At 39.7% G+C, this 576,716-nt stretch overlaps 3 protein-coding genes across 4 annotated transcripts; 2 read left to right on the top strand and 1 right to left on the bottom strand.

The window, feature by feature from the left end:
• Positions 1 to 25,355: 25,355 nt before the first annotated feature.
• Positions 25,356 to 50,934, top strand: FGF2 (fibroblast growth factor 2). Its single transcript, XM_005143005.3, has 3 exons — positions 25,356 to 25,627; positions 46,681 to 46,784; positions 50,683 to 50,934. The coding sequence occupies exons 1-3, from the start codon at positions 25,447 to 25,449 to the stop codon at positions 50,866 to 50,868; spliced, it is 471 nt and encodes a 156-aa protein (XP_005143062.2). The 5' UTR covers positions 25,356 to 25,446; the 3' UTR covers positions 50,869 to 50,934.
• A 182-nt stretch (positions 50,935 to 51,116) lies between these two features.
• On the bottom strand, positions 51,117 to 64,679 carry NUDT6 (nudix hydrolase 6). Of its 2 annotated transcripts, none has more exons than XM_031043612.2 (5): positions 64,475 to 64,679; positions 63,659 to 63,862; positions 58,281 to 58,336; positions 55,184 to 55,238; positions 51,117 to 51,765 (listed from the first exon to the last, which is right to left on the bottom strand). In XM_031043612.2, exons 1-5 carry the CDS (start codon positions 64,518 to 64,520, stop codon positions 51,377 to 51,379), a joined length of 750 nt encoding a protein of 249 aa, XP_030899472.1. In that variant the 5' UTR covers positions 64,521 to 64,679; the 3' UTR covers positions 51,117 to 51,376. The 2 variants fall into 2 exon arrangements, with proteins under 2 accessions (XP_030899472.1, XP_005143076.1); XM_005143019.3 differs by having other exon boundaries at positions 64,318 to 64,477.
• AFG2A (AFG2 AAA ATPase homolog A) lies at positions 64,478 to 296,121 on the top strand. Its single transcript, XM_005143020.3, is given in 17 exon segments — positions 64,478 to 64,716; positions 65,247 to 65,371; positions 65,956 to 66,113; positions 71,010 to 71,068; positions 72,157 to 72,786; positions 75,040 to 75,169; positions 75,799 to 75,855; positions 76,667 to 76,790; positions 78,090 to 78,345; positions 92,812 to 92,966; positions 99,753 to 99,962; positions 110,562 to 110,615; positions 111,017 to 111,096; positions 124,567 to 124,693; positions 229,374 to 229,538; positions 267,155 to 267,237; positions 293,842 to 296,121. Coding segments are annotated over 17 exon segments (3,573 nt in total). The 5' UTR covers positions 64,478 to 64,574; the 3' UTR covers positions 294,860 to 296,121.
• The last annotated feature ends 280,595 nt before the right edge of the window (positions 296,122 to 576,716 follow it).

Below are 576,716 nucleotides of genomic sequence, written 5' to 3' on the forward strand. Positions count from 1 at the left end.
CTTCTGCAACGTAAAATACAATATACCTGTGTGGCCTTCTCTGCTTCAAAGCTCTTGAACCTCTTTGCAACATGGAATGAAGGTCCTGTGCATGTCTGCCATGGCTCTTAGTGCAGGAAATTATTTCAGCTTCTCCCAGACAGAGACTCCTCCTACAGTATACAAAGGCTGTTTGTGTAGAGTATGATGTGATGCAAGAGCTAAGCTTTTATATTTTATGTGCCTGGGAAATTGGGAAATGGCAGAGATTTTAGGGAAAGGATTGTCCCAAGGAGCATCTTACTCTGTGCTGAAACTCTGTCCTAGTCAGGAGCCTCATTTCTCCCTTCCAGCCCAGTATCATCATTCCCAGCTCCTTCTTTTATTTAGGGCTGATGCCATTTTATTTAACATCTATAAGGATAACCTTTTAGGCCTCTCTGCTTTCATGGTTTCCTGAAATGTAGTAGAGGTCATAGCAACAAGACCCTTGTCCCAAGGTGGGCTAGCCTAAACAGCACAGCCTGCTTGCAAATTCTGGTCCAGTAAGGACTGATAACTTCAAGGACTGACTGAAGAAGATTATTTGGGACACTCTTCTGGGCTGCCCTATCTCCACTTCCATTTATCCTGGGAAAGATTCAAGAATGGGGAGCTGAGTGGCTTGTTTTCTGTTGTTTTGTTTTTGTTTTTTGGGTTTTTTTTGTTTGTTTGGGTTTTTTTGTTTGTTTTTGTTTGTTGATTCAGCATTTTAAAAATCTGCTTGCTTTTCTGTGCTTCTCATTTGGGGGAATAACATGGTTTGCTTTTAACTTTGAATCATCACCTGTCAGCATGTTCCTTTTTCACATGTTGGGGTCTAAGTTTGTGAGGCTAGAAATTACCTTTTGCTCTGTTATTTCAGGAAACTGGTGCAAACTTGCACAAAAATGCTTTTTGAACTATGTAATGTAAACTGACACTAGCAGCTATACATTACATCTTTTATACATCTGTACTCTCCAAGCACTCCTAGCACCAATAACATTTCTCTGGGTGGAGTTAGCAGTAGTATCTAATTGAGTAAGAAACAAGTTTATTCTGGTGTGCATGTATGGAAGCTTCCTAACCTCTTGATTTCCTTTTGAATTTCTTGATTTATTCCAGCCAGTGTTTGTTTTAAAACAGAAGTTCTCAGCATGTGTCTTGCCCAGTGACATTAGGAAATTTCCTTGTCTGAGGCTTTCTGCAAGTGGATCAAAGTAACTGGGGATCTTGCCACAAGCCACCATCAAGAGCTGACCTATGAAAAGCAGGTTGACTACCCATAACCAATGCAGGTAGGATATCTAGAAGAGCTGCACCAACTCTACCGCGTAACAAATAACTGAAATGTCCCATTATTGATTTTTTTTAGTCTGGTGTTTGGTTTTGTTTGGGTTTTTTTGGTGTGTGTATTTAAGCTCCATAACACCCTGCTATATGACAGTGCCATACTCAGATGTGACTGATCTGTGGCTTCAAGGATGTGCTTGCAGTTACTGGAACCTGCAATGTTGCCAGAGCTGCTGTGCACAACAGGCGCTTTTGAGAGAGCCCTTAACAACAGACTTATTACAAGCCTTACAATTTTTGTAAGGCAAGTTGACAGGGTATGTTAAATAGTTCAGATATTGTACAGCTGTCCTGGGTTCAGCAGTAGCAGTCATTTTTCTCCTCCTTAGTAGCTGGTGCAGTGCTACGGTTTTGACTTTCAGCCTGGGAACAGCGCTGATAACACCAATGATTTTAGTTGCTGCTTAGTAATGTTTAGTCTGACCAAGGACTTTCTGAGTCTCATGCTCTGCCAGGGAGGAGGGGAAGCCGGGAGGAAGCAGAGACAGGACACCTGACCCAAACTAGCCAAAGGGGTATTCTGTACCACAGCAGTTCATGCCCACTATATAAACTGGGGGCAGTTACCCAAAAGGGCTAGATCACTGCTTGGGTTGGGCTGGGTATCGGTCTGTGGGTGGTGAGCGGTTGTGTTCTCTTCCCTTGTTATTTCCCTTATCATTATTATTACTGGTGGTAGTGGTTTTGTATTATACCTTAGTTACTGGACTGTTCTTCTCTCTACCTGCGGGAGTTACATTCTTTTGATTCTCCTCCCCATCCCTCTGGGAGCAGGGGGAGGAAGGGGGGGGCAGTGAGAGAGAGGCTGCATGGTTCTGATTTATGTCTGAGCTTAAACCACAACAGCAGCAAATCTGTAGAATGCACCAATCCAGTACTGACTGGCTATAAATGCTTTTTTGGGGGATCAAACCCACATTTTTCACTTTTTGAAGGGACCAGAGCATGACAAGTGTTCAAGATTGTGGTACAGTGATACATTTGCTCTGTCCTTGCGTAACTTCTTTGTATTAATTTTTTACCTTGGGAGTTATATTAAACTTTTTAGCTTTTGGTAATTTCCAAAATGTGATGATGCGTATTGCTGTTTCTACAGCTTTTGTCTCAATGTCACTTGTAAAAGTATTAACTTCCTGATAGCACTTTGAAGCAGAGAGAGTATATTCCAGTTTTATTCTCTTCCCATAGATCAGAAATCCTTTTGAGATCACTTCAACACCAATGCAGTTAGAGCATAGTTTTATGACACAAATGTGGAAAAATAAAAAATTCACAGAGTAAATTCTGCCACTTACCAGTAGTGTTGCTACATTAGTTAACGATTTATTGCAAAGCTGCAGGACTTTTCTTTCAAGATGGCATGTAAACCAAGTATGACTAGATCTGCAGTCTTAAAGGACTTTTTCTTTGTAGAACACATTGTTCCAAGAACAATGTCCACAGGAATGATTTCAACACAGTTGAAGGAGAGAGAACAGCTCAGGTATGTGCACAAGCTAGATACTGGGTTTGATCCTGAATGGTGGAAGGAATTAAAAAACACACTGTTCCATCTATTTTGGCTTCCTAGCTGTTTATTACATTATTAATATCAACTTCTTTAGACTTTTGTAAAGCATTTATCTTCCCATTTTGAAAGAGCAGTTAGCATTTGTGTCTGTCAGGGTATTGCAAATGAATTTCACAAATTCTATACTGTGTATTCTGCAGTGCCTAGTAGAGCTGGAACTGTGGTATGGGCATTCCAGTAAGCCCTGAGAACATAATCTGAGCTGAAACCTTCTGCAAGTACTTCTGCAAGTCCTTACAAATGCTTGCAATACTTGCAGATACAGCAGGGACTGATCAGGCACAGATGGTGAAAGCTCATGGGAAGGATGGGAAACCAAGAAACCAAGGCCTGTATTTGGTTTTCCCTGAGTAGCAAAGATTCAAAACAAAAGTAAGAATCTGTTTAAATGGAAAGGAATTCTTTCCTTGGGGACCAAGTGCTACTCCAAACAATTTTTTTTTTTAAATATTGTAAGAGTATTAAAGTTAGCATGCAGGTTTTGTTCAGAAGTAGTGGGAAGACTGGTCCCTGCCTGTCTTTTATTTTAGCTCAAATAAGTAGATTGGGGTTTATTACTATTCACAACTTTTGTCTCCTGTGTTGTGAGACCAAATATTTAACCAGTGTTGCACATTTGGAGAGATGACTAAAAATAACACAGTTGGTGAACTTATTTATTTCTGAGGTGTAATCTGAGTCACTGCTTTAACTAACTAAAGTTAAAAACAAAATAAAAGCAAACAAGAGGAACCCCTTATTTGTTAGCACTGGAGAGCCAAATTAACTCCATAGGAGTTGTATAAAGGAAACTTTATTTATATATCTACATGTATGTACACATTCTAGAGCAGAACAGACACAGTTTCTTAGCAACATTAACATGTAGTCTAGTCATACAATCCTGAACTAGGGCAGTTAATCTATTCACCTCTTGTTTTGTCAAAGAAAAAGATTATAATACCTCCTTTTTCAGGATAACTATCTTTTATAAGTAAATCTTCATTTTGTCCAGGAGCAGCGTTGTACACAGAAAGAACTACTCCAGGAAACTGAAAGGAATTATGTCTTGTTTGGGATATTAATTCCTGTTTTTCATTTGTTGTTCCCTGTATTTGCAGTCCTGTCTGTGGGCTGCAGCTCAAAGATACACGTATACCATGCACATATTAATTTAGAGGAAGCAGTCATGAATGCTGTATATGTACATGAGTATAATTCCATATCCGTATAATGTCTTTGATTCCATAGTGATGAAAATAAGATTAATACAGCTGCAGAAGTATGACACCAGGCTGTGTGGTTAGGTTGATACACTGGAGGGAAGGAATGCCATACAGAGGAACCTTGACATGCTTGTGAGGTGGGTTGATGCCAACCTCATGAAGTTTAACCATGCCAAGTGCAAGGTCCTGCACATGCATTGGAGCAATGCCAGGCACAGCTACAGGTTGGGCAGAGAAGAGATCCAGAGCAGCCCTGCGGAGAAGGACTTGGGGTGTTGGTCAATGAGAAAATGAACATGAGCCAGCAGTATGTGCTCGCAGCCCAGAAAGCCAACTGTATCCTGGGCTGCATCAAAAGGAGTGTGACCAGCAGGTCAAAGGAGGTGATCCTGCTCCTCTACTCTGCTCTTGTGAGACCCCACTTAGAGTATTGTGTGCAGTTCTGGTGTCCTCAACATAAAAAGGACATGGAACTGTTAGAACAAGTCCAAAGGAGGGCCACGAGGATGATCAGGGGACAGGAGCACCTCCCATATGAAGACAGGTTGAGAAAGTTGGGGCTGTTCAGCCTGGAGAAGAGAAGGCTGCATGGAGACCTCATAGCAGCCTTCCAGTATCTGAAGGGGGCCTATAAGGATGTTGGGGAGGGACTCTTCATTAAGGACTGTAGTAATAGGACAAGGGTTAACAGGTTCAAACTTACACAGGAGAAGTTTAGATTGGATATAAGGAAGAAGTTCTTTACTGTTAGGGTGGTGAAGCACTGGAGTGGCCGAGGAAAGTTGTGAATGCTCCATCCTTGGCAGTGTTCAAGGCCAGGTTGGACCGAGCCTTGGGTGACATGGTTTAGTGTGAGTTGTCCCTGCCCATGGCAGGGGGGTTGGAACTAGATGATCTTAAGGTCCTTTCCAACCCTAACTATTCTATGATTCTATGATTCTATTTATGGCTTTGATATTAATCTTCAGTGTTGAATCTCTGTTTGTTTAATTGTCTTGGTCTAACAAAAGCATAAGAAGTTGCCCTTTGTCATGCTTCCTGTATTGCTGATGTGATGCACTGCTGGAGTGGGCTTTTTTGATAGCAATGGTTTTAGTATTGCAAGCAGAAAATTAACAAACTTTATTGTTGTAGATGTGTTAAAAATCCTTACCTCCTCTGCTGAAAATCCTTCTCTGTTGTGAGGTTTTTTGGTGCTGTTTTTTTTTTTTAAGTGGAAACTTAAATTGCTTTTTTGGAATTATGCTTTCATCTGTGTCTGGGTTTTCCCCTGCTCTCTTTGCTCTTGAGTCCCCAAAATTAGCAAGAGTAATGTTCTAGTTTGCAGTGCAGTAGGAAAGAATAACTTAACTTTCTAAAATGTAATAAACAGTACAAGACCTGGAACAAATACAAAACCTTCAGACAAGGTGAAAGCCCCCAGAAGAATACCTCTATTCAAAATGTCTGTGGATGTCTGCAAATACTGCCAGGAACTTAAGTCTTGTCCTTTCCCTTTCCAAACATGTGTATTAGGTTTTTCTTTAAAAATACATACTGTATCCTTAAACTCTTCCATGCTTCTAGTCAAAGAAGGTAGTATTTCCTTTAGACTAGTTGATTCATACACAAAATAAAATCTGTGAGACATTATTTTGATCTTGGTTATTTCTCTTGTGATATTGGATGGAAAACAGTTTACTGAAATAGTCGATCTTTGAAAAACAGCAAATGTTTCTAGTTATTGAGGGTTTTTAAATGTGGACTGTAAAAATAAAGTACTCTTAATTAAGCTTCTTTTAGAATACATTCATCCCCCATTTTGCTTTTCCTTCTTTGCAAATTCATTGCTTTCAGCAAGAATCATAAATAGATGAAAACCTACATGTGTTACATTAAATATTATCTGAAAGCAAAACAAAACCCCAACAAATTTCCTGAGGAGAAAATACAGTAGATGTTCCCTGGCTTGACACCTCAGGAATTTCTCTGGGTTTAAATCAGTTTCTAACTGATCAGATCCAGCTTTGTTTAAAATGCCACTTATTCTCGAAGACCTGTATGTGCTACCCAGCTAATCTTGTAAGGTCAGCATTGTGTAAAGTGTCTCCTGTGAGTGGGTTGTTGTTGTTCCCTGAGGCCAGTTGTGAGCCCATGGGAATAGCTTGATTCCCCGGAGCAGCCTTGTAGGCCAGGATCTGGCAAACTATTCTGCACTGTGCCTTAAATAATAACCAGATAAACAGTCTGAGCAACTATTGGACTCTGTATCTATCTCTGAACTGAGGGATCCAGAGTAACATGGGGCTGCCATCCAATATTTTTAAGCCCCTGTGTGTTGCTCTGCCGATACCTCATCATAAAGAGAGAACTACAGGAAATCTGCTGAGTTAACTTTAGTTTGTTTCTCTTCTCTCACTGTACTTTATTTCTCTGTTGTGTTTTGTTTTCAAATTGAAGTAATTATAATCTTCCATTCCCTTGTTGTTTGCAACAAAATATCTGCTTTACAGACAGATCAAAAAGGTTTTATTTTTTATAGGAAGCTCAGCTACAGATGTATCTTTCCATAATGCATGTAGGTTAAATTAATGTAGATAAACCATTGTATCACACAATCTGTTCTGTACCTATGTCTCTAAACACACATGGACGACTTAAACTCTTAAATTTCTTCCTTAAATATGAGCTTTGCAATTCTTTTGGGGTCAAATGTGATGGAGTGAGAGATTGTCTGGTGTTTAATGTGTCATCTGTTCCACCTGGGTGACGCCCATCTGTTTGAATGTCACAAGCAGAGGCTAATTTTGTAGCTGTGCTGTTGCCAGCAGCCTAAGAAGGATTCTTTGTTGCATTTATTTATTCCTTTTTATTTGCCTCCAAATCGCTGCTGATTATAGCCTGAGTTTCTCTCTGTGGTCTGTTGAGAACAATAGCAAAAGTCCCACTGAAATTTAACTTAATGGGAAGGAATCATAGTGCTCTAGGATTTATTCTTGGATTGCTTTAGTCTATTACCATCTTTTATTAGCTGATAATTTCATGTTCATTAATGACAAGACAGTCAAACAACATATCTTTTACAATAGAGTTTGTCTTTACCTTAGAAGCTTTTTATATTAAAAATTCAGGGTAGAGAGAATTCTTCCTGGGCCTCCAAAATGTGTGTAGAAACAAAGGATTAATATAAAGATGGTGGCCTCGTCATCTGATCTAGCCTCTTGAATTCTTTTGGATGTGCTGGCTCCAGAAATTCTTCCGACTTATTTTCTTGCAATCCGCTGTATGTTCTGCTTCTGACAAATTCCTATTAGAATGACTGCAATAGATCAGAAAATGAACTTGGTTTTGAATCACATTTGAAATTGGCAGGAAAGTGAAGGACTTAAAGCCAAACCCCACAACATCCTCATTTATGAAATATTTGGGATCAAGAGCCCAGTGTTTGCTTCTGAGAAGAACTAGAGCTACTTGTGATTCGCTGCAATCAATCAGGACTTTCCAGTCCTGTAAAAGAAATTACACTGAAAATGGAGTGCATGTTAAGAGAGGCACTGTATAGCCTTGTCTGGAGGACAGTATCAGCTGTGGGGTGGGACTGCCTCCCTGTTATCTAGGATAGTGTATAAGCCAAGCCGGAAAATATGAGTGATTTTTTGATATTTGGGATACCTGTGGGAACCATGTGACCTTCTTGAGCCACTGCATCATCTAGTCCTACACTGGGATGACTCCAGTGTACCCTACAGGGGTACAGCCTATAGGCTTTTCTTCTCGGAAAAGAACTGCTCTGAGGAAGGATGTATTGTAAATCTCCCCTTCAAGGGAGAAAATCTCCATTCCTGTTTCTCTAGTTTTTCAGCTTTACCTAGCTTTTGTGAACCAAGTAAGCCCATGCCCCACATCTTACCTCCAGGTAGGTCTTTAAAGGTTTATTACTTCACTGTAATAATAAATGTCTGCCCATTGCCCTGCAGGTATGTTTGAGGCAGCAAAGATCTGCTGCACACAGTAACTATCAATGACAATTCTTTATGACAAGTTTTGTAGTTGCTGCAATTACACCACATAATCCCTTACTATTACATTAGACATAATTCTGAAGGCATTACATGTAGCCAGTATTTCAAACTATACATAAAGATTGATAGGATATGTATGTTGCAGACTGCATTAATCTGAAGGAATTCAGTTCCACAAGAAATTCTAGAGGTGAGTAACCACCTGAAGCCTAAAACTGTTTCACTGCTATTATTGCTCTCTTTTCATATTTAAATCTTGCAATTAATATTAAAGAAAAAAAAAGACAAATATGAATCTTATGTGTAACACAAAGAAACTATTAAAAGTTGCATCCATGAGGATTTCTGGCCTGAGCATCATAACACAACCATTCAGCCAGCATGATGTAATTATAAATTAAACATCTCTAAATAAAACAAGCTCCAAGTTGAAAATAAAATAAAAATCCTTCAGACTTCTGCTCGTTTCCTTATTGTGGAGGATCACATCAATCTCAGTTTTAGAAATTATCACCTATCCTCCTTCATACTGCAAGGTCTACGGTGTCTTCATGCTCTGTACAAGTAGGGTTTATTGGAGAGGACACTTCATCAAGTATTGCTCAAATCCATATTTCATTCAAATGAGACTCAATTCAGGAGGATTTAGAGCAAGTCTGATGCTTTCTGGGGTTTTTTTTTTAGAGATCCTAGATGATGGCATGTAATGATATTCTACATTTATGACATATATATATGCCTTCTGGAAAATTGTATGTTCAGTTCATATCAACTAGATTCATTTAAATAAAGGCCATGGACAATGATAATTTGAGACATAATCTTTTTACGCTTAAACTACAACAAAATCTCTAGTACTTTCTAATTTCCTGTAGGTTTTGAAGTAACATATTCTCTCTTACTTTTATCTAAAGGAACATTTTGCATTCAATGTTAAACAGAACCCTTAAGCCAAACTGGATCTGATGACTCTTGGGTCCTGCTTGAGGTAAATACTCTTTTAGGAAAGTCAGCCAAATAATTATATCGACAACTTACATTACCATTTACTGCTGTATTTCCAGAAGGAGGAAAGGTAACAAATAAAAACCTTAATTACTGAAAAGGTTAGAAAAAGAGCTAAAGTCTTGTCAATAAATGAAATGGATATTGACACAATGTTTAAGATTATAGCTGAACTTTTTTTTTTCATGTAAACCAGATTTATTTTTAAACTTTCTATGCATGCTCCCGTCTTTCACAGGGTATGTTTCAACATGTTACCCTCAGTTTCAGAGGTTAGATCCATATGTTAAATAGATCTGTCTTCTCCAGCAAACCCTGAAGTATTCATTAGAATTGAAGATAACTATAATAAAATTCTGCAGAATACAGTTTCTTCATGTAGATCAGATTACTTATGAAACTGAATAAACAGGTTACTTTATCACGGAGTTTTAAAATAACTGCAAGAAAATGGTTTAACAAGTCAGGTATAAAATAGAAAACCAAACATTACACAGTTCTTTGGAACCTTATAATTGAATTAAAAAAAAAAAAAAGAAAAAAATCCTCTCCATCATATAGATAATCCTAAATGTACAACCTGTCACTAAGACATTTTGAGTAGGCAAAAAGTGAATTTTGTGAAGAGGAGCATAAACCTATGGCTTTAAGGGAAGGCTTGTCAGGTGAGTTTTCTATGGATATTTGAAGTCATTAAGAGTGTCCATGGTAAACACAAGTACTGTAACAAATCTTAAAAATCAAACTTTTGTGCTGGCTGATTAGAGGTTTTGTTTTTCCCTTATTTCATTGTTATAGAAATAGAGAACACATGTTTCATTGTGAATTTCTGTACTTGGTTTTGGAACTTTAACCCTAAATTTTTCTTAGACTTTTCAATACCTGTGAAGGGATATGATTTCATTTCAGAATTCTGCCTGATGTGTATTGTTTTATTTTGATCATAACAGCTTTTGTTTCTGATTGTAAGCCAGTTAACTAAAATATTTTCTCTCATGTGATGAGTAGAAAATCTGCTTCTTCCTATTTTTTTTTAAAAAAGCTGTCATATTCCAAACAGCTTACCACTGCTCACTCCCTTATAACAGGAAGTCAGAGCTCTGAAATGAAAGTGATTTAAAAACAACAATAGAAAAAAGCACATAGCATAGTGACAAAGGTCATATTTGGTGATATGACAAATATGTAATTCTGAAGTACTGAACAAGTGAAATTCTTGGTCCTGTTTCTGGGTGGTGTAAGAATACCACCAATGCATTTCTTTACGACAAAGGCTGGCTGGGGGAAATAATTGATACTATTTATATCCAGTCTGGTCATCTCCATACTCTCCTCCCACTATTCAGCTCTTCCTTTGTTTCCTAGGTGTGTTAAATCAGCAAGGCTTAGTATTGCTGTCATCTGGTCTATACTTTCTGGCTCTCTACCATCTGAAAAATTATTCTCTGGACAAATTGGATTCTAGAGTATGTCTTCTTTGCACCTCATGGGATGACATGAACAGCAGCAGCTCAGAGCTGTTGTGTTTAGTCAACTTAAAATGACAGCTGCTCTTAATAACAATTAGAACTTGTTAACACCAATTGCATGGATAACTTATGAAATAAATGCCTGCTTGTTCACTGGTTATTTAATTGAAGTAATGTATAGACTATCAAGCAGCCAGTAGCAGCAGTGACTGGAGAAGGACTATGAATCCAAGTAACTTCTCCACTTTCCATTCTCCAAAGACTGTTTATTGAGGTTTTTCACTCTCCAGTGAATGAGAAATGCTGAGTAAAAGGATATTACATAAATTGGCTGACATTTGCGGTGGACTAGCTAATTCTTGTCACCTTGTGTGTGTGGTTGCTGTGTGTGTATATGCATATGTGCCTGGTATTGTCAATAAGTTCCCGACCCACTCCCCTCTGCTCCCAGCAGGCTGTTGTGAGCCTGAATTTTGAGGTTACATAAGAGACAATCCAGGAAAACACGCTGAGCTGTTTGGAATTTACCCTCAGCACTATCATCTTTCCTCCATTGTGTCATACACTTTTTTTAAAAAAAAACAACTTTTTATTGTTTTTGTTTTGTGGAGTGTTGGGCTGTGTCTCATTTGAAAAAATTATGTCTTGTCTGTCTTGAGGAGGGAAATGGGTGTACCAGAAGACTTCTGCTTGCTTCTGCTTCCCATGGGCTGTGGCTGTAATCACTGGAGTTAAAAACCTCTTCTTTTTTCTGACAGCTGGGACTTGAAGTTTAACAAGGGCAATAATGCACCAAAGGGATAGTAAAACAAAAGAATTGTTAAGGCTATATCTTTACTCTAACCTATAGAGCAGTGCAGCTGCCATCCAAATGGCACCTGCATCCTAGGAAAGGGATTGCAACAGGTACTATGTCTAAGAACACTTATTCTTTTTCTTCTTTCTGACAAATTATTTGCCTTAAATGTTGTGAGATTATACCTTATGGACAGTGAACATGGAGTAATTTCTAGTGAGAGTAAATTGATGTGAAAATCATAAAACATGTTCCAGTGAAAGAAAGCACATCTCATGCATTTCAATATGAACATCACTTGTTTGCTATGTGTAACCCTCCTCTGAGCTGTGCTGTTTCTGGATGATGTTTTATATTCCTACACATTTTTAAGTGTTTTCTTCAGCAAGTTTTGGTTGATCTGTCTTAAAACACTAGAAGCATGTAATAGTCGAATTTTCTTAGACTAGGCAGGAACATAGTGTTATTTTACTACACATGATTTTTCTCTTTTGGCCTAGAACCTTAATTCCCATTCTACTGGAATTTCATAGTAAAGTTCTTAATGATATTTGGTTTTGCTTTTAAAAGCAGGTGGGATCAGACCACTATGCCATGTTTCTGCTTTGTAAGGTATTTAAAAGAATGCTTTTAAAAGTGGGGAAACTCTTAACAGCTTGATCTTTTGCAGGTTGAAGTCAATGACGTTTAACTATAGCTAAATTACTCCCAGTACCACTACTTTTCCAATAGATCAAAATCAGACATGAGGTAAAAAAAAGTAATGAACTGCTTTGTTTATACTCACTTATACAACATCTGAATTCTGCCCAGTTCCATCTAGTCTACCAAGCTAACTGCATAGAATTTGTTATAGTCTTTTCATCTTATTGCTTACAGCATGATTTGCCTTTCTTTCAGGTACCCATCCTAGAAAAAAGACTTGTGTCTGAGAGGTAGTGTAACTGTGTTTTCAATTACCCTGCATGGTAGGACATCATCATCTCTGCTAATGTTTTTTTAAAGACAGTACACAAAGGACATAAAGAGGCTGAAATAAAATGAGACTATTTACTGCTGATCTATTTTGTATGTGAATGGAAGAACAAAGGTAGCCTGCTTTACTGATTTTAAGAACCAAAACTATTCACCTCTGTCACTGCCTAATATGTGATATAGTAACATGCATGCTGCTTTTTTGAATTGGGTGTTGTGACTTGGACATATGGCGGCCAAAAGCATTTGTTTACCCCTTCTTAAAATTTCAGGGGCCTCCTCTTTTTCTTCTCTTCAGAGAAATTACTTTCATCTGCTAAGTACAATTGTAACTGGCTTAAGCTACAGAATATGGTGATTTTTTTTTCTAATACTAATCACTTCATCATTATTTCTGTCACATCTTTAATAGTTGTCCTTACTGCATGTGCTATTCCCAAGCAGTTTCACAGGCATAGGGCTAGCACTTATAGCAATAACTGTTTGGGAATTCAAATGTCTTAAAACCAATGGCTACCATGATCGGTTGAAAGAGTCCAATAGATTTTAAGGGGTTTAGATTGAAGTCTTAATTGACTCCACTTTTAGAGGGCTGAGATGCTTTATGGGTACTGAACTTGGAGATCTTGGGAGATGTTGCCTGGGGATCAACTGTTTAAAAATGGTAGGCAAAATGAGGCACCCTAAAATATTAATTTCTCTAGAAAGTTATGTGCAGTGTATCGAAGGTAAGAGTGTAAGGAAGGATTACAGAGAAGGTTTGATTTAGAGCTTTTCATCAGGATAACAACTCCATGATGCTAACAACTGTCTCATCTGTTTGCCTTTATGGATCATGGAGACTTCTAGAAACCAGACAGCAAGAGTACACAGTATTAAATACTGCAAAACTTGAAAAGGGTTGGCTCTAGTGCTTACAGAAGAAGCATAAGAAAGATTCTTTTATGGCTTTCTTAGCCAAATGTCTTTGGGCTACACTCAGTAGGCTATTTTATTTTATTTTACTTTATTTTATACTGTCTACTGCAGTAGAAAGCTTGGTCTGCTGTTTCTTTCTGGTGACTGTTGGGGTGAGAGCACAGACTGCATTCTCCTGCCTCAGAATTTTGGAGGTTTTTTGTTTGCTAAAGCTCCTTTTGTTTGCTAATCCTCTCTGCTGCTCCATTCTGTTCTCCATTCCACAGCCACGGCTGGGAAAAGTATTTATGTTCATGTGTGTCTCTCTGGTAAAATCAACTACTAGGAAAAAACCCCAGTGTTCCATAAAATAACTACTTAATAATAAATTTGTGTATGAGATCATATTTTTATCTGAAAATAAGTATAGGAGTTCTTTACACTTAAAAAAGTGGCAAGCAGTATATAAGGAAGAAAGGAGACCATTGCTCAGCAAGTAATAACACCTTTTGGGCTACTTGTTATCACTACAAAAAGGAAGGTAGAAAAAGTAATTGTCCTTTAAAGTAATTTCCACAGATATGCTTTATAAAATGAAGTAGTGGGCATGGCATTGGTGTCATAGTATCCTTAATGTAGGTACTGTGACCTAGTTAGTGAAAATACATTGCAGAAATTCTGTTCAGCACAAGCTAAAGTAATTTGATGTAGGGCTGTAAAGGCTCTTGCATACTTTTCTTGGGAACACGCAAGTGCTGTACATAAGAATGTTGCAGTACCTCCATGTAATTGTCATCTGTATGCTAAAAATAAAATCTAGAGATGACTGCCAAAGAAGTCGGTGGAGAGGTGCAATTTTAAGGGTGTGAGTGAAAAGTAACACCATAAATTCCAACCAAATAGGTGATTTAGCCTGGGGATATATCCTGTCATGTCCTGTTCTTCCTTCTACACACTGCTGTGCAGGGAGACTTTTGCAGAGTGTTAACTGTGCAGTTAGCGTTTTCCTTTACATGGTAGACCCCTGCCTTCCCCTTCTTGAGGAACAACATCATGGTAGGTTCAGGAGGACAGGGAATACAATAGGTTTACTCCCGTGGTAAGTAAAACCTAAAAGAAATTATTTCATCACTTTCTCCTTTCTTGTATTCAGATCGTCCCTGAGCAAATTTTCTTAACATCAGTAAAAATGAGAAAGGATGTTGGCTCTGAAATTTTAAAGTGCTACTTAATATCACCGCAGTCTGGCTAGAAAACTTTAGTCTGTGGATCTGACTCCCACCACCCTCCTAGTTCTTGTCTGGACAAACAGCAAGTTTTCCCTCCTTGCATTATGAAGATCTGACCCCCAGCAGCTGACATCCACAACAGCATGCTCTGGCAGGCTGAAGCTCCTCAAGGGATGCATCTAATCTGTGCAGCTGAATGCAGATTGTTGCTGGTTTGTACAAAGCTTACCATATGACAGATTGCATCTTGCTTTCTCCAGGCCCACACAGATGGTGCGAGTGACTAACTGATGCCTTGACTTTGCACAGCCTACACACTGATGTCATAAGAAAAGGCTAATACCTCTGAGGTGAGTCTCCTTATTTGTTTCTATTCCAACAATAACAGTGGGAAATGCAACAACAAGGAAGAAATTAATAAAAGAAAAGCTCAACTTCTAATTAGGAGCAACTGACATAAAATGTGATGTGTAACCTAATGAAAAGAATCATCGATATTAGTTTGGTATTTTTTAAATAAATGAATCATTAGATGACAAAGTCCATAAATTGATTCATAAATTTGCTGTCATTGTGAAAACACTGAGATTATTCTGTCTGAAAAATTGCAATTCAATTATGAATGGAAATAACAGCTAAAAACCACCATTCCTCTTAGCCAAGATGCCTAGTGAATCTTCCAAAATAGACTTCTGAGCACTCAGTTACAAGCATCTTTATGAGTATAATACATGCACAGAAACATATGCACTAAAAATGCCAGCAGGCCACCTTGACTTCATGTAATAAATCAATATCATTAATTGCAATTAATTCGACTTTCTGGTCTTTGGGTGAAATGATTTTAATAATGTTTGCTTACTAAGTTTTTTGTTGGGTTTTACAAGTTACTTGTTGACTTCAATGAAATGACTCAAGGTGTGCAATTAGTCAGAATGAAAACCCTTAATATTTGTGGTAATAAAGTTAGCCACATATATTTTGTTATTTTTTCCTGCAATTAAGCACTCCTAGATGATGGATGAGTTTGCTATTGGTTGCTATTGCTGAGGTAACCTGCAATAGTATCATCTTTAAAGAAGAATAGCTTTGTAATAAGAGCTCTGTGATAAGACTTGTATGAGTTTTCAAAATCGTTTCAGTTTTTCAGCTGTTTTGTCAGAAAGGAATTCATGTGAGCTTGAAATTAATCAGCTGAATTTTTCCCTCATTTCAAGCAATTTCAGAGAAAGTCTTGTGACTGATTTTGTTATAACATTAAACTTATCCAGATGCTTCAAAACAGTGTCAGTTAGAACTTCTATAGTGAAGGGCTGGAGAATTGTTGAAAAGAAGATACCACACAGTGCAAAATGGCCTTTCTTTTCCTTTGTGGTCATCCTTCAACCCTGAGGACAGCAGGGCCCAAAGTGATGTGACATTGTGGGACAGTGACAGGTTCCCTGGGCTGATTTGTGCCAGGAAGTAAGGGCTGTGGGGTGGCCTGAAGAGCAGAGCTCTCAAGCAGAGCTGCCTGGAGATTGTCAGGCATTACCTGTTGTACGTAGGCAGGTGTGCCAGCATGATGGTGGTGGGCAATCTCCTAGGACTGGAGACTCCTGCTTGCCAAGAGAGTGGAATATGCAGTTGGGAACTACTGTGAGGAGGGAAGTGTTAGGGGAAAGGAAAATTAAAGAGTCTGTGGAAAAATTAAGCTACAGGGTTATGACGATTGGTCAGGGAATGAGAACATAGCTTTGAAGTTAAAAAAAGAAGGTGGGAATTAAGAAAAAGTGAGGAAATTAAACCCATCTATTGAACACATGGCAAGAAGCCATAGTGAGATGCAAAGGAAAAGTAGTCCAGAGGATAGAGCTTGGCATGAGGAACTGAGGAAAGATTTAGAAACAGACTAGAAACCTGGGCCTGACAGCACAGGAAGAAAAAGTAACAGGGTGGGGACAAAGGATGAGAAGACGAGACAGGCTGGGGCTGGAGGGTGGGGCAGTCAAAAGAAAGGAGGATGAGTCTGTGCCTACTTCAGTGTCCTCCTGGCTTTCATTCCTGTTTCTAGGGAGGATTACACAGCCTTTCCTTTCCTCTGCTGTCAGAAGACTGTGAAATCTGCTGATAACATGCATACACTGATCCCTACTACTGCCCCTCAACGTCATTGAAGGACAGCCTTTTACTTTTAATGTCACAGAGTAATTGTGGCCTGTGGCAAAGCTAGTGCATCCAGCATTATCTCCATTATCAGTGCTAGCCCCCTTGGGGTATCAGTAGAGAATTCGTGGGTTTTAAATTAGAGGAGATCAACAACATTAACAAACACTGCTTCAGAGCAAACAGTTTGATAAGGGCACATGTAACTTGCTTTTCACCCTTAAGTCTCTGTTGCTTGGAGTTTGCACTTTCAGCATTCTCTTTAAGGTACAGCTACCTTTTCTTCTGTGGTGTTATAATCTTACAGTCTGTGAAGAAGTTTTCCCAAATGCCATCTGAAGTGTGAAATGGCTGAAATTTGTGGCTACAATTGCACAAGGCAGAAGAAGGCTGGTCACGTTAATAGCAGAAAAACTGCCACTTTAGCATTAACTGTTGGTTCTTTTAGCAGGTAATACAGCTTCTACAGAGAAAATTAACATGTAACAGTAAAGTAAGAACATGTCCTTCTACCACTTTTTGGACTGTCTGCTGTCATGTCTGTAAGCAGTGATATCTTTACATAGATATTTGATTAGTAGCGAGAGCCAAAATCTGTTTGCACATTAATTGCTATTACTGGTATAAGGACTATATAGCAACACAGAAACCCTTTTTGGTCTTCAGATTACTTTCAAAGATGAGCATATTCTCATAAAGAATTCTGACACTTGATGCTTGATGGAAGACTACACTTGATAAAATTAATGAGGGTGTAACAAAGTAGTGCATGCAGGCATTCAGTGTCTTGATTTTTCCTGAGGGGAAAAAACAAATGTGAACTAAATAGTGATTATCATGTAATGAGTATGCCTTTTGCATAGAAAAAGACAGATCACTGAGCAATTTAACTTCCCAGATGCTTGTATTAATTATTGTAGGTCAGTTTTGAGGTAATATCCTGGACAGTGTTGGGAAAGCACTTTTTTTGGCAGATAGCATTCTATTTTGGCCCATGGACAGTAGATTATAGTTTTTAAACTACCATGAATAAATGCACTAAGCATCTCTCCAAGAAACAAACAAGATTTCACAAGAGCCATTTGGCTTAAGTTGCACTTACAGTACTTGTAACTTCAGATAATGTAGGAGATGTAGGTTAATGTGCAGTAATAGTAAACTTAAAGACATACAGGAATGGTTTAATGGCTGAGAAAGGAGAGAATTGCAGAAAGTTTTCCACCTATGCCAGTTGTTGCATGGGTGGATGTACTGGGGTGTGGTGGAACAATAACAGCTATACCCACCCCAGCACTAAATGCTGCCTCAAACTCATTTGGGATAGTTTTCCCTCGCAAGAATTTAAAGCTAATACAGCACAAGGGACTGCTTAATTTATTTGTGCTTCTCATAGTGTACCAGGGCCTGTCTCTCCTTTCTCAAATACTAGTGTGCTGATATCCTGTACAGTAAGCTGTTTGCAAGAGGTTTAACATGTTGACTGCACTACTGAAATTCTCTTTGTGTTCTGCATGTGATGCTTGGTCTGTGACCTGCTGCTACATGGTGTTATGCTCTGGGGAGTCCTACAGTGGGGCCTAGGTTTGGGGATCCATGGAAACCATCCTGAAACAAAGAGAAAACAGATGAGAAAGGGGTTGTGACATTCCTTCTGGAATACTATCAGCACAGATTTTTACTGAGAGAGAGCATTTTGGGTTTGTTTCGGTTTTGTTTTTTAATTATTATTTATTTATTTTTATTATTTTCCACTTACCGGCTAATATATTGTGCAGAAATAATGCAGAGCAAGATTTTGGCTGAGCAACCAGTAGAAACTAAATTCATAATATAGTAAAAAACATTAATTTTATTTTTCTTTGTAACATCTCTCTGATCTCATCTTTCCTTGCCCTTAAATGTGAAATTATGAAAGTTGCATGATGTGGTAATTCCTGTTCCTTGGGCATAATCTGTCTTTGTTATATTATATTCCTCCCTGAAGTTAGTCTGGCTTTGTGCTGTAACATACCAGTTATATAATACTTTGAGGAAAGAGTATTTTCCTCACCAGCACCTATACTTTAATTTCCAGTTGCAGTCCTGTGAATAATTTAGCATTCTCCAGAATGAACCCATATGGAAGTTATGGATCTTATGACTCTTACAAGACAAGAGCCTAACTTAAAAGAGGATAAAGAAGATCTGCAACAGATCTTCTAATATTTCTGATCACTTGCTAGGCAGTGTAACACAGCAAGAGAGACAATTTTTAATTGGGAGTGGTTTGTAGTTGATGTGGAAATGCTTAGAGTTAAAATTGTTAGAATTGTTGCAAGTAGACTTGTTGCAATGGGCTCTTGGTGGCCCTGCTTGAACAAGGGGGGTGGACCAGATGATTCCTAGAGCTGCCTTCCAAGCTCAGCTATTCTGTGTTATGTGAAAATCCACTTCTTAAAAGTTTGTATGTGCTCTGTTCAAATGGGTTTCTTAAACAACAGTAACATATACAGACATTGGCTGCATTTTTGTATCTGCCTCACAAGCACTGATTTTCCCCCCCACTATAGGGAAAAAGATCTCCCTATGATCTCCTAGTGTGTGTCCAAGCATTTCCAGTGCAAGAGCAAGAGCTTTACCTGTAGTGGTATCGTGAAACTGAAATGTGTTTTTAGTCATAAGCAGGCAATGTTACTTTGGGACAACTGACAGGACTACTGACTTCACATAAAGATCTTTAAACTGTCTTGAGGCAGAGCCCATGCTGGGGCAGCTTGACCACCACTACCCTGGAGCTAGGAAGGACAGATGGACCACTGTCATTTTCAGCCATTACCCTTCCAAGTGGCATGGCAGCAGGAGAGATAAATACGTAAATCATGATCTTACATTTATAATGCAGTGCTGTGAGAAAGAAACACGGTTTTCTGATTGTGCTCACTAAGGAATCTCTTACCTTAGTAAATCTGGATTTCTTTGAAATCCAGTATTAACTCAACTCTTTGAGTTCATGATGTTTGATTTCAGAATATTTATATATATATATTTTATTAATATCATCAATCTTTATACTGACATTGTTTTCTTAGGCTGGAGTAATTTTGCTAATTTATAAATATTAATCTATATTATGTGGATACAGAGAGAGAGTGTGTCTGTGTGTCTATATATGCATCAGAGAGGAGAGTGGTGATTTTGCTAATTCTGAACTCTAACATCCATAAATATTTGTACTTGGAACACTATTTCTTGTTTCTCGTAAGTTGAGGTCACTACTGTATCTCATACATCTGCAATAGCTGTCTCTGCTTCTAGACAGTTCAATTCTTTTTCCAAGTGCAATCATTTTTGACCATAACAAATTTGATTTCCTTCCAATTTAAGCCTCACTGGATTGTTAGTTCTCTTATCTTCAGTCATCCTTGGCTGTTATGTTTCCACCATCAACCATTTGTAAGGACAACCTAAAACAACACTTGGGTGATCTCTGTTCATATTGATTAAGCATATATTCAGAAAATTTTATGTTAGAAAGACCTGAACAAGTGTCCACTGATGCTTTATAGGAAAAGAGTACTCTTCTGAACTGGAATGGAGACTAGAAGATGTTTATAATACAGAGGAGATATTTTTTCTATTATCTGTACCAGAAAAAGGAAAAAATTAGCTTTTGCTAAATATATATATATATATATATATATATAAAGTGGCATAAAGTAATCAGAAAAGTAAACTAAAAGCTAAACTTCTGTTAGAGATTGTTTTTAAAAAGTGGCCGTGCAAGACTTTCTCAGACACTTAACAATATGCATTGATACTTAAAATGCAGAAACTTTTTCTCATAAACTGCACTTACAAAAGTAGATGAACAAAAATTGAGACTGCTTCCTATAGTAACTATTATTTAGAAGGAAGATTCAGGCTGTTGTAGACTGATTTGTGGCTGTGTGTTTCCATTATACAAAGCAACTGAAGCATGCATTTAAGTTCCTGAGTGAGCTTATGAATATCAACTCAGGATATAAATACCTAATGAAAGAGGGTTGATGGTGAAAGAACTAAGAATTCTGGGGTCATAAATGGCTACTGAATTCTTAAATTCATGCTCATACTTTGAAGGAAATAAATGTTTCTAAAGTTAAGCAGTATTCCAAAACATGTGATCTCATAGCTAATACTTCACTGAAAGGTTAAGATACTTACCATATTTCATCCATCCAGATAGCTGCCTGGACTTCCTGCACAAGAGCCATTCTCTCACATCCAGGTTGTTCTCCTCTTGAAGGGAACACTGAGGTGGATTTATTCAAGGGCAATCCACATCATGTGTATTTTGTGATTTATTTTTCTAAGCTGGGGGAGACATGTAGAACAGAAAATTATAACATCCAAAAAGCTAGAAGAAAAAGAGAGAGAGAGAATGCTCTTTCCCCTTTGCAATCCCAGTACAACTCTGTTTTTCACAAGATTGCCTTTCTCTCACTTTACAAGCCTCTCTTCCTGCAGGGTTATTGGGTGGAGAAGTAGCCTTCCCTAATGCACAGGATTAAGAAAGTAAGACTGAACTAGAACTGCAACCCACTACCAGAGAAGCCTACCTAAATCTTGGCTGAGTATAAGGTTTCTTCCCACTGCTTTCTTGAGATTCAGGAGAGAGTGTGTGGTGTCATGTTGATATATATTGATTTGGAGAGCATGAGGCTTACCCTGAATGAGGCACTGCACCAGACCAAATGACATGAAGGCTATTCCCAGCTCTGACCTGGAGCTCCCCAGTGGGGTGTTACTGGCTGCCTGGCTGCTCCTGCGTTCCTATAAGCAGGGGCCTGACTGCTAGCACAGCACTGAAGTAAAAAATGCTTACAGAAGATTTGGCTATGAGTGCCGAAGTCTATGGAGGACATTTCCTTTGACAAGTGAATGTCTTGAGAATTTGGTGAGAGGCATTCAGTATTGATATATGCTGGTGAAGTGAGAGGAACATTTTTTCCACTGCTAGTTGAGCACTAGACAACACAGAAAATCTTGAAGAGAAACAGCTTATCCATCTCTCTTTGGCTAATCGTTAGTTGGATATGCACCAAAGAGAGGGACTGGGAAGCCAAGAAGCCCAGAGAATCAAGAAGTACTGTGATGGACTGGAGGCCTGGGTTGATGTTACATTTCTAATAGTTGGAAGCATTTCCTGCTGCCATAATGAGACAAACCAACTGCTTATGTGTCTTAATGGTGGGAAGAAGGATGAGCCGCAGAGGTGTGCTTTCCTGTAATTTAAATTACATTTCAAGTAAGGGCTTTTTTGTTTGTTTGTTTGTTTTTACATTAAATCAGGTCTTCAGATTAATTTAGCTTTTCAAACATCATCTTCCTGATAGCTGTGTGACCAAACACAGCATGGAGATGTAGTGCTAGCAAACTGTCAAGGACATATAGCAGAAACATCTCTAAAAACAGCTTTCATGAAAGCAGATTGACTTTTTGGGGGGATTACTGTATGGCAAGATTTGTAATAGTAACTGCTGAAAAGTCAGGGAGTGTTGTAGGCTGGATTCTTGCACTTTGGATTAAAAATTGAAAACTGATGGAGCTGATGGAGTTTGTTACTCGTAATTTGAAATATCTCAAAAATTAGTCTTGCATGTTCAAGGTTTTTCTGTAACCAGACTAATTATACAATTTAGGTTTGGTTGTATTTTGTTTTGTTTTGTTTTCCAAATGTTCTGAGTACAATGCTACTGAGTGTCTTTAGAAAGGTCAGAATTATACATGGAATGAAAGGGATGTTTGGACATACAGATAGTTCATAGTTATCTACCATCAGAATGGAGGGCCTGCCTTATTTATGAAGTACCCTGTGTTCAGTATGACCCCAAACTATGAGAGCATCAGTGGATAAAACAGGTTTTTCTCTCTAAGAGGTGAGCTATTCCCGTGAGGAGCAGGGAGTTGGACCTAATAATCCTTATGTGTCCCTTCCAACCCAAGATATTCTATGACTCATTAAAAATTCTAGCTAGTTACAAAAAAATGCAAGACAAACACAAAAAGGTAGATAATTTAGGTTAATGAAACAGGTTAGAGAAGAGGTCTGTAAGATTTATTTTTGAAGTAGCAAGAAGGTTGGTTTTAAGGTATTTTAACGTGGAATATGCTTTATACAGGCCAGGAGAAGGCTTGGAAGGGGGTTGGAAGCAGGGATAATTAACGGTTTGGGTGGAGGGGAAGTAGCTGTATGGGTGTAATCGTGTGCAAGATCAGAGTTGAGCAGGGGTGGTGGTAGGGATAATGTGGTCAGGGACACAAGAAAGGAAAATGCAACTGCCAAAATTGCTTCAGTCCATGTTAAGAGGAATATTAATGACCATATTAAGAAGCTGGAGTGCAGAGAAAAGTAGAATGGAGAAAACAAAAACTCATCCGTTTTCTATTTGAAGAAGAGAAAGGAAAATGTATTTTTAAAAAAATAAAATTGGCAGATCTTGAAGCAAGTGCAGATAGCTTAGGGAATATGACCTTCTATTCTAGCTCTGTTGTTTTATTTCTAGGCCTCACACATACAAGCTTCAATGTCAAGTTTCTAAAGAGCTCTCAAGTCCCATAATTTTACTTAGCCACTTGCACAAGGCTCATTTGATAAGGAGTTTGAGCTAATTATCTTACCCATCCTGCCACCATTGCACTGGGCCCCACTGGGGGGACCAGGGCTCAGAATACTTGGGAGTATCATGGTGCTGCCCTGTAAAACCTCTTGTCCAAGCTGCAGGCAGCTCAGTGACAGGGCTTCCAGCTGGCCAAGGCTGTGCTCATTGTAACAGGGGTACAGGGGCTCATTCCTGCCCTGCCAGCCATGTTCCTCTTTCCGGAAGTTGGAGCGCTGACCTATGAGATGCTGAAACATGATTTCCCAGGACAGTGCTCAGGGTTTGATATATGAGGGCTGTGAGCAGTCTGCTGTGCTTGCAGGGGAAGACAGAGTCACAGAAATGGTTGAGTGAAACTATGAATGTTTAATTGTTATAAAAAGATTGTTGTTGCTGTTTAAAAAATAAACAACTTCTTACAGGTTTAAGAATGGCATTTTCACCCCCTCCATTCATCTACCTCGTTTTACCTTCATCTTCCTTTCATCTGTCTTCCAAGAAAGAGGCAAGTACTGTGGAAGGTTCTATGGTGGGTAGACACAAAATGCCCTGAATGCAGCTTCTGTTGCAGAAGAAGAGCAAGATGAAACAAGGAGGGTCTTCACTGTTGGCTGTGACTGTCCAAAACTCTCAGTGGTCATGGTGGGGTTTCCAGAAGAAATAGCAGAAAGTGCTGTAAATGGATGAGTGGCAAGAAGCTGGAGAAGGTAAGGAGAGGGGAGACATGCTCCTCAACAATGGAGCTGAAATCCCCATGCATGGGGAAAGAGGGCAGGCCATGCCCATGGTGCTGCGAGGAGACTGATGGGGGTGAACCTGCGCCTGCCCTGGGCTAGGCTGGGGTGTGCTCTGCCTGCTCCCGTCATCATGATTAAGCCTCTGGAGTGAGGGTGTGGGAAGCAGTGTAACCGATTCTGCTAAAAATTACAATTTATGACTTGCAAGGGATCAGAGCTGGGAAGGGAAATTGACAGGTAACAAAATTTAGCAGAAACAGTATTACAAATTGCAAATTCCAGACTGTGTTTGGCTTTGGTGTTTGTTTCTGTCTGCGAGTTGCTGTGTGTCAGCATTGTGAAGTGAAAAGACTATCGTTACCTGTCCCAGTTGAGATTATCCAAGGCCACTTGTACTGCCTTCGAAGTCGAGCTGGTCCCCAAGATCCAGGTGAGATCAGCCCCCTGCTAGGCAGGAGATGGGGCACAAAGTAGGCATTTAAAAACAAATCTTCTCCTGCCGTTTTGTCAGCCTTAGACACAAAATGACTTTGATGGGTCAATATGCTTTATAAACGACGTATGCATTTGGTTTAGAAATACTAGTACTGTTGTTAGAAGGGTGGTGTCAGGATTTCCACGTGTTGCTCTTTATAGATACCAGTCGATCCGTTTGCTGCTGTTGAACGGAAGCAGAACTAGTTTCTCTCCAGTAAATGCAGAGAAATTAAACAGTGGGCACGTGGACTTTAACAGGTCAACACACATTTCGTTATGCTGTGATTTAAACGATTTAATACGATACAAAGGCCACGTAATTTCTGGTTAAACTCACTCTCCGGTTGTGTTATTTATAAGCCCGAGGAGAAGATGTCTGGTCTTGAATCTGGTACTTTTGTCGCAACACGTCTACAGCGCTGCCGGAGTGTTCGGCGGCGGGAGCCTATGCGCTCTCCTGGAATGAAGCTCCGCGATTCCTGCTGGGGTTTCCCTGCCCCGCTCCGCTCCCGGGACAGCTCGGTCCGGCGCCAGGACCCGCTGCCGCCCGGCGCACACAGGGCTCCTCACTCATACCCCGGTTGCAGTCGGCCTCGCTCTTCCCTTCGGGCCGCTCCGCGCCCGCTGACCCGCCACAGGCAGGGAGCGGCCCCCGGCGTGGGGGGGAGGGCGGCCGGGGGCGGGGCGGCTGCGGGGACAGTTCTGTGCCGCCGGGGAGCTTGTCCCTGGCGTGGTCAGCTCTGCCCGCCCGCCTTCTTCACTTTCCCTCCCTCCCGCCTGCCGGCAGCGCCGTTGCGCAGTTCCAGCTGACCGGACGGGACGGGACCCTCGGCCGCGCCGAGCAGGGCTCGGGGCGGGCGGCGGAGAGGCGAGGCTGGACAGCAGCGGCAGGGGGCGAGGCCGCCCGGGGCTGGCGGCGGGAGGCGGCGGGGGTCCTGGGCGGCGGGGCACCGCCGGGGCCCGGCGCATGGCGGCGACGGGGAGCATCACCACCCTGCCGGCGCTGCCCGACGACGGGGGCAGCGGCGCTTTTCCCCCCGGGCACTTCAAGGACCCCAAGCGGCTTTACTGCAAGAACGGCGGCTTCTTCCTGCGCATCAATCCCGACGGCCGGGTGGACGGCGTGCGGGAGAAGAGCGACCCTCACAGTGAGTGTCCCGCCGGGCCGTCTCGCCCTGCTGACGCATCGGCACCGAGCTTTGCTTTAGAAAGCGTGCGTAAACACGCGTCTGCTCATATATAAATAAAAGTGCCTATGCGAGGGCATGCGGTTTGTGCGTATGTACATACAGGCGTGTGTCAACGGTGGTGGTTCCAGATCATGCCGGGCTTCCCATGGTCAAGTACCACCACATCGGCACCGGGTGGATGTCTCTGTGCAAACTCATTCAACCTGCCGCGGTATAGAGCTTATCAAACACGCAGAGGTTTGCTCAGGTGCTTGAAAGTGTCTAAATTGGTTTGCACGGCTCTTAAATGTGTGTAATGGCACTCGACTGCTTTATTCGTCTCTGATAAGGACGTTAATGGCATAAAGGTAGAAGTTTATTCCCAGCGTGGGTAGGTTCTCGTGAATAGGAGTACTCTTAACATACAAGTACTTTTAGGAATAGAGGTGTAAATTTGTTAAAGGAAGCAGGATTTATAACAGAGTACTGTCGAAACACCTTTTGGGCTTTAAACACTGCATCATGTGTTGGGTTTTTTGTTTTGTTTTGTTTTTTTAAACGTAGTTAATAGCAGACAAAATACAGATAAAATAAACCCTAGAGGTTCCAGCAGAAGCAGTTTGTCCCCTAATACCTGATCTTTTGAGTGAGGAAGTGGCTCTGAGCTAGGAACACATCCCATGGGTTGAGTGGTTAGTGTGGTCCAAGGGTCCGTGACCCAAGATGGCCTATGCAGTGCCCGCTCTGCCACAGGCGCTCTCTCAGGAAGCATGGGGTTGGTTGCTCCTACAGACGCAGGTTCTTCCTTCTCCCAAGAGCAAAATTCCTTTTTGCAGGCCTCAGAATATTTTGAGAGTACTCAGCATGGAGTTTTTGTGGATGTAGCAGCAAGTTTTTGAAGTGTTTATTAGCTGTTTCCTTCAAAACTGGTACAAGGAGTTGCTGTATCGCTGTCTTTCAGATAGATAGTCCCAATGGAAGTCCTGGTTTGAGCAAACTTTTTGTTGTACAATGTGTGCACCTCGACCAGGCAGTGGCCTGCCTGCAGGCACTCGACCTAAAGAACAGGTGAAATGTCTTACTGTAATTTTTTTGTTTTGCTCTGAGTAATAGATGCACAGATGGGACTGAAGTCAGAGCATGAGAAGGAAGTGAGAAGACAGATTAAAGGTTCTTAAATATTACTTTCTGCTTTGGACACTCACCATCTACAAAGAAGCTTTTCCCAAGGATTCCACAGAAATACTGTAACAGATTGTTCCCAAGTAACAGTATTGCCAAGTTGGGCTTCATTCTGAGGCTGTTTTATTTTGTGACTCTTTGGTAGAAATATTGTAGCTGCGATAGGCTGAAGATACATGTGGAACAGTATATTTTGTGGAAGTTAGCATCCTTTTTTGGGCCAATGAGTATTCTTAGGAAAAGTTACAGAAAGCTTTCAGACTTGGTCCTATATATTTGCGTTTCTCTCTCACGTACTGGTTTAAAGAGAAGCATAGTTGATGTTGTGCAAGTAGTAACAAAATACATTGCCAGTACAATGCAGTATATTGTTGCATGTGGACTTTACAAATGTTGATGCCTAAAGCAAAGTGTTAATTTACTATACAGGTAAGTTGTTTAGTTTTTACACATACCAGTCAGTTACTGTGCAGGATCACGTCTGTGCTGGAAAGTGTGCAGTAATATATTCAGCGTGATTTCACCTTTTGTATTTGGAAATGTGGGAATTCTTACAGGAAATAACTCTCACTAGTTCAGCAAATTTGTCACCTTGCTCCTAGAAGTAGCTATGAAAATATGCTGGAAATTTTCTCCAAAGGGACTGGGGACATACAAGTCTGATGCTGACTCTGGACATTGCCAGGGATATCAGGTTCTTGCCTCATTCTGCACTCTGCATTTTGCGGTGAAAAATGCTAGTTGTGGTGCATGTTGTTCTGCACTCACCTGACTGGGCCAAGCCACCTTGAGTGGTTCATTGTTGTTGTCTTTCTTCATTACAGAGCTCCTCCACAGTCATTTTCCACCTTCTAACATTTTTTTATTATTATACTGTCAGGAAAACTGGGACTAGTTTTATGTTCTGGAGTCCATCTAATATGTTTTTTTTTTTTCCTGTTAAGCCTTATCAGTGCTAGAATTTTTTAAACTGATTTCTCATAATTCCCAGTAGGGAATTATGGTTTAAAATCTTTCTGGTGTTGGTGGTACTGCCTCACTCTTTCCCTTTCAAGTTTCTCTGGTTTGCTCTACGGCTTTATTTTTGCTGCAATTTCTTTCCAGCTCTCCATATTGCCTCTGTACTTTCTCTTCTCTGCCTTCTCAGTATTATCTGATCACTAGAATTCTTCTCTCTTTCCTTTGGCACTTGTCTTTCTAAAGCCCCTCTCTTTATCCTGCCCTTTTTCATCTTTAGTGGATTGTTGCAACAGGTAAAGAAAACCCAAGCTATAAATAAGTGATTCAGCCTCTGTTCTGTGCTGCAGAGTCTGCTGCTGGGGAGCTCCTTGGATACCCGTCAGGTTAGCCCTGTCTGGTCATCCCCAGAAAATCCCTGTTTAAAAAGAGCAGTTTGTAAGGTTGATAGGGCTGGTGGGCTGGTGGGATTCACTTGTGACAAGTATGCCTAGGAGTGCTACTGTGCCTGAGCTTCTCCCTTATCCCCTGCTGTCATGCTTTCCTTTTCCCATTATCAGACAGCTCTTGGTTTGTTGTTTGTTTTTTCTTGTTGTTTTCTTTTTTTTGGGGGGGGGGGTTGTTTGTTTTTGTGGGTTTTTTGTTTGTTGTTTTTTTTCGTGGAAGAACTCTTACTTCTGAGAAGTAGAGAAATCAGTGCTTGAATCATCAGTAAGGCACGTTGTTACAGTATTACACGATTCACATCCTTTGCATCTTTGTTGTAAATAGGTCATTCAATACAAATCTGACGATGCTGAACCCTGACCTGGTGAGTGCTGCTCTGTGGAAGTCCCTGTGAAATCTTGTGGTATGCCTGGCAGGTCACGTTGGCATGGCAGATGGCAATAAATCTGCAACTATGTGAGAGGACTTTAAAAAAGAAATTAACAAAGGAAATACACACCTCAAATTACTCATGGTGTTCTTAATTAAGTAAAAAGTTTTGTAAGATGGTTGTGGGAAAAGAAATATAATGACTGCAGGGATTTTGGTTTAGATATCTAATTAAAGGACAGTTAGGAGTGATTCTTTTGGTAGCTGCTATTCTTATGAATTAATTATATAAAGCAGCATTTGATTATCACATCCTCATTTTTACTTTTCAGAAAGTTGTTATTTTAGAAGGCAAATGACTACCTGCTTACGTTTTAGACCAAAGTCTAATTCTGTAAACAGACCTCCACCATCCATGTTCTTTCTTACTCTGCTCCCTTCTGTCTCTAGTAGTAGGGGATGTCTTGGTCGAATTGAATGGTCTTTTTTATGTCATGGCATCGAGAGTTTTGACTATTTTACTCTCACCCCATTCACCTTGGTTTATTTGTAATTGTGTTGTTAGTGAAATTGGGAATGGAGGTTGGCATCCTGTGTGCTGGAGGTTTGGAATCATATATGATTCACACAGCTATAAACTAGGACAATACGTTTTACATGGTCAGTATTGCCACATCTGATGTGTGTTGTACAGTGACTTCAGAGAAGTGCCCCTTTGGACACACCCTGGGGACTTCTGTTATTTTTTTTCCCTTGAAGAGGTATGTTTCGGACAAACAAGGAACAGAAGTTGCTTTCTTAGAGTTTGCTGTTTAAAGCAAAACAAAAAAACCCATGTCTGCCTTTTTGTCGTCATGGTTGTTGTTGATCAGCACCTTCTGATTTTTGCCCTGGAAAACGTACAGAGAACAGTCTTCTTGGAAAGATTTTTAGAAACTGTCCAGAGGTGTTTGCCTCAAAGAGGTTACAGTACCAGTCAAGGGGAAAAGCAAGGGAAATGGAAAGGGAACATTTATCCATACATTTTAATGAATGTCTCATAGCACAGCTGGTTCCCTACACAGTTTGCCTCACTGAGGACTGGTTGGCATATATATATCCATAATTTCTGAGGCAGCTTTATTTCACGGTGAGCATAAACCAAGGCATCCAAGGAATCCCAAGCTTTTCTTGTCCGCTCTTTAATGAGGTGACAAGGCTACGTAGTCTGTCACTTGGAAACGATTCAGCAGTGAGAGTTTTTATCAAGCCTGCAGATGTCCAAAATGTCTTCTTCCTGCTTAGTACCTGGCTACTCGTCTACAAGTATCTGAAGAAAATGTAAAATAGGTTAATACTGGTCCAGGAAAATTCCTTCTTAAGAATGTCTCTTTCATAAGTGGTTGTTAATGTTGTGATTTTTACTTTTATCATACACAACATTTAAATGCTTATGCTGTAAAAGTTTTGAAAAGGCAGTACTGAAGTATATACAGACTTTTAGAGCATATACCTTAGTCAAGAAGATAGAAATCTGATTGCTGTTCATGTGAATGGAAGAAAACTTCCTGTGATCCTGAGAAAGACAACTTTGAGCAAATGTCAGGAAGTGTTTTATTGTGAAGGTTCAGTACCTGGTGCCTATTTTTCTTTTTTAAAATAAGTGCTTAAGTTACTTAGGACTTGGAAGATTTATCCTATTTTGGTGTTCCACAGATGTGCCTGAAAACAGACTATTTTTACATTAGTTTTGATCTGTTGCACAGACCTTAACTGGTTTGCCAAATACTAATTCTCTACAACATGGTCAACACAGAAATTCCTCTTGGCTCTCAGATGTAGCTGGTTTAGGGAATGAGGTAGCAGAGAGCCCCTGTGTAAAAAAAAAAAGTTGAGCATGTGCTTTCTTTGCATCTTCTGCTTATTTTGTCATAGAAATACTGTTTTGTGTGTGGTCCAGCAGGGTAAATTGATGAAATGACGGACAGACACCTGTGTTGGCTGGGCACACTGAGTGGTGCTATTCAGGGGAGGATGCTCTCACATCTGTCATTATGTCTGCTAATCCTCTTACCCCAATTTTAGTGAGTGTTACCCACCCCAAAGGTGTGTGACCGAGTAGTGAGTCTGAACATGGAGCAAGGCAAATACAAGATGTCTCTGGTGGGCAGTGAACTGTCCTGTCTCTCCCAGCTGTTTTCTGCCCAGTTTGGAAATGGCTGTTGGGAGAGTGCGGAAGGTTCCCAGGGCACCACCATCCGCAGGTACTCTAGAGGGCAGGATTTAGCCCTTAAAGCCTCTCACAGACTTTAGAAATCAGGAACTCTTGTGGATACTTATATGCTCTTACTTACAGAAAAAAGCCCTTGCACAGCCATAGATGAATGAATAAGGCACAACATACAGTAGTTTCACAGCATACAGTGAAATTGTGGAGAAAGTCACATAAATCTGGATTCTTGCAAAAGCTGTCTTTATGCCCCCCTTATGTGGGCACGTTAAAATGTTTGGTAAAAACTGCAGTGATGCATGTGAGAGATTTAGTGAAGTCAGAACGAAGGTTCTTAGTTGTCATCTTGGTAAAATGGAGCCACATGTTCCTGAATTGTTCATCAAAAGAATGAGATCAGGTGGCTGCTAGTGAGTTTTATTTAACTAAGAAATGGTTGAAATTTATGCAGTTGGTTCTAAGAAAAAGTTTATCCTGTGGTAGAAACCTATTTGAAAGCATTTTACATAAGGTGAACTATGTTAGTAATGTTTTTAAAGATAATGATTTCTTTTGACGTCATAGATGAAGAGATTAAATTGCAGTTAGTTGAAACCCATGGGTTCTCTTTTGTTTATTTGTGTTGGATGTATATTACTAAAGAGTTTTAAAAGTTTATTCAGATTGATCTGTTGTAATAAAAGCAGGTTCGGATTCCAAGAGAGGTGCCAAGTGCACAGACAGTTAAATGGGCAAGAAGAAACATAGCACCTGTTTCAGAAGTAGAATTAACTGTCACAGAATTCAAAAGGTGCTCACAGATAAACCCCAAAAAAATGTGCTGCTCTTGTGTCTAGTTTCCACAGAATGCATACATCTGCTGTATTTGCTAAAAGAAATGGGACCTTCTGGATTTTTTTGTGCAGAATTCTATTTAATTAATCGAAGTCTCAACCTGAATTTTAAATTATAATCTTTCCAGTTATGTTTTATTTCTGTAATCTTTACACAACTCCCCCAAATTACCTACATGGCAAGCAGTTTTAAAAAAGAATTATTCATGTTTTCATATACTGAAAGTTGCTAACAATAATGTGAAACATGTAACAAGAGTTTCTTTGAGAGTTTTTCTGAGCTTAATTTTATTTCCCTGGAAAACATTTTATCATGTTTCCTCATTTGTTAAAGAGGTTGAACTAAATCCATTAATCCATCCACAACTTCTGCGTGAATGAGAGAAGACTGTATTCGTAAGAGATGCCTGAAATTCGTGTTTAGATTATTATGGTTTTTAGCAGTTTTGGGAGTGTTGCCCTGGTTTCACTGGCCATCTGTTGGGTCAAAATACTTGAGAGGTGATTGATTATACCAAATTGGTTAACAACCCAAGAAGCAATGCAGCTCTTTGACTGTCAGTGCCAGCATGTTATGTGCAATTATTTAGTAAAACCAAAATGGACTGTATAACCTTAACACAATCCAGTTTTGAAGCAAAGTTTATCCTGCGAATGCTGAAGTTGCTGTTACTGAAAAAAGTCCACACTTGCGTGAAATCTCTGAATTGAGTCTCTATACCAGGTGCTGTTAGAAATTTTTATGGCATGGCTTTTGAAGTCTGAAAGTTAGTAATGAGATTGCATTTCAATTCTGATAGAGAATTAATAGCCTTTATTTTTATTAGTTTCTGTTTAAGACAGAGCATTTCAAAATAAAGCAACCCATCAACATCTATCATTTTCAGCAGGGAGTTTTGTGACAATATATGGGTAAATTGCGTTCCTGTCTGCTGCTTCTGCTGCCCCCTAACTTCTCAATAAAAATATTTAAAGAGTGACTCCCTGGGGTACTGGTGGCATTTTAGGATTATTATCTTATGTAGCTTTTTGTTTGTTCAGCGTAGGGCCAGATTTTGACTGTAGTCTGATACAGTCGTCTGAGAGTATAAACGAGATGATGTCTACAAAACAGGGTGGAGGTTGTCTTGCAGAAACTGTCATGGTGCACTTCTGGTTGAGTGATGCTTTATGAACCTATCACTCATGGCTGACTTTTAGAGCTTGAAACCACATCGCTTGAGTGATTCAAAGGAGAAAGACACTAAGGGTACTAGGGAAGGGTGAAGTAGGAACTAGAGTCCATAGACATTTGTTTGCAGTGCTCATGTGATGAAGTTATGTTCTTATGCTGTGGAGCTTGTTAGCTTGCCTCTTACCTTCTGGCGAGACTTCAGCAGATCTCGGAAAAACAGCAATCATTAGCATTTCAGCTGGAATGTGAAAGTCACAAAATTCTGATACTCATGGCTATGAAATACTGCCTGATGATGTGTTTTGTAAAATCAAGGATAGATATCTGGATTACAGCTTGAAAATGCTTGCAGTCTTTTTCTTGTCTCTAATCTCAGGCTGACCTGATGTCCATCTGCAAACTTACTGTGCTTTATATGTTTTATTAGACATTATGCTGCCATTCTGTGGTGGTATATTTTTGTCAATAAAGGCAGTTCTTAGCATACATCAGCTACCATCAGCTCAATTGTCATTGCCTGTCTTGTGGTACTACATCCTGAACCACCTCGTCCATTAGAACGCAGGACAAGATACAGAGTCTTCCTTGACGGATGACTTGAAGAGGATGAACAGAGAGAGTCCATGTGGTTGTTACCTATGTTACATTTCAGGTTAGAATAGTAATTTTGGGATCATATGACAATTAGTGTTAATACAGTCCCACAACTCTGGGAAGACCACTAATGAGATTGAGATTTCTGAATGTAGAGGACCACACCTGTAGAGTAGTTTGTGCAATACTTCATGAGGTCCTGTTGATATCTGTGGTAACATAGATGGATACAAAAATAAGAGCACTTTTAGTGTGGAGAAGCAGCTGGTGAGGACCATATACAGGATGTGCGAGGAGATATTGTCATCTCTGCTTAGAAGTCACCTGGGTATCCTGCTGCACAGACTTGTTTGGGCTGAGCAAGTGTCTGGGAAATAGCATATGGATTCAATTCATCAGGTTTCTCCAAGTGTAATAGAGGAAGTGAGAAGAACAGCTAAATGTGCGCCTGGCCATGCCTCTGAGTATGTAAATACGAAGGATTCATTTTGTGGTTTTACAGATTTTTACAGTCACTGTGGATGTTTTGCTGATGGCAATGTAGTTCACTTGGGAAAATAGAGGAAAAGACATACTGTGCTTGTGTCCTTAGAAATGCAGGAATTCCTCAGAGCTGAAGAGGTCTACAGAACTACCCCATGTTGTCAGTTTTAATTTATTTCAGTCCCAACATTCTGCTTGCTTTAACTGCTTGAAGAAGTGATGTCTTCTAGAGTGTTTAGCCTTTCTGTGCTAGAGCTAGTACTTGTGATTGTAAACTGTTACTCTTTGACATTAAAAAGCAGAGCAAGGTGTCTCAAAATAAAACTGAATTTCAGTGATAAAGCTCTAGTAGGATGGCTCCATATTGTCTATGTGATACTATATTAGGAAAAAATGCTGTTAGGAGTGAGAGATGTCTGACCTCCCTGCTGATTTGATGTGGCATCAGGTAAGGCTGTGATTGCTTTCGCTTGTAGCCGTGGCATACTTTAGAAGCACATTCTTGCAGTGAAGTCTGGAGTGGTGTGGAGACTTAAAGCAGCAAACAGATTTAAACCAGCATAGTTAATACTAGTAATGGTTTGGCTGAAACAGCAGAGAGCCAGGTAGGTTCTTCCAAGCTGCAGATTGTAAAGTCTTGTCTTTTGTTGTCAGGAAAGTGCTCATGTCCCTTAGCTTGGTTTCAAGGCATTCAGAATAAGCACTGGGATTTTATTCAGAGAGCTGGAGGTTGGGGAAGTGACTTCAGCCTGATCCATCTCTCTGTGGTCCCGCAGACCCAAGTTCTTGTCTCCCCAATACAGGCTGGGTCCTACAGTGTATTTGTCTGCCTCCTCAGAGTTATCACAGGGAGGTGTAAAACCGAAAAGTGTTATTCAAATATTTGAGGGAAAGTCTAAGAATGAATAGTGCATTTTATTTTTGGATGTTAGGGGAATTTGGTTTCTTACAAAGAACTCTTAATGCTCAGGTGAGGCTGCATTCAGAAGCAAATCAGAGCCTTTTTGTGAAGACATTCACTACTATTCTGGGTCAGCAGTTATTGACAGCTGTTGTCCTTCACTGGAGCTCATGCTGTTCCTCCGTGGATGCATTATTTAAATATCAGCATAGGGTGGTTACTCAGCTTGATGGAAGGGGATAAAATAGATGTGGGATGAAGTAAGTCTCTGGGCTGCATGTTGTCTTTTGCAGTAAACAAGGTGGACAGGCACAGGTGAAATACTCTGTGTGTGTGTGTATGGATTTTGAATTTTTACTATTATTTTTTACTTTTTGCAAAAAATATTGATTAAAGATTCGGTGATTAATTAACTTTCTTTGGTATTGTAGACAGAGGCAATACAAAACCAGCACAATTTCTGTCTCTGAACCTTCTGGCCAGATTAAGAGCAATCAGCTTTAAAGGACAGCATAATTCATAGGAACTCCTCCTTATCAGCTTGTTATTTCTTCCTACTTCTGTCTTCTCTGCCTTCTCCCTGGCACTCTGGGTGCCTGACACAATTCCTCTTTCATCACTGTGCTTTAGACTGTTGAAATTCTTGGCATTTCTAAAATCCAGCTTTCCCCTTCCAACAGTGACACTTAGGCTTACAAAGCCTATGGGTTGGCAGTTTCTTACCACTGTTCTGGCAGCCTTTTCCTTTCATTTCATCAAATCTGTTACTGCCCCGGCATCAGTTACAGCCCTAAAACACTATGTACTACTGAATAGTTGTGTGAGTTGTATGTGAAGAAGGAGCACTAAAAATACCTTCTATAAATTTTTACTGATGATTTTGTGTTCATCTCAGGTTGTCCCTGTTTTCATATATGTTTATTTTGCTGCAAGTGAAAACCAGGTTGTAGTTACAAAGAGATTAGTGAATGCATGGTAAACATGAAGAACTGAAATTCTGCAGGGTCTGTATGCATCTTCTGATATTAGTCAGTGATGTTACTACGTTGGCTAAACAGTTGCATCAGCTTTGTTTTAGAGGTGAACAACTGGAAGCATTTATTCTGCAATTTACTTTAGGGAATACTAAATGGAGTGAAAGCAGTTTAAAGACACATGATGAATTACTTATGCTTGTTAAGAAAAGCCCTTTGGAAAAAGTTCTAAAAGCTATATATTCATTGCTTGGATAAGGAAACCCTCAAGTTTTGTTCTGAATCAATAATTGAGGATAAAGGTATTGGGAACTTGGATATCAGGCTTTATTACCTGTATCCAGTAATGAACAAAGTTCTTCTCTGATAAAATCAATAATTTTTTCTGCTTGTTTTTGCCCTCTTGCCTGTAAATGGTTCAGTCAGCTCATCTGCACTGACAAAGAGACTGCAAACAGTGTGGCAGCTAGGAACTGAGAAGAGTTTTATATGATGGTGCACTTGCAGTTTTTGGCATTTGAAATCCTTGTGTAATGCAAAGCAACCACTATTTACTTACTCAGCAGGACAAAATAACCCAAGTTGTGTTTTGTAAGCAGAATATGGAAACTCTAGTGCTTTTAAATGTTAAAGGACCTGATGAAGTTTGTTCAACAGGTTTATGCAAGCTGTGTGAAATGGAGAAAGGTAATTGTGTTTTACACTTAGACAAATGGGCAAAGAGCACTAAGCCAGACTGTTGCCAGAAATGTTGTATGTCACCTTATTCTGAAATTGATTTTCTGCAGGATGACTTTACTGTCCTTTATATGAAATTTCTAGGGAGCATTTGAGAATGGTGTGTATTTGGTCATCAGTGTTTCCTGGAGAGGATTCCCAGTCTGATTGGTATGTGTTAGGTGGTGTTGGAGATTTGTAGGAATTAAGGTCAAGATATAAATGAGAACAGATGGAGAACCTGAACAGGGAAAAAAATTATTATATTAGGTATTTGTACTACTTAAAATGATGAGAACCTCTTAAAATCTGTGAATGTCCATGTTAATGTGGTAGACGAGGTTAGTGGGTTGATATTTAAACAGTTAGATAAGTTATTATTCAATTTAAAACCTTGGATTTGCTTTTAAGTGTAACCGGAACTGTCTGAAGTGTTCCTGTTTCCAAAGTGTGTATTTTTGTTGTAGATGTTTACATTTTAAAGACCTTAAGTCTGTCTGTGAGTGGTTTTATGCCTCTGGCTGGCAAAAAGGAAAAAGATACACTTACAATGTTGTCACGCAAAAGCAAAGAACTGTGCCTTTGTATGGGAATGTGACTCATTATTTCTCAGTGTGACACTTCATTTGCTTGATTGTTTTTGTTGCTATTCTGTGGTTTTTGCTTGTTTAAAGACCACCTCTCCTGCTGAGGTTTGCTTGCCGGTTTTCATATCTATTTGTCCTTTCTCCCCACATGTTCTGGCTTTTAGGAGTACTTCAACTGTGGTGATGGCACAGTTGCTTTATGATGAGTGTATGAAAGAGAGCAGAGCTGTTTTCTGTTTGCTGTCTCAAAACTGGGGTCGCCTCATATGTCAGTGCAAAGCTTATCAATTAGCAGAAGATGTTCATATGCTTAATGTGTCTTTGAGAAAAGTGTCAGAGACTAGATGTGGAAGAGGGTGAGCCAAAGATATTTCCAATTCCTTGAGATAAGTTACAGTGGGCATTACGAGCTCACAGGCTGGGGTTTGGATCTGGCCCAGCAGGCAGCTTTGGCTCTGAAAATGCCAAAATGGGGTATTAATTTCTCTGTGTGTGTGCACATGCATGTGTATCTTTGATGAGCCAGCCCTTGGGTTTGGGAGGGTTTATTGTGTTAGGTGTGGAGCAAGCACACTCAACTGTGTGTCTTGCTTGGACACCTGGCTGGGAATAGACATTGCCTCCAAGCACAAAGGAATCAGCCAACATCAGCCCTGGAGTATGTGGGAGTGGGAATTTGGTTGTAGGGTGTTGCATTTAGCAAAGCATTGTTGATTCTTATTGTCCCTCCCTTTTTAAATGAACTTCCTTGCATTTCTGATACTTATTCACTCCAGAGGTGGTCCACCTCTGTATCAGTGGGACTGCAAATGGTTGCTATTTTGTTTTTTTCTGTGGGCATGGAGGTGCAGGAGGACGAGTGATAGAGAGCTGGGGCAACAGCTTCACCACAGTGTCATTTGGGGGCCTCATGGAAGGATTTTCCTTACAGGGCCTCTGCAAATATGTTGGAAATGGGCCCTGAGCATTTGGCTGGGGTTTAGCTTTTCCACAGCAGAGACTGCAGTAACACTAGTCATTGATCCAGAGACGTGCAGTCTGGAATTTTTCAGGGGGTACATAAACTCTCCCTTCTTGTAAACTGAGTTAGAGATGTTTTGCTAATGATCCTTTTAGTTTAAATGCAGTGTCCGTATGTTACTGAAAATGTGTTGAAATACCATCAGATTCCTCTGCTCTTTTCAGGGTCTATGAGCTGCTCTGTTAGTTGCAGGATCTGGGTATGTATTTGCTGTTGAGAAGTTCACAGACTCAAAAAAGTCTGTTGGAGCCTTGAGTGATCAGTGTTTTGAGCCCAGAGTCCTGTTGGTAAAATGTTGTATTTAATGTCATATTCTTGCAGAATGTCAATACTGAAGTTAGAGTTATGAAAAGAGCTTCTCTTTCCTGCTGTTTGAAGCAGGTTATTTAAGTGAGAGGCAGAACAACAAAGAGCTGTGTGTGAAGATTATAGGTGGTGTAGTGATGCTGGCTGGTCTTGGGGTATTTGGGGTGGTATTTGGTGTCCTGCAGGGGAGAGTGTAGGTGCTGAAGGGCGATATCCAGGTTGTGTGGCACTACCCATGGAGCAGCATTTTGTTGTGGTGGGAAAACTCTGCAGAGCACAAAAGCAGCCTCTGCATACCTACATGTGTGCAGGGCACTGTTGTTATGCCTTACATGTGTGACAGCAGGAAACATGGGTTAACCCTTGTGAGCTTTGATATAGCATGTGTGTTTGGCAGCAGTGAACAGCAGGATTTTTCATGTGAAGCTATGGAGCCCCTTGAGCAGGAGCCTGGACTAGGTAAGGGCCAAATTCTGACCTGAATTTTGTGTGTTTCTGACCGTGGCTGGTTACTCATGGTTTTAGTGCACTGAAGACTGTTCATATGGATCTTTAATAGGTAGATTATAGTGGAAGTATAGCATAGGCTTTAATCATACCTTTATTTACTGTGTAAGTGTATCCAAAACCATGATCTGAGGGTTGGCTTTTATTTTAGGTTTTCTGTGATGTAGATTTCCCATTTCCTTGTGGAGAAGTAGAAAAATGAGGATTTTATGAATCCATTTGGCTAATATATCTCAAATTCCACCTACTTAAGGTGCAGAAATTGCCTCATTCTACTGCACCCTCGTGCTGCATCCTTATCCTCCCTTGTCTAAGTTCCTGTTTTCTCTTTGTCTCTCTTTTTTTTTTAACTAATAAGTTTCTGTCCCTTTCCTTCCCCACTGTGACCATTGCTTTCCCTCTTCCTTAGTGACAGTGTGGCATACTACTGCTCCAGAACATCTTAGCCAATGCAGCTGCTATATGAGTAAAATAATGGCACATGGCTTCACGCATGCTGATTGCCCCAGGCAAAGGGCTTGGGAAGCTGGGGCTGGCAGCAGCACTCCTCTGCAGCTGCCAGCAGATGTCCGACCGGGAGTGTGCGAGAAAGGTAGTACTCAGCAGCGAATAGCTTCCAAGATGTGTAGTTCTCTTTTCCTAAAGTATTAAGTTGCTAGATTTTGCCAAGATCTTCTAAATAAACCAGTTTTAAAGGAGGTCTTTGGCCAAACCCTTTATGATGCAGAGCAATGAAACCATTTGGGACCATTTAAGTAAGTGTAGTTTTATTTGGTCTGGGTCATTGTCAGCTTTGTTGGATTGGGAGAACTTCAAATGGACTTTAGAGTTTTCACTGTACATGTAATTTTTCAGTTCTAGGGCTCAGGGCGGTAAAAGAACTTTTGGAAAATGTACATGTTTTCAGTGTTCTCCACATTTGCTAACATCTTTTCTGTGTTGTGCTACTTGTCCACAAAAATCTTTTCTCCACGTGTATGCAAAACTGTGTTGAAAATACTTTTTTGAGCTCTTTTGAGAAAAGACAGGGAAGATCCAATTTGTAACAGAAATCTGAAACCTTGCCAACCATAATGCTCTTAAATACCACTTGTCAACTTCCATATGCTCAGAAAAATGTCTCTAAATGGTGAAATATGTGCCCATTTTTAACTCTCTGTCAAATATCCTGGCTAGTTTAGCCTCCAACTTGTAGATCTGTCCTGATCATACACCTTGTGAAAGAGGGATAGTCGTGTATGTGACTATAATTTTATATCCACAGTTCATTAGTGAGATGAGTGCTTAAGGAAATTCATGCCTACAGAGCTCTGCTGGCTGCTGGAGAGGAACACATCAGTGTGGTCAGTGTTTTGTCTGCATTTAACATGTCACAGGATGAGGACCTGATCTAAAAATACCCAACCAACCAAAAAGACAAACTCAGAACTGTTGAACCTGCTTAACGTATACATTAGGGAGTGGCACTGAAGCTGATCTTCTATAAAATGTCTTACAACAGAAAGGAAAACTACTGTTTAGTCATTCTTCCTTTCAGATGCTGATAAGAATCTCTCTGCCAGAGCATCAGTGTTGGAAAGAGTGCACCTGCAGGTTTCCTGGGTTAATAGAAAAGAAGCTAGCAAAAAACCCCAGGTTCATCTTGTATGATCATTTGTGTGTGTATACAGAACAGCTGTCTTTTCTAGGAGAGGCTGAGTGTACAGGGACATAAGGAAGACTGCCAGGCATTTTGATGAGTGTTGTAGTGTGGTTCAACATCGTTTAATGCCACAAATTGTACTGGTTTTGGTGGAAATTTGGGATAGGTTGTAGCTCGCATTGTTCTACGGCTAAAACATCAGTGAATACATATTCTTAACGTAGCCTTCATGTAGTGTGAAGAATAAATGTTCATCCCACCCCATCCTTTTTCATACTACTGGAAGGCATAGTAGGTTCACTCAAGCTCACCTCAAAGTGAGGTGTTATCCTAGTTAGTGATTGTTTCCTTAGGTAAATGTAGCTGTTTGGATAATCTGCCATAAAAAAAAGTAGGTGGTGTTATAAGCAAGAACACATATGACTGTAAAATAAAATCTGGAAATTCTGAGTGTTAGATTACCCCTACAGCTTTAGAAGGCTGTAAATAGATATATGGGTGTGTGTGTTTGTGTATATTTATACACACATGTAAATGGTCTTTAATGATAGCTTTAACAATTTTAGACAACTAGGTGGTGAGTTAGGACTCCTGCATGTCCTGTCAAAAATGAACATGGTGAAAATTTTCACAGAATTTATTTTGGCTCATCTATGGTTCACTGATCTTGCTGTGAAAAAGCATTGACAAGCCATTGATGTTCTCTGTTTTGACTGTTGGGTTGAGATGCAGAAGTTGCCACGCATCCTGGTGGATCAGGGAGCTCTCAGCTTGGCTGCTGTAAAATGCAGAATTCCATGTTCTGGAAATAGTATGCACCACCCTCATCAGCTGAAGACAGGATTTGGACACATCTACCTATAAAAAGCATTTTGCAGTTCAAAAGGATGCCAGACAGCTTGTGATTTTTATCTTTTTTTTTTTCATATGGGAATCCTTTTACAATACTTGGGGAAAACCACATAACAGAATGACTGAGGAAAAAAACCCAACAAAACCAAACAACCCATCTCTGGACCCATAATTAAAAATCTCCGCTTTGTATGTTTGCATGTTTTTCCTGTGTGAAAACTGAAGTTTTACGATCTTCCCTGGGGGGCAGTGGTGCTCCTGTTGTGTGGGTGAGCTCACTGAGAAGGACCGTGGCACAGCTAGTAGGAATTTACTCCCGTGTTTATTATGGCATAGAGGAGTTGGAAAGCATGGTTCCAAGGAGAAGAGTGTGATGGGATCACCTGATGCCATAGGTAAAGTAAGCAAGGAGAGATTTGCTCATGGTATATTGTTAGATACTGTATATCTTTTCCCTATAATGGGAACACTTATAGGTGTTTCTTGCTTTTGAGCCAAGTAACTTTGAAACACCTACCTTCTGGTTAAAAATTTGTTTAATGCCTTCTGTCCTGCAGGCTATAAATACATATTGATTAATTTTAATTTTGGGTTGAGAATTTTGTCTTTATGTGTTTGTTCTTTCCTGTTATGGTGCCACATTTGTTTTTTCATCTTTAACTGTATGGTTTGTACAGTGGCTGCTTCTGGGCTTGGTATCTTTTCTTCTGGGAAAACCTTCACTGCAGTACTATGGACCATGTTGTTGTATCCATGAAGTACATTCTCTTAACAGATTAATTTGTTCAGTAGAAGGTTTGTGGTTGTGCTGAACACAGAAACAAGGAAACAGCTCAAAGGAGAGTTTTATTAAGGATACTTTAATAATTTTATCTTACAGTGTTAGAGGTTTGTGTCAGGGGAAGGTTTTAAATCCATCTCCTGAATTATAGTTCAGTGCCTTAACTTTATTACATTCACGTTTTCTAAGCATTTTTATATCTTTCAAACATACAGCTTTATCCTTCTTTATCAGAGTTTCTACCCTGGCATGAAGATAAACTTTTACGTCTTCTACTTCATTTCTTCTTACTCAGCAGAAAAGGGGAAGGTGATCATACCTTGGCTTATTATGAAGAGACACAAAAGAGAGTCTTAATAGCAGTAGAAAATTTATGGAGTCCTTTTTAGTTGTCAGTGCATAAAGGTCGTGTAAGTTATAATTGGGCTAGGATGTTTTCTTGTTTCATTAATTTGTGAGGACTTAGCCTCAGTCCTCAAGGTGTGTGCTTGGTGTGCTGGGATCTCTGCTGTCGCAAAACCACCAAGCAACAATCACAGCCTTACACTTGGTGTTCATCAGATGTTAAAGGGCATGCTGTGAATGTGAATTTACTGCGGCGCTGGAGTGGGGTCCTCCCAGAGTGCTGCCAGAATAACTCGGAAAATGTGACTTTTTTGCTCTCAGTTAATCACCCGTTTCACAACAATCTGTGCTACTGTTTTGGATTAAAAACTTCTTAATTAGTATAATTTCATGGATCTGGTTTTGAGGTTCAGTTATGCTGAAAATAAGTACTATGAGCAGATCTGAAATGATGGCCTGTGTCTGACTCACCTAAAGGCTGCAAAAGACACGGATACAGTGTCAAGTGTTAGGTTTCCCTTGTGGCTGACTGTACCAAGTTGCAATGAGAAAACCCCTAAAATTGTTGCTTCTGGTGATGACTACGTGGTAAAAATATATTTGATTAGTAAGGCTGTGTTGTACCTTGGCATCTTCATCAGCAAAGCGCTGTGGCAAATTGCATTAATAAGGCCGTAAAGTAACACTGCAACCAGAAAACCTTACACAGCTATTCCAGCTCTGCTTATCGAGTATGAAAAGAAAATCAGTGAATTTGCTTTTGGGGCTTTCAGTGTGGCAGTGATCTTGAAACTGCAGGAAAATGCCCTTTCCCTTTTATTTTTAAAGACTAACACTTTCCACATATTTCTCCAAACTATACAAAAATTTCTATAGGTTTTAAAAGCATTTACTAAAAGTCTGTTTTTACAGAATCTGAACTTCTGATCCAGTATGATGCCATAGGAGTTGGTTGTGCTTTTTTTTTGTTAGGAGAAAGTCATGAAGCTATCATAGGTCCATACTGCAGTAATTTGTATTACTTTCCAGCTATTCAGGCCGCTGTTCCTAGTTAAGCGTGCAGCGAGCACTGTATGCTTGGGCACATCTTGAAAGTCTTTTTCCCCTAGTCGTTGCCTGGAGCACTTCTTCACATTCCTGCTTCCCCAGAGGGTTAGAGGTTGCACTGGAGTTTTTTGAAGCTGTTCACAAGTCTGATTTTGGCTTAATAAATTGGGAGGGCTGTATTTTGTATACATGGTTCTGGGATGAAGTTAAATATTTCACCTAACTTTTTATTACTACAGAGATTTCTGTGTTCCTTGGAATCCTGGAGTTATTAGTGAATTATGAGAGGTTGTTTTCTTTTTTAATTTTTTTTTAATTTTTTATTTGTCTGAAATGGCGACACATAATTCATAAGAAACTATTTTATCTTCTTTAAAGTGCAGCATTTCTATTAGTATGGCTTCAGTTGTGTATACTATTTAGTGGATTTATGAGCAACTCTTACTGATATCTGTATCTAGGTAAAAATTAGATGAAATAATGTTTAAAAGATGGCTTGCAACAATTATCCTAAGGATTTAATGTTCCTCATATTCTTATTGTTGGAGTTTCTTCAGTCCTGTCTTTAGGAGCAACAAAAGTAAACTAAGAAAGCTTTCATTTGTATTGCAAAAATCTATTCTTCCCCACAATAAAAAGTCAAGCAGCAAGCTCCATCTGAATCTCAAGAGATGTTCTCACTCCATGATTTATGGTTGCTTCAGTCCTTTATTGTGGTGGCTTAAAAGGTCAAGTTTTTAAAGACTGCATCATTAAACAGAAAAAACCTATATACTTCACAGAAGCAGGTGGGTAGTTAAGCCTGTGTCTGAGTATTGCCCATCAGCCCTTCCCCACCAAGGTGTGATACCAGTCTTGCTGTTTTTTGTAAGCCCTCCAAAGAAAGAAATGGACAAACACAGACTAATGCCAGTCAACGGCCAAATCCTTGTGAGTGCAGGACAGCTGTTGGTTCCTCTAGCTGGGCTTTCATAGTGGTCAGATCTTTGTAAAGTGTGTTCAAATAGAAAATGTTTTGAACTAATTCCCAAGATAATTTCTGGGATGCAAGCTGAAGGAAGGAGAAGTTCAGTCTGGTTGTTTTTTGGAAACACTGATAGTCTTGCACAAGATTAGTCCTGTCCTTCGTTTGGACACCTGATGGCCACATAACCAGTACCAAGTTGCGACATCTTGCTTGTTCCTTCCTTAGCTCTTGCAGTTCTTTGGCAAAAGTCTTTTATGTCTGTATACTTCCTAAGAATGTGAGAAGCTGTTTCTCAACTGCTCTTCATTTTTGATGTCTGTGTTGCCATGATCTTGCTTCCTGTTACAGATGTAGAGTTGCTCTTAAAAATTCCTGTTTAATAAACTCTGGATATGAATCAGTGTTGCACAGAAAAGGAGTACTCATGTGGGTTGCTTCTCCCTGCTCTGTTTTAATTGAGAGCTTTGCAGATGCAGATTTCACTGGAAATAATGGCCACAAACAATAGAGGAAAACCAAAGGCTTTGGGGAATAAGATTTCTGGTGTTCTGCTGTTAGTGAAATGGTTGTGTTTGATATCAGATTGAATTGTACTTCCTGTGTAAGTGGGCTCAGTGGGATGGAGCTGCAGGGAATGGGTCTATATTTTCTGTGATGGAGGAGGAAGCTTCATGCAGTCCAAAGAGCTCATATGAGCTTCTGTATTGGAAGATTGGAAGATTGAAAGATTTTCCCTTTCTAAAGTTACATTTTATATAATCAAAGATAGGTTTTCAGAGGGAGATATTCTAAATACCATTGGAGTAAAACAAGATCTTCTGTGAGGTTTAGCACAATACATACTTTTCCTTCTCTGCTTCTCCAGAAAAATTGCAGTTCTACCACAGTGTTTAGATTTCTTTTGAGCCACAAATAGTTAAGTCATGTAGAGGGTAAAGGCATCTGGTGGATTTTTCTATGGCATTTGGTGTAGTCTTTATGTTGTAGTATTCCCCATCCCCATCCTGTAGTATTAGTTAATGGATGAAAAACCTGAATTTTGTGGTACAGTGTCACAGATACGCCTGTTAAGGTGAGACAGAAATGCAGGATAGATACAACTTCCTGGCTCTACTGTTGTAACCACTTAAAGGCTTCATTCATTTGTTGTTTTGAATGCAACAATGTGAGCAATCAGGGAATTAAAAAGAAGGTAAAAAGCAAATAGCTCTTCTGGATTTAGGTGAAGGCCACTTTGGGCTTGTATTTGTAGCTTGAAACAAGCCACAGGCAAAGGGAAAAGCATTTGTGTGTTAATCTGAACTATTGCATGTGATTTGTGGCTAGAAAAATTGGTTTAGGCTTTGTGTTAATTCAAAGGCAGTAGTTGAAAGCTATGTGAGATGATATTACAGATTTTCAAAAAACCATGACTGGTCATTTTTTTTGAAAGTAATTGATTCAAATAAACCCACTTCTCATGTTCCTAACACTATTGCTTTTCAATGGTGTTTTCATAACACCATTTTCTTGTGTCTTTGCTGTTCTCATCAACTTCTGCAGTTGTTTCTGTTGTTTCATTCTAACCCCTTGTTGGATGCATGATTGGCACTTTACTGTTGAACATTTTGTGAGTGATGCGGTCTTGAATGGCCTTGGTCACAGTCCAGGCTTGCGCCTCACTGAGGATCTAGCCCTGTAAAGCTGTGTGCACTTTGTGTCTGATGCTGTTCTGTAAATGTTAAGAAATAGAAACATAGAATCATAGAATAGTTAGGGTTTGAAAGGACCTTAAGATCATGTAGTTCCAGCCCCCCTGCCATGGGCATATCTCTGCAAGAAAATTCCCATGAAAAACCTTAATTTCTGTGAGCAGTTGCTGGTGCCACAAGTGGTCCTTGGAGGAATTATATGGGTTTTTCAGTTATTTTGATGTGAAGATTGAAGAATATTGTTGCCAATTTGACAATAGGTACTTATTTTGTCATAAGCATTTTCTGTGATAAAAAATGTGATCAGAAAGTTTACTACCTTTGCTGCAAGCTGAAACTCAGTCTTTCTCTGGGGGCAGGTTGGAAGCCATAGTGCCAAGTGCTGAAACATAACAATGGCTGAGAAATTTTACTTTTGTACTTTTTTTTTTTTTTTTTGTTCACAGTCAGACTACAACTTCAGGCAGAAGAACGAGGAGTGGTGTCAATCAAAGGTATAAGTGCAAATCGTTTTCTGGCTATGAAGGAGGATGGCAGATTGCTGGCCTTGGTAAGCAGCAGCGTTTTGATGTTTATCTCGCTGTGTATCTTATCTGTACTGGTGGGTCCTCTCCTCACTCTGTTGAGTAACATCTCCTTCAGCAGGACTTACTCAGATTCTCTGTGTGTGATTCATTTGCACAACTTTTGTCAATTAGTTGGTCTGTGAACTATGAGATGATGGGAATATCTGCCCTCATCTAGCAACTGCAAATTCATCTGGAATGGCCTCTCTGGGGAAGAATAATCATAGCAATCACATATAGATGGGAATTACAAGAACAAATGAAAAATAAAATGTCCCTCCCCTCCCCCCTGAGGAATCTTTTCCTGTCACTTTCTCATAAAGTGGTTGCAAAGACCCTTTCAAAGTAGAAAGTAAAGCCATTAAAAAAATTGTTTATGTTTCTAATAGTAATCTGCGTGTATTGTTTTCCCATTTTCTTCTTTGTAGATAATCAAGCTTTTTTTGGTCATGTATACTTCCAAACTAGAAAACTAGGAAGAAAAAAATTTAAAAAATTATAAATTATAAGTTATGATAAAATATGTTAAAATGACAAATGCTGCTGATGATTAAATATATATGTAAATGTAGATATACTAGTCTTTAAAGAGACAAGTTTTAGTTTAAACTCTGTGTATTTTATTGGTATCAGCTTAATTTTTAACTGTTTTAATGTCAATATTTTTAGCAGACTCTGAAAGTTAATACAGTTGCCTAGAGCTAGATTATAAATCTGGAAGTCCCAAGAGTTGCAGTTAGGTTAATTTTGCTGATGAGACATAGATGCTGCAAATCTCGTATTCATATGTCTAACCTGCAGTACAGAGAAATTTCTAGAACTAGTAGAGCAGCAGTTTGTAGTAATCCCAATGCTTTGGTATCCTGAGCTCAGCTCTACTCAGCTTCTGTACAAGTCCCCACCAATAACCAGGGTTCACAATAAAGTGCATTCCTAACCCATCTGAATTGCAGCTAATGCAAGACCCACACTGAGGGCTGCAGGATGACTTGCAGTTCCCCATGGTTCTACTGAAGAGAAATCAGTCTGAGGGCAAGCAAAACACTTGAGCAGTTTTACTGGCTCCTGGAGGCCCATTTTGTTTATGCCTGTGAGTACAGTTAAAGAACCTGTTTCAAGTTACAGCATTATTTACTTCAGTATTGTGTGACAGCTCAGTTGAAGAAAATGTGAGGAGTCCTTCACTGTGCTATTCTAGAATAAAGGATAATTGGGAATTTCCTGTGGTGCTGGTGTGGTGGCATTCAGCTTCCTGTTCAAATTGCCCTCCTTACCCTGAGCAACAATGAATGGTCAAAACAGGGTGTTTAGCACAGTTTGTAAAGTTATAAACTCCTGGGGGTGTTTATATTTGGGATTTCCAGCCTACTGTTGTATGGTGGGTTCTGTTTGTAGAACATGTTGCCCTTATACTACTTCCTACAGCTTTTCATTTTTGCTTTTCGTAGGTAAAAACTCTCTAAAGATTCTGTTCCTCAGCCAGCCTGATAATACTTATGCAATTTCATGATCATTTTCTGCAGCACAGGCAATGTTTTTTCCATCAGGATTTCTGTACTGTGACTCCAAACAGTGTGTGGCCAATTGTGCCTCTACTGCTCTCTGCCTATAAACTTATTCATGGAACTGTTGCTAATTGCCAGCATTCCATTTTCAGTTTGAGCAGTGTTGTGTTTCAGTGAGAGCTCTGAAAGAGCATATGCTGGAAATCTTTGTGGTGGTGTCATCAGTGCGCATGAATTCGTATCTGCTGAAAACTTCAGTTATTTCTTTCAAAACATTGTGGAACTTTGATTCCTTATCACTATTCTGCCCTTTTCCCCATTTGTTCTTTTTTTTTTCTTTTTTTAATTACTTTTCAGTGTTGAGGATCAATTTGCTTAGTGTCCTTCATTTATAAATACATCAACATTTTCAAAATTCCTTCTGCAAATTATTATTCAGTCCTGTTTTTCATCTAGTCAGTTGTTGAGACCTCTCCTTATGGTTTGTTCTGATTTGGGTTTTGCAAAATGACTTATTGCACAGGCAGCATATCACTGCTAGCACTGCTGATCCGCTAAAATGCTGAAATGATATGGCTTTTGATTTAGCAGTTTCATTTTTTCTGTTTACTAACAGACCCAGCTGTTTTGGGGGCGAGGTTATCTTCACCAGTTTGGTCACTGGAGGAAATGGTTGGTTAATACAGCTAGTCAAAACCTTCCCCCAGGAAATGCTGTTTTAACTAGAAGTATTTGGGCAGAAATGTATCTATTCCATCAGATTTTTAATGGAAGAATTGAAACATTCCCTTCTGATATGGCTCGTTTTGACCTTCTAGTTTCACTTAATAACAAAATATTGTATTATGGAATGTGTTTGATTGTTTGTCTCAAATTGTTTGTCTCAAAATTCCCCATGAAAGGAAGAATTGACAGGGGTTCTGCTGTTGCAAATATGCCTTGGGGTAGGTGCAGTTAATACCGATGGTCTTTCTCATTCTATAGGATGAGATCTTACTTGGAGCTGTTTGTACATATTCTTAAGTTTTCAGTACAGAGGACCCATGTGGTTTCCTGGTGGTGGATTCTGGAAAGTTCCTGTTTTCAGTTGACTGTGAACAGCTCTAAATAGTAACCATAGTTTAAACAGGTGTGTTTAAGTTCCCTAGGCAGCAACAACAATCCAGGAAAACCTGGGTGTAAAAGTCTTGCAAAAGGTAATTCCTGTCTCAGGTTATCTTGTGAACAGCAACAGGATCATTTGAAAAGGAAGACTCTTTACCTCCAGTATGGTCACCCTGAGGGAGCAGCGGAAAGTACATCATGCTGCAGTTGTTAATGGCAGACTTATGGGGGGCTTTTGAGTGTTTGTATGCAGTGAGTGTCTTCTCTTTGATGGTGATCAGATGTGGCATGTAAGAAAAGATGCACCTAGTCATGCCCTGCGTTGGTCTCCCAGCCTCCAGCCAGTGTCTGCTTTGGGGCCCTCTCAGCCAGGAAGTAATTTTATCTGTTCAGTAAATTTCAGTTAATTTCTTTTCCATCAACTTGTCCAAAAGTGATCAAATCCATGTGATCTGGGGAAGCTGTACTTCCTCTGGTAGCTCCACAGCTCAGCTTCTACCCACTGTGTGAAGAGCCACCCTCTTTTTATTTTCATGTGTGAAGGCATGTTAATTCTGTGTAGGTGGAGTTGTATTTTGAAAACTTACTTCAAGAAGTAGAGTAACTTCACAGATGTACTTCTAAACACTACTAGAGTATGCTTGGTCTCTCTGTGGAAGAAACCTGTGCCAGATCTGATCTTTTCTTAAAGCTTTGAGTTTTGAAAGGCCTTGAACAGACACAGGCTTGCCACTGTTTCCCATGTTGTAAATACAGACTTGAATTAGCTTTAGGGAAGTTAAACCTCAAAATTAGAAGAGAATAGGTAAAAGCTGCAACTTACCACAGGATTTATCTAACTGATGATAAGGTTGGTGTGAGGAAGGCAGGGGAAGGGCTGCCTTCTCTCTTACATCCCACTTGTCATTTTGGTTAAATGATAATCTAGGATGAGATGGCAAAACTACTGAGTTTTGGAAGTCAGTAAATGCCAAGGGGCAGGGTTCTCCATCGAGTTGTCTAAAATTCAGATCAGAACAAAGACTTACATAATGAAACCAAACTAGAATATGCTTGGTCTGTGTCAAAGACAACAAACAAACCATAATTAAAAGCTCCTCTTCTTGCAGGTGTGTTTAACAGTATTTTCACAGTAACTGTATCTCTCTTCAAATATGAAACATCTAATGTGAATTTCTTAAAACCAAACCTACTGCTAATTCATGTTGTTGGTAACAATCTGAAGAATTGTTTGCGATGGAGTATCAATAACCCTTTTCTTTTTCCCTTTTAGAAATGTGTAACAGAAGAATGTTTCTTTTTTGAGCGTCTGGAATCTAATAACTATAATACTTACCGATCAAGGAAATACTCTGATTGGTATGTGGCACTGAAAAGAACTGGGCAGTACAAACCTGGACCAAAAACTGGACCTGGACAGAAAGCTATTCTTTTCCTTCCTATGTCAGCTAAAAGCTGATTTCCATGGCAGATTCTGAGCACACACAACACGTTACACTGAAGATGTTGAGTTTCCTGCTCCTCTCTGAAGTAGCAAAACCATAAGCAATTATCTGCTGATCTTCACTACTTTTGCAAATACCAGATTAAACCACGAATGTTTCCTCCTGTTTTACATTGCTCTTTAAACCATTTGTGCCAGTGTGTGCGGAGGTAGAGTTACTTGGAAGATACATTTTCAGGACCAATAATACTTACGTTTTGTGCTAGATTATCTATGTAGGGCTGTTTTATTTGCCTTATGCTTACTTTACAGAGTAAAGGAAAACAAATCTGGTGCACACTTACAGCAACACTCACCTTTAAAAATAATTTATATTTCTATAACTTGATAGAGAGTAAACAATTACTTTCAAATAATTACCTGAAAAGAAATCCATGGATAATTTTAATATGATCTCTGTAACACTACAATAATAATAGTACTCCTAAATTATTACTGTAATGAAATGTGAAATGTATTGGTATCACATTATGCTTCTATAGGACTCAGGCAGCTCCCTGTGGTACAGTTTGTAGAAGAGGCCTGTAGAGACAGCAGGGAACTCTCTCATGGTGATATCAATCTTGTCAAACCCCTCCTGGTATCCGTAGAGTAAGAGTTTAGCTATATTGCTGGTGATGGGAGTAGCGAGTTTTGTCTGAGCAAGCTCACCAAGGTCCATCCACTCACACCGCAGGCACTCCTGCTGGCAGAAGCTGATGTTGAAGGAGGAGGGTTCCAGGCGACAGATGATGTACATATCCGACTTCCCGAAGGCCCCAGGGTGTTCATGTTGCTGCCGTATGCTTAGGATGGACTTGAACTCTGACTTGATGCCAGTCTCCTCAAACACCTCTCGAACTGCTGTGTCTCCTAGGTGAAAAGAGCAAACCTTACAGTACATACAACTTACAGCTCAACACTCTTAAAACCTCCTCAGTGTGGAAAATCTGTAACTCAAAGTGTTCTCTTTTCTGCTTCGTAAGCTGTTTGGAATGTCAGCCTATTTGTTTCAACACAAGAATAAGCTAATTTTTTGGTCCCCAAACAAAACTAGTTGCTACACACTTTTCTTGTTTGTATCCTAGAAAATGATGAAAGAAACTTTGGTAATTCTGTAGAGGGTGTGGTTTTGAAACCGACATTCTCGTGGTTGCTGGTTCTATTATCTCTTAATCCAGGGCAGCATTGCACCCTCATTTCAGCCTTTTGAATCCTGGTCCCCTCTGCCTCCTTGCCTCTGCCCGGTTTCAGATTCAGACAAGGTACAGCTGAACACCCATACCTAGAGGAGACCACCTGATCAAATCCACTCCATTGTGCTTTGCCACAAGGTGTAACAAAATGGGTAAAACTATAGCTTGAAGAAGGTGAAAGTTGGTGCTAGGTCTGTTTCAAGATGTATCTTAAAGTGTGCAGTGACATTTCAGACATGCCATAATACCAGTACAGCACACAGCCAGTGCTTGCAGGAATCCGTGCTGCATGTGTATGTGTTGTGCACATCAACTGAAGTGATGCAGGTGTCAGTTTTCTTCCTTATCAAAGGAGCCTTAACTTAAGGGGCTTAAAAGGTAAGAAAAACTTAAATTGAGGAACCCAAATAAGAAGTTTTCTATTCCATTTCTTTTCCAAAAGTCTGCAATTTCATTGCGGTCAAGTCAAATCCTACTCGCCAGGAATAAGTAAAATACTGGTAGGTAAAATATTAGCTTTTTACGATTCTATGCAAACTCCTTGTTGTGTCTTGTTTGAGTGGTGAATGCTTGTAGCTGTTCTGTGATGTTCCCTGCTTCTGTTAGCTCATTTCAGTGTGAAATGAGTGCACTGGCTTACTTCAAACACAAAATAAATTTTAAGAGAACTTGTATTAGCCTTCCTATGGAAGCTCATGTAGCAACATGTCAAGAGGTGAACAGAGCAGGCAGGCATTTTAAGGGATAGTTTCAAATATTGGAAATAATGTGGACATACATTGGCTAGCAACATATAAACCAATTTATTCAGTAGAGGCCAGTCAGCTGTATGTGAATGACCCCAAATCTGTATATCCTTCTGCCTCAGCTCAACTTCTACCATGTGGTGGAAGGAGCTGCATACACCAGGTGTATAGAGGTCTCTGTGGGACTGGAAGTCCATTAATATGCAGTGTCTCCTAACGTTTATGTTAGTGACTTTGTTACAGTGTTAATTAGTTAAAAGGCACCTGCATATGGGGAAAGACACTCATTCACCATGGCTGACCCTTGGAGAGGCTGCAACCCTTTGGTTTAAAAGAGTAGGTTGCAAAGAAAACTGCCTGTGGCAAGTGGTTTTATTATTAGGCAAGGGGCTGTATTACACAGGAGCGGTCAAAGATGGTAAACAACTGATGTTGTGAGGAACGCTGAGGCAGGCTGTGGTTGAGATAAATGAAATAATTAGAGATTTCACTTAAGCTCTGAGATTTGATTTTAAATAGTGTGTTTTCTGTTTCCCTTTTATTTAAATGTGTGTGTATATCTATAAAATATAAAAATATACATAATGACAGTTAAGCTAGAAACTAGGGCCTGAGTTTCAGAAATATTCAAATACAAAAATGTATTAACTTTCTTTAATGTGCATTACAAAACTATCCAGGTTAGTTGCATGAGTCAGTACTCATAAAGTAGGCAGCCATGTATTTTGTCACTTCATATAAACTGTATCTTCAAGCATTTTAAATGCCATTTGCAGTTATAATTTGAAACTTGGTCCCTTGAATAACTGTGAGTTTATAAGGTTTGATGTAAGGATAAAAAGGGGAAAATTAAATTCTATTGTATTTTATGCTTCACTAATTTATATCTTCTTCTAGTATTAAGATGTGATGTACTGAATCATAACTTGCGCTATGGGATAGTTTAGTAGTGGCAGGAAGGCAGCTGTAAGAGGCTTGTTTCCTCCCAGGCCTTCCTCAGGGACTGTATCCAGGCTCCAGCCATCACCTCACCTGCTACTTGAGGGGTGGCCACAGCCTTACTCAGCAGCAGGGCTCCTCTGGGGGAGCTCTTGATAGTGCTGGCTGTTTTCTCTTCCCTCAATACAAAAATCCCTCCCTGTCTCCTGGCCTAGAGCCAAACTCTGTCACTAGAAGTGAAAAGGAGCCTGGCCAGACAACAGATTCTTATGAAAACATGAATCCCTTGCACTATGGTACGTGTATTTGCATTGTCAAGCAAGTAATTCTGATTTCTGTTGTCTTGTTTGACAAAAAGATTTAAAACATAACTCCTGACTTATGGAAATTACAGCTCGGCCATACCCTGCTGACTAGAAACTTTCTCCATGTATTGAAATAATGAGCTGGAATACTATTCCACCTGTTCTTGTAGGAAGTCTGATAAACAGTAGGTATTTCTAAGGTATAAAATGGTGGAAACCTAGGCTTGATATCTAGTTTGCTAGAGCTGCTATACTGTTCTGGGCAACATTTTTGAGTTGCGGGAAGAATAAATTCCTATGAATCCTTCTGTGGGGCTAAATGAATGTCCGCAAACATAACTTTAAAAAATAAGAGCTACCTAGTAACTGCAGTGTATGTTAGGAATGAACCAGTCTGTGGATTGTAATTTTAAGGGGTGAGATGAAAGGAGAAAAAGCACAATTTTCTGTCTCTTCATAAACACTCTTGTTCATTCACCTTTAAACCCGCCTGTGCCACACTGGTAAGAAATGACAGGTTTCCTCAAAGCAGCCTTGTTTTTAACACAGAAGTGCACCCTATGTCTCTAGTTGCAAGTAGGTGCCCACAAGATCAAGGTGCTGCACTTAGCTCTGGTCCTGTGCCAAAGAGCTCACAGTCTAAACAAACCAAATGAACAAGGGTGGAAGGAAGCAACTGTGTTTATTTCTGATTTGCACATTAAAAAAAAAAAAGAAGTTGGAAATTTTTGCTCATTCCCTCATTGAGCTCACTGTCCTGGATTCCAGTGGGAACCAAGAACTCGATAGTTCAGTTTTATTTGGGTTACATCCTGATTACCTTAATCCTCTGCACTTTTGGCTTGTATTACAGCATGTCCAACAGCCTATCAAAAATAAGCTGGCTTCAAGCATTCAATTAAGAGAAGAAAGTGTGGAAAAGGGTAGATGTTACAAATGCAAAACTTCTCTGCCCTGCACATAACGTTGCCCTGTTACCATTGAGGTCACAGGACCACTTCCATCTGTTACCAACTCAAAGCAGTGATGTGAGTCACAACGTATTTCAGTCCTGTTCACGTCTTCACAATTCTGTTGACACATGACCTGTTATCCTAGGACTTACCAATGTCTTCGCCTGGATTAGACAGACCTCCTGGAAATTTCCATGCATTTGTAGTCTGTATTGGAGGAAAAAAAATATTACTGAAGCCTGTGTTGTACTCCCTAATATGAAGGAGACAATTAACACATGACTTTTTGAAGCTGCAGTATTGTAATAACAAACATCAGTACAGCTTTACATAGGAACTTCTTTGTTCATGCTAATGTGATGACCAGTGATACCTACAGTCTGTACGAAAAATTGAAACTAAACATCTACTGATTGAAAATACAAACTGTCTAACAGTCATTAGACAACATTGCTGCTAGATAACTAGAGTAGTTAGGTATTAAAAAAAAAGCTGCTATAGATTATATAATCTTGTATTTAATCACTAATGTATTCCACTTCCATGGTTTTGGCTTTTAAAAAATGTATTTTGTAATTGTAATCTTACAGAAAGGTATTATGACTGTAGTACTGTTTTATATTGCACTGGCTTTGACATGCCTTTGGGTGTCTGTAATAACTATGTAGTGTAACTTTGTCATTTGTTTTCATGGAATATAGAAACTGATGCCTTGTGACTTACATGTAGAAGCATTTATTGAATTGCAATAAAGTTCAGTACCTAAAACAGAATGTGAAGTGCAGACTTGGTGCTGTTACTGATAGTGGTCAAGGAGTCCCAGTTCCTATACCTCCTGCAATTGCACTAAGATTTCTAGGATCTACCTTTCCATCCATATACTATTCTTTTTATTTCTTTCCTTATTAGAAGTTTATGTAGGAAGAAGGTAACCTACAACTAGAAATAAACGCAGTAAAAAGCTACACTGGCCCAAAAAAAAGGTGTCTTTTCTTGTACATGCAGCATGGAGAGGGAAGTTGTTGCTTACCAGTGATTTGAAACTCCGACTACATTGGAAAAAGATTGGTTGATTTTAGTTTTTTTTTTCTGTGCACTCTTAGCAGGCTTGGATAGGAATTTAAAGCAAAGGGTTAAAAATAGTGCAGCTGGAAAACACATATAGCTGTCTACTGGGTTTCAGCTTTGTTTTCCGTTCCTGGAAATCTTTGTGTACTGTGGAATTGTCCTTTCATAATTAAATCCAAAGAGCTCTTAGAATTCCATTAGCTGTCCAATTTATTTTTTTTTCCAAAGCTTTCAGAACATCATTTGTATTAGAAGTCACCATTTCACGGGAATTGCTCATTTTGTAGGGAAGAATGGAGAGGAGTGTTGGAACAGTGAGACAGTGAGAAACAACCATCTGAGCCAATTTGCTTGCACTGAGGTATTTTATTTGCTCACAGCACAGGCAATGTATGGGCATTCACAGACTCCAGATTTTATACTCAATTTTATCCAGTCACTAAGTAGAGCTGTAAAGAGGGGAGTTGGAAACAATAATTTTTTTCCTTTCACCTTCCTTCCTCACTGTGCTGTCAGCTTTCTGCCAGAAAGGTAGGCTGAATAGCTGACCTGGAACATACCCATCCCACTTTCCAGAACAGGCTGGAGGGAAAGAGCAGTGTCAGACTGTGTTCTGTGGCCAGAGCCTATGGAGGTAATCCTGGCAAGTACGGAATCAGACCTCGAACCTGAATTGAGCATTCAATGCTTTCCTGCAAAACTGGATAGAAGTACCTGTGCTTAAAATGGTTATGGATGAGCTTTAACAAAATCAGCATGAAGAAGTTAAACTTTAAGCAGTCTGGGCTTAGGAAACTACTAATTCCTTCTGAATGTGCAATTTCTACTTTTTCTCTGAGACCCATTTAAGGCATTTACTAAAAGGCAAGCATGCAGTTTTAACACTTCTGTGTGCGTAAAAGTTAAAACAACATAGCATTTCTGAAGTTCACAACGTGCTGTTCTGCTCCTGGAGACTTCACAACTGGAACCACTTTACGAGCCTATAGCTTGTATGGTGGATTTATGCTTTAATTGGTAACTGCTGAATGTAAGTCTGGAGGTCCTGCTATGGAAAAGTCCTTCAAATTTTACTTTATGTTAAAAAAACATGTCAAATTAATAGTTCAGAGGAAGCAAAGAGAGAGTGTTTCTTTTTCTCTGAACTCGTGTTATAAATTCACCACGCTGTATGTCTAAAAAAAAGTGATGAAAGCACTTTTTTATTAAAGTTCATTAACTGTGTTGTAATTGCCTGTTAACTGAAGTTACATTTTATGCCCTGAGAAGAAATTCCTTGGTAGCTAATTTCAGAAAAGCCTTTGAAATGGAGCCAGTTGAGATTCTGGCATAGTTTTAGCTGTATAAAATTAAAATGATGCATCCAAGTACGTTTCAATCTATGTATGTAAGTTCTGACTGTTTCCATGTTAAATTGCAGTTAATCTCACTGTCCTAGAGATGCTTTTATTTAACTTGCAAATGAAAGCATGATGGCAGCTAAGTGTATGTTACATGGAATGGCATAGGCAACTGCTAACGAGCTATGGAGCTTTCTGCACGTGCCATATTAAACCCAGGTTAGCCTGATAGAGGCTGGAGACATTACCAGCCATGGATGCTGGGTCACCCCAGGCCACATCACACAACCCACCCTCACCACACTAATATGCTCTGGTTTGACATTCTCAGCAGCAAGGTCAAGCACTTCCAGTTGTGAGAAACTGATCATGTTTACACCTGCAGTACTGAGGTAGTCTCCAAGTCATGGCCAACCATGTTATTGCTTATTTAAAGCCACAGATATGTCTGGAATTTTCAAAACCAAACAGAATCTGAATTCTTTTCCCAAAATGTGCTTTGAGCCATGGGGGGTTTCCAGAGGGCTGCATGGGTCCAAACATGGTACCAGGGACTTATGGGTCAGTTACAGGAGAAAACAAAAAGCAGAGAGGATGCTTTGTGCTGTTGATTCAGTCACCAGCTATAATTAACAACAAAGCCACTGGTTTTCAAAGTCTGATTTTTTTTTTCCTTCAAATGCAATACAACAATCTGTTCATAGATGTGTTCCAAGACATTCGTCAAAGTAATTTCTAACTATAACAATTCTGCACTGGAATAAAAATATTTTTGTTTTATACTACAGAGTTGGCTTCTCTAAATGAACTTCTCTATTTTATAATCCTATAACAAACTTACCTTATTTCTGTCTTGTACAACCAACACCTTTCCAGTGCTTTCATGTAGGACAGCACCTAATAGAGAGATAATATTGGAAAAGATGCGGTGCTAAGGTTAACTTATGTTCAATCTTAACCGCTCTAATTTAACATGTTTTGATAAAGCATGACAACCCCCTTGCTTGTACAGTTAGCGAGATTTGTATAGATCAATAGCAGAAAGTGGTTTGTCAGTGGGAAACTGATACACAGTAAAATATGAAAAAGGTTAAGTATCCTGTAGAAAAAAATCAAAACAGCACCAAGATAAAGACTTCCCACATTTAAGTTCCAGGTTAGACAGGAAATTAAAAAAATAGTTTGCTTGTGTTCGTATTATCAGAATTAAAGAAGGCAACATCGAGACAGCATCAAAATAACCTAGCAAGCTGCTTGCTTCAGCAGAGCTGTGCCTGCAAGCTTGCTCAAATAACAGAAATTGTTCCAGTGACTCCAGCTGAGTGGCCATGATGGGCATGAATTGTTCTCCAGTGAAATTCATGACAAAACTCTTGCCTGCTGTAGTGAAGATTTGAGGGTTTTATGGTTAATAACACACAAGTTGTAGTACTTGGTGGGCTGATAGTACTGGTAACGTTCCAACTGGTTAACTATCTATGTACTCATACTGTACTGCCCAGCTAACAACTCATGATAGTAACTGTGTAGTAATTCAAGTCAACTTGTTCATCAAAAAGCATTGCTTCCAAGTGTGAAAGTGACACTTCCACTTGATTAAAAAAAAAATTAAAAAAAAATCAAGATGTATGACTGAAAAGTTCAGCTTTTCCTTGTGTCCTCATGTTCAGCCCATGACTTTCTCCAGCAGACTACAAGTTTTCATTTTTCAAACCCAGGTGCTTTCATGTTTAGTCATCCTGTCACACTCCTTGGTCATACTTCAACAATTCCTTCCCCTTAAAACATGTATTTCTCTAAAATTTTAAAGTGTGCTGTCTTGAGCAGAATGAGCACTGTGGTACAGTTTCCCAGGCTCTTCTCCACATCAGTCATGCATGGGTTTCAAATTAGTAGTTAACAATAAGAAAAAATGCTTGTAATTTTACAGCAGGAGCAAGAGTATATGGTCACATCTGTGATGATGTATGCATTTAAAATGCTATGGGGAAGTATTTCCACAGAAGGGAATTATCAAGGGATGAATGGCCAGCTCAAAACATCCTGCTTTTTAATAATATATAGCAGGCTTCTGTGGGGGAGGATTATTTAAAAGATGAAATACCAATCTTCCTTCAAGATATGTCAGAGGATGTGCTTTAAGAGGGTAGTCATGCATCTGCCTCACCGTGGCTTATAACTTTATGATTTCATTCCTCCATAAATGTTTAGTAGTGTCCAGGTTTAAGAACTATACTGATTAAAAGCAGGGGCGACTCTGATGCATGCTGCGATTACAAGGATTATGTTCTAGAAAAGCTGTTCTTCAAGTAAATGGTTTGCTGAGACCAATGAGTACTGCTGAAGACAGGAAACTACACTTTGAGTCAAACAGAATAACTTTTTCTTTCCTCTGCTCCACAGAAATAAATGCCTATCAATGTAATTTTTGGCAGTGAAATTTTCTATGAGATGACCAGAATCTCTGCTAGATGATACCTAAATCCAAAGCAAGAAGAAAGGAAAAACACTAGGATCGGCTAAGACAGCCATTCTCATTTTCTCAAGTGTAACTCAGGAGTCCCTCAGCTGAATCAATGTTAGAATCTTAGGTAGAATCAACGAGATCAGACCTCGACCACAGACTCTGGACTGCAGCTCTAAAAGCTCCCCCTCTTGCTACAAATGTGGTATCTGAAGCTTTAAATCATCTAACAGCAGGAGGACTTTCTGGAAAGGTTTATGCTTGTGACCTAATCAAGCAATTGCTATTAGAACACTGCTTTGTTCTGAATGTTCTATTTTGGGAAATAGGTAAGAAAATTATTTAAAAAAAAATTCTTTAGACAACTCCAGAAAACGTCTACTGGAGGGGAAAAATACCTTCATTCTACCTGTTTTGTCACTGATGTCAGCTTGTACGAAAAGATGTTTGGCATTGAAAAGCACTTGTCATCGAAGTAATGAGTACACACATGACTGCTTGCATTGTAAACGGCAGCAGACAGGAATAGGTATTACTTTGTAAAACAACTTGCGAGCTGCTTTTATATCAGTTTTGATTCCTTGGACCATCATAACCTATCTAACTCCAGCTTCCTGTACAGTCTAATATTTATGCAGCTGCATATTTTACAACCTTTCTTAAGTAACAGGACTGTCCAAGGCTATCATGTGAGTGTGAGGGTGGAGACTTTGTTTCAACAACTGGATTTAAGGTAGGCAGCACTGAAAATAACAGCCACATTGTCATATTACATGCAAGGGAGAAGAGTGACTTTTACTTTTCTTCCTCTCCTTTCACTTTCCTTCCTCGTCTTCCTATGTCATTGTTACGCACTATATTAACTAACTTAATTAAATTCAAGTATATTATTATAAACATGTAACTTCCTGGATGGCAGACCAGTTAGGAGGCGGAGAATTTTGGAAATGCTTTTCAAAAACTTCTTAATCATTTCATACACAGGAAGCTTTTCTGTATCTTTACATGTCTGGAAAATCCTGACACCTACAAGTGGACACAGTAAGTTAGAGTTAGCTGGAAGAAGCATCACATATTCCACTACTTTTAAACAATAATGGCCGAGCCCAATGAGTAACGTTTACTGCTTACTTCTTGGTGACTCTGATCTAATCTGGCAAAATATGACCTGACCGTGCTTATTCACACGTTTGTCATCACTTGGCTAGACCATGCTGAGGCACTATCCCTGGCTGCACAGCATTTACCATGTGGGAAACTCCAGACAGGATGAAAACCAGCTGCTGGTCTACTTGGCAACACGGACTTGCTACCTGTTGTCTGCTGCCTGGGCTGGCATCCCATAGGCTGGCAAACTACACTCAACATCTCTGCCTCTTAATTTCAGGATGAGCAAGAGACTAAGTGCTGTATTTAATTGATTTGCCACAGCTTTGAGATGAAGCCTCTCATCAGCAAATTTGCTGCATAGGCTCTCTAAAATACAGGGTTTTGTTCAGCAAATAAAAAAGTCTAGGGTTTGGCACAGACACACACACTAAATACACATATTTAAGTAATTTAATATTTTTTAAAAATTACTTAAATGTTTCGATAAAATATATTAAAAGTAGCACTTGCACTACCAAAGTCTCTCACTCCTGAAGGATAATTTAATAACAGTATGCCAGGTGTTATCCACACTGCTTAATGTATCCCTGGGATGTGTTCCAGAATCACTAAGAGTGAGTGGAACAGAGGAAACCCCAAAATACTGCAGTTGTTACTTTACACACAGAAATCTGTTTGTTTACCTACCTAAATGTCTTCCTTAAGTCTTTAAATCTCTTAAAGAAACTTCCAATAATGAATAAGAACCTACAGGTCTGGAAAGTCATTGCAAAGAATACATACATTATACATTGTGCAAATCTTAAATCTGGGCAATAAATTATGAAATCCATATACCTGCATTTATGCAACTTTGTGTTCCCTCAAAGTTTTTTCTACTTGCAGATGTTTCTACGCACAAATTCTTTCAACATACAACAGCAAATTATGCTCTGAAAGGGCATTTTTCATATTTTCAAATGTTTATTTTAGAGTTTCTCAGACTTATGATTTTTCTTATATTCTTTCCTGATAACTATCAAGGTCAGAACACATCTATTACATGACTTTCTTCTAATTCTCACTTTCAGTTATGCAAACTCCTTCAGAAAAATACCCTTTCAGTTAAGTCATGTCTCCCTGAACATGCAAGTTACAACCATAAGGAGTAACACAGTGCTTTTGCTAGCATGCATTATCTTACTGGCATTTAATGCTGCATATTTTAATGGTGAGGTTTTCATACCTCAGGAAAACAAGCTTTAACATGTCAATTGAAAAAATACAGGCCTGTCTTCAGCTTCTACCCTGACCTCTGCTGGTGTTACAACTGAAAAGTCACAATACCCATAGTAGTAGTGCTGTTTCGTAATTGAAAGCTTTGTTTTTCCAAACTTCACTTTCACATGACCTACTGCTATACAGAATAATCGATCTTTTGTTAAGTCCTTCCTAACTAGATTTTTCTAATTGCTATTAATGGGTCTTAACAGCACTTGGTGAAGAATTAACGTTCCACAGCGTCCCTGCAAGCCAAGGACAAGCGAGTCAAGGTTGTAATGGGAGAGGTTTACTGTCCCTCTGCTGTATCCACCCTTTACCAGTACATGAGGGTTCCAAACCAACCTCCAGTTTACAGGACATTAGTGACTGATAGGACTGGTAGTTAATATTTCTGTGGAGGCCTGCTGGGAAAGAGGACAAAAACATTCAAATTTGGTGAAGCACAGTTGATTGCATTTTTGGCCCATCATCAGTTCCTTTTACTGTGATGTATTAAAAAAAAAAAGGTGTTGGTGGGGAAACCATCTTATCTAGTTCCTTGGGAATCACATCAGCTTTTTGAGCAAATCCTTTTCAGCTGTTGTTGTGGGAGGTCCAGATGGGTAACAGCATGGTATCCAGAGGTTTGTTTGTCAAATATACTTGTTTGGGTTGTAGACTTCTAGGTGCAGCTTAGAGCAGCTTTTAGACCATTGTAATTTAGGACAGTGGTTGTGCCAGCCCCTGAAGAACTGCTGTTGGGTCAATTTTGCCTATTTACAGACCTTGAGCATAGTTTATGCAGATGCACGTATTAAGCATCTACAGAAAGGAGAGGGAGCAGAGGAGTAATTTTTTTCTCAAAAGTTTGTAGTTACTTTTTTGGTTTTAAAAAACTGTTTGAACCTTGAAATCCTACCTCTTATCTGCTAGGTGAAAGCCAAGATATGCTTCTTAAAATGGTATTTAAAAACAATATTCCTGAGTTAAAATTTAAAGCTTCAGAAACACAATTTCTTCTCCCTGAGCTATTTATAATTTTCTCAAACTGGAATTCTCTTGAGACACCTCTCATTTTAGCAGCCTGTTTTTAGCAATATGCCCTGTCATACAGGTACATTTTTGTCAGTGTTCAAGGCCAGCCTGGATGGGGCTTTGAGCAGCCTGGTCTTATGGAAGCTGTCCCTCCCTGTGGCAAGGGAGTTGGAACAAGATAATTTTGAAGGCCCCTTCCAACTCAAATCATTCTATGATTCCTGAATGACACACTTCAGTTTGTAAAGTTACCCAAGCAGTAGGCAGCTGTTTTCCATGTGCTTGTTGTGCAGATGATTTCTTACTGAACCTGTTCCCAGAGACTTGTTCATAAAGCTGTTTGTGGGTGCAACCACTTAGTCACTAACCTGCAACTCCCAGCTGGTGGGTGGCGTACACCGGCAGCCTGCTGGGCCCTTCTCCCAGCCATAGCGTCAAGGTGGATGAGCCCTGCTCAGCGTGGTGGAAAGTAAAGCCTTGTGAAGCGGCTGCTGCTGCAAATCCACTCTGGAAAATGGGGACATGCAGCCAAACGGCAATGCAGCCTTCCTTCCGCCACTGGGCCACCGAACCTGCAAGAGACAGTGAACGGATAATGCTGAAAGCCACCACGGCCTCTGAGACCCCCCTCGCAGTTGCTCCTTCTGGCTGTAAACCTCACTGCACACAACGGATGGGATTAATGCGTCAAAGTCTGTATTTTCACCTCATTTACCGCTGGTCAAACTACCATAGGTGTGAGAAACGTGCCAGCAGTGACAGGTGGAGAGGCTGCCAGCTTGGCCATTTTAAACAGTAAATTTTGGTGTCAACTCATAAAATACGTGGGTTTATGTTAGGACATGCCGTAAGCTACAGGAAACTGTATCTTTCCTCCCTTCTGTCTCTTCCGACCCCCCTCACCACACCACCGCGGCTGTGCGTGCGTAAAGATGGCGGTCACGACTGAGGTGAGCTCACGGCTCATGGGAAAACTCGCTGCCCCCCTCCCCGCCCTGCGTCCCCGGGGCCCCTGCCGGGCACTTGCCGCGCAGCCATCGCCCGAAGGTAGCCCGCTCCAGACGGAGAGGCTGCCGCAACTCCGCCAAGTTCACGCTCACCCCCCCGAACTTATCCCGCCGCGCCTGCAGCCCCGCCAGGGCCGCCCAGCCCCGCACACGCTGCAGCTCACGCCACGGCCTCACCATGGCGCTGCGTGGGGCTGAGCCGGACGAGACGAGGCCACCCCATGGGCGGTGCCGGCCTCTGCTCCCGGAAGCGCTCTGTGGTAGCCGGCGGAGCAGCATGTCTGCCTCTTCCAGAAGGAAGAGCAAGGGGCGGCCGGTCCCGAACAGCGGTGGCAGAGATGGCTCTCCGCGCGCCGTTCCCCCTGGCGCTGCCGAGGGCGGGCTGCTGGTGCTAGGCGTCTCTGACGCGGTGGAGGCAGGTACGCGAGTGCGGGTGGCGGGGCGGGCCAGTGTCTGACCCGGCTGCCGGGCTGAGAGTGGCTCGTTTAAAAATGAGTCCATGCAAAGCTGCGTTCACATGGCTGCCAGGGCGAAACTGGCTCCCGGTGGCAGTGTTCTAGGGGTTGCCCCGTCCTCTTACGGAGATGGGGTTTGAGGGAAAGTGAGGGTCCCTTGGGCAAGGTCTGCTGAGCCCCGTGTAATTGATTTTGTTTGTAGGGTTTTTTTCTGTTTCTTCTTGTTAGTTAAAACGGGATGGGAAATCTGTCAGTCTGCTTTACCATGGGTATTTTCAGACCTGTCGAAAACACTGATCCCTTATAGCGCGGACCCAGGAGGGTCCCTGCACTCCGCTCGTGGCTGGGTGCTGCCATTCATGGGGGCTTAGAAGAGTTTTGTTAGTTATACTGATTGGGGAGTGTGAGAAACACTGAATTACTCTGACAAGTAGGAAAAAAATACGGGTTTGGTTGATTTGTTTTTTTTTTTTTTTTTCTCCTGGAAATATTAGGAGATGATAAAGTTCCAAATATGTTGCGAAGAGCCCTCGCCCAGCTGTCACTGAGCAGCATGAAGTCTGCAAACATATGCATAGGTCGTCCGGTCTTGATTACGTCTGCTGATGGAGGACAGGAGGTGAGACTCTTAATTATCCCTACAAGTGCTTTTTCTGGGGCTTTTGGCATGTTTCTCTTGTATTCAGGAGAGACCAAAATGGAGCATGCATTGAGAAAGGTAGTGAATGGGCTTATCCATGTTTTCTACTCTTTAGTTACATCCTTATTCTCAGTACTGATTTTTTTTTCCCGAAAATATATGTTGTGTGAATATATGTATTATATTTTGCATGATATATGTACACACACATGTTTTATTTGCAAAGAAAGAGTACAGCACTTTTCTTTGTTAATTTGAGGCATTTCTTACAGTGTATGCTTTTGGGTCATTTGCAGAATGTGTAGGGTCTTGGAGGAATTTTTTGTCTCCTCTGTAGGCAAAGTGTAATCCCTTCTTTCTTGAAAAATGTCTTGGATCATATCTTAAGAACTCAGTGCTACTCAGTATCTTACTTTGTGGCACCGAGTTTTAACCAAATCCTTCTCCTACCTCAGCAGATTTTTTTTATAACAAAACATTGCTCCTCCTAAGTGGAGGACTGGAAATGGTGGGAAGAAAAATCCATCTTAACTGACAGTTGTTTGCTTGAATCCTCTACCTAGGTCTGTACTGCTTGGCCCACCACAGGCTTTCCAGGCGGGAAAGTCGGGCTGAGTGAAGCCACACAGAAGAACTTGAAAGTAAATCTGGGTGATGCTGTCACTGTGCAGCCTGTAATTGGTGCAGTCATCCAGGCAGAGGAAATCAATGTAAAGCTGAGGTATGGAACTCGTTATAACCCAGTGAGGTGTCTGCTTTACACTGCCGACTCCTGCCTCTTCGAAGATGCTGTTTTTCTCTCTTGCTTTGATGGTATTAGTACCCACACAAAATCAAACAATTGCAGATGTTTGCAGGGTTAAGATTAAAGACTAGTAACTGTTGGTTTACTGCTGCTAACTGCAGCCCCCTATGTGCGCAGTGGAGTGGCTCAACTGTTGTACAGAATCTCAAATGAGGTGCTGTTGTGAGGGACATAATGACATTAAGCTCATTAGTCTTAAAAGATTCTTTGTTTTACGTTAGATTAATGAATAGTAACGATAGCCCAGCATTTCCTGAAGCAGAGGTCAAGCTACCTGCATTGCATTTGCATTAGGCAAGGATGTGTAACTGCATGGTCAAGGCAGATTCATTGAACTTGTAAGTCACTTGTAAAGGATGAGGATAATCTCTCTGTTTATAGTTGACGTCAGGTTAGAAGGAACCTGTGTTGCTGCTGTTGTCATTAGAAAGTAAGCTGCAAACTGCTGTCTGAGAAGCTCTTGTTGGGAAGTCCTGTTGTGGTTAAAAGAAATACTATCTGACAGCTTGGGGAGAGTGATTTTTTTTTTTAACTACTTCCCTTCAAAACTTGCCCTTTGTATATTTGTGGCTTTGTGCTGGAAATATTTAGGATTGGAATATTTTTAGGATAGGAAACTCTGAGGTGTTTGTTTTTTGGAAATTCGGTCCAAGCAGAGAAGCAAAAGTTACAAATCACAGTTGACTTGAAATCGTGAATGCATTGAGAAATTAACATTTTACCAACCTGCAATATACAGACTTCCTGTATTTGTCATTCTCAAAACATTCCACAGTCAGCATTTGGGTTGATGCAGAACCTGATTATAGTTAATTCCTATATAAAGTTATTTTAGAGTTACTTGGAAAGTGTGCCAGTACTTCAATTTCTATAAATTAATTTCACTTCCCCATCAAGCCTCTGTTTTCAAACATGATGTTGTTGTTGTCCCTTTTAACAGGAAGATGCTGTTTTCCAGTGTACTGACTCTCAGAAATGGCTAGTGAGGCAGTCTTTCTTTGTGTCAGGAATATAAACAATTTAACTTTAATTACATTTTTAGTGGTTAATTTGGCTGCACATTGTGTGCTGACTTCCTGCCATCAGCTTGCGTTGCCCTCTGTGCCTCTCTCCTTACCAGAAAATGCAAAAAAGATATTTTTTTGATACAGTTAATTTAATCCTATAGAAAGTTTTACTATTACATACTGTTTGGTTATAGAAGTGTTTGAAAACAGTAATTTTGTTAAAAGGTGAACCCCACATTAAATTAAATAATTAAGCATAATCTACTTATATTTCCCTATGTTAATATTCATTTTTCCCTCAAAGCTGAGACTTTTACTGAAATATAAGCTAAGGATGATGTCAGAGGAATTGTGTATGTAACTTCAGAGATATTTGATTACTGTAATTTTCTTTGGAAACTGTTCCACAGTCAGAGGTTTCCCTCTTGGCCAGTCAAGAGTCAGGCTCTGAGGGTTGTTATGCATATGTACCACCAGATTAAAAGTCATATAAATGGCTGTTTTCCTAGAATTACTCTAGGAAAAAAAGAAAACTGTGACTGGTCTTTTTTAATCCTGTTCATTATTACAAACCTTAGTGCCATTCTACCGTGTAAAAATATAACTTATTAAAAGAAATGGAAATCCCATTATTTGAGTACTGCCTAGATTTCTAGACACTTTACAGTTGCAGCTCCTTCTCTGCAAATTAGTACCTCTAGGGAGTTGCTTGCAAACATAATTTAGCTTTTTTTTTTTTTTCAAATCAATCCCCAACCTCAGACTCCAAAAATGTAACAAGAAGTGTTAACTTGTCATGAATGGCAATGATATTTTGTGTGAGCTCCTTAAAATTAGCGTAATACACCTCTTTCCCTCAAGTTACTTAGTTATCAGTAGAATTGAGAAATAGGGGTTTATTTCTAGGTTTAGAGCGCCCTCTGTTGATCATATTTTTATTTGCAGTAGCTGGAACTGCTTTAAATGCCTTGACATTGCTGCTGTTTAGCTCTTCCTGTAATGCTTTTCAGTAAATGCTTACAAAGGTTGTAGACAGTTCTCTGCAAAAATGGATGTAGTCAAAACATCTTGTTGTGAAATCGGAAGGGCTAATGTGTGAGGTTTGTACAGATTAGCTGAGGGGGTTAAATCCTACAGAATTAAGAAACTGCTGAAACAAACCCAGTTTAATGGGTTTTAGTGAAAGGTAAAGCTGCAAATGAAACAGAAAAAAGTTTTTATGGATAAGCCACCACTGAAGAAAAAAAACAACCCAGAATTGCCATAGTCTTATACATTGCAGTGTATCTGAGGAGTGGGGAAAGATAATGATGTCTGTGCTCTTAGTGACATAAAGTATTTTAATAGACACTGGAGAAAGGCATTCTCACAAGACACTTTTTACCTTTCACTTGGTTTAGGTTAAGACCATATTTTTTCAGTTGTGTGTTAAATCCCAGTTGAGAAAATGCTGTAGGCCTGGCCAGGGCTGGTGAGGCTTAAGGCTTATCTATCAGGTCACTTAAACTTGGTTAAATATGTAGTGGAGGGGACTTCTACTTCTTTGGTAGTGGATAAGCAGCACTTAAGGCATGCATGGTTTAGCAAGTGCTGAAGGTACTAGTTTCATGAATAGAAGATGTGTATGGGTGTTTGCAGGGCTGGAAGAGACATTTTACCTGTAATATTTTAAATTCAGTAAATGTAGCAATGGCTGTTTTGTGTGGTGAGATGAGAAGTGTGCATTTCATATTTTTAATCTTTAAAAATGATAAGTGTAAGTTATGATATTGTTTATTACAGTATTATGTATAGAAAAACTAACACAGAATTCAACATGCATGCTTCTTTTGTTGCTATGTGTCTAATATTCAGATAGTATAAAAGAGAGACTAGGTATCGACAATGTGGGCCCTCTCCAGAAGCTATCAGGAGAACTGGCTGCCCTGGATTTGGAGAAGACTGACTTTCTCAATGATTTCTTTGCCTTGGTCTTCACTGGCAAATGCTCTGACCACACCACCCAAGTCTTGGAAGGCAGATGCAGGGACTGTGAGAATGACCTACAGGCCCACTGTAGGAGAGGATCTGGTTAAGACCATCTTAAGAACCTGAACATACACAAGTCCATGGGATCTGGTGAAATCCATCCATGGATCCTGAAGGAGCTGGCAAATGAAGTTCCTAAGCCACTGTCCATCATATTTGAAAAATCATGGCAGTCAGGTGAAGTTCCCTACGACTGGAAAAAGGGAAATATAGCCCCGCTTTTCAAGAAGGGAAAAATGGCTGATCCAGGGAACTACAGACCAGTCAGTCTCACCTCTGTGCCTGGCAAAATCTTGGAGCAGATTCTCTTGGAAGGCATGCTAGGGCACATGAAAAACAACAAGGTGCTTGGTGACAGCCAGCATGGCTTTACTAAGGGGAAATCCTGTCTGACCAATTTGGTGGCCTTCTATGATGGGGCTACAGAAATTATGGGCAGGGGTAGAGCAGTTGATGTCGTCTACCTGGAAGTGTGCAGAGTGTTTGACACTGTCCCGCATGACATCCTTGTCTCTAAATTGGAAAGACATCAGTTTGATGGGTGGGCCACTTGGTGGATAAAGAACTGGCTGGATGGCCACACGCAAAGAGTTGTGGTCAATGGCTCAAATTCCAGCTGGAGACCAGTAGTGACTGGTGTCCCTCAGGGATTGGTGTTGGGATCAGTCTTGTTTAACATTTTTGTCAGTGACATGGACAGTGGGATTGAGTGTGCCCTCAGCGAGTTTGCTGGTGACACCAGGCTGTGTGGTTTGGTTGATACGCTGGAGGGAAGGGAAGCCATCCAGAGGGACCTGAGGTGGGCTGATGCCAACCTTATGAAGCTTAACCATGCCATGTGCAAGGTCCTACACCTGGGTCAGAGCAATCCCAGGCAAAGCTACAGGTTGGGCAGAGAAGAGATCTAGAGCAGCCCTGCGGAGGACTTTGGGGTGTTGGGCAATGAGGAAATGAACATGAGCCAGCTTCAGTGTGCGCTTACAGCCCAGAAAGCCAACCGTATCCTGGGCTGCATCAAAAGGAGCATGACCAGCAGGTTAAAGGAGGTGATTAATCGTGCTCCTCTACTCTGCTTTTGTGAGACCTCACTTGGAGTACTGTGTTCAGTTCTGGTGTCCTCAACATAAAAAGGATATGGAACTGTTAGAACAAGTCCAGAGGAGGGCCACGAGGGTGATCAGGGGACTGGAACAGCTCCCATATGAAGACAGGCTGAGAAAGTTGGGGCTGTTCAGCCTGGAGAAGAGAAGGCTGCGTGGAGACCTCATAGCAGCCTTCCAGTATCTGAAGGGGGTCTATAAGGATGCTGGAGAGGGGCTCTTCATTAGGGACTATAGTGATAGGACAAGGGATTACAGGTTCAAACTTAAACAGGGGAAGTTTAGATTGGATATAAGGAAGAAGTTCTTTACTGTAAGGGTGATGAGGCACTGGAATGGGTTGCCCAGGGAAGCTGTGAAATGCTCCATCCTTGGCAGTGTTCAAGGCCAGGTTGGACAGAGCCTTGGGTGACATGGTTTAGTGTGAGGTGTCCCTGCTCATGGCAGGAGGATTGGAGCTAGATGATCTTAAGGTCCTTTCCAACCCTATCTATTCTATGAGTCTATAACATGAAGACTGGCAAGTGCTCATCCATCGTTTCTGTTTGTGGGGTTAAATGATATCCTGTAAAATGGGTGGTATTTATTAGCTTGGTGCCTTAATGGTGTGGACCCTGTTTTGGTTTTGAAGTAGTTACTGCTTGGAAAAATACTTTTTTTTTTCCTTCCTGCTACAGGGACAAAGATGCCACCGTTAATGCTGAGGAAATGTCTGTCTGTCTACTGAGAAACCTAGGTACAAGTTTTGTTGCTTCTCTTTTGACTGTTCAATTTTCATAGTAGATTCACAAGTTCTGGATAGAAAAGCAGTTTCCTCTAATGTTCTCAGTTGAGCTTATAGCAAAATAGAGTGTGTTATCCTGCTCATGCTTCTTTCAGAGATTTATTTTCTTTGGGCTAAATAATTTTGCCATACTGTAAATATGTAATTATATTAATTGTGATCTATTTCTTCTGATCATTATACATACTCCTGGTTCAGATTACGGCTTTCTAGCAATCATTGCTGGCCTTCTGGCTGTTATTGTGATGTTCTTCGGAACTGCAGTGTGAAGAAAATAGTGCAGTACTGTGCCTTAAAAACAAAAACCACCTTATGTTGGTGATAAATGAGGAAAATTGCTCTTTATTGGGTGGTACATAAGTGTAAGTAAGGCAAAAAAGCCAGTTAACCTGTGGAAGATATAGCACTACTCAAAGCACTCACTGCAAATTGTTCTACTCAAAGGGAGTATTCTGATTTAGGAATTAATAAGGGTATTGCTATGCTAAGAAGCAGAAAACAATCTGCATTTCAAATTCATGAGTTTGGGAATGATAAATCATGTTTACATTTCTGCCTTTCTTTTTTTGTGCCTGTAGGGTGTGTTCAGATCACATTGCTTAATCTTTCTCTGTCAATGCAAAGGCTAAAAACCTTGGCTTTTTGGAGGCCAGGACTCTCAGAAGGTTGTCTAACCATGAACTGTTGTGAACCTGTAAGACACACAACAGATAAAAAATTTTTACTTCTTACTAATTCCATAATCTCCCTTTGTATGGTGTGTGAAATAAAAAAGGATCAAACTAATGATGATTCGTCTGAGAGATTAGGTATGATACTGGTGAATGTTTATCCAGTAGTCTGTGCATAAAAGGATCATTGAAATTAACTGAAATTACATGGAAATTACCTGTCTTTTGTTATGCTTATTTAGAGCACTCCTTACCTAGTCTTCCTCACAAAGAGTTGTTCTGATACAAGAATGTCTGAATGTTATTGCTGCCAAAGTAGATTGAAATGTTGCCTTTTTTTTTTCTTTTCTTTTTTTAATCTTCCTATAGATGGGAAAATTGTTTTACCAGGAAACCTCTTGGCTTTCACCTTCTATGGCAGAGTTTGTAACATTGTGGTGATGAAAGTGAAAGGAACTGACGGTGCAGAACTGACTGGCAGCACTGTTTCCCGTGGTGTGCATGAGTCAGATCTTAAAAGATCAAATTTGGACACAAATATGTTAGATTTGTCTTTCCAACTCGGCAAGATGGACATTGACAATAGTCCAGAGGTTGCATCTATGAGCACACCAAGCAAACTGATGGATCCAAGTTCACCACTTACACCCAGTTCTGCTTTGACAGCCAGTGATCAAGGCACTGGTCAGGGAGAGAAAACCTGCAGCAAGGGAGATGGCGCAGACCTTAGTAGTAATTTGGAGTCGCCTGGGAAAGGAGGCATTGATGAACTCCTACTGACTGGCAAAACTGGAGCAATAAGCAATGCAGACACTTTTTATTTCATTTCTTCAAGAACTAGAATCAATTTTATTGAAACAAGGTCCAATGCAACAGATGATGGTGATTGTGAATCCCAAGTCACCTATGATATGATAGGAGGTCTAAGCAGCCAACTCAGAACTATTAGAGAAACAGTTGAACTGCCCTTGAAGCAAGCTGAACTGTTCAAGAGTTACGGTATGATGCCTAAGAGTTGGCTTTCTTCATTTTATACTAGTTTTTCTTCTTTAATGTGACTTCTACTTTGTTTAATTTTTTGTAAAACCAAGCTATTCCAGGAGCATGCACTGAATTTTATTTAATGCTGGTCTGTTATACATGTGTGTTTGAACAATGTCAAGCTGTTTTATAATGCTTGCTGTGTAGATACTATGAAGATGTTATGATTAGCTTGTGAAAAATAATTTAGTAGGGAAGAAATACGTGTCTGTACAAAAAAAATCAGGCATGCATCAGCAAGTTTTACAGCAAATAGGAAAGACTTCTGTACCTGTGCATTTAAAAGGTGCAGATGTTTGTGTCTTCATAAGATTTTAGTTTGTTCTGGTAGAGTCAACTAATTGCATCTTTTCAAGTTGATAAAACCTCAGTTGGATTAAGTTATCTGCTGTTTTTATCCCTGTGTGTTGTAGGGTTCCTGCAAAATTTTAGGGAAATTTTTAAGGCTGTTTACTCACTGCTTGGCGTGTTTAGTAGGGAATGACAAGGTAGAAAAACTAACATAATTACTGTTGCCATATATAAACTCATACTTAACATACATAGGAACTTTGGGTATTTTTGTGGCAAAGATAAAAGTCTGTACTGTGTATTTATCACAAATGGGTATGTATAAAGTAGGTGTGTCTGCTCATTGTGCTTGTTTAGGTGTGGATCACTGTGAGACAGGGCTTTTACCTGTAAATATTTCTTTAATAGGATGTCTTTGAGGCTTTTTATTTCTCTCCCTTTTCTCTTTCCACACATAGGCTTAGGGAAGACATGACTTCAGTTGTCACTGGGAAAATTCCCAAAAGACACTCTTTTAGTGTACATTGCTTGGGTGTGATGGGCCGGTGTCAATGGAATGGTGTGAGGCATCTTCATCTGCATGTGGTCCAGCTCAACTCACTGACCTCCAACCTCAGCATCACCACCTGATTTTTGTGTTAGCATAAAGTTCTTCATACTTAGTCCCAAAACTGCTTGATCAGCTTCTGTATTAATTACATGAGAGATGATGATGTTTCCTCATCAGTTGCAAACCTTTCATAACCATTAAAATGTTGAGAGCCCTTGTCTCCTCATGGGGAGCAAGGCTGTCAGCTGAGCTGAGACCTTGGTTCAGCAGCTCCCTTTCTTGCCACTGCCAGAAACACCGCATGAGGGAGCTTTAATAGACTATTGTAAAGTAACCTCTCCTTAATGACACTTACTTCTATCCTGTGACAGCAGACAGTTTATTTCTTTTGAGTATGTTAGTTCCTAATATTTGGACTTTCTGTCTATGCCAGCTCTATTATTCTCCATCACAACTGGAATGTGACCTGCCCTTCACACGTTGTTCTCTGTCTGGTATTGCAGTACCAACTGATGTTTCTTCTTTGGTTGTGTTTCAGCAATGCCTTTAGTGACAGGGTCAGTCCTTTGTCAGACTTTTCTTCTTTTTGCTTTCTAATTTTTTATCTTCTCTTTTTGGGTTTGTGCCCATTTGGTTTGACTTTTGCTGGTCTGAAACTTTTTGGGGTCCTCTGTCTGGGATCATAATAGTACTTCACACAGTTACCTGTAGTTTCTGTCCAGTTTTAACTGTACACAGTTGTACCTTGTTCTTCTGATGCCCCTTATGTTCTGTGCCTGAACGTTTCTGTCTGTTTTAGCTTGTAACATTTGCTGTTAAAGAGGCAAATTAATTCTTTTGATGTATGTTCTTAATCTTTTTAATAAGTATTTTTGAATTGAACTTCACAGCGTTTCTGAGGGATTTTTCTGAATCGAACCTCCCAGTATTTCTGAGGGAGAAGTGGTTTTCTGACATTGGAAATTTGTAATAATGACACTAAGAATCATTAATAACTTATTAAAGCATGTTCATGGATGTTAGGTACTCAGTCCAATAGGTTTTTTGGAAAAAAAAAAACCCCAAACCAAACACCGTAATGCATATGGAGAATTAAAATGTTGAACTACTGAAAAATATGATTGAAATAGTTGCTTTTTAAACAGAAGCATCTGGACTTTAAAAATATAGATCTCTGCTCTGTATAAGAGTGCTCTTTCTACTGAAAGCCTACAATTCTATCAAAGTGATACGTCTGTTAAAGAAGTTAATGCTGAGGTCAAGTTATAACTGGTAATAACCAGGACAGTGAAAACATGCAAGTGCAGGTTGTTCAGACTGGCATTTATCACAAATAACTTCCTTCTCTGTGTGCGTTTGCTTGTTGAAAGGAATCCGTCCTCCTAGAGGAGTCCTCCTGTATGGCCCTCCAGGTACTGGGAAGACTATGATTGCCAAAGCAATTGCAAATGAGGTTGGCGCTCACGTTACGGTTATTAATGGTCCTGAAATAATCAGCAAGTAAGTTAAGTCCACCCAATTTATTTTTATTGATTCAAAAAATATATTGGCTCAAAGTCTCTTCTGGTGTCTGTCTGTCTGTGGATAGATGTAGAACTGGCTATGGGCTATCTGCCCAAGAAAGTAAAAAAACTAATGGGAAAGGGTTGTCTCCAGTAGGGCTTATGTTTCTTCTTGTAATAAAAGATGTTTAGTGGATTTAGCCAACAAATTTGTGTAAGGCAAGAACTAAATTAAGGAGGGGATTAAAACTGCATCTGCAATTGCATGTTAGTTCTGCAACAAGAAGCATGGCTTGTTAAAGAATAATTGAAATGAAGGTGACACTACACCAAGTAATGTCTCTTGGGAATTGTTTGTTTGCTTTAAAAATATAGATAAAATTAACACAGAAAAGAGAAGCTTTGATCTTTAATCTTCAGTCTAGTTACAAGATGGTAATATGTTTGCCTGTGCCCCATTTTACCTCAATTTCTTGTTCTTGTGGAAATAAAGATTGTCATAGATTTGCATGTACTTGGGGACTTTGAAAGGGTGTGCTATGGCTTTTTTGGAACACACAGGAGTTTTCCAAGTTGCCTGGAAAAGACCAAAAAATGATTTTTATTGAAGTATTTTAATTATTTTAGGTTTTATGGGGAGTCTGAATCAAGATTACGTCAGGTATTTGCTGAAGCTTCCCTGTGGTATGTACTTTTGGATAATTTTTGCTTTTGCCACTTATTTGCGGTATTGATTCCAGCATTAATGTTCTTAAAAGAAAAACATTTTTAGGAATCTTCAAATTGTAATTTTTTCCTGCTGTGGTTTTTAAGAGGAAGTAAATTTGTTTATATAGAGCTTAGCTAGAAAGAAAACGATGAAATTATGGTATGCCTATTAAATGCTTTTGGACACTACCCTTTTTAAGGGACTGTTGTAGATGGTGCCAAATCGCTCTACCTGTATAATTAGTGTGTTGTGTGCTTATTTCAACAGATAGAAGCAGGTGCCAGAGTTTCACCTGGATCTAATTTTTTCTCTCTAGTTTTATCTTTGGAGAGCAATATAGCAAGCTGCTGAGGCATGGAAGCCAGTTCTAAATGAGCTAGTGTTGGTTCTAGCTATAGCATGCCTCTGGATTAAGCTGGCATTCTGTCCAAATTTATTAGACCTGGTTAAGGCAGACTTCAGATTTCTAGATGATTGGTGTTCACAGTACGTCAGCAAAAGACTCACATACTATATTTGTAGAAGAGGCAAATAAACTGCTGCCTTTTTACTCATGTTGAGTCTTTGGGAGGGAGAAGTAAAAACGTAGATTGGTAGGTCATCTTGAAAGTATTAGTTGTTTGATACATTAGTCATTTTAGTTCAAGGTTGAAACTTTCCACCTTCCACCTGAAGGAGTGGGTTGCTTGTCAGTTTTTGTAGGAACTGGATGTTTTTCATAAATAGCTCAGTATTTCTCTGCCTTAACATTAATTTGCCCTCCCCCCCATTTTTTTTCCTCTCCAGTCAGCCCTCCATTATATTTATAGATGAGTTGGATGCACTCTGTCCCAAGAGAGAAGGGGCTCAGAGTGAAGTTGAAAAGAGAGTTGTTGCTTCACTGCTGACGTTAATGGATGGTATTGGCTCAGTAAGTAGCCTGTATTGCAACAATTAGTGTCTGTGGGGACTAGCTGCCCAAAATAATTTTGCTTCTATAAAGCAGCCAATTCTAGATGAGTTACTTGGGAGAAAACAGGCTTAAGTGAGACTTCATATAGTAATCCAATGCTTTGTTAGGTGCTAAGTGCTTCGAAGACATAGGAAGAGACTAACCTGATAACATGAGATTAAAAGCTTTCTTCCATTCACTGTCTTCCCTTTGCCTTCTTCCACTCTTGCAGTTTCACAGATAAATAGCCCATCATTGAACAAATCCAGATTTTCTGGATTTCTTTTTGCTCTGAAATCAGTAATGAAAATATTTCTGGTGGTACGTAAGCTGCATTATTAAAGGCAACAACAGGTATTTCAAGATTGCCATCATAATATCTGGGACATAAAAATAGCCTTCTGAAGAAGCAGTAAATTTGAGTTGGGTACATAATGAGTTAAGCCCACAAAGTTGGCAATCTCTCATTGGTAATTTTATGATTATCAGCAGCAAATATGAAACAAATCTCTCCACAGTATGAAAATTAGTTTTGTGCTGTTTTATGTGATCTGCAAGTTTCTCATTATTTTTCTGCATGATAGTTTGAATTGTCCAGTCTGGAGTTGTTCAAAGGCAGAACATGTTTTCTGATGGCAAAGGGAGATACTCTTCACTTTTAGTGAATAAGTGCGTCATTCACTAAGAGAATGGTACTGCAAGAGACTTCCTAGCTGATTTTGCCTCGCTCTAACAGTGCAAAAGCAGAGCCTGAGGAAATTGTTTAGGATTTTTGACCTTGGTTTTCCTACTGTAGCTACAGGAAGCTTTATAACCTCCTGTCTCTGCTGGTTTGGGTGCCTTAAATTATTTGTTTCCCAACCTTGTTTATTCAAAGTCTGCTGACACCCTTCTGTTCTTGTGGCAGTGCTGCCTTTTAGCTTAAACACTGCTTTTTCTTTCCTTGGTGCTTACTTTCCTGATATGTAAAGCAAGATAGAAAAGTAAGCACTTGGGTATTAAAGTGGGAGACACTAGAATGAGGGTGTCTTGGAGGAAAGGTTCTCTTGTATTATTGGTATGTGCAGCCTACAATATTGCTAAATTGCAATTAGGGATAGGTTGGATGGGATCATCTGTGGGCTGTATATTCTGAAAAGTTTGCTTTCTTCCTCTATAGGATCTCAGGATTTTGGTGTGTGTCATAATTGGGAAAACTAAGCAAGAAGTATGTTTATAAGTTGTGTGTCATTTAATTATATTTTAAAATTAATATTTTGCATTGTTTGGTGCCTTCAGGAGGGCAGTGAAGGACAGCTCTTGGTACTTGGGGCCACTAACCGTCCTCATGCACTGGATGCAGCACTGCGCAGACCTGGACGTTTTGATAAAGAGATTGAAATTGGAGTCCCTAATGCCCAAGACCGTCTGGACATACTCCAAAAGCTTCTCAAGAAAGTCCCCCATTCACTCACAGCAGCAGAGTTGGCGCAACTAGCTGATAGCGCACATGGTTATGTGGGTGCAGACTTAGCAGCCTTGTGCAAGGAAGCAGGTAAGACTTTGTGCATCTTATTTAGGATCTTACTTTATTGTTAATATCTTTATTTTGTTTAAAAAAATCCACAGTCTGTACTAATAGCTTTTAAACCAATGAAATTTAATTTTTGTGTCAGAGAAAATATAGCCAAGCATGGAGCACAAGGAAAAGCAGTCTGCTACTGGGCAAATCAGAAAAAGCCTTTGAGTATTAATAGATTTGAAAAGTGAATGTCAAGATAAGTAACACTAGGGAGTCCTCTGTGCCAGTTCTACCATATTAGAGAGCTAGCTGTCTCTCAGTAAACCAATGGTTTAGAGAGGTACCTGGTACATCCCAAAGAGTTTTTCTACTCTAGATCCTGCCCCTTGTGTACAAAAAAGCTAAGTCACTCAGGCTGGACAGGTTGTCCTGCAGATCCTTGTTCCCAGGAGACTGTGGGCCTGAGTGGTGTTTACTGTGGCTCCCTTCTTTTGTGCCTGTATTTCATTTGCCTGCAGGTGTGGAGCTTGTACATGAGTGAGGGGATCTTCTGCACCTGGGTCAAGTTGTGCCATGGAACTGAGAGAACTAGAGAGCATGGCCAGAGCTGGGGGCTGGAAGTGCCTCTGTCCTCCAGCACAGGCATAGCCTGGAGAATTATCCACACATTATACAGCCAGGGTTCAGTATGTTCCAGGGAATGCTTAAACTCAAGTTCACTTCTGTTTTCCTTGGATGAAATATTAAAAACATCAATTCTTACGTTTTGCTAGAATGCATCTACACAGTTTAAGTGTTGGACCATAAGCAGCCTTTTAAAGCAGTCTAATCAAAATATGACTCCAGCTTGGCTTATGTGTGTTTTCTCCCTTGTAGTCTGTGAGTATATTTGCTGTATGTGCTGGTTACTTTTATTTCCTTTGGCAATGGGACAGCTTCCTCTGGCAGTGGCAGAGTGCACAGTTAATTCTTGCATCAGAATTAACTATGAAGATGACAGAAGTTTTATTAAGGGTGATAGCACCTGGAACAGCAAGGTTTTTACTTGCCAGTTTCCTGAATTTTTAAGGGATAGGTCTCAAATATGAATTTATGGACTTTTGTATGGATCCAGAAGAAAAAAATATGTACGGACACAGACTATTCATTTTATAGTGTGCTTCAGTTGGTCTCAGTTGTGTTTTAAGCTCTAACTTAGCAAACATTCATTTTAAAACAAATTTATACAAACAACAACAGCAAAAAGGTGAACTCCCTTTTTACTTTCCTTTCTCTGTTTTTGGAAGTCTTTCAGTCTGCCTGTCTCACAGTCGTCACGTAGTAAATACTTAACTAATCTAAAACTTTCAGTGAGAAGTGTTGTGGTTTCAATTCCAAACATAATCCAGCCTGGGCTTTCCTTGTGCACATAGATTCTGGACACTTCACAATCCAGCTGCAAATTGGTGATATTTATACACTTAATGAGGGCCTTTTAGAAAGAAATTTTGAACAGTGTGCACATTGAACATTACCTCCTATCTAGAGTCAAAACTTCTGGCATCTACTTGTGACTGGTTGCAGGACGATCCGAGAGCTTTGTAGCCAGAGCTAATACTGGGAATGGGAGGAGGATGTCTCCTTTCTATTGGTCTTTGTTCTTGAATGCTGTTAAAATTTCCTTGTCGTTTGTTAACTTGGAGTGACCTCTGCTGGGGATCATATAGTCCACCGCAGTTAACTCTGTACTCCACATGTATTTTTCAAAGAGTTGCAGAAGCATGATTTTGTCAAAGTATGACACAAACTGAATTTAAGTTGCTCACTGCTAAAGAACACTCTCAGTTGGATTCTGTTTTTTTCTGATTAAGCTCTTGAGTACCAATTTTTATATGAAGTTTTCAACACCCTGTGAAATATTAGTGCTTTCACTGAAGCTAAATTTAGAAAAGACTAGCTTTTATGAAGTAATAATATTACCTCATAATGATAAGTAATAATATTTCTCATCAGCAGAGCAAGGTTATTTCATATAGAAAATTTTCCAGTGTTTTGTCTAGTCTTGTTTGTTGTTCCAAGCAATGGGCTTCTGTTGCTTCACTTAAGAAACTGCACTGTGGGCCAAGATAGCTTGTTGTCCAGGAATGCTCTTTGATACTCAGCTGAAGTTTTCCTTGTTTAGTTTTATTCCATTATTTCTATTTACATCCATGTATAACCCGTTCACTCTCCCTCCTTAGTGTTTACACCCTTCAAATATCTCTAGGTTCTTCTCATGTCCCTTACCTTACCTCCTCATTCATTACTGAGCCAAGCTATAAATATTTAGCTCTTTTAATCTTTTCTTATAAATAAGTCCTTCCTGCCTTCTGAGAAATCATGCTCTTTTTCTCTGAACTCCCTCCAGTTTGTCAATAATCTTTTGCTAATGTAGGACTCAGAACTGAATCTCATATTTCGTGTATATTGCAACATAAACCATGATACAAACATATAGTTGATTGCTGGTGCATACTTTGAAATAACCAAAATGCTTAATCTTTAGGCAATACCTGTGTTAAGAGTTCTGTTACAAATTTTAAGGTTGCTCGTGCCACTTCTGCAGATGATGGGTGTGTAAGTACAGGTGAAACATGAAAATTAATTCAGAAGCAGGAATTCTGAACTCGGAAACACAAGTTCGGTTTTGAGTACAAGATTATTGTTGCTTGCTAATTGTATTGCAGCAGTGGTCTTTGTGAGTCTCGAGTCCTGATTACCCCATTTATATCTGTAGGTACTTGAGCTGTGGCTGGAAAGCCTAAATGTTTACAAGCTATGTTTAAATGTTAAAATATGTTTATATTCTAAGTGATCTAAGTTTAGATCATTTCCAAAGGACTCATCCTTCCTTATCTGATATTTCAGCTCTGGCCTTTAGGGCACGTACTGTGTATATACTACTTATGTAAGCCAAGGGTTTGTAATGGTAATTAATGTAACACATGTAGTAATTGTAGGGCTATGATAGGCAAACATTTTACTTTTATTTCACTTTTGCATCTATAGTTAGGTTTTCTAAGCTACTTCATTATAAAAGCTTTGATGTTTGTCTTCTGTATAACTCTGAAGAACATGTGAAAAGTAAATAGCTATTGTAGAGTTAAACTTATTCCAACTGTTTTCTTGGCAGAAGTTATTTGTTCTCCAGTGCAGGAACTGCTTGGTGGTACTTCTGGGGTCAGACAGGCAAGTTTCCTGTGCTGTTCAGCAACTCTGTACATTTTCATGGAAGTCATTAAGAAGTTTTAGGAGCTTTTAATGTTCTGCTTTCACTGAGTGTTTCTAGGCCCCTGTGTATATGATGTGTACAGACTTGAGGTGTTACGTCTGCTGGAATGAGCAAGGAAAGGAGAGGTGGACAGGAAACTGGAGAGTATGCAGTGTGCTCTGAGCTTTTCCAAACAGGGTATTATGACCAAACATTTGTGAGATATTTACATATAGACAGATATAATAATCAGTTAAGAGTGGTTTTTATTTGATTTGCTGAATTTTTAAAATATGAGTGAATTTATTTTCCAATGCTGCCTTTTTCTCTACTAAAGATACAATTCTGTTTTCTCACAAAATTAAGTTGCAAAACTTTGACTTCATAGGAAGAACACTAGGTATCATGAAGCTTACAGTATTGTTGCAAGAGCTGACATCAGGGTGACAGGCATCAGCTCTGTAAATGTATCTATCTCAGCCCAGATTGCTGTGCAGAGTGCTTGTACTCCCTCTCACATGTTGAGGTAGTATTATTTGTCTGTTTTACAAATAACTATGGTCCTTCAGCAGAATTAAATGTAAACCTGGTATTTCTAACATGGCAAGTATCACTAGCTTAGATGCAGTGCTTTCAGAATCAGTGTACCTCGTCTCTGTCCAGTGTTACATTATCTGTAGTGACTGTGTTGGAGAAATTGGGATTTCTGTGACCTTCTACTGCCTAGTAATGTACTTGCCATTTCCACAATTAACTGCCTACTTTCATGTAGGTTACCAGCATAATATGGAAAACCTGCAAGTACCTTTATGGGTGCCAGACATTTGGACATCACCTTGCAACAGGCTTCTTGTGGTAGACTCTTGAGGACTTGGGTGTCTTCTGAGGGATTCACATCCACAGAATTCTTGACAAGGGCTTAGCTATGTGTGCAGCTAAGAGTCATATTCTTAAAACTAGGAGAGATCTACTGTGTCCTAAATCACTTAGTGGACTACTTTTTAGTGTGAAGAGCTGTCTTCTGAATTGCTTTATCTCAAGTAGAGGTGGTGTCTAGAAGAAAGACTCTGCCATATCCTTGTTCATATTGTCAGTGTTTGTATGTCCCTGAGATCTTGTTGCTTCTGCTTTAATTAATTTGCCACACAGTCTTTTTATTAATTCCCTAAGAAACATAATAGTTTTGATTTAATGACAAAGATAAGCACTGCACTTTTTTTTTTCTTTTTTTAAAACATATGAGATGTCACTTAGGTAGCAGGGACATGAATGGTATAAACTGTACTGAATGTTAGGAGATGCTTAGCAACAAGGGTTTCCAAATATAGCAATTTGTTATAAACTTAGCCTTCTATGGCTGCCTGTAGCATTTCAAGAGGGTGAATATAAATATAGCTTGATTTCTTCAAGAAGTGGGTTCAGTCATACTGTTTACAGAGAAAGGAAGTATTTGCTTTATAATTCTTAGAATTTATCTTGAACATCCTTGTTTATTACACATAATTTCAGTGTGCTGCTATAAAACACTTGGACTGTGATAAGATAGCATCATGAAGAGAGGAAGAGCAAATGTCTTTGTTTAAATAGTGGTCTCTCTAAACATCTGTTTGGTTCCAGTGAGGATGCTGCATTGCAACCACTGAAATTTTGAGACTCCTGTGAAAGAAGCACTAATCACTTTGTTTGCATTGAATTTTTTTTTTAAGCTGTCTGGTTGTAATACAGTAAATAGAGTTAAAGGTATCACCTTGTTTAGCCTTTAGGATTATAATTCTTCACTGGCTTAAAATGGCTGTTACAAAAAATCTTGCAGAAATAAGAAACTGAGCTACATCTTCAGTCAGTATAAATCAGGATTATTTTGCTGAATCTGTGGAGCTGCTTGCCTAAACATATGAAATGGTCTGTTGTCTTCTGTTCATAATTTGAGAGTCCTCTTTTTTTTGAGATCTTATTGTCTATGATATTCATTTGGTCCTTTTATTACCCCTGCGTTTGATGAATAACATAGCTAGGATGGAGAGTCCTTATGCTGTTTAATTGATAGCCCTGTATATTGATTATGTGTAGCTACTAGATGTGTGAAAGTGTAAGTTATTTAAGGGGATACTCTTACCTGGCTTTTCCTGCAGCTGAGAAACTTCCTGCTCTATCTTTTATGATTCCCAAAGTAGTTTGTGCAATCCATTTACATTAAAAAGAAAAAATAAAAGAATTGGGCAATTGAAGGGCTGGCTCCTAGGTGTTTTGTTTTCCCCTGAAATCGATGGGTAAGTAAATTCCCCTGAAATTCAGGAATGTCTCTTTGTTAGATTTATGTGTTTGAGGTTTTTTCCCCCAGCTTCTGCAGTTTTGGTAGCCTGGCCACCTGCAAAGAAGTGTGAGGCCTTTAGGCTAATGTGATTAATAGTGAATCTCTGTGCACACTGAGCACCAGACTCTGACTGGTGTTTGGGTTAGACAAACACTGTGTTCAGTATATGATTGCTCAGCCTTGTATGTCAAATCCGAGCTCTCCGTTTCAGCTCAGTCTCAGTCTTGATGAAACAACCTAGTGTTAGGGCATCAATAATATCTACCCTTTCTTTAAGCCATAAATACTCACTGTGAACCTTTCCCAACATGATTTGAACCTGAGTTCTGTTGGGGGTGTGCGACAGATGTAAATATTTTTCTTGGTCTTTAATCCTAAATGTAGGAATGTTGGCTGAGACACTGTTGAAAGTGTAGATATTGATAAAGGCGGTTGACAGCCAAGACAATGGAATTGGTGTTTGGCTTGTTTTCAAATTAACTGATTGCAGTTACAGATTTTAAGGGAAAGCAGTGCTTAACATGCTATAGGTTTTTTATTCCTGTATGGAAAGTGACCGAAAATACCATATCTATGTTGTGATTTATTTGGGTGTTGTTTTTTTTGTGGATTGTGGTTGTGGTTTTTGTGGGTTTTTTTGTTTTTTTTTTTTTTGGGGGGGGGGTTTGTTGTTGAGTTTTCTGTTTTGTAGCATGGAAAAAGACAAACTATGCTGCTGCAGACAATCTTCTTTTGCATTTTTTAACTGAATAGTGGTTCCCATTGGACATTCAGAATGAGGTGAGAAAGATCACTTGCCTATTTATGAAAAGGTGATGTAGAAAATGTATTTTTTTTGGACATGAATATGAATAACAAATACACTCAGATGGTCAATACCAAAAGATGTTTTGTTATGAAATGGAGAGATTTTTGCAGAAATAGCAGAACACTAGATTTTGAAAAACAGTGAAACATTCTGACACAATACAGAAGTAAAGCTACTGATTGAGTTTTTGACTGGAACAGTAGAGTTTTCTGACATTGTGTTGATCAGCATTTATGAATTTTAAGTTACTGCTATGTTCTGTAGGTTTAAAGTTGGGTCCTTAATGGAAGCTGTTTTTAACCCAGAGCAACTGACCTAGTTTGCCATCTTAACAGGTTGTGAACAAATGCGTACTTGCTTGCATGCACACATAGCAAAGCAATGTGGCTTTTTTGGACTCGGACTGGAACATATGTTTTTCTTGTTTCTTAGAGCATTCATTCAGAGTGATTGCTTTTATGCAGTAGAGGCTACATGTGGATGCTGCTGAGCAGCTTGAAGGAACATGCTTGTGGTTGGGTGGAGTGTGTTGACCTTATTCTTGTCTGGGGGATTGCTTGGCCCTCTCTGTTAGGATGCCCTTCACCCAGCATCCTGTGGGGCAAAAACAAACTCAAATTTGTTTTAGAATTACTCTCTTAGACATATAAAGTAGTTCAACTAACTTTCCTAAGATTCCACAAAAAATGTGTTTTTTTAGCTGCATAGGGTTAGATCATCACCCTTTTACTTTAGTTTGATATCATTCTGATATGATTGCAAAATTTCTGAATTTTTTTTTTTTTTTAACCCCCTGTGTCTTTTGTGTATGCTTAGTGCAGAGGTGTTTTCTTAGTGCAACTGTCTTTGTATCCAGAGGGGAAAAAGTCTTGCTCTGTTTGCCTTTGAAGAGACGCTGGTGCATGTTAAGTTTCTTTTTGTAGTTATTTTTCCTTATATAAAATCTTGGGCCCATTAGGTTGTGTGTTGCTTTGTTTTGGTTTTGTTTTTTTTTGGTGGGTTTTTTTTTGTTTTTTCTGTTGGTTGTGTTTTTTGGTTTTTTTTTTGCAATGATACTGTTTTTTTGTTTTAGTGTGGAGAACGGTGCACTTAGCTGCAGTCAGGGCATGTGAACTTTTTTTGTTTTCATCATAACTAAATTTAACTGTTTTTATCTGAAACTGGCTTGCAGTTAGTTGGATGATGGGGTTGCTGACTTCATATACACAGTTGAAGGTTGGCTATTTAATAATCTGTTTGAAACACATCCCATTCTGTCTGCTACATTTATATAAGCAAGAAATAATATGTTCAGAAGAGTTGATCAATAACTGTTATTAATATTTTAAAATAACTTTCATGACAGAGAGACATCATGTTCTTGCTCCTGCAACTTGAGTGATGATACAGAAGAAATTACACTATTCATGTGTGCATATAGAAACCTCTGTGCTTGAATAAGTGTGAGGGTCCACCCCAGAACAAGTTGTCTGGACTGAAGAGTGAGGGGGTGCAAGACACCAGAGTAGCCTATGTTGGTGCAGCCCTATCAGTGAAGACTGGTTGGCTATGAAATGGCAGTCAGAACATCATTCCTCAGTTTGCAGATCCTGAAAATTTAGCATTATGTCACTTTGCTTAAGAATGGAATAAATTCAGGGCAGATACTGCCTTGGGCTGGATCACTGGCCAAGTTGTGGTGGGAATAGACAGTTCTATGTGGTTCCTGTTTATTTTCTAGACCTGGGAGTCAACAGGGTGTTGCTAACCCAGCTCTAAGTTGCATTGATGTGAGTGGTGTGCTAGTCACTATGCTGCTTATCAGGGTTTGTGTCTCATGGGGGTTTTGGATCTTTGGATGTAAAGCTGGATGAGAGCTGTGTGCCAGGCAATGTTATTCTTCTAGCAATGGAAGAAATCCTCAGCTGTCTGTCTAGCACCCGTGAATGAATGAAAATGATTTAACCAAGACGAAACTGATTTTTGAAGACACTTTACAGTCTACTTAATCTTTCAAATTGTCCTATGGGTTTGGTGTTGGTTTGTTTTTTTTTTTTCCCCTACAGTGATCTGAGCTGCTTGCTCCCCTGCGTTAACTTTGACAGTTTTACAGATTTAAGAACTGGGAACAACTTCCTGACCTTTAATCTCTGAGAAGGGTTTGGCAAAACTGTGGACTTTATTCTTGCTGTGCAAAGAGTCATTCATGTTAACTGGTGTTTTGCTGACTGAAAGGTATTCCGCAGTCTTACACGCTTCCTTCTTCCTCTCCCATCATGTCTTTTCTAATTTTCTACTTCATGCCAGCTGAAATAGGATAACCACATTCGCTGTTACTGCTGCCCTGCACACAAGCACTATTTCTCTATTTGTTCTGTGTTCTGGAGTTTGGTGATTGTTTTTGTTTTGTTGTTTGTTTTTTTTTTTCCCATGATGCTCATTTATGCCATTTTGTCTTGTTTTATGCAGAATTTCATTTGATGCAGTTGTGTTTCTAAATTCAGGTATCTTTTGAATTTTGGCTAATGCTTCTCTCTGTGGTTCTCTTGAGATTCTGTTTGATCAGTTGTCTTGCTCTTACATTCTTTGAGTGACCATAATATGAGAACATCTAGAGCTCAAGTACAGTGCTATCTCTGTGAAGCCATTGGTATGCATTTTTGTTTCCTTTCAGCTTTTGTGCTGAATCTGGTTTCAAATGTAACTTGGATCAGCAAAGGTAATAAGACTCCATTTCAAATATATTTGAAACACAATTCTTCCCTTTTTCTACTAAAAACTAGGAGTTTTGTTCCCCTCTTAGTATATAGGGAGGGACAGAACATGATATGATTTATCTCCCTCTGTCTGGCTCTGCTTGTGGTAGAAAGATCGGAACTAGAAAAGAAACTTCAGAAAATAACTGTTTAGAGTAGATGTTCATCTTCAAGTTACAAAGTGGCAAACTTTCTCAGTATCTGAGTAAAACCAAATACTGTTTTCAGAGCTCTGCCTTTTTTTCTGAATAAGGTAGCATCAGCTATACTTCAGGCAAGTTATTGGCACTATAGGAGAAGAGTTCAGTTTTAGAATTCTGACTCCCTCTCAGGCTCCAGGTAAAATATCTTCCTGGAATATCTAATGGGAAACTTAGGATTTGAAAGCAATCTTAGTTCTTTTGCCTAATCAATAAAAGATCTTCTGGTGAAATGTGGCTTGATTTGTATGTCTGTGTTAGTTCTGCAGCAGCAAAATCAGTTAGCAGTAGGCATTTGTATGTAGAATGAATAGCCTCTATTGGGGACAGAGCTTCACTGTTTTCAGGCTAAGTTCTTCTGACTTCAACTTTTGCTGTATTCTGACTTGACAGTGTTCTTAATTACAATTAGATTGTCACTTAGCCACTAACCATTGCTTCTTGTCTTTCTGTCCTTGCTGTTCTGATAGCCTGGCAGTCGTTATTTTTCTTCTAACATACGTATGACAAACCTTAGCTTAGCTACATTTATGTATGAGAGCAGGCTACAAACAGGCAGTCTGATATTTCCCTCCATTGTCATTGTCTTAGGATAAATGATGTGTGTGTACCTGATGTGTGAATAAACTGTTTCCTGTATGAAATAAGTTTTGAAAATACAGTTCCTCCTTCCTTCCTTCCTTTCCCTCCGCTGTCATACCTCTCAATAACTTTTGGTCTGCTCCATAGACATGTTCCAGCAAATGCCAGACCTTTTCGTGAAGGACTATAAACTGTGAACGTACTCCCTACGGTAGATTAGTGCTCAGGTTGGCTGAGTGAATTTGCATGTTATGGTTACAAGGGATTTAAGGGCATTATCTTTTCTGTGTGAACAGGAAATGAAAGTTCTTCAGGGATTTTCCCATATATGTACAGTGGGGAAAAAAAAAACCAAACCCACAAAACAAAATCAATCAAACTAAACAAAAACTCCAAGCCAAACAGTGGAACAACTTTTGTGTGCATTGCCTGTGAAGTCAAGTACACTGTTCTTATGGTTTATGAAGTTCAAAATTGATTTTAAGATAAACAAAATGCTTTTCCTATGCATAAAACTTAAATTTTTAAGTACAGAATGTAAAGATCTGGAAGTAGAGGAAGATGCCCTATCCGGTGCCATTAGGAAGCTGAAATCTTTCCGTATGCTGTTGAGTATTCCACTTGCAGCCATGCAGGGGATAATCATGTTGTTTCTTAAAGCTGTCACAGGTAGAAATGGTATGCGTCTTCTTAGTGTGGCTGTAACAATTTCGGAGGGAAATGACAGATTAGCAGGGAAAGAAAAAACATTTCCTTTTGTAAATGTTCTTACAAGAAAATTACAAAAAAATTACAGATTCTGGTATTAGAATTCTGGTAGGGTAAGTCCAGACAAGATGGATTTGTAGAAGAAACAGCTGATGGGCAGTAAAAGGTGCATGACTAACAATCTTGTTCAGTTCATTTTCTCAAGTGTGGTGTATATTCTGTTTCAGAAACCTGATGTGTATATGTTTCTTGTTTTGAGTGGATGCTTTCTGTTATGTACAGTAATGTACAATTATACACAGACTGACAAATCTAACAGTGTTGTAGAGTCTATTTTTAGGGTCAGACATTGTGATTACAATCTAATGTGCCATACTTAGCTAAACTATGAACAATAAAATCTTTCAGGGAAGCAATGCTACTTATCTGGTACCATAACCTGATAGAAAGAAGGATCATCTGTACAAGGACAGGGTGTTCTGCTGGCTTTTCCCCCTGTATTTACTTAGTTTCCTCTGTTCTAGATAGACAGGATGAATTACTGAGGTAGAGCATACAGTTGCCCGACTGGAACAAATTCTTTATTTTCCATTGTTTGTAATCATGCGTGACTTATTATGTTGTTTTTTTTTTTTTTTTTTTTTTAAACTGGAATTTTCCATCTATGACCTACTGAGAATCAGTGTTGTTCACTATTGCAAAGGCTGCTTTATGAGTTAAGTTTCTGCTCTGCACAGGGTAGTCATAGAATTGTAGAATGATTTGGGTTGGAAAGGACCTTAAGATCATTCCAGCCCCACTGCGAAGCAGGAATGCCTCACACTAGACCATGTTGCCTAAGGCTCTTGTCCTAGGGACCAGTCTTGTATTCCTTTACTAGAAATAGGTACCCCATGCCTGTGTGAACTATCCTGCTGACCATACAGCAGGCTAACTACATTTGCATCATTCCTCCCTTCACGCAGAACTTGTGCTGGAATTGATTTATGGCTTGGTTTTGCGAGCAAAGATTTTTGGGAAGGGCTTTAACCACGTTTACTACAAGCACAGTGACCAAGGGCGAGTGGAATATGCAAATCTGGTTTGAAAAAAAGAATAAACCAGTGAAAACCTACCTGCCTGTTTCTGGGCCTGGTCAGTCACTGCCAAAAGGCTATTGATAGTCATGAATCCTTAAGAATGAAGCAGCATTGGAAAATGAGCAAGCAAAGCTGTAACAAATGCTGTGCTCAGAGGCATTTCACAGCACTGATATACACTCAAACCAGAACATGCTCATGAAAAGTACCCAACAGCTAAGCTGAGATGCTCAGTGTTTTTTGAGGTGCTATGTCTGAATCTTCAGTTTATCTGCTTTATAACTCCAGTATTGATAAACTTGGCTTTGCTGTAGTGTTTCACCTCCTTTGCCTCTGTGTTGCTTCTAGCAGAATGTTTTGCAGCCTACCCTGCTTTTTCTTACATTAAATAAGGATCTTTCAGCATCTTGTTTTTCTGCCCCTGGCAAGCTGCTGCCTGTATTCTCAGATTACTGAGACTTCCCACCTCCCTCTTTCCTCCCTACTCCCTCCTCCTTCTCCCCGCCCCCGGGTTAGAGGTCAATCTGAAATGCAGGAAAGAATGATTATGATAACAGGAGGGAACAGGAAGAATCATGCTTTCTTTTTCAGTCTGTTTTTTATTATTGTTTTAATGTAAAACATTGTTTCAGTTAAATGCTGACCTGTGCAGTGGCGTGTGCGTGCACATGCTAAAATCAATTCAGGCTTTGTTTGGAAAGCTGTGACCTCTTTATTCCTGTTCTGGATCAAGGCTGTTGCACCTTAAACCCACTGCTGAGGACTGAAATTTCACTTGTATTCCTGGTAGCATTGGCAGTAATGGTCCTTAAAAGCGGAATTCTCCTTGGACATTTTTATGTCCTGTTGTCTCTCAGTTTTCAAAATAAACTTGCTTTTTTTTAAGAATTCCTTGTGTCATGAAAAAAAAATGATAACCATGACACCATTAAAAGGAATCAAATGAGACTGGTGTGTGGTGGAGCAATGGAGCAGATATGTATAGCACTGGGCAGAGTTCTTTACCAGTTACTTGCTTTCTCTATGACTTAATTTCATAATATGCTATTTATTCTTTTATTTTTTTTTAAAGTGGAATGAATTGACTTCATTGAAAAGGATCTGTAGGAGTCAGCCCCAGTACCTGCTGCCAGCCCCAAAGTGTTAACTGCAGTGGCACTAGAAGAAGATACCCAGTTTGCTATTTGCTTGGATGAAAATTTAAAATGTGGGTGGGGACAAATCTGTGTTGTGTAAGTTTTTGTTTGCCTAAAAAGAACTCTTTCTAAGAAAGGAAGGGTGGGGGGAGGAATAACATGAAAATTGTCAGGATGGTTAAAACAAGTCAGTTATATTTTATACATGTCCTCTGGTGACCAGATTTTCATTTCATTCTTTGGCCTCTTGAAATGCTTTTATTTATATATTTTATTAGTTCTGGATATTCTGTGCAAGGGGAAACCTGAATTACAAACTTCCCCCTTCCCCTCTCCATTATGTATTAAGAGCCTGGGTATTGAATGCAGGTGCTTGGACTCTGCCATAATTGGCAATTTCTGGAGAAACACCAGCTGTACTGCTTCACAGGGGAGATACTATATCTCTTCACACATTGTATATATTGTAGAAAACTGAATTCCTGTCACTGTCAGAAACTTTGCATGTCTGCATCTACCAGGGCCTCTGTAGAAAAAAATCTGCTGGAAGTTAAAACTAGTTCTGTTTTCAGAAATAGCTTATCCGTGTTATTGTCCTGTCATGTAGCACTAATTGATGTTTTGATTAGTAAAATATAGCAAAGGTTTATCTTTGTGTGATTGTGCAAGGTGTACTGATTTAATACTGCCTCTTTTTTTCTTTTTTTTTTGTAACACATGACAACAGATATTACATGGATGTGTTTACCTGTATATAAGATTATACTCATCATGCAGTAGTACCCTAAATGACATATTTGACAGGGCTGGGAATAGAAGCAATGGAACTCCAAATTATATTAGACCTTAAAAGGCATAATTATATAGCAGGAAAACCATGATGCTTCTGGGCATCTTACACAGTGGGGGCAGTAGCTGCTCTCTCTGAGGAATACCTGGGTACTGCAGATGATACTTTGGTCCTGCCCAAAGAGTGCTGGTATATTGATGGATGGGACTTGTGCAGGTTTTGGAGGATAGAATTAAAGGGGGAAGTTACGAATTAATATCAAGCTTTATAGGTATTGTATGCAAGGGATTTGGCCAAACAAAGGAAAAGGTAGAAGCTCTGCTTGTGTTTGAATCATATGATCGCTGAAGGGAATGAAGAGCTGCCGAGTGTTGCAGGGAATGTTTCTTGCATATCAAGAAAAATATGGGTGTCTGGCATCTTACTGAATAGCAAAATAGGGTTCCAATGAAAGTAAAAGAAACCTGATCAGTTTGTTTTTAAGAGCAGCTAGGAAAATACAGTCCTACTAATAGAGGAATGGACAAGGTTGAAAATGTCTTATGTGAGCTGATTTAATGTTTGCCTTGAATATTCATTATCCTTCTTCCTCTGTGCTTTAGAAATGTTTGGATCAATGTGTGGACCTTTGAGGTTTTGTCCTGTTAGCTTCATCTCTGGGAACACAGGGGCATGGCTGTTTAATTCTGTCTTTTGGAGCAGATTTAGTTTATATTCTGTCTGTGGTCATTAAATCCCCCTTTTCTTGTGCTCTCATTAGAAGTCTCACCTGTTCTTTGACCTACTTAAGGCCCAGCACTGATACATTCTTTTGAACAGAATTTCCTTTCCAGTGCTGTTGTGTTTGTATGTTGTACACTCTGTTTGTGAGAACCAAGAGGAAGTCTACATATTTCCATGTTTTTCTGTTTTTAATAGGTTTGTACGCATTGCGGAGAGCACTGGGGAAAAGACCTAATGTATTAGACAACGAGGTGGCTGGGTCAGTGATGATTGCTTTCAATGACTTCCTACAGGGGATGAATGATGTCAGGCCCAGCGCCATGAGGGAGGTGGCAGTTGATGTGCCAAAAGTAAGTCGTTTTCTTGCAATATGCTAGCAACATTGTGAAAACCATGCTAGGCTTTGCAGTGAGGCATTTAAATGCCTTACCAAAAGAGTAATTCTGTGAAGAGGAATCCTCAAGTTACCAATAAATGTTGTGTGTCATCTTTTTGTTTGCTTATTTGTTTAATTATAATTTTGAAGACCTGATTACAGAAGTTGAAGTTCCTAACGCTTTAGAAAGAGTTGGTAATGCAGGAATGTATCTCCTGATTGGTATTTTTATATACTGAGTGGGTTAATGGGGTAAAAATCTTCAGATGTCTGCTGAAAGCAGATCCTGAACAGTGGTGACAGCTGAAGTCTTTTGTATAGCAGACATAAGCAGAAACCAACTGCTAGCATTTGTAACCAATGTGTATTGAAACAAAGATATGGAGAGATTGATTGCTATGATTTATTTTTCTTTTTTTTTTTTTTTGGTAACACTGATTAAATCTAAATGCAGTTCATACTGCCTACACCTGAGCCTCTTCAGTGGCATTATGTGGTTGTAATTGAGGGCAGAATTACGTACTGTAGGTAGGCTATCACTGTTAAGTGGTTATCAGACAGGGGCTGGCATTATATGAATGGTTCCTTTGGTTCATCTTCACCCTGCTCGCTGCCTTCTCAGTTAGGTATTATGGTAGCTCAGCAGCAAACACAACTTAAATTGGGCTGGGGAATTGATCTGGTTTAAGATGATTGATCTGGCTTAAGAATATTCAGCAAAAGAAAATGTTGTATTTAATCTTACTAAATCTTGACTCTGCAAGTGGTTGTGCTGGTGTTTCTCAGCAGCTCCCCAAGCCTTAAAAGAAAACTGAGTTGAGTCATCTGGGAATTAGATTGCACAACTGTAGACACTTATTCCAGAACTATAGGAACGGGAAATAAAATCTGCGAACAGGATGCTGCATGCAGCCAGTTCAGATGTCACACTTGGGTTGTTAAGAGCTGTCACTGTGTAATAAAGTGCTGGGTGGAAATGCTTGGGCTGGCCCCAGATGGCTTTTCCTGGTAATTGTATAGTGGCATCAGTATCTGCAAGGGCTAAGTAGTTCTGTTGAGAACAGTTACTAATTCTCTCATTGGTTATTGTGCTGCTGGCTCTTGGGCTCACGTCATTATAACTGTGCTGTGTCTTTGATACATACCAACCTGTTTGGAGCCAGATGGAGTGCTGCTAAACAGCACAATAAAGACAGATAGAAGCAAGGACTTGAGGTACTGCAGGGAATTGTTTCTGAATCCAGGTCAACCTACTACTCAGGCTTCTGTTGTCCACTAAACCATCCTGCTGGTGGCTTCCTTGATTGTCTGGTTTTTAATTTGTTAAACACCAGATGAGTCACTAGAATACTACTGAAATTCATTCTGTTATTGAAGGAAAGATAACAGCATAGTGCAGACTGCTTTCGTGCTGACAGGACCTGCATTTTTACAGAATAATGCATATTCTTTGAAGATTAGAGGGTAAAGTTCAGGTGCAACTTTTTGGTGCATTTGATGAGTTTAAAGTGGAACCAGAAGTACCAGATGCAATGGATTTTGTATCCTCCCACGTCACCTACCAAAGGAAGTGCTGGAATTTAGTTTAACTATGATTTTAGGCTGCAGAGCTGCTAGTTTACCAAAATTAAGGTAATATAGTTAATAAATAAATAAAAGAAAATAAGGTACCTCTGCATGCTAAGAAGCAGACTGAATTTCTGGAAGTGCTGATACACTGCTGAAGAATGTCACAATAATGTAAATCTAGCATTGTAACACCACCAGCACCCTCAAGGCTAATTACTCTGTTACTATTTGTATTTAAGGCAGGGATGTGCCCTACATCAGTTCAAGTCCATGGGTTAGTTGAAAGAACTTGGTTCTGCTGCAGCTGGGTGGTCAGGGTGGCAGAACAGGGGAAGCAAGCAACAGGAATCCAAGTCCCTGGTAGGGCTTTTTGCTGGGAATTTGGGATGCGATACAGGAACACTTGCAGACACCTGAAACTCATTCGTGTACTTTAGCATAGTGTAATTGTTTTAAAAGTTGACCACTCTGTGTTTTATAGACATGCACAAGCAAAAAATAAATAATAAAAAATCTATTTATAATTTTTATTAAACTTATACTAGTGTAATTTGCTCTTATTAACAAATCAGTATGTCTTCTTCTCACCTGATTGTTAGTGTCTTGAGTGCCAGTCACTTTGTATTTAATGTACTGGTATTTAACCAGTGCATTAAACCGAAGAATTTAGTTGATTGATTTGTTATTTTCAGTACAGATTGTAGCAGACAATGTAATGCAGCTTCTAATTCCTTGGATAGCTTTGAGAGGAATATGCAACGTTTTATACTGCATGCTTCTTGTAGTGATTATTAGGTGCGTCTCGAATTTTACAGACTTATTTTAGCTACTCTAAAGTTGTGTATCAAAGTGCTCTGGTTGAAGCTGTGTGTTTGATTGAACTAACATTTGCAATTAATTGGATGCTGGAGTACTTGGTTTCAATATAAACTAGGTATCTAAGAAGTCAAATGAGTGCAACTGCAGAGCCATTAATTAGTTGCATTATTTTGTGCTGATGATACTGTGTCCTAGGCTGCTTTGCTATTTAATATTGTGCTTGAATGTCTGCTTCTGCAAAACCTGTGCGAAACATTACTTGCTTGCCATAGAACTGACACTAGTAGTCTCAATTTCTATAGGAAATTCTTCCTCTTTACTAATTTACCCCTCTTTGCAGTGCTTCCATTGAGATGTGGAAGTGCTTTTCAGTGTGACTGGAAGCTTTTCAGTGCTTCCAGTCCGCAGACTTGGGCTTTTTACCCATAAAACACTTAGTTGGCCGTGGACCATGGTGTACTGTGATACTTCTATGCGCTGCAGTAGAAACTGCCTTACCTTACACCTTTTGTTGCGTTCTTATCAAAATGTAAAGAAATACAGCCTGGTGTGCAGGAAATGAAAGCTGGACTGCTATTTGGTTCCTATTTTCTGTTTCTTTTTCTTCAGGAAACCTAAAACTTGTGGTTTGATTTCGTTTTGTTTTCCCTGGCTAGTGTGTATCTTTGTGCAGTCATCCTGTATTGGTTGATGTCCAGGTATTTCGTCTGTCAGGATAGGCTTGTCTTTCCCTGCTCTCCTTGCCCCAGAAGCTATCCAACTACTCAGCTGATTGTGTAAGATTATTTGTTAGAAAATCAAGAGTGACATTCCTTCATGTTTTGAAGTCTTTCCTTAACACTTTTTGTCTTCTAAAAAGTCATTGTTAAAATCAACTTCAAACACTAAATAAATGAGCATCTATGAGATTTATTTATTTTTCCCCAAAAGACAGAAGTCTGGGCTACACTAATTCATAATATCAACTTTATTGCTCTTTATTACAGTTATATTATTTGCTTGGCAGCCCCTTGGTGAGAGTAGAATTTCTGGGTTATGCAGTTAGTTAAGAGTAAAACCATTGATGTGTGTGCTGATTTAAACTGAGACTTTTGTGATTTTTGACTTTGCTTTTCGGAAGGTGATTTGTTTTGTTTTATTTTTTTTCACATTTCATTACTTTAGCTGTTTGTCAACTGAATGAGAAAAATTCAAAGTAACTTCTAAATAAAGCCACAAGTAAACAGACTTTGAAGAACCTCTTCCCTTATGATACCTTTGCCATTTATTGCTGTTGGTTTTCTTTGAAGCTGGTATAATCTCTGTTACTGAATGAAAATAATTAGTTGTTTTATCAGACACTACAAATTTTCATCAACACAGAGCTTGTTCACTGAAATCTTCAGCATTTGGAGTAGGGTGTACAGAAACTTAATTTCCTAATCAATCTTTGCTTATTAGGTCCTAGAATTGAGCAGTAGTAACTTGGCTGCTTGGAAGGCTAGAGGGCTATATTGTCTCTTGCAGTCTTTTGTCTTTTTTAAAACCTGGGAAAACCTCTTGTTATGCCTGTACTTGAGGTAGTAGCTAAGGAACAAGGAGATACATTTTACATCACGTGTTTGGGTGGCCTCAAGCAAATTGCCTCTTGGTGTTTGAGGTATTTGATAGTCTGTGTAGAATGCTTTGCAGTCTGCTTCTGAAAAGTGCTTCATGACAAGCTAGTTATTAGGGGATTTGTCACTGACAGAAATTGGGCTCTTTCTTCCTTTTACCTAATGCATATTCAAAATTTCTAGTGGGATAAACAGCCATAATGGAGTGAATTAGTGGCAACAGAGTGAAAATGTTGTGTGCAGGAGAAGTAGTTGGAGGCAGAAGTGCCAGCACATGCTTTTTTTTTTGGGTGTGTGTTCCTTCTTTCTGCCTTTTTTTTTGTCCTTCCATTAATGTCTGCATTGCTGTGTGCAACCAAGACAAATGCAAACTACTCACTGCCTGGTTCCATGTAGCATCTTGCTTTCTGTTTGTACAGAACCTTTCTTGACCTTTACTATGCATTACAACCTTTTTAGATGGCTACTTTTTTCTGCAGCAGGGATTTAGGAGAGAGGGGATGCACATTATAAATCAGGAAGTTAATACTTCAGTTCTTCAGAGAATTTCACTGTAGTTGCCTTTCCTCCCTCTCCTGCGGGTCTTTCTGAAATTTTTGTAGAGTGTGATGGTTTTTCTTGCTTGTTCTACTGAGGTGATGCTGTAATTCAACACTCAGATATGTGTCTTTGCAGCCAGAAGGTTCTGGATGAGATGTTCTTTGCATGTCTGATTTATTTCTTTGTTGCTGCTGCTTAACAACCTCAGAGGAGTTACTGCTCTGCATCGTATTCTGAGCTCTGTTGACCTGGGGAGAGGTAAAGATTACAGCAGTATTTAAATCTTAGTGTCTTACACACCGTAGCAGAGGTCTTTGTATATGTAAGCTCAGCCACAAGGCTTGTCTTTAAAACCACTTTTGCAGTGACAGAATATCAGACTTCATTGCTTATGTTGCAAGATCTTTCTTTTGCACTGGTGTGCATTTGAAAGAAGTGTAGCTGGCTAGCTGAATATGTTCACTAGAATTTATGTTAATGGCAGTCAGGAAGTTGTTTGAGGATTTGTGTGCAAAAGCAGTCCACCTGGTTCTTCCAAGCTTTCATAAATCTAAAAGAATTCTTACTTTTGAATGTTTTATTATTGATGGTTTCCCCCTTCCTCCTCCATCTCTATCCTTTTGAAAAGAGGGGAGAGGGGAGTTTTGTTTGGGTCTTCAGGACTTGACCAGAATCTTGCCTTTGCTGGTCCCTCTGCTCTCAGATTCTTCTTAGTAGACAGTGGTGATCAGCTGTACATATTTCATGCTTCCCCTGGTTTGTAAAGTAATTATTTAAGAGCCAGAAGCTGTTGGGCACTAAGAAAAAGAGTTTAGTTTGTATTTTTTTCTACAGCTCCTGTAACATATTCTTGGTCTGAGATGATGTTCTGCAGACAGCAGAAAGGCAGTTCTTCACCTTCTGGTTAGCTTTTAAACTTTGAGTATATCTGAGGGGTTGACCCATGCATGTTGATTTCTGCTGGGTGCTCTCTGCTGTCTTTGTAATTTTATTCTCTGTCAGAACTGACAATGGGGAAGTTTTATTTGGTTTGCTTCAACTTACACAAAAGTGCTTGCACCACATCCAAATGCCCTTTTACTTCCACTTCAATAGCAGACTGAATTGCCTCTTTAAGGGAGTATCTGCTATTAGTTTCCACGCTATACTAGTATCAGGAAAGTAGCAATAGGGACAAGCAAGGAGTGACCCCAGTTTTCAAGTCAGGAGGAATGTGATAAATTGCCTTCTAGTAATACTCTGCTTGCCTTTCAAGTGCAGTGACTTTTCAGAGCTGAAGGGTGATTTATGTCTAGCAAATTTTTTGGAAGAGTGTTTTAAGGCAGAAGATCATTTGATTTAGGTGTGTCTTGGCATGTTTAATATTTGAAATGGACAGGATGATGGTGACAGGATGAAGAGCCAGCTGGGGGATGTGGGGGAAAGTCTCGATCAGGCTTGTTGACAGTGATGTGGGGAGGGTTGTATCAGGTTTTAGATCTCTCTGCTCTCTTGGGTAGGACACTAGTTCTGTCCTGATGTATGTCTGCCAAGCCTGTCTTGAATCTTCAGCAGATCAAATTTAACTGCATTTCGGTTTGAGTGTTGCTTTTGTGTGTGTGTGGTTGGTTTTGTTTTCTTTTCTCTAGATACTTGTCTGCTTGGAGGATTGTTTGTTCTCGAGCTTCTAGTCAAATCTCTAGTGCCCAAGTCCCATATGGTGGCAAGTGCTAGCAAGTGGAGAAACTACCCCAAAACTCATAATGCTTAGTCCTGTTCAGCTTAGTGGAATAGCTGGGATCAGGGCCTTACTCTGCAGCTATAAATAAAGCTAGCTTGAGCTCATAAAAGCCCTTGCCTTCAGGGAAGTCATCAAAATAATTTGCAAATTCTTCATCAGCATCACACTAAAAATCCCAAGAGAATGGAGTCGAGACTTTGCTAGTCATCACACCGTGTTCCTGCCTATGTGATTATACTGTCATTTTATTGTTGTTTTTCTGTTTTGTTATTGACCTTTGAAGTAGATACAAAATATTTGCTTACATCCTCCAGCATAAAACAATTCTAATACCCTCTTGCTTTGTGTAACCTTATTAATAATTGCTTCTTAAAAAAGGAAAAATGACTTTTGAAGAAGTGACTGGTTAAAAACAACAAAACAATGTCATGAAATAATCAGTATGCATTCTACAGAGCACTTTTTAAAACTAGTTTTGCTCCGTTGTCTGAATTCAGCAAAATGGTTTGTTTTGCAGGTATCTTGGTCAGACATAGGAGGACTGGAAGATGTCAAGCTGAAATTGAAGCAGGCAGTTGAATGGCCTCTCAGACATCCCGACTCCTTCATCCGAATGGGGATTCAGCCTCCGAAAGGTGTGCTGCTTTATGGACCTCCTGGATGTTCAAAAACAATGATAGCAAAAGCTTTGGCTCATGAAAGTGGTCTCAACTTCTTGGCGGTGAAGGTAGGCCATTTAGTCTTACGTTTTCTTAACTCATGCATAACAGCTGATAGTTTACTAATTTCCAGTGCTAGAGTCCAGAGGCTCTTAGTGTTTGTGACTGTTATATATGCTAGAGGAAACACCTTGTCAATATCAAGTAAGGTTTGTGTTTTCTTATGAAAAGGACTAGTGGTTTCTTGTATGCTTTTCAAACAGCTAGTATTGATTTTTAGCAGAGTTGGATAGGTCGGTGAGCTGTCTACTGACATATTAACCATTGTCATTATTTAAAATCTTAAACGGAAACAACGAAATTCTTAAAGCAGTACAGATGAAATTCAGCTCTGGATAATGGGTAGGTTTCTTACTGTAATAACTACGGTCATCTCATCTCTTACATTCCTTTTCATTCCTCAGGAAAGTAGCTTTTTTATCATACTGTTCCTGTTTCATTACAAATTTTTTTTTGTCCTATTTGCCTTTTTTTTCAGGACAAATAGTTCTACTTCATCAGTTTTCAGAAAGTTTTCAAAATCAGTTATGTCTGCGTACTCTTCAGGAACCTGCTTAGTAAGGTTCCATGGGATATAGCCCTAGAGGGCAGGGGGGCCAAAGACTGTTGGTTGATATTCAAAGATCACCTACTTGGAAACTCAGGAGTGTTGCATCCCAGCTAGAAGGAAGTGCAGGAGGAGGGCCAGGAGACCTCCTTGGATGGATAAGGAGCTGCTGAAGGAAATTTAAAGGAAAAAAGAGGCTTATAAAGGGTGGAAGCAAGGACAGGTGGCCTGGGAAGAATACAGGGGTGTTGTTTGGGAAGCTAGGAATCAGGTTAGGAAAGCTAAGGCCTAGTTAGAATTAAACTTTGCTAGGGATGTTAAGGATAACGGGAAGGGTTTGTATACGTATGTAGTGAATAAAAAACAGACTAGGGACAATGTAGGCCCCTCCGAAAGCTATCAGGAGAACTGGCTACCCTGGATTTGGAAAAGACTGACTTTCTCAATGATTTCTTTGTCTTGGTCTTCACTGGCAAATGCTCTGACCACACCGCCCAAGTCTTGGAAGGCAGATGCAGGGACTGTGAGAATGACCTACAGGCCCACTGTAGGAGAGGATCTGGTTAAGACTATCTTAAGAATCTGAACGTACACAAGTCCATGGGATCTGGTGAAATCCATCCATGGATCCTGAAGGAGCTGGCAAATGAAGTTCCTAAGCCACTGTCCATCATATTTGAAAAATCATGGCAGTCAGGTGAAGTTCCCTACGACTGGAAAAAGGGAAATATAACCCACATTTTCAAGAAGGGAAAAATGGCTGATCCAGGGAACTACAGACCAGTTAGTCTCACCAACCAGGGGGGTTGGAACTGGATGATCTTAAGGTCCTTTCCAGCCCTAACTGTTCTATGATTCTATGATTCTAAATGGGATATTCGCTTAGCATTAAGGAACACTTTATAGAAAAATTTTGGATTTCATTGCTTGTGAATCAGTATAAGTCATTACTGTGGGTTGTATGGAAAATGCATGAATGGAAGTTATTTAATAATAATACTGAGCTTCAATGTGTAGGAAGGAAAAATAGAGAGCAGAGTGATTCCACATGGGATGGCTTTGCAGATGTGTTAAAACATTAATGAAATGCAAGAAAAAAACATTTAAGTACTTTAAAAGTATCTCCTCAGCAGTAAGATCACAAACTCTTGTCTGTTGGCCATCTCTTTACTCACAAAGCCTTCTGTGCACAAAGCCTTTCTATGCAACTTCCTCCTCTGCCTGGCCTTTCAGACATCCTGTAACTAGCTCTGGATCCTGTCCTCTCTGGGAGCAGAGGCAGTTGCCCTGCCCCTAAAGCCAGCAGCCCCTCATTGCCTATGCTTCCTGGGATTGCAGACATGCCTCTGGGTCACATTCACCTCAACAAGAGCAGCCTTGGAAACCTCAGTCCTTAGGAAACATTACTTTTACTCTGCCTCTTCTGCAAGGACAAAGTAGTTCTTTGTACGCTAGAGTTACTGGTAAACAAGGTAACCTTTTCCTCCTGCACTGCTTAAAAGAAAACTCTTTTTCTTGCCCAAGGCCCTGATGCCTGAGAGCATGGAGGGGGGGAAAAGGTGGCAGTCTGAAAAAACAACCCCAAACAGTTAAAAATGAGCATTGTTACTATCCTGTATTCATCAGTCATAGCTACATCAGGTGTTCTTACTGATGCAGTTAGTTGTCCAAAAGTGAAAAGTGGCTCATGCTGAAAAGAAATATCCAGAGGCACACTGAAATTAAATTATTTATAGAGTAATGCAATGTTTCTTCACAGTGGAGGTCTACTGGTGTAAATCCAAGTCATTGACAAGCAGGAGCAGCGGACAGTTTGGGGAAACTGCCTTTTATTCCCTGTGCATTTAAATCCCTTGGCCTGGAACTGGTCAAATATTCCATGTACAGATGTTTCAAGAAGTACATCCCTGGAGCATGTCCAGCCCTGGATATGTTGACTTCAGGAAGGGAGCATAGCCCACTTTCCCCAGCTTCACATTTGCTTCCTGGACAGAAAAGTCAACATCCATCATGTACTAAATGTGTTAAACATCATTGTCTGCAGTACTTCTTCAGGCACAACAGGCATAAATTAATTTCCACTGCATGTATTCCTTCAATGAATCCAAAGTAGAGAATAAGTGGGGGGTTGTTTTTTTGGGGTTTGTGGTTTTTTTTTTTGTTTATTTGTTTTTTGTCCCCTGAGGAAGGGGATTTTTTTTTCTTGCTTATAGTCCTATTAATTTTATTGTTCTCTATGTTATGTCTCAAGTGTCTCTCCCTGGAACTGGTATCAGTATTTTTGAATGGAAGTGTGTTTCTCAACAATTTAATTTTCAGACTTGCATTTTCCTCCCAGTCTGTCCTGCCCCAAATAAATAATTTTGATGGAAAGTGTCTGCTGTACAGCTTGTGAAATATGTGTAATCATTCAGGATAGTCCAGGTGACTCAGGTTCTTGGGTCCTTCTTGAGAACAGGCTGCAGACAGGAGTCATAGCTCTAGTTATAGGAGCCTGTTTCTGGATGCTATCTCCCTCTGTGTCTGAAACATGAGAGGAAATTGAGTACATTGTATTCAGTGCTTACTTGATCCAGTGATTTTTGGAAGATGGACCGATTATGTCTGCACACTACATTTAAGATATGTGGGCACAGTAAATCCAGCTCTCTCTGAGTGGTGTATGTACTCGTACTTCCCTATGTTGGCTGCCCTGCTTGGGTGCAGAAGGTATTGCTCCTGCCCCAGTCTGGCTCCAGGAAGGCTTTGTACTGTTTTCCAGATGTGCCTATGCAATGTCTGCAGTTTGAGCAGCTGACTCTGCTCAATGAGGTTCTTCAGCTGGGTTATATGTAATCTGTTAAAAAGTGAACATTTCGATGTGTCTTGGGCATGATGGGCTGTCATCGTGCTGTATAAGGCACAGTAAAAACAATGCAGCCTCCAGCCCACATCTGACTTGCCTCTAATAAGGTTTGGAAGATGGGCAAGGTCTAGATATAACTTCTGTGCAGAGGAGCTGAAGAAAATAACATGATAACAGATGTTTGATGTTGCATCCTGTTCTCTCCTGAAATCTGTTGTGATGTTTGAATGGTTAGTGTTACAATGAATGTGACTCTTTTGTAAACATGTTCTTTGCTATTTGGCCAAAACTTTTTATAGTTGTATTTTCACTAAGATTGGTGACCTTTGGCTTTTCCAGAGAAAAGCATTTGGCTGGTTTGTTTGTTTTACAAAGCAATCTTGCATGTAATTCCTAAGGAGGATTGTTTATTTTTACTACTTCACTTGACTTTTTTTGTCTTTAATACAATATATCTACTAAATTTACTGGGGAGGAGGTTTTCAACTACTTTCCAGGGGATGGCTCTTCCTGCTCCTTCCCAGCACCCCTTTATCTGTATCACTTGCTGCACTGAGGTTTTTCAGGGTTTTAGTGGTCATCTTGCTTATTTTCCCCTGTTCTGAACCTCTGTTACAAAAAGACAACTGAATTGTTCTCAACTTTTTGAAGACTTTTCAGTGTTTTGTGATCATGGATACAAGAGAGTACAAGACTGTATAAAGGAATTTTTAATTCTTTGGGATTGAACATCAGTCTTATCAATAGTCTTTGATCTGATTAAATTCTTATTTCAGTTAGCCTTCTATGCACTTTTGTAGTTCTTCACACTTCTTTTGTGCTTGCCCCACCTTTTGTAATTTTCTTCTGAAATATATTTTATGCCTTTGTTTTACCAATAGAAAAGGAAAATTGTGCACAGATACTGGAATTAGCAACATTAATATGATAGAGGATACAGTTTCCAGCTTTTGTCAGGCTGATGACACCTCTCTGGTAGATACAACTTTCTCTGTGACACTTTTGCTTTAGATGTCATCCAGATTTCTGAATTTGAACATAAGGACAATTAACCCTTTTGTCACTGTGTTATTTCTGTGGGCCTTTTTTCTTCTCTTTGACTGACTGTGATAGCTATCTCTCCATACTGTTTTGACAGTTCCTGAGCTTAGGATCAGCTTTGACTGGCTGCTTTTTTGATGTATACATATTGATTAGACCGCCAAGCTTTTGTAGTGATATTATAAGAATATTTCTGGGGAAACTTCCATATCTTTCTGTATGGCATAGATCATTATATCTGCATTTGTCTTGCATCTCAGTTTATTTAAATTTGATATCACTGTCCTCTTAGTTTTTTGTGGGTTTTTTTCCTCCCATTATTTAGTTGATCTATAGGAAGTCCCGTGTCACTGTGTGGTACTGAGAATCAAATGAATATTTTTTTCTTCTTTTATTTTCTGTTGCTTTCCAAGGTTGCTAGATACTGAAGGGGATGTATGTTGTTGATGGTATCCTGCATTGCATTACTTTATACTTATGCAGACTGCTAAAACCAGGGAGAGACTTTCTGCTAATTTCAGGAGGCTTTTGCTCAGGATTATGTCAACAAGGAATTTTGAGTTCTGTTTTCTGTCCAACAAGCTAGATTACCTGAGTTTACAAAATAAATAACAAGAAAAAATATGTAACTTCTATATGCTTGTAGTGGGTTTGGAAACATCACTTTTACTTCTTAGTGCTTTTTAATACTTGTCTGTTTAACATCACAACTAAGGCAAAAATTCACTTAGTGATAGTGACAAAAAACAGCCTAAAATTTCAGAAAATCTAGACCTCTGAAAGTTAAACCCCCTGGAATTCAGCTGAGAGACAAACTAATTGTTGCAAACATGATGAAACAATACTTAAAAAAGAAGTAAGAAAAATCAAAACCTAACCCAAAACCAAAGAACTACTCACCCAGGCCCATGAGTGACAGTAAGTAGTGTTTATGGATGTTAACAATGAGCAAACCAATGGTTTGTTTTGTTTTGGAGTTCCAACTCTGGTGTGATTAAAAAATAGTATTGGGTTTTTTTGTTGGTTTTTTTTTGGGGGGGGGGGAGGGGGTTGGTGGTTGTGTGGTGTTTTTTTGTGGGTGTTTTTTTGTTTGTTTGTTTGGAGGTTTTTTGTTGTTGTTTTTTTTTTCCCTAAAGGTAGAAAATATTCCTGACATTTTATTTGCTGTTAATGAAGAGCTTGGGCTAAAGGAATATTTTATTTTTTCAATTAGCAGTAATTGCAAAAAATAGACACTGTTCTCAAATCTCTGACTTCGCCTTGGCTTGATTTAACTTCCTGTATTCCTGTAACATCCTGCTGATGCTTTTGTACCACTCCCTGTGCTTAATATATGCCTAAGCTTAGTTTGTCATATGGGTCAATTACGTCAAAATATTTTCCTATTGAAGTTTCCTCTGCTTTTTCCTTCAGTTCTTGGCTATGGCAGCTCAAACAGATTAATGAGACTTGGAAAAGCCAACCGTTTTGCTTTGTGAAGAACTGTCATTGAGTTTTGGGAAGATACTTTAGTCTTTTGGTGGAGATTTCAGGGAGCAGAAGCATGAAATAGGAAAACTTGGTGCCTGTAGCTAGTTAAGGAAAACATATAAGATGAAAAATGAAGAAGCATTGTGGTTTTATGAGAAATTCTGGTAAATGTTTGATAAAATTTCTCATTCGTAGTAGCTTGTTAGTTAATTGCAGATAGTAAAACTAACTGTTTGAAAATCTGTTTAACATTTTTAACAAAGGATAACAATTTGGGATGCTTTAATGAACTCTCTTAATCTGGAGAAGAGGAGGCTCAGAGACCTTAGAGCAGCTTTCCAGTACTTAGATGGGGCTACAAGAAATCTGGAGGGTGACTTTTTACAAGGGCATGTAGTGACAGGACAAGGGCGAATGGCTTTAAGCTGACATAGGGGAGATTTAGATTAGCTATTAGGGAGAAGCTCTTCCCTGTGAGGGTGGTGAGGCGCTGGCACAGGTTGCCCAGAGAAGCTGGTGCTGCCCCATCCCTAGCAGTGCTCAAGGCCAGGTTGGATGGGGCTTGGAGCCACCTAGTGTAGTGGAATGTGTCCCTGCCTGTGGCAGGAGGGTGGAACTGGATGAGCTTTAAGGTCCCTTCCAACCCAAACCATTCTGTGATTCCATGCTTATGGCTGATACTTTAATATCTGTTTGATCACTTCTACTTTGCATGTGACAAAGAAGGAATTGTGTGTTTTCTGTTGTAGAGTAATAATCTGTAGGATGTGCTATAAATTCCCTAATTAATTGGGTTTTTAAAAATATGAACCATTTCTATAGCTAAAATGGTTCAGTGTGTCTGTGTTAGAACCCAGAACCTTGCATGGTTCGAATGGCATTGTTTTTGAAGAGAGCATACAGGGCTGTATGCTGAAGAAATCTGGAGCTGTGTCCATCTGGCTCGATAAACTTCAGTGAGTAGCTTACCTGATTGTCAAAATAGTCAAGAAATTGTATATAGAGGGAGGTCACCAACTAAATTTCCATTATATTGAAAGTCGCTACCCCTGCATTTTCATGTGGAAAAAAATTTGCAAGTGGTTTTAAGCACTGCTTAAAAAAACTACTGATATTCCAACTTCAGGGATAATCAGATGTTCCTCTTGTAGCTGAAAAACACTCTGAGAACTTCTGTCATAACCATGTGTACACAAGCTTATCTTATGTGGCAGCCTGTATACAAGGATCTTATTTTTTGTGCAATTAATCTTTAGAGAGCTTATTCTGATCATATTTTAAATATAAGGAATCTTCTTTTATTCTTGCTTTTTTATTAAAAAATAAAAATAAAACAGGCATTAATCCAGACCATAAACAAGTGGAAGTTTTCATCATATAAGGGGAACATTTCTTGTAAATGAGGATGGGATAATGTTTAAACATCATACCTGGAAACTATTTCTACTTTTCAAGTTGGGTAAATAAAACTCAACAGTGTAGAGTGGGCCCTAATTGGCAGTTTTTATACTATTAGTTTCACATGGCTAAGCTACAGCTACTTCTGCCAGTTTTCTGCTTCTGGTCTTTATTTGATTTTGGAGTCATTGTGCAAATGACCAGAAAGAACAGGTTTTAATTCTTCACATCCCTTTGTATGAAAGATGGCTTGTTGCAGATGCTATGTATCATTAGACTGGACCATTTGTTACAAGCAACTCTTGGTCAGTATATCCACAACTACAAACAGCTTTTAAAGGAAACATTATGCTCACCTCTGTGCCAAAAAATGTTTTGACAAATGGCAACTTACTGACTAGTTTAGCATTGAAAAATAATAACCCCCCACCCGAGTGTTTTTTGAGTGGCCTTCAACTTCAAGAAGGTAAAAGCAAGAAGGTAAGCTTGGTGAAAATCAGAAGCAGTGTCAGCTGTCAACATGTGACTCTGCAATGGCCTATACACTGCTGCCCGGACAGTTCTGTCTTTTGGAAGAATGGCCATCAGTCTTTGCTAAAGGACAGTCTATTTGCAGACAGGGTAAGGCAGAGGTTCAGCTCAGGAGGGACCAGAGCTAACCCAATTCAATTGCTACATCCAGCTTCTTTGAACATTTCAAGGTTTTGTGTTGTGGATTTAAGTGTTTGCATGAGATTAAATGTATACAGATTCCTTCTGTTCTGTGCGTGCTTTCTCTTAATTTGAAGTTTCCCTTTATTGCTATATGTAACAAGATTTCCAAGCTGCTTGTAATAAAATACATGGCCCTCAATGGCAGTTGAGGTGTCACTCATGAGTGGTGAACAAGGAGACTATTCAATCAGTTTTTGCAAAAATTCCCCATGAAGAAGCACAGGTCATTACTTAATGGAGTCAAAACTTCATGTCAAAGCTTACAGCAAAACCATATATTCAAAATAATTCTCTTTGGAAACATTTTAAACAGTAGTTATTGCTTTGATGTTGCCTTGATCATATTTTAATGCTTAATTAAAAATAAAAGTCCAAGCATCTGAAATTATATTGTACCTTAAAGCCCAAAGAGAGTAGTTCTGGTTTTAAGCAATTTTTTGCTCAGGCAAAAGAAAAGAAAATGTCAGGCTATTTGATGTTGTGTCATACTGGAGGAGTACACTATTGGCACTGATGTACATATATATATATATATATATATATATGTATATTTGATATTGTTTTCCATGAGAATACTGATGTGAATAAAAATTACTTAGGAGAATAAGAACATGAAGGAAAAGGTCCACAGAAAAAGTAAAATCTGCTATTGTGGGTAGGATCTACAGAGGTTTGTTAGTGTATGAGCTCAGTTTAATAGCTAGCTTGACAGGAAGACTGTGTCTTCGTTTCTGAAGTTTTTGTTAGGCCCATGCTATCAGATTCTTATTCTGCACTGAACCTGATGAATGGTGAGGGCTGGGAGCAGCTAGGTGCTGTCTCTTAAGCTGCAAGCCTGTTCTGCACTAACTGTTTCACTTTCCTCATGTTTAGTGTCCGCAGTGGGTAGTAGAAAAGGGCTTTGCGTTTCTCTCTCTTTGTTTTTTTTTTCTTCTCTCTTTCTTTCCTGCATTCATTAGTTATTCATATGAATAATTCTGTTTCATGCAAGTATCCAACAGACACGAGTTCTGAAGTTGTTGAGAGCCTGCAGGTGACACTTCAGCTACTGCAGCAGTTGCTGTAAGGATGGATGTTGATGAAAGGAAGCAATACTAATTGTTTCATTTACATTTTCTATGGGCGAGGCATGCAGTGCTACTTTTCCAACACTTAAACAATTGCTTTTATCTGTGTGGTACTATAGGTCTGGCTGCTGCAGTATCTCACCTGGTCCTTTGGATAATGGACAAAATAGTGGCCTAGCCTGGATGCTTTGCTGATACCAGATGACTTGTGCTTTTCCATTTAGAGTATATACCAGATGACTTGTGCTTTTCCATTTAGAGTATATGTTTTTTTCCTGTACATATGCACAGGTACTTTCCAGTGCTGCCAGTATCAAGATAAGTCAGTCCATTAACTATTATTGCAGGAGTGAAAATCTGCGTGGAGAGGGGAGACTGCAAAACCCAGTGTGCTATATTTTCAGAGTAGTGAATCTGTATTCTTCTGATCTGGGTACAAAGGCTAGATGTCCCCATTACAGAGGGGTTGTAACAGAAGCTCTGTCACTGCCAGTGTATAAATGTACATTTGCCATAGTCTTGATTCTAACATCCCTGCTGTTTAAAGCTGCCTTACTGCTCTGACCCTTGTTACTTGAAGGTACTTGCAGCTGTGAAGCATGGGAAGAGTGTTCGGTTTTCTGACTGTGAGCTAGGGTGTAGTTTCTGCTGGTGAAATTATGAGGACACCTGTTCCCTGGAAAACAGATTGAAGCCACTGGCTCTTTTTGTTCAGGGCACAGGTAATTATCGGTGGTTGTTGGCTGCAGGGCAATGTTGATGCAAACCAGGCTGAAGTCAATGAGTCATTACCAGTCCCATGAGAATCTTAGTCCCATGAGGAAACATTATTTAAGCAGCCTATACTACAAGATACAGCAGGACAGAAAATACTCTGAGAATTCTTTATTGTTTTTCTTTTTATAATTGTAAATACTTGCTCAAGGCCTGAACATTAACCCCATGGTCTGCAGACACTGAGCAGCTTTCTTATTGGGGATGGACAGAGATCCTCATGGATGGGTGTTGGGTGTGCTGCTATGGTGGCAGCCTCTTTCTGGGCCTGCAAACTGTCAAGTTCAAAGAAATGCTGTTAAACACTGGTTTAAGTCACTGTTTTGGTGCTTAGCTGGGCAGGATACATGTCGAGAGTGCAAGCAAGCACTTTTCGGTGGTTCATCTTTCTGCCTGATTTACAGCCCCTTTGTTACTGTTGTTGAGCCAACAACTTTTAAGAACCCCAAGTCTGTGTGTGTGTGTTTGGTTTTTTGGTAATTCAGTTTCTTATGGAAGGACTAGGAAAGTATTATGATAAGACTAACTTACATGCATAGTTACAGGCATGCACAGTGCCATAACAAATGGAGGAGCACTTGGTACAGGTAGAAGGTAAGTCTAAAAATACACAAATAGGACTTGAAAGTGACAAATTATGAAAATTCATTGTAACAGCACATCAGTAATTTAGCACTGTCAGATGTCTCAGTCATTTTATTGATAAATGTAATGTGGAATTTTATATTTTCCAATTTTTTTAACTTTGCAGGGACCTGAGCTGATGAATAAGTATGTTGGTGAATCTGAACGAGCAGTGAGAGAGGTGAGAAGGGGCAAAGCATGCATAATACTGTATGTTAAACATTTCTGACATTCAAATTCTTCTCTGCTTATAAAGTTACCTTTAAACTTTAAAAAACCCCAACTTCTTATGGTTTAAATTTGAAAAATAAAAGAATCAGAAGGGATGTTTTGTGTTGTTTAACTTTTTCCTGTGTTGGCCTAGTGATGAATGTCGAATTTAACAGCTTTGACTGTATGTCTGCATTGGGCAGTATCATGAATAACTTCTAAAACATCAATTGTTTTGTTTTTTATAAAAGACAACAAAGCTTATGTCTGTTTTGTGATGCTCTGTAGCTTTTGACATGTGCGTGGGGTGATAGTATTCTGTAAAATGTTTTCCATTCCCTAGAACTCAGTGTTTTGTTATTCTTTTTCTAGATATTTAGGAAAGCCAGAGCGGTGTCTCCTTCAGTTCTTTTCTTTGATGAAATAGATGCCTTGGCATTTGAAAGGGGCAAGTAAGTTATCCTGTTACAAAAATCACAAGATGTTTTCTTGTAAATGATTCTTACATTGTGCAGTCCCATTATTTTACTAGAATTATTTCATTAAATATATTAATTTCACATGCAGAAGGACAGAATTTGTCAATTCTACTCAAGCGTATTTAACTTGGCATAAACAGGTAAGCTGGTAGAGTTCTTCCTTTCTCATCTCATTAGGAATGATTCTACTCATTCTCATGCCCTTTGGCTCTTTTCTGTGGTTTTAGCTTGCATTTATTTCTAGCAAAAAAACTTCTTTTTTATTTTTCTCAGGCTTGATGCACTGGCCTAATATAGTGTCTCCATTAAGCAAACAGTATGATCATATGCTATATGCAAGGAATTTTCGTGGAGGCTACTCATAGCCACCTACATTAAAACATTTTGCCAGACTGGGAAGAACTTCATGAAGAGATTTGGGAACACTTATGTGTTTTCATGTGTGACATTAAAAGGGGGTTATTGTGCAAGCAGCTAATAATGTGGGTTTTTTGTTTTTATTTTAATATCCTTCTTTGTAATGATACTGAGAGATGTTCAGCTCTTGTCTGGAGGAAGATTATACCTGGTTTTACATGTAGATTTGACAGGCTTGGTTAGTGGCCTTTCTTGGGGGATACATTCTTATAATATTTAGAATATTGTTATAAATACCACTATTTGTGAGCAAGTGCATGTTTATGTTTTGGTTTGCATTAAAATATCAAATCTGTGCACGCAGAAATTATTTGTCGACTTTGAAGGCACATCACAACTTCATTATTTTTCTGGAAAAGAAGCTCTCTTGGCATCCATACAGATTCCTTTGTGTTGCAAAATGGACATTTGTATCAGCAGGAAAGGATAAAAGGTGTTGTTCTGGCATTTCAGCAACACAAATGAATTGTGCTATAGGAGGTGGCATCACATGTAGCACAGAACTGCCCTGTGAAACTGCTAAGAAATAAACACATTTTCTGTTGAAAATGCAGGATCTCATAGAATACATCTTCATCAGCATCCTTCTCATATGCCATGTATGCAAGTGTGAAATTTGTAACTTCCTGCAATGCCACCCACCCTGCAGTATGCTCTGAAACACCTGCTTGCTTATCACAACAGAGAAGTTGCAAAAATATGTGCTGGAATCAAGCCAATGGAGGGGGTGGGGGGAGGAAGATCTCCCCCTGCTGTAATTTTGAATGTGTTTAGCTTTCAGAAACACTGCTTCAAGATAAAAACCTTTGGAAGAAAAAGCCATAATATAGTTTAATCAGTCTTTTTCACACAGTGCCCTAGAGGTGTTGAGTTTGTTTGCTTTACTCTTTTAAGGCGTAAACAACAGAATTTTACCTTACCTGGAACCATCTGTGGGGGGTTGTAGGCCTGGCACAGCTTGCTGAAGAATGTGGTATGACCTGCTGCAATCATGTGCTGGAGACATCTGGTTTGGAGCTTGAAAAAGAACAGGGTGGGACACAAATATTTCATTGTCAAATCTGAACCAGATGGGAGGTAAAATATGTAGCAGAGTCCTCATAAAATTCATCTGAAATTAAATGGTATAGGAAACCAGACAAGGCACTTATTAAAAATGGCCTTTTTTTTACAGGCTGACTTTGCACAGTAGGAATTTGCAAATGCATTAGAGATGCTAACAATTTGTGGCCTCTGGAGATCCATTTCCTGTAGTACTACTAACCATACTGGAGTTTTCAAGGAAACACCTGTTTATATTGTCTCCCTGTTCCCTCTGTTGGTTGAATTAGTTTTTTCTACCTTGGCAGTGATCACTGTTTCACACTTGACTGTATCACTATGTGATACAGCTTTGTGAAAGTTTTTCCTCCAGGTTTAAATCCTTGTCAGGATTCTGTGAGCTTTGTGCATAAAGCTCTGGATCCCAGATCTCCTGGAGAGGTAGTGTCTCCTGATCCTAACAGGACATGTCCAGAGGTATAGAGAAGCCTAAACTAAGAAGTTGTGAGAGTAATTTTATGTGTAGTTTAGATCTGAAATACAGATGTGAAATAACAGTCAGTAATTGCTTAATGCTTTTCTTCTTCAAAGCACTTTCCTAAGTATTCATTAACCTTTTATTGCTTGTTTAGATTTGACCAAAGCTTGTGGGTTTAAAACACAGATGTTTTGCTTCTGACCTTCTGTAGAGATCACTAACAGTCCTTTCTCAGCAGCAGCCACATGCAAGCTGATAGACTTTGTAATTAATATTATAGCGGAGTCTCTGTCGATGCACAAGCCATTACTTTATGGCAAACACTGGTTGCATTCAAATATAGAATCACAGAATCATAGAATAGTTAGGGTTGAAAAGGACCTTAAGATCATCTAGTTCAAACCCCCCTGCCATGAGCAGGGACATCTCTCACTAAATCATGTCACTCAAAACTCCGTCCAACCTGACCTTGAACACTGCCAGGGATGGAGCATTTCACAGCTTCCTTGGGCAACCCCTTCCAGTGCCTTGCCACCCTCACAGTAAAGAACTTCTTCCTTATATCTAACCTGAACTTCCCCTGTTTAAGTCTGAGTCCCTTACACCTTGTCCTGTCACTGTATAGAATCATAGAATCTTACCCCTTGTCCTGTCACTGTATGCCCCAGTGTTTTATTTATTAGACATTCCCAAGCCATGACTCCGTAATTGTAATACATCTAACGCTCTTCCTAACGTAACTGTCTCATGTAGCGGTTTTATTTTACAAAATGTATGTATATTCATTTATTAATTTTAAGAAATAATACTTTGAAGTCAGCAAAAATTACATTAATTGACATTGTTCAGTGTTAAAATCTAATATTTTAAAAAAGATTATTTCTTATCCTGGCGTCTTAGAAGTTCCATATGTTTTTTTTCTATATGAAATAAGCTCCTGGGTTTTTCTTCTTGTCTGTCCACACCTCTCTCCCCATTTGGCGTGTAGGCAACAAACTAATACATCTTAATCAGGAATTAAAAATGTGGGCTGTATACATACCAGCCTTAAAGCGAAATATAAAAATCTAATCCTGCATCTCTGAAGAAAAATAGTTCAGTGTCCCAATGTGGCAGTGAAGATGAAGATAATTTTAGTTGTATCCAGTTCTGCATTTGTCCTGTTACAATACACTTCTTGTGCTCTTGGAAGAATTTTTTTTTTGCTTTCCTCTCTTCATCTGGTCTATGTTGAGGATGTTTAGAGGGAATTGAAAATAAAAAATTAGGGTCTGAATGGACTGGCTATAAAGATAAAGGGAGGCATTCACTATAACTGCTTGGAACAAATAGATAAACCTGCAGAAGAAAAGGTGGTAGAAAGAGACGTCACAATGAGTTTTGAGTAGGAAAAAAATTATTGAGATAGGAGAAACTAGTGCAGATTGGAAAGGCTTTTCATAGAGACTTCTCCCTTGCTGTCAGTAAGTTGTATGGGAGAAGCTTCAGCAATGTACCACTTTACATCTTTAAGGCGGAACAAGCATTTTGTGGATTAACATGCAGTGAGGAGCAGTTGTGCACCAGGAGAGGTGAACGACATGATGCACAGAGCATTTTCCTCCACTCTGTGGTTTGTATTTGCATTTGCTTCCATGAGTAGGTTATGGCTGTTTTTTCTTTCTCTTTACTTTCAAAAGATGTTGTTATGACTTTGCGTGAGAGGCTGCGCTCAAGTGAGACCCATAGAATTTTTCCAGATATAGCAGCGCAGGAGGAGGAAAGTTTGCCTCGCAGTAGTTCCTTGTCCAGACAAAGCTGGAGATGCTTTACAAATTGCACAGCTGCAAAGAGTTATGGGTATTTGTTATCCCTTGGTACCCTGGCCATGTAAAACCTAATTCGTCTGGCCATTAGAGGTTGCCAAGAGGGAAATGGCTTGGTAATTAGACTTGAAAGTGATGAATGAACATGGGTCTGTGTAAATGCAGTGCAGACAGTCTGTTTGCTGAACTCAGAAAAATCTCTGTGCTTTGGAAATGGGACATTGTTTATATAAGTAGGATTTTTAGAATTTTTGGGCAAGACACATATTTGTTCCTTTTCTTGTTTTTCACAAGCAAAGCATTTTCCCCTTTAACTGCAGATCTTTGTAATGTAAGATGGAAAATGTTGTAGAGTAATGTGAAAGACTGATAAATTCCACTTTCAAGGCGGGGGGAGGGGAGGGAAGGGACAAAATAAGTCCCTTGCATTTGAGTTGCAGAGACCAAAGCAAGTTGATAGATGAATAATGCTAGCCTTTTCAGAGTGAGGGTAGAAACCAAAGGGACTTTGGTTCCAATAACCCCAAACTACAATATGATGATGTTATCCTGTATACTGGGGAGGATAGATACATTCCTAAGCTACAGTTTAAAATGCTCAGAACCTCTGAAAGATGTACTGTTTTCACTTTAGGTATTTAAATATTTGCAGTCTTAACTTTTAAGGACTTCAGGCTTCTGAATGAAGCTGTGAAGAACAGCAGCCTCTCTACTGTGCCACCTCTGCTTTCAACAAGGACTGTGATAAATCTTCCAGTTTTAAGCCAAGCTATCTGTCTTTCTAGAATAATTCAGCACATATTTTGTGTGCTTTAGCACATACTACACTGTACACCTGAATATACCATTGCATTTTCAACTCTGTGCAAATTCCATGGTGTAATCTGCTGCCTCTGTCATGAAGGAGGTCACTGTATTGAATTTCATCAATGAAATCTAGGAGCTGGAACCTGCAGGTATGGAGTGAAGTGACATTAGGTAGGGTAGAAAACCACCTTGCACAGGGTAAATTACCAGTGGTAGAGCTGGAGAGAGTTATTGTCACCCTATTACTCATGCTAAGGCTAAAGAATACACAGAAGAAATGGAGTTTCCCTGTGCCATGTTTGCATTGTGAGGGACCCAATTCTAGCAGCTGGCTCAGTAAGGCAAGAAGCTTTCTGTTTCTGGCTTCTGTTGGCACTGGTTGTCCTTGAACTGGAGAACATCAGCTAAGATTCCCTGCAATATGTGAGTTGTGTTTGGATATGATAGAGAATTGAAGCATTCAAAACTCTTATGACTGTTGTCTGAATTCTTCAAAGTTCTGGAATTTGCTGTCCAAATACAAATGATGTCTGGGAAAAAAGCTGCATATCCAGTGCCAGCTTTCTATTTTAGGCCTAGCAAAGAGTGGTAAAAAAGTAAGATATTGAAACAATCCAATCATACAGTGAAGCTTGTAATTTGCTTTGGAATAGCAATTTTAATAAATAGCATTACCTGTAGGTTGTGTGTGTATATAATAAATATCTGCAATCCTTTAATTTTCAAACTTGTTCATGCTTTTTATCTACCAAGAATCCTTTATCACAGTGTGTTTTAAATCTGTGCTTCGTCTTTCTTGTTTAAGAAAAAAAAACTGTGTAACTTTGCAGGTGTGTATTATAATTTGGACATTTGAAGTCAGTGGAGACTTTCATTGACATCAGTGGAAGCAGGACTGCATATGTAAACCCTTTTCTTAAAGTCATTCAAGTGCATGGATAAATGTAAAGGGTTTAGAGGAATTAAGTCTGTTAACGCAGGTAGGCGTGTTCTTCAGTGCTTGGGAGTGCTGTGACAAAACTGACCTGCAGCAAGATGCTTCAGCCAAAGACATGAATTTGAGCTTCTGTCTGGATTCTTGCCCGAGGTCTAGTTGAAACAGATTCCAGGATTGGAATGGTCAGAAGTAAGCATACATGGTGATCACTTCAGTTCCCAGGGTGGCAGTGGCTATAGAAAGAGGTCACCTTGCCCACACTAAATGGGCCCAAGCAGGCTACAGCTGCCTACGGGGTTAGGACTACAAGTGGAGGTAATATTTTATTTCCATTTATGTATTTATTTATTTTCATTCAGATTAAATACAAGGGGAACATAACTGTAACTAAAACTTACAAATGAAACTTATTCCAGATGAAAGTGAACTACTTAAGTATTATTACAATGAAATGAAATCTCCAATACAGTTACTAGTTACTACTACATCTTTAATAATTCTAGCTGAAACTGTACTTGCTTCCCAGGTAGACATGATTGATGGCAGTTTTCAACTTGATTAACTTCCAGGAATGCACAGAAGAGAAACACTGAGGAAAACAATAAAAAAAAAAAAGGGAAATTTACTGTGCAGCAGGTGTGTGTGTGCGTGTGCCTGTGTGTGTGTGTGTGTGTTCGGAGGTTTTTTGTTTGGTTTTCTGGTTTGTTTTTTTTTTGTTTGTTTGTTTAAAGGCAATGCCAGTGTTTACAGAATAGGAGAAGAGAACCCTTGCCATTAGCATCCTTCCTGTTTCAGCTAGGCATGCCAGCGCCAGTTGAAGGCCAGGTCTAATGTCTGCCTTTTATGGACATGTGTCTGGAATGAGTTGCAGGCAGATGGAAATGGGTGATGGATTGCCACCTAGACACTTGAGGATTTGAAGATGTGCTTGGGGAAAGCCCTCTTGAAGAAAGCTTGTTGATTCCAAACCCGTCTCAAACTTGCTCCTTTCCTCCTTTTATGTCTTTTCATTGCATTTAATTTATTTATTTATTTGTTTATTTATTTATTGCCTACTTCACTGCCTTCTGGAAGCTGCAATAATAAGAAATTTGGGCAAATGGAACAGGCTGGTTGCATTAGGATGTCCCTGCAGTAATATATGTGCCATGTGTTTTGATGTCACCTGCTGACAGCTGAGCACTGTTTCCATTTTTCACAAAGCTCATCTTCTCTTTTTATGAAGCTTGTTTAGAAGTTGGAGACCACTGAAGGAGTACTGGGACTCCTCTTATTTTTCTGTGCTTTTCTGATGTCTTAAAAACCAAACGACATAAACTGTACTTAATTGTTGAATTGATGATGGGCAAAACATTATTTTGGCCTGATATTAAAGCTGAAGTTCTACACAATCTCTGAATTTCCCAGACTTACCCAGGTTTCCTCTGGAGGTTTCCCTTCTGTACTACTTGCTCTTGGGGAAACAGGAAAGATGTGACACAATATAGTGTGTAATAGCTGATACAGGTGCATTCAAAATATCACAGCATCTAATTATAGGGTACTGATGCAGGGAAGGGTTTAAGATTATCTTTTTTTGGAGTTCTGATAATGCAGGCAGGAAAATTGCCTGCAATGGGGAACATTTCTTGTCTTAACACTGAAGAGTTAAATATAAAAACTGATCACATATATAAGGTTTGCATGCAGTATATCTCTTCTAGATTTTTTTAATACCATCCACGCCTGTAGTATCTGTATGGTCTGAATTAATAATAGGCATTGAAATTGTACCATACATGTGCCAGAAATGAGTTTGGCCTAGCGTTTTAATAATGCTTGCTTAGGCCCAGGTATGCTTGTTATGTCTTTTTGTTTTACGAAATGCCTCCTTTGTTGTGAACCTGTTCACGTAGAGTCAATTAGTAATTGTAGATGACAGTTTTGCAGCTCAGAACAGGAATCGTTCTTGAAAACAGAAATAAGTATGTGATGTAAAAGGTATTGTGATTTTAAGGGGGAGAGGGAAGACTCATATAGGGGAAAAAGTAGTGATATTGTGCTGCCTATGTAAACATGCATGTCTTTAAACCTAGTATATTTAGTGAAGTTTGGCTTTTGAAGCTCTGGTAGCATTCAAGGGAGAAAAGTTCAAAGGTAACATGAGGGCCCACTCTGCTATCTTTAGATACAAGAATATTCTGATTGAATTTATGTTTCAGCAGGGTACATCTGTGTGGGAGAGACTGCTTTTTCTAAACGACAGGGCAGCGTCCATACTCACTTGGAGTATTGTGTGCAGTTGTGTCCTCAACATAAAAAGGACATGGAACTGTTAGAGCAAGTCCAGAGGAGGGCCACAAGGATGATCAGGGGACTGGAGCACCTCTCATATGAAGACAGGCTGAGAAAGTTGGGGCTGTTCAGCCTGGAGAAGAGAAGGCTGCATGGAGACCTCATAGCAGCCCTTCCAGTATCTGAAGGGGGCCTACGGGGATGCTGGGGAGGGACTATTCATTAGGGACTGTAGTGATAGGACAAGGGGTAATGGGTTGAAACTTAAACAGCAGAGGTTTAGACTGGATATAAGGAAGAAATTCTTTACTGTTAGGGTGGTGAGGTACTGGAATGGGTTGCCCAGGGAGGCAGTGAATGCTCCATCCCTGGCAGTGTTCAAGGCCAGGTTGGATGAAGCCTTGGGTGACATGATTTAGTGAGAGATGTCCCTGCCCATGGCAGGGGGGTTGGAACTAGATGATCTTAAGGTCCTTTCCAACCCTAACTATTCTATGATTCTATGATTCTGCTGGGCAAAATGCCCCACTGGTAGAGTTTTTGAGTGAAATTCAGTATCTGGGAAGATGCTGCAGTTACTATTTTTCTGGTATTGCTATTGGAGTAGATTATTGTGGTTTTATTTTCTAATGCTGTGGAAAGACTTGAATTGCCAAAGCTATATTTAACCAGTGTTTGTGAGGAAAGGAAGTAAAACAGTGTGACAATTAATTGCGATCACAGCAGTTGGACTGAAAAGACAGTCTTGGGGGTTGCTCCTTGCTGAGAGATTACTCCTGCAGAGCCTTGACAAAGCTATCAGACTTAATAAAAATCCTTCAGGCTCTGCAAGCGAGACGACTCTCACATGGAAGTGTGCTGTCGGAGGGCTTGGGTATTTCAGAAACCTTTTACCTCAGTTTGTGGGGAAGTGGAGAGTCCTGCCAGAAAGTTCTATTTCAACATAAAATGATTTTTTATACCAACCATTTTGTCATGTCAGTGAGTATTATATTTGCTTTGATATGAAATTCTTTCCAGGGATTCAGGTGAGAGAAGGATTTGAGATGATAGCACATCCAGAAGTGTTTTTAAAACCCTTAAATTTTGATTATGATTGTGATTCTGTTGTCAGGAGGAAAAAAAAAAAAAGCTATGTAAATCTTGCCTGAAAGGACATCTTGGAAAAGAAGCTGGCCTGTACTCCCTTCTCACAAAACCTGTATTACAGATTTCAGCTGTGTGGCAAGTAATCCCTCTGCAGTAATTTATCCAGTATATTTCTCCTGAGGTCTGCATCTTTGACCTCACGGATCTGCCTGAGGTAGGGACATCTGTGCAGAAATGGGGCTTTTCAGGAGAGGAGCCCTCCCAGACTTTGGTCTGGTTTTGTAGCTTCACAGTTGCTGTGAATTTTAGAGTTCTCAAAATGTTACTGTGTGACTGTTTCATCCGTTTCTACATCTACAGTTTAACAACATAACTAAATTAAGGTCCTGATTCTGAAGCTAAGGTGCTCAGACAGGCCTCAGTGCTTGTCTTAGTAGTGGGATGGATAGTCAGTGGTTCTCCTTAATTGGTTATTGAGGCTGAAATATATTTTCCACTGAAAATGACATCTGGTGTTGTGACAAAACATTAATTCCATTGGCTTTGGAAGTGTTCTAGATTGTCAGATGATGCAAGTGTACATTTACTTTAGCTCGCAGTGGTGATGCTTACCAAATTTCATCAGGAGGTGAAACCATAATGCCTACATTTTCAGACTGTTTTTAGGTTTCAAATGTTAAAAAAATCTTATAGATAAGGGGGATGGAAAAAGAAGGTAAGCAATTAAAAGTGCACGAAAGAAGTCAGTTGTCAAACAAACAAACAAACAGCCTGTAGCAAGAAGCGTAACAGATTTAAATCCAATGATTTCATATGTCTGGTTATGTCCAGAAACAACATCTCCTTGGCTTGAAGAGCTATATAAGCTAGGGAACTGCATGTATTCCATGATGCAGTGATAGAATCAGGCTGCGGTTGCTTTTTATATGCCCAGGAAGATGTATTGAGAGGGGCTTAGGGTGTCTAAGGGGAAATGTCAGTGCCCACTGAGATATGAATCCATCTGGTTAGAACAGTCTTTGATAAGGCCAAAGGAGATAAGAAAGTGTTCTGTGGAGTGCTCTCACCTGCTATATTGAATTTGGAGCTGTGGCTCATGATCACTCAGTTTCATCAGACAAGGCCAGAGTTAATTCAGATTAACTGTGAGTCTTTCGTACACTGTTAAAATGTCTTATTCTGTCAAAATGTATTTTGAAAGTACCTTTAGCTAAAATAAAATACTAAGAACAGGTTTTGTTTTTCATATTCACCTTCAACAGTTGTTTTAATCCATGGATAGTCTTACCTAAGAGGCTTTTGCCATTCAGGAAGCATCTCTGATGGTCAAGTGAAGTGCCTGAGCAGGGTTGCATATGTACTTGGTCTGAGACTGGTGGGACACTTGCAGGATTAGCTGAAATATCACATACAGGAGGGCTCTAACTGATGTGATAAACTAGTAAGCAAAGATTTTTTTTGCCTTTAAAACTCCTTCATCGAGGGTTAGCAAAAAGGTTAACACATGGCCTACACACAGATGTATTTCATTAGGGCAACATAAGAGATTACTTGAAATTCTCATGCCTTTACAGAGCAGCCAGATTCCTTTTTGCTCACACATTTTTTATTTTGAAGTTCAAGGTATTTCTGGCTAAGGGCGAAGCTTTTGCATATGTGCACCCATGCACACGTCACCCTGTGTGGATTATGTGAGGGGCTTAATTCTGACTGCCTGGATTTGCAGGTGGTGTGTTGACAGGAAATTAGATTGTACCAAGACATGCCTTTTGAGGACTATTTCCATGCAGTTGTGATGATGATGACATCAATGTGCAGAGGTCATGTGGTGGTGCTGGTGGGGAAAACACAACCCCTTAGCTGGAAGTTGTTTTTGGCAGGGCCTCCGTAGGACTGGAGAGTTAATCATAATTTGTTTCTCTGGCTGCTGTTTGCGTCAAAAGTCTGGGCAGCTTTAATGAATGTTGCCTGTGTTAATTTGAAATCCTTGCTGGGAAAACATGGGAAAATGGAAAAATGCATACTTGCATGTCACCCTTCAGATTAACAGTTTAGGCAGCACTAGAGGTCTCGGAGTGCATAGTGCAGCTCTGAGCAGCTGCCAAAGGGATCTCTCGCTGTAAACCTGTGCCTGCCTGTGACTTTTATAGGGTATCCTGTTCAGCCAAAAGCTAATTTGCTGTAGACTCTGTTCTAAAAATGGTGCATCATATGGCAGCTTAGTGAACAATGTAAATAAAAGGGCTAAAATTGGAAATTCCTGGTGTTGTAGGTCCCAGACACCTCTTTATTTGGTACTGTTTGTGTTACTGATATTTTTGCATGACTGGTTTTAAAACTTTTCCCCTCCACTTTTAGCAGTTAGTAATAAATACCCAAACAATGTCCTGGTATCTCCCTTCATTGTTTGAGCTGTATGATGCCATTTGTGTTCGCTTAACTGCAGTTTTCTGATTATTTGCTTTCTAATTGCATGGAAGTCTTTGCAATGTACATTGACCTATAACAGTATGGGTTTTCTTTACTATATACATTAATTTTACCTTTTATTTTCATTCTGAAGCTTGTAAGAGAAATGTTTATATGAGGGAAAGATGTAATATCTGTTCTAGCCACCTCTCTTAAAAACCAAATAGTTTTTCCTTTTCCCCTGAAGTCCTCTAGTGTCAATTTCAGATAAGCTTGTTTTTTCCTTTGCTTAGCTTTTTCTTGTGTGCAGTCTGTTGGGTATAAAGTTGAGTAAACGTGAAATTTAAGCAAAATGGGAGGCCTGAATCCCTACTGAGGGAAGCTTAAGTTACGTTGATTTTAATTTCCTTTAAGCTGTGTCCTTCAAAAAGCATTTTGCTATCCTTGTCTAACACCTGAAGTGTTTTATCATGTTCAACCCTCTATAAGTCAATAGGACCATGACCCATAGGTGTGTTAGAAATATTGTAATGTCACCTGGGAATTTCTGACATGGCTGTGGCAAACCAAAAAAGCTGACAATTACCTAACCCAAGTTCCTTCTCTAATATATCTTAGCAACCTAAATATTCTGTTAGCTAACATTTCAAAGATACTTTCCAGACCAGGTCTGATGCGCTAACTGGTTTGCACTGGAAAATTATAGAACCAGGTGTTGAACAGAAAAATGAGAGAATTCCTTTGGAGGATGTCTGTACAGCAAGGACAGAGTTGTTACTGTTGCTTTGGCTCTGAAACATTTAGGAAGTGCTTTGGTTGCAGGCATGCTGATGATGGATGGCAGTGCTGCAGCAATATACATGTGTAATAACAATGCAACTATCTATTAGTATTATCTGCTGGAAATAACTGGAGTGCTTATCTTTAAAAATCTAATATTCCTCCTTGCAAACCAGTGCTTAGGTTGCTGGGTACTACAAGAAACACATATCGTTTGTGTAGCGCATCTTCCAACATATGAAGTGTATACAGTTACCTGTGTGTGATTCTAGTATCTCCTAGGTCTAGTGTCTTTCAAAACCAGAAAATGATATGGTGGGTGATCACCTATGTTTTTTTAATAACATTTCAGAAATAAAACCTCATTATGATGAATTAGAACAATGTTATAAGGAAAACAACTGCTCATGAGTTGTATTATTTATGACAATGTATGTGCTTGTTCTCTTTGTTTGATTTATGCAATGTCTTCCTTTTCTGTGTTCCTTGTTTTATGTGTGGATATGTGCAGACACACATATATGTACGTGTGCACATATTTATATACACTGAAGAATTGTATAGGAGCAAGGTGGTACATCATTTGCTTATTCTTTTTAAAATATTGGAAGCTTTAATGAAAACAGTAGGGTTTATTTCTAGAGTGCTTTTTGTTACATGTAGTTAAGCAATTTGAGCGAATCTTCCATGAACTTTAAGCTTACCAGAGTGGATTCCAAATTTAAAAAAAAACAACAAACCCAAACAAACCAAAACACTAGAATAGTTATGCTTCATCTGTTCAGGGTTTTCACATCTTGGTGATTTCAAAACTGGAATTTTCTGTTTCTCAGTCTTGGTTTTTTCTTTTGTTTTCCTGGTATCTGTAGAATCAGCTGAGTTAAAGGACTGACAATGCTATTATGAGGCACTTGAATTATTCCCATTTGATGGGGAGAACATAAAAATGTATAGCAGCTCTGCAAAATACATAATTACCTAATTTCTATACTGCATAGGGTGATGTAAGCACTCCCTTGGATGATGCTAAAAACAGAAGTTTGTCTGACTAAGAAGGAAATTCAGTTATCTTAGAAATACTTATTCCAGACATCCACACTGTCTTAAACCCTTTATAACCTACATAGGAGGGTAGGAAGTAAGAAAACCTCAGTTGCTTTGCTGAATACCAAGAACTCCTTTGAAGGACTAATTCTGCAGTTTGCTTTTAGTCACTTCACATGACTGATACGGTTTCAGGGAGTGAAGGTGAAAATAAAAACCAGAAGGAATGCAGATAAAGAGATGGATCCCTGTAAATTGAAAAGAGCAGGACGTTCTTTCCTTTCTTCAGTTTTCTAGGAAGGGAAAGCTAATGCTGGGGTTTCTGTTTGTTTTGTTGTTTTTTGTTTTTTTTTTTTAATCAGCTCTTCAGGTGCTGGAAATGTAGCAGACCGTGTCTTGGCTCAGTTGTTAACGGAAATGGATGGGATAGAACAGCTGAAGGATGTGACAATTTTGGCAGCTACAAACAGACCGGACATGATAGACAAGGTACGAATAGACACACTGTCATATATCCTGTTCTCTGGAGAAGACCAGATTTTGCTGTAATTCCCTTTCTGTTTCTCTCCAAACTGTTGTCTAGTCAATCTAATGATTAAAAGTAGAAGTTTTCAAATGAAGGAAAGGCAAAAGCAAAGATTGTCCCTCACTTTTTTTTCCTCTCTACAGAATATTTAACAGAAACAAAATGTTTTGTGATAGCCTTAAGTATCTTTTTCCTAGAAGAAATTTTCCTTAAATCAAGCTCATTGAACTTGTGCAACAGCGTTTCTGTCAAACTGCTTCTGTGGTTTTTGCTTCTGTTGTGTTTATTTATGCACGAGTTTGGTTTCATTAGTTACTTCCTTTCAAAAGATTAAATATCTCAATAGTGCCATTAGCCTGCTGCTAGCAATATGGTTTCCAACTGTAAATGGTGCAAATTCTCCTTAGGTCCTGCAACATCTCTTCTGGAGTGACAAGAACATTTCAAGTTAATAAAAATGTGAGGGTTGTAACACTTACTGTGGAAAACCTCCAAAACCAACCCAACAGTCCTCTAGAAAATCCACTTTAAAACTCTCTCCCACTGCTGTGTCTTCTCACAGCAAAGTGCAGTAGATGGACCAGTCTGAAGTGATTTCTATTGTGATACATTTTGTAGTGTTGGTGAGGTTCTTTATCCCATAATTCTTTACCTTCACAACATTCATGAATTTGATGACAAGTTAATACAATTGATTTTTCCTGATCTTTTCTAGGGTTTCTTATAGGTTTCTTAAATCTTTTTAATGTTAACAGAATCTCCCATTTTAAGCTGTGTCTGGAATAGATTTTCTGTTTGTCTTGGGGCATTCGGGCGTAAAACATGTAAGACATACACACTTTAGGGTTCATACACACATGAAATCTTGGGGGAAAAAAAAACCTTTATTTTTGTGATCAGAACACAGACTTTTCCCTATTGAACCGGAGGAAGACCCACAGCTGATGGTGTCCTGACAAAGTGTGCCTACCAAGGCAAAGTAGAGTTATCAGAAAGTTTTCAGTAGATTATAAAAATATTAAAAATATTCAGTGAAAAATATGCTGTGCAAAAATGAAGTTTTCAAGATTCCACTTTTTTCAAGCAGATTGAATTTTTCTTTGCTACTATTCTTTGGGTTTAAACTGAGCTGAATTTGAAAAAATTCTGTTTGTTGAACAGAAGGGAAATTTCCTTCTCAGTTCAACATTGTACTGTGTTATCTGTGTCACCACCTGGGAATTCAGCTGTCATTCTTCCCATTGCTAGATTTCTCTTGGGCCTGCAGTGAATGCTATTTTTTTTTTATATTTTAGCTTTCATTTGAAATATTGGTATATTGGAACAGTATATATTTGAAATATTGGCAATACTGGGGCAGTACTACCGTGTGTTAAGGGTACCGCACTGCGATACCTAGATTCTTGATATATGCCAGCTGTACCTACATCACTGGAGCAAAGCCAGACCACTTAGTCTGATGTTGAAAGTTTTCATTTTATTATGGTGGGTAAAAGTTTGGCATCTTTTGTGCATCTGAATTTTGTGGGGTGGTAAACTTTTAAGAACTAACAGCGCAGTTGTGTTTAGATGACAACATCTCTTATGTGTTCTTCTCCCTAATAAAGTCGGTAGTCTTGACTCTAAAGAAGAAGTTGCCTGAGACAGTGCCACCCATAATAGCAAGATGTGTGATTATATGAATTTTATTAGCAATAAACCATAAATGGATATTTTTTATTTTTATTTAGTACTATTTTTACCAAGGTATAATAAGTTATGGTAGCTTTGTAGAAAGCATTTGTTTACAGAGTAGCAGAACCAAATTCCACCAGTCTGTGGGAAGGGGGGTTTTAAACTGAGATTTAAAGGACTGGAGAGTCACATGAGTTGGTATTTCTTGCATCATGCTTCATCCAAACCAGATAGGCTATACCAGGCCACCACCATGTCCTGAGTCTATGTAATATTTGCAGTGCATGAGTTGCACATTTTATTTTATTTTTTTTTTAATCCTGGAAGAAAGAAGTCTGGCACCAGAAAGTTTGTACTGCGAATTTCACTTCATGGGAAATATTTCAGTATGGGCTTTTAGTTTACTTTGTGATCAGTGATCCCTTTGAAAAGGTAACATTTTGTTAAATCAATTTGATATTTTATATATTTCACTATATTACAGTAAGTGCATGCCCTGTTTTCGTAGGTATATAATGACTATACAGTAATTTTAATGCATGAACTTTACATATGGTATACAGACACAAGGCAGTCTGTGTTCTTTCCTTCCAAGGACTGGGAAGATGTCTGGTATATTTCTTGTGACTACCTTTGCACTTTTGAAACCAATAAATGCTTGAGGAGTGCATGCTTTTTGAGTTTTACAATATGCACTTACGAAATTGATAATAATCCATTCAGGATTTTCATTTATGTAACTGCTTCTTAATTGACAAATATGTGATGGTTTTTCTTTTGTAATTTGAAAGCAGCATTTGGGAATATCAAATGAAAGGGTATTCCCCTGAGCCTAGTGCAGACTTCATCATCTCTGTAAACACTACACTATGTTGTTTTGGGTAGTGAATAGCTTTTGAGTCAGACTTCATAAAAAGTTATGTTTAATGGTAAACATGTTTTGACTTGCTGCGAATGTCTATTAATAAGGTAATTTCTCTAAGACATCATCATAGGGTTGGAATAATATTTCAATACAAAGTTGTGTCCCACATTTGTAGCACTTAGCTACTTTGCATCTCATTCATGTGATGCTGGAAATACTTGAGGATGGTTTCTGTTTTTCATAAGAAAACAAAACCAGCATGAACAGTTTTCAGCCATGTATGGTACAGAAAGTGATTCCTCTTGGAAGGGAAATATTTGAGAACAAGATGTTCTGAACATTCTTTGAAAGTGATACAGAAACAAAACAGTCTGAGTCAGTAATAATAGTAAAATCTTCCCTTTTATTCTTCATTCCATAAGTAGAATTGATGAGTGATAATTGGTAAATACTTTTTGTTTCTGGTGACTTACCCACTCAGGAGTGATTTTTTCATACCTAAAATATTTTGCAGTAATTTTATGGAACTTCTTATGTTTCCAAACTTTCTGTATGTTCCCATGTGTCAGTTGGCCTAGTAGGAGAGATCACTCATCCCCACAAACCTTGCATGAAGTATTTTGAACACTGTCTATAATTTACTTAGCTTGAAATTAAATGTTCTATTCAGACACATAAGTAGACAAATTTTCAGGTGTAGGCTGAAAAATTTCCATGAAAGAAAACCTGGACCAACTGATCAGCATCTCTGTGTCTTTTTATTCTTTTCCAGTGGAATCTGTTTTCCCAGCCTTTTAGTACTGGGCTTATTTCTTAGGTGAGAAGGGTGAATTGCTATCATTACCTGCCCATGCAGATATCTTCTTTCCTCTGAAGCAATTTCAATCTCCATTAGCAAGAGTACAGTGAAAGTAGAGAGACTATCCCACCTGGGGACCTTAGTGAATGTTTTTGCACAGGAAGCAAGATGCATGTTGCTGGGGTGTCAGATAGTTTTATCTCCTGCTGGGCCAGATTTGAATGTCAGACACATTAGCTGTGATGTAAAACACAAGGTGCTGAGTGAAGTGATGGCCTGTGGTGTAGGATGACATCCTGGTGCTCCTGACAGCTTCACTTCTCCTTATTGTGGGGTGCAGAAAAGATGTATCCTCAAATATGCTATTTGCATAAGAATGACAGGATGTGATGGGACAAATGAAGATTGATGAGATGCTGTGCTGTCAAGTGCTGCCTATTGTCTCTAGATTGATGATGGTCTGGATTTTGTCTGTGCTCATGGGCTTCAGTGTAGTTTAAACCAGAAACTATCCTGGTATGCTGAATACTGAAGAGCTGTATCTTAGCAAATTCTCTGTTAGTACAAGAGGGCTTGTCTCCCAGTTTTAAATTATCTTGTGTATTTGTATATGAAACATATATTTTGTGTGTTGTATCAGTGCAGATTTTTGCATATTTATTTTGCTTTTTAAAACCTTCTTGCTCCCTTACTTTCTTCCTCTTTTCCTTCTCTTCCTTCACTTGCAAGTTTTGCTCTTCCTTAATTAAGCGCCATTGGTTTTGGTGTATTAACCACTGGGTTTGAATTCAGCTTATTTAGTTTAAAAACCACATGTATACTACTGGGTTGTCCTGCTTACATAAACAAAATAAAACTGCAACCTGTATTCTTCATAGTAGTTGCCAAGTGTGAAATAAAACTTCCACACCCTCTGGTTCATTTGGATTTGGAGGAGTCTTTTGGGCAGAGAAATAAGAGAGGTTCATCAAGATGATCTGACCCCCAAAATGTTAATTACTGTGTAGTTATGGGACAACCTTAAATTAAAGTGGCTTGTTTTGATGAAAATAAAAAAATCCATGATATAGCCATTTGGCAGAATCAGTAAAGAAATTTTAATTTCTTGCCTGCAGGAAAAGTAAATAATACTTCCTTTTTGAAAACATCAAAGTTCTATCTTTCTGAAGGCTTATGGAAGAAATTCAAATATTTAGGTTTGCAGTTTTACAAGTTAAAAGGAATAGGAAGGAATCTTGCAGATTTATTCATTACTGTCTGGAAGTGTGTATGTGCTGTTATAAAGCAGATGATGCTACAAGCATATTTAGCAATCAGATGCAGCGGCACAAAATTAACTCCCTACCATGTGATACATTTTCCTATTTACATAGCTGTTTATTTGTGATTTTCGTTTTGGTCACATACATTTTGCTAAAGGTTCTTTCTGTGTTACAGCTTTGACTTTGTAGGATTTCAGTTTATACCAAATACAGTGTAGGACCGTAGAGGTACAAATCACATATCCCATCAGTCATGTGCTAAGTTTCCACTCCTCACTGATTTGATTAAAGATCATAAAACACAATAGGTTGGAAGGGGCTCCTGGGAATCTTCTGGTCCAGCCTCCTGCTTGAGCTGAGCAGGGCCAGCTTCAGTGCTTGGTAAGGTTGCTCAGGGCTGGTGCAGCAGGGTTTTGAGATTCTCCAAGGATAGAAATCTCACAGCCTCTTAGCATCTGCTGTGCTGTTTGATTACCTTCACCAGGAAATTTTTTTCCTTGCAGTTAGCACCCTATCTCTGTGTCTTCTCAAACCATCCCACTGCTCCCTGCTGCTTTAGGTACATTAAAACAGATGTCAGTCATGGATTTGTGAAGGAGAGCGTTGGGGTTTTTGTCATGGTATGATTTTTTCCCCTCTTGTCCCCCTAGTACTCAGGTGGGAAACCCCCTAACTGACCTGCACCTGAAAGAAGGCTTATGCTAAGTGCTTTAGGACTCTGGAGGAGGAAATGTAAATATCTTGCTTTTCAATCTGCTCTGCATTGGATTTGGCTCAAGGGTGAGCAGTTGAGTGTCCCTTGGCCTTGCAGTGATACATTATGAGCAAAGTCCTGGGCAGGGAAGGGCAGTAATTTCTCAGCATTTAAATGGGGTAATTTCTCAGCATTGCTTTTGTGCAGTTTTCATCCAGATTTGGAAGACAAGACACAAGATTGGGTGCTTTAGAAGGAGGTTATGCTGGAACTGCTTCATAAAGTTATTTTATTTTATGACAGTTGAATAAATTAGTACTAAGTAAACACTAGTTAGAGTGAAATCCTTTTACATTCTTAATTTCACATGGCTAGGTTACTGGAGATGGAGTCTGTCCTTTGGACTGGTAAAGATAACTAACAAGTTGCTAAACTGCTTTCCCTGTCTGATACTGTATTACTAAGATCAGTTTTCATTTGTAGATGGGCTTTGTAGGTGTCATGAGAATAGAACAGGTGGGAAAGTATTTCAGAGTAGGAATCAATGTACATAAACACAGTTGCCATTCTGTTTATGCTGCTGAATTATTAGTTTTTTACTTTAAACGCTGAAATGACTCTCTGCTAGTCAAAGGGCACTCCTAATATTCTTGTAAAGCCCTGGGATTAAAACTGGAAAGTGAGATTTTGTGAGTCTCCTTCTCAGTCTGCCAGCACCTACAGTAGTTACATTATTTTGCCCAGGTGCAAGTGTGGGTCTTTGAAATAACAGGAGATATGGATTTCTTTTGAAGACAAGATTGCTCTCAAGCATATAATAAATTTTCAGAAAATAAAGCTTTAGGGAAAAATGGTATCAAACTTCATGCCATTAAAAAGAGGATCTGATACTCTAACATAGTTTCACAATTTTGGCATCATCATATTTTCCATCAATTGGTTTTCTCTGGTATGTGTTTGGGTTTCTACCCTTAATCTTGTTGAATTTGCAACTCTGACCAGGACAAAGAGGTGCTCTGGAACATAGATGTTTCTCAAAGGACTAATTTTGCCTTTATTAATATCAAATGTTCACACTTTCGGGTGATAAAGAGCTTATTAGGGACCAAGCTAGGAAAGCTAAGGCCCAATTGGAGCTAAACTTGGCAAGGGATGTTAAAGATAATAGGAAGGGATTTTATAGGTATGAAGCGGCTAAAAAACAGACTAAGGACAATGTAGGCCCCCTCCGGAAACTTTCGGGAGTTTAGCTACAGAGGACTTGGAGAAGGCTGAGGTTCTGAATGGCTTCTTTGCCTCGATCTTCACTGGCAAAGGCTCTGACCGCAGCACCCAAGTCTTGGAAGGCGGATGCAGGGACTGTGAAAACCTAGACCTTGGGCCCACTGTAGGTTGCCCAGGGAGGTAGTGAATGCTCCATCCCTGGCAGTGTTCAAGACCAGGTTGGATGAAGCCTTGGGTGATATGGTTTAGTGTGAGGTGTCCCTGCCCATGGCAGGGGGGTTGGAACTAGATGATCTTGAGGTCCTTTCCAATCCTAACTATTCTATGATTCTATGATTATCAAGTTTATTAAAACAAACAAACAAACAAAAAAACCAGCAAAAGTGTGACAGCTTTTGAATCATTTAATTCACTCATTTTTTTCACCTGCCAAGCTGAAATGACTGCATAGACACAGATGATGAGCATAGCTGATTGCTGGCCAGGACTTCCATGCTGATGATTTGATGCTGGATTGTACAGTGAACCCATAGTCCCTAAAGAGCCTGACCACTCTCTTTGAATGCAGAGGTAGTTTCTGTGTTCAGGTACTTATGTATGAAGTTTCTCTTTAAATCGAGAACAAGGTATTAAGATTCACCTGAATTCCTCTCTCTCCCTTCCCCTGCCTCCTTCCTCACTGATGAAAACTTTGTTTTCTCAGGAGTACAGCAAATAAAATATTTCCAGGTGTGCAAAAGTCATTCTTGTTTCCAACAATTTAATTGTCAGAGTGTGGAGAGCTGAGTAGTAAATCAGCCTTAAGGCTGCTATGGTTTTGAAAAACAAAATCTTAGTGGTGACAGCTGAAGAACACAGTGACTTTTTCCCTCAAGATTTATTACTTGCCTGAAAAGAAGGGTTAGAGGGAAAACTTGCTGGGCTGCATATTTTCTTCTTTGACAGATAGGCTATAGGGCCAGGATAAGCTAGCTTCATTTTTTTCTGTGAAAATGTACATCTGAACAATGTACGTAAAAATATAATAGCTTTACTTCAAATAGAAAAGTAAATACGCCTGCTCTTATTCTGTATACGGGAAAGCGTTCATTACATTGACTCAGTCATATATTTTAGCATCACTAATACTTCCATAAACTTTTCTGCAACACCTACCAGAAAACTTACTTGAAGGTATCAAAGCTTATTTATTTTATTTGGAAAAGTACAGATATGGGATGGTAAAAGCAGAGGGCCAGAGTTTGTTCTTACTTATACTTCCTAAACTCACCAAGTCCAGATGAGGAATGCAGGGTGTCAGAAAGCCTCCAGGTTATTAGCAAAGTGGGAAATTCAAAAGGCATTCATGTTTGCTATGTAAATATCACCCCTCAGTTCAATGAGTCTGTAACTGTAATACCAGGTGGGGGTCTTTGTTTTACTTTTTGAACAGTAACATGGAAATGATACTGTATTTGTGAGCTAACCAGGGAACATAGAATAGAACCATAGAATCATTAAAGCTGGAAAAGACCTTTGAGATCATCGATTCCAACCACTAAACCAGCGCTGCCAAGTTCACCACTAAACCATGTCGCTAAGCACCACATCTACACACCTTTTAAATACCTCCGGGAATGGTCATATGGGATTAAAATGAGCTAAGCTTCTAAAAATGGGGTGCATTTGAGCAGTACATGAGGACTGGCTATTAATTCCTAAGTGTTAGGTTGGGCCAACTCTGTTTTTCATGTGGGCTTATTGACAAAGCAAGTAACTTCATCTAGAGAGTAACACTGATTTTATGGCCGAGTTTCATGTGCCCATACAGATTTTTAACTGCTAAAACTTTTGTACATGCTTATAAAGGTACAGGTTTTCACATCCTACTTGAGAACAGTTTGCATGATGATAACCCATTCCTTCTAAATCCTTCCGGTTCACTCTTCCCACTTTGTGTCAGTGTTTGGATTGTGCAGGGGAGGGGTACAGCTGAGTAACCCTCCAGAGACATGTGGCTTGGCTCTGTTCCCATGGGAGCGTCCTCAGGAGCTGTCAGGGCCTTGGTAGCTTGTAATTGGGGTTACTGGGTTTCACAGCAGGTAAGCAAAGTGCAGCAAGGCATATTTCACAGTCAAGCGTCTTGGATGGCATGCATCTTATTATATTTAATAAGCCTCATTAGGCTACTGATAAAAGCTAAGGAACAGACGTTCCAAAAAGTTTTAAATATTTATGAAAGTGACGCTGAAAAGGGTGTTAGTGTAGTACTGTGAGCTACGGAAGCTAGAGGAACAGGTGCAATTATAGTACTTGGGCTGTAGCCATGGACACACTCAGGGCTTGCTTTGCAGTTGGTCTTCTGCACAGCTTTCCTCTTTGTGGATGCAAAATGCACAGTATGTATGGAGTTTGTGTATATTATATTGAAAGAGCATTATAGAGAATGTTGTTATTTGAGCACACAGGAGTTAAGAACTGTCATTGGTAAGATTGTGTGTATAATCTACATTCATTCTTCTTTGTGCTTATGCATCTTAATGCAGTCTTTATGTACATTAATTAAAGTGGCGTTCATTGTGCATGATTAATTAAATTGCATTAATTTAGAAAATTATTTTTACGAGTCATTATGATTGCCTCTGGTTACTTTAATACCTAATTTCTTTTGGTGGGCTTTGATTTACACTGTTTAAAATCAGATGAACAATTTCTGGGGAGAGCATTCAGATTCCATCGTTCGGTGTCATACTGAGATCCTTGTGGTTATCAGCAGTACTGGACTCTCTGTGTCTGCCATAGAAAACATGCTTGCTTGAAATAGGTGATGAATTAACAACAATATGAAATTCTTTTGCTGTTCTTTGTGGGGTCTAATATAAAAGAATGGTAATGGATAGATAAATTACTTTTTCAGTGGTAATGTTTCTTCCAACATTCCATAAGCATAACTCCTTCCTTATATTCTTTCTTTGGTATTCTCCATATTCAGTTTGCCTGCTCTCTCTTTATGCAGTATTCTCTTGGTCTGTATTTCCTGTGTCTTCTGACTTCATGATCTTCAGCAAACTGTTAATCTAATCTCAATATGATTCTTGCTTCTAGTCATTTTGTTCAGTTGACATCTTTATTTCCCTCTGCTTGTACTTCTCATTGAATGTATCCCTGTCCAGCTAGAATCCCACAGTCCTCTTTTTCCTCCCAGGTTTCCATGGGTAGATTTCTTTCTTAATGAGTATCATTTTTGCTCAGTGTCCACCTTGGGTTTCAGTCTGTTCACTTCTCGTATCAAACTTTTATTTCTCGTGGAGTCAGTTCTGGCGTTCTTTGTCTGCTCCTCCTGCTTGACTTGATTCACGTGACTCCACAAAGGGAGAAGTCATTTTCCTGTTCTCATTTTGGGAGCTTGGATCCAGCATGGCCTGGAGAATCCTGAAGCCTTGGTAAGGATCTGTCTCTGAGTGATCAAAAGTTGGAAAATGTATCTGCAGAATGTCAAGAAACCTCATTCTAAGTTGAGATGTTTCAAGTCCTTCTAATGTGGTCAGGTCTCAGGACCTCCCTTCAAAGGGTAGTGTGAAATAATTTTATTTTTATTAATTTTTAAAAATTGTAAATAAAGTAACATTTTTCCTGGTCTCCTTTTCATGCAAGAGCTGGAATGTTTTGACTGGAATTTTATAAAAAAGTCAGTTGAAGGCAGCCAGCCAGCTTGGAAAGGACAAGTTCAAAGCTCAGAATAGCGTGAGCTACTAAATGCATGATCTTAGAATGTAGAGTGTTGGCTGACTTTTATAGTAGGTCTTGATACTTCTCTCTCCCCTAATAAGGTGGAAGCTGTTTGAGTAGAAATGGAAGTAATGGTGAAATAAAAAGCCCAGCACTGTATATCACTCATTTAGTATCAACCATAATGGAGTGCAGCCTGGGAGGTTGAGGTGGCCAGCGTACAATGACATTGTTTGATGGAATGCTTTAAGGTGGTGACGGTTTCAGGTTTAGGTTTAGAAAACCTCTGAACCTCTGAGCTTTACGATGAGCAAGTTGGAGTATGATCAAGCTCCATACATTAGTAAAGAACTCTGAAGAGATGTTGAATTTAGGGATTAGCTGATACACACTTGTTTCTCAGTAAGGATATTAATAATCTTTTGCTTAAGGTTCTTTCTGGATATTTGATGCTATCATTAGTCCATTCAGTTTATTAGGACTATTTTTTTTTGTTTGTGAAACCTCTGTGGGGAGAAGGAAAAATAGGACATCATAGGCAGAATTTCCACTGGTTGATTTTTCTTTTGTGTTGAAGGAGATCAAGCTTTACCTCTTCAGTGATGAAAGCTGGATGTCTTGCACATGTGATGCACTTGCTGCTTAAGGATAAGTGAAAATACCATTTATGTGCAGTACATACAACAATGAAAGATAATAGCTTTGTTTAGGAAAAACAAGTTTCTTCTTAAGATTTTAATTATTTAAAAAAGTTCTTAACATTCAAGCTAAATGAAGGTAGTACTATTATAATAAGAGAAAAAGGAACCATCTGGGATCACTGATTCATAATATGTCATTTTCATAAGGTAGGTGGAAGGAGTGCAAAGCTAGGGCTATATGAACATCTCTTGTGAGCAGTGGAAATTGGTGGATGGTCACTGGAGTACCTCAGTGTTGCATGTGTCAATGTAATTTAATAACAAAAGCTTGTTTGAAGCTTTGTATGGTTTGATGTGTATACAGTTGTAAGAGTTGGCTTAGGATCTCAACAGTTTGCTAGATTTTTGGAATAACCTAGAAAAACATGTAGATTATAAGGTTTTTGAAACTGATTGAGAGAGAAGGGTCTGAAAGTCAAATGAGTATTTTGATTGAGTGGTGCCACATCTGCCAATCACCAGATCTGGTGACTGCTCCTTTTTGGGCTTATGTTCTTACTGTGTTGAAGAATTTAATTAATCAAGGTGTAATTGTTTTAAATGTGTGTCCCTCTGTGGCAAATTAAGCTTTGTGCTGCAGAGAAGCATATACCACATGTATGGAAAAGATTTTGAAAAATACTTCTCTTAATTATGCTTTGTATATACTTTATAACAAAATTCTGATTGCTGCCTACAGCATCCTTGCAGGTGCTCTAAAAGGTGGCTTTGGGAACTGTACTTTGGTATTGCTGATCATGTCATACCGACAATTCTTGCTTTGTATTACCTCTTTTAAATCTAGAAATCAGCTGTTTTGTATTTACTAGACACTAATTCAGATAGGATAATTTATTCTATTTTGCCATTCATAACCTCTCCCAAAGTTAAAAATTCAGCATAAAAGGATCTTATGAAAATTGACTTTAGAAAATAGAAAAATCTATTATGAAATTAATCATATGCATTCAAGTTGTCAGGATGATAGAAAAGGATGTCAGAACCTGTATTTAAATGCCACTAGAATTTTTTTTCAGGTGAAGACACAGAGAGAACTATTCATTAGGGACTGTAGTGGTAGGACAAGGGGTAATGGGTTGAAACTTAAACAGCAGAGGTTTAGACTGGATATAAGGAAGAAATGGTGAGGTGGTGAGGTACTGGAATGGGTTGCCCAGGAAGGTAGTGAATGCTCCATGCCTGGCAGTGTTCAAGGCCAGGTTGGATGAAGCCTTGGGTGATATGGTTTAGTGTGAGGTGTCCCTGCCCATGGCATGGGGGTTAGAACTGGATGATCTTAAGGTCCTTTCCAATCCTAACTATTCTATGATTCTATGAAATAGAGGTAAATAAACTTTTTGAAAAACTGGCCTATTTATGCAGAGGGCTGCAGTCATTGCTGGCTTATGCATTGTGTCCTGTGTATAGGTGACATACTTCAGTGTCACCTGCAGTAGTACCTCCTAAAACAATGCTAAGGAAGGCAAATTAAGTAGCCTTCACAGATAGAAGATGAAGAAGTGAAACATCATTCTGGCTTTCTCATTGGTATTTCATGGAAAAGCCAAAACCCAAAACAAGTTTGTGGGCATTTTAGAACCTGTTTCTGAACAAAGTTCATGATAATTTTTCACATTCTCTCAGGAAACAAACAAGAATGATGCTTTTAATGCCAAATCATGCCTTTGTGCCCCCAGTCCACACATCTCTGTGCTCTGTTTCTGGCAAAGCAGCTGGTTCTCAAAATAACTGATATACAAACCTGAATCTTTCTCTGGTTTGCACCCCTCTACCTTTCTATGAGTTATATAATCTTTTCTTAAAAAAAAAAAAAGCCCCACTTTCTGAATAACTGGAGTCAGTGAACAGGGTGCAGAATGAAAGGAGAGCCACTGCGCCTAAAGCAGAAACTGTCTTGTGCCTTTGATCATCCTTGTCCTTCTCTGAACCTTTTCCAGATCTATTATATCCTTTCTGAGAGAAAGGGATGAGGACTGCTTACACTATCCAAACTGTGGCTGCAACATGGGTTTGTATAGTGTATGATGATTCTTTCTGGTTTGATCTTTACTCTTTTATTAGTGGTTCTGAATTTTTAACACTTGGTTTGCTTATATTTGATCACTGTGAAGAGCTGAGATAAACTGTTCATCACAGTCTATTAAAACTAGAAGTGGTAATGATTTGTCTTGCAGCGCATCCATTTATATATGAAGGAAAGATTGAATTTCCTGAAGTCCCATATTCATTGCTTTGCATGTACTTATATTGAATATTATCCAATTGCTAAGTCTCCTGAGAGTCTTGGACAGTTCTTTACCCTCAGTCTTCGTTCTTGTTGCTTTGAATAACTGTCATCAGAAATTATGGCTCCTGTATAACATAATTCCTTTGGTATTAAACCTCATAAAGGAGATGCAAATTTTATGCAGGAGAAGTAGATGAGATGAAGGGGTCTGTTATGTGTCACAATAGAGAGGTAGCACAGGAAAAGTCCTTACCCTGCCAGTACATGCTGTTATCTATAGACAGATCCTGACAAGCACAGTTGGACTCTCACTGAAAACAGAGGAATGAGAGATAAAGCATCACACAGTATAATGAGATTAAGACAATTTGAATTCCTTTGTGCACAGGTTCTGTAGAAGACTGGCACTGGTTTTGCTGTGTCTTGTCAGAAATGAGCATGATAGGTGAGCTACAGGTCCTGGTGTTGATATATTTGGAATTAAGTACTGTGACTGGGGGGGGGGGGGGAGGGGGAACACCAAACCAAAACACAATAAAAATCACAAATTGGTTTCCAGCAGGCTAAGAAATACATTGTTTTGAAGAAAGCATGCCTTTCTGCTAGAGCTCTTGCACACTAGCCAGCATTTATTCAAAATAAGCAAAACAAAATTATAAAAACCAAAGTTTTAAAAGAGAAAAATAATTCTAAAAGAAAGCTGGCTGTGCACCACAGTGTACCTTGTTGTGTGGAGAACATGAGCATGCCCATCTTTTCATAATGAGAAAATAGTAAAGCAGGCAATCATTGAGAGAAACTAGCTGGTATGCAAAAAGGAGGAGGACTGTCTTCACAATAGGCAGCAATGCACGCAGAAAAATGCTGAATGCCAACCAGTCTGGGGAATACACATGCCTGACAGTGTTATACAGAAAATTGAGGTTATCAGAGAGTTGGGTCTTGCAATGGAGAGACTGTACTTGAGATTGCAGATATCTTAGCTGTGTTTTAGAAGTTGATTTTCTTAGCAGTGAGTATTTCTTGCAGAAGTTACTGAGCGAGAAGAGGCAGTGTTAGCCAGTTTGCAAGGCAAGTCTTATTCCATTACTTAACAAGGATGCATGTGAGATATGTAAGCAAGAACACACACCAGGGTGTGTGTGTTCATCAGTCAACATATGAGGTGTGTGTAATTGGCAACCACACATCTTGGAACATGTTACTGCACCTATAAAATGTCCATTTACATCAGTTTTATTAAGGTATGTAAGTGCTAGCTTACAAAATTCTCTCTTTTTAAATGAAATTGGAACACCAGTCTTCTATGCATTTAATGATGAAATGTGTTAAAGTCTTTAAATGCCTGTTTTAGTGCTTAAGTACCATTTTGGTCTGATATCTGAACTTTTCTGTTGTCTTCATGCACTAATGATGCCATTTGAGTGTGTGTGAGGAAATGTATAGCTGGCTTCATCCTAAATTTCTCCACTGATTCCTATTCCTTGTGCTCCTGAGAACTTCCCTGCCTGTATTTAGAAAGAGTGTGTTTTCCAGGGGAACTAGAGTGGGAACTTTATTCTTCACTTAGAAACATTGGCTGCAGAGGATATTGTTTTGGTTCTGTGCAACTGAAATCAAGATAAACAGTTGATTTCTTAAAAGAAAGGTATGTCTTAGCTAGATCAGCAGTACTGACATGTGCTAAATAATGCACTTACATTGTTTGGAAAATAACCCATGGGTTTTTATTGTCTTGCTCATGTGTGTATTTTGCTATCAGAATGTAGACTTGCCACACGAACAGGAAGTGTTTTATGCTATTGCTTCAACTGCCTCCTCTCCAGAAAAAGTGTTGTCAAGGAATGGAAGAGTGCAAAGAATTGGTGTGAAGTGAGAATAGGTTATGCTCTTAGCTGCAGTTATTGGTAGCATAGTGCCTTTAGAAGATTGACACCTTTTTCTTGAAGACATGTATATCCTTTGTGCATCAAGAACAAAAATGTTTGTAATAGTGATGGGAACAAAGTAAACCATCTGTAGTTGCTGTAGGCACTGTGAGGTGCTGTTCTGTCACTGCTTCTCAAGAAAATTGTTGATTTGACATTCACAGAGGACAAAATTCTTCCCTCTTCTATGATTGTGAAACCCCACTACATCTGAAGAGATTTCAGAGTTCTGACTGAAGGGGAAGTTCTGTGTTTCCTCTTTCTGGGTTACTTTCAGTTCTAGTGGTCAGAGCAAGAAAAGGAAAAAAGCCACCACTGAAGGTGCTAGATTGTTTGCAGGATTTCTACAAGATCATTCAGAGTTTTATAGAGAATAGGAATTGGTTCTGTCTTGGTTTTTCATGTGAAAATAGTGTATGTTTCACAGAAAATGCCACATCACAAATAAATAAACTGTTTAAGCAGCCACATTTTCATAACAAAGGCATATTTTGACATGATCTGCCAGCATGGCTGACAGAACACAAATAATGTAAGTTCTTGGAAAAGAAAAAAATATGAATTGGAGCCATTAACCCTCTATGACACCAAATATATTTTAAAGTAAATTATTTTAATTAGTATTGTTCTTAGAGAATAGAAGTTGTGGTTTGATTCAGAACCTCCAGGATTTGTGTACCTGGTGTGCCACCTGAAGTTCTGAGCTTTTAGAAAAACCCAAACTCATTTTTCAGATGTCAGCATGGATTTTTTTGTGTCTGGTTGTGTGGGTTTGGATTTGGCTTTTTTTGTTTGTTTGTTGGTTTGTTGGTTTCGGTTTTTTTATGTGTTTTTATGGGATTATTTTTCGGTGGTAAGATTTCCATGGGTTTAGTTTTTATTTTCATAAAAATACTGAGACAAAAGATCTTAGCTTGGAACTCCTTCGTTCCACACTCAAACATTTATAACTGTTTTCTTTTCCCATAAGCTACTATATTCTGTGAACTGTTTTCTCTCTCCTTTGATTCCAACACTTGAATGGTTTATGCATAAGGTTTACTTTAAAATTAAGTATGTGTTTGAATGTTTCCAGAACTAGAACTTCAGGTACTAGAAAAAAAGTGACTAAAGTAAGTATCTGATTAGCCAGAAATACACCATGGATACAAACTGGGCTCAAACAGTCATTGTTTTGGCAAGTCTGAACCCTTGGGTTTTAACGTTGTCTTCTTGTATAAATATATTTATATAATATGTTTAAGTAATAGCTTATTTAAGTATAATCGTTTGATTCCTCTCCTGCCTCCCCATTTTTCTTGTATAACGAAGGAATGAAAGAACTACAGCTTTGCTAAATGAAAAATTAAAAAGGAAGGTGGGATACAAGAGCTGTCCCACCTCATTAAAGATTAGGGAGAGAGTGAAAATAAGCAAGGTATTTTCACAGCCAAATGATTGTGGTGCCCTGAGATTATGACTTTTTGTACATGCACAGTTTGCTAAGTCACTTACTGCGGATACTTAGATAAGCTAAAGCTATTCTTATATGCAAGAGGAGAATAAATTTCTTATTGCTTCAGTTTGAGCTGAGATATGCATCTAAATCATGGGTTGTACTGATAAAAGCATTCTTGGTTAGGAAAAAATCCCTACAAATCCTGTCCTCATGCACAGTGTGGTCTCTTGCAGAGTGGCTGGTAGGTATAATTATATTCATGCCTTGATTCCATCATTTCAGCATCAGCAACCAACTCAGCCCTTCGCAAAGTATTTGCTATCTTGAAGGGAAGAAACCAGCAAAATATGAGGGTCTTGAAAGTGAGTTTGGTTTCTTTCATGTGTATATATGTGTGTGTTTCACTGGGATACAATGAAACTAAGACTTTACATAATATCAAATATTTATGTGGCAAATGGGATTGTTGTTATTTTCTGCCTTGCAGAGGAAAATAAAGGTAGTCTATCACTATTTTATATATTCCTTATTTTTTTAGTAGTTGCTCCAGCTATGTTTCTCTTTAAGGAGTAGGTGTTGTACCTAACTCTGTTTCTTAATATCACAATGGTCCTGTGTGTTAAATGCTTTTGTTTCAATAGTCATCTTATTGATGTGCATTAAATTATTACATTTTCTGTGTTTGTTTATCTGAATGTTAGCTGTAGGATGTGAATTATCAGAACATCTGGTGTAATTTGATTTCTTTAAAAATAAATACTCTCTAATTTGTTACCAGGAAGTGGAATAAGAAACTGGACATTTTGAAAGCTTTGTGCACATGTTTTTAAATGGCTCTTCAGGTTGCCAAAACATGGGGTCAGCAGATGGCAGTCAAACCAAAGTTCAGTCTGTTAGCTTGCATGAAGATTTCAAATACTCTGCCTGTAGGAGAAAGTGGAGAGAGAGACTGTATGACTGTGAGTCGTGTCAGAAGAGATGTTCTTACACATTTGTAAATAGATATCTGTTTGTCTGACCCTAGGAAAGAGAAGTTTTGATTTCTGCCTATCTGGGATTTGCATATGGTTTTTGTTTTAGGGCTTTGTACTCGGAAGCTCTTGATTGGTTTTTTGTTGTTTTTTTTTTTTTTTCACTACAGCTGTGGATATTTTGAAAAGAGCAAACTAGTGATGAGATTTCCTCACAGTCTAAAATTTGTCTAGTGGCTGAAGACTATTCAGTATTATATGCATTTTTATTTCCATCCTCTTCTAAAAAGTTGTGACACTCATACCCCAGTACAGATGCATTTGAGTAGTTGATAAAATAGTTTCCTGAAGGTGTGCCTTCTGTATGACACAATTGTTGCAATGCTTAGCTAGTAAAAAATGAGAACTGAAGGGAGTTGCAGAGTGCAAAATACCATTAAGCATTTATTGAGCTATTATTATATTTTCATGTTTTTGTTTTTCACTTTCAAACACATCAAACTTAAACCCCTCTTTTTTTCTCATTTTTCATCTCATTTTCTCATTTATATTGCAAATTCTGTCCTCTGTTGTGTTCTGTCTGCTATTAGGAGGGGAGGGGAAAAAAAAACCCAAACCAACAAAACAGAAAACCTTGTGGGAAAAATGCTCAAAGGTTTTATCATGAGTCAGTATTTTCAGTTCACACTTCACATCTCCCTTTCCGTGAAAGGGATTAACACTGCTTATTAATTGATGAGCACAGTTTATACTAAGCATTATTTAACATATACTGGTGGTATTACTGTACTTCCTGTTTTGTATTCACAATAATAGGTTTCTGAAAAGTTGCCTTTGTATAAATACCTCACTGACATTTTAGGCAAGTATATTCATGTCTTGGACTAAGCACGAAAGAGTAATGTGTTGGAACACTGCTAAAGAAGGAAATCTCTTTGTGTTTCATAAATGATACCCCTAAAGCCTTTTAAGAATATGCTTTTAAACGACAGCTATGCATTTGTTTTGTTTCTTTACTTCTTGTTATTCTGACTTAAATTGGCTCTACTGAGCCACAAAGGGAAAATTGCCGTTTCAGCAAGAAATCTTCTTTGTGACTGCAGTCCTTTGCAAGCAAATCTGAAATACTGTCACATGCAAAAGCAAATCTGCAGCATGTATCAGAATGCATTAAAAGAAAGTGAAAGTTTCAGAATAAATTGGAGCTATTAATGCAAGTACTAATTTCCTTGTATATCTATTAGTCCCATTTAAAGTCACTTGCAAAAAGAAAGGGAGGGAACCTAATGAGTAAGGGTTTTCACCAGACTTCATGGCTGAGGTTTGTTTGTAATGGCTATGGAGCTGCAAAGTTCTTATAATCATAGAATCATAGAATAGTTAGGGTTGGAAAGGACCTTAAGATCATCAAGCTCCAACCCCCCTGCCGTGGGCAGGAACACCTCACACTAAACCATGTCACCCAAGGCTTTGTCCAGCCAGGCCTTGAACACTGCCAGGGATGTAGTGTTCACAGCTTCCCTGGGCAACCCATTCCAGTGCCTCATCACCTCCACAGTAAAGAACTTCTTCCTTATATCCAATCTAAACTTCCCCTGTTTAAGTTTTAACCCGTTACCCCTTGTCCTATCATTACAGTCCCTAATGACGAGTCCCTCATCAGCATCCTTATAAAGCCCCCTTCAGATACTGGAAGGCTGCTACGAGGTCTCCACGCAGCCTTCTCTTCTCTAGGCTAAACAGCCCCAACTTTCTCAGCCTGTCTTCATATGGGATGTGCTCCAGCCCCCTGATCATCCTCGTGGCCTCCTCTGGACTTGTTCTAACAGTACCATGTCCTTTTTATGTTGAGGACACAACTGCACACAGTACTCCAAGTGAGGTCTCACAAGAGCAGAGTAGAGGGTCAGGATCAATCACCTCCTTTGACCTGCTGGTCATGCTCCTTTTGATGCAGCCCAGGATACGGTTGGCTTTCTGGGCTGTGAGTGCACACTGTAGCTGGCTCATGTTCATTTTCTCATTGTCCAACACCCCCAAGTCCTTCTCATCAGGGCTGCTCTGAATTTCCTTTTTGCCCAACCTGTAGCTGTGCCTGGGATTGCTGTGACCCAGGTGTAGGACCTTGCACTTGGCATGGTTAAACTTCATGAGGTTGGCATCAGCCCACCTCACAAGTGAGTCAAGATCCCTCTGTATGGCATTCCTTCTCTCTGGTGAATCAACAGAGCCACACAGCTTGGTGTCATCGGCAAACTTGCTGAGGGCACACTCAATTCCATTGTCCATGTCAGTGACAAAGATATTAAACAAAACCGGTCCCAACACTGAACCCTGAGGGACACCGCTTGTTAGTGGTCTCCAGCTGGACTTTGAGCCATTGACCACAACTCTTTGCATGAGGCCATCCAGCCAGTTCTTTATCCACCAAGTGGTTCATGCATCAAATTGATGTCTCTCCAATTTAGAGACAATGATGGCCAAAGCTGATAATGCACAGTGGAGGTCATGTCAGAACTAATTAGATTATGTTATTAAAAGCTATTTTCTGATGATTATTCACCATCTAATTATTGCTGAATCTCCAGAGTTAATCTCCAGAGAAGGAGAAAAAGTTTAGAGATAATGGTAATAGGGACTTTGTTTATATTAACGTTGAAATTAATAGAAAATAATAGTCTCTGTTAAGGGATTGAAAGTCCTCTGATAATGTTCATACTTACTCTTTGTTTAGAATGCATAAAATATATATCTTTACTGAAGTCTCTAAAAGAATAATTTTGCAAATGACCCTGTGTAAGTCTTACCTACCCCTCAGGTGTTGTTTACATGTACCATTTGCACAATCTGAGCTCAGATGGGCGTTAGTAGTGTATCGCTGCTGTGGTATGGAGGAAAAATGAAGTCAGGGAGCCTACTCTCATTCAGAATAGCTTTGGGGATCAAAGCCAGACTACATGTCTGCTGTTGAATTTGGGCCATCCTACCATTTGCCTTTGCACCTTGCCCAAACTGAAGGTGCAGAGGTGTTTTGCCTCTTGCAGAGTGGTCCAATCTATGTAGATGGTAAAGTCCAAAAGATTTTTTTTTTTCTCAGAGAAACATGTTTTAGTTGAATTCTGCCACTCTGGATTGACAGAGAAATGTAGTACAGCTTTTGTAACATTCTTAAGGATCTTAAAGTGTTGGTGCTCTGTACTTAACCCCTACAATTCTTCATCCTTGAAAAAAAAGCTGAATGGATGAAGGCTGCTGGAAAACCTTTCTTGTAATGCCACTTGATGAGGCTTGAAAAGCATGTGTCCATCCTTCTCTCACTAACTTCTGACCAGTACTTGTGTAATATGAAAAGGTTACACAATTTGTCATTTTAAATTGCCTACAGTTATCCACAGTTATGGCAAATGCTGCTTGCCCTGACAGCAAATGATACCCTCCATACCCTTCCTTTCTTGCTCTCCTTCAGCTTTTTGCTGAGGGAGCATAGGTGGAGTTTTTGCCAGTGTGCAGTGACTGCCCAGTATTCTCCATGCAGTCATGTGGTGGCAGTGAGAATCTTGTCTAAATAGATGTCCCATCTAAACAGATGCTTTAAAATAAGTCCTTGTCGTGGAGCAATGGGAAAAGATATAAGGGACTGAGAAAATGAGTCAAAGAGTAGGAGCAATTGAAACTAAACAGAAATAGTTTTCTTTCAGTGGGAAGATGGTATTGCCATTATGGTTGTGTTTCTTAGTACTGCACTTACATTTATGGAAATATTGAATTGTGCAGGTGAGGTAGTAGGGTGTATCCAAATGTTGGTGGCAGGAGAAAGCAAAGAAAGAGAAATGTGGATATAAAAAACAGAAAATAAGTTATGTGAGGGTTACTAGAACAATATTGCTGTTGTCTGACAGGGCACTGTTTAGACTGGGCCATGTCTCTGGATCTGTTTTCTTCACCTTCTAATTAGTACCAGGGGATAGCACAAGAGGATATGGCCTCAAGTTGCATCAGGAGAGGTTTAGATTGTGTATGAGGAAAAATTTCTTCACCAAAAGGATTGTCAAGCATTGGAGCAGGCTGCCCAGGAAGTGGTGGAGTCATCATTCCTGAAGGTATTTAGAAGATGTGTAGATGTGGTGCTTAGTGACGTGGTTCAGTGGTGAATTCGGCAGTGCTGGATTAGCAGTTGGACTTGATGATCTCAAAGATCTTTTCCAACTTTAATGATTCTATGGTTCTGTGTAGGCACACAATTGCTCTGTAGGATGTGTGAAGTGGTTTCTTGCATTCCAAAGTGCATAGAAAAAGTAAGCAAATAGAGTTTTTTTCTGCTTCATATTTAAGCTGCTAGCTATAGCGCTAGATATTTGCTGGTAAAAATCTCTGATAAAGATACTGTGAAAAATTCTTCCATGTTTATGCTGTCAGTTTCATTTCAGTTTTCATCTGGTCTCTGACATCCCAAAGATTTTGTGTGTTAATCCTGGAATTATCTTCATCTCATTTTATAGTCTGAGGGGAAAAAAAATGTGTGGAATTTCCTTTTAAGATACACTTGTTCCCTGTTTTTTAGATATGCTTCCTAGAGAAATGTCAGTTGGCAAAAGGCTAGCAGTAGCAAAGTTGTCTGTGCAGGCCCTGAACTGAAAAGAAATTAAGTCATTGACTTTCATGCAAGGTAATGCAAATTGCAGAAACTTGAATGAACAGAAATTTAAGTAACTTGTCAATAAATCTCCCTTGTGTGCTAATTTAAATTTGCCTCTCTGAAATCCAGCTTGTGTCTGATCTGCTCACAAGGTTTGTACAGTTCTGGCTGTGGTGGTGTAGCTGAATGTCCCCAAGAGCTGTATTTCTCTAGCTAAGCTGGCAGAAGACTCTGATGGAGCAGCAGTGTACTCTGACAGAAATTTTTTTGCTGATGTACCTGTACTTTTTCCCTGAATTATGTAAGCCAAGACAACAAAACCACCCCAAAACCCAAAATACAGCCCCCTCAAAAAACAAATACCCATCCAGCACTCAGTTCTTGGACTGCTGTGGTGTAAGAATCTATAGGTACCACTAGGAAAATAATGTCCAGCATTAACTAATTGAAATATTCTGGGCTTGCTTTTTGTTTTGGGCAGACATGTTTCTTGAAGTTTTCATGATGATGTTGTAGCTGATTCTGAGAATTGAAAAATAAATTAAAATTGTCAAGATTAAATCAAGTCTCTGAAAAACTCCAGGTTCTTCATCTTTGGAGTACTGGTGGTGATCTGAACAGGAGAATTGCTTTTGCTGGGAAGATTCACTTAGATTTGGCCATGGAAAATATATTTGCTCAGTAAATTTAATCAGCTTATCATGAAGTTCTGGAAACATCTACTCTGTGTTTTGGGTGGTCTGGACAGCATACTGCTTTCTGTGTGCAAACTGCAGTCTTGTCTTCCATGATGTCATTTGCCTGCAAAGCATGAAGTTAGACTTCGGGTTAGTGGAGAGGGAAAGATGAGAATTCAGAAGCGCCCTCCCCCCCTGCCCTGCCCTGGTCCTTCATGGTGAGGAAAAGGGCAGAAATATCTCAGAAAAGCACATCTATTAGTCTTTTGAGTGAATGTTAATCCTCCTCATTTTATGGTCATTGTAGCATGGTATCACAGACAGAAGGCAAGAATGGAGCCTTCACCTTGTTTGCAAATGACGTGATTGAGGTGTTGCTTGTGGTCGTACTAGATACTTGTGCAGAAGCAGAGGTCTAATTGTCTAATTGTAACTGTACCAGAGCTCTTAAATAGCATCCATTTAGTCACCCAGACTTTCAGAAAAGTCTGTGTTTGGTTGTGATGCTAGTAACCACTGGACCACATTTTCTTCTTAGAGGCCAGAAAAAGAAGCCAAGTCTTGAAAGAAATACTTTCTCTGTTGCCTTGTAAATAGTAGTATAATTCACAGGCTATGTATGTGTGGTAGGGCTTTTGGGTGTCTGGTCCATGTACAGAATAACATCCTTCTGCTACCACAAATTGTTCTCTACATCCAGATGGAAAGTGTTGGTCTGTGGATTGGCCATTTACATCAGTGTATGCAAAGAGGTTATTGGGAGCTCTGGTGATAGACAGGACCACATTGTGTTGGGCACTGTACACAAAAAAAACCTGTCCCTGCCCACCATAAGAGGTGAGGACATGAGCTGCTGTTTTTTCAGCAGTGTGCCACGTGATGGACTGTCTTACTTTCCTTGCAGATAGTTCTTTTAAGCTTCAGAAAAATGCATAGAGGGAATCTGATAAAAGACACTTCCAGGCTGTAAAGCAAGGTGCTGGGAGTTTACCAGACCTGCATGGGTAGTGGCCACCTTATTTTGTTCTCCTTTATGTGTATGTTATAAGGTTCTGCTGAGATTTCATGAGTCTGAAGTATTTGTTTGAGTGATTGCTTATGGATGGCTCAATGCCAGTTAAAATATCTGCTCTGAGTATAGCAGCAATCAAAAAAAACAGTGTTATGATACTGAGCAGTATAGGGATGATATAAATATAGTTTGATGTTTTGCTCTCAAATGGAATAATGTGGCCAGTACTGATACAGTGCTGAGTGCTTCAGAGTTCAGCAATCTCAATCGTTTGGGGAGTACAACAACTTTCAGATAAGGGAACATGTCATTTATTGTTACAATTTCAATCTTGGCTGAATGTCAGCAAGAAGAATGAATGGGAAAGAAGATGGAATTAAAATAGCGGTATGTATTCCTTGTAGCTTGAGGGAAATAATCGTCTTGAGTGGGTAAGTGGCTGACTGGTGGCTAACAGTGCTAAGTGTCTAATAAAAGTACTGATTTTTTAAAAGTATCAGAGAATAAAGAAATAGCTCGTAGCAATCACTGTCAAACAGTGTCACTGAGATGAGCATCTTAACCAGATTACACAATGGAATTTCTCAATAAAGCTATCCAGACTTAAAGAAGAAATATTATATAAATATAAAACATGTATATGTTTTAAAATTAATTCAAGTCCTTATAAGTGATGGTATTAGTCACCCTTTGCTTCCTGGAGCTTTGAGGATCCTCACCAAGTGGACACGTCTGATTCACAACCAGCATCAAAGGTAGTCATCTGTTGGGGTAACTCTTCCTTTGCATGACATATACTTCTTTATTTGCTGTGGTAATTGTGGGGTAACTTACCCATCTTAATTTGAGTTGTAAGTTGCTTTGCAAGGAAAATGTGCATTCTAGCCACCATGGCAGGGAAGCTGAAAGGCAAAATATGGTTGTCACGTAGAAAGCATAAAGATAATGCAACTTCTTGTAAGCAAATGAGTCATAGTGGTTCCAAGTCTGTATGTACATGCTCAGCTTGAAAGATGGGAAGTATGCAGGTAATGTTTCTGTCCTGATGACAACATCTCTGTCAAAGATATGTGTGGTAAAATAGACAGGTCGTGTTTTGTATAATAATGGCTATATGTGTGTTGGACATGTGCAGCTTTTTTTTTTTCTAAGACTTAGAGAAAAAATATTTTCTCCTAAGCATCATTTTCAGTGAAGTAGATTGATGTCATTTGCTGAGGCACATGGTAGTTTTGCCATCATAAATTTGACATGGCCGTATTATTCAAACTCCTTGGCTGTAAAGAAGTTTATCTAAATGTGTGTCAGTAGAGCTTTTAAGCCACACTACACAAAACAAACCATGTCATGCCACTTTTATATGTCTGTACTGTATAATTTTTTTTAAAAATTTTATTGAAGGAAAATGTATTATTTTTTATGATATTTTTTGTTAATCATGAGATATACTCCTCCCTGTGCCTGTAAGAAAGGACAATATTTAATTAAGATACAGAATATAATAACTGAATTTAAAATACCTTTCTGTTTATCAGATTGCTGGACTAAGAAGGTCTGATGCTTTGCAACCTTCCCAGCCTAGGGAAAAATCCAGAAAGCCAGACTCCTCAGTGAAATGCTCAGGATCCTCAGTGAAGACTCTCAAGGTTGCCTGTGGTGGTTTGCAAATTTTTGGTCCTTAAGCTCAAATCTCTGGCCAGTATTTAACTACAATTTCTGCCCCCTGCAAGGAGGAGGTGAAGTGTGTATGTGCAGCAGGGAGGCAGGACAGGGGTTTTGCTGTATTTTGTCTCTTAGCTGTAGCTGTCGGGAATGGCAGACGAGATTTTGAGAGCGACTATAAGGCAGTTCTGGGAAGGCAGAGGATGGTGCAAGACAGAGGTGATCCATCCCTTCTTCCTCTTGAAGTTGGCTACTTATGTGGTTCTGGAAGGCTTGCAGGTGGCAGAAGTAACCAAATGTACATAGTAATTAAGTGATAATTCTCCAAATTTTAATAATGCAATTCTTCATATTTTAGTAGGTATCTGTGAATTTTTACTTTAGTTCTGGTGTTCTCTTATTCCCCCTTATCTCAGCTGTTTTATTTCAGCCTGTCAAGGAAGAGGGAGAAAAGAGACTGCAAATGTGTAGGGACAGTCTTGTGCCTGTGGAGCAGATTACCTCTGGGACATACAGCTGAGATGTTTGAAACACTTTTGAGTTTGGCAGCTTTGTGTTTGCTTTTGCTTTTCCTTCCTTTTTAGTCTTCCAGTAATAGGCCCCTTGTTCCAAAGAACAAAACCAGCACTTAGTGGTCATTCAGAAAGATTCATTAAAACCAGGAATGGAGTAATTGTAAACAGACACCCCACTCCTACCATCCCCCCCTTTCATTCTAGCTCAGGGCACAGCAGCCGTGTGTTGTCTGGCTCCAGACAATTTTGGGGATTAAAAAAGGAACAATAGCCTTTGGAGGTTAAAATAACCTTTCCTTATTCATCTGTTACAGTACTTTCTTAGAAAACTGAAAAAATAACTCCCATTTTAATTTTTTTAAACCACACTTTGATAAATGTTCTCTTTGTAAAATCCATAGGATGACTCTAAAAAGTAAAGTAGAAATAGTAACTATGCTAAGCTTTTATCACAAAAGGTAAGAAAGGTGGGAAACAGCAACATGAAGGTTAATTATGGCAATTTTCCTATAGACTGAGGTAACGGGTGTCTAATAAAGCTGTGATTCACCCATCGTTTGTCATTTTTACAACATCTATCCAATAAGTATTGCAGGTTTATTAACCTTTGTGCTTGCCAAGAATTGTTCGGGTGGTGTCAGTTGTGGACAGTAGCTGTCATTTGCTGAATTGGTGGCACTTGTGGAAGTTGTTTCATCACTGAGAGGTTTTTTTAATTACAGAATTATGAAAGGGAGCTGAAGATGTGCTCCAGGTCCCTCTCCTCCCTCCCTTTTGACTCCGCAGCTGCAGAGCCCTTGCAGGGTGCATACTGCCTTCCCTGCCCTCATCAACTTTGCCCAGGACCCAACTAAAGATGTGGCTACTGCAATGCCAGAAGTTTAGATGCAAAAACAGGTGCAGAAGTATTTTAACACTTGCAACTACTCCAAAATTTAGGGTTTTTTGGTAGCAACCAGGGTGCATTGCCAATGGGTAGATACTTATTTAATAACTGGGGCATTTTAGCGAAACAGGTGTATTGGCAGTGCATCTTGTGTAAACTGTTTTGTTACCTGCGCTTGTGTGAGGAGCACTTGTGAGCTGGAGAACCAGATGACTTGAAAGCAGGACAACCAGTCTGTTTGTCTGACCTGACACTGGGGTGGCACAGAGAGAAACTGGACTTGAGCCAAACCAGGTATGAGATACCAGTATGGTAACAACAACAGAAATGTTGCTTTACACGTGGTGTGGAGAAATGGGTCTGAGTTTAGTTTGGGGGTTAATTGAACTGTATGACTGGTACCTGAATTAACTTGTTTTGAATTATCCTGTGTATCTTCTCATGACCCAGTAAAATAAGTGAGGGGTAACTAAATGGAATTGCTGTGAGAGGATTTTACTGAAAGGTTCAGGTGCAAAAGTTGTTAAAGCCCAATTACAGCACTGTTGTTGCCATTGTGATTGGATAGTGTAACTGCTTGAAAATAAATACCATCTAATTATTCACTGTTTTTTAGGCAAGTTATTGGGAGGAAATTAAATGGTTAGTGTGCTGATGAAACTTTTCTTTTGGTTAACGTCTGTTCTGTTTATTTAAAAGCTTGTCAGAGTGCACTTTTTTCTTTCTTTTTTTTCTTTTTTTTTCTTCTTTCTTTTTCTTCTTTCTTTTCTCTTTTTTCTTTTTCTTTTTTTTTTTTTATTCCTTCCTGGTTTTGTTTTTTGTTTTCCACCCCCTTAAAGCAGAAGACACCAAAGCAGGAGGAAGGACAGGTCTTGTAGGGTCTGTTCACTTAACAAAAGCAGAGAGACAGGTTCTGTGTGCATGCTGCCAGATTGATAGGATGTGGGCACTGTTGCTTTCACCTCCAGCCTAACCTTGTGGCAGAAGACCGTATAAGTGGTCCCATAAGTGAGGTGTACATGTTGAGTCAAAGCTCCACACCTGTTCTGTGTCATAACAACTTCATTTGTGCATGGGGGGAGCAATGGAGAGGAAATAAAGTGCCTTACTTCTCACAAGGTCGCCAGAGGCATAATGTCTTTGAGTCAGGAAAACTCTGGGGTTAAGTGCTGGCATTAAAGAAATTAGATGGTACTCTTCTGTCTCCCTCTTTCTGTGCTCAAGATAGAGCTTCATAACTGCTGTTCTGTCACAGGAGTGGCTTTTAGAAGAATGTTTTATTATGCATTCCTATCTGAAGTGCTTTGGGTTTCTGCAAAAAATACTATCAATGAAAGATATATTCAGTGAGTTAGTTATTTAAGTATTAGCTTAGTTGGATAATTAGGTCCTGAGGCCTTTCCTCTTTCTGGAGAACCAGAACAGTTTTCTGTTCTGTCAGCAAAGCTTTGACCTAACTCTTTGGCTTGTCCTTGTGAGTTTCCTTATAGCTATGAATATCTGCAAACACCATTATTACAAACACCTCTGAAATCGTATTATGATGAAGGACAGTTATTACTTTTTACCAAATCTTTTGTTTTCTTTTGACTTTATTAAGTGAGCAAAGATATCCCAAGAAAATGTTTATTTTTTATTTTACTACTTTTTTTTAATAGTTTTAGTTAACTTAGTTTTAGTTAATAAGTTGATGCTTCAGTGAATGGATCTCTTACCTAATGAATTATGGAAGAATATACCAATCTCACACTTGACTTGCAGTGCTATCATCGCTTTTCCCCTACCTTTAATTCCTTTAATGACCTGATTTGCCTGTCCTGGGACAGTGTTTTCCATCAGAGACTGAAACAGCATTGCAACTTGGCAGCATGCTCATACCCACACAAGCACATTTTTCTGTTCTTTGATTTACTAATCTCAGTCCTTCACTGGTTCATTCCTCTAAGTAGGAGGTTATGGTATATCCGCAGAGAGTATTGTCAGAGCTGCATGCTTCAACTTACAGTTAAGGAAGATGGAATTTCTCCCTGAATCTGTTCAAATCACATGAAAAGTGAGTGGGAGAGGTGTGTTATCATCTTGGTAGCGGTATTAGTTTGGGTCAGTGTCAGGTACCATAAAGCTATTATGCTTTGATAATCAGTCATCAATACATGCACAGCCAGGGCTGTGAAGGGCTTATGCTGATGTGACTCAGAGTGGTATTTGAGGGCTTTCTTTTCTAGTAATACTTGTATTCAGATTCTCTTGGTACAAAGATCTTAAAACTCAGATTAGTGTGGTACTATATATTTGTATACCTCTTACTCATCTGTCTCTTTCTTCACCCAAATTTATTTTTTAATTGTGTTACCTTTTTTTTTGTGTTGAAATACACTTGATAGGAGTGATGAAGCTTGGGATTCAGTGATTAGTGCTGTTTTGGATCTGCAGATACCCTTTATACAGGTGAGCCTAGTTGTTTCTGTCGGATTTTATATGAAGCTGCTGATTACTTATGCAGATGTATTCTTACTACTATGCTACTATTTATAGTCCTTGTAATTGTAAACTGTCAAAATATCAGGGGGTTAGGGCCCTGGATCTTTGTTACATCAGAACTGAACATACCACGGGTGGGATGTTACAGGGGTCCTCTTGCTCTAAGCTGTGGCTGTGAGGAAGTAGGGAAGGAGAGGCTGAGAGAGCTGGGTCTCTTTAGCTTGGAGAAGAGGAGACTGAGGGGTGACCTCATCAGTGTTTACAAATATGTAAAGGGTGGGTGTCAGGATGATGGAGCTAGGCTTTTTTCAGTGATATCCAGTGGTAGGACAAGGGGCAATGGGTGTAAACTGGAGCATAGGAGGTTCCACGTTAACATCAGGAATAACTTCTTTACTGTAAGAGTGACGGAGCACTGGAACAGGCTGCCCAGGGGGGTTGTGGAGTCTCCTACGTTGGAGATATTCAAGGCCTGTCTAGACAAGTTCCTCTGTGATGTACTCTAGGTTACCCTGCTCTTGCAGGGGGGTTGGACTAGATGATCTTTCGAGGTCCCTTCCAACCCTTGGGATTCTGTGACACATAGGGAATATGGAATACAGGCATCTTTAGGAAAGAGGACCATTGGACCCAGAAAGCCAAAGAGGAAACTTCAGCAGCCTCACTTCTCTTCCATTTTTAGGTATAAGAAGTTTGAGAAATTGAACTCATGTTTAGAGTCTTTATCAGAATTTCTAAGTGTGAAATTGAGAGAGTAAAACATGTTTAAAAAAAATAGTAATTACACATTATTGCTAAGACTTAGTGATAGTCCAGTAATGTAAAGCACATGATTTTCCTGTCATGGAAAATGGCTGTGCTTTCAAATATGAAAACACGCATGGAATATCTCAGCTTTCTGCATTTGGAAACCACGTTTCCAGTTTTGACTTCCACTGTTGTCATTGTGCACAATGGCTTCTGTAATGTGTAAATATAGAGTCCAGTAAAAGGGTGAAGGTAGGTTGCAGTCTTGCATAGAGGAGATAATACTAGATTTAAAAGAGATAAAAAAAAAAACCACACAAGCATTGTACATTACACCGATGCAGTTACTTTTGAAGTGGTAAGTGCTGTAGTATTACCACAGTTGTTCTTCCTTGCCTTTGTTCTGTTATTGACTAAGAAAAGATTGTTGTTTGATAAACAACGTGCAGCATTGGATGCCAGATGAAAGCATAGCCAAGAGATTAGATTACATTATCAAGGGACAGAGGGAGGAAGATGCCTTGAAAACCGGTCTGTTACAAGTCACCAAGTAATTATCAAGTTTGTAATTACAAAGGGGTAGCCTCTTCTTTCTGTTCTAAATGTTACTTATGATTAAAAGCAGATCACTGGGGGAGAGGGGAACAGGAGGAGGAAAAGAGGGGAGGGCTTTGTTTTTTCTCCATCCAGATTGTTGTTGAAACAAGGAAAAGCTGCAGAAGTGCAAAAAGATCTCTAATAGCGTGTATGTACATGCATATTGGGAGAGCAAAGACAAAGGGATTGTGAGAGCTCTGAACTTTTGATTTCTCAGCAAAGTAGGTGTAAAAATCAATCCGAAAATAATTCTGTGAAGATTACAATTTTTTCCAGTGTAACGAAGTCACAGGTCTAGTTTAGCCTATGTGAAAAGAGAGAACAGTATCAAGTGAAACCAGTTTTCAGAAAATGGTGTGACTTTTTGAAGAACAAAGAGACAGCAATCCTAAAGGCCCACTAGTCTTGTGCTCCCACAAATCCAGTGATCAGTAGTGGTGCTATGTGTTGGAATATCTCCACTTCTGTCAACACAGGTTTCAAAACTGAGGGAAAGATAAAGTTCAAGTTGTCAGGTAATTTATTCCGTATTACACCTAATGCTAGTATCTCCACTGACAGATACTATAATTTTGCCATGTGCCATGTTTATTCTTCTGTGTCACAGTTCATTGTAAACATCAATTACATTTTTGCTAGCTGCTATGACTGTAATCTTAAATATGAATATATATTATAGAGCACAAGCAAAATCTCAGAATATGACCCAGGGAATCCCTAGCATTGTGCCTCCTACTGTTTCAACCATTCTGTTCATCTCTTCCACATTTCTAATCAGGTATTCCTGATACCCTTTTTTAATTTCAGAAGGGCATTCTTTATTTCAGTTGCAGTGCTCATAATAGCAGACCATCTTCTGTTGATCAGAGCATAAAATGGTGGGGCTAATTTCAGCATTCTTCCTGGTCCTACCTTATGCTTTGTCTTCTCTTTTGTGGCAGTCCTAGATGTTAATAAAAATTTTAACTGCTGTATTCTTGGACCTAAAATTCTGAGGCTCGACATGGCCAGTGTGTAGCTTTTACAGTGAGAAGGGCTGAGCTCTGCTTCTTGTGGGTTTAGGTAGTATCTGGAAATAATGGAAGGAAAACTCTTCATTCTGATAATTTTTTGGGTTTGTACTATAAGACTGGGTTGTGCTGTTCCATAGAAGAGTAATTCTGGATTGATTCCCTGGGCTTGTGGTGCAGGGGCGTTTGGGAGGAAAGAAACCTAAGTGAAGTGTGTGCTGAACTGAAAAGCTATCTGATTGATGCAATTCCAGGTTAAAGCTCCTGTGGCCTAAGAAGTGATAAACACTGAGTTGTTGTCAGCTTGCCATCTCTTGCAGAATTGGCCTAAAACTTAGTGTTATGTCTGAATCAGGAAGAACTTCTTTTCTGTAAGAGTGACAGAGCACTGGAACAGGTTGCCCAGGGGGGTTGTGGAGTCTCCTACGTTGGAGATATTCAAGGCCGGCCTGGACAAGTTCCTGTGTGATGTACTCTAGGTTTCCCTGCTCTTGCAGGGGGGTTGGACTAGATGATCTTTCGAGGTCCCTTCCAACCCTTGGGATTCTGTGATTCTGTGAAAAGGTCTATCATTTGCTTACTGGTCACAGGGACAGCAGATGCTGACAGCAGAGTGAAATGTCTTTGCAGGTTTTCAACTTTAAAAGTCCTGGATTAAATAAGTAGAGCCAGTATTTTGTGAGAGATTTCAAGGGAAACCTGCAAAATATCTCAGGCTACTTCCTCAATTAAGTTCAGCTGCAAAAGAAAATAAGCACAGGATTTGGAAGCCAAAGAGAATATTGATAAATAAGCCGCACTAGGTGTTTTTCTATTCCTAACAAACAATATTGTTGAAGAGGACAATGAGGGTGCTGTTTTGATGAGATTCTAACACATGACTGGAATAGCTTTGAGTAAAACATGGAATTTTGCTTTGTTGACAGTAGGGTTTTTTTCTTTGTTGACAGATGGTACTGAAACAGTCTTTACGTTCAGTGCTAATGTGAGGTGGAAACACTGGAAAATGTGAACTTTGTTATGAGTTTTCACATGGCTCATGTATGAAAAGGCTTCTCACAGGCTGAAGAGCAGGGAGCACATTAACTTGTTAGTGGCACGGACTCAGTCTTCAGGTAGCACATGAATTGCTGTGAACTCAGCAGCATTATTCCATGGTCTTAATTTAGGAAGAGTTTGGAAATACTTGAGTCCTACATTAGATCTGATTCTCTTTGAATTAATCAACAAATTACAATACAAGGTATTTTTGACATTCACTAATATACATTGTCCACATAGAATCATAGAATCATAGAATAGTTAGGATTGGAAAGGACCTCAAGATCATCTAGTTCCAACCCCCCTGCCATGAGCAGGGACACCTCACACTAAACCATATCACCCAAGACTTCATCCAGCCTGGTCTTGAACACTGCCAGGGATGGAGCATTCACTACCTCCCTGGGCAACCCATTCCAGTACCTCACCACCCTCACAGTAAAGAATTTCTTCCTTATATCCAATCTAAACCCCTGCTGTTTAAGTTTCAATCCATTACCCCTTGTCCTATCACTACAGTCCCTAATGAATAGTCCCTCCACAGCATCCCCATAGGCCGCCTTCAGATACTGGAAGGCTGCTATGAGGTCTCCACGCAGCCTTCTCTTCTCCAGCCTGAACAGCCCCAACTTTCTCAACCTGTCTTCATATGGGAGGTGCTCTAGGCCCCTGATCATCCTCGTGGCCCTCCTCTGGACTTGCTCTAACAGTTCCATGTCCTTTTTATGTTGAGGACACCAGAACTGAACACAGTACTCCAAGTGAGGTCTCACAAGAGCAGAGTAGAGGGGCAGGATCACCTCCTTTGACCTGCTGGTAACGCCCCTCTTGATGCAGCCCAGGATACGGTTGGCTTTCTGGGCTATGAGTGCACACTGCTGGCTCATGTTCATTTTCTCATTGACTACCACCCCCAAGTCCTTCTCATCAGGGCTGCTCTGAATTTCCTTTTTGCCCAACCTGTAGCTGTGCCTGGGATTGCTCCCACCCAGGTGTAGGACCTTGCACTTGGCATGGTTAAACTTCATGAGGTTGGCATCAGCCCACCTCACAAGTGTGTCAAGGTCCCTCTGAATGGCATTCCTTCCCTCTAGAGTATCAAAAGAACCACACAGCTTGGTGTCATTGGCAAACTTGCTGAGGGCGCACTCAATTCCATTGTCCATGTCAGCAGCAAAGATATTAAACAAAACCGGTCCCAACACCGACCCCTGAGGGACACCACTCATTACTGATCTCCAGCCGGACATTGAACCGTTGACCACAACTCTTTGAGTGCGACCATCCAGCCAGTTCTTTATCCACCGAGTGGTCCACCTATCAAATTGATGTCCCTCCAATTTAGAGACAAGGATGTCATGTGAGACAGTGTCGAACGCTTTGCACAAGTCCAGGTAGATGACGTCAACTGCTCCACCCCTGTCCATCACTTTTGTAGCCCCATCATAGAAGGCCACCAAATTGGTCAGGCAGGATTTTCCCCTAGTGAAGCCATGCTGGCTGTCACCAAGCACCTTGTTGTTTTTCATGTGCCCTAGCATGCCTTCCAGGAGAATCTGCTCCCAGATTTTGCCAGGCACAGAGGTGAGACTGACTGGTCTGTAATTCCCCGGGTCATCCATTTTCCCCTTCTTGAAAATGGGGGTTATATTTCCCTTTTTCCAGTCGTTGGGAACTTCACCTGACTGCCATGATTTTTCAAATATGATTGCCAGTGGCTTTGCAACCTCATTCGCCAGCTCCATAATGTGGACTTGTGTGTGGAGAGCTGCCTGCCCTAATATAGTACTACTTAGTAAGGTCCCAGCCTTACCAAAAAGGTTCTCTCCCTCCTCCTCATCCTAACATTTTTCTTTTTCTTTTTCTTTTTCTTTTTCTTTTTCTTTTTCTTTTTCTTTTTCTTTTTCTTTTTCTTTTTCTTTTTCTTTTTCTTTTTCTTTTTCTTTTTCTTTTTCTTTTTCTTTTTCTTTTTCTTTTTCTTTTTCTTTTTCTTTTTCTTTTTCTTTTTCTTTTTCTTTTTCTTTTTCTTTTTCTTTTTCTTTTTCTTTTTCTTTTTCTTTTTCTTTTTCTTTTTCTTTTTCTTTTTCTTTTTCTTTTTCTTTTTCTTTTTCTTTTTCTTTTTCTTTTTCTTTTTCTTTTTCTTTTTCTTTTTCTTTTTTTAGAATGAGAAAAAGTTAACTCTTTTGTAGGAGTTAAGCATTACTATAGTATTTCAGAGGAAACTATTCAAATCTTAAAAAAAAGCGCAGCCAGAAAAAAGGAGATGGAAGTAGAGAGGTGGAGGTAGAGAAAAGCTCCCCATGGTATAGCATTGTCTCCGGAAATCAAACATGCCCACTAAGTATTTTCCATTGGGAACTATTGAATTAGTCCCCTGCATCCTGGTCAGAGAGATTATGAAAGTAGGATTCTTGCAGTGAATAGACTGTTTTTTGTCAATAGCATTGAAACTGCCTGCCAGTGCTCACATGCTTTTGTGCAGTGATTTGTTGATCATTACTTCCTTCCTATGAAAACAGAATAAAAGGAGTGACAAGCAAAATACACATTTGGGTGAGACTTAACAGTTTGAAGACTGAATTGTTTTGTAAGAGTAATTTGATTTGTTCTCTTAATGCAGTGGGGACCTGGAGAGGAAAAGCTGCTGGGGTGTGCTCTTCAGGAGATGGAAAAGCAGCAGGATGCTCCGTCTCTGCAGGGGACAGTCTCTAGTAAAACATGAAAGAGAAATAAACTTCATTGAACTAGGTTCCTTGAAATACTTCTGCATGATGCAGAAGAAATGGTGCTTGGCAAACACAAGTTAGCTGCGTCTCATGACTATAGCAATGCAATGCTGAATGCAATGGAAGTATGGATTGGCAGTCACAAGCCATAGAGTTACCAGGCCATGTGACTTTCTTACCTCTGAGCTAAGAGCTGCTGCTGAGATGAAGTAACTGGGTTACGTGTGCATGGTTCTCCTATGCCAAAGCAAGCAGCGTAACTTGAGCCATGAAGGTAGTTTAACTGAAATAATTCTACTTGGGATTAATTGCAGTGGGTTAGGACTGAGTAGGTCAATCACCATGTTTCAGAGGAAGGGGAGGAACTTTGCTGAGACTCAGTAACTCAAATAGCTTTTCATTGTTTATCTGTACTTTCCCCAGGTAGTTAAGACCTGAACCTGCTGCCAGCATGTGAGGTTTGAGTCTTGAAGCCTGTGAGAAGTGTTTCTGGGCTCTGCACAGGAATGTGCCATTGTTCTCATTGTCTTCTTTGGGGTGGGGAGGAATTCTTTAGACAAATTTAATTTAAATTCTGAAAAATGTAAAATAGAAAGGCTGAGGAATTAGGCATTTTCTTCAGGTCTTTGCCTTCCACGCTCAGCTTTGCTAACGAGTTTTAAGATTAATTTGAGGAGAATGCTTCCTACGTTGTACACGATACATTTTAGGATTCAGGTATATGGGAAGGTTTGTCTTCATAGTCCCCTGTATTTAGGCTCTCAGGGCTACTAGTTTAATTTATCTATGCTTTTGGCCTACCTTAGTTGCCTTCACCAGTAGTGGAAGTTAAACTGAAATACATACATCTTTAACTGGAACATGTCTGTGTGCACAATGTTAAATTTAGGATTTGGGTCTAGGACCTGAGTGATTATTTAACACTGGAAGTGCAGATTTTAACAGGGATCAGAATTAGGCCCTGAAATGTGAATTTAAATGAAATATGGTATCTTCAGGAAGACAACACTTTGGTTGATCCCTCTTCTTTGATTGTTGTGTTTAAGTGAGGAATCTTGAAGTTGGTTGGTGGCAGGGTGGTATAAAGGTGGTATAAAGGAGCACCCATTAGTGCTGAGCTGAGCACCAGCACATTAACCAAACATCTCTGAGGTGGCACTTAAACCTTTAGATTTCTCTTGGCCATTGGCCACCATAAGTTGGTGACTGTCAACATTAAGCACTCCCTACCCCATCTCTTGAGTTGCCTTGTCCCTGTAGGGATAGGTGTGTTCATGTTTGTTTGGATTTTTATTTTTATTTTTTAACATTTAAAAGAGAAGGCATCATTTCAGTCAGCTCTTCTTTAATAAAGTATCTTATTTTACAAGCAAGTGCAGTGCAGATGTCATTAAAAAAGTTGAAAGTACCTTTTGTTATTTTATAAATATTTTTAGCTGTTCATTTCTCTTCAGATAGCACTTAGTGCCTGGTTTGTGTGTTTTTTTATGTAGGCTTGGCATGGTCAATAAAAAGGCTATATGTGAATAATGAAGTTGTAACAGAAAAAAAATCTCTTGTAAAACGGTTCATTTACCACTGTATATTAGTGAAAGGAGAGGAAGTGGCATGGTTGCCACATGAATGTGTTCAGTGGGTGGCGACAGAGCAAGTGGTACACTTGGTGGTGGTGGTGAGACCATTGTAGATTTACAGCTCTTGGTGCCAGCAGTAGAAAGAGAACCTGGGAAGTGCGACATGTTTTCCATAGCATGTCATGGGTGATTAGCAGCTGACAGTGAGCTGATATGAAATGATAATGCATGAGTGGCTGTGGTAATTGTTGTGTTGTCTGTGTCTCAGGAAGAGGTGTGTCTGCCTCTTGCCTGCAGTAAAATTGATGGCATGGTCTGATAGACAAGTGCTACATAAAGACTGAGAGGAATTTATAGACACCTGAAGGCAATACAAGCTGATGATGAAAGGTGTTCTCAATGTTAGACACTAATTCACAGTGAAGTGGAATCCTCACAAGGGCTTTGTGTCTGCTGTACAGCTTCCCATGATGAAAGCTCACCTAAAGGGCAGTAGGTTGTAATTCAAACATGGTTTGGTGCCATGTTGAAGTTCGTGAGAAAAAAAAAAAGTAGAATTAATTAGACCTTAGCTGCAAGCTTATTGCAGCTCTTTCATAAGAATCTCCTCAACTACTGCACCTCCGGCTCTCATTTATTTTGTTAGTCATTTTAATATCTGCTTTTTTTTTTGGTTTTCCTAAAGTTATATGTTCAATACACTAATATCAGAAAATACTTACGAAGTAGCTTAAAAGATGTATCTGAACTCATTGGCATAGAATTTTACAGTTGCCTCTTTTGCAGCTAACTAAACATTTTGTTCTGGGGGAATAACTCATGTTTTCTCAGTTTTGTCCTCATTCTCCAGAGCCCTGTTTATGTAGTTCATTAGGTTTCTTTGAAATGACCCTCAAAAGATTCAGTAGAGTTTTAAGAGCAATTTCATGTAAAGACTGCTATGAGCTAGTACTTGCTTCTTTATTTGTTGTTCTTTCAGAAAATACCCGTTTCCAGTGTTAATAATTCCAAATGCAGAACAGAAAATTGTGGCAGTTTATGGGAGCAGATTAATTACTGTTATGTCCTGTGTTGTATTGTTATGGTCATCATGGTCTGGGTCTGTAAGAAAGGCATAGCTTGTAAAGAGATACATTAAAGAAATTTAAGAACTTTCAGGCACATGTTCCCTAGATCTGGAGAGTGGTATGTTTGCCAGGAACCTTTTTATTTTTTCCCTTTGTCAGCTGATTCATAAAAGGTAGTGCTTTTCCTGTATTCTGTTGAAGAGAGAGTTACAGATTGCATTTTGGATGACTGTAGCGATCCTAGCTCTAGATAGTGAAGACTGACATCTGTCTTTTCAGAACTGTCATATCAGTTGTTTGTTTACTGGTAAAAGGACATATTCTTTTATTTCTCAAGACAGTAGCTGCTGAATGTCAATGTGTACTATAGTTCTGAGACTGCGTTTTTTTGTATGTATAAATGTAATTACATCATGTAATTGTCGTTGTGCTCACTTTCCCCCCAGATATTAAAAATATATTTGTTTGCCTGCTTATGTTCTGTATCAGTAGTTTTGCTTCCAAAGCAAAAAGAATTGAATGGACAGAATTCTTTGAGAAACAATAGAGGTGCCAAGCATTATGGTGATGATACAAAGTTCATAAATTTGTTAGTTTTTTTTTTTTTAATTTGAAAACTTACTTCTTTCACAGTCTGTCCTTACTTTGTCTTCTTACAAGTTTGAAAAAAAAAAAAATTGGACAAAGCCATGACCTGAAAAAGGAGGCCAAGTTGTACTTTAATGCCTAAAGTTATCTGAGATTCCTCTCAAATATGCGAACTAGTTTTCCATTTCCAAGGTCAAAACCAGCTAGATCCTAGTGTCTCTGGAATAATTTTTTTTTTCTTTTTGAGCCATCTTGCTGTTCTCTTGCTGGCATCTCCTGTTCACTCTTTCAGTTCATTCACTTGAGTTAGTCTTTACCAAACTCCTTGTGTGGGTGCCTCCCTCCTCTCCCCCCAAGTCTTTCTCAATTGTTTTTATCTGAACCACAACCTTGCCCTTTTCTACCACTAATGGTGCTTTTTCTTCTGATTTGTTCCTTTTGTGAATACTGGCCTATTCAATAGCTGTATTTCTCCTTGCTCCCAGCTTGACCTTTCTTTATTCTGTTGACTTCATGCTTTCAAATTTTTGCCTGCTCTTCCTCCCTCTCTTCTCTTGTTTTTTCAATGGCAATGTATTTCTCTATCTTAGTGTGTCCTACCTTCCTGTTCATGTTAGCTTTGTCTCGTTTTGTCACTCCTGACGAAATCAAACTCATTCGTAAGGAAATTTACAATTGTATTGTATTTTCTCTTCAATATTTTGCTTTGTATATGTTTCTTTGATTCTGTCCCTTTTCCACTAATCATTTACTATCTGAGGTTTTACAAGTTAGTTGATGAAAGAGTTACTGAGTCAAATTACTATTCTCAAAAAATTAAAAATAAAAAAGTTGGGAAAAAAAAGTATCTTGATAATAATTTGTGTCAACGGAATCAGTTTTTTCACATCAACAGCCTTTTCTCCTGGAGCTAAAACAAGCAGTTCCACAAAGCTGCAAAAAGTAACAAAACCTCTGATTGGTTTGGTTTGTCTCCTTTTAGACTGAATTCTGCTGAATTTTAGGAAACCTGTAGCTGAACTTATGGTGTCAAACACCACAGAACTCACTGCAGGAAAGAAACATTATGCCCCAACAGCAGGGAAAATAACCTGACTGGAGTTAGTGCCAAACTAGACACCAGGTATTTAACATACTAGACAAGTAGTGACTTTGGGGGAAATTCAGAAGTATCTAGTTAGAGGGAGATCTCTGGTCACCTGCTTGATCTTGGTATTGGTATAGCCCTTGCTGTAGGAGGTCTCAGACACACGGTGAAAAGTGGCAAGGTGCTCTGAACTTTCCCTTGCAGTGATTTTTCTGTGTTATCTTCTTTCCACTCTCCTCTGGTCATGGCATGTGCAGAAACATCATAGCTTTGATCTTCTAATGTACATGGGTAATGTGAATAGGGATAGGTAGGGCTAATATTGGCTCAGTTACCCTTGGATGTGATATGACGACATAGACCTAAGTTCTTTGTGAAACCAGACCAAAATACCGCAGTGGTCTCACAATTTTGCAAAATACAATTCAGGAAGCTGAAGACTGGTGTATGTTGGGTGTTTCCTGCTTGTTTGTTTTCTGTTTAGTTCAGTTTGCTGTGGTTTGTTTTTGGGTTTTAGGGTTTTTTTGCTTGGTTGTTTGGGTATTTTTTTAAGTATTATGTTCCAATTTTTAAGGCTTTGGGTATTTTTTCTAGGTTTTATTTTCGTCTGATTTCTTTTACCCACTCCAAAAATTTTCTTTAGTTGCATCTCTTTCTTTACAGACTGTTGTTCCTTCCCCACCTCTACACCTCTTTCCCAGATTTCCCTTTCCTGGTATTCCTTGTTTTGAACTGACACTTGCTGTGTTATATATAAAATCATTCTGGTTTGGAGGGTTTTTTGTCCTAAAATTCTTTTAGTGAGTTTTGCTTCTTATCCTCCAATTTCTGTTCTTTTGTGACTCCTTCCTTGCTTCTCCCTGTTGCCTGTTAACATAAAGTCATTGTGTTTTAAATTCACATTACCAACGTATTTTGATTGTTCAGATCCTTTTTTGAAATGGATGAGTGGTTTCTTTGGTAAGAAAGTGATGCTACTCTGCTTCTCCTTCCCCCTCCCTGCAATACCCAGTGAATTAAAGTTACAACAAAGGGAGAAATAGAAAAGAACTTCCGATGGCAGAAGTGGGTAGGAGCATTACTTTTGTTGCCATAGAAATGAAGTTGCCTGTGTTTGTCATGTGAGTATCAAAGAGACTTAAGTAATGACATCTATTGAAGTATATTATGGATTTCCTGCAAGTTGGCCACAGAGTTGCAGGGTTATTCTGAGCTATCTGTTTTTTTTTTGTCTGCTCTCTTAACCTTACTGATTGACCTGTTTGCAAAAACAAAAGCATCCAGTCTCTGCCTTCCAGTCGGCCACAGCCCCGAGGGTAAAGTTCGCTGTTTAATTCCACAAGTGCTTATGGACAATCCGGATTATAAAGGTACACAGAAGACTGATGTATTTGTTCTGGAAGTGTTAACAGAACTAGAACATTTGTTAAGAGGGGAAAATACAGCTACCCCAGTGTGGAAAGCAAGCACACTGACTTGGACTTGATGGAGAAAGATGCTGTAAGAAAAACAAAAGAGGAAAATTAGTAAAAGAACATGATTAGTTAAATTGATTCTGTCCTGGTCTAAAGGAAGGTGAAAAATAAAATACCAATTTTAATTTTACCTTATCACTTTGAAATGGCAGCTAAGACCATGCATCAAAACCAAATCACAGAATGGAAATTACTTTGCATGATACCTTGTAAAGCATCCCATTTCTTATTTACTGCACTAGTTCTTATTTAGTGCTACCATGGCTTTTTCAGAATTTCTCATACTTCAGATATTCAGCTATTTAGGGACCTGATAAGAATAAATTATGAATGTGTTTTATGGTAGAGATGATGGCTATTAATTTGTTAGGGCAACTTCTGAGATAATTTTTCTGTCAATTTGGTTTTTTTGGGCCTATTTGCAGATGTACCTGAGGGTATGTCTTTTCACAATGTGAGTTTTCTTTCCTACATGGTAATGTTACTTACATAAATACGTAACTGTATTTCATGTCTTTGTACTTCTGAATTTCATTATTTTTGTCAGCGGAGGAAACCTTAGGAAACAATTCTGGATATGATGAAAACATAATAGTAGAGTCAGCACTAGTTTTTCTAATCTAATCTAATCTACTCAGTAAATAATGTGAATGGAAGGAGTGTTTTCACTTTGTGAATACTTTTATTTTGTTTTTACTTCTATGCTTACAAATTAGAGTATTAAATATAGTTTTTATTATTTAAAGGCCTATTATTTTTCTGCTTGAATGTGTACAGCGTTTGCTGTACGTATTTAAACAACAGCAGATTGGATCTCTGCTGTCTGCTACAGCTGCTTGCAGAAATAAAAAAGGTAAAACTCAGGCTGGGGGGTTGAAGAGAGCATGAGAGTAGCCGGAGCATGTTACTTATTCTTTAGCATGAGCCTGATAAACAAGAGTCTTCCTGTAAACTTTCTACCAAAGCTATGCAAATAAGGTTCTTGGCTGCTTTGAAATTACAGGCAGCTTGAAACTGTGTGAATGCTTCTCATGGAAATAACTGATGTTCAGGAACTTTTAAATTCCAGTGGCAGTTGAGGAAATAACCTGTTATTTTAGGTCACGGAACATTTTTCTCCCTTGCTTAATATGTACCCATTGCATCAAATAAGGCTTCCCCCCTATGAAATGTTACTTTTTACAGTTGCTTAAGAAACACTTTTGTGCCTTGCATTTATTGTAGGTATTGATGGGCAGCAATGGGGACTAAACACGCTTTGAGTCTAATTGCAAGTGACTGGTTTCTAGTTTTTCCTTACATGTCATTGTTTAAATTCTGCTCTTTTGACATGTTTTCTCTTAAAGTGCTCCTTACTTACAATTCAGTACTCCTATTAACTTAAGTCTCAGCTGAGCAAATCCTGTTCTGTGTTGGTAAATGTCTTAGTTCTTGACAGGTGTTGCAGGAAGAATCTGATGGATATGGCATCTACAGCTTTAGAGCTGCAACAGTAAGAAATAATCTATATCTCCTCATCTTATGGTAGAATCAGACCTCTCTTTTAGTGGAATGAAACAGTAGCTGTTTCCCACTAGAGCTAACAGATACATTTTTGGTTGGTTGGTTGGTTGTTTTGAGCAAAAAAAAAATTTAAAAAAAGGCAAGTCTCTCCCATAATCTGAATCTGTAAAATAAGTTGTTAAAAAACTTATCTTAAGTGTTTGGATCAATAAGCATGAGGAGATAAATATCAGTATTTGTCAGATTTGGAAGGCTAATTTCTAGGTCTTTGTTTTATGCACCCAGATGTTTTGGATTTACTGGGCCTACAGTGAAAGTCATGGGTGAATTTGAGCCAGAAACTACATGACTTAATCATAGAAAGCTGTGTTATCTTCTGAGAATGACAATTTTCATGGTAGATGAAATAGTCCCTAAACTGTTCAGCAGTTCCCAAACTAGCAGTCAGGAGAATTTCTGGCATTAGCTTCCCTCTTTGTTTCCAGTTAATAGGAGAGGAATAAATGAGCAGTGGAGATAAAGGCTTTATCCTTGAAGGAAGTTTTTTGATACTGTGGTAGCTATCCCAGTAAAACTCCTCACAAGGACACTTGTATGCCAGGATGAAGATTCTCTTTTTTCTGCTTTTGCTGTGTACAAAATAAAAGCAGAAGAGAGCAAGAAGCATTAATCCTGGAGTGCAAGTGTCCCAGCAGGATTAGTGTAGCCATTAATGTCTTTTGTAGACAAACCTGAGAGGAGAGAGTTAAAGCAGTCTGTATTCTCTTAATTTTCTTTTAAAAGTTCAAAACACTCATTATCATACCTGAAGTAAAGTTCAGAGTTGAGGTATACTTCATTGTGATCATTTTCCCATACCTGCCATCATCCCTGTGGGTACTGCAAAAAGGTTCATGCATATCAGAAAGGTGAGGTGCTGTCTACTGAAATGCTACCCTTTACTATAGAGTACTGTGAGAAGCAGCTTGTACTTCCAAAAGCACATGTATAGGAGAGGGGCAAGACCTAACAAACTTGGTGAAATGCTCTGACATGTGTCACACCCAAAATTTGCAGCAGGCTGTTCACAGGCTTTGGTGGTAGGGAGTGTTTGCTGTGAGGTGCAGTAAGACAAAATATATCAGCCTCACTTCTAGAGTCTGGGGTTATTTAGCATGGACAAGTTTTCCCAGTTTTTAATGTGAGGACATATTCTTAAGGGTAGAAATCACAGTGGCCTGAATAAGAAGGAAGCTGTTGACAGCTTTACTATTCTTTTAAATTGTTGTTATTCTCTGCTAGCAGTGTTACTTTTCCAAAAGTATTTCTGTGGGTAGGAGATTCTGGCAATCATACCCTGAGTGTTTAACAGGTGCTGTGTTTTGTTCTTTTTTTCTTTTTCAAAATTATGCTAATGTAGAACTTGATTTTCACTTTTTTTTTGGAGCATATGCTACCCTGAAATAGTTCCCAAACTCCTTTATAGTTGACGTTCTGATTTATGCACAGCTGTAGTTCCCTGCAAATATTGGATCTTCAATAGTAACAGCTTAAATTTTAAAGTATTTTTCCAAACTGTTGTACAGGCAAAACAATATTCTTGCTTTATAAAGAAATGGCAGAATAAATCATAATTGTCAATCCTGGGAGCATTCTTACAGCTTTTGTGACAAATTCAGTTATACTGAGGGCATGAATTTTTTTCAAGATTTTCATGTTTTAAGAAAGAAGTCTTCTGAAGCCAATTATGTTTGTAATACATACCATACTGTCCTTTATTCTTAATTGTACTCTGCAGGTTGCTGATTGCACATGCCTTTTGAGTATTCCCTTTGTCATGCACAAGCATTAACAAAGCTGCATACATAGTGTTTTCTTCTACCAGTATCATGATGTGTTTATGAATTAAGTAAGAAACCTTGGGTCTACATGGGTTTCCCCATCATTGGAAAGGAAATTTATTCCTTTAATAAGGCTGGTGATTAAAAATTGAAGATAAATGTGGTCCGATGCAAGAACTTCTTAATAAATAAGTTAAATTAATGGTCTTTTCAGTTGAAGGTTTTGAAGGAACAGTTTAATTGCTTATGAGCTGTTTGCTTTCTTTTGACAGTACTGAACTGTTGGGAGTGATTGTTTTCTTAGGTTATAACCCCTAAGGAACACTGTGCCTTTGGTTTTTGATAGCTGGGGAAGAATGAACTAAAAAAGAAAACAGCTCCAGAAGTGTGAATGTGTGATTTAGTAAAGCTCATTTGAAGATCCTGTGGTTTAGAAAAGATCAATCTGTGGGGAGGAGAAACCACCAATTTTTCTAGAGTGCCACAAAAAGATTCTCAGCAGGAGGGGATATATTGCAGCCGTATCCTACTGTGGAGTGAATCTCTTTAGCTAAGTCAGGTATGTAGCCACATGGAAGTTTCCATAAGGAAGACAAGCCCAGCTCCGGATGCATCCTAGAAATTATGAGGTGTTGGCTAATGTACCTTATTTCTGTCTCACTCCTGTGTACCATGCTATTCCTTTGCCACATTGTGCTTTTTCATATTCTGAAGGGAATCTTATCTCACTGCAGGGCACTTTATCTCCCATTGCATGAACGCTTACCCCTTCTGGTTCCTCTGGGGACACACACCTTTTTCCTTTCCTCTTCCTTGCATCTGCCTCCTTAAGAGATGGTCAGTTCAGAGCCAGCTGCTCTTATCAGAACTTCACATGATGTCTGGCAGTAGAGAGGGATAACATTTGAGGTTGTGTGTAGGGAGGAGGAAGGGCCCTCTTGAGACTTTGGTATTGTGTTCTGTTGGCTTGATCACAGGCTCTGAAGGCAAGGATGGCAGGAGGAAGCTCCTCTGTGTGAGCTAGAGGCCACCTTATGGGGCAGGGAGAGGAAGCCATGGGACTTCTGAGGCATCTGGGACCTGTTGTAGTTGCAGAAGAAGTTGCTGGCTGGAGATGAGGCTTCTGAAGGTCTGGACCAGATCAGACTGTGTGTCTGGCACTCAGCTGTACTACTTGAGGAAGTCTTCCAGCCTCAGAGTGAAATAAAATGCATGTCAGAGACTATGGGGTGAGAAGACAAAAATTACAAAGTTAGCTTGATATTCCAGGCCAAGAGTTTTTCCTTCTTTCACTAAACAGAGCAAAAGGCATTTCTGATTACCAGTGATGCTGATGATGTAGTAGTGTATAGAGATCTGAATCCTTTTGTGCTTAGCCTTGCACTGGCTGCCCAGGCTTTGACAAACTTTCCTGGCATTGAGGCTGATGCATGAAAGCATAATGTGTTTTTTTTATGCAACTAACCTATGACTTACCTTAAAAGAAAAAAAAACACTAAAAACCTTAGTATCTAAATGTTTTGACTCTGTTTTTAAATTATTATATGTAATAAAAAATACTCATCATAGCAACGTGAACATAAACATGTATTTTCCAGAGCCCACTGTCTCACAACCAAAACCATCCTGGAGAGGAGAGGGAGATGTTCCCCTTAATACCATTCCCATTCTCCTTCCTTACTGTGATTGTGTAGCCTAATATCCCTGCCAGTGGCTTCTCTTTGTCATCTCATGCTCCTGTCCTCTCCTTTCCCAGGAGTTACCTGTGTGCAGGAGCGTGAGCATTTGCCCTTATTGGAGTATCAGTCCTTTTTTTAGTCTCTTTTCCTCACCGCCTTGCAAAATCGACTTGCTGCTGGTCTGTAAAACACAACCTGATTCTGTTTGTCTCTTGAATAGTTCAGTCTGCTGTCTTCAAAGATCTGAATGATTTAGCTTTCTAAATCATTTGGCTGACATGTCCTCTTCAGAGTTTTTGTTAGTGGTCTGAATTATAAATAATAGTAGTATAGTGTGTTTGCAATCAGAATAGAGCATATTATTTTCTTAGAGACACTCTCACCCTTGCCATTCTGTCTTGTGTACAACAGTGTGTTTTTCTTCACCATTAGGAGTCAAAAGTTTTGGTTCTATTTGGATGAAACCCGTAGAACTTTCCTTTGTCAGATAGTAGAGACTTTATGTTGTTTAGCCACATATGTTGACTCATCCTTTTGAATATGCCATTTGTTACCTGTCCATGTTTATCTGTGAAGTAGTATACTTGAAGAGACTGGAGCTTAGTGGCAGTTTGCCATTTATTCTTAAGTTTTCTTGGAACATTTAGTTTAGGAAGTGGACTAATTAGTGCATAAACATTATTTGGCAGAACAACTCCAATTAGCACTGTTTGGCCTGGCTTCAGTGATAAACAAAGTTAGATGCATATCAGTGTTTGTCCAACCATTTATGAAGTCTATTTTATGGTCCTAGGGCACAGAATACACCAGATACATTATATAGTCATTGCAGTCAAGACCATGAGAAAAGCCTTACTGTGTCAAGCTTAATAGGCTGCATATGATACATTGGCGAGCATGTATACATTGGAAGCCTTCCATTAATCGTAATTATTCTGAAATACTAACTGAATGTTTCCAAAGTATGTCTATCTGCTACCATATTAAAAAAAAATAAAGACAAACTCTTCAATTATTGTAAAATAATGGAGTTTAGGTTTCCAATGTGTATTTTAGTGTCATCGTGTTTTCCTCATTTTGCTAAGACTAAGCTCAATTCTTATCAACACAAGTGTAGGCAAACTTCTTGCTCCAGGAAAATTGTATCCTCATTTTAGCATGACAAAATTAATATTGATAAATAGGTGGGATAAGGTTGGACTGTTCTTATAGTAATACTGCAAATAGCCAAGTGTAGTAACATATGTGTACTTTCAAGGAAGAGGCATGTATTCAGCTACAGCGAGCTTATCTATAAGAAACTGAAGACTAGAAGGTTGCTGAAGTGTAAAATAACCATTCCTCCTCCTTTCCTGCTCCATTCCCCATTCCCACCCCTGCCTCCCCATTTCTCCTATGATTTCCTTAAGCCTGTAAAGATGCAAGGGAGTTGGAGAGAATAGGTACCTTTATGTGTCAGGCCTTTGTGTTGTGGCTTCTAATTTATGTGACAGGCAAACTGCAGCTGTGGTTGAATCCAGTATCTTTAAGTTATATTGGATATTAGATGACTAAAGTAAACATAAAATATTCTATGTGTACAAAAAATAATTAAACTAATGGAATTAATCTTACTTCTGTGTGAAAGAAGGAAGCAGGGAAGCAGCTCTTTTGCTGGATCAACCATATTTGTTTTTCAGGAACCAAACAGAACAGATCCATATTTTGCTGTTTAGTGGTTAAAAAAACCTCTTTATTCCTGACAGCAGTACACACACCACGGAAGCAGCCCAGATGCTTAAGTTCAATCTTAAAAATCAGACTTTTCCAGTGGAAATATTTTCAATCAATTGAAAGGTGTTTGTAAAAAATCAGATTCTGTTCTTATCAATCAGTTAACTGAAAAATAACATGCAAATAAAGTAAAAATATTTCCATCACCTTCCATTTACTCAGCCCTCTGGGGTTAAGTAAGAGAGTAAAATTGTCCACTCACCAGGAGAGAGGAGAAGCAAACCTAATGTTAACTACTTATTGCATTTTACTGTCACCCCTGCTCCACTGTGCCAGATTCCTTGTGTATGAAGTTGGTTTTTCACGACTGACATTCTTGATGCTCCAGCTGCAGAATGATCAAGTATCATATGTTCCTCAAACTAAATTGTGTTGATCTTTATAGCAGTTGGAGAAAATCCTTCTTCCAAAAATAAGCACCAGAATCTACCATTGAAACCAAGTTGTTGCTGAACAGGATGGGATGTGATTGTTGCCCTAAAGGACATAGTTTAATTTACTTACTAGATTTGACTGCTACAAGCTCAGGAGTGTTGCATCCTGACTAGAAGGAAGTGCAGCAGGAGGGCCAGGAGACCTCCTTGGATGGATAAGGAGCTGCTGAGAAAAATTCACAGGAAAAAAGAGGCTTATAAAAGGTGGAAGCAAGGACAGGTGGCCTGAGATGAATACAGGGATGTTGTCAGGGTAGTTAGGGACCAAGTTAGGAAAGCTAAGACCCAATTGGAGCTAAACTTGGCAAGGGATGTTAAAGATAATAGGAAGGGATTTTATAGGTATGTAGCGGCTAAAAAACAGGCTAAGGACAATGTAGGCCCCCTCCGGAAACTTCTGGGAGAACTGGCTACACAGGACTTGGAGAAGGCTGAGGTTCTGAATGGCTTCTTTGCCACGGTCTTCACTGGCAAAGGCTCTGACCGCAGCACCCGAGTCTTGGAAGGCAGACGCAGGGACTGTGAAAACCTAGACCTTGGGCCCACTGTAGGAGAGGATCTGGTTCAAGACCATCTTAAGAACCTGAATGTACACAAGTCCATGGGACCTGATGAAATCCATCCGCGGGTCCTGAAGGAGCTGGTGAATGAAGTTGCAAAGCCACTGGCAATCATATTTGAAAAATCATGGCAGACAGGTGAAGTTCCTGATGACTGGAAAAAGGGAAATATAACCCCCATTTTCAAGAAGGGGAAAATGGATGACCCGGGGAATTACAGACCAGTCAGTCTCACCTCTGTGCCTGGTAAAATCTGGGAGCAGATTCTCCTGGAAGGCATGCTAGGGCACATGAAAAACAACAAGGTGCTTGGTGACAGCCAGCATGGCTTTACTAGGGGAAAATCCTGCCTGACCAATTTGGTGGCCTTCTATGACGGGGCTACAAAAGTGATGGACAGGGGTGGAGCAGTTGACGTCATCTACCTGAACTTGAGCAAAGCGTTCGACACTGTCCCACATGACATCCTTGTCTCTAAATTGGAGTGTCATCAATTTGACAGGTGGACCACTCAGTGGATAAAGAACTGGCTGGATGGTCACACTCAAAGAGTTGAGATCAACGGTTCAATGTCTGGCTGGAGACCAGTAATGAGTGGTGTCCCTCAGGGGTCGGTGTTGGGGCCGGTCTTGTTTAATATCTTTGTCGCTGACATGGACAATGGAACTGAGTGCACCCTCAGCAAGTTTGCCGATGACACCAAGCTGTGTGGCTCTGTTGATACTCTAGAGGGAAGGAATGCCATTCAGAGGGACCTTGACACACTTGTGAGGTGGGCTGATGCCAACCTCATGAAGTTTAACCATGCCAAGTGCAAGGTCCTACACCTGGGTGGGAGCAATCCCAGGCACAGGTACAGGTTGGGCAAAAAAGAAATTCATGGTAGTCCTGTGGAGAAGGACTTGGGCGTGTTGGTCAATGAGAAAATGAACATGAGCCGGCTTCAGTGTGCACTTACAGCCCAGAAAGCCAACCGTATCCTGGGCTGCATCAAGAGGAGTGTGACCAGCAGGTCAAAGGAGGTGATCCTGCCCCTCTACTCTGCTCTTGTGAGACCTCACTTGGAGTACTGTGTTCAGTTCTGGTGTCCTCAACATAAAAAGGACATGGAACTGTTAGAACAAGTCCAGAGGAGGGCCACAAGGATGATCAGGGGACTGGAGCACCTCCCATATGAAGACAGGCTGAGAAAGTTGGGGTTGTTCAGCCTGGAGAAGAGAAGGCTGCATGGAGACCTCATAGCAGCCTTCCAGTATCTGAAGGGGGCCTACAGGGATGCTGGGGAGGGACTATTCATTAGGGACTGTAGTGATAGGACAAGGGGTAATGGGTTGAAACTTAAACAGCAGAGGTTTAGACTGGATATAAGGAAGAAATTCTTTACTGTGAGGGTGGTGAGGTACTGGGATGGGTTGCCCAGGGAGGCAGTGAATGCTCCATCCCTGGCAGTGTTCAAGACCAGGTTGGATGAAGCCTTGGGTGACATGGTTTAGTGTGAGGTGTCCCTGCCCATGGCAGGGGGGTTGGAACTAGATGATCTTGAGGTCCTTTCCAACCCTAATTATTCTCTGATTCTATGATTCTATGACTAAATATGTTCATATTATCTGCATTTGTTTTCCCTTTTATGCACATTTTACTATCATTTTAATATTTTCTGAGTTACTGCTCTATCTTCTTATTCCCCAGTCTTCTCTCATTGTTTCTCTCAATCACTTTCTCCTTCTCTCATTGCTCCCCTCACAAACTACTAATAATATCTGTGTGACAACAGGACAGATTTCAATTTAACAGGGTTTTGTGTTTGATATGTTAGAAACTTGAGGAATTGCCATGTGAGTGGTGCCGAAGTCCAACAGAAATTAATGAAGATACTTTAAGGGAATAGCCATGTACCATTTAAAATTCTTTATTTGGTTTATAGTACTGAAGGAGTCTTTCATGAGTTTAGCAACAGCACATCTAAAATTAAGAAGTCTTTCAGTATATACCGTGTTAAAAGATGTGCAGAAATTGATTCTATTTTAGATGTCCAAGTTTCCTAAAGATTCACATTTCAAATTTAGTTTCCACTTGCTGAGTCCTGATAAATGGTGTCTCATTAATTTCCAATTTGGTCAAAGTTTTAGTTTGTTTGTTAAGTTACAAGGGACTACTCATGGGAAGTACCACAAAGATCAGGTTAAAAATGAGTTGTCATAATAAAATTCCCATAAAAGATGGGAACTGATTGATGTCAATTTAATAAAACTTAATAGAATTGATACTGTAGTAGGAAGTAAATTACTAACTTCTTCACTTTTCTAAAGGTTTACTTGCTTTCTCTCATGCCATGAAAACGTTATTGGCATTTGAAAACCAAATACACCCCTGTTTTAATTCCAGCACATACTAATTTAATGCTGTGTACTCCTCCTGCACATTTTAAAAAGATTGCAGGTGTTCTTTCTTATGGAAAAACACTTGCAATCTTAACTGTTAGGAAGCTGCTGTGTGACTGTTCTGGAATATAGCTTTAGGAAAAAATAAATCTTGAGTAGCAAAAAAGAGAGAGACTGCTAGTGGAAAGAAAGCATGTGAGTGAATGTAGGATGGTACCTAAAGATACAGATGGTGCTCTCCACTAAAATATCTGAAGAGGCTGCAGTCATTAGTGGTGTTTATACACTTAAGAAACAGGTGAAATGGTTAGCAGCTGTGGTAACACAAGTTAAACGCCTATGCAAAATTGTATGGGAAACTAAAAGTGAGCTAGGAATTAGATCCAAGTTGCTTTAAGTCCAGAAACCCATTTTGCTTGAATACTCTTTTATGCTCTTTACCCTCCCTGTTGATTTTTTTTTTTTTTTTTTAGTCAGCTATAGAGCAAGGTTCTAGGGAATTGAGCAGCAACTCATTTCCTCTGCTATCATCAGGAAATACACTGAGCAATTAAGGATAGTTGGATGGGAAAAGGTCTTTCATTTTGCGGTCATACAAAGTTTCCCAGGCATTCCTGGCTTTTCCAGCAGCCTACCAGGTGGTCTGACTTGGAGCTAAGTCCCCCGTGTTCCAGTGTCCATGGAAGCAGTAAATTTGAGGAAACAGGACAGAAAGCTTGAAGGATATATATTTTTTTAATACATTTCACTGTTTAACAGGTCTTTTCAAATCTGTTTCTGTTTCCTATCTGTTTCTTTATTCTATAGATCAAGAGCAGAGTCCCAGAACTTCCGCCAACAGTGTATAGGTAGACACAGAGTAGTTCCTAAGGAATATCTAGTAATCCTTGAATTCTCAATGTGTGTAAGGATTAATAAGTATGCTGGATGTTTTAACGGAAACAAAGGGAAAGTGACCATCCACTTACCCTGTATTGCGGAGATGCTTAATGGCTATTTTTCCTTCAAATGTGGACCTAATAATATAGAATTTTTCCAGCAATGCAGGCTGTGTTTGACAGCAAGCTGCAGCTTGTTGAAACGCAATATGCCCACTAGTGTAAAATAAGAATATTAGTATTTCATGTGGAAACATGACTTTGGCTTGAAACTGATACAAGAGATGTACAGGATGAAACAACTGACAACTCCAGCAAGTCCTAACAAACTTCTACTCTCTTTAAATAATGCACAATAAGTAAATATTATTGTTTATTGAAAACTCTTTCACTGTTAGACTCCATTTTTGCCATTTACTTCTGCAGGATCTGAATTACAGCACCAGTACTATTTGCTAGGAGACAAAAAAGAAAATCTCAGTATTACATTCCTGAAAAAAAATACGATTTCTTTTTTTTTTTTGTTTTTTCAGTGCTGATTTATCCAAGCTGAAAAAACTGAACTATACACATACTCAAAACCAATAAGTAATTTGACCTGAACTTCTGGTTCCTTATCTCCATTGTTAAGAACTTGCTGCCTTCTTTTAGAAGAGATCTCACAGACATAACAAAAGCTATTGAGCATTCTTGATAATTTTTTATTGATCTTTTTTGTCATTTATTGATAGTACTATTGATTTATTTGATCGATTTGATTGGTTTTTGTGTGTGTGTGCCCATGCATATGTGGATTATCTTGCTTTTTGTCTCCTTTCCTTCTTGTTTCCGTCTCTTATTTTAATCTTAGGGCTATGGCAGTGATTTCACTACAGTTTTGAACTCAGTTTAAAGTTCATAGCCAAATACTACTATTCTGAATGTTAATTCTTTTCTGAATAGGAGTAGAGTTTCTGTGTCCTTCAACTCCATGGCTCTTAAATGTGCTGTGATCTGTAAAACTTACTGCAGGAACAAGAAGTGCTAATCTTGGTTTTGCCCCTTCCTGGCTCTGTACTTTAGGCTAGTCAATGTATCATCTACCTGTAAAAGGAGAAACCTGATATGAGTGTCTCAAGAAAATGGTGTGAAGATTAATTAACTGCATACACAAATTGTTGTATAGGTGCTAGGAATGTTTCAGCAAGATTTTCTGATGGTGGAAATTGGTACATTTCATCTGAGTAAAACAAAAGCTCAAACATAAATGGAAGATATGTAGATACATTTTACACTGCAGTCTGACACCATTTGTTTTGAGCTGTTTGCTGCATCATCATAAAAATTTGCATTTTGTTACAAGAAATATGTGATAGTTTGAAATTGATCTGAAAATCTTTTAGCTGTGTAAAATGTGCAGGACAATTTCATTAATATTTCACCATCAAAATTCATACCAGGTTTCAAAGTTTGCCTGCACCTATTTTGGCATCCAACTAGGATTTTCTTTTGAAGTAACAGCCTGTTATTTAAAATTGTGAAAATCTTGTATTTATTTGAAAATATCCATCTCAGCATTGAGATCAGTGTCTAATCTATCAGGAAAATGATTCATCGGCCTTCACAAACAACAGGGATTTGTGAATGTAGTTCCCAAGAGGTCTCCACTGCCTGGGACATCCAGATCTCTGCTACAAAAGCTCTGATGCAGTCCAGTAGAAATCCTGGCCTAGAAAAATGTTTGTATGTTTTAATTTGCCACATCAATTTTCAGTACATACTCTAGTTTACAATAATATTATTTGTCAGTTGGAGCCAAGAACAGGAAAACAGGAATGCTGTGAGTCCTCTCTAGGTATTCTGGAGGTTTGGTAGCATTAGACAGAGAAAACTGTACTTTTACAATAGTGTTAATGTCATTGAAATACCTGATTTTTGTATAATCTTGTATTTTAGAGAGCAAAAGAGAGAGAGGGTTCTACATGCGTGTGCACATACTAAATGTCAGTCTGGTTTATTCTTTCAGCATTAATGTATGTGGAACTGGAACTTCTGTAAAAAGAATTAGTTTGGGTGATATTCTTGCCAATACAACATTTGTGTGATTGATGAATGATATGTTGGTCATGCAAACCCTTGAGGAACAGAGTACAAATAGCAGAAAGATTTTTTAAATTCTTACTCTTTCAGATTTTACAGGTAAATTGTTGAATAGAGTGGAATTTAAAATGTGTTCGACCACAGTGGCAAAGGGTGCTACATTTCCTTCTCATGAGTTCCTGTTTGGGACAGACAAAGCAGATGTTTGGCTTGGAAGCAGGCTTTATTTGGCATGATGGCAGGAAGCACTGAGAGATTTGCTGTTGACATTTAATCCCTGATGTTTCTGTAGATTTAAGACCAATAATTTTTTGCTTAATTTCTCTTTTTTTCTTGTCTTTGCTTTTTTTTTTTTTTTGGTTGTTGCTTGCTTGAATCTATGTCAAATGAACTCAAGTCATAATAATTATTTGGCAAGGGAGCTGGAAATACTGTCTTCTGTTTCTTATGCTTTTGACAGTTTTACTCATAAATCCCAGTCCCCTGATTCATCTGATCAGAGTGAGATTATTTTATGCAGGTGTTTAAAATGTGAAATTGGATGTCTCTCCCAAAACTGTATGTCTGATCTCCATCACTGCAGCAATCCAGCTAAAGGCCCTGTCCTCCAAATCATTCTGGCTTAGGAAAGTTTCTTCCTGCATCTTGTCCATGCTTTGTAGTAGTAATCTGTTAAAAAAAAAAAGGGAGGAAAGGGGAGGGGATGAAGGGAACCCAGCTGCAAAGATAAGCCAGCTACAGAGACAACCAAGCTGGTTTGCACAAAAATACTGAAATGAATTCCTGTTTCAATAAATTCTGGTGGGTTTTTTTTTCCCAGTAAAACCTCCAGGATGGAAATTCTCATGCACAGAGCTACTCTGCAGACATTTTTGCTGCAAAAATCTTAAGTGTAAGAAAAAACTTGAGCTGTTTTTCTATACTTGTATGTTTCTATAATAGACTGTCAAGGTGCTATGGGTCTTGCTAATTTAGATTTTTAAAAAAATGTTGTTTAAAATAATGAGATTTGGCAGAATACTTGGGTAACTTTCTTTCTGTGTAAGCTTTACTTTCCCTTCTGGGTGATAATCTCGATCCAGGGTGCTCTGGATCAGTTTCATGTCTCTCTGCTTTCTCTCATGTGGAGTCTGACACCCCAGACCATGCTGAAGCAAGCATTCCTGTACTCTTCTGGCAGAGATGAAGTGATGTTCTGAACATTTTACATGCAGCAAATTTGAATCCTGCAAAAGTAAAGTTATTGGAGTTGGGGAAAGACAAACTCATGGAAGAATTCAGCTAATGAACTTCATTTTGTGTTGATACCCTGAAATATTTAGTTTTCAGTGGGCTGGATTGAGATGTTTTGAATGCTGCACTGAACTTTGAAAAATCCGATGCTCTGCAGGAGTGAGGCTGGGGGCAAACTGAACTTTTTGCTTCATTGGTTTTGGTGACTGAGAAGAGATGCCAAAGGGAATAAGGAAGGGAAGAGAGAATGAGAGAGCTGTACCCCACCTGCATGATAAATACAAATGCTGTTTGCACCTTGAGCCGAATGCCCAAAGGTCAATATGAACAGCATGCTACTGCGTTAAGTCCAAGACTTCCATTCCTAAGGACACTGCTTATTGGAAGAGAACCCACCTGCTTAGCAGGCAGGATAATGCCTTAGAGCTGCTGCAGCTTGAACTCCGTCTCATGGGGATATGTGAGGGCTGCTTATATTGTAATATGAATGCTTTGGAAGAAGAATATAGCTCTTGCTATTAGACAGTCAACAAAAACTTTAAATGCCTTTTGTTCGTAGGGGTAGTTTTATAAAATCTTAACAACCAGTGGTTTCCCGTTTAATTTGAATATAGTGTAATTTACTAGCTTGCCTTTCAAGATAGTCCTGGATTTACCACCTGAATCACAATTTCCTTAATGTCATGCCAGAAGAGTTTTAAGGGTAGGATATATTCAAATAATGTGGAAAATGTGTCCAAGAGAATGAGTGTGTGATAGCTCTCAGGTTACAGTTTGCAGTAGTCTGTTGGAGAGTGACATTGGCCATTAACACTTCGCAAAATTTAGTCCTGCAAAAATAGTTACTGACTAGAAAAAAAAAGAGTAAAAAAGGTTAATGATTTATTTTTTTCCTCACTGGTTCTATTTTTTCACCCCTTCCTGCTGATTCTTAGAATGTGGGTACTTTATTTTAAAGAAGAGCTTATCTGTATAATTATGCAATTTTTATTATATGGTGAGTATATGGTTATTAGTTAGTAGGAGTAATTCTTCCACACCAGTTGTAGCTGTTCTTTGGTGGCACTGAAGAAGAGAGTAGTTTTTAAAAGCTGTTTGAAGAAATAGTGAACCTGCTGAGCATATAGGGCAGGAGTAATGGGAGTGTGAAAAGCTCCTCCTCCTTAGAGCATAAGGCTTTGAGCAGTACACAGTGAAATGGAAGTAATTAAAACATTATAAAGGCCTGAGAGACGATGCTTCTCCTGCCCTCCCACAGCTGGAATATTTTCTATTCTGTGTTTTAGTCCCAGGTCTTGGTTTTGTTTTAATAATCTTTATATCAGGTTTCAAGATATGTTCTTATGCATAGTTTTTCCTATCTATAGTTTTTCTGACAGCCAGAAGTGGTTTCCAATCCACTGCTTTTAAAACTTTTCTATGGTATCTATGAATTTAATGAACTTGCCTTAGGTCCAATAAATTTATCCATTAATGGCATCAGAATTAGTTTTTGTAGCGTGGTGAATTTTCATTATTCCCATTGTAGTCTCTGGATTATAGTCTATCATCAGGCCTTTCTATGCAGAGAGAGCTGCCAAAAAATCAGAATAGGAAAGAATTTTTGTGACTCAAGGTGTAGTCACATTGTTCAGAGGCACACTGATGAAGCCAGCCAGCTGATGGCATGCCAGTCCTCAGGGATGATACTGCAGTCCAGGGCAAGGGTTGGTAGGGCAGTGGCTCACCTTTTGCATGAGACTTTGCCTTTTCCATTTTCAAAGCTGTGTTTAAGGCTGGCTTTTTTCACAAAGTTAAAGAAATCCCAAACAAACAAAGCAAAACCAACCTTCAGGAATGTGTCTGCTGTCTGCATGAGGAGCTGGAGCATGTTAAGAGCATGCCGACCCCCAGTAGAATTTGACTGGTGGTCCCTGGACTTTTCACTTCCTTGTCCACCAATCTTGCTGTACCTGGAAAGCTCCAGGATTGCTGCTTCCTAAGTTTTCTTTTCTCTCCCAGCTTCTGGAAAAAAAAAAAGGCAGAAAACTCTCCTCCATTGCTCAACCAAAAAAATGGCTGTGCCAGGAAAGAGAACTTCCCTATTCTTGAGAATGAGATTATCCCATCTTTTCTTCCACTGCTGATCAGCTGTGCCAGGCCTGCCCACAGCTCCTGGTTGTTTGCACATAGCTGCTTTGATGGGAGGAGATCTCAGCAGCTATGGCAGCTGTGTTCTCTCAGCAAAGAGTATGTATCTCTTGGCACAGACCTAGCTGTTGCTCCCCAAAGCAATTAGGATTGGCATGGGAGGTTCTGGAAGTGTGCAGCATATGCAGGAGGCTGTGGTGTCTAATGAGCAAGGCACTGCCTGTGGAATAGAAGTATAAAGTGAATGGTTAAATTTGTCATAAAAACTGTTAATATCTACAGATGAAAAACATCACATAGGCTAAGTCAGAATAGTAGCGAAGCTCTGTGGTGGGTTTGGAGGCTGGTCACAGACTGCTCATGTTGGTTTGTGTTAGCTTCAGACCATGGAAGTGATGCTTTACCCCAGTGGCAAGGGAACTTAATTTTGGCAAGTGGGTTTTGAGTCCCAAATGCGGGTGTGCTCCAGCAGCAAATGCAAAAAGGCATCTCTCCCACTTTGTCTATGTCCTTGACTGTATCAGCAGAAGTTGGGGGCTGTGCAGGGGGCACATGTGTGCTCAGATTAAATCAGTGCTGCCCAATTTGGTCATTTAGCTAGCTAAGGATATAAGTGATCTTAAGTGAGGAAGGTGATCACCATCTGTTGAGAGAGGAAAAGCCTTCAGTAATGTCCCACAGCATGCTGTCTGTGTTCCCAAGCATGCTAAAGCAGGGCATGTTGTACCTGGTAGAAATGCTTTAGTGGGGGCTTTGCTGATGGCGTATGCTTGACCATGGGAGACTTAGGCATGGAAAGAATTGAAACACCTTGTGGGAAGGGGTAGAAATTATTTTTTTTTTTTACTATTACTCAGTTACGTTTGATAGGAAGATTTTGCTACAGATTGACTCCAGGACTTGTGTCTGGGAGTGAAAGGATGGCAAGGAGAAATTTAAAGTGGATTTAAATCCTTTTACTCTGATTTTTATTTTAAATTCCTTTTTTTTTTTTCTGTGTAAAACAGATTAGCATGCTCTGATGTTCTTATCTGCAGCGTTAACACTAACAGTGATCATTGCCAATACCTGTAATTATTATTTTGTGATCCATTGGGAGCTTTTCTCTTCCCATTGCTTCAGCACCTGGGAATTCAGGCTCCAATGATATTTTCCAGCAGATGTGACTACCAGGGCTTGTTTATTTTTGGCTGGGGATTGTGCATCTTGATCTCGGTGGGAAGCTTCCTGGCCTCATTGTCTTTTACAGCCAGTTGTAAAGGCAAGTGGCTTATAATGACCTACCCTAACTTCCCCTCCCTGGTTCCAAAAGACACAGGAATGTCATCATCATGTTATAATTTACTCAGGGACTTTCTGATGAGGACCTCACAGGTTTAACTTTTCCAAAAGCTGTGTTTATTCAAGAGGGTAATAGTGTTGGTAGCTTGAGAGTTGAGTCTGGGAAGTTACTGGATTGTGTCTGTAAGTTCATTGATTTTTGTCCATGGAACGGTTTTTATTTTGGGCTAAGTGAATCTCTGTTTTTCATGGAGATGCATAGTTTGATCACCTAATGTGTAACAATTTCAGAGGAAACCTTTTTTTTGTCACATATTAAATTATTTGAAGTTTTAACTTAATTTTAAATCATGGAGAAGGTGGAAAGCATTCTGAAATTGTTTATATTTCTCCATCATAAATGGAAGAAACTACTTCTAAAAAGATCTTTTAAGACTTTCTAAGCCTTGTTTGTGTGTGTGCTCCTTCATATAGGTGCCTGTGTATATTGTGTGTGTTTGTTTAGATTGGTGTGACATGACTGTATAAAAGCCTTTTGTATCAGGTTGTAATGGAACATTTTTCTCTTTTGTTTATAAATACCTTAAAAATATATATAATACATAATATAGATGAAAACTGAGATAGATCTACATTGTTGCTGAAAGTGATCCAGTTTTAATTTTTGTTAAAAAAGTATTTTGCAAGAAAGACCTCTAGTTTCAAGATCAGAGGCCTCTGTGAACGTTACTGGTGTGATGCTATTTTGTCTGTTTCCTGTTTTATGAAAAACAGTTTCAGAAGCAGATTTCCATCTATTATATTCTTTAGAAAACAGATGTGATGGTGCAGCTGATGGTTGGGTTTAATATATAGGGGGTTTGGAATAAAGCCCAAACTTGCAAATCATTTCATCTTGGTCACATAACTTGTTTTGACGTTACAGGGAAAAGAATGTTTGTTTCCTAAATACTCCATGTGGTAGATATCGGAAACTCTAAGCATGCTACCTTTCCCCCAGGAATTTTTTTTCCACTAAGGATATACAGGTTATATTTCTGGCAATTGTTTGGATTTTTGGAATAGGGACATGATATGAGGATTCCCTTTTAGTATTCTTTTGTTTATATGAAAAAAAAGAAAATAGATGGGTCCCTTTCTTTACAAGGTAAGCAATTAACATGGGAGTGATACTACTGTTGATGCTTGCCGTGTGTATTATTGGGTAACATTGTGGGAAGAAATTGCCCATGTAATTCTTCAGGATTATTGTGGAATGCTTAAAGCTTGCTTAGTATTTGCTTTGGAGGCAACGGATACAATAAGAGCATTTTTTCTAATTGTTTTGGTACTTGTTCTGCCATTGCATTGTGTTGTATGCTGATGATCTTAGTTGTGTTTTGGGGAAAAGGCTCAGAAACCTTCAGTTCTCTTGGATATTTGTAAAAGAAAACAAAATGTATTGTTTAAAAAAACCTGTCCCAGGACTACTTTCAGTGAGTTGTTGTGATTCCCCGTGTACATCTGATCTCTCAGAATAGCCTGCAAAGCTTTGACACTTTCCTAAGTGCTGCTTCACAAACATCGCCATATTGGAGCTCCCCAAAACCCCTGCGATGTTTTTTTATTAGAGCAGAAGATTATACAGAAACTTCTCTTGTCCCAGAATAATTCTCAGTTAGGCCATCCTTCCCATGACTAAGAGATGTCATACCTAAACTGCATTCTGTTATCAATGTGGATGTTGCAGAAATTTTGGGTATGTAAAAAAGCCAATATTTTTATACCATTGCATCCTAAGTGTGTAGTAATACTGCCGTATTTATCCTTTCTCACTGGATTCTGAATGTGCTTGCTTCTTTAGCTGTAGAAAGGAAACCAGGTTATCATGCAGGGTAAGTCTGCTTGTTCCCTTTTAGGTGCAGGGAAGCTGATGGGAGACTTGCCCAAAGCCTCATTTGTGTACACACTCTTGTCAATACAGGGACTGGTGGAAGAGGCCTATTAGTTGCCGCTGTGTATTTTTCACACCTAGTGGTGTTAAAGTTGTTTGACTGAAAGTCAGCTAACTTGTGTAAGAAAGATTCCTCTGAGACTGTTGTTCTTTTGTTTTAAATAGCATTGCTGGTGAATTAATATATGTAATTTTCTCCCCTCGGGGATCTGTTGTAGTTAACATGTGTCAAAAGCAATGATAAAAAGTGAGCATAAGAGAAAAATATTGGTGTAAAAGTGATAAAATGGTCTCTGGGGGCCTGGTAGGCTTGTACAGAGACCTCCCTGTTTTGTTCTTAAATCACTTCTGTGCAGTCTTGGTACTGATGCTGAAAAAAACCCTCCCAACATGTACCTGCAAAGTTTTGCTGAATGTGAAAGAAGAAGTGGTAAGGCTGAGGTACCTGAAAGAATGGCTTGACATACCTGTGGCTGAGAGGAACTGCTTTTGAGGAAAGAAAGAAGGTGGGGAGGAGCCCAGGCAGTGATGAGTGTGCGTAGGGGGGTCAGGGAGGTTGGCCCAAGCTAAAAGGACCACATCCATGTTTTTCCAGGTATCTCTTTTTTTTTTTTTGAAGAGCCAGAAAATCTGGTTGTTCAGAAAAGTAAGTGACAACAAGAGAGAGAAACCAGACTTGTACTGGGCTTTCATTAACTGTTTTACTGCACTTCTTGCAAGTGGTGATACCTCCCTTCAGAATGCTTTCTCAATTACAGTGTCTTCCACGTGCTCGTTGCCTCTCGTTTTATTCCCCATTACTTTATTGCTTTCTTTAATCCACTGCTGCTGTTGAGATATTTCTGCTTGAAATAAATCAAATGGTTCCAAAGTGTCTGCGGTTAGTATGACAAAAGGAAAAAAAAAAGCTTCTGAATCCTCAGATTGTGCCAGAAGTGAGTGACTTCATTGATCAAACAGGACTTCCAGAATTGACGCTTGCCTTCTACCTAAATGATTCAGGAGGCCCCCTCCATGCTTGAAACATATATAAATAATGAAAACAATTAAATGTGTACATATTTTACAAGATTTAACTTGACAAGCCTGAATAAACTAGCTTCTGCTGTGCACCTTTGTTCTTGCCCTAGGTCTTTCTGTGTACTTGTGATAGACTTTCAACTCAGTCAAAAAAATTTCTTCATAACCGAAAGACTTGGCATCAGAATTAAACCACAACTGTTTAAAGAATTGCTCATACCTTTCCCATTACTTTGGCAATATGACAACTACAGGTAGAAAAATTAAGCCACAAAATTCTTCAGAGCCCCTTTTGTTGCAGTTCTCTGGCGTACATATTTTCACGAAAGGATGCAAGCAGCTTGCTGAAGAGAAGAAAGTTGAGTGTGTGGTTCACTAAAAATCTGTGTGTTTTTCATGTGAAGTTTGCATCTTTACCTTGCATTGTTTCAAGGTGAGTTTCAGTTATAAATAGCAAACCTGTCTGGAAATCTGCACTGGTGTGTCTTGCGGGCTAGGTGTAGTTGTTAGCGAGAACTCCCATTTTGTTATCTCGCCCAAATTTATTTTTATTTTGAATTTATATGATTCCTGATTAAACAGAATATATTGGTATATGGATGTTTAAGTTCAAAATATTATAGCCAGTGATTTCAGAAAGTCAAATAACTATGCTGAGAATGTTTATTCAAACTTTCTCAGCAAAAGCGAATGAAATTACTTCTATGGTACCTAGCCTTGCACAAGTGTGTGTGTGGGTGTTTCTGTTTTTCTTCATAGGTGAAGTTTAGTTCCATGTTGCTGGCCTTTTGACTTTGGGGTTTTCAGCAGTGTTCTAGGTTCAGCAAGTAGTTCCAATAGCTGATATATTGTATCGCTCATGAAGCTGTTCCAGGTGCTCTGATCATCAATGTAAGTTAATACATCAATGCATTAATTGCAAAGGAAAAGACACTGGTGACTCTCGGTAATATAGAAGTTGTTTACATTTGACTTTACAAGTGCATCAGGTTTCTGATAACAGGTTATTGGTAGATAGTCAAGATGACAATTACCTCCAAAATCTCTCACATTGAATTTATTACTAACCTTGGCTCCCAGCAGTAGTAATGATGAAAAATCCTTTCTGAGTCAATGCAATGGCTAGATTACAATAAATGAAAGAATGGGAAGTATCGTGTTTCTATCCTAATTTGCATCTTTCCTGTTTATGTTAAATAGAATAAAAGAAATTTTGAATGGTACCTTTACCATCTAACCTTTTTTTTGCAACTGAAGGAAGATCCTTTATTAGGTTAGTGTGGTAGGTTAACGATACCCTCATTCATTGTGTAAAAATCAGTGTGTGCTCGGTATGAAGCTCCTGCAGCTGAACCAATTCATGTTGTTGAATGGGCGTGGAACGTTATCAGTCGAGCAAAGCAACAGGTTCATACCAAATTTTCATTATTTCCCTCCCTGCCACCATTTCCTGTTAAACAGAGTGATCATAGTGGCCATGAAGCATAATTCCATGTGTATACAACTTTGTAAGTATCAGAACTATTTACCTTTGTGTATGTGTATATATATACACGCAAAAAGAATCCAGTAATATAAAGGCATAAGGAAGGTGCCTGAGGGTGTTTCTTTTTATTTGTAAGTGATGCTGTAAGCTTCCCTGACAGCGGAGGTTGCTTTTTTGTTTGTAATGGTTTCATAGCTTATGGAAAAATAAAGGGGCTCTATTGCATAAAGGTTCATCTGGTATGAAGGACATTACTGTTTAACTTGTCTTTAAAATAAAAAGTCGTTGTTATGATTGTAAAGAAACCTGAGACATGAAGTTATTCAAGTTGCAAATAGCATTGATCTGGGTTTATAGCTTATCTGTGTGTGATGCTTCTGACTCTCATATTGCTGTAAATTAGGATTACCTGTCAACAGGTAGTTATTCTGTCTGTTCGGGCTATAACTACTATGGAGGGATCAGGGCAGAAGCCAGCTTTGGTCATGACCCAAATTCTGATGGAGATAATGGAAAGTTTTTCACTGATTTTATTGTGGTTGAGGTCAGATTCCTGGATTTTGAAAATATCCAGGAAAGGAAAACAAAACCAGAGGTTTGGAAAAGAATTATTTTCAGTTACTTATTTGATTACTGTGTGAAATTATAGCTTAATAGAGAGCAAGTCTTTTAACCCTGAGTAAAGAGAAATAATTTTGACATTTTTCATAAGGGAAAGCTTTACTGAATAATCATAATATTAAAATTTTGGTATTTTGAAGACTTAAAATGCAGCCTTACGCTGAAGGCAATACTGTGTCTTACAATACATATTCATTTAAACTGAACATGCATTAATACATGAGATTACGATTACATACTTGCCAGTGGTTTGTTGCTGCCCCCTGCACTGCATTTGTGTGTCTACATGGTAATACCTAAGGAGGAATTCAGCTAAAAAGAGTCTAGTGAAAATAAACTTAATTCCCATTTCCTCGTATGTGGTGTGCACCAGAGCTTATGACAGCAGGGGGCTGGCAGGACGTGGTGATGTTGGTTGGGATGTCTGGCCAGGAGAGGAGCAGCAGCAGCAGTTACCTGCGCTGGCACTGTAGCTCATACATTATTCACTGTGCTGCGTGTGGTGCACGACTGCTTCACCAATCAATTTATCAGGTTATTTTAAAGTCTTGGGAGCATTTGAGTAGCCAGACTAGGGATTCATATAGTCCAATTTCCAGCAGTTGTCAAAAAGTAGATGCCTAAGAAAGAACAGAAGAATTACTTAAATTCACAATTTGCTCCTCCTTATAGGTACAGAGCACCAGCATGTTTATTAGGAATATCATCTGCTGTGGTTTTAATCTTCTGTTTATCAGAGCAATTGCCACAGTGTACACAACCAAATAGTATATTTACCAAAGGAACAAACAAACAGTAGTGGAGCTTTTTGGTAAGACTCTTAAAAATGGCACAGGGCTCCACTAGTACGGTTTTAGCATTTGCCCATAAAAATGCAAAGTCGCAACTGCTGTTTATTGTTTTGCAATTGTGCCTACTTTTTCATTATAACCATTGTATTTTGCAGTTTTGTTTTCAAATATTGTTGGTTCAGCTCTATTAATAAAGGTGCCTTCAGGATATTTGCAGGTGGTGTTCTGGGTACTGATCTAGCAGTAAGTAAGAAACTATTTGTTAATTTTTTGTATGCAGCAGTAACAAGTTTTAACATTAAAGCATCACGGTATCTGATTGCCTACAGGAAAGGGATATAATATTCACTTAGCAGCCAATGTGAATGAATGATTAAAATCTTAAAAGCATTCAACAAGATTGAAACACAGAACAGGGCTGTTCTCTGGTGTGAAGTTACACAAGGGATTCACTGGGTCAGAGAAAGAGTATGGGAGATTGAGGGGTTTTTGTTGTTGAAAAAATAGTAGCATTACTTTTGCTGTCAAGTCAAGACAGCTCCAAGGAGAAAACCATAGAAGGGTGGTGGTATGCTAAAACCAGCACAAAACAAAACTAAAGGATCGGTTCCACAGCTGTACTATGTTAAAGAAAAAAAAAAAGTAATTATTACACAAAGATGATTCTATCCTGCTCATTAGTTAAAAACTCTCATACCAGCCTCATGCACACACTCATACCCTTGTTACCCAGACACTCAGAAGACTTTGGAATCAAATAGAAAGCTGAGTAGCCTGGAAGCTGGTATCTCAAGCGCTCTGACAAGAAGGGTGTGTGGCAGCAGGTCACAACCATTCCCATCCATCCCTTACTCCTTGTGTTCTGGCTGTGAGACTCTATTTCTCTTGCTTAACGAAACTGTACCTGTATAGTCCTAGGAAGATCATATTCTGGCTGCAACCATTAGGGAAATGTAGCAGAATCTGAATTTAATTTATGAACTCAGTTGGAACAGCAATTCCAGGAGTTAGTTAAGCACATGGACAGACTTGTTGCCTGTGACAAGCCCTGCAGAGTGTGACAGCTGTGTTGTCCTTGTTCCCTGTTCAATACAATGAATTTCCTAAGCATTGCTGCCTATACTGGGGAAAACTCCTGAAATGATGAAGTAGTCTGCATTTTCATACTTCTTTCTTCTAGACTAAAAACAGACTTTAGAAGGTACTGCCTATTCAAATGAGCAGGGAGATTTAGGTTTAATAGTTGCATTTTGTAAATAACTGTTGAAGCATAGATGCTCCCAAATGGCTGATGAAAGAACGCAGGCTTTGTAGCAGCAATAGTAAAGGATACAGCTTAGGAAAAGTGTTCTACATTACATGGAAAAAAACAAACTAGCACATGTTCAGTATTTTTATAGGGCTCTTCCTCCTTCCACTTAAAATGAATTTGAAAATGACAACCTGTTTATTAATGACATCTGAACACTTCAGTAGAGGAATGTATATTGAAAGTGTTTTGTGATATTTTGTGCATTTGAGTTTGGCCAAAGAGTTGCATCTCTTCTGAAGATTAGAGGTTCTGTAAAGCCCTTAAGCTTGCTAGAGATTCCTGCTAAGCAGTTTCTTGTGAGCAAGGAGAGTTCTGCAGTGGGCAAATGTGCCAGGCCTGCTTAGCTGCAGTCTGAGCCCCCTGCTTTCTAAAGCCCCGAGGGTAAGGTGCAGAATGGGACACACTGCATTACATGCAAATAGGGACTTTGAGGGGACTTTGGAAAGATGAAATTACCTCAATTTAGTCCTTTAGCTTGAAGAAACTTAGTGTCTGCAGAGTAAATTATATTGGAAATCCAGCCTCAGGACTAGGGAAACGTTTCTCTGCATTTGAGAACTGCAGTTACTTTCCTGGGATTATTGCTCTCCACCTTCATGCTAATGCTCAATGGTAGAGAAATCAGGCCTGTGCAGTTTGAAGTAGGAAGGTTCCCAGGAACACTGAAAAGCCTTTGAATACCACGGTCTTCATTTGAAAGTGCTATTAAAATAAATTACATGGCAGTTGTTTGGTTTGGTTTGTTTGTTTTTTTTTTCCTGAGGACTCTAATCTGTAACATTTTTGCTCCATTTCAGTCTTTCTGCCCTCTGGAACCTGCATCTTGAGTAGAGAGATTGGATTTGGGTGGATTAGGATCTTCTGTTCATTCATTAGTTTTCGTAAATTACTTGATCAAACCTGCTAATTGCCCATATAGGAGCTTGCCAGTCTTACCAGTGGAGGAGAGCATGTGTGCTCTGGGGCCCTGGTGGATCCATCAACCAGGGCATGTGAACAACCACAAGCTTTTCAGTCCATTTCTTCTCCCCAGGTAACTAACATCAATCTTCAACTTTAAGAAAAAAGCTTACCCAGATAAGAATCTTAATCTTGTCAATTAAAATGAAAATAAAAATGCAAACCCTCCCCCACCCTCCCCCCCCCAAAAAAAAAGGAAAAGGAAAGGCTGGGCTAACAGGTTTCTCTAACCCAAGAGTCTGTGAGGTATTAGAATTATGTTTTTCTTTGCTTTGTCTGTCTCCCTGCCCCTCACTCATCATGAGGAGAGCATCATTGAGCTTGCTTTCCCCATCAGTGTTCGTGGCGGCAGCCAGTCTGACCTGAAAAGGAGCTGAGGCTCCAGAGGTCTTTTCAGACCCGGAAATGTCAGTAATTCACTCCCCCAGCTCGCTCTGTTTATTCAGGGCACCGAGTGCCTGCTGCACCAGATGACACTGACAGGAGGTAGCCAGAGGCTTAGTGCCTGTGACTGGGTGTGGTTTGGTTTTGGTACACACTCAGTGCTATGTGTGCATCTGTCAGGAGGAAAATGTGAAGACTTTTCTTCAAAGCGCAGCACAAATCAGAGGGAGGGCAGTGTCCCCAGCAGAAGCTGAGGTACTCATCTGGGCTGTGGCCACAGCCTGGAGCTGGAGGACAGTGGCTGGGGCAGCATCTCTCAGGCTCCCCTTGGGAGATGCACTGCCAAGTATTAGCGCTGCACAAACCATGTTGAGAGGTGACTGTGCACAGTGAACTGGCTGGTGGTCCCAGCTTGTAGGAAGGCCTGAGCTCTCCTTGTCCCTCCATCCTTTCATCCTGAGTTTGGACTGATTTTTTTGGCAGCTCTGTGATGAAAGTTCAGTGATAGGAGCTCTGGACAGGCTCACTGGGAGCAATGTCTTGCAAGGTGACTTGTTTCACTGGAACGTATTAATTTATATTACCTGTGCAAAATAATTGTATTAGCTTAGTTTCCACTCTAGAGATGACTGTGATTTATTTCTCGATGTTGTGCTTAATGAGTCCTTGGGATGAAATGAGACCTTGTAATGTTTTGTTAGGTCCTACTGCAAGTATACCTGACTGTACAGTTACTAGAAATAACATGGTCCTGTTGCTTCTTGGTAGATGGAAAAGCACAAGAACAGCTTGTAATGTTATACTCAGTTATAAGCTGGCACTTACAAACAGAAGTTTCATGTCTTACTTTCACTAACTTTATTGAGAATATTCTCAGTAACCTGGAATTCATTCTCAGTAACTCTGATTTCAGATAAAGTTAATTAGTTTGATTTACCAATATGAATTGGCAATGAATCTGATCAGAATCAGGAGATCACAAAGGTATTTCTTCATCTGGTTGCTCAGTTTCAGGGAAGAGATTTTGTTGCTTTTCATACACCTTGCTCACAAAATATTCTGCACTTTTGCTCATTATGAAAGTGGTTATTTTTCTACTGCTTGTTTGGTATTTTTTGCTTAAGTTGTTGGGTAATGCCTATCATAGAATCATAGAATAGTTAGGGTTAGAAAGGACCTCAAGATCATCTAGTTCCAACCCCCTTGCCATGAGCAGGGACACCTCACACTAAACCATATCACCCAAGGCTTCATCCAACCTGGTCTTGAGCACTGCCAGGGATGGAACATTCACAACCTCCCTGGGCAACCCATTCCAGTGCCTCACCACCCTAACAGTAAAGAATTTCTTCCTTATATCCAATCTAAACCTCTGCTGTTTACGTTTCAACCCATTACCCCTTGTCCTATCACTGCAGTCCCTAATGAACAGGGATTATAATAAAAGAACATCAGGTGGGGTTCAATTTTAAGGTCTGTTTTTCAACTTGCATGATTTTGCTAGTAGAAACTAATCAAGTTTTCTACCTTTCATTATTCCATCTTTAAAATGGAAGTTCGGGTGTTTTTAGAAATACTTTTGCTGTTTGAAAATGTTGGTACTTACACTTAGAGAACTGAAGTTGCTTGTTTTTAATTAGCATTAAAACACTATGTGGCATATTTGCTTTGTTTTTATATTTTTGCTGTAGGAGAAAGAGGCATAACACAGGTATTAAAGGGCTGCAAAAAATCTCAGAAATGCAGATTCTGGTTAGCTTTTAATAGCTAGCATACAGGAGAGAACTACACATTCATTACTTGTGAAATACTGTAACTAGGCAGAAAGTTTAATTTTTCATTCTTTACCAAGTGTTAATATGTTTGGACTAAATTTGGGTACTTGAGCCCATTTCTCAGAGGCAGAGCGCAAGTATGGTTCCTGACCAAAAGGAGCTGATGATCTTGAGGCAACAAATGACTACAGGCAAAAGGGTGAAAACACCAAAGCAACAAAGACACCATGCACTGGCCTCAGCACGTTAATGGACCAAATTTTATAAGGACTCCAGAGTTTAATGTGTGTGTATTCCATAGCTATGAAGAGTCTGAAGAACTGCAGGTAAGACATTCAAAACGGCAAAAAACACTCCAGCGTCCCAGTGTTGGAGGAAATGTAAAATGATTTAGATTTTACTGTGGTTTTAAGTACACCAAGCATTTAATGAGTCAGTAATAGAGAATGTCATGGGCTGAGGTGAGGCAGGAGTTGGTATTTTGATAGTGAGTGAGCCTATTTTAGAAATGTTTTGCAGAAAGAACCTGTAAAGTTTAGGTTTCATGTAACTGTGAAGAACTTAGGAAATGGTCCAAATAAGAAGTGATTTGGTTATAATTTTGATTGACAGGGCAATTTTCTGATTTACAATGAGTGGGAAGAGTGATGGAGGGAAATCAACTGCTGCATCATGCCATTCCTGAGCTGTTGGGCACTCTCTGCAAGGATTTTTTGAGATATTTCTCAAGAAGTTTGAAGAAGAGAGTGAAAAAACAGAGAAAATTTGAGTATTCAGTATGAAGGTGCTACCTGTATGTATGTTTGTGGCTAAGCATGCTGAAAGACAGCTTGTGAGGGGACAAGAGAAGAAAAAGCAGTGAATTGCAAGACCTTTACAGGAGATCAAAATAGAGGAAAGTGGTGGAAGGGGTGCCTGCAGCCAAGTTTCAGGAAGGCAAACACACATAACTATATTGATAACAGGTGATGTCATTGGAAGATGGGGGGGAATAGTTTGAATATTGGTGAGGAGCATGATATCAGAGAATGTGTGAGAAAGAAACATTGGTTGAAAAATACCAATTAGAGACTGTCTGGAATGAGGACTGGAAGAATGGGATGCTGCACAGAGCTGACTTATCTAGGCATGTGGAAAAAAACTAAAAGGGAAAATTAACCTGTAGTGGAGGTTAATCAGCCAGATCTCAAGATTTCCAGCAAAGACAATCCATAGCACAAGAACAAGAGCAGAGGAAATGGGTGTTGGTCAGGTTGCATGACAGATGTTTGGTTATCAGTTTGTCAGTGAATATACAGAGAGTTTCTTAATTCACTGTTCAAAAAACCTGTTGCTCTGAAAAAGCCTTAGCCGTGTTGTCCTTTTACAGAAAGTTATTCCTGTCCTAACGTGCTGTAAGTTGGCAGGAGAAAATGTGACTGTTCCTGCACTGTCTAGAATTTGGACAGTTTTTGGCTGTAGCCTTTCAAATAAAGGTAACAATAACAAAAAGCGATTGCTTTGTTATTTTTTTCTAACTATAAATTACAGGCTTTGGTTTGTACTGTCAGGAATTTAGAGCTGGAAGCTAGTTTCTGCCACTTTGTCCCATTTATGCTTTGCATCTTATTTTATGAGTAATAGAACAGACACTTGAAGTGAAACAGAACTGAGTATTGGGAGGGAGATTTTTAAGATTCATAGCAAGACTGTACTGAAGCAAAAAGAAACGCAGGTGAATATCCTTCAAGGAGTTGTGCTCAAAAACTTTCCATCAGGAAATTTTTCTCAAGGGATGGTATACTGCCTGAGTTTGCTGAGTTCTGGTTGGTGGGAACAATAATAGTTTTTGCTCCCTCTCACACTTAGACTTTACTAGAATTCTAGAAGTCCATCTACTCATAGGCAGTGAAAGAAATAAAATGGTACTGGGTAGTATATATATCCATGAAAAATACTTGTGTGAGTTTGCAGATATAATGTTTATTGACTCTCAGTAACTATTTTGGATTTACTGGGACTATCAAATACTTGGATATTGGTTTAAGTGTGAGAAAAATGAGGCTTACCAGGGGATAATGTGAAAATCTCTTAAATTTATTAAAATCTTTTGGACCATAATCAGACTTCTCACACAAATTGCTTCTGTCTAGTGGAGAGCTTCCTTTTCTAATGGAAGTGGGATTTTTGAGAATGATGCTTGTGATATATTCCACTGCTTTTTGAATTTCAAACAGGTGTGCTTGGGCTTTCAAGTGTTCTTGTGCTTTTTCTCTGCCCTGTTTATCCTTGCAGAAATCACAGTGTGTAAAAGCCTTTTTTTCATCTTGCTTATTTTCAGCTGGTGTCTTGGCAAAACAGAAGAGATTCTCCATAGCTAGTCTGGGAGAGGGATTGACACTTACTTTTGACATAGGACCTGCAGCCATGAGAAGTGTGACCTGTGTGACAGCTGGAGCTCAAGGTTGCTGTGTTATTTAAGTGTCTTGGGCTTGCAGTGGAGCTTGTGTCCCCATTTCTGCTGGGATTTATTTGGTTTAGTCTAGTGCTGAAGTTCAGATCAGCTGTCTGAATCAGATGGGAGCTGGAACTGGGGTACATAGAGCTAGCCTGAGATACATTGCAGGGAAAGCTGTGTTTCCTGTGATCCAGGTATGTCTTTTGTTGTGCTATCCAGATCAAAGCTGGCCTGCAGTGTTGTGCTGTTACATAAGCTGCTCATCAACAGCTTGTTACTGCTAAACCAGCCACTGCAGCTTGCTCCTCCACTTTGGTGCTATATCGTGGAGCTAGAGTTGCTTCTGATTGCTCTGTGGCAATGAGATAGAAGTTTATAAGACCGTAGGAATTGCTTGAGGCATAGGAGGATTAAGAAGCTGTACACATAAGACTAGAAGCAAGAAAAAAAAGGATGCTAATTTAATGTGAACCTTGACTTCCTAGGATACTTCTGACAAAGCACTTTTAAAACTGAGTTGGCCCTTGTTTCACAGAGATGTTGCAAACATAAACTGTTGATGTTAATATCACAGTGTTTTGAAGATGTTGAGTTAGAAATTATTAGTTTTACTATCTGATACTGTTTTGCACCATCCTGCCAGCATTCTTATGCATCATGTGTGTGATTGTAGCTAAGTGCTGTAGGGCTAACAGAAATGCCACGGAAAAGCAAACTATTTGTTTGATTCTTCCATAGTCCTGACTGCATCTTCTGCGTCTTCTATTTTGATTTCACTTGTGGAGGAGCTTACCTGAGAGAAAATCAGCTGCACGATGGCAGTTTAAGACTAGGCTCCAACCTCAAGTCCTTGTGTGTGCTTGGACTTTAAGGCAGTGACCTGTCTGGGGCTGGGTTTTCAGGGTAGCATGAGAAAGGAGAGTAGGTACTCAGTTTTTATGGATGCAAATATTGGGGGTTTTACCTTTTTGTCTTCCTGCCTCTCCCCCAAAGGAAGAGTTTTCTTTTGATTTTTCTTACCCAGTAACACATTTCTGTGTGTTTTGTGTGAAGTTACAAATAGAAGTGAAATACTGTTTTATAATGTCAGGGGTCTGGCTTTCACACCCCCTTCCTTTCTAAGTTCAGGCCTGCACTCTGTCCGCTGTGTATCTGATTCATTTTAGTTACTCCAGGGATGTGTTTATATAACCTTTTAATACGGAGGACCTGGGTGACCTTGGCATAACACCATGAATCATATATGGGAAATGTAAAATTAGCAAGAAGAAATGAAGTAAGTGTATTTATGGTCAGAAAAGTAATAGCGCAAATCTCTTCTTAAGCAGCAGATACACTTCCTGTGTATGTTTTGAGTTGTCTCTGCTGACTTCCCTAACAAAAATGAACCCACGGGGAACTTAAATCAGCTTGGTCTTTGAGAGACAATTTGCAGGCTGATAATTGGTTCTGTTTCTGTGAACATATTTATATACATGTTGAATGTAGACCATATCCAATTTAGATGCTAGTGAGAGATATAAGACAGGGATATCCCCTGGTGTGATTTCATTTGTATTTATTTATACAGATTCATAGAACTCATTAAGCATTCATTCTGTGCTCTGGACTCCTGACACATAAATCTATATGTGCATCACTACTTTATTATTATTATTTTCTATAAAGACTGCGCAGCACATCTGAAATCAGAGCTGTGCATCATGTAACAGTAAAACAAGTCCATAGCTGCTTAAATCTCTCCAGCCTCCATCCATCTCCTCTTGTGATTTCAGCTGCACTTCAAAAACAGGATGATGTGTGGTGTATACCTGGATTGCAAGCACTCAGGAATGAGTTATTTCCCAAATAAATTTTGAACATTGCTTTTCCCAAAAGGACTCTTCTTTTAGGCTGTTTCCCTCTGCCCTCCAACTGATGAAACTTTATTAGCAACTGTTAGCTGAAGGTCTCCCAGAAAATTGCCTGGGCTGTAGTGGTTTCTTTAGGTAATAAAGATATTTCATGTTATTAATTCATGTATGATACAACCTTATTGAAGGTGAAACTTTAAAAAATACTTTGCTCAAACTTTTTCAGATTGGAGGGCCTGTCTAGAACTCAGAAACAATCAGGTGCTTGAGACTCATACTCCTAAAGTGCCTTCAAAAATTTTGAAATGTGATAAGAAATTTAGATGTACCTTCACTAGCTGATTTATTCCAGTTAAGCAAACTATGGTCATGATTCAAAGGATTCCTGCTGGTTTTTTGGTGGAATGCTTTGGAGAAAACAGTATTTCCTGCTATTTTATATACATTGGTTTCCCTGCCTTTGCCTCCCTTCAGGTGAGAAGTTAGTTTTCTTCTAATAATGCTATGTAGAACATTTCCTGCATGTGACAGTTAAATTTAAATAACTAACAAGTGGTTATTTTAATACGTAAAAAGAGTTTTTAAAAAGCAAAAATTCAGAAAAGGCAGTAGCACCTATCGGGTCCTTAGAAAGCTGTTGGTGGACTAGTTGATTTAATAAACAAAGAGTCACAAAACCAAATTCATGCATTTGTGAGAAAAAAGAGGCAACACCTGTGCGTACACAGTTACTGATAGACAGCTCTGAATTTCAGTATTGGAATGCAGAGACAAAACCAACCTCTTGGGTCTTGCAAACTGCCTGATACATGACTGTTCTCCTGTGGTTGAAGCAAACTAGAGGATAGCACTGTCTGTGCTTAGTGCAGAACCTTCCCTAGCATCCATCAGCGTGTTAGAGCTTTAGTCTGGCTGGAGTTGGCACCTCTTCAGAGAGATTACATGGACAGGACCACATAATTGTTCTAAGTCACAGCTTGCTTGAAGCGAATTTTAGTTACCCTGTACATTGCAGCTTCATTCTACTCTCCTTCTCTTTTGGAATGAAAAACCTTTCAGACTTGACCTTTCCTATAGAAATACAAATTCCTGTATAAAACCTGTGACTTGTGAATTCAAGTGGGCTATGAATAACTCACCCTTTATACAAGGACAAAGTTATCAATATCATGTGCTCAGCTTTCCATCCTCCAGACCCTCCCTACACTTTTTAAGCTTTGCCAAAACTCAATTATTTTTTAAATTTTTCATATGTTTTGCCAAAGTGTTATTTAAAAAATGGGCGGGATGTGTACAAAAACATGTGTATGTGAAAGGAAGGCTTTCATGTAAAATTTTTGGTTTGGGGAGTTTATGTCATGTTGAAGAAATACTTCTTTTTTCCTAATGACTTCTTTCTTCCACTTAGCAGGAATGAAAAACCTGCTTCCATCTCTTGTCTGTCTTCAACATAGTGTGGATTAACTTTACCTGTGCTTGATACAATGCACATAGGCAAGATTAGCAGTGTTTTGTATGAAGATCAATTAGGGACTGTCTTGTCTTCACAAAGGAAGCTGCAGAGCAAGGCAAAATGAGAGTGCTTGTGTATTGCAGAATATTCTTTCTTCTCTGATATTTTCAGCTTTCAGGACTATGGAGTTTCCCTGAGCAAACTGTTTTTACTTGGTTTTCCAAGATTGTATGTTGGGGCATAGAAGGATTTAAAAGCAGTGGCACTTGATTTTGATTTGAGAACATTTTTTTTTTCCCAGCAGCTGATTAATGTGCTGAAGTTATCAATAATTACCTGTTATTTTGATTATGAGGGAAACAGAACCATTACTTAATTTGAAACAAGTGGTTCCATCTCTGGTTCAGATGCATTTGAAAGCCTTTTGCTTTTTGCATAGCCTGTGAAGTCTCACCTTCTCTGAATTTTTTTCATATGTTTTTGTTTTGTGAGCCAGATATTTAAACACGCAGGTGGAGAGAAAGGGTTTACAACTACCAAAACCTGCATGTTGAATTGCACACCCAGATCTTTAGTTTCTGTTATCCAATATGAAGTTGGACAGCAGTATTCTAGGCACTGAGAAATCAATCTGAAACATTTTAACAGGCTTAAGAAATAGTTTGATTAGTGTTCTAGTTTTCTAGGTACACCAGAAGCCGTTGTGCTCCTTGGAAGACCACATTGTAATCACAAAGGTAAAGAGTGTGCAAGAGCATAGCTTGCTTACTACATCTGCTAATCATTTATCACTTGAGGATTCCTGTTTTTTCACACAGCTATGAGTAGTTCTACATTCAGGAACCTGCTCAGCAAGGTTCCATGGGATATAGCCCTAGAGGGCAAGGGGGCCCAAGACTCTTGGTTAACATTCAAGGATCACCTGCTACAAGCTCAGGAGTGTTGCATCCCAACTAGAAGGAAGTGCAGCAGGAGGGCCAGGAGACCTCCTTGGATGGATAAGGAGCTGCTGAGAAAAATTCACAGGAAAAAAGAGGCTTATAAAAGGTGGAAGCAAGGACAGGTGGCCTGAGATGAATACAGGGATGTTGTCAGGTAGTTAGGGACCAAGTTAGGAAAGCTAAGGCCCAATTGGAGCTAAACTTGGCAAGGGATGTTAAAGATAATAGGAAGGGATTTTATAGGTATGTAGCGGCTAAAAAACAGACTAAGGACAATGTAGGCCCCCTCCAGAAGCTTTCAGGAGAACTGGCTACACAGGACTTGGAGAAGGCTGAGGTTCTGAATGGCTTCTTTGCCACGGTCTTCACTGGCAAAGGCTCTGACCGCAGCACCCGAGTCTTGGAAGGCAGATGCAGGGACTGTGAAAACCTAGACCTTGGGCCCACTGTAGGAGAGGATCTGGTTCGAGACCATCTTAAGAACCTGAATGTACACAAGTCCATGGGACGTGATGAAATCCATCCGCGGGTCCTGAAGGAGCTGGCGAATGAAGTTGCAAAGCCACTGGCCATCATATTTGAAAAATCATGGCAGTCAGGTGAAGTTCCTGATGACTGGAAAAAGGAAATATAACCCCCATTTTCAAGAAGGGGAAAATGGATGACCCAGGGAATTACAGACCAGTCAGTCTCACCTCTGTGCCTGGCAAAATCTGGGAGCAGATTCTCCTGGAAGGCATGCTAGGGCACATGAAAAACAACAAGGTGCTTGGTGACAGCCAGCATGGCTTCACTAGGGGAAAATCCTTCCTGACCAATTTGGTGGCCTTCTATGATGGGGCTACAAAAGTGATGGACAGGGGTGGAGCAGTTGACGTCATCTACCTGGACTTGTGCAAAGCGTTCGACACTGTCCCACATGACATCCTTGTCTCTAAATTGGAGTGTCATCAGTTTGATAGGTGGACCACTCAGTGGATAAAGAACTGGCTGGATGGTCGCACTCAAAGAGTAGTGGTCAACGGCTCAATGTCCGGCTGGAGATCAGTAACGAGTGGTGTCCCTCAGGGATCGGTGTTGGACCGGTCTTGTTTAATATCTTTGTTGCTGACATGGACAATGGAATTGAGTGTGCCCTCAGCAAGTTTGCCGATGACACCAAGCTGTGTGGTTCTGATGATATGCTAGAGGGAAGGAATGCCATTCAGAGGGACCTTGACACACTTGTGAGGTAGGCTGGTGCCAACCTCATGAAGTTTAACCATGCCAAGTGCAAGGTCCTACAGCTGGGTGGGAGCAATCCCAGGCACAGCTACAGGTTGGGCAAAAAGGAAATTCAGTGCAGCCCTGCAGAGAAGGACTTGGGGGTGTTGGTCAATGAGAAAATGAACATGAGCCAGCTTCAGTGTGTGCTCACAGCCCAGAAAGCCAACTGTATCCTGGGCTGCATCAAGAGGAGTGTGACCAGCAGGTCACAGGAGGTGATCCTGCCCCTCTACTCTGCTCTTGTGAGACCTCACTTGGAGTATTGTGTTCAGTTCTGGTGTCCTCAACATAAAAATGACATGGAACTGTTGGAACAAGTCCAGAGGAGGGCCACGAGGATGATCAGGGGACTGGAGCACCTCCCATATGAAGACAGGCTGAGAAAGTTGGGGCTGTTCAGCCTGGAGAAGAGAAGGCTGCATGGAGACCTCATAGCAGCCTTCCAGTATCTGAAGAGGGGCTACAGGGATGCTGGTGATGGACTATTCATTAGGGACTGTAGTGATAGGACAAGGGGTAACGGGTTGAAACTTAGCAGCAGAGGTTTAGACTGGATATAAGGAAGAAATTCTTTACTGTTAGGGTGGTGAGGTACTGGAATGGGTTGCCCAGGGAGGTTGTGAATGCTCCATCCCTGGCAGTGTTCAAGGCCAGGTTGGATGAAGCCTTGGGTGATATGGTTTAGTGTGAGGTGTCCTTGCCCATGGCAGGGGGGTTGGAACTAGATGATCTTAAGGTCCTTTCCAATCCTAACTATTCTATGATTCTGGTTGGTAGGTTTTACTGTTTGTCCAGCTCAGGCATTTTTCTCCATCTACTCCTTTTAGACAGCTCAAGTTATCTTTCTTGTATGGCAGTGTTCATATGTAGTGATTTCTACACTTAGCCAAAGTTTGAGTGTTTTAGTTAGAATTTCCCCATGTCTTCCTCAGTCCTTTATTCTCAAATACACGCTCTGGTGATATCTTAGAGCACTATTAGATACGTTGCTGTGGCTTGAAAAAGAGAGGAAAAAATTCTCAAAATGGGAACCTAAGTCTTTCCTTGGGCCTTGACTGACCAAAGTGCTTAAGCAAAGTGTTTAAGTCCTTTATTTTAAAGACTTATTAACTGTCTTTTAAACATGGAAAGACTTTCCTGGATGCCAGTTCAATCTCCTTAGTTGTGAGCAGGAAGTAACTTCCTTGAGCTCTGTCTGGTTTTCTAGGCTGCTGACTTATTTTGGAAACCAGAGTGGCAAGTGTACATCTTGTCTGCTGCTGGCAATCCAAACATTTTGGGGAAAAGAGTGTGAATTTTTATGTCTGATGAATAAAATGAGGACATGCTTGTATGAGTCAGAGATTAAACTCTTAAAATGAAAAACCTGAGTGCAAAGGTAAAAATGTAACAGTTGTTAATCGTATTTACAAAGTAGAACTTGTTCTCTGTCCTGTATAATCTGCATAATATTTAAAATCGAGCCAAATAGTTTGCCGAACTTCTGTGGCTTCCAGGCACCTTAGATGTTCCCTCATACTCAGAGAGGTGATTACTGAAGTTCATTGTAAGTACAAAAACAAGAGAAGTAATTGCCCTGTTTTGCCAGGTGATGTGAGGGGACATCATTGGTAATTGGCCAAAAATACTTCTATCTCACTGATTCCTCATGTCTCTGCTACTACTACCAGAGTGGCTAAAAACATCCCAGTGGGGTGGCAGGTCTGGGAGTGAAGATGTTTATTTGGGCATACACCCTTTTGTTAAAGGCTGCCTGTCACTGTGTTCTGATACAGACTAGGGGTACCCATAACCAAGCAAATGCTGGTAACTTTCTTCAGAAATCTGTCAGTTCCAGGAAATATTTCAGGAAATATCAAACAACAGTATAAACACTGTTGTCAGGTATTCTGTAGGAAATATATTTTCTCTCATTTTTATAAATGTTCTTGATAATTCTTGATACCTGAGGATGTTCAGAAAATAGCTGTATCTCATTAGATTGCCCCAGTTGTTTTCCTAAGTGTTTCCCTCTGACATCCTTTTTTTTAAGTTTTTTTTTTCTAGTCTCAGAGGAGAAGAAAATCTTGCAGAAATTTCTTCCTGCGTTTTTTCTGCCATGGAGATGTATTTACATCTGTTTCTTTGCAAATATCCGTACTTCTTTAATTGTTTATTTTTCTACTTCATTTATGCACAATTTTATAGCCAGAAACCATTTTAAAAGATGTCTCTTTAAGAAATAGTCTTAAAATGTTTGATGTGTGGGAGACTTTGATGTTATGCTACAAAGCTTATGCAACAAATGCTTTGTTGGCATTTCTGCCTGTATGTTGGAACAATTTTGACAACACAGTCATGCTGCTTCTCATTCACGTGATAGCCAGTTGTTCTCATTATCTCAGAGGTGATGGCACAGAAAGGGTCCTGCTCCTGCACCCCTCCAACTCCCTGCCTCCCTTCTGGGGGTGACAGGGCTGGGAGGAGTGGTAGGAGAGGATAGGATGCAATAAGGAGCTGGCCCTCATAGCATTTACTTGTATGTGTGATGGGGATAGTTCTCATTTTACTTCCATCTGAATGAAGCCCAGACTTTCAACTCCTCCTACAAGTCTGTAGGTTTTCTGTGATTACTTGAATTCCTTGAGGAGAATTTTATGTTCTGTGATTGCATATATGTGAATACAGTTCTTCATACTGTATTGCACTGTCTTCATCACCACTGATTCTCCTTTGGAAGTCAATATGTTTTAATCTCGTTCATCCCACGGCATTATCTAGGCATTGCTGCAGAAGGAACCTTGTATTTCTGAGAAACAGTCAAAGCTAATAGGCAACCAAGGCATACCAATTTAGTTAACAGAGGAAGGTCTGGCCTCACTTAGCAGAGAGTGTGTGAGCATACGTGTAACTGGAAACATTTGTTTTCCCTCTGTGAAACTGGGGAAGGCTCATTGCCAAGAGAGGAGCATCAAACAACATTGTAATGTCTTTTGATGTTTCTTTCGTGGTCTTAAATCATGCTCTGATGTTAATTATTTTGGTGGGGTGGGTTTTTGTTTTTTTTCTTTTAATCATGTAATGATTTGAGTATATAAAACAATTTTCTTTGCCTACACCAAAATAGTGCAGACTGGTGAGACGCTACTTGAGGTTAGAGTGGCTCTGTGAAAGCCAGGGTCTTGTTCAAAAAGCCAGCTGGTAACAAACAGAACAAGTATTGCTACAAATTCTTTAGCAGCTTTAGGGTCTGTAGTACCAAATGTTGATAGGAGCTGAAAAGTGCTTTCAGAAGCTCTGCGAGAACCAGAAGCAGCCCAAGGCAAAAGGTTAAGAGGTAGCACAGGATTTGTAAAGCCCTAGGAACTAATATCTGTGCTCCATAATATGGTTTTCTTCTGACCTTTCCAGTATTTCTTTCTTGACTCAAATTTTCTTCCATCCTCAGAGGACCCTTTGTTTTCATGGAGTTTTAGACTTTCTATAACCTATTTCAGAGTATTTGCATTCAGTAAAATTTCCTTAAATAAGCCACCATAGAGAATAGCCTTTAAATGAAGAACAGCCATTGCAGAGAATTGTCCAGTAAAAACTTAAAATGAGAAAAAAACATGAGACTGAATTGTATTAATTTATCTTGTGACTGCACAAAATAAAATTATGTTCATTGCACTTCCGGACTTTCATCGTCTATATTTTAATATGAAGCATAGCTTTAAATATTACACCTATTTAGTATCTGTTGTTAAATTAGCATCTTGCCACTAGTCAGATATTTTAAATAGGGTTTGTTCTTAGTTATTATTCATTATGTATACGTATTTATTATATATATATATATTGTAATTAATTAACCAGGGGGTAAAGTTATTTTGTAGGAGAAGTGTTAATGAGTACACAAATAAAATGATAATTTTATTATTGTAAAAGCACAAAATGCTAAATGGTTCTGTTTTTCTTACATATTTACCTTATTTATTGCAATGATGAAGGTAAAAATAAATGTTCCGATAGTGAAGAGCCAAAAAGTATTCATCTAAGCTAATCAAACTGATTCCCTTTATAGTCTATTGCACTTGTATAGTTAGAAATTTAAGGGCATAAATAACTTGATTTAAGTATCTTTTTTGGCGAAAAATTTAATTATGCCTCAAACTCCCCTATCAGTGGTGTGCAGGGTGATTAGCTTGATGACAGGCAGGTGATACCCATTTTACTGTGGTTTATTATCTGACACTTAAAATATTTATGGTCATGACACAAAAGTCTGACTTATCCTCCCCTTAAATAGGGGGAAAAAAAAAGGAACTAGAGTATTTGGAATATTTTTAAAGAGAAGTTTTCTTTATGCCCTGGTCTCAGATGCTTATGCTATTGTTTCTCTCTCAGTAGAGAGACAAAGCTCCTAAACATTCTGTAGAAACTTTCATTACAGTGACCACATTCCTGAGAAATACTCTGGGGTTAGCAAAATTATCCATTTTATTTGTGAGGCAGTCTATCAAGGGAAACCGTTACCATCATTAATCAGTTTAATATGTCTAGATCTTGTATGTAGATGCTTAGATTGGCAGGCATAATATTGCCCACACAGGGAGATGATGAATTTTGAGTGTTTCCCTTCTTAAAGTTTTCAGAAGCTTTTACCTGTGTAACACTGTTCTGAGTGACTGGAAGAGAAATGCCTTAAGTGTAGCTAATTATTTACTTACCTCATCAAAAGTAAGCAATACATTTCTTAGAGGTGAATATCTGACTCATTACACTTATCTCTGCTACCTTTTCCTCTGCTTACTATAATGTTTTAAACATTTTAAGTAGAGATAGTGGAATGTGAACATGCTTCTGGAGCTGTCAGTTTGCTGGAAAAATATATAAATTAAACCCTGAAAGAAGCCCAACATCCCCAAAACACATTGGACACAAACTGTCAAGGGACTTACATGCCATTTATAGCAGCGTGCAGAAGTGGGTATCTACCCATGATTCTATTAATGTGCATAAACTATGGTTATAAACTATATGAACTATAGCATCTTAAGAGCTAGTGACATCTGTGGAGGCTGTGTTTGTTATGAGTGACTGGTAATAAAGAAGATGCATATTGGGGAGTACTGAGTTCCTCTTTGCATTCTTTAGGTTTTTGACTACTGTTGAGGCAGCAAGGATTGGCCTGGCAGTGGGGCAAGGCTCTTGGGAATAACCTACACGAGGTGCTTTGTTTCAGTGAACACATATGGTGCCAGTTTCCCTGACATTTTGTTTTTCTCATCCATATTGCTCAGAGGATTGAAAGTTGAGAGTGAAGCACCCAAAGGTGTAAAGAGTGGAGAGCAAAGGCATCCATGTGGCTGGGTATCAAGTGTCTAAACAAATTGAGAGAATTGATGTAGAAGTCAATACTGGTAAAATCAAGCAGATGGATCTTGTAACTGGTACATTAAATGTCACATAGAAGCTTGATTTCTCAGCATACTTATGAAGTCAAAATAGAGCTGTGAAGCTCAAAGGCACATTAGATTCTTAATTTTTATCTGGTGATTGGCTCACCTAATAGACTGCTACTGCTTTATTAGCTTCGGTGTTTGATGTTTGTATTGATATTTCACATATAAATCTGTATTATTCCACATGGTGGAGGGCTTTTCTACTGTGTGAAAATTCACATAAATGTTGGAAATGTTCCCCCAAACAATGTTCATAATAGGAACATTTTTCCTCTCATCATATGAAGCAAATTGCATAATTCTGGAAAATGTTGACCTGCTTCTTTCAAGACTGAAAAAGCACAAAAATGAACAATACAGTTGATTCCGTGTAGGTTGTCTTTTGCATTTTTATATATAAAATAGCATTATGGACAATAGTAAATAGACTTTTAATGTGCTAGGGATTTAGCCTCAGGTATTTGGCTAGCTTCCCAAGTCCTGCTCCTCATGCTGTGTCAAACTATAGAAGTATAACCCATCACTGTATGTTACATGTGTAGATGATAGGGTAACATGTTTAGACAGTAGGGAAGGGTGGGCATATTCCCTGAAGGAGTTCTAGTATGTGCTTATTAGAGGGATTTAAAGAATAGGCATTGCTACACTGTTCATCTTTCAGGTTAATTTTTGTTTATGGTTATATAGAGCAGATCTTATGTACCAAACTGCTGTGCTTTCTTTTGTCAGCTTCTGTACATGTGGAATAGTTTGAAACAATTTTTTCTTTCAGTGAAATGTTAGCAAATAGTTTCCATGCTCTAAAAATGATCAAGAATAATTTCTAAGATTGTCTGACCTTGGCCAGCCTGGATAGAAAAGGCTATAAATTTCAAGCCAAAAGCTAACAGCTTTACTTTGTGTTAATAGTTCCCTTTAGCATACAAAAGACCTGACATAATTTCTTTATCTCAGCTGAAGTTGTCAAAGTGTAGTTGAGATATCCAGAGCTATCTGACTGAAAAAAGCAGGTTTCATTTTCCTTTCATGTCAGATAACTTTTTGAAGGTGTTCCTGTGGTTAAAAAAAAAAAGAATAATCAATGTTTCTGATTGGTTTTGTTTAACAGAAATGTGTGTTTCTTTACTAACCAATTGGATTGTTTTACACAAAATAACTAGTTCACTGGAGGAAGTACTTTGATTTGAAAATGATGCTATGTGCTTGCTAGGTACTGCAGCTCAGGTGCTTCACCCCTCTGCTCTTGGAGAGCACTGCGGGTCCCCAGAGCCTACATGCAACTGGCAGATGCTGCCACAGCACAACAGCATGAACAGCCAGCCACCTGCATCCCAAGGCACATAGCTCAGCCAGGACATTCACAGTACATGCTTTTACCAAAGTTTATGATATCAAAGCAGAAATTCTAGGGAAGCACTATGTAACTGTATGTGAGTCTTTTACTTGCTTTTCTGACCCAAAAATTCGTAGCTTGAAGTCTTCCCTGGAAAATGAAGGGGAACAAAGGTGTGGCCAGCTCTAGCTGCTGGCATTAATTTCTGTTCACTGTCAAACTGCAGTGATAATTATGGCAGGTCCTTTCAAGAACAGCTCATGTGCATGAATGTCATTGACATCTTTGGCTCTTTTGACATATATTAATGGAAAATATGCTCTCTCTAGTTTTTGGCTTTTTCTGTCCTCTCCTAGCACTTCTATTTTTCCCACTTTTTTGTTCCCTCCTCCATGGTCTGGCTCCAAATCCAGGTGCTTTCCTTCTGTGGTAGAAACAGTCCTGGTTTGCGTTTTAGCTGCAGTTCCTGGGTAAGGAAGCTCTTTAACCTGGGCTTTAATTCCCTAGGCAGAATAGAGCTGTCTGTAATCCTTGTGTTCATCACAGTAAGTTAGAGATAATTTCCGCATTCTGGAATTCCCTGCTGGCCAAAAGGGCTCAGTGACAAGATAATGAGTAAGATTCAACCACCCAAATTTTAGGATTTTGAGGTTATATAAACTTGTTGATTCATATAATGGAAAAGCCACTGGCCACTGTTTAATTTCTGGGACCAGCCTCTGCTGCTGTAAATATTAATAAAGTACTGAAAGATGACAGTGGAGCTACACCGGTTTACTGGGGCTTTTATGTCTTTCACTTAAGAAGTGGAAGTATACACAGTAACAGTGATTCTCCATTCAGTAGACTTGTCATTGAAAAATATGGGAATGTAATGGACGGATATGATGAATAATCTGAAACTAGTTCTGAAAAAAGATCCCTGTAATCTAATTCGTAAAACTGAGCAAACAGTACATCAGTTGCTCTCAATGCATATAAACATGGTATTGCTCACATGTATGTGTGTTATGAAATGCCATATTAAAATGATGGCTTTTCTGCTGTAAGAGAAGAGGGTTTTGTCTGCAAAAAAAATACATACGTGATTCAGTTTCCCACTGAGATAGCTAAAATCATAGAGATTAACAGCTACTTTTCTACTTTATACTTTTATAAATAAATTTATAAAGTTATAAGTGATATTCTCCCATCAGTTATAAATGGTATTTGAATAGCTTTTTTTCCTGAATTAATTCTCATATTTTTAGAATGTACCGTTAACTCAAACCATTGTTTGTAGAAATTTTAAAAAGTGGAGTGGGTATTTTAAGAGCGTTGGAAAATGGGATTTGGAAATCTGGTCAGGTCTTCAATTCCATGGGTTTCTCTAAATATTTTACAGCTTTTTGTAGCCTCTTGGAACTGATTTTCATTAGTTTTATTGCTTCAGTCCATTCCTGCCAAGTTCGATGGAGGGTTTGGCATATGTGGGGTGGGTTTGGTGCAGGCAGCGAGTCTGTGCGAGAGCTATGTCAGTCCGGTTCCTGCCTGTGCTTCCTAATGGGATGCTCATTAAACTCTCCTAGGAGTACTGCAGAGTAAACTGCATCTATGGTACCCTTCAAATAATATATTGTAATTAATGTAAAATGACTCACAGAGAATAATTTTCTTTGATAATCGTACCATTATTTAACAATAATTCCTGTGGGTTTACTTTTAAGTAACTTCATATGAGGACTGTATGTGCCCACAGGTACTGTTTAAAAGCTAGTTGGGTAATTAAACGTTTTTTGCTCTAATTGTTACCTCTTACAGCTGTTGTGCTGAAATTCACAAGAATTAAAACCAGAAGGAAAAACAGCAGGAAATATGTAATTGAGGGGGAGGAGGAGGGAAGAGAGGAAGTAAGCTGCTAGGATATTCCAGTTGTCTGTCTTAAAAGAAAATACAAGTAGGAAGTTGGAGGATTTGTTTCTGAATAATTTGCAATGTGTCAAGTTTCATTTCATCATTATGAATAATAACATCAGCTGTATTATGATAATTTTAGCATGCATTTAGTATATACTAGTTAATAGAAAATTAAAATACTTTTTATCCCAGGTTTATTAAGTCATAATTCAAAAAAATATTACTTGATAAGTAGTCCTTCCTTTTGATAGTACAGTTTTGAGGTGATTATTGTAAAGATGGTGGGAAAAGTGTTTTTTACTGTTTTTCTCTTAGTAAGGTAGATTTTGCTAATGGATCAGAACCATTTTTTGCTTACAGTATATTACTGTCTGCATGAGTCTCTAGGAGGTTGTGTTTATATTGCCTTATAACAATAATTCAAACAATCTCAAATCTAGTCCTTAGGACATTGATTATTTAGGACATTTCTAGTTTGAGTTGAAGAAAGGTGAATAATTGAGACAAGGACCAGTCTCTTCCATAGATCTCCATAGACAGAAATGCATTGATGTGGTCATCTGTCAAACTAAAGAATTTTGAATTCACTGTCAAAAGCTATTTTTCTGTGTGCATGTTATCTAATTCCAATATGTATTTTACCTGAAACTGGCCCTTACTTTGTGAAGGAAACATCAGATGTGATACTGAAACTCAACTAAACAAACAATTGGAAACACTTTTGAGACTGAGCCATTAGCCATTTTATTCCTGTGCTCAGCACTTTCATACTTGATTTAAAAGGACACACAAGGGCACAGCTGCAATTAAGAGTACCCCTCCAGTTCCTTTACCTAGTCCCCTTCCATCTCCTTTCTTAAAAGTATCTCCAATCTAATGTAGATCCACACAGACAACATGTGACGGGTTAAATGTCCTGTTCCACAGGTGGCCTTTGACTGGGCTGTGCATTGTGTGAAGGTGGCATGTGTCCAGGTACAGACATGAAAGCCTGCTTAGACTCTGGGCGGGGTCAGTGCCTTACATCATGATGATTGAACTGGACACTGAAGAGGCCATCCTATTAATATTACTTACCCTGAAGGAGCAAAATTGCTTTTAGGGGGGTTCCATGCATCTCCTGTGGTACAGAGTATCATAACTATTTTACTACTGTTCCCACTGCTTGGAATTTACTGTTAAGAAATAGAATTAGAAGGCCCAAGTGGCTGCATCACATTTAGAACACTGTAACTCTTGCTGCTTTCCCAAGTGCAGGCTTTTGTATTAGATATCCCATCCCTTCCAGAGGCTTGGGAGGGTTGTACTATTCATCTTTTCTCTCTTGCTCCAGTCACTTTCTTGTCCCATTGGCACAGGCAGGGACCTTGCTTGTCTCCATTGAGCCTAGCTGAGCAGGTTTATGGAAACAGAACTGAGAAGAGCACATCTTGGGCAGGAGGAGGGAAATGGATGCCTCATGGTGAAATCTGAGCAATTTATAAACAGGGAAGCCGCTCCTCAAGAGGACACTTCAGCGCTCTCTGAACTTCTGCAGATAAATGTTTTCTCTCTGGTTAACGTGATTTGCAGGCGGATAGCCAGAACTGGGATTGCTCACCCAGCAAAGCCCTGCAATTGCACACAGCTGTAGATGAATAGGCTTTTGTCCATTTTAGGACTACAGTGATGTAAGGAAATAAAATGTAAAGTACTGTGCAACAGGAGCAGGCTCTGCATTGTGTGCAAGCACTTCGAGGATTTTTCTGGAAGCATTTGCTATGTGCCAAGTGGGATAAAAAAGCAGTGTTAATTCTGAGATTCATTTCCACCCCTGCACCCCCCCCCCCCCAATTTTTAGTCTGTGGATGTTTGTGCTCTCAGAAGGGCTGAAAGCTGTCACATTGGCTAATAAGTGTTCCAGGAATCCTGAAGCTCAATAAGTTATGAAACACTTGTGTTGGTCTAGATGCAGGTGTACCAGAAATAAATATAGAGTGTGCAGAGATTTTGAGTACTTCTGTTGCTGGAGACTGTACTTGCTGCTGAGAGAGCTCTCCAGTGCAGATCTCAACACCCATCTGGCAGATTATTCTAGTGTGGCAGGTTTTTGATTCACTTTCTTTTGAATACTGTCAGGTTGCATTTTAAGAGCTGAAGGTTTCTGAGTTTTTAAACAGTGTTTTCAGCTATACAAGAAATTTCTTTAAAATATCAGCCTCGAAAATAAGATGCTAAATCAAGTGTGTTTGCAAAGGGAGATTTGAATTATGCATCAGCAATTGAATTTTAACTTACCTTGAGCAGATGAGAAGTCATAGTTGTATTTTACAGTCATAATCCCCGACTCTGTCCAGGGAACAATTTATTTCAGCTTATAGTTTCATTATCTTCAATTTTGTATTTAAAAATTAATTCTGATTCATTATCAGCACCGTTTGTGACAGAAATTACAGCACCAAGAAATCTTGTTAGTAATTCTTGTTGAAAAGTGAACTGTTGCCTGTTTTCTGCACAGTAAAAATGGAAGTGCAGATAATAAAAGAGTAACTGCTGGGAAATGTCACTATGTGCTGTGCATATGTATATATATTTACATATATATATATAGGAACCTTCTCTCCAGAAATCTTGTTAGTATGTTATTTAGTTGTAAAGTTTCAAAAAGCAGAGCTTCTGCCATTCAGTGTAGAAAGATGCTCCATAGCCAAGTATGTTTGGCTGCCTGGAAGTCTACAGTAAAATGGTGTTATAACTAGCCCAAGTTCAGCAGTGCCAGGCTTTTGAAATTTTGGAAGGTCCAGTCTTTTGAAAATGAAGACAAAGAAAAGACACCCTTTTCTTCATTTAGAGAAATAACTTTCAGCAGTTTTGTGTCAGCCCAGTCTGTCTTCACATATCAAGTCTATTTCAAGAGCAGGGAGGACTCACAGAATGGTATTTCACTATTTTTCAGTTGTGACCCTGTTTTATTTTGGGAATTTCACTTCTGTCAGGCTCACAACTTCAGGTATCATGACCATGGCCTTAGATTTTGGAAACACTGATAAAATTTCTTTTTCTCCTAACTTTATTCTTCATTTCTTTGGGTTTCCATCACCATGCACCCTCAGAATGCTTAAATGTTTTGTACATGTTCTGAGTACAGTACAGCAGAACCCTGTCCCCTTTAAGTGGAGTTCCTCATGGGTGAGTGGCATCTTGTGGGTACACTGTGATCTGTGTCAGAAATGGTATCTGGTGTACAAGAAATATAAAATGGGGTCACTTAGGTAATTGATAGTGTCCAAGAAAGGGCTTTAATCTTCTGTTTAGCTTCTCTGTTTTCCCTTTCAGTTCATGGAGGGAACTTGTTTTGAGGATGCATTCGCTTTAGTGTAGTGTTTTCCCAGAGTACCTTTGCACAGGCTGAGCCAGTGATGGGACAGTTATTTGCTGAGGTTTAGTATGTCCCCAGCCTGCATTCTGGGGGTGTGTGCAAGCTTCCGGGAAACACCCAGGCCGTTCTCCCAGCTTCTGTGGTCATTTTGATTCTAGTGCTCATCAGGAGAGGAATTAAATATCCTGGCACAGACTTCCCATAGACGAATTTCTGTATGCCTGTGTTATTGGTACCAAAAGATTGTATCTTTGCCTCCCCAGAAATAATCTAAAACTCTGATTTTTCCATCAGAGCAGCTTGAGTAAAATTAAATTCTCTGTTTGATCCTGCATATTCTGGCCTTCAGGCAAAGGATGTCTTGATGGATTCAGAAACTTGAAGAATGAAAGAGTATAATTTTGAAAGCTAAAGAATATGTGGGAGGAAATCTCAGTAGTTCCAAAGCTCTTAGTGTTAGGAATGTTATAGCTACTAATGTGAAATAGGTGGGGTTTTTTTGGTTTTTTTTGTTTGTTTGTTTGTTTTTGTTGTTGTTGTTAATGGTTTCTTTGGTTTTTTTCCCCTTGTTTCCTTTGATAAATCTTAACTCTAGAGCTTGAGTTGTCCATATTCAAAGGGCAACCATTTGTATTTGCTCTTTGTTAGAGGGCACTTTTGAGTACTGGTGTCCCTGTGAAGTAAATTAGAGTAATTTAAGTTGAAAATGTCTCAATACAGTTTCTGCAATTGGCAAATGCTTCAGGAAATCCAGGTCAATAGGAAATAAAGATAGGTGTCTCCTTATAAGCCGCACTGCCCATGGGTAACATCATGCTCTGGGCACTTTATTCTTAAACTATATCCTGAACTGTGCTATTGTCTGTTTCAAATGATACATTGCATGCCTACATGACACCTTGAGAGCATTACTACAGAAAGACAAATGGAGTAATCAAATGGTTATGTTAAATTTACTACAGTTCAAATCTATTTCTAAACAGTGATTAGAGCCCAAGATACATGTAGTAGTTCAAGGTGACTCCGAAGCAAGTCACTTAATAAGCTTTCAGAATCAAATACTGCTAAGTTCTGGGAAGACCTTAGCTATAAACACCAAAGATGTTCCCTGTTCCTTTTTGCAAATGAGAAACAACTCACCAGTGAAGTTTGGTAGGAAAAACACAATGCTGCTTTTCAATGACAATGCAATCAATTAATTTTTTTTTTTGCTTGACAAATACGTTGCAGTTCCCCAGTGCTGAAGAGTATGATTCTGTGACACTGGCAATAGAATGGGACTGCAATGGCTTCTCACTACGTTAGCTGAGAAAATGTACAGCTCGGGTATGGCAATAATATAGATTTTTATGTTTTGAAATTGCTGAAAGTTTCCAAAATTTGCGTTCCATAAGGAGAGTAGGTTTGTCTTATTTGGACACCTGTAAACTGAAGAATGGTGAAACTTTTTGATGAGGTCGGATGGGGCATTGAGCAACCTGGCCTAGTGGAAGGTATTCATGCCCATGGGGAGGGGTTGGAGCTAGATGATCTTTTAGATCCCTTCCAACCCTGACCATTCTGTGATTCTATGATTCCACAACATTTAACAAGAAACCTATTAGAAGAACAAATTTATCTCAGGAACTGAGTGTGTCTTGTTTTGGGCCTTTCTGCCCAAGACCTTCACAGCTGGCACAATAAATGCAGCTTTCCAGATATTCAAGTATTCACAAATCCATAGTCAATTTATAGATATAAAAGTTATTAAAATTGTGTAAGATAACCATTCAAACATATCTTTTTAGGGGGAACCCCCCAATTTCTGTAAATTATACCTCAATTAAATGCAGCATAAAAAGAGAAAAGAGATGCCTTGATGACCTTATCAAAGAAGTGTAAAGAGATGTTAATAAGGTGATAGGAAGACACTTTACCAGCATAAGTTTATGCTTCAGGAGGCCTACTAAGGAAAACCCCCCAAATATTTATAACAAAAAGGAAAAAAAGCAGTGCTAATAGTAAACATCTGAGCAATGCAATAATCTATTTGTGTCAGTAAATAAATGATCTATAAGTAGATGTCATCATAAAGGTCACAGTATGAAGGGAAGGACTTGATAGAGAAACATAGAACAGGAAAGGCCATAAATGAATACAGCCTCAGAAAATGTAAAAATCTGTTGGTCAAAGTAGCTAAATTTTTTATGTATGGAGTCAGTAGAAAAAATGTCTAGAAATAAATAAGATGTCCTGAACTACTGAAGTAGTTAGTGTGATGCTCTGGTTTTTTTAATTTTTTTTTTTTGTTTGTAGAAGAGTATTTTCCTGTGCTGTTTCAGGCAGAATAAAGGGATCAGTTGAAGTTCAGTAGAATAGAAGATGATGTGCGGACCAGATTTAATCCCCACAATAACTCAACAAGAAACCCATTTGAACCACCTCCCGCAATGTTTTATAACGTAGATTATGCCCATAAAGTTAATATTTGACTGGGTCCCTCAGGACTGAGTCTGTAACATCTTGAAATGACAAGGTACGTTAAGAGGAGCGTCTAATCAAAGCTTTAGATCAAGGTGCAAACCTTACTTGATTGAGGGGCACATTGGCGGGATAACTCCTTTACACAGACAGTGATATCAAACAGAGGTGCAATCTTGTACCTCTGCTATTTGGAGCCACTGTTTAAGTGGGAGAGATAAAGTTGACTGAGGTAGAACATACCTTATGTTACTTAACAGAAAACACAGCTGGGTTGTTTTCCAGTTAACCTGCAGTCATGTACAGAAGAAAGAAAAAAAAAAGGAAGGGAAGGGGGAGGGGAGAGGAGAGGAAAGGAAAATAAAAGAGAAAAGGGAAGGGGAAGGAAAGGAAAGAAAAGATGAAAGGTAAATTAAAAACCAAATAGACATAATGAGAACCACAGTAATTTTTGACTCTGATAATGTGTTACAAAAGCAAGCTACACACAAACAAGAGTCATCATCTTGCATGGCAGTAGGATGTGAACAAACAGGATGTCCAGAAAGAAACAGTGTAATACATCGACCAGACAGCAGCTGCAGTTACCAGCGTAAAGAAGATTTAGGTGTTGATAATCCACAATTTAAAACCTATCTTTGAGTCTTCCACTGAAACCTTGTTTCCACCTTAACAGCTGGATGTGAAAGCTGGAAATCTACCAAAGCTACAGACAGACATCTAAATGCCTTGGGGAAATAGTAGGTATTAAATAGAATGAAATTATAACAAATACTGAGAATTGTCAGGGAGTTGAACAAGACTTAATCTCCTAAATTATCCAGAAATGAAGACGGAAATATCTAGCATGTGTGGTAAAAATGAAGCCAGATCTGATGCCAGACTGTCTGCCATGGCAGGAATGCCCTCAGGCATGACTGTAGAACATGTAAAAGGGGATGACCAAAATAATTCCTCTACTGAAAAGTGCTTAGAGATGAGAACATTATGGGTGACTTCAGAAAGTGAAGGACAGACAAGAAGAAAGCCAGATGGACAGCAATCAGCAGAGTCTCACTCTCTTATTGGAAGGAACTCTTGGCAGTGTGAGTTGGGTGGCACAAAAGGTTTTCATCTAGTATTTCATGTCTGTTAGGGGCAGTAAACTCTTGGCAGACCTATAAAATTATTTTAGCTTTTTATCAGCACCTCTTCAGGCCTAATGACTAGAAAGTACATATTTTAAACCCAGACTCCAAACTGTCACTTGCCACTGGCAGCTGCAGTAAGCACTATAATTTATGTAAACTCTGCACCACCCACAAGTTTCTAGATCAACACACAGAGTGGTTTCTGCTGCTACGAGGGAGAAAACCACCAGGTTGTCTTACTGTGTCCGGGTGGAGGAAGTCAGTGATTGTCTGCTTGCAATAAGAGAAGGCATGTCTGCTGGGGCCTTTTCTTCAAGCAGAGTGTCTTGGCTTCTGACCCAACTGGTGCACTGCTGTTCTTAATTAGCCTGTGTCTTAACTATATTAGTATGCTGGCATGTAGCTAGCTGGGATTTTATAGTCAAGCATGTGCAGCTCTTCAGTATTCCCTGCACTTTCTCCATCTCTGGAGGCCTGTCACCTGCACTGTTAGGCTGGTGGAATCCTCGGTGACTGTATCTGGCTGTTTGCAAAATGTCTTCTTCCCTGATATGCTCATCTGGCCCCAGAAAGGCCCCTTAGCTGTGTGGCCATATTTAAAACTGGGGTGTCTGCAGCTACATGTCCTGCATCAAGCAGTGCTTCGTTTATGTGAGCTCCACTTTGCAGATGCTGGTTAGAGGCCTCTTTCCTACTGTATATACTTATCTGTTTCTTCTTTTCTCCTCAGTCTGCAACTAAAAAATTAATTAAGAGTGCATATTTTGAAAAGGGGAGAACCTTCACTGGTGTCTAGGCATCTGGACTGGCAGTGAGTTAAAATCTATAGTGTATCCTCTAGTTCTTCTATTAAAAGCATGGTTGGGATTCGATAGCATGAACTGAGGCATCCTGTGCGATTTTTTTCTGCTCAGCAGGTTCCTGTCTGGCCACCAGCTATCCCCTTGGCAGGGAGAAGCCAGGGAGATACCCAGGATACCATAGCTGGTCTCAAGTGGTATTCGCATCTGCATTGTGCCCAGTATGTTTTAGTTCCAGAAGAGTAGGAGGGCTATGCCTCCCAAAGAGAGGAGCTTAAACCAGGATTTGTTTGGTTCACTCCCTGTCTTTTTGGAATATAAGCCTAAAGACAGACTTTAAAAGGGCAAGATCAGCTTGGCTTCTGAGTACAAATAAGTGATATTTCTTGTACTGTGACTTTATTCTCTCAATGAGTTGACTGACTTTTCCTTTAGCTTACAGTTATTGTGACTAGGATCTACTTCATTCCTTCAAGTGGTCTTCCAGAGCCATGGTAGTAAAATAAGATCTTTCAAATAATAAAAACCAGAAGCCTTTTTTTTTCTTTTCCTGCCACAGTGTTGGCTGTAATGACAGAAAGTCATTGATTTCCTTTTGAAACTGTTTCTTGTTTCCTTGATGCTGCTTACCTCTCTGCTGATCTTTCCTTTCTTTAGAAGTAGCTCATTTTGAATACCTGGTTTGTTCTATGAACATTTCTTTTACACTGTGTTTATCTGTAGTTAGTGAGACAGGTCTGTAAAGTCTGGGCACAAGCCAGGTAAAGTCATCAACATTTTTGTGGTAGGGTAGTCACTGAAATAACCAGGTGTAAGCAATACAGAAACTGATATGACAAAAGATTATAGATAATGGATCATGCAGCCTCACAAACCCATCTTCCTCTGTGCAGCACATTTTTACTGCTGTTTGTCACACACTGAAGTATTGAGTCTCAAGAATTGTTTAGAGCATGTCCTGTTAATGAATCATATGAAAACAGAATGCAGAAGATGAAAAGCTGTTATAAGGCAGGTCCTGATTGAGATGACCTGCTGTGGATTTTTTTCATTTGAGGTTAAGCTGTTTATCTGAAAAGAATCTCATCCTGTGCTAGTAAGTTAATCAGTCAGAGCAATAGTAATATAAAGGCATAGTTATGTATGGAAAATATGGTATTATATGGTAGATCATCGTTACAGCATTCAAAAGCTTCTGAGGAGAATTGTAATATTTTGGCAGGAGTTCAAAATTCTCTTTCCTGCAAGGAGCAGTTTTGGTGTTGCTTTTTTTCTTTAACATGTCATTTTGAGGTTACATGGTAACATCTGTCAGAGCTATGCTAATCTCTGTCATCCAGCTGTTATAATTGTGGTATTTTCCTTCCTTTTCCTTCTTTTTCCTCTCCTTTCTTCTTTCTCTTTCTCCTCCTTCAGAAAAGAAAAAAAAAAGCCAAAAATAACACCTTCTTTTATACTGAAACTTCAGGTGGAATGAAGTGGTTATAAAAGCATCTGTCAACACAGGAATAGTTTGCCAAGCCAAGTATTTGGGTTGGAAGTCATGCCTTCCCAACTGCTTGAAAACAGGAAGTATCTCCTGTTAAGTGATGGATAGCTCTACTTTACTGAGAGGAAGAGAAAGTGTTTTCTTTTCTTCTCTTTTCTTTTTTTTTTTTGTTTTGTTTGTTTCTCTTTCTCTTCTTTTTGCCTCTGGGCAAATAAATGAGTTATGCAGTTGTTCTGTGTATGTAAAGAAATCCTCCTGTAGAAATGTATATATGGATGCACAGGGTTCTCTGTGTGTATGTATGTGTGTGTACGAATATACAGACTAAAAAAAAACCACCCCAAAACCAACAATTCACTTTGTACATGATCGGTCCCTGTGAGAAGCCAGCCCAGGCACATCTTATCCCAGTGATTCCTGTAAAGCTCTCAAAATCTGTCAGAAACAGCCCGCAGGATTGCAACGGCTCCTGTGTGATTAATTGCCAAAAGAGTCTGGTTCCAGGTTCCATTACATGTAATTGTTATCTTTTCTAAAGGGGTTCTTTTATTAAACCCCCACCCCCAAAACCAGGGAAAATAAAAAAAGAACTGACATTCCTGAGGTTTTGCACCTCTTAGACAGGAGCAGGGAAGACTTTCTTATGTAAACGTACACTGAAGAGGGTGTGTTATGTTGTTTATTAGCTGATGATAGGTGTTGGGTTTTTTTTTTTTTGCCCTCAGTTAATTTTAACCTTACTAAAAATCGTTTTGTCAGAAAGGGGGGAGGAAGAGCAGCATAGCATTTAGAGGAAAAGAGGGGGAGCTCCTGAAGATGGAACATCAAAACTGCTCTGCAAGACCAAGCAAGTGGCAAAGGACTAGGTGGCTCCTATTCCTCACTAACATTGTGGAAAACCAGCCAGAAACAGGGATATCCTTTGTTCCCACACCACTGAGGTGAAACTGCTCATGTTGGACATGGGGAGAGAACAAGATCTTGTGTCTGAAATCCCCCTTGCAAAGGAAGCCAATGCCGCAGCCAGTCAGCACAGTTGCAAGGAGAGAACGGCACAGCAGCAGCCTGAACAAGCAGACAAAGAAAGATTGGGCACTATTTTTTACCCAGTCTGTGGCTTGAAAACATGTTGTTGAGTGTCCTGAAAGTATGGGCAAATTGTGGAGACTCTGCTAGAAGTTGCTGCATTTTTTTCTGAGACCATATTCACAAAGCAACAGGAGAGCCTCATTCCCTGTCAGTGCCTCCACGTCTTTGAATCCACCACATGAGAGGTTTGATCTGAAGATGAATTTCTGTGGTGCCAAACTGGAATATCTGTAATTGTATCAGTAAGATTGCTTGGATTTGCACTGCTTTTACTGCATTGAAAATGTGCTGTGTTACTGACAGGTTTAGACTTTTATAGATCGAGGCCTGGGCAAAGCATGGCTCCCAGTGAGCACTGTAGTAATTTGTGCCAACTGACCAATTTAACTGTTGGAAATATCAGGGGAAAAAAGCATGGAGATACTGGTTCTGCAACTACAGAGTATCTGCCTACAAATGTTCCTGCCAAGAGAAGTGATTGAAACTCAGTTTCTTGAGATATTTTAATCCCATCTGAACAAAATCGCATAAAAACATGCTCTGGTATTGTCTGCATGGGCCAAGGAGTGCATTGTTCCTCACAGTTGTGTTTACACGGTGTCATTGCTGCAATGAAACAAGTCTCCTCAAGTTTTCTTTCTCCATGATTCCCCTTGAATTAGCTATATTAATCAAACTCAGTGGCAGGACTGTGATGTAAAGCAGATGGGACACTGATGTTACTCTGGTTAAAAAGATGAGTATGTTTTGGTGCCTACTGGTTTGGAAATACAAGTCAGTTTTTTTGCTGTTTTTTTCTCCTCTTGCATCCACAAGCTGTTTCTACTACCTCTGGAGAGGCAGTAACCCTACCACCCATCCCTCTTCTCTGCCATCCTTTAGCCACATGGAACCATGGCTGCTGTCTGATGCAGTTCATCCCGTGGTCAGGAAGACCATGGGAGGGGAGCTTAGGAGGTAGGAGGGCACAGCAGCCTCTTCCCTGTGCTGGATAGGCAAGGTAAGGCAGCTGAATATTCACTGGCACTACATGCTTGGTGCCATATCCCCAAAGGAAGCAGAGGCACAGTTACTTCCAGGCAGAGCAGCCTGAAATCCCATGGTTTGGCAGTAAGGTGAGGGGGGTGGTGAGGAGGCCAGACTGCAGGGAAGCACTCCTGGGTGCAGTGGCACACAAACTGTCTGTGTGGCAGGCACTGCATGGTGGTGGTAGTTAGGGACTCAGCACAAAGTGGGACCTAATTCTTGCCTGACAGCAGATGTCAGGTAGAGAAAATCAAAGCAGCTCTAAGCACTTTGGCTTCTGGAGGCTGAATGTCTTTTCACATCAACTCTGGAAATTTTTGCTTTCTTGAGGGACTTTGAATGCTGCTTATTTATAACTTATGTAAGTAATGCTCATATCTGTTTAAAATTACCACCATTAGTGAAAATGACTGATTTGCTATGAAACCTGCAGAAGCAGCGTATGTCATTCAAGCAAGTGATGCCAGTGTTTTTTATTGATTCGAGGCAGTTCTTTTCCCAGGTTGCATTTGATAAGGGAAGATGAATTTGTTATTTCTCTGCATCCTGCAACTGTAGGATAAACCGTGTTTTGTTGCAATAATTAAGACACTGATCTGTAGTGGTAGCTGAAGGTGTTAATTCCTGTTGGTTGCCAGCAAAAGGAGCAATTCTGAAAAATATTTTTTTTAATTGAATTGCACATAAAGTTTCTCTCTTTTGATGAGATGAACTGGAATGAGCAAAACTCAGTGACTGAAGGAGAAGGATTAACTAATGGTAGTAGGCCTGGAGGATAAGCAAACAGAGTAGATGAATCCTACAGTAGCAAGGACATTTGGCTGCGCAGCAGTGAAGGGCACATTGCATTATTGGTTTTTAGATGGTTAATTCTCTGCTGCTTCATCTAGGTTTGGACTCAGATGATATAAACTCTCTCCTTGTTGAAGTTGGTTTACTGTTTGTTGGTGTATCAAACCATGTGTTTGTTCTCTGCCTTTAATTAGTACTTGTGGTTAATGCCTGAGTAAAATGTTTCCACTGTGCTCACTGCTACTTGATAGTGCTCATTCATCCTGAACACCTGCTGTCAAACCTGTCATGTCTTTTCTTGTCAGCTTGCACAATGCTCCAGGTCTTGAGCAAGACTGTCATGATGGAAGGGTTGTACAGCCTGATTTTTAGAAATCTATGTGGAAGGTGAAGTCTTTGCTTAGGGACGGATAGTGTAGGAGACTGCAACATTTTGTTGGAGCTTGTTTCCAGTAATATCTAATAAAATGCAGCTTTTGAAGTCATGGATATAGTCTAGGTTAAAGAAGAAAACTGCTGCACCCTGAAAGGAATTGTGGATATGTAACAACAGCAGAGAGTAATGTGCACAAATCCTGGAAGAAGTACAAGGATGGTGACCAGCAAACAAGTCATCAGAGGGGAACTGGTTAAGAGATATTGGCGTGTTCTGACGCTGGTGACAGACATTGGCATGGAAGGAAGAAGGTGGAGAGGAGGAAGAGTATGGAGAAAGGGGCTGTTGGCAAGAAAAGTATCCCTTGACTCAGGAGCCTGTAATTACAAGACTCCAGCCTTGTGACACAGCAAGTAAGGGTGTCACCTAAACCAGAGGAATTTGGGGTTGCCTCCTGAAGCAGCTCATGCCAGAAGGAGAGGAAATAAAAATCTTGTGGAACAATAAAATTTATCTTTACAGTGGGCTGTGGTTTTTAAGTCCTTAATAGTGACACTGTAATATGTCTTTTCTCCTCAGCACCTTTTAATTTTGGTAATAAATCCATGACTGCAGAAAGCCTCCAGTAGCTTGTCTAGCAAACAGGATGGATGAGCTTCCTGTACTTAACATTTTCAAAGATCCTAAAATGCCAAACACTTCCTGGTCTCTCATGCTGGGAGAGTGACCTGCTCTGGCACAGAGTGGGAGCAAAAATATCAGGCACTGAGGTGAGCCTCAAAAGCATAGGAGAAGCACCTTTATGGGAGCTGACTTCACTCCTGCAAGAGATAAATGTGATGGCACAAGAAGGCCCTTTCATCATTGCTAGCAAATTCGCTTCCTCAGCCTGTCTTTTTTAGCTTAATACTTTCCACAGGTGCAACACATCTGTCCTGACATATGGGCAAAACTGCTGAAAGGATCTCACAAAGAGATACTGCTTGCGCAGAGTGCAGGAAAAATATGACTAAAATGCTTTAGATACATTCAAAAGTTTAATCATGAAAGTAAAAAAAAATGGCATTACCCAATTATGTTACTAGATACAGAATACCTCTGATATTTGGGAGTCCGTGTAAGTAGGGACCACAACCAGGGCTCATGAATTGCAATTGTTAATTGAAGTTGGAAGGATTTAGTTACAAAGGAAACAGATTGTTTTATTATTTCCAGTCCTCACATTTTCATCTGTGGTCTAATCCCAGGGGACCCCAAAGGCAGGATTCAACTTTTTGTTCAATTTTTTAGGTTCTGCATTAAAATAAATGTCTTGGCAGGAAAAGTCTTAAATTTAGTCTAAAAATCTGTTCCTACTTGTGGAGGTCAATTGCAGCAGAGACTATGCAGTAGCATTGATTGTCCAGATGAGCTTCATTAGCTGTTGAACCTACTTGCTTTCTCTTACACGCCTCAATATGCCATTTACTGTGTGGCTTATGTTTTGCTAAGGAAAATTTTGTCAGTTTGGCACAATAGTTTTTAATTCTATTGGGTTTTTCTCTAATGTCAGGTTACCCTCCTGCACCCTTTCTGTATGTTGTTCTGTTAAAAGATTGGTTCAGAATGATTTTGGTGAGTTAAGCATGGCTGTAAAAGTATGTCAGTAGGAAATGTATTTTTTCTATCCCACAGAAAGCTCATCAGCTGGGCATGCTTCTGTCAGTGTTAGAGTTCTGCATTGTTTGACAATTTAGTTCTTTGGAAAAGCTAACTAGAGATGGATGCTTTAAAAAAAAAAGAAAAAAGAGGAGGAGGAAAATTAGCAAAACCTTAAGGTTAATTCTTGTCCATTCTTAACAGGAACCTTAGATATTTTTCTGGCTTTACTTATTGAAGGTTTCTTTCATGAAATAATTATCTTTGTAATTGCACACAAAATACACATCTTTGATCTAGCTATCTTTTCCAATGATAAATTTTGAAGTAACACTCTATTTTAATTACCAAAAAGTTTAAGCATTTCTTTTTGAAAGGAGAGCAGTTTCTTCTTAATTAATATGTGGTTTTGCTATCGATGACATTATGTATTACATGATGATTATCTCACTTTCTTAGTGCTCCTCTGAACAGTATTGCATCTGTGTACCACTAGTAACCTCTCAGTACATGTGCACTTAGACCCTTTCTGTAACAGTTGTGATAACAACAAAAAAATTACATAAACTTGCAAAAGAATTTCTTAATGGTATGAAGTGCTCTGGTTTCTACCAAAACCCCAATTAGTTAATTTTGTACCCTTCCTGGCCTACATAAATTATGCAACCCTTGCATCTCAACATCAGTGAATTATGTAGCTTTGCGCACACATCAATTAATTTTGGCCCCATCAACTTCCCACCTTCTGTGTGCTCCCAGCCTCAAATCAATTTTGCATCTCCCAGCCGCAAGCGGTTAATTTTGTACTCCTGGCAGCTCATATCTGCCTGAACCTGCAGTCCTGCTTCAACTCTTCACCCTCCCCCATCTGCCTCTGCTCCTGCACAGCCAAGCCACTGCCTTCTCTTGCTGAATTCGTCCTTCTCCAGCTCACAGCAAGGATCAATCCCAGGCAACTTCACCTCCTGCCTCACCAGTCAGCACTGCATCCCAATAGACCCCGTGGGCAGCAGGGCTGATCTGGAGGTGACATGGGTGTCCTTCTCATGCTCCTCTTGACTTTCAAAGTGCAAATTGCAAGACTGAAGCTCCATCTTCTGGAATGGCCTGTCAAAGTCATGGTGCGCTTGGAGCAACCACCTCCAAACCCCTTGCAGTGGGTAAGCCTGCATCACACAACACCCCACTGAGAAGAGAAATAGCTTCCAGGTGTAAAAGAAAATCAGCGCTGAGGAAAAAGGTGGTGCCAGCATCCATCAAACTTAGTACTGCTGCCAGTAGCAGAAGTAAGTGTGACCTGGGCCTCGGTGTTAAAACTGACAGGTGTTAAAACTGCTACAGGTGTCCCCATTAAATGTCACAGTAGGCTTCTCAAAGCAACCTAGGAAGACCTTATTTTCCTCCAGAAGAAACTTCAGTGTTCATGCAAAACTATCAAGAGAGATATATTATTCTCTAATTGCCAACCTCTATGTGCAGCTCTGGTCTGAGTCCTCAATTATTTTCCAAATAGGAAAAGTATCTCCATGAGAAGTATGTAGAGACCAAAAGCCTGAGAGGGCAACGTGATGTCCTGCAAACCAGAACGGTCTTGACATGCTGCTCGATGATTGCTTTCAGACCAGGAGGCAGCAGGGCAGCTCTGCATCCCACTTACGGTCTTTAAGCAGGGATTTGCATTCTAGTAACACAGGATGGGTCAAGACAGGCCCCTTCCTCACCATCTCCCTCTGTATTTAGTTCCTCAGGAGCATAGAGGGGAGGGGCCAGCAGCTTTTGCCAAAGGGACAAGGGTGGTGACAGCAGAGTGAGGAGCAGTCAGGTTGCACCCAGGGTCACCCCATTTTCCATCCAGCTGGACTGCTGGGAGGGCTGGGGAGGAGCAGCTCTCAGTTCAATCTGCTTTTCTCTCCGGGGACTGGAAGGAATTTAACTCTTCTCCCAAGTGGGGTTACAGATTATTTTCTCTCCTCTCCATTTTGTCTGTGTCTGTTTAAGCAGCAAGCTCTGCAAAGGCTGACTTGTGCTTTTCTTGTATGATTCCCAGCACATCTGGCCATCTTGGGTAAGGTCCCTAGGCCTGATTGTAGCAAAAAGTAATGATAATGTGTTTAAAACTTGGGCCTCCAACTATAACTATATATAAAACACAAAGCATTCGGGACGCCATTTTTAGTAACTGAGCAAAATAAATATATATTCACTCTTTTACATCTGCAGTTATGCTTTGCATGAGTGAGTGCTCCGACATTGTGTTAGAAGCCTGTATCTCAGAACTGAAAGCCCATGCAATGCAGTGTAGCGCTTGCTCCCAGCTGGTTGGCATCAAGTATTTTTCCTGTCTCACTTGTACAACAGCCATGGTCATTCATCAGCATGAAGCTAAGCTGGCTCTAGAAAATGTTCTAATTATCTAGGTGTCCTGATTAAACCTGCCTTGATTTAAAAGAGGCACACCACTGTACTCCTATGAACATTTGTTATTTCTTCAAATAATAGAATTAGCTATCGGCATTTCCTTAAGAGCATGCAGAACACAATTGCAGTATAATTCCTCTCCCTCCAAGCCTAGTCTTGAAACATGCAAATTTCTCTTTCAAGTGTGTTGGCAAAAAATGGCAACATCCTGATACACAGATGATTTAGACACTGAATTACACACTGGTTGTTATCATCAGGGAGTTGAGTTCTTTGGGGAATGTAGAGTGCTGTGGAAAGTAGCACAGTCTGCTGGGGAAATACCAGTGGATGGCTTGTTTCTTGCTGTTTTTGTAGGGATCCAGCACTGGCCACTGCCACGGATAGTGCACCAGGCTGGATACAGGCCTTTCATCTTCCTAGTACAGCCTTGCTGTAGCCTTACAGAGCTCGATGCAACAGACCACAGTGTTGTGCACTTTCTGCTGAGGGTTTTCGTGTTCTGTTTTAAAAATAACAAGACATCTCTTAATATTCAGGATACATTTTTCCACTCTGAAGCACCACAACAGTCTTTTTAAAGAAACTTTAGGAAGGGTGTTAACTTGATCAATGCTGTGCAGGAAGGAAAGCTCTTTCCTACTATTTTTTCAGCATGACTTTCACTGACATGATCAGGCTGGGAAAAGACTTATTGGCTGACAGCCCGGGACAGCCATGCGATATCTCTAGTCATCTGGAACTCAAACTACTCTGCCCAGGGGAGAACCATAACGTAAAAACAATTTAGATTACATGCTGAATCATATAAACATTGTTCAGTTTTTAGAAAATAGTTTAAATACTATTTATGTGCATTGGCTATGCACAGGTTTGGGGTTTTTTCAAATGTCAAGTAAGAAAGGCTGGGATGGGTTTTACTTTTTTTACTGTATACAGTTTTAAAAAAACTTGGCTATTGTTAGAAGTATTAGGGACATGAACTTCCTCTCTTCTCGGAGATTTAAGAGCTTGGCTTCCCCTGTGTATCAGATATAATTGTTTTATATATAGATAATGTTTGTTTTTTGACCCTGTCCAGAAAGCACAGTGATAGGTACTCTGGTCTGGTCGGAGGGGTCTCTGAGAGGCCCTGGGGCCCCCTGCTGCACAGCACGGGACTGGCCAGCACCAGCACCACACTGGGAGAGCTTGGCTTCATCTGGCTAAGCTGCAAACCCCCCGAGGACAGTTTCTGCAGCCATTCTGCTGACCTGCACCAAGGCTGCACTTCTACAGATTTATTTTCACCCCATTCAGCCTAAGCCCTCCATGCTACCCTTTGTGGCCATTGTCCTCTCTTAACATTGTTACTGCTGCCCAGAGTTTGTTCTGTCACCCTCCCCAGTGTATGTATAATCTGAGTAACCCTGGTAAACCAAAGCACAAGGGCCAATATATGTGTATGAAACTGAAAAGTTGAGGCTTTAGCTTTTAACTGTGTTAATCTGTGGGGTTTTCTGTTGTCTTGTGGCACAAGAGGAGAAACCAGGATATTTCCAAAAGTTCAAAGCTGATATTAAAATGTATTAATTATAGTGCTTTTGCAAGACTATGTTTTTTTTTTTCTCTCCCCTTTTGAAGCTGAATATTACTGGCCTCTGTTGTTACTTTATTTTGCATAAAATTCTGCTAGAGTAAAATGCTCCTCAGTAAGCATGTGCAGCTCTAATAGCTTGGGATAAATCAACATGAATTCAGCATGTAAGTTTCACTTCAAAACCCTTTTTTTTCCCCTCTTGTCTTAATTGAATACCTGAGATTGGGATGTGTCCATTGCCACCTGTCATTCTGCCAAGTCCTGACATTCCAGCACACCTTGCAACAAGCCTAAATTATTATTTTAGGAAAATGGCTATGGTTCTTTATGATTCTTTTTTTCCGTAAACTGGTATTTCACAAGCTGAGTAGCCTTACTGTCTTTTCAGCGACTGGTCCATTCTAACAGAAGAGATTAACCACTCTCACACATAGCTTGGTTATTATTGTATAAGCTCTTGCTTTGCTGAAATTGTTGGTAATTTGGTGGCATTGTTGTTTTTAATTGAGTTGTCATTTTTACTTTCTTGATGTGATGTGCCATGTGCTGTAACTTTTCCTCTGGTGCTTTCATTGCAGGCCTTGCTGAGACCAGGACGAATAGATAGAATTATCTATGTGCCATTGCCAGATGCAGCCACTCGCAAGGAGATCTTCAAACTTCATTTTCAGTCCATGCCAGTCAGTGATGAAGTCTGCTTAGCAGAGCTTGTTCAGCGCACACAGAAGTACTCAGGAGCAGAGGTAAAACTTTTAGAATGGTAATTGCCACAGAGTCAGTGCACAAAATTGTGATTTTAAAATGGAAATCAAGTATCGACCAGGTATCATCCCTTAAGGCTTCTCAAAGCGGTGGGAGGAATTATGAAAAGGAATGTTTGTGAGATTTCTATGTTTCTGCGTAGAAAACAATACAGTCTGGGGCTTTTTTCCTTCAAGATCTCCATCAGATTGTTGGCAGGGGGAGGGCCTCTTCCAGGAAGAGCCCTAGTACCATCATGGGTGCCCTCATTAAGGATGTGCTGCCCTGAGATGTGGAGGGAGGTGGGAGCAAGTGCCCCCAGACTGCCCAGACAGTTCACCTGGGTCTCTCCACATCCCTGGGGATCTTCTTTGCATTTAAGATTGTGACTGAGAACCTCAGATGGAGGGAAGATAGGCAGTGTTATGGGATGGTGTAGGGGAATTGCAAGGAAGTCACTGGTCACTTTGAGGCTCATATTTTCCTATTCCATGTAACCAAGACATAATACACAGCAGTACTTCTTGTTATAGCTCATTGCTATTAGTTGGTCAGCTTCTGACAATGGACGTCAGACAGTTATTTCCTGTCCATGGCAGAAGAAGAAGCTTTCCCAGGTACTTATGCCTGGCAGTTAAAATAAGTATTGATAGTTAGTGGTCACCACTCTGCTCTGTGAGTATTATTCATGTCAGTGTCTCATAAAAGGATATTTCGTTCTTTTCTCATTTTGATCAGTTGAAAGGAAATAACATTACTTCAAAAATTCAGAATGTTATTAAGGTTGCAAATTTGAGCTCTTAAAAGGTATGAAATACCAGAATTAAAATTTCCACCTTCCTGTAGCCTGGTGTATGCATAATCATACCATCTTTAATTACATAGTCACCTTCTGCTTTTTCCATAGCAGATTGGAAAATGTGATGTGCTTCCCTCAGCTCCCCATCTTTCTGTGTGCTGTTTACAAGGGCAGGGAAATAAGTTAAACTTTTATCTTGGCTCACGAGAGAGGGCAACTGTGGAGTGTTTGTGTGATTCCTATAATGCTGAAGGCTTTCTCAACTAGTCATTGGATATGCTTCCAGGCAAGACATTTGCTCGTTTAGCTATTGCTATAAATGCTGGTACACTATAAAATTCTGCATTGTGTACTGGCTGGTGGGGGCACTGCTGTTAGTGCTGCAAGTCCAAGGGATGGGCTCTGACCTTGCCAAATGCAGCAGCAGCAGGGCTTGGCAAGCCTCCAGGCTTGTTCTGGGAAGCTGTGTCACAGTGGACACCAAAGTCAAACCCGCAAGAGCTTTCCTCCTCCACAGCACAGGACAAACTGTGCCCTGGGAATGGATGAATGAAGCCTGTGTAGTGACCAAAGCTGTTTTGTGTAGCACATCTTTTTGCCACAGAATGTGGGATCTCAGAATGAACAAAAGGCAGTAAAAAAGGATCACCGGCTTAAATGTCAGTCTGGAAAATTGTCGCAGCTCTACTGCCTCCATGCTTTGGAGTGGTGACTCAAAACAGTACTATGTTTTTACCCAGATGTCAGTGATGCTGCGCTGGCAGAATATATCTGCCTCTGGATGAGTTACAAGCCTCAAAAAGCATAAATATAAACATATTTTCTGTTGTGTATGGAAACTGTCTTCTTACCAGGTAACAACTATAATGCTTGTATTTTAGAAATTCCAAGGATTTCCTTTGAATCTGGATCAGCTGAGGCTCTAGTGGTGAATTCCTGTGCCTAGTTGATAATTAGTCACAAATGTCTTGGTGCTGGCTTTGTACATTACCAAAAATAAGTTAATGGGTCACTGAGTGCAGCTACAGACTAGTTGTGGAGGGGGAAGAAAGCCTGCCTGTTTCCAATACGGCATTTCTCATGAATTTTGTTCTTTCACATCATTCAAAGAGTTATAATAACTGAGATGTAAAGAGTAAATACAGAAGAAGCCTCAGTCAGTGTTCTTTGGAAGAATATTATAGTCTTGACGGTTGGCACGCACAGTGGCCAGTTTCATTAAAGCCTTTTCTTCCTAGTGTCTCCAGCTTCCCAGCTTTAGAAATAGTTTCCGCTGTTGAATAGCAAGTTCCCATTCTACTGTTCTATCCTTTGTTTAGAAAAAGAAATGGAAAATGCTCGGGTTTGTGACTAGAAAATGCTGTATGAATAAGGAGTTACATGTAAAGGTGCATTGAATCATCCTGACATGAGCTGAATAAACAGCAAATAAAGTGGATAGCTCATTATGTGTCTGGCTTCCAGCCTGGCCTTTTTTCAGATCAGATATTTATGTATTTTTGCCTGTCATCACTGATGACCAGTTATCTCTATTCACCTCCTGGATGTACATTTCTTTTAATGAGTATCTTTAAAGATATATCAAGATAGCAAAATAGGGTGATTACTTCCCACTGCTGCACGTGAGAGAATATTGAAGATAATTTACGAGGGTAGATTGCAATTTCCTTCTCTAGTGTGTAAGGGAAGTTTAATATTAAAAAAAAGGTGCATTTACATTTTTAGTGTAAGAAAAAAAGTAATGTCTGTACAATTAGTTTTTATTATGTTAATAGTATAGATCAAACAAAGCCTTAGCTGAAATATTTGGGTTTGAGTTTCATCTTCATTACCAGGCCCTTCTGAAACAGTGTTCTGCATCAGTGCTTGAGGTTGTTCTTCTGCATCAGTAAATCAGGAAAGTAAGAAATTGTCCATAGAAGTTTCTAAATAGCAAAGTTTGGCCTCCAAGCTGATGTTAACACTGAGGATCATTCCCTCCTCCCTCGGAGGCAACTTCTTTGGCTGCATCTCTGCCATGAAGGCGTTTGTCTGTTCCCAGGACCACCTCAACCTCTTTTTTGCTGAGCTGGTGTGACCGAGCCAAACACAGGGTGGGTCTGGTTGCTGCAAGGACAGCGCTGCAGTAACCATATGTCTCCTTGCCCTCACACACAGACCAGTGGTTTCACTGGTGTGGCAGATGAGCCATCAAACTGGGACAATACTCTTATATTTGTCCCCAGCTTTTTTTCCTGGGAAACTTCTACTGAAGGCCATGCCCAGACAGCTGACGCTTGGCATGGTTCAGCAGGAGAGTGGGATGGGCTGTGCTGCCCTGCTGGTCTCACTGGCACTTCCAGGTGCTGCAGCATTAGCAGGGAGCACTGGTAGGCACAAAGAGGTCTCTAGTTCTTGAAAGTAATAAAAATGGTTAAAACAAGTACGATGCTGCATTGAAATTTTTCTAAGGTTTATTCTAGTGTTCCTGCATTTTATTTTGTGGAAAAATTGCAGGAGATTCAACTTTTAGAAGACTGATGATTTTTTTTTTTATTTTTTTAATGCTTTTATATAATTGGGATGTCTTCACTCAAAGATTAACTGGATTATAGGTTTTTTTCTAGAGCATTTGCACTGTAGTACTTCATGGTGAACATTTTTTTCTGTTTGATTTCTCTGTGCTTTCTGTAGAGTGCAGTGAATTAAAGATCCAGCCGCAGAAGTATTTAAAAGTGATGTTTGAAAGTGCAAGCAGTTTGAGTTCTTTGGGTCTCATTTGCTTCATTTGATGATGCTGCTACAGCCAGCTTGCTTTAGGAAAGATGGGCCTTCCATGGACTCCAGTGCTCTACTTTTTTAATTTTGGGTTCAGATTAGGCTTTTCATAATTACTAGCTGCTCTCTGCTGTAATACAAAACACCCATAGTCCTAATTCACTTTCTAGTGCAAGTACAAACAAAATCATGTGGACAGTATCAGATAGAAAATTGCTTGTCCAGCAGTTTTTATATTATGCATTGTCTCACACAGAGAATAAGAAAGTCTGTAGCTGGAACATGTCTTGGTCTAGAGGAAGGATACCTGCCTTTATAAAAGCAGAGCCTGGTGTCTTTATTAGATGGGGGGGGGGTGGTGGGGGAAGAAGATTGTATCATTTGCCTTTACAAATTAAGTGGAAGGGGTGTGTCCATCTTCAAATCCTTGGAGGCTGCTCTGAGAAAAGGGATGATCAAGGGATGAAACAGTGTTTCCCCATTGTAGAAATATTTAGTTCCAGAAAGTAGGTGATAAAAAGGAGAATAAACTCAGTAGAGTGAGGAACCTTCTTTTATTGTCTGAACCACAGTCACGTTTATGCTTTGTTACAGTTTAGAAGGCAGTAGCAGAGAGGGAAGTTTTAGGCAGAAACTTAAATCAAGTGTTGAGTAGTTTTGAGTTTAAAGTTGCTTAAAAATAGTGGAAAAAAATCAGTATTCTGGATATGATGGCCATATTCTCAAGACCAGCATGCTTATAAAAGTAAGCTAATGGGACTGAGTGCTTTTAAATTGGTGGAAAGCAGGTCATGGTGAAAGCAAAGGCTGGCATTGTTTCTATGCTATTATCAGTTTCCATGCTTACAGGACACAATCGTAAAGCAGGAATCTGGGAACCTGTAAATCTTTCACTGGTTCTTAGTAGAACAGTTGATGTAAAAAATATCTTTCTCACTTTGCAATAACTTTCAATGGGAACAAAGAATGAAGGGGGAAAGCTGCAAGCCAGTGAAAGTTTGCTCTGGCTCATATGAGGACATACTTGATGCCAAAAAGTATCTTTGCAGCAGCACACTAGTTTCAGTCGACTAATGCCTTTGACTCCTAAAATATGTATTCTAAAACATGCATGGTCTTGTTTAAAAGATACTGATGTATTTAAACTATAAACTTTAATAAAAACCCACTGCAAATAACCAAAACCTTCCCAAACTCATCTTTCTCTTACAGAGGAAGGTACCAACTACAGAATAAGTAAGGATGTCTTCCACTGTAGGTATACAGGAAAGTAAACAATCTTTTAAGATATTGTGAAAAATTTCTCACTTCTACAGTAAAGGTGAGAGAGGGCTGAGATACAGGTTAAAAAGGACATATGACAAATTAGAATATGTTATCTTCTTTACACCTAGTTTTTCCATGAAGGAAAAGGTCTTCCAAACTTAAGGGAAAGGCTTTCTGCTTAACATTTTTAAAGGGCAATAAATCCAATCCCGTATAGTAGCCTGAAAAGAGACACAGGCTTTTGGGAGTGAAGGCATCAAAAAAGTAGAAAAACAAAGGGTGATGTTTCTGTGTGGAGGAAAAAGCAAACAAACAGTAGACCTTTCAAATCATGTCATGGCTACAGCCCATCATTTTGATTTTTAAGTACAAATGTGTTTGTTCCTTTTATGCTTAGTTATGCTAGATACAGCATGTGTTCAATTCCCATTGAATTCCACAGGTGTTGAAGGCTGTTGCGGTTTAAGCCCAGCCAGTAACTCAGAACCACACAGCTCCTCCCTCACTCCCCACCCCTTTGCTCCCCCACCTGGCTCCCAGAGGCATGGGGAGGAGAATTGAAATAATGTAACTCCAGCGGGTTGAGATAAGAACAGTCCAGTAACTAAGGTATGACACAAACCACTGCTGCTGCCACCAATAATAATAATGATAAGGGAAATAACAAGGGAAGAGAATATAACCGCTCACCACCCGCTGACTGATATCCAGCCTGACCTGAGCAGTGATCTAGCCCTTCTGGATAACTGCCCCCAGTTTATATACTGGGCATGGAATGCTGTGGTATGGAATGGCTAGTTTGGTTCAGGTGTCCTGTCTCTGTCTCTGCTTCCTCCCGGCTTCCCCTCCTCCCTGGCAGAGCATGAGACTCAGAAAGTCCTTGGCCAAAGTAAACATTACTTAGCAACAACTAAAAACATTGGTGTTACTAGCGTTGTTCACAGGCTGAAAGTCAAAAACACAGCACTGCACCAGCTACTAAGAAGGAGAAAAATGACTGCTACTGCTGAACACAGGACAAAGGCACTCCACACATCATTAGGGGACTGGGCCCTCAGATTTTAAACTTCTAAGATACCACAAAAAAAAGTATGTGTCTCATCAGAAATGTGTGATTTAGTCATTAAAGCATCTATGACTGAAACAACTCTGGCCTGACTCTGCTGGATGGCCTTTCCTCCTGAGCAAGTTCTGCTTAGCTCCACATCAGGATACAGTATTACAGTGAAATGCAACTTTCAAGGTGAGGAACACTGTCAGGTTGAAACACAACAAGATAAAGGCCTCAGATGAACCTCTGAAGTTTCTCTTGGAACAATGCATAGGATCTGTTAATTTATATCACTCATTGAAACGTGAACGTTTTTGTGTGGGTGGGTGAGGAAAAGACACTCAGCCTTCATCCAGTATGGGTAATACAGGATCACCTCCTTCCTACACACATTTTCAGTGCTGAGGATGTGTTTGGCACAGGTGGCTGGAAGGTGAGGAAATACCTGGCATTCGGAATGTTTTCCAAATGTCAATGTTTGGGATAAATGAGATGAATCACCGGAAAGGAAATAAGTACTAGACAGGACTTCCCATGGGATTTTGCTTACTGCTGGTCTCACAAGAACCTTGTGCGTGCAGAATGTGCTTGGACAGATCAAGAATGAGGACAGCATGAGTGCCTGGGTAATCACTCATGGGCATGGTGGTGCTGAACCGCAAGAGTTTGTGGCATGACACCGCCTCTGCCTGCTCTCCTTTTAAGCCACTTTAGAAAGCTCTGGTTCCCCTCATGCATTTTTCAAAGATGGGTGGGGTTTATTGCCCCAAGTGGCCTGATTTTCATCACATCTTATCTCAGCTGAAACCTGATGAGGTACTGTTTGTATTCACCCTATGTGTATAAAAGCATGGGTGGCAATTAGCATCTTTATGCAAAATGGAAGGTTTGGTATCCAGGAGAGTATTTGCACTGAAACTTATGCCTGGCTAGCTCATCCGGGAAAGAACATTTTATCCTTCAGTGAAATAATGATTTGCTAACGGTTTAATCAAGCAGAGGAGATTTAAAGCATCTGGCTGAAGGGGCATTAATGTTTCCGAAAAGTTCAGACCCATTAACAGTTCAGGGAGGATATAGTCGAAACTGCTTCCTAAGTAACTCAAAAAACAGTGATCCTCAGAGGGATGTGGGGAAAATGCCAGAGGGAATTTGAACGAGCCCCCAGATGAGCACCAAACAGTCTCAAGGTATGAAATTCAGTCTGCTGCTTAACCTGAGATTTTCTTCCTCCATACAGCCCGAAGAGCTGAACATTTTGATTCCTTAAATGCTGAAACAGATAGGAAGCAGTTGATTTCAGTATGTTTTTTTCTTCCTTTCTGTGTCTTCATTAGCTATTTTAATGGCATACTTTACCCACATTCTGTAAATGAGCACCTCTGTTTGCTTTTGTCCTCCCAGTGCCTTTGAAGAGTTATTGTTGTATGCCTGTTTGGAAAAGAACCTGCAACAAGAGCATCACTTGTGCCAGGGGTATGCAGTCCTCTGCTTACAGGGCTGCTCACTTCCCATGAGCTTTTACGAAACAGCTGTAGCTTCACCACACCAGCCAAGGCCACGGGAGATGCCTTCCTCTACTGGCATTGCTGAATGTGCTGTTTGCTTCCCTCCACTGCCCTTGCCTCCCCTTTTCCACACTACCTTGACTGCAGCGGAGTTACCAGGAGCTCCCCTTTGTTGAGGGTGGCAGGAGGGAGTGTGCTGCCAGCACAGTGGGGGACTGTTGAGATGTCAGTGAAACACAACTGTGTAAAAGAGGGACCTTAGACTGATACTTTCTCAGGCAGCTTCACTTGCTCTCTGCTCTTGCCTGTGACTCTGCTGCTTTATTGTCCTTGTTTTGGCTGTAGCTCCTAGCAATGGAAAAACATGTTGCTCTTTAAAAGCAGATGGGAATTCATTCCTGAAGGAAAAAATGTCTCTTTAGGCTACTGCTATTGTTTTCTGTTAGTTTTATTTTTTGACTGCGAGTTATTTCTAGCAACTTTTAATTTAATTCATTCTTCCTTTTTTTTTTTTTGAATCAGACAGCAGGGATTATCCTTCCATGTCTTGAAGCACACGCATTCAGTAGACCACTGATCACAAATGGGGGTATATAAGTTTGAGTTAAAATTGTATTTTGCAGTGATCAGGAATAAATTGAAAATGTCAGTTTATTTCTGTCTTTTGAAGTATTTACATAATACAGATGCTAGTATCAGTTCAGAGTGGTAGAATTCGCTTTTATGTTAATAAAAGGAAGAGGAAAAAAAGAAAAAAAAGCACTTTCTCTTCACATTGACCTGTTTTTCTTATTTAAACTTGTACTGTTGGCACTTGGTCATAGAAGATGTCATAGGGTATGTGGTTAGAAGGGAACTTGCTGCTTTGATTTTACCTCAACTCTAGTCCTAAAGTATAAGGCAAGGCACACAAATTAGAGAAAGTCATTAAAAAGTCATTGTACTTCACAGTAAATTAAGTCCTCATCCTCGACCATTATATACTAACTTCACGGCCAGATCTTCACTGTATACAAGTTATAAATACTGTACATGTCTTAGTACGTTAGCAAAAGATAACATCCAGACTTTTTTGTATCATTTTCCATGAGACCACTGATTTGTATCCACTTTTTTCATACATGGGGAAAAAGTAAATATTCTTACATACCACTTGCTGTTTCTCAATCCCTTAACAGCATGTATCTAACTGGCTTAACTGCCTATTGTAGTTACTTGTAGTAGTACACAATGTCTGACTATCAAATCTCAGTGTTCAGTTTACCTTTCTTTATGTACATATATATTTTCTTCTTGGATATGCTGAGAGTCTCAAGGGGTTTCCCACGGAGGTAGCACTGAGACATAATCTTAGGCATCAGCTTGGCCAGGAGAGCTTCAGAGAGCTCCCTGCTGCTCCAGTAAAATTTGCTCTCCGTTCTTAACAGAATTCAGTGCTCCAAAAATAAGGGGAGTACTTGGACAATGATATCCAAAATAGTTCTGATTGTTATCTTAATTGGCACCAGGAATATTTAAATGCAGTACCTGAAGGCTAACTCAGATGGGATGTTTATACCAGATGAAACCATAGAGAGGAACACCTTGTGCTGACCTACTTGCTTTTCTGGTACTGTGCCAGTTAAATTGCTGTCAAGGGGGAAGAAATGTTAATGAATGGCAGAGGAACGAACAATGGAGCACAGGTATAAAAGCTTATTAATCTACCTGAGTATTGTTGTTGTGAACGAAGAGCATGTATTTTAATGACAATGCTCTTTACACTTCACTGAACTGCAAAGATTGGAGAGGTGTGTGTATGAATTAAAATATTTGAACGTATATTGGTATCTTTCTGTACATACAGAATAGGATGTTTGCCTTTAGCAGTCATCGGCAAAGTAATGGTTGCTGTTGCAAAAATTTGGAACATAACAATATCTAATAAGATCAGTAAGTGTGACATTAGGCTGAATATCTTCCACAATAAATGCACTGAATTGCAAACTTTAAAGCTATACCAATTAAAGCTACTTTTGTGTAGAATGTGCACAAACTATCTGCTTCCATTGCTTTCTCCTGTAATAGAAATAATATTTCATTTTTGTAAAGTAAATTTTGAGTTCATTTTGTGAAAGATGGTCATTACTGATAAAGTATTTGCAGAGTTTTATGTTCTTGGTGTTTTGGATTTTTTTTTCTTAACATTTTAATTGTGATATGCTTTAGTAGTTGCCATCCCAAAAAATGTATATGAACCACAAGTTTACATACCTGTCATCTCCTTAAGTTAATTGAGTTTAAAAGTTCATTCTGCTGTGTTCCTTTCAAAGAGGTTTTGATTATGCATAATTTTATTTTTTGAAGCGAGATTTTTTGGGACAGAATAGTTGAAATACCTGCCTTTGTTCTGCTTTTTTATCCACAAACTTTAGTAACAACAGTGTTGGAGTTTGGGGGGTTGGGGGGAGATTAAGCTGCTCAGCATCAATTCTGAAACAGTTTGAGAAGTTGTTAGTAATTAAAATAGTCACTGATTCTGAATATGGGAACAAGGAAGCTTTCAAGTACTTGCAGCCAAACCCATGTTGTCAAACAGGGCAGTTTTCATTCTTGCCATGTAACTTTGGCTTTCACAGCCTGCCTGAACAGTGGCTGTTCAGGAGGAGGAGAGCTGTGGTCCCACTGAAGAAGGCACATTAAGAGGAGCTATCTGCAGCTGGCTTTTTGTTTTGTATTTGAATCCTAACAAAGATTTTGTATTGGCACAAAACTTTGGTCTTAGCATTCAAACCATTGCCTGGAATAGAAGCTGTCAAATAGCATATTGTAGCCCCATGGAGAAGCTGATGTGTGCCTGCACTACTGTAGCTCAGATTTTATGTTATCAAAAAATGGAAGTTGTTATTTTCAAGTTATCTTTTATGGTTTCCCTTAAATACATAGGGAAATACATAAAGCTTTGGATTGCCTTTGGCAGAAGGATTAAATGATTATTGGCAGATGGAAAAGAGCACAGTAACAGCTCTGCAGCAAATTATTAGCTATGTTAGAAGCAATTCCATGGATCATTTTGCTTTTTAATTAAACTTTTTTAAGCTATCATGTAGTTCTCAGCTTAAGCTTTTTGTTTCCTGTCTTTGAGTAATGAAAATGTCAAGGATAATCAGGTAGAAAAAGAAGCCTTTCAGGTCTTAGTCTTCTGTAATTTGTCCATGGCATTGAGTGTACAGAAGTGAACCGTCAGATATGGGTTGACCACTTGCAGTGGATGAAAACAGCAAACCCCAAGATGACTGCAATTCCTAATTGGTCTTGACATCCCCATTGTCAGGGAGGAAAACCAAGAGAGTTTTTCCCAGTTTAAAGGAGCTGCTTTGGATGTTGTTTGTTTGACGGTTTATTTTCTTATTTAGGGAAGCGGGGGGCTGTTAATTGTGATTTCAGAGTAGTTGGCATCTTACAGAGATTGGCTTTCTGGTGTCCTAGCAAACAAAATAAATCTGTGATAAAACTAGACTATTACTATTATACGTAACATTGCACAGTGAAACACCCCATTAGAGGGAAGGGAGGGGAAGAAAAGTAATCTGTCTTCTGATTTGTCTTGTATATTTCTGGTCTTATTGTGTTTTCTACTGGGATAAACCAACTTTGCCTCTTTCCAGAAATGCTCCCAGTGACCTCCCATTTGATGGGAAACTGATGGGGGGGGGGGGGGGGGGGGGGAGGGGCAGATGTGGGGAGAAAACTGTAGATGGCTCATCAATTAGACTCTGTGGGTATCTTGGGTAGGATGTTACCAAGTATTTGTGAGTTCGTGTTGGAAAAACTCCACTCAATCTCTTTGGCAGCCACTTGCAGGGTATGGTTTTTGCCATTCAGGCAAGAAAAAAGAGAAGAAACCAGAAGGACAGGTTGTTGAGGATTTTTCTTATGACAGTTACAGGGGCTTGGATGTTCAGTACTGCTATACCACCACAAGCAAGCAACAATAAAAATCCCCAAGTTCAAGAGCCATGTGCCACTTGCATTTCTAGTTACCTCTGCAAGGTGCCATTGTGGCTGTGTACCTGGAGAGAGGTGTTTTGGGGAGTTCCCTTGCCAGGGGGGACATGCAGTGTGGCTGTTAGGGACATGGGCTCATTGCAGACTCCTGTAATTATCCATGTTACTGTTTTGTGGGATCTTGCCATTTCTGTGGTCATTTTTGTGTATTTACATGTTATATAAACGAGGGGGAGAAACAAACCACTCTCCTTTGTTAGCGAAACAAAATTTGGAGGCAAGAAAATATCTTCTGTAATTTAGTATAAGCAAGAGAGAGCAAAGCTTTTCTTGATTCTGACTTTTCTAGTTTAAGGCCTGAGGACTTCCAAGGAAGAGTTTGCAGTCTTGCTTAATATTCGAACAGTAAACGCTCATCGTAATAAGATGTCAGTTCTCTTCAGAAGTGGAATGTAGTCAAAACATTAAAAGCTGAAAACTTACTCTTCCTTTCTAACATTCTTTGGTACTGAAAGTGCAAAATTATTTGTGAATTCAGTAAAGTAAGCTCAAGGAAGAAACCGGGATTTGGGGGAATTTTAAGAAAGATTTTGCACATGATTTTTTTTTTAATAAGTGGATATATATCTCACTAAAGACCTTCCTTTTCTTGTTTATGATGTTCTTCAAGCATATATAGAAAATAAGTTCTATAAACTTATCCATTCAGAAAGTATTCTGTTCTTTCTTGTACCTCTTCTTTTTTTGTATACTGTTTTTGCATCCATGAGCTAAAAAATAATATTTTTAAATTCATTAGTTTATTAAAAAAACCCCAAAACAACAAAAAAACAAACCACACACAACTAAGTGTTAATAAAGATAAAATACAGACATTTATTAAAAACAATATTTATGGAAGAGCAGGGGGAAAAAGGCAAAAAAAAGCATTAAATTCAAATGTCCTGTATCAATGTATGGAAGTTGGAGTAAGAAAGTGAACTTGAGCATTTAGACAGTATCTTACCTTAGGCTAATTGTTTGCCATTGAAAGGGAGTGTTATGTTTTGGACTTACTTCCTTGTAACTCATAAATCTTGGCTGTATAAATGTTCAGTCATTAATTAAGGCTTTCAAATTAATATGTTTCCTGACTGGACTTGGCTGTTTTTGCACAGAGCAATGCTGTTTCCCAACTTCCCAATTTAGGAGCACTCTCAAATGTGTGATATGGAAGTATGATGTTTATTGCGGAGAGTTAATGAACAGCATGTATGGGGGTGGGGAGAGGCATTTCATTGCTAACTTGTGCAGGAAATAGGGGGGTGGTATCAAAATGGGTTTGTGTACTTTAATTACTTCCCTTACTTCAAACAATGCCAAATTTACTATTTTATATTGATAATATATTATATATATAATTTATATACTTATATATAATTTATACAATATATATATAAATATATAATTTATATGTATAGAATATATATAAGAAATATATGTAATAAGTAAAATAAATAAATATAATAAATATAATAAAGTTATAATAAAGAATAACTTTCATTATTCTAGGATAGTTTTCTGTCTGCAATTCAGCCAGTGTACTCATCGTGATATACAAATACAGCCCAAAAGTGATGCAAAAGGTTTCAACTTCTGTTAGAGACTTTTTAAAAATTAATTGGTAATATTATCACTCAAGTAGTATTATCATTGTGTTCATCTTACCTGCTTATACAGTAACATGGTGCTCATTTGGCATTTGTGTCCTACTTGCGTTATACTTTCTTTATATGTGTGTGTGTATATATATATGTGTCCTTTCTTACTTATCAAGCCATATAGGAGATTTTGACATATATGTACTTATTTCTCCAATATTCAGGATTTTCAGAAATTGATATTTGGGTGATGATATGTACAATACACATTGTACTGCAAACATCCATGTTAACTTTATTTTGCACAAGTGTGTTGTTGCAGTGTTGAAATCAAGTCTGGCAGTGCTTCCTCTGAAATGAACATCCCCTAGCTCATCCAATAAATTTGCTGTCAAAGGTTTGCAGAAGCTGCAAATGAATCATCCAGCCAGGTGTGGTATTTTACAAACAGGTAATCCTGGAGATGAGCTACATTTTGTAGCTATTTCACACCAGAATTGTTTCCATTACCTGGATTCCAGCTGACTAAATGTGTATTACAGTAGTCAACTTCCTTTGATTCTGTGTGTCCAATGAGTTTCATAAATAATTTGTATTTCTGTTCTGAGCTGTCTAATTTGTACATGAAACCTAGAGGAGCAGGAGTTAATCATGAACATTAACAAAAAAAGATGTCTCATTAGCTCTTTAAAGACTTACTGTTCAATTTATGAAAGTGTGTTACTGCTAATGCTTTCTTTGTCATGAAAGTGCAGAGAAACCATAGTGCTAATCAATATGCCCTTTACAAGGAACTAAAAAGTAGTCTGTAGCATGTGCTTACAGATCTGAAACAACTGTTCCCTGCCATGAACATGTATTTCATGTATGTATTGCACCAAGGAAGATACTTGTTTCTTAACAGGTAATTAGAAATAGACCAAATTTCAAAGTCTGAAATCTGAATTTAACTCAGCTGAATTTCATCACCTTTATCACTTCAACCAAAGCCAAACTATGAATACCTTCTCATTTCTAGCCTAGTCAAAGTTTAAGTTGTTCCCCTACCGCATTTCAAAAATTTTCATGTGAATAAAAAATTTCCTGTGACAAATGGAATTATTTAATGCACTTGAAATCAAATACATGTTTGAGCTTGCTAGACCCAAGGATTATTTCTTTAATTCCTAAAGATTAAAATGTCTTATAGTTTAATGTATATTATTAGATAGATAGCAGAAATAACAGAAGATGTATCAGGCTTGTCTTTATTTTTTAATTTTCAAAATGTGATGTATTTTACATCTGTATTCTGTTGCTGTCACTTCTGGACCTGTAGTTTCCTGACAGTTCACCTCTGTCAAATCAACTGATGCATAAACTACACAACGCTGTTTTGTGCGATTAGATTTTGATATAGCAAAATGATTTTTCCATGACCAAGAAAAATTCTTTGCATTTTAATGGGATCAATGAGAAGGCATGTTCTCTTTATCAGTTAGTCCCAAGATAAGCCACTGTAAATGTTTCCAGGTCTTTCACTATTGCTTTTTACAGGTTTCTAATAGGAGTCATGGCTCTATGTGTTTGTGAGGAGCAGGGGCTAGTGAATCCCTCTCCTTTTAATTGGTGTTTTGAAATTGAGTACAATTCCATGTGGCCTCAACACTACTACAAGCATGTTTAAGAACAGACTGACTTCTAAAAATTACTAAATTACTCTCCCACTATTATCATATCTTTTTGAAGCAGCAACCTTTTCTTGCCCCCATAAGATTATTGCCATCCAACAAGCTGTTTCAAAAATAGCTCCGTCTGCAGAAATTGGCTACAGAGATGCTGCATCAGAAGTGTGCAGGCAATGAGTGACCCACCAAGTTGGACAGGCGGTAGAAATCTAGGTGTCCTATCATGCTTGGTATATGTACTATTTGAGCATTATAGGAAGGCTTGCTAAATTATAAAACATAGCATTAGGAAACCATGGTAATAAATCTATCTTTTGCCAATCTGTATGTCCTTGGAAACAATCCTGGACTTGCTGGGAAAGAGGGTTTATTGTCTCATTGGTTTCTTCCTTCTTGTGAATTTGATAAATCATTTCACACATCATATTTGGTAGCAAGTAAACTACATTTCAAAGCCTGAATGATGCCTGTGTGATATTTGTAATTTGAAATCTGTTGCTACATAAGACTCAAGACAGGATTTGGTGTTGTATTTGGTAGTATCTATCTGACACCTGAGTTACTAAGTTACAGAACAAATTATAATTTGCTTTATTTCTTGTAACATACTGAGTAGGGCTTTTTTTGCAGTGTGCAAATTCAAAATCAAGAACTATATCCTGGGATGTTATTACAAATCATGTCTTTTGCAGGCCACCCATTTGTTCTGGTACCTCACTCCTGTGGGATGTTCCCAGTAGGGTTGCATCGAGCCACTGTTGAGTGGCTGGTGGTGGTTTTAATGCCATTCTTATGCTGTTCTGCCATTGAAAGAAGGACTTGAAAAACACAACAAGGAAGCTTAGAAAGTTTCTAAGTAGCTGAGCCTATTAAAGTGCTTAGAAAACTGCTGGCTTGACAAGAGTAAATAAAGAGGCTAAGTTAAGGTCAGTGGTGAGAGCCATGGTAAGCAACAGATCCCTGGACCACAGAAGCAGCTCTACTGATCCCACAGTCCTGTGGCTCTAAGCCTTTGCCCAACAACAAGCCAGTGCAGAGACCTGTATCCTCTTGCAATCATTGCTCATGCTTATGTTCTCAAGATGAACAAAACAACGTTACTGGTATTAAAATGACAAACCTAGTCCAATCCTAGCCCAGTCAGGATCCACACAGAACAGGTTGTTCCCTGCGAGTCAGAACAACACTGATAATGTTTGGCAAGAATAGCAAATACACATTAATATTTGCATTATGATAACAGAGCCTGTTTTGAGGTTTATATTTGATACTAGTAATTCATCCTCCATTTTGAGATGATTCTTTCCTACAGTGAATGGTCTTTCTTGAAAGTGTTTCATTTTTCAGGGAGCTTTTAGTCACTTTATTTTTAGCATTTTAAAATCCAGCTGTTTTATTGTACTAATGTTTAGCCTGCCAGTACTTTTTAGCACCAGATTTTTTTTATTTTAAAATAGTGAGGGGTTTTTGTTGTTTGTTTCTTCTTAAATCATATGCAACATTTAAAGAAAGCTTAATTAGCCCCAGCATGTAGGGAGAGAGAGGAAACAGTGTTCCGCATTTGAGATTATAATTAGCTACATTTATACAGAAGTGATTGTATTACCTAAATCTTTCTCCCTCCCCTCCTCCCCACCCCCTTTTTTTCTTTTCTTTTTTTTTTAATTTATTTTTGGATTAGATTGAGGGTAGGAAGGGAGTGCAGGCACAGTCTCTGTAAAAGAAGTGGAGGGAGTAAAAATGCTTCAGTGGATCTGGAAAACAAATACAATGAGCTGTCTCTGTAGAGCTGAAGCACTGGTCTTACTTTTAAAAGTCCTAGACAGAGGCAGAGTTTAAATTTCCGTTTAGGAGGTTTGCAAAGCTTGGAAAAGCCATGAAGGTCAAATCCTATTCTCAAGGTGTGAACACAGGACAAAGCTGATACTGGATAGGAAGGCCAGTCTTGTTACTGTTTTTTATTAAAATATTTTGTTGCTCCTGCTGCAAAGTAACATTGGTTTGAACATTTTCTCCCTCTTAAGTATTGTTCAGTCTTCCTCATTAAAAAAAACATTTCCTCAATAATAATGGGTTCCATATGTAGATGTACTATGTATGTAAAATGATACATATTAATGTAAGTAATCACACATGAAAATGTGAGGTTTTTGCTTTTCACCATGTAATGACTTTTCCTGCTTCAGCCTCCTGCCCCCAAAACAAGCAGAACAACAAGAAAACCCATCAAGAGGAAATGTGGTGTTTTAAATAGTTTTCCAGATACCAAGTTTTCTAAGTTCAAATGGAGCTGGCAGAGAAGGCAGGTGGCCAGCAGACTGACCACCGACCATTAGAGGAACAAGTCAATTTTGCAGTGTGGTTGATACCATGGGTTTGTGCACGCCTGACAACGAGCACACTGGAAAGCCTCAGCTCAGGAAAGCTGTTCATCATGTGCTTCACTTCAAAAATAGGGGCAAGTCCCTCTTCTTTCAGGATCCTTTATGCTGGTGAGGAGGATACTTACTCAGGTGCTTGCAGCTTATAGTTTTATCTTGCAGCTAGTTTAGTGTTCTGCTGAACTGCAACGCTGCGGTTAGATGGAGAGACTTTACAGTACTGCACACACTGTCTCAGAAACATGGGAAAAGCATTACTTAAAAAGAAGCAAAATCCCTTTCCTTTTTAGAGGGTTACATGAGTATTCCGATGTTTGCCTGTAGAAATAACACCTGTCCTCCATTTTGTGAAAAAAAAAAAAGTAAAGAAAAAAGAGCTATAAAAAAAACAAGTTACCTTGGGAAATCTCTGCATTTTTTTTATTTTTTGTGCATGATTTTAGGCAAAGGAAGATTCCCATATGTTCTGGTTAAGTCTTGTAATGTGATGCAGTCATTCAATTTGGCCGATAAGATGTTCTGCAGATATCCAACAGCAGATGAGTTTTGCTTTTGAGGGGTGGACAGAGACAGAGAAGACCTAGAAACATGCTTTACTTTGGACAGTGGTATGTGCAGCAACACTTAAAAGACTGCCAGAACCATTTCCCAAAGCAAAAGGGACACATCGGATTTTTCTTCAACCCAGAGGTTGATGACAAATTAAAAAAATATATTATCCTGAATAAGGAGTAGTAGTACAGGGTATTACCGTCTCATTACTTACACAAGAAAAAAAACCAACCAGTTATTAATTTTACTTTTATAAATTTTACATTTGTCTTTCTTCTGCAAAAAAACAAAAAATAAACACTAAGTTGAATAATTTATATAGTTTGTGTCATTGACGTAATTTTTTATGGTAGAAGTAGAATTCAGAATGCTTCAGCTTGAAAAGACTTTCAGTATTTCAATTTAAATTATTTTATCCATTTTCTTGCTAAATGTAATGAGTGAGGCTGAATTTGATCCTTTGTTTATCTGGCTTTGCAGTAAATTATATATTCTGCTTGGGAAATATTCTGTTCTCCAGCAGAAAACTTTTACAATTCTGCTTTTGGATGAACCTGAAATTGTAGGGAGTTTGGTTTTCTGAAACGGGCAGAGAATAAAAAATAATCTCCTTTTGAGTGTTGTGGGTTTTTTTTCTGGTTTTGTTTTTGTTTATATATATGTTGATAGTTGGCACTTTTACTTAAGCATCAGCATCCCATTTTCAGCTCTTTTCCTGTGGCACTGAATCATTCTTTTGCTAAGAACACCCAACAGACCACATAGTAGTTTGCAGGTTGCACTTTTGCACAGCCCTCTGGGTTTCTGTTCTATTTGTATTGACTCCACACTTGAAAGATAACACTTTATTTCTCAGGTAGAAGTGGTAAACTTGTAGGAAATGGATGTTAGAAAGCCTATAGAAGAATATTTAGTTGATCTGTATCTTAAAATGTATTCTGTTTGAAAATGTATTTAAATGATGATATGATTATACATAGTTGTGGGTGACTAATCTAGTCTATTGCTGCAGGTCATGGGAATAGTCATAAAAAGTATTTATTCTGAACATGAACCCGGATGCATGCTTTCCTGACATGTTTCCCATATGGTCTGAAAGTAAACACTAAATCAGATAGAGAATTGAGGAAAGGGGAGCAGCAGCAAGTGGGGATTCTGCAGCACTAAACCTGCAGCCCTATGTGGTTTGAAGCTGTAACTTGTTTTCTCTCAGCAGCAAAGAAAAGAAAGAATTAGTCTAAGTGGAATGAAGGTGTTCTGCAGACCTAGGAACCCGCTGAGACACAGGCACTGACAGAAAAAACATAATTAAAACTTTTATCAGAAAAGCATTGGTGGAGATGCAGAGAAAGTGGGTCACCTCCAGAAATTATGTGCTGTTTACTCACTTATGCTCAGTGCTGCAGCAGAGGCTAGTACTTCTCAGAAGACTTCAGCCTGCACACTCTTCCTGAAAACAAAGCGGTTTTAGGGAATTGCTTGTTCCACTTCAACAACTCACCATTCCTGTCAGTATTGACCTTACCTGGCTGTACCTCACGAGGCATATCTGGCAGGATATCCCTGTCAGACGTGGTGTCCTCCCTATGTCCTTCCCTTGGTTCTCACAACTTGTGTTGGGAAATCTGAACTGGGGAGACAGGGACATTGCAGATGGTCTCTATAGGGTATGGTTAGGGATCTGAACTGTGAGTACACACAAATGCATCTTCAATTGCAGCTGCAGTGCAAACAAGAACTCCTGAGTTACAAATTTTGTACGCTGGCTGTATGAGTGGGAGATCAGGAGCTGCACTTGGCAGGAGAAACTGTATTTTGGTATTGTCACTTCAACATGCATGAAAAGCTTAGATCTCTACTCATTTCTTTGCTCCGTGGTTATCTTTTTACCTAATTTACCTATAACTTCAACTGGGGAATCAGTTCCAAGGTTCTGCAGTGATGTTCCTCGGTACCTGTGGCCTATGCTGTTTTGCTCTTAGCCACTATAGTAATTTCTCATGCACTGAAAGGACTCATTTCATAGTTCAGGTGTCCTAAGTTGGGAAATTTATTCTTGGATGCAGCTCACACAGGCTTTCATTGCCTTGCAATCTTTCTGGCTTTCCTAACATCCTTGCCTTCTTTCATGGGCTGTAGAAAGTACGTGCTTTCTGTGGGAAATGATTGGGAGATTAGAGAGAAGAAGTTGGTTTCAGTCCAAAGGGTGGTGATATATATTAGCACAGTTTATAAGATAAAGCCAAATCTCTGTTCTCTGTTACCTGGTGAGACTTCAGCCTAGGGCTAAATGCAGCCACAGACGAATGCTCTTGCTTGTGTTTCTAAGGGCACATCAATGTGAGGAAGTTATCCTGGAATGAGATAGGGTGTGAATGTAAATGCAGTAGCTGTTCCAGCATAACATCCTGTGGAGACAAGGTCTTGGTGCAGTGACTAAAAGCAATGGAATGACTTTAGTGGAAGCCGAGGACACTGAATTCCCCCTGCACTCCCCCTGAAGCAGCCAGCCCTGCTCAACACCATCTCCCTGGTGTCTGACAATGTTTGCACTGGCTGCTTTTCCTGTCTATGTCACTTGTGTAAACTGTGATTTACTGCTTATTTTATCAGTTGTCAGAAGGAGGTGGAGGGTGATGTCCACAGTATTACTGAAGGTAACTTGTGAACACAAACCGTACTTTAGCACCCAGTGTGTGAATGATGGGGAATATTTTAGCTTTGCCATCTTTTACTGGTTTTAGTGATTCCTACAGATTATAACTCAGGCTTCGATCATCTCTGCAGGTCTCAGGTATGTCACTCTTGAAGCAGTGCAAAAGGAAGACTGCTGAGGGAAGAAAGTGTATGTTTGCTTTTCTCTTTCAGAAAAAAACTGAAACGTTAATGTACTGTTTGCAGCGTCGAGAAGTGCACACACTTTTCAGTTAAAAATCACCTTTTTTTCATGCTTGTGAGGTTGCTACACCAGTTTTTAGGCCTATGCTGTGATTCAGTTGTTACCTGTTCTTTATGGTCTGCTGAAAATTAGTGTTTATTTTTAAAGTGCCTTTTTCCAGATTAAGTAGAGAATTAATTAGTCAGTGTGAGGAATAGAGTGCACTATTCTACCGCAGCTTTCCATCATGTCAAAAACTCATTACCAGATGTGGAGACCATAAACAAACACACATGATTGCTGCATGTAAATCTGCTGCAGGATAAATTACTGCTGATCTCTTCTGATTAAATAGCTTTGTCTTCCAGCTCATTAATACACTTTCAACCATGTAAAATATTTAGGTGCTAATAACTCACAAAGCAATATACAGGAGAGCATTAATTTCCTGTATTTGTTAAATATATTTCAATCTGAATTTTTTGCCCATGGTCTAGGCTACTTTTCTTTTTTTATCTTGAAAAAGTAGTTGCGTAGTCAAAAATCTTCCTTCGGAGTTGGTGTTTGCTTCTGCAAGGTCTGTAGTGGAATATACAGATAGTCTTCCCAAAGCCACAGGCAGATGATACTACAGAAATAAACCTGGTATTATTAGGCCAAAGTCTTTACTGGCACAATTCCCATGGGGTTATGCCAGTGCAAAAATTGGCCTGAGGATGAACAAACTTAATGAAAACTGGGAACTGATAGTTTAGGACCCAATCCTGCTTGTTACTGAGGAATTAGATTCCACGACAGTGATTCCTATAGCAGTACCTGAGACAGGTCCCTGCTGTGCCCAGAACCCCAATGGCTGCTGTCACTCTCCACCATCCATGGGCAGAACAGGGGTGGTGGGAACCCACACACAGAGACCAGCTCAGGGCAAGGGGGTGTCCCTGAGCTGCTGCAGACAGGCATGTCAGGCTTGTGCACACCAGCCCTGCATCTGCCCACATTGCTTTGTACCTGTTTCAAGTCTGTATTAGCACTTGTTCAGCTTTGGATCAGGCTTCTTTTGCCTCAGTGTGCACCTCATAATGAGCAGAAGAGTCATTAGAGGCAATATCCTGTGCTTAAATAATACATGGTTGCGGCAGATGGTAACAAACTCAGTCACCGTAGGTTGTTTCAGGTCTTGTTTTTTCCAGTAGGCAGATGATAAATTTTTAAATAGGAATGGGTACCTTGTATAAAGAAGACAAATGTGCACAGATACTGCCACACAGGATCTAACAAACTGGAGTCTGTCCCAGGGAGCTAATAACAGTCCATGAGGTGTAGGAGATGAATGAGGACTGACCCCAGGAAGGTGAGGCATCCTAGGTGGCAGCAGAGCTTGCTAGGTGGTGAAAATTTGCATCTGTGATAGAGCCAAGACTTGTAATCCCACACTCAGTCCCTTAGAAAAGGGACAGACAAATGGCTGACTCCTGTGTGGAGAGACTATTGCCTAACCCTGCCAGGGTCCCTAGTGTGTGATCATTCCCACAGGAGAGCCCATCTTTCTTCCCCTCTCACAGGCCCTCTGAGAACACGAACCACACACTGATCGAGCTGCGGATTACAATTTCCTGCCCAGCAGTCTTAGCAAAATTATTCAGCAGGGATGAGTAGCCTTGTAGCAGACCTCCACATTTCTTCCTGTTTTCCTTTTACCAGAGACATCAATATTTAAAAACCAGGCAGAAATACTTGATGCCTTATTGTTCTATTGCCTGTTCACCACTTGTATTGCAGCTCTTGGTGGAAACCCCTGTCTTTCTGTGTCAGGTATTTAACAAGCCTGTATCTGAAATGCAGATGACTTACACCTTGGGAACAGAAGATTCAGGTGACTATGAAAATGAAGGACAGTAGTTTGTAGAATATCTTTATGTTAAATCCATACTACATAGGAGTTTGGGAACTCAGGAACTTTTGCACATAATAACCTAGCTGCGACTAGGTTAACTATTTAATGTTAATGCTATGTTTAAGCTATAAGGCACCAAGGAAATGTGGCACACTGGTATTAATCACACCTCTTTTCTGTCACCAGTGCATATATTTTAGTATTCATAAATTAATAGATTGAATCCTGCATTAGAAACTTTCTCTATTTCTAATAATGGGTATTACTGAGTCCAAAGTTTTGCAGAGCCAGTAAGTAATGTCACCTTAAAGTCAAAAAAAGATCTTGTTTCTTGGTTGAACATGTTCTGCCCATTTATTTATAGCTTCTATTTAGTTTCCAGTTATTAAATGCAGATAGATTTTGGAATGTATTTAAGCATGTGCTTTACTTCAGTCGTATTTGCTGACGTCAGAGGAACCCAAAGCAGATGCCTGTGTGCTTTCAGGGATGCTTCCTTGAAGCAAGGAGAGAGGAAAAGAGGGAAGTCTCCCCTTCCCTTTTGGCTCTCCTCTTTTCATGTGTGAGTAGCATATTGTGTGTCTGGTTTTGTTTAAATTCAAGGATGGCAAAACAACCGCATTCTGTGAAAACTTCCTACATCTTACCATCCTTCATTATGGTTTGTTTTTTTCTTCTTGTTATTGATATTTGGTAACCTGCAGAGACAAAGTGATGTGAAACTTGGAGATCTTCACAGAGGATTTTATTCTAATAGTGTTTGTATAAAGTCCTGTGGTCCCACTAAACCCCACCCTCATTCCTTTCCTTGGTTTGAAGCTAATGCTTCATTTGCTGGGTTCTGTTGGGAGAGAGGTGGCAGGGGGGTGGATAGGAGAATCTCCCAGCTCATGACAGTTGATTGAATTGCCTTGTGTCTTTATACTGAACTGGCATTGTTGAAGCCTGTTCTAATTTTTTATAGTCTCATGAAATATACAGGTACTTGTTGGTAAATTGCAATCTGTGAACTGAGTAAACCTGTTAGTTGTTCTGAATCAAATGTGCTCAATAGTCAGATGAATTTGTATCCTGAGATTTAAATAGTCATAACGTACCTCAAATAACTCTTCAAAATGAAATTGTATATACAAACTCGACTTTTTAAAGGGAAATGGATAGATAGTATTTCTGTTGGAGGATTTGCTGTTCTTTTTTTAGCAGTGAAGCATTTCCTGGCATGTTTACAAGAGCTAGGCAAGATGCTTGTTGGATTCACATGTGTATGTAACTGTTGTGTAGCCATCCCTGCTTTGCCAGCTCCTCAGTTACTGTTGTGACAGACCAAACAATGACTCAGTGATGGTGCTGAAAATAATTGTGCTGGTTACTCAGGAAAGGGTAAAGACACTGAGGGTTATGACATCTGAGTTTAAGGGCCATTTACATTGCATCTAAAATATTCAGTAGAGTATGAAATATTATAATATATAATACAAAAATATAATATCCTGAGGAAGACTTTTTAAATAGGCAAGACTACATAGTTGTGGCATTAACAGCTGGGTGCTGCATCTTTTTCTCTCCATCAAAGTTTTGGTTATGCAGATAGGGTTATGTTGATCCTAATTACAAAGACTATTGCTAATCTGAGATTTCAGACCCACTCTTCTGTGTGCAAAAATGTCATCATAAAATCTTTTTGGAACCATGTAAACTTGATCAGGAGCTTCTCTTACTAGAGAAATCATATTACAAAATACATCTGTTCCCAATAGTTGGAAGAAATGCCTTGTGGCAATTAAAGCAACCACTCACTTAGAAAATAAGACCAGGAAAATACCTAGTATGTTTTTACTGGTTTTCCTCCTTCTATATACTGTGTTAAAGAGAAGGATCAGCAGTCCATCAATAGTACATAAATTAAGAAGTCCCTTGGTGGTGAATTAATAATCTTAGCTAGAGGAGAACTGGCAAGTAGTGTGTGTATTTACTGCGTAGCTGACTCGCTGTAAGGTTGTCAGGCAGTACTTACTTATAAATCTTGCAAACTGGAAAAAAAAAAAAACGACCTTGATAAGATTACCATGACATGACAAATACCAGCTATAAATAGGTTTTTCACTTCCTGCTCATGTCATCTTTCTCCTGCCCTTCCTACTCTGCTCCAGTCTAACAGCCTGCCAGGGCTGAGCAGCTCCCCCAGGTGAAGGTCAGCTGTTGATACATTTTTGATCATCATGTAAAGTTCTCCTGTTAGTATGTGGTCCTCATCTTAACCTCTTTGCATATTCCCCTGATTATCCCAAATCACTTTCACATGGAGCTGAGGTTAAACTTTATTTCTCTTGGCTTGTCCCTTCTGTAGCAGACACTTTGTCTTCACTTTGGAAGGACAAAGCGATGTTCAGCTGCCTGGGCCTATGCCCAGCATTTGACTTGTACATTATTTAATTTCCTTTAGAAAATTGAAAGCAGAAATTCAGGAGTGGAAGTTAGTCCTTTTCATTTGTTTAAGGATCTCTTAGGGTTAATATAATCATCGATAGTAGATGTCGGCATTATTAGGGTGACTTAAGGTAAAGCAAAGAAAATTGAATACCAGGGGAAATTCTTTCATACTGGAGAGGGTGCAGATTGATAGCTGTGCACATCTATGGGTTATGAATTGTGTGCATTAAAAACTGAAAAACGAGAATCGGTAGGTGTTTGAGTGACACGTTGAGGACACCTGCCTTCCCTTACTGCACAGCAGATTGGGGTAAGAAAGGTTTGCACCCTGTGTTACATTGTTTCTTGAACTGTGAGGCTCTCTGGAACTAAATTAAACCAAGTAACTAATTCTGCAGAAATTTTTCAGTTAGTCGGGAGGTTTTCATTTGGGCTGACTCTGCATTCACTGCTGCAATTAGGTCTGCACATGCTGGTAAGTGACTGCCAAGGCAGTTTGAAAATTTCTAATGTACTGAAGTCAGGAAATTAAAAATTAACTCTGGAAAGGACATCATATAATATTTGGCAGTGTGGTTTGAATGCTCTGTCCATGGAGAGGTGGAACGTCTTCCTCTTACAAAAAAAAAACCCTATGGAATTGAAATATGTCTTCAATGGCATTTTGAATGATCCGCAGCTGGGGAAAATTTCGTAAGGGGAGAGACCTGTGGCATACATTTGCTTATGGGTATAATATGACGTCCTTGTGGCCTTTAAGTTAGTGAAAGAGCATTTAATCATGTAGAGCAAGAGTCCCATGTTGTTTCAGGGCTCTATAGTGCTACAACTGCTGCTCCTGGTTTGGTTATATGGGAGGGAAAAAAAGACAGTGCTGGAGTGTTGCTGTGACAAAGGGTGTCACAAAGCCTTCCAGAGACCATGAAAAGTATTGAATTTGATATCAAGTAGGAAGTGTTAAGAACGTCTGCTGATCTTTACACGTAGTGAATAATTATACATCAGAGAGAAAATAGCATTTGTTTTTCTGGTACAGAATGGAAACCTGTGCTTCTGTGGTAGCATCCTGTACATGCTATCTTCATTCTTTTGATCATCACTTACTGTGTTTGGAGAGGGGCTAAAACATTTGCTGTCCCAGTCCTGGTGTCTGTGCATCTGACATAAAATGGGTAAATACAATAAACTGGAAATAGAAAGCTCACACTTTCTCATGCACATAGGCAATTCCTGATCAAATCTTATGAACTCATCTCTTGACAAGGGGCTGGAAATAATACCAGTCCAGATAGCAAGAGGCACACTTCCACAGGAAACCTTATGGTAACTTCAATTTGCAATGCAAACCTCAGGAGCACTTCACTTGCATGGGTCAGTCCTGTTGCTGGTTGCACTAACATTTCTTAATACCTTTTAAGTTGTTGGGTTTTAGCTGTGGTCCTTAGTTCTGTTATAGCCATTTCTCAGCTCGCTCTTGTGGCATCCTCTGCTGTGCTACAGCTATAGCAGTTCCTTTGGGCCTCATTGCCTCCTCCCTCTTGTGTGGTGTTAGATATTATCCTGGCAAATCTTCCTGGTGCCAGAAAAGGTGGAAAACACTTGGCATTATCTCTGTAACTGTGAAAACAGTAATGTGGTATGCCACAGTGCCTACAGAGAGCCTTCCTCAAATGTTAAGCAACCTACCTAATAGGTGTGATCACTCTCACCTCATTCTGTCACTGTTGGGAAAAGGTGGGTGCTTCTCTGCAGGGCTCAGGTGGCCTGAGGTGCCTCTTGAGGGCTTGCAGATTTGGGGCTCCTATGCAGAGGGCCCAGAGCTCCTGTGCTTTGATGTAAGCACAAAAGCATGGGCTTGAAGGGAATGTGGAATCTGGAGCACGGTGGCCAAGGACAGGAAATGTCACAGAGCTCTAGGGGGATCCTCATGGCTGAACACTATTAAGCATAAATTTTATAAATTTCTGGCCTTAAATTGTTTATCATGCTAGTTTGCAACTGTTAGAAGTTCAAATGCTGTCAACATTAAAAAGCAAACTGTATACAACCTGGAGGAAAGTGAAGGAGACTCCTCTGCTTCTTCCTATGTGTATTTGAAAAAATGTTGAGGATAAATTCTGAACATAAAACATCTTTGTGAAGTTAAGAGAAATGCAAGTGACCCATTTTCTGACTCTCCACAGTGCTGGAAATTTGCATTACATTGTCTTGCCTAGACAAGGAAGGAGGCAAAGAAAACCCAAGAGACCAAGGACGTTTTCACAATAACATAGCAAAAATTGAGAAGAAGTTTAGGAGTATGAAAGACAAGAAATGGAGAAATTTGCTAAGTTAAACGTGTTATCTGTGGATAAGCAGATCCAGTTTTCCAAAATACTGAAGTGACTTTCAGACATGACATGAATTCAGTTTTCGCAGCTACAGGAGGGCGCTAAACTGACAAGTTTCAATGTTAACAATGCAAAAGCAGATACCTTGTTAATCTGCTCACTCGTAACTTTTCACTGAAGGCAAGTGACAGCTCTGATGACAAGTTCTTACATTTCAGCATTTTATCTTACTCTGCCTCATTCTGTTCTTTGTCTCATTCCCAGAGTGATGGGGACAACTATACTGGTGACAAGCTGGTCCATTTGTGAGGGAGCTGGTATTTTGGGATGGTGCTGTGAATCCCTCAAAGTACACACTCAATGATTCACTGGACTGGGTAATTTGAGAGCACAAGCAATGGGTCACATTTACTTATGGTCTATATTAAGAAGACACAGTAGGGATACATCTGAAATGTATTGTTTGAAACTTTCATAGAAACTAAAAGTGATTAGTAGATTACTGTTGCAGACAGTAGAACTGTAGTAACAATTTTATGACTGAATAACTCAAAATACTCTTAGTATTTTTTTAAGCATGCAGATGTTAAAACCAGTAGATTGAGGGGTGTCAGGTCAGAACACCAAGACCCTTATGGGAAATGTGGGGAATGCCCACCTGAAAGGACCACTCACAAGGTTGCCTACACCAGCGAATGCCTCTATGTATACGCCAGGCATATAGTTTTCTTAATTAGATGCATCTTGCATTAGCTTTGGAATTTGCAGATGAGTGAAAGATACTGCACAAGTGAACACATTTGTATGTGGTTTCAATATATCTCTAGGCTTTAGTGTGCTTTAAACCCACTTTCTGCTGCAGTCTTGTCCTCTCCCTGCCTTCAGAGCCTTCCTACCTTGCCTACCTTCCTGCCTGCATCCTAGGTGAGCCAGTTCAGGGTACTAAACAGGTAAAAGCTCCTCTCTTCTCTGTTGCTAGATTAGGTTTCTGCTGGTTAGCACTTGAACAGACTCATCAAGAGGCCACACCAAAAAGAGATGGTGATCAGTGCGTCACTGGTTTAGACTGACTGTTGGGAAGCACATGTCTGTCATACTATTTTACTGACTTTCTGTTCCATTAAAATATATCCCTTACGTAAATCCTTAACTTGAAGTCATTGTTGATACACAACTTTTCTTGTTTCATATCTTTATATCCCTCACTGTTTTTTTTCTTGCTATAATTATTCTTTTTCTTTTCTTGCACAAGCAAAACTTCCAATGAAACTTACTTTAAATTCTTTACCAGCTTTTTTACTTCCTCCTTTAGGAGTAGTAATCATACACCGAGGCAACTAGATGTGTCTAACAACATTGCTTGCTAGGTCAGACTGTCCTCCCAGCCATATTCTGCCTCCCTGGAATACAGGGAGTAGCACTCCTCCCTAATTTTCCTGGGAAACATGAGCAGCTGTGTACCATGGGAAGCTCCAAGAGGTAAACCTTGAAACAGTCCAAAATTCCTCTAGCATTCTGCTGAGGAAATAGATACACCACAGGAGACATCTCGCACCTTCCAGAAACTGAGAACCCAATAAATAAGAGCAAGAGAGCTTCCATTAAGGGCATTATTCATCTTGCAGGCTAAGGCCCCCACACAACAGTCTTCTTACTTGTTGCCTCAACTCAGGATGTGTATGCATGTGTAAAGAGTCAGAGACACAGAAAGTATGCATCTCTCATTCTCATTATCCTAGGATTTGCATGTTTTCTGTCCAAACTGATAGAAATTATAAACTTCCACATGATTTGCTAGGGCTTTCTGGCCATTATTTTTAACTGAGTTTGCTTTTTCTGTATTGTATTATATATCATATGTAGGTAACTACAAATACAGTTGCCATTAACCTGCTATGCAAGATTCAAATTGGAGTCTGTATTTGCCATATATCTAAAGACAGGTTGAAAGGGAGAGTCTGAATAAACCCATAAAAAAAGAACTTTTCGCTTTCTTATTTTGCTGTGCAAATTCAAAAGTTTAGGACTCTAGCAATCTTTTAGCGGTGATATAATGTAACAGAAATGCTGCGGGAGTTGAAAGACAGTTCTAGCTTGCCTGTGCTTCATTGATGAAAAAAAAAAGTATTTTTAGGGAAGGGAGGGCACTTCTCCCAATTCCTTTTGCAGAATCGCTTTTATTTGCTTTGTTTTGATAGGAATCTAAGGCCTCAGCTACTCTCCCAGGTTAAACTTGAGAAAAGAATTACTGGTTTGAGAAGGAAAGGCATGAATTATTTTCCAGTGCAAGAAATACTGAATATGCTGAATGTGTCACCCAACCTGGTATATGTCTGCCTCGAAATCTGAAAGCAAGCAAGCGCAACAGCTGCTCAACACCTACACTATGATAGGTTTCATAAGGTAGAAGCTGCCAAATCTGTTTTGTAGTTTTTTCTTTTGTTTTGCTTTTCTAGAGAGAAACTCATGACAGCTACCGCTAATGATGTCCTCCAAGTCTTCTACTTTTATATTTTTAGTTGCATAATTCAATCTGTCTTGCTAGCAGCATTCAGCAAAATAGCATTGGCACTGAGTACAGGTCCTCTGTAGTAACAGCTCACTGTGAGTGAGAACACAGCATTCTGTTAATTACTTTTAATTAAAACAAGTGGCTGCACACACACACACGTACATATAGAAAGACTGTTTTTCCAGTGGCTTGGCTTCCTTTTCCTCATTGAAGGAAGGAGTCAAACTTTCTCATTAGATGTTTATATAAAAATGAAATAATTCTGAGGTTAACCAGAAATGCAGCTTAATCTTGTATAGAAACATGTGTGTGATTTTTTTTTTCAGTTGCACAAATATAGCTGAAACTTGAAGTTGGCAGAGAATGCTGTTTAAAAATATTTAGTCCCAGCATGTAAAAACTCGTTTTGTTACAGAATTCCTTTGTGAAAGGTGCAGCTATGCCATGCCGCTGCCAAAGTGATGGGAGCCATATCGACAGAGTACGTTTTGGAAAATAGCTGCATTTTGGGCTTGTAGTTACAAAAGTTAAATTGGAATGTACATGTTTTATATATTGTTTGGAAGGATACCACATCTAGTAATATTTTTTAAGAGAGTGGAGAGAGGAAAAAAGAAAGCCTGCAGTTGGAGTCAAAGCTTCCCTCTGTTAGAACATGTCGGGATGAGCAGAGGTATGTGTGATGACACTTAGCATGTACCACTTTAGGCTCTGGTTTATTCTTTCTAGCTGTCATCATGTACTGTAGTTATGATACATATGCTTAATTTTGGCTATATACCTCATCTTTCTCTTCTCTGAGTGTGTTTAAGTTTTATGGAATAATAAGAGCTACTGACAAATGTGATACTGTCTGCTGCCCAGGCGCAACTTGTGCTTAGGTTTTGGTACTCTAAGAGCAATTAGAAGCAGCATTTTGTGGTCACCGCTGTCTCATGAATTGTTGCCATGATGCTGTTGTCCCACAAGAGCTACTGGCTAATTGCCTGGCTAAGTCCCTGGCTAACACACCAAGCTGCCTGACACCGGGTGACTGCAACACGTAGACTAGGTTAACCTAAAGCCTGGCTCTCCCAGCTGAGACAGGGAAGAGTGGGCAAAGGAGGATCTGGCCTTTGCTGTGGCCACTGTGGAAGGAGGTGAGTGGAAGCCATCATCCTGGTCAGACCAGGTATATTCAGGTGGCACAACCACTTTATGTCCCTGGGCAGCACTTCAGGTAAGCTGCAGACACCCACATGCATGGTCACATGCACATCAGTCTTCAAAATTACACAAATAGGCAAACTATAGATTAAATAGTAAAGCCTTGGGCAAGTTTTCTCACTTCTGAACTGAGGTCACTTACAAACATCACTGAAGGAGCTGGTTTTGTTCAATTACATTTCTGTAACAATTTTCATTAAAGAAGTCAGGAATAGCAAGGATTGTTTGCTCAGCCTGTTGGATCAGAGACATGAGATACAAATAATCCCCATCCTTTTTAATTAAGAATTGCAAAGTGCTGCTTCATCACTACAGACCTGTTTTTAAAGTAGATCCAGTGTCTACTCATATTGAATGTCTCTTTAATAAACAATGAAGTCTATCTTTTTGTAAAAAATAATATTTAATTATAGGATATTATCACAGAGGATGGCTGCAATATGAATAGGAACTCATCTGTTCCAAGTCGATGTTCATGAATACAGAACTATATAGATGTATGCACTTTAACTTGTGGAAAACTAATAACATTGTAAAACACAGTTGCTTAGAGATCAAAGAAACCTTTGTCTCACCGAGGCATTTGTGTGGCCTGTGAGTGCCTTGCACTCTTTAGGTAGGAAAGTTTTATAGAGCAACAATTATACTGTGTAAATTCACTTCAAAGCTCCCATAGTACGTATATAATACGTGAATCTGAGGAATCAATGAATACTGTATGAAAAGCATTATGCCGATACACTTTATCATTTTCTGGTTAGAATAGATTATTCTCCTTTTCCAAAATGCCCAAATGTATAATCCATCTCATTTAAATCTACAGATTATAGAACCAAGCAGAATGATGAGATACACACACAGGGGCTATTCTTTTTCTGTCAAAGATTAGATCAGAATTTGTTACAGGGTGATCAATTATTTCATAGTATTGAAAACTTTTTCTTCTAAACAGAACAAGATTTGTAGTGGTCTGTAAGAATTTCTCTTCTCAGAGAAGGAAATAAAGGCATGTAATCTTATATTTCCTGTTTTATCTGTTTTATACATGGAACAGTAAAGTTGAACCACAAAAGAAGTACTAAATTTAAGCCTTTTTGAAATACATCAAAAATTCCATGTCTCACTTTTAAAGAGCCTCTCAGCTTAGTCTGATTTAAAGGGAAAATTGTATTTGTGACATCTTAAAACAGTATTTTCATCCTCAATAGTAGGATGTTGTCCAAAGTGTTATCTAGGATATGTCTTCCTCACCCAGCCAGCATTGTGCTATGGTACCTGAGCTTGTTCATACTGCCAGCTGTACACAGCAGGGTGCTAAAACAGGGTAAGTGAGCACAGCATTTCATGAGGCGATCCAGCAGCTCTCTCCTGCTGGAGGCAGAGGTGTCCCACTTGCTGTGCTCTCCACCCCTTTCATACCGACTGGGACTTGGTGAATCCCATCTCAATACCCCAGCAGCAGGCTAAGGCCTTTTTTGTCTGGATTAGTTTTCTGATGGTCTGGTGCATTGACTCAGTTAATGAAAGGGTCGGTTTAGCACCGGAGCCAGCCCAAGAGGTGGGTGGGAGCCTGCAGCCGGCAGTGGGTGGTGCACAAAGGAGAAGGGGGAAAGAGGGGCTATGGTATCCCACACTTCGAGCAGGAGTGACCTGCTGGGGGTGGGAGAACCCTAAAGGTATTTACTACCTCTGCCCTGCATTGCATTGAGCTTCATACAAGTCCCTCGTGGGAAGCTCTGGGCTGCTGGAGTTGCAAGGAACAGAGATAGTTATGTAGGTTTTAGAATACCATCAGCAACCTTTACTTGCCACTCCCTTTAGCCTCTCTGACTACAGTGCATCTTCTGATTTGTTTACTCAGTTTGGAAAGACAACTATGCCCACATCTTTCCTCAATCAGGTGATGGCCCAGGGTCCTGAGAGCTTTTCGACTTCCCTGGTTTTATGTGGATAAGGCCATTGCTCTCTATAGAGCAGCTTCTGACGCAGGGGTAAGATAAGGTGCCTGATGTGAGTAGGCATTTGCTTGAGTAAGAAACAGATGTCCTGACCCAAGAGTTGTTTGTGTCCTTTTAAAATGCCATGTATGAACTTTTTATCTCTCTTTAACAGAGCAGGAAAGTAAGCTCCCCAGCCTGTAGACAGTGTCCCTTTGACACTGCCTAGCAGGCACACACCACATGGCCATGCAGTCCTGCAGGTAGTTTTCCTCCAGGAAGCGCCACAATTTGCGCTATTCACAAACCGCAGGGTACTGTTCTGTTTCCAGGCTCCTAATCCCTCTTACACACAATCCCTTACAACTTGAACTGGGGGGTTGGAGGAGCAAGTTAAAAAGGAAGGAGAAAGGAAAATGAAACACAATGTACAGCCAGCCAGTGGCTGCCAGTTAGGGTGCACACAATCGACACCAGCTGCAGCCCAATTAAACCCGACATTCACAGGTGTTCCCAACAGACTCTGCAGTTACAAAACCACTTTCTTGAAAATACCTAAGGCTTTAACACAGAAGCTCATTTCTTTTTTCCTCCTTTTTTTTTGAGGGGGAAAAAAATCTTGAAAGCTGTTTAAAACACTTTAAATACAAAGATAATGAAAAGGACTTTCAGTCCACTGGAAAGAGTCGGTGCTTAATGCCAGAGTGGGGGAGAATCAGCTAAACTGAATCAGCCAGTGTAGCCAATGGTTTTGAGAGAAAGATGGGTTATGCAGAGGACTGTTTATTCAGGGAACAGTAACTGGGCATTTTATTGTTGCTGGGAGTAAGTTGGTGGGGGCAGGAAGTATGACTAGGTGTAAATCCATTTCTTTTGGGATTCAGTTATTCGCACCTTAGCTGTGAGCTTGTGTGTGGCTTTGCTTATTACTGATCAGTGTGTATATCGGTGCTTAAGATAGCAAATTTTGGCTCTCCTTTCCTCCCAGGATAACTGATACAGTTGCCTTTTTGACTTAAGTGGGATTCTAAATTAGTTGCTTATTTTCTGATCTTAAAGCATTCGTTGAGATGATAAATCAGTCCTTTATAAGAATACGGTTTTAACACATGAATTCAAAATTATTTCCACACTAGAAGAGGTCTGCAGACAGCAGATTAATTTAAGGTCAGTAATTTGCTCTCATTCCATTGAAAATGAGAACTGTGTTTGCTAAACTTTGATTTAGAATTGAAATTAACAATCAAACTAGGGTGTATTCTGGTGCTCCTGGATTCAGTAGTATTCAGCCACACCTGGCTGGCTATTCCTCTCTGTAATAACAACCCACACCTCAGTAGTTATTGCTTAATTACCTGGTGCCTGGCCTGTTGCTGTTTAATCACTCTTGTTTCTGTCAATCACTTAATGTCTTCATTACTGCTTTAACAGTCAATGCTGAAAGCCACTCTGTATTCAGATGCAATCAAGAATATCTATTTTGTCCTTTGATACATCAAGCTGCAACTTTGCCTTTGGAACAGGACTAGGACATTATTAATGTTCCTGACAACACACAGAGATGCAAAAGACTTCACTTTTTTGTTTTTTTTTTTTTATATTGAAAAGGTAAAAATGGTGATCCGTTGGATTTGTATTTGAAAATCATTAAGCATTGTCTTAAAATGGGCAGATATGTAATGTTGGTTCACAGCATTCATTTATAGAGGCAGGCAGAGGCTATTCATCCTGATAAATGCAATGGAGAAAAATTACCTGGGTTTCAAATTCACAAACATGCAACCTAAATTAGATATTGTCACTCAGGAAAAGATACTGGATGCGGTGTGGGTAATCTGAGAAAAATCATCTTGGCACTAATATGATGGCAGATACAGTAATAGAAAGGGAACCCAGCAACACTGCTTTGCTATGGTGCTGCTCCCTCTGCACCTTGTGGCTTCAGCCACTCAACAGCACAAGGATAGAGAAGATCTAGTGAAGGCGACATGGCAGACAGGCTGAAGGATGGCCAAGTTCTGCAGGAGCTGGAACCGAATCACTGAGGACTCTGCAAAGACTTGACTGAGAGGGGATGAGATAAAACTGTAAAATCATTGACAGTATGAAGAAGGTGAATGGGGAACAACAGATGAATCACTGTTCTCATAACACTGGAACTAGGAGGCACTTGCTGAAATTACCAGGTTTAAGACAAACTAAAATGCTTTTTTATAGAATGCATGATTAGACCACACTACTCATTACATGATTATGTTGTGTAGGCCAAAGAGAGAAGTAATTTAAGAAAGTAATTGGACAAATTCACTGAGGATAGGTCTGCTGCAAGTTTTTAAAACTGATGATCTAGATGTAGTCTGGTTTTGGAGTGTCACTAAGCCTGGGAAGGACATGTATCTTGCTGCAAAGCCATGGGTTTTCTTCCTTCCTCTGCTGTCAATTGGCCCTTTTTGCTGTGTTCCCTCTTTACCTCACTTGACCCAGTCTATGTTTGTTTTAAATTTAGGCAGAAATGACATTTAAAAACCCTTCTGTTGCTTGGTGTGGTAAGAAATGCCCTAATGTGACTGTGACAAATCTACAAAAAGCTAGTAGACCTTAGGCCAATAACACAGTAGATATCACCAGATGAATTTGCTCTCATTTCACTGTGGCTATATTACTCCTTGTGTTTGCTTTCCACAAGTGATTTAGCTTTATTAGCTAGTGAGAATGCTGGTGAGGACTTTTTTTTTTAAGTTTGCATACTTGAATGAAGAAAAATAATCACACTTGCCTTGTTGAATCTCTTACCTCAGAAACCTGATACTTTGGGTTAGCCAAGGAATGGAAACAATGCCATGGGACTTCTGTGACCAGACACAAGGGCCCAAATTTTAAACACTGTGCCAGAATGCCTGCTGTTTCTTACTCAATAATATATAAAATATTTAGTCCACAAGAATTCTGAGTTCAACCAGGGAAAGGGAGAATGATAATTCATGCCTTAAAATTGTTTCCTTAAAAGCAGCTGAAATGTTCCTGGGAAGTAAAATAAAAAATAATTATGAGTTTTCTTGTGTTTCCTCGTGTCTAGTAGTTTTCAGTAATAGCAGAACTTACAGTTCAGTCTTTAAGATTAAAATTAAAACAAAAAAACCCTTTGGAGGTTAATTATCATCATTGTTACTGATACTCTTGGCAAAGCATAGAGAAAAAGCATCATCAGAGGTATCAGCTTATGGGCTGATATTCCTGTGTTCCAGTGTTCAAATGGAACAGGAATAAATGAGACTGGCAGTGCCGTTCCTTCTTTCTTGGATCTGGCAACTTGAGTCTTTCCTTCAGCTTCTTCAGTAAAACTTATCAGCTAAAAAAAAGTGAGCATCTTGTGCTGTAGTGATACCCTGCTCCATAATTCTGATGTTGTAGATCAGCGATGGACTCTGTGAGCAGAATAGGACAGTCAAAACCTGCTGTAGTACCTACTGGGTTTTATAATGTTGCCTGTGGAAACCCCCAGCAGGTCTCTTCCTCTTTGTTTATGTAAAACTTGCCCTTATTGCACAAGGGGAAATGGACCCTTCCTTCAAAGACTGACACAAGTTTAGCCTCCAGGATACTTTTCCATCAAGTCTTCTCCTTTTTGAAAGATTTCTAGGTTTGGTGTTAGACATGGATGGGGGAAGGGAGGTTTGGGTTTTCTTCTTTTTCTTTAAGTAGATTTTTGTGTTGAGATAGGGAAATAGTCACACTGTCTACTTGGAGAAAAAAACTGAACAGGAAGACCAATATCCCTCCATTAACTTTCCAGATGATGTATCACTTACCTCTGCAAGAAGTTGGTGCACTAAATCTCAGCTATGCTTCCACATTTAACTTCCACATTTAACTGTCTCTAAAGTCCTGAAAAGCATTAAAATGCGTAAGAGCAGTGTTTAGCTTCACTGCTCATTAGAGCAGCACCAAACTAACAGTAATATTGTTGTAACTTGACAAAGCCATCTAAATCCATGCATGTTTTCTCTTGAAAGCTTCCTAAACATGCTGCTAAATCCTCTGAAAAGCTACTAAACAGCTTTGGCAACCATTAGCACAGCATAAGCAGGGGAGATCCTTTCAGTGAGTGAACAAACAGAGAAAATATGCTGAATAGCTGGACAAATGTGTTTCAGCTGGCTCTTTCATTTACAGATATAAGGGAGCAGTCAATATCAATCACTGTTTTCCCTGTTGCACTGGAAATCACAATATCTCTTTTCATTCCCCAAGCTCTTTTCACCACAGTAATGCGTCTTTAGAATGACACTGGCATCAGTCTGTTTCCGCTGTCTAAAGTCCAGAGAGCTTAAAAACACATTGCAGGTTATGAGACCTTAACCCTCCTCCCGTTCCACTGCTCTCTCCTAGCCTGCCTTTTGGAATTAATTGTTTTTACTTCTTTCCCAGCATAAAGCTGAGAAAGAAAAGTGCCCGCAGAACCTGAGGAATATCTGCTCCTGTGCTTTGGGGGACAGAAAAATGTACCGCTGGTTGTTGGGGCTTTAATTTATCAGGTGTCACATGGAGTTTAACACAAGGTAATATGATTATTAAGTTAATTTGCAACATCCTGTAATATGAAATGTAATGTTACTGTGGTTTCAATTTTGAGCTATATTCTGTTTCTTGGATGTCTTAATCACCCACAACCTCATTTATTAAAAACAGTTGGAGAAAATCTGACTCTGTGAGCATCTGGCATTTAGAGTATGTTTGTGTCTTGTGTTCGCTTTCTTCCTTTCAAGTAATGTATTTTATAATAGTAATTTTCTGTGGGGGTTTTCTTTATTGTTTCTTTGCAGATAACAGCAGTCTGCAGAGAAGCAGCCCTTCTAGCTCTTCAGGAAGACATACACGCCAAATCTATCATGGGACAGCACTTTCGGTACGCACTGACTATTGTGACCCCAAGAATTCCTGATTCGTTAATCCAGTTTTATGCAGATTATCAGCAGCAAAGTGGACTGCACACACTTTGAAAGGCAAATTAATATGTACACCTATTCACAATGTGAATAGTGCATTTTCTTTGTAAAGCTGTCAAAAGCCAAAGAATTTTGTATTGTGAATAGAGTGTCTGAAATTAACTGAGGTGCAGAATTGTCATAATAAATGCCTATGTGGAAATTTGGAGCATAACTGGTATCATGTAAAACGTCATATTTTTACAGTTTCAGTGGTATAATCTGCATTTTGTAGGTGGTAAGATTGTTAGTTTAAGTCAGTTTATTGGAGTGTGTATCTCTAAATCAAAAAGTAATTATCAAATTCTGAATTTTTGGTGGATTCTTGGCCCTGAAGAGAGTAGCAGCAAGTGTCATTACTGCCTTCATTTGTTCTTTCCTCAACTGTAGTCTAATCCCAGGGACTGTCTCAGTGAGGCACAGACCTGAGGAGTGGCCTCACTACAAAAAATGCTGAAAATTATTCTGAACCTTTTGATTTATGATCTCCAGAAAAGCTGCCAAACAGGCTTGCTGAACATAGGGTTTTCCGAAGTAAAGCTAAGGTATATGACTGATCACACTGAAACATTTATTTTTGGTCTTAAACAACTCCTCTTTACAAGTACTGGGAATTAGGCATCTTAAAAATTGTACATCCCTTGGCTAACCCAAAACCACTGCCAGGCCTCAGCGAAAGATTTCTGTTGTTATTTGTTTCCATCATAATAAATAGGAATGTTGATTGGTAATTTAAAGCTGGCCACTTAAATAAATACTCATTAATGAATAAGAAAACCTCCTTGCAAAAACTTGTTAGAAATGACCACAAAATAGTTCAGGGACAGGTAAAATCTTTTGGGCTTATTTCTTTGTTTTATCACCTATTGAAATTACTATGGGTCTTTATAGGTTCTCTACTTTACACTCAGTATGAAATGAAGATAAGTAAACTCATTTTCAGCTTTTTTCCCCCACAGTAGAAAGACTGAGCTTTTCTATTCCAGACATGAGAAACAGAGGGAAAGGTGAATCAAAAGCAATACAAACTTGAACAAAAATGGGAAACTAAAAAAAGAAACCCTCTCAATTTCAGTGGGTAATTCTGTTTTTTCCTGGTGTTTTGCAGGTAAGTAGAAGACTTTCCAGGTAAAAATTTTAGCCAAATGCAGCTTTCACTTACTGAAGTAAACAAATATAATTTTAGGCTCTGTGTACAGTTATTTTTTGGATTTGTTTATCGATGATTCTGAAGCAGCCATTAATTCAGAAGAGAGTAATAATTATTTAAAAATTTCCATAGACTTATGAGAAATTTGTGTATATCTAAGAGAGACTTCTACTATATTTACTTATGTTATCAATATGAAATTTTAAAAGTAATCTCTTGGCCTTGATTATGGTTTTTCTCTCTTAGTTCCTCTCTGTACACAATTTGCAGCTTTCAAACAGAAATATATTATTTTTAAATAGCAACTTTTCTATTACTTTTATTTTAAACTCTTGTTGCTATAATTAGCATTTAATTTTACTATCTCTGAAGAGGATTAGAGCATGAGAAAAAGCATGCTGTTCACTTAGTGATGTATGTGCAGGTTTTTTTTTTCTTTTTAAGTTGTTTGACCCTTAATAGTACAACAGACAGAGGGAATTAAGAAAATTATAAATTGGAAAAGTTGCCTTGGGGATCAAGACTGCATTTGAAACTACTTTATCATCTTTTTCTAACTTTTATATACTCCATCTTGAAGCTCAGGTTGTGAATTATTTATTATAACCATTAAATTTTTGATATTTCCAAAATTAAATACCACACTGTTATCCCCTGGCACGTTCCTCCAATGTGTGTTCCTCAAGGAAGGAAAGAAAAACTAGTTTTAACTGCCAATAACAAATTCTGTTTATAATTTTATATCCTAAAAATAACAGTATTGATGCTCCAGATGCATAGCAAAACTAAATCTCCATTTCTTGGGAAGTGGTCAGTCAGATCCCTTGGGAATGTCCACCAACGCAAAAATCTGAACTGAGAGAGGCAGGTAGGAGCTGGCTGCCCTTTCTGTATGTGGGCTTCTGTTGCCACTAGCGGGAATTTGCACATTGAATTTTAGGACATTAGGAGAGAATGCCGGCCCATGGCTGTTGTTCATGCTTTAGAACAGAACCAGTCCCTGCAAACATTTATCCTCTCATGTGCACAGTACCACATGTATCCACATGGTACCAAATCTCTTGATACATACCTACATGCCTGAAGGGATTTTTAAATGTAGGAAGCCGCCTTTTTTTACGTTGGGTTTGTAGAACTTGATTTTTAAAAGAGCAAGATACTCTTAAAATCTGAAGTCTCTAGAAGGTTTCTGTTGCTCCCAAAGACTGATGCCACTCAAAATCTTACTCCATCCCAAGCCACTGATAAATTGAGATTTAAAGGAAGGTGTGACGATTCCCCTTCTCTCTCCTAATGACAGATCACCATTATCATGAACTACCAACTTGAAACTTACCAAAATATGGAAAGTAACCAAAAAATTTAGTTTTGGCCAAAGCATATCAGCAACATAGTCCTTTCAGAATCCAGCCCGGTGAACACTTTTGCACCCTCACCCTCTCATTGGAACTTACTGATGAAGGTACTATAGGACAGAGCACTTCTGAAGTATCTTCCATTAACCTGTAATTTAAATGAGTGTTTTTTAATTCAGAGCTGAACTTTTCACAGGGTGTTTTACTGAACACATTGTGCCTTGGCACCAAATCAAATTGCTTGCAGTATGAGGCCATATAAGCCTGAACACCTCCATGCTTCAGAGTAAATCAAAGATAGAGGCATTCTTTCTTCTGCTGGGTTAATCGCATTTACTGTTGTTGGATGTTTCCCTGAGATTTAATTTTAATAAAACGATAGAGCCCCCATGAATAGAAGAGAATGCATCTGAGAAGAATCTCTGTCTTCCATCCTCTCATTAATTGCTGAACTGGTTCCTAGACTTATTTCTTTACGTTCTTTAGAAATACAGTCTTTTTCCTGCTTGCCATTATCTTTTGGAGTCAGTTTTTGGCCCCAGTACTACTTGAGTTGCAGAATTGTTAACATTAAATTAGCTTTACAACGTTTCAGGCACATTTTGTTGAAATACAAAGTCTAACTTTTTCCTCCAATAACATCTTTGAAATTGGCATAAAATGTCTTTTGACAAGTTTGCCAAGAATGACCAGGAGAATATTTATGATAAAAATGCAAAAATGCCTTCACTTAACTTGAAAAAAAAGTTCAGTCCTGTGTTCTCCCTAATGTATAAACCAGAGTTTCACTGCAGGTGTGATATACAATTATTAATTCTGAAAAAAGAATGAAGTTTATTGTGGCTAATTTCTCTGCAGTCACTAAATGAGAACAGAACATAGGTTTACTGAGTTCAGATGCAAGGATGAACATCAGGGACAGGATAAAGCTAATTTTCAAAGATGGATATTCAAAATCACTGAATTTAGATTTGTCAGCCCTTTCAAATATTGTGCCCTAAAAGTTTATTTTTCTGGCTTGTGTATGCTGGCTCTTTCTTTTCAGTTTCTTTACTCATTTTAAATGTCAAATTGTGGTTCTTCTCCTTCAGAAACTGGGCACGTGCCAAACATAATGCTCCTATAACTGAACATCACGTGATTCTTGCTTCAGGAAGGCTGCTTATAGATGGTTTTTCCTTGTGAACTCTGTGCTGATGAGGTGTGGAGAGGAGTAGAGAGAAAGCCAAACTCTAAACCCTGGTGTTTTACTGTGTACTGCCCATTAAGCTGAGGTTAACTGATGGACACAAGTTCATGGGCAGGAGAACTCTCGTTATTGCAACAGGCAAGTATCAGTGCTGTGGAGGAGACAGACCCTTAAGGCTTTTGGATGTTTCTGGCTCTCCCAGAGAAACCAGTCAATTGGGTGGGTGAAACTGTACTACCAAAACTAGAAAAGCAAATGTCCAGTGATTGGGGTAGCTCAATATGTAGTGATAAGTAGGAGAAAACTTAGAAGCAGTTAGTTGTACTTGGAAGATGAAGAGTCATGCATCTGCCTAGAAAGCAGACACCCACTGTCAAAACCTTGCCAAAAGCCCGTGAAAGAACTAGTCAAAAGCAGACATGAAGAATTTTCCTTGCTACCTGTGATCACAAAGCTGGGACAAAACTGAATGTGCTTCCTTCACACTCCTGTGGCTTGGGATTACCCATGTGCTAATGCAGTCAGGGTGCAGGAAGTGGCTTGCAGTGGGAGCTGGGGCAAACCGACCTGTGCCTTGACCTGCTTATGACACACATGATGGGGAGGCCCACTGCTTGGCCACCACTGACAAAGCAAGCACATAAGGACAGGTGGGGTGAAGGACAATGAATAATCTTTGCATTTTGGTCACTCCAGCATGAACTCATGGCCACTGAACTCAGGACCCAGGTGGCCTATGTAAAGCTTTTTATAGCTGCTCCAAACTATGTCTTGAGGTCCTGATCAATATGGAGCTAACCTATAAAAGAGTTGCATTTGGAAGATTGGTTTTACATTGTGACCCTATTGTATTTTTATTTAATGTTCTTGTTCTGGTTGTAGTGAATTGCTGTAATTTTTACCTACTATGAACCCCAAAATCTTCTGCTTTTGCTGACACATTTTTTTTCCTGACATGAAAAAAAATACTGTAGGTGATCTAATGTGTGCAATTTAATAAAGAGCTTTTACTAGGGAGTAGAATCACAGTTGTAGTTGCACATGTTTTGAATGGCAGGTTAACATCTGTAAGACAAATATTTCAACTGAAACCTATTCCTAATCTTGGGGCTTGTGTCTGCTCATTTTGCAACTGCTACCTATTCATTTATTAATCTTATCTGTAGGAAACTCAGCCATGCATTTCCTCCAGGGCTTTATATGTTCTGTGTTAAAAATTTTAAATGGTGTCATTCTTCCCTGCAGACTGAAATCCAAGGACTCCAGAGTCCTGATAGGAGAAGGAGATCTGTGTTTTCTCTGTTGACTAGTCTGCCAAGGACCGAACCCTGGTGTTTGTGTGGCAGGCCTCCAGCAAGAGCCCAGGAGTGGCAAGAAAAGGCAATGACAACCAGATGACATTCTTTCCCTTTGAATTAGTGTAGAGCCATTGCTCAAATAGATTTCAGGTCCTTCCCACAAAATTTGAGGCTAGAGTGTTGACTGCATGTGCCTGTGTAAGACCCACGGCAATAAAGCTTGGATTCATCTAAAAGATTAGGGGAGTGGAGTTGCTCTCGCTTTCCTCAGCAGTCATTGAAGAAAAACTTAAAGACAGTCCAGACAGTGATTTATCCCAGCTAAGAGCTGAACTACCTTTCTGGAGGTCCAAAAGAGATAACTGATGTCAAGAGAGGCCCCATGGCAATTATCTAGAGAAAGTGCCTAAGCATAGATGGAAGGAATTGAGAGCAGTAACTCTCAAAATACTGAGAAAAATATTTTATCAACTTTTGCAAATACATCCTTTTTGCATAAATGGTTCTGGAAATGCTGTTGGAAATGCTGGAAATGCTCAATACCTGTGGCTGTGTGGCATGGCAGTGTGCTCTTAACCACGCACACCTCTGATTTTTTTATCTTTTTACTAACACAGAGGAGTTTTCACATCCCTGTTTGGTAAAGTAAATGGCTCCACATCAGCAGAGTGTGGAAAGGGCTTTGATAACCTTCAAGGTGAAATACTTGTCAGCTCTCACTTTAGCCAGGAACGGATTATCTGGGCTGTGGAATAATAAGGTCATGTCTTCCCTCCACACTGCTGGCAAGAGCTTCAAATTTCACACAGGGGTAGCTGCTTACATCAAGCCAGCTTTGCTTAATGCCGTTTAAAGCTACCTTCGTTCTCTGTCAGCAAGTTTTCACCAAACTGAGGATGTGAAATGTGTTCTTATAGCCTTATTTGCATTATGTGAGGTGTTTTCATGGTCCTTGGATTGCTGTCTTAACAGAGTTAGTTGGTTTTGATGTAGAAGTGCAAGATGCAAGTAGCAGATTGACTTACCTGTGCTGCATACAGGCAGGCATTGCTTATGAGGAATGTAGAGCAGGATTTGGTGGGTGAGTGGACGAAGGCCATATAGCTCTTTTCAGGTATCCCACTCATCAACTTGCTGCACTGCCATGAGCCTAAATCTGCAGTTTTTATGCAGAGCTACTTCATTGTGAGTGGCCACTGACATGAAAGATCCCTAAAGCACACAAGCTGTGGATGTTAAGGTCTATGGGTGCTTAAGTAGATTAGCAAACAAACAAATCCTTTAATACTCTGGAATGGTTCCTCACCACCTAAATAGAGATTATTCCACCAAACCAGTAAACTTTACCCCTCTACTTAGTATAAAATCTGCCTCTCAGATAACTAAGTTCTTTAATAAGCAGTACTCCTGGTTAAAAAATTATTTAAAATAAAGGAAATAGAAAAGCATATCGAAAACTTCTGTGTGAATTTCAAAAAAGGCACAAAAATTTTAGAGAGACCCTGTGAAAACTGAGGTTACTACAGTGCTGGCAGTCACATACAAAGGATGCGACACCAGAAAGGTCACTACCACAGAAGATGTTATCCTTACTATTAGTTTTACAGAACTCATGACCATTTTATGTACAAATGTGTGACATAACTCACCACCACTTTCTTCTTAGCATTGTGAAAATCTTGGTTAAACTGTCTAATGTCTTGGTTGAACATGTAGAAACAACGGGTTATCTTGGTCCTATTCCACTTCCAGGCTTTCATCATCTGTAATTTTGGTAAAAACCTGCTTTTGTTAATATGTAATGCATCATAGTAACCAGTTACACTTTTACTACAAAAGGGTGTTTTATTTTCCTGAGGGATGAATAGTAATCAAGTATCAGCTGGTAGTGCCAAGTCCCTTGATAACACAATTGGCTGCATACAGCTTTGTTAGGCCCTTTCCTGCACTTGCTGGGAGAGACTTAAAAGATGATAGGAAAGCTGTTCTTTCCCTACTTGCGTGTTGGGGATTGGAATTCTGGGATCCTTTTGTCTGCTGGGTGAAAAGGTGAGTGCCTGCATCAACTGGTGAAGCCCTTACTGATCAACAGTGGTGAAGGAAAGGTGGGAGAGGAGATAGAAAAATGTTTGGAAATAAACATGTGAATTAGGAAGATTACCCTGAGATTAAACACTGACTGACTTTAATGTGGAAAGGTGGGGGTTGATGGAGTTGGAAGGTGACAGAAAGTGGGAATACTGATTATAATCAGAGTAGGGGCTGATTTGTGTTATTTTGATGCTGATTTCAGTGTGATGGTGATCTGAGGGAGGGCTACAATCACCCTGGCCCTATATAGGAAATGTCTAGATGTTAAGCACCAAGTGGAATCTGGCTTTGATCTCATTAACCCCATCAGCACTGGATTAGCAGATGTGTTTCTGGAGTTTGACTCTTCAGATGCTTAAGGTGTATATAGGGTGGCAGCAGGGCAGCACAAGGTGTTTGATGTGTATGAAACTGAGACCTCTCTGAAGTCTTTAGAGGAACCCCTCTTGATATGTAGCAAGCCCCACATGTGCAGAGAGTTTTTACAGATTTTTTTTTCCTCCTAGAAATATTTGTCATATCATTGGCAGGGTTCAGAACAGTTGAGAAAACTTGAGAAGAAAAAGTTAAGACAGAATCTCTTCTGATTTTTTTCAGAAATTTAGTATCAAATAATGTTATCAAGAGGGAGGAGGGGAGTTCTGGCCTTTTTCTCAATGAGAAGAAAAGAAAGAGTTTGGGAATAAAAGTCTAAGAAAGTGGGGAGGAAAAGAAAAGAGCAGAAAGTGTGTGTGCAAAGTTTCCTCCTTCTAAAGTCTGCTCATTGTTTATTCCTAAATTCTACAAGAAGTACAATGAGATAGAGAAGGAAAACCCACAGCAACAGTAACAAGCTTAGAAGTTTTATTTTTCTAGAAGCATTTGTAGCTATCAAAAGGATCTTGTACTTTCAGCAGACCATTTTGTTCTCCACTACTGGTTTTCTGTGACTTTTGAAAAAGGACATGCAAAGAAGCTGATGACAGTTATGTGGAGGAAGCTGCACAAGACACAGGGAGCAGTGTGGGAGGTGTTGCAGGGCAGAAATGACTGCATAGCATGAAGAGCAGGTTTCCAGAACAGCACCCTAGCCTGGGTAAGCAGCTGTGTGCTGTCTCCAGCAGCAGAGCTGAAGCAGAGCTCTGAGAAGAGCATCATCCTTGGACTGCTGTTTTCTGTGCTGCACAAAGCCTCAGAAGAAACCGAGGCAGTGCCCCAGGCTGTTGCTGTGGCCATTGCTGCTGGTAAGCTCTGCTGGACTGCCCAAACAAGTCTTAGAGAATTTGCTCTTATAACTTCCCCTTGTTTATCCCTGCCAGCAGTGTAGCATCCACTCTGGTATGAACATAGTGACTATTTCAAATTAATTTGAGGTTATGTTGTCCGTGTTCACCCAGGCAGAATTTGCACACTGTGGTGACAAAATCAAGCCTTACGCTGAGCATCAGGTGGAGGAGAAATTGTTAGTAACCTTTAGGCTTTATTTTTGTTTCAAATTCCTCAAGTCCTAACCCTGTAAAAGAAATTACAATAGATCAAATTAAGAAAGAAAACTCTGTTACTGCAGGTGCCTGTTTTGAAGGTATCTAAGATGGAAGTGTATGAATGTCAAGAGTATTCTCAACCAAACCAGTTGGGTTTTGTCTGGTGGTTCCTTCAGAATAAAGTATGGTTGACTGTTTGCTTTGCATGTGTTTTCAAAAGGGCTTATTTGGAAGAGCATCTTGGAGATGGCTTTGCACAAAGATATGTTTTATGTGTTGAAGTCAGTTCTATTAGGATTGGACTTAGTCTGACTTTTTGGGAATAGTCAATATCCTCACTGTGATTTGTGCCCTATAATTTTAAGATGGATGTATCCTATTGCATTGTCTTGGAAGAGACCACAGAAGAAGCTGAAGAAGTTGAGATTGAGCTAGGAAGTGTGAGCAAAATGTGTTCTAGGTGACTTCTCTTTTTAGGCACTTTTCCATGCTCTGGAGCAACTTCACTTATTCTTGTAGTAGTTCCATTTGGTGGTCTCTGTACAGACAGGAACACCAATTGGTCCTCAGGGAACAGGAGGAACACCTCATAGGCCAAACAAAGAACAAAAGAAGGAAGAAAACTTTTCTGAACAGTGAGCATACTGTGTTATCTGAGAGCTGCAGGGACTCCGCTGCAGTGAAGAGCAGTCATTCTTTTTCTTTTCTTGCTACTGTTAAGCAGCAAATGGTCCTTAAAGTGGTGGCAGTAGTACAACATGAGGTCTGAGGCTTTGATCATTGCTCCTTCATAAACACCTCCAAGTGCTTTCTGGTTTGGGCAAGCCTTGTGTTTGTCCTCCCCACATTGCTCTTGAGCTGTCCAGTTTTCAGCTTCCAGGTTATTTCGTACCTTGGATCTCAGGGGTGGCATGATTTAAAATGTATCTATGTGCATGAAATTTATCTAAAATTATATTCCCGCTGATATCTTAAACTTGTGAAAATTGTACCATACTTTCCAATCACACATGGTGTTAAAATTATTCTTTACCGGTTAAAATAAATTAGCAATGTAGGACATGTTTTCTTTCTCTGAAACTGAGGCTGGTTTTAAAAGAAAGTTGTTTTGTTGGTACTTTTTTACCAAGGCTGCTTTCCTCATGTGTTAGAAGCTGTTGCTATTCTGTAGGAAGGTTTTCAAGCTAGGAGTCAAATTTGATGTCCCAGTTGGCTCTTATTGTGACACCTTAGGAAGACATTTCTCCCTCATGAGACTTACTTTTTCCCTCTTTTGTACAGTACTTTATTTCTATATTTGACCTTTTAATCAGGGGATCTCAAAGTTCTGTGCTAGCTCTAAAGTTTGCTGTTGCAGCAAGATCCCCCTTCATGGTGATAGTAGTGTGTGTGGAAGGAAAATAATGGTTGTTACGACTTGCTAAGACCCTGAAGTTGTAACACATTTGTCCTGCTTTATGTAAGGGCTGGAAACAGAATGCGTATAATAACCTCGGGTTTTTAATCTCTGCAAAACATAATTATTTGGAAGGGTGGTTGGAGGGTTAAGCTAGAAAAAATAAACTAGTAGTATAATAACATCCATATTAAAAAAACCCAACCAACACAGATTTAACATGTTATATAATCTCTGTTAAACTTGCTCTGGGAAATCCTCCAAGAACCAGTGTCAGTCTCCATTTTGTGCAAGTCTGTACATAACGTTTATAAGAATTTGTGTGTATCTGGGTGGGGAACAGCGAAATAAAAAGTTAGAACAGAATGTAGCCTGACCAAAGTCTTTCTGCAGTGGAGCATTCACAGCAGAAGTAGAGGGAGGTTTATTCCTTTGCAGGTCATTCCACAAAACTACCCCCCTGCACAGGCAACTTCCAGAGCTGCATCCTAGTCAGTGTGTTTCCCAGTGCAATCACATTTCACTTCTGACATCAAGCAGCAATCTGAAAGGTTTCTAGGCATATTAATCTCATAAGTAAGTGCTGCTTTGAGATGTTATGTTAAAAAATAGTTCAGTTCTCTCAGCTGGATGCTGCCATGCCATGGGAAGCATCTAGCATGTTGTTCATGGCTCCATCAGCTACATTGATTGTACCTTTCATTTTATGTTTGCTCTGTTGCATACAGGTACAGCAAACAATTTAATGACTGCTAAACTTAATGACTTACATACACGAGGGAAAGCTGCTGGAAACAGGAATTATTTAAGCTGCTTTTGTGAAATGCAGAAGAAACTCTTGGCACTTTTCTGCCAAAAAGCAAGTCTGATTATTGATCTGCTCCTCCTGCTGAGCTTTTGTCATCTTTTTTGTCCTTTCCACCTTCCTCTTTCTCTTCTGGCATTTTTCCCATTCCCTGCCAGAGAGGATTGTTGTCCTCTGCACAGCTCAGCAGAGCAGCAAGTGGTGCTGAAAATATTGATTATGTAGAAGTGATCTGGAATATGGCATGTTTCAGCAAGTGAACATGTAATACAGGAACATTCATAAGTTTTTGCTGAGGCATCCTTTCTATTGAAGTTCTCTGAGGAGACTGGGATTTGAGTTTTATTTGCTTGTGTCCAAACCATTCTTTTTATAAAAAGATTAAGTTCTCTTCAGAGAAGGTAAACTGTGAAAAAGTGTGTTGCAAAAAGTCATATTGCATTTGGCTTTGCAAAATGGGGCATGATCCAAATTTCATTTGAAAACAAGTGTGTAATAAATGTTGTAAGAATTTGCTCTTGCTTACAACTGCCAAGAACTTCATGAAGGCCTTGCTTTTGTTTTCTTCAGAAGTTCACTTTTTGGTAATGCTCTTTGTCAGTAAATCAGCTGGGAGCTAGATAAAACAATGCACTGATGGGCTTAGTGCTGAATGTTAATACACTTGACTAAGCTGTGTGTCTTGCCATGTATTATGGCTTGCTTCAGGGCCCAGTAGAGTGGCTTTTAGTTTTCAGTAGTGTCAGCAGGCTTTAAACAGCTCAGTTGGTGTATGTGAATTTTACTTTCCAGCAAGGCTGTGCAACTTAATTTTTATTACCAAGAGTAAAAATGCATTTAAGGTTAGTGAAGTCCGCAGCACTGGGAATTCCACTGTCCTTTTCTTTTTCTTTTTATTATTATTTTTATTTTCTTTTTTTAATTTTCTTTTTTTCTCTCGCAGAACTAGAAAGAGCAGTAGGAAAAGCATGCTGTCTTTGTGGTGCACTACATGTGCAACCTGGGCAAGGAGGAGTAAGAAAACATGCAGTGCTGTCTGGATTCTGCTGTTGAAGGCTTTGCTCTGGAGCCTGTTCTTCAACCTGCCTCCAAAATACAATTTTATTGATATTTTTAAAAACATTTCTTGAAATTTGTCTACCCCTTCCTCTTACCATTGTGATTTCACTTGAAATCAAGTGATCTTTTACAACATATACTGAGAAAATATTTTTTCTTTTTTTTATAATTTTAGTTCAAAGTGTAAGTTTCTAACAGATCCAATAGGCCCCTGATATCTGTCTAAACTACCTCTAATATCAACAGTTCAGCTAGTTTAGCTGTTCTGCAAGGAGCAAAGTTGAAAGTGTTTCACATTTATAACACCTCTCTCATTCACTTTGCATCCTTATAGGTATAAACTACTATGCATATTGATATTCAGGTACCTAACAGTACATGGAAAGATGCATATACTTTAGAAAAAGCATGCCTTGGGAAATTCTGAACATCAGTTGACAGAAACCTGCAGATCTGCTTGAGATGAAATATGCTTTTATTGATATCTCTCTGTTCCCAAGTTTGACTTCCCAGTTCTACTCCAAAGGAAAGGAGTGGCTTTAGATGCTCTTTTTTAGATTTCCGTACTCTGTTTTGCATGTTGCTCCTTTGATAAGCCAGGAGTATCGTATTCAGTGGTCAGTATAACAAGTTGTTAGTTATTCCCCATAAGCGAATTTTTTTTTTGTACTTGAAAATTTCTCCTACGTTTATAAACACCAACTTTTAACCTGATAGGTGCCAAAGATTATTGCCAATGTAGTAAGAGCTGGTAGGACATCCTAGTCAGATATTGTTATCAGCTCACAGGAGCTAGGTAGGAAGTTGTTTTTAACAAGTGAACTCAGTAATTTAACATGCACCTCCACTTCCAATGTTTCCCTGGTTTGTGGCTGGCTGTGGCCTTCTCAAGTGTCTCCTCAGTGACTTGTCTACCTCAACTTTCACTTTTAGTAGTTGCTCACAGATGTGCTATCTTCTACATGCCTTCTGTCTTTGCTCTCCACGTAACAAGTAACCTTGTTGGTTTTCCTGACAGGGTTCTTCAGGGCAGGGGAGGGGGAGGATATTTCCTGGCATGATGGAAAGCCCTTCATGATGAAAAGTAATCTGTTCCTCTCAAGCAGAAAAATCCACACTTTCCAATAATTTGCAGTTAATGTGGGTATGAAATAGCTGAAAATCCAGCACTCTTAGTTATTTCAGTGGTAGATTCAATTTTTAATATTTTAAATAGCAAATATTTACTGTGTTTCAATAAGAAGCTCTTTCATAAGAGGCCTATTTTTGACTTTGTTTCTTTTAAAAGCTTTAACTTTTTGCATTTACCTTCCAGTAATCTTTTATGTTCTGCCATACTGCCATGACTGGTGTATAGAAGGTTATATCAGTAACTTATTCTGATTGACATTAGTAATGGCTATGGAATTGACTTGACATCTAGATAGCATTTAGTGCTAGGGCAGTATGTTTCAGTAACACTGTGAAGGATAAAACACAAGGTTTTCAAGATATGCCTGGGGAGATTAGAAGATAGGAATTTTCCCTTACTGCCTTAGAAACAACTTTTTTCTGTGTCTTCCTATGGACTGCTGGGCACTTCTGCTTTAAAGGAATTGGCATCCTGGAAATTTAAGTCTACAGGAGCTACTGGAGTGTTTGTAGTTGACTCTAAATTTTTTTTTCATGTGGCAAGTTTAAAAAAAAGTATCAAATGGTTTTGAAAAGTAATTTTTGACACCAGTTCAGCTCCAAAAATGTTTTGTATTTAATTCCTATGTTTCACACTGTTTCTATGATGAAATATGAGTATCACTGCTTCTGAGTTGCTGTACTCTTATAGAGTTGTGGTGAGAGATCTTTTCCATGTCTCTTTAACCATAAAAGAGTAAAAGAAAGGTGTGGGGGTGGTTTGTGTGTTTCTTTCCCCTCTACAATACCTTCAACACAGAATATCATAGCAATATACTGAAAATTATTTCTTACCTGCATAAGAATATCATAGGCTTCTGCTTAAAGTTTCTGGAGATAGAACATTTGGAGAAGAAATAAAAAAGTAGTGTTAACTTGCTGTGAGAACAGAACGGTGTTTAAGTTCTAACAGATATATGTTTAATACATGTTTTGATCAGCCCTCTACAGAGCTGAAATCCAGTCTGATTATGACAGCTATTTCACTTATTTTAAGAAGCACGGACATAAACAGTTGACCTCAGTATCTGTTGAGGCTAAATACAACCTTTTTTTGAATACTCTGAGGTCTCTGTCTAGCCTTCCATGTGTAAGAGACTAGAACCCTGTTCTGTTGTTTGAGTTTTTTTCTGTATTTAATAAACAGGACATGAAATTACTACAAACACTGAATTCAGTCATGCAATGATGCACTCACTCCTAAGCTAACATAAAAAAGCACTAGAAACACACAGTAAGAATGCCAGAAAAATGTGCTGCGTTTTGATTTTTTTCAACAGGCCACACTTCACATTTTTATCTTTATTAGATGCTTCCTTTAAGCCAGATTATACCAGTGCAGATGTACGCAAAGAGCTGTAAGCAACAGTACAGTGCCTCATTTGTGAATACTTCCATATTGCAGCTATGGTCCAACAAATATCGTCTTGCAGTACCATTAAGGCAGCGGTCTGGAAAGTTAGCATGCTACTATAGGGGAAAAATCCATTTTCTGCATAATTTCCAAAAGTGCTGAACTTCAGTTTCCTGAATTTAGGAAGCAATGGATACAAGATCCTAATTAGCCTTTGAGATACTTTAAACAGAGTAATGGATATGGCCATAATGTATTGGAATTCTTTGGCTTCTCAAGAATACCATGTTTAATGAATCACAGAAACAAGAATCACACCAGTGGTTTCAGAATAGAGAGCTACTGAAGGAATCTAAAAGAGGACCACCCGCCCCAAAACAAGCTCACACACACACACTCTCACACTATTTTTGGTATCATAACATACACATGTTAAGTCTGTGTCTGTGCATGTTCTTCTGGGTGAGAACCAGCAGGAGAAGTGGCACAAGCTTTCCAAGCAGCACAGCTCCTGCCTCTTCTATAGCCTGTCTCCCACCCTGATGGAAATGAGAGGCTTGATCATCAGTAACATGACAGTCTGTGCATTGAAATGTGTGGTTTATGGTCTTTGTTGTCAAGGGTTTTTTCAGTCTGGCCTTTTTAACCCAAAGGGTCTTGAGGAATAATATGTTGTGGGGTTTTTTATATATGTAAAATACATGCATATATTAGGTATATAATAAAATAATTAGAACAAAGAGAGAACAGACAAACTATCCCTGTAACACAGAAGTCTCCTGGCTTCATTTGTCCCAAAGGAAACCAACATTAGTTTTGATTTCCCTAAGAACAGTATCTGGGCCTTGACACTGATTATTCCTTGACAGGTAGTTGTTATTACAGAGCAAAATCTCAAGATGTGACTAGTATGCTCTTCTAGAGTACAACAAACCACAGCAAGCATGCAAGGGATATCTTGGCACTCAATTCAATACTTGAACTGCCAAATGCAAAATAGAATATTTTGGAGAAGTATTACTCATAAAATGAGAAAAGAAAAAGAAAGCAGATTAATGACAAAACTATATTTTATCATTCCCTTATTGGGATGCAGCAAACTACCAGTGACATCGCTGTACTCTTGTAGAGTTGTGGTGGGGATCTTTTCCATGTCTTTTCCACCATAAAAGAGTAAAAGAAAGGTGTAGGGTTGGCTGGTTTGTTTTTTCCCAAGAGAAGTCAAAATCCATAAATTCTTATGTACTGAAGTGGATGATGCTGCAGCCCGAAATACATATGGCTCTGCCACAGAGACATTCTGTGGCATGTTCATTTTCCTGCAGCCAATTTCTGGTCCAAATCCCTTGACAACAACCTAGCTATTTGAGAATTGGGTCTCTAGACAGATAGGCATCATTTGGTGTTATATACCTGTATTCAGAGTCAGGGGAAGACATTTCTGGGGGGGAAAAAAGAATAAAAAAATCAGCACTTGATGCAAACTTATTTTCATGTATCCATGGAAAAATGCCTGCATTCCAGGAAATTGAAGGTCATCTTTTAAAATCTCATTGGCCTTTTGATTCGTAAAGCAGAACCAAGACATGACATAGCTGCTAAGTTACTGCTTCCCTGCAGAAGCTGTTACAGATGTGGAGAGAAGCTAAACTTAGTTGTTGACACACTGTTCTTGAGAACGACAAAAGAGATTGTGTTCATTAGGCCAACCCCATCATTCTTGCTAAAAGCAGTCTCAGGTTTCCATGTATATTTTCAAATCAAATTAGAAATGCTGCTCCTGAGACCTCCTTCAGCTGACAGTGACAGATTGCACAACCTGATAAATAGTAGGCATTCCTAGAGCTGTACTAATACTAGAGTAGTCAGAAGTGGTTAGATAATAAAAACATACACAGAGCCCTGTATTTAAATTATCAGAGAGCTTTACATCTTCTGGTAATACAGTCTACACCTGGGGAGTGACCACTTCTCTAAAAGAAATGGGAAGGGTTTGTTCCTTGGTGGTTTTTGAAGCTAAATGCTATTATTCAGTCAGGGTGGCTTTCCTCTGGCTAGTTTTTTATCAGCTATAATTAAAACAGGCACCTCCTTTTACTCAGTTCTCAGCTTGTACTGACACAGCTATATCTACACTACTTAATACCACCAAGAGCATCTTTGTAGCTCTACCTGATTGTTACCGAACTCGGCTGGAACACAAGAGTAATGGAAAACCAGGCTTACTGGTCTTAAAAAAAAAGAATAGAACCCACTCTAAACATACATGGTTGCAGAAATTAAATTACCCAGATTTCCTCCTTTTCCACTGAATCAGTGGAGTCTTCACATTAATAGATTGGATTTTTTTTCTTGAAATATTGAAATATTGCTTGCTAAAATTTCAGCAGAATACAGGTGGGGAGACTGAGGTTGATGCCATAATCCAGGAATCTGACACCTTTCAAAATTATTCATGGTTGGAATGAGCTATCTTGAAGGAGAGAAGTGAGGACTGCTCCACTGAGCATATTCTTGTTTTGTGCTTTCATGGGCTTCTATGTTCAAGGGCTCCAACCTGCGGCTTCCTTCTGGGAAGCTGGGTTTGCTCAGCCATGTCATCTCATGCATGGCCACAATTTTTACCTGGCACAATCTTCATACAGAAAGTTGAGCATTTAGTCAGATACCAAGTTGAAAGAGACACCCAAGCAATTACTCTCTTAATTCACTAATATTTCTATAATGTGGCTTTGCAGTGATGAGTCTTTTTGCTGTTTCTGACAGCAGACACACACAGCAGAGTCAGGACTGGGACATTTTGAAACATGCACAATCCAAAATCACAAGAAAGAATGAGAAGCTTTTAACAGCCCTCTTCTTACATTCATAGACCTTTGTTTCCTACTCCTTAGTGATGTTAAAACTATGAGATATATACATATGTATACATGTATTTGTGACAATGTAGTTCAGCACAGGAATACTTCCTGTTGGTGAGAACTGAAATAGAACAGAGCTAACTCTTAATTTTTGTGCAAGGAATAATGTTCTCAATGGATAGTAAAAGGCAATTTCCTTAGTGGTACTACAGGAAACAATGAGTTGCAGATAAAGAAATTTACAATTGATGTAAGTTATCATCTGTATTAAGCAGTAATGACAATTTTCATTTTTCACAAAAGTTTTGCAGAAGTAATATCAGCTAATTTGCTAAAAGATTTAAAAATTAATACAAACTATTGAAGACATCACTATACCTTCGTAAAGTATCTTATATAAGTGCAGCCATTTAGTGCAGCAGCTAAACATGAAGTCTGCAGAGACAGTTCTCCAAGGAAGAAATAAAGTTGATCAAAAAACAAATAACTCTGGTATCTGAAGGAGAAATATGAATGTACCAGTTGCCTATATGGCAAATGAGTAGTGAAAAATTAAGAGACATGTTGTGGCCTGTCCTTAGAGGAGTGAAGTTTTGCCTCTTGTTAGGTGCCTTTACCAATGTGTTGTCTTTCCTGTAGCTTTTCTTCAATGCTATTTGTCTTCAGTTACAGTTTTGACAGCTGAAGTCCCTTTGCTATTCTTCACAGCAAAAGCAAGGTAGCATTAAAACTACCATTTGGGAAGGCCAAAAAAATCACATAGATTCTATGTAAGTTGCAGCTCCCCCATTGTTTCTCACTGATCCCTGTTTACCAAATTGTCCTTTTGTGGATTCAGAAGCAGGTAGCATGTATCACGAACCCTGTTCTCCAGCTGCTCACCATGCTTGGGAGGAATACCCAAGGAAAAAACTGGTTTCTCCAATATGGTGCAAAAGATAGGGGAGGGAAACATGTTCTCAAACTCTCAACTTACTGTACAAACCTTTGCATTTTCTTTCTTTTTCATTTCTGCTGAATTTGGCCAGCCCCCGGCCAACTCCCAGCTCTGCAGCATTTCCTGTGTACTTTGATTCAGTGTTCAAATGTTCACAAAGCAGGTTCACATTGAGGTTTGTCCCTTTGTTCTCAGTGGTTTGTCTGGCTGTTGCCTTTTACTACCTCTTCTGCCTCTAAGAAAAACTGATGTTATCTTCTGAAGAGAAAACTCAAGGTTTCTGTTTGCAACTGAGGATTTCCTGTGTGCCTATCCCCTGCCTGTGCAGTGACGGCAAGGAGTAGCTTTACATGGCTGCGCTTCATCAGAGAGCTTTCACAGCAGTCCTTGCACAGAAGGTGAAGAAATCCCCAGCTACTGGTGCCTTTGATCTCAGATAAAGGTCAACCTGTCTAGCAGAAAGCGTGATCGGAAATGCTACCTCACATCACCCTTCACTTTCTCTTCCTTACCCTGAAGTGATTCCCTGTACTTTTCAGGGTACAGGTTTTTACTTCAACTATTTGGAGCACCTTTATTTCATCTCATGCACCAGCTTAAGCCAGAATCACCAAAATTTTCAATGAGTTTATAAGAAACTGTCCACAATGCTTATTATTACAGCAATGTTTAATAGCTATTGTAGAATTTTGTTGGTTTACTGTTTGGGGATTTTTTAATACATGTAGGCTTACTAGTGTGTTAAAAAGTTAGTTATATTGGTCTTATCTCAGCAAGCACATACTGTTTCCTTACACTGAGAGTTTCTGAGGGGACTGCTGTATGTCTTGAGGCTTCAAACACTAATACCCTCAAAGTTCCACCCAGTGCAAAGCTTTTGGGAGCTGCAGGTACCAGTTTCTCCCAACACCCTCCTCTGCAAGATTACACTGCAAGTCTCGTGGGGGAAATACATCACTTATGCATTCTACAGGTAGCAGTTTTGTTTATAATTTCGTTATAAATGCTAACATCATTTTTTTAAATGGCTTTTGAATCCCTCTGTAACTTCAGAAATGTTGTTACAGCTGTGAAGATTGGCTGTTAACTGACAAATAACTTGCACAAAGACAAGCGTTCTTTGCTGAGTTTCCTCAAAGCCATATTGGCTCAAGATAGTTATCACCACAGAAGATGAGTGATGGGAACAGTAAATAAAGAATGCTTCAAGTACAGGCTGTTTGTCACCTCCTCTGTCTGAAACGGTACTCTGCTGGTAGATGGGATGGTTCTTACTTTTCATAGACTAAGCCACCTTGTGCTGCTTAGAAGGAGCAGTGAAGTTCCAGTGTCTGGGACTGAGTATGCATCCTCCTTCTTGACCGGGATCTACACCTTAGCAGGGCCTAGGAGATGCCACTGAGGGGCAAATGCAATGGTGTTCCCAGGGGAGATGCAACACAGAAGCAGCATTACTTGTTACTGATAGTGGGAGGACCATAGTTTATCCAATTAATCTTTACAGAGGTGTAGTTCACTACCTATAAAGGTCAGTCAAGTGACCTAGAGATGGAATTTGCTTCTGGGTGTGGATTAGGGAGAAAACCAAACAAAACTCAATGACAGACTTGCCTTTTATTCTGTACAATGAGCCTTTTGGCACACTGCAGCTTGCAGGAGGGAGAAGTAGCATATGACTGCAGAAGATGGTGGTTATCTCCAGTACATGATCCTCAACGTGAGAGTGGAAACACAGACTGAATCACGACTATCAGCCATTATTCAGTCTCTTCAACCTCATTCTGGGGGGGTTTTCAGAAGGATTAACTTTGGGCATAGAGGGCTGGTCTCTCCTGACTTGTCAGTGGGGGAGACAGACACCTTTGGATCATGGTTTGGAGAAGGAAAAATAACTTGGGTGCGTTGGATTCCCATCTGTGTGTCAATCCTCAAATTAAGGTTGTGCCAGGATGTAGTCATAAGGTGTGTCAACCTTCTTCCAAGTTGCCAATTTAAGCTCCAGAATTTTAGCTCTCCTTTCTCTAGCAACAGCTCTTGCTGCTGTAATTTCCAAGAAAAATCTAATGAGATGACTTGCATGACATGCAGGCATGTTTGCTTGGGTCTGTGGAGAGCCTTCTGACATAGCTGTAGGGTTTTCCCCTGTTTTTGTAAAGTGCTCATTCAGGTGCCAAGTGATAGTAAACCACTGCCAGTATTCTTGGGGATTTTACCGACCCATTTAAGTGCAGTTCTGTATTTCTAAAACCCAGCTCTTAGGCTTGGCATAAGTTTATTAAGGTAGTATGGGCTTTAGAGATGTGAAAGGAAAAGTGTTAAGCAATGTTTTCACAGTAGTATCCTATGAAAAGGACACACGAGCTTCTGTAAGATGCCAGCCGGTTGCTAAATGCAAGTATTCTTGGTCGTGGAGCCAAGCCTCATTGACCAGGTGGGCTCTGCTCTGTGACCCACCACTGCTCACCTACAGCTCACCCGCTACTGCCTCTGTTGATGTTGCTGCAAGAACTACTGTATATCACCTACCTATGTAAATGCAGTGTCTTATGCTTTGTCTTCATTCAGAACAGAGTTGCTTTGGGAAAGAAAGCTAAATATAGCGGACAATAGATTTGCACAAAGTACTGCTCTGCAGGAGTGATTTCTGTTGGTTTTCTTAGTAATTTTTGTTCTTTGCTAGGGATTTTTGCAAATTTGAACTGTGACAGCTTCTGCAGTTTTCCAGCGGGTTTCACTGGAAACAGGTTTATGCTTTGTGCTTGCAGTGTGTCTGAGAATGCTTTTGAGGAGCAGTCACCTTTTCTGAATCCCTAGCAATATGAATGCTAAATTGGGATATTTTTATGACCATGCCAAAGATTTTTATGCTGCTGTTTGTCATTTGAGCCTCTGTAATTGGAAGACAGCATTTATAGTTGGTCTATACTGGCCATTGGTTAATTACAAACTTAGAAGTATTAGTGATATTCTCTATATAACCTTTCATGCATCAAGATTTTATCTGATAGAGAAATATGTGGTTGAAGTTTAGTGACTATAGTTTAGTAAAGGGACAAATAAATTTATATATATAATTTACATATTTTCTTTCCAAGCCTAGTAAAGTTTGATGAAAAAAAAGAAGTGCACTGCAGCCATGAGTGTGATCTGGGTGGACAGAATCTGTCACAGAATACCAGCATTGTACTGGTACGTTCTTATTTTAGGGATTATTTACTTCTGGGTGAATGTTCCTGCTAAGTAGCTCCATGTATGTATATATATATATTTATTTATTTATTTATTTTGAGACAAAATGTGGGAGAATATGATTTTAGGGAAAGATATTGTAAAAAGCTATTTAGAATATTGCAGAGAAACGGGGGGCTACAGTGATGTCCAGCCAAGCACTAGAAAGCTCAACTATTCCAAGGCATAGCATGTTGCTGTAAAATAATTCTCAGACTTTTGATTTCTTCTTATGGCATTTTTCCATGTTCTTGCAGTTGCCTTTTAATACTCTTTAGGCACTTAAAAAACCAAACACACCACCCCCAACATACATCAGAGATTAAAATTTGTCATAAAAGTAATGGGTCAGAAAGCATCACTGTGGTCTCTTCAGCACTGTGGCAGAAATGCAGTGATGACCTTTGGATGGGACTTGCAGAGTTTAGGATTGGAAGGTGGTAGAGAAGGACAACCACGTGAATTGTGCAATCCTTCCATGCCACTTGTAAATGGGTCAGAAAAGCCGTTTCCTATCACAGGAGTAAACACTTTCAGAAGTCCTCGGATAGCTCTTTGTTAGGCTGAAAGAAGCAGAAACTTTTTATGGCTATAAAGGAATAGCTCTGCCACCTCGCTAGACCATGACTGAAGGACACCGGTGCTAAAACACATACTGGAGCCTGCGGACTCGAGCTCCACGGCCTAGCCTCTGGTCAGCAGGTACGCCTAAATCAGCGCATCCTTCCCCGGCCGCCGTTCCTCAGCCCCGCAGCAAGTGGGGCCGGTCCTCGGTCGTGTCTCCAGCCTTACGGGGCCCGCTTCCACTTCTGCGACCTCCACTGACCCCGCTGGGCCCGGGTCGGCCTCTCCCACCTTTTCCCACCCCGGTGAGGCAGGAGCGGCACCCGCTCCTCCGCGCTCCCCCTGCCGGCTGGGGGCGGCGCCGGGGCCGAAGAGCAGCTGCCGCCGGGACAAGCCGCCGCAGGGCCGGGAGCCGCCAGCCGAGCCACGGCCGCGGCAGGGCACGGGCTCGCTCCCCGCGCACATACACACCGGCGCTCACCGGTGGGGCCACTCATCTGGCGAGAGCGGCTGGTGGCTGTGCGGGAGCGGCTCCCGGGAGAGCGGGAAGTCCATTCCGGGATTTCGGGGGCGCCGCGGAGTGACACATTGACATCACGGGGGCGCGGCCGCGGGGCGGGCGGGGGCTACGCGCTGAAAGGCGGCGGGGCGCGGCCGCACTCACTCCGGGACGGCGCGGAGCGGGCGCGGGGCTGCGCGGTTGCCTGCACTGCCCGGGCTGGACTCTGTGCTGGGGTTGCCGTATGTGCCTCGGGGAGCAGGCGCTCACCTCCGCCGTAGGTAAGCCCGGGCGGTGCTCGCCGCCCTTCCTCCCCGCCGCTCAGGTGCTGGGGGTGAGGGCGGGTGGCGAGGGGCTGAGGGGCGGCCGCGGGGAGAGGCGAGGCGGAGCAGAGCGCTGCCTGGCCGCCGCTGTGTGGAGGTGCGGGGGAGCGGCGGACTGGCCTTGCTGCTCCACTTCTCGGCGTCGCACGACCGGCTTTCGGTGCGGGGTAGCGGGTGACCTAGCTTCCCGGGCGAGCAGCGTTCAGCTGCATTTTGCTGGTAATGATAAAACTTGCAGTTCTGTGATTGCCTGCCGTGCTTAAAGCGGGGTCGCGTTTGAGTGCTGGAGCCTTGCTTGATCCCCGCGAAACGCGAGGAGGCTCCGGAAACATCCGTGCGAGGGTTTCTGTGTTCCGGGCTGCCCGGTCTTCTTGACGCGCTGCCCGTGCTTCCAAGCCTGTCAGTCACTCGGGCAGCCTCCGGCAGCAACAGCAAGCACATGGCAGTTTGCAGCGAGCTTGCAGAGCCATTGCGCTCTGCCTTCGTTTGCAACTCACTGGGGTGTGCATTGAAAGCGCGTGTATTGCAAGCAAGTGCCTCTTCATGGGTGTTTTACCCCCTAAAAGTTAAATAATCTTTTGCACTAGGGGTTGTGGTCGCGCTTTGCCCGAAGGGACTCGCGACGAGGACGGTGCGGTGAAGCCAAGCGCCGGGCCCGGGAGGGCTCGTTCGGGACTGCCGCCGCCGGGGAAGGGATCTTACGGCCCGAGCAGGAGCCCCGCGTCCGCCTGCTTGGAGACCTTCTTCAGCAGTGCCCGACCCCGCTGTCCGGTGGTAGAGCGAGATAAACTGCTTGCACGATCTGTTCCGCGCCGCCTCTAGACTGGGACATTCTACGCCGAGGGACAGCGCTGCGTCCCGCGGGGGGCTTTTGCTCCAAGGAAGAGCGCGTCAAGGGAGTGCGGCCCGCTGAATGCTGACCCCTGAGCCCGGAGCGCTGCGGCCCGCAGCATAGTTGGATTTTTCTCTGCTCGCCGAGTAGGACGTGGAGATCGGCGAGGGCTTTGCAGAAACGAGGAGCGCAGCACGCCCGCCTTCCCCCGCCCGGCGGGGCCGGGAGGGCCAGGAGCCGAGGACGCGGCCCCACCGTTACCCTGCCCCGCGGAGCTACCTCCCTCCGCCCGGTGGCTTTCCCATCACTAGTGACTCTTTGGAAATAAGTAAGTCGGGGGCTAGTCAAGCTTTACTTTAGCACCGGGACATTCAGCCCGGAGCAGGTGCCGCCGGGCGCACAGGCGCGGCGCCTGCTTGGCGGGGCGCGGGCACCGCGGCCCCACGCTGGACCCTCTCCCAGAAAATGGAAAGCGCACAGGGACCGGGCTGCGGAGAGCGGAAACAGCCCGGGGCGGCGGGTCGGGGGGTGTGACAGATCCCGCGGCAGCCGGTGCCCTGAGGGGACGTGTGGGGGGCGGCTGTGTTGTGCGCGTCGGACTGAACGTTGCGGGCGGGCGGCTGAAAATGAGCAGAACGGTGAGAATGACCCCAAACACTCCCTCGGGAGGCTCCTGGCGTGGGGTAGGGGAGCAGCCCTGAGGTACTGTGGCGGGGAATCCCGGCGCTGCAGTGGCCGGTTGGCTAGGCGCTGCCGCTTTAAATGCCGAAAGTCCGCCCTCCTGAGGCAGCGCCGACCTCGGTCCTGCCCTCCCCCCTCTGAAAAAGGGGGAGCAGGGAAAGAAGGGAGGGGGGAAAAAGGCGAAAAAAACCCTTGTTTTCATTCATAACTTTTTTTTTTTCTTTCCTCCCCTTTCTCTTCCTCTTCCTTCCGCTCCGCGTCTCGCCCCGCTCGGGGGCAGAGGGTGCCGCGCCGCCGCCCGCCCAGGGCTGGGGTGGGGGGAAATCGCTGAGGTAATGGACGGGAGCGCTGCCCCGCGGCGGAGGCATCGCGGGCTGTGCGGCTTTGGGCGCGGAAACATGAGGTTCCTCGGCGTCTTCGCCGTGTTACTGTATTTTATTGGCCGGGGAGGGGTTGAAGGGGGGCGTTTTAAAACTTGTTTGCTCCGGGTGGAGGTGGTTTGTTGAATTGTGCAGCTGGTCTTGTCAGTCTGCGGGCCGTGTTGATGTTGCGCTTTTCCCCCAAAGATGGCACTGGATGTCTTTCGGATTTCCTTGGGATATTATTTTTCATCCCCTGGGGAGCCCAGCTCCTGGTCTGTCCAGCTGTAAATCTTTCCCTTTTCACATTCATTCACCCTTGGTCTGTTGTGGATTTGTATTCGGCGCTGGTGAAGAAGGCAGCTCTTTCTGTTGGATGAATCAGAAGCGGGCGCACTTGGTTTTGCTTAATTCCCGTTTATCTGGCGACCCTAAAGCCCACAGAGTCGATATTAAATGTAAAATGAAGTCTTCGACTGCTGAGTGAACACCCAAGACTTTGGGTCGTGGAAGAAGCTGTCGCTTACCATTTATTAGTGGTCAGGGTGATGAAGATGCTGAGTACCTGTTAGAAGAAACCTTTCCTGGTCTCGCTTTGACTCTTTCTCTCGTGAGTGGGGAACAGCTCCGTGCTGGCTGTGCTTTGGATAGAGAAGGCAGATTTTTTCTTGTGATTACCAGATGAGTTTTGAAAGTGCTTGATAGCACTTATATTTCTCCTCTTTCAGGTAAACATGTGTGACATCTCAAAGAAAGTGAAAAGGGTCTTTTTCCCAGACTGTCAATAAAGTGTTTTGGAGTTTTTTTTTATTTGATTTTTTTATTTCTTGGTTCTCTCTATAAAAGTGGCATTCACATAACTTGTCTGAATTTCCATATAGGTACAGAGCTGTCACTGCAGTTTTCTCAATGGTGTTCTGATCTTCATGTCGATAACTAGGCAGACTGAAAAGGAATCGAAATACATAATCTTTATTTAAAAGTCAGTCTAGAAGATGTACTTATCGGAGAAGCTTTTAATCTGTCTTTTAGGAAAATTGATTTTTTTATTTGATTATATGTTGTTGGTTGGTTGGGTTTTTTTTTTTTTGTCACCTGCTATTAACATTCTTCTGAATCCTGAGGTACTTTTTATGTGACACCCAACTCATTTTAGCCTTTTCTGCCCTTTTTCTTTCACATGGTAGCCTGTGGTCAGAAAATACTTGGAAAAGTGCTGTTCACACCCTTGCTTTAATTTTTTTGAGGAGCCTATTAGATTTATATGTTAAGTTACTCCCCTGTGAAAAATGCCTTAGCCACTTGACAGACCTTTGTTTAAGACTTCAATGCAGACACATCACTTTAAAAAGGAGTCTTCCCCAATGCCAACCTGTTGAGTTCTGATGCTGCAGGTTCAGACAGAAGAGTGAGGATTGTGCAGGTTCTTTCTTCACTCTACCATGCAGAACACGACCCAGACTATGTTCCTGCCCTGTTTGTTCCAGCTTGGTTTGGAGGGTGTTCTCAACATTGTTATTGCTAGTTAGACAGACTGTCCTTGTTTCAGCGTTGAATTCAGTAGCAAGTGAGAAGCACTTTGCATGGCTTGCCAAGTAGGTGTACAGGTTAGTACTCGAAATTTTTCATTTTTTTTTTAATGGCACGGGGTCTCCTTGCATTCCACACCTATGATGCCATACTCAGACTCTCCCCATTATTGGATTTTGGCCAGGTCCTCAGCACTGTTGTAATCCCCTGCTGAAAGAGATCAGTACCAGGTGGCTAGGGTAATTTGTGGTTTGCCATATCATTTCTGTTTTCAAAAAGTATCCTGTTCTTTATTCTTTTGCCCTTGATCTTGTGTATTTGTGTATGCATGTACACCTACAATGTTTATTTATACCTTCTGTCTTGCTATTATTATTTTAGGATTTCAGATGCATGCCAGGTTCCCACTGAATGCCAGAAGTAGCAATCACTACAGATGGAGCCCCAAAGTCAACATGGCAGCGGTGGCTCACTAGTGGTGATTCAGCAGTCTTCTTTGGATAGCCGGCAGCGATTGGATTATGACAGAGAGAGCCAGCCAGCAACCATCTTGTCACTGGACCAGATCAAGGCGATCAGGAGCAGCAATGAATACACTGAAGGTCCATCTGTGGTGAAAAAGTCTGGTCCACGGACAGCACCGAGGCAAGAGAAGCATGAAAGGACTCACGAAATTATACCGATTAATGTGAATAATAATTATGAACACAGACCCACCCATGTGGGGCATGTGGCACATCAGAATAACACAAGGGCTCCCATCTTGAGCAGATCAACCAGCACAGGGAGTGCAGCCAGCTCTGGGAGCAACAGCAGTGCCTCCTCAGAGCAAGGGCTGCTGGGACGGTCACCTCCATCCAGGCCAGGGTCAGGCCACAGATCCGATCGGACAATCCGGACGCAGCCCAAGCAGTCATCTCTAGTTGTAGATGATCTGAAGGGTCCTTTGAAAGAGGACTTGACGCAGCACAAGTTTATCTGCGAACAGTGTGGGAAGTGCAAGTGTGGGGAGTGCACGGCCCCGAGGGCCCTCCCTTCTTGCTTGGCCTGCAACAGACAGTGCTTGTGCTCTGCAGAAAGCATGGTGGAGTACAGCACCTGCATGTGTTTGGTCAAAGGGATCTTTTACCACTGTTCTAATGACGATGAAGGGGACTCTTATGCGGATAATCCCTGCTCTTGCTCCCAGTCACACTGCTGTTCTAGGTACCTGTGCATGGGAGTGATGTCCTTGTTTCTGCCTTGCTTGCTCTGCTACCCTCCTGGAAAAGGATGCCTAAAACTCTGTCGGGGGTGTTATGACCGCATCAATCGTCCAGGGTGCCGATGCAAGAACTCCAACACGGTCTATTGTAAACTGGAGAGCTGCCCTTCCCGGGGTCAGGGCAAGCCCTCATGATTTTTGGAGGGAGGTTTACTTCCTTCAACTTCAGTTTTTCAGGTTGTAGCTGATTTTTTGTTGTTGTGTTTTTTTTTTTTCCCCTTCTTCCTTTCGCCCCCTCTCATTTTCAGGGAGGCTGTTCTTTTGCTTCCTTTCTGTCTCCCCAACTTCAACTACACAAGTTCTTCCCTTTGCATCTTTGCTCTCCTCTTCCTGTTGGCTGTGTGTGGAGCATTTTACATAGTCATTGCTGCTCTTTGGTAAGTGTGGACCTGGAATCTGCATCTGCCACTCGCTTTGACAGGGTCTTTTGAGTTTGTAACTAAACCACTCCTGAAAGAGACAGTGAGGGCTCACTGGGCTCTTCAAGTTTCTTGCTCTGTGAATATCTTCCCAAAGATGTTTTTCATTCTCAGCAGTTATTTTTAACTTAACCCCCTGGGTATCAAGGAAGAACAACTTTCATGGGTGAGCTGAATTGTGAAATAAGTTTTGTTTTTTATGTGTGTCCTGTCTGGAGAGGTATGTAAAATAAAGGCTTTTCCAAGTGAAAGGCCTGATTCTTCTGTAAGCATGTTTTTTGGTTTGGTTTTGTTGTTTTTTTTTTGCCTTCCCTCCTCTCTTGTCTCAACTTTCAGAACATTCTTGGTCCTGAGAATTACCCTGTCTTTTTTTTTTTTAATACTTTTTCAATGTAACTTCACTTTTTGCTACACTATGTAGATCTTCACATTGGAGACATTACAGCTGCAGCATACTCATTTGTTTCTTTTGCTGTCAGCTCTTTGAAGGATATTGCTCACTCCACCTTCCTGCTCTTTTTTTTTATAGTCTATCAGTATCAATTGATATTAAATTTGGTGGTGTCTGTGTATCCAAACAGCCTTCAGGTGCCCTTGAGTCACCTAACTGTTCTTGAATCCTTCTTGTTTCTTGTCATCCTTCTGTTTGGTGAATTTAGCTCTGCTCTGTACTTTATAAATTTATTCTGTCCCTGTTTTATTGCCTTAGCCACAAATTGTGGTCCTTTTTTGTATATTTTATGTATAAAACAAAGTTGAATCCCAACTATTTTTAAGACAAAAGTCTGTTAAAACTTTTTTATTGTAAAGAATATTTATTATGTGAATCTCTATTATTTTATGATATTTATTGCAAAAGACTTTGAAAATGTACTCATGTCTGAATATAACAAAATATCAATACTTAACGAAATAAGAATGACACAAAGAAAGTACGTATGTTAACTATAATGCAGAAAATATATTAATTAATGAAAATGGCTCTTCTTCTTTTGTTACAGTGACAGATTGTGAGCTATGTGCCTGTGTTGCTGGGGTTTCTCCTCCCTGTGGGTCTGTCAGGTGGCAAATAACTTCCTATTGATACTTCAAAACCACTAGTCTGTGCTCTAGTTTAGTTTACCTGATTTTAAGGGTTTTTTTCCTATATATCAAGCAAATTTTTTGCTCTGGAATATTTAATACTGTTGAATGTATGCATTGTGTTTAACAGTGCTAAGAAGTCTAGGCCCCATTTATTTACCAAAGCGTTCAGAAATACAGTTGTGGAGGAGGAAACCATAACTTCAAGTTTTTTGTTTCCTAAAGAGCACCAAATTAACCTGTAAACCTATTTTAAATTTTTTTTCTATAGTACTTAGATGGTTAAATTGTACAGCAGTTGAAGTAATGAATCTACCAAGGTCAAACCTAATTAAAAAGGTGAGAGGCAGGATAAAAAGATAATGGTTGTGTTCCTGCAGTTTGCTAGTGTTGAAATTTTGGGGGATGGTGTTTGTATTGAACATGTCTATGGCTTTTTTGGTTCTTTTCCCCTATGTTTTTTCAATGTCAACTGCATCTATCTTCTGTCTTTAAATTAAAAGCTCTTAAGGGTGACCTGAGTGTCACAGCTATTTGTGGCCATTTTACACATACTCAACAAAAAAAGCTTTTCACTGAGAGTGAATGGGAAACCTCATTCTTCTGTTTATGTGGGTCAAGGCTAACACCACAATTCTTCTAAAGTAAAAAGTTTATTAAATGGATGTAATTTCAAACTAAGTGGTTCTAGAGAAACTCAACTCTAAAAACAGTAATAACTTGCCAAATGTGTAGTAACTTGTGTTTTGAGGTCCTGCTGCTTCAAATTGCCTTGCTTAAGTTGTTCTGACTTCTAGCATACTGATGACTTGATTAAGCTCAGCTTTTGCAGTTATTCTGTCAAAGCTGATCAGGTGCCTTATGATGGGCTGCTTGAAAAGCTGTATGCCTTATTAAATGGCTTGGATAACTTCTGTGAGGTACAGTGTGAAATCATCATCTGGCTAGATCTAGGAAACAGTATATGCAGTTGGTGATGCTGCTTTCCTGACCTCTGAGAGACAAAGTTGATGGGCTGGGAGGGTTATGGGGTGGCAGTGTGCGTATACAAAGTTTGATTTCCAAGATTTAATCTTCAGGAAAGCTAAAGCTAAGCTAAGCTGAAGCAAAGCTAGGACAACAATGTTTCTGAGGAGCAGACAACTTGCTTTGCTGTTATCAGTGTTTCTCTAACAGTAGCAGCTGCAAACAGCCCTTGGATGACAATTAAATCCTTGTCAAATGGTCTCCCTTGGTCATATATGACCATTTTCAAGACTGTATACAGACACTCAAAAATACTGAGGCATCTGCTTCTCCATAGCTGGGTACAATCCAGCTCTGTTGGTTAAGTTTGCTTAAAGAGTGTTACGTATTCCTCTTCAAGAACAGTGTTGTATTGCATACCTCTTGTCTCTCTTTTTTGTTTCAGCCAAGTGACTTATGTGGGGTTTGGTTTGCTTCCTAGCAGAAGAAATGAAAGCCTGAAGGAACTCAAACATACTGTCTTTTATTATCTTCTGTGATGAGCTATGTCATAGCACTGTTTCAAATTTCGATTTAAAAAAATCAACAACAACCTACACTCTAGTTAGTCACACTAATGGATGCTCCCTTTACTAACTAAACTTTGGGAATAACTTCAGACTGCTGTTCCTCGGAAGGAAAAATTGACTGAACAATGAGACGACAGCTCCTTGTATTTATTAAATGGTATTCTAGTTGACAGGTGTTACCTGCAGAAGATAGTGTTAAAGCAATACAAATAATAGTGTTCGGGTTCGTTTTTTTTTTTTTCTTGGGTTAGGTGCTCTGTTGTTTGTACTTAATGCACATGTAGAGGTATTTGAGTTGACTTGCAGGTCTTCTGGAACATTGCCTTATGTTATGGAAATGACTTGAGACTTCTCCTGGGCAGACAGATTTTGTGGTGTAGACCACACAGGATTGCATGAGAGCAAGTCATATCCTATTAGCAGAAAAAAAAATTGAGCATGCTGACAGCTGCATGAATTAAGCCTCCACAGCCTGAGGGGACAAAAGTTACTTTAAATATGCCCTAAGTGGTTAGTCCTAATAATCTGTTTTTTCTGCAGGATAGCAACTGGAATGACCAGCTAGAGATCCTGTGTTTCGTTGTAATGGGGTTTGCTAAAGGCCAATGAGATTTCTGGTGATGACGAGACGGAAGTGCAGATTTCAGTTCTTCAGCCTTAAATTATGCTGTCTGGGTTGCTTTCTGTATGTCAGTAGAGCGCCAGGCTATCATTACGATGTAGGTTGTAAAATCATTTCTCAGTTGTTTTCAGATAGCTTTGGGACCCTATCTTGAATAACAGAGAACTGTATAAAATGGTTGTGTAATTAGGTGACAAGTTCAGCTGACCTACTAACCTAATTGTATAGGTCAGTGATGGATTTGCCTGCCATCTGCTTCTATACAGCATAGTCCTGCAACTTGTCACATAAGGTCTGTGATGAAGGGAAAAGGGAAGTCCCTCCAGCAAGCTGGAATTTCAAGTCTTGGTTTGCTTACTGTCTTGAAACTTGTGGCAAGAAATGTGTTTTGGAAACAGATGGTAAATAAGTTTCCACATTCCCTACTGGGGGGTTCACTAAGGACAGCTTCATTACACTAATGCTGGCGTGGATGATGGCGTGTTCTGCGATGGGATCATGCTTAACTACTGAAAAGTACTTGCTCTCATTTATAGTTCCATATCATAAAGACAGGTGGGAGAGGATTAGCTCCCCTGTCTGGGATAAAGCAAATCTGTTAAGAGGGATTAGAAGGGTTAGAAGGGCTAGATGAAGTGTTTTAATTGACTTCTATGAAGTAACAAGATTTTTTTGTCCTGGAGGAGTGTCTGGGACTCGCTCAAACTTCTGAATTTCTTGTTCTGATGAAATTTCCTCCAGATTCTAAGGAATCCTGGTTAATAATTGGCTTTCTTCACTGGGAGCATTTGTGTCAGTCATGCTGGTGCTTCAAAAAGCCTGGAAGAAAACCTTGTTTGCTGTCACACAGCTGGAGTCACCAGCCTTGCATAGTGCCAGTCTTGTTTTCATGAGACTTTGTAAGCAGGAAAGTTGCTTTTAGGGCAGCTCTTGATCATTTGTTCTTCCTTGCTGTAGGTGGTTCTCACCTTTCTCTCACTGATTGAGTAGCCAAGGCATGGCTTGTACCCTTGGTATTTACTGAGCCATGTGGGGCCTGTGATAATAAGCTGTATACTTACAGGAAGGATCTATTAAAAAACTTCCAAGCTACCCAGAAAAAGTTTCCTTCAACATGTCCTGCTTCCATGTTAGAGCATGGACCTGGTCTGCCACTGGTATGTGGGACTGATGACCCACAGATCAGTTTCCTGGTGCTCGCTCAGCATTTAAAAGAGTATGGAGTAGTTCAGGCTCTTTGTGCACCCTTGCACTGTGGATACTCGCTTGCTGCAGGCTTGCAGGCCATGTCCCCACCCCCAACTTGCCAAATGCATGCAGAAGACATAGATTCCTGCAAGCACCGCAATGAGCGTTGACCTTTACAATTGCATTTTCTGTGCCTCTGTGCATGTGTATGCTTTAGAGTGATCTTTGTTTTTATGAGCATAGCTAGTTGTGTATAGGTACTGATTTGCTCTCGTTTCAGCTACATACCTTGCTATGTCTGTACATGTGTATCTTGCCAGATACTGTGCTTCTTGGCTGGAGTGTCAAATCCAAACTCGGTGTCTGTTATAGGCAAAAAGAAGAATATGGACACAGTGTCCACTGTATCAGAAGCCAACAGAGTTGAAATGAAGTGTTATTCCTAGGGTGATATTTACTGCTCAGTTTATATTTGTGATAGGAGTGCTGATGGTTTTTCTATCTTCAAGCTTGCAGCTGCCACACCACTGCTGAAGGTGTCTTGAGATGAGCTACTTCTTCATTTACTTTATTAATAAACAGAAATACAGGACAGATTTCTGCAGACCACACATGATTATTATTCCTGAGGTTTAAGTATATAAAGCTTCTGATTTTAGCCTCAGAAAGATCATAAGTTCAGCTGGATCTTTCAGTATTCCTGATGTATGCAAGTGGCAATACTGTAAAAGGAAGATAAATGGTTTATTTCCAGGGGTATGTTATTGTTGTGCATATTACAAAATTAGCTCTCTTCAGCTTGAAAATGTTATTGTTGTGAATTGTTCTTTTCTTTGAGGAAAAAGAAACATACATTTGTTTTCATCCTTAAAGAAAGGTGTGTCTGATGCCATGCTTATCTTGCATTGTAAGCATGCCCTGTTTGGTAAACCTTTGTGTACATGTACAGTGCTATGAATCTGAAAAACAAATATCCTACAGAACACATTGTCAACAGGCACAAATGTCTGACAGAGGCAGTACTCTAAAGGGCTGAACCTCATTGTGTTTGTGCAGTAAAGAGCACAATAGGACTTGCATCCTGCCTGACCCTGCAGGGTCACTGTCGTGGTATGACTGGGGTTATAGCACAGAATGATTCTTCTGAATGAGGTTGCTGGATTTATACCAGGGATGAAGTTGGCCAGGCCAGAGTGTGTTTACACTGGGGCCTAATGCTAATGCAAGCTGGTTTGAATTGGCTGGATACCTGTGGCAGGCTTTTTTCTTTAGGTGTTTTGGTTTTGTTTTTTTTTTAATTATTAATTGAGTTGGTAAAGCAGCACACTGTCTTATGAACGTCTAGCATTCCTAAGTGTTGGGATGTTCTCATCTTATATGACAAAGTAACTGTGAGAAGTAGCTGGAATACCCTGAACATACACTGAAATTACATAACTGATTAACTACTTAATGGATATTTTAAAGGAAATCACTTGTCTTCTGGGGCATGCTTCAACTTCCAAACCATCTGACAGTTCTCCCAGTGCCATGGGGATTCTTCTTCCACGCTTCAAGTAGGAGGAAAAACTGAAGTTGCCTGGCAAAGGTCCTCTCCAAAGCATCATTTCTTGTGTGGTGTTCAATTCAATGCTTTTTGACCCGTGCGCTTCACGAGTAGGGCACTTCAAAATGACAATGTATAAACTAGTTGCCTGGAAGGAAGGGGGAAGTGCTGGGGCTTTTCTCTATTTTCTGGTTACTGGGAAATTGCGTGGTACCTTCTTTTTAATACCAAGGTCTCCTAGTTGCCCCTGCTCAGAATCCATTTTTGGCACCATTTATGTCTTACCAAAATCAAGTTTCAATTTAACCAACCCTTTCTTTTAGAGAATAATTGTACACTTGTTCATTTTTCTACATAGGATGCAAAGTTCTGCCTGATGAAACATGCTAAGACTACAAGAGCCATCTGTGCTACTACTGAGGCACTTGCTGATTTAATGCATTTCTATGTTCTGTATCTCTTCTGAATCTTGGTTAAGATGGGCCTGGTTAGGGTGGGAAACAGTATATTTGGATCTCATTTTTGTTTTGGTCTGAAGTTCAAATCTACGTATTAATTTTGTCAAAGTTTGGCAATATCTGATGTCTGGTCTAAAGTTTACTGATCTGAAAGAGTATGTGAGGAAATACTGTTATAGTTGAAAATGCATCAATTCTGCTGCATTACATAGTCAAAGGATCTCTCTCTGGGAGAGCTGGTAGATACATAAGAAGCCCTTCTGGAGCTTCCATACAGATTTTTGTATGGGCTTTTGAAACTTGAGCTTTAAAGCCTGTGTGCTTGTTCCTCCCCTTTCTGTCTCTTGCCCTGTACTGGAGCAGGAACACTTGCTATGGTAGTTCCAGAGTCATCCATCACTGCTGCCAGGTGTAGATAACATGCCTTGTAAATGTTCCTCTGATTTCCCATTCCTTCTAACCCACTGGGTTTGGGATGACTTTATCTGTTCAGGTGGCAAAAATTGCAGTAGCTCCTTAAGAAGTACGTCAAAGCATTTTGCACTTGGACTTCAATTCTTTTAAATCATCTATGCTTGATAAAACAGCTCTAAGGAAAATATTTCCCTTTTGCTGATGGGATAGCTGGGACCAATTGAAAAGATTCTTGATACAGTGCACTGTGCAGCATGAGCCATCTGTAATGAACAGTTCACATTAATTAGTTTGGGGGGTTCTTTTTTAATAATATTTGCAGATGGCAGTGATCCTGAGCTCCGGGTGTCAGTGCCTGGGTATGTGGGAAACTAGGTAGGAGCCTCAATAATACATGTTACTTGTGGGGCTCAAAACGGGAGCCACATCCTATGGCCTTCTAATTAAAACTCTTTATTTCCACAGATTTATTCTGTGGGCTTTACTAAATAGATCAGCCTTGGGTTTCTAATGGTGACTACTTGAGGAGGAATGTAGCCTTTGTTACTGAATAGTTGGGAGCAGATTACCGGGCTGCCAATTTCCTGTTGCCTTTCAGAACTGCAATTTGAGCCCTATTTGCTCCTGGCTCTTGCACAATTGAAAACAATGGGTGGCTTCTTTCAGGTTTCACTTCAGAGCTCTTAGAAACTGGGGAAGTGGCAAAAGCCCTACTTTACAGGTAATTAACAATAGATAATGTTTGCTCTGCATTTTTCCCTTTTTCTTTTTTTATAATGCTGATAAAGGTAGAAATGCACACCGAGCTCCTAATGCAGATACTGTACAAGTGCTCCTGTGGATGCAGTCCCAGACATAACCCTAGTGGGATTATGGTACTGGGTCAAACATACCCTCAAGTGAATAAACGAAAAAGCTGCCCAGAAGAGCTGTGGGGTTGCTAGCAATGCTTAAGGCAGCAAGGGCTGGACAAGCTCCCTGTTTCAATCAGCCCAGAATGTGTTTACTGCTGCAAACCTGCTCTTTGTTTTAGGGCCCCTTTTTATTGTATCCTATATCTGCTTTATTAGGTGCTCACTTCTCGTACCTTATTGACGTTTATGTAGGGTAGTTAAATGTTTTCTTGTGTGTATTCAATTCTAGGAAACCACCTGTTCTGTAAAGTTTATCTTAAATACAGAAGCTTGGTTTACCACATAAAGATACAAGTGTCTGTTGTTTATTCTTTACTTGTTAGTGGAGGGCTGTGGACACGAGGAAGAAGAGGAAAAATAAATACCCATGCATAGTTATTAGTGTTTATCTAAAAATGGATTGAGGCAGAGATAAAATGTCAAAATTGGGATACTCGGGCTCCTTGCAGATAGCAGGGAAGAGATAAACATCAGAGCAAGCATCACCTGCCCTCAAAAGTGAATGTCATGTCTGTACATTGTAGGCTGTGAGGCAGTTTTGAAAAAAGCAATGGAAAATTAAAATGGACCTTTAAATATTTTGGTTGCAGAAACTTTTCAGGCATGTAGGGCTAACTGCATATTTCGCCTTGCTGTATGTGTGGAAACTTCTTGAGGACACATGAGATTTGTGCACACACATAATGTAGTTGCTCAGCATGTAAATGGCTACTTGCATTCTGTATCCATCAACATTATGCGTGCAAAAACTGGAGGAGAGATGGAAAAAGTCACCCTGGTAAAACCTGCTCCAGTATATCCTGGCTAATACAAGTAGCACTATTCAGGTTTTTGCTCTGGGTGAAACTGTTAGCAACCTGTACTTGTGCTTGGCATATCTCCCATATTTGCCCTCTCAAGGCAGCTTCTGGTTTTGTTTGTCTCTCAAGGGCCCAGTTTGGTGGGGGGGTTGCTGCCCTGAGAAACTGCTGCCTCCCCTGGTAATGCTGATGCAACTGTAGATAAAACACAGGTTACCTGGTGAAAGGATGAGAGAAGGGTCTTCTAGTGCTTGACACTGGTGGCGGTGCCATACCTGGAAGCAACACATGCTCCTTAGGGCTGCCTCTGTGTTAAACATGCTCCCGGGCTCTGAGGCAGTCATCTACTTAGTTCATTCCTTAGTTCACTGCCTGAAGCCATAGCTTCATAAGTGGTTACTGAGACTACAGACTTGGATCAAGGGCTATGAGCCAGAAAAGGGAAGTGTCTAGCAGCACCTGAGGAAATTTTGTCTGTGTGCTCAGCCCACATTCATTTGAACAAGAAAGCGAAGTACTAAAAACAAATGAAAACGAGAAGCAATTCTAGACTTTATGCATGCGTTTCTGAGTTTCCCAAGAGGCTTGTAGAATTTCATTAGCTCTAGCTGTGAACATGGCTTTTGCTTTTTGTTCTCACCATCTGCAAGACTTGTACACACTCTTGGTTTTTCCAATACAATCAATGATAAGTACGTCCTGTGACATCAAGCTGTATGATATGTAGCCTTTTCCTTCTCTGTCTTTTGCATTCTGTGTGCACGGAGATGGTATGTGGGGATATTTGCATGTGCACTCAACGTAAATCAAAGTCTTTTTTTCTCTCTTACCTCTAAAAAAATCTCCCCAGTTCATTTGGGCAGACAGTTGTGTTTGTCAGCCTTCCATCATATTTGTCAGAGGATGTACATTTGCCAAAACAGATGATAGGCAGAGGAAAGCCTGACAACTTTGTTTTGATTTTACTTAACCTTTACAATATCCTCCCAGGTAAGTAGGTGGTATGCCAAGACAAGAGAATAATTAAAACTTCTGATGATCTCGCCCAATCTCTCTGTCTCAAACAAGGTGCTTTTTGATGGGTTACAAGACATGACATCAGAGTTTTCGGTTTCATGGCCACAGCACACTGAAGGGAGCCTGCAGCTATGGTGGTGAGCATCCCACAGAGGCCAGCATGGTCACTGTGTAGTAAAGGCAAAAGACAGAAGAAATGTGAGCAATGTCAGCAACGGAACAATGGATGAGTTGGTCAAAGTTGTGTGTGGATACACCAGAGTTAGAAGGGCAAGTGATTTCTTTTTTCATTTCCCCTAGCTGGCTTGAGCCTTGGCTGAGGTACAAATGGAGGAGAGCAAACCCTCAGACCCCAGGTCTTCCTTCTGTAGAGACAACTCTCACTCCTCAGTCTGATAATAAGCAGTGGTGCAATCTGTTTTGTAATCTTACATTCATGGAAAATTCTCTGCTGTCCTGATAAACTGTGATCTTATACTTCATGTATGTCGGAAGCCGTGTGAACAAAGGGACTAAGCCTTCAAATCTCAACTTTGTGCAGGGACAACAAGCAAAACATCCTATCTTTCTGCCTCTGTTTCACACAGTACAGGTAATTCTGATCATAATGGGTATTTCATGAGATGTCACTGCTATGTGTTGGTACTGTACAGAGGCAGGGGAGGGCTAACAGCTCTTCAGCCTTGGCTATGAAAGCTGGAGAGGAGGTATTAGACAAAGCCCCATTTTTGCAGCTGACCTCTATAGGGCAGATTAAAACAACCAGGACTTACTGGCAATTATAATCAGGCCAGGGTGGCACTGCTTGAGTTGTGGGACTGTGGCAATTGTCCCACACCAGTGGAGTGACATCTGATTGCTCTTTGTCCTGTCCTTGGGTATGATGACAACAGCTCTTCCTCTAGAATAAACAGTTTTAGGATTCATTTTCTGTCAGAGCCCAGGTTCCCAGGTCTATGATCTTAAAAGGACCAGCAGGCAGGACTGATTCCAATACTGGCAATACCTTCTTGACCCACTGGTTTGGGAGTGTTTGCTCTCTTTGGGGTAGCCACATGGTTTTCCTTCTCATGGCAGCTGGTCCCATCACTGCCCTGCAGGGCTGCTCTTCAAATCCCACTAATACTGCCTGCCTTAGTCTTTCCTTGATGCCCCTGTGGCATTGTCTGTGCTCCTGGTTCCAGCTCTTTCCCAGCTGGATGGATGTGGTTCTAGTCCTGTATCATCATCCCATCCTGTATGGTAGAGGTATTTAGGTTCCCTCGCCCTCCCTGAGTGCCTGCTCTGGTACACCTGGGTAAGGGACAGCTGTTAGCCAGACTCCTGATGTCATTTCTTATCTAAAGAGTCTCAGCTTCAAGTTTCTAGGGGAGAAATGGCCTCTGCTGCTTGTCTCTAGTAGCTTCAATTCAGTCCAGGCATACAGAGGAGATGCTACCTGGTAAAGGGAAACAGGTGAAAGCACTTAGTCATCTGCAGGCATTTCCTTAACAAAAGGGCTTGATATTGTCAGCTGGTGCATAGCCTGGGGGTTATATTCTTATCTAGACCTAGGCAGGAAATCTTATGATTTACAGCTGAATGTAAGGAATTGCATGCCTAATCTGCACAGCAGATTACTGGAATATATTTCCCTCAGCGTACAAACCTGGAGGATCCCAAATCAGCAAGACAGAGCAGTGTATGTGTGGGTTGTTGGATAAGCAATTTAGGGTACTGAGAACATGATAGACTACTGCTTCAGAATCTGCAAAATCAGGGTAAAATGTGAAAACCAAATCTGTAAGCAGGCAATGGCTATTGGGGCAGACCAGTTTCTGCCCCTCCAGAGTATCTGTGTTGCTCCACAAAATTAGCACATTTACCACAGCTGAGGTGACACCCAGAGCAAGAGCCTTAATATAAGGGTACTACGCAGTGGTGTTCTTTTTATTTTAGCTCAGATTTGGTGTTGGTCTTCTTCAGGTTTGCCACAAGAACTGCACCCTTGAACCTGGGCATTATTACAGGAAAGGTGTGCTGTATTCCTAAGTGCCTTCTGGAGTCCCACTGCCTTTTTACTTTTTGCTGGAGCTACACTGGAGTATGTGGCATGTATTTGGTAAGTCTCTGCTAGGGTAGTAGATGCTGTAAAGTGTGCTTTGGAAAGTGTGTGGGGTGATAAAACTGGCCTGCGACCTGTGGTTGAGCTACAGGGTTTTGGTATGTGATTTACAGTTTCTGCTCTCTGCCAAATGCTTGCTTTGAGCCTGACAGAGATACCAACTCAAGGTGCTTACCAGAAGAAGGTCCACTTCATTGGCCTAACTAGAGATGAGCCTTGTCCAGGACAGTGGCTTTGAGTGCCTTTTGTGATACAAATGGTACATGTTTAAAACCTTGCAAGCTCTCTGTGGGGCTCAGAATGGGAAGCATTTGTTTGAGGGTATTAATTGTCTGATAGCATGCCTCGCCTGCACGGAGGTGGCCCCAGGAGCAGGGTAGCTTGGAAATCCCACTTGCAATTAAAACCTGTATTTTCAAGTGCAACTCTGTTTGTTCATGCTGGGAAGGGTTTCCTATCTTTCAGAGTCTTTTAGTGCCTGGGCTACACTTAATAGGATGAGATTTTTTTTTTTTCTTTCCCCCTTGAACCACAAAGCTTCCAAGTTATCCAAGAAAGAGGCTTGTAACTAATGCTAAGTGAAGCAGAAACCAGGGTAGCTGCTTAGTGTAGGGCTAGTGGGGCATGCTCAAAGAATGCTGGTGTAGCTCTGAAATAACGGGGTCTCTTGGCTTTTAGTCATGGTGTGTAGGAGCAGAAACTGCCCCCACTGCAGGGAAGATGTTTGTCTCTGTTGTGACTGGAACATGAATCTTGTACTGCTGGGCTGTGGAAGCATCCCTTTGGGTGGATTTTCCTTTTGGGGCATTACAGGAAAGGCTAAATTTGCTTCTCTTTAAGAGCTCTGTGTTAGCTCCTGTTGGAGGTTGTGACCGAGGGGTTTGGGGCTGTGATCTTCCTGATGATAACCTCTTCATCTAGCTTTGACTTGTTTGTAAATGGACTGCTCTGGGGACACGTCTTCTAAGATATCTTCTCCTTGCACAGAACTTTGTTGTTCCAATAAGTGGTTTCACTTTCTCAGGTGTTGAAAGTGGCTCTTAAAGTAGCAGCAGTCTTAACCTCAGCCAAACCTGCTTTAAATTTAGGGTGCTTTTCTTCACCTTTAGGTTGTTTTCTCACTAGGTTTGCAGACTGAGTGGAGGGCAGTTTCCATGTATGTTATATGGGTTATATACCTTGCTCTGAGAAACAGGAAAGGTCTTTTTGCTCAGTGCTTGAGGAAATGGGGAACATGGTGGAAAAGTCCTTTCCTGTGCTTTTCTAACACCTTCTGGGTGTCTAAAAATCTTTAGAGAAAAATGTCTATGACTGATTAGAAGCCCTTAATTGGGTAAAAACTGAGAATAGATCTGTACTGAGGGGAAAGGGAAATGACTTTACCTCCACACTTTACAGTAGTCCGCTTCAGCTACATGGTTTTCTGTTGTTGGCTGTGTTTCTCCAAATTAAATTCCACATACCCTTATCCATTTGATATCCAGTCTTTTGTTAAGACTATAGCAGAAACACTGGTATCTTTGCATTGTGCCCTAGTTTTGCAGAGCTCTGAAGAATAAATAGTGCAGCTGTTGCAGTGCTTGGTTTGACCATTTGGTCAATTGCTATTGGTAATGGGTTTTTTTCTGTCCTGTAGCTGGCAAGCTATGGCAGAGGACCTGCTGTGTCATGTTTCTCAGTTTTAACTCTTGCTTTGTGGGGTTTTTAGTAGTGTGATGTGGGTATTTTAAGAAAAAACCAAAATGTCTCAAGCACTAAGCTGTGTCAGACTTATCCAGAATTCTGGAGGTTTTCATTCTTTTTTGAATGTGCCCTTCAAAATGAAAATCAATAATTTTCTCATCTGATGTCTTGGTGGATCCCTCTAAAACATATGTCACTGTTTCCCAGCTGCCTTGGTTTCTCATGCAGATGAGCTGTGCCAAACGGTTTTCTAATGTACCCTGTTAGGACAAAGGCTCAGTTGTTGCTTTCTGTTGATAAACTGGACATTTAACTGCTTCGTTTCCCCCCTACTACAGCAGAATTAGTCGATAGTTATTTGCTCAGACCCCAATCCTTAGGCTTGCTGGGACAATTGCTCAAGAGGCTCAGATTTAGAAACCAATGAATATCAAGCTGAGCCTCTGAACTAAGCTTTCTTTGAGATGAGCCAGAGTGACCTGCAGCGAGCTGTAAAGAAGAGTGCAATGACACAACCCCCCCCACCCCCCCTTCCCTTTCCGAAAGGAAAAATATTTCCCAGAGCACTGGAAACCCTCCTGACTTCCTCTCCTGTGAATTCTGGATTAGTGTGATTTGCATGCTTAAAGTTAATTCACTAGTGAACGAAGGAGGTGTCTGGGAGCTTGAATAGATTCAGCTTCTTGCCGAGGAGTGCCAAGGGCCTCTGGTGTGAACCATGTAGGGAGGGAAAGTGAGGACATGTAGGACAACCGCAGGGGTGAAAGGAGGGAGGAGGGGTTGTACCATTTGTACTGAAGTGTTTGCAATTCTGCCCTCCCACAGGCCATGGCAACTGGACTGAATGTAATCTGGCGCTTTTATTTTCTTGCTTTTATTCAAATGAGGCCATATAACAAGTGGAGAGTGAGAGGAAGGGGGGAAATGCATGAAGTATACATAATAAAGATGATACTGCTGAAAAATGCTATTTGCTGTTTCAAAATGTTCCCAAACTCAGTGTGTTGGGAGGGTTGGGAATCTGAGTGTGCTTGGTCCCTAGGAGGTTTCTTCTGAAACCATCTTTAAAAACAAAACAAACAACCAGATGTTTGTTTGTTTTCTTTTATCCACAGGCCTTGCTCCCTGATAAGAGCCATCTATCACAACCAAATTAAAATGTGGGCTCTGTCTTTCAGCTAGCCCTTGGTAAGACATATCTGCCTGTTGGGAAATTTCCCTTTTCCAATGTCTTGGTGCCTGGGAAAGGTGCTTTTAAATTGCAGAAAATAAAAGTTTGAATCATTGCACAGTCACTGGCCCTGCTGAGGGGGCTTTCTCTCTCTTCTGAAGAACAGACCACGCACAAAGCCAGATGGTTCCCGTCTGCTGGCCTCATTCAATGTACTTCCTCCCACAGACGGGAGCCCTTTTGCTCTCCTTCCACCCCCCTCTTTCAAGCATCCACCACTGGGCCTTTCTGTTCTGCGGCTGGAAATAATCTTTTATTGCCCAGTTGTTCGGAAGTGACCTTTTGCCCTTGATTAGATAGCACCAGGCTCTATCACCGGATTGCTTTTGAGATGGCAGTTGCTTTTTTGTGTTCACTGATCTGGTGTTAGGGAGAACAATGCAGGGCTTTGCAGAATTTTAGCCCAGCTAAGGCCTCATGTGAGATGGCTGGGAGTAGGAAGGGACGGTGTTGGATAAAGCAGTCTTGCAGACCATGATTAATTATATGAAAACATTTCCTTTAATAAACTGCAAAACAAATTATGTTTTGGTCCAGGATTTTATATTCATCTTGCGCACTGATGTGAACTGCTGTGTGCTACTTTGCAAGCTGTTAGCTGCTTCTCAATGGTGATGGGCAAAGCTACTCCTTGGTTCTCTTCTACAGGGTTTTCATGTGCCTGATTGCCAGGCAGGTGAGTTAAAACCTGCCCAAAACAAAGGGGCTCAAAACCTCCAGCTGGTGTTAAGCTTTGGATCTTTGTGTTTCACTGACAGGGTGGCCTGAAGAATTAGTTTTTGCGAGATGTTCTCGGGCTCTGGAGGAAATGGCTGATACCCCTCTTTTCCAAAAAGCAGCTTTGAGAGCTGTAAAAGAAGAGGCTTTTCAGTTACCTGTAGATGAATAAGAGGTGGTGTTTAGAGAAAGCTAAGGAACTTCTGTAAAATGTAGTAAGGAGAAAAATTATAGTTTTTAAAGAAATTTTAAACCTCGAAATCTAGAACTGATGGTGCATTATATCTCAGTGGGCGTATCACTTATATACTCTTCTGTTATTTTCCATTAAACATAAAATATACTTCATGTATGGGGGGGGGGGGCAGGCAGGCAGGCAGCGGAAATCTCCTAAATAAATGGATAAACTCTCCTTGAGCTATAATCTAAAATGAAACCAAACAAACCCCAAACCTACCTTTTCCCTCCAGCTTGATCTGGATGACTTAGAAATAGCAGGAAAAAAAGCTGTTACCCTGCAGGTCATTCAATGACCCAAAAGTGATAAGACAGATTTTGGCTGGTTTTCATGTGTGTTGGTGGTTTGGGTTTTTTTTGGTGGGGGGTGGGGTAATGTTGTTTGGTTGGTTTTGTTTTTTTTTAAATTAGGTTTTCAGTATCTGTTGATATTGGTCCTCATCTGTCTGGAAAATAATTAAAAATAAGAAATTGTTCTGGTTTCCAGTCCTGCAGAAGTTAGAGAAAGATCACTATTCTGCACAGTCTTTATTGTTTGTTTTAGTTTTGTTGATTTTTGTTGTTGGTTGAGCTTTTGCTTGTTGAGTTGTTTTTTTGTTTGTTTTTTGTTTGGTTGGTTTTTTTTTTAAATGTATTTTTCACCTGATGGAGTTTTGGGTTCTGTCACTGCCCAGTTTTCTAGAAATTTTCTACAGGAGACATACATTGGTTGCCACAACCCTTCTGTTACTGGTGTGGACTTCACTGCTCCCTTGAATGGTGACCTTCAAAATAAAAATATATGGTCTCACTGATTCATTAGCAGCTTTTTAATTCTGTCAAGGCTTCTCCTTCATCTGGGAAACAACACAAACATCTGTGGTATGAACTGGACATGTTCTGCATCACAACAGCAGTTTGCGCTTTCAGTTCCCCCCCTGTCTGGGTTGCATCTGCCGGAAATCTGGATCCAGTGCAGAATGGTGCCCAGCCAAGGTACTGCTGCTGCAGGGAGCTGGGGCTGGTACCTTCACCTGGGGGACCAGGGAATCCTTCTGGCTCCCATGATGTGAAGGCAGTCAGGTTCCTCTACAGGGAATTAAAAATGTTTAATGGCATTGGTTGTTTTGTTAGATAAAGCATTTGAGATAAAGTTTATAACCCTGCATCATATCACATACATTCTCTCCCTTTCCTTGTGTCGTCCCATCCCCCGTGTCCCCCCCCCCCGCCCCTTAATTTTCTATGAAAGATATTTGCATGCAGAAGTCTGCTGTAAAACAATGTTATTGAGGCTTTTTGGACAGCCCGTACAAGCCAGGAATGACCAGAGTTCAGGTCTCCTGTGCATGTATCGTCATCAGTTACATTGCACGCAGTTTTGTTTTTCTTGTGAGACTTGAGTGGATCTGCCCTGAGGCTCTCACCAGGCTGAGTGCTTGGGAGGGCTGAGGCAGCTGGTGGGTGTAGGAAAAGAAGGGATGCAGTCTAAGTTAAATGGTTGTTGCCCTGGACAGTTGTATGTGTTTTCAAACCCCAGTCACTTAAATTTGGGTTGGTTTTTTTGCAGCTGTAAATAATTGTGTGTTCTTTATTTCTTTTAGATTCCTGCCTTGGCACCCTAGGGAGCTAGTTTCAGTGCTCCTAAGCCTGTAGAGGTAGCTGAAGAGCCTTTCAATCACGTGCCATTTGTTGCTTACTGGGCATCCCAAACAGATCCCCAGATCTGATGGATGCGTTGGACATTGCTGCCTTCCTTCCCCACCCCAGTGTCCTTCAAGGTAATAAAGGCCCTTTTGGAGCTGCACTCATATGCTTAATCACTATCATCACACTTAATATGTTAACAGTAATATGCATGTGATGAAGGAACTGAGGAAAAAGGTGTGTTTCTGTTAAGCTGCCTACTGGTAGTCGCAGGGGCAACTGATTCCTGACAGAATTTTGCTACTCAAAAGCCAATTAGCTTCATGTTGAATCTTCTGAAACAAGCAGGTTAAGGATATCTGTTTCACAGGGGTTGTTAACAGACAAATTAGTGCATGTGAAGCAAGTGGTTACTGGGGTGAACAGCATTGCAGGGACACTTGAGGTAAATAATAATTCAGATTAGTGAATGGGGTTTGAGCAGTGTGTAAGGTTTCAACACAGGACAGTGCATGTGTGTGTATGCAAATTAACACCTTCACACTAAATATACGTAGAATGAGGCAGAGGTGCTATAGGGAAAGAATACACTCCTAATCACATTATCTGAAACCTGCAATGTGTGTGAGCTATGTGTGTGTTGTGTGTGATACAGTCAGATAGGTTAAATAAGTTTGTGAAAACAATGGTAGTGTTGCTGTTCCTGAACTTAGAGGCATTTCTCTGTGTATGTGTGTTTGCTTATGTTTTACAGTGCTTTCCCCTTTAAAGTCTGTTAAAGAATTACTTGCTAGTACCAGTTAGTCTAGATATGAAGGTTTTTAGTCCAATGTACCTCTGTGTAGAACCCTCCATGTGCTTTTAAAAGAACTCATGAAAAGTTGTCTTGTTTTTTTTTGTGTGTGTATTTAATTATAAAACTTTCAAGAATAAACCATTTAAGAACAATGCATTTATTATCTTCTAAAATAAACTCTGAAGTGTTCTCTGTCAAGTCACTTGCATGTGACTTGCAAGTGCAGCAGGTAATTATCTGTTTATTACTGGAACTCCCTTTCTATTTTTAACAAAACATTGGTATACATGAGAACTTATTAGTGAGCCTGAGTTTGGCTGGCAATACCGGCAAGAGTTGATTGTGCATGTCTAGAATAAAAATATACGTACAATGTACATACTGCAAACAGGGGGTCTGGTTCTGGATTTCTACCTATGTTGGTGTTTAAAGGAGGCCTGAACTTTAATTTTCATTGCCTACGTGAGATCTGATGGTGCTAATGGGTTTTTTGGTTGGATTTTTGTCTTTTGTCTGGGGGTTTTTTGTTAGCTCTATACCTGCTAGAATTACAGGTTGTTTTACAGAGTTTTGTCTTCAGAAGCTGTGTTAAAGCTATTCAAGTTACTGGTTGATTTAGTTGAGGGTTTTGAATGAGTGTTTATACACACACACTTATATAAACATACATGTGTATACACAAAATAAAAATAAATATGCCAGTGACTTGTCTATACATATATATATATAAAAATACATAGAAATATCAGGACATTTTTAAATTGACAGATATTCCTGGGCAATGGTAAGATCAGGTTAGTTGTCAATTGTGTATGCTTAGTGTATGTGACTAGAAGCTGCTGGGCATCTATGTGAAAGCTGGTAGGTGATGGAGGGTTTCAGTGTATACTTGGATGCACCACGTATGTATTTGCAGCTCTTGTTCTAGCATCACAGTGATGCAGGGTGTGCTGTGCTCAGCAACAAAATGTAAGGGCTGTGTGCATTGCGGACAACAAGCCAGCAGCTCAAAGAGCAAAGTTGCTTGGGCTCTAGAAAATCTGGCCAGGCTTGGCTTTAATTGCTTAAGAGAAGCAGCAAAAGACTTTCAAGATGTGTCAACTTTTTGAGATGAGTGCATAAAACAGTTGGTATCTTTAATGTCTGGGAGAGAAGTTTCTGTCCTCCCTGTGTCAATCCAAGGGTGGAAGAAGAAAATGTCAGGGAGTTGTTTGAAAGAGGTCTATTAGGAGCAACATAATAAAGGTTGGAACTGTGCAGTGCTTGCTCACAGTCTATATCAACGTTTAGATCTCCACACAAAAGAAAATCTTGGAAGTGGGAAGAAAATGTGCTAGCAAGTAATGGAAGTGACATTGAATGCCGCCTGTAACTAGCAAGTGAAGTGGGCTGCTTGGTAAATGAGGGAAAAGCCCTGACTGAGCAGTACTGAGTCCTGTGAAGTAGCCTTTTGGACAGCATGGTTTGATACAAACTAACATGTTCTTACATTTTTAAGTACAAGCAGACCACAGATGAGCAGCTCCAGACCTCTTTCCCCCAGCTGCTTCTGTTTTCCCAGAAGGATGTGTTAAAACAGGGATGTAACATCATAGGCATCCTTGGTGTATACATGCATAGGCTTTACCACAATCCTGTTGAAATAATCAGAAATATTTGGAATTCATTTAACTCCTAAAGGAGGACTACATTATATGATTTTATGACTACAGCAAGATTTAAATTTTGGTGTGATTATTTTTAACTGTGAAGTGTCTGGGTGGCAGAGGAGCTGATGGTTGCCATGTAGCACTGTGTTAAAAATTCCATAGTATTTACATTTCCCAAAGCAAGCCCTAAAACACCAGGCCTAGAAAATTTTCAAGTGCTGTCAGGGCAATCTGCTGTACAAGCCTATTGGTTTCACTACTGTTAGATGTCGTAGAACTTCTTCATGAGGAAGAGTTTGCTTGTAATTCTAAATGAATTCCATGAATTTCCCTTGCACACCCATTTTGTCCATTAGAATATTATCTTTGGACAGTAAGAAACATTGAAATATTTGTATAGATTTAGTTGCATTGCTTGGACGATTTGTCAGGTGGTAACTTGAGTGTCTCTGAGAAGCAGAGGTTGTATCAGCTGTAGCTCTCAAGGCTACAAGAAACTATTCAATTAGGAGAGGCTGTACAGCTTCATTCATTCTGCATGTGTTGTATCCGTATCTTTTGGTTTTAATCAGATTAATGACTGCTGCTCTGTCTTCTCCCCTGTGCCTAATTTATTGCTATCAGGGAATTTAAATCTTAAAATATTTTAGGTTGGAAGGAACCTCAAAGCAGTAGTTCCATCTAAATTGTTTTTATGTAGTTTCCAATTTGTGCAAGTTGGGGAGGCTTATTTCTTTTTTAATGACACTTGATAAAGAACAGCTATAGGAAAATTCATGCAAGAAAATTGATTTTTAATTCTTTCCACTTGTCAAATCTCTCGTGGATTCAGCAATGGCACCATGATAGTTAGGTTTGAAAGAAATTGATAATGACAGAAGAGTAACTCGTGACTTTTTATCAAGTGGAAAAAACATAACCCAGCATTGAGGCAAGGTGATATTATCTAATTCTCATCATCCTGTGTGGGAACCTGTGTATGTGTAACAGAAGGCTATTTCCACTTACTAATGTCTTTGCCACTGCTAGCCAGTAAGATGCCTGTGGCTGTTTTCAGCTCTCTCTGCATGTTTTCAGATTTTTTTCCACAGATAGTGACAACTCTTTAACCACTGACTACATCTTGTGGGCCACTAGACTGGGCTGCAGCCTCGACACTCCCATGGAAGACACATGTGCCTGCAGCGCTGTAGCCCAGCGATAGGCAAGCCAGATGAAACTTCAGCAAGTGAACCACAGCAGTGTGGGCTTTCATGTGGACATTCTCACAAGCTGCTCCCTGTGGCATCTGTGATAATGTGCTCAGCGGAAGCCATGCTCTAACCCACATCAAGTGGTCACTTCATGCCCTAAATTAAGGGTGTTATCCTTCTTAAGTAACTTCTATCTTCCCAAAAGCTGGTGCTTACTTGCACATATTTTGAGACCTGTAACTCTCTAATGGTGCAGGGGGCTTCCTGCAATGTAGTTTGGTCTCATACTTGGCACATGCTTCCTTGCTGGTTTCCAACACCGTGGCTTTGCTGTGGGTTTTGCCATGTTGAGCTGGCTGTTGGACTGCTTTTACTGTGTATTGCCCGGATCTGGAAAGCCTCAAGCTGCAGTTTTCTCTTGGACTGGGGCTTGATCTTTCCTATCCTCTCTTGGGAGTGGGCTTCTAGTCAAGGTTATGAGCTGCTCCTCTTTGACTTCAGCTAGAGAAGACACCTACATGCTACAATTTGGGCGCAGCCCTGATGCCACAGGAGTGTCAACAGTTACATCAGCAATGTTGTTTTGATCTGTCCTGCCAGCTCTAGCCTGAGGTGACTTTGAATGAAGCGATATGCTATGGTTAACCAGCATAGAGGAAATAGGAATGGAGCTAACTGGGCAGCTTAAGGGAAGTGTGGGTTGAATAAATTAATTTCTACAATTTTCCTTGGTGGTTGGTTTTAAATTTATCCCCCCCCCCCTTCTTAAAATAGTTCAAGGAGGCAGAATAACAGAGCTGGCCTTTGCTTGCTCACAATGTTTTGTCTTGAATAATCTTTTAAAGTCTTTTTGCCATTCTAGATCTGCCTAAATAAATTGCCTTGGAAAATTAATATAGCATTAAGATGCTGAGAAACTGGGTTGCATACAGATGGAACTTTAGATACCTGAAGTTATTTCACGAGTTTGAGGATATGTGTATGTGTGGTAGGAGATGGGAAATGAATTAATTTTCTATATTCCTAACTTGTTCCTTTCTTCTGCAGCACTATTTGCCTGGGAAAACAATGATTCCCTTTCAGTCTTCTCTTCAAAGAACTGGGATTTAGTCAATGTGCTGTTTGCATGCATAACATGAAGCATATGCATAAGTGCTTGCCAGATTGTGGCCTTTTATTGTTGCTAAAGTATCGCTATTTTCCAGTTTCAGATGAATTTGTCATTTTAAAACTTGTAATAAACAAAATAAAGTAATTTCAGACATATAATTACGCTTAAGAAAAAATAAACAAGCTTTAAGGAGTTTAATAAATGCTTCCCTACCCCCCGCTGGGGAAAATGAGGCACTGTCTTTTGAAATAATTTTGAAGTGCAGAAATAAGTGTATAGAAATACAACAGGTGATGATAGTGTGAGGGGTAAAATCTGCTCTTAGCTGCACCGAAAATAAAATTTTGAGTGAGACTTCTGACAGTGTTGGGTTTTCTCTATTTAGTTCATATTTAGCTTTGACTTCTTTTCCTGTCCTTACTGGGAGACTCCTATTGATAACGTAGTGCACTCCTAATGGTTTGCTGGGCAGTTTAGTCTGCTGTGTAAAATAAGTCATGACAACCAAAATATCCATCCCCTCTGCTCTTGTAATAACTTGGTTTTCTTCTTATTTAGGTAGATTAACCAAGGCACTTATGTTCTGTCTAATTTGGTGCCTACAGAAGACATCTGTGACAGGAAATGTGCTTATCAAGATATATCATAGAAATTGATGTTGCAATGTTTGGAAGCAGCTAGGCATCAAGTAGTGCTCTTGTTAAGGCTCCTTAAGGTGAGAAAAGCTTTGTTGTAGCAGAACTAGTTTCCTTGTAATCTTCATCTTGTAAGTATCCTACTTGAATTGCAGTGGGGTCTAATTCCAAAAAGTAATGTTTTCCTTTGCTGTTCAACCAGGATTTTACAGTGTGTAAAAACTCAAGCCTGAGGTAGGCTATAAAAATTAGAGGCTTCCTAGATGGCAAAAAAGGCTTCTCTCTTCAGTTCTCCCTCTGCCTCTGTTGCTTACTACCCCTACTGCAATAATCAAAACCACTCAAAGCCAAGAAATCACTATGCTACTTACTATGAGCAAGGATTAAGCCTCTATGGCCTACTCCTTGTACAGCACTGAGCACATTTTGAAAACTAAACAAATAACAGCCCTATCAAAATGAACCAATTTTAAACGGTGGCAAATAAGAGCAGAATACAATAATACTGTGCTCCTTTGCCTGACTAATGTCCAGCCCTTGGTGTTATTGCCTTTATGAGATTAGCATAAATTAGTCATTACATTTTATCATTTTCCTTTCACATATGTAAAGGATGTTATGTGTGTGAAAAAAAAAAAATCATGAGTATCAGAGGTCTATTTGCATTAGAATTTCCAGTGGAAATGTCAAGTATGACCTTTCCCTTGTCCGGGTGGCTAATCCCATTTGAGATTCCTGCCATGCTCCTAGGGAGGGTCACTGTGCTTGTGAATTGAAGAACTGCACCTGCTCCAGCCTCCACTCCTCCTCTTCATCTATAGATTTGGCAGCCTGTGGATCTGGGCTGATGCTCTGCCTCGCTGTCTTGACTGGCTGTGATTCACTGCAATCCCTACTCACAAGTTAGCAGAGTGAAATATTTTTATGAATTATTTCCTCTTTTTCTTGGCATGTTGTTTTTGGAGGTTTTATAGAACATCAAGACACACCAGACAGGTTAATGGTGACTACTTTTGAAATAGAGGTATAGTGATCAGGAAATTTTAGGGAAGAATAGACTTTTTCTCATCTTGAAAGAAAAAAAAAAGGCAAGAATAAAGACATATGGGAGCTCATAATACCTCCTGGATTACTGGATGAGAGATTCACCTTTATGATGAGTCACTTGGAGTCTCTCATTATGCAAGTCAATATGGGTCCTGTAAGAAGGTGTGAATGTATTGACAGGATATCCAGATGTTCCTTAAAGACAATGCAAAAATAAACCAACCCTGGTTTGTCACTATGTGGGTCTATTGACAACTTCCCATTACAGGAAATACTTTTGGTATTGAAAGGAAATCTGAACTTAAGTTATAATGTCTGTTTCTATCACAGGGACTTTTAAATTCCATTGTATGTTGAAGGGATTTGGACATAAGGTTTTCTGCAACCTATGGGAGAACAACTTTTATAACCTTGCTTATCTCTAATTACATTTTATTATTGTTTAGATGTTAGTTTATTTAAATATTTGCTTTGGGAAATAACCCTCAGAGATTATGTTCTTGGTTCCTGTAGTAACGTGGGTATTATCAGTTTATGGCTCCTTTCTGAATCAGCCCTCAGTCAAATAATTTTCTATCAGACTGGAGCTGTATTGGCAAGAATAAGAACACTGGTGCCTCTGTAATCAGTTCCTGACATTAGAGATAGTATGGCCAGTTCCTGGGCCTCTTTGGCCTTATATAATGTTTGATTAAAGCACAAAGCCATGACAGTTGGAATGCCAAATTTGTGCCTAATTCTGCTGCCAGATTACTGTGTGAGTACTAGGAAGTAACCCATTTATACTCCTTAAACTTTGTGCCCACTTACGAATTGAAAATAATATTCCATAATGTGTGGAGGAGGCTTGGTGTATGAAGGTTCTTGTGGGGAGGGAGCGAGAACTTCTGCAGATAAAATTCAGAAGTAGCTTGTGTAACACTGTTGGGAATTTACCACTCCTGGTGTGTCCTGTCACCATTGTGAACATGCACTGTAAGAACTCCTGTCACAAGAGTGTGAGTTGTTAGTTTCTGTGGCCCTGTGAGGTTGCCAGAATCTTTGCATGTTATTTGTGCTTTGCAGGGACAGGACGTGCTTGAGTGATCTGGGGAGGGAAATGGCAGCATCTTGCCAAGGTGAGGAGGGGCAGTGTGGTGCAACTGGCCTTGCATGCGGATGAGGCTTGGACACTGCAGCAACCCACTCCTGCTTCTGATTTAGACCTCCTGGCTGTGGTGGGGACCTACTACTTGTGGAATGTTATGAACGGCTTGGGCCCACAGGGCCTTAATTGTTTCTGAGGCACACAGCATCCTGGTGCAGTGACTCATTAACTGCTTTCTGTCCATAATTTAAACTGTGTTGTAGTGTGTAAAACCAGCACACGTACATCATTGCATGACAGCAGGATATTAACTTGGTATGACAGAACTGGTCACCATGCCAACTGAATTATTAATTATCTTTTTTTTTTTCAGTCTGAGAGGACCCTCTCCCCTCAACATCTCATTGAAATTGGTCCTCCTGGCTTTTATTGTTCTTAAGGATACAGAATGAGTATATGTCTTACAGCAAGTGTTTTGGTGGGTGATTAGCATTTTGTTAGTGCATAACCTTCAGCTCTTTTCCTGAGGAAGTGAGCTGTACTGACAAACCTGTTTATCTGTTGAATAGAAAAAAATTACAAATAAGAAATATATTTAACTGGAGGTGACTCAGTATGTGACAGGTGGGATGCTGGTTACATATTTTCCTTAAGGAGTGGTAGAAGATGACAGGAACAAATCTATCATGTCCTCCCAAGCTGTGTATGTGGGCAACATTAATCAATATGTTACAAACATGGAGATTATGTGGGGTGGTTTTTAATTCAGTGTTTCCAAATCACTCGGGGCTAAAGCTGAGGAATTTAGGCAGCCACGTGCCCTAATGCACTTTGCTAAAATACTCCCCTTGGGTTTTAGTGAAGTAACTTCTGGCTGATGTCAAAGCAACTGTGATCAAGATTAAGTCCACTGAGAGCAGTGCAGTTTCCTTTGCAACCAAAAAAAAAAAAAAACAACCAAAACTGCTTATGTTTCATCAAGCAGCCTGTTCCATGTATTTATTTGAAAACAGCATATTCTTGAAATGACTAGTTGCTATGTACTAACAGCTTTACAGTGAAGAACATTGCTTACTTCTGGGGAACAGTAGAGACTACTACCAGCAGAGTACTTGGAGGGAAGTCTGAGAAGACTGTGGACAGAAATTCCCTTTCTGTCTCCCTGAAAGTATAGTTGAGACATCATCTGCAATCTGTATTGTCAAGTAGGCAGCCAGCAATCACCTTAATTCTATGTACTGGGCAGCTGTTAGGAAATGCAACTCTAGGAAAAGTTTAGGGCAACTTTAGGAAATGCTTTTTATTGAAAATGGGTATCTTTGTATGTCACCTTGATAGTTTGTCAGGCCTTCCTGTGGCTTTTTGTTGCTATGCCAGAAATGGAAGAGGAAACAATTCTCGAAGGCATGTAAGCAGGGTTACCCTATGTAGCCAGTGATAGCAGCGGCTTTTATCCTATTTCTTCCCCTTAGACTCCCTAATAACTCCCTCTGGACTATCCTGTATCCCACATTGCTCCTATGGGAGGAATCTGACACTGATGGAAGGACAAAGATGATTGTTAGACTGCCTTGAGCCCCTTGGTGAACTTGTCTTTTTGATGCTTGGTCATTTCTATGCGTTCTTAAGAGTGTTCCGCATGTTGGATGAATGGCTCCAGCCGATTAGTCTGGTGGGAAATATTCTTATGTCCTCAAATCTAAGCCTAACTTTAACACAGAGCCTGCTTCTTTGTATAGAAGTGTGTGTGCAATCTCTCCTGTGAAGATTTAGGAGCATCCCCAGGCTGCATGCTCTATGTTTTTGAGGCACTGTGCTGATACAAGCATGCTGAATTTCTCATTCTGCAGAAACCTTACAAGGTAGCAGCTGATCTCTGTAATAAAACCTTTCTGTTTAGTAATGGCTTCCTATAGCTTTCACATGCTGTGATGCAAGCTGGAAACAGTCTTTCTTCAAGAACACTATCTCGAATGCCTTCAGCTTCTGATCTGACTCGACTTTTTAACCTGATATTCCTAAACATTGCATTATGAATAAAAACTTAACAACGTATCAGTTACATGGAATAAGTGTGACACAGTGATTATATGTAAGGAAAATAGAGGACAAGTTCGGATCATAAACGCTATAGTACTAGGACTGGAAAGAGAAAACTCACTATTCTAGAGTTCTGTTACATTTGTGCTATGTATCTGTGTTCCCTCCCACTTTTGCTCCAGTCTTGTCAGTTTGCTGTAGATCAGAAATCCTCCTAAATGGTCAGGTAAAAAACTTCAGGCTAAGGAATCTTCCTGTGGTACAGTAGTGACATAACTCTCCCCATTTTTTTTTAATATAGCTTTTCTGAGGAAATAAGGGGACTAATTGGGGAGTTTCTTTTGTGCTCTGGCTATTAGCAAGGCTTCTTTAGGCTTCTTCCTACATCTGATAATAGATTTACTTTAGTACTAGCTGCTGTCACTGTCATAAATAATCTGCTAGTTCTGATCTGTACCAAAGCAGTGTGAGCTGAATTGATGTGTGGTTCATTACTTTCATGACTCATTTTGATAAACACGAGCTAGTTATCTGTCATGCTGCTTGTGAGGTCACTCTCAATCTAGGGAAAAACCCAACCATTTTGATCTCAGAAAGGTTATATCCTAATCTATTAATTCAATTTTCCAGACAGAGAAACTGTGAAACAGTCCTTGAAGTCGCAGCAGATGGTTGGTGGCAGATACCTGATTAGCACTGCAGATTCTGTCTCCATTTGTTTCTCAAGCTAGCATGCAATAGCTGTCTGTCCTGGCACATCATCGTGTCTGAATTCTGTCCAGGCAAGCAAGCCTTTTGCCTTGTATGGGGGCTACTTAAGTGTTAAGTGTCTTCTGTGTTGGAGTATCTTTTGGGTCAGTACCTTGTTGAAGATCTGCAAGATATTTCTTCATGCATTCAGAATCTAGTTGCAAAGCTGTTCCAAATGCACGATATTTGACAAATACTGCTTAAGTGCTAGATAAAATAAATACTAGATTGCTTGACATGTAGGTTTTTTTTAAGATTCTCTATATTACTGTGATTTCAAACATATGTGGTTATAGCTTATCAGATTTCTAAAAATGTATTTTCTATAAAAATCACACTGGGCCCCTCAGCTGTGTTTTCTTCTATTATTTATAGACAAATTGAAAACAAATGGTCTTCTCTTTAAAAAAAAAAACCAACAAAAAAACACAATGAAATGGAAACAGCTGTCAGAATGTGCTTTTCCTCCCAAAGTCATCCACCCAATACGAAGTAAATGAGAGGTTATTTCCTTTAATCCGAAGTACATTGACATGTAATAGTGGTTTCAGTGGCAGTTCAAGTGGAAGCTGAAGGGAAAAGTATCAAGATTATGGCAATGGGATGTAATGGGTGTTCTACTTAAAAATATGCCCCAACTAAATGCTTTCTACAAAATGAAGAGGGAATTTTACGTATATATGTGTGTGCATTTCCCCCCCCCCTTTCTTTTTTTTGAGTCTTTTTTGTGTGTGTGTTTTTTCCCCCTCTTCTGCAGTTCGGATTTGTTTCTGGGTAGCTGGAACTGTCGCTTTGGACTTTGGGCCAGAACATGCAGCCCAAGTTAAAATGAGGCAAAAATTTTGTTACCTTGTCATGGTTTGAGCATGTTTTGAGGGTGTTTTTGTTCAAGGTTTTTTTTTACAGCCAGGTGGAGGAGGGGAGTCCGGAAGGAAGGAGAGACAGGGCACCTGACCCAGGCTAGCCCATGAGGTATTCCATACCATAGCACATGATGCCCAGAATGCATACTGGGAAGGAGAAAGCTGGAGGGGTAGAGCTCTGGAGGAAAATGGAGGAGGGAGCACATGGTGCTCGGCCAGGCAGGGTGGAGTGAGTTATGGGTCGGTGGCTGGTGGGGTGTTGTATTCTTTTCACTTGTTGTTTGCTGTATCATTATTATTTGTAGTAGTAAATGGCAGTAGGGGTTTTGTGTTATGCCTTAGCAATTAAACCGTTCTTATCTCAATCCATGGGGGCTACATTCTTTGGATTCTCCTTCCTAACTCTCCGGGAGTTGGGGGACTTGGTTTAAACTACGAAATACCCAAACCCTGTTAAAGGTGACTTCTTCCCTTCTCCTCTTTCACCACATCCCCCTGAGCACAGAAGGATGCCTGCAGTTACTGACAGGGGCCTGGCTTCTTTCCCTTCTGTTTCCTCCTGTGACACACCCTGGCTAAGCTGATGAGCCTGCTCCCATGAGTAAAGGCTGCTGCAAGATCAGGCAGAGCATTAGCACTCCTCACAATGTCGTTTCACTGAAGCAGAAGGCTGCTCTGTCTGTTTTTCTCTACTTTCCTCTTCTCTGTGACAAAACTCATTGCAAGAGAGCTCAAAACCCATTCTTGGCAATGCCACGTCTGTATGGTGTTTTACTACTACAGGGGGTGTAAAGGCAATTATTTGGTCATTCGAAAACAAGATATACAAACCTAAGGGATTGATATGTGTGGGCCCAGATTCATGCCTGCACATGTTAGTTGGGGTGAAGTGCCATTTTTCTGTTCCTTCATATCACACTTTTAATGGTGACTGTGATAGTAATAAGCAGCGCCTAATTGTGGAGAAATCCTAAGCATCTTCTCTACCTTTTTCTCTAAAAAGAGGTCATCTGCCTCTAGTGATTATGGTCAGTCGGGAGGTAGTCTTGTGCCCCTCGTGAATGAACGGGTATTTCATACTCATTTTTAAATAGCTACTTAACCTGGAGCCCTTCAGCTGAGAGAAGGCAGAGGGCTGGCGGGTCATTCATGTTTCCCAAGGCAGTGCAAGAGCTTCTGCCATAATAGGGAAGAGATGATTCCACAATCTCCATGTGTGCTCCTGTTCAAAGGCTGCAATGAAAGCAGGAGCCTGGCATAGCTGCTGAGGTGCTGGGTTCAGGTTCATGTGTGACTATGACCCCAGTTCATGCTGAAGTGATGTCTATGCATCTGCCTTCTTTTCTCCAGCATCCCTTCACTTGTCCTTTGGTTTGTGCAGATGAGAAACTTGGTTATGCCAGCCAGAAGGCAGCATCCACACCATGGACAGCATAGGACAGGCTGTGGAGATCTCAATCCATGAGCATGCTGCAGCGCACAGTTCTTCCCCTAGTTAGCATTACCTGTGTGGTTATGTGCACTGAGTACAGCCTCTGCCTGCTTATGCTTTTTAGATGTTAAAAGACTATAGGGTGTAGAAAGCATGAGAACTAGATAAAGGCTTGAGTTCTTCACAGAAAGAGATGAAGAATTCAGTCTATTTAGCTTATCACAAAAAAACGCTGAGGAGCAGCTTGATTACAGTGCTTAAGAGCCTTTGTGGAGAGGAAATGTGTACTAAATGGCTCTGTAATTTAGCAAGATAAGCACAAGACTGAACTTGAAATCAGAGAGTTAGGCATGCATCCTTAACAGTGAGGTTTAATAACCACTGTAATAAACTACCATGTCTTGTCTGTATGACAAGACTACTGTAATTCTTCTGGGTTTAGGTCCTGTTGAAATTGATCCAATCTGAGATTTTATTTATAGCCTAACTCCAAACTCAGATGCTTAATCTTCTATTAGCAAACAAAGCCATCCTTCACTTGCATGCATGTGTAGAAAAGGAAACTGCTTAATTAATGTTTTTATGAAATAAGTGTACAAACTTAAATAAGCATGCATACAAAAACTCTGATACCAGATAAAATATTTTGCCTGACTTGCTGGAGTGTCTTTGCCTCCAGATGGCATTCCGTGAGCCTGCTAGGAACGTTAACTGTACATAAATTAGCTAAAGGTAGTAGAATAGCATTTACAATGGGAGGGACAAGAAATCAAGATGATGAATGAATGCTTTGATAGTGTAGAATGTTGTTAAATTTATGAAAGCTGGAACAGGGGCAACAGGAAAAAAAAATCACCCTTTAACTAAAGGGTGTGTTCCTTGCAAAATGTCTCTATTACTGAGTTACAGAAGCTTCAGGGAGAGCTGACCAAAAGTTTCCTGCTATTTCCATTGCATTTTGTGTGCTTCATAGTCTCCCCCATTTACCATGCTTCTGCTTCTCTGGTATCCAGTTCTTCATCCAGTCTCCCAAATGGCACTGTGCACCCACCATACTTCATTGATCCAGTCCAGTAGCTGTATGCCGGTGGGTGACTGTAGGAAGAGCTCTGACACCCTCTTACATTGTTGTTGATTTAAAAAAATTAGGAGTCCCTTGACTTTCTGACTTGCATTTTTAGCAGCAGAGACTCTACAGCTGTTGGTCATATCTGCAATATTTAGTCACATATGGTAATATATGACTAGGTATTTTAGAGACAGAGGAACTTAAGTAAGGGTGATGAAGGCTCTTCAAGCTAATTAATGCTTTGGAATTAGTATATGTAATCATAGGTGCAAGGTACTGCAAAACTGTTACTTGAAGAACACTGGCTGTACTCCGAAGCGTTGTCCTGAGTTACTGTTAGAGACAAACCTATGGACAAAAGAAACCATTGTTCTGACAATGCATGGCAAACCCTATTTTACTTACAACAAAAGGAATAAAAATTGAAATTCAAGGTTTTAAAATCCTTGAGCATGTGTGGGCCTGGATATATTTTTCTGAGGTTTTACCTACTTATTTTGATGTACTGTGTGAATGCATCTATGTTCTTTTAGTTTCATAAATGCTTATTTCATTTTCTATCACCTACCTAAATGGGAAAGTGAAAAAGAGGTTTGAAATATTTGCATGGATGCAAAATCTCTGTACTTCTCTAAAAGAAAGATGGCATCTTGAACTGAATTACGAAAACCCTCTTTATCCATTTTATCATTTTTTCTGCTTTCTCTGTTCTTAAATATCACTATTATTTTGCAGCCATCTTTGTGCATCACATTTTACAGCTTTTAAAATACTGTGTTAGGAACTAGTGTCCCTTAACTAGAGAAGGTGATTTGTCACCCGTTCTGTTTTGTTTTTGAATCTTGTCAGTAAAAACACACAGTTAATGACAATGACTGAAGAAAGTTATCTATTAGAGTAGTGCTACTGTGTGGTATATGCTCTGCAGCCATTACTTTCAGAAATCACTTAGTTTAGGGCACTTCCTTGTGACTTTTCTCTCAAACACCCTATTAACAATGCACTTTGTCTCAGGCTGTGTTGCAGCTGATGATAAACAGATGGATCTTGGTCACTGAATGAATATGAGAAAGCTGTTTGAGCATGGTATGGTTCATATTCCCATCCAGCTGCCTTGGGCTTCTGTCCTCTTGAAACCCTACTGAACAGTGAAGGCTTCTAATTAGGTTTGAGGGTGAGAGTCTCTTTCTGGCCACATATCACTTTTTTAGGCAGGGCTTCCACAGATTTTGCAGACGGAAAATGCATCAGGCTGTCTTCAGAATGACCTGAAAAAAATGGGTTTTGTGTGAAGCTGACTCTTTGTAGGAGGGTGGAGAAGGGATAAGTGGGAGGAAGGATGGTGAAAATCACCAATGCCTTCCATAAAACAGCACCTGGTATGTTGATCAGATCAAAATGATAGGCATATAAACCAGTATATCAGACTGATGCAGCATGGTGTGGATGTGTGCTGCTTTGGTTGTGTACCATTAAGCAATGATCTCTGCATGTTTGAGTTGATTTTCACTTTTTTAAGGGTTGTTTGCTTTCATGTTAAAACTTGTTTCTGTGGCATTAAGGTCTAATGCTACATAGAGTGCCATGGTGGGTACAAGAATTTATCTGTGTGAAATTTAATGGTCTGATGGGATTTTAAGCCCACTGAGATCAACAGGGAAAAACATTTGTATGTGGCTGATAGCCTGTGTGGCTGGAATGGAGCTGTGGCAGTGTTTAGATGTGCCAAAGCACCCATCTGCCTCTTGGAGAGATGACTTTGTCCCCATTGTAGAAAATAATGATGATAGTAAAGGTACTGGATATTGATATAATAGAAAAAAGTTAGTTGGCTGTGTTTCGGTGACCCTTTGTACATTTAATGTTTGAAGGGCATAACATCAACTCACCTGGAAAGGGCTTCTCATAGCGAGAGGGAGGGCAAGGCCAGAGGATGTTATGATACAGGTTTCTCTTAAATTTTTGTTCTTTTCCCTCCATCTGGAACTTAGTGGCTGCAGGTACTCAGGAGACAGCCTGTAGACCTTATGTTTTTAAATTTACACATGATTCAAGATTTGAGACATGCTTTAAAACTGGATCTTACTATTGCACAGGTGCCTGTGCATGCCACATTGTAGAATCATAGAATGTGTTTGGTTGGAAGGGACTTTAAAGCTCATCCATTTGCAACCCCCTGCCATGTGCAGGAATACTTCCACTGGACCAGGTTGCTCAAAGTCTTGTCCAGCTGGCCTCAAACGCTGCCAGGGATGGGTCATATAGCTGGAATACATCTGGAAAAGATCAGCACAGAGCCAGCTGAGCACAACAATATGCACAGTGGTGCTGAATGAATAAACCAGACATAGGAAAAAGTTATAGTAGAAATCCCTTTTCCTCCTTCATTTCCCCTCTGTGTGCTGGGCTATGTGGCTGCAGGGTGATGGTTACAGGCACTGGCAGCCATGGAGCCCAGTTGGGGCTAGATGAACCTTTTTTAAATATATAGAAATGGGCTTTTATCAGTGGTCTCTTCCCCGGGGACTGGATCAGGAGGCAATTTAGTGCTGCCATGAAAAGCCCTGTGTTCTTCGTTGCAGCTTTGTCTGTCATGTCACGAAGGTAGTGGTATCCATGGAGGTGGCTGAAGGAGAGGGGACTACAGTGATGTGGGGAGTCTCTGGCTGGCCCCATGGGAAGTATGGCACCCAGCGTCTAGCCTGTGTGTTTCCAGCTGGGTGATGTGACTGAGAGCTTGGTTGACATTGTTTTGTGGTGAATTAAGGAGGTTTTATCACCTGCCTTGTGATAGCCTTATAGGGAGAAATGGGGGAAGACTGGGGCTGCTGGAGTGTTACCTATACTCAGTGTTGCCTCACAGTGTTGCCTTTGGGTTGTTTCCCCTCCCAGCTGTGCTGATAACCCTCACCTCGCTGACAGCAAATAAACCATGTGATTCCCCAAATGCTGGGACACATCCTGCAATTCAGCCTGAAATGAGGTCAGTCAGCTGTCAGTAAGTGACCCCTTTTCCCAGCTCTGCTGAGTGCACTTAGCCGTGAGGCAGCCTGGGCTTGAGCTGTGTCCCTCTGCAAGAAAGTGTTGATGTGTGAAAATAGGATTTTTAGTGAAGCTGAGTTTAACAGGGGAATCTTGTATCTTGGTCAACAGTAATTGAAAACCAAAGGGAGGCTGAGGAGGATACTAAGAAGACACTGTAAAATCACAGTAACTAGTTCTGCAATAAACCTGTGTTTTTCCAGTGTTTTTGCTTGCTATAGGGACTGTCACAGTTAAGATAAATCTGGAGTTAGAGGGCAGTTTTTAGAATATCTGAGCCTGATTCTGGGAGAGGGAGGGGGTGAGCAGCTATTTAAAACGAGGATCTCACAAGGTCTGTGGAAATCTGATGGTCTGTTTTAGCTTTACCTTATCTGCACTGTAGATTTGCTAGAGTCTTGTATATATTCATGCATTAAAGACTTTCATCTCAACAAAGCGTGTTGAAGCTGCATATTGGAAGGAGAACCTGTTGTTTCCACATGGTGTTTTTCCCTTTCTCTTCTATATCTTATTGCTCTCTCAAACAAACCCCAGTCTGCCATTTTTTGTTCTTTCACCAATGTTTTCTGAGCTGTTTTTGGAAAGCAATGGGAAAACCTTAAAATATTTTTCTTACCTTGAGAGTGAAATGCTTCTAATATATGGATTGGGACTGAATGTTTTCAAATACAGGGTAAATAGATCATATACTTCTACTGAACCATTAGAAATTGAGTGTAAAGTCTTTCTTGGAGTGTATTTTGTACATGAGTTCAAATTATTTGCACTGTGTTAGCATTTTAAAATTGGGTTACTGAAATTAAAAAATTATGCTTATATTTTTTAAAGGGTGTGAGAAATATCCGTTGTTATTTAATCTGTACTCTTACAGAAAGTATTAATCTCTATATCTAAAATATGTATCTCAATATATATAAATTTTGTATGCATCCCCCAGTTTGTTCTTCTTTCCTATGTGACTTTACTTTTACATTATACTCTTGTGTGTTAAAGTAATCTTAATTGTTCCTTTTTACCCTGGGGATGAAAAAAAATCATCTGTACATCTGTCCCTACTCTCATAATAATAAAACTTTTATGATACACTGAATATTTATCTCCAAGCACTGGCACCAACATCTTCAGATGGGGCTGCACAGAGCGTTTAAATCTGGGGATGCCCTGTGGCAGTTAATCATAGGTAATATGGAGCTTAGGAGGAAAAGGAAATGGTTTTATGACTGCAAGTGGAAAAAAAGGACAAATAAAGAAGGCTAGGAAGAGATACTGTTGTCTGCAGGAGACCTTAAGACCTTTAGAGTAGTTGCAGGAAATGGGCTGTATGCATCATGTGGGAGGACCCACAAACATATCTGGGGCTTTCAGAAACACATTTCGGTCATTGACACTTTGAAAGCTCTATACATTTTGAGTTTAGGGTCTCTAACAAAGGCATGTAAACTCAGAGTGAAGGCTAGCATCCATCCATGGCTGCTCTTATTGTATCCACAGGAATTTCAGATCAGTGAAGGATGTTAGCAATTATGTGCTGAAATAACTAAGTACAATGGGATGAGCTAAGGAAAGCACTTCAGCCTTGAATTTGAATTTCTTCTGGTTTCTGTCAGTTTGTGCCAACACCCATTGCAATGCTTAGTGTGTCTCTGGGGCTGTCCTACATTGTTCAGTACAGGAAATCTGAGAGACACAAGTTCAGCAGCTAGTGTCTAACTTGCGCGTATGGATGTGATCTTTACACTGGTGCAAGCCATTTGCTACATGGGGTGGTTTCACTGCTGGATTTGTGAAGAAATTTTATGGATGTGATGCTGGCTTCTCCCTTTTAGCACAAAATACTTTATAGCAAGTATTGTTCTGGATTTTCAGGTTCAGAAGAAGTAATCATTATATCACTTGACTTAAAATTTCAACCCCATGCCTCCTGTGAAAAAGGTCTCATGTGCTGCCTCATGCTCTGCTTATTCCCCATGGTTCTTTCCGCTTGTAACTCCTAAAGGGCCAAACCCAGAGCTCTCTGCCTGACCTTGTATCCAGGCCACTGGACAGACTAAAACAAGGAGGAGGAATTCCTTTGAAGTTGTGGAACTGCTCCCCAGAAGCTGACTTGAGCCCAGTGGCAGATGCAGCATCCTGGGGTCCTCAATGCTGCCTCCTTGAAAAGGGATCTGATTCCCATGGTTCCTCTGCAGTGCAGCCTTCTCCCATTGCATAGCAATGGGCTGAGCTTAGCTCTAAACCATCTCAGAATGACAGACACTTGCAGAAAACCCCATTGCAAACTTCCTTTCTTAAAAGCCAAAACACACGCTAGGAGAGCCTGGGGTCTATGACTTCCAATTGGGGCAGTTAATCAAAATGTTTGCCATGTATTGTGTGAGCTTCTTCACAGTTTGTGCTTTTGATGATCTTTTAAACATCTGCGGAGCAGCATGGCTTGGATAGGTTTCTGTTACTACTCCAAGCCTTCACTGGCTCTGGAGAATGAGTGAAGATGAGCCAGACAACATAAAGGGCAGACAATCAAAGCTTTTGACTCTCAGATCCCTGCAGATGGGCCTTCTGATGAAATGACTAACAACTGTTGCCAGATCAGCAAGTAGCAACCACAAGGCACCTGTATATATTTAACTTTCATTTTGTCAGATAACTTGTCTTTATGCTCCTGCAGTTTTAGCTATGGAATATAAGTGATGAGGCTTCCTTCTGATCTCCATAACACAAGTGTAAAATGAGCCACTTGAGATTGGTTATTGATAAGAGTTCTACTGTAAAAGCAGCATATTCAAAGGCACCATCAGGCTGAGGTGCAGATGATGAGTCCAGTGTCTAATTTGTTTGAAACATCTTTATTGTCAGCCTCTGGGTTGAAGTCTTCTAAGGCACATTCTAGAAGGAGGAAAGGTTTTTAGCAGCAGCCTTTGGTTTATTGAAAAAAAAAAATGAAAAATTCAGTGACCTCATTTTTCTTTTCTGAATAATGAGACTATCTGCACCCATTGCCCCCAGGCTACTTCAGGCTGCCCTGTGTGAGACTCTAGGTGAGGGGCAGCCAATTTTCCTGACCTTGCAAGCAGCTTGCCAAAGCTGAGAACTTGCCGGATGCCTCAGGCTACAAACCGCGCACCTCGGAGCCCTCATTCAAGGAATGACTTGCAGGTGGCTTTGCCAGCAGCTCTGCAGGAGTTGTGTTGCTCTGGCCATTATGGAGAGGAACAAAGCTGTGTATGTGGCCGTGTCCTAGGATGACCCAGTGGCATTGGCTTAAGTAGTTCCCGCCTTTTGTGGGTGCAGACTCCAACTGCCCAGTTGCCCCTGTGCCAATCTAGCCCTGCTGCCAGATGCATCACTGTAGCCCTGGCACACAAAGCACACTGCTTGCTCATGGGCCATGTGAGGCTCACCTTATTCTTGCCCATTCCCTTGCCTTCCTTGAAGGCAAATGTCCAAAATGTGCAGTGATGAATACTGGCTTCTGTCAGAACAAGTTAGAAAACACTTTGTGGCCCTGACTGCAGCTGGGTTTGGGTGCCACAGTGCCACTGAAGATGGGCCTCTTGACTGTTCCTGGAAAGTAGATTATCTGTGCTGGGAGCCAGGTACCTGAAAAATGACAAATGCCAGATCTGTAATTATTTCTGTATCTATCATTCTCTGGTTTTACAGCTGACGTTTTACCTGTATGCTTTTGGTCATCAGTGGATTTTCACCAAATAACATCCTGCTCATATATGTGATAAGGCTTGTTGACATAAAATGAAATAACAAAGTGAACATGCTCAAGTATTACAAGCAACATTGCTGCACTACTATGAGACTTGGCCCATGTTTTTTTAGCAACTCACATAGCTATGCCTATAGTTTTGTGTAGGGATATGCTTTTGTGTTAAATGAGCAAATGTATACTATTTCGGACAGTGGAAACTACTTAGAGCCTAGAATTCTGCTAAATTTGATCTTTTCTGTGTATGTCTACAAGAAGATCTGATAGTTAAATGTCTTTTATGTGATTTTTTGATGAAAATGGTTTTCTTTGGCCACTTCTATCTAGCTGTCTTCTGATTATATATATATTATTCTGATTGTATATATTCTGATTATATGATATGATAAAGAGGAGACATAGCTGATTCAAAGTATTTAAATCTAGTGAAATTAGACCACATTGATTAAGGGCCTGTGTCGTAAGTGTAGCACTTGAAAGCAAACCAACTACTTCCTTTTGAAGAATGTTTTAAGAGGGACTTGAAATTCAGATTGATTCCAAGTTCTCAGTACCCGGATTATTTAAGTATTTAGCTCTGCCTTATTGCTAATTTTAAGCTATAGGGAATGATCTGTCTTCAAAGTAAGTCCTTTTGCAAGGAATTCTGCTGAAAAAAGTGAAGTAAAAGGGAGCCAGTGAATGCTGTGGCGTATGATGGGACCAAGCAAGAATGGTCCCATCTTTCCCCAGTTTCCCAGCTGATGTGTTGGCTTCACTGTGGTTTCTTTTCCCAGAGTCATCTCCTGCAGGGATTAGCTTGAATCTGATTTTATGCAAAGATAAGAGCACAGAACAGTGTTTTACCTTGTCTAGAATTGTGAAAAGAAAATGCTGGTTTTGCTCACAAATTAGAGCTAAGGTTACCTGCAGATTTCCTGGCCTTTGTGAATTTTAGAAATCGAATTTACTTTCGCATTAACATCACATCTTAAAATCAAATTTCCTTATTTGCTTCTAAGATAAGGTGAAAATCAGGAACAGGAGTCTATTTTGCCAAGATAATGTAGTGAGGCCAGTTTTGATTAGATTTTACTAAAGCAACAAACAAACTGGCTACACTCATTAGTTTTAAATCAATGAATAAATTCAGTCAGGTATATATATATATATTTTCTTTTTCCTCTTATAAAACAAAATGTCTGACATTCGCTTCTGTGCAGAGACTTTGGCAATATTAAAGTTATCACACAACTTTTTCTAGAAATTCTCACTGACAGCAGTTTTTACATAAAGGTGTATCACCTTGGTCAGGAACTCCAGATTTTTATTCCCAGGAAATATTAGGAAAAAACATTGGTGTTGGACTTGGGGGCTGAAAATGAGACTATTGCATAGATACATGTTTTCTTTTTAGTAAGTACAGTTAATATTTACTACTTATGGAAGTAAATATTCTGTATGTTATGAGGTTGGGCTGAATGCGGCATCACTATTCTGTTTGTTAGTGATGCTTGAACCAGTGATAATGATCAAGAGTCATAAGTGAGTATACAAATCCAAGCCTTTGCATGGTTCTGGACATATTTTTTGGGCATATCTGAAAAGAACAGGGGAAAGGCTGGGTTTGGGAGGGTAAGACTGCTGTAGTAGATGGTTTTCAGATGTGGCTTACATGAATTTACTCATGTTCTGCAAAAAGCTGTTTTGTCCAGCTCTCCAGATAAAACGTGATCTGCTTATCACAGAAAAATGCAGAAAAGGAGGTGAGCAAAGTTTTTATTTATTTTTCCTGTGCAGTTCCTGTACCTGTCAAAAGGAATTTGTGAGCTGGAGGATGAAGAGGATGTGTGGTTTCCTTAACTGTGGCTGAGGGAAGGTGGATTTATAAGACAACTTGGACAGTATGTTGTTATAAAGGAACACTTGGGAAATCCTGTTCTGTACATTTGAATGTGGCAATCATCCTAATGCTCTTCCTCGTCACAAACTATAATAACCCCAACTAGGATCAGAGCACATATTGCCCCATTTGTAACAGATGTGTTGAAACCCTTTCTGCAGCAGTTTCTCTAACTTGGTAGCTGAGGGTGGTTTTGATGACTCAGCAGCATTCCTGGTTCACTGGCAGCACTGTGCACAGCTTGTATGTACTATGTCTGAAGCTATGGTAGGGCACTCTGCTTATCGCTTGGTGGGCAGGGAAAGGGCACAAGAGCAGGAGAACGAAGTATATGCAATGTAAGTGTAAGGAAAAGGATTCCCATTTAGCTTCAGTGCTGGGGAAATGCTGCACTGCTGCTTGATGTTTCACACACAGTAATGTGAACTTTGTGGCCCTGCCTAGCTGCTGATTACACAATGCTGTTTCCTTCACTTTGCCATTATCTAATTCTACATCAGACAACCTGTTAGCAAAATAACTTGTCTCACCTGCTTCCACTTTTAGTGTCATGGACAGTTGCTGGTTTTACAAAATGTTTTCTGTTTGTCAAGCTGTTCTGCCTGGCTGGCAATGTATTGCCTGCTCAAATTTTTTAGGTTCATACCTCAAGGAGTTGTTACTAGGTAACAGAGTTCCATTTGCCAATTTCCCACTATTTCCTTCTCACCGTTTTACGGGCCTGATTATTAACATTTAGGTCAGAGAAATTGCTGTCATTATGTGAAGTAACTTCCTTTAGAGGTTACTCATTAACCTTAGGTATTTTACTGTGATTATAATTGCCAAATGCCACAGGCATGGAAAACCTTTGAACTCCTCAAGGTATTAGTGTATGGGAGGAATGGTATCAGCTGTGATTTTTATTCATTCTCCACATCCTCCCCCTATTCCACAGTTATTTTTCCTTTTGATTCTGTTCTCGTTCCATTTCTCTTGGTGTGTTTCATAGCATACAGAGCCTGCTCAGCTGCTGTTCAAGGGAATGCTTCCTTCTAAAAGGGAATCAGTCTCTTCTGTTCCCCTGAATAGATCTGAGCTTAGCCCTAGCAAGCTCAGTAGTGGTACAGTGCTCGTCTGCTAACCAATGCAACTAAAACCAGAATTTGATCTCTTGACTTTGCAAGAAAAGTGAAATTATTGGGAAGCCAACAGTCTCATGTGGCATGGTCCGTGCTGTTACCATGTACAGTTTTCTTTCAGCATTTACAATGGCTTTTCCATATCTGCTTTGGAGAGATTCTCAATCAAGTCTACTGCTATATATTGTGTTCAAGGAATGGAAATTTTCAGACAAAACCACTCTTCCTCTTTTTTTCCCTCTCACTGTATATGCAAACAGAATCAGCTGCATACTAAAGTGTTTACCTCAGGGCAACATGTGTTCTCTGGAAAAATCTTACTGAACATATTTGTCTTTCTCCCCTGACCCACTCCTCAGAAGTCCATCGACATTCTTCGTAACATGATTCCTCTGACAGGATAGAGCAAAGCTGCTGTAGTATAGGCCTGTGTTGCCATGTGACTTCAATGAGGGAATATATATCACATTCAGGAAATTAGGGGACAAGTGAGATATATACATAGTGCTTAAACAGAACTGAAAAAATAGAAAGTGCACAGGCAATAGGCACATTTTACATGGAGTTTGATGTAGTTTTGATGCTAGGAAACAAAATGTTTGCCGGGCACAGAAACACTAGCCCAGTAAATCATCTAAAATACAACAGTAGAATAACCAGTGCTATAAATAAAAAGGAGGGAAAGCTACAGTGTTATTAACACATGAGTCCTTCCATATCTGAGCTGGGCAGGGAGGAGAACAAGATCATGACAAAGCAACTTCTGTCCAGCATTTGATTTATTATTGTTTACCCACTCTGCTCCCTCCTTTTAATCTCAGCATGAGGGGTTTTGTTTGGTTGGTTTGTTTGGTTTTTTTTTAAGGGGGAAAAAGAAATCTCAAAACCAGTCATGTGCTTGGCATGATTCATGTAGTACAGTCTCCACTATGAAAGTGGGGGTACCCTGATATTACTAATAGTGAAAAATGTTTAATAGTACAGTTTCTGATAGTGGCCTAAATCTCCTTTTTTTTTTTTTTAATAGTAATTTGTTTGTTCTTTCATCCCCCTTGAACAAATCTTGCTCTTGATTTCAGTGGATTTTCTCATTTGATGATGTGTCAGCTGTAACTTCTCAACTACTGTGTGTTGCAATGAGATAGCCAGCAGAATTTTCATTGACATCTGATGTTACTCCCGGGATTACATTCAGTGATCCGTGAAGTCCAAGCAGTGCAGAAGGTGGGTAGTACTTTATAGCTTTTTTTAGTAAAACCATGCTTCACTGAATTCCTGTTTACTCCTGTTTACCTTGCTCACCTGCAGCTCCAGATCCAGTTCATGAGAGACAAAATTCAGCACAGTAGAAATAGCTTAGTGTTGAGGTTTTGCTTTTTAGGTTTATTGTCTATAAACCCACATAATTTAGTGCAAACTAGTAGTAGAGGTTAGAAACAAGCAAACCCCACACTAGCATTAACTACTTAAAGCCCTTCTTGAGAATACAAACCAAAACAAAATTTTCTGGTATGTAATGTGCAAATTATTAGCAAAACTTTGGGCATGAGACAGCACCGGGTGAAGTTAAAAGCCTATCAGCTGCCATGATCACATACTGTATTGAGGATTTTGGATTGCGCACAGGTACAAAAGCATGCTACAAATCGTACATAGCTCCTTGTACCTGAAGCAAATGTATGCAGAAGAATCAGGCTAACAATTATGATGAGGCATGTTACTGCCAGCTCTGGCATGTTTCTTGTATTCAAGAAGACTAGTAAATGTGCAAACCATTTATTTATTTATTTATGAAACCCTGAATTTTTTTGGTGTCTCCTGTACAGGTATTGCATAATATTTAGCTTTGTTTTGTTTGAGCCGGTGTGAGGGAAATAACATTGTTGTCATAAACTAAGGATCTGATTTTTTTCTTTTCTTGCACATACATCTGTGGTAGTTCAAATGTTATGTTTTTTCTAAGTGTTGAATTTTCAAGGGCAGAAGAAACTGATATATTTTTAGTCCAAACTTAGACTACATGTTAATAAACAACAAAGTACTTTCTTCCACTGTAGTTTTGGCAAATTTTATGTTAAACAGTGCTTATTAATTTCCTGTGGAAGACAGTACAATGAAGTAAATCTCTCTTATAGCAATCTGCATTGTAACTCCTCGTGGGGAATGGGGAGAAAAAGAAAAAAGGAGATTTAGAGTACAGTGCAAACAGTGCTGTCCTTATGACATACAGTGACAGGCTGAAGTTGTCATAAATACTCTTTATTTTGCTAAGGTCTGAATATGTACCTTCAGAGGTTGTGTTGGAGGCAGGATTTATTGTTCTGGAACCTCTACAGAAACATCTGTGAGGTTCAGTGTATTATTTTCTCATAGAAGTTTATTTCTTTTTGAAAATGGAATGCACACCAATCTTATAAAATTGAGAAAACTTTGGCCACCAGGAGGGTTATATTTAAGCTGGAAAAAAATAATTTCAATATGCTTGGTAAGATATTTAGGCTTTAAAAAACAAAATAAATTAAGTCATTCCTTTTCACTAGTCCTGATGTGGTCAGGTTTTTTTCCTTCAATCAGTAGGGGATAAATGGGACCTATGTATTGCCTAATAGGCTGGTATATGTAGGAGGAGTGAGTAGGTGCAAGCTCAGGATCATCATGGGTAGGTGTGTGTGTAGATATGCTTATGGCAGAAGTTGCTGTCCTTACAAGGAGAAGGCAAAAAGACCAATGTAGACGTGTAAATGGCGAAACTGAGCACCTGGTAAATGCTGGGATCCTTCCTATGGTCCTTTTCCTGCTCCCCTCCTCCTCCTGCTTTTTCCATTCCTTCTCTTCTAAAAGCAGAGCAGGGTTTTATTTATTTGTTTTGCTTTTTTTGTTTGTTTTGTTTTGTTTTCTAGAGGGAAGGGAATAAAATGAAATCTTGGTCTCTTTAGAAAAAAAAAAAGGCAAGAAACTGCTTACACATTATAATTTGTAGAGCCAGGAAACATGGTGAGGTATGTGCAATAACATCTGACTTGCTGCATTGTGGCTACAATGTTTGATTTTCCTCTTTGCTTCCCCCCCTTTCCCCTTCAAATGCAAAGTTGAGCTCTGTTGTTTCTGATGAAACGTGTGGTGAGCTGTGTGCCTTTAGAAAATTGCAAAATCCTTTCTCCCCACACCTCCTTTCCTCATGCTCCCTATTGCCCAACATGGAAGTTGGGGCTCTATGGGGATTTACCATTTCCTCCTAGGATCACCTGTGCTGTGATTTAAATAGAAGTTTGTTTCTTCAGCTGTCTGACTTTTGAGTTTATCTGACTCAGGTTTATAATGAGCTAGTTTATTTGCTTGTGTAAATTGGGTTTTCTTAGACAGAAATATAACAGACTGTGAAGAGGCCAATCTTTTGATCATTTCACCTCCGGAAAGGGGAAACCTACAATGCTTTTCTGCACTCACTGGGCACTCTCTGGGTTGTTAATAACATTACTTAGTTACTGTGCCTGAACACTTTGTTGTAGGATTTTTTTTTTAACACCGTGTCGTAAAAGTCTGCTGTGTAGAAAAATGTAGTTTCTTTTCTCTATGCTAAAATTTTTTATAGGGTTTAGAGGTTGATTAATCTTCTATTTGCAGGAAATACAGAGCCTTTGCTTAGCAACCAGACTGAGAGTTGCTGATTCTTCTTTAAATATATCTTTATGCTATGCTTATAGTCATGCATACAGGGAAACATGAGGCAGAATGCTGAAATAAAAGGAAGAATAAACAGCTTGTGAAAATGGTGCCAGTGTTTCCTCGATGGGCCTCGATTCTCTAATATAGCCTGACAAAGCTGGGGGTGATGTGCCAAAATATCTTTTTAATAAACAACATAGGCAGTAGGAAATAATACTGATCAGGGCTTGTTTTTCTGGCTCAGGGCCTCATTCCAACCTGTTGCAACCAGCTATTGAACGTCTGTGGGGACACCCCCATACAAGAGGCCCCATGGAGGAAAGGAACTTTTACATTTCTGTTTGACTGGGATCCTTGCCAGTGGCTAAGTTCAAAGTGCAGTTTCCAGTAATTTGCTGTTACTACTCTGCATGTTTGATAGGCCAGGACAGAAGCATGCAACCTGAAGTAATATTTCCTGATTTCTGACATTTCTCAAGATAAAAATGGAGGTTGCTGGGGCACTAAAACTTGGAAGGCTTTTCCTGACTCCAGCACCTTCTATGCTTTCCTTCTCTTCTCTTGTGCACCCCTTTCCTTCCCCCACCTCCTCCCATAGATCACATTCCCTGCTGTTGTCAGTTCCGTATTTGGATGCCATTCATATTGATTGTTTCCCTACGCAAACAGTGTGCGGCTGTTCTTATGCAACCAGAAAAATCCTATTGATTTACTGGATGTGAGGGTTATTTAGATGGATATCCTTCTGCCATAGTGATAGCACTCTCATCTCCCCTTAGAATTATGGTTAACCTTTTCATCTGGAGGGGGAGGGGAGGCACATGATTTTTATTTTGTCCTGTTAGCTGTGGTAAGAGGGAGGTAAGCACAGAGAGAAGCCAGTAGAACAGCTACTGTTCTAACATATGCAGTTGTAGGCCATGTGTATGCCATTGTGGTTGTGGAAGAAGCATCCTCTATAATTAGGATTATATAAACATTCCTATTGTAATCCTTTGTTTTCAGCTTTCCAAAACTTGCCTCTTTTGGGCTGATATTTTCCTGGCTTGTTCTTTGCCATGTCAAAACTTATTTATTTATTTTCCCAGCAGGGATACAAATGTTAGAGAGTGTTGAGGAAATGCATCTCTCTTCTGGCCTGTTTGAAAAAAAACTCTTGGTGTTCTTGAAAAACAGATCCAGAGTCAAAATGAGCCTTAGGTAGAAAGTTGACTGGATGTGACTGTCAAAAGAGGGGAAAAGGCTTTTGGGCAGCACTGGTTTTATTACCAAATAATCTACATTTGTGCAAAAGGTAACATGAATGTGCTGTGTAAGGGCAGAGCTGAGGTTGTGAAGACAGCCTTAAATACTTAAAAACCTAATTTGTTTGTTTAGGTTTTTTTTTATATAAAGCATGCAGACTTTGGAGATACACAGGGTCATGGGGGTGTTAGCAGAGCTACCTACAAAAGCAAAGCAGTAAGAAATTTAAAGGTGTTGTGTTCATTTCTAACTGCACCTTTGCAGGAAAATGAACACTTACATGAACACAAGCTGAGTACTGAAACTGTGTGTGGTGATTTTGCACTGAAGCTTCACTTGCTGACTGCTCTGGTGTTTCTCATGTCTGTTTTGAAACCTAAATAAAATTTCTTTGACTAGTATGCAGCTAGTTTTCAAATAAATAAGCAAGCAAATACTTTTTCTTCCAGAACGCACTAACAGGTGTTCACACAGCCCAAGTACTTGTGGGGTTTTAATCATTAAACTCAATAGTTCCTTGAAAACAGAGGAATTTGGAGTTAATTCTCATCTTTAAACTTGTACCAGTCACTTCATATCTACTACACTGTGTCCACTGCGGTGACATACATGGGGCTGCCTAAACAGCAAGCTGAAGGAAACAGTGAGGACATATTTTTGAACTGAATGTTTCAAATACTGTAATTGGAATTGCATTATTCATGGTTACTGCCTTTTTTCCGACGTTTAGTCAAAAAATTCTCTAAGGGTTCAGTGGGAGAAGGCATTGAATAGCAATAATCACAAGATGATCTACAGTGGTGATTAATTTGCCCATGAGCGCAGTGCATCACTGGTACAGGGGTGTTTGTCATGTGTCAGGCAGCTGTGTTCCATTGCCAGATGCTCAACCCTCTTTTTTAACTAGCTGCAGTGCATTGGCCTCTCTCTGTTTTGATTTTTGGCCAGAAGAATATGAATGGAGTGAAAGGGAGAAGCCTGCAACCTGGTCTGTGATTTTTCTTCTTTTTTAATTAATCGTGTGCATGAATGAACCCAGGACAGGGAATAATTCACCAAATGCTGGCTACACAAAGTTGTTGAAACCACAATCTCCTGTGGTAACAAAGCCTCTGGCTGTGTTCCAAGCACTGTGAAGTGATTGAAGAATGTTGGGTTGCATCATGAGACCAAATAGCAGGTAAACAAAAGGCGTATGCCATGTTCAAATGAAATAACTCCTCATAAACCTCGAGGATTGCAGGAATCTTTGTGCAGCTGTGTTGCCGAGTAGCTTCCTGTCCAAGAGAAGTACCAAAGATGTTACACTGAATATCTGTAATGAGTTACTGGACTGAAACTATAACCTAACTATTGTTAGAGCTCACTAGATCACATGAAAAGTTTTCAGTGTAGTCCTTTGTGTCTTCATTGTTGATACATAAAACTAGAATAATTAAGAAGCTTTCTTTGGTCTCCATACTATTTGCTTGAATATGAATTGTAGAGAGGGAGTTGGTTTTGCATTTTGAGATTGTCTGTAGAAAACAAGAAATCGTGAAAGGAGCTTGTCCTGTTGCTCGCTGTAACAATAAACATAGAAAATGATTCAATGAACTGTAAAGTTCAGCACGAGTCTTACTCAAATAGTGAAATTTATGAGAATAGAGCAACTGTCACACTAGATTAGATCAAAGGTTATTGTGACCAAATATCCTGCTTCCATCAGAAGCCAGTGACAGAGGGCCTGAGAAAAAAAGGGGCATATATTTTAAGTGATCTTTCCCCTGCTTTATCTTTTCAGTTTCTGACAGAGAGCTATATAGCAGCTTCTTAGTCTGATTGCATTCAACTGCTGGGCTTGATAGCGTCTGCTGGATGTTTTTGTTATTCATTTCTCTGATCTCCATTTGAACCTACATGCTCCTTTGCCTTGGCCAGCCCCGGTGAACACCGAATCCCACACTACAATTGTTACAGGAAAAGCACTTCCATTTGTTTCTAAATTGCTGCCAGTTTAAAAACAGGCTCCCAACTTCCCATATTAGACACAGTAACTAATTTCCCTTTTTACCACATCTTTCCATTCATTGTTTTCTAGATGCTGATTCTGTCCTCTCTTGGCCAGCTGGCATGTCCTAATTTATTTAGCTCCTTTTTACCCAGAAGTTGTCCTCTACCTGTTTCTTTCCATATTGCCTATTTCTCTAATCTTTTCTGGTTCTACTGTTTACTTTGAGATGCATAGTACAGAAGTGAATGTAGCTCTGTAATCAAAGGACCCTAATGTGTAGCCCACATTGTGTAACCCTTTAAGGTTGCTTGTATGAGCAAATGCTTGTGGACTTGAGCTAAAGGTTGTACTGATTAGCCTGAGAAGACAAGGGCTATCAGGCTTTGTCTGCATGATGTGAGAAGCACATAAAGTAACACAAGTGCTCCTTGTTACATGCTCTAAGTTCATCATCTCTGTTCTGAGGTTACAGCTGTGATGCCAGAGCTTTGAGCAAACCGTACTTCAAGTTCCTGTATCTGAAACAGTGGATGCCAAAAGAAAAAGGTGATAGTAGGCAACATGGGGTAATAAAAGTCTGTGACATGCATGGGGAGGAGGAGGGGAGAAGTTTCCTAACTTGTTCAAGAAAAAACTATTGCCCATCCCCTTCCCCCCCTAAGACTGCAATCTTATAGATTGGGTAGTTTTTCAGGTTTTTTTTCATTATTCTTTTTGGTTATTTGTATACGTGGATTTCTGTGTGTGAGTGCTGATAGGCATTGCCCTTAAAAAGCGATTTTATGTTGGAAGATGGGGATGTATATGTTTGAGACTCCTCTCAGATCTTGGCTTCAGAGAGCGCTGAAAGCCCCATGCACTTCACTAACAGCCATTTTCAAAAGCCTTGTAACACAGTAGAAATTGAAGTGGTTTCTTTTGTGGCAATGATACAAATTTGACCTCGGATTGTGTCCATATCCAGTGAAGAGTGAGGATTACATCCCCTTGCTGTCCTGTGTAGGGCCATTCCCTGCCGGGAGCTGAGCAGGCAAAAGGAAGGGAGTGTCATCCTCTTGGGAGCTGTTACGGCATCCGCTCCCCCCAGGAAAGAGGAGGGAGGAATTCCGACAATTCCTTGCCAAGCTATTCCAAGCATAGAGCACTTACACCCCACCAGCTAATTAGAGCTGTTCCTCAAGGCTTTATTTTAGCATCTGGATTTCAGTAACATTTTTAAGCCTAGTTTTGTACTGAGGATTACTGTGAATTTAGATCCAAACCATTGCTTGAGTTGCATATCCAAAATAAGCATTGTTAACAAAAGCCAAGTGCCTTATGCATTTTATTCAGTGCTAAGAGCAGCTTGACTGCTAATATTTCATGTGCAGAAAGAAATGGAGCTGTAGTGTTTCAAGCTAATTCTGGAATTTTGAAGCACATCCTACATGGCAAACTGTAACGGCCATGGTTATGCTAGTGGCTATCAGCTTGAGGCCAGTGAGACTTGGGTGCAGACAGATATAGGGCTGAGACCTTATAGGAAGACAAATGTGCACTTTTCCATGCTTGTTTAATGTTGTTCTACTAGTTTTTTGGAGCACCTTTGTGTATAATGTCTGCCTATATTCCTTTTAAATATTTTTCAGGTCTGCTACCATTCAAATAGATCATATAGCAAAGTAAGAATTTATCTTGTCTCCTCCTAAAGCATGTGTGCTTAATACTTTTGTTGCCTAAGTCATTCTAACAGTCACAGTGTTAGAAAGGTTTAAACAAAATTCTGCTATAAATCCCAGCAGTTATTGTGGAGAATACATGGGGAAGGGAGGAGCAAGGTAAAAAAGAAAGTAGCTGGCTGAATTGAGCGAAAGAGCAGAGCACTTTTCTCTCACTGTGTCAGTCCAGCCTGAATATCTGCACAAAGGAGTTTTGAGTGTTTCATTTTGCAGGAATCCATGAATGCAACTGGGTAGAACCAAGCAGGACTGAACTAGCCTGGAGCTGAAGTGTTTTGTGTGCTACAGCAGTGTTCCTTTCCAGCTCCAGTTAGAGCATTCTGGCTTCATGCAGCAGATAGCTACAAAACCAGAAGAAAAGCTCAATTTCCCTGCACTGTTTTTGCCCTTTATGCTCTAGATTTTGCAAGGAATGTAATTTTTTTTTTTGTGTGTGCTGAACCAAAGGATTCCTAAGTGAAGGAGCAAATTAATTACTCTGCAGTGTGCACATTAGTGAAAAGTGCAGAGCGATGGGTGTAGCCCATTTAATAGCTATTAAGCTGTATAGTAGATGGGTGTAGCAAAAGCTTCAGCTTGCATGGGTGGCTTTATTAGCAAATACAAGGATACAAAAAGCAATTCAACAATTCTACCAGTGTGTTGGAAGACAAGCCCCAGAAACGTAGTGTTACTAACCTGTAGGGTGAGCAATTAATGAGCAGGTTGAGAACACCCGTTCCAGGGGCAGAATCTGAGTCTTGAAACAGCACTGATTGGACACTCAAACTTTTACAGTAGAATAATTAATAAAAATGGAATATGCACATAAATGAAAGCTATCTTTGTGGTGCCTGGTTATAATCCCTTTGTCATAACCCCCTCTTCTATCTAACACTCTTGTATTTGGAGATGAAACTGTAGATGTGAAAGCATTCTGAACTGTCTCTCATTTGTCACCCCTTCTAGACAGAAAACAGTGTTGATGAATATAAGTCTGTAGAGGAGAAAATAGTTGGAGTCTGTGTATAAAGTGATATATTGTTATTGCTTGAATGGTAGTAAACAATGGCTGTCAGGAGGTGATTCTCACAGCTTTTAATTGTAAATTGGAATTCCAGGTGATTATGTTCAGTGGGGACTTGATTAGATTTGCTGTCTGCCCCCTCAACACCCTGGGATAATGATGAGTTCACTATCTCAAGCTGTCTCTAATAATGAGATGAATCTGTTAGTTGAATGTTTCTGCTAAAATTATTTATGATACAGTAATAGTTTAGAGTTGTGTTTACATGTTAATGAACAGGCTTTGGCCTCAGATCTCAGGGTGGCTTACAGATTCAGGAACGATGGCTTATAGTTTCTTCAGACCATTGAGTAGTACGAATTGTCCTTGGTTTGTGCTTTTGGAGACTGTTTTACTGTTCTTATCAAGCCTTTAGGAAGCAAAAGAGATTTAGTAATTCTCTGGTTTGGTGCCTAGGACACTTAGCTGTCTGGCGTGGGACACCAGCTCCTTGCTACAGTGAACATTTGGAACACAATTTTCTCACTCAATTTTATCTTTCTTCTCTTCTTGTCCTGCTGTTTATTCTTCTCTTCCCCTGTCATTTTTGAGATATGGGAACTGTATGAATACAGCTGTTAGCTATGCTGGGGATGCCTGCTCTACCTACATGCTGCAAAGAAGTCTTTCTGAAATTTTTCTGGGACTAGATCTTATCTTTTGATCACAGCCAATGTGTTTTCTGGAGTAAGGCTTACAAGTGCAGTAAGCAGAAGAAAAGTTAGCCTGAAAATGCCATCAGAAGAAAAAAAAAAGGCTGCAAAAATTGCTGTCTCAATATTTAAAGTCTGAATTTATCTGCTAATGAAAATCTACAGAGCTTCAGGGTGAGCACTAGCTAGGTTAGGGCTTGAAGGCAGTTGGTGTTACCAGAGACAGTGGGAGAGGTGCCCAAATCCATCTTTTGAATTTAGGTTTGTATATTAACTCCTAGAAAGATGTAACATGCTAACCACACAGTTAAGCTCAAAGCATCCCTTTCCTATTTCCCTTGGCAGACAGTTTGTTTAACTGTAGGTCATGCCAGGAAGGAAAAAAACCTGAAACAAATTAAAGCTCTTCTTCATTCTGTAGTCTGACTTTCTCACCTAATAGGTTGTGGTGCATCACCATAGAAAGCTCCAGTTCTGCCATACGCTGTTGCTGTGATACAACACAACCTGAATTAACCATGCTGTGTCAGCTACAGGAAGTCTGAAAATGTGGTTTCCTGAAAAACAAAGGAAAGGGGGGGAAGTACGTAGTTTTTGTTTTGAAGATGGCATTATTGGAAACTCCACGAGCACTTATGTCAAAATAACTGCAGAGTAGCTATTTAGTCTTAGGAATAGTTGCTATTTATTTACAAGGCATTTGTGCTTGAATTAGGAAAAATCTTTAACACGTGTCAGACCTCACAGAGATGAGTAATTCTGTGGAAACTGTGCATGTCAGATGTGACTGATCACTTATTACCCTGCACTCTGTCCTTTGTTTTTGAGTAAGACTCAAATATATGTCTAGCAAAAATTCAGTATAAACCAGGCCTGGTCTGGTATAATACATTGGTCTCGCATTTTGATAGAAGATGCAAGTTTTTCTTTCTGAGGAAGTATTTCCCTGACAAAATCAAATTGTGAAGCAACAGTAGTGTTAGATAGCAAGCACTGGTCTGTATCAGGTTAGGACTTCATCTCTTCTAGGTTGATAGCAGTTGTCTTAAAAATGCATTTCCCCAAATCGTGTGCATAAAAGGATGTATTGGTGAAACCATCCTGTGCTGTGCAGGAGTTTTGATTGTTACCTTTACCTTGATTTCTTAATTCTGTGTGTGGAATATAAAGTTCTTAGTTTCAGCACCTGTGGTATAAGATGGGAGTCAGACCTGTGGTACACAGCTCATGTGAAGCTAGGAACTAGCATGCCTGTCTTCAGGCTCTGTATGTTAACTTTAATTACTTTCCTATGTGATTCACTTGAAAGGTTTCATGGTTCTTCTAGCGCTTTAAAACTGAGTCTTCTATTTCCTGGACAAGTCATAGAATCATAGAATCATAGAATAGTTAGGATTGGAAAGGACCTCAAGATCATCTGGTTCCAACCCCCTTGCCATGGGCAGGGACAACTCACACTAAAGCATATCACCTAAGGCTTCATCCAACCTGGTCTTGAACACTGCCAGGGGTGGAGCATTCACTACCTCCCTGGGCAACCCATTCCAGTACCTCACCACTCTCACAGTAAAGAATTTCTTCCTTATATCCAGTCTAAACCCCTGCTGTTTACGTTTCAACCCGTTACCCCTTGTCCTATCACTACAGTCCCTAATGAATAGTCCCTCCCCAGCATCCCTGTAGGCCCCCTTCAAATACTGGAAGTCTGCTATGAGGTCTCCACACAGCCTTCTCTTCTTCAGGCTGAACAGCTCCAACTTTCTCAGCCTGTCTTCATATGGGAGGTGCTCCAGTCCCCTGATCATACTCGTGGCCCTCCTCTGGACTTGTTCCAACAGTTCCATGTCCTTTTTATGTTGAGGACACCAAAACTGTACACAATACTCCAAGTGAGGTCTCACAAGAGCAGAGTAGAGGGGCAGGATCACCTCCTGTGACCTGCTGGTCATGCTCCTTTTGATGCAGCCCAGGATACAGTTGGCTTTCTGGGCTGTGAGCACACACTGAAGCCAGCTCATGTTCATTTTGTCATTGACCAACACCCCCGAGTCCTTCTCCGTGGGACTATCATGAATTTCCTTTTTGCCCAACCTGTAGCTGTGCCTGGGATTGCTCCGACCCAGGTGTAGGACCTTGCACTTGGCATGGTTAAACTTCATGAGGTTGGCATCAGCCCACCTCACAAGTGTGTCAAGGTCCCTCTGAATGGCATTCCTTCCCTCTAGCGTATCAACAGAACCACACAGCTTGGTGTCATTGGCAAACTTGCTGAGGGCACACTCAATTCCATTGTCCATGTCAGCAACAAAGATATTAAACAAGATCGGTCCCAACACCGACCCCTGAGGGACACCTCTCGTTACTGGTCTCCAGCCAGACATTGAACTGTTGACCACAACTCTTTGAGTGCGACCATCCAGCCAGTTCTTTATCCACCAAGTGGTCCACCTATCAAATTGATGTCTCTCCAATTTAGAGACAAGGATATTGTGTGAGACAGTGTCGAACGCTATGCACAAGTCCAGGTAGATGACATCAACTGCTCCACCCCTGTCCATCACTTTTGTAGCCCTGTCATAGAAGGCCACCAAATTGGTCAGGCAGGATTTTCCCCTAGTAAAGCCATGCTGGCTGTCACCAAGTACCTTGTTGTTTTTCATGTGCCCTAGCATGCCTTCCAAGAGAATCTGCTCCCAGATTTTGCCAGGCACAGAGGTGAGACTGACTGGTCTGTAATTCCCTGGGTCATCCATTTTCCCCTTCTTGAAAATGGGGGTTATATTTCCCTTTTCCCAGTCGTTGGGAACTTCACCTCACTGCCATGATTTTTCAAATATGATGGCCAGTGGCTTTGCAACTTCATTCACCAGCTCCTTCAGGACCCGCGGATGGATTTTATCAGGTCCCATGGACTTGTGTACATTCAGGTTCTTAAGATGGTCTTGAACCAGATCCTCTCCTACAGTGGGCCCAAGGTCTAGGTTTTCACAGTCCCTGTGTCCGCCTTCCAAGACTTGGGTGCTGCGGTCAGAGCCTTTGCCAGTGAAGACCGAGGCAAAGAAGCCATTCAGAACCTCAGCCTTCTCCAAGTCCTGTGTAGCCAGTTCTCCTGAAAGTTTCTGGAGGGGGCCTACATTGTCCTTAGTCTGTTTTTTAGCCGCTACATACCTATAAAATCCCTTCCTATTATCTTTAACATCCCTTGCCAAGTTTAGCTCCAATTGGGCCTTAGCTTTCCTGACTTGGTCCGTAACTACCCTGACAATATCCCTGTATTCATCCCAGGCCACCTGTCCTTGCTTCCTCCTTTTATAAGCCTCTTTTTTCCTGTGAATTTTTCTCAGCAGCTCCTTATCCATCCAAGGAGGTCTCCTGGCCCTCCTGCTGCACTTCCTTCTAGTAGGGATGCAACACTCCTGAGCTTGTAGCAGGTGATCCTTGAATATTAACCAAGAGTCTTGGGCCCCCTTACCCTCTAGGGCTATATCCCATGGAACCTTGCTGAGCAGGTTCCTGAAGAGCCCAAAGTCTGCTCTCTTGAAGTCCAGGGCAGTGAGCTTGCTGCATGCTCTTCTCACTGTCTTGGGGACCTCAAATTCGAGCATCTCGTGATCACTGCATCCAAGACTTCCCTGGAGAGTCATATTTCCAACGAGCCCTTCCCTGTTGGTGAGCATGAGGTCAAGCAGGGCACCTCTCCTCGTCGGCTCCTTTATTGCTTGCAGAAGGAAGTTGTCTTCCACACAATCGAGAAACCTCCTGGATTGCTTGTGCTGGGCCGTATCGTTGCCCCAACAGATGTCAGGGTGGTTGAAGTCCCCCATGAGAACAAGGGCCTGTGAGCGTGAGGCTTTTCCTATTTGTCTGTAGAGTTCTTCATCCACAGATTCCTCTTGATCAGGCAATCTGTAACAGATCCCCACAGTAATGTGTCCCATCACCGATTTCCCCTTAACCCTGACCCACAAACTTTCTGTTAACTGATCACCTGTCTCCAGACAGAGTTCCATGCTCTCCAGCCTATCCTTAACATAAAGGGCAACTCCCCCTCCCCTCCTACCGGGCCTGTCTTTTCTAAAAAGCCTATAACCCTCCATTCCAACACTCCAGTCAAAGGAGCCATCCCACCATGTTTCGGTGATGCCTATTATATCATAGCCACGTAGATGTGCCCACATCTCTAATTCCTCTTATTCTCCATGGTACAGGCATTTGTATAGAGGCATCTGATCCGAGCTCCAAATGAAGCCAGCTCAGTGGCTGGAGCGGCTAGAATATTACTACATTGCTCAGAGTATTTATTATAGGTGTTGGCAACTGACTGGGTGTGTTGGGATGGAATGATGCTCCCCTCCCCCAACACAACTAGTTTAAAGCATCCTTGACAAGTCTGGCAAGCCTCCCAGCAAAGCCACTCTTCCCTTTCTTTATCAGAGCAGTTACAAAAGCCCTCAGTAGGCCTGGCCTACAAATGTGGGCCCCATGTCCAAGACACCCAAACCCTTGACTATGACACCACCCTTTTAACCATTTATTAACCTGTCCAATCCTCCTTGCCTTTGGAAGGTCCTCCCGTGTCTTGGAGAGTTGTCGAAAAGACTGAGCTCCAGAACCCCTGGCCACCTCTCCCAGAGCTCTGTAGTCCTTCTTTATACTCCTCAGGCTACTACTATCTATATCCCTAGCACCCACATGTATCACTAGAAGTGGGTAATAGTCCATGGGACTTACTAGAGCAGGCAGCCTCTCCGCAACATCCCTGATCCATGCCCCAGGTAGGCAACACACCTCCCTTGCGACTGGGTCAGGCCAACAGATGAGCGCTTCTGTCCCTTTCAAGGCAGAGTCCCCTGCTACTACAACCCACCGCTTTTTCCTGGCGGCACCAGTAGAGATCTTCTGTACCAGTGCACCAGCCGACTGTTTCTGATGCAAGTGCATTTCCTCATCAGTCTCCTGCAGGACAGCAAAGCGGTTCTGGGTTGGTACAGCAGATTTAGGAGGAAGCCTCTTGCTTTTAATTGCTCTCTTCCTCCTTTGGTTGTTTTTTTTTTGTTACTAATTCCCAGCTTCCCTGATCAACAGCCTCCTTCTTTCCTCCATGATTTAGAGGGGAATCTTGAGGCCCCTGTGCTGTTTGGTCCTGGAGCAAGCAGTCCTGCTTCCTCTCAGCTTCCCTGACATCTTGCAGCTTACTGACAGCATGCCGTAGCTCAGCCACCTGCTGGAGGAGGACCTCCATCAGGGAGCAGCGAGCGCAGCCCTGCCCATTCTGCACCTTTCCCTCACAAGACCAGTGCAGGCACTCTCTACACTCCAAGCTCTGCACCGCAACCTCCCCACTTACCGGCTCTGTCTGGGTGCCTATGCTGGCTACCACCGAGGCAGCCAGGGCAGAGTTCCCAGACCGGACCCTGGTCGTATGGCGAGTGCTCACCATCCCGCTCGCCTGCCCACGCAAACTGCCTCGACCCGCTCTGTTTGCCCGCTCTGTTCGCCGCGCTCCCTGGGTAGATTTTTAACCACTCACAGTTGGTGCCACTCCTCCTGTCTCCGCCCCCGGTGAGTCACCTCCTCGTGGTAGCTGAGCTCTTTGCAAGTCCTGTCAAGGACTTGAGGCTCCCTCCTCAGTGGCTCTTGTCGCTCTGTGGTGAGGCTTCTGGACGTTGATCTCCCCCGGCTCCGCTCCGGTACCACAGGCGTCCTTTCTCAAGCCACCCCCCTCAGCAAGTACTAACAATGGCCGCTGATGGCCGGTTTGAATCTTCCACCGAGCCTCCTGTCTCCGCCGCCGGTGAGTCACCTCCTCGCGGTAGCTGAGCTCTTTGCAAGTCCTGTTGAGGACTTGAGGCTCCCTCCTCAGTGGCTCTTGTTGCTCTGTGGTGAGGCTTCCGGACGCTGATCTCCCCCAGCTCCGCTCCGGTGCCACAGGTGTCCTTTCTCAAGCCACCCCCCTCAGCAAGTCCCTGAGCAACCTGATCTAACTGGACCTGCTTGGAAGTGGGAGTTGGACTAGACCTCCAGGGGTCCTTTCCAATGTAAACTAATCTATGTAAAGCAAAAGCTGCTTTTGGGGGGGATAGATGAAGGATAGTAGGGCAAGCTGTGGAGATAGGGAAGCCACAAACACTGTATTTGCTGTTTCCATCTTTTTGCAGTTAATTCCATTAACACTGTGCAGGATTTTTTCACCCAGGCCCTGCTAGGAATTAGCTACAGAGGACTAAAGGTAGAATTTCTGGTTAGCAATATGTGTTAAGTCAACCTTGCTTAACATCAGTTCTAATTAAATCAATGTAACTTCCGTATCTGAGTGCATATAGTCCAAGAGCACACGGAAAGTAAATATGGCATGCAAAATGATGGATATCACTTAATGTGAAGTGATGCAACTTCTGTGAGCAAAGAAATATCTGGAGATGCCAGCAAGCAGAAATCAGAGTATAATTTCTTTTAAGGAGACAGAAAGGCTAGGAAGGGTGAAATACCTAAGACACCATGTCCCCACTGAAGATACCAATCACAGCAGACCCTGCTGCCCATGTGTAACTGCAGGGATTTCATTACGGCCAGGGCAGCAGTAACCCTGCATGATTTGAAAGAAAGAAGACAGAGAGTGCATCCCTGTTCATAGTGAGATAATTTTATTTGTTCCTTCTCTGTCAAAGTAATTGCAGCCTACAGAACAGTTGTGAGGCAGCTTTGTGTGCAGTTCTTTCCTGAACTTCTACTAGTGGGAATTGGTCAGCCAATTGTAGAAAGAAAGTACTTCTCCTGAGCCTCAATTAAAGCTTTTTGCTTTGAGCTCCCTTCTGACACTGGTGGGTTATGCTGGGCATGTCATTTTAACAGGTAAAAAAGGCTAACTTGTACCTTGAACATGAACAGGTATCAGTTAAATGCATGACATAATGGCACCACTGCTGTAAAAGCTCAGCTGGGAGTTTTGCATCATAAGCCAAAGTTTCATGGTCTTTCACTGTTATGGTTATGCATGGATCATGCAGAGGGATGATTTCACTGGTTTGTAAAATCAGTGTTGCAGACACCTGAATTAGTGTTTTTTTTTTTTTTTAATATATGCAGGGTAAATTTATTAATTCATCAGTCAAAAATTGCTGACATAATATCAGTGTTTTCTTGCACACTTATGAGTTCTACATACTTGTGGTTACAAGTGTGACTGTGCCTTAAGAACCGATATGGTAATAGCAGTATGGATATGCAAGGATAGCTGTTTAGTTCCTGAAACTAGTGTGTACACTACCAATCTCCTCAATCAAAAGTACATGCGTGGGGTCTGTTTGTTTCATAGCTCACTTGTAGCATCAATATCAAGATCAATTCTTTGCTGTTCCCCAGAATGACCAAATCCTGCATCGTACTTTGTACAAAACCCCCGTATAAGCATAGCACTTGAAAGCTTTACCTGCAGAAAAGCCTCCTGCTCAGACTTCATCAACAGATGCACAAAGCGCAAGAATTACTGTTGACAGCAAACATTTTATTATGGGGCAAAATGTCCTCTTAAGAATGTAAAGTCAGCAGTCTGTGAGTGATGAATTTCTTATGCACATCAACACACAAATGTTTGATGCCTAATCCTTTAATATGACTTTTATGGATTGGTTTCAATAGGAATTCAATGACAAGTCTTCAGTAGCTGAACAGCCTTCTAGCAACAAGCTGGCTTTGTTGGAATTCATGCTCAAAAATTACCTCACTCCAGTTATTTTTTAATTTTGTGATTGCTGTATGCCAGCGATCCTGTAGCTCATCTTCTAGTTTTTACTGCTCATCACTGAAGCAGACTCCCATTGACCTTTTAAAACATATCGATAAATTAAATATTTCTGTTTATTGAAGGACTATATAGAATGGTTTTCATCATTCTAATGGCAATGTCTTTAATGCTTCATTTATGGCATTGTACTTTGATATTTGCAAATTATTGAAAAGTTACAAAAAGCTTTGTGATAAAAGTTAGTTCTGCCTCACCAAATCCTTCCTTGCTGTTGAATTTTTACATCTCATTCAGGTAGTTATTGAATATCCCAGAGCATTTCTTCTAAGAGCAGTGGTTGTAAAGTTTTACTGTTCTGCCCAATAAAGGCAGCAAAGTTGTGCTATCTAATTGAAGCTTGTGTATATGGGATCATGAGTATGTGAATGCTTACATTCACACATGCATACTGCAGTGACTTAGAACTCTTTGGGATCAAAGCACAATTTACTATTGTTTTATGTTCATTTTATTGGTAAATTCATGGATTATTTCCAGCAGACATTTCCTAACAAAAATATTTTCTTATCTAAGTGGTTTTTAATGGTAGGAACTAAGCTATGAAATTAGATGAGCTAGGCTTTCAGAGTAAAGCATGAGGATGATCTTTCCTCAGATGTTGGGTGAATTCGCTCATGTCTGGGAAGGTGCAAAAATAGACAGTATGTATTTAATGAAATGGAATCAAAGACTTTCCAGTTTCATAGACTGAAAAAAATTGCCTAGAAGCCACCTTTCCCTGTAACTAGTTTTGCAATGCATGCTTTCTGTAAGATGCAGCTGTAAATCTTCTTCAGCAACTACTCAGTGGAATCTACTTCATCCAGCATGGTAGTCTGACTCTTCAGTATCTTTTAACAGGAGATCCCTTTAACATGATTGAGTTTTGCATTAGGTCATACCACCAAAAGGCACCTCTAAAATTGCAATTTATTAACTGAAAATAGAAAAATTAGTTCAAATATTTGTGATCAAGCTACTAAGCCAAGCTAGCTTAGTAGTACCTGAATGACAGCTGACTTAGTGTGTGTCATGTGTGCAGTTGTGCTTTTATTTTCCCTTGTGACAGAAACTAACTGATGAGAGATTGTTAACCTCAAAGATTTTGGTTGTGTGATACCCTGCGAGCCTAGTGTCTTAGGGCAGACAGTAATGACAAGTGGATGACTCTATAGGGTTTGTCTTTCAGAGCTACTACTGATTCTGAGCAGAATTTCTATTGTACGTGTGTTCAACAACCTTCTTGCTTTCAGCTGGACTAGGTGACTTCACAGAATCACAGTATCCCAAGGGTTGGAAGGGACCTCGAAAGATCATCTAGTCCAACCCCCCTGCAAGAGCAGGGAAACCTAGAGTACATCACAGAGGAACTTGTCCAGGCGGGCCTTGAATATCTTCAATGTAGGAGACTCCACAACCCCCCTGGGCAATCTGTTCCAGTGCTCTGTCACTCTTAGAGTGAAGAAGTTCTTCCTGATGTCAACGTGGAACCTCCTATGCTCCAGTTTACACCCATTGCCCCTCGTCCTACCACTGGATATCACTGAAAAAAGCCTAGCTCCATCATCCTGACACCCACCCTTTACATATTTGTAAACACTGATGAGATCACCCCTCAGTCTCCTCTTCTCCAAGCTAAAGAGACCCAGCTCCCTCAGCCTCTCCTCATAAGGGAGGTGTTCCACTCCATCATCTTTCTGGCTCTGTGCTGGACTCTTTCAAGCAATTCCCTGTCCTTCTTGAACTGAGGGGCCCAGAACTGAACGTAATATTCCAGATGCGGCCTCACCAAAGCAGAGTAGAGGGGGAGGAGAACCTCTCTTGCCCTACTAACCACACCCTTTCTAATGCACCCTAGGATGCCATTTGCCTTCTTGGCCACAAGGGCACATTGCTGGCTCATTTGCACAGCACATTGTAATTGGTTTGGAGTATATTCTTAGTCCTTCAGCAATCTCTCAGTGTGTCTGTCCTGAATGCCTATAGAGTTCTGGCTTGTTATCCTGAGACTTGCATAGTTCTCTTTCCCTTCCAAAGAAATAATCCTTTAGCTAGAAGTCCAGAGTTTTCTAAGCTGTCACTACCTTTCCATCCTGTATCTCATTTAGCCCTTCTCTAAACTGTCACATAGTTGTAGTGAGGTCAGGAAGAAAAGGCATGTGAAAGCTACTGAAAATATCAAATGCTTCAAAAGCAGCTGTTGTCAGAAATAACGATACCTTCTGGTTTAAGTGATGGCTAAACTTTTCCCAGCTGTTGCTCTTGTCAAAGAATTTTAGTTTGGAAGGAAGTGAAGGCTTTTCAGTGTGCTGCTCCTCTACCTGAGGTACTGCTTTAGTTCATTGTACTCCAGATATTCACTGATCTCTCTGAGCAGAGACACAGCTTTATTTTGTTTAGTATGCAAGTTCTGCCTGATCTATGCTATTTATTGTGATCTGCCTGTTCAAGGACTGTGAACCTCTCAGACTGCACTGGTATGACTTGACCCAGGAGGCCTTCCACAGTTCCTGGGACTACGTCCATGTGGCAGACATGCAGTGAATCTACATTAGGGTGAGACTCAAACTGATTTCCACTTTTCCCTTGTTTTTTCTTAGAGGCAATCCAGGTGAATAGATTGGGTATGAGCCTTAACACAGTCTGACAGGTCCCAGATCTGGGTGGTTTGAGGGCAAAGAGGGAATGTCAAGGCTGGAAAGCATGCCAGGCTATCACCAGCAATGATCTGGGCAAGACCTTAGAAAACCTGTTACATACAAAGTTCTAAAGAAATTTCATCTCTTTAATTTCTTGAGCTTCTTGAGTTTGTTTTATTGCAAACTTTCTGGTCATTTTACATAATGTTGCAAACTTGTGCCGCAGATTCTTCATGTTATCCCTGGAAGATGAGGGCAAATCCCAGAAGAGGAGAGATTTTTTTTTTAAGCAGTTTCAGTAGCTCAAAATGACTTTGCTTTCTTTATTGGGACATATTTACCATTGTGAATTCTGAATATTACCTACCTACTTTTCTGCTAATGCCTGGATCTTTACTGTCATCACTGATACTGCATTTCTGGCACTGTATTGGCTTGAATACCTCTGCCCAAAATAATATGGAAGTATTCAGTCGATTGTTTTTTCCAGAAAATTCTTCTTACACTGAATTACTGTACTGCTGTCTGAAAATCTGAGCTTTACACAAAAATTAAATGTCCTTCTGTGGGTGAGAATATTTATGGGAAAAATGAGCTTTTTTTTTTTAAACTTGGGTTTTTTAAAATGTGTGGACAACCAGGCAGAATAGCAAATTAAGAAGCACAAATAAGTAAGTGAAGTGGCTATGAAGTAGGTGGCTTGAAAAGTCCATTTTGTTTTTAGTTTCCCTTCTATCTATTTGTGACTTTGTAGGCCTGAGCTACAACTATTTTTATTCTATAATCTAGGGTCAGAAAATGATGCCAGCAAAACTTTCAGATTGTCTGCTTTACTAGCAGCTGCAGCAATCAAAGGCAGTCAGTGCCTTTCCTGCAAGGAAAGGGTTATCTATCCTCTCAAATGTGAGAGCACGCCCTGCTCTAGCCTGCAGGCACACAGATAATAATAACATGGAAGGACGGCAGCCTGCACCCTGGAACGGTTTATGAGGAGGAAGTCCGCAATTACATATTTCTGGGCAAACATTAACGAAGACTGAAGCTTAGCTTCGAAGAAAAACAACAGACTGGAATCTCCAGTAATATATCTGTTATGTGGACTGCAAACAGCAGTCAAACATTCATGTAGCATTAGGAGCAAAGAAAGAGAATAGCGCAACAACAATGCAAAAGACTTGATAATATCAGCATATCCTGGTGTGTGCTTGCAGAAAGCATCTCGTCCCTGGCCCACCCTCCAGTGTTGTTGGAACAGCAAGGTGATTTTTCCTTTAAAGTACTCTCTTTGTGAAAACAGACCTAAGCCAAAGTAGTGTAACTATAGTTTGCTGTGCTCACAGCTTAATCCATTTATATCGGTGGTTTCAGAGGTTACCACTGCTGAAGTTTGTCCTTTAAAAAATAAGTTACTTTAGGCATCTCTCAATCACTGTGGTTACCATGTGAGAAACAATTGCTATTCTGCACTGTGGTTTTGTAAAGTAGTAGTCTTATTTAGAGCTTTATGTGCTAAACTCGGATATGCCCATTCTGTTACAGACTCTGTGTACCTAAAAATGGAATTGTTACACTAAAATTAAGTAGACAGCCAAATGATACATCCTCTCCTTTGTTTGTTCTGAAAGACCACAATTACTGCAAAGAAGCTGTCCACTCATTACTGCAAGCTCTGTGGAAAAGGAATGACAGAATATAGACCAGTATAGAGGAGGAGTGCTAGTCTAAAGAGACGCTTGCTGTGGCAAGCATAGTATGTAAATTCCGAAGTTAAGCACTTTGGAAATAGTCCAAAAGATGAAGATACATACATTAGTGCTGCTGGGGGAAAGAAGGGAATTTTAAACCTCTCCATAGAGAATATTTGCTTGGCTTTTTTTTTTTTCTTTCCATTTTTTAAAGGGCAAGACAGCTGTGGCTGAGAAACCTTACACTTGTATTAGGCTACTGGAATCACGTTTAATGGTAAAAGTTATTCTGGTTTTAACTGGGCTAGAATAGACTAGATATTTCAGGAGAGAAGTTTAGTGTCCTAACATTGTTCTCTGCTAGGGCAAACACGTACCTACCTATTGCTGAAACCACTAAGATCCTGTGATCACTAGTCATCTGAAATCACTAAGATCTGATAGGAAAGCTAAGATGAAGTGAAGTTACTGCCTCTGCTGACTTCACAGCTGAGTGTCTTTATAAATTGCACTGATCACTGTACTGTTATGCTGCAACCAGTGCTTCACAGTGAGACTGGAATGGAAAAAGCAGTCTGGAGGACTCTGTTGTGAGATCTCTCAGAGTAAAATATCTGCAAAAAGCAGCTGATCCTGCTTTGCCTACTGCAATGATGGGCAGCTGTGTTGTTTGATTTTGTTTCTTCCCACGTCTCCTGTGCCCAATACTGCACATTTTGTAATGCCAAACCAACTTTTAGAATCACCCCCTTGTTTTTCCCCTGAGTGTTTTGGTAGCTTAATCTCCTAGAAGTATTTTAACAAAACACAATGTAAATAGTGGTGTCTGTCATAGAATGTTTTCTGCCATGTTTAGGCTTGCATTTTGAAATCCCAAAGTATTACTAGATGAGTACCAGCGGATTATTTTAGGTACACCTGAAGAGACCTGTTTCTAGTGTTTTGGAAAAGGCCGGGTTCAGAAGGATAGAAAGAACTGGCCTGTTGTGATGAGTATAGTTGGATTTTATTGAAATAGAGGAGTAAACAATACTGACTCCTAGATAGATATCCCTCTAAATATTTTATTATAACTAAAATAAAATAATGTGTTGAAATGGGGAAGATGTTTAATGGGAGAATGGGAGGGGACATAGTTTCACCTCTTGTTGTAGAGAAGTATAAGTCTAAAAAAAGCTGTTTTGAGGATGGACATACAATGGATAGCTTACAGATAAAAGCTGCATGGGTCATTTGGATTTTCCTTCTGTGGTTTATTGCATCTTTCAAATTATGTTCTTGAAGGCTGAATCTGCACTTCAGTTAATCTTTTAATGATTTATCTATATGAGCTTTTATAGGTTGGTATTGTTATCTCCTGAATGGCAGCAAATTTGGTTCCTGATGAAGCAGACTGTCTTCTATTAGTCTGCCCTTCTCCTTTCAGGAACCTTAGCATCCCATTAGTGAGCCAGTAAAGGATGAAAATCTAAGCAGCATATTCAAGTCAGATTTTTTTTTTAGCCTGTTTAGAAAGTTACTCATTGCATTGTCATTCATAATCATCTTCCCGTGTGACAGGATGGGCTCGTCAGATCCCAGAAAGATAAAGATGGGTTTCTCAGCTCCCAAAGGGCCAAAGTAAGCATCCTTATGACTAACAGTTTCTGAGCACTGTGTTGGGAGTGGTGTAAATTTAGAGTTGTGTGCTGTTGAGTGGCATAGAAAATATGCTTGTGTAAATGTGGTTTGTGGTTGATGATTTTTCTTATTCTCTATTTGTGTTCTGTTCTCCTTGCTCTGTATGTGAGAGCAGGAAGAAGGATACGGATGAAGCAATGCAACCTCTTCATCTTTTCCTACGTGAATCAATTTTGTCCATTTCTAGAAGTTGTCTTTGGTCTTTTCTAACGGACCATCAAGATATGAGAGATGTCTCTGATATTGCAATATGGAAGGTGGGCCTTTAATATTCTCCTGCCCATTAGGACCTCTGCTTGATGGCTCTTCTCCCATCTTTGCTTACATCAAAATGTGAGATTTCTCAGGTGTTTTTCTGTCTAAGACGCCCCTTTAAAAGTAGAACATCCCATGAAGTCTCATAGTCCCTATGATGAGAGCATCCAAAGGGAGAGGGAGCCCTGAACTCAGCATCTGATTTGGAAGAGGGATTTGTCATCTTTATGCTGGTGGTCAGGATTGACAATAGGTGAAATAGGTGATAAAAAGGTGAATTAAGCAGATCTTCCAAAGGGTGCAGTGGTTACAAATGAAACAAACCACTAAGAATTGCCTGAAATATTATCAGTGGTAGTGAACATAGTGTATGATACATGTCTTCAACAGTCTCATTTTGACTCCCTAAAGCATTGCTTCAGAGTGTAAGGCTCTGCACCAATGGGTGTGGAAGAGTGCCTTGTGAAGGCAGCGCAGTGTTGACAAGTGCCTTGTACCATCTGCCTCTTTCCTCCACAAATCCATCAGCATCCATGCAGCAGCTCGTACTTGGTAAGAACACTGAAAGGAGATGTGATTTGGATTTAATCATTAGCAAATGTCCCTCAACTGTTTCTCCGTTGCCCATCTGAGTTTAATTCTAAGAGAAGGAAACTCTGATGTATTCCTGCCTTCAGGTATAATTACTTCAAGACAGATTGACTGTTTAAGCACACACTACACTGCTTAGCTTTAATTAGAGTAAATTGGCAGAATTTATATGACCGGTAGTTTTGGGGAATGTCAGATGCATGAAAGTGTATTTTGCATATCATTTCCTGCTGAGGCTAAGACCAAGGTACTAGCTGAAAGGCTTGTAATTAGGATAAAAACACTTTGTAAATTTAACCCCATCTAGATTAGGAGAGGAATGGAATTGGCTAGGGGGAAATGGTGGTGCTCTGGGAAGAGAAAAGCATATGAAATGGAACATGAAGCAAGAAGTTGCTGGAGATTGTGCTTTAATGCAGAAAACTGCTATTGCAAAATTGAAATCTTTGTGGACAGGCACAGGTGATTTGTAAGTAAATAAGTAAGATTTAGAAACCTAAAATGAATTTTTTTGAAAGAATTTTGTGGTATATCATATAACCCTGGTGCTGATAATTGAGATGAAAAAGAAGAGGAGGTTTGGCTGGATGTCTTGTCACAATAGCTCCTAATGCACTGATTCCAAGTGCCCTGGAATAACATTAGCCTTTGCTGTATCCATTTCTGACTTGACCCTCTGCTGTAACTTGCCTGTTCACTCACAGCAGTACAAGAAAATAGTGCGTAGTACACAAAGAGATCCCAAACCATTGACTGAACAGTAAGTGAAGACCAGGAGTGCCATTGAGCTTCTTCTGTACTGAGGGTCTCCCCTTTGCTGTGCCCTAGACCTTTTGGCTAGAGAAGTACTTTCCCAAACCAGGTAGAGGTGACTGTGTGGTGCTGAGTGCCTGGTGATGCTGGTGGATGTTGTCAGTGTTGTTTGGATGCGGTTTACACTCTGTTTCTGCCTGGCAGGCAATGAATCTCCATTTAAAAATGTGTGGAAGAAACAGTCCTCAGTTTTCCCAAAGAAAGGGAATAGCTGACCAGAGGTTCAAATCTGATTAACTCACTGGCACTGGGTTTGCAAACTGACCTCTGTTTGGTGTTGGGAGCTTTTACTGATGCTGTTGTCTGAGAAGCTTATGGATTAACAAGAGTTGCACACAGCAGCATTTTCTTTCTGGAATGGCACAAAATTTATTAGTTTCTGTATTATGGCTTAGTGTATGAGAGGTGGCAATTTCAAGTTCATTGCTAATTTCAAGTTCACTGTAAAGACCTACGGAAAGTGGCCTTCAAGCCTTTTCTACTGTGGGGTCAGGATGGCATGGGAGTCTGTTTACTTGAGGATGCTGCAAATATTGTGGGCTTAGCATATTTAACTCTTCTACTTTCTAGTTTCTTTGTAATTTGTCCCAGGCATGAGATCTATGAAGAAAGCAAAGTGGCTGTGGTCTTTAACACTTTGGTCCCAACACTTAATTTGCTGACCAGCTCAGAGTTTTTGAGAGATGTGTTATTTCCATGTCAGTTGTACAAGCTTGGACACAACTTTGTTTTAATTTGTTCCACTATTCAAATGTGATATATCTGAATCCATCAGTCCCTTGAACCTGTTTTCTCTAGTGGAGGTGATGGAGTCCATATACAGACAGAGGTGGTTCTCTCATGTTAATGAGTGAGGCTAGTCTGGCTTGCTCCTTGTTTCTTGCAGCTTTCATGGGATTTTTAATTCTGACTTAATCTGAATACAGTTGACAAAATCTACATCTGCTGCTGAGTTAAGAGCTTGCTGTCAGCACTCATTCTTCCAGTGCAGTATCGGTAGTTAAGGTTTGTCACCCATATCTCTGCTTTTAGAAATGGAGTCCTACATCCCTGAAATCTTGCGCAGTAGAAAGAAATGATTTTGATCTTTTTTTCCCAAGACCATCCATTAGCAAGGACTAAGGTGTGAAAGTTTGTGGAAGAACTCAAGGAATTCCTCGCTGTTTGTTTTTCTTCTGTCTTTTAATATGAATGTTGCAATGGCAATTTACTTTGAGGGTTTTTCTGAAGTCATGTGCTCCAGGCTGAAGGGGCAGAAATAAGGGTTCAAGATGAGTAGAGTGTTTAGTACAGTGGACAAATGGTGGACTTCTTGGTGGTTCAACTGCACATTTCTTTCTAAGCCTCACACAGATTTTTTTTTCCTGTTGCTTTTATTTTTAGCAGGATGCTGGGGATGCAAAACAAATACGAAACATTTAGGACTGTGATGTGACCTTATCTGCCTTCTGCGAAGCTAATAGTCCTCCCAAATACTTTTACAAGAGAAGTTACAGACTTGTATTTTTCACGATGTGGCACGTCACAAACTAGAAATGTGGTTAATGGCTCCCTGAATTCTCCCCTTCAGGGAGTCTTTCCTCTGGAGAGCTGTTATCGTTAATCTGATTAAATCTGGATGCTTTCCCTTCTTTTCTTATATTGTTTGTTCTGCTTTTAGGTACAGTTCATTTCTGTGAAGTGAAGGAACAAGTGGTGTTTGCCACAGTTGGCCGCAAGGGCTCACAGGCTTCCATTTGCATAGGCCTTGTTACAAAGGCAGACCACATCCTGGCAAGGACAAAGTGCTGTCTGATACACAGCCTGCACACCCCAGTGCCTCCCTGGAGGGCAGCCAGGATGTGGGCAGGCTTTGTGAGAAGGCACTCTGTTAGTCTGAGTGGAAGTTCAAGGAAGGGATAAACCAACTAAATTAATCTTTCTTTCCATTCTCTGGCAGAGCTTCCACCAGTCAAAATATGCATATGATTCACTACAGGATAAATCTTTTCCTGTGCTTTTTGTTTGCTGTCATCTAGGAGAAAAGTAATGTGTCATTCACTCTCCTGCATTTCACTGGGAGCAGTGAAACACTTAGAGAGGGCTGAAGACCCCAGTATAGATGACTTCTTGCAAAGATTTCTCACTCCATGTCTAAGAGGTATCTTTGCAACCAAGTGATAAATGCAACACATTTATAATCTTCCATCTAAAAAGTTTAAACCCCACACATAACATAAGTACTAGGATTTAAGATTCAAGCGCTTGCTGAAAAGGGTTGGTGAGCTTCTGTGTGATTGTCAGCTGTGTCTGACTCTTACACAATAGAAAAACTGAGTTTGTGAGGAAGAGGGTGAGGATGCTGTTGTAGTAAGCATATTATTATCTGCCAGTAAGATGAATCCACAAAGTGTTTAGTAACTTGTGTGACTTTACATTTGGTGATAGAGTTGGAGATATTATCCCATATTTCCTGATTTTTGATCTGTAGAAAAAAACAAATTAGAGAAACAACCGTTCTTTTCACTGAAACAGCATCATGAGAAAGGAACTCAGCGGGCTGCTGAATACAGGTTAGAGCGACTTTTAAAAGGGGTGGGACTGCTTTTTCTGTTTTTTTTTTTAAGCGTTTTGTTGCATTTCGTAGTTGAGAGAATTATCATGTGGCTGCAGGGTTTTAATAAACCTTTTTGCAGCCAAAATAAAATGTTGAGGTTTGATGGGAAAGTGAATTGAAGTGGAACATTGGTTACATCAGTAAATGTGCCTTATTCTCAATTGGCAGTGGTGAGTGTGAGTCAGTATGTTTGCTTGAGCCTCTAAAAATACCATACGTCTTTATAATTCCAACCGAGTCCTTACCATGGACAGAAGCAGTGCTCTTTATTTCTTAAATATGGCACAGTGTCTGCTGCATATTGAATATTCTTGAAAACAAACTAGCCTACATCCTGATGGACTGCTGTTTTGCTGCTGTGTACCTTATCAAAAAGTGACTTTATAAAGGTGTAGAACTTCAGCTAGCTGTGAGGAAACAGGTCCTCTGCCTTATGTTTGCAGATGCTAGAGACCAAAGTTAGTCCTGGCATAAACAGGTGAGTTTTCCATTCAAACTGATGGGAGTTGTCCCCATCTGTGCCAAGAATGAACCCTAAAAATACACTTGTGAGTGAAATCCTCACAGATTTTTGTTTATCTAGTTTTGGGTAAACATATTGTCCTAAAAAGTACTGTGTGAGCTTAGTTTTACCATATGATTTAGTATCAAAACTATGTGAAATTAGCCATTTTCCTTTGGATCTCACGGTTTTGAGCTGAGAATAAATCTGAGGGTTTTGTTACTTGAATGCCAAAGTTAAGCAAAAACAGAAGGCACAACAATTTTGTTTAAAGCAGCAAAAGTGCTTGGGGAAAATACCTGTATCCTAGAATAATTGCTGGGATCCCCATTGGTTTAAGACATTTAAAAAAGGCAAATTCACTGTATGGCACTCTTTTTCTTCACTGACTTCATTCAAGCCTGCTCCTGGGCAATCTCTGAAAGGAGGTTCATTTTGTGATTTACTTGGAAAAGACCAACTATTCACTGGTGGGATTCAAATCCAGTCACCTTGAAATTTTAGAGACCATCGCTACTATGTATTCTGGTAGAAACCGCCATAAATCATAGCAGACATCATTTACTTGTCTGCTTGACTGATTTGTAGGTACTCCAAAGTTACGAAACATCCTTTAGATTGAGAATTCTTTTTCTGGGCCTTGGAAGGAAAAACTCCACAAAGTCCCTAAACACACACATCTTCTGGTCTAGAGCTGAATTATTTTCTTCCTCATTCTGAAGGTATTAGGGTGGAACACTACAAACTAGCAAGGCAGTTTTACAGTCTCTCCTTGTCTAAAACCCATGAATAACTTCAGATGTCTGTATTCTAGCTGTAGTTTTACAATTGTTTGCTCTTTATTTCCTTTTCTGCTTTTATGACCACAAAAGAATAACTAGAAATATTTGATAAGCCTGTTGAATTACACAGAGGAACTGTTAGAAGCATCATAGAGAGGATTCCTTATCCAGCTGTAGAGTGCCACAGAATATTGCACCAATCTTTGTCAGTATTGCTGTATTTGAGCATATAGAATTCATTCAGACAACTCCTAAAAATAAAGGAACCAAAATAAAGATGAGAGCTGTTTCTGTGAGAACTGTGCAAATAAGCTGATGGAATTTAGAATTCATTTACAATACTTACCATGTCAAAAAAATGTCTTCCTACAGTTGTTGATCTTTTTCGCTCACAGATAGTCCCAAATCAGTCTAGTCATATTTACTTCCAAGGGTGTGTAATGTTCATAACCAGGTGCAAAATATTTTGGTTTGCTTTTGCCCTAACCGCAACCTTATTGTGGGTGTTCTGCTCATCTTAGATGGTGCATATGGGACAACTGGAAGAAAAAGTGCAAATAATTTTTTCTCTTGGTATTACAGCTTGATTATGCCATTTCCACTGCCCCAGAATGCTTCTATAGCACCACTTTCTTTTCTGATGATGTAACACTGGTGCTCTCCATGGCATCTGTTCCTACTGGTGTGCTCTGTGCCAGCTGTTTGTTATTCTGTAATTGCAGTCTGTCCTGTGCAACATTATTTTGCCTCTTTTTTCAGTGTTGTACTTGAAAATTGTCATGTGATATCAGATAAGACTCATGAGAGGGTTAGAGCTGAAAAACTAACCTCTTGCCCCCATCCTGTCTTGTAGCTTGGCCTTTTCAGGATAGTGTTGGCTTTTCTGGCTGTGTTTTTTGTTGTCGGATTTTTTGTGTTGTTCTCTCTCTCTAATTAGAAATCTGGATATAGGAGGTATTAAAGCTTTACTAGAGTTGCATGTGAAGGAGCAAATTATTGCTATTTTGTGTGTGAGGATTGTGCCCAATAAGCCAATACGTGGGTTCCTATGTCAGCTGATAGTGCCCTTGTTAAAGCCTATTACTATAGGCCAGTCTTTCCTCCTGCTCTTGCCATTTGAAAGGCTCTAAAGCCATCACCCTATTTATCTGGTTTTAGAGAGAATGGGAAGAGCTGTTTCACATTCCTGGGAAGCATGATCATAGAATCATAGAATAGTTAGGGTTGGAAAGGACCTTATGGTCATCTAGTTCCAACCCCCCTGCCATGGGCAGGGACACCTCACACTAAACCATATCACCCAAGCCTTCATCCAACCTGGTCTTGAACACTGCCAGGGATGGAGCATTCACTACCTCCCTGGGCAACCCATCCCAGTACCTCACCACCCTAACAGTAAAGAATTTCTTCCATATATCCAATCTAAACCCCTGCTGTTTACGTTTCAACCCGTTACCCCTTGTCCTATCACTACAGTTCCTAATGAACAGTCCCTCCCCAGCATCGCTGTAGGCCCTCTTCAAATACTGGAAAGCTGCTATGAGGTCTCCACGCAGCCTTCTCTTCTCCAGGCTGAACAGCTCCAACTTTCTCAGCCTGTCTTCATATGGGAGGTGCTCTAGGCCCCTGATCATCCTCGTGGCCCTCCTCTGGACTTGTTCTAACAGTACCATGTCTTTTCTATGTTGAGGACACCAAAACTGCACACAATACTCCAAGTGAGGTCTCACAAGAGCAGAGTAGAGGGGCAGGATCACCTCCTTTGACCTGCTGGTCACACTCCTTTTGATGCAGCCCAGGATATGGTTGGCTTTCTGGGCTGCGAGCACACACTGAAGCCGGCTCATGTTCATTTTGTCATTGACCAACACCCCCAAGTCCTTCTCTGCAGGGCTGCACTGAATTTCCTTTTTGCCCAACCTGTAGCTGTGCCTGGGATTGCTCCCACCCAGGTGTAGGACCTTGCACTTGGCATGGTTAAACTTCATGAGGTTGGCATCAGCCCACCTCACAGGTGTGTCAAGGTCCCTCTGGATGGCATTCCTTCCCTCTAGCGTATCAACAGAACCACACAGCTTGGTGTCATCGGCAAACTTGCTGAGGGCACACTCAATTCCATTGTCCATGTCAGCGACAAAGATATTAAACAAGACCGGTCCCAACACTGATCCCTGAGGGACACCACTCGTTACTGGTCTCCAGCCAGACATTGAACTGTTGACCACAACTCTTTGAGTGCGACCATCCAGCCAGTTCTTTATCCACTGAGTGGTCCACCTGTCAAATCGATGTCTCTCCAATTTAGAGACAAGGATATCGTGTGGGACAGTGTCGAATGCTTTGCACAAGTCCAGGTAGATGACATCAACTGCACCACCCCATTGTTTTCGTAGCCCCGTCATAGAAGGCCACCAAATTGGTCAGACAGGATTTCCCCTTAGTGAAGCCATGCTGGCTGTCACCAAGTACCTTGTTGTTTTTCATGTGCCCTAGCATGCCTTCCAGGAGAATTTGCTCCAAGAGTTTGCCAGGCACAAAGGCGAGACTGTCTGGTCTATAATTCCCCAGGTCATCCATTTTCCCCTTCTTGAAAATGGGGGTTATATTTCCCTTTTCCCAGTCGTTGGGAACTTCACCTGACTGCCATGATTTTTCAAATATGATGGCCAGTGGCTTAGCAACTTTATTTGCCAGCTCTTTCAGGACCCGCAGATGGATTTCATGATGAACGAAGGATGTGGTTTGCTAGGTCAGACCAATGTCTTACATGGTCCCTTAGCTGAGTTCAGCCTTTGGCCTTTATCAGTGCTTCGGACAACGGCAGTATTTCTTGCCAGGTATCTCTCCAAATGAGAGGCTACAGTGAGGGGCTGAGTGTTTTTTTTTTTCTTTGGCCAAAAGTGACAGTTGTTTTATACCTTGAAGCATGATTAATCGTATTTTTTTAACACTGGCTTTCTTCATTCAACAACAAATGTGGCTTGCACCCAAGGCTTTATTCCAAATGTTTGCCTTGATGTTCTGGCAGCGTAACAGCGAGCATGCAAAAAGAGGCCTAGAGATGTGACTCAGATATAGAATTAACTTTCCTGCAGAAGCTTGCTGAAGGAAGTAACAGACAACAGCACAGGATCCACAGAACTTGGTGCTACAGCTTATACTCAGGAGCAGTGGGGAACATGGAACTTTTTTTCGCATTTTAGGTAGAGTCAGTTCTCAGTGCTGGACAAATACGATTTTATTTTGTACTTTTTTTTTTTTCCTCAGCAAAATCTCTTTTCTGTTTTGTTTGTTTTAGAAAAAGTGAGAGGAAGTCACACTCAGAATTTTTCACTTCTTCCTTCTGCAGAAAAGAGGGGATCACAAGGTTGAAAATGGAAGACAAAATAGTTGAAAACCAAATCTTCATTATTTGAAAACTGAAGTGAATAGCTTAGCTTTAAAAAAAATAAAATTATTTTGGTTAATGGTTCTTATTACAATGCCCATGTTTCAAATGCAACTATTTTGTCTTAATCTTTGTTACACTAAAGAATATGGTGATAATGCTTAGTCCATAAGTTTGTGTTGTCATAAACTGCACTAGAAGATAACTGTGGCTGTGTAACTGTTCAAGACCGCAGTGTTTGTAAAGCTAGACTTCCCTTGTGGGTGAGCTGCATTATGTATTCTGTGTAGTGCTCTTGAATAGCAGTTTTGAGCAGTGCTATACTCATGGGAGTGAAGGTTTATATGCAAAACACAGCTATTACCTGAGTGTGACCTGTCTTAGCAGCACTATGGGCTCCTGGAGAGAAAGGAACTGTTTCTCCACATAGGAGACATAATTGAAACACGAAAAACGAAGTGTTTGCTACAAATTGTATACTTTCTGAGGGCAAAGAAACCAAACAAGAGGAGGAATGTTATTCTTTCTTTGGATTTTTCCATTATCTTCTCTTCTTATTTTAAGGGAGATTCACAGTAATGTGCCTTAAAAATGGCAGGCTCCTCAACAGTTCCAGTGACAGAAGCTAATGTGAGATACACTTGCAGGATAAGGGTTTCTACATTAAGACAGCATGAATTCCACAGCAGTGGATCCGCATGTGGAAGGCTTGTCCATGGCTCTTGGAGGCATGGAAGGAGATGGTATTCCTGGATTACATGCTGTAGGAATCCTCACAGTGCTTGGGCTGGCTTGGACAGGATGATTCCTTTCTGGAGTCTCTGGAAAGTGTAAATCAGAGAGACAGCACAAATTTCCCTATCAAGAATGAAGTATGCACTCATGCAGAGCCAGGGTAAAATCCTGATCTTCTCTGTCCTTTCTCAGTCAGTAAGCTAGATCTCTGCCTATTTTCTGTGCAAGAGATGGAAGATGCTAGGTGATTTGCCAGGGTTTTTTTCTCAGTGTATGCAAGCTTGTGTTAGGAGTATCTCATTAAGTGTCTGTGACTTGTTTTTTCTCTAATGGTCTAGTTGGTTTTGGACCTTGATTGTGCATTTCTGATTTACAGTTTCTCAATGCAGAGTGAACAAAACAGTGGTCCTCAAGAATCTTTCTGTCTTCTGTGGGCTCCCATTCAGAAATACTTTAAGTTTTTTTTTTTGTTTGTTTGTTTGGGTTTTTTTTAAGGGGCTTTTAATGTCTGCAAGTTCCACCATCTTCCCTGCTTCATTTTGGATGTGTAAAATAGGGATAATAATTCTTCGTGGCAGGACTACCTTTGGGTGATATATGCACTCCAGTTTCACCATCAAAAAGCCTCCAGAGGGAAAGGAACTTTGTTAACAGAAGGTGATCCACTGAACAGATGCAAGCACTGACTGTTTTTTTGTGCTGAGCACACATGGCAGAATTCTCTCCCATGCAAGCGGTTGTTTTGCTTTCCTTCAACTTCATTTAAAGGCTGTTTTCAATACTTAAGTAGGACTTGAGCAGTGCAGGTCTTACTGGCACAGCGGTAAGGAGGATTCTGGGTAAATCTGTCAGAAGTGCCAGGAGACAGCAGCTTTTGCTTTGATGCTTCTGGTGGATTTATTCTTAGTCTTACAAGATCTATCTTGCTGTGATGAAAATCGGTGGAATTTTGGCTTCTAAATCATAGTAGTGTGTCTGAAGTGTTTCTGTGCTGTCTCATTTCTTTCTCTGTCTTCATTTAATGTGCCACTACAACAAGTTCCAAATGGACAGACTAATTAAAGATTATTATTTGATGTTTTCAGTTGCTGGTTTCCCCTGCATGGATTTGGAGCTAAGAAAATAATTTCTGTGTGTTACTCTTCAAAACACCTTGCAGTCTTCTTTATAGCACTTTAAATAGGGATGCACCTGCAAACTTCTTCTAAGATACTTAAGAGGCTGAATTTAGCTATCTGGCTAAAAAAACCTCAATCCTGAGCTGTTTTCCAGCTCCCAGTTGCCATGACCTCTGAACTGGGTAGCATCTAGATGTATAGATTTAGCCCACCTTATTGAACTCCGTTATTGCTTGTTGATTCCATCACATAGCCTGTATTGGGAGCGGGGGGAGGGGTGTGTGTGTGTGTGAAATCATGAGCTGCTAAGCACGCGGTCTTGCAAAAGCTCTTGGTTTGTGTTTTCCTCCCTTTAGTAGCAGTAAAATGCTCCTGACTCACATACCATGTATACCTGTCTATCCACTTTAAAGCAACCAGATACCGTGCTTTTTATGGGTACAAGGGTCAACTGGACAGTTTCATGAAAGAGAAATTAACTGAGGGTGACTAAATAGATAAAAAGTCTGGCACAGGAAGTCTCTGATTCTCAAATGGTTGACTGCTGGGAGACTGCCAGGGAGGTATGTGCGCACACAGTTCTGCTCTTTCTTAGATATCTGCTCTCTGCTACTATTAGGGGACAGGCTCTTGGGACAAATGTTTTGTTCTGAGCCAACATGGTAGGTCTTTTATTTTCATGCATAACTTCCTTCTCCAAAATAGAAAATATTACCTGCTTTGAACAGCTGAGACTGTTTACTGCAGAAGAATCAAGATGCAAACCTGCAACACCTGATCATAGAGTCGTAGAAAAGTTTGTGTTGGAAGAGACCTTAAGGCTCATCCAGTTCTAACCCCCTGCAATGGGCAGGGACACCTTCCACTAGACCAGGTTTCTCCAAGCCCTGTTCAACCTGGCCTTGGACACTGCCAGGGATGGGGCAGCCACAGCTTCTTTGGACAACCTGTGCCAATGCCTCATCACCAGCTTAGTAGAGAACTTCTTCCTAGTATCTAATCCAAATCTATTTTATTTTCAAAGCTTGCTTTCTCTTAAACTTAAAAATACCAAAGGCTTCAGCTGCCTATGGGGCTCATATTCCCTCTGATGTGATCAGAAGAGTTAGATGATAAAATTTAGTGTTGTATATCTGGAAAAATTAGTAATGTGAGAATGCAAAATATTTGTCTTTAATTCCTATTCCTGCTGCCAGGATCAGTACTAGACTACTTGTTGCAATCCAGACCTAACTAGCTGTAGGAAGTTGCTTGTGTCATTTTCCAAGAGTGCCTGGATCATATAGGTTGAACCCATTCTTCTCATTCATTGAGTAGGTTCAACCTAAAGCCAAGGAACACATACAGGTTTCCACAGCTATCAATAAGGTAACACTGCGGCCCCAGTGTCCTGGTTAAATGTTAACAGTCTGCTTTTAGCAGTGTATATCCAGGGTAGTATGCAGTTACTAGTGGCTGTAAGCTCAGCATACTCTAATCAGCAATATTAACATGCCTTGGCATGCTTTCAAATGTCTGTTTTGCTCACCCCCGCCCCCCAGTTTGCTTCAGTACCATTGCATATTCCTTGTATTTGTGTAGTCCCATATACACTGGTGGTAATTTTGTAGGGTTAAATCTCTCACTGTTAATCTGCCTTTATTGTCTTAAAATATTTGGAAGCAGTTATATTGTTTGGTTTTGCCCTTAAAATTCAAACAGCGTTGGATTCTTATATCACATGAACAGGCTGTCTTCTGAGGCTTATATTTTTGAGGTGTTTGTAGCTGGCTTCATTATTCCTGTGCTGCTTGCTGTGACTCAGAAGTGGAAATATCTAGTGAGCTCATCTTGCCTTTTGAAATCCTGACATGTTAAAGTACTACCTACTTAGGTGCTTAATTAACATAGTAACTAAGTAACTGGGCTGCAGGAAGTTCTGTGTGCATTAGCATCCTCTCAGGAGCACTAGCAGGCATTGTTAGTAGCTGCCTGACGAGCGGAGAGTGAAGCATTTCTGATAAATGGAGGGGGTTTTGCTTAAGTTAAGCCTGCAACATAGTCAGCTAATTCAGCTGCTTGGCTGGCAGCTCCCTGATAGTGCTTGCAGGTAGGAGCAGGAGCTGTTAAACAGGTAAACAATTACCCCATCTGCCTCTGTACCTGCCAACTGTGGAACCGAGCAAGCTTGGGGTGAGCATGCAAATCATGCTGCTATGGCACTGTGATAGTGCTGGGCTCTTCCGTGCTTTGGTCTCCAGGCCAGGCTGCCTTGCTGCTGCTGCTGCACAGTTCAGAGGCTCTGTGCCATATGTGGTTGGGGAATGCCCTGTTGGCTTGGGCAGTTGGATTTAATGGGGTTGAACTTTTCTGTGACAGTTTTCCTTACGGTGTTTGCCACCTCACTGTGGAGACTTGTGTCAGAGCTAACCTTAGGACTGGGAGCCACAGAGCATTGCACCAATGACCTGTTCCCAGTGCAAAGAGAATGTGCATGAAACTTCCTTGAAGGTGGTGGAATATTTGTTTCTCACCAGTTTCCATCTAAACTGGACACTACAGAAAGACCTTGTGCATTTATTTGAAAGGGTCAGTGTGTCACAATTAAATCATTGTGAAGAAGATTTATTCAGCTGCAGTGGCTGCACACCCCTCAAATCCCATTTAATCCCTTAAATAATTCTGCAGTGCCTTGGCCTTGTGCTGGCCTTCAGCTTAGGGGAGGGTTTCACCCAGTATGAACAGGTCTGGAGGAATGGGCGTGATCCTGTGAAGTAGGTAACACATACGAGTGACTTAATCCCCTACTGAAATGCAGCCACAGCAAACACCTTTTTGCTTCCAAAATTAAATGAAGAGGAATATCCAAATATCCTCTTGAAGAATAAAGACATACTTTTAAAAAGTTGAACTGTAATGACCAGAAATGGCATTTCAGCCAGGATACCTGGGTTTAACAGCCTAATGTTTCTTTCAGAACTTCCCCAGGTTTTTTGCAATTACAAGTGGCGAGGAACTTGTTTTAAAATGTCGTCTGAAAGTCTGTGCCCCAGATTTGCTGTTAGCCTGATATTAAGCCACATAATTACAGGAAAGTTATTCTGTCTTTGTACTGATGTAGTGAAAAGTAATTTGGTCTGATGTCAGCATGTGTTAAAAGCAGAGTGGTAGAATCTGTGGCACCATAAATAAAAGATCATTGACTGTGTTTGTTTCTGGAACAGGGATGGGTCCTGACTGAGACATCACCTCTCCTGTAGCCTCTTGAAACCACTGGAAAAGAATACAGTAAGGTTATTTTGCAGGAGGAGTCTGTATATACTGTGTTTAAAATATAGCTTGTTGCAAATATATCAGAAAACTAGAAAAAAAAACAGAAAGATTGAGATAGCCAGGGAGGACTTCATTATTAAAAAAAACAACCAAATTAGAAACGAGTTAAATTTCATTGATTTAGCTATGGAGGGTTTGTTTGTTTTTGTTTTTTTTTTTTTTTTTTAATTCTCCATTTGCTTTACTTAATAAATATTGTAACCTTGTAGGGTTAACTGTAGGTTAGAGACTGACTATCTATATAGGACTTGGATTTGCTTTTACTTTGGATTTGTTGGTAATATAATTTTTAGCAATATGTTACATATTAAAACTGGAGTGTTTGAGTGATGTGGGATAGTGTTAGAAATTTGTGTCCTTTTAAAAATTACACAAAATATAGCATCTCCCCCACCCCAACAAACCAGCCAACAGCCTTCCCCACCCAGCCAGAAACAACAAGAAATTCTCAACCCAAATCTATAACAAAACCAAACTGTGCTGTTAAGTGCTCTTTAATATTGCTTGTCTTGACTAAATGCCTTCTTGGGCATGCTACTGATTTGAAAATTTCTTAAAGCAAAGACTGTCAGGAAGTTGAAATTCTTGTTACCTCTAGCATAATGTTACCGTACCTTCAAGGTATTACGTCAGATTAGAGTTCCTGTGTGTGGAATACATGTTGTGTAGTGCACCTTTCCATTCTTCTGTAAAATAGTTATTTGATGTGAGGGGTGATGCTAAATGAAGTAGTGGCTTGCACATGTGAACTGTTGTGCAAAGAAGAATTGTGATGTTTTGTGAGGAAAAGCTTTTCTTTAAAAACACAAGAGAGACTTTGTTACAGCTGAGGGGGAAAGTGATACACCATTTCAGAGGCACATTTGTGGCCCCAGCCAATGCTTTTATTTGTTGTCTGTAAGATATGTCTGTGATAATGATACTGCTGAGGGGTAGAAATGGCTTTGAATGGGCTTTGGATTGCATTTCTCCTCCTGCTGCTATGGACTAATGAGGTACTGTGCATATATCGCCCAGTTTCTCTGTTCCTTGGATTTCTCTTCTGCGGAGTGTCTGGTATTTCTCTCACTTATATGAGGAGCCCAGGATCACTTCAAGACAGTAGAGTTGCTCAGTGGGAGAGTTATGTGCCACTGCATATCCTGTTCAAATGTGTTTCCTCCCTTTTTACTAGCTGACAAGAACGGAGGGAGTTTTTCAGAAAGGGTGAAAATGAGCCATAGACAGTTGCTTTCTAGTTTTTAGAGAAAACAAACACTTTTTTTCTGTGTTTTTTATTTCCTTCCTTGCAGAATCATCCATGCTTGCTCACTGCCACTGATGTTATGCACCATAATAATACCCAAATATGCCAAAGGTTTGATAGGAAAGGGGAAAAAGCAACTTGTTGGTGAGGGAATTGCCTCAGCAGAAGTTGATGCAGCAAGTCAGAGTTAAAAATCATCTGGGGGAAGATGAAGGTGACAAGAATAAGCTTGTGTGGTTATGCCACAAGGAACCTAGCAGCCTGTATGGTTGGACTGAAATAAAATGCATTTTTGTCACTTTTCTGCCTGGTTCCCTGGGAAGCATGGGAGCTGTAAACGGACTGAATAAGGCAAGAGTGACAACCTTGTTAAGTATTCCGGCCCACTGGATTGTGCCTTCAGCATAGTGTTGTATCATTATGAGTGTTTTAGGGAGGGAATTTAGATTTTGGTTACTTGCAAAGGCCACACCCTAAAAACACCTGTCAGCTGAACAATGGAGCACTGAGCTTGGAAATAGAGTCTTTTAAAACAAAATGTGAAAATCCTGTGATCTGTGCAAGTGGAGGGAAGAATGAACGCCTTGTGGAAATACTAGCGGGACAGATGAATCCCTATTGTGGTGCTGCCTCAACTTTAATTTTGTTCCTTTTTTTAATGGGAAAAAAATTTAAAACTGTAATCCTTGCTGCCGTGAGTTCTCTGTTGTGGTTTTGATATTATTATTATTTTTTTTAATAGGCAGAACAAAAAGAAATGAAAAGCATTAACAGCCTTGCAAGGTCACTGGGACCTGAGCAGAATCATTAACCGGTTCTCTCTCTGTCAGGCACTCTGTATTCGCTGTATCACAAGCTTGAAGCCAGACGTTATTTTACGAAGCAAAAAATGGACCTTTTGTTGCTGTTTTCCCCCTAGTGTCATCTCTCATGGTTGTCAGGGAAACCAGTGTGTATCCTTTCAGCATAGGTTATTGGGCCTCAGGAAGGAAGTGCTCCAGTGCTGGCCTGCTATTTTTATAGAACCGTTACATAATACAATCTATTAAAGCTTCCTCTTGGTGTTTTATGGCACAAAGGGGAAATTAAGTTTGACGACTCCTAAATGGTTGAAGGAAGATGTCAGGTGACTTCTGGATTGTTTTGTGCTCGCCACATAGCAACAATATTTCTCTATGCAATTCAAGAAGAACAAATATACATTAGTGCCATTGGCAATATTTGCCTGTATGCATATCACCAGAGGAAATTGAATTCTAAGCAGAGCAAGTACAAACACTGTAAAAGTGCAGAGCTCTGTCAGCTAGTGGAGGAGAAGATGGCAGAGTAGTTGATGTTTTGCAACATAGGGAAAAGAGGCCTAAAGGTAAATATTTTTTTCATTGCTCTGTTCTATTGCACAGAAGCTGGGAGGTGCCTTAATGCACTTGCAATCATCATATACATCTTTAACATGTATATTGTAGTAGCACTTTCTTTGTTGACATTGATTTCTCAGAATTTAGCAGGATGAGAGAATTTGGATTGAAGCTTTGATGTCACAAGCCTTGATCATTGAAAGAAAGGAAACTGCAGAGTTAATGGTGTTGGCTATATGCTATACTCATATGGCTTCTGTATATATTCCTGTTCCAGGTAGGCTGTTGTTTCATATGTATTGCTGATTGTTTGGAGATACATTTCAAAATGAATAATTCTGGTTTTAATACCTGGTCAGGATGAAATCTCTGCTTAGAGATTGCATGTTCACAGTTCATTTGGCTGCTTCTTGTCAAGATCAGATCAACACTGTGTCTTGACTGATCAATAGCTATAAGGGTAAAGGCTTAGCATGCAAACAAGTTGCTGTGAGGAAACAATACTGCACCTGGCTTGCTCCAGGGGAACTGCCCATGTACTTGCACTTGGTCAGCATAAAAGATGATGTAATTCTAGCCAGCTCAATCCTCAGCATCTGTTCTTTGCTGCCATGTAGAAATCAATGATCTTCATAACTTCCTACTTGCCCGTATGGCAACTGTGTTGTACTTCAGTCCAAATTTAACATGGATCTAGAGTTTTTAATATGGATGACATGTAAGTGGAGATAGCTTTGTGTTGAGTTCTCAGTACTGTCCTTGAAAAAAGGAAATAATGGGACTGTGAATGGCAAGACTGCAAGCTTTGGGAAGAGCAGGAAAGCATCCTCCTCAAAACCTGAAGGGCTAGACTGACTTCTGATCTTTACTGCTCATGAAATTGTTATTGAAAGCCGTCAAGAGAAACTCAATTTCTATGCAGGCAGAAATTCTATTAAAGCTGAGAATTACAATTCCAATATTTGAATTCACAGAAGTAGTTTCAATGATATTGTGCACTGCATTGGAGGGAGATTCATCGCTGGTTTCAACTGTTTCTGCTTATTTAAGAGATGACACTGCTCTCCTGAAACAGGAGGGAGGAAGTGAAAAATTTTCAGTTGCTTGTAATCCTTTGCAAGTAACAGAAAACTTTCCATGATCATAAAATCTTTGCCACACCATCCATGGAGGGCATCTGAGATGAACCCAGCAGGTAGAATGGCTACATATGGCTACTTGCAGAGACTCAGGCCTCAATGCTTTGCTCCTGACAAATAATGGGATTTGATTCACACACACACACACAAAAGAACCGCATTTTTGACCAGGATATTATATAGGACCCAAAGGATGCAAGACTTTACATGTCCCAGAGAAGGGGTGGAGGAGGATCCAGAGCCGAGTGCAGTTTTACTAGGCTCCAGACAGCATGTGTGGAGTGAAGTGCTGTAAATCCGTGGCCATGATTTAATGTGAAGAGTAGAGCTGGCTAGGGATTTTCCAAGAGAACATTTTTTTCATTAGAACTTTTCATGGAAACTTGTCACTTTGGATGAAACTTTTGCGTGGAAAAATTTTTGTGATCTGGCACTCAGTTTCTGTACAAAGCCAGAGCAGAGAGCTCAGAATAGCTAATACCCTGGAGGGTAAAGCTTTTCCTGGGAATGCAGGAGATGTCTGCCAAACATGAGGTCTTGATTCTCAGGTTGCTGTTCTTTCAGCATTACGAGCCCTGACTACTGGGCTTTTGGCTGTCCTTTGTGGATGCCTCTTTCCCTACAGAGGGTGTGTGGGGAGAGAGACGTCTTTCACTCTGTCTGCTCTTCTGTGTCCTGATGCAGAAGAATTTGTTGTTGTTTCCTGTCCTGCTAACACTTTTAGGATTACGAGGTTCCCACCCTGACCAAATGATGTATTTCCACATGCTCCCACTATATGCATTCTGTTGTACTGTAGCTTGTTTATAGGCTGTGGGTCAGGAGGGATCCACTCTGCCCAGTCCTCCTCACTCAGAGTGGTGACCTGGCTGGAGAAGTTGGGTGGTTACCCTTCTGCATTGGAGCCACACTGTCAGGAGGCCAGGGCAGAGAGTGTGGAGCTTGCCCAGGTCTCTGATAGAGGGCTGGGATGTCCACTACTGCTCAGCTGCAGCAGCTCAGAAGGAATTAACGCTGCCTCAAAAGGGCTGGCTACTGTGTTCCCTGAAGTAAATAGTTGTCAGAGGGTGTGTTGTGCTGTAGAAATGAAAAATTTTTTACAACTTGGATATTTGGCAGTTAAGAATGAAGGAGGATATAGCAGCCATGTGACTATTCCAGATCCAGCTAGCATTAGAACTGACCCAGGATTGCAGGGAGGTTGGAAAGCCGATCATCTCCCTCCCTTCTCAGCTGTTTTTTTTTTTTATTGACAAGTGGTTTATTTATTAATCAAAAACTTACATGAGTGTAGTTTGAGTGACCTGGAACTATTTACGTACTTTGGTTAAGTCTTTAAGATAAGTTTACTTGTATGAAAAATTAAGGAAAACAATTTGGCAACTTCAAAACGACACATTTTGACATTCCCCTTACCCACATACTAGGCTTCTGTGCATCTGGTTAATGAAGTTGGAAGCAAGTTAAGTGCCTTTTCACATGAGGAAAGAAATGCTGGACCATTTCATAGCCAGCTTCAAGTTGGAGCAGACATGTTCAAAACAGGTCTTCAGACATTCACCTGATTTCAGCCTTGACTTTTTTTTTTTATTTTATTGTCATTTCTGATGTAATTTGTAAGTCATAATTACTCCTCCAGGCTTTGGAAACCCTGAGGTGACTAGCTTGGATCTACTAGCTGATAGTCTGTCTTGGTCCTCAGTAACATTTAATTTAAATGAAGTGGAATAACTTTAGGAGGACATGTTTCTAGCCTAGCAGGTATGACCTTTTTTGGGCAGGTAGGAAAGTAGTTTGAATTTCCTCTGAATTGGACAGAGAGGAGATAATAATGATTCTTCAGAAATTGCTCTTTCCCCACTCTTTCCCCCTTACTTTTCCCCGGAGTCATATCTCTGATTTGTGACAGTGTTAAAATCACAACTGACTTCCACAATTTTTTGTATTTATGAAACAGTAATTTCTGAAGGAAATGGAATTACTGAATATATATATTTTAACACTCCTGTTTTTCTGCTGGCCAGAAAGAAAATGCCCAGTGAAGAGAAAGTGAAGCAGCAGGCAAAGTACAGAAGAAGGTATGTGTAGGAGACTGGAGAAGATACTTCCTGTGTTTGCTTTGAAAGCACTGATGTATAAAAATCCTTGTTTGTTTTTAGAAGGAGCCTCTGGAGGAAAACAACTGTGGGCAAGAATGTGCAAAATGCAGAACTTGAATTATCTGACTTTGTCCTGTCAAATGTTAAGCCAAACAGGAAGCTTTCTTTTTCTCCCTTCTTTTTTTTTCTTTTGGCAACTACTTCCCCAAGCGTCCTATGGGGTGGAAATGGGCAATAAATAGCAGGGTATCTAATGGCATCATTCCAGGCCTCCCAGCTACTGGTGTTGGCAAGGAAATAGCTCTCCTTTTACTTCCTTCTTATTTTTAGAGTGCTGAGTTTTCAGGGGGTGGAGGGAAGGTTGGCTATTATCAGTGAGAGTCAAACCACAGTGGCTGCCTTCCGCAGAGCTCTTACCACCCTGCCAAACTGGAGGAAGTTGGAGTCATATAATTCACACCGCTAGTGGTTTTGCCTTGTAAGTGAGACTTCCTTTAGATTTAAAATACATGCATGCAAAACTAAACTGTCTCATTCCTATACAATCTCTGTTTTAAATATGTTCACATTTTTGTCTTTTTCCTTCTTCCCCTGCTGCCACTTCTTCAAGTCTAAAAATGCTCACTGGAGAGATGAATTGCAAACAGAACCAATGTTGCTCTTGGAAAAGTTGCCCAAAGTACAAGCCCTGGAGGACAACAGTGTGAAAAACTTCTTTATGATTTGATGACTTCCATATAAAAATGTTCTTCTCCAAAATTCTATTTTGAGCTTGATGTATTTGAAGATCATTTTTTGTTTAACTTGTCCATCATACAGACTGTAGAAAATACAACTGGCTTATGCAAAATCAAGGGGTTCTGTTTGTCATGAGGTAGTAAAAAGAAACAAAAATACCAAAGACTGGTTTTAAGTTTCAGAATTAAATTTTTTTCCCTGTGAAACTTTAAATGTTATTCTTACGTTTTGCACAGGAGTGCTTGATTTTCATTGTAAATTCATAAGCCAGCTCAAATAATCTAGAATTAATTCATGCACAATAGGCTTGTATTTCCATTTGGCTGTGGAGCAGAGCTTTAAACTAGAGAAGTTCAGCTTGGTTTTGATTTTGAAATGAACATTTCAAGTACTCCTGTTTCAGCAAACCTGATACAAGAACATTTATTCCTGCTCTTTGTTGCATGTTCTAAACTTAAAGAAATCATGGCTGGAAGCTTTGAACTTCAGCAAATATCCTGCATTGCTCCTTTCCCCGAAGCAGACTTAGCTAAGCCAAATTCTTCTTGAGTAACATTTCACCTGTTCTGAAGAGGCTCTGCTGATAGAGATTACACATCCTCCTTGGGCAGTATTTTCCATCAGAACTTTGTAACTTCATCTCAGAATGAGAGCTCATTGTCAGAGCTTTAGAAATCTGTTCAGTCTGAAATGTGTCCTGCCATGTTGTATGCAGGTCTTTCACATGTGGTCTTGACGGTTTCTGAAGAATGGTTTCATAGTCATGAAAATATCTCCAGATGGTTTACTAAGTCTGTGCTAATTGATCTAGCCCCCTGGGTACATGTCAGCCCAGGTTTTGGCAAGACCTTAGCTGAAGCACAGTACTTTCCATAGACCTAGCAGAATGGTTCCATAATCATAGAATCATAGAATAGTTAGGATTGGAAAGGACCTCAAGACCATCTACTTCCAACTCCCCTGCCATGGGCAGGAACACCTCACACTAAACCATATCACCCAAGCCTTCATCCAACCTGGTCTTGAACACTGCCAGGCATGGAGCATTCACTACCTCTCTGGGCAACCCATTCCAGTAACTCACCACCCTAACAGTAAAGAATTTCTTCCATATATCCAATCTAAACCCCTGCTGTTTACGTTTCAACCCGTTACCCCTTGTCCTATCACTACAGTCCCTATTGAATAGTCCCTCCCCAGCATCGCTGTAGGCCCTCTTCAAATACTGGAAGGCTGCTATGAAGTCTCCACGCAGCCTTCTCTTCTCCAGGCTGAACAGCTCCACCTTTCTCAGCCTGTCTTCATATGGGAGGTGCTCCTGTCCCCTGATCATCCTCGTGGCCCTCCTCTGGACTTGTTCTAACAGTACCATGTCCTTTCTATGTTGAGGACACCAGAACTGCACACAATACTCCAAGTGAGGTCTCACAAGAGCAGAGTAGAGGGGCAGGATCATCTCCTTTGACCTGCTGGTCATGCTCCTTTTGATGCAGCCCAGGATACGGTTGGCTTTCTGGGCTGTGAGTGCACACTGAAGCCGGCTCATGTTCATTTTGTCATTGACTAACACGCCCAAGTCCTTCTCTGCAGGGCTGCACTGAATTTCCTTTTTGCCCAACCTGTAGCTGTGCTTGGGATTGCTCCCACCCAGGTGTAGGACCTTGCACTTGGCATGGTTAAACTTCATGAGGTTGGCATCAGCCCACCTCACAAGTGAGTCAAGGTCCCTCTGAATGGCATTCCTTCCTTCTAGCGTATCAACAGAACCACACAGCTTGGTGTCATCGGCAAACTTGCTGAGGGCACACTCAATTCCATTGTCCATGTCAGCGACAAAGATATTAAACAAGATCTGTCCCAACACCGATCCCTGAGGGACACCACTCGTTACTGGTCTCCAGCCAGACATTAAACCGTTGACCACAACTCTTTGAGTGCGACCATCCAGCCAGTTCTTTATCCACCAAGTGGTCCACCTATCAAATTGATGACACTCCAATTTAGAGACAAGGATGTCATGTGGGACAGTGTTGAACGCTTTGCACAAGTCCAGGTAGATGACATCAACTGCTCCACACCTGTCCATCACTTTTGTAGCACCCGTCATAGGAGGCCATCAAATTGGTCAGGCAGGATTCTCCCCTAGTAAAGCCATGTTGGCTGTCACCAAGTACCTTGTTGTTTTTCATGTGCCCTAGCATGCCTTCCAAGAGAATCTGCTCCCAGATTTTGCCAGGCACAGAGGTGAGACTGACTGGTCTGTAATTCCCTGGGTCATCCATTTTCCCCTTCTTGAAAATGGGGGTTATATTTCCCTTTTCCCAGTCGTTGGGAACTTCACCTCACTGCCATGATTTTTCAAATATGATAGCCAGTGGCTTTGCAACTTCATTCACCAGCTCCTTCAGGACCCGCGGATGGATTTTATCAGGTCCCATGGACTTATGTACATTCAGGTTCTTAAGATGGTCTCGAACCAGATCCTCTCCTACAGTGGGCCCAAGGTCTAGGTTTTCACAGTCCCTGTGTCCGCCTTCCAAGACTCGGGTGCTGCGGTCAGAGCCTTTGCCAGTGAAGACCAAGGCAAAGAAGCCATTCAGAACCTCAGCCTTCTCCAAGTCCTGTGTAGCCAATTCTCCTGAAAGTTTCTGGAGGGGGCCTACATTGTCCTTAGTCTGTTTTTTAGCCGCTTCATACCTATAAAATCCCTTCCTATTATCTTTAACATCCCTTGCCAAGTTTAGCTCCAATTGGGCCTTAGCTTTCCTAACTTGGTCCGTAACTACCCTGACAATATCCCTGTATTCATCCCAGGCCACCTGTCCTTGCTTCCACCTTTTATAAGCCTCTTTTTTCCTGTGAATTTTTCTCAGCAGCTCCTTATCCATCCAAGGAGGTCTCCTGGCCCTCCTGCTGCACTTCCTTCTAGTTGGGATGCAACACTCCTGAGCTTGTAGCAGGTGATCCTTGAATATTAACCAAGAGTCTTGGGCCCCCTTACCCTCTAGGGCTATATCCCATGGAACCTTGCTAAGCAGGTTCCTGAAGAGCCCAAAGTCTGCTCTCTTGAAGTCCAGGGCAGTGAGCTTGCTGCACGCTCTTCTCACTGTCCTGAGGACCTCGAATTCGAGCATCTCGTGATCACTGCATCCAAGACTTCCCTGGAGAGTCATATTTCCAACGAGCCCTTCCCTGTTGGTGAGCACGAGGTCAAGCAGGGCACCTCTCCTTGTCGGCTCCTTTATTGCTTGCAGAAGGAAGTTGTCTTCCACACAATCGAGAAACCTCCTGGATTGCTTGTGCTGGGCCGTACTGTTGCCCCAACAGATGTCAGGGTGGTTGAAGTCCCCCATGAGAACAAGGGCCTGCGAGTGTGAGGCTTTTCCTATAATAATAATACACATAATATAATAATAAATATAATAATCCACAGTGGCTTATTGTTTCATATAGTTTCAGATGCAAAGGCTGAGGAGGACCATGGGGCTAGAAAGGTTATGTCAGATTGGACCCAGCCTAGGAAAGTTATGATATCATATTGATAGTGCAAGTTTTTTTCACTCGTGCTTTGCATAGCTAGGTGGGAATGTAGACTTGAGGCAATGAGGTTTACATCATCTGCACTTTGTTTCCCACAGAGGTTCATCTTGAATCTAAACACAGAGACATTTCTATTTTCATGTGATGATACTTTTGTACAAGCCTACACATTCTTCTCATGTGAGATTATTTATCTTTTTTACCAGAAAAGAACATCCTCAGCTATGAACAAGCAGGTATATTGCTACAAGATGATGATTTGTTTTTTTTAATGACAAAACTGAAAGACTCTTCAAACAGATGGTTAGCATGTTCATCATGAGCCAGATGAATAAATGCCTAGAAAAATCCCTGCTGTCTAATTACCAATTTATGGGAGAATGCAATCTAATTATTCTGTTATTACACTAAAAATATTCCTATTCTTCTTGTTTTGTTGGCTCATTTGGCTTCCCAATGCACCTTTTTGCAAACAGAGTTTGATGCTGTGAGCAACTAAGCACAATAGAACTATTATAAACTTGTTTTACACTTAAAATATTCTGCTCTTTGGAACATGTTAATGACAGGATCTAATAGTCTTCTGTACTTACAATTCATATCCACATATAAGAGTCTTTGGAAAGCGTGAATTGGTTTTCATTACAGAGTTTGCAGTATCCATAGTGAAATATTGCTTCTATCAAAAGCTCATTTATGATTGCAAGTTTCTGATAAAAATTTTTGTCTAATGTATCTTTAAAGGTTTAAGGGCTCTTCCCCCCTTCCTTTTGTTTTGAGAGTCCTGGTTTACTGTGATAAAGCATGATGTTTCTGACTGGTAACATTGACTGCGTTATCTGATTGGTGTGCTTGAATAGGGATTGTGATAGAACAACCCTTTTGGAAACAGCAAATTAATCTCTTATCATTCTAAGCATATGACAAGGAGACTTTAAGTAAACCATGGATAGGGACAACGTATATATTTGCTATCCATGGACACTATGATACAGAACCATTCTGAAATACAATGCAATCTAAGTGATTACCTGGCTAATTTTATTTTTCAATATAGAGTAATAAGATGTGATCCCATATCGGAACATGCAGTTTTCTGTTGAGTACGATATTCTGTTGAAAAATATAAGGATGAAGTACAGAACACGTGGCTTAACTATGGTTTTTGAAAGAAGCAATCTATATATGATAAGCATTTTGATGACCTTCATGGTAAAAGTATTTACTGTTTTGAAAAAAACAAGAAAAAACAGTTATGATTTTTTCCCCTCTTGGGATGACCTGGGCTTATTTAATGAAACAGTATTTTACAAAGCATCTAATTTGGCATGCAAGTGTTACATCTCTTTTAAGTATATTTTTGTTGCCCTCTATAAAAACTGTATAAACTATTCTATGTGTATCCATCAAGGCCAATACTTAGGCTCTGTTATTTTCCATTGGTATCATTTGGTCTTTTAACAGATGTGGTCAGACTTTATGAGAAGCACCGTGGAAGATGATTTATTTTCACATAACATCATAGTCCTTATCTTTCCATGGAAGCAGGATTTGGGTTTTCCCCAAGTGGAAATTTTCTACTAAAAGATGAGTCTTAAAGTACTGTTAAGGAATCAGAAGAGGAAAAATAATAAAAATACTCCCTCCTTTGTTTTTGTTGGATTCAGGAAGAAAACTAATTCTGCAGGAACAAACACAGTACTTACAAAGTAAGGTATTATATTTCATGCTAGAGTCCCCATAGTGGCCTGTAAAAAGCAGATAGAGAAAACTTCTAGAGAAACTTTGGGGTGTGCTCACTAGGAGATTGCTGCTCTTTATGTGGCTGCTGGGGTGTGTGAGTTATAAAGCAGGGGGAGCATAGAGCTCTTGCTCTATGATGTCTCTGATAAAGTGGCTATGAGCTGGTTAGCTGTCACCCCTTATGCTGCTGACCTGGTCTTCCTGCAGTTGAACTCATGTAGAAATGTCTGTGGCTCCAGCCTTACAGTTCTCACTGACTAGATTCCTAAGGAGGTGACTTTGTAGCATGTAGATTGCCACTGCATGATCATGTTCTGCTCTTGTTCATTTGTTTTAAGATGAACTGTCCAAAAGAGGCAGAGGTGAATAAGAAAGCAACCTTAAGAATGAGGAGGTAGAAACTTAGTTTACTAGGCCAAATAATCAGTGGTGTAGCTCCAATAGAGTTGATAGAATTTGAACACTGAGAAACTGTCCCTCTTACAGTGAGTCACAGGCCAACACGTATGTGGCCCAAACGTCCCATCTTCTTATGAAATTGCTGGGCTAACACATTTGGCTACCTCTAATATTCTTGACTGCAACTTGGGGTAGCTTAGACGTTAATGTATGAAAAGAGAATGGGGATCTATGAAAAAGGGATTCAGTGTTAAGGAACAGAGACAGCATCTGGTATGCACAGTTTCTTGCTCTGATTTTTATTATCTTCTGTTATTTCCTTTTTCAGTTTGGTACTTTTGATGACGGTTTGTAGGCCAGGGGTTACTAGAAAGCTGGAGATTAAAGTTCAGTGGAGGAGATAAAATGGCTTATATTTTAAAATCTTAAAACTTGTAGATTTCAATTTAGTACAGTCTTTGACAGTTATGTCTGAAAACCAGCAGATGCTAAAGGACATTTCTGTCCCCTGAAGGAATACAAATACCTTCTGATGGACAGAAAGTCTGATTGGCAATTGCTATGTTTGCGTGCTATATATAAATATTTTTATACACATTATATATATATAATGATATATATATATTTACCTTCTGTAAAACTGGAACTGTTCAAAGGTTTGAAGCTCCTGTATGCAGCACCGTTTGTGGATTCTTTTTTTCTCTTCTTCTAATGAAAGCAAAAAGGTGTGTCCAGATATCTCAGTGACCTGAAAACAGTGCAGACTTATGCTGCTATGATTTATTTGAAGCTTTGTCATCTGCCTTTAGTTCTGCAGTGAGATACTAATCTTCTCAGATTTTGTGGACTGTTAGTACATGTAAAAAGCTGTCCAGAATGGTGATATCAGCATTGTTTAATGACATTTACAATGAATGTTTCAAAACATATTTGCACTAGTTTAGAGTAAGTTTTACAAATTGATTTCAACCTTCACCTATGATAAACATTCAGGGTTTTGATTTTTGTATGCGAGCAGTAAAATGTGAACTGAGTGTGTAATAATTAAGAGAGAAGTTGGAAGTCCTTTGTGTTGAAAGGGACTTTTCCTGTGAGTCTGGTTGGTTAATTTGGTCAAAAATCTGTGGGATGGGAAGAATAAACTTTGTGATGAAATAAAAACCTTAAATGAAAACTTTCCACTTGGGTTGCATTTCTAGCCTGTCTTCAAAAAACACTAAAACTTACTGAAGTGAGAAAAGGTTTCAGTTGCCAGAAACAAACAAAATATCACTCTGCATGTAAACTGGAAACTCCAATTAAGTTGGAAATTGTTCATTTTCCTAAAATGCTTTTGTGTGGGCAGGGAAGTGGGGGTATAATTTCCTGACGAGCTCTAACACAGGCTTGCAGTGCTGCTGCTTTTTATACTTGTAGGCAGCCGGAACTGGTGACTAAGGTTTCACTAATACTGCAGATTCTGTGAACTAGTTGTTTGTGAGCATGTAATTGACCTTTGCTGGCAAAGTGATGTGAAGATAAGGAAAGGGAAAGAATAGATTACAATTCACTTATTTTCTCCAGCTCAGAGGAATACACGCCAATGTTGCCTCCTGTTTTAGAAATAATTTCACTCTGTAGTACTTGTTTCAGTAGCACGTAAGGCAATTGCATGTCTCAGTGCCTGCTTAATTGCACAGGAAGGAACCCCAAGTTATTTAGCAAACACCTCCATTATTGAGAAGGTTCCTTACTTACCTGCAGTGACCTGTTAGTAAACAAAAGTCTTCTGTAGACAAACAGCATCATTAGCCCCTTACCATCCGTGGATTTAAAGGAGGCTTTTTCCTTTCACCTCTGGGAGGTGAAACACAGGACAGATATGAATCAAAACCAGTTTATCACTCCCTGACATATTATTTGTGTTTTCTCAGGAAGTGGGTATATTTTACAAGTATAAAGTGTCAATTTATCAATGACAAATGGGGGGGAAAATATTTGTGAACATTCTTTTTTCAATCAAATTAGGGGGGTGTGTGCATGTAGCTTAGGTTCTGAGTCTAAATTCTTACCTAGATTTGGATCACCCTAAATTTGGTAGTATCAGATGAAAATTCTGTTTTGGAGGGTGAGGAGGGGAAAGAGTCTACTTGAATGCTGGCCCTCCACATAATTCATGACTTTGTCCAGTGACTTCATGTAGCTGAATGACACCAGAATGACACCAGTACAAAGCTGCCAAGCACAGCAGCTGCAACTGTACTTTGAATACAACTATTTCCAGCTAGGTGCCTGGCACTGGGACTGAGAGAAATGCTGGTATTTACAAAAGAGAGGGGAGGAGAGCTTCTGCTGTAGCCATTCATTATCCTAAATGCTCCAAATCCTTCTTGTGGAGTAGCAAAAGATCCAGTCCTGTCTTTCTGTAGACTTCTGAGTGTTACATCCATAGCAGCATCCACAGTGGCTCCAGTGACTGAAGAAAATAAGAGTGTGTTACTGACATGTGGCAGAGTCTGTGTTGTTTTACATCCCTCACTGATAACAGCTATTTTATGCTCAATTTTGCTGGTCTGGATTTTTTTGGCAATAGGTTCTGAAGGCAGTGTGTGTTATGTAGGGTAATTTTTCCTTCCATAGGAAGAAACATTGAAGCATCACTTTGTCTCTCTCCTTTGGGGTGAGAAGGGCAATTCTAAAGTGCTGAATGTCTTTTGCTGATGTTGAAGTCAGCAGCGGCTATGTTTTCCTTGTGCTTGTAAGGCTGTGCCAAAAAAAAGCATTTTCATTTCAACATTGCAGAAGTAGGATCTGAGAATAGGCTGATTTTCGTTATTCAGCCTTCTCTTGTTTCTGAGGACCAGGTTCAGGAGCAAGGTACCGCACAGTCAGCTTTTCGACTTGCTGATGTTTGCACTCGCCTTCCCCTGTGACTCATTCCAAACACATCTCGTTCATTCAGGAGGCTAATTTTCTATTTCCACTTTGGTGCACTTCTCCTCCTCCCCGTCTGCCCTCTCCTTCCAGATCTAAAATGTCCTATCAGCTGCTGTTTATCTGATGGTTCAAATGTCCATGCTTGGTTTCATTTTTCCTGTCACTACAGTTTCTCCTTCTGTTCCAAAGGCTGTTATAGTTGTCATTTTTTTTTCCTACATCACCAGCATTCTTCATCATCTCTGGCTGAGGCAGTCTACATGTTTTTCTTTAGAGGTGTTTTTGTGCTAAATGAGTGCCTCCTAGGAAGCCAAATGTAGCATAACATAATTAAGTAACAATATATGAGGTGCCAGTCCTTTACCAGGCAGTTAATGACTGGCTGGAAGATTTACAGGCATGAGGTAGAGTCAGAGGAAATTTAGCACTCCAGCTTGCATTTAAATGATAGGTAGAGGACATTTGAACTCTCCTGTATACCAAATAGGTACTGGCTTAAACTTAGCAGTGGTCAATGTACTTATTTCTGTATTAAATTTATGGAATGTCAGAATTATCAAGGCTGGAAGATGTTACATGAATCATATCCATGGGCTTTCTTGGTGAGGTGGACATCAGAAGCAGGCTTCATTTTCATTCCATATCTTCCAGTATTTGTGTGGCTACATTTGCAAAGATTTTACTTAGAGTCCTTGCTGTTTTCCCTTTTCTTTAATTGTAATGTCAATGTATACTCACGATATTCTCAGAATAGTCTATGTATTTTTTGTCCCATATGCTTACAGGCTTTGCTTTAGCAGTGTGCTTTGGAGGCCATGCCTTGTGCTTCTTGATCCATGTACTGATGCCCCAGGCAGGGCAAAGAAAAGTACTTCCTAGCCCTGTAGACAGTGTGCACATGCCTTGATGGTCTGCAGGTTCCACCTTTTTCTAGACATAAATCGATCATCTATAGCTCTCTGTTGGCTTGCAGAAGTGAAGTGCAGGAATGTCAAAAATAACTTTCTGCTTTGCTATTTTTAGGTATCTAGATACACTGTAAATGGATATATGTATCCCATTCCGTGTTTGCCACTTCTGCAGCCTGCATGAAAAGAAGTGGTGATTATTTACCTTGGTTTAGATCTTACTTTGCATTTTTGAAATCTTTCCAATGGGTTCTATGCTTTCAAACATATTAAATATGAGTCTTCAAGGCTGGAGAAATTATGCTAGCAGGATGTATGGGAAGTGTGTGCATGTGGCACACAAATGATAGGTTGAACAATATCTGTTCACATCCATCTTTTTAAAAGACAAAGGGGAAAACAATTTCTTTGAAACAATGTCTCCAAGATTATTCCAGACAGGGTACCAGATCCTTCTACGTTTGCCTTATATATGTATATATTTTTGTTTTCTGCCTTACCTCACTTGTTTTTCCACTCAGGATTTTTTTTTTCCTTCTTCCCTCTTTTTGGTAGCAGATTAGTGTGGCCACTAAGAGGTACTGTTGATACAGCTCTAGTTATCACAGTTTGGTTGCTGAAATAGAGATCTTTTTGTGTACTTTTTGTATATTTAATTTTATCTTTTCATTTGTTGTTGCTGGGATTTTATTTATTTGTTTGTTTATTAACAATTGGCTATTTATGTTAGCTTAAATATTCATTTAGTTTTCTTCCATTCAGCTTCATGTGCATGTACAAGCCATGTGAACAAAATGCACCCTCATGCAGACAATCATTAGCAACATAAGAGTACCTGGTGCTCAGCCGGCTGGTTGCCTTTCCTAGGTGCAGCTGATGGAGGTGCCAGATGCTTTGCCTCTTTGTCAGACCATGCTGATAACTTGTTGTGACGGGTTTTATTATGCCTGAGGTTGTTGTACAGGCATTCAGCACCTGTTTGTAAACATATGCCCCATACACAGATCACCCTTTGCTCCAAAAAACTATTCCAGCAACAGTTCTTTCCACTTCAGGAAGGGACACTTTCACTAAGCCATTGCCAAATGGCATCTTTCTTGGTGTGTGGTGTTCCTGTGGGGTGGTTGGTTTGTTCAGGTAAGTGTGATTGAGCTGCGTCAAAGAACAGCATACTGAACATCTCTGAAGGAAGGGTGCAGCCTCCTTCAGGGCTGCTTGTGTTATGGCTTTAGGTAGTAAGGAATGGTGTATCCAGATGGTACCCAATGTTATAAATTGGATTCAGAGCAACATTAACTTTTTTGATTTGTGAGTTGTACTGGGTGTCTTGGTGCACTTGTGAGGCTTCCCCCGTAAACTGGCTGAATACAAATTTGTTATGAAAGGAATATCTGCAGATAGCTACTAGTTGCTCTAAGTTATGCACTAAGCATATCTTGGTGGTGCTTGTACTGGGTGTGTCAGAGATGCATGTAAAGCATGTGCCTGGGTTTAGCTCGTCTTGCTCTTTTCTGTTTGTGCAGTAGTTCACTTTAAATAGTGCTTTTGAATTTCTGGCCTTTTATATTAAGTAGTATTATTTTTGTCTTGCAGTTTTCTCTCTGAGCTCCATATGAAAAAGAAAAAAAAGGTTACAATTCAAATGGACATATTTAGGAACTACTTCTGTTATGAGAAGAAGTTGGAATATTTTCCTAAAGTAACTCTATTTGTGAAAGTTTAGTGAACAGAGTTTTAGGACCAAATCTTTTCAGGTTTTGTAAATGTCACTAACTTACTATTGACGCATTCTCCAGGCTCAGATACATGCTGGTCTTTAGATACCCAGGTCCTACTGAATCTAATGATGAAATGGCTTGCAGATTTCAGCTTTGGATACTTTAGGAATCTACTTCCTGTTCTCTTCTTCCACCTTATGTTTGTGGGTGGTTGTATTTAAATAAAAATTTGAATTTTCAGGTCTTAACTGACAAATCGTTGTGTATCTCTGCTTTCTTCCAAGCTGAATCTGTTTCTCTCACCAGCATATTCTGTATCTTTTACAATTGCTTTTCAACCGCACACATTTGATCCCCCTCATTTAGCATCAAAATACTTACATTCATTTTAAGTTGTCATTGTGAGGTTGCTAGATGACACATTAGGATTTCTCATGATTCAATTGCGTGATCATGAGAGGCAGCTGAACCTCCAGGAGAGTCATACACTCATAGGAAGCGTGTCCAAACGCATGTCAATTCAATTGATAAGTTTGTGCATGTGTATGTCGCTGCCCTCTCCTGCATAAAACAGGTACTGCTCTAAGATGTGCCTCAGGCCATTTTATTGAGAAACTAACAGCTGCATTGTCCTCCTGCAGAAGGAAAAGGGTCTTGTGGCTTTGGCCTGGGAGATGACCTGTCTGCTGTTTCGGTGATGCACAGGGTGCCTGTGGTGAGGTACAACAGGATAATCCTGTGCCTTAAAAAAAATAAAGGGAGAAAAGGGGGGAAGGACTTAACTTGGTTTTGTCTCAAAGAAAGAGTGTAGCTATTGAGTTGATATGGCTTGATTATTAAAAGTACTAGGAATTAAATGATGTTTCCTTATATCTTGTCGTAATGCCATTGAGATAGCATTCTTCTCTTGGGAAACACGATTGGACTTTTGTATAATATTTTCATAACATAAAAAGGACTGATGCCTAAGGCCCTAACTGACCATAAGTTTACAGATAGGAAATCAAGAATTTTAGAGATAGCATTGCCAGATCTGAAATCCAGAAAAGTTCAATGAATCTATGATTCCACAAAATTAAGAATCTTCTGAACTGAGCTGATTTCTAATTGAGGTTGAAAAGGGCACTTGTAAATCTGAGTGCTTTGTTGCTTTCTGGAGGATTTGCTATCCACTACTGTATGTCTATAGGACATTGTAGAAAACAACTGAATCATGGTGTCTGTAAATGTTAGGAGGCATATTGACTAGCAACAGAAAGTTAGGAATTACAGAAGTAGGAGTTCTGTTTGGTTCCAAGACTATGAATATGATACTGTGCAAGCGCCACAGGGCAGGGAGCTCCAACAAGCATGCCAAGCAGGGGACCAGATGCCTTGCAGGTTTGATAAAATGTATAAAGTCATTTGCCTGTTGGTTATGGATTCAAGTGCAGTTCAGGCTTTTATACTAGCTAAAAGTTATTATTATCTGTAGTGGTACTGGACTGGGCTTTGAGGTGCCAGCATATAAAATTGAGCAAAAAGGGACCTTAAGAAAAAAACTAAGGCAGAGGTACTCTAGTATTGACTAGTACCTAGCATTCTTTGATTCCTTTGTCAAAAGCTTAAGTCAAGGCTGAACTGTATAAGCTGAGGCAATCTTAGTATGGAATGTACTTTTTTCCCTTTTGTCAGGTTAGAATTGGTTGAAGAAGTGGATATAACCAGGCTCCTAAAATTTAGACAAGCATTCAGTCCTTTTATTCTGTGCAAAAATGAACTTGTCTGGAGTCAAGAGAATAGTAGATATGCTATCTCTTTCATTTAGAACTTAAATGAAATTTAGAACATAAATGGGGAGGGGGGGTTGAGGCTGGAATAAAGTTGTACTGTTCGCAATTGAATTTTGACTAGGGGCTGTTTCACCAGATGCTGTATTCACAGAACAAGGAAGGAGGTAATACTGACACAGAGTGCAAAGGAAAATGTAACTCTGAGTGGTTTCTGTTCTAGGTGTGGATTCACTGGAATGGGGATAGAGAAGGGTTGTTGATACCATTCTCCTGCTTCTCAACCAGACTTAACAGCTTGTTTCATGGGTGCTGGGGGGTGCTAAGGTGTATTGGAAGTCTGTGACTCTCTTGGAGGCACCTAGGTCAAAATGGAAGGGCAAAATATCACATAGCCTGTGGATGTTCAATATCCATGTTCACATCTGGGCTGTGCCTGCATCTGCAAAATACTAAGACAGCCATGGACATCATCTGTGATCTCTGGATTGAAAATGGAGAAGGTATGGCAAGATCAGGAACTTGGGTTGATGTGGGCATGATTGAAGGCTTAATTCACTAAGTTGTTACCAAATAGCTTGTCCTGTGCAAGACTGACAGAGAAGAGGGAGAAGGGTGATGGTTCAGAACGGAAGGGTGACAAAAATGTGGCAAAATGAACAACTTGCCTTCTGCACTTCTAACTATAAAAAGTCTCTCCCCTGTGATTCCTGCAAACATCCTGCCAAATTTGCATCTATTCTGAGCCAGCTGTTGAGGTTTATAATCACAGTGAGATAAAGCTGCACATCCTGTATCCTAAATACTCTGCTAACTAAGCAATGAATGTCTGTGTTCATTCATTGCATCACACTTACTCCTTTTTTTAAATTATTTTTATTCCTTCTTTTGTGCTTTGGGCTTGTTTTCCACATTCCTGAGCTCAGTATGTCTTAAAACAACAGTTTATCTACTTACTGGAGCTTTACAGATAGAGTTTTGGGGCAGTGATGGAGCACACTTTTTTTTTTTTTTAAAAAAAAAGGACAATGACTTGACACATAGTAAGCTCCAAGCATCGAACTTTTCTAGCTCAAGTTTTTCAGCTTATGTAAGGAAGATGGACTTAAAATGTTCTTAGCTTTGCCCCGCAGGTTAGTCCAGACATTTCAGTGGTGATTTTGAACATATTGTTAATATGGTCAGCTAAAGAAAGCGATGCAATTTAGATAAGTTATGATTTTCAGAAAGATAGGTCATGGTGATTGAGCATGACTACCTTGCAGTTGAGTAAGATGGCATTAAATCTGATAACAGCTGTGTTTGATGTCACAATATTTTGTGAATTTTTACTATGGAGATTATATAAATACACTGTCATCCTTAGTTAAATCTGTCTACTAACTGATTTCAGTTCTTTGCCATGATTACTTTAGAACAGGCATAAAAAATAAGCCATTTAATTTTTTTTCCACTTTGTCTTGCTTTTTTCGTGGCTAAAGCACAGAAAATGCATTTGGAAGGTGGATGATTCTGTGTGAGGGATGGATTAAGGCAATCTAGGTATGAAGAACAAATTATCAAGAGTTGCTTGATGAGGAAGGAAGAGGGAAGTGTTGAGTGGAAGAGGTGAAAATTAACAGCTTTTCGTGTGAGTTAGCACAACTCTTTGTGCTGATCAGAAACCACAGAGCAGTAAAATGCCCTTAAATATTTGGAATAAAAGTTAGATTTCTACTTTTCATGCTGCTGCCCATTTCATATCACTTGTGTATCTATATTGCACTTGTGAATATCAACATGTATTCTGTTTTAGTTAGAGGTAATTTTAGAGGTAATTTTTTTTTCAGTCTTTGCAGTCTTCAGGTTTGGTTTTATAGAAGTTAAATAATTTCTGTATTCAAGAAGGTGCATACAATACAGCTTGTATGACCAATTAGATTTCTTTCTGTCTGGGAGGATAATAACAGTTTCCTTTCAATGATGAGGTTTCATTTTCTGACACGAGTGAGCCACAGCAAAAAATGTCTGACTTCAAATAAGTTTAAGAGAACACAGCATCTAAGGTTCTGAATGTAGAAATACCAAGCAGGGACATGATCTCTCTCATTATGCTCGGGCCATTGGAAAAAGAACATGCCAGAAATATTGCCTGCCTTTGTTCTTGGCATGGCTAATAAATTGCTCTAGTCAACTGGATATTCCTTTGGAAGGTTACAGTAAATCACGTGCCTGGACATAAGCCAATATTTCCTTCCGTGATGCAAATCTTAAAAGGTACAGAACGGCTGTGTTGGGCTATTCTCAGATACAGCTTCCTTGTGAACAAGGTCTGCTCACCAGTAACAGAGCCACAAGAGGGCAATGGGTCTTTCATGTAAGCTGGATAGCCAAAACAAAAAGTAATAAAAAATTCAAACAGTTAAGTCCTTCAGGCAATTGTAAAAAATAATTTAAAGGGAAAAAAAGTTGGATGAAAGCAGAAGAATGTAATCCTGAAGAGCTTCGTTCAGGTCTTCAGACTTGTTCACAGAGTTGTGTGTTTATTATTTGCTTAGTGGTTTTAGAAAAGATGTATGTGCTTACAGTTTACTTCTTACGGAAAACAGGCTTAGTTCTTTTATGTAGTTCTTCCATTCTTGTGCTAGATTTACTGTCAAGCTTACTCTGCAATTGGCACTTGGAATGTATCTGGGTGTACTCAGATCCAGATGAGAGCTATTTATCCAGTCTCTCAATTCCTTTGGTATATACTTCTTCCCTGACACTTTTTTTTCTTTTTTTCATTTGTTGAAATATAGATGCTGAAATCTAGATTCTGAAGTTTGGCTTATGATTATACAGGAAAAATTCTTAAGGTACTGAAGTGATGTACAGGCATTCCATAGTTCAAGACTCCCTATTAAAGAACTATCTTACTATTCTATAGATATTCACTGCATTAGATAGTATTTTTTTAAATGGGTGCTCTTAAAGGTCTCTTGAGGTCAGCAATCTCTTTTGAAGAAGGACTAGTGCATAAGCCTGGCTACACTGAAAATAAGATTGACCCACCTGGGTGTCTCACATTTCCTCTCACATTTTTCCCACACACAGTTTTTTCTCTGTTGAGAAAAACAGCAGTTGAAGGGAAACAAGTGTCTGAAAACAGTCACTGGAGGGAAACAGTTTAGTTTTCCCCTTTTCACCTGGATGACTGGTGTTGCCAGTGAAGGTGTGGTACAAGACCATATCCTTCCCCATGAAGACTGCTGTGAACATGCCAAGCACAGAGCCCTTAGGGCAGGTTTCCCTGACCAAAGAGAGAAGGGGTGGGCACCAGAGCCTAGTGTTCAAGAGGGAACAGCCTGTCTACAAATACGTTGTGTAAATATCATCAAGTATTCCTATTCCACAAAATGCTGCTGGAGTTATGATGGAACAAGGGTTTTTATTCTGAAGTTGCTTTGCATAAGAGTGTATAATTTTGGGGCTTTTTTTTTCTTTTAGAACAGACAGCCAAAAGGAAGGTGGTGTGTGAAGGAAAAGGTGGCTTCAGAGGGTTAGCATTTAGGAGGCAAGGAAGGATTCTTGCACCTTTGTGGTTCTTATCCCATGATTTGTCAAATAAGTAATTATACCTTTTAATATTAAAAAGTAGTTATAAAATGATATCTGAGTGAAGTATGTTGCATTTATATTTTAAAATAAAAATAATTGGTTTAATATTTTTTAAATTATGAAAATGATTATCAGCTTACAGACTAGGTTTGCAATTTGGAGTTCAGAAGCAAATAAAATGTGATACGTTACTAGGCAACAGTAGAAGTTTGGATTTAGACTAAATGACATAAATTTCCCTTGTCTGCAAAGGTTGAAAGTTTTATTTCTTAATGGAGATGGAGGTAGTGTGAACATTTACAGCTTGGGTGGGGTGTATAAGCAGAGTATAGTCCTGATGATCCTGCTCTCTTCTGTTCCTCCTTTATAATAAGTGCTGTTATGGCATGGTGACTTATTTTTGACATCTGCACATACGCGCAACATACAAAAGAAGATAATTTTAACCCTCACAGACTTTTAATAGCTTTAGAAATGGCAATGTGGCAATGCATTTGTGATACTGCTGAAACAGCTATAACCGAGCAGCACTATTGTGGAGGTCCAAACTTCAGTCTCCACCCAGTTCCAAAACTTATGGCAGTTTCTAGACAACGGCTGCATGAAAGAGGACTGTGCTCTGGTTTAGACTTCAAAGCTGTGGATACAGTCTCTTCTGGAAGACAAGCTCGGTAACTAAGCAGTTTCAGTTCATCCCTTCTACTTGTCTTGCTGACTCAGTTTCATACTTCAGTGCTAGTTTTATGTCTGCTAATTATTTTGTCTTTGCTCAGCTACTCAGAACAGAGCTTCTGCAACTTGGTTCTAAAGCCTTCTCTCCACTGATAAAGCCCAGAAGGTCACTGGCAGCATGACAGTGTTTTCTAGTTTTTTGGTTTTGGTGTTTTGGTTTTTTTTTCACATCACATAAATTTACTCAACAAACCCTGTGAACTAAGTACTTGAAGAGGCTGAGAGATTGAGGAGGTGAAAACCAAACAAACTCCAGGACAGTCCCCACTGCTTTGGCTTCTTGGTGGCAGCAGTACTGGTCATGTGGAGTTGTGGGGGTCTATCTCTAGACACAGGCTCATTAGCATGGCAAAGTCACTTGCCTTGTGGATGAATGCAGATCTTGACCTGCTGCTGGTGCAACCTAAGCACACTAGAAAACTGAGGTCCGTGCAAGAGCTGAATGGCTCTTTGGATCAAAATATATTTGACAGTGACATACAACCTGGCTGGGTGAGTCTTAAGCTTGTTGTGTTCACTGATGTATAGAAAAATCATTAAAAGATGTGGAAGCATGTATAGGAGTCTCTCAGTTACTGAGGTAGAAAGAAATATTTCTGTAACTTTCAATAACCTTTTGAGTCTAATATCACTCTATAATAAAAAAAAAGTAGGAAATGAACTTTCTTGAATTTCACGTTCTTTTTTAAATGAGTCAGCACAGTCTAATTTATACCATGATTAAGAGCCTCTAGCAAGGAGATTTAAAGAAGAAACAAATACAGTTTTGTTCATCCCCTTCCTCCATCCTCCTGTTGTGCTATTTCTGCTCCTGTTATGTTTTTGGGCTTGACAGATGTGCATCTGTACACAAAGGGGCAGACACACATATACACATTCTCACATGCACACCCGTCCTGCTCCGCTTGAGTATGATGGGGTGATGTAGAGTCTGCTGCCTGGCCTTGTCAGAACTTGATAGCTCTCTAAATATTGTATTCCTTGTTGCCATAACACTGGGAAAATAGTATGGGATACTGCATTATAAATATAGCTGAAGCCTTGGGGAATAGAAGCATTTCTAAATGACTTGAACCTATGTCAGAGAGTAATTCTTATAAATAAATGGGAACATAATTGCTGAACCCTAGCTGGATTTTTGCCTGCTATGGCACTCAACATTGCTAGACAGTTATTATACTAAGGGATTATCTTTTAACAGAGAACAGTTATCTTTTCTGCTTGTTTTTGCCATTCACATAAACCAAGGGAAATGAAAAGTGTTCTAATCAGTCATGGATCTTTCTCCTGAATTAGCCCTAGCTTTATTTAGAAGGGTTTTATGCAGTTCATTCAGTTTACAACTGGAGGAAGGTTAAAGGTGGGGAGAGAACTTGACAGATCTGTTTTACAAAACCACCTCAGTGAGGACATGAAATGGGGAAACAAACAGATAAACATCATGTTGAACTGAGTTGTAGATGAAATACGAACTTAACTATAGGAACAAAAACAAATTCTTCTTCTATGGAACTGTGACACTTGAATTGAAATACATTACCCCGAAGCAATCGTTTTTTTTATTTTTTCAGACTTCAAATGTAGATCCAAAGAAAATAAATTATATAAAAGGTATCATGAAAAAATTGTACAGTTTGCCTGCTATAGCCTGAAGTCTAAACTGGCAATCATTTTGCATATGACAAAAAAAAAGAAAAATTAAATCTTGATTTGGTGTCTGCCCGTCTACATATATATTTTAACATATATATATTTATTTGACTGCTATTTTCTCTTCATATTGAGAAGTATCAGCCGAGGACAATTTCTCACAGATGGCAAGACAGTGCAGTCTTCTAAAGCTTTCTGGAGATTGAAAAGTGCTATGCATCACAGGAAAATATATGTCTAGCTATAGCATGGACAGCTGAGCTCTAAATACACTCAACTGTGAAAATGTCAACAACAGTTACCTCTCTTATACTGTGACTGTCTTTAATGGTTATGTTTTAGTAGTTTAAATTTGCAAGATATTTGTAAGGGGATTTACTAAAAGAAACAAAACCAACCTGAAGCTTTTTGGTTTTTAACTTCAGTACGTGGTTAGAGAGGAACCAAGTAGTGAGGATCATGCTGCAGTTTTGATTCTTTACAGGATTTTTATTATTATCCTAATAATCTCAATACAGAATTAATGTGGTGGATTTTAGTTTTGTGTATTGTTTTGTTCACAAGAGCACCAAACCTTAATTACAAAATGCAATAAACCAGAAATAACTTCTCATTCAAGCTTATGGTCAGCAGCAAGGTGTCTGATTGCTGATGTATGGAAAACTCACCTTCTAGAGATCTGAAAGCAAACAGTTGCACTGCTCTAAATAAAATGGCATTTATGAAAATTATTGGGAAGTAATTCAACTTAAATTGAAATAATTTGATATCTGACCTCTGCTGCACCTCTGGACTTCATATGCTTTGAAAACACATAGATGGAGACAGTGTCCCTAGGGTAGTTGGCTTGTGGCATGCATGAGTGCGTGTGGGTAGCGACAGTAGAGAAGATGCAGTGGCATTGCTTTTTGCTGCAGGCTTCCTGCTTGAGCAGACAACACAGATTTTGAAGTCTGCACCAAGTTTTGTATTACCAAGTTTCTGCTGCTATAATTCTAGCATGGCTATACACATGGTGTAGTAAGGAGTTGGATGTGGGCAAATAAATGAAAAGGAATGGATTTTGTCCTACCTTTTACCTCATGTTTTATGGCAGTCCTACAAAATCTATAAAAGAAATCAGGCTCCCTCTTTCTATTGAAGGAAGGAGTGCTAACCTTTTACCTCTGCCTCAGCTTGCAAATACGAGAGCTGCAAATAATATTAAATGTACCCACTGAGTAGCAATGTAGTGATTCAAAATAAAATACTACTTTGTCATGTTTACTACCTTTTACAAGACCTGTATTACTAAATGCTTTGCAAGAGTTAAATAACTGCCAGTGGTCTAAATTCCAAAAGAGTAGAAAAAAGGAGATTGCATATACTGGAAAATTTGAAGACACGTAGGACAAGTAACATGGCAAGAGAACTACAAAGGGCAGGAAAGGGAAGACATTATACAGCTGAAAGATAAGTGGAGAATGGTGAAGGCAGAGGGAGATACAGAGATAAGTTTGTCAATTGGGCAGAAAATAGACTGCTACCAAAAGAAACAAGAAAAGGCAAGTATTCCATGGTAAGGGGAAGGAGTGGAGGAAGATAAACATGCATGAATGTTTTTAAGCAATTAAGAAAAAGAACTGGTAAAGAATGAGGCAAACTGAATAGGGAATAATTTTTGTGTATGCTGGAGTTTGTAAGTCTACAGAAATCTGGTTTTTAGTCCATTTTGTGGGAAATGGAAGTGATGCAGACAGCAGAAGAAAGTGACATAATTATCTGTACAACTGTCTTGTCATATAACCTGGGTAAATCCAATTTTGATGACTTCCTAAGCTTCCATTGGAAATTTCAATTGAAAAGTAATACTCTTCACTTACTTTTCAGAGACCATAATATTCAGTGCAGGTGGAATAATTCCTGTTTAAGCTTTTACTATTTTTAGGTCTCGTCTCAATTGTATTGTCTCAGTATGAGTAATCATCAGCCAGGAACAACATTGACTTTGAGGCAATCCACTGGGGACGTAAGATCAGGGCTACTGCTTGTGAAGCACTTCAGGATCAGAATACTGCTGAAAGATAAAATGTAGCAGGTATTGTAGATTCATTATCTGGCATTTTAGGATGATGTCCAGCCCAGCTTCTTGTTAGTCAAATTTTGAAGTCCTTCAGTGACAGAGTTTCCACAGCGTCCTTGGGAAAACTGTTCTAGTGTTTGATTAGTTTTATAGTGATAAACTATAATGGCTTCCCCTCTGAAAATCTGTTTGGAACTTCTCCAGGTTGAGTATACAGGTGTGGTCTCTTATTCTCCTGTCTTGCACTGCTGTGAAGAGCCTGTCTCTGTCTTCTCTGCAATCTCCTTTTACATATGGCCAAGTTGCTGGTAGCTTATCTCAAAACCTTTTCTTTTCCAGGCTAAACAATTTTGCTCAGACTTCCTTTCCAGCCCTCTCACCATCTTGGTGGCCCTCTCTTAAATTTCGTCCTTTTAGCACTGGGATTACCAAAACTAGATGCAATATTCCAGGTACAGTGAGTGCTAAGCAAAGGGGAATAATAAAAATCCTGATGAAGTTTTGTCAAGGATAATGGATTATACTTTTAACAATGCTGATGTAATGGACCAGAAATTTTTATTGAGGCTGTACCTGGCTACCATCCTAGAAACAATTCTTCAGACATCACTGCTTCCCTGGAAACAGGTTAGCTAGAAATATGGAGCCTGTGGAACCATTAGATTGCATGTTCCCCATCTTGTAAAAATGAAAAAGGAACACAGACCTGGTTTCTAGGTTTTTTTTCATCTTCTTTATATGTTGAATATGACAGCGGAAGATGTGAAGAAGTACAGTAGAAAGTCAGTAATGACCGTTAATCTTATTTCCCCTACGAATGCCATAAGAGCAGCTCTGGAGCAGGAGGAAAGGCATGATGTCTTGGCACCACATTTTGGCAGGAACAAGTTTTTCTCCATACCAACTTGGTTTCTGGAAATGCTGAGTCTTTATAGCAGCCTTTGCAGTTGCATATGAGAACCTGATGAACTGAAAAAAAGAAATAGGTCCAAATTGTATGCTGGTCTAAACTCTATGAAGACTAGTGAGGCTGCCTAACTTTACTTCTTGCATTTCTGCCACAAGATCCATGGGACTTCATGATCTTAAATCTGTCTAGGAAAGAGGTTATATTGATGTCACTTCCTGCTCAAAGAGCTTCAGAAGGAGAAACTAGGCTGAGGCTTATAGCAGGGTGACATAAATGCTATGCTGTCACCTGTGCTAGCAGGTATGAGGAGAAGTTCCTGCCAGCAAAGTGTAGGGAGAGGAGGGAACCAAATTAGTCTGTGATGGAGATGACAGAAGATTACTGGCTTGCAAAGCACAGCTGTCCCGGGTGCCAAGTTTGACAGAATTTTATGATCTTTTGTACCTCATGGTTCTTGAAAACATGTGATTATGCTGTTTGGTTTCCTGTTGTGTTCTGTGGCCTTGGTCATTAGAAAGAAGAAGTGACATTTCAGTAGCTGGTGTGCCCCCTGAATGGCTACATTGTGCCATACAGCACTGACCTTTCCAATGTTCTGTCATGTAAATGTCAGTTGTCTCTTCAGAGCTTTAATAGCTCCTGGAAAGTGTGATGTTATGGGGAAGTGCAGACTGCTGAAGAGACAGAGGGTGTGTGATTCATTATCCTGTATTGTAAAATATGAAGGGTATCACTCGGATCCATTGAGGAGGGGCTGAGGGTGAGCAACTCTGTGATTATGGGCTTTCAGAGGCCTTCTGTGCAGAACTGGTTAGATAAAATCAGTAGAAGTATGGCATTTCTGTGAATGGGAGAGGTGTTGCTCACCTCCAGCAGAAAAAGTAAGGCTGCAGTCCTCAGGTGCTGTGAGCTGCTGGCAGGATGAGGATGAAAGATGTTCTGTACTTCCCTGTCTGCTGTCTCTTTGGTTTATTTGAGTTATAACCTCTTTAAGGGAAAAGACTGGCTTGCTTAGTGGGTGCTAAGTTCAACAGGCTGTCTTTGGTCTTTAGCTGTTACTGTAATAAAAAAAGATGGTAATATTTACGCATAGAAAACAGGTTTTCTTAGTTGTATTTGGTTTCTATTTGTTTGTTTATAAAATTGTCTTATGATTTTTGCCTCTAAGTCCCTGTCAGTGATCTTTGAAGAAAGTCTGAAAGCCATGTAGGGGAGGGAGCTTACCTAAACAAAGGCCTCATGCGTATCCAACTCTTGTCTTGTTCCATCTCCTCGTCTGATGCTGTCTGATTGTTACTAAAGTTGTTAGCATTTCCTTTAGCAATCTTTGAGGCCTTCCTGACCTGTAACGCCTATTTATTAGTACAGTGTATAAGTGAATAAATAACTCTGAAATTTTAACATTTCTGTGATAAATAAGTGGCAAAGCAGTAAATCCCATTTAGGATCCCCCATGTCAGGAGAAATAGCTGTTTTTTATCTTGCTTACTCAGCTTCTCCGACCTTAGGCAACTTGCTTCACCTTTGTCTATCAATTTTCCAAACCATAAAGTCAAATTAATAATCTATATAAAACTGTACTTTGTTGGCTTGATATATATATAAAGTCAAGTTATATTTGCATAGTTTTGAATTATGTTGGAAAGTCCTAGAAGCACTTTCCCCGAGGGAATGAAGTGTCAGTATAGCATCAGTCTGTTTTCTCTTTCTGAGTCTGTATTCTAGCTCACAAACAGTAAGAACATTTAAATGTTTTCCTTGAAAAAAGTTACAAAATGCCAAAATTGCGAGTCATTGCTTATTTTCCAGAAATACCTGAATTCCTACATCATTGAGACCATCAGTGTTTACTGAATTCCATATTATGTTTTCTATTTTTTTTGTTCAAAACATGACCTGTGATTCATTTGCTGTGAGTTTTTCAAGCCCTGCTTTGACTACTACCTTGTTAATTTTCTTCTTGCTTTTTCTGTGGTACTTATTACTGCAGGACCCATGCTGGGAAGCTGTTTGAGTTTTGTGGTAGTTTGGAAACTTGAAAAATATTTCTGTTCCAAGTCAGTGTTTTCTATAGAACAAAATTCTGAATTTGTATTTTGGAAGAACCAGTGGAGATCTGTTTCTATGTATGTATATGCACACATCTGTGTATGTAAATATCAAACACTTCTTTAAAAAATGTTTAGCTTTGCTTGTGATTTCAATTTACATTACAAAGTTGAAATATTTTTGCTTTTCAAAGGTAAAGCTACTGTAATAGACTAAATGTTTAAACTTATTGCATTAAATATTAGTAATTTTACTTTGTAACTAACATGTATATTTGGCATTTAGGAAAAGAAAAGCAGAAAGTTTTTACATTATGCTGTGATGTTAAGACCCTACCTTGCCCAGTGAATTTTGGAGCCTACACATGTGTAAGCAGAGGAATGTAGCAGCTAATAGGGGTGGCTGACTCAGCCTCTAGAGCAGGGAATTCTGTCCTTCAGAATTACTTCTGCTCATCTTGCTGTTTCATCTTGAAGCTTGCATGTGTGTCTTGCAAATGTAAGCATGTCTGTATTGGGATATGAATGGCTTCAATTGCTGGTACTTTGCTTACTTTTTCTTCAATCTTCATCTTTCTGTTTTGCTTAATATCAAGGTTTCTAACTATCTTGTACCCTTAAACTTAATCCTGTCCAGTTTTTACTGAAAAACCAATGAGAACATTTGTACTTGAAAGTGTACAGGCTTTTCTTGTGTTTGCTTTTTCTTGTGCTGGCATTATTTCTGTCCACTTGCCACATAACATAAATCCACAAATGTTGTTCTTTCATAAATTTAAAAGATTCTTCCAAAATAGGAATTCCTTCTATCAAAAATTACAGTGTTTTGGAACATGATCCTTAGCAAACAGTCTCTGCCCATGAGAGCGAAATCTGTATTAAAAACAATGCTTACAATATTAAAATGGAGCAGTACTGGAGTTTCAGAAGTACAAAAAGTTCTAATGGATCCTGTGACATGTTTCACTCAGTTTGGAGGAGCACATTCACATAGATATTAGTTCTAGTTGTAGAGAAGGACAAGAAATCTTTTTGAAAGGCAAGCATAATGAAGACCTGCATATTTCATGATACATCATATGCTGCTCAGGTGCAGAGGCAAAAAATCAGTACTCTACAAGTGTGTCTGCCCAAACTGGAACAGAGGTAGCTATTTAGCATTCCGCCAAAGTGTGTTTGATCTTAGAAGTTATAGAATATTTGTTTTATGACTATGAGAGTGCCAAGAAATTCTTTGAAGCAAAGTCTGTAATATCCGAGACTGAGATGGAATAGGATGAAACAGGAAAGTTACTGGAAGATGACATTGTTAAAAAAAACACAAAAACCCAAACACAACAATCTTCACCTCCAACTCTTTTTAAGCCTGCATTTTTTAATTATATTGCCTGTCAGGACTCTAATTCTGTAAATTAATAATGGTGACTGATAGGGTGTCTGAAATATCTTTTCCAATGTATGTATGTTATGACAGATTGTGATTAATCAAAATATAGAGGTCTGAAGTTTGATTGCTTATGAAGTACCATTTGTGATAAAGCCTCAGCTTCCACTTTACTTTGAATTGAACTATGTCTTTCTGAATGTCATTAGTCAGAGTATTAGACCCAGAGGGAGACAGTATAAATTACATATCACTACTGAACGAAGTTCCAAGATTTCCTTTCATTCTTCCAGACTGAGGTAGCATATTGCAGTACTACCCTGATTGGTTTTGCAGACAGAAAAAAAGCAGTGATTGAAAGTTTTAATTTTAAAATTAAATTTGTACTTGCATAGTAAAGAGTTTGCAGTACTGGCCTTTGTGGGCTTGCTGGGGTAGCTGAGATTGGGTGGGTTATTGAGACCATCCTGCACTTAGTTTGTGTGACACCATGCTGGAAATGTTCAGTAAAGGAAGCTGATTGGTGAACAGAAACAGCTTCAAATGTCAGACTTGCCTAAAGGACTCTCCTTCTTCTAATGTTTACATCTGAACCAAAGTCTTTCACTCTTCCCCTCCCAGTAAAATAAGTTCTTGGCAGCTGTGTGAGACCTGGATAACTTTAGCATCTTGATTAACAATTTTACCAAATAATCCTGCGGTAAGGGTGTGGGGCTTTGGGGTTGATTTTTATTTTTTAATTTTTTTAAATTGTCTTAAAATAATCTGCAGTGGGAAGGTTATGTGTATTTGTGTTTTGTAGTGAACCTAGAACACTCATTTTAAAACCCTGAAGTTAACTTTAATAGGTATAGAAATAAGATATTTAGGACCTACAACTAAAGTGCTGATTCTGTAATGTTCTGTTATTTTTAGGTCATTCTGAGGTGCCTTTTGTGCCATTGCAGTTGGTTGTTGCAGAAGTTCTAGATCTCTACTGTGTATGAAAATCTAATGGAACAAATTTGTGATGTCTTCTTGAGGAGCTCAGTAGAGGCAGTACACTTCTTACAAAAACAGCTTTAATGAAATTTCTTTACTTTTATTCCTTTTCTGTACTGTTACATGCAGCTAGTCAGGTTTAATTTGAATACTGGACATGACTGTGGTTCTTCTTAACGATCAGAGATGATGAATGGGGTTATCTCGAAGAAACTCAATGGCCAGAGCTACAAGAGACTCTAGTAGAAACAGCTGTCAAGTTGTGCACGTCAAGTTGTTCACGTAGCTGCATTAAATAACAGTAGCAACTGTAGAGCACTGGTGGTGGAAAGGCTTCTCTCAAAAGCTTTGAGTGATTACTGCACAAACACAGTGGTGAAAATGCAGTGGCCAAAGATACCCTGGAAGAACAGTACAGTTAGTTCACCTTTCACTATTGCAACTCTTTTATTCTATAGATGGCAAATGAAGAGTACATAATGCTTCAGTCTGTATCTCAAATAGTGGTTACTGACAATAGACAGTTCTGCTGCAATACCTGAACAGTGTTTAGTTACCTTTAGGCAAAGGAGGACAACCAAAACACTGTTGTAGCATTCTGAAGAGTAATGACAGCACAAAAAGAAAGTAATGTTCTCCCAAGTGGTTAAATGCTTTCAGTGGAAAAGCCAGAGTTTCATGTTTGTGAGGTTAACTGAATGTCTGATAAAATGCAAAACTCTATTCTGGAACATAAGTTTGCTGAAGTTGCTAATGAGCACTCAAAGTTTTAAACCTAGAGGAAGCAACAGAAATGTGCCAGGACTTGACAGAAAATCCATGATACTAAAAGTAGAGATACAAAAGTACTGATACCTGAGAAAGGAATGTAAAACTCAGTTACACTGTGCAGAACAGCCCATGGAACCATGCCAGCTCTGACAACCTATGCAAGATGATGCCTGATATTAGAAGAAAAAGGTAAGTGAACAGCAAGGGATCATATTACATTGCAAGAATTTGTAGAGCATGTGTGATTGGGAGAAGAGGTTTGACAATTAAGCTATTAGCCTCGAGGAATTCCTCTTGGGAATAGAGGCATAGGAGAATATGAACAGAGCATTGCACAGATAGCAAACTAGGCATTTATTAATTTTAAGTTGAGGATGCTGATGCTTGAGACACAATGAGGAACACAATGGGGTGAAATGAGATCTAAATTTGTTCTCAGGAAGAGACCTGGTTAAATAATAGGAATAGAGGTCTGCTTTTAAACATACAAAAAGTATTCAGTCATCTTCTGGAGGAATTTTTGTCCATTGACTGTACAAGAATTGTAGACTCCTAATGTATAAAGTAGGTCATCACATGATTACTCTGTAAATGTATGAGTAAACATCATTGTCTATTTAATCACATTTTCAGGAGACAAGTACTCATAATATGCTTCAAAATTACCAAATCTTCAAATTCTTTGCATAGTTATACACCAAGACAGATTTGCAAATCCTTCAAATCCTCTTTTGAGCAGCAAAGTCTTGAATAAAATGGATTTTACTTCTTTCGGTGATACTCGAATTTGTGATTCTGTGAAAGATTTTTAAAGGCAGAAATTAAAACTAATGCTATCTTGTTGATCTGAAAACAAGTAGAAAAAATATGTTAGTCAATTTTAGAACTGATTTCTACAAAATGCTTGTTGATGTGAGTAAACAAACAAAAGCTGGGTTCATTTTGTGAACAGACCCCCAAATAACTAAGCTAAGTGAATTACTTCCTACTAGTTACCTTGAGAAAACTGAATGATGTCAATACGTTTTCTATAACTACAAGATTCTGCCAAGTGGCTTAGAAATACATGACTGTTTGGGATGTGTTGGAGGTTTATAAGCATTTGCTGGTTTTAGTAAACAGAGGAATTAAATGATTACAAGTTTTAGGTATATCTATATCTATTAGTCTGAGAAACAAGTATGTGGAGAAATACAACTTTAGGAGACATAAATATGAACAAAGTGGCATATGAAAATATCTTTGGGGACAAGAATAAAATTAGCCTTTATAACTCAGGCACTGAATGAAGCACTACAGTAGCTATCTCAGTAGCATAATGAGCTCAGTATTTCTTATATCTGGGCTGTAATTTCTCTGCCTCCGCAGACACTACAGATCTTTTTAGACCTTCCTAATTCACCATGCAAAAGAGGAATTTCCCATCTAATCTTATCCCTATTTAAAATTTTTACATAAGATCATTAGTAGGGTTGGCTGAAAGGTATTTTTCTCATTAATGTGTTGCTGAAAGAACCTCAAAAGTTGCAGTTTTACTCTACATTAAGATGTTATGCAAATTCCCCATCTCACTCAGGGAATCAGAGTGAAATGCAGATGCTGCTTTATTATTCCCAACTCACTTTTGACTTTTTTTACTGGGCTTTGAGCTCAACAGACCAAAATAAATGCTGTGAATGCCAAATTGATCTGCACAGGAGAAAAATATGAAAATCACTCTTTAAAGCCATAAGGGATTGAGAATTATCCTGTTTTGTAGCACTGTCTTAAGCTTAATGTAAATTATGTTTCTGTATATCTTATCTGTTAGAGAGGGGTCTATCAGAAACCTACTGTTAAAGATTTGCCTGGGGTCTTTACTGATTTTGTTAGGAAAGTTAAAGCAACACTCTTAAGTAGTCAGCAGGCTAGATAAGGATTTAGAAAAGAGGACGAAATACATGTGTGAATATTTTCATAATGCTAGACCAAACTAAGACAATGATAGTGACTTTAGCTGGCTTGCTTTTAGGTTTGATGCTGTCTTGACCCCTAGACTGAAAGCATGGCTTAGGAATATCAACTTCTACAACTTAAAATGAGGTGTACCTGAGTCTTTTCTATGACACAAACACATTAAAAAAAAAAAAAGAAATAAAAATCTGTTTGCTTAGTGGTAGTAGGATAACACAGATTTAGGGGTATTTAAGTTCCAACTAGTGTTATTTCTAGATTAGTTTAGCTAATGTGGTACCCATGATAACATTCAATTAACCTGCTGTTATAGTTAGCTCAGTTGAGTTTCTTGAGCAATCATTTGTAACCTGAACAAGCTCGTCAGTGCCATGCAATAGATTGCAACTCTTGTAAGTATTTTCTCATAAGTAATCATACAGTATTCACATGTTAACTCGGTTATTGATCCTTCTTCCTTCTGTGACTTTATTGGTTTTAGCGAAGAGGTGGCTGTATGTTTACATGAAGTAGCTGGGAAAGGAAGATACCTGGCTTGGAAATTCCTTGAAGAACTTGCTGAGGTGCTTGGCTTTCAATATGCTGCTTTCTCTTGGCCTCGTAGCAGATCCTGAAGTACAGCTGAACTAAAGAACTTTAGCAAATATATTTTTAAAGGCTGTCTTTCACATCAGTGGGATTGTTTTTTTTTAAGGGATGTTAGTGTATTGAAACATGTTGTGCATTGTCTGAAGAAGTTATGTCTGCTTTTTCTAATATTTAGAGATAATATCAAAACAACTCCTCAAACCCCATAAAGTTTCTATTAGGAACTCTTCATCTTTAGATAAATTACAAGATTTGAATCTACAATGAAAGCTAATAAGCCTTGGTAAGTTCAGTATGACATTTGCTCTTGAATGAGTTTATAGTCAAATCACAGGCATTGTAATATCATTATGACAACATAGCACTGTGAAATAATGCTTGAAAGAGTCCATTAAATTAAAAGCTCTTCGGGTACTTGACTGTTTGATCTGTGGAACAAACACTTTGTCACTATTTATTGAGGATTATTTATTAGAAATTTCTAACAAAACTAGTGTCAGAAAAACTATGAGAAATTACATTTTATAGTAGAAACATAAGATTGCTGTTATTGGGAAACTGATTTTTTTTAATTATGTATTACTGAGTATTAAATTAAATAAAGCAAAAAACACTAAGACTTAGGTCTTAGGCAATGAGTCTGTTCATTGCAAACATCCATCTGATGTACAATGGCAATCATAATAGAAATGAAAAATGTTAGCTTGGGTAAAAGAAAAGGATAAAGGATACATTTTTATGCTACTGAAAACACAGCTGAGATCCTCTCCATTTAAAAATATTAGTATTTTCTCAAATATGGAAAGTGCTGGTGCAGAATTGTAATTCTTGAGTCTTACTTGGGTCTGAGTCTGAACTCTCAGCTCCCACAGTTGTGCCAGCATGCCACATAGAGCTGCCATGGAAATATCTCCAGCAACTACAATTGCATCTTTGGCGTTCAGGCTGTCAGGGGTGCACAGGTACTAGTAGGCTGGAATTCTGCTGTTTCTGTAAACTTGAAGATGCAAACTCTAACAGTATGAGTTTTTAAAATATTGCAAGCTAATGGTTATGAATCATACTTCCTTTGAGGCAGAAATCAGTATTTGACTTCAGTGCATCCAAAAATGAAGGCTGTGTTTTAATCATTTTAAACTGTCCTTGGTTTGATCCTTGATTGGGTTAAAATGCTGTATGAGAAAACAGGATAATTTAGTGTTGTCATCCATCTAAGTAATAATGATGCACTTCAATTTTTTGGCATCTAAACTGATAGGTTTGTGAATATCTGAAGAAAAATGACAAAAATGTATGACAGAAACAAAAGACATATTGGTCTATGAATTAAAATAAGAATAGACAAAACTTATTCTTTATTTCTGGCAGGAGATTAAGAGAAGTCATCCTTTATTATTGTTTAGAGTCTTGAACAGATAGTGTGAGTAAAAAATTGATGAATATTTACCTGGTTTTATTCTGTGGTGACCACTTGCATCCTAGTCAAAACTTTTGTCTCTGGCTTCAGCATAGAGGTTCTTCACTTTGTTGTCTTTTGTTTTGAGAATCATCATAGTATCATAGAACACTAGGTTGGAAGGAGCTTTAAGGATCATCTGGTCCAACCTTTCTTGACAAAATCATGTTGTGAACAAGATGGCCTGTCCAACTGAATCTTTAGTGTCCATTGCTGGGAAATCCATCAATTTCATGAAAAGATTATTACAACGACTGATTTTGTCATTAGGAAAAATTTTTGTCTCATGTGGAATTGGAATATTGTTGATGTAACCTGGCACCCAGTTGACTTTCTTTGCCATAGCTGTGTACTGTTCACTCATATTGAGCTTCATGTCTACCAGGACCCCCGGTCCCTTTCCACAGAGCTGCTCCCCAGCCAGGTAGATCTGTTTCTGTGCTGGACTCTTGGATTGTGTTTATCCAGGTGCAAGAGTTTACATCTGTCGTTGTTGAACTTCATGAGGCTCTTGTTAGACCACTCTTCCAGCCTGTCCAGACCTTCCTGCAGGGTGGCTCTCCCTTCTGAAGTGTCTGCTTCCCCACTCAGTTTGCTGTCAATGGCAAATTTCACCGGGGCACAATTGATCCCATCGTCCAGATAAGTTCTGAAGATATTAAACAGCATTTGGCCCAATATGGATCCCTGGGGGATCCCACTTGTGACAGGTCATGAGATAAAAAAGGAGGTATTTATCACCACCCTCTGCATGCAGCCAGTCAGCCAGTTTCCCACTCACCACACAGAGACCTCATCAAGACCATAGCTCATCAGTTTCTCTAGGAGGAGTCTGTGGGAAGCTATCAAAAGCCTTTAAGAAATCCAGGTAGGCAATGGCCACTGCTTGCCTTACATCAATTGAGCAGCTTATGTGGTTGTAGATGGTGATCAGGTTTTTCAAACACAAATTCCCTTTGGTGAATCCATGCTGGCTTTCCCCAGTCAAGTGCTTCATGACTTGTGATAGTCCCCAGGAAGATTCATTCCACAACTTTCGCAGGGACTAAAGTAAGACTGATGGGTGTATAATTTCCTGGATCCTCCTTGAAGTCTTTCTTTCAGATGGTGGTGACATTAGCCTTCTTCCTTCCAGTCCTCTGGGAAGTCCCCTAATCTCTGTGACTTCTCTAAGATTATGGAGAGCAGCCTCACAACAACATCAGCCACCACAGAATGCATTTAGATAACCCTAGAAATGTGGTATCATCATGAGAGGCTGTGCAGCCTGCCACTGTTTTACCAAACCTAACTAGGTAGCTTGCCTTTCTTGGCTTTGTAGCTTTAAAGCAGAGGAATGTGGTATTTCAAGAGTTCATAAAACTGTTAGAAACTCCAGGCTTGGAAAAGCAATAATTTTCTCAGTGCAGCGGAAGGTTGTTAACCTTTCTAAGTCTGCAAGCTGGATGCCAAACTTCCTCCGTATTTTATTCAGAGCTCAAGGAGTATGTCATAGGCAGGGGAAGACACTGTTCTGCTGAGCTCAATGGGCTCAGCTCCATTTCAGGCCAGGGTAAGGTTGAGCATGTAGTTAGGAACTAAGGCAACTCAATGATATTTGTGGCAGCATCCTTGCTGTCTCAGTTCCTGGGGAAGTTGATGCTCTGGTTTATCCAGCAGGCACCACTGAAACTCAGCTCGCGAACATCTCAAGAAATGTTGGCCAGTCACTCTTAGTGCAAAAAGAGCTGCCAGTCTCGTTATGAAATAGCATCTCTCTTGGCTTCTGCTGCAGTTCAGGTTCCGCGAATGAAGCATAGAGGAGAGAGCTGTGGGAAGAAAAGCCTGGAGACCAAAGGAAACTGACTATTTCCTTTGGGCAGGATCATACCAAAGAGTTTATAATGTTTAACTGTCAAATAAATCTTTTGCTAACAGTTTGTTTGGTTGTTACTGGATGTGTTAGCCCAGTAAACACTTGTTTGCAAGACTTAAATATCTTTAGGAAAAAAAATTGTGAAGTTTAATAGTGAAATTTGATGGTTTTGCTGAGCTCTGCTGGAATACTTTCATGCTGATTTGGCAAATAAAATCTCCCACAGCTTAATGCAGGATTTAAAAGAATTTGTTTAGCTGGAAAACACTATAGAAGTACCAACCCTCTCATATTAACTATGAACAGCCTATGAACTAACATAATTTCTATGGTTCCTCAACAATATTTTTTGTTGTTTTTAAAATTTATTTTAAAATTAATAATAATAACTTTAATTACTCCAGAGGTGTCATTCTGCATCTTCTGAAAACTGAAACTTCTGAAAACATGAAGGGCTGGGACTGTGCTGTTTTTCAACATTGACAAATTGCTTGAAAGAGTCCAGCGCAGAGCCACAAAGATGATGAAGGGAGTGGAACACCTCCCTTATGAGGAGAGGCTGAGGGAGCTGGGTCTCTTTAGCTTGGAGGAGACTGAGGGGTGACCTCATCAGTGTTTACAAATATGTAAAGGGTGGGTGTCAGGATGATGGAGCTAGGCTTTTTTTAGTGATATCCAGTGACAGGACAAGAGGCAATGGGTGTAAACTGGAGCATAGGAGGTTCCATGTTAACATCAGGAAGAACTTCTTTACTGTAAGAGTGACAGAGCACTGGAACAGGTTGCCCAGGGGGGTTGTGGAGTCTCCTACGTTGGAGATATTCAAGGCCCACCTGGACAAGTTCCTGTGTGATGTACTCTAGGTTATCCTGCTCTTGCAGGGGGGTTGGACTAGATGATCTTTCGAGGTCCCTTCCAACCCTTGGGATTCTGTGATTCTGTGATTGACTAGTTGTTTGGGGTTTTTTTTCACCCAAAGTACCATTTGATATGAGATTTTTGGTTTTATTTATTGTCAGATCCTAAAAATGTTAGTGTATGGTACCCACACTTTTAAATAATAAAATCCCTAATTTTTTTTGCAGATACTCTAATCTGTTGTTAATAAACTTAAAAGAATACAGTCTTGTCTAATAAACACATCAAGCTAATGTGTACCAAAGCAGTTCAGAAGAGTGTTTGTTGTTTGGTGTTTAGATTTCAGTCAAAATTAATCAACAATGGATGGGGCCTGCTGTATTTATTAGCAACACAAATCCCTGTGATTCAGTGCCAGATCCTTTCGACTCTTTCCGGTGTATGCTGGCAGGAATACAGGACTGATAAGTACTTACATCCTTGTGACTGTGAAAGGAAGAGGGTGGGTGGGGGGAATACAGCCGAGAAAACAGGCCTCACAGTTGGCATGAATTCTTTGAGAGTCATTTTGAATCTCGTTCTATACAGCTAGCTTGTAAGTGGGAAGTCATTGATTCAGGAACAGCAGAGGCTTTTTTTCTTTGTGGAACCTTCAGCTTTGCAGATGGCTGGTTGCATAAGCATGCATGGTTTTGTTCTCGCTTCCCCTCCTGGATACTCTCTTTCCCCAACTTTAATTTTCATTCTCCTTTGCTTTCTATTGAATTTCTTAAAGAGTTGTTGCAGAGATGCTCCTTCTTGGAAGCAAGGGATAGTTAAATCATCCCTTGTTAGAGAAGTTAAAGTGAAGGTGTTTGAATTTTTGATGTTTACTTTTTAAGTTCCAGATATGAACTCACGGCAAATTATGGCTCATTTTCTGGAGAGTAAAGTGAATCACTAGCATCAGAAATATTTATATCAAATTAAATGAAAATCTTTACCAATTCTCTTTGTGTCAACCATATGTGAATCTGGAGATAGAGAAGTTCCACTTGTAGTGATTTTGTGTCTTTCAGAAATTGGTAAAGGTTATTTTCCCTGTAGATACCCACTCTCACTTTGATTCCAGAACACTGAATTCTAAGCCTGGGAAGTAAAATGGTCCAATTCTGGACAGAAGTATGCTGAATTTCTCATAGGAATTACTTAGTGATAAACTGTGCTAGGAAACAAGTTGCAGCATGTTGTTCATGTGGTGCTGGAATTTCAATAATGTTATCTCATTACACTTGATACTGATATACAAACCAGTCAGGTCATGGTATCTGCTACAAAGTCTTGATCTTGACAAGACATTTGCTATTTTATAGCTTTGATCCCAGTTTTCTTTTTCTAATGAGCAAATGACTGATGAAAGCTGAGGATGCTCTCTAAGGAAGAGGGGCTTGCAGCAGAAGAGACTTCTGTAAAAGCTATTTGAACACCGTGAATTTTGTTATTAACTATGGGAGAAACTATGATAGCCGGGGGGGAGAGATTTTTGTGACAGTATTGCTGTGTGTCAGCCTAATCAACACAGATTTTGCTTCTATCCAGTGTTCCCAGCTTCAGAGTTTGCAGCCATTTTAGAATGAGATGCAATTAAAATTAAACAAACTGCCCTTTTATAAGTAGCCTGTATGAAGAGGATTTTGCAGTCATTATACAAGTATAAGACATCTGCTTGAATAAGAACAGCCAGGTGAGGAGGTCTGGTAGCACACAACTTTCTGTTACTACTGCAGTTGTAACTTTTTATGGTTTTAATCTTGCAGGTAAAAAGATATTCATGATTCAAAATTCAAGGATATGTTTATTTTTTAAAGTCAATCCAAATGTTGTTCTCCTTGCAACAAATGTTTGGAGGTTTGTTGTGTTTTGATGGGGGGGGGGAGTCACTAAAGAAGTACATACAAAAGAAGTATCCTTTACACCTAGGGAGGAAAATAAGTACTTTAATTTAGGGGAGAACAAAACTCACTTGTGGAGGTGAAAAGTCTTCTTTTTCTGAAAAGGTATTGATGGACAGGAGGAAGAAGCCATTTCTATTTCACAAGTTATCCTGATGTTTTGTCACTCTTAAACTCAGTATGAAAAAAACCCATTCAAATGGTGTCCACAGAAAATACTGTTCTAACTCCTTTTGGATCTAGTTCCTAATGTTAATGTCACATGAAAGAAAGGTGCGGTGGCTCTCACTTGTAGACAGAAATGGTTTGAAGACAGTGTTTGCAGAAATATTAACAAGCTTCTCTATGGGACTGTGTGTTACTTTCTCTCAGGCTAGCTGAGAGCCAATAAGTGTCCTATATGGGAGGCTGCCCTTTTGTTGTGAGTTTTCTTTCCTGAGGGAAAGCCTATACAGATAAGGGGAGAAATGAAATCTTGTTACTTGAGAGATTCATCTCACAGTGATGCTGCTTAATATTAATCTGTCTTACTGAGTATGATACAGAACACATTTAGTTTCCTTTTACTTCACCAAGACTAACTCAAGTCTCAAGATGAGCCATTTAATGTCAACTAATATGAATAGTATGTATCCCTTCGTATCACTGGAGAAAAAGAAAGTAGTAAAAAGAATATAATAAGTGTAGGGAATTTCAGTGTATGAAACCAGGACAAAGAGTTAGCAAATGAGACAGACTTTCCTCATGAGTTACCAGAACTGCAACAACAGGCCCCTTGCTGGATTAACTACTTGGCTTCTTGTAAATTTTGTGATGGACATTAAGTGCAGCACTGCACTCTTCTCTCTGGTCCAGTAGTAGTCATCAGTGTATAGGAAATGAGCCCCAATGCATGGAGTTATACTGTACAAAACAAGAGCTGGTGGGATGAGCTTGAAACAGTTCACAGATGTTGTCATGGTTTGAGCATGTTTTGAGGGTGTTTTTGTTCAAGGTTTTTTTCCAGCCAGGTGGAGGAGGGGAGTCCGGGAGGAAGGAGAGACAGGACACCTGACCCAGGCTAGCCCATGAGGTATTCCATACCATAGCACGTGATGCCCACGATGCAGACTGGGACAGAGAGAGCTGGAGAGGGGTGAGCTCTAGAGGAAAATGGAGGAGGGAGCACATGGTGCTCGGCCAGGCAGGGTGGAGTGAGTTATGGGTCGGTGGTTGGTGGGGTGTTGTATTCTCTTCACTTGTTGTTTGCTGTATCATTATTATTTGTAGTGGTAATGGCAGTGGTGATTCTGTGTTATGCCTTAGCTATTAAACCGTTCTTATCTCAATCCGTGGGGGCTACATTCTTTGGATTTTCCTTCCTAACTCTCCGGGAGTTGGGGGACTTGGTTTAAACCATGACAGATGTGAATATGAGTTTTGTGTGAAAAGAAGAAAAAAGAAAAAAAGTTTTGAGTTTTAGCATGAGCATAAACTGTTTGGAGACAAGCTCGATAAGGTGATTAATGTCCTAGCTGCAACACCATGCTAAACTGATTTTGTGACAAACTGGTCAGTGTAAGAAAATCTGAAATTTCTACCCCGTATGTTGGATCTTCCTTCTACTTTTCCATCTAGGATCATTCAAAGATCTACCGATAACAGATTTATCAATACAGAGGCATCTTTTCTTGGGTTTCAGGAAATACACCCTTCTTGGCTAAAATCCAGAAGAGCTGCATCTTCAGTGTAATAGGCTTTGTAGGAAGTGTGATCTGTAAACCCCACTTTAGATTTAGACCAGCAACTCCAGGGTTAGATTGCAAAGGGTACTAAGGATTATCCAAACAGTTGACCTGTTACATACATGAGCAGAGGTGAGATGCTGAGGTTGAACACAAACTGGTATAAATGGTAGAATTCTTACCACAGCAGCACAACCTTGCAGATATCTTGCTTTGGTACTGATTCATCCTTTATTCATAAAGTGGAGAATCTCAACTCTTACCCAATACCCTTGTGATTGAAATAAATCCCACTTTTTCTCTTACTATTTTTAGGAAAATATAGAAAATGCACACTTCCTTCAGAAATAATGAGGTTGCCTGTGACGGAGCTCAGTGGGTGGTATTACTCACAAAGGTACTTCAGTACCTTGTATGGTTGCCTTGGATACAATTCGGCATTTTCTGGTTTGAGTATATTTGTTTTCCTGTTCCCCTCCCTCTTTTATTGTCATTCTAATTGGTGTTCTCTTAAGTATGGATTTAAAGTAATATCTAGTAAATTAATAGTTTAGGAGAGGAAGGTTATGAATCAGCATATGAGCTTCATATGAGTTACAATTCTCACACACTTATTTTTAAAAACTAGTTAGCAGTGATTTAGGAGAATCATCTTTATGATGTATGTTGTTCAAGAAATCTACAGGGTGTTCTCAGGCTGAAATCTCTGAGTTCCAAGCTTTTGAGGCTATGAAGTCTATGGCTCTGCGTCTTGTGGTATCATGTCCATGTCTTGATTATAGAATCATAGAATCATAGAATAGTTAGGGTCAGAAAGGACCTTAACATCATCTAGTTCCAGCCCCCCTGCCATGGGCAGGGACAACTCCTACTAAACTATGTCACCCAAGGTGTTGTCCAACCTGGCCCTGAACACTGCCAGGGATGGAGCATTCACTACCTCCCTGGGCAACACATCCCAGTACCTCACCACCCTTACAGTAAAGAACTTCTTCCTTATATCCAATCTAAACTTCCCCTGTTTAAATTTTAACCCATTACCCCTTGTCCTATCACTACAGTCCCTAATGAAGAGTCCATCACCAGCATCTTTATAGCCCCTCTTCAGATACTGGAAGGCTGCTATGAGGTCTCCACGCAGCCTTCTCTTCTCCAGGCTGAACAGCCCCAACTTTCTCAGCCTGTCTTCATATGGGAGGTGCTCCAGTCCCCTGATCACCCTCGTGGCCCTCCTCTGGACTTGTTCTAACAGTTCCATGTCCTTTTTATGTTGAGGACACAACTGCACACAGTATTCCAAATGAGGTCTCACAAGAGCAGAGTTGAGGGGCAGGATCATCTCCTTTGACCTGCTGGTCACACTCCTTTTGATGCAGTCCAGGATACAGTTGGCTTTCTGGGCTTTGAGTGCACACTGAAGCCGGCTCATGTTCATTTTCTCATTGACTAAGTCCTTCTCTGCAGGACTACCATGGATTTCCTTTTTGCCCAACCTGTAGCTGTGCCTGGGATTGCTCCCACCCAGGTGTAGGACCTTGCACTTGGCATGGTTAAACTTCATGAGGTTGGCATCAGACCACCTCACAAGTGTGTCAGGGTCCCTCTGGATGGCATTCCTTCCCTCCAGTGTATCAACCAAACCACACAGCTTGGTGTCATCGGCAAAGTTGCTGAGGGCGCACTCAATCTTACTGTCCATGTCACTGACAAAGGTGCTAAACAAGACCAGTCCCAACACTGAACCCTGAGGGACACCACTCATTACTGGCCTCTAGCTGGACATCGAGCCATTGGCCATAACTCTTTGTGTGAGGCCATCCAGCCAGTTCTTTATTTGTCTTATGTTAATGATGCCTAAGTTGTGGAAATATTACTTGGTGGTTAGATGAACAGAGAAAAAAATATATCTCCCTTGATACAAAATACCTTTCTATGTGCTTCCCTTTGTGTTTTGCTAACCACAAATGAACTAACAATACCTGATTTGACTGTCTAGTTATGTCTTTTTTTGGGGACATCATAAAATATTCCAAGGTAAGGAAAGACAGTGTGACTGCAAGTCAGGATTTATGGAATTATTTCTGATTTCTGCCACTAGCAATATATGACCTTTTGCAGCATCACCTTGAAAGAACCCACCAATTGAACAAATTAATGGAAGAAGAAAACCATTTAAGGTTTTGTTTCTGGCTTGAAGATCCTGACCTGTAGCTCATTTAGGGCTGGGACAGGTTACCAGGAAAGTACTGTTACTTTTCCAGTTCACATATTTACTATTAATGTATGTTACTGATTACTGTCATAGATAGGACTTTATTCAGGATGGACATTTGATTGGAGCTTATATAGTAGTCATCAAGTAGTCTTTGTTACATATTTGCATACTGAAGGAGTTACCATTTAGGTCTGCAAAATTCCCCTCTATTTGCCACCAGACAGCATAAGTGCTTGAGAGCTGCTAGATTTTTTTCTTGTCAGTTGGTACTTGCACAGCCACACAAATCTTGAGAGAAATGAGCTATTAGGTCTCAACTAGTATGATTTGCAACCTAGATGTTTTCCCTTCCCTGAATGTCTGCCAACTGAATCCAGCCAAAATGTGCTCCCCATAGCTTAAATGGAAAATAGACTCAAGTATAGTGACACAGGGAAATACAGGGACTTGAAGAGGTTGTCAGAGCCTGCATCAGCATGTGTTTGATAGTGATGTAATGTTCTGGCTCTTACTTGTGATACATGGCTCTTCAGTGGTGCCAAGGGGAGCTAAGCCTGTTCTCAGCTTTAGTCCTGCTCATTTCTTTGGCTAGCAATTGAGCACTGTAAAATGACAATTGTAAAATCAGGCCAGGGTGCCTAGCTGGTTAGAGACAAAAGCAGGGAGGAGTCATTTTCCAGTAAACTGTTAGTGTCCAACTCCATGGGTCTTCTAAGGAGGAGCTAGAGAAACCAGACCAAGCAGAGCCTGGTGCCGCAGATCCTGGGAGTGTCATGTGTCCTGGTAGGAATGTGTATAAGCTAAATTGGTGCTTGGGATTCAGATATTTACACAGCCTGTGCACTGTAGGGGGATTCATCTTGGACTAGCTCTAGTCTGTACTGAGTGCCTGTTATCTGTGGATTGTGTTAGGAGCATTCCTGGAGTGCACCTAAACCAGTTTGATTTCACCTTTCTTGAACCAATTTAATGTGCTGCAGACTAGTTCTAGTCAGGTCTTATGAAATGAATGTTTGTTTGCAATTGAAGCACATTAGGTGTACGCTTGGACCGTTTCTCTGTCTTTGCTTTCCACCAAAAGAAGCCAGGCTGCATACTCTGAGACAGCCTTGCGATGTAGACCAAAGTGCAGTTAAGTAGGGAAGATGGAGTGATTCACCTTAAAAAGCCATTCCTAATCCTGAAGCATTGTGAAATGCTGTTTCTTAGGTTAGCTGAAAACACTGAAGATGTTCAACTTCTTAGTATAGTAGCAGGGAAATGGTAGCCTGTGGACTCCTTTGCAAAGGGAAAAAACTTGTAGCAGTTGTTGCACTACTGCCACTCTGGAAACATGGATTGTAATAAGAGTGTAAAAGACATAGAACAATAGAGAGAAATCCTATCTGAAGGCAGCTAGAGGAACGATGTCTATGCTTCTGTCTGCTGTCTGAAGCTTAGCTTTGGGACAGGCACAGCATGGGCACTAGGGAAGCAAATGCTTCATGCTGTCTCATCAGCGCTGTGAGGACTGCAGCTAGCAGGAGTCCAGTGTTGAAGGGTAGATGGTCCTTAATCTTTCTAGTAAAACTGCTGATGAGATTTCTATTTGTACCTATTAAAGTGGTGATTTTCAGTTATGTAGAAGTGTCCAAAACTTACTTCAGTCAATCACTTAGCTGAACTTTGTATCAGTTATCAGGAAGCCAAAAGATGACTTTTAATCTCCATTAAGTTAGCTTTTGTCACATGCAAGAAGGTGTGGAAAAAGTAAAAGTGTCATATCCTCAAGTCACATTCATTTTTCTATTCTCAGACTGTGTTGTTTTCCTTCGGTGTTCATTTGGTTAACCGAACACAATTCTTCCTTACTTACCTTCTCTTAAGTACTTCCTGTGAAAAAAAAACCAAACAAGAAGCCCCAGTACGGAAGTTCCCAATGGCACCTATTTGAAAGCATGTCTTGACTAAAAGCTCAGCTTTATCAGTTAATTTTAAGTGTGATTGTACTGCAAATGAACATGAAGAGGAAAATAATTTGGCTGGTAACATCTTCTGGAAGGCTCAGCCCTGTGATGCATTGAGGTAGAGTGGGAGGAGTCCCTGTTGTTAGTTTAGTGATTAATTTACAGGAAGGAAGATCACAGAGTAGCTACGCCAATAGAGAGGGAAAATATCTTCAGAGTGGCCACCCACACCCCACCCAAGTCTTAGCTACATTCTTTCCAAATGCCATTTAGAAAAGCCCCCTTTACTAAACATAGTCAGTATAAAACCCCTCATTAAAGAATGACACAAGATTTTTTTGGTTTTATAATATTGTTTTGATTTTCTTTTCAGCAAGCATAAAAGGTTTTTTTGTGATTTTTTTTTTTTATTGTTTGGTGTTTGTGAAAGGAAGTCTTGGGCCCCAGCTGTGTACCGGTTGTTTGAAATAGCCCTTTTGCATTTATGGCACTATAAGTAACCAAAACGGCAGCTGCAAACCTTAATTTCACCTATTTTTTTCCTGGAGGTATATTACAGGTCATGCCTTCTCTGCTGGAAGGGATGGGAAGGAGCAGGGCAGGAAGGAAATTAAGCTACAGCCCAAGCAGACTGAGGCAGTTAAGCAGCCCAGGTTTTGGATATCCTGCTACCCCATGGAATCTGCAGCTCTAAGTCAGGTATCCAGGCTTCTTATCAGCTTGAGGCTGGGATCTGGGTGCATCCAGCCACAAGTACTTGCTGACCAAAAAGGTAGTAAGAAATGCCCAGGAAAAAGATACAGATTAGGCCAAAGGGAGAGAGCAAGGGAGACTAATACCACTGTATTCATGTAGTATATGGGTATCCATTGAACATTAGCATATTTGAATAAAGCAGAATGATAATAGGAGACATATTTTAGAATCAGGCACCTTCTAGGGATGTAGGTTCAAATCCACGCTCAGTACTGGGCAGAAGATGTAGAATCAAGCTTTTCTCACTCTCATGGGTACCAGACCACTTGCTTGTATGTTACTCACAATTTGGAGAACACGGTTTTTCTAGACTATGGCATGTTAGCTAAGAGGAAGCATGTATGAATTTAGCCTTGTAGCTGCTAGAGTTTGCATGAGAAGCAGATTGATTAGGAAAGAGAAGGGTTCAAAAGCTTCTCAGCTGAAGAATCAGATCTTCCAGTGAAGAAGATTACACAGCTACAAAAACAAAGCTTGATAGGAGAATGTTATTGTGTAGGAGGGAAGAGCAGTACCTATAACAAGGGAATAATGCAAAGTATGTTGTTTAAGTGGTGGACTGAGCTACTGTGGCAAAGTGACTTTTACAATTAGGCTTTGTTGTGTGCACCTTCAGACTTCAGCTGGAAAGAGTCATGAAAGCAAGGTATGAGTCAAGAGTGAAACTAATGCCTATTTCCATAAACAAATGGAGAAGATTTTTTTTTTCTTACCAGTGGGAGGAATGGAATACAAGCATGGACATAAAAATGTATCTTACTCATGGCAAAGAAGTCATACATCAGTTTGATAGATTCTGTCACGTTTCCTTTGTGAGTATTCAGTACAAATAATGTATGACTTGCCCACAGTCTTTTCCATGTCCAAAAAGTGTTCCTGCATGGCACATACTGGAACACTACAAGGACTTTAAAATTAAAGTAAGGTTGCTATAATACTTTTTGGTCATGCAGGTATAACTGTTTCCAGAATAACTGCCTTGCAAAATTAAAGTCAGGGGTTTGCAATTACTGTACAGGCTCTAATACTTAAATATGTATTTTTACTTCTTTTAAACCATGCAAGTTCCTAACCATGCATGGATTTAACCCACTTTAGTGAGGGTACATAAATCATGATTTATGTAGTGACAGTAACTATTGGTTTTGGAGGGCGATGACTTCTAAATAAACCCTTATTTTTTCCAAAGATCAGAACTTGAATCTTTCCATGCCAATAGAAATTATGTTAGCACCCTGGTTCATTTTCCCCCATACAGCGTTTGCCTGTTTGTGTTTCACATGTAAAGGTCCATGCAAATAGAATTTTCCACTCACCATGAGTTACTAGAATTTTTTTTTTAATTTCTAATAGAGGAAAAGTGTATCTATATAATAACAGATCCTATCTGCTTTTCTTAATCCAGGTACAAGTCTTCCCATTGGTGTTCTCCTGGATCATACCTTTCTATAAGTTCCTACCTCTGCTCCAGACAAAAAAAGAAAGTGAATGCCCCTCCCCCCCATTCAAATTATGAAAGATATGGAGTTCTAGAGTATTGTTAGGGTTTGCTGGTCTTGTGTTTTGAACTCAGAGATGTACTGCAACTCAGAGGCTATGATAGCACCTGTGCATACTACTGATAGGTTACCACTGGCTACTTCTGAAGCAAATGTGTGGTTCCTCATTACTTTCATGTAGGTGTATATACCAGCTGAAACCTGCTGGCTTCACTTGAATGTATTGTCTCCTCATTGAAGTTTTTATGTTACTTGTATCAGGGTTACAGTAGCCAGAGATCATAGTCTCTTTTGGGAAGTGGGAGTGGGTTTTTTTCGTGTGGGTGATAAGCCTTATGGGAACTGTGGGCGCAGGCAACAGCTGGAACATGGGATGTGGCAGTCAATTGGATGAGGTTCCTGAGAAGGGAATGTTAATGGAACAAAACTGATAGATTTAACTGAGTAAGGAAACATTTCACTTCCAGATGTTGAAACTCTAATCCCTTTGACTAAAAGTCTTATCTTTCTGTGTTTGGAATGGATGGGGAAGCAACATGCTGTACCTGTCTGGCTGTTTGTGTGCCACTGCCACACATCCAAGATATAGCACTTAGGTGCCATTCCTAGTGCAGGAGGAGCAGTGGTTATGTTAGCTTTCCATTCTGAATGGGTGCTAACCATTTTTTCTTAGGAGCAAGTGGGAGCCTAGTGGATGCTGGAGCTATGTCTTTGGTGTTTTAAATTCAAGTTTGTCAATACTAGGTATCACTGAGGTAAAACTGAAAATATCTGTAATGAATCTACAAATCCTTGGGCCTGGTTCATCATTAAAATGTATACCTGCAAGTTAGTTAATGCCTCTGTAGCAGCAGAACTCTATCCTCTGTCCAGGGAGGAATTCCCCCAGCACAGAAAATCCCTACATGTGGTAAAGGGCTGCTTCTGCCAAATTTAAAGATCCGTGCAAAAAAACATTGGTATGGGAAACATGCCAGGGGTGTTTAGCATAGGTAATGTTCTCTCATATAGCATGAGCTGGGTAGTGGCATAACAGGATTTTGTTCCTGTAATAGCACTAAACCAGAACTGAAGGCAGACCTAGCTGTAGGTGCTTCTGCCACCCCTGGTGTTCTTGCTGTAGGCATGTGTTTCCTTCTTTATGTCTCCCGTGAGGACCTTCTTCTCCTCCACTGCTGTCTGCTCCCTTCCCCAGTCCTGGCCATGGTCTCCTTTCTGAGAGGAAGGGAGGCTGCCTGTTGCTCTGGTGCTGCATACTAGTTCTTTCTACTGTTTTCTTGGGTCTCCAGCTGACTCCCCTTTCCAACTGCAGCTTGTCTTTTGCTCACATGGTGACAGGCAAGTGTTGTCATTGCATCTTTGTATGACAGTGTCCGAGGATCTCATCCGCCTCTGCTCTTCAGCATGGCCTGAGATACTTGACTCCTTTGCAGCAGAGCCATTCCTTTTACTGCTTGTGCAGCTGTTGTTCCTTTGACAAGTAGAGCATGTTACCCCATGGGGGAACGGTTGTGGTTTCCAACCTGCCATTCTTTCAGATTTTGTCTGGCTTTTCGGAGGACATAATGGCTCAAAAAATCCAGGTGGGGATTTTCTCATGTTCCCTCTTCAGTGGCCCCACAGCAGCAAGATCACTGGGACTTAGGTGAGTTAAGAGACTGCATAGGGTTTAGCTATAATTTCAGCCTGCATTTTCTGTTCTGCATAAGGCTTGTGGTGACTTTGTTTTTCTTCTTATTTTGAAGGGATTTTGGCAGTGTATCACTGTATTTGCAATATACATATGCAATATCTGTATTTCTCTGCCAATAATAGCCAGTACTGCCACATATAAGTTTTCTGCTCTTTGTGATTTTGGAAGATCTGAATACACAATACACCATGCACATCAGCAAATGTAATGCAGAGCCTTTCCATGGGACTTCAGTTCATGTAAGTTGTGGGGAAAAGAGTAAAAGTCTTCTAGGGTTGGTACTTTCACCACCACAGTGTTTAAAGGCTCACACTCCATCACAGCTCAGAACTCTGTCTTTCCCTTCTCCAAGAAAACCAAGTACCAAAGGAAGATGACATACAGACTGTTATCTTAGCAGGTAAATTTACCTACCCCCAGTCTGAGTGAATATATTGTTTGCATTGTTTCTTATTAAAATCACACTAACTGATAGGGAAATTATTGAAAAGGAGCAAGGTTCTAGTTGTTTGACTGCATGCATAGAAAACTAGATACTAAAATTGAAAGATATTGAAAAAGCCCAAGTAGAACAGAAATCATCATCTTTCAGAATAGCAGTAGCAGCAGTAAATGAAGAGATTTAATGGATATAAGATTTTTTGAAGCCCCAAACAGAACCCTGAAGCTACCTGTGCTACAAAACATGTTTTCTTGCTACAGGACCTGGGCTTCTGACAATTTTGGGAATTTCCCCCATGTTATCATTTTATAAATCATGTAGCATTTCCTTATATTAAAAGCATTCCAGGGAGAATAACTGGTCAGTATGTTCAAACAGTTATTTCCTGCTACTACTGTTTCACATTTTATTGTGGTATGAATGCAGTAGGGCAGAAAGGCACAAAGCTGGCAGCATTAGCTACCCTAATTCTATGACAATAAAAGGTCTTACAGTGAGACAATGCAGTTTGAAGTCTCAATGACTCACTCTTCAGTGGAAAGTGTCAGTCTCTGAAGTTAGACAGCATGATTTGAAGAAAAGGTTGACTACTCAAAGTTGTCTAGAGTGATTCTATAATGTACCTTTGTAAATAAGGTAGTGACATTGCATGTGTATTAGCAGGTTATTGTCTCTTAATCTGTGCAGCCATCAAAAGATAGGTGCCACATGAAGTCATTTCTTCATTTTACTTCAGAAATAGAAAGCTGCAGCAATCCTCACCTGTCATGAATTAACTTGCTTGATTACCACATAAGAGAGGCGTATGACTGGAGCCCAGCTTTGTGACAGCTTGAGGAATTCAGTGGGCCATAAACCCCCAGAATTGTGATCCTTGTGGGACTGGGCTCCAACCAGTCAAACATCCTATCGATCAGGAGAACCCCTGCATGTTATGGCATTAACTTTTACAATTCAGACTAGTGTGGGACTCTGCTATACTCAATCCATCAGTCAAGTCTGTATGCATGTTTTCTCCACAGGGGATACATCAACCTTTATAATGCTGGTCATTGACAGGCTGAGTTGTGATCAGTCAATCAGCACAATAGCTGTAGGATAACACAAGTTAGACTGCCCCATAAACACTCCCATATCCCCCAAAGCTAAGTAAAATAACCTTAAAATAAAAATAAATCTATCTCTTCTTTATATATTACCCCCAATGACATCCCCCCCCCTTTTCCTTCAATTATTTTGCTCTCCTCTATTTTTTTCTCTCCCAAACTCAATTCTTTTTAATTATGTTTTGTTATTATTATTAAGTTTTGTGTGTATGTTTGTGTGATTAGCTAATTGTTTGGCACAAAGAACTGTCTCTGATCAGGCCCAGGCCTAGAATAACAGAAGTATGGCAGGTCAGGATGGAAGAAGGTGGATTGGCAGAGCAAGTGTGTTTACATCATCCCTGGCTTTAGGTTAGTTTATCAGTAGATTTGGCCATATTTACTGTTTCTTTATAGCTAATGGTGAAGTAGATCATATAAACTAAAAGTGATTTACAGGATAATAATTGTTTGGAAAAGCTAGTAGTGAATGAATCTAAATTAGAGAGTGTGAGGTTTTATGCATGGTGTGCCTCTTGTGTGGGCAAAGGGTGTGGTAGTACTTGAGCATTAATGTAGCTACTAATTTCTATGTATCCCCCACATCTAGTTTTGGTAGAAATTAGTAGATTCTACATTTTTACACACAAACATATATATAAAGTGTGTATGTATACATATATAAAAACCCACATTTTGTGCAGCGATATCTTGTTTCTCTGTCCTTTGTATCAACGATTTTGAAGGGGTTTTTTTTGGCAATACTTTTGTATCTGGGAAAACACTGCAATTATACTGTGAAGTAATCTCACTTTTTAACAATTCTTAAGTATTTTGTAAAATTCTAGGGAAAAAGAAAAGTCTCCTGACTGCCCCAAGCCTTGGTAACAGTGTAATAGTTTGATAGTATAGGCAGGTATAACTTCCCTCTTCTACTGTTGGGGCCACCAGTTTGCCAGTATTCTGGGCAGGTATATATTTTAGATTAGCTTTGAAAAAATTAATAATATAACATTCAGTGTAATTGAACTTGTTCCTCTGCAGTTCAACAAGTGTTAGGAATGAGGGATGGCATGAGGGAGAGGCTCAAGTATGTAATGGGATGTTATGGGATTTGAGCTGTGGAGAGTAGTTGGAGTAGCATAGCTTCTTGGTTCAAATGTACTTTATAGGGCATGGGCCAAAGTATCGTTAGTAGCTGTGTTTTTTTAACTTTTAGAAGCAATGCTTCTTTAGAAGTATGCTTTGGAGCTAATACACTATTAGCTGACTGCAGCTGGAAAAATTAAGTGCCTGCAGATTCAGTGAAACACTCAAAGGGATTAGGAAAGACCAAACCTTGCTGCTTACCCCTCATCCCATAGCAAGGTGAATTAGGTAGCTGTTTGGAAGAAGAGATGCTCCGAGGCACTTGTCCAGGTCAGGTCTAGAGAAAGCTGGGACACATTCATGGCCTGGACTGAAAGTTTTCCTTTCTATTGCTGCCTGCTCTCTTGTGTGTCCAGCAACCTTGGCTAAGGAGCTTCCTTTCTCCTGCTACTGTTTCTCCTTGGAAATGGCAATACTCCTCTCTGCTATGCCCGACAGAGGTCTGCTAGTGAAAGGTAGTAGACAAGAACTGTGTGGATTTCACTGCAAATCTTAGAGAGACAGTTTTTTGGTAGTAAGGTTTACAGAAGTTGCAGCCTTTGTGCAAGACCAATGGCTTTGTTGTTTCTACAGGAGGAAATTCCTTGTCCTACTTGCTTGTAGGAAACACTGGAAATTTTTGTGTCTGGGAAAAGATAAAAGAGTAGGAAGTAGCTACAGCCCAGCCCTACAAATACTTAAATACCTGTGAGGAAACTTACTAATTTATAAGACTGCATCTTACTTGGCAGGGATAGGAAACTCCGCAAACTTTGTGCCAGGGAAGCAAGTAGTGCTAAGGAGAAAAGGCAGGCAGATCTATATGAGGCCTGGGGCATCCTAAGGCAAGGATGCAGTGGATTTCCAGATCTCAGCATGATACCAAAAGAGAATCACTGCTCAGATAGGCCATGAAGAGGCAACTAAACTAGAGGAGGAGTATTAAACCTTACCTTATCCACCAAAAGCTTTCCATACAAAACACAGACACCTGTGTGAGCATGAGAAGTCCAGAAAAAAGAAGTTGTACTGGATTCACTAGGTCTTTTTCTCTTCCTGTGTGTCTGCCAAAAATGCTATTTTGCTTTAATTTTGGTGGGTTTTTTTGTGTTGTTTTTCATGATGCTAAAGCATTGCTTGAACACAGATGTAAAACATCAGTACAGTACTGCAAGGAGTGGACCACACAGGCATGCAATTCCTGTCAAAAACACAAACCAGAGGAAACAATCTGCCTTTAAAATTAAACTTCCTTATTAATTTCTTTAAAAATGTGTGCAGCTTCTAGAAAATGGCACAGGGTGACTTAAAACATGGCATTATCCTTTGGAAATTGGCAGGTGGTGAATGTGCTCTAGAGGGGAAAAAAAAATCCAGGGTGATCTGAAAGAAAGGTTGGGAAAGGGAAGCAGATCTCCTGCAGTGGCTGCCATTTTTCAACTGTCTGCTTTGCTGTGCTCTGCAGATACACAATAATAACCCCAGTGGGCCCGAGGATCAAATGACGTGTTGCTGAAAGATTAGGAGCAATTTTATCCCGCTGGCATGGGCTTAGGAATTTTCATTAAAATGACCTTGGGTGTGGTGAGAAAGGAATTCAGGCTGCATGGATGGAAAGCTAAACATCCTACCTGGAGAACAACAAAAGGGCCTCGACGAGACTCGCCTCCCTGGGCCCCAAGCAGAGCTGTCATGCTTTTTTCCCACTCAGTGCAGTTGTTCCTGGATTAGCATGGAGATACATGGAGGATCGGAATTAAAAGGCATCTTTCCAGGGCATGAAGGGGGAAGGTGGGAGTATGGAGGGGAGGAACAGGCAAAGAGGGCTTGTTTCCTGGAATTGCTTAAAAACAAATACTTAGAAACAAATATGTGTTTGATAGAGAGTGGAATTGCTTTTGCTTAACAAGGGAGCATTATACTTAAGTGCTGATCAGTGGAAAACTATTGCTAGATTGTGCAACCCCATCTTGTTCACCTACACAAGCAACTCTTAACACAGTTTGGTGAGTTTCTTGTGTATGCACTTGTTTGAGCAAAACTTTTCAGTCCTGGTCTAGGAGACCTGGTGAATGTCTTCTCACAGCATGACTGTAGGTATTCAGGTGGGCAGCGTCTTACACCTTCCAGCAGCACTTTTAAATTCACACTGGCTAAACTCAATTGGTTTTAACGAAGCAATTAACTTGTAACTGTAATGCAGTTAGCTATGAAGTATGCCATTAACATTTTCAATTAATAGTGATATTCTAGAAGAAATGGGCTTATCAGAATAAAAGAAAGCATGATGTTGTTAGCAGCAGAGAAAAAGCATGAAAGCAAGTGGAATGTAAATACCTATTCTTAAGTTTATAGGGCATGTGGTTGAATGCTTCCATGCTTGTATACCCAGTCTTGACAAAGCTCATCACCTCCTGGTGAAACATCCCCCTTTACCTTGCATTCAAGGTAAATTAAAAGAAATGGTTGGAGCAGGTTTCATTCTTTTAGCAGGTGCCAATCTGTTGCCTTTGTCCTCCAATTCCACTTTTGTGTCACTGTCTCATTGGAGCATCCTGCAGGCTTTGCATTACAAAGCTGTTAAAACTCTAGGCAGGTGCTTTAATAGACAGGATGGTGACTGAGAGGTTTTGCTCAAGATATTGTTGGAAAAGATGGAAGAAAGGAAGTGGTGAAACTTACTGACCAAGCAATGAGCTGTTTGAGTTAATCTGATCAAAGTAACCATGTAGTGTGCACATAACACTATAGCAGATATTCTTGGTGACAACAGTTGTTTTGGAGCACTTGGATGTAACAAAAGGTGTTAAGAAGCAAGCACTGAAAATGGTGTATTATCTGTAGTATACTTTTCTTGTCTGGCTTGAGAGGTTTGTTTTAAGCTGGAACTGGAAGTGATTTAGGATTTTCAAGTTGTCCTGGGTTCAGCAGTAGCAGTCATTTTTTCTCCTTCTTGGTAGCTGGTGCAGTGCTGTGTTTTGACTTCCAGGCTGGGAAGGGTGCTGATAGCAGTGATGTTTTTAGTACTGCTCAAATGTTTGGTTTGTCCAAGGACTTTCTGAGCCTCATGCTGTGCCAGGGAGGAGGGGAAGCCAGGAGGAAGCAGAAACAAAGACACCTGACCCAGGCTAGCCAAAGAGGTATTTCATACCACAGCACTTCATGCCCCGGAGGTAACTGAGAGCTACCCAGAAGGGCTGGAGCTCTGGGGGGATGGAGGAGGTATCGGCCGGTGCTCGGTCGGGCAGGGTGGGGTGAGTTATGGGTCAGTGGCTGGTGAGATGTTGTATTCTCTTCACTTGTTATTTCCTTTATCATTATTATTATTATTAGTAGTAGTAGTAGTAGCAGTAGTGATTTGTGTTATACCTTAGTTATTAAACTGTTCTTATCTCAGCCTGTGGGAGCTACATTCTTTGGATTCTCCTCCCCAACTCTCTGGGAATTGGGGGAGCAAGGGGGGAGTGAGTGAACGAGCTGTGCAGTTTAAACCACAACACAAGTGCATTCTGGAAGATGTCAAGAAGCTCTTGATGTCCAAAGATATGGCAGTCAACATCTGACAACTAGGTGAACCTCAGCTATGTCATAGGCATGTACCTGTGCCCAGTGGTAGCTCCACCTTTTTGAATCGTCACCGGGTCTCTAGGTGGATCTTCTCACCATCACCATCCTGGTCCTGCTTGGCTCCTGGCTTGTCTAGCCCTGCTCCTGCTGCTCCTACAGAGTTAGTATGAGGAAGGAGCAAGATCCTGGGCAGTTAACTTCAGTGGGGTTCCTGGGACTCTACTTAGGGTCCCAGATTAAGCTTCTCAGGGCAATTAAGGCCTATTGATGCCCCCAGGATGGGTGATCTCTGCCTTCACCAGGAGAGTGGGGCACGGTGTGTGTCAATTAGGTCAGCACTGCTGTTTTGTGAGATTGCACAGCTTCTCTGTTGGGAGAACAGGTATCTCCTCTCTGCTAATGTCTTAAGAGAGAAAAGTCATGAAGTTGGATTGTGATGTCTTGTTAATAGACTTGACAAAACGAGAAGAGAGCTGTGGGCCACAGTTACTTGCAGTTTGCTGTGACAGGAGGAAACTCCATCACTTTAAGCCAGGAGTACAACCTTACTGAACTTGATGGAGAGTTGAAAACTCATTAGTCCTCTTCCTTTTGATGGTCTCTCTCTCTAGATCAGTCTGGGCTTGGCTTGGCCAAGTGCTGTACTCTGGGAGAAGACACAGTCTGGGGATAGACTTCCCTAGACCAGAGGAAGGGCTGATCATTTTGCAGCAGGTGTTGTGTGACCAACCACCCAGTGTTTGTAAATCAGAAGCTGATTGAGTGTGAAGCCCTGTCATGTCCCCAGAGGGTGCCCTGGGTGGCATCATCATGATAGCAACAAAAATTATCTGTTCCAGGCCTCTTCTTCCTGAGCCTGCAGGAATACAATCCATTACTTCAGATCGGAACAGTTTATTTCAGCCTGATTATGTTACAAGATCCTGGAGTGAGTTCATGCACGAGCAGCAGAAACCTGTCACATCTGAGAACCTGTTTATCAGTATGACTGGCCTGTTCCCCTCAGCTCAGTACCTGGAGGCAGAAGGCAGCATGGTTAATGTGGGGAGGCCTAGAAATATTAAACCTATAACCTCCTACAAAAACAAGCTGCTGAAGACTGTTTTTTCTAGACACCTTATTCTGCTCTCTTGAGTCTGTTGTATGTGGCTCTGAAAGGAAGGGTGTAATTGTAAATGTGACCAAGCTCAGTAAGTGACTTTCATGAAAATAGGCTGATTTTCCTTTAGCAGAAGAAACATGTAAACTGCATACCTTTTCCCTAAATCTCTGGAGGTTGCTCTTCAAGTGATCAATAGGGCCCAGATTTGTAGAGCTGATGATAGTAGAACCTGTTTTGCATTTTATTCATCCTGTACGCATGGATAATTTAGCACAATTAAGGAGGGAAAGTTTCTTGTTGTTCTGGATGGTAGAACTCTGTCTCCCTTCCCTTCTATTGAAGAGGGACTTTCCAGCTACCTGGGAAAGATTTTTAGTGAATTTTAAGAGAACCTTCAGTCCACTTGTCGTGGGAATAAGTGGAGCTGGAAATCTGAATCTTTCCTTCTAGAAACAGAGCTAAGGTGTCAGAAAGCAAAGGGAGCAACTGTATTTGTGCTGGGGCTGCCTGCCCTTTTTGCTCTGTGAGGGTGAAAAACAATCAGAAACTCTGAAATATCTATCATTCCCATTGAGTGAAGAAAAGCAAAGTGTGATACTTCATAGTGCCAACCTGTCAGCAATCATTATTGCTTAAAGATTTGGCTTGAGACATGCAAGTTGGTGTACTTATTTTCATATTCAGGAAGGGTGATTTGAAGCAGAGGTTAATCTCTTACATTAGTGAAGTCATATTAGGACCAGCCATAATGTTCAATAGTGTTTGTTTGCTCACTCTCAGTATGCATAGCTAAAAGCGTTGGTATGCACTGCTTCTGCCTGCCTCTTATGGGTTATCTTGGGTGGCCTGTCCAACCCACTGATAAGGCTCAGTTGTGATGCTGCTGTGACAATAAAATTACCAAGGAAGGGGTTGCTAGCTGAGCTCTGAGTCTTAAGCCTCCAGTAATGTGCCGAGCCTAAGTTTTCCCAAGCTGACAAACATGTTCACTGTGGCCAGGGAGTACAGCAGAGGTGGCTAACTGAATTGTTTGATGACCCTTAATTTTCCAGTCACTGGGAGACCCAGCTCCTACAGCACTGTTTTGCTGGTCCCATAGAGCTTGGTTTTCTTTGCCTCTAGTCCAAACCTGGTGATGGTTTTGGTGGTTGTTAGGGTCATTTTGTTTTCTCAGATCTCCATATTTAGATGCATTACTCTCATATCAAACACATTTGTGTTGTATTCTTGCAGATTTCTCTCAGGAGGAATGTAAGAGGATGTCCAGTAAATATTTACTTTATGGGAAGTATATGAATGCCAGTGGGGGGTGGATGTTTAGTGCTAGTGAAGAGGTGTTTGCAAAAGGCACAGCACTGTTTGACAGGATTTTAGTAGTTTTGTCAATATGCTAATGTCCTGAATCTGAAAAAGTTGCCTGCTAAATGTGAATGGGAGGTTCTGGCTGTTGAGATCTATGCATCATTCTTCCCCTCTGGTCCTGCCTGTGGGAAGACAACACTAGGAATCTTCTAATTCAGGATATAGAGACTGAACTGGACAGAGTCCTGAAAAGGTCTTAAACAGAACAGCTGAGATCTGCAAGAGGATATGAGAGAGGTTACACAGATCTTGGCATCTTTTCTGTCCTTTATCTGTTTTTCGCAGATATATGGAGACTTTCATGATGTTCTAATGAATAGAAATAAGAGATATATTTGAAATCCTGACTTTTTTTTTGTTTGTTTGTTTTAAACCCTTTTGTCCATATTTGTGATATTTAACCAGATGGTCAGTGCAGTCTCTGACTGACATTTCTTCCCTTGGACACATGCAATGTGGCTAGCAGGTTTAAAAACAAACAGAAGAGCTTTATTAAAGCAGCTTGACTAAAAAAGTGAAAAAAAAAAAAAGCCCAAGTCTTGAAGTGAACCTTCAGCTGCTGCAGAGGTTTGTTGTCCCTGGAATACCTTTGCAGTGTGTGCTAAACAGTCACTCAAAGTCAGCATGAAAAAATTATTTCCAAAGCTGTTGGACAAACAAGTAGACTCATTCTGAGCAGGGACTAAATTGGTTTGGAACATATGCTTGCACTGAGCAGCCAAAGTACATAATCAGGTTTAGCAAAACAAAGCCCGATACCAAACTTGCCAGGAAAAATTGTTTTGTCATTTTGAAATCTTCTCGGTTTTTAAGCAGACCTTCCCAGTACAGAAAACAATGTGTTTCATGCCCCACTTCGTCTGCCATTGCTGTATTTTTCTTCTGAAGATTTGTAAGAAAGGGGAAGAATATATAATCCCTTTGTTAAAATACTTAAATTAAAAGCTCGCTTGTGTTGAACTGTCCTTTCAGTTGGGATTAAGATTTGTTATCCAAGTCTGTATACCCTGTAAAACAACAAATCCAGACATTAATCACAGGAAATATTCCGGACCTTTTAAAAATAAACCATGACATTCTACGAAGAATACATAATTGAGAATATCCTGGACAGGTTGAAAATTAGCCCAGTTGATTGGTTACATAATGATCAGCTGGGTAAGCCAAGGGGAAAGAAAAGAGCACATGGGGTAAACAATGCAGCAGCTTTGTGCTATTGTCTGCCTTTTCCTGTCCTCGAGTTCAGCTTGGTACAAACACTGTCATTCCAAACCAAATTGTATTAACAGGAGGTGTCTGTACCCCAGGTCAACCTCGCTTTCCTGCTCTCCATTTTTTCCAAACACGGTTTGTATTTTACACCCCTACTCTCTTCCCCATTTCCAGCCAATGTTTCCCAGGCCCGATCTATTGCCCAGAGCAACTTATGCAGCAGTTGGGTTGTGACTGATCCCTTTCTTTAGGCAGAATCTGTCTATGTCCCCCTCCCTGCCAACGGCCTGTTACTCATGTCAAGGTCAAACTGTGAACAGTTGTTCTGTGTCTGCCCAAGTTAATCCAAACTAAACATACCATGTATAAGTAGCTTATCTCCCAAAATAAATAGATGATAATTAGCATAAGCCACCGCACCCACTTCTTTTCCATTCCTCTCTGAAAAATTCCTCCACCTGAGTAAATCGGGGTGCTTTGTCTTACCCATTCTTACTATGTCAAAAAGAAAGCAAGCAAGCTCTGGCTCCAAATGGGATTGGGTTTACTACCTGGCTTTCTGAAACCAAGCTAGTCTCAGTGATGAAGAGTGAGAGATGCATGCAAATGTGCTAGTAAAGGACTGTCATTTGCAGCAGATCTACCCTCACTTCTGGGTAGATCGTTATCAGCTGCAGTGGTGTCACATTGGTAGTCAAAGTGGGCAGCACTTTTGAGGCACAAAGGTCCCATCACCATTTTTTCAAAGACAGGAAGCTTAAGCAGTGCAAGGAGACGGAGATACCTGAAGTTACAGTTTGGATATCATAGAATCATAGAATAGTTAAGGTTGGAAAGGACCTTAAGATCATCTAGTTACAACCCCCCTGCCATGGGCAGGGAGACCTCACACTAAACCATATCACCCAAGGCTCTGTCTAACTTGGGCTTGAACACTGTCAGGGATGGAATATTCACAACTTCCTTGGGCAACCGATTCCAGTGCCTCACCACTCTTACTGTAAAGAACTTCTTCCTTATATCCAGTCTAAACTTCCCCTGTTTAAATTTTAACCCGTTATCCACTGTCCTATCACTACAGTCCCTAATGAATAGTCCATCACCAGCATCCCTGTAGCCCCTCTTCAGATACTGGAAGGCTGCTATGAGGTCTCCACGCAGCCTTCTCTTCTCCAGGCTGAACAGCCCCAACTTTCTCAGCCTGTCTTCATATGGGAGGTGCTCCTGTCCCCTGATCATCCTCGTGGCCCTCCTCTGGACTTGTTCTAACAGTTCCATGTCCATTTTATGTTGAGGACACCAGAACTGCACACAATACTCCAAGTGAGGTCTCACGATAGCAGAGTAGAGGGGCAGGATCATCTCCTTTGACCTGCTGGTCACGCTCCTCTTGATGCAGCCCAGGATACGGTTGGCTTTCTGGGCTTTGAGCACACACTGAAGCCGGCTCATGTTCATTTTGTCATTGACTACCACCCCCAAGTCCTTCTCTGCAGGACTACCATGGATTTCCTTTTTGCCCAACCTGTAGCTGTGCCCGGGATTGCTCTGACCCAGGTGTAGGACCTTGCACTTGGCATGGTTAAACTTCGTGAGGTTGACATCAGCCCAGTTCACAAGCGTGTCAAGGTCCCTCTGGATGGCATTTCTTCCCTCCAGTGTATCAACAGAACCACACAGCTTGGTGTCATTGGCAAACTTGCTGAAGGCGCACTCAATCCCACTGTCCACGTCACTGACAAAGGTGCTAAACAAGACCAGTCCCAACACTGATCCCTGAGGGACACCACTCGTTGCTCATCTCCAACCGGACATTGAACCATTTATATGAGTCAGAGGTGTACTAAAATTCTGTATTTGTTTTTGTGGAACCTGTCCCACACTGACCTGCTGCTTGGTGGGCTGAGCCTTTGTGCTGTGGCACCATGGCACTCTAGTGAAAACAGTATTCCACCCTGGTGTCCTAGAAAATGTAGGTTGCAGTCCTGAGGGGAAAGAGGGGAAAATGGTAAGGGTGGATGCTGGTGCTGTCAGACGGGTAAGTGAAGAGCGGTGACATAGAAGTGGACAGCCAAAGGCAGAGGAAATGATGGGTCTGAACTGCTCTCCCTGCCCAAGGTGTGAAGTGATTTGTGGTCAGTTGTTTACTTCCGTGGAATCTATTGCTCTTGTACAGAAACAACAAAAATTATATGGGCTGTGAAAAATCTCAGCTTTACCCTTGGAGAAGGAAATAGGTTGACACTGGTTGCTGAAGCTCAGCTGTCAGTGGAGTGGGCAAGTGGGATTCTGTTGTGCTGGCAGACAAGAAAAGATTTTCAAGTTGGCTGAAAGTTTTCCTCTTGTTTTCAAATAACCTATAAGAAGAAAGAAAGATAGGAAATAATCCCAGTCTTTCTGTTCAGTGTTTTAGAGATCACATATATGTAACACTGATTATGTAAAAAATGACTGATAACATGGGCAAATTCTGTTTACTACACAGGGTTTCCTCTCATATTCAGGTTTATTTAACTTCTTTGATCTTCTTGGACATATGATCTGTTCTGAAAGATGGAGTGTCTATGAGGAGGGAACTGAGAACCCACATCTTGGCTATGGTTATCATTTAAAGTGTAATTTCTATTTAGATAATTGCCCTTTTAATCTGGATTTGTGCCTCTGCCACTCAATGTCTACAAGCAAAACATGAATATCTTGCTTAAAAAAAAAAGAGGGCAATACTCTAAGCATGGTCTCATACAAGAGTTAGAGATGCAACATATTGGTGATGAGTCAGGAAATTAAAGGATTAGACCTAGAACATACAGGCTTTGCCATGAGTACCCAGTCCATGGGTTTCCAGGGGGAGAAGTGGGGCACAAGGTAACCATAACCTGTTTCAGTCGAGCCTGTTGTTAGGAAAGAGTCCTTGGTGCGTGCCAGAAAATGCACATAACCTTTAGGACATGCACAGAAAATATATAACATGGAAATGTTTCTGTTTCAGTGGTGTTCTTGTACTTAATATCACAAATAACATCTTAATTAAACTGTTTGCAAGAAAAGAAAGGCATTGTTTCAGATGTGCTTCCAGCCAACAGCAACAGCAGCCCAAAATGCAGTTGTAAGAGCAGCATTGATACAATCTGGGAAGCTATATTAGCTGTAGCAACCCAGGAGCACGTCAGAGGTGACATGAAACCTCTTGAGGGGAAGATTTATTTTTGCTTCGAGTAATTTCCCTCAATGTCTGCACATCCATCCTCAGCTTCTGAGGCTCAACCCAGGTGTGCTCAAATTCTCCTGAAACTTGGCAAAAGCTTCTGCAAAGCTGGCAAGAACTCTTGGGCTAGGGGAAAGGAGGGAAGGAAGCAGTGGGGAAGTTTCACCTGGTTTCTAGTTTCAGGACAAAACTTTTGCATGAGTCACAGTTTCAAGCTTCAAGAGCCTTGTGTCGGCATCACAGGGAGGAATCCAAAATACTGGGCTTGAAATCAAGACAGAAGCTGTCAAGCAGAATGGGATTTTAAAGCAGAATTGAAGTGTGGGATAACATGCTTGTCATTGTACAGGATGCACTTACTGGAAGTTTCTTGGAAACATCTTTTTGTTAATCACCCAGATTTGGGCACCTTTTTCCCTCGTGGGAGGGAAGGGGAGGGTGGGAGGAAGGCTTTAGAGGCAATGGAGTGGCAGTTGTTTCCACCACGCTCTGGGGAAAAGGGTGTCATCTGGTACGTCCCGGCTGTGTTTCCCTGGTGCACAGCTGGCTGCAGCTGGCTGACGGGAGCCTGAGAACTGCCCGAGAATCTCCCCCAGGGTGGTTTAGGAGACGCGCGCAGCAGTGCCGTGCTGCTCGCGGGCTGTCTGCCAAACACGAGGCTGGTGGCAGAGGGTTAACCTTGTAAAGGAATTACATTGATCGGTGGGTGTAGCTAAAATGTGCCATTAGTTGAAAAGTCATACATTAATTAAGTTGATGGCCTGTTTAGCTTGTAACCTCAACAGCAGAGTCTCAACCTCTCTGTGGTCAAATAGATTTACCTAATGCAATGAAAGGCTGTACCCTTTTCATTTCCTTCTTTCAAAGCCTTCTCACCACAAACTCTTCTGGTAAGCTCATTTATCAGTGACAGCACATTTTTCATTAGGAGTGGAGTATGTGTTAAAATGAAATTTTGAAGTACTTTTTTAAATGTCATACAAAGCACGCTGCATATCAATTGGTCAGTAATCAATCCATAAATCAGTTATCTTTGAAGAATACTCTTGGGTTTTTTTTTGCTTGTGGGGCTTTTATTTAATTTTTATTTGTTTTCTTTTTCTCCCATTGAATTGTGTTAATTTGAAACAACAGGCCTTACTCCAGGCAAGCTTGTAAAAACAAAAAAGGCAGAGAAATGTTTTTTCTTCTTTTTTTTTTTGTCCCAAGCTGAAATATCAATATTTTTTTAGCTCATTAAAAAACAAAAATAAAATTATAGCTCTTAAGTAATTAGTTTAGTTCTGTGATTCTTCCTGATTTTAAAAATAAGGCTACATATGTATATATAAACATATATATATATGTACACAAATAAAACACTTCTATTCTTGTAATATAGCTATGTGCTAATACCATGAAACTATTTATTTCATATATTCAATTATTTACTTCAGTAAAAAAGTATGAATTTAACTCAGGCACAATATGTTCAAAGTGATCCAGCACATCTCTCTAATTATGAAGGTTATAATGGTGCTTCAAGTTAAGGAGAGAAGTTTTACTTTGTATTTGATTTCACAGTAATGTGTACTAATGTCATTCCTTTTACTCTCATTAAATATTACAGATGAATTATACAACAGAGTAAATTTTACAACAGGGGATAACAAAGAATCATGAGAGTGTGTTTGGTTTTGCTTGGGTATTTGGGTTTTGGGTGTTTGGGTTTTGGTTGTTTGGATTGCAGCAATGCTTCAAGGATCTTTCCAGTGACTGAGACAGCTAAAATTCATGTGCTTAATGTTTTCTATAGCAAGAAGAAAATATCAAACAGAACAGAAAGCTGTAGGAATAGGAGTTTGTAAATGATAGGATAAGAAATCTTAGGAAAGGCCTAAAAGAAGAAAACCTATGGAAAGCATTTATAGGCAATAATTTTCATTTGACACTGTTATCTTCTATAACATGTTTTATTATATATTCTATGTATTTTATACTGTAAGGCATCTCTGTGATATTTGAATTAGAATCAAGTAAATTCAATGAGAAAGTCCTCACTGAATTAATGCAAGCTCTAACACATCTTGAGTTTCAGGGCTGAAATCTCCAAATATTTTATTTTAGTTCTAGATATTTACTTGTTTGGAATTGGTCTAGTAGAATTAACATGAGTATCTGTCTATTGAGGATATTGCTGTTTCAAAAAAGAATTTAATTGACAGAGTAGCTCATATCTCAGGTCTTTGTAGCCCAGTATGCTGTTTCCACAAGTCACCAATAGCAATATCTATGAAGGACTATCACGAGGACAAACATCTAGTGATACATCCCTGGATGGTTTTTGTACCTTTTCATGTTTAGTGAACCTGAATGTATTTCAGATTATTTTGTAAGATGGCCATACTGGCTTAATCTTAATAATTCTCCTTGACAGCTCTTCTAAGGCTGGATAGATCTATGAGTCTAAACACAACCGGAGTTCTTCACAGCTCTCTAAGTCCTTGGGCTTTAACTCCTCTGAAGTTCAGATGAGTCTTTCAGAGATTTGGAGGTTGATTAAGTTTTTGTTTTTGAAGAAGATTAATGCATTAAACTGGCAACAAAACTGGTGTTCAGGGGAAGGATTTAAGCAGCCAGTGTGGAAGGCAAGCAGCCACTGGATGATATACCAGCTGGAAATTCTCACTGCGCAAAGGTGGACTCCCTGCCACGTGAGAATTGTGTAGATCTGTTGCTGTTTCATAGGGGAGGAAAAGATAAAGCAAACTGGTGAGATAAACCTCATTTAAATGCTGATGTCACCTGGCTATTTACACTTCTTGAACAGTCAAACTGGTCCTGAAGCATTTGCATTGCTATAATTCAGTGAAAGCTTCAGCTTTCAGTAAAAGAGGGAAGTCACAGAAACAGTGGTCTAGCCAAACAGATATTTTTTTCTTTGTTATGAAAATATCCACATGGGGTGAAAAGAGACATATTTAAAAAAATATTTTTTGTTTGTTCTGAAGGAAGAGCAAGACTTTCCTGAATAGTCAGTCTTCTGGTTAGGGTACTGTACTGAAGAAAGCACTATTATAGTCAGTACTCTACCGAGGAAGGTACTATACTGAAGTACAGTAAAAGCTCTGGCCTACCCCAGCACACTCACGGCCCGACAAGCTCCCGATGCACCTGCAATGTAAGTCATCTAACAAGATGGCACACTGAAGGTCTATTTAATGGGGGACAGTGACATCATTAACTCGGCAAGTGACACATCTTCTGCCACTCCAGGGGCCCGGGGCTGATTCCTGGTGCCATTCCCTGCCTCACAGACAGGATCAAAATATTTTTTTTTTTTAAGTCATGGCAGTCAGATGAGGTTCCCAACTACTGGAAAAATTGAAATATAACCCCCATTTTCAAGAAGGAGCCTTCCAGTATCTGAAGGGGGCCTACAGGGATGCTAGTGATGGACTCTTCATTAGGGACTGTAGTGATAGGACAATGGGTAACAGGTTAAAATTTAAACAGGGGAAGTTTAGACTGGATGTAAGGAAGTTCTTACAGTAAATGAGGCACTGGAATTGGTTGCCCAAGGAAGTTGTGAATATTCCATCCCTGACAGTGTTCAAGGCCAAGTTAGACAGAGCCCTGGGTGATATGGTTTAGTGTGAGATGTCCCTGCGCATGGCATGATCTTAAGGTCCTTTCCAGCCCTAACTATTCTATGATTCTAAGATCCTAAGATCTGGCTTCAGAGTGATTTTTTTCCTAATGGGGCATTTGGAGGTGACATGATTTCTTTATCTTAGGAGCATGCATTGTGTAATGTGCTGAGGTTTTCCTAGATTGCCTCTCTTTCCCACTGAAGCACCGCATTCTGTATCTGTAACTACATGCTGGGCATTTAACTTATTCCATCGCACTTAAAGATCTTTGTTGAAATAATTTCTAGACAGTTTTGGCAGGTTTCTGTTAGAAAAACCATGTCACTGGAAACCCCCTCATTAGCTCTTTCTGGAACAAACCTGGAATAGCCTAACCATGCTGCTGCATTTGGTTTTGTCCCTTTAGAGCCATTTTGGTTTTCAGGTTTATTTTAATTTGTTAATGGGCTGGTGTTCCTAATGCTTAACACATACAATTAATGCTCTGTTAGAAAATAAAGCATGTCATGGAAGCTGAAACCAGAGACTGGAGACTAGGAATGAAAACAGCTGAGAGCAGCAGGGAAGGGGAAGCAAGTGGCAGGAAAGGCTCTGGTGTTTGGTGGTGCTGTGATGCAGTGGACTCCCCACTTGTAATTGTTTGTTGGTAGCCACATAGAAGAAAAATAATCTCTTGTTTTCTAAGTGGCTACAAGCATCTTTAAAGTCTTCACAAGTGGTTTCAAAGGATGGAAAATAATCTGGAATCTATTTCTAACTGTGTTCTAACCATTCCTGCTCTGTCACTTATTGGAAATATCTGGATCAGAGTATCCTATTGTCACAATTTCTCTTTCTTGTAAAGCAGGACTCACGGTGGGAGAATGACTTTCTACAAGGCAACTGGTTTATATGTATTATCTGAACTTACACATCGTGTACCCCTACACAAGTAGGTGTACAACAAAGGAAAAAGATGCTGAGAGGTTCAAAGGAGAGTTTGTAAGCATTTTGAGCTCCAAACCTATACATTGTTAAGCAGGAAATGAAGGCAGAGCACCCAGGTAAAAAGGGCAGCTGCAGAAATAAAAGCAAGGAAATGTACTTTCTTCCACAGGGAGAAAGGAAACACTGGTTCACATATTATGCTGTGACTTTGGCTGTCTAGCTATAGTGATATACATAAACCAAACTTTTTTTTTTTTTCCTTTTTAAACAATGCATTCAGTAAATGTTCTGAGGGTACAACAGAGGAATGCCCTCTATTTTGCTTCTGTACATTTCTGTGTCTTGTTTAATCAAATGTAATAGGACCTACTTAAAGAGGAACACACATGTGCTATGTTAGGTACCTGCGGCATCTGTGTGTGTGAGGGAAATTCAGATATGCTGCACATAGGAGATTACTCTCAGTAGTTTGTGGACAGAGGCTGTCTCTGTGTTAGCAAGTAGACATCACAGAAGTACTGGACCTGATACCTGTGCTTATAACTGTGTTTTATCTGGATCCAAGGTATCTGAACACCTGTTAGTGGTAAGAGTGCATTAGGTATGTTTCTGGCATGCATTTTACTGTATGAATTATACTGCATATCTTTAATATGTATGATAAATGTAATGTAGATGCAATCAGAGAGCCTAGATTGAAATGGGGTAGATCCCTCCTTTCATCTAAGCTTCATGTTTAAACTAGAATAATAACAAATGTAATGGCAAAAGTCTAGATGCAAATTTCACTGTACTGCAAATATGGTTCTTGTAGCTTTGAAATGATGAACACAGTCCTGCAGCCATTGCAAAGAAGGATTATATCCTATTTATGAAAGTATTTCCTTCAAACCAGATTTGATGGGTTTTAAACTCTGCTGTACTAATGACCGCCCACAGTGCTCCTCTGCTGTCCTCTCATGCCATGTGGAAGCGTTAAGTAATACACACTGAAATGCTGAAGATGCCTGTGGGGTATGTAACTCTCCAAAGCAATATTCTGATTCCTGAGAATCGTCTCAGTGTAACAGTGGAAGCAGCAGCCATGGATAGATTATTTTTATCTTATGTCTTAATGCAAATAAAATGCATTTGTACTCAAGGAATCAGAGTTCTCATAGAGGGGAGGAGATGCTGGAATTGACGTATGAGCAAAGGGGTTACATTCCTGCTCTTTGTGAAAATCCCATCATAATTACTTAGTGATAGCTAGTACCTGAAAAATGAAAGTAAAATAGAATTGTTGACAGCATAAGATAGTTTCTTATGCAAGTTTTATCATCCCAATGCTGAGTGGTAGCAGATGTTCCTGGTCATGCAAGCTGGTTTCCCGCTGGATGGGAAATCGGTGATGTGGAGTCTGGGTATGTTCTTAGTTTATTTAAGACTACATTCACCAGTGGTGTAACAGGGATGGACAATGAGCATGCAAGATGTTCTCCCTCACCCTTTTTTTCCTTTTCTACACTGCTAGAACAGCAATGCCAATGGAATAACTTTGTTTCATGAATTAATTCTAGCTAGAGATTCTAAAGCAGAGAACAAACCACCTTGTTAACTTGTGACAGCTCCCACTAGAAAAGCAGCAACTTAAAACTAAAAATATTACTATTTCTTGAAAGACTCAACAGTGCTTACCAGCTAAATAAAAGATGTAAAGCAACATACAATGGCATCCTTTCACTCTTACCATAATGATATTGAAATTGAGGATAGAAATTACAACATAGAGGATAAAAGATACAGCATGCAACACATGGGGAGTGGTCCACATGATAGATGGATTTTTGAAAGCTACAAGCCTTTGCCTAATTCAGTGTTGCATCATTTAACCTTTCTGAACCACACTGCAGAATTTTTTGTTAGGAGCTGGCTACCCTTGTGCTTGGTGCAGCCCATGGATTGGTTGTCCTTCTGCTAGGAATACTGCATGGAGCACAGCTGGCTAATGTGGTATGTCCCTCTGATGGACCCCAAATGAACACCTGGACTGTCTAGTATGTCAAGGTAGCTAGCAGTATAGACTTCTAACTGACAACACATGTTGACACAAACATAAAATGTTCTCAGTTAAAACTTTTTTTCAATTCTAAAGAAGAATAGTTTAGGAAAAAAGAATCCTTGCTATTAAAGTACAAACAAATAAACAAAAAAACCCTGGCATGTGAAAAATGTCATGGCAGAGTGATCTTTTTGGAAAGCTGGTGATGCAGAACAGCTGTGTTCCTCAGCATCAGACTGAAGATAAATTGGTAGTGTGGTGGCTTCTTATGTGTTGGAATATAGTGTCACACTGCAGATGACAAAAAGCAAGTACTTAATCTTAGCTACTATTTTCCTCATTTGCTACAACTTTTGCTCATTTATTTTCACTTTCTCTGATAGTGCTGGTTATCTCTTAATTTTCTGAACTGCTAAACTATAACCAGAAGCTCTGATAAGAGTGATAGAGCATGTTGGCTCAACTTGTACTCATACTCTTATTGGGAATAGCAACTTTGGAGGTACTGAAAAATAGGTGTATACTTAGGGAGAGAGGAAATATCCATTTCTGCAGAAGGCTCAATTTCAGTAATTAACTCCTGAAAGAGTTGGAGCCCAACACTGCCTAGATTTATATAGTTTATCATAGTATTTATATTCTAATTGAAGAAGAAAAATTATCAGTGTTTTAGCTTTTCTGAAGTCAGGTAATATTTTTTTCTCTTGGTATGTTCTTGCACATTTTTTGTACTCCTCTCGATTTTCTCTTGCCAGTTTCCCATAGAAGTCAAAGTATAAACTTACCTTTGTGGGAGGTAGATTGTACCACAAGTAAAAATTACAGTCAGAGACAGGATATTAGCCTACATGATCCTATATATGACAGTCAGACGATTCCCTTCAGAAGATTTGCTCTATTGTGGACAACTGAAGTTATTGCTGTGTACTGAAGACCTTCCAGTTATTTTGCATACATAATTAACTTCATGTCTATGCAGTAACCTTTTTTTTGAGGGAGAGACAAGAATCTTAGCCTAACAGCATCACTGTTTCGATGGGAGCACCCCCAAAGAAAAGAATAGTGTCCCTTCTTTGGCAGTCATGTCTGAGAAAAGAAAAAAAAAAACCCAAACACCAAAGGTAGGCTTTATCTCACTGAAATTTAGCCCAGACTTCCCTTATATGCACTTACAAACCAATTCATTCACACGGCATGAGATCTGTTTCTTGGTGCCAATTATAAGGGGAACCCAAAATACTAACCAAATACTAACCAAAATACTAACCGAAAGGAGACATAAGTCTCCTTAGAATCTGTGCTTATTGAGCACAAAATAAGCACAAAATTATTTTCTTGACAAGTCTTGTCAGTAGGGAAGCAGTCTTTTATTTACATAAGAAAGTTGCATTGAAGAGAATCTAGTCTTCCTGCCATTTCAGGAACCTGTTATAAAGAGGCATGAACAGAAACCTATGAGTCATCAAGGCTGAAAGAAAAAAGTCTAACAAATCTAATATTGTGTTTCTGTAAGAAACAAAATGTGTGCATTCGTCGTAATTGAACAGGATTGCATAAAAAAATACTTTGCTCCATTGCCAATTCGTCTTCCTTCTGGAAACATCCCATGTAATTTTGAATTTTGTCTCATGGCCTCAAAGAAAAGAGTAACAATATATGTGCAAGGGGGATCACTTTTGGCACTTCTTTTCCAGTATTGCATAATGTAGAGTATCTTATGAAATATTTTCTCTCTCAGGTTGCTTTATGGGGAAGTTGCCTATTGAATGTTTTCTACAGTTGGAAAATACTCTAAGGGGATTTGCTGGTATGTTTTGGTGTGTTTGTAGCTGGTCTGTGCTATGGGGAAGAGGGACATTTGAGTGTCTTCTCTTTCCAAAACTGATCTTGACAGAGACTTCAGCTTTGATTTGAGCAGAGTCAAACCTGGGCCTCTCACATCCTTGGGCATAGGCAAAAACTGTCATTCACTTTTTTTATTTGAAAAACTAAAGCTTATGCTAAAAAATAAAGACAGGGGGAAAAAAAACAAAACAACCCTAACCTTTTGCTAAGTCTATATTTTGTTTAGGCATTCAGAAGGTTTTGGGTTTGTTCCTATGAATACTAACATCAGATGATAAAATCTCCAAAGCTGGTGCCAAAGCAGCTCATAACCATCAGTTATGAGCTCATCTCTGGTGAGGCTCATAACCATCAGTTCACCAGCTCAGGGAAAGACCTGTGTGTTGAATTAGTGGCAGCTTTCTTGTATTATGTGCTTCCTACTCTAGGGTAGTGTATCCAATTATCATCTGTTACCAAAAGCCAGAAAAACAGCAGGGTAGCATGGTGAAAAGGCTGTATCCACAAACTATATTGATCCCTGAACAGATTTGTGTGGAGTCCTCAAACACACACACACATATGTGTGTGCATGCACGAAGAAATTTCTGTGGCTTTGCCACTGCTGCTCTTCGAGGGGTTTGGTCTGCACACCCTCAGAGCTTCTTGGCTTTTCCCAGTAGTTTTTCTGAAACTGCCTGTGCAGGTGTTCCAGAAAACACCTGCAATACATGAGTGGGGATTAGAAACTTGCTTCCCAATAGCTCTCCTGACAGCTGATGGATGGTTCTTTTATTACCAGAAGTTTAAAAACCAAAAGGATCTTGCAGTGGGGTGGCTTGGAGTCAAAGCAAGCTAAACAAAGCTGAAAGTTGAATGTATACATTGCAGCTTGATTATTTTGAAGGGTGAGGTTTCTGCTTCAACCCTTCATAAGGAAAAAGAGCTACCTTATTTAAGCATCCCTTTTATGATTCTCTGGGATCTTCATGTTTTCAGTTTTGTGTGCTTTATGAAAAAATAACACAACAAAATCAATGCATCCATTAACATGTTTACTGCTAGTAAACCGTAGTACTCCTGAGCAATGTTGAAGTTCTCTGAATAAAATACAGTGGTTTAATAAGGGGCACATCATGAAAGGTGTTTCTTTTCTGGCAGGCAATGGCCAGAAGCAGCCCCAATCTGAAGTGTTTCCATTCTGTATATCAGCTGTACTATCCTAAGGCTTTTGTTGAAATAGGTCAGATGTTTTCTCCCAGCCAGTGGGAATAAAGGGAAATTAAATGAAGAAGGGACAGCATAGCCTTTTTAGGCCATGGAAATACTTAAAGGTATCGAAAAAAAAGCAAACAAAAATGGGACTTTCCTAAGACACTGTCCTCCTGTTGTGATTCTATTGCATTTTCTCTACTGGTCTCTGTGGGCAGGTTTGGATGAGATGTTTGATTCAAATGGGTATTTGCAATAATGCCTGTGGTGCAAACTGATTGGTGAGTCCTTCATCCCACAATGAGGAGAAAAAATCACATGGGATAAACATGATGCCTTTAGCCACTCTGGATTTGTAGCTGGTGCTTAGACAAAATTGTAAGGTATTAAAATGGTTGTATATGTATTCTGTTGGCTCCCTTCATATTTCTGGTTTTGGCTGAGCCCAAAAGCAAAACAACTAAGTGCATTGTTGTATTCTTCTCAAGTGCCTTTTAAGCACATTTGACAAGGAAGGCAAGCATCCAAACAGCAACTGAATATCACATCTTTTGACACTTTTGCTTCCAGCTGTGGATGAAATGACCTGGCCTTCAGCAGCTCTGTGGTATAGAATGTCTCAGTTATTTTTGTTTATCTGCTGTGTTTTCTATCAGAACAAAATGGAAGCAAAGAAACTATGAATGTATTATTCTGATAGTGCTGTTGCTATGTGATATGTGTAAAGCCAAGACTTTGGTTCAAAGCTGTGTTGGTTTCAGGGTAATCCCAGTGCTTGCAGTGGTGTGACTGTGTAATTTAACTTACAAACTATTTCCTGCAAGACAGTTCTGTTTAAGAAGTTTATGTAGGTGTGACTGTGATAGTCATTGGGGAGTAGGCAGAGACTTTTGGCTTTCTCAGCTTCTGTAGTGAAAATGCAGTATGTGGCCTCCGTGTTTCTTGATCTGAAATTATTTTAAAATCTCATGGGTACCTGAATACCTAAGTAGGAGGCAGCAGGAGGATACATTTCTTCCTTACTTTTTGCAATTTATCTTCTCTGTAGATGCAGAGAAGTGTGTGCATCACTGGGTACAAAAACATTTTAATGCAATCATAAAATGCAAGCACAAATCAGCAGGAGTAGGATCTAAGCTTTTGGGAATGCCTAGACTTTATATTTTCAAAATAACATCCTGGCCATTGACAATTTATAAAATCAAAACCACTCCTGACTTTTCTCATCTCCATTTAAAAAAAATGTATATAGATTTGGATTCATTATAAGTCATTTTACATAAGGCTACTCACACAAAACTGTGTAACATAATCTGAAATGAATGTTATGAAGTTAGACTTTCATATCACATGACATTTGCTCACATTTTTCTGGACAGTAAAAAGAATCTGACTTTTGAAAAGTTACATTTCCTAATCCGGTAGCTCTGTGGAATCATTCAATTTTGTGTGATGTCTTTCATAAAGAAGCTGGCATCTGACTGATCAAGTGGTTGGATTCTGGTGCAAGGTACTTGGAAAGTTACACTGATCTGATGAGAGCTGTAGAATTCAGTTGCTCCTTCAAAGTCCTTGCTCACTTCTTTCTTCTCTGTTCAAAACAAGAATTTGACCTGAGACTACTGACATTTGGTGGGGAAAAGGGAGGGAAAGAGATACATCACTGAATAAAACACTACTGCATTCTGTTGACACCGATGTGCATCCTTGGTTTGGTTGACAGGTGGTGTCAGCTCTCTGACTCTCAATGTTTTTTGTCTAGAAAGTTTGTTGTGCAGTACACATGTGAAATTTAAGTGTAATACAACACAAATACAAAATACAGCTGAACCCTTTAGATGACACTTGGCACTATTTCAATAGATAGGTGAGTTTAGTTGTAGTATATGTTTGTTGTTGTGAACACCCAGTTGGGGAAGGATAGAAATAATTTTGTTCATTTATCTAAGACAACATTTTAAAATAAGAGCTGTATGCTCTCATTGTGAGTGTGATTACTCTAGCAGCTGGTCCACTGTGGTTACAGCCTGCTATTTCTCACATCTAAACCTGTTACTTCTTTAGCTGGGATCTGGAGGCCTTGTGATAGTGGGGTTGAAAGTCCAGTGTTCGAACTCTATCTGCAGAGTTCATTGTCTGTGCATATAAAGGGTTTATAATTTCTTTAGCTGGGAGCATAACAGGGTATGCATGCCTGGGGCCAGCTGTATTCTCCAGTTCTTTACCATAGAATTTGGGTGGGGATCAGCCCTGTATTTTTTTCCTAAAGCTCTTTTTGCTGATTGAAATGGATTTTAATTTTCCTTTGATCATCATTTTTATTATTGTCTAGTAAAAACTTTTGATCTGTTATCTGTTTTTTTCATGTACAATTACAGAGTTAACTGTAAGCAGCAGTGAGCAGCTTTTCAAAGTGCTGGCTACAGTGATCCTGTTTTGGGATCTGTGATGACATATCCATGACAGGAGCTGAGCCTGTGTGGAGACACCTTTTTACCTTTTTCTTGGTTTGTTTAATCTTTCTGTTGTTGTTGTGGGATTTTGTGCTTGATTTTGGGTTTGTTTGCAGACTCATCAAATCAGAAGCATCTTATTAACTTCAAAATGCTAATGTGAAAATGTTTGCAGTCTCTGGAGCTATGAGATCTAGCTACAGGAGCTACAGGAAATGGTAGGACTGAAATGCATGGTCAAGTTTCTGCTGTTCATTTCCCTCCAGTAATACCTGGAACAATAAAGAGTATGTTCTTAGCAGCCTTGCCCTTCTAACATGAAATCATCTTGGGTATATTAAGGTAGCTGTATTTTGAATCTTTTCAAGCACCGTGTGATGGTTAACTAGGGTTCACATGTTTCTGTGCCTGCGATTTCTCAGTGCATTGGATCTAAACATCCAATGCTACATGAGGGAGAGGAAGAAATGGTTAAACTAAACTTCAGCTGAACTGTCAGTAACAGTACATCCTGCTCTGTTAAGAAAAGGAAAAAAATGCATGTATGCTAATGACTTTCTATTATGCATCAAGAATATAAAAATAATTTGCAGAGGTTGCTCTTTGGAGGATTATTTTTCCTTCATATTCCACAAAACTCTTCAGTTCCAAGAGAACAAGCCTAAAAAGCTTTGTTGGTTTCTAGCTACTACAAACAGACTGTAAAGTAGCATGAAATACACCCTACCCTTATCAAGACTTACATTTTTAAGCTCAGTGTGCTGGTTCCTGAGACAGAGTGCAGGACTACATAATAGAGAGGATAATAGGGAATATCATACTGTATTTATAGAATCACTGTAGCAAGATGAAAAGCTCTAAGCCAGTTTTGTTGGGGTGTGGATTTGTAGTCATCTACTGGACACTTTGGTTTATCAATCAATTTTGCCTTGTTAGAGTTTCTGTGGCTCCTGTGGATTATTGTTCCATAATGCTTGGACAAATGTCAATTTCTGTATATCAAAAAAGTTCTTGTTTATGTCCCCTCAAATGGGGGAAGCCCAAAAGACACAATCTGATTGAAAACAATGCATATTAAGATTGCAGCCAGGCATGCAGGCAAATTTTGTGGACAATGTGATTTTGCTGATACATATTTGTTGGAGATATTATATTTCTTTCTGAGACAGGAATAATTATAAAAGCAGATATCAAGAGCACAACTTACTGGAAACCTAAGCCATGCTGAATAGTAAGTACTTTACCTAAGGGAGTTTGCCTTTTGCAAATTGTAGGCAATTTGCAAGCCTTGCTGCTCTGTTTATTTTGGGCTTGCAGTGAATGTTTTGCTGCTGATGTTGTGGCTTTTTGTATTTTCCAGGCCACATTTTCAACATATTATCTGATTTAAATGATATGAAGTAGCTGACATCCCCAGATATTGTGTTTGTTTACAGGAATGTATGCAGTACAGTGTCATGCAAATTTTGCTCACTTTGTGTATCTGCTGTGGAAAAAATAGTAGATGATGTAAAGGGATTTGTCAAGTCACGTGTACAGCTAGATTGGTGTAGACAAGAATGTTGGTAATATTTCCTGGTTTTGAGAATAAGCCAATTCAGTGAGACAAGTCTTAAAAAAACATTTCTAGGATTGATCTTGATCTTCACTCAAACAAAAATCTGAGTTAAAGTGAATGGACATGAGAATTTGTTTCTTCTGAAATCTCGTGTCAAGAGAAGCTGGATTCTATGTGAGGAGGACCTGATAAGCATGTGCCTCTTGGCTTGATAGCACTCTCTGATCTTACTCTTTCCATGTCATGTTACAGGTAAAATGAGAGATGACCTCAGTGTGCTCAACCTGTAAAGCAAAAGTGCGCATTTAGTACTAGTTTTATAACAAGGATTACTAAGCAAGTCAATAAGTTGGGAAAAACAAAATGAATGATGTATTTTAAAATATTTAGATAATTTATTGACACTAACTAGGCCAAGCTTCCTTGTACTTGGTCTGTCAGGTGAAGTGGAAGGAAAGAGATTTTTATGTTTGATGACTTTGTTTTGATTAAGTGTGCCTAATGGGAAAAAATCATGCTGTGTGATACTGGCTAGACTGTGCAAGTGAGTGTGAATTAAAACATACGATGAAGTATCTCCAGTATATTGGTGAGATTGTCACTGAGTCAGGCTAACAGTATTTGTCTTTGGGGTTGACTCCTCTGTCAGCTTTAAATCCCTCATTTTGTGTTGTCTACTCAGTGTAGGGAAATGAAGGGATCAGAGGATGGAGTTCTTGCTTGGGTTGGAACAAAAAAATAAAGGGAAGTAGGGCTACCTGCACTGGTAGGGTAATCTCAGAGCTGCTCTCAGGCATGCAGACAGGTCTCAGGACCTGATGGAACAAGGTAATCTTTTCAAGTAGATGTTGGGATAAACTGATTACAAGTGGTACCTGTTGTGCTATGAAAAGACCTTAAAGATTTAAATGTTGGTCTTCTAAGTACTTTTTCCACTGACTTGCTGTTTTGCTTACATATCATATGTCAGTATCACTTTTAGATACCAAATGAAAAGCATATGTAAGAGAAAGCAGAAATGCTCTTCCACTCTGTGTAACCAAGGGTAACATCCAATATGAAAAATGGATTTTCTTGAAGTGGAACATGCTACTTTAATTACTACATGCTGTTTGGAATCATGATTTTTATACAATTAGAAGTTTGGAAAGGCTTCCATGAATGCTTTCTATTTATGAATTCAAGAGAGATTTTTATTTTTATTTTCTATCTAAATGCAAACTAGAAGATGAATACCAAAAACAACTTATAAGTCGTCATGGCAAAAGAAACATCCTGAATATTGATACTGCCTGAAATACAGTAAAAATTTCAATAGCTCTCTTTGCCTTTAAAATCTGTGTAGACCATTGCTGGCAAATAACCTTGTTGAGAGGGGAATGACTGCCATGATTAAAGCACATTAAAACTTCTCTACTGTTAAGGTGGAAACTGTGTTTTCATGTGGACCTTACATAATTTTAAATCGATACCTGTGTTCTAATGTGGATTTTTTGTCTTTAATATGGAATGGTGTGCAGGCTGAATTCTGTTCTGTGTTGTTTGAAAAAGTATAGTGTAGTGGGATCTATTATTATTGGACATGTTCTTGAGAGTGAATACTTAGAAATAGTCTTATTATCACATTGCAAAATGGTGTAATCTAAACAATGGGCAAAATTCTGGTCTTATTGACAGCAGTATAAATCTATGTGAATTCCCCAGAGACAAAACTAATTACATAGATTTCCTCTACATTTCCACTTTTGTTTTAAAGTGCTGAATCTGCCCCATTAACATTACTGAAAGAGTCATTGATCACATAAGAAATCTCCTGCTGTTTGATAAGGTTCTACAAAGAAAGTTTATCCTCATGAAGTCCATGTATTTTTAATGTAACTTTTTGCTGAATTGATTAAGCTCTGTTGAAAATTCTTGAATGTGTAAGCAAATCAGTTGTGACCATCAGAGCAATAGGCTCGTACTTTCAGTAAGGAAAAGACCAGCTTGTCCATAGACTTCAGAAAAGAAGGTTTTCAGCAGCTGTAATTTTCAAAACAGGCTGGTTTTGAAGTTTGATAGTATGTTCAGAATGGAGTTCTTCATTTCCTTTAGGCTCTTCATGCACTTTACCAGGGGTCAGGAAGTTTGCGTAAAAGCAGAGGCAATAGGTAAAACCCATCTGAAATCATGGGTAAAACTCTCAATTAAACAGAATCAAGATAAAAAAACATGTTGAATGCAGCAGACAGACTGATACTATCTGCAGAGAATTTGTCTATTAATAAGGTATGGCTAGTTTTCCACACTAAAAAGAGAATCATACTTGATTTAGTGCACCACCATTTCCTTTTACTTAAAAACAATGTAGTATGATAGCCTGCATTAATATCACCAACCATTACATAGTGTTACTGTATGTTTGGGTTAATTTCTGAAACTGTAGTAATATTTTATAAGGGCTGTATATAAAGGGCTTAATCTTCATAATGCAAAAACTTGTCTGCTTATATGTATTCCCATGAAAAATGGGAAAAGTGAATGAAACTTCAAATGACTGGTACTGTTAGCAGTTCTGCACATATCTCTGGTTTCTTTCTTCTGAGGTAATGATTGGAGGATTTCTGTTTCCATGGGCATAACAAATGAACAATTAGTCTTTGATTTTTAGATTGCATCATCTCTGAAGCATTGCTGTTTTGTTGAACCAGATCAGTGTGGTCCATTTGTGTTGATTTGTAGCAGTTGCAAAATGTATCCAATCCCTGATATCCCCTTGGCAGATGTGTTAGACCTATTAGTCACTGAATGGAGTTATTTTACTCAGTGACCTATGATTGTTATATCTTTTGTATTGGTTCAGAGCCACCCATTTTGCTTTCTTTCCAGAGAGCATTCCATCTGGTTGAGTGATAAGGACCTTTCAGCTTGACGATCTGGTCCATTTTCTATTGCAAAGTCAAAAGAAAAATATCTGGAATAAACTAAGAAATACTATGTGTCTGTGGCTCCCTGAATAAGCATTTGCTGGCAACATCAATATGTAAGCAATTTGTACATGAAATCGTGTCCCTTTACAGTACTCATTGAAAAAGCAGAAACTAACAAAATCAGATAAGAGACCAGATGACTTGTCTTTGTTCTCCCTCCGAGCCAGATGTTGTAGGAAGGTAAAAGACAGTGGTAAAAGGTCAATGACTGAGCAAATTCTTCCACCCGTATGTCAAGTATCTCCTTTCCTATTGTACTTAATTTCTATTTACTCTCATGTCACTACTGTTACTCAGTGTTTTGAGCCAAGTGCTGTGCACATAGTCTTTCACAAACCCCTTTCGTAATGTTAAAACAGAGGAGTCTGCTCTTAACTCCTTTATCTGTACTAGGACACCAGTTTGCAAACTGACTTTCAGGTATGACCTGATATTGCCAAAGCAAACCTAAGTCATGTCTGAAGTGTGATCCAAGAGACCACCCTACTGCCTGGTCACAGTGTTTGGGTCAACATTCAGAGCCCAACTTTAGAAACTCTAGTGTATAACTATGAATTCAAAATCTGGAAGTATGGCTGATCTACTGTAAATCAGAATACAGTTTACAATGATGCCCATGTCTGAAGACAAAATGGTATCATGTTATTTTTTGTATGCTTGGATAGAACAACCTGTTTTTCTCCAGCACTATATTTTACAGTACCCTTTATGATGATTCTGAATTAAAACTAAAACATATTAACCTGCATGCTGGGGGGGTTAGAGATTATTCAAGATGGCATGGGGTGGAGAATAGGCATCTTCACCTGAGGAATGTCAGATTAATAAATGATGTGTTCAGTTCCTTTTTCTGAAGGAGTATTGTTTGCTTAGAGAACCATGAGCAGTGGAAAGAGGCAAGGATGACTGGTAATGCTCACTTATGTAAACTCCCATAGTGAAAACCAGTTTCAGATGTATTTGGATAAAAGTGAAAACAAAGGTGAATTAAACAGTGATAATAATCTAGATAGTAACATAGATTAATAATCTAGATAATAATATAGATTAATAACCTACCACTCTAGAAGGCTGAGTTATTTGAGGTAATACTTAACCAGAGATGAGCACCAGAATAATTACATCTTTGCAAGTCCAGAGTTCCATAAATGTGAAATAATTAAATCTGTAGATATTGGTTATAAGCCTCTAAATAGGGGGATTGAAATGTTTTGCAGTATCAAACACAACACTGGTTTTGAGTGGGTGATAATTCCACTTTGCTTCATTTAAAATGCATTTTGTATTGATACATAGAAGTAGATAGGTAGATGTTTGTTAGATATATGGTAGAACAAAGCAACTATAGGTCTCTAATTCAGAGTCTGCATTCTGAAGTAGATAAAACTTTATTTTTCTTGTGCTAGGAGCTTTCTTGCACTGTTAAAGTAATTCAAGAATAGTCAAAAGCTTGTGTTAGTCTGGCCTGCTAACTGCAGATAGAAAAATCTGTGTATAGTGGACATTGCTCTCTAAGGCTATTGTTTTGATCCTTCCTTGCCTTGATCTGAGTAATTTATGCACATGGCAAATGGAGTTCCCCACACACACCACAGACCTTCCATCTGAGAACCAAATCAACAAAATCAGGACTATAAAGTTCTCAGAAAACAATGAGGATGAATATGCTAGCTGGTATTGAAACTTTTTGTTTAGTGATGTGAAAATAGGCATGTAATAGGGCATGATTTTTTGTTTGAAAATAAGGATATGGGAGGGAGCCATGGTCTTTTGCATGATCTGGTCTTTCATTTAGATTCTGGAGAATAGGTAGCTAGAATCCATGTGGGATTCCTTCTCACCTTGGGCATCTGGACACATTAAGCAGTAATCCAGAGCTTAGTTGCTTACTTCTTTGCTCCTGACCAATTTTATAAAAAAATAGGTAAGCTACTCAATTTCCTATTTTCAGATCTTATGGGAATCCATCTTTCTTTTTCCTTCCTTTCAGTTGTGTGCATATGTGTAGGTGAATGCACATGCACATCTGTATTTCTGTGTGCTGGACGTTACCCGTGACACTCAGTCAAAGAATGGATGACAGCCATGACTGTAGGGTTGTGATATGGCTATGTTGTGTGAAATGGGGCTGGGAAGGGAGGGTGGGAGACCAATCGTACACATTGAATGTACAGTCATTCCCTCCTTTCCTTGTCTGAAAGGTTTCCAAATTTCATATATTCACAGGCAGACCCTAGCCAAAGCCTGCAGCTGTCATGCATTTTCAACAGATTCCACAGGGCCTAGATGAGGTTTGAAGACATTCCTTTGCTCTTACACATTAGCTAAAAGGAATTACCGTAACATCTGATATTGTGGAAGTGGGAAATTTGCCATCCTGACCTTGCCCAAAGCATTCCGGAACTGGGGGTCTGAAGATTTATTATCTCAGATGGCCTCCAAAGGCTGTCGAGGGCCCATGTAGCAGTGCTCCAGCACAGCTCAGACAACCAATGTGCTATTAATTTGGAGGGACTATGCTGGGTTTTTTTTTGGTTTGTTTTTTTTTTTTTTTGTACAGCTGAAATAATGGGTAGACACATGTTGCTGCTGCTCTCTGGATCTTTGTCATAGGAAAAGCATGTTCCATTGGAGCAATTCCCAGCTGTCAGTAATGTGCTGAAACACCACAGCCAATCATCAGAGGACAGGCCAAATAAACAGGATGTTCACAATGTGTATGATTGCATGAGTGTGTAACAAACTTTCTGCACATTTCACAGTCTCATAATGAGATTGACATGCATTGCTTAATCTGCATCTGTCTGTTTGGGGAAGAAACACATAAACGCCATGGAGACCATGTACAGGAAAGCTCAGTTTCTTGGCTGTGTGGCTGTTGATATGATAGGACAAAATCTGGTACTGAGCTGGAAATGAGCAGTATTTGAGAGCTATTCATTTAGCTGCTGGGAAGTGCCCTAGAGTCAGCCAAGCACAGTTTCGTGAGTGTTCATGTAATCAAAGTGGTTATTATAGCAACAGATGACAAAAGTGCCTGAGGATGATGCACAGAGCTATTTTTTAAGGGAATATCTGAGGCTCCATTTGTTTTCTCTTTGTTTTGATTTCAGAATTAATTTTCATTGCTTTAAGTATTAAAAAAAAATCCATGCACAGAGCAAACCAACAAAGGAAAGAATGTCTAGAGAAATTTATAGTTAAATAATGGAATATCAAAATCCATTGTGTCTTTATTTTGAAATCAGGACAGTATAATTAGAATAGCAAATATAAAAAGGCAGTCAGTGTCCTCACCCTCCAAAGCATGCATTTTTCCAGCAGTCAATGTCCATATCCCCAAAAGCATGCACTTTTTGAGCAGAGTGAATGTTAATGCATGTTAACTATCTAGCTGCATGATTGTCAAGGTGCAAGACACAATTTGGACACAGCTGGACAATGACAACTTCTTCCTTAATCCCTCTTCTTCCTGCTTCTAGGCCTTTTCATGGTTCATTGCTTATAATGTCCTAAAACATACATGCATTTTCTTCCTGAGAGATTTTTAGTAGTAACATCTGATGCCTATTACTTATGAGTAAAAGCAGATCTTACTAAAAAAAGAACCAAAGCTGAAATATAAACCTGATAATCTGTGTTATAGTGGGGTCCTCAGATTAGTCAGAGGCACTGCTAGATTTTGCGAAACTGTATATGAAAAACCTATCATCTACTCTATCACTGTACTCAGAACTGTTGTTAGCTTTTCAGTCATATGGGAAGATCTGGAAGGTGTGGTTATTGTGAACCCATCCACCACAACTTCACAGAGGCTGCTCCAGGAGAAAGCTAGCGCCTGAATGTCTCTGCAGTGAGCTCCTGCAGAAGACATTTCAAATGCACCAGTGCTGGAAGATGATAGTGATGAATTTGTTTGCTCTAACTGTATAGACACAATATAAGAATATCTAGTAAACCTTTTAAAAACTGGCCACCTTGCATTATCTGAGGCTGAGGAAAGTGCTCAAGAAATTAAAATTGCACTCTACAGGATACAGCATTCTAGACATGGTATTCCCCACCATTATCTTTTAATTTATCTTGGCATTTAGGACATGCAGAAACTTACCCCCATTTCTTTCAGAAAGTGTACATAAAAATGGGTAGGTGATATTGTAAAACACTATAAGGCTCATTTCAGACTATCTATTTAGCATTTCTAGTGTGCAGGAATGATGCTTCCCAATGATGCCTGTGAGTAAGAACTTCTTTACTAACAAGAAAAGTCATAGGGTGTCAAAAAAATCGAGTGGGAAAGGAGTGCATTATTGGAAGTTCTAGTCCAAGCCTCCAGGAGAATGGAGGTGATTCCTGCACAGATTCTTAGAGTATGACTATTCTGAAATGTAAGTGCTGTAGCTTATATTCAGGCAATATGAGTCAACAGACAATATGAAAGAGAACAGAAAAAATTTCCTTGAGGTATCTATCAAGATGCCAAAATCGCAAGTAAGCATAAAGTCAGAAGTATTTCCCAGTTTGTGGGGTTGGAAGGGAGTCTAGGAAGAAGTGGGTTGCCAACTCTGAGTATGTTAGAAATAGATCTGACATAACTTATTTGAAGAAGCCATTTTGTCTCAGTGGCTATCATTTCCCAGCCTAATCCCTACCCTTTGTGTGTTCTACAGGAATGAAATATATTGGAATTCTTTGTTGTTGCTGAGTGGTTCGTAAAATGTGGGGAATGGAGGGAGATGATAATATTTCAGGACAGGTCTTGTCTGATGGGTCATCTAGAGCTTGGAAATGGAAACCGAACAAACTGCATAGCAGTTAGCGTGAATGGCTAGCCACCAGGCCTTAAACATGCCCCAGACTGTTCTTTTTTTAAACTGCCTTGTTGGTTTTACTTCTTAATTTTATAACTTAGTCCCATCTTTCATGTTTAGAGTACTCTCCTGGATCGCAAACCTTCAGAATTCAGAGAACAATTTCTCTTCCCTGTTCCATTACATCTAATTTTATTTGATTTTTCTCAGTGAATTGTTATAGCTCCTGTTGAATGAACGTGACCAGTGCTGTATTATCTCTTCAGACAGGGTAGAGCCAAAGTGTGGGAGCAGATACTGAACATCATCTTTTAACAAGGTGAAAAAAGCACTTAGATGTAACAGATCTGTACCCTGGGAAATCAGCCATATAAGCTAAAACCCATTCCATGTTCAGCACAAACTTGGGCACATTCGTAATCTTGCTCCCTTTTTTTTTTGCTGGCAGCTTCTCCCTGCAATGTTCTTGCTTCAGAATGTTAAACAACTTCATTTACGAGCCTTTAAATGCTTACTGTCTAATTTCCTACCAGCTGAGAGAGAGCCATCACTGGTATTGCACAGCTGTTTAGATATCCTGAAAAGTGTAATATTTAGAAACTGTGGCTCAACATACCTTTAAGCTGTATAATACTAACTAATGTAGCATGCAGGGTTTTGTTTTCCTAATTTGATTAAATTGCAAGATACTAAATGGATGGACATTTGTACAGACATAAATAAATAAGAGTGAGTCTACTGCAGTGCTCTAAGTCTATATGCAGATCATAAAATTACACTATTATAGTGCTGCCACACTGATTTATTTAATTTATCCTGAACCAAGTCATTCTAGATCTCTTGCAAAGCCATAGTAATGAAAATTAAATGTTTCCACTACATTAAACTACTTCAACATTGACATTCCTCCCTAGAATCAAAGAACATGGTTATGATTTCCACAGAAAAAATACTTCTTTCAATAGGCATTTTTCTTGTTTTGTTTATAGCCATTACTGCAAGCTAAATCAAACTCCATTTGTTCTCTTTAGCTTTTGAAGCTGTATTTGGTTTTACTTCCCAAGAGATTGCCCAGCAATGCCAACACATTATGGAATCAATGGGTAACAGGAAGAAGACAATCAGGAAACTGTAAATGTCCAGAACAAATGTATTTTTATGAATTATAATGACTTGAGCAGATGTGATACTATATCTTCATCTAGGTGTATATGTTATCAATGTTTTAAGACATTTCCTGACCAAACTTGCTGATGCTATAGCTGATCAGTAAACCTTTGTTTATTTCATGTCTTCAAAATGAGTAGTAATTCTCATCCATGTAGTAAAGAACATGTTTCTCTTGAAAAATTAACTATTTTTTTAAAAAAGAGCCTTCTTAGACCTTCTGTTTGACTGTGTGACCATGTGTATTTGGTTACCCATGATTAATTTTGGAAGGGAATGCATTCATTTGCTTAGTTCTAAACGTAAATAAAAATTATTACTTTATGAGATATGAAAACTAAGTTATTTAATTCCTGATTCACAGTTTATTAAATGGAACAGAGATAAGTCTGGTTATTTAGTAGAGTTGGGATGAGAGAAGGATTCTTGAGAGAAAAATACAAATTGACTCTCATTGCTGGTCAGGTCCCCCTATGCTTGTTCAGCATCTCCTCCTTACAAGCTGAAGGTCAAAGTTTTATGATCAACTGGTAAAGCTTTGGGAAAAAGTATGATCAGCAAAGATTGAGAAGGAATGGCCTCCATGACATATGTTTTTCTGAGAGGATAACTTGGGAACGTCTAATCAATTCTTTGTCACTTCAGGAGCCTCAGGAAATGGTGGTGTATTGATGTCTACCTGATTTAAGGCTTGTGGTGTACTGTTTGGCCTCCAGAGAGCTCGATAAGGATTCTAAAATGAAATTCAATGACAGGAAGTCACATTAGATGATCTAATGGTAGAAATCATCAATAGATGAACTAATGGCACTTTCCAGGTTTAAGAAGCTATGAGCTTACCAGCAGGGTTATAACTGAACACTGTCATAATCATCATCATTACTAGCAGTTTTTATACACGTGTGGGACATTATGTTCTTTATTTTTATTTTATGAATGATTCTGTAGAGCTTTTTCCTGACTTCATGCATCTTTTCTCAAATGCATCTACTAAGGTCCTGTAAAACAACATAAATGTAATAGGGGGTTAAGCTAACAAAACTGTCTTCTTTCTTTTCTTTTTTTTGTTTCATAATATATACAAGTAACTTAAATTAATTGTAAGCAAATGGGAGAGGTAAGATATTAAGAGGGTATTTGTCATGGTTTAAGCCCAGCCGGTAACTGAGAACCACACAGCTGCTCTCTCACTCCTTCCTTCCTCCCCCCAGCTCCCAGAGGGCTGGGGAGGAGAATCGAAATAATGAAACTCCCATGGGTTGAGATAACAACAGTCCAGTAACTAAGGTATAACACAAAACCACTACTGTTACCATCAATAATAATAATGATAAACAAAATAACAAGGGAAGAGAATGCAACCACTCACCACCCGCCGACCAATACCCAGGCCCACCGAGTAGTGATCTAACCCTTCTGGGTAACTGCCCCCAGTTTATATAGTGGGCGTGATGTGCTGTGGTATGGAATACCTCTTTAGTTAGTTTGGGTCAGGTGTCTTGTTTCTGCTTCCTCCTGGCTTCCCCTCCTCCCTGGCAGAGCATGAGACTCACAACGTCCTTGGTCAGAGTAAACATTACTGAGCACCAACTAAAAACATAGGTGTTATCAGCGCTGTTCCCAGGCTGAAAGTCAAAAACGCAGCACTGCACCAGCTACTGAGAAGGAAAAAAATTACTGCTACTGCTGAACACAGGACAGTGTTATATGTCAATATGGAAAGAACTGTGCATATGGCTTCAGGAGTTTATTCTATCAGAGAAGATGCTTGTGAAACAGATAATAGAAGTGATTTGTGAATGACTGACAGACCAGTAGACATGACTGAGCACTACCAAATGTGGACGGTAACACAAAGCTTGACAAAGAGAGAGAGAGTCAAGGAATGGTAACATAGAACTTGGAAAGTGATGACAAGGAACATTAAGTTGCAACTGATGATTAGAAAGGGCTCTGAAAATGAAGATTGCTATGGTCAAACTGACGAGTCAAAAAGACAAACTTTGGCAGGCTGTCTCCTTATTCCTACTCTCTATTTTGTTTTTAGAAATTACTCCTGGACAGAGAGGAGAATTTACTCTCTCATACATGTGAATCCATAGTTTGTATGTATGTGTGAAGACTTGAGCCAGGCCAGTTTTGGAGAAATTTCAGTTAGTAGTATTTAGTGAAGTCTTCACTTAAGAAAAACTTTAAATAAAATAAATTCACTCTGTTAATTCAAAGACTAGAACAAAGAATCAAAGATTAAAGAAATGAGAAAATGTTCAGATTTGAAATGTCTGCAGTGCTGAGGGCCTTTTGGAAGGTCATATGATGTAGCCTTACAATCTGAAGATGTTCTGTTAGCATTAATTTTTATCTTTTAGTTGTATTTTGTATGCAATTTTTAAATAAAGTTAATGTGCTTAATAAAGTGAATCAAGATCCTCAGGCAAAAGCAGTACTTAAAATACCAGTGATCTTCTGTACTAATTTTATTTAGGGAGTTAACAAACTCTATGAATAGAATGGCCAGACAAACCACTGTAAAATTTCTATTCCATTACTTTGGAAAATCCTCCCCTTCTCTCTCCCTCTCCTAACCACAGCCACACATATATCTGCTATTTTGAGGAATGCCAACATTGTTCTCAGTTGTATTTTCCTTGCAATTTTAGTGGTTATAAATTGAATTCTTCATCCCCTGCTCTGGTTCATATTTTTTAACCTAAATCAAACTCATATGTCAATCTCTAATCGACTAATGCGTGCCATATAAATGTTAAACGAAATTGTGAGCCATATACTGAGAATGATGTAATACTTGATAAAATATCAAGTATTTACCAAGCTAAAGCTGGTGGAAATGGCTATCAGTGGCAGCAGCAGATTTGTGAAAGGCAGGAGCATCAGCTTAGTTTATTTTGACAAGAAAATAACTTCTTCAGTCTAAAAATAATAGTTCTTTACATCTGCAGACATACAAAGTATGCTATTTGTGGACAATATGTTGTTAGTTAATGACAAATAGGTCTAAACCCTCCAGTAGTCTTAAGCTGTTTTAGCTCCACTGAAATTCATATAGCTCTTCTGATTTTCATCAGTTAAACATCTGTCCCCACATCCAACAATAAGCAACACTTGTAGCGTGAGCCAACTGATTTTTTTGAAGTCCACATAGACCTGCAGAGACTCCTTTTGCATGTCCCTGACTGTTTTGACATCCACTACTCTGGAATACCAAATCCGAGCAGAACCCTTCCTAATGAATATGAAATGCATCTGCATTTCATGAATATGAAATGCATCTGCCACTTTTTCTTTACTTATCAGCTCAATGATATTGCTTCCCTCTTTCATGTGTCTATACCAGCTCCTCATCTGGTACTGCATCAGGTATAAGAAGCTTGCCACCCCTTTCAGAGCCTTTCTGTCTAAGCATAGCTTGTCCTCCTTAGCTGTCCTCACACAACAAACTTCCTGTTCCCAGTCCTCCCCATCTGCTCCTCCAGTATTCCCAAATCCATCTTCTTCTCATATTATCTCTTTTTTTTTTTTTTTTTGACGTGCTGTGCCAGCTGAGCAGAGTAGCCTGCCTAAGTTAATTTGTTAGGACTCTGGCCTTTTATGTATATACTCAAGCCATTTTAAGGTTCCTGTCTGATTTATAACTTGCACTTTAAAATAGCCCTTTTTGTTATCCCATTTTGTCCATCTCCTCTGCAATACCTAGGCCTGAAAGGCAGGAATGATGCCTTCTTGAATGTCTAGAAAACAACTTGACTTGTTTTTTATCTGATGATGATAAACAAAAAGTCTTTATGGTGGTAGGAAGAAAAGTCAGGAAATAGATTCATAAATACACTATGAGATGGTACTAGAATTGTCTTAAGATTTTTTTAATTAAAATCTCCTACCTTCTGTTGTTATATACTGTTTGAAGGCTGAATCTTACTTGAAGCTTCTCCCCTTTACTTGTGGGAGATGGTGTTTAGATATTTCTATGGTACTAATCCTTTGAGAATTACATCCTGCAGGTCTTTCTTCGAAGTGGTGTAATCTGGTAGTGGGAACTAGCGCAGCCATTTGACCAACTAAGAAATTCCCTTTACAGAAGAGAAGACAGGAACTGCCATAAAAGGGATCTTGTAGAGGAAAGGAGGACACAGCTTAATCACAGAAGAATGCTTATAACCAACAAACCCATTTACAAGTCCCTCTTCCCGACCCTCCCCCCATTTTTTTTTTCTTTTTAAACTGGTTTTAGTGGGTTTAGTGCCTGCCCAGAGAGTTAAGGAAAAGTTGACTCCAAACATTATATAAAATCAAGTTCTGGCATAGTGATATGGGATAGAGGGCACAAACATTTCTGAGAGGAAGGTAAACTGGGTTACGAGATCCAAAGTCTCTAAGGAATAGCACAGAAGGAGATTTTCCCCAGCCAGTCATGAGAATAGGGCCATCAATGGCAATTTGTTTGCCTCTCAGTGACGCAGAGCTGAGCCAGCCTTCTGAGATTCATACCCAGTGTTTAAGTCTTTTACATGTTTCCCCTGACTCTAACTAGCCTGGAAAACATTTTGTTTAACTCAGCCTTAACACAAAAGGGGCCATGAAATTATCTGCCATTGACATCTGCTAGTTAATTCTCTACTGAATCTTATTATTTATGTTTGATACAAGAATACCTTCTGGAAGTGTTAATTTTGATTTGAAGATATGTAGAGATGGAGAACCTATTACTCATTATGATTTTTCATCCAGGAGTAAATCATTGACTTAAAATATTTTATTTCAGTTCATATATGTCCAGTTTCATTTTCTAGCCATTGGATCTTGACATACATTGGATCTTGCTAAATTTAAGAATTGGTTAGTGCCTGTATCTTCTCTTTATGAATGTATTTACACTCTATAATCCTTCTCAGGTATTCTTAGTTAAAATTAACAAAATGAGGTCTTTAAGTGCATCTTATCTCAATGTAAGAAATAATCTCAAGCCCTGATTTTTATGGTTTTCCCCCCTACCTCTCCTCCTTAGTCATTCCTGGTTTCCAATCTTCTTATTAGAAAGTGAACATCAAAACTGTGAGCAAATATTCCTTCTGCTCTAGACTGAAGGTTAAAACACACTTCTACTGAATACCTCTTTGTTTACATATCTTAGGTTTCTTTATTTACACTTGCCAAAGATCAAGCTCAGTTTAAATTACCTGCATACTCTGACACCTAAATCCCTTTCTGTTGCTGCTTTTAAAGACTGTATAGGTCTGTAGTGACCTCTATATGTGCAAGCCCCATGATACAGGTCAGTTGGGATTTATATTTATAGATAACCCATGAAAATGCTGAATTGCATTGGACCTAAATCCAATTTGTCAGGGCTCCCACTAGGAAACTTCCAGTCAGTGATTATTGCTCATAAGCTAGATCTTAATCCATTGATATGTATCTCACTGATATTGGATAGTGCTAAACAAATCAGAAGTCTTACAGAAGTTCAAGATTAATGCATTTGTGCAGTTGCTTCCATTAATGAAATATATAATCTCCTCAAAAGATTGAACCAGATGGGATATGTTTGACAAGATCTACTTTCCATAAAAACATGCTGACTGGCAGTAATTATGCTCCTATTCTTTAGTTCTTTATCAATTTGGTCCCTTATCGGTTTTCTGTTATTTTGCCTAGAATAGATGTCACTAACCAGCCTGTAATTACGTGGGTCATGTAGCTTGCCCTTTGTGGGTACTGGCAAATCATTAGCATTCTTCCAGTCTTATTGAATTTCCCCATTATTAAAAGATTATTAAAAATTAACTTCATCAGTCCTGATATATAATCAGCCAGCTCTTCTAGGAATCTGGGCCTGTTACCTTGGGTCAGCTGCTTTTGAAGTGTTTATAGCTAACTGATACCACTCATCATCTTCCCTGACCATGAACTTCATTTGGAATTTTGTGGGAGGTTATTTTTCTTGTTTGTTTTTTGTTTTTTTTTCTTTTTGTTTGATTGGTTGTTTTTTTTTTGGGGGGGTAGTTTGTTTATTATTTGGTTTAAGTTTTCTTTGACAGTTTTTTCAGCACTGAGCAGTGCGCAGTCTGCTATTTTTTCATGTAGCATAATTGTTCTCCTCTCTTGTCTTCATTTTTACCCAGCTGGTGTTTTAATCAAGTTATTGTCTGTCTTTGGGTACAGTTTTGTGGACTTTTGACATGCGATAAACTTTATCCTAAACAGTTTGATACATTTATTTTTAGTTTGTAATTTTACTTCCCAATCAGTTTTAGCTTGTTTGTTTGGGTTTTTTTGTTTTGTTTGTGGTGTGTTTTTTTTTTCCTTTAGGAAGTAAGACAGGTTGAAGCGATGGTTTATAAATGTCTGAATAACCAAGTATGTCACTCTAACCTCTGCTGCTTGCCATGAAGTATGCTTTAGCCATGTAGGCTGCACCTGGTGCTAGTTAGCTCATCTTGCCAGAGGCGATTCTGAATGGATTAGTAGCTCCTGCTCTGGAAGTAGGTATGTACAAAAGTATCTTGAGCTGATTTCTTCTGATCAACTGTGTGCTTCTCAGAATGCCTGTATCTGGAAGTAAATAATTTTTCTCATCACATTGTTATATAGTATGAGGTAATGCAGCTGGAACCAAAGACCTGCTACCAATTTATAATGATCATGTCAGGGTTGGTTGTTTATTTTTTTTTCATTTAAAACTTGCTCAGACCATTGAAGCAATAATAGTTCTTGTTGAAAATAAAATAATTTTTAAAAAACAATTTAAGTCAGTGTTAGGCTGGGGCTGGTGGAAGTGGGGATCTTGGCTTAAGGGTATAGTAAGAGGATCAATAGATTTTCAGAAATTGAGCCTTAAAATGGTAATATTGTAACATTTCCCATGACTTTTCAACAGTGCTCTATGAGGTAGCCTGTACTTCATATCCAGATTATTTTAATGGTGTTGTTTTCAGAGATGAAACACTATCATGGCATTAAATGAGTTTTTATAATAATAACTCATTTGCAGTGCTACTGCTCATGCCTATGTGGGTAACAGTAAATCCTAATGTCTTTACCTGCCTGCAGCATTAATAGGAGATACAAATGAATGATTGTCTGTAATAAAAATAAATAGCCCATTTGATAGCTTCCAGAGGATGTACATCTCTTTCAGTTACTTGCTTTGGTTAATTAAATGAAATTGATAAAGGAAAGCCCAGAAAAAAATAATCTTAAGTATATTTTGTACATTCTTTGAACAACAGATCTTTAGACGTTAGCTTTGAATAGATTTACAAGAGTCAAAGGTCATAGCTCCTGAAAACAGAGAAAACTATACATAGAGATTGTGTTTATTTTAAGTCTCTTAAAAAATCAAATTAAACCATTCAGTGCATAAAGCAGAAGCATTTTGTTATGAGTAGAGAACCGAGGACTGTGGATATTTTCATCTCCCTAGTTACCATGTGTAACAAAAACAGATGTAGAAAAACTTGTGGCTTTTTTTCATCATTACTTGCCTTAACGGATTTTTTAAAATATATATATTGAAGTTTGTTTAAATAAATACAGTAATTCTCTGGGAACATCTGCCCATAAAGCCTCTACCAGAAAACCCCACAGTAGATTGGAAGAGGAGGCAGTATGCAGTGGTCTCTTCGGAGGGAGTCTGGTAATAGATCTCTACCACCTTCCCAAATGAGTGGCAGCTTTAATCACATGGTTTTACTGCAGGATAGATGAAGATAGATTTACAGCATAGATGAAAACCCAGCACTGAGACATTTTTCCATAGATTGAATGCCAACAATTTAAGTGTAAATAACCCTTTCTTAAATTATAAGCAGTGTCAAATTAAGGTTATTTTCCCGAATTGTTGAAAACAAAACATCATCATTATTTAAAGCTGAAACACAGAATGATTCAAATCCCTTTCTGACTAGTCTGGGCATAGCACTGTCCTCCTTTGGACAGGGTGCAGAGTGGAGGCTGGGTCATTGTCACTTGCCTGGTGATGTCAGGATTTTTCTGTGCAGAGCTATCCCGGATCATATTTATCCTTTTCATCTATTTAATCTGAATCTTGATCTCTATGCTAACTGCCATTTGTCTGGACTTTTCTAGCTTTACTTCAGTTTAACTAGTTTGTGGTCCTGCATTTACTGCAGAGAAAAAAAAAAATTGGTGCCTCTTACAGACCTGCCATTCATAATGAATTGTATAGCTGTTCATAATGCTTTTAAATCATTCACTTCTTTTGCCTGCTTCAGAACAGTGGCTGCTTATGCCACTAACTGGCCATAGGATTGTTTGTAGACTTCTTTCACAGCTTCCCCAGAAGGCTTTGAAGAGTTTGTTTTATCCAAGTGACTGAGAACCGGATCATTTGGCTTACAGTTTGATGTCAATTACTCTATCTGTCGTTCATCAACTTGTAAGGTAATGGATTCCACCCACCAAACAATTGCTTTTGGGAGCATATGGGTGCATAACGTAAGGAACTAATTATTTATTTGTGGAGCTCTTATCAGAATACGAGTTAGGTGCTTATTTACAGAGTAAAGCTAAATTGCTTTAACTCAATAGTATTGGAGTTACTGCAACTGCTCAGATCTGTTCTGAATACAATTGTGAGTAGAAGTATTCAGGTCTTCTGAATGCACCTGGTGTCATGGACATAAAGGAGGGTGAAACACTTGGAGATTGCAACAGGTAGAGGAGAAAACACAAACAGAATGAGCATGAAAAGAAAGGAAAAGAGGAATGGTCACAGTATTCATAATTTGTGTTCCAGTAATGGCAGCAATACATAGATCTTTCTGGTATTAGATTGGGGATCATAGAAAATGCAGTGGTTCATAGGTAGGCCTGAAAAGCAAGCCTTCTGAAAAGGCTTATGCTCAGCAATTCTGCTGCTTAGCCATTCGGATACATGGTGCACTTTTCTTTCATGAGCAACAGATATAATGGAAGTCCTGTCAAATAGATTGTACATACTACAACTTCAAGGGCAGTGTCCACAGGTTCTTTGCGTGGCATAATTTCAGTCACCAAAGCCAGACGCTGATTTAGAAATGTCATTTCTTCTTTATCCAATGTAAAGAAAGAGGCTCACAGCAGTAGCAAAAAGTGGCCAATGTCTTTCTATGCTCCAGCCTTTCAATTGTTTTTGTAGAGTTTGCCAGGGTGTCTCCTTTTAGCTTCAGTTAGGAGAATTTTAATTGTGTTTGAACAATATACCATACATATAATATGCAGTTGATATTTTGGGTCATAGTTGTTCACTGCGATTAGGCTTTTGAAACAATGCATTCTGAAGCGTCTTGTCCTGAATTTTACTTTCTTTTTACTCTCTGTCATGCTTTCTGAAGTCATCCATGAGACAACTGCCCCAAAAGCTGGCTGTACAATCCTTTCAGACAAAAGGGCTTCCTTAGAGGCACTAGTCAATGGCATTTATGGACAGGCCAACAATTTCGTACTGGTAAATCTCCGAGACCTCGATCAGTCATGATTGTCTGGCAAAGTTCATCTTTAGATCAGTCTAGCCAGTGCTGCCGTCATGTAAGCAGTAGGTCTCACAGCAGCTAGCAATGCTTTTACTTGTGTTTTGTCATGAAGAAATACCTTTTGTAATATATTCACCATTTCCGTGCTCTCACCAATTGCTAGGAATAAGGTCTCATTGCTGGAGTAAAGTGAGGATAGGAGGCAAACTCTGTGCATTGTGGAGAGTGCTAAAACACTGTACAAAGCCAGATTTAACTGCTCTCACTTAGTCTAAGCTGACCCTATAGGTATACCCAGGGCACATTCATAAAGAACAAAAGGTCAAAGAGTCAAAGACTCAGAATAATCAGCCAGCTAAATGAATGGAGAAAAAAATACTGGTTCCTGTTTTCCCCTTCACTTGGGGATTGGATATTTGCCACCAAGCCTCAGACATAATTAAAGCAGGGGCCTTGTTTACAGCAGGTACAACAGAATACTTTCTTTCATAGCTGCTTGACTGCAATAATACTGTTTTTTCTTGCATCAGAATGATTGTTTTGTTAAAATACTTCTCTGGGGTATAGCTCACCCTACACTTTGGGTAGAAACCCACAAATCCAGTATAGGTCATCTTTCTTCCTTCCTTCCAGGTTATGCTTTCTTAACAGGGTAGCAGAGAACCTCTGCAGTCAACAAGGAAGCTCTGGAAAGCTATGGTTCTACAGACATAGCTATTGGCAAAGTAAATGGTAATTATGTAAAGGGCTGAGTTAATCAGATTAGAGTTTTGCTTTTGGAAGACAGTGAAAAGTCTGTGAGCAAGAGAGGGGTGATATCTGTATTGATGTGTCCAAACATGTCCTGTATCATTAGGGCAATAAAGATGTGAATAGTTCTTCCTCTGAGACAGATGTAATCAGTTCCTGTATACAATGTAGCTATTGGATGTCACATTTCCAATTGAATGTGTCTTGCAGGAGACCTCCAAATATGATGAAGTTATTAAATAAGTAAAATACATACACAAATATCAATATCATTCACTCTAAATATTTTTTTCTCTAGTGTAGTTTATCTGTGTGAGATGTTGGAGAGATGTGCCATCCTGAAAAGGTCTTCAGGATTTTCTGCAAAGCTTTCAGAAAAGTGTGCTTTTCCTTTGTAATTGTGGGTCAGGTAGGAAAATTAGTCTGTGAGGATGGTGACAGAAAGATTACATTTGTACTTCTTTGCACATTTTATGCATAGACCTTGGGTCCATTTTCTTAAAAAGCTACCCTACAGTACAGCTATTTTGCGAATATCTTTGCTAAATTTTGAGGAATCCACTATGAACTGGCTCAGCTGAACATACTGGACTTGAGTATATTTTGCTGTTTATAAATCCAGCTGGTTTCCAAATGTTCTGGGGTCTAGTCTAGCCTTCTAATATAATTATGAAAAAAGGTCAGGTTAAATGTCAGGTGTTGACAAAGTACTGATTGTTTCCACTTTTCAGGCTTCATAAATGTCAAGAAAAAAGAACTCTGCTGTCTTGCCTTATTAGAAAAGAATTTAGTGAATGTAATGTGTCTGAAGAGTATTAGTGTGCCAGCACAGCAAACAGTCTCCTTCCACATCAGGTAGCTCATGGAGGAATGGATGGATATGCAAATTTCTCTATTTTGATTTTATGCTGCTTATCCAAAGTAACTCAGAGTAGTTGGGTATGTAACTCAAATTCTTTTTCATTCTCATTTTCCATTTCAAGTTTTAGCCTTTCTGCAGAAGTCAGCCCACAACTTTGTGTTGTTTTTCTTTTGTCTCATCATTATATGTTTTTCCTTTAATTTGCTTGAACAAGTACAAGTACTCCTTGACATCATCTTCAGAATTCCTCGCCCATATGGTTACAATTACTCAACTTTTTCTGTTTCTACTAGTTAATGCCTATAGTAACAAGATACAATTCCCAGTAGGAATATCCTGCAATATTCTTGATCATCTTAATCAATCATCAGGTTGTATCCACTAACTAAATACTCAGCATTTGATCTGGAACTCTTGATTGTTTGGTGGTCATAACAGGTAGTAAGAGGGATTTGAAGTGAAATACAGTACAGTAACAGTTCTGGAGAATTGTGATATGTGGTTGCACAATGTCACATTATATTTAACCAAATTGGAGTATTATTTAATCATTCAAAGCCTGAGGGAGAGATAAGAGAGCATTTCTTTAGAACTGTGGCCCAGAGTTCTAGGTGACCCCCAGGAAGCTACAACAGTATCATTGCAACCAAATATTATCTTCTGAGTGTTCGGAAAACTCCAGTGGTAGAAAAGGCAATAAAACAAAGAATACAAAGAGCTGTGATATATTTAGCCTCTGTCTAGTTGCTGAATGGTGTTATATGAGACTTCGTTTATTGAAGGCATTCCTTTTGGGTTGGGAATGGGAGATCTGTATTCTTATGGAGAGAAAGGTGGGGATATCAAGTGGCTCTAAATGCTTATATAACATTTATACAACATTTTTACAACAGAATAAAGTCCATAAGGCCCTTCTAACTGCTGCCACTACCTCTTGTTGATACTGAAGTATGGTCCTGCAGTCATTCTTGAGTTGCACCACAGCCTCAATCACTGGGCCCTTGCTTGTAGTCAAGCACTATCTGCTTAGCAAACCTGATTGAATCAACTCCTAGCCTTGGCCATGTTTTGGCTTCCTGTCCCCTCTTCCATTTTGAATGGCTAGGTTTTAGTTGTGACAACCTGATAAACCATTTGTCCTTAGATGTCAGTCCAGCTGCCAGTCCTTTCCTTCCTTATCCATACGCCCTTTGTTTCCTATCTGCTCAATCATTACAGTCAGTGGTTGGTCCTCATAGATCCATTTTAGAAATCTAGCTACATAGATGTGCACATATGTTTACTTCTGACCTCAGTAAACAACAGCTGAGAACACTGAATACTTTATTGATAAGTGTATCTGATGTCTATTACAATATTAATACCAAAAGCAAAATGGTATTGGGATAAAACAGAATAGTTGTGCTATTATGAATTAATATATAGTACACTGTTTGGCATTTAATGTATTCTGCTCAAATTTGCCTGTTTAGATTTCAGGCAGAGGAAAAGTAGGGAAAATGTTCTCTTCTGGCAGAAAAAAAAACTGTCTGCATTTTAAATGCATACATTAAAGGTAGCTGCCATGGATTCCTCTTTCTATATCTGGAACTGTGTGCCAATCCTTTGTATGACATCTTTGTCATTGTAATACGGCACAAAAAGGAATGGATAACGTCGATTGCTCTCCATCTGGGAAACTGGTGGCTGACTACAAGACTTTTTCCATGCCACTTGGAAGACTACAAAAAGCATTCATTTTACATGTAGACCAGGGTAATTACCACTACATTTATTAAAGGTTAACATTATTTCCTCTATTGCCTGATTTTATAGAATGCTATGCCCCACTGCTTTTATTAGATCCAAGCAATGGATGAAATAAGTGTTATTATGCTCTAACACTTGAGAAAATTAGTCTTAAGAAAAACAGAGGCAAAGCTGGGGCAGTTACTTTTCCCTGCTTACTGGGTGAGGTGCTGTAAAACTTTGCAAATTTAATAGTTATTTCATAATGCTTCCATGGGAAAAAAAAAAGGAAACAAGAAAACAAAAGTCAGTAAAATGCTTGCAGCATTTCTTAAGTCATTGAAAATTAACATAAAATAGAACAATAGAAAGTTTTTACTGAGTATGAAGTCATTTGAATTAAAGAAACACTAATGAGAGTCTTAAAATTTTAACCGACTGTATTTCATTGACATATTTGAGAGTTAAAAACTTTTTAAACACTTTACTTTGTGGTTGCACACAAGACCTCAAATAACGTTAGTTTAAACAATCAAAGACCCATGTGCTTAGTATAGTTAGCTACTGGCTATAGTGTCATCAGAAATAGGAACTGAAGAAGTTCCCACACAGTACAGATTTAGCAAGGGTGCATATCCTGTCATCGTTACAGAAATCCCCAGAGAGTGGAGTTAGTAGAAATATAGAATTATAGAATCATAGAATAGTTAGGGTTGGAAAGGACCTTAAGATCATCTAGTTCCAACCCCCCTGCCATGGGCAGGGACACCTCACACTAAACCATATCATCCAAGCCTTCATCCAACCTGGCCTTGAACACTGCCAGGGATGAAGCATTCACAACCTCCCTGGGCAACCCATTCCAGTACCTCACCACCCTAACAGTAAATAATTTCTTCCTTATATATGCCTGGATATACTGGGAGATGGTTTGCTGGAGTCACTTCCTAATCTTGTCACAGATCTCATATATTTCTGGCCATGGATACACAGCTCTCTCTTCCTGCTCCTTACCTATGGAGTTTAAATAATGCTGTTTCTTATCATACTGTTCTAAAGTGAATTTGATGAATTATGGGAATTAGGAAATTGAAGACTAAAACACAGGGGTTGTAAAAGTCCTAATGACCATAGACTTTTTTGAGCCCAGTTGTTCTGCGAGTTAAAATACAGTATAAAGTTACGAACACAATGTCAGATATTATTTTTTTCTGAATTTAAACGTATTTTAGATTCTTCAGAATTATTTTTGACTGCAGCAAAAAGTAAATATTTTTTAAATTTATTATTTTATTTCTTGTTTGTCCGTTTGCTATCACACACCTCCACACCCTCAGTCAGGACTGTAAATTTGGACAGCGTCTGATATTTAGCTTCAGGTTAAATTCCCCTTTCTTCCATCTGAGTTAAGTGCATATGTAAGTGCTCTTTGATATAGTCTTTTTCTTATAATTTCTTAATAGGAATTTTTTGTACAGTACCTGAAGAACAATGGGGAGAAATGAAAAATGTCTGGGAGAGGGAGTATTATTTTAAGGCCACAGGTGTTTATCAGGAGGAAGTAGAAACAAAAGAAGCGATGTACTTGAGAATTTTTATTAAACACACACATGCATACCAACCAGCTAACTTCTAATTACTGGTGTTTTTCTAAAAGCTGATATAATCTGCCTTATAGAGCTATCCCAGTAATCATTTTTGGAAATAGAAGTGATAATCTCAATAGTTTTTCCTGTCTCTAATTACTGACTCTATATTTTATTCCATATTAGATCCTTTTTTTGTAGCTAACTGCTGGTGATAAAGGTATGTGTCATTGCTTGAAATGAAAATGCAACTTTAGATCCATGTGAAAAAAAACACAAAAACCCTCTAAAAGTTGATGTTGAAGGATTCTGAAAGACTTTTGTAGTGTAATTTCTGTGGGGAGCAATTATGGTAGAGAGCACGCCCTTGAAACACAAATTCTATAAACATGTATTATTGCCTTTCTTTTTTTCTAAACATCTAAAATATTCAGTGAGCCAACTAATTTACTTTCAGAATATTCAGCTTTTCCTTACTTGTTAACTATCTCTTCAGTAGCTTAATTGAGTATTTTAAGCCAATAAATTACCCTTCAACATTTTTGTCTGGAAGCTCAGTCAGTATACAAAACAGGCTTGTCATTAATGAACACTTTCTGAAACAAAAGAAAGGAAGGCAGTGGATCTGAACAAGGAAAGTTGTTTGGTTCCCTTATTCTAAACACATTAGTACAGTGTATTTCCCCACTTATATAGGCTTTTGTATGGTGAGCATGTGACTGTTTAAATGCCCCAGCAGGGCACCTGGAGACTGCAAAGGGAAAAAAAAGAAAAAAAAAGAAGAGAAGAAAGAAAAATAAAAGAAAATTGTTTGGAACATTTTGCATTAGTTCAAGGGCAATGTTAAGCATTTTACAGCTGGTTTATTGCTATTCTTACGCTATTTAAACTGTCTTTCATGTCAAAAGTCCTTTCCTGCTTACAAATCATCAGGAAGAATTGTGGCCACCACGATGTTCGCCTAAGCTCTGCCGGGGGTTCTGGCCCTTTGATCACAGATATCGTTTGCAACTGAGTTAAAAATAGAGAGCTGCTGAGGTAAGCTGAGGCTGTGACAAGAGACCAGCTTTTCTTTTTCTTCTGGACTTTGTTCACTCCTTCTCTAATATGGGAACACGTAACCTTGGCATAGAAGAAGTAGTGTTACATCTTTAGGAGATGTGTTTAAAGGAGTTGAGGAGGTCATTAAAGAGCTCAGCCCCTTGTGAATGCAGTCCAGCTTTACAAGATCCTTGGGTTCAAAAACAGACTCTTAAACTAGGGTCTTGGTATGTAAAATTAACAAACATAAGCCTGCATTAATCTTTGAGGTAGATTTAACTCAATGCTAAGATTTTAGCACCTCTCAGCTCTCTTTAGTGAGGAGAAAACTCTACTTAAAACTGAAGACCACTTCCTCAGTAATGCTATTAAAATTGTCAAAGAACCCTATGTTCATTCAAGTTGAAATTCTGGTTGACATTGGTGGGCATGAGAAAAAGTCTGAAGTAAGCGGATATATTGTGAGGAAAAATCTTAAGAACAGTGTATATTCTTTGCTGCTATAGGTGGATGAGGAAAATGTTTTCTTGAGCAGTGTTCGTGCAACCTGAAGAAGAAAGGACTTCACCACAAGTGAGGTTAATTCTAACCCCTCCTCCCTTTCAAAAAAAATTAAAAAGAAAAACCCAAATAATTTTATATTTGTGTCATTGCATTTTTAAGTTATACTATTACCTCCTTTTGGAAACATCCAGGGTTAGGGTGAAGAGGTCTTTAATTTAAACTGAAAGTTTTTGTCCTTAAAAGAATCCAAGTAATCTAGGACATAGTACACATAGAGATTCCACAGACCACATATGGACTACCTTTCTTAATAATATTTATGTGTTTGATTACGTTGCTTTGGAATCGAAGTCATGAACCAGAGACATGTTGGGCTAGATGCAAACCCAGAAAAACTAATAATGGAAAAAGAGTTTCTGCAGGCTTTTTGTAACTGACAATAAAAATTCAGGGAGAGGCAAAGCAGCTGTCACAGCACATCAGCAATCTTTGTTTTTAGCTGTCTTCATGGCAAAAGAGGTGTTTCGAAAGGGATTTGTATGTGGATGCAGAAGTAGCTTTACAACCATTTTTCACAAGACATGCAGCTTATATTTCATTTGATAGAGAAGAGGGAGGCAAAAGATGTATAGAAAAGTGCAGTACTGTTACAGCTATGATTTTAAAAGGATGCCAGGGAGAAAGATTTGAAGGGAGGAGCAGATTTTATCAGTTGGATAGATCTATTTTGGCAAAAGAAGCCTCACAAGATCTTAAGACAGGCTTTTGAGCCTGGCAGGTTGTTGGTTTTGTGTTTTGATTTTTCTTTTTTCCCCCAGCATAGCACTAGGTATAATAGCAGATATTACTTTCCCCACAAACTGTTTTTTGTTAATAGAAAGGACTTACGTAGCTTATGAAATAAGATACTGACAGGATAGTGCTGAATTTTGGTTTCACTTATGCACTGGTTGGTAATGTAAGAGAACCTTGCTGTTCCCTGAGTAAAAATAATCACTGCGTGTTCTTGTCCTCCCAAATAAGTGTGGATGACAGTAGTTCAATTTGTGGGTTTTGCTGTACACAGTCACATAGGAGCTGTGATCTCAATTAAGTAATTTCATAAGAACACGATATTTTATGATATCAGGAAATGGTGAAATTGGAGAGAAAAACAAATCAGACTTGAATTTTATGTACAGTTGTTCCATTGCTACAGAGCTGCCTCAGTGTATGCAAGATTAACAGGTAAGAACTTTTACTGGTGAGTTTTTCATTTGGGAGTATTTTAGTCGTGTATAGAATAATGGTAGTAAAAAAAAAAAAATCACTGGTAAATGTGGAGAAAAATTTGGTGGGAGGGTGTTCTGACCACTCCCCCTTCTTTTCTGGCAACAAAGAAGTTTTTTTCTGGATACTTTTACTGGTATGTATCTTAACAGAAAAAACATCAAATGGCTCATTTATCTTTATAACAAAAGACACATTTTTCCACTCCCTGTGTTCCAACTATTTATTTAAGATTTAATGTCTATAAAATAAAAGGAGAACCTTTATATTTTTTAAAAAAACCCAAGAAATACGAGTTTTAATAGTCACAATGAAGGCCAGTTCTTGAGCTCTGCCTTACTTTGTGCTCTAGTACCATGTGGAGTACCATATTACCTTGTGAAAGTCAGGTGGGAAATTAGTCTCAGTCCTAAGAACAGAACTAAGGCAATCACCATCACAAAGATGATGCAGCAACATAAGGTGGAATAAAAAGGTTTTTTTTTTCATGAGCAAGATGTGTGATATAGACCAAGGAAACAGCACAGTGAAGCAGGGCTCCGGGAGACATAAGGGATCACTTAGGTAGTTGGAAAGGAAAAGGGAAAACCTAACCAAGTGCCCATCCCTACATCTTTAAATTTACTGTCCTTGGTGCCTCTCATAATAAATGGAGAAATGCAGGAATTTGTACTATAGGACAGCTGACTCTATAGTGTGGTCAGCACTGAAGTGAGTGTCTAAAGCAGTTCAGGTAAACCACATATTAAAAGTTCTTGTCTCTCTTAACTGACCCTGAAGACAGCTGGTGCAGTTACCTAAGACTATGTGGTATGAATTCCAGTCACCCTCACCAGAGGATGGGATTTTTGCCTTCTGTGGTAGATATAGCATGGGGGATGGGCTTAATATGGTTTCCATGAAGAGTTAGAGCACTTACTTCAATTTTGCCCTGGCTCTGCTACCCTGAAGGACTAGAGGTACTGTCCTTGGCCCGAGGAAGGAGGCAGGCCAGAAGGCTGCTGTCTGCTGGGAAACTCTTGATCCCCGAACTGACCCTTTATATTTATTACTCTTTAATATAAAACTTAATACAGTTAGTGGTCATAACAAGCAACCAAAATTCTATATTGTTGACAATCAGAACACTCATTAGATTCAGTTATCATATGGTTGATGCTAATTATACAGCTCATCTGCTAATTAGGCATGAGTCCTGTAACTTCCTTGTAACTGCAATGGGGCTACTGCAATTTGTATTGATTAATTGATGGCTTGGCTTTGCAAGCGAAGATTTGGGAAGGGCTTTACCCATGCTTACTACATGCATGATGATCAAGGGCATGTGGGATAGACAAATCTGGTTGGAAAAAAGGCTGCTTAGGAATCAGGAAGTCTCCGACCAAGACTGTCATCTCCTGAGACAGTCTCAAGAGACCAAAGTCCTGATCCACCCGCATGCAAGGTTGGATCTGCAGCTTCCAGTGCACCTTGTCACCTACTGTTTTGACCCTCGCCTGTGGCTACAGACAAGTGAGACTTAACTGCATGTCAAACAGTCATGATTGATTGTCCTCGAGACAAATGTAAGCAAAACTGCTATGCTCTTGAGGCAAAATGGGAATGTCTTATACTTGTTTCTATCTCCAGTCTCCTGTTCAAGATGGGAGAAAGTCTCCTTATTACTCAGCAAGATTAGGATACTCTTAGGAAAGAAACTTTCTGTGTGTGTGTCTGTGTCTTTGAAAGAGATTTTCTCACATGGCCTTGAATTTAAGAAATTTGTAGTTCTAAACTAAATTCTGTGGCTATGGAAGGCAGTTTCCACTGTAGTCCTGTAGTGTCTAATTTGTAAGCTTAACCTGCTGTGTGTGTAGGCTTTTGAAATGGAAAAAATAACACAATTAGAGATGTTAGGTAGGCATCCCTGTTTGAAAGGAGATGTAGGCTCTACATTTGAGCTCCAAATATTAATACAACAGTGGGGGGGGGGGGGGGGGGGGAAGAAAGTTTTTCTAGTTGATAAAACCAGCTTTCCTCCTCCTAACCCTTTAAAAAGTGTTGCTTGAAGTTGTTCTTGCTTTTAATTTACTGGTTAGAACCATTACCTCCAGTGAAATAGCTTAGATATAAAGAGATTGAAAACACTGAATCCTAATATATTGTCTTTTGTATCTGCATTTGTTTCCATGTTTGGTGTTTTTACATACTCATTTTCTAGCATATTGCAAAGTTACATGTAGTGACATCTATGGCAGAAATTACATTATCTCTTTGTGTAAGGGATAGCATAAAAACAATATCCAGAATTGTTTTAAATTTCTTTCCGATGATCTGTGTCTCAGGGAGGGAAGATAGTGGAGTGACAGGAAAAACCCTTAGAAAAGAATGGAAAATCCATTTGCACAGATGTCTGGAAAATCAGTTTCCTCACAAGCTGTCATAAGACTTTTGAAGAAATCATTATATTACCTTTTAATCCCCTAGTGCCAGCTGTTGCCTGAGTGACCAGACATTGCCAGCAATGGTCTGAGTGTCTGACAATCTCCCCTCAGTGTCCACATGTTAATTAGATTTGCTCCTGTGGAGAAGCACATTCATGTGCACAGAAACACATGCATTTTTCCTTTTCAAATTTTGACAGAGACTATGAATTGCAGGTATTAACAGGACCTGTCAAACAGCATGGAATAAAACTTACTTCCTTCTTGGCATTAAGTATATCCTGTCCCTATAGTGTCCTCGGTATAGTACTACTGCAAAAATGTTGGCTTTAACATTGCTTATGATAGCCCATTCACCAAGAAACTGAGATATGCAGCCTTCCTTTCTTCTTTTGCAAGGCAGTATAAATGTGCTATTATTCCAGTATTTTTAAAAATAATTATATAATATTTATTTCATACACCTATGTCTGTATAAATGTATTAAAAATCTCTGATGTCATAATCCATGGCATTAGTCTTGCTTATGTCAAACATGATGTGCTGTATAGATAAATGTATATCACACATGACGTTACTATCACTTCTACATACATAGTTTTACTGCTGGGAAAAAGAAATGGTGGAATGTAGAACTGGAAGATTCACAATGCTAGTGTGTGGAGGATTGGTCTACAGGGGGGTCTTCTAGGTGGATAAGAATAAAAAAAAAAAAATATTTCTTATGTTGTGTAAATGTGTAATTATTAAACCAGTACAGGTACTAATGTAGAGGAGATACTATGTAGTTAATATGCTATCCCTTGCAAACTATGCTATATTTGTAGTCTTAATGCTGAATACTCAAATCCATGCAACTCAGTAACGCGGTTTTGTTTTAATTGCTAAGAAAATCTGGAAAAGTTCTTGTTGAGGTTGTGTCTTCATATAAAACATTTCATTGGGCACCCATGGGTAGGAAGTGGTGAGCCAGACTGATTGCTTAAACCTCAGCCACTGAATTCATAATTGTGTGCGCTGGTGACCCTGGGATTAGAATAAGAGAAATAAACCTCCTCAGTTTTCCAGGTCATGTTGGTGTTATGATTTGTTAGACAATTTTCCTGTTACAAAAATGGTATCTCCCCACCTTTTTATTTTTCTTTTTACAGTTCCTGTATAAGAGTGATGCAGATGCTGTCTGAGCTTTGTTTACCCTGCCACAAACAAAGATGATGTGCCCAAAGTCAACTAACCTCTCAAAGCACTTTAATGTGCATTATCTCAGAGACATGAACAGACACATGGTAACTGGCTTTCTTCTGGTAGTAAGAGGAGTTATGTTAAACGTGGGCCTGAGGGAACCCGCTGTTTTGGGTTGTAGTTTATTATTAGGTGAGGAAATTACTGGACACCTCCAGCTGCCATTAATCAGTCGTGGAGTCTGACTGGAGCCAAGAGAGAGGCCTGTGGGTGGATGCCGCTGAATGGCAGGGAAATACAACAAGACAGAGACAAATGTATTCCAGCTTAGCAGCACTAAACTCTGCCCTTTCACAGTCCTTAACATGCATGTTCAAATTGATTTAGTCTGTTTACCCCCTCAGCCTAACCATCTATTTCCACTGAAGACTGACAGTTTTATGTGTTGCTACCATGTTATTATGTGTTGCTGTGCTGCCAGTAGCTATAGTATTTCAGAAGAGCTCACTTCCAGACATAAAGGGAAAAGGGGGTTGGGAGCTTGAGTCCCTTAATTCCTTTTTAAAGGGTGCAAAACATGTTGAGCTTGACACAAATTCTCTTCTGCTCTCACATTCTTTTATTCTGTTCTTTCTTCCCCCCTTCCCCCTCTGATTTACTTATTCGTTTATTCATTGATTTTGGGTCAACACATGCCATGAGAAAGCCTGAAATGAACTTGCACATTTGAGAAACACATCTGTCACATGATGTGTCTGGCTTATTCCTCTTTCCTGCTTTAGTTTACAAACATGACATTCTTTTAGGGCTTTGGTATGTGAGCAAGAGGCTGCTAGAGGTGGGTGCCACTCAAGCAAGGAGGAGCACAGGTAGCAAAACCATGAATTCCAGTTGAATCCTGGACCTACTCAGGTCCATTGTTACTGCTCAGCTAGGAGGTCAACATACTGAGGTTGCAGGGAAAGCTGAACTTTTTTATCATGCACATTCACAAAATGGACATGCAGGGAAACAGAAGGGAGGACCTGGTTTTAGTTTTGCAGTTTTTGTGAAAGACTAATTTCAGAGTTAAGATTCCACTAGCACTTCTAGTGCTGGCTAATTCCTCGTGCCACAGTTTGAGGGCTGAGCATCTAGATAGCACTGTAAATGTATAGAGGGAGAGCCAGGATGTGGCTCTGTCTTCCCAGAGAATGATCTATACTTGGTTAGCTGTTTTATATTGATGCTTTGTTTGACGCAAATGCAGGAAGCTAGTAAACACCAAAGAGAAAGAAGTGGCAGACAGAAAGTGAATTAGTGATTAGGTTTGTCCTCTGGGATTCACTTAGGTCTGTGTTATGAATTCCCAAGTTCAGAGGGTTAGTGTATTCAGATGGTTTTCTATCTTCTCATTTGTAACGTTTCTTGCTCCTTCTCCAAACTGTTTTCTTTCCAGGTGATGCCTCTTTGCTTTTTTCTCTGGCAGAAGATTGCCACTCAATAAGGAGGATTGTTGGAGCTTCCCTGTGCATTGCCTGACTTCGTTTCTGTTAAATCATAACATGTTCAGAAACTGAAAACGAAAGCAAAAAGTACTTATATACACAAAATGCTGGTTTCTGAGCTGAGAATGATTCATATGCATATTAAGGCATGCCAGGCCCTGTATGCCTATGACAGGCAGATCCTCTGTGTTCTGCTTTGCATTGAAACATCTGCAGAAATGCTGCAGTATCTTCGAGAAATTTTTGAATTATAAATAATTTAGTAAAATTATTCAGACAAATTATTAATAAAGTAATGCAATAAGCAGAACATTCATAATCCACAGTGCTACATATACAGAGCATATATCCCTTGTAGTAGTCTTGTCTTTGTAGGAGAGAGGATGTCTTAAGATCTCCTTCAAAACTACCTTTTGCAAGAAAAGGATCTTGACGGATACATGCTTTGCTATCTTAAAAGGTAATTCTACATTGAGAACCTATGCTGGCATCCATGTAAAATTCAAATCTGGTACTATCATAGCATTTCTAAATGAATCTTGCAAAGATGACAAAAAAAGAAACGGTCTCAGAAAATAAAAGCATTGCTTCTGCATTATTCAGCAGCAGCTCCCTGCAAAACTCACATTAAATCTATTTTTTAAAAAAGTCTTGTTACAGAGTTTGCATTGTTTCATAGCATCTTACATTACATAGATGACTTCATTAGAGGCCTCCTTCTTCAATGTGATATTTTCCAGCATTTTGCATTATGAAAGCTAATGCTGTGACCAAGCTACGCTAAACCTTAGGTTTCCAAAGATCAACCGATTTTTTAAAAATTATTTATTTATTTTAAAATTACTGTATAATTGTTAGTACACAATTAAGGCATTAACATCAAACCAAAACCATCTAATCTGTAGCAATCTCCTTTTGGGGGACAAGGGAGAAATGGAGGCAGGTGCTGAAGAGGCAATGAGGAAAATTTCTGTTTTGGTGGGTACAGACATTCTCCACACTACATTTCTGTCCTCTTTTCAAAATGACATTTTTACTCTGTTCACCACTTGCATTTATGCAGGACCTGTGGTTTAAAGTGAGTTTTCCTGAATATTCTTTGCCTGTGGTCGTATTCTATCTGTGGATAATAAAGTCACTGTTTACAAAACCTGGCTGGGTGGCTCTTGAGGAGAATACATGGGAAGAAGTTGATGTGGCCTGTGAAAGCTGCTGTCAAGTTCCTAATGCCATAAACACTGATCAGTAAGATCAGGGAAAGCTCAGAGGTCAAAGGGTTGCTAGTTCCCCTCCCCATAGTGGAACCTCAGCTTTTGCAAAACCAGCTTTTCCCTGTCATTCTTCTTAATGGCTAGATTTCCTTGTGTGCCAGGGCAGCCATTGGCTCCTAGTCCTTCGGTCGGCTGGGCATGCAAAGTGACCAGTTCCAGCCAGAGATTTTTTGGGTGTCTGAAATTGACCATCTTTACTTTCTGTCTCTTTTCCCTTGCTGCCCTTTCCAGCTTCCTCTTACTGGTGATTCTCATCTCTGACTTTCAATCACTGATTTGATGCTGGTCATTACTACTGTATTGCTAAAATGTGCTTTTGAACATACAGCTATGCTGAATTAGTGTGCCTTGAACTCTGTATATTATATATACAGTTCTCTTCAAATGTTTCATAACATTTTCCATTCCCTGTTGTGACTCTCAAGTTCTTGTTTCACTAGAAGTGGAGTTCACATTGCAGTTTTTAATGGTTCTTTTTCCTTGCACATAGTGCTGAGCAGTGCAGTCACCATCTTTAAGTTTTTCTCTCAAAACATGAGTTGTGAAGTGAGAGCATCTGTTCAGTCTGCTTCCACTGAAATATTGCTATGTAAAAGTAACTCTTCAAATGAATAGCAATTAAAAACATAGAAAACATTTTGGTTTTGAGGAGTATATCTATACTAAGATTTACTGTTCATATAATTGCCTGATGTCATTACTTTTTCATCATTAAAAATAAAAAAAAGAGAACCAACTCTTTTGTAAATGGAAAGATACTTTTTTAAAACAATGTTCTTATCTGGAGAATATGTAAAATGGTGATGCTCTATTTAAAGATATAAATTGTTCCTGTAAACATACCCAAGAATTCATTTTAAATTGGTTTCTGTTCAAAAGGAGACAATATTGCTTGATATTCCCGGCTTAGGATTCTACAAGAACTTACCCACATATTGAGATTTAAGAGCTTGAATGGAAAGGGCAGTGCTGTAGGAACAGCTTCATCACATTTAATTTAAAAGCAGCCTTTTCTGAAGTGGAAGAACAAAGTAGACTGTTTCCAACATCTTCCACCATAACACCAAAGGTGAAGAATATCAAAGCAAATAATTATCATCATATTGCTAAATGCTCAGTGCCCAGAAAATTTAATTCAGGGCCTTTCCTTAACTCTTCCTATCTTCAGCTTGTTCCTGTAAACACACAGGTAACTGCATGCTATAACGGAAGAAATAAATATTAATTTTTATAATGTAAAACAGATTTTTGATGACTTACCTGTAAAATTGCCTTACCCAGTGAATTTTAAACAGCTGTCCTATACATCCTTTTCACTCAGCTGTTTTTCCTTCTGAAGGTACTTAAATAATATCTTGAGGGTGTTTCCTCTTAATGAGGTAATTATCCCCATATCCTGGGCTAAATAAACTTGAGGTCAAAGGCCTAGGTGTTTATTAGCAGAGGATGGTGGTTATTAAGAAATTTAACAGGAAGCACCCTCAAGTTATTATTTTACTGACATCTCTAATGATTATGCATTTGAGAAATAATTGGTTGAAAAATAATACTTGTACTTTTAAGAGGGCAGGTGAAGCAGAAGGTAATTTTTAGGCTGGCTCATAGCAAATAAAGCTTCTATCAGCCTGGTACCTTCTGAAATGGGTAGTGATATGAGAGGAAGGATGATTGGTATGCTTTCAGCTGTTGTTGCCTTGGGCACTTCAGGTCAGTGTGCCACTCTCCTTAATGCAAGGAAGCCTATGGAAGTTTTGATTTTCAATTCAAAGCCAGTTAAGTTATGCATCCTTTTAAGAGACTACAGTTATTTGTCAACAGCAGAAGTAGCAAAAGCGCTTGAATTTGCAAAGTTTGCATATTGTTAGCTCTAATAAGTGACAATTGGCATCCTAATCCTCTTTAGTAAGGGAGTTTTGCCCCCAAAGGAGCAATAGAAAAAAACGGTTCTCATCTCTGGATCTTAATTGGTTTTGCAGAGATGGACAGAGGAGCAGAGACAAAGGGAACTTAAAGAGCATGCCAAGTTCCTGTCATAAGTAAACAGTGGTTTGGAGAAAGACTATGGACTCTAAGTCTGGTGTGTCAGTCATGTTGCTTCCTCTGCCTCGTAATACCCTTGTCCTGAAAATATTTGTGCTACATGAAAAGATTCAGAGGCCTTGGCTCCACTTACCAAGCCTCTACTACTGCAGATAGAGTTTAGTTTACAACACTTTTAATTTTGTGTGATGCAAATACTGGCCGAGTGGAAATGTACTGATGTGAATGTGCAAATTGCTCACAGACTCAAAGCTAAGTATGTATGTATGTACGTATTTGCAGGACTGGATCTGGGAGAGAACAGATTATACTATTTAGTTTCACTCACATGAAATCAGCAGCCATCTTAAATCCCATCAGATTCCCTTTATTGCTACAGAACAGAAAGTTAATGGATTTAAATATATAAAAAGAAGGTGATTTGGTGAATTGACAAGGCTCTACTGTTCTTTGTTTAGCTCAGAAATTTTAGCCAAGCGTTTTGAGATTAACTAGCATCTGTGATCCAAATTTTTGCCAAACTTAATACCTTCCAGTGAAAATATGGCAGTGACTGGTTGCTATGCTGGCAGCTTGTTTAAGTTGAATATAGGATGCTAAGTTTCTCATGTTAGAACAAAACCAAAGAATACAATGGTTAGTTATGTTTTGCCTACAATTAACAGAATAAACATCTTAATAGGCATAGAAGACACAAACAGATGTTCCAATTGCACATCTGTGAGAAACTGGTATTTGCTAGTTCCACTGTAGCTTGACCTCTGTACCTTGGGAAGTTTGAGTCCCACAGTATTTAGATGATTTATTGATCTGGGTGCAATGAATATTGCAGAAACAAGCTGTATTTCTAAGAAGTTAAATACATGCTCATTCAGTGTAGTACTAATTCATGTTTCAAAGGAATCCACACTCTGCTTTAATGAGAGTGGAGATATCAATATTGTTCACTGTATCCTTGAATGAGTGGGAGGAAAGATAAAAAATGCAGAGGATATGATATTGGGAAACTAAAGGAATGTGGAAAAAAGGAAATTGGTTCCAGTAGTTCCATCTTTCTCTCTCAGCTTCTAAAAAGATTTTATGAGATGGAGCAAAGAGAAGCAAATTCAAATTTCTTTTTTCTTTTTGTAGCAATCAAAAAAAAACCCCTCATACCCTACACTGAAGATTAATTCTGTATCACAGTTCTCTGTCAAAAAAATAGACAGAAGCTTCATAATATATATGGAGCTTTTACATAAGTAAAGATTTGTGTTGACAGGTTTTCATTACAAATTTCATACATAGCAAATAATTAATATCAAGTGTCTTTAGGACCAGATGCAATATAGAAGACTGCAAAATAATATCCTTACCTCTATACTGGAAATATTACCACAGTAGATTTGTCTGTGGTTTTGTTCTTGTTTTGTTTTGTTTGTTTTGTGTTGGTAGGGGTTTTTTTAGAATGTTTGTTTGCATTTTTTTTTGTAATTATGCCTTTAACACAGGAAATACTCGCTAGTATGTGCAGCTTTGGGCATCTTAGGAATTCCACTGAAGTCAGTACTTAATGTCAGACATGGGAAGATTCCAGTCCCAAACCCAGTGCTGGTTGTAAGGATTATGTTATTTAGCTAGCTACTTATCTGTCCCTGCCAACAACGGTTACACCATGTTGAACTGCAGTACAGCAAATCTCTGTTTTTAAATGCACTAATTTTTATATACATCTGTCTGAAATCAGTGCAGAGCAATAAACAAATGTCATGCAGCTGGATTTGTGCAACCTTCTGGAGATCACTGTGGTTTTTTTGAAGGTTTCATCGGTTTTGTTTGTTCTATTTTGCTTTGTTTTTCTTTTTTTCTGATGTATCAAACAAACCTGAAATTTATTTTGCTAAAGGAAAGTGAGATTATGTGGATAACAAACCCATTCCTGTAGAAGAATGGATGGATCTTTCCTGTTAGGAGCAAAATGTCTGTAATCGATATGGAAGCGCCCAAAGCACATGTTCCTCCTCTGTGTCTCTCCTCTGGCCAGCTGTGTGATGCTCTCCTTGTTTCCATGCGCTCAAGGTTGCAGTTTGGCAGCTCATTAGGAAAACTGTTAATGCCTAGGAAGAAAGTGAACTGAGAGAGTAAAATGTTAAGAGCAGAGTGAAGATACCAAGAAACTGGGGAGGAGAGATAAGAAGTGGAAGCGCTGAGCAAAGTAAATCGTTAGTTGTGGGCCTCCTGTTGAGGGTAACACTGGCCTATTTTGCTGGGATCTGGATGGTGACTACAACCAGGGAAAAGAGCTGTTCTACAACTAGTTCTGTGTGGTGGTTTGGAGATTGCTGAGGAGTGGGAACATAGAAAGAAGTGATCATCTGAAGCAGTCACTTCAGGTAATCACTTTAGCCAGCTCTGGACTCTTCTACTTGGCAGGCTGGGAGACAGATGTTTGTTTCACAGAAGACAGATCTCTTTGACAGAAAGTTATAATCCTTTTTCTAGGCTTTAAATCCAACTGATGGCTAAGGAGATCCCTAGTTAGTATTAGAAGAGATTGCCATTAAAATATTACGGTACCATATCTAAAATACAAAGAATCAATAATCACATCAATAAATAAATTACAAAATCAGTAGGAAAACACACACATGCATTTGTAGCATGTATAATTCTCTGTCCAAAGGATGAATCCATTAATGACAGGACTGTTAAATAGAGAGCATTGGCACAGTACTTTCTATTTATTATTCCTTTTATATAATTTTTGCACCTTTATGCTCTGCCTTGCAATTTTCAGATTATTTCTATGGTGCTTTATGGTTTCTGAAGTATTTTGCGTGCACATGAAATATTTGAATTAGAAGGCAAACTATTCTTTGGTATATATTTGGGGATCTGATGTAAGGCTTTTAAATTTCTACTTATCTTTTATTAAGGTTACTAGGAGGGCAACCTCCAGGTTTTTCAGTTAACTATTTGGTGTACAACAAACATATTTCATGCCTGATGTATGTTGTGTCTATGTTCTATCTGGAGCTATTGTAAGACAGCGTTTACTGAGGAAATCATTGAAGAGTTCATATATATGATTTTAACAGCACAATTTCCCTTTCCCTTGAGGTGATTTATATATATATGTCAAATGTAAAATATATGACTCTCAAAAAGGCAGCCACAAAACACAAGACTGTGGCCATAATAACACATGTCCAATGTCAAAGAAAGATTGTATTTTAGGACTTTTACACCATTGTCATGAAATATGGCTTAATATAAAACTAACTGAAAGTCAAATGTTATTTTGCAAGAGAAAGGGACAATAACTTGCTATTTTAAAGTTCCTTTGGTAATAGGATTATGTTACATGCAAACCTTGTGATAAGGCACTCTTAAGGCTAAAAAAAAAAAAAGTTCCACAGTAAAAAAGAAATCATGCAGATATCCAATTTTAAGGCCAGTTGTCTGTTAGTTGAAAGCCTTCATTTAACTTTGTTAGTATGTGAATGATTCTCAATCTGGAGAAACAAAGTCTGTCCTACAGCATACACATAATGAGAAGACAACTTATAAAATTGTGATCGCTATAGGTTAAAAAGGATCTTGATTTCAGGAAGAACAGGTCCAGAATTACTAAAAATTATTGTACTTTTCAGTGTACAGCAGTTTGTCAGAGCAATAGCTTTTTTATATACAGTTTAGTCCTTAGATATGAGCAATGGGATGATCTTCTTGTCTGTAGCTGTGAAGGAAAATAAACAATTATTCTGAGTTTGTAGGACAAAAATGATGCACATACTGAGTTTCACCTCATGAGGTTGTTGGTATTTTGAGGCGCTTGCTATAAATATAGTACAGGTCTCACTGCTCTCTGCTCTTAAAAATTACTTTTACAGTCTAGCAAGGACTCGGATATTTACTGAAACCTGTACTAATTAAATGATGGAAATCTGATGCAGTGAAAATCAAACCTTTTTATTACTGTGATCAGTGAGCATCTGTGACTGGTCACTACGTGACAATTCTTAAGATGCCCAGAAAATAATGGTGGGGTAGATCTTGCAGTAAAAGATACAAGCCAGCGTATAAGGTCATTAAAAAAAAAAAAAGGTAAAAATCTTCAACTTATGTAGTCTGGAAAAGGCACAGAGATAATGTCAACTTTAATTACTGTTTTCTTCTTAACACAGGGAATAGGCCAAAGGGCATGAATGGAAATTAAAAAAAAAATGGAAAACAGATGGCAGGAAGCATGCTACAGGAACTGGAATACAGGCATCACTGTGCATAATTTACCACAAAAGAAAAGGGGCCTTACAAGTTATTTTGTTCCATTTTCAACATCATCATCTTACGGTTCATTTCACAATAATCTTATTAATAAATCAAGTCTCATTGATAGCAGCCACTGTATTGTTGCCAGAATTTAAAATTCTCCTTTTAGATGACATCTTTGAAATACAGGTCAAGCAAAATTGGATGCTGAAAGATAGACACATAAATTAATAGTGTGAAATTCAAAAGTGCTGCACACCAAAGCCACCATATATTTCAGGAGGTACTGGTTGAATACTCACTGTTTTGGAAAAGGTCGACATTGATTTAAAGGCTTTAGTGTGGGATTAGGAGCTTAATTTTAATAAGAATTTTTAAATAAATCACATAAATATTTATGATGATAGATTGCAAAGTGCTGTTGCTTTGTTTTAGAGGCTTTCATCTAGACAGGACATAATTTAGTCCAAGCAGTTTCTTTTGTTTTACAGCACACTTCTCAAAGTTAAAGGAGCTGATGAGGGAATGGCCCTGATGTGCAGTGGGAAAGTTTTAAAGTCTGAAATCAGAAAGACTAAGTTACGCTAAGCCATAGACTGGTGAAACATAAAAAAACCAAATAGTAGCCCTTGCAATTAATCCTAAATTCTTGGGTTTGAAATTTTTTCTCCTCTCATTCAAATCCTGACACATGAGGGGCAGGGTAACAAGACAGGGTAGACAACAGGGCTGACCTACTCTTAGCATGTTGCTGAGCACATGGTTTCAGCCCCTATCCAATAGAATGAGCCAAATACCACAATTACAGAGGATGCTAACAGAGACAGTGTTAACTGTTAACTTAGTAATATTTCTAGTTGTCTTGTAATGGAGTGATATTCCCAGCTGTCTTGTCTTAGGGCTGAGGTTTTCTGAGGTACAAGTGCAATGTCGTTGAGGAATCAGGAGAACTGAGGTGCTTGGGTCCTCCCCTGCATGGATGATGCATGGATTCAGACCCACAAGGCACTGCATGGTATGTGGGTGCCCTGCTCCTGCCCCAGCTTTTCTGTCAGCTGTTCATGACACATCCGTACTCAGTGACCGCTTGTGCCTACATTATGTCTGGTATTAAACCACTTGGCACTTTGTACAGCTTTTAACTGATGTTGTACTCCATATACTAGATACAAAAACTATTCTCATCATCTTTCATCGTTATTGAATAAGTTAGAAATCACCCTTCTTTATGTTTCCCATAGTTTATCTCAGGAATGCATAGATAATGGCTTTTCATCAAAAGAGAAGGAAATATTCAGCCTCCTGTTTTAATTTTATTCAGAGGAACAGCTGAAGCCAAAAGGAAGATTTGGACCTTTTCCCTTCTTTCTTTGAAAACTCAGCTACAAAAACTGAGGAGAACAGACTTGAATCACCACAGGACAAGTGCACTCAGTGCTGCTCTGGAGTAACTCACAGACATTCTTTTCCCTCTGGTGAAATATTTTGAAATCCCTCATTTTTGCCTGAATGGTAAATGCCAAAACCTCAGTGTTTTTCATGAGGAAGAATTCTTGTCTTCTGGCCAGCTTAGTTAGCTTCACAGCAAGAGCTGGGAAGTTAAGGTTATGGCAAAGGGAGGATTTCCACATCTATGTGGAAGTAGAAAGCAGTTGCTTTCAGTCCTTTGACCTGCTGTGACACTGAAATATCAAGCATTAAAATCATGACGCTGTATAGAAAGTTATTGAATCAACTAATTCCTTAGGGATTTGACCATTGTCTCTATCTATAATTTTTTGCTGAAGATGGTTTAGTTAAGCTTAGATATTCATTAGGCAACTAAAGGTCATGCCAAGAAATTTTCATAGCAGCTATCAAGGGTGCTATGTTAACTTTTCCAAAAAACAAAAAAAAAAAAGGAGGAGAGGAAAAGAAGAAGAAGAAAAAAGGTCAAATGATATTTTCTCTTAATTCCATGTTGGTGTGTATTTCCTTTCTTAATCACAGTACATGCCATGGTCTAACCTGTCACCTGTAATCTGAGTTCAATCTTCAGCTTGACCTATGCTTGTGTGGTAAATTCCACAAATTCTGTTTTATATTAACTCGATGATAGGGCAGTTTTCATCCAGCTAAAATATTTGACTAGACTTTTCCTTGTGTCTTTTCTGTGACAATTGCAGTACTCCCTTGTGCAGCTCCCAGTATGGTTGCCAAGATTACACTCCTAGAACATATCTTTGAATACATTCCCCTTCCCTCGGCATCCCTTCACTGTCTGCTCATCTGAAGGCCCTTCCTTACCCCTCTGCTAGTCACTACCATGATGTCTCCAGCATGCCTGTAGCATCAGTCCCTATTGCTAACCTATTTTATCCAACAGCTCATCTTAGCTATGTGTGGGCATGGCAACCTCTAAAGACACAGAGTGTGACTTCAGTGCTGTTCTTCAAACTCCTCTGCACTAATGTGCTACTAGTCCATCCCCTGGGGATGGGAGCTGATGTGCATGTTGTTGTGGGCTTGTTTGACCTTTTTTTTTGCATGTGTGTTTTTCCGCTTGTCCACAGTTACTGCTTTTCTCCCAGTCTGTGATATAGCCCTTCTCTTTGTGTCTGTGTGCCATATACCATCGTGGTGTGGTGGCTGGTGAGCAGGGCACCCATGGGAGGCTGTGGCTGAACACCAATTCTCCTCTGCCTCCCAGTAGCCTCATTAGTCACATTTGGCTATTAAATTCTTTCCTCTTCTTAACAGATGAGCATTTAAGCATGACCCATAAATTCATCCAGATTCTTATTCACATTCCTTTCTACGTCCCAATGTGACTTCAGAGGCAAAAGTCCTGAAAATACGTTTTTTTTAAATTTCCTTTTTTTTTTTTTTCCTGAGAGGGAGAGAGAAACCGTGTGCCCAGATTTTTGCCTTTGTATAATTTTTTCCTAGAAGTGGTCACTGCATTCAGTTGAGCGGGTCTGCAGAGTGCTTTGTTCCCTGGCCCATCTCTATTCGTCCCATCATGTGCTTCTAGGTGATTCGGTATCAGAAATTAAAACATGCAAGCAGGGAAAATACATATTACATATATTGTAAAATGAGACAGTAGAGGTGTTCTATCCTAAAACTGATGCATTGCAATTAGCACAACCTAATTCGCATATAATTACTGCACAATCATAGAAACTCTATTAATGTTCATATTTTCTCTCAGAACTCTCCCATTCCCCCCAAAAGCTACAAGCAAGAATGCAAAGTTAAGGATGGAAGATGCTATATTGCTACTTCCAGTTCTGTTTCTCTATAGCAAGTGCTTTCCATTTCTGTTAGATTAGAGTATCTGTTTTTAAAATACAGCAGGAATTAAGGGGTTTACAATGGCTTTGTGGTATTGTAGTGTTAAATAGAGATATAGCTGTGAACCACTGTAGTCTGACATAATGATGTTTTTGTGGAAAAATCACTGAATTTATCTTTGTTGTTAAAAATAATAATAAAATAAAAATCAAACATTTTGAAAGGTTACATCAAAATTTAAATTTGCATTGCACCTGGCAGCTTATTGTATGTTAAGCTCCATGGGCACAACATGCCATTTTCTAGTTAACAATAAAGGTCCCTTCCAACACAAACTATTCTATGATTCTGTGATTATGTAGTGCTAATAAAGTGTGCGTTGACCTGCACTGTACTATATAGAGCTCCATCTATCAAAACTGTCTTCTGAGAGAAAGTGGGAAGAATGTCTGTGGTTTATTACACCCCATTAAGATTCCTAACCAATTATAGCAGAAAACTCTAAGGATTTTTAACCTAAAATTCACCTCATTCAACCTAGGTTTTTGGTTTGTTTATTTTGGTGCGGGTTTTTTTTTTTTATTGATTCCGTTTGGTTTGGTTTGTTTTTTTACATTTTAGAGTATTGCTGCTCTTGATACTGGACACAGCTTTGTGATGTATCTATCACTAGAGTTATCTTCTATCTTGGATGGGCACGAAACCCTCAGTTCGATGGATGATATCAGCTATTTTCAAAGCTAATGTCTTAGAAACGAATTATGGACTGCTTGTCTTCAAAAAACATATGGAAATTTCTGGAATCAGAAGGGTTTTAAAGCCACTGGGGAGCAGGTGAGGGAAACACAGCAGTAGGTGCAAAGCTGGAGAGAAAGGCCTGAAAAAATCAGCAGCACTCTGAAAAACCTTTTAGATGTGAAACTAGAAACTTGAGCCATTTGTCATGTTGGCCAAGGGAGATGAAACTCTTGATGGAATGGTTGTTTGCATGTGCTTGGGTCCCAAGACTGACTTCCAGCATCCACATCACTTGGTTATGTTATCTTCTCTATTAGCACTGAAGACTAGGTTTCTTTTTAGCTTCACACAGTTTCCTGTTGTGTAACAGGTCTCACACCCTTAGTCTGTCCTAGATCTCTGATCAACTGAAACTCAGGCTCTGGAATTCACTGAGGTGCACTAGAAACTTTCCAGGGTAGAAGTGAAGCACAGTACTCATGAGTAATACTCATGAGAATTATGCCTCAGGCCTTCAAATCCTAATTACCATATTATACAGTTTAATCAGAGATGATATTTGTTGGAATGAGCAAGTTGCAGACAGCCACTGGGCATTTCCGTGGAATGCAGGAGTAAAGGGAAGTCTGGCTTCATATTTGGCTTTAAAAATTGGGCAGACTGTGGGGTGTAATGTGCCTGGCTCAGGCTTTGGTGACATAGAAGTTCATACAGCCAGCTCTGATCTTGTAGTGTTGTGTTGAGATCGGGCACAGATGCACACACTGCCTTCCCCTTCCTTTCTATGCGGTTCTGTTATGGAGCTTGTCATGGTCTCTGAGGATTACCAGGACAACTGCGGTGGCATGAGGAGATGGCTTTCCTGGTGCAGTGCACTGCTTTTGCATTGCTGGGGAAATCTGGAGAGAGGGAGAGGGCTAAGCCTTTCCCAGTGTAAGTAAAGCAGCACAATCCAGTATTAAATGCAAAATCTGGGATAGTACTTCTGAGCTTTCATCTCACTGCAAGTGTGTTTAAGGTCTCAATGACCATTCTCTGCTTTTAGCAAAGGCTCATTCCTGTTGCTTTCAAGTGTATTTGTGCATAGAATGTTATGTGCAGTCTTAGATGTGAGCTAGAGATCCACCAATGCCTTTTGGAAAGACAAGGAGCATCTGGGTACATAAGCTCATGGAGAAGAGTTCCCAAAACCAGTCTAATACTTTGATGCAATCTTGTGATGAAGACAGGAGGCTTTCTATCCTTTTGGTCTATTAAAGTTATTCAGAGTTGAAGGGCGAGGTGGTGAGATGGGGGAGAAGCAGAGCTAGTGATACGCATTTCCATCTCAAATTACAAAACAAGTATTCTGAAGAATTTTCATGAGCAGGAACAGGACAGGAAAATGTAAAACAGTTTCCCTAAGTCTATCCCATGTTTCCCACGGATGCTGTTAAAAATTGCAGTTAGTATTCTTATGGATTCTAGTGGCTGCAGATAATGATGAGATACTGTGACATCACGAACAACCACAGTTTCTCTTTCAGATCCAGGTGGAAAGAGAATATGTACTTGTACTTCGGCTGCTGCTACTCTTTCTGTTCATAGCCGTGATGAGCACTTCTAATTATGTTGTTGTTGTTTTTAATTTTATCTTTGCTGATTTCATAAAAGCATAACAAATAGTTGAATTGAATGTTCTGATATGTATGAGCCCAGGCAACTCCCTACAGTATGCGGGAAAAGTGCTTTTTGAGAAGATTGTCACTGAGAATATATGTATTTTGTAACAGTAGAAAGCATGAAAGACAAAGTGTAATTGAGGTCTGTGGTGTTCCTGAGATTGTGTTCCTTTTAGAAAGAGTCTTTTGCTGGTTAGAAAAATCGCTTGGTGATTGCATAACAAGTTTTGTAGCTTTCTCTTTGACACCTTATCCAAGTTACTGTGACAACTATGGCCTTAGAGTTGCCCACTTTACAGATGGGCAAATAATGGGATCATCAAAGATGCATGCTGAGGTCAGAGGTTGCCTAATGTTTGTTCAATTGAGTCCCATGGCAGAAGCTGGAAAATCCTCAGCAGGGAAGGTTGTCATCCGGGGCATGTAAGAATACCGGAATAGGTCAATCTGAGTCTGACCTTCCTGCATCTGGCAGAGCTTTAGGGTTTGGTGCCCAGTGACTTTAAAACAGATTTGCAGTTTTTCAAACCTAAACATGTTAAATATATTCCTGTTCAATAGTGTAGCACAAACTCAAGGTCCTAACATGTAAGATAGTTATCACTGGTTTTGGTATTTTTGAATTACAATAAACTAGATTCTATAGTGCTTTACCATTTTGCTTCACATTCAGTTAGTGGGAAAAAAAAAGAAAAAGAAGGTAAAACATTAAAGAGAACAAAGTTGCCCTAGTTTAAGAGAAAACAATTCTGTACCTGAAGGAGATGGCTGGCACAACTGATTGATGAACATGAACGCACAATGCTGTGCTATTCCTGCTGATTTTGCAGTGCAAGCTGGAAAGGAAACAGTCCTGGTTAAAGACAGGGGGATTTCCTGTGGTGTGTGTAGTGACAGTGCGTGCCAGGAGCAGCAGATCTTTGATGAACAGAACAGGCTTAATGACTTAATGACTTAATGAAGCTGCTGTACTGAATCAGTCAAAAAACAGCAAGTAAAGGGTTTAGAAAAATATGCTGACTTCTGGCAAGAACTGGCTATTTACCAGACTTCACTTATTTTATAGGCTATGGTAGATCATTACTTTCAGATTACATACGAGGATAGTTACCAGAACTTCAGTATTTTCTGGGAAAAGTTCACATATATATAGAGAGAAAAATACTTATTTATGTATGATTTTCCTCAAGAATACCTAAAAGCCTAAGGATGTTTTAACTAAGTGTTCTTCCTCTCAAAATTTAGTTTCACTAAGACATAAATTTATTGTGGGCTATACCATTTCAAGAGAAGGTTAATAATAACTGTAGGGAGACAGCCAGTTTATTGACTGGAACAGACTTGGCATGCTTGGAGTATATCACTTTACTGCTACACACTATGCTTAGAAAGTGAAAAATACTATTTTTGTTTTTCATTTATCATGTATGATAAGAACTTCCATTGAAAGAGAAGTGAGTGTACTGGAGACTCTCATAAAAACCTGGAACGGTAGTAGAAATGGACATGTAAAGGCAAAATTAGGCAGTTTAGAGTATAATTATAGAAATGAAAATACTGGCTTATGTACTTAGACTATTATGTTATCCTGCAGTGTAAACAATATACTTACATGACAGTAATATGTAACATTTGATATCCATAGCTAGGTGGGATGGAAACCTATGTGCATTCTTAGAGTTATCTAAATAGTGAAGATTAGATAGAAAACTCTTTGCAAAGGCAGAAGTATTTTAATATATCATAAAGGTCAGACTCAACTAATATCAAACAACTTCTTACCATAAGTCAAGCTACATTTAAAAATGGGTTTGAAATTTTGCACTTAGGGTCACATCCTCCCCTTATGTAAGACAGGATAAATTCCTTATGTCTAGTCAAGCTGGGACAATTTATAGCATCTGGCAGCTCAGCTGTGTGCATTTCAGGTATATAGATTCAGAAGGGGAATATTATTTTTAAAAGATGCAAAACTTTGTTTTCAGAGAAAAGGAAACAATAATTATATATTACAAAAAACTTAAGACATGCCTCAGTTTCAGTTTTAGTGTGAGCCTTAGAAACCTGGCCTATATTCCTGAAGTGGTTCGCAACCACAGGCCAACTTTTGGGGGAACACCCTGCTCCCAGTGGGGAAAGATTTATGATTTTATTCAGGATGTATGAAATGGATGATTTTGTCTGGATTTCAGGCAACAAAAGAGGGGGGCAGTGTCTACATTCATTTACACCCCTTTCAGTCTGCTTGTTTTCAGTGAAGTTTTAATGCCAAAAAGCAAAGGCAGAATGTGGGCTACAGAATGGGAACTGTGTGCCTTATAAGAATGGCCAAAGAAAAATGTAAACAATCGCTGACCCTTCTTTGAGCAGAAGCTGCTGGTGTTGGCAGAGCTCTGAAAAACAAGGCTGCAGCAGAAGATAACAGAAATAGACCAGTTAGGGACCTTTCTTCTGGATCCTGAGTTCTTGTTATCTCTGACATACTGAAATTATCTGGTATAATACAGTGTGAACTCAGTCTTCGGAAACAGATAAAACCAGTTGTGTTTTCAAAATGCAGGTGCGTGCAGACAAGTAACTGTATTCCTTGAATATGCAGGAACTTTTCATCCCCTGAGCTGCATGGGCTGACATTTAATGCATTCTGAGGGAAGCTGAAAGAGAATTTTTAAAACCAGTCAGTTGAAGAAACTGCTTCTCTCTGTTCCTTCTCAGTGATAGCTTAGTGTTATCTAACACATGGTAATGTTCATTTAACAAAAGTGGTGTGTGTGGGGAGAACTGCTGTCTAAAATAAGCAGTTTCTGAGCCAGATTGCTGGCTTTCATCCATTGCCTCCACACCACTGGTGCACGAGGGCAGTCCTTGGTGCCACAGGAGCCTGGCCCCACAACACCCTCTTGCTCTGCCTTTCAGAGAGAGAGCATGCCAGGGACATAGCAGAAGTGAGGTGGATGCGATACTTAAACCATTTGCGAACTTTGGCAAGCTCCAGCTGCCGAAAGAGCCCTTTGGAGGATGTTGCAACTGAGCATAATTTTGAACAGCCTAAAGGGGCTCCATGTGCTGAATGGGGTCCCAGCAGGCCCCCAGATGGGATGGGAAGTCCAGAGACTCTTGCAGATTACTGTTTCTGCACTCGGATCTTGATGCAGGAGATGGTGACCAAGTATCTGAGCCCAGATGTGCCATCAAAAGCTTCAAAAAAGAAACAGGCTTTGCTTGATGGGAGTAAAGACCACAGCCTATCATCTAAATGTATCTGCATTTTGTAAACAAAGCAATAACTTAATAATACACTGGAAATAGCAGGTACTGCCTGGGAGGCTGAAAGTGAGAACTGAACTGTTCCACCTGGGAACTGCAAGAGCCTTGAGGTCATTGACAAAGATGTCTTGACTTGAAACTGTAAACTTTCTTTGGAATATGCTCTGCACTTGCATAATCAAGTATGGAATGATTTATGGACATTTTATGCAGGTAGAAGAATCAGTCTAAAAGGAGACAAATACACTGTTGAAATAGGTTTCTTTTTGATGGAAATGCAAATGCAATGCTTGGCTTGTTTTATTTCACGATGTAGCTTGCAACTTTCTAAATGGCCTTAGACAGACATGGTCCATACCTATTGCAGATGTGCCTTAGCTATCATTATTTTCACATAGTATCCAATACACACACATTGTGGACCTCATCACTGCCCAGTGAAAAGCTTTCACAGCCTCAAAATAATTAAAAGACAGCAGCAATCTCCATGCAGCAGCATGTCAATATGAAACCAGAAAATAACTGCTAGAAACGTTAGCCACAACAAATTAAAAGTCTTGACAGTCTCACCATGCTAAGCTGCTCATGTCTTTCTTCCTTTTCATGTTCCTAAATACAAGGTAAAATATTCAAATGTAATTACACAATAGATACTTGACTGAAGAACCTTTCCCCACACGTAATATATGGCTAGATGCTTTGTTAATATTGCCATTCAGGTACAATTTAAAATCAATGGAGAAAGCTGTTCCAGAATCTGCACAAGAAGGTCACAAACTCCCTTTGAAAGCACTGATACTTCCTTTTGCTCGCTCTTATGTATCTGATTACAAATTACTAAATCCTACTGCTATTTGAGAACTCTTAGATTCTAATCAGTACTTTGATGAATGTACAGCACAATAATGCAGATCAGTGACGTCATCCTTTATGCGTACAGCTGCATGCATGGACAAAAATGTGGAGAAACCATTCAAAAGCACTGGGACCTTTGTGATGTGGGAGCTTCCTTTGTAATCCGTCCTGACTGTAAATTATTGCCTAACATGTCGACATTGTTAAAAGGTCTACTTAAATATTTTTTTAATTGCATCAATACAAAATGTTCTATTAAAATGTGAAGAAATTCCTTTATGTTGATAAAATAGAACAAGAATCTAAATAAAAAAATGTTACAGAAACTATCTTGAAGATATTTTCTTTGGCATTAAGGAATTTGTTAACTTCCTAACACTTTGTGCTACAGTAAAGGAGACTGTTTGTTAAATTGAGATAAACATCATACTCTTTTTCGTCTAATGTAATGAAAGGAAAACAATGTAGCTAGCTGTTAACAGATAAGCAAAAAGTTCTTACAAGGTAGGGTGGTTTTGTAAAATACAATGAAACCAAATAATTGAAGTAGAAGTTATAATTATTAACATCATACCGATGTTACTGGGTTTTTTTTTACTGCAGATGACATGGTCTTGACATGTTCTTTTAGCCTGTTTAACACACTTATATTCAGTATTTTCACTGGGCATGAAAACTCCATAAGACTATTCTTTAAACTACAGCCTGCACTGGAGGGATATGAGGATTGTGCTATGAATTTTTGAATGGGAAGGAATGCAGCTATCTGCTTTTCTGATACCTATTCAACACTAGGTGATGTCCCAAGAGAGATAATGCTTATCCATTCCTATACGGTCTTTGTAATTCTTCACCTGTGTGGTTTTGCCGTTTCATGTCAGTATCTTTTAATGTGGATTATGAAGGAATGACCTTGCTTTATTTTGAAACACAAATCATTATATGAGAAATATTGGGGGATTTCCTGTAAAGAGGCCTTTCCTGGCACCTTGCATGGTGTATGGGCAGTTGTGTGTTATTCCTCTGCGGCTACCCTTGAAAACAGTAACAAGAAAAGGAAAAGTAAGCAAAGCATAGCTTCCTAAACACAACATGGTGCAATGAAAAAGGTTCCCTGCAGAGGTGCTGCAAACTGAAAGCAACTACCTCTTAGTAACCTGCCTTCTTTTCTCTGCCAGGGACTGCTGACACTCCCAGTGCTTTAGGCTGGTGCATCCAAAGTACAGGAAAAAGAGTTTTCCTGTAGAAATTGTTTGAGTATCTTAGCTATACCTCCTCCTTCTTAGGTAATCAATACTGCTTATTGGTCTTAAATGTGATTCAACAATCTGCTGTGCTTATAGTAAACTGGTGGCCGAGGTAGTGTAAAAATACTAAACCGTGTGTAAGTTTGTCACCAGAACTGAAGAGGTATTCCGTGGTACTATCTCTGATCGTAGTTATACATTCAATATAGTTTGTTTTCAAATCAATAACTAGAAACCAGCTTCTGAACTCTTATAAATTTAACTTATACCCCTTTATTTTTCTATCCCATTCTTTCTAAGTGTGTATATATGCATTTATACAACTTCAGCTGTGTATGCTGATTTATCTGGAAAACCCATTATACATACCTAAAGATTTTCCCCACTGTAAATAGGTACTCCTTGCAGTGTGTCACTTCCATTATCATTGGGTGCCGTCTTTACAACGCTTAGGCATGTCATGTCATCACATGATTAACATTTAAAACAGTAGCACACTGCTTTTAGCAGTGGAAGTCAGTATTACTTACATACTTGGTTCCCTTGTTGATTGTAATATGTCACTATCCTCTAACTGGACAAATTTCTTTCAAGTGAGCTTGGAATCAGAGCAGGCAGTAATACTGTATCAATTCTTTTCATTTCCCCTCCTTCTTCTTCCATCATGTCTAATATGCCTGATGCACTTCAAAAGATCCCAGGCATAAGATAAGCTGTCAAAAGTCTCCAGATATTTCTAAAGAGATCAGGGAGTCTGAAACATTGGAAGGGGTCACCTTGAATCTGTTTAAGTATGAAAAATGCAGGCGTGCTATCCCGGATTGTCTGCCTTTTTACTTTTTATGCTATAAAGAGAGGCATTACTGTTTGGAAGGAAAGGGTTTTATGATCAAGAGCAGAAGAAAAGGATTTAGGATTGTTAATATACTGCTTGAGTGCTTAGCCATTTATATTTACAGTAATTGCTTCTGGGGGGAAAAAAAAAGGTCATTTTCCTGCCAACATATAGGAAAAATAAAGGCTGATTGAATTAAGCCTGGGAACCAGTTTGATTAGAAATTGAAACAGATCTCCCAGGACTATAGGAACCTGGTTCATTTGCAGCATTCCTTCCATACTCTAATGGCTCTAAAGCTTGATACCAAATGATAAGAAATGCTAGTTTCTGAAAACAGCTGTGTGGATTTGGTTGTTTGGTACCACATTTTGAGAGCTGAATATAAACCACAAATACATGGAAATGCAGGCAAGTCAGATTGTTCCTTCAGATATGATTTGAAGCAATGGTCATTATTTTAAAAAGTTTCCAAAAAAGCACTGGCATGGTGCCTTTCATTTTTGGAAAGCAAAGCAAGACCACCATTATTGCAGTCAGTGCAACCGTATAAAATGTCTGTAGTGTGTAATGGCATTGATACTATGTGCCTTTTAATAGGCACTTGGAGGTATTACCTATCAACATTTTAGTATTTTCTGTTTACTGAACCATAGGCCAGTGCCATTTTGCTGGGATTGTGCAAGTACTGGTTCAGAATCTGATTAAAAGAAAACTTCTGTTCTATGCTCCTGTTAACACAACTCAGGCCTTCAAATACCTGAAAAATCATGTCCTACTTTCTAACTTTTCCATCACTCGTTAAAACTAGTAAGGGATATTTCACTATTGTACCTTGCAAAGCTTGGAGCCCTTTGCCTCTAGCTTGAAAATAAGTTTCTTGAGGCACTCACTGAACCAGAACTTGTGAGCTGAAAGCAAGAAAATTCTTCGGTTGCTAGATGTAGCAGCATGCTTCACTCCCCTACTTTCCCATTCCTGCTACTTCTACTTATCATAGTTAAATTAGGTGAAACCTCCTTGGGCCATCCGTGATGTAACCCACAGCTCTGATGACTTGTGTGTGGCAAAGCAAGAATGGGGGTACAGGTGTCCCAGTCTACCGCACTGTTACCATTCCTAAACCTTGTGATACCCTCTACTCAGGAACAGTAGCTCTAAATAACTACCTAAGACTACGGTTTTCTTGTGGTTTTGCTTATTCTTGTGAGTCATAGACCCACAGGAGTCCACATATGGACTCACATATGTCGAATCACTGCATTAAATGGTAAAGGAGGTATACAGATTCTGAAACAAAGCATATTTATGGTGCATTTATGAAACACAGGTTAGGAAAGGGGTTTCTCTTCCACCAGACTTGGAAATGAATTCTGTGGGTTTGTATATTTTTTAGATTAAAAAAAAAGTTTCTATATGTTGGTGATTGTAGAGATAGTGTTTTTAAAAAGAAGCTGCGTTAATAAAAAATGCATTTCACAGGTAGCTCTGTTTTCCAGGTAGCTCTTTGTACATGACAAATTAACAATATTATGGTTTTATATAATGTATAATTATCTACTATTTGCAGAATAAAGAGTGAACAGTGAAAGCAGAGGTCATGTCATAACATGCAGTGCATGAAGTGCTAGGGAAGAATACTTTTTAATGTGACCACTTCTTTCAGCATATGGAAATTGTGGGAAAATATTTCTGAAATACAGCCTTGATAGGCATTATACTTCAAACTGAATTTGACAAAGCAGACAGCACAGCAACTAATTAACATTGACTTAATTTAAAAAAATCTTAAAATGCCCAGTTCTTTGGTAACAGCTAGACATAGTGAATCTTCTTGAATGCAGTTGTTATTGGCTTATTTTTATCATTTTAACATATCATAGAATATGTGTCAGAACTGAACAATGTAAATGCAGTCTGCATTTTGGAAAACAGGTTTTCACCAACTTCAATGTGCGATGGAATGATATTTGCTAATTTGGCAAGCCTTGAAAAATGCAGTTATCCAGAGGAAAATGTGTAAAGAATTATATGCATACAGTGTGCAGTAGCACTTTCCATGCAAAAATTTTATGTAAATAGAAACAGAAAACCTCATGTGGTGTAATCTGACATTGTAATGCATAGGAACTATATGTAGTTATGAAAAAACTGTTTATAACCTGACTTCTTTAGAGTGAATTCCTCCTATTAAACCAGAATGATATACTGAATGCAGATCTATCTTCTGCCTTAGTAACACAAAATTAATATCTGAAGCATTTGAATTATAAATGTTTACAAAACATTGAACTTAAAAATATTAAATTTATTCATTATATTTGAGAAGTAGATGCAGTAGCAAGTTGATGTGTTAGCAGGTTCAGATAAAGGTTATATGTCATTTACCAAGCATTTTTGTGACTCAAATCTGTGGACCAGATGAGAGGGATAGGTGGAAGGCTGTGATACGTAGCTGATGTTTCAATACATTCTTTGGCATTTTCTGTGGTTTCTGTTTGACTTGCTAGTGTGTTTAATGAGATCTGCTAGATGGCACCATGCTCACTTGGATGCTCTGTCCAGTGCATTCTCATGTGCACTTGACAATATTATAGTTGTTGGTTAAAACCTTTGGAACACCCCACTTACCTAAAAAAGTCCAGATAATCTTAAAGGGTTTTGTGGACACAATTTCAGTCTCAGGCTTAGGAAAAGGAAAGGATTCATTTCTCACTGGAGATTGAGGAGGGAGGAAGGAAGCTGCAAATGGGAAAGACAAGTAGGCAGTGGACAGGTAGGCAAGAGAAAGTGAAAGAAAGCATCAGGTGTAGAGGTATGAAAGAATGAGATGAATATAAATGGAGGGGGAAAATGTAGTCAGGTGTATCATTTTTCTTTGCTTTAAATGCCCTGCAAGCAGAGGAGTCAACAGGCAGACTTTAGATTGCACCAGGCACTTTAGATTACATTACGGTGCAAGGCAAGCTTTGCTCTCCATAGCTTATGATATCATTTGAACCCTCTGAAAGGATATATGATATAATTTGTGATATGAGTCATACAGGAAAGCAGATAATCAGTCGTGTGCCATAATACAAGTGAGAAAAAGACAAAATAACAGTCAAGGAGCAGTTACCATGGACATTGTGTTCCTTTTATCTTCTGATATGGTTTATCATATTAGCGTTATCATTATTATTTGCTGAAGTTATCGTATCACTTAGTGACAAAAATTCAAGGCTTGGAGCCAGGAGCCTAGACAAAGCAGCCTAATGTTTATGGCAGTCTCTTCCTTTGTTGGTTATTAAATTGTTTCTGTGAATGGAAATAACTATAACAACAAGGAGAAATGTACACCATGCTCTGACCGATTTCCTGTCACACCATGAGTGATGCACATAACTGACTTCTGCAGCTGTAACAGTGCTCTTAGATAGATGGAGACTGAATGCAGACCTTAAGGGTGTAGCTGGAGTGTCCTCCTGAATTGTGGTGATAGGACTGAGAAGAGGGATGCCTAATTTAGTTCTTCAGACTGCACAGTTTCCTGCATACTGAAAAATGAAAATACAAGAGAACAGATCTGACAGGGCTGCGTGGCATTCAGACTTAGATTTTGTTATTGATTTGCCGTGGGGATATCAGTTTTATGGTGAAGTTTAAAACTTCCTAGTTTACCATCTGCATCTGCATTTTGCTGCGTTTTCTCTTCCTGTGTTTTTATTCAATTACACTAAAGGGCACCAGAACAAATCCCTAATGAAAATGAAGTGCCTGATTTTTCCAGAAAATTAATAATACTTTTTTAAAAGGCTATCATCTGCAGTTTCATGCACAGCCTCGAGCTATGCTGTGTATCATATTTTTCTAAAACCCTTTCATTAGTACTTTGGTAGGCAGACTTGAGAACTCCAAGAATTAGCTAATGTTACACCAGTAAAAATGTTGCTTGAAGAAGACAGATACAGGGAACATTTCTACAGGGTCTCATTCTGCATTCGGTCATATTTTTTTCTAATAGAAAATGCTTATGTGGAGTTCCTAGACCCTTCCTGGAAGATCCTGCTGGACCTGGGTCCATGAGGCAGAATGTCCCTTATGTTCATTAGTAGCTTATATTAGAAGGAGAGGGCTTCTGAGCTTTTCAGCTGTAATTCAACATTAGACTTAGTCAGGAAAGTGAAAATTTATTTACTGAAAGTAAAATATTTGTTTTGGTCAGAACACAATTTTTGGCACTAGTACTGACATCTTTTAGGTCAAATGTGATCCTTCTAACAAGCAGGATTCCAATAGCATGGGAAAAAGAAGACTAAGGACCACGTATTGGGTGACATGGTTTATGGGGAGGTGTCCCTTCCCTATGACACGGGGGTTGGAACTAGATGATCTTAAGGTCCTTTCCAACCCTAACTAGTCTATGATTCTATGATTCTATGAAATTCTGGTAGTAGGCTAGTAAGCTTTTAATTACAGACACAGACAAATTTAAGAAAAGTTCAATCTGATCTCATTCCTCATGGTGTAAATCCAGAGTTTTTTGCAGAAATCTATTGCCATCTGACTATACTTTCTATTTCTAGGGTCTCCCAGTGTACACAGTATTTGGTGTTATCAGCCTTATATCTGTCCTTCAGCAGCTCAAATATAATAAATTTGGACTCCCTGTGAATTATTCTCCATTTTTTCCAGGAGACTTTGTAGGCAGTAAGTGCTGGTATTCCATACAGTGGTTACCTGATGGAGAGGTGTGACTACCTGGGGATTCTGGGCCACACCAAGCTCTTGTCACTCTGCAGAACTGACACTCTCATCCAGAAAATTAACACATATGTTAGTCACTTCAGTTTCACCTCTTTCAAGTGTCCCAGCCCTTGGGCCAAACTTTCCAATTTGATTTCCTAAATTGAGACATTGGAAACAGGAGCAAGATACTTAATAAGATAAACTTTCTGTGAAGGCTTTGAGCATGTTGCACTGATAATATCAAGCACCCTAATGCAGTTTATCTAGATTTCGTAGCTGAGTCTCAGAGTTCTGGTTTATACTTTTAGATCTGGCCTGTACTTTTAGATGTCAGAAACTTTTAAAGCAGCTATTAGGCCTGCAACAAATTGCAGTGGAAAGATCAACAGAACATGGAGCAGCCCTGTTTACAAGGTACCAGGGATCACTTGCATAACAAGACTGTCAATGATTTATAAAGTGTACAGACACAGTACCATGGAAAGTCTCACTCAAAACAATTGTTTACTCATTACCACATTGTTTCAGTGATCATCTCATCTTACAGGGTGTGCTGAAGAGCAGGAAGGCCTGCCCATCTCTTTAGCACCTGACAATCCTTGGACAACTTTGTTTCCCTCTCTGTAAATTAATATGTTTTCCTACACAAGTATAGGACTTTCTCCTGAAGTAAAATGCCTGTTTTATTTAAATGTTCTCTGGGAAACAGTTTAGACAGCATCCATATAAAAAAAATTCTACACTGCAGTATTTGTATCTCAAAGAGTTAGGTCAAGGGGTTTGGATCAAAACCTAGCTGAGACTGCATATATCATGGGGCCCAGTGAGAGAAGCATTAAATTTCTTGCTTAAAATTGGCTGTTAAATGCAAATGCATCATCCTTTGTGTTATATAAAATCCAAGCTGAGTGTTCTGAATTTTCTTGAGGTAGCAAACTGTTGAACAGGGTCTCCATTTCAGGTCTTTCTATCAGGTTCTTGATGAATTCATTAAACTACATATTCATTACATGTGATGAAAAGTATATAACCTTTCTGGGAGAGAAGTGGTCTGCTCCATAAATAAATCTAACCTTGTAAATTAAAGATGTGCTAGAATGAAATACCTGTAACTTGAGCAAAGTTAGCGTTTGTGATGGTAGTTTTGGAAAGGAGGCTACTCACAGTGGAATAGATTAACCTTATGAAGTACCCTAGCAGTCTAAAAATCCAGGCTGTGCTGGATCAGGGGAAAAGGTAAATTCCAGAATCAAGGTCCTTTAGGAAAGAAGCCTTGCCAGAGTTCCTTCTTTGCTATATGTTGAGCTCCAGACAGTATGACCTCAGATCAAAACCGCTGCAGTACTACACAAAGACACTTAACAAGTAGGAAAGTTTTGGATTATATTCTGAGAGGTTCTGTGTCCTTTAGGAGATCAAAGGGCAAGTACTCATGGAACGCTCTCTCTGGTTACTCGCTCTATTTGATAGAGTCCATTGCTTTCTGCATTGTTTGGAGCTCCTCATGACTATGAAAACTGGCTCCAGCATTGAAAACACTGTAGTAGTCTAAGGAATAATTAACAAGTCAATGAGTACCATATATCCATGTGAGCCAGAAACAGAAAAGTGAATACTCTTTCTCATTTTTTTCAGGCCAACTACTGTCAGGTGGCAACTAAGTACTTAACTAGATCCATATCCAGCATTGTTAGGTGAGAAACACCAGGCGTACTACTAAGCAAGAAGATCAGGTATAGCCTTTGCTGTATCTTGCTAGTGATATTATTGACATGCCAGTACAACTTTGGCTTTCAGTGGGTTGTATTTCATGTGTATCCTAAAAGCAAAACATCAGTCATACCCTATTCTGAAGAGTTCAGAAAAGCCCCAATCCTCTACTTGTATTATCCAGATTTCAACACCTCAGTGCTGGAGGGCTTTTCTGTTTTGGGGTTCCTCTTTCCACTCCTCACCCCCCACCCCCACCTCAGCCCTTACTTTCAAATATATTGGGAAGCTTTGCTTTGTATACTTTGGTTCTAAATGTAAGTTCATGACATATCAGTCCGAGGCATTTTCTGACCTTTTTCTTGGTTGTAGCTTGTTCAGGGTATCACTGTCAGATTCCCTGCCACAGAGAACTGGCCACAGCTGGTATACTCCTCAGCACGTGTTATAGTGGTTGCATGCCAGTGAAGAATGTTTAATAGCAATGGCACTGTTACAGCATCACGGTGTTTTTTCTTAATGATTGAACACAGTCCGGTCACAAACTGGTTAGGATACCAATGTAACCTGTGCTTGTGGAAAAATAAACATCCCAGCTAAGTAAATTCTCCTCAGTACTGACTGTGACCAAGGGTATGATCCAGATCAAGTCTGGAGAAAGAAATACTGTGCTCATATAATGGTTCATTTGAAAGCTGTACTGTATTAAATCTGGACTTGTTTTACATTTGAATACCAGTTCTTGACACAACCAACATAAATCTATTAACTGCTACCTGATTTTTTTTTTTAAATTGGGAATCTCCCTCCCCGCTTTCTCCCAGTAATTGAATTTTGATCCCATGGAACCAGTTCTGCTCCCAGTGAAGCTCTCAGGAGCCCTGCAAAGCTCCTGTAGACAAAGGAGCTATAGTGGGTTGCTTAGCAGACAGAATGTATGTGGTTTTTTACAGTTTAATGCAGACTCAAAAGAAGAGCCACATTTTTCAATTTTAGTAAGACAAATCATGTGCACCCACAAATCAAGCTGTCAAAAAAACATACATCTGGGAAAAAAAGTAGATTAATGAAGTTAAACAAAGTACAGTATAAGAGAAAGAGAGGGAAATCCACAGAGGTGGAAGAGGAAATTAATGTACTATTTAATAATACCTTTTAAAATCTCTCTTTTGTGTCTGAACTATTAAATAGAGGGCTAGAAAAATGTTGTTTTCCTGCAAGAATGTATTATTTCCTTCAGCATAAATGACAGCATCTTAAAATGAAAGTTTGTCAGCACGTGAATTGTACTTTTATTGTGCTGCAAGCAAAGGCTTTATGCTACTGAAAGAGATTTCCTTAATAAAGTGCAGAGGCTAGAATGGTAAATCTTTTGAAGTTAGTCCTAAACATGTAATATTTAGCTTGAGAAGCAATAGTGAGGAAATGAACATGATAAGAGCTCATTCAGTAACAGCCCTAAATTGATTATTTCCTTCCTTATGTAAACTTACCAGTAAGCCCTTTGGGCTCACTTCCAAATACCAGCTCAGCACAAGAGTCTTATCACAAGGAAACGGAATGTAAAAACCCTGACAATTTTGATAAGGCATGTACTTTGGTTATGATCCTATCTCTCCCCTCCTCCCTTTTAAATAATTCAGCTGCACTAAAATGGGAGATGCCTTCCCTCTAACTTTGGTATAACTTGATGTTTTTATATTCAGAATAAACCCTCGTTATTTATTCTGCTGGTTTTTCAGAATATTACTAGGTAAAGAGATTAGAAGGTATATTGACAACTACAGCAGCTTTGGAATAGAGTGGCATAGTGCTCTGAATAAGTTAGTTCTGAGTTTTTAGATTTTCAGTAGAGCAGAAACTGTAGGAAACTTAAGACAGTCTTTATTTACCACCTATATACCTTTACTCCAAGAATGATGTTGTGGATTCTACACCTTCATTCAGTGGCTGAACCCAGACTGATAAGGATCCTATAGCTCACAACCCAAAAGCCAACAAGCAAACTAAAAACCCTACCATACAAACACCAAACCACTCACAAAAAAAGTACATATGGCAAAAAGAAAACTGACAAGCAAGCTCTACCCACCAGCCACCGCAGCATCAAACTTCACAGTTCTCACAGCCAGAAAAACAGCAAAGCAGCTCAAAACACAAATTTAATTTCACTCATTTGTTCCCGTAAAGTAATAATTTAAAAGTGTATGTAACAAGTTTTGTGGTTCATTGCATACCAGGACAGCAAAGCCTGATAAAAGTGCTCAAATGACAGTAGTGTTTTTGTTTGAGATGTGATGACAAGCTCCTTAAGCAAATGTTATAGGCAGCAAATCCGTGACCCAGTAAAATACACTTCAGACCATCAAAGTAGTTCTACAGCTTAATGAAATCCACTCACCTCTAGAAAGAATGACCTAAAACTCTTTAGAGGGAAAAAAAAAAGTGGTGGAATTCAGAAAGAATGTTTTTTAAGAAAGCAGTGACATACCAAAGTTGAGTGTAACTTTTCCAGTGAAACCTAAATCTGAGCCAAACTTACCTGATTCATTTTTTTTTTCCACAGAAACACAAATCTTGAGGTTTTTTATGCAGATTAGGGAAAAATTGTTGCTGAAGGTGGCCTGACATATGAGTTTGATTGGCTGCTTAGCTAAATCTCCTCTCAAGAATAGTCATCAGAACAACTTCATAAATAAGAGGGGGCTTAATCCTGGCATTGTTAAGGTTCATGGCAAAGATACCATCAATTGTAATAGAGTTAGGTTTCTCCAGAATTTTCATTATGCTTTTTATGAGGAAGCCCCTAGACTTCTTTACAAGACATCCTAAATGCTTACTGTTGAAGAAAAGATCTCTTGCAATAGCACATATATTTGGCGAAACAGTGTGATTCTGACAGCAATAAAACTGGTAGAAGGTCATGAAGCAAATCCAGAACCTACCTCCATGCACATGAGCATCCAGAGGAAAGGAAGGCTTTCTGATGGAATACTTGGAGTCAGAGTAGATGAATCTATGTTACCTTTGCTTTCTTTGTGGGCAATATGAACTTTCTAACTCTGTGCTTTCTATGCCATACTATACCACAACACCTGCCACAAACTGTATGTACCAGCAAGAAAAATCTCCTTAACGTTCTGAAAAAAAAAAAGAAAGAATCAAAAGAGACAAGGAAAACTGTCAATTCTAGGCAGCAAAATAAAAGAGGGTGTAACTGCATTGCCTGTCATTTGTTTTGTGGGGCCTACAGCAGAAAAATCCTCAGGGAAAGGAATTACAGTAGGAGATATTATCTTATTTTAGTGCTTTATTTCCTATCTTAAATTAATAGTGCATAGGTTTTTCATTGATTTAATAATTGACATAATTATTCATGAGTCTATTTTGTGGCACAAGCAAATAAAGAGCACTTTGCTGCTCTATGAAGCCTGGCTTGTTTTATGAAGTTTAAATTAAGGTCTTCAAGATATCAGTATGATGGATAAATTCTATTGCTAAAATTTTCAGTCTAACAACCAAACTGGTGACCAGAGCAGATGGAAGGGCTGGGAGCTGGCACCCATTTCTATAAATGTTGATGTTTGTGTTTAACTCCATAGGGGAAAAAATTTAGTGACTTCAGATGCTTTTCGTGCATCTGGCATACAGCAACTTACAGCAACTGGCTGTAGCATACATGGCTTTTGCTTTCTGACACGGCACTGGCTAAGTGCAGAGCAAATGATCTGTAGTGCAGCACAGCCTCTGTTCATAGTGATAAAAATGAGGGTGGCATTATATTAATCAGGCATTGATTGCTTGAAGGTAGAGAACAGGGTAAATTTAGAGAGAGCTGTCAGACATAGTTCCTAGCAAAGCTCAATCATCCATCTGTGGTTTGCACGGCGGAGCTTCTTCAGGCTGGATTCTGCCACCTTTACTGAATGTAGTAGTGTACTATGAGAAGAGGCACATTGGAAAATATTTGTGGTCTGCTTAGAGGTGGCAGAATTGGGTATTTATTTAGGTCAAACAGAGTCAAGTACTTGGAGGCCTAGGGAGCTGATATAATGCACTGGCTAAATGAGCATGTTGTGAGGGAGCTACATTCTGCACAGGGGTGGAATAACTGCATGCTCTCTGAGTAGGTGCCTGCCGACATTAATGGTGATCTAAAGACAATTGTGCGGCTAGAGACTTTCTAATAAAGAGATCTGCAGAGTCCCAATGAAAAAAACCCCACACAACTCTCCCAAAAACTTGTGAAAGCAGACCAAACCAGAAAATGAAAAACATTTTCATATCTTGTGCTTATTAATCATGAAGTTTTGGAAACATGATGATCATCTACTACCCACGCCAGCCTTCAGGCTTGTGTACTACTTTGAAAGTGTTTGGGCTGAATTGAGGTCTCAGGTGTTTCAAAAGATAAACCAGTACCTTTTATTTTCTTGAAATTAGCAGGAACTGTTTTAAAGAGTTCAACTCATCTGTTTGTGTTAAGTAGAAGGACATAAAGTCAGGCTGGTTTGTTAACTAACAATAAATTAGTTTCTTTTCAAAACAGGTACATATTGTATGAAAACAACATAGAATGCACGTGCAAGGATTTAATCATATAACTATATGTTTATAGCCAAAATTCATTGCAAGATCATTTTCACATACCTGAATTCAGCTTTTGAAAGAGCATATCCATTACTTCTCTTTGTCTTTTTTTTACATGCTACACTTTCTTCACCAATTAGATATTATTCCTGGTAATAGATTATCAATTTTCTCCAATGTTGCCAGTTCTGAATAGTAGCCAGAAAAGATGCCAGTCTTCAGTCAGAATGTTTATTGTATGCTGTAGCTCTAGTACTATTGTGTACTTGTTATACATCTGAAGCTGCATCATACATTGTCACCTGCATTTCCAACAATTTAAGAAGTCAGGTGAGCTACTTATGTTCACTTTGCTATGAGGTGATGTATATGTAGTGTTCTGTCCCAGACTCAAGTGCTGGGGAACAGTGCAAATTTTGTGTAACAGGAGGGGAGCAGAATTTAGCTGCTCTATTGAGAAAATTCCCAGGGAAGGGTTGTGGCCTGTTTTACCTGCATGATTCATGTGACAACATCACGGTGTGGAAGCACATTATTGTCACTTCCTGGGGCCACCTTCTTAGTGTTGTTTGGTGCCCTGTAACTGGAAGGGTTATTGTCCCATCAGTGCAAGTAGTCCTTTGCATGAGAGCCCTTCTGCTTGCTCAGAAACTGTTTGCAGTCAGCCTAGGGATATTCAGCTCCTATCTTTGTTCCTGTGGACACAGAATACAGGTGAGACAATTGAGGTCTGAATCACTGACAGTATAAATGGCAAAAAAAAAACCCAACCCTGGTGCAAACCAGATTCTTGTCCATCTCAGATGGTATCAGGTGATAAACCAAAGTGGCTTCACAACCTATGGTTTTTCAGTGTGGGGATTTTTCACAACCCCATGAGTGGCATTACAAAGAACATTGTACAGCAATCTGTGAAGTTGCTGTATTTTAAATTCTTCACTCTACAGAAGCTGTATCATGGAGTAGAAACTTTTCCTCCTATGGAGAGTTAATCTCATAAATTAGCATTACAACAAATCCTGAAGAAGTTACCCCCCCTCCCCCCCCCCCCCCACCTTCCATTTCTTTTCCTTTTGTGGCAGATCAGTTATTCACCAACGTTCCTAATTTCTGGAACCAATTCTTTGTTTTGCAAAACATTGTTCCATCCCTGCTGTCTAGTAGAGACCTGTTCGAAGCTGTGTGCCACAGGCCAGGAACACACACAGGGCAACAGAAATGCTTTCCTTACTAACAGTCTTTGCAAGCATTGTATCTGCTGCCCGCCCTAAAGAGGAAATGTTTTGTTGAGATCAAGTAGACCTGTATGCGTTTCTCTTGGGAAATTCTCCTTAGTGGTTTCCAAAACTGTTACTAAAAGACTGCATTTGAGGAAGTGGCCTATACATCAAAATAGGCAAGAGATTCCTCTGACATCCTCTATAGTGATCTGTGACCCTTCAGTGATAGTCATTTGCGCTACCATGGGAAACATTTCTAAAGTAACATGCATTATTCTGCTTTTAATGGTTTCAAAATCTTGAGTCAATTCCCTGAGGTATGTTTTGCTTAATTACATCTAGTATTGGAGTTTGAATTCCTTAAGGCACTAGATTTCCTGCTAGTGGAAATTACACCTTTTGTTTCATAACTAATAATCATCATATGTGTAAGTTATACTCTGTACATTTATTTTGTGTGGCGTTATGGGCTCTTGAGACTTGCATATCTGATGTGACTTTGTCCTAATGCAATTACACAGATATTCCCAGTGTTCACATTGCCTGGTGTAAGTTTCTAGAGCAAAACATATGCCTACATGGAAGAGAAGGACTATTAGAAATGCTTGTTAGAAAGTTGGAAACAAGTCTCACCAAACCTCAGATAATTCTTTTGTTGGTTGGAATGGAAACACAAAAAGTGTTTCAAAGGAACTGACCATACATAAGATGTGATTCAGGCTCATGGAGAAGTTGGTTTAGTATAAAATCTTATGCAGAAGACATGTTTCCATTGAAGCCAGTGAAAATGAATGAGGCTAAGATGAAAACAATTCTTATTTAAAAAGTCAGTAACCGCTATGTTTCATCTTTACTCACCTGCCCTGCTGCCACATAGAGGGTTTCTGCATCATGTCTGTTCTATAGAAATTGAATATGCTTTTTAATTGTCTGAGCGTTTTGCTGAGAAATTGGTTTGTTAGAGTTACTGCAAATAAAAGATCATCTCAATAGTCAATTATTTCTTCGTCTAAAAGAAGTCATTAAATTTGATGACAGAAGCTGTCAATGTATGAAAATATACAAATGAATGGAAGGTGAGAACAAATACTGACAAGTATAGTGTACAACCAGTGCTCTTGACAAGACACAGGGTTGAACTGAGCAAATGGCTCATAAAGCTCATTTAGCAGGGCAGTAAAACCCTTCCTTTAAGGTGATATAGCTTTTTAGCAAGCATTTATATGGAGACAGGGGTCTACCCTGGTAGGTGGGGGTGGTTGCTTTTATAAGGCACTGCAGACAGCACTACAATATAACTTTAGTTTATTATGGCACTAAACCTATTAAACTGTTAGAGTCTTTGTTTTCACTTGAAGTGAAGTTTGTCTCTAACCAAAAGGGGATAGCCATTCTTTTCCTATGGTGGGTGTTGTTTTTGATGAACACTCATCTCTCTCTGTTTTGTACAAGCATGAGTTCACATTGTGCTATATGGCTGCAAGGGAAAATAATGTAGAGTTCATTGAAGAGGTTGATCAGTAACTCACAGCTGCAGTAGCTCCACTTAAAAAAAAAGTGGAAACAGTTACTCCATTCTCTGTTTTATTGACTAGCATCATCCAGATGACAAAAATTAGTGATGGACAGCCACAGGGTTGTCCAGCTTTCTGAGGGATGAGACAAGAGCTGTGATGAGTACAGAGAGAGCCCAGGCTAGCAGCCTTCCCACAGGGACGGGGATCTGATTGATGCGCCATGTAGCAGATAGGTACTGTCTCATACGGGCATCAACAATTAGCTTTAAGCTGTCTTAGAAACTTCTTCTGAATCTGTTTTTTCACCTTTTGGTCTATGACAAATTCCAATATACTCATATTAGCAGGTTGTTCTTATCCACAAATCTCACAAAATTGAATACGTTCTCCATCTCATTCCAAGACACAGAAAACAATAATTTCTAAACAGTCTTCTGTATCATATAATCATAGAATCATAGAATAGTTAGGGTTGGAAAGGACCTTAACATCATCTAGTTCCAACCCCCCTGCCATGGGCAGGGACACCTCACACTAAACCATGTCACCCAAGGCTTCATCCAACCCAGCCTTGAACACTGCCAGGGATGGAGCATTCACTGCCTCCCTGGGCAACCCATTTCAGTACCTCACCACCGTAACAGTAAAGAATTTCTTCCTTATATCCAATCTAAACCTCTGCTGTTTAAGTTTCAACCTGTTACCCCTTGTCCTATCACTACAGTCCCTAACGAAGAGTCCCTCACCAGCATCCCTGTAGGCCCCCTTCAGATACTGGAAGGCTGCTATGAGGTCTCCACACAGCCTTCTCTTCTCCAGGCTGAACAGCCCCAACTTTCTCAGCCTGTCTTCATATAGGAGGTGCTCCAGTCCCCTGATCATCCTCGTGTCCCTCCTCTGGACTTGTTCCAACAGTTCCATGTCCTTTTTATGTTGAGGACACCAGAACTGCACACAACACCCCTGTTAGCTAGATCAGAAACCAGTTTATGTCATGCCTATGATTAGCAGTTAAGCAGTCTACCCTGGCATACTTGACTTTAAACCAACCCCTAAACTTAACTCCAGCATGATGGTTCTGTTCAGGTCAGACCTTTATGATTTCAAGCCCTTGTGATCCTTCACTAATCTGGGACTTTGAGTCACTTTCATGTTTTCTTTGTAGCTGTATAATTGTGCATTATACAAAAAGCTAAGAATATTATTCAATCACTGCCTGTGTTTAACAGCTAACAAAACCAAACAGCAAAATAAGAGCAGGAATCCGGCAGGTGTGTTAGGAAAACATGGCAGGCTTGCTCAGACTGTAAGCTCTTCTTCTTAAGTGGATGGAACAGACAATTATTTACTATATTTTGGGAGCACCTGGCACTAAGACTGTTGGCCATCAGGAAACTTAAGTGAAAGAGGTGTTTATAGGAGTGCCATGTTAAGTGGATTTGATTGCAACAGAAATAAAACAGAAAAAACCAGCCCCTGGAAAAATTTCAGGACTGTCAAACTGGTGAGAACTCTAGTGTTTCAGACAGCTGGGGCTGTTTATCAGGAGCCAAACAGCACAAATGACAATATGCTCTTTACTGGTTTCTTTTATTTTTGTTTGTTTCCTTGTAAAGAAGGCATATTTCAGTTAGTGCACTGCCCCTCATCCTTGTGCCCCCCCCCCCCCCCCCCCCCCACTCTATCGGTCTCTAGCTTGGCCATCTGACAGATTCCACATCTTGTTTCACTTGCACTCCTTTGCTCTCCTCTTCATAGGGAAACCTCTCATTTGCTGCTCTACTTTTTCTTATCTGAGACGAATGAGAAAATTCTGGTTTCCTTCTTTTCAGAAGTGGTATTTTGGTAGGTGATCTAAGATGGACAGATCCTTTGGTTCAAATTCCAGGATACAATCATCTTGCAATCTTGCATCTTGCTTGCAAAGCTTGAAAGACTTATGTATTGGCTGTTTTCTACAACTAGAAGTCACCCTTCTAGCCATAGAATGGACCTCCCATTGCTTCTAACCAAATACCAGTTAATTTCAAATGAAGAATGTCAAATCATTTCTGAGTTCAGCATGTTACCCAATTTACCAGCCCCAGCAATTTCAAAGTCCACGATGGAAATCCAGGACTTTTGTTAATGGTGGAGAGTTTGTAAGACAGCCCATTATCCTCTCCTCTGATCTACTAAAATTTCTAGATGTGAAATGTGTCTCTACATTGTCTTAAAGTTCTCTGCTGCAATAGTAAGCCCTCTGATGGGAGAAAGCTTATGCAAGCATTTTCTTGTCAGTGGTCTCTTGTGACAGTTGCAGTTATTCTTTCCAAATCTGACATGGGAAGATGAGTGTGGAAAACTAGGAGAAGTTCATGGTAAATAAACCAGTTCTGCCGCACTGCTTTCTGTCCTACCTTATTCTAGAGGTATTCATTATTGCTGGCGCTGGAAAGAATCGTATTCAGGCAAAAAATGTTAGAAACAAAAGTCAAACCACTAGAACGTCTTGAAAAACAGTGAAATTTTACTATCTTGCCCTCTGTCATTAAAACATTAAGATGATTACAGTTTTCTTGTTAATAGTTAAGGATTTTACATGAAAGTCTAAGAACACATTCAGAAGGTTGGTATCAAACACCTTTTCTCAAAACTTTAGCTGCTTTGAATATCATTACTATCAAAAAAGAGAAATGTCCACATTTGCACCTTTTAATGGCACCGTATGAGGCAAAAAGTAGTTTTGATTCTTAGCAATTTCTAATTTTTAACGGAAAATGTATTTGCATTTTACAGTTCAGTTCTATGTTTTGGGGTAAAACTTTCACTTTTGTCTGGTTCTGACATCCAAGCACAGTATTTCATTCCTTTAATTATGCCATAAGAATTTAATTGTCTAAAATACAATTTTTTATTCCTATTAACTAGCTGTGTCAGTGCACTTATGGTAGATAGAGCATCATTTTGACCAGTGATGTATCGAGACTATCAATTACAGAATCCTCTAGAGTTCACAAATAGGAAATCTGATGGATTCAGTCTCTCACAGGCAACTAATTGGTAATGTGTAGTAACTTATCAGATAACAATTATCCCCAGCAGTTTTGCAGAGTATTTCTGGGAATCATCCTTTGACACTTTATTTAGAGCATCTGTCAGCATATATGTTATTAAACTTATTGGACATCACTCAGCAACCACCATATCCCTTTCTGCAGAAGGTAAAGAAGCCTGCTAAATTATCTGTAGCACTGCTTCTTGAAAGGTACCTCCTTTCTCTTGCCTGATTTTTTTTTGGTCTGATTGTCTTTGATGAAAGTGAAAACACATATAACATTGCTGCTGCCCATCTTTGCTATTGTTCTCGAAATACCCCTTGGTTATGATGGAATTATTCCAGTTATTAAAGAAGTAAAAGAATATACTAGATAGGAAATGTACACAAAGAACACCTCAGGATGGAAAGGATCTTCAGAAAATGAGTGCTATCTCCCTGCTCAGATCAGGTCAAGCTAGATCAGGTGGCTTGGGGCTGGTTCAGTCAAGTTTTGAGCATCTTCAGGGATGAAGATTCCTCAGCCTCTCTGGGCAGTCTGTTCCAGTGATTGATTGCCTTGTGATAAGTTTTCCTTATGTCATTACTCCACCAAAATAAAGTTTTATTGAAGAGGTTGAGAAAATACAACGTATGATGTTTCATTTTGGGTTTTTTTTTTGTATTTCCCACTGTATAATAAATTAAATGAAAATATTTTTGAACAGGAAAACTGAGGATAAAATCCTTCTTCCTTTCTTTGTAGGTAAGGTAGACAAATACTTAATTTGGAACCGAAATATAATCGTATAGTATTTATTTCTGCTAAATTTGTTTCTGTTAATGGTCCATGCTACCCATCGATGAGCAACTGTACTTTGAACTCTCCCCTTGAAAGAGAATGGGATATGTTTACTAGTGTGATCAATATTAAATACTCAGTCTTCAAAGGAGCATTCTCTGTTATGCCCAAAGTTTCCACAGGGCACAAAGACTGTTAACCCTTTCTATTTCTTTAAACACTTTGATAACTGTATCATAAATCTGTATGTAATGTTAGTGGTTTAAAGCCACCTTTTCTTTTTTCTTAACACAGTGTAGCTGATTAAAGGATGGATGGAAAGAGATATGACTGAAAATGTATGGTGCAGAAAGATGTATCATACATACTTTACATGTCTGCTTCATACATAGTTGTCACTGCTATGAAATACTAGCTGCTACTTTGTATGTTGTAAACCAGGTTCTTAATAATGAGTTTGTGAGATTTTGTGTGTTAGAAGCCAAGGCTTCCCAGAGCTTTCCAAACAGTTGGGTTTTGTTTTGTTTTTTTTTTGTTTGTTTGTTTTTGTTTGTTTTTTGGGGTTTTGTTAGGGTCTTTTTGCATTAAATCAGAGTTTTAAAAAAGTGTCTGTACCTAAAGTGGGATGCCACTTGTACACAATGCTTGAATTCTTGGATTGCAACTAAGAAGGCTACTCAGAGTGAATATCTAAAGTGTTGTCTGCTTAAATTTCATAGAATCATAGAATCATAGAATAGTTAGGGTTGGAAAGGACCTTAACATCATCTAGTTCCAACCCCCTTGCCATGGGCAGGGACACCTCACACTAAACCATATCACCCAAGGCTTCATCCAACCTGGCCTTGAATTTAAGCAATAAATCTTTGGAAGATTTTGTCAGGGCCTAACTTCAGCAAAGTCCTTACTCTTATGTTTAACTGTAGATAAGGGAGCTCATTGCTTGTAATGTATGTACAAAGGCAGCTTACACTTTTCTAGAAACATTTGCAAAACCAGCTCCTGAGTCACTTTGAAGCTAAGGCAATTCCAAACCTAGCAGTTTGTTGCAAACAGACTGCATTGTTGCAGCAGACTGTTGCAAAAAATAAGTTAACCAGCTCGTTCATCTTAACCTTGTTCTAGCATTTCCTGTATACTTTTCCCAAACAATAAGTCCATGAAAAATACCAGTTGCATTAAAAGAAAAAACAACCAACCAACAAACAAACAAAAAGCTTACAAAGCAAAGTCACAAGCAAAGTTTCAAAATCAAATCCTCCTTAAGGGGAAATGAGAAACAAAACCAAAAATCCAAGCCTGGATCATAATGTTGCTTTTCTATATCGCACACTCATGACGGTAGCTTTTATTTAACCTCTTAGTTCTCACATCACTCATGTTAATGGCCGAGTTTCTGATACCGGTGACATTTATCAACTGATCATCTGTGACTCCATGTGTCACTGTCCCCAGGCTTGACATAAACTTCTCAGACTCTGTGCTAGGGTCACCTGGACTTTGTCACTATTTAACAATTGAAAAGGAACAGTATTTTCTTAGAGCACAGGCCAGACTCTCTGGTGATATAAATGAGCACAAGAGAAGCAAAGTCAATAGAGCACTGACTTTCCTAAGACTCTAAGGCAGTGGAGCAAATGGTGAAGCTCTGTTTTCCTCCTGCTCATTTGTTCCTTTATTCTCTTCAGTTAAATAACCACACCTAGATACATGCAATATTTGAAAGGTGGTTTATTGCATCGAAATACTAGGATGCACTGACTATATAGTAGATGAAAAATTTGGGGCTGTTAATCTTTTACTATGCCTCTAAGGTAAGTCTAGAAGTAATGACAAGATTATTTGTTTTTTTCTGCTTTTAAAGAGCCTTCTGAATCAAAGAATGATTATCTTGGTGCTTTTTTACAGAGTCTAGAAAGGTAACGTAGGAGCAGCACATGGGAAGGAAGTGTTTTATTTACCCTGCTTTAGGGTAAATATAGGGTTGTATTTTGGCCATGCAAATGTTATAACTAGGTATAACTAGGTACATAAGGTTTGATTTCTTGAGAGGCAGAACATTCAAATTAGGCACATGGCTAATTCTTTCCTATGCCTGCATCTGTGGAAAAAGAGACAAATGAAAAGGCACTATCTCTTGAAAGACAATTCACATCCCAGTTATAGCACAGTTATCTGCATCAAACCTGGGACCTGCAAACTGCTATTGCCATCTTCACATAGGCTATAAACTACTGCACTGTTTGAATACAGTAAAGCTATAGGTAGAAGAGGAGCCAACTGCACCATGAGGGCTAAGGTTTATCAGTGAGCCAGAGCCATTGACAAAACTGTGTTGTCGTTCAATCCTGTTCTTGGCAGCTACTTTGAGAATACGTACAGTCTTTTTCCAGGTCAGCTGGGGCTCGAAGCCCCAGGACTTGAAAAATACATGAATCACAGACTCTTTGGGGTTGGTAGGGACCTCTGGAGATCATCTAGTGCAATGCCCCCAAGGCAGGGACACCTCCAGCAGGTTACACAGTAATGCATGTTTTGAATGTCTTCAGAGAGGGAGACTCCACAACCTCCATGAGTCTGTTCCTGTGCTCTGCCACCCTCAATGTAAAGAAGTTCCTTATGTTGAGGTGATACTTCTTGTGTTTTAGTTTAAGGTCATTGCTCTTTGTCCTGTCACTGAGCAGCACTGAAGAGAGTCTGGCACCATCCTTCTGGCACTCATGTTTGAGCTGGTTATGTGCATTGAGATCCCCTCTAATGCTAAGTGAACTTCTTGAAAAATGCAGTTCTTCTATTCCTGATCTGATAAATACAGGATATTGATGAAGTCCAGAAATTTATACTTTCAAAGGGGAACTTTCAACCAAGTGCCTGATATAGGTTTCTTTAGTACATGAAGTCTTTAAAATGTTGGACTAGGTCAGGAGAATCAGATCACTGAATCAACACAAAAAGTTTCTGGGTGTCAAAACACCATTTGAAACTTTTATTGGGAATTTAGTACTGCTGCTCATTTGCAGCTGCTGGTTAGTCAAAGGATATGCTTAGCCATGTGTCTCTGCTACTCTACTTCAGTCCTGTCTTAAAATAGTGTGTCACAGGATCTATTTCTGAATCAATGACAGAAGGGACCAAACAATCCTTTCAAATTATTCTGTTGACCAAATGAAGACTTAACTCTTCTAAAGACAAGAAAAACTAATGTAACGTTAAATGCTGTAATTAGCTCCATATGTTTTGAGGCATTAGGGTAGAGTAAAATGACCAGAAATGAACTAATAAATAAAGACCATATCCTGGTATTGATCTGCATATGGAACTCACCTCTGAAATCAATAGGGAGCACTGAAAAAAATCAATGGCAGGATATGACTCTTAGATAACCTAGTTTTAAACCATCCTGTCTCTCTACTACAAAAAGACAGGTTACTCCGTTATCTAAGCCCTCAAAACATCCTCAAGAAGTTTGGGAAATAGGAAAAAGCCACACAGAATGGAACTGATATAAAAGGATTTACACAAAAAGTACTTTGTGTTTTCAAAGACCTTGACTAGTCAATGCTTTTTAACATCAGCTCTCTGGATGAAACATTTAAATGGCTTCTTGTAATTGACAATGAAAGCCTCTAAGAATACCTTAGGGAAGAGTGAGTGATGCAGTAAAAGGAACCAGTGTTTATGTGCACTACCTACTAGCATTATCAATAACCTTGCCCTGCATTATAACATGGGGAAAACTCTACAGAAATGAGGCTTTCAGGCAGTTGCTTTGCATGAGAAGTCAGCCATTTGTTGAAGAGAAAATGGAGGTAGGAAGCTCAAGGGATACCTTCTTTTCTGGGATAGAGTTTTGACAGATGAGCACAGTTTAGTGTGGTTATTTTTCCTCAGTTGGATATCAAAAAGTTGTGGTTTTGCAACACATAAGTTTCCCGGTTCTATTTGCTTGTTCTAGATCAGTGCCATGTGGGAACCTCTGAAGCACAAGACTGCAAACAGGAGCCTCACTGAGGCAAGTTGCAGCTCCCTTCAGGCTCTCAAACTTGATTTCTTTCCTTCAGAAACCAAAGTGAAGGGATGGGCATATGGACACCTGGATACATGTCAAATATGGCATCAAGGCTCAACTGAAATTTACACCCAAACCCAAGTGTGCCAGTCCTGCACATTAAAGCTCCCATGACCTGAATCAACAAACAGCTTTAAGATAGCTGTATGGATACTCCTCTCTCTAATTCTTTTTTACTGATGTGAGTATTCCAATTTTTTTTTTTTATTTGCTGGGGGACAAAACCTCAAGCAAATGTTCCTGGGAGTGAGAAAAACTATTTTTGATACCCCAGAGGTTTTTGCGTAGGCTTACACAGATGAACATTATCAAAGTCTATTAATTTGGTACAATGCATGCTTAATGTCAGCTAAAAAGAATTAGCATAATATGGAGAAAATTATAAATATGAATGTGGAAAACAACTGAACCAGACGCATTTACCCAACAAGCTTCTATCTTCAGAATAGCTCTCTTTACTTGCCCTTGCTTGTGCATTTAATGCACTTGAAATGATTCATGTTCCCAGACACGGTATAAGCCTGCACTCAAAGCCTTGTGGACTTCTTGTTTCTAATACTGGAAGATGTAATCTAGTCAAAATCCCCCCTAGATGGCTCCTATGCTTTTATTACATTACCAGTCTTTGCTTAGATCCTTGTCTGACTCTTTTTTCCCTATCTGTAGCTTTGTTCTCATTTAAAATTGTAAGTTTGAAGGTTCCTATTTCTTTTTATCCATGAAGGAGATCTATCCTAGTAATACAAGCTTTTGCATGCTGCCCCATTAGTGTCTCATCTTAATTCATGCCTTGAGGGTCCAAGTCTAGGGAGGATAGAAAAATTCAGTCTCCATACAGATGTTGGACTCTTCTCAGACTGTGCCAAAAAAGTGTGCCAATTAAAATTATGTTTTCATGACATTGCAAGCCTGCCCACTGCAGAGGATGTAGAGAAAATGGAATTATAATTTGGGTTTCAGAAAAAGAATGATATTTCCCTCCAAAATTATCTGACTTGCATTTTGTCATTGTTCATGGTTTAGTCAGAACCTGGAATGCTACCTTCAGATTATGGAAGCTGGCAAAGTTCAGAACCTGGCAAAATAGAAAATATTCACATAACTCTCGGCAAAAAACCAAGTCAAACTATTCTTCTTAATTTCAGGTGAGTAACAGCACTCTCACATTTCATACAAATAACGTCAGCACTCTCCTGCTCTGTGATTGATGGGATGTTTTAAGTACAGTGCTTTAATTCAGCACAGCTGAATGTCTCCTTTTCGGATTCCCTTCCTAGTCTAAAAAATTTTGGGGTTTAGATGTATTGACAACAACTTGCCCTGTTAAAGCTGAAAAATATCTGTAAAAAAATCTCTTGAATTGTCAACTCTGCTTGGTCAATATGTCTGCTAATGAAAACTGGGGATCGGTTAGTAGTTGTTTGCTTGGTTAGTTGGTTTCTTTTGACCCAGTTCTCTTGGTCTTCAAGCTCTTGTTTGAGCTTTTGGATTGAATTGTCATGCAGTAACGTGTCTGCAGCCTAGGTGTTTCCTCATAGTACTTTCAAAATGAGTATTACCTTTCCCAAGGTCTCTGCCGTTTTGTTGGTTGCTTCCCATGGTTAGGATCAAGCAGCTGGCTGCAGATTTAGGAGATGTTAGTAGTATTCCCCACATTCTCTTAACCCATGTGCATGACATTTGGCTGAGGAGGGGTTCTGTGGGAGTCATAGGAAAGCACTGATAGGGAAAACCACACATTTAGCTTATGCAGATGCTCAAGAAACTAGCTTAAATCCAGTACAGATTTGGAGAAGTGCTGCACTGGTGTACCATCCACACCACGTGTGGGCCATAGAGATTTGCAAAGACAACAAAAAGTATCTAGGAAAGAAAAACTAGGTGTTTTGAGAACTGAAGACTTTAAGACATTTCTATTAAGCTTTGACAAGGGAGGACTGCCAACTGTTTAGTAAGTGGAGCAAAAGGCGGGATTCAAGGATCTTGCCACACTAACAGCCATGGAGTTCATTTAAACTAGGCATATATCCACTCAGTGTATCAAATTCCCTAGCATCAGACTCACATGGATTTATTTACAGTCTCTGAGTAGAATCAACATGAGCTTTCAGAGCCCTGGAGTACATAATAACATGAAAATCATGGCTCTAGTTAAACGCATCCCCAGGGAAAGCCTGGTAAATGTCCAGGGTAGTGATTAGGGAAGGTTAACTTGTGATGTGACAAGGAAAGTAGTACAACTTAGATAACACTAATAAATGACACTAGTGCTGAAAAATGATGGAATATTCTGATGTGTTCTGTTAAAAAAAGAAGTAAATAAACCAAGCAGTTTTTAGAGGAATATCCTGAACCTATCTGCCACTATATACAGTTAATTACTCTTCTAACATATCAATTTGCGTGTCTATGTGCGGAAAATGTATTACAGAAGGAATTATTTAATATATAAGAACACCTTATTTATTTAATATAAAGGCATGTTTCATGTAGGACAGAACATTATACAAACTTCCAATTTGTGTAGCTGTCATGAGTGAGCACCTATAATGCTGTTTATATTGCAGGGAAATACCACTAATAGGAAGCATTTACTGAATGACTGAAAACAGATTTGCAAGGGAGAGACAATTTTTTCTTTGCTTTGGTTGGTTTTATGCTCCCTACAGTGTAATCATTAGATTATGGAGTTAGTAAATTGAATTGTGGGGCCTTTTTGAATAAACAAGCAAAACCCTAAAACTCCCAGCATTAAACCCCCCCTCTTTTTCAAGGATTAGCCATTTTATTATTGTCAATTTTCTTGTGTTAGAATTTGCACCATAATCTTCTCTGTTTCAGTTACAAGCATTCTTAATGCTGTGGTTTTGGCAAATATGTAATTTTAGACTTTATTCCTTGTTGTGTTTCAAGATGTCAGTCTTTGCACAGCCTTTGATACTCTCTTCCTCTTCTACAGTGATCTGAAATACAGATTTCATTGGGAGAGTTCATAATGAAAAAAATTAAGCAATACTTTAAATTTGGGATCCAAATAGTTGTCTTGCTCAGTAGTTGAATAATGGCTCATTATTTGTAACTTCCTGTTACTTTGAGGGACTCAGCTGTCCTTCAGCGCCAAGGACTATGGTTCACAAATATCTAATCTATCTGTGAGAAATCCTGGTCTATGCAGTGCTGCCTGGAAAATGGTCTCACAGCTCGAGCAGAGCCCAGCACCAGCACCTAATTTGGCAATTAGTTTGACTGCTGTTTATTTGGATGTCACTGCATTATGCTCTACTACATTCTGTAGACAAATTCAAGTTGTGCCTTTTAGGGGAGTAGACAGAGACATGTCTTAGCACAAGTGGAAAACAGAGATTACTTATTGATGCGTTGAGATCTGTATCTGTAAAAAGCCCTTTTTGAAGACTGAAACAGAGGTTCTATTACACTTTCATTGACTGTAAGGGAAAAATATCTTTCCCCTTCAGGAAGATGAGGCCTCCTGACAACAAATATTTTTGTTCCAAATAATATAATGTGTATTCTATGGCACATAAAGAAAAAGCTACTCAAATCATTCACTAGGGAGATGCTTTCCCCACTTCTCCCATAATGAATAAACAGTATTTGCCTGGATGATGCTATTATAAATCATACATTTATTACACAATAAAGTCAAAATGTTAAAACTTGAGTGTTTATGCCCAGAGTAAGCTAGTGTTCAGGAAGGTCTAATACAGATACAGATCATACCATGGTCTACAAAATGTCTCACTGAAGCGTAAGCAGCTGACCACAGGATATGTCCCAGACTCCCATCCAGATTAGGGACCTCGTTTGATCTTGGCAGACAGTGAGATTTAAAGACCTCAGCATCTCTGAAAATCAAGCTAAGTCTTCAAGACTTGCACAGGCATAACAAGATTTGTATCAGAAGGAAGAAGCTGGCCACAAATGTAGTTGCCAGTTGAGAAGGTCTCTGTTACATTAAAAGCGGTATATATCTGTGGTTGCTTTCTTTCTGGCACAGTTTCTTATTGCTACTTTTACCCTTCTTAGGACACAAGGGTAAGGATTTCAATATGTTTGCCATGTTAATGGTGTTTTCAGTATTACTATATAAAACAGAAATAGGCATCTAGGCCAGCCCACAGTTTTGTTAGGATCCCAGCCTTTCACAGAGGCACTGCCCTAGGAGCAATGCATCCTGCCGCCATGGGAAGCTTCTGTCTGAAGCTGCTATTTGCCCAAGCCCCACATCCACCCAACACACAGAGAGCACAGCCAAGTAGTGCCCATCTGGGCTGTGGGAAACAAGGGCTTACCCCGTGGAAGTTTTTCCAAAACTGCTGTCAGTGTATCCCCTCATGCCTAAAGTGCAGTCATTCGTCTCTTTCTTGACCTATGTTGTCTGGACAGGGAAGACCTTGTTAAAAACAAGTTGGCTTCTTGTCTGCACTCCAGGAGGCTGATAGTCTAAAATGCAAGAATAAAAAGAATAGCACTATAAAAAGATGTGCTTTTCAGCCAACTAAAAGTGAACATATTTGCCACTGAAACCAAACAAAACCTGTGTGGTTTTCATCTTCTGGGTTTTGTGGAGTTTTTTGTTTGTTTTGTTTTGGGGGGTTTGGTTGTTTGGTTTTGTTGTTTGTTTTATTTTAATTAGCTTTGATTACAGGATAAGTGAACAGGCTTCATTTACATAAAGGTGCAAAGTTGAGAACAAAAAAAAAATCAATTCTGTATAAACTTCTCAGGAAAAAGACACCTTTTCACTTTTGCTATATGACGAGACAATAACTAAACCAGTGCAAAACACAGAAAAATGATGTACTAAATAAAATCTGAGGACAGTTACTGTAATGCCCTAGCTTTTCCTTTAATTCATTTAATTAAGACAATGTTTGTAGTGTGTAATATGATAATTTTTTTCCTCAGCTGGCTGCAGTCAGAGCTATGACTCTATGCAGTAAACTGAAGCTAGAATCCTATGTGGTTCAGCCAGTTAAAAACACTAAAATTGCTTTCTTCCCTCCTGCTCTTCCAAGCTTTCTTCTTTGCAGATGGCAGAGGACAATATGCTGGGTCTGCAATAACACTGACTCAAAATTCCTTGCTAATTGTAAGATAACTTCCTAAAGACTGCAAGCAAAAGGAAGTCAGAGAACAAAGTAGTGTCAAGTATGCACATGTCACAACACAATGTGCTGATTCCAAGCCTTTGGAAACATGCTGAAACACATGTCTGGTAAAAAAAAAAAAAAAAAAAAAAGGAAGTGCTTCCAGACAGTTTTTCAGCATGAAAACAACAGCTGAATGTGCCTGTTCCCACCAGGAAAAAATACCCTGAAATAACAAAAGGTGCTGGAAAGCTAGAAATGAAATCATCAGATGGCGAGTACACTCTTTTGTCTGTTCCTAAAATTGATACAGACTGTACATCCACTACACTGTTAATCAAGGGATCAATCTGGAGTAGTGTTTGACTGTGAGATGCCAAGAAGACCAAGAAAAATGGAATGTATAAACATATCTCCCTTTACAAGGAAGGCCTAGTTGAACAAAACAGAAGTAAAGCAAACAGAGGGATGCACTTTCAGATAATGTATCTGGAGGAATGCAAACTGTGCATTCCTCATCACTCCTGTACATACTGAGAATACAAAAGACACACTCTTGAAAAGAATGGCATACTCAGTATTTCTTTATGAAACAGAGTCTGAACACATTCCCTTCATGACCACAGGTAAATCTTTGCATCATTGGTGTACTCTAAAGATGGAAGTGTGTTCAATTAGGTCTATCACTGTTGGTCTGTCACATTATGATCAAAGGGATGAGTAAATTCCCAGGGAAAATGATGGGATCTCAGTGAAAGATGACATGTACAACACAAACAAAACACTCTGCATCAGACTTAAGATGTTACAAAATATTGCTTCCAAAACCAGATGGATAGAATACATAAATACAAATGAATGAAGCATCATTCTATGATGTCTATGAACATTCAGTAAAGAATAATGATGTGACTAGGCATTTTCCTTTCAAATATGACAGAAGGAAATAAAATTATCCTTATTTTCTTCAGGCAGAAACAAATACTGAGATGAAAAGCAAGTCGCCTAACATTGCACATCAGCTCAGGAATAAATTTTCCATCTTCAGATTCTCAAGTGGCTTTATAAAACCATTCCATTTAGTTAACTGCCGAGCCCTAAAGAGTGCTTGGAACAAGAGCACCTGAAAAGCTTGTTTCGCATTCAGTGCTTCTAGTTGTGCTCCCAGAGATACATTCCATAAAATGACCCCAGAGCTTGTTAATGTTTCCTACATTGGGCATTAGATGAGTGAAAGTGAAAACTCAACTTTACTTTAAGCAAAAATTATATAGGTACATTTTAGCAAAACTTTCCAGAGATACGTTAAAATCTAACATGAATGTTTCTGCCAAATATAGAAACATGAATATGAAATAAGTTGAGAAGGTATTTACTTCCCTTGGCTGCAAACTGTAGTATCTCTCTCAAACCTATGTGTTAGATATTTCTTGTCAGTGTATTTCTGGGGATTCAGACGTTGCTGATTTTAATTTGGACTCCAACTCTATGAAGCTGCATTTAAATTGGTGGTCAGCTGTCTTCTCTATATTATAATTATCTTTCTTCATGGGCTAAACTCAGAATATCTGACTCTGAGTGTCACTATAGCGAGTTCATGGAAATGTGGCTTCATTTGAAGCAAAATTATTTTTGTATAAACAAGAACCTGACCAAACTGAGCTATGTTATTATTATTTATTTTCTCTGTTTGCAATACAAGCTAGTAGATTACTTTTCTGAATTGTGGTCTGTAATGGTTCCAGGATTTTATGTCCACATTGTGTCTATATAGACAATAAAATCTGCACCAGTTGCCTGTCACGGGCAGGCACAACACACACATAGAGGGGACTGGTGTCTGCACTGATGTATCACTAGTGCTCATGTGTGCAACTTCACCCTGCCATCACAAGGCAAAGTGCTTTGCACCAGCAGTGAACTTGAGAGGGTGGCAGAAGATGCCAAGCATAGACACTGGACAAATTTAAACCAAGAAGAAACCCTCTGCCATAATAAATCACTATTGTAGATGTCCTCTGAGGCTGAGACTGTGCCTAACATAGCCAAATGAGGAAGTGAGATACTCTTTTACTGCTGTGCATGGCTATGTAAAACTGGGGACCTGGCAGGAGCAGGTGGATAATACGCATGTAAAACTGTTAGGTGATGAAAGGAGAGATGGGGAATGAAGCTTAAAAAGAGGTTTGTGGCTGTGCTTTTGTTGGGCCTGCCAGAGGTTTTGAAATAATGCAAAGCATGAGCCTGTTGTCCCAGGTACAATATAGTAAAAAACTACTTTTCCAGGATGAAGACAGTAGTGTCTTTCATCATAATTCCTCTTCTCAGACCCCTGAATAAAAGAATCGATGGCTAACTTGAGCTTATAAGAAATCAGAATAATTTTTAATGAGAAAAAAGAAAATGAAAGAAAAAAAAAAAAGAAAGAAAGGAAACACAAAGGTTAAACCCAAGAACTACTATACTGCCCAAAAGGCTGAAGAGATTGTAGCAGGTGGTCCCACCACCTGTGCTTGTCTGCTGCCATCCCAAATAATCTCCTTATCAAATGCAGGGAGGAGCAGACACCTGGGAGAGTCCCACAGGAAGAGCACTGGCTGAAAAACAGTGACTAACCAGAGAGATAGGAACCTGCAGTGCAGGGAATATATATCTTGAGGAAAGCAAAACAGGGTGAAAAACAGTAGAGACAGATCTTTATCTCATTTACAGCTTGTGTATTTATAGCAATGCTTCTGGCTTCAGGAGCAGCCCTTCACATTTATGTCATGTTGGTAATGGATTTGAGGTAAGAAATATTGCAATTCAAATCTGTAAGATAGCATGTTCTAATGGCTTGCAGAGTGAAAGGCCAATCAAACAGTGCTTTTATAATACCAAATATTTTCTTTATCCTTCCTCAATTGCTACAGGAAATGCTTTAATTTAATAGAGTAAGCAGATGCATTGCATGAATTCCAAATGGCACACTAAGAGCGTAATGATCCCTACCCTCCGCATTGCAGGGAGGACTGTGGTTTGTTTCTCAGTGGGCTGCACCTAGAATAGCTTTTTATGACTGCCAACTTGACTAAAAGAAAACAAAGGGCTGGCTGAAAAAGAAGTAACAATAAAGACCATTCCTGTCATGTATCTGAACATTCCCTTTCACTCATTCTTTTCTGTGCATAAAATTTCTTAGGTAATTATAGCTATAAGGGAAAAGGTGCCTCAAAGTTGCCTGCTGTTGCCAGCATCTATTCTCACATTCAAGTGAGATCTTCTGAAGTGAAAGCATTCTCAAAGCTGAGGACTCCTGTGTCAAGCTGCCTGCTGGGCATGACACACACCCTAAAGCTGACAGCTCTACCTTTTCACAAGCTGTTCTTTATCAGAGTGAAGTTCTTGCTCTTCATGTGGCAGCCAGTATTTCCTCTTCATCTGGTCTACTTGGTGTGGTGCAGCACAGCACTGACATGGCTACATAGCTTCTCAGGTGGGACCCAGCTTGGTAGCCCTTTTGCCATCTTCCACTTTGCTCCCAGAAGTGGTCCTTGAGTTCCTCGTGAATTTTGCATCTAGACCCAAAGGCTTCCAGAGTTTCCTCTCTGCACCAGTAATGTAGCATACTTTGAGATAACCTCTTCCAAGATTGAGGATACAATCCTTGTCACCTTTCTTCCATCTGTTCCTCACTGACAGAACATTCTTCTGTCCTGTAAGGATCAGTTTGGTTACAGTCCTGTTGCTAGAGTTGATGTTCTGGGAGATCCAACTGTTAGTCCTGGACTTTCCCTAATCTGTCCTCTGTTTTAGTAACACAAGAATATATGGACAAAATTGAGGCCTGTGGAAATCCATCAGAGAGGTTGACTGGCAATCTGGGTAAGGGTGACAGACCACAGGACCCACATTTTCCATCATGATACTGTTCCATTAAAATGAACACTGTAGGAGAGCTAATCCCAAAACACCCAGCATAGCTTCTGCAATCTTTAGTTGTTTGTCCCATCGTACCATTGCTTTGTACTGTTTTTTTATCTTGAAGGTTAGCTCAGTTTGGATTTAATACTGTAGTCTCAAAGTGTTGTTCACCTTGATAGCTATTTGGCTGGTTCATTTGGAGATGCTTGAGTGAAATATTCTGAGTTAAAAGATCAGTACTGCAGTTTTCTTCCATGAATCAGAAATAATACTTCCATTTCTTGCATGATGTTGTCAGGACGACAGTGTCCTAATTGCACCTATATACGGTTTGCCACAGTATTTTGGAGGACACAATGTTGGAGAACCACAGTGTTTTGGAGTAACTTTGGTTACGGAAATATTTCCAAACCTGAGCAGCCATTTTTTTCTTATTATACTTTTTTTGTTTGTTTTCTTTTTTTTTTTTTCTTTTTCCCTGAAGTATTTAAAATCTGAAAGTAAATATTTATTCCTGGCTGGAAATTACTTGACATTTATGATCTGGCACTTTTTGTTCATATGAATCTCAGAGTAGACAATTTTTGTGCTAACTTTTCAACCAAAATGCCACATATGCAGGCAGAAGGGCAATGACAGCATAATTTCATTTACTTACACAGTGCAGACATTTTTATAGTAACTTTTCATTCATCAATTTGGCATGTTTACAGTCTCAGATAACATTGCACTTAACACACTTTTTTAATATTTTATTTTCTTGACTAAATCCATAAAACAAAACCAAGAATTATTAAAATAGCAAGAACTACATTAACCTAAATTGAAGTCAAAGTTTATGCTGGCCTCTGCTGTATACTTTTAACTGAGAAACAAGAAGTTTGTTGGTAAATGAAGTAGCAGAAATGCTTGTGCTCTTCATGACTTGTGAAAGGGTCATGTCAGAACAGGACAGGCCCAGAAGAAGTGGCAGCAGTTTTGGTGGAAGCTTCTTCAGACACTGAGTCCCCTTCCTGGAAGCCTGTAATCCTGTTGAATAGAAGGGTTTGGGTAGCAATACTTAAGGTTCTTGTCAGTATGAATCTTCCTTAGAAGAGTCTCCTCATTTCAGGAAGAGCAGCCATTTCCAGACGGCTCCTAATATCCTTTCTTCATCACAGGTAAATTGAAGCTGTTCTTTAGAAATAAAGTCTCAGTAATCACACTAGCATTAATTTTCACCTATATTTAAAAGGCAGCTGCAGATGTCATCTGCCAGAAATTCTGTGCTCAGGCTGCAAAGCCCAGAACTTAAATGTTAGGAAATGCCTTATTCATAGCTGCCAACAGAACCTTTATTCAGTTCCTTTCTGTATTAAGATATAGTCTTTAATTGCATGATCACATACTATTTTTTCCACAAGACCTCTGTCTCACTCAGGGCACAGGACCTACAAGAGAGCTGAGTAGAGGTTATGCAGGCACACATAAATCTGCCACTTCCTAATTTAGCTATTCTTGACTTCCCAACCTAAATAATTTTGTTTTCATGGAGATAGATTTTTTTTCTTAAATCATGTTATAGGAACATTGTGTAAGTGGTTTCCTCTGGTGGGATGTGTGACATCAGTTTGCAAAGGCTCTTAAAGGAGACATGGTTAAGAAATGGATAATCCAGTAAACACAGCCTCCATGCGTTTTAAACATGCACAGACTAACACTTCATTTGCTTTCAGTTTGGATTGCCACATGGTGTTTCAAGTGCTAAAAGATTTACTATGGTTTATGGCCCAAATATTTCTAACTCAATTTGTCGTTTAGCACCAAACTCCCCTGTTCTGCAGCACACTCAAAGGCTAAAGGGCATTGAAGCACTGCCCATGGACTGGAATCACTCTCATGACCTTTCCATTGCTCTTGGGCTCTTTTATGAAATCAATTATTAAAATACAAGGCCTCGGGTCTATCTGTGACAAAATGCTTGAGGTTTTTAGTGCAAAACTGGATTCCCCCAGTCACAATAATTTTTATATAGTTAACAGTTTCTGCCTGAAGAGAGAGGTCCTTCACTGCTATTTTAATAAACCTTACTATCATTTTTCTCTTCTGCAAAGCACTATTAACAGAGTGCATTTCCGTTAAATTCAAAGTACATCTTAGTATTTATGAATGGATGGTACTTTTAAAACATGCCTATTCTGAAAGGTATGACCTCGAGTGCAAACATAACTCTATTTGGTAAGAATAAGCTATTTAGCTATGTAGCTTTGATTATGGTTCCATAATTAAAGTGCTTGGACACTACTGCAGTGAATGCTCTGAAGCTACAGCTATGATGAGCAGGAAACACACACAGATAAGAAGAATGAAGCCTGAGGAGCAGGTTGTCATATCATATCCAGTTCTGCTGACCTCATAAATGGCAGATCATCTCCTCATTCATTTTGAGTCAGCCTTATGACAGGTAAGTAACGAAGATGTTACCACAGTGGAAGACTTGGAAAGAACAAGAAGTTTGAGCAGGGAGGATTTTGGAGAATACCAGCCTTGACTTGCATTGAAAGTTGAGTATAAATTCGTAGTTATTAGAAGTCTTTCAGTCCAAGAGGCTTGAGTTTAACAGGTGGCCAAGTCAGCAGGTTTGTAATTCGTAAAAAGAATTTGCTACAAAATTGCCTGTCTATTGGAACAATAATTATTGAATGACAAATGCATTTAGTGGCAGCTCTACAACTGATCCTATAGATATCTATTACAATCCAGGTTTTCATGCCTTTCAGCAAAAGCTGGTTTTGAGTTAAAATTCAGGTGTGAAACACTGAAAACCTCCAATACAGATAGCTGGTGCTCTAAAATAGATGAGCAATATGAGGCAACACTGAAAGAATCCTTAATTTTTCTCTTTCCAGTTTCTCCCCATGTGGGTTTACTAGATTACCCAACAAATACAAACTAATATTCTAGTCTGCAGAGAGCTCTCCTCATGTATGGAGGAACTAGGGATTTCATAACAGTTTTATGAGATGAGTTTAGAGTTGCTTTTTGGAAATGTGTTTTTAAAAAGAGGATGTGTTTTATCTTTCTTTAGAACATATTTTCCTGATTTGACTGGTGGGGCTTCATATTTTTTTTTAATAATTTAAGCACTGGGATCCAGGCCTAAAATTGTGTTGACCTTAAATATAATTCTGGTGAAAAGAATGTCAAAATAGCAAAGAAAAGTTTAGTTTTGGGTTGAACACCAGGGTCAGTGAGTAGTACTCCAGCTGTTATGCTATCCCAATTTAGAAGGCAAGTGAAAGGCTTCTGTGCATTGTATTGATGTGATGTGACTGAATGAATGCAGATGCATCATGATCTGAAGTCTGTTAAACTTGTGTTTGGAGGGGTGTAAGTATATAAGCGAGTCTGTTCCTGGGAGAAGCCAACCACTGGCTCTGGAAAGTTCCCAGCAAATCACAATGAAGTTATGCAACTAATCTTTATTGCTATGGTGCTGTACAAAATAAATTGATTTATAGGTTTATTCAGAGTTTTTGAGCACAACAGACATTAGGAGTTATCACCAGTGTCAGGACAGGAACAGGGCCCAGAAGCTGCCCTAAAGCCTCAGGCAGAAGTGTTACATGCATGCAACTTGTGGCTTGTTTCAGGAGGTGCATTTTCTATTATGTTGGATATCTGAATTTTCTGTTAGGCTGCTTCTTATGCAGTAGATGCAATAGAGAAGCGTATAACCAACCCCAGGCCTAACAGGGAACAATGACTACAGTATCTGGCAGGGTCTAAGACCTTTTGCCCCTGCAGGACTAGAGACAGTTTCAGGAAGAGTTGGTTCCCAGCGAAAGCAGACGGGCAGGCTGCTCCCCCCGGGGTGAGCTCTACACAATGGAGGGTCCAGCACTACTGCGTCCAACCGCTCCTTCCTCCTCTTCTATTTGCTGGTGGGACGAGCTGGACACCAGGCAGCTGGAGAGTGGCCGGAGCTCGGGCAGATGTGGACACAGCTGCTGGAGGGAGGGGCATCTCCCGCCCCATCTTGCTCTCCACTGGGGGTTAACAGAGGCCTGCGGTACCCGAGGCCTCCCCCGGTGACCTTGGGAGCACTTCTTAGCCTCCCTGCTCTGCCGTGCCCTGCCGCCCAGCCAGGCTCTCCCTGGTGGGTGCGGGTCAGGCCCGGGGGCACAGCATGGGGAGCGCAGCTCGCTGGGGTCCCCGGGAGGGCTATGGGGCATAGCACAGTGCTCGGAGGTGTTGCTGAGCCTGTCATGGTTCAGTTCGGTTCAGTTGTGGGCTGGTTTGAGAGGCATTCAGGGCGTGTGGTGCCAAGCTCACCAGGAGAGCAGCACTCCCTGGGCGGTCTTTCTACCTGCTTCCTACACACGTGCAGAAGCCAGTGTGTGTAGGCATCTAAAGACACCCTTTCCTCCCCCTGCAGTCACACATCCAGCTCTGGGGATCCCAGCACAAGAGTGATGTGGACCTGCTCAAGCAAGTCCAGAGGAGGTCATGAAGATGCTCTGAGGGCTGGAGCACCTCTGCTCTGGAGACAGGCTGAGAGAGACAGGCTTGCTTAGCCTGGAGAAGGGAAGGCTCCAGGGACACCTTAGGGCAGTTTCCAGTGCCTAAGGGGCCCAACAAGAAATGTGTATAGGGACTTTTGGCAGGGGCATGTAGAGATAGGTCAAGGGGGAATGGCTTTAAACTGAAAGAGGGAGATTTAGATTAACTATTAGGAAAAATCTCTTCACTATGCAGGTGGTACAGGTTGCCCCAAGAAGCTGTGGTTGCCCCATCCCTTGCAGTGTTCAAGGCCAGGCTTAATGGGGCTTTGTACAGCTTGGTCTAGCATGTGTCAGGCTTGGAACTGGATTATCTTTAAGGTCCCTTCCAACCTAAACTATTCTGTGATTCTATGATTACATTGAATGAGTTGGCCAGACAGTGAGAAGGTAAGAACTAACCAGTTGCCTCTTTTCATTCCTGTTCTGAGTGGCTCCTTGTGTTCTCCATTAATTTCATGGAGAGCCTAGGCTTTCACCCATGTGTATTCTATGCCCAAGAATGCACCTGGCAGACTAGGGGTTATGTCCCCACATCTCTAGGCTTCTGAGTCCTTAAATGGCTGTAGCCCTTAGTGTAGGAATTCTGGAAAGCATAAACTCTGAGAGAGTTGCTTCTACAATGTTTTAAATTGGGTGGCAGTGTGTTCCTCATCAGAAGCCTGTTATTCAGAATTACTCTAGTACTTGAAAAAATATGTGATTACAATTTAGGTGGTATTAGTCATCCATTTCCATCAAATATTAAAAACTCCTCAACACAAATTGTTTAATTTTCCAAGCTGCTCTGCTGCTTGAAATAAAAATGGACGTAGAAAAATGCTGAGATTTTTGAAAGTGCTCTAAAAAACAATGGAGTCCTGAAAAAAAAACAAAAACAACAACAATGCAAACAACAATGGAATTTGTTCAGTTCCTTTAGAAACCCAGCCTCCTCCTTCAGAGCTTTCGCCACAGTCCATATTTTTCCCAATCACTAACAAAACAAGGGTAAAAGCTTTCCCAAGGGAAATCTCTTAAGCTTGTTGCAATGTCTGTGAGGAGTATGGGTGCTGGTGGAGAGTGATACAGGGAGGAACTGTGCTGTCAACAACAGGAAGCTGGTGAAAAATGAGCAGTGCCCCTGGGGAGGTGAATGCAGAGCAGATGGCTCTAAGTGTGAGTCACACTGTGACAACTGACAAGATAAATTCTGCACTCTTGACACTTTAAAGATACCAAAAATACCAGAGAGCACATTCCATGGCTTCTTGAAGACTTCCATATCGAGGTAGCTGGGGCGGGACAGCTTCCAACTCCTCCTGTTTCCATCACTAAACAGCCCATAAAATTTGCTGTTGATAAGCTTCCAAGCAGCCAAGAATTCTAATGCTTAGATAAGTCACTAAAGTGAATAAAACCACCAAAGAAATAACAAAGAAGAGGCGCAAAGGGAATTCATGTGCAGGGCAGCACCAATTGCTTTAGGTACTGATCCTTTCAATTAAAGGTGGTGCTGGATAAGAAAGGGGAAAGTAACATCCTTGTTTATAAGCACTGATAGATTTTGAAATCTCTATTTTGTTTTTTTCTTCTTTTCCATCCGGAATGACTTCAAGCATTTTCTTGATGTATTTCAATTATTGCCCGGATACAGGGTTGCAGATTTATATTGTGCTGCTTTAGTGGACTTACAAAAAGTCAAGACCAGAAACCATTCATAGTTGGCTGCCAATTTTTTATTTTGGGATGAATGCCTGGCTTGGGTACATCTGCAGATGTCAACAGAGCTACCCCCGAAATAAGTTGTATTTGTTGTATTTGCTAGCTTGATGCAACTGCTTTAGTATCAGTAGTTTAGTAGCATACTGAGGTAGTTTGTACCTTATGCAGAGCCTGGCTGTTTCATATGCACCCAAATAACATAAATCAGATCCTTTACTTGGATCTCAGTGCCTATGAATATTCAGCTGAGACATTATTTTTATTCTTCTGGTATCATGCAAAAATTTTTCCTGGATATTTGAGGAGGTTGGGGGGGGGGGGGTGGGCGGGCAGGGAGAAGAAGAGGAATTTCATAGCATTAGAAATATTTTTGGGAGTGTCTCATTCTGACTGGATTCAGATATCTGATGTTTTGTCATTCTCTTCTGTTTTTCACATTTTTGTTATTTGTCAAAGTTACTAACAATGAAAAAGTGCAGCCAGTCATTTGGGAAGGCAGCTACACTGCACAGCTTATCAGCTGCTGCTCAGAGGTGCAGTTTGACAGCTGTTATTGAGTAAGTGCTCAGGCACTGGTGTGGTGGGTTTGCTCAGGCAGGTTACACAGTTCAGCACTTCAAAATTCAGTATTTCTGAGTTGGAGCTATGTTTATCACTTTCATTTTTATTATTAATTTGGTTTATGTTATATCAAAACATAAAAAAATAAAAACATCAAAAAAATTAGCTGTTGGGGTTTTTTTCCCTGTTGGGTAATTCTGCTATGTAGAGATGCCCAAGATGAACTGAATAAGTTGCATGGGGTATAAGCAGTAGTGTAGCCTTACTGTGGTGTTCTGCTGAGGTTGTCTGATTTGCTCCATTAAGTGTCTTTGTAAATTACAGTACCTGTGGGGGTCACAGCACTTTGCATTGCACCATCTGGAAGTACCTTCCCCTCAGTAGTGCAGTGTTAACACCCCTGAGGTTATGTCAAAGGATACTTCTGTTGCCCTGTTCTTTTTGGCACCAATGCAGATTGAGATGAGAATAGTTTAAATCCTTGGCCATTTTAGAACAAGAATTTCCCCTTGTAACTGTTGTCCTAAACTGACATTTGATTTACTTGCTAGCAGATATTTTATACAAGGTCAGCTGTTATTGCTACTTTTAAGATGTTATCTCTGTGAGCAGCCCAGGATTTATCACTGATTGTAGTAAACATACCAAAATTCTTGCACTGTTATAGAATCATAGAATCATAGAATAGTTAGGGTTGGAACCTTAAGATCATCTACTTCCAACCCCCCATGCCATGGGCAGGGACACCTCACGCTAAACCATATCACCCAAGCCTTCATTCAACCCAGCCTTGAACACTGCCAGGGATGGAGCATTCACAACCTCACTGAGCAACCCATTCCAGTACCTCACCACCCTCACAGTAAAGAATTTCTTCCTTGTATCCAATCTAAACCTCTGCTGTTTAAGTTTTAACCTGTTACCCCTTGTCCTATCACTACAGTCCCTAATGAGTAGTCCCTCTCCAGCATCCCTGTAGGCCCCCTTCAGATACTTGAAGGCTGCTATGAGGTCTCCATGCAGCTTTCTCTTCTCCAGGCTGAACAGCCCCAGCTTTCTCAGCCTGTCTTCATATGGGAGGTGCTCCAGTCCCCTGACCATCCTTGTGGCCCTCCTCTGGACTTGTTCTAACAGTTCCATGTCCTTTTTATGTTGAGGACACCAGACCTGCACACAATACTCCAAGTGAGGTCTCACGAGAGCAGAATAGAGGGGCAGGATCACCTCCTGTGACCTGCTGGTCACACTCCTTTTGATGCAGCCCAGGATACGGTTGGCTTTCTGGGCTGTGAGCACACACTGCCAGCTCATGTTCATTTTCTCATAGACCAACACCACCAAGTCCTCCTCCATAGGGCTGCTCTGAATTTCCTTTTTGCCCAACCTGTAGCTGTGCCTGGGATTGCTCTGACCCAGGTGTAGGACCTTGCACTTGGCATGGTTAAACTTCATGAAGTTGGCATCATGCTTTAGACTTCGTAATTTGTATAACATCAACGTGCACTAGGGCACATTTTGTAAAATCGTTGACCTTTTTTGTATCTAACTCACAAATTGCTATGTAGCCATCCTAAGTGCAAAGCCCTGCCATCGTTCTGTGCTATCATGACTGCTGCAGAAGCCTGCTGTAATGCAAAGCCATCAAAACCTGAGCAGGACTCAGGAAGCCCCTATTTTCATGTGTGGTGTGGATTTCAGACTTTGTCTCTTGTAGTGTTACTTTTTCCTGCTGATAGTAATGAAGGGGACGAGGAACAAGCACCATGTGATCTTCTGGTCTTGGGCCCTTGGCATGGATTTTGAGACCACAGCTCTTCTGTTCTTTTACATGCTTTTGCTTGAAGAAGTTGTATGATGTGGTGGAATTTCTTTCTTCTTTATATCTGTGTTGGCTAAAGCAAGACAGAGGAGCTTGAAAAGGCTCACCCTCCTCAAGGAACGCTATCTGATTTGTAAGCATTCCTAGAGGTTAAGGCTGGTGACTATCAAGAAAGCAAATACTTCACGCAAGGGTAAGTCCTCTAATTGTGTTTGTGTTGAATAGCTGCCAGATCCCCATGTCAGGATGTCTGCAGTCACGGCTCTGATCTCACCATTCCTTCCTCAGCTGTTGCACAACTGTGTTGCATGTTTGTGGTAGGGGAGAAGTTGGAGAGCTGGGCTATGAAACCATCTCAGGGAAGGAAGCCATGTTTTATTTTAGTTGCTTGGTTTGGATAAAAGCCTGTAGGAGATTGAATAACATAAAAACCCCATAATGCAGCCTTTTCATGGAAGCCAAACCTTGTCTTCTATACAGATATGTGAAATATGAGGTTTAATAGCCAGGGTGGAAAAGGAAATGTCAACAAAAATGTGTTTGCTGGTGTAGTAGAAATCCTAATGTACATATGTGATAAGTCATTACTTGCTCTGCCCAGACTCTCACCTGTAGTTGTACATCTGTTCAGTTTAGGCTTGTAGATGCAGTGAGGCAGCTTTTGGGAAACTGCTTGTGAATCTGCTCCTCTCAGGGAGCACTTCAAGGATCTTTTTTGGCAGACAAGTGAGACAAAGCAGTGACAAATAACAGGCCATGAAAGAGGAAAGAAACCTGAAGATATTGCAGGCCATGAGCTTAACAGTGAAGACAGAAGGAAAGAATATCATATCTCCTTTCAGCCACAGCAGAAGAGTCCTGGGGGACTCTCAGCACATTTAAGGGCTGAAAGCCACTCTGGTTACACATACATTCAGTTTCTGAAAGAAGACAGCAGTTGCCTTAGCCGTGGAAATGTTGGTTAAAAGTAATATCCCAATTAGTCTCAATACCATCAGTCTTTCTCAGAAGATAAAATTGTGCATTATCCTGAACAAAGCAGATTTCAGACAAGTCTAATTTTACTCCTGAAAACAGTAAGAAGTTGGGTTAATCTATGACCATCATGTTCATGACCAGATAATAAAATCTGGTGAGCTGGAAGTGGTGCTCCAGGAGGCTGTCAGTTCCACTTCCTAAACCAGGAAGTAGGGAATTATCCAGAGCAATAAAGAGCTCGTCCAAATAAGACTGGGGAAATCATAAATTAATCTGAATACCAGCTCACTCAATCTAATCAGTAGGAATAACTCCCTGCCAACTGCTCCATTACCTGAAACAAGGTCAACTGATAAACATCAGTCAGTCCTCTCATTAAAAAAAACAGAAAACCAACAAAAAACTAACAACCCCCCTTCATCTCAGAATCTTAAATTCCATCATTCCTGATAAGCACTAACCAGTTCCTCATCTCTCATTTGCAGTTCATATCCTGAGCTACATAGATTTGCTGTTAGAGATAAGGATATGAAAAAGTAAAGTGATATTAATACACGTGTTGCAACCTGCTAGCCTCTCTCAGGCTGCTGTGCATTTGAAAATAGAGGTGGTCAGTAAGTCTGCACAGAAACTTGGGAACTGGCCACATGCCATTTGTTTATTAACAACATTAGCCTAGATGAATGTGTTCAGGGAAAACAGTAGGAGTCATCTGAATGGAGAAACAGACGACTGAGAAGAGAGCAAGTTAGATGGGAAAGGGATGAGTAACTTCAGTTTTGATTCTTATACTGTCCTCACCGCTGCTGGATATTTGTCAAAATTACAGCCAAGACAGTCTTTTCCTGACTTGCTCTTTTAGCATAGACAAGATTTTGCTGTCCTAAAAAACATGACACCCATCAATAGTGGCAGTAAAATACCAGTCAGTAAAAGGTGGTTCCTGAATTAGTATTCTGGTGTTTGAATCAAACATTTATCTTCAGTGATTTATGCAGTATTTTTCTGCATTTTTGGAAGGTACAGGAATCAACTTTTTTGCTTTACTTGGTAACTGAGAGAAAGCTGACTGTCAGCTGCATTATAATCCAGAATTCTTCTTTGCAACAGTTCAGAAGCTTCCCAGAGAAAAGAATTCTTTTCTGTTCTACAGAAGTTTTTTCGTCATGTGTTTTATATTTACAGATAAACTAGTCAAAAAGCAAAATAGAACACAACCAATATAAAATCCCCAAATATGCTTCTGAAGGTCACTGACACAACTATATTTAGTTTTAATATATATTTTTATTTCATTATGTAATAAATAAGAAGAGGTTATTTCCTCAAACAAAACAAGGTTTTCTTAGCTTGGTTTCTTGATTTCAGGTTTAGCTAAAAAAATATTAACTGTCATCATGTGAGAACACTATGTCTTTTTTTACACTCTAATTGTTATTCACTATCACATTACCTGTTAGGAAAAAAAGTAAAGCCTGTTTGAGTGAGCCACCGGTAAATGAATTCTAATGCAAGTCTGTGATTGAGGGTAAAAGTCTTCTGGAGAAGAGCTGCCTGTAGCAGCTTATATATGCTGATATTTATGGTACATCTACACACAAATTAGAAGTAAGTCAAAATTATTTTAGTGAAATATTTTCCTTCTAAGAAATGATACTGCCATTTTTGTCAAAGTGAAAAATAGCAAGAAACCTATAAAATTAATTAATTTAGATCATTATTTGCGGTAAAAAGATTTACTCTTTCATGTTATGTTTCTCTGTGAATTATCACTCATTTTTCTTCCCAAGCACAATTTCTCCTTCCACTCTTTAATTTCAAAGGGGGAAAGGAGGATTAAGTGTTTTGTTGTTTTGGGTTTTTTTTTCATTTGAAATGACTAGACAGTAATGAAATAAAATATTCTTTGCATCCTTAAAAAGCTGGACACCTGCCATTGAAGAGGAAATAATGTCACCACCCCCCAAAAAAGAAGAAAAACCCAGAGAACAGGCACTGTTAATCGGCCAGACTATAGTATCATGGGAGATTTTCAAAACGGCAGATGAATGTAGCTGCCCCACTTCAGAGGAATATAAATGAGTGTTGTTTACTTTGGTCTTCTGAAGTTTGAAATTATCCTCCTTAATGAAGGCTTTGGAGGGAAGTCCACTTGAAATGATTGTAGACACTTGAAATGAGTATATCACAGCCACCTCATATGACAAGGTTAACTGCCACTCATACACTGATTTTCCACAGACAAACAGTATGCCAGAGAATATTACCAAACACTGTGAGTGACGAGGAGGAATAGCCTTGCCTTACATCTCCACTTTTTATTTCATTACTTTAATTTCAAAATTGTCTTTGAGCAGGCAGCAAGGTCTGGGCGTTCGTCCCAGGCAAGCACATTATCTCTTTTTTAACTAAACAGAATCTTTACTCCTACCTACACTCCCTGTTCCATTTGTTTATCTAAAACTGTGCAGGGAAAATTGCAAGTTTATAAAAATGTAACTCTTTGCCTTGATGCATGAAATCATTATTAACTAAAAAGCCTTTTAATCACACGTATCCCTACTCCAGAAATACGCATTCATTGATACACATGCATTGATTCTATTAGAAAATAACTTTCACGAAGCTTCAGAATTACACAAAAAATTAGACAACACTGTATAATTAAAAACCTATTTAGCTTATTAATGGATAACTCTTGCTCATCTCTGGGCCTAATTCACATGTTGTGCTGATCAAAACAACAAATTAATTCAGGTGAATGATATCTATACTTTTATTCTAAAGCCTTAGTTCAGTGTAAGGTCTACTGTTTTGCAAGGTCACTGTGGAAAGATGGTAAAAACTGTTTATCTATGTGATTGTAGCTTATTATTATAGTAAGAGAGCTTTTTTTCCTTATCTATTCTACCCTCAGTAGACTATCACCTTCCTTTGCATTCAGTATTTAAAATTGTTTTTGGAAAGTGCCTTTTAGAAAGTAGTCAGAAATGCAGACTGCTTTCTTGGACTCTTTTGTTCATAGTTTTACTTCCATGAAATACCTCTCATATATTCTTCCTGTACAGTGACTTACTGCATCTAAATTCAAAGTAATAACCGTGTTATTTCTTCTGTTCCAATTGCTCACTTTACTTAGGAGTGAACTCTGTTGTGTTAGTTGTTACTTCTAAGATTATATCATTTCTACATAATAATGGATTTTAACTTGAAATTACAGTAAAAAAAAGTGATTGAAAATAACACATAGGTGATAGAATGCACTACGAGCAAAATCATCCTCAGGTCTGGATTCATCTGTTTGTCTTTTCTATAGATCAGGGGTTTCTGGGGGTTTTTATTTCTTCTGCCCCTCTCCCCCACCCCCCACCCCCGTTTTTTTAAAAAAAAAAAACAAAACAGTTTTGAATGCTTGAACAAATCCCTTTTTCTTCCCCTCAGTAATGTGGTTAACTGTCTGGAATGTGAGCCACTGGAAATTCTTCCCCAAAGAAGAATCTCCATTAAGCTTTCAGAATTACTTCATCGCCACAGCTGCATGGCTAGAAGACTTTCTAGTGCCTAAATGCTTACTGTATATGTCATCCTTAAATTTAATTATTTTTTTTTCCAAGCCAGAGCAGGTGCTACCCTTTTGCTTCCTTTCTGCTTCCTCTGTGGGGAACTGGCTGGAAAGAGCCAACTAATTAGAAAATTCTACAGGGAAATTAATTCTGCAAACAGCTGAGGAATGGCATTTCAGTATAATGCTCACTTTGTCTATCAGCAAAGCACTGATTGGCTTGACAAGTGGCAATTCTCCCAGATGTTACACGTGATGAGACCAGAACTGCATCATATGTTGCCTATCTACTAAAGACACGATGCTCTAGGAAAGTAAATACTCTAAAACTAACCTTCTGGACATGCTATGTTGCTGTCACAAGGGAACAGCATGGTATTTTTACATATGTTTGAAGTGTAGCAACGAACCAAATTTGTTTTAGTGAGCTCAATTGCAAATGTTGCCTTTATTTTCATGTGAGGCTGATGAGACATGGGGCAGGGGGTTGAAAAGAGACATGCAACACTACTTGGTGTGAAAAGGCTGAATTGCCAAAGTTAGGATTGCATACTGAAAACTTCTAAAAATACATACAGATCTGTAACATGTCTGAGCAAAACAGTTATTCAAACACTTGGCTGGTTACATGCACATGAGAATAGTCAGATCTGCATGCACAGGCTTCCCTGTTCAGAGACACCAATGACTGGAAACTGTAAAGGAGGTTTGCTCTGAAGGAGCCTTTAGTGAGACGCTTAGGGAAACAGCACTATCTTAGCAAAGATGATGAGAGCCTGCCTATTTCTCAGAGATCTCACCATTACCAGTTTTGTTATCTTAGTACTTCTTATAGACTAAAACCCATTTTGCCACTTACCAAATCTGCAATCAAGTGCAGGTTCTCTGCTTGCTTCCTGTGACAGACCCTTTGTGACCCTCAAGCCAAGAACAGTGTAAAGCTTCTGGTCATGTTCTCAACCACATTTCTATCTGTTCCTTAAAAAAAAAAAAAAAAAAAAAAACAATTTTTTTTCCTCAAGCTATTTGTAAGATCAGATAACCCTCAGTAGCAAACTTCTTGTGCACACTGTTCTCGGATTTACTTGGCATCCTTGTTTCTGTCCTGCCAGGAGATGGCTCTGGGCTTTCCTTACATGTTCAGCTGTGCAGAATTGTCCCCCACACTCCAGAGGTTTAGGAATTTGCCCTGGACTTAAAATAGAAAAAAGGACTTGTGAGTGCCCACTGAGTAATATAGAACTGCATTTCTTATCTTTTGGTCCAAACTTGATGCTGAAGCTTGCAGTGCTATGAATACCTCTGTGTTACAGCTCGTTCAGTTTTTGTATATCTAACTCTCCCTCAGTGGGTCTTTTTCGTACTCTTTTATCTCTGTTATGAGTATCTGAATGCTGTTCCTTACTGTGTCTAGTAAGAAATAATTTGTCATATATAAGAATATAAAAAAGTAGTACATTCATGTAAGTCCTGTGGAGATATTCTGTAGCTAAGGATTTTCCAGAACATTTTCCTTTTTCTCATATTTGCTCTACAATTCTTGTTTTACAGGATTTTTGACTTTTCTTTTTTCTCCCTCCCTTCTTCCCCCCTCCACCATGTCCTGTGCTTCACAAATGCAGTAATATTTCATATTCTGTCTCGGTCAAAAATCTCATCTTTCCTTTTTTTCTTATCAATCTGTTCTCTCCAGCATAATTACATTACTTAACATACTACACAGTGTTGAATTTGAGGACTGTTTTTAATAGTGAACAATCTATATCCTATTACCAGTTCAGAGTTAACATGCGGAAATTATTTGAGAATTATTTGTGTATAAACTGGTTTTAATCAAAAAAATCAGATTTTTGCTGTGCTTATTCTGAAGCATGATCATCTTCCAGCAATAAATACTGAACTAAATAAAGGGGTTTGTCATAAAAAGAGTAATTTTCATAGATTAATATAATTTTTGCTCATGGAAATAATAGCACTCCATTCTTTTTAAGAAAAATCAAGCCACTTCCTATACTTCCTGAATTTACTTCATCTGACAACAATATATAAATTTCCTAATAAATTTCCTAATGAGATGTAATTGCTTAAGCAACCATTGAAATTAAATCACAGCTAAATATGGACACTTTCCTGTTATCTAATTAATAAATTAAAAGAATTTCTTTGCATGTTTCAATTAATTCCTGTATTTGCATACATTAACAGACTGGAAGGACTAAAAGACTTCTATCTTCAAAAGATAGGTGCATGGATTCTCAAATATAGGCAACTTGATTCTAAAGTTGTGCTAGAGAGGTCCTAATGTCCATATGTAGAAGATTTATTCTGCAGTTACATTTTCTGAATTAACTGACTTCTTAATTTTGAGGTTAACTGTATCACTACTTGGCAGTTTTCCAAAGTGCATTGTGATCTATCTAATGCGTGTATTATGGAAATTTGTCAAGTGGCCCATGCTTAACACAGAGGCCTGTTTGCATTTAAAACAAGAACAAAAATAAATTATTAATTATTATTATTATTGCACATTTTCCCAGAATTACATTTTTTTTATATCACGGAGGGCTTACCAACTACAGGAACACTGTCAGCTGAAAATTTTTAAGTGATTGTCAGATGGGAAATAAGATGGAAAAATGTGCTATTGCAGGTAAATGTCTCACTAGATTGCCTTTATATGCTATCTAGATACAAGTTGTTAGTGATTTAATTTTCTATTTATTGTCATTTAGATGTTCAAAGCACTGACCCAGCTGGCATGGAAATTTAATTTTTTCCAACTTATGATAGTGGATTAAATCATTAAAAAAAATAAAATCCATATTACATCCATGGAGATTCACTAGGATGATTTGCACTAAAGAGATTTTTATATGGGATTAATTATTTTTTCCAAAGTTCAATAAGAGTCAAGATTATATCTGTATGTGTTCAAGAGCCAAAAAGGGTAAGCAAAGGGGGAAAACACATCTGTAGAAAGTGTTGAATAATTGCATGCTTGCAGTATTAGCCTAATATGATGGATCTTTACGAGTACTCCTATAGAGGATAACAGAGGTAGAGCTGCATGAATCAGGTTGTCTCATGTGATGTGATGGTCATCAGAAAGACCTGGCATGGTTAATCCAGAAGGAAATACGCCCTTTTTTTGGAAGCATGGGATTGTGTATAGATGTGGTATAAGGGCCCCAGGGAGTTGAACTGAGGAGTGAATTAAAAAAAAAAAACACTTTACAATTAATTGAAATGTTTTGACGTGTTTGAAACACAATGCTTGTTTCTTTTGGGATAAAGTGAAATGATTTGTCTTTTTGTGTTCAAGACAACTGAATTTCCATTTTGTTTCCAAGAGATATACTCTTCAAAAAATTAAATTCTATTTCAAAATGGTAGTACTGGTTTAAGAAATCAAAACTTTTCTTTATTTGCTTATTTCCAATTCAAAACAAAGTAGTTTGCTTACCCTAATTTTCGGAACAATGTTGCTCACTGAAGTTGCTCTGGGTTTGTAAAGGGTTTTAGTATGACCCACACTCCATTTTCCAACTAATTTTGTGTTAATCAAGAAATTTCATTTATCTATAGCACTAATGTTTTGGTTTTCAATATTTTTATTTGGTTTTGGTATGTGTTTGCCATACATATTGCGAGTGTTAATAGATAAAACCAATTTATGACTTGTTTTGCTTGGAGAAGTTTATGAATAGCAATGTTGTGTATGTTTTTAATTAATTTTTTTTTTCCTCCAAGGATGTCACTTTCCAAAACAAATTGAGAATTTTGTTTAGCAAGTTTACTAACACCTTGTATTATTATGTGTACTTTTGAGACAAATTTGCATTACAAGAACGGTTTCCTAACTTTAGACTGGAAAGTTTTAAACTTTCATGCTGTCCCTGAATTTTAATATATGCCTGTCTTAATATTGCATTCTAATGTTAATATAAATTCTCTGTTTTGCACAATAGACATGTCTGCAAAATGTAAACCTTTTCAGGATACATTTTTGCAACAGCTGTAGATAATATTCCTTCCTGAATTTCTAGATTTTTCAGTAATGTCAACATTCATAAAGCATTTTACCTACCACACTTTAAAAATTTTCCTCTGGCTGCTCTAAAAAGGTAAGTGTTATGCTTTTCTCTGAAATTCCATCAGGCCTGGAAAGGAAGGAAGGATAAGGAGACAGTGAGAGTAAATCAATATTGTCATGACACTCTTGTGTTATCCCAGCTAGTCAGTTTTACTTTTAACCTTCTGACTGCAGTAGTATCCATTGCAGTTACTCAAAAAATGAAAGGCTGCATCTTCTTTGCTGCTAGTTCATGTATGTAGCATGGGTGAGAAAGCAGATAGATACTTATGCCATCTTTATTATTTAACAGAAGGCTTTGACAATCTAAAGGTGCACCACCTTTCTCAAAGACCACACTTGTGGGGAGTGGACCTGTGTACCAGGCAAGACATACTGACCACCTTCTTACAGTGCCTCTCCTTTTCTTCCTCTTCCGGAAATGATGCCTGCCTCAGACATAATGTCTCGGAGGCTTTGGTGACTTGATACCTTTGGAAATTTTGTGGGTCTGCTGATCTGAGCTACTGAGGAGACTTTTGTAAACATACCTTCAGATGCACATATACAGAGTAAATCCTTCAGAACCTCACTGGTGTTTTGAAAGCAGCATGAAAGGAGATGTGTCAGTGGTACAAGAAAATTAGGTGGAAGCTGAAGAGCTAGGCTACCCATTTCTGAGTCAGGTAAGCAGACCTTAGCAAACACCACACTGTCCTTGCATCAGTTCGTGGGAAGTGTCTTGTACTACTAATATTGGTGCACATGTTAGCCTTCAGAACTCTCTTTAGATACAAGATTTGGCACATGTAGCTGTTGGAGACTAAACATTTAGAAACAACCCTAAATGTGAACATGAGATGATTATATTTAATATTACTTTATATATATATGATGGTGTCTGATAATTAGGTTATGCAAGCATTCTTTATTGAAACAGAACATAGAAAAGGAAGAGGGTTTTACAGAAGGATTTTTACCTTGGTTCTAGTTTTTCATCATTTTAATTGATCATCTAATCTTTACACTGTATTTATCAACAGTATCCAGAAAGACAAGAACTTAATTGTGCTAAAGATGAATCTAAGGATGCTGTTTAAGTCCTTATGCTTAAATCCTTATGCTATTTAAAACCATCATTTAAGGATGATGTTTAATCTGCATGTTGTGGCCAGAAAAGTATTCTATTAAACTCATCTGAGGGCCTGCTGTTAGTGTAACAGAAGTGAGTTGGGGTGGCTAAGGCTACCAAATCAGGTCCTTCATGGCTAAAAGAAAATAAATCATGCATGTGGGTAAAAATCAGTTTTTCAGATTTCCAAGGACCATGATTCTTACATTGTTGGTCAATAATATTTTTACTGTTGACTCCCACAGAAGCAAAGCTAGACCAGTACTGGATGCTTCTTGAAATCCCACACTTAATAACAGCTTTCTTAAATACTTTTTCCAAATGTTGGGAAAAACGCTGAAATCTCTGCCTCTTAGCCGCACTGAAATCAAACAAGAAGTGAAGAGGTTAGGTGGTGGGTTTTGTTTGGTGCTGGTTTTGGGGGTTATTTTTCTGTTAGGTCATCCAGGACAAAAAAAGAAAAAGGTGGAAATCAGATGAACATAAAAGGAGTTTTGACACATTTGGGAACTGGCAGTGTTATCAGGAGTTTGTTAGCAAAAACTGTTGCTCAGTTTGAAAAAGACGGTTTCTTGCCAGGAAGGGAAAAATAAAGATCACCAGTTGGCAATATTAATCTCTTCCACTCGTATTTTCTTTGCCTATGATTCCCAAAGTGTTTGGTGGAAATGGCTTGCATGTTGCTTGTATTTTTACAACTAAAGCACAGGAGATTAAAGTGAAGATAGGAAAACAAGACTGCCTGAAAAGCTACATTCCTGGAAAAGAGAGACACAGAGGAGCTGACAGAGAAACCTGGTGCTCAGAAGCACATTAAGAACCTTCAGATACTTAGCATTTAAGAAAATCAAAACACTTATTTAGGAGCATAGGTTATGCACTAAGTGACCACCCCAAACTCTCATAACATGATATGAGAAGAGCAAGAATAAGATGAAGGTAAAATTTTCATAGTCATCTATTCAAACTACTAGACTGTATATTATATCAGTTGTCTTTGATTTGGTGAAAAAAATTTATGGCTTGATTTCTTTTTTTTTTTAATTAATCATGAGGTTGGCATCAGCCCACCTCACAAGTGTGTCAAGGTCCCTCTGAATGGCATTCCTTCCCTCTAGTGTATCAACAGAACCACCCAGCTTGGTGTCATCGTCAAACTTGCTGAGGGCACACTCAGTTCTATTGTCCATGTCAGCGACAAAGATATTAAACAAGACTGGTCCCAACACTGATCCCTGAGGGACACCACTCGTTACTGATCTCCAGCTGGACATTGAACCAGCTGATGCCAACCTCATGAAGTTTAACCATGCCAAGTGCAAAGTCCTACACCTGGGTCAGAGCAATCCTAGGCACAGCTACAGGTTGGGCAAAAAGGAAATCCATGGTAGTCCTGCGGAGAAGGACTTGGGGGTGGTAGTCAATGACAAAATGAACGTGAGCTGGCTTCAGTGTGTACTCGCAGCCCAGAAAGCCAACCATATCCTGGGCTGCATCAAAAGGAGTGTGACCAGCAGGTCACAGGAGGTGATCCTGCCCCTCTACTCTGCTATCGTGAGACCTCACTTGGAGTATTGTGTGCAGGTCTGGTGTCCTCAACATAAAAAGGACATGGAACTGTTAGAACAAGTCCAGAGGAGGGCCACGAGGATGATCAGGGGACTGGAGAACCTCCCATATGAAGACAGGCTGAGAAAGTTGGGGCTGTTCAGCCTGGAGAAGGCTGCGTGGAGACCTCATAGCAGCCTTCCAGTATCTGAAGGGGGCCTACAGCGATGCTGGAGAGGGACTACTCATTAGGGACTGTAGTGATAGGACAAGGGGTAATGGGTTGAAACTTAAACAGCAGAGGTTTAGACTGGATATAAGGAAGAAATTCTTTACTGTGAGGGTGGTGAGGTACTGGAATGGGTTGCCCAGGGAGGAAGTAAATGCTCCATCCCTGGCAGTGTTCAAGACCAGGTTGGATGAAGGCTTGGGTGATATGGTTTAGCGTGAGGTGTCCCTGACCATGGCAGGGGGGTTCGAAGTAGATGATCTTGAGGTCCTTTCCAATCCTAACTATTCTATGATTCTACGATTCTACAATCTGACAAACCATTTTCATGAGGTTTTTTTTTTAACTGGGTTATTGTTGAAGAATTAGAAAAATCTGCGAGACTCACGTTTTGCTTTACACAGTCATTGTTTCAGTGACTGTCCAATTACTTATGATTCTGTTTCATTGATAAGATTATGCCATATACAATCATGTAGGATGTTCAGAAGTTGACATGTCCTTTCATTGCTAAAAACTTTGCTCTGGAATAGAATGAAATGAAGTCAAATGCAGGAAGGAAATTGTTTTGGAAACTAAGAATTTGAGACCTCAGCTATCATCAGACACAACAAAACATTTCCTCCTTTTATTGGAAGACATGTAAATACTGGTCAGACAAAAATTAAAAAAAAATATTTCTAGAAGGTAGTTGGCTTCCAAAACCTAATTCTGATATCAGAATACTTACCAGAGTATCAACCTGTGATATATTTTCTTACATGAAGAGACGTTACAGATGTGAAAAAGGTAACATTTCTGCGCTGAGGCTGTTATTGTTTGTTTCAAGGGACCCTTCCATATGACTTTACAGTCTCAAAAGCTCCTCTATTAAGAGAAATATAAGCTCCAAAGAATCATAGAATCATAGAATAGTTGGGTTGGAAAGGACCTCAAGATCATCTAGTTCCAACCCCCGTGCCATGGGCAGGGACAACTCACACTAAACCATATCACCCAAGCCTTCATCCAACCTGGTCTTGAACACTGCCAGGGATGGAGCATTCACTACCCCCTTGGGCAACCCATTCCAGTACATCACCACCCTCACAGTAAAAAATTTCTTCCTTATATCCAGTCTAAACCTCTGCTGTTTAAGTTTCAACCCATTACCCCTTGTCCTATCACTACAGTCCCTAATGAAGAGTCTCTCTCCAGCATCCCTGCAGGCCCCCTTCAGATACTGGAAGGCTGCTATGAGATCTCCACACAGCCTTCTCTTCTCCAGGCTGAACAGCCCCAACTTTCTAATGTTGGTAAACAACTTTTTTTCACTTAGGTGGCTAAGATTATAGTGGATAACCTGATTATGTTGTCAGTGTCTAGGAATTTTAAAATAAACTCAATTTCTAGAAAAATTCAAGCTATTCACAAGTCAAAATAACTTTCAAATACATCATGTGAAAGGCAAATAGAGCCACACATATGATGCTAATGCAAAAAAAAATTTTCAAGTTAGTTGGAGACACAGAAGCATGGCACTGATTTCATGAGTTTAATCCTTGCACGATAACAGTGTTGCTTTCAGCTGGAAATTATGAAGTCATGCATAGAACATTTGCATATCTAAAACATATTCATAAACTAGACTTTATTGAAGCCATTTTCAAGATTTTATTGTTATTTTTAAATTAAAATGATACATTGTACACAAGAATATCAGAATAACAACAGTATTCTTTGCATAGATAATAGTTACGCAGAAAATGTTAGCATTCTGTTGGATTGTGGAAAATGATAATCAGCTTGGCAACGATAATCATCTTGGCTATTCTTATCTGTGATTGCAGTGTAATTGTTGTTTTTACCTGCATCTTCATATCTTGAAAAAAAAGAATGGCAAGTGAAAGCTAATTCTTAATTAACCACTATTTAACCAGTTAATATTTGAAAGGATCAGCTTTGCATGGAAGAAGTACAGGGCTAAATCTGCAAGGAAAACAGTGCTGGCTAGTGCAACACCTAACTTTAGGGCATCCTGCCAGCTCACACGAATTTTTGCTCCACGCTTAGTAACATCTCTTCCCTAACGAGCGGAGGGGAAGAGCTAAGTCAGCTCAGAGTAATGTCACTGGAGACCAGCGGGCTGAACTCTTCTGGAGAAAAACAGCAAAATCTCAGCTGTATCCCTTAGAGTAAGGCATTTAACTCTACTTAAGTTTCTCTATTGCAAATCTGGTCTTTGAATTAGACATCTCCAAACTGGCCAAAGGAAATCCCATCCCAATATTTAAAGCATTCACCTGACTAGGGACCTGTTTTCAAAAGTCCCTTCTGCTTTAGCTTGAAAACCTATTTCTCAGGCTTCCAGGTTCTCTTGGCTGATTTATTTCTACTTAGTATATATTGTGTATTTTGAGGGATAGGGAGGAGAGCTTGAGAGATAGTTATCCCTTGGCACAGAAGGGACTGCTTTTCAGATTGCTGGTATAATGAACACTTACCTTTATTATGCTAAGAAGTGCTTCGGTGAGAGATGCTGGCATGTGATAGTTATAAACACCCAGAATTACCAACAGGCAGCTGTGTCAAGTAAATCAGTGCAACCAGTGTTCAAACACAGTCACATATATATATGGAGACAGAATATCCAGCTAGAAACCTATGAATATCATATTTCTTCACATACATGAGAACAAAAACTTATCTCAGAATAGAGGACAAAGTAATAGTAAATACTTCTGCCTTTTCAGAGCTTCTTCTGTGGAATTCTGATAAATCATGGAAGATGCTATTGTCTTATGATAAAAACTTTAATAAGATGAATAAAAGGAAAAAGGTAAAACCAGCAAAATCCTCTAGTCTCTGTGCTTCTTAAGGAAAGCATAGAGAAATCCACATGTGCAAAATGGCAGAGAGTTCAGATTATTTTGTCTGTCTCTGCAGTATGTTGAGCTATAGCCTCCTGGCAAAGTGGGAAATTGCCACTCAACCAAATCCATATCACACAGAGAGGTAGCACTTTCCTGCTATTTCATGACAGAGTAAATAGATTAATATTTGTGTGAAAGTGTGGCTGAACGGGCACCCTGTTTACAGCAGACTATGAATGTCTGTGGAATGTTGCCCTGGAAGAATTTGCAGTATTTACAGCAGGAAACCCAAATGCTAGGAATATGCATTTTCTTCTAGACCTAACTATTGGACTCTTTGGTTCAAGGTTCAGACTGGCAGAAAATTTTCACTTAATTAACATTTTTGAGACAATAGTCAGAAAACAGTGACTTTTCAGCCTGAATGACAAAGACTGGAAGCCACTGGGAAGGCCATGCAGATCTGTGTTTCCCGCAGGGCACACAGACTGGTCGTTAAATCTGCTTGGTCATCTCACTTATGCATTGAACTTAAAAACTCAAACAAGAAACCCAGCCTCTAAAAGCAAGCAGCACTCCTGCTCAGAGGATGTTTGCGGGAGTAATTCCAACTTGACCTTTCTCCCACATACCCCCTATGGGAGGAAATATTTTTGGAGGAAACAAATTGAAAAAGATCACAAAGATCCTGCCACATAGGTTTCCTGGTGTTATTTTATAGAGGAAGAGGCAAAAGTTCTTTCCTTCAATGACTTTTCCCATGTAAACAGGTGGAAGAATATTGTCTTTTGTCAACATTTTGTTTTGTTCATTCGCTGTTATCTTCAAAACATGTTCTATGAAGATGCAGTTTATTATTTGCAACTGTGTTGTGTTCTATACCAGAGTTGATCTTTTGGACCATATTTGTAATACAACTGAAATGTAGTGTTTGCTGAGTAGCTTTATCTATAATTTCAAGAGCCTTAATGTGTTTTGGAAGACCACCTGGCAAACTCTGCGTGAGGAAGTAATTTAGTTATATGGCTGTGTGAAGGATGAAATCAATTTAAGATTAATTAGGACTTCTAGAAAAGCAATATGAAAAAAAAAATAAAAAAAAAAAAACAACTAAAAAGCCAACCTAAGTTTTTGGCTTTGAAAGAAGTAATTAGCCAGTGCTGCAAGACCTTTGGCAAGCATGCAATCAGATATCCTTTAGTGGATCTAGAAGAACAATTTAAGAAAGTATTGTCCCCAGCTGGTTATTTCTTTCTCAGCAGTTTAGATGTCATGTGTACCCTAGCAACTACTTCTAGCCTGTTTCAGTGACAAAATAGATTAATTTAAATCACCATTTTAGATTATTTGAGGGGGGACAGGGAGCAAATCACTTTCAAACAATGTGAGACTTCATTTCAGTTTGAGTCCCTGTCTCTTCTAATTGTTGCTTCATGGCCATAAAAATGTTGTAGAGGGGATGTTGTACCTACACAAAGGCAAAGCTCCAGCTGAGACTGACTTCAGTTCCAGAAGGCTCATAGCATGAACTTAGAGATTGTTTATTGAAAATGCACTGCTAAGTCTTTCTAACTGAAGATACAGTTCACAAGCATTTATTGCAAGTCATTTGCAATATAATGATAAATCTGTGCAATTTTATTTCCAGCTCAGCAGAACATTGGACATTGCTAAACTGTTTAATGTATGTAACATACTCTGATAAAAATGATTAATTATTGAGCTAAGAGACAAAAAAGCATGTCTAAAAGAAATCCTGAAGGATAGGCCAAGATAGTTTGAATTTATTTTAATGATATTCAAATGGTGTTCTAACTAAAGATGTTAATAATTATGATAAGCAATAAAACTCTAGAAAGAGTTAAACTAAATGGCATGCTTTATTCTGCTACAGTGTTCTGTTAGACATAACCCCACAACCTCTTCTTTTCAATAAATGTTGACTACTTTGTGCGGCAACTTTGTATTTTTTTCTTTTATATTTCTTAAACGTCTTAGCTGTGAAGAGACAGAGCACGAAAACTGTCAGGGATAGATCACGTTTTGCATTCACATGCTCATGGCTTTTGCTACGGTGACTGAAAGGCCAGAGAAGATGCTGCAGGAAGACTTCCAAGACACAATAAATGTGGAAGTTGTTTCCAACTCTATGTTTTGAAATGCTTTAAAAGCTTTAATCAAGAGGCTTTTCTATGATCAACTCTGGTAGAGGAATAACATCATCTAGTTCCAACCCCTATTTCCATCAAAACCAGAATATTTCCAGAAGAAATAATCTGGTTTTGACAGTACTTTCTCTGACAACCACCAATAGGCAAGGGCTGGATTTGATGACAACACGGATTTAAAAAATGGTATCAACTTACCTAATGGCAGGAGATTAAGACAGTTTTTGAAGATCACCGACCAGTCAAGAACTGCTGGAGCCAGATGAAAAACCTCTACTGTTTTTACTCTAAAACTCGATTAGTTCATTAGAAGGTCTGTATGATAGCAGTATCTGACACAGGAGAACAGTCTTTAGAAGGCAAAATAACATGTTTAAACAAGATCTTCATGATAGATCTGCATCATCTGCAGGGACCTCTCTACCCTTAACCATCTGGCTTTAAGTGCTACTCTCTGTGGCTGGATTGAGAGTGTAGGACTGGTCTTCTCTGTGGTACTAGAGACACTTTTCAGACCGTGTGATTCGTAAACCTTATTAAATAATTGAATCATAATGGCCTAATCCATCTCCTGTCAGGAAAACTGAAAGACTCTTAAATCTCCCCTGGGGCTGGTCAACACTCATACCCTACCTCACAGTGTTTGATACAGGAGAAACAAAAAAAGGGAAGTGAAGAGCTTTCATTTCTGAGGGTACTTAGGGTTATTGACACAAATGCAAATTTGATCTTGAAAAACTGTTTATTTTGGAGTGTAAAAAAAATGGAGGTGGCCCTAAATAATCCTTTACCCTACACATCTTGGAAGAAACTAAGAAAATAATAATCTGCCATTTTGCACAAGGATGAACAGAGGTCCATACACAGAGTGAGTAGCAAATGAAGCTCATTGTAATCAATGAAATAAGGTTAGAGACAAAGCTATCCCTGCATGTCTTTCTCCTAAGGTCAAGACCAACAGAAATAAGTGAAGGTAATAAACTTAATCCTCAAGGCAGTTTTAACAGTATTTCCAAAGGCTGTTTCAGAAAAATTAGACACATTAAAGAATAGCTAGAAATCTAATCTGCTCAGCAATCACAGATCTCTCAGTTGTGTGTTGAAGACATAGCAACCTAAATTACCCTTGAAATGGCTCTATTTCAAGTCATATGCTAGTCTGAGCTGTATTTGTAGAATTCTTCATACTAGTAGTACAAGAACTTATTCCAGACAAGGACTTAGCTTGGGTTTATATTAACATATAATTTGTAAAACTTTGCAATAAACATGCCCCACTGAGACTGGCAGAAATCATAGGAAGGAAAACACCACTACTAACTTTGGGCTACTTGCTTTGGTTCAGACCTCATTGTGTTATGTTTGTTATGTGAGCTTCAAAACTGCAGAGAAGTAATGAGTTGCTGTGTCACTAAGACCAAAATTTCCAAAGCAGCTTCATCTTTTTAGAAATTCTCTTTTGATTAAGGATTTTTACTTCCAATAAAAATATTCAGCAGAAGTCTGAGGCTTAGCAAAGGTCTGAGGCTTAGATTGGGAAGTGCACTAACAGGCTTTCATTCAGATAAGAAGAAATAAGCAATCCGTAATTCAAGACCATAGGCCTCAGCTGGCATCCTGTTGTACACCCACTGAAGATGAAATTTCATGGTGTGCAGGAAGTACCAACTGAAGCCTTACAAGAAAACATTAGGGAATATTTATATAAATATGGTAAATAGTAAAGAAAAATACCAGTGCATATGCTGGTGGTCAGTCTGAAATTACTACTCAGGCCAGTTTTTCTGTCTTTAGGATAATAAGGCCATCATTATTTTTCCAATGTTTTTCAACTTTTGGTAAGAGAGAGTTTCCCCTCTGTTAGTCACACAAACTAAAAGCAGGTTTGTAATCCCAGTTTGGCTGCACTTGAAAACTAATCTTGTTTGTAAATAACAAAAGGAAAAAAGGCAGGAACTTATTTACCAAATTTCTCTGTAGAAGTATTCAGCTGTTCCAGTGTCACTCTTTTCTCCATACTAACCAGCATCTCTGTACTGGATAAAGTTTTGAATCACTGGTGTCATTGGTACAATTCAGGAATTTAAAAACTAAAGCATGAATCAATATCTTTGAAAGTGTGTTTTAGAAACTTCTGTGATATTGCACTTTGTGTGTGTGACTATTTTATTATTTAAAACAGGTGTAGATGTTTTGGTCAAAATTGCTCATGGCATTGTTTGAGACATTGAGCAGCCTCAAAATGGGAGACTCCATTGCTCTGAAGAGCCAATACTTTAATGTTCATCATTCTTCTAAAATGAAGCTTAATCTATGTTTACCTAAACTCTCCAGGAAGCTGCTGTTCAAAGGTGATGGAGAATCTTAAATTAAGTGGGAAAAAGTTGTTAGTATAAATTAAATAAATATTTAGTTATAATAAAAGGTGGCATTTTAATAATTAGAAGTCTCATGTTTATAGAATTTTCATAACATAGTGTATAGTATAGAAGTAATGAAAACAAAACATTGATTGTTCAACAAACAAAAGCCAGTTTTAGAGGTATAACAGATGGAGAGTGCCAGAGCCAGAAAAGAATGAATATTTCTTAAAAGCTGTATGACCATGTAATTGAGTGAATTACATATGAGAATTCACAAACATTCAGGTGAGTTAGGTTCTGTTCTCATTGACACAGGCAAAATAATGAAACTTCTGTTTTTCTACATGTATGTGCTGTTTGGAAAACTATTTATTAATATTAAAATTAATAGCATCATGTGCATGCATTCAGCAAGCCCAAAAACTGTAACATGGCTTAAATGATCAATTACATGTAATAAAGTCATTATGGAGGCAAACATAATAGCAGTTCTTCCAAATTGCTGAATAATTACAAGTATTGCCTTGTTAACATTTGTCTCATAGGCACAACCAAACTAGTAACACCGAGGAATGACAGGAAGGAGAGTGGGAAGAATACGTAATGACTGCCCTTTTCATGATTATAGTCCTTGACAAAGCTGGAAATAGTTCCACCTTCTCCAAGTCATTAGTTTCAGGTGACTAAATTCTCTCCTTAAAGAAACAAAACAATTTCAAAAGCCTTTAAGAACAGCACCAAGGACTGTGCATGTATGTGTGTTTCTATATGCCAACCAAACCGCAGCCGCTTTGAGGTGTTTCAGCATCTTTGATGCTGGATACTGCTATGTTTTAAATCATCTCCACTATGTGTTTTTCAATCAAACTAAGACATTTATTTTTAAAGGTGTTTTCTACTAAATAAATAGGTGAAAGCTATATCACAAGCAGAACCAGCCAATTCTTGCCTAAAATGTGCAGGGCACGCTTTGTGCTGGTGCTTGTTCTTTGGTGTGCTTCCTGTAGCTTACTAGATAAAGACCTGGCTGTAGTCAGCTTTTCCACCTATGGTCTGAGAGCGGTAACTTCATAAATTCAGGCAAAATGAAGTGACCAAGAGTAATCTGTAGTGTCTTTTCTGATGATAACTATAGTGAGTTCTTTTTTTTCTTTTTCCCCAGAGGTACCATACATACCTGTTGAACCTTCTCATATCTTCCTGACTGGCTTCACTGATTCCTGAGGTCACACAATACCTGGTTTCCTGTTTTAAGGTGAGTTCCGTTTTTTGTATTAAGGTCATATATAAATGGGACAGCTTTCATACAGTTTTGGAAGTATGTGACCAGCCATGCAGTCTCAAATAAACAGTTTTATTTTGGGTTTATATTGCTATAGGTTTTTATTGGCTTAAATATCTTCCTCTTCCTATCAAAGAAACAAAAGACAGCTTTCTTATTCCCCAGCCATCCTACAAAGTCCTTCATTAAACAGCCGCCTCTATCTTACAGGTCTTACAGCAGTAATTCAGTCAAGTGCACAAATCCCACTCTAGTCCCTGTGTTTTTTAGACTGATGCTGACAATCTCTCTGGGCAGATTGAATAGCTCAAAATATTATTGATGGGCTGATGAAAGTCTGGCTACAGTTTTTGTATAGTCATGAGGGAATTGACTATGCATTATTAATCTTCTGTTAATCCATCTTGTTGCTGATTCCCACAGCTAACATCGAAGGTTTCAGCCCTCCATTTAGCCAATTTGGTCAAAGGCAGGCTTGTGGTAGCTGAAAGCTATGACCAGCTGATGGCTATATTCAATGGTAGTTTGTGAAAACTGCTTTTATCATTTTACTGATAAAATGTCATTGTCTATCTCCAAAATAATTGCTAGCTGAAAATTAAGGGCAACCAAGGGTTTAAAGACAAGAAAGGTGAACTTGTCTCTTCCTTAGAAGTATTATCTGTATGCCTTATAGTGCAAAGGGACACATTTATGTTGGCATCACCCAGGTGGTCAATAGAGAACTTTGGTCCTCAGAAATACCAAATTGAATTCATGTGAGTTTCTCACCCTTCGAAACCACTTTCCCACCAGGCAGAAGAGATCACAAAATTAAACAGCTTTCCCTTCTTCTCACATCTCTGCAATCTGTAAGCACTGTGCCTCTCATAATGTTCCCAGGAGGTTTCCTTAACCATAATGTCTCATCTGTACAAGCAGCTGCTTCCTTTCTGCATAAGAGTTCTTGGAGATTTGCTTCACTTATCAGAACTGAACCATTGAAAGAAAAGCTAGTAAATAACTAAGTTCTATTGGGAAGATCACATTCCACTGCAGATGGACAGATTTGCTTAACCTACAAAATAATTCTGGAATAACTATTGTTTTGGCAAAATTTAAAAATGTAACAAAGTTTGATTGTTCTTGGCTTCTCCTAAGTTGCTTACTTTGGGGTTTTAGCTGACCTTCAATAAGCACATGCTAGTACCATTACTGTTAACAGCACTTAAATATACACAAATATCTGAAAGGCTTGACCATTTACTCTCAGTGTTCCAAGGTCAGCTGAAGTCTGGACCTTTTACTTTCTCTGTGCTTCACTAATTGATAACAAAGCTTATGCAAGACTTCCCTGGGGAAACATGGGGTCTGAGTTTTTTACAATCCACAAGGCTAAAATTCAAATATGAACCACAGCTGTTTGGGTAAGAGTCTTGGACCTCTTTGTTTTGAACTGTAGTGACCTGCTCAGCCTTACTGACACGTGAAACTGAAATCGCTGCACAGCTAATGACTGGGATGTGAGAACTGCCTGGCAGGCAGACCTCTGTAAAGTGACTAATTTATAGTGCTCTGGGATTTGCAGGTGGAAGGGCTATTCTTTCTCTTCTCTCCACTTCTTCCTCCCACCCACCCTGCCATTTCTATAAACATTATTTCATGCATATATACCTACGCATGTATGCAGATGTTGATCTATGTTTACATCTAAACAGGTGACCAGATGTTCTTGTTGCAGATAGTAAATTTCTTCCTTTCTGCCAAGTGCAGGTGTTTTTATGAGTCCCCGGCAAGAGGTAAAATAAAAAGAGGAACAGTGTGGGATAAAGTAGTCTTTTAATCTAACTAGTGATAGACCTCCAGTACCCTAACACTTTTAAATACATTCTATATACCCATGGTAGTGCATGTATTTTGAAGTATATAATCCCTAGAAAAGGGCCAATGTGATTTAACTCTATTTACACAAATATTTAGAATATCAGCAGTGAGTAATTTTGCAGAACTGAGACATGATAGTGGGTAATAGGTAATAGTTAATACATTGAAATGGACTATCAGCCAGAAGCTTCCAGTGATGTGGATCAGGTGATAATCCCACTGGGCGATGCTTGTCTGATTGTATTTTTCTTTAAGTCAGTGATAGATATTCTTATACCCCTTTTATTAAGTATCTAATTCCAATCTCCCCCTAACCCAATTCCGTTATCTTCTCTGCAAAAAGTATATGTATTCTCTATATCAATGCCTGACTGCACCAAAAAAAGCGTATCTTTATCTGGTTTGGGTGTCTGACCTGTCACATGCATTCTGCTGCTACAAGTCAAATATCATGGAAAGTACATGAAAAAAATGAATTCTTTATGTAGTGATATAATGAATATCTTTGTGCATCCAAGATAATAGGAATTCCAGTATTCATGCTTACTATTAAATATAGCAATCGAAGGCTAAGTAAACTCTAATATGGATATAATTTTGATGGCATCTTTGGCTTTTTATGACATGGAAACTGGTGATTGTTTAAGCTTTGCTACTTTTTTTGGTCTGCTTTAAAATCCCACATGAGAAACATATCTTTCTCTAGGAACAAAATGTTACTTTTTTGGGACTGAGTTCTAATTAGTTCAGTAGTACGTCTGTTTCTTTTCAGTTGGGAAAACTCGATGCATATAAAATCCAGATGGATAGCACATGATGCTGGAACCAGACCTGGCCTATGAGCCACATCATTTGATTAGAAGAAACCTATAAGAATTTAAGTAAAAAAACAAATCCAACAAGATAGTAAGAGCAGCAAACTGGCATTTCATCATCTCTCTCAGATGTTGCTTTTCTTTTCCTGGTTGCCCTCCCACACCTTAGTGAAAGGTAACCTGCAGTTGTATTTAATTTAAACATCTGTATTATTAAAGCACCCAAGGTTTCAACAGGTTTGAGACTGGGTTTTTTGAAGGGGACTAACGTGGGCTATGAAGTTGGAAGGAGGCACACAGGCCTTGGGGAGGGGATGCAGCAGCATCTGGAATCCCTATGAACAACTGCAGGAATGTTTATTATTCTTTGTTTATTATTTTGAGTGTCTGCTCTTTTCCCTCTTCCTCTCTTTGTCTCCCTTTGTAATTTGTGTAATAAAATTCCTCTAGGCATATAAACTAAGTCATCTGGAATTGTGCAACTCCTTTTGCCAGGAAGCTGGAAAAGCCCCTTTCCTGTGCAGAGAGAAAAATACAGACTCATCCCAACAGCTGAGAAATTGCAGAAATACAGCATTCGTCTTTGGGTTGCATTTATATAGCAAAGAGCTATGGCTAATAATTGTGCTTCTTACTGTTAAAAATTCTACTTTTATCCTGTCCAAGGTGTTATGTTTATTTAAAACTTGAGAAAATAAAATTGTACATTTAAAAAAAAGAAACCATGAAAAATATCTTAAAAATACTCAGTGTCAAAGTTGGTTTTCCTGCCAGCGGGTTCAGAGAAGGAAAAGGAAATGAACAAGAATGGAGGAGCATCTTCGCAGCCACATGGCTAGTGAAATTTTCTATTAATTCTTTGGGGAAAAGGTAATGTTAGCTGCATAACTGCTAGTTGGATAGATGCCGGCACTATTTTTATTGGCAAGCAACCCTGAGTGGCTGAAAGGTGGTCATTAACACTCTGACACAAAGTGCTGACAGGGCGATTATAAGATTAACACCCTCTGTTATATTAACAGTGTCAAAACCTCCCCTTACCTGTCAGTGAGAAATAATGGCATGAAGGAAAACATTATAGACAGACTGAGATTTTAACATGAAAATGCCACACAGGTTGTTCAAATTGGTCTAAATATCTAGGTGACCTACTAAAGTCCAATAAATTATAGTTTCACAGAGTAACAAAATGAACGCCTAGGCTAAGCCACAAGGTTTGCCAGGGAGATTTGGGCTCCCCAAGCTCTGCTGAAATTCCCCAGCCCTGCCCAAATATGCTTGGCCACCTCCCTGGCCATTTTTATTCCATGTTTGACCCCTTTCCAATGCATATGCTCTGTAACACCAGTGATGTGCCATATGGTTTCTTTACCTTCAGGTCTCCAGGGAACCTACCTCCATATTGTCTAAGTTTTGCCAGCTCATGCCTTTTTTCCATATAGTTTTTCAATTATATTTCATATTGTATACAATTACGGTATATTCTGCATGCTATATATTTTTGTCTGTAAGATCTAGAGACAGAATGCACAATGCATATTCCTTATATATACTTCAGTACCTAAACAAGATTCAGATACAGACGAAGCACCCAAAATGCCAGGAAGTGTTCATGGGTTGCATAGGAGAAGCTCAGTAGTTTTAAGAAAGATTATTTTGGGGTTTTCAGAGAGTTGTAGTTCCACCATTTGACAGCTTAAAGTATACCCCTTAACAAATATTTGCAGTTAACATAGGACTCAGTACAAAGTACTAAAGTGCCATCTGAAAAGTTCAAATGTCTCTGAAACAGATTCAACAGAAATATTTAATAACTAAACAAGGATAAAGGATGGATTTATGACTGCTGAATAGTTTGGGGGCAGCTGGAAGACAATGCAAAGAATTCATACTTTCAGAGCTTCTGTTAAATGAACACTGTGCCTGCAGAAAATTGAGTATTTATTATTGAGTGTTTTCATTTACTTTTCCTTTTTATTTCAAAAAAATGAAAGGTATGAATTGGCTTTTCCCATCAGCTTCTCCTAATTCAGAGAAAATTATTTTAAATCATGTTTTATTAATTATATTCGCACAGTTCTTTCATGCTGACAAGAGTCTTGGAATATTTTCTAAAATGTTAGAAATACTTTCAGAGATTTTCAGCATTTCACAAAATTTGAGTGATTTTTTCAAGACAAGAGCCGAGGAACACTATCAGATAGCTGGGTATTCAGTGGTCTGATTTATTAAGATCAGGTGGCCACCGAAAGGACACTCAAGCAATGAGATCTGGCATACATCACAGTTTTCTAGGAATTTAAGTAACATTGAGGCTGTGTTTACCAAATGAATGTCATTGTATTCTTTGACTTTACCTGTAAAATGCTGTTTTAACTTTCAGTAAAGGTATATTTCACCTTGCTTTATTACTCTCACTTGTTGGTATGGACAGGTGTGGGCCAAATCAGTAGGTGACAAGGTGTATGGGTAGCTGCAGATCCAACCTTGCATGCTGGCGGACCAGTGAATGGGTAGCTCGAGATTACTCAGGAGATGATAGCCCTGGTTGGACACTCCCTGGTTGCCTAAGCAACCTTTTCAAACCAGATTTGCGTATCCCACTCACCCTTGGTCATCATGCTTGAAATAAGCATGGTTAAAGCCCTTCCCAAAATCTTAGCTCACGAAGACAAGCCATCAATCAATTTTAATTAACAACCCTAAGTTACTTTGTGGGAGTTCTGTGTCCCATTTGTCTGTCTCTGGAAGTAAACAAAACTCCTGTTTCATAGGGAAGGAGATTGTGCAGCTTTCCTGTTTGAAGTGGCTCTCTGCTGGGTGAGACAGAGACAAGCTTTTTGAGCGCTGCTTCTGCTGAGAAGTATTGAAGGATTATGGGCTTGGTAGAGCTAAAATCAGTGATCAGTACAGGCTGCAGATTCACTGGCTCTGAGGGTTGAATGGGAGTGGAGCAACAGGCTGTGTCTGCTAATCCTCATCCCTTTCTTTGTGCACATATTCTGTGTGACAAAGACAGATCATGGATCACATTCTGCCCCAGCCCCAATCCTTCCTTTCACACTTGCAAATCAAGACACCTTTTGGAAAACCCAGGTTGGCAGTAACAAAAAAAGCACAATGAAAGGCACCAAGTATTTAGTAAACTATGAAATTGCATGTAGACATGAAAGTGGGAGGAGAACTGCCCAAGACTTCATTTGCAAAGAAGTAAAGACATAGAAGATGACCTTCTGTGACCACGAAAGGCACAACTTCATCAGGATCTGTTTGTGCCAGAACGTAAACAGACTCTTGCATGTCAGTCATGCTGAAGTGCCAGAAACTTCACTGTAGTCATTTGCAAAGGGATTTAAATGAACAAGGGGAGGTGGAGTTTTTTTTTGGGGGGGGGGGTTCAAGTTTGTTTGTGGGTTTTTGAGGATGGTATTTCTCTCTGGTAGGCAGTTTGTGAATGCTACTACCTGAACACTGGAATCCTTAAACTCAGGTTCCCCATTTTGGATCTGATGCCATTACACACCAGGAAGAAAATCCATATAAACTCACAAAGTAAGGTTTGTGGTGGAAGGGAGAGGAAAAGGGGAAAAGGAAGGGGAAAGGGAAGAGAACATACATATATACATTTCCAACCGCACAGTGTAGAGAATGGCCCAAAATAGCTGCAGACTGCTCACAGCTCACCTGTAGTAATTTGGGATTGACTTGCCCCTAATCCACAACAGATCACAGAATCACAGAATCCCAAGGGTTGGAAGGGACCTCAAAAGATCATCTAGTCCAACCCTCCTGCAAGAGCAGGGAAACCTAGAGTACATCACACAGGAACTTGTCCAGGCGGGCCTTGAATATCTCCAACGTAGGAGACTCCACAGCCCCCCTGGGCAACCTGTTCCAGTGCTCTGTCACTCTTACAGTAAAGAAGTTCTTCCTGATGTTAACGTGGAACCTCCTATGCTCCAGTTTACACCCATTGCCCCTTGTCCTACCACTGGATATCACTGAAAAAAGCCTAACTCCATCATCCTGACACCCACCCTTTACATATTTGTAAACACTGATGAGGTCACCCCTCAGTCTCCTCTACTCCAAGCTAAAGAGACCCAGCTCCCTCAGCCTCTCCTCATAAGGGAGGTTCCACTCCCTTCATCATCTTTGTGGCTCTGCGCTGGACTCTTTCAAGCAATTCCCTGTCCTTCTTGAACTGAGGGGCCCAGAACTGGATGCAATATTCCAGATGCGGCCTCACCAAGGCAGAGTAGAGGGGGAGGAGAACCTCTCTTGCCCTACTAACCACACCCTTTCTAATGCACCCTGGGATGCCATTTGCCTTCTTACCCACAAGGACACATTGCTGGCTCATGGTCATCCTCCTATCCACCAAGACCCCCAGATCCCTTTCCCCTTCACTCCTTTCCAGCAGGGCAACCCCCAACCTGTACTGGTACATGGGGTTGTTCTTCCCCAGATGCAAGACTCTACACTTGCCCTTGTTGAATTTCATCAAGTTTCTCCCTGCCCAACTCTCCAGCCTGTCCGGGTCTCGCTGAATGACAACACAGCCTACTGGTGTGTCAGCCACTCCTCCCAATTTAGTGTCATCAGTGAACTTGCTGAGCGTACACTTGGTTCCCTCATCCAGGTCATTGATGAAAATATTAAACAGCACTGGTCCCAGCACTGACCCCTGAAGGACTCCACCAGTCACAGACCTCCAGCTAGATTCTGCCCCATTGACCACAACTCTCTGCCTTCTTCCTTTCAACCAGTTCTTGATCCACCTCACTACCTGATCATCAAGTCCACACTTTCTTAGCTTTTCTACGAGAAAGATGTGGGAGACAGTATCAAATGCCTTACTGAAATCAAGAAAAACCACATCTACCGCTCTACCATCATCCCTCCACCTAGTTACTTCCTCATAGAAGACTGTAAGGTTGGTCAAACATGACTTCCCCCTGGTAAAACCATGTTGATGATGAATATCTGATTGCTCTTCCTTACTAAACATTATAAAAGAAATGTGAAGCAACACAGAAGATTCTCTGCATCGTCAGTGCATCACAGTATGCTGTTTGATGTCAGTGCTATCACAGGTATTAGCTGGAGTCTCACCACCATTAAGCTGGTCTAATGCTGAGCAGGCTCAGGAAGCCTACCTATTGTGGTGTTTTATGGCCCCTCTTAAAACATAGCTAGCTCACTGAATCTTTAACAATAACTTGTGAAATGATCATTGTGCCAGGAGCCATGTATATTCCTGCAGGCCTAGGATGCAACGTGTGGCCATTGTGTCTGCGTGTCCAGCCTTTGATAGCCCCTTTGGGGACAGGAGAGAATTAGTATTTCTGCCTAAATGCTCTCTCCTGAAAATGAGAAAAGCAGCCTTTTCTCCCCCACAATCACCAACAACTATATTCCTGCCTATTTTCTTGTCAGCCCTAATAATGGCACTGTTGTAGCTCTCAAAAGAGCAGAAAAGATGAGGACAGACGCATCACTAGTGTACTGTAGACAGCTACTGAACTACCTCTAGTCCTTGTTAATCAAATTTATGTGATCTCCATGCCAGTGTCTAATGCAGCGCCATCTGACTGCAAGGGATTGTAGTACATACATACAGCAAAGACAAGGGAAAATTGTTTCAGCATCACAGTTGTTAGATTAATACTAGCAGTAAGAAAATAACTGAATGAAATTTAAAAATTACATATTTAACAACTGGTTAGGTAGCAATAATTCTTTTGGTCCAATATCTCAATTTGCTCTTTCTGTCTGAGGTCATTAATTACACACAAGTCAATCTCTTTACCTAAGCAGAACAATTTTCATGAAGTCCAGCTTGTCAGTGGCAGCAAGGGGTTTAGAAGCAATAGATAAGACAAAAAGCTTCCTCCCATCCATCATCATGGCTTGACTTCGCAAATGAAGATTTGGGAAGTGTTTTACCCACACTTACTACAAGCGTGCTGATGGCTAAAAAGGCCAATGCGGGATAGGCAAATCTTGTTGCAAAAAGCACAACAAAAGGCCTCCTTGGATGTTATAGGTGGGGCGCAATTCTTTCTACATTGCCTTTTCTCCTCAAGACTAAATTTGTGTGTATTCTCAAAGGAGACAATGGCATTATGTATAGTGTGTCTCCAAGTCTCCCGACTAGAGGCCAAGGTGGACCACTGATGGTAGTCAATATGGCCAAGGCTAAGGTATTGTTTCAGGGAGTCCTTATATCTCTTCTTTGGGTCACTTCTTTTGCGGCAACCAGTGGCAAGCTCACCGTAGAGCACAATCTTAGGGAGGCAATGATCCTTCATCCTAGAGACGTGCCCTGCCCAGAGCAGATGCAATTTCAGCAATATGGCCTAGATACTGGTGTCCCCTGCCTGTTCAAGGACAGTAACATTTGACACATAGTCAGTCCAATGGATGTTTACAATTGTATGGAGGCAGCACTGATGAAAGCACTTGAGGAGTCACAGGTGATGGCAGTAGATAACCCATGATTCAGACCCATATAAAAGAGTAGACTGTACAATGGCTCTATAGACACTAATCTTCATACTTCAGGCTTATTGCACCAGACTCTTTTATGGAGTTTTCCGAAGGCTCTATTGGCCTTTGCTATTTTGTTGTCTATCTCTTTGTCGATCATTGGCGTCCGAGGAAATAATGCTTCCCAGATAGCTGAACTGCTGAACAGACTTAAGCTCTGACTCACCAATAGTAATCTGAGGAAGATGATAATCTTCTTGTGGTGCAGGTTGGTAGAGAACTACTCTCTTCTTCAAGCCAACTTCCAGCCCAAAAAGCTCAGCCGCCTCTGCAAAGCAAGATGTTAAATGCTGCAGAGCTGCTTCTGTGTGGGCAACAAGGGCGGCATCATCAACAAAAAGCAGTTCACAGACAAGATGATTTAAGGCCTTAGTGTGGGCCTTCAGTTGCCTTAGGTTGAATAGGCTCCCATCAGTACGAAATTGAATATAAATGCCATTTTGTTCGTCAAGGTCTACCATAGCCCTTTTAAGCATCATGCTGAAGACAACTGTGAATAAAGTTGGTGCAAGAATGCAACCTTGTTTCACACCATTGGTTATGTGGAAGGGTTCAGAGAGTGCATCACCATATCTAACTTGGCCTTGCTGATCCTCATGTAACAGAATAATCATTTTGAGGAACTTGGGGGGACAACCTAATCGTTCCAAGATCAGTCTTTTCTACTCACAGTGTCGAAAGCTTTGACGAGGTCAACGAAAGTTACATAGAGCCCCTTATTCTGTTCTCTACACTTTTCTTGCAGTTGTCTGAGAACAAATACCGTGTCTGTGGTACTTCTATTAGATCTGAAACCATACTGACTTTCAGGTAGAAGTTCTTCTGCGATAGCGGGTACTAATCTTTTAAATAGTATTCTTGCAAGAATTTTTCCAGCAATGGATAGCAAAGTTATACCTCGGTATTGTGAGCAGTCTGACTTTACACCTTTTTTCTTATACAGAATGATGATGATTGCATCACAAAAATCTGATGGTAGTTTACCTTATTCCCAACAGCACACAACTAGCTCATGAAATTTAGCATTAAGTGCTTGGCCTCCATGCTTCCAGATTTTGGGTGGGATTCCATCAACCCCAGCTGCCTTGCCAGTTTTCACCTGCTATGTAGCCTTAAAAGTCTCTCCCACGGTAGATGCTATATCCAAATTTTTTTTTACCAGATATTGTAAAATGCTCTGGATTCCTTTGTCTTGGACTATGCAATTAGCACTAAAGAGTGTTTGAAAATGTTCAGACCAATGATTCAGGATGGAGATTTTATCTGTATGAAGCTTTTGGCAATCTGCACTAAGTAAGGGGCTTTGAACCTGGTATGTGGGTCCATACACTGCTTTGAGAGCCTCACAGAATCTTCTGTGGTCACCCAAATCTGCACATAATTGAGTCTTTCCTGCTAGGTTGAGCCACCATTTGTTCTGGATGTCTTGAAGTTTCTGTTGGAGTTTACTACATGCAAGACGAAAGACCGCTTTGCTTACACGGCAAAGTGGCTGAGCGAGGGGTGCTTGATGGGCAGATCTCTTCTTTGTCAGCAATTCCTGGACCTCCTGATTGTTATTGACAAACCAGTCTTTTTTTTTCTTTAAGGAGAACCCAAAGGATTCTACAGGGAAGTGCAAGATGTTGTTTATTGTGTAGTGGAAGACGTACGGAGATAATACGATCCAAATGACCTATCAGCAAATTTTCAAGTTTAGAGAAGATGGAGTTTTTAATCATGAAGCCAGCTCCAGAAAACTGACTTTCAGTTTTGGGTTTGCCTGATCAGTAGAGTGTATAGCTGGCACCATGTTCTTTAAGGCTACCATCCTCACGAAGTTGAACTTCACTGAGAGCAGCAATATCAATGTTGAGTCATGACTGTTCATGGGCAATTAGCACAGAACAGCACTCAGGACGCCTACTGTTCACTGTATCAGGCATGGTTCTGATGTTCCAACATGTGAGTGTCAACCTGGACACACCCTTGGAGGCAGGTGTATGTCTTTGTCTCTTTGTTGACAACGGGTAACGGGTTGAAACTTAAACAGCAGAGGTTTAGATATAAGGAAGAAATTCTTTACTGTTAGGGTGGTGAGGTACTGGAATGGGTTGCCCAGGGAGGTTGTGAATGCTCCATCCCTGGCAGTGTTCAAGGCCAAGTTGGATGAAGGCTTGGGTGATATGGTTTAGTGTGAGGTGTCCCTGCCCATGGCAGGGGGGTTGGAACTAGATGATCTTGAGGTCCTTTCCAACCCTAACTATTCTATGATTCTGTGATTCTATGACTGCAACAGAAGATGCCCATTGGCCGCGGCTAGCCAACCAGGTGTAGGGGAAGATGGGCTTTGGTTAGGCCACTTTTTCTAGGTCTCTCTCCATATGGAGCAAGCAGTGTTCTTCTTAAGACAAAGGTTGCTTGGTCATTCAGGATGCTGCCAAACAAGACTGTCATCTCCTGGGTCAGTCTTGAGCGACCAATGTCCTGAACCGCCTGCATGCAGGGTTGGGTCTGTGACTTTCAGCGCACCTTATCACCTGCCATTTTGTCCCTTGCCTGTTGCTACAGGGCTTTGCAAGTGTTCGTAAACCCTTCGGGCCTTTGCAGTGGATTTTTTAGGTGAGGCACAGTATGCACAAAACTGGCCCCACCCTTTACACCTGAGGTTTATCTGCCAGGGCCTAGCAAGCTTGGACAGTGGCAGAAACATCCTCAGGTCATAAGTTTGATTAGAGTATCCTTAGATGGATGGCCTTACAGGGCTAAGTGAGCTCCATCTGCCCGGGTTTGAAGTTAGAGTCATCCTTCTCCTAGGATGGTTGCCCAAAGGCAAGTGAGCCCATCCTGCCCATGGACACACTTTGTCTGACCCTTCAGTTGAGACCTGTCTGGCATGGGAGACCCTAGCAGAGGCATATGCCACCACCAGCATAGCTCCCAACCTCACAAGGGCACACAAGCTCTTTCCCGAAGACAAGGGGGTGTCCCTTCAGCAGCTTGTTAAGGTACCCTGATAGAGTATTTGCACAGACAATATACTACAGAGAAAGGCTGAAGGCAGCAGGTAACCACCCAGTTTTTATCTGCTAAGCCTCTCCTGTTTCCTGGGCTGTGGACCAGGAAGAAATACTGCTTTATGATAAAAAGAAAAAAAAGAAAAAGGAAAAAAGCAGCAATCTAAGGACAGGGATTTCCTATAAACACAAGAAATCCCACACTTTTAAAGGCAAACTTCCCCTCTTTTCATTCTTCAGAATAAAAGGGCAATTCGCTATTTGTTTCATCCTTATCACAAGTGCTAACCCTTGTTCTGCTAAACTGGATCAAGCCAGCATTGATTCTACCCTGAGAATGACATAGCTGAACATTAGATGTTTTACATATGCACCAAAATAAGTAGCAATAATGAAGTTGGAGTAGTAAGGTTGAGTCTTACACTAGATTTGATTTATACCATCATGGAAGACTTCACAACAAGCCTCAGGAGCACTAGAGGTACTTCGTCTTGAGACTAACACAAAGGTGTGCTGTTTGTTGCTTGGTTGTCCTTTGGTGCCAGAAGTGAGTTTCAGAAAGGCTTGCACACTTGCCACCATTACCAGCCCTGCAGTAAGAGCATCCCTGCGTCTCACCAATGCTCAGCCTACATTCTGAAGAAGATGCACTCATGAAGGAAGTCATGGAGCTGTACAACACTCACAGGAAGGAAGGAAAGAATGGAAATAATTACTCGTTGACTTCTTCCCTGCATGGCATTTACCACAGGTGTGTTGCTGGCATAAAATGTGGTGTAATTGGGGGCCAGGAGGACAGCGGGTGGCCAGTCAACTTTTCCACCCATTTAGCTGTTCCCATCTTTCCCCTGTTTCTTCTCAAAGCAAGATTTAAATGCCTAACTTGCTTTGTCTCGTCTCCTTATAAATGAGTGTTTATGTTGTGGACCTACAGTTTCTTTCAGTAGCTGCAGGCATGTGATTCCCTTAGCATGGTGTCTGGTTGGGGTGGACTGGTAGGGGTAGACATGCCTCAACCCTGCCTTGGCAAGTCTTACAGTATGGGGAAGCTCCCACGGATGCAAACAAATGGGATAAAAAACACCTGAAAGACAGCAGGATTTCCTTTCATCTAATGCACTTGCTTTTTTATTGAGGAGGAGGTAGTTGTACTCATTTCTATGAATGGATTCCACCCATTTCAGAGGCAGAGGTAAAAGATACTAAGTGAGAGGGCAGGATCTAGAGGAAGGTGAACCTGCTCTGTGTCTTTACAGAATCTGCCTCAAAGTGAGGAAAACAATGTGACTTATACGTATTTGCTGACCTGATCCATTTCATTCCGCTGGATTATCTCCTCTACTCTTGTCATAGAGTGCATGCTGCAATTAACTGGCACACCACTGTAAATAAAGATTTATCTTCAAACAAATGAGAAGGGTTCTGATTTT

This window comes from Melopsittacus undulatus, chromosome 5, assembly GCF_012275295.1.
Source record: "Melopsittacus undulatus isolate bMelUnd1 chromosome 5, bMelUnd1.mat.Z, whole genome shotgun sequence".
Classification (NCBI taxonomy): Eukaryota; Metazoa; Chordata; class Aves; order Psittaciformes; family Psittaculidae; genus Melopsittacus; species Melopsittacus undulatus.

Bases quoted from the DNA above. Each gene is read 5' to 3' on its own strand.
- FGF2 (XM_005143005.3), top strand. From the start codon at position 25,447: ATGGCGGCGACGGGGAGCATCACCACCCTGCCGGCGCTGCCCGACGAC. The intron at 25,628-46,680 runs GTGAGTGTCCCG...TTTTGTTCACAG, and splicing joins GGAGAAGAGCGACCCTCACA to TCAGACTACAACTTCAGGCA. The intron at 46,785-50,682 runs GTAAGCAGCAGC...TTTCCCTTTTAG, and splicing joins ATGGCAGATTGCTGGCCTTG to AAATGTGTAACAGAAGAATG.
- NUDT6 (XM_005143019.3), bottom strand. From the start codon at position 64,477: ATGGTGAGGCCGTGGCGTGAGCTGCAGCGTGTGCGGGGCTGGGCGGCC. The intron at 63,863-64,317 runs GCAAGTGCCCGG...TGTCTCTTGCAG, and splicing joins CTTCGGGCGATGGCTGCGCG to GTTCGGTGGCCCAGTGGCGG. The intron at 58,337-63,658 runs GTTAGTGACTAA...TCTCTCTATTAG, and splicing joins CCACCAGCTGGGAGTTGCAG to GTGCTGTCCTACATGAAAGC.